This window comes from Streptopelia decaocto (genome assembly GCF_964273445.1).
Source record: "Streptopelia decaocto genome assembly, chromosome: 19".
Classification (NCBI taxonomy): Eukaryota; Metazoa; Chordata; class Aves; order Columbiformes; family Columbidae; genus Streptopelia; species Streptopelia decaocto.
Genome location: NC_138674.1, coordinates 1,402,758 through 1,943,501, shown reverse-complemented (window position 1 = coordinate 1,943,501; position 540,744 = coordinate 1,402,758). Strand labels below are relative to the sequence as shown.

Here is a 540,744-nt window from a genome sequence, read left to right as displayed (position 1 = left end):
ATGTGTCTCTTTTCCTGCGGTAAATAGAGGTGAGCGAGCTGAATATCTGCTGCTTTCCCGGAACAAGGACCCATCCCTTTCGGTAAACAGCCGAGTAACCGCTGCGTGTGCCGGGTGTTTGGTGTGGGTGCGTGGGAGGGAGAGCACGCAGCCGTCGTGACGTTTGCCACGGCCCAAAGTCACAACTTGGGTCAAGATTTGGGTCACTTGGGGTATCCCATCTTCAGGCTGTGTCTAGAAATGCTCCTACAAAGAGGAAAAGCCCAAAAGAAGCTGTAAGTCAATGCTGATTCCCAGTGCGATCATGAAAATCCCCCATGAACAGGGGTGGTGCAAGGGCTCCAAACTGGAGACGGCCAAACTGCGCCCCATGGCCAGGGCAGATGTGGGGGTTTTGTTATGTGGATGTTGCAGAGAGAAAACCAAACAAAATTGATTGTGAAACTCCTCGCCCACTGGAATCGACCTGCTTATGAAAGGACGCGGTCAGATGCTCATTAGCAGCGGGGAGCTCCTGACGGGTGGTTTCATTATTTATCAGAAGATGTGGATGCTGAAAAACAAAGCCAGGTGATTCCTAATCAATACCAGACTGATTCATCGCTGTAGGCTCAGGAGAAACAGAGGGAGGTGGGCTGGGTCTCTCCTAATTATTGAAAATGATGGCACAAAAAGTTCATAGAAACAGAAAATAATCCTGGACTGTTTGAACTGCCAGCTGAACCCGTTATCAGGAAAAGACCATTTTTATCTAGGAGGGACCTGGCCAGCACACAATTGCAGCTGAACACTGGAGAAAATGCAGCCCTGCTCAGGTGGAAATCTTGCCAAGGGGTTTTCCGAAGTCTGTGTAAATGCATCCGCATCCAGCCCCGTCCCTGCAAGGTGCAATGTGAAATATTGCCATCAGATGGCAAAATAGCCATGAGGATGGTGGGCAGAAGCCGGTGGGAAGGTGCAGGAAGCCCAGGGCTTGATGGGGACACCTGTGGGGCCAAATGGGTCCCTGGTGCCAGAAGAAAGGCTGAAGGTTGGTTTGGCCCAGGGGCGGATTGTAGATGTCGAGGTTTTTGACCCCGGGAGACGCTCTGCCCGTGGGCCATGTGGGTGTGAAGGATCCAAGTCATGGAGCTGGTCCTGTTTTGTGTTCTAGAGGGTCTAAGGGCTGTCTGAAGCACCCAGGGTGGGTTTTGGAGACATCGCAGCCCAGCCATGCTCGGGGTTGGGTGACACCCCGATAGCCCCGTGTCCCAGAGCGTCTGGGGTCCCAAAACAGCCGCCACATCCACTTCCGTGGAAGCCCCTGGGACGTGATCGGGGTGATTTGCTTGCTGCATTGAAACCCCGTTTTTCTGAGAAAGTCACGACTTCTCCTTACAAAAACAACCCAGAGGAGCCCATGCGTGGCATCACAACCATTAAAACCCCAACCACAAAAAAACCCAAACAAAAACCAAACCGAAGGGCAAACAGCTGCCTTAGATAACTGGTATCACAGGGCAGCGCCTACACCAGGTAACAGGTGATTTTTATGTTGTTTTTTTTCTGCTGTTTGTCATAAGGAAATAGTTTTCTCCTCCAGCGAAACTCACGCCCACTGGTTTTCCGCCACGAGGGAGGCGATAGCGGGGATCCCAGGCGGAAGCGCTGGGCGCGCTCCTGCCTGAATGGCTGCTAAAAATAGGGATTAACTCAGCCCCGAGTATAAAAACAGCACCTCCAGGAGAGTCTCATAGTCCTCAGTGCCCGTGGCCGAGGAGGTTGTCTTGACATACCCAGAAGGGCAGAAATACTCATGGAAAGGTAAATACCAAAAGAGCAATTAGATAATTATTTGCCCAATGTACTGGGATCAGTTGAAGCAGGACGGGGGTTGTTGCTGTGCATTGATTACATTTGGTAGAACGATTCATTACTTGGTGGTTGGGTGGATTTTGTGTTGGCTTGGGTGAAGGAAAGTTGCCTTTTTGATCCAAAAAACAGCCAGTTTGGGGCGGCTCCGGGGTGGTTTGTACAGCTGAGATTTTGGGTGCTGTTCATTGGTGGTGGAGAAAGTCTGGTTCGGGTCTGGTTTTCTGAGGGGTGAAACTGGTTTTGGAAGCAGAACCAGCACAAAAGGCACGGGCACGGTGCTCTGCTTTTTCAGTAGTAACATCTCCTGTTTAATTTTGCTTCTACATGTGGAGGAAAGGGGCACCAGGAAAGGACCAGGGGGTCTGAGCTGGTGACAACTCCTGGAGGGGCTGCATCGCTGCAGGGTGCTCGGCCAATATTGTGGCGACTGAGGGTATTAACAAGAGCCCATGTTGCCCTTGGCTTCTCCAAGGGCTAGAAATGCCTTTTTTAGCAGCCAATAAATACTTCAAGGGGAGAAAATGAAACAATCTGGGTTGTATGATTCATCACGGGGATGGTGCTCCTGGCATGGAGTACATCGCGGGGATACATTGCAATAGGTAGATACAGGGTGTTGGACTGAATGACCTTTGAAGGTCCCTTCCAACCCAAACTGTTCTGTGATTCTATGACACAGCATCACGGTGTCTGGATGATGCCCGCTGGCTGATACCCGGCTCTCCCCATCAGATGTGCCCGGCTTGTCTCTCCCCAGTCCATAGTTTCACTTCCTTAATTAGCGATGTCTATAGCCCATCGTAAAACCCCGCGCGTGCAGTCTGCATAAGCAGCACTCAGATAACAGCTATAAAAGGGGTTGATCATTCACCGGGAACATAAACAGTCGCAGACACCCAAAGCACCCTTGGGTTCCAGCTTTAGCCAAAGTAGGGGTGATTTCTACCATGCCCAACCTGACCTTGCAGCATCCCGGGCACAGCAAAAACCAGGCTGAAGATGTTGTTTCCCCCCACAGCAACACGCAGGCTCCGGCTGCGGTGAAGCCTCGGTGGGATGCGGGGATGCAGCCGTCGGGCAAGATCCTCTCTCTGGACAGGCAAGGGGCCAAGAAAGTGCTGGAGATCTACGTCAGGCGCTCGCTGAGCTGCTGCGAAAACACGCTGGCGACCAAGAGAACTCTCCGGGACAGACCCCGGGGCCGAGGGAAGAAGGCAGATGGGCTCCAGCGGTCGAAAAGCGACTTCTGCAAGTATTCCTGTGCCAAACTCAGCCCCAAGAAGGACCAGGAGGAGCGACCCAAAGCACCGGACCTGGATGAGGCTCTGGATGATGAGAGCAAAACTCCTGGGGAGGTCCCGAAAGAGGAGCTGGAACCTGAAAGGAAAAGCACAAAAAACTCTTCCCAGGGCAAAACCCAACGCACCTGGTTCAAAAGTTTATTTAATTTCCTCTTCAAGAAGAGCCATGAGGAGCAGAAGGAAAACACAGGGACAAAAGTAAAGGAGAAAGATGCCAAAGCTCCTCTCGACTCCAAACCAGAAGGGGCTAAAAGACACGGAGGGGACGCGAGCACATCCCCGCCGCTGGGCAGAGCCCCGAGGAGGAGACCCAGCCTCAAGAGGGTTTTCTCCTTCAAGAAGCACGTGGAGGAGGAGCGGGGAGAGGCGGCAGCCGGGGCCAGGGCCAAGCGGCCCAGCTGCCTCCCCCTGCGGCAGGTCCAGGCGCCAGCCACGGGTGAGACCACCACCCAACCACCCAACCACCCCAACCACCCCAACCACCCAACCACCCAACCACCCCAACCACCCCAACCACCCCAACCACCCAACCACCCAACCACCCCAACCACCCCAACCACCCCAACCACCCAACCACCCAACCACCCCAACCACCTCAACCACCCCAACCACCCAACCACCCCAACCACGCAACCACCCCAACCACCCCAACCACCCAACCACCCAACCACCCCAACCACCTCAACCACCCCAACCACCCAACCACCCCAACCACGCAACCACCCCAACCACCTCAACCACCCAACCACCCCAACCACCCAACCACCCCAACCACATCAACCACCCCAACCCAACCCCAGCGCCAACAGCACCCCCGCTGGGCACCTTTTGGGAAAGCAATAGTGCTTAGTGCTGGTTCCTAAACCCAAGCATCACCCTCCTGCTGCTTTCCGGACTGTGGGAGAGGTTTTGAGGACTCTGATCTCAACCTGCTGCCCCAGGGAAGGGTTGATCTGCTGGTGCTTTGAGCTCATGTCATCGCTCTGACTCCTGAGCACAGCAAGTGACCCCCAGCACCAGAGGGTTTTCCCCCTCTGGCAAATGAGGGATATGGTGCTGGTTTAGTTTAAACCTGCATTCAAGTGCTGAGATTAAACTTTAAGCCACTCTAGGGCCAATGTTAAGCCGCTTTCGATTCGCCGCGGGGAAGGGTGCGGACAGCCGGCTGCTGTTGCATGGTGGGGGGAGCCCATGGGACACCCCCGTCTCCACCCCAGCCCTTCCCCTGCCCAAAAAATGGCATTTCTGCAAAGCTTCTACAGATTCAGGACAAGTCACAGCCACTTGGTTGTGGTTCAGAGAGCGCAGCCCCATCGTTCACAGTGACACGCGCTAATCGGGGGTGGGACGCAGTCACTGCTGTGGCTGCTTTTCTTTTCAATTGATGGCCAAAAAGAAAATAACCCTCACTTCCGAATGTGTGTTTTGTTTTGTTTTCCCCAGCAGACGTGGAGCAGCCCGACGGTTACTACGCACGGGTGTCGGAAGAGATCGGGCTGATCGTGCAGGGCAGCGAGGGCCAGGGGAGCAGAGCCCGGGGCTGCGCGGAGCCAGCCGGTGCCAACGGGGTCGGTGAGTGTCACCCTTCATCACCGCCACGTATAGAAAACACATATGCATGGGACTTACCCCCATGCAAAGCCTGGATGGGACCCAAACCCCGCTTCAGTCCTGCCCCAGGGGTTTGTGTGATCCAAAGAGTCATATGAAGCCTTTGGGGGGAGGTTTTCAGCATCAGGGTTGGAAGAGAGAAATTCGAAGGCAGGAGGATGTTTTTCCTGGCTAAAGGATAATAAGATACATGGCAATAGGCTGAAATGGGTTTTGGAGGGATGGAGATGGATAAACTTTGCTGAGGGAATTTTTCCTGGGGACTGAATGGTGCGGGGCTTGGAGGAAGCGCTGGAGGTGACGTGGGATCTCTCTGCAGATGAAGCCATCAGGAGAATCGTCGCCCTGCTCCAGAGCGCCGGAGACGAGCTGGACAAGCAGGTGAGAGCAGAGCAAGGGAATTCGGGCTGAGCTCTGCGATGCTATAAACCAGCAACACCACTGATTTCCCTGGGGCGGGGAAACGCTCCGTATAATCAAGGAAATGGCATCTTTTAATTCCCCGACTGGGTGTGATTGTGGCTGTCTGTCTGTCCTCCCTCAATCCTCGTTCAGAGTGAAGGCATCAACGCAAGTATGACACATGGAGTTATTCACTTGTAATGTGCGTATTTGCTTCTTGACCAGGTGAAGGAAGATGCACGGCTACGGATGTTCTTCCGAGACATGTCCTACAGCTCCTTCAAGAACCTGGCCGATGCCTACGTCAACAAGGAAATGACGGCCAGCAGACCTGACGCCAACCCCCAGGAGATCCAGTTTGCCTTCACGGTTCATCTCACCGCCAAGGTGGCCGGGATCTGCAGCCAGGCTGTGAACAGGATCATGGGCTTCGGCACCCGCTACCTGGAGGATTCGTTTGCACCCTTGTCCTACAGCAAAATTCTCCAGGTAAGGAGGACAACTGAGTGTGGGGCTGAGCTTCCAGCAGTGAGTGAGGCCATGAGGAAGGAATTGTTGGCCCTGAGGGTGGTGAGAGCCTGGCCCAGGTTGGCCAGAGAGGTGGTGGCTGAACCATCCCTGGAGACATCCCAGGCCAGGCTGGACGGGGCTCTGAGCACCCTGAGCTGGTGAAGATGTCCCTGCTCAGGGCAGGGGGGGCACTGGGGGAGCTGGGAAGGTCCCTCCAACCCAAACTGTTCTGTGATTCTAAGTGGTGTAATTTTAGGGTGGTTGACTGACCTAGGTGGGTAGCAGCCATACTGGTTTATACTGGGGGCGTGACCGGGTGCTGGATCTTGCCCTGTGCTGTTGGGCTGCGTCTTTCTCCAACACAAGCATGGTCCATGCACACACAAGGAGCGGGACTTGCTTTGCCTGCAGACATGCAGACAGGAGATGCCCCGTAGTGCACAGCATTGCTGCAACCTGGTGCAATTCTCCCCTTCCTTGGAGAGAATTTCCTCCTAAACCCATCTGGGAGACCAATAGCAGCAGCTCAGGTTGGGAAAGGGACCTGATGGATGTCTTCTCCTGTCTCAGCAGGACAGAGAACGGTTCAGCACAGACAACTGCGAGAGCCCCGACTGACACCGGCTGCTCCGACGGGCCCGCGGTGCCCGGAACCCAAGGATGCAGATTCACCGATGGGGGGACCGTCCCTGTTGGTGACTTGGATGCGGGATGATTTTCTGAGCTGTGGATTTAAAATCTTGTAAGGAAAACCCAGTGACATCCGCAGCAGCGTGAAATGCTTCAAACCAGCTGGCTGAGGGCAATGAGTCTGTAAATCACACACAGGCCAAATTTCAGAGATTGCCTTGTGTTTGTATTTTAGTTTTCACCAAGTGCACGTGTTGAACCTTGTGGTTTGTTTGTGTTCGTGTGTGTGTATTTATTTACTTGCTTTTCTATACATATCTGTGAATGTACAACATAATTTTGTAGCTTCTGCTGTCAGCCCAGCATTCAGTTCAGGAAAAAAATAACCCTAAAACTCAAATAAATGGATCCCTAAATGACAGCCAGGCTTCTTTAATGGGTGACGTGTACAGATGTTATACATGGAATAACGTTTGCTTTGCTCCAGCTGTTGTGGGCTGCTCTTTCCAAGCCAGATGTAAAGTGGCACAAAGGGAGTTTTACAGCAGATATACAGTGCGGTGCTTCTATTTTTTACAGTTTATAGCCATTCCCTTTCCAGCAGAAGGGGACATATTATCCAAAGCAGCTTGATCTGACACAAAGAAGTGGGTAAAGCTGGTTCCCGAGCTGCCCTTGCTGTCGGTCCCTCGAGGGCCGAGGGGATTTACAGCTGCTGGGGTCTCACCTATGAGGTCTAAGAAGATGTGAAATGTCAAAGCGATTAAATCCTAATCGCTGGGAATGTTCCCAGCTAAGCTCAGCCCAGACCCCTAAGTCAGGCCATGGATTAAGGCAGTTTGGGGCCAGGGGGATTCCCAGCGCTCAGCGCGGTGCCACCAGCAGGAGCATCTCTTTTGCCAGGGTTGGACCCAGCCTGGGGTGAAGGGGACAAGATTTTGGGGCTTGCAAGAGGTGGGACAATCTAATGAGCTGAAGACAACGATGGTGACAAACAAACCCGCAAGTCCGGGTCAGTGCCATGCGTGGGGTGGCAGTCCCCTGGGCCACCGTGACAGCCTGTGTTTGCCCAGCACCTCCTCTCCTGAAGGACTTTTCAGTCCTTTCAAAACCCTAATTAAAAAAAAAGAGGGAAGCAGAGCCCTGGTAAGAAGGAAACAGCCCTTCCCCGTGCAGATCATCGCCCCTCTTTGCAAAACCTTTAAGGAAGCTTTTGATAGAGCTGCAGAACCACCAGCTGCTGAAAAGCCCCAGGGAGCGGGGGCACCTGGCAGGGGCTCCATCTAGTTTAGCCCAGGGTAATGAAGACTAAGAAACCCATTAAGTCCCAGTCCTGAGCCCTGCCCAGCGATGCCAACGAGCGCAGCGCCAGCATTGTGTTTCCTTTTGGCCAGGAACCAAGCTGTAAGAGTTTTACTGCAGGAGAAACCGAAACCACTCATGCTTGTTTGCACACCCTGGTGACGTCCCCGTCCCCTGCCCAGGTGACTGCTGAGGATGGGGACATGGTGGGGACCTGGCGGGAGGATCACGCGATGCTCCTGTTTGTTTTGCATCGGAGCTCACGCGGTGCTGGGTGTGGGTTGGGATTTGCATGGAGTAGAAGATGGTTTTGTGTCCTCGCTGAGCTCCTGGAGGACATTGTCATCCCTCGGCACGTGGGACGTGCCTGCCAGGCAAAACACCAGAGGGGAAACCAGCTCATCTCTCCTATTCCCTCCTCCTGTGCTTTTCCTGGTATCACGGTGGAACCAAATATCCTCCTTCTGCCGTCACTGGAACTTTCCCCACCCAATGCTGGGGAAACAAGGAGCAAAACCCACAGAGTCACAAGGGCCTCCTGGTCTCAAATAACCCAACCCAAAGCATGAACGCTGCTCCAGCCCAGCAAAGGGGGACAAGAACAGGAGCAGTGACAGTGCCCTCAGTGCAGCACCCCAGGGCTGGCGGCTCTCAGAGCCCCGGTCCCTTCTCCTGAGCGACTCCAGCATCTTGACTTAATCTCTTGGTTATAATATTGAGACCCCGATTGCCTGTGGCCACTGAAGATATTAAGTAGGTATTAAAGAAGGGCAAGTTATTAGCCCCAGGGTTTTGATCGCTTTCCAACTCTCGGTATTACCTTCATCCTTCCCTAAACACCCTGTCGTGGCTTCAACCAACAAAAGCAATCGCCCTGCTCTGAAAATCGCTGGGATCATGGACACCATCTGGGCATCCATCCTGCAGCCCCCCGCCCGCCTGGTGCTCGGTGTGAGCTGGGGGGCTTCTCCACAAAGCACTTCAGGCTGCTTCTGGGATCTTGCATCCCCAAAGTCCTTAGTCCCCACTAATCCTGCTTTGCCGAGCGCCAGGTGGGGGAGGATGGCTTAGAATATCAGCCTGGCACTTAATGGGCTAATTAATGCAAAATTCGCTGTCACTAAGAGGATGATGACACGGTCTCATCTCACGGGAGTGTGGCACCAGGTCAGGAGGGTGCTGTCCCTTGGGGTGCTGTCCCAGGACAGCAGTAGGACAGGGTGTGGGGCAGCTCTTGTGTGCCCCCCTGCCTTGAGAAGCCCCCCGTAATTCCCTGCAGGACAGGGCGAATTTGGGAAATGCTGCGATGTGGATGTGTCCCCCCTTGGCTGACAGACCCCTGTGGTGTGTCCCCAAAGCCCGCGGTGTGTCCCCAAAGCCCAGCTCTTCCTGGGTGTCAAGGATCCCAAGGGGTGTCTGAGCACGAGGTCCTCGCAGGTCTGAGCCGCTGGTTTTTGGGGTGCTGCCAGGTCGGACATCTCCTGTCCTTCCCCATGCATGGACACTCGTCCTCTTGTTCATCCTGCCGTGCCTCCCCTGTCCCTCTCCTGGGGCAGTGCTGTCTGCTGGGCTTTCTCCTCCTCAAGGACCTTCTTGCATTCACCGTGCACCTCCCCGTGGAGCTACTCACTTGTCTTCTTCCAGGGATAACAATGTCTTCATGGCCACCGCACACTCCCTCGTCATCTGGTTCTAGGAATGGAAAAAAACATTGAATACGTTACTTCATGGCAGCTTCAAGGGAAGAAACAAGATGCCCAAAGAAGAGCTGGGGAAAGAACATCTGGCTGAGCTTGGCTGGGGTTCGCACTCACGAGGTATTCCTGGAGCACCATGGTTTGTACTCACAAGGTATTCTTGGAGCACCATGGTTTGTAGCAATCCCATCTGGCACGGGGAAACCATCCTCGTGCCATGCACAGGATGGAGAAGCATGTTCACGCAGGTCCCACGGCATTATTCACAGCTTTCCAAAGCTCGGCAGCCAGGGCTGGGCTCAGCCGAGGAGGTGGAAGTGCTGAGCAAAGCAGGAGCATCCTGTGTCTCTTCCGTGCGGAACCTGTTGAGTTCCCTGGGGGCCTGACACATAATGGGCAGAGTTAATTCACAGGGAACATGGAAATGGTACCTGCCCACATGCAAACACTCACGTGCTTCCGATGTGCTTGTACATCTGGATCCTTGTTCTATCTGCAGATGTTTGCCAGCGCTGGAAGAAAGCCCCTGAAATGACAGAATTTGCTTTCCAAAGGGCTGGAGGAGACAATGGAGTGAATCACTGTTCTGGTTTTGTTAAAAACAAGACCAGTTCTCTTTTGGTGATTTTTCCTTTCAACCAAGTCCTTCTAAGTAACCGTACTTTTCTGAGTTTTTGCCCGCATGTTTTTCTCGGACACGGTGCTTGGTGCTGATATCGCCAAGGTCAGAACCAACAGAATGCTGAAGAAGCTGATGTTTAGGTTTATTGCTATGACAGCCAAGAAAGACCGATAAGATTTCCCAAGAGGGGTGTGTTTGCTGGGAGGGGCGGACAGAACAGGTGACTAAAAGTGACCAACTGAGTATTCCATTCCATAATCGTCATACCCCATATATAAAAGGGTGATCGCGAGCGTCTTGCCGCTCTTCAACCATGGTTGGCATCTAAAGAGGACCCTCTCTGTCTGCGTATGGTCTATAGGCCTGAGGTCCTGCAATCCCTGCATCCAGTTTGCTGTCAAGGTTTGCACCATGACTTCTGGGTCCCTGCCCTATAGCTGCTGGACCCACACCAGCTCGTAGCTCCACCACCGCTGGAGTGATGTTGACTCCACACCGAGCGTTCAAGAGTGGGTTTGTATATTTTGTATATTTTTTCTATTTATTAGTAGCATCAGTAAAGCCTTTTCCAACTTGAAGCCTAAGTCTCTCTTCCTTCTTATCTTCCTTATCTTTCCAATCTAAGGAAAGGGTGGAGGGAGGGTAAGGGGGTAACAGGGAGCATCTGCCATGGTTTATTGTCACCTTGTTTAAACCTTGACAATCACACAGATCAAAGCTCAGATATCACCAGGATGGTAGAAAGGCTTGAACGTGTCAAGGGGATAACGTAAGAACAACATCAAACACTGGAAAGACCAGAAATGAGAAGACCAAATCCACTAAGGCTGGAAATGGTCACATGAATATACTCTAATTCAAGGAGTTATTCGCCTCCAGGATGGTCCAGATGATGGTTCAATATACCTTTGAGTTCACAAACTTGCTCTTGCTTGTCCTGTTGTTCAGGCAGCAGCCGGTGAGGATGGCGCTGGCCATGTCAAGTGACATCTATGTACACATGCCCATGCTATGTACGTGTATACAACCTTTAATTTAATATATGTCATATTCATAATATAGCATGCATGGTGTAGGTATTTGGACAACATAAACAACACAGTATTTTGTAATATTTAATAAATACATCTGCTTAAAATGCCATTTTTTATTCTGCATGTTGGCAGCACTATTAGGTTATTAAGGCTGTAAAGATACTAAAAATCTACTGAATTTCTCTGTATTTTTTTTAATTATCACACAGCCAATGAAGACAGCCCAAAGGCAGCTGGATTTTGGTTCGGTAACTCCGGATTTGGGGAACACGGTGCTGCTGTGGGTGTCCTGCTGCGGCCTTACAGTGCAGGCTGGGGGAAGAGAAAAGAAAATCCAGCTCCTTGGTTTATTTTTTCCCCCAAGAATATCCAAAAGTCAGCTAAGGACAAAACCCTTCCAACAGGGAGCAAATATAGGCAACATTTCCAAACCTACCCCAGCGTACCGCCCTGCATCCACTCCTTGTGTAACACCCTCTGGCTTTAAGTGTCTTACACAAGCCTTTACTCACTCTGTGCTGAGCTGTGCCTAAGCCAGGATTGACGGAGAATCCTATTTAGGAAAACACCCTTGATGAAGAGAGCACGGAGCAAAGAGGAAATTTTGCGGGGATGTTTCCAAGTGTGACGGGCACAGTGACACAGGGACCATCGCGGGGAGGGCTCCCGTAGTGCTTCCCATCGCTTGGGATAAAAGAGGAGCCTTAATTCGGTCCCAAGCATCTGAGCTGGCTGCGGTCAAGGATTACAAGAGCTGTTTTGATCAGGGGAAAAATTCTGTTTTTAGCACAGGCGGCAATTAAAATAGCTCGTGAATCTAAACACCTCGGGGAGCTGCCACAAAAGGAGGCAGAAAACCCATCTTCTGGTCTCCTCTGCAGCCACGGATGAGCCTGGAGAGACCCCAGGAGACAAGAGCTTGAGGTTCACCTGGTGAAAAAGGACAACCCGAGGCATCGAGCTGGAGACGCCGGTTTGATCTGGAGATGGCTGGGGAGGAGCTGCGGGGCTCCAGCGCCCCGTTCTCGCTCTCCTTTTCGGGCAGCGGCTTCTTGGCGCTGTACCAGGTCGGGGTGGTGCAGTCCCTCCTGGAGCTGGCTCCCAAACTGCTCCAGTCGGCCGGGAAGGTCTACGGCTCATCCGCCGGCTCCCTTATCGCTGCCGCCGTGGTGTGCGGCATCAGCCTCGGTAAGACTTATCGCCTGGGTTTCCTTACTGTAGATCTTTTTATTTCAAAATTAGAAGTAGAGGAGCTGATGCCTTAAAGCACTGGTGGGGATGCGATACTGGTGAAATTCCTATCGCTCACAATGCACAAGAAATCTGCAGGTGTTGCCACTTTTGGCAGCCACCCTGGAGCAATTTTGGGTAGTGTAAGCTGGAAAAGCCCCTTGTTACTGTCTGAGTGTTATCTCAGATGGTCAGGTAGATTCTGCATGGATAAATATGGATATATCTGTATTTTATTGGCTCATTTTCCTGCTCCTGCTGAAGGACCAGATCTCCTTGTCTTCTGCTCCAAGGTCTAAGGAGTGCTGAGATGTGGCCCAAAGCAAGTCTAGGTGGATATAACCCACCTAAAGACCCTTTGTCCCCTGGGGGTCAGACCCCTTGGCATCCTTAGCTATGAAGGGACACAAGTGACATCCATGTGGGTATCTATGGAGCTGGGTTATCCCGCTCAGCCTCCCCAGCAAAAAGGGAAGATGTGGGCAATTCCCATTTCCAGATGGTGGAGAACCTGCCAAAAGTTCAAGGGCTTGTCAGTGGGACGTGCGGGGGGATAGACTGGTCACCACTCCACCCAGGGCTGGGGTTTCTCTTAATGCCACAAAAGAGGTTTTATTCTGAATATCCCTGGACAATGTGGAAACAGGACCCCCTAGCAATACGATCGTTTATGTGTAGAATTAATTCAGAGCAGTTAATCCACTTTTAATAATCACATCCTCCTGTATTTCCAATGAGTGTCCCTGTGTAAACAAGCGTACACAGGACTTAAGTCTTGGAAGGCTGATCCAAGCCCCAATTCAAGCAATGGGGACCTTTAGGAGGAATGGGGGGTTTTAGGGTCCAAATAATGATGGAGGGTGCAGGGAGGAAACACACAGTGCTGGAAACCTCTGGTGGATGCTAGAACCGCTCTGCTGGAGCTACAAATAATGCAAAACTTCAGGAAATATATTTAGACATGGCAGAAATGAACCTTTCTGCCCATATGGGGATGAACATCCCTACAAATCAGTAAGGGCCCCAAAACTTCCCTCTCTGACTCCTCATGCTGGTGTAACTGGACGGAGCTGGGGCTGTCCAGCTGGTATCGATTGGCTTGGGAACTGGTCTTGCTGTGGGGATCAATGTTGAACTGGGGGTTGGCATCACTTGGGGGGAGGCACCATCCACTTAGGGGTGCCAAGATGATCTAGTGCCCAAAACATCTGCCCCAGGGGAAGGAAAGACCCTCTGCCCAGCAGCTTGTGGGCAGTTTTTCCAGGTTTCCCCCCATTTCCAGGACACAGAGCAGCCAGACAGTGCCCAGCGAGTGCATCCCCCGCCTGGGGTGTCTCTGGCTCTTTTGGCATCCCCGGGGACCCCGTGTGAACCTGCCAAGCGTTAATCATCACGCCACATGGCCTGAACATCCGCTCAAACATTTATAACCCCTCTTAATACCTGTGTTGCTCCCGTTGCCTTCGGGGCACTCCATCTAATCCCTCTGTCTGTCCGTGTTTCTAAAGCAATCTCACGAGACAGAACAGAAACCTTGACCCTGCAAAGCCCCAGCACTAAGCCCAGCCCATGGCTTTGTGCCAGCGCGGGGGCCCGGGGGCCCACCGCCTGCAAGGACGGCTCTTTGCAGCATCGGGGAGCTGGAAAAGCTTTTGACAAAACAGTTTAACCACCCAAGGTGGGAGATTTTCCGAAGCGACCTCACCCTTTCAGCAAAGGGACCCCTCCCTGGCATCGGGGTGACTATGGGGTTTGCTGCACCCCTCTCTCCCCCATCCCCGTCACTTTGCAGTCTCTCCTGAGCCTTCAGCATTTCTGGTCCTTTGATCCAGCTGCTGGGGTGTGCAGATGTGTGTAATGACGATTAACAATGGCCGGGAGGTCACTGGGGGAGCTCGGCTGAGCGGGGAGTCCCGGCACGATGGAGCTGGGGTGCCTGGCTGGCAGGACAATCCCTTTCCTGGGGCTCTTTGGAGCCTTTCCCCCGTTCCCGGACAGTTCCCCTGGTGCAGACAGGGGTTTTACCAGTGGGGCCACACTGAGCCTTATATTGTCCTTTGAGGTCATCATGGGGGTGACCTCCCCCTTCCTGCCCCACCACTCTGTCCCCCGTTATAGCAGCATTGTCATCCTGCGGTTGTACACAGAGCTGCAAGAGGCTTTATGTGTGGGAAGTGTTAAAACCAGGATTAAATACATAGCTGTTAGGGCAGCACGGAATTGACTTTCTCTCTGCTTTTCCCCCCGCTGTCTCAGATGACCTGAAGGAATTTTTCTTCTCCACGGTAAAAGAAGTCAGGAACACCATCCTGGGCCCTTTCTCTCCCAAGTGCAGCTTGCTGGCCAATATCAAGGCGGTTTTGCAGCGGATGCTCCCAGAGGACTCGTACCAGCTGGCGTCGGGGCGGCTGCACATCTCGCTCACGCGCGTGGTGGACGGACAGAACGTCATGGCGTCCGAGTTCAGCTCCAAGGAGGAGCTCATTCAGGTACAGACCTCCCTCTGATGCCCATACCCACTGCTTGGGGTGGGGTACCTGAGAATCGATCACTTTAACTGCACTGTTTTCTACTTGAGATGGCGAGAGCGTCAGGAAGCTTTGCCAGAGCCGTGATCACACCCGTGAGCTCCATCAGGAGGGAGGAAGACGTTGTTAGGTCCAGGAAGGAATAAATCATGATAAAAAAGCAGAACGTTTGTTTGCAGCCTCAAAGAGCTGATGCCGGCACATTGGCCAGGCCTAATAAGTGCTAATGACTCTTTGCAAAGAGCTGTGGTAATGCTAACACGACCTTTTAGCTTTCTGGCCACGTCTCTTCTTGGCCAAGTCCTATTTGCGGTAATTTTCCTCGTTGCCTCAGCACATTCCTGGGAGGAAAGAGCTGGTCTGTGGTGCTAAACAACAAGCAGCTGATTAACCAGTAAATTAGATGCTGGGCAAAGAATCCCCAGGTAAAACGGAGCTGACCAGGAGGTCGTGGGCTTGCTTGTCCCAGGGACATGGTAGAAGATGGCAGGTCCACGGAGGTGCCAACCCAGGCGCCTGGGATGCTCGTTCCCAGCTGATGAGATTGGTGGGAAACAGTTGCAAACCGCCCAGCAGTGGTTTTGCCATTGACAAATCCCAGCAGGATGAAATACATTGTGAGGCAGTCTTGGTTTTGACCCAAACCCTGCAAATATGAAAAATGACCCCAAAGCTGCACCTTGCTGCTGTCAAAGGACAGTGATTTACAGATATACAACTCTATCTTTGCTGGCAGCTATAAAAATAAAACACAAAGTGCTATGCCCTTATCAAGAGAAGGGTTTCAACTTTATTGCAATGAGATGTTTTCCACTTTTTGAAACATTTCTTGTTGACACAGTCAAGTGTAAAGTCCAGGTGGTACCGCCTGGCTCCAGAACGTTTGTCAAGCCTGAATTCACAGCCAACCAGCCGACAGGAGAACTTTGACAGGAGCATTTACATTTACAACCCTTTCTTCTCCCAGGCTCTCCTCTGCAGCTGCTTTCTTCCTGTCTACTGTGGATTCATCCCTCCGTCCTACCGAGGTGTGGTGAGTGATGTTTCCAATAAAACACATGCTCCCAGCAGTATGATCTTGGGTTTAAACATCACATTCCCTTGAGCAGAGAGGGATATGTATGTCTAGGCTTCTTCTTTAGTTAATGGAGGATGATAAAGCCTCTTAGCTTGTTCTTCATCCCATCCAAAGATTATAGCTGGGTGGAATTGCCATCTGGAGAACCCTCTCTTTCTTTGCCTACAGACAGAGCCTGGATGACTAGATCTTGCCTTGGAGATCTCCAAAGCGAGATGACAGGACACCCACACTTGGGACTTGGGCACACAACCCAGTTATCCTGGGCAGGATCTGTCTGCAGTGCAGATGCCATGGGATGATTTGGGTTAGAGGGACGTTCCCAGCTCCCCCAGTGCCACCTGTGCCATGAGCAGGGACATCTTCACCAGCTCAGGTTGCTCAGAGCCCCATCCAGCCTGACGCAAACCCTCCTCTGCTCCTCCCCAGCGATACGTGGACGGAGGATTCACCGGCCTGCAGCCGGTCTCCAGCCTGGAGGAAGCCGTGATCACCGTGTCCCCGTTCACGGGAGAGCTCGATATCTGCCCGCGGGACTGTCCCGCCACCTTCTTCTGCTTCCAGATCTTCAACGGCAGCATCCAGATCTCCATGGAAAACCTCCTGCGGATCAGCTACGCTCTCTTCCCACCGAGCACTATGGTATGTCCACCAGGTCTTCTTCCCAGCTTCGTTTTGGTTAAAACAAATCAATGCTGGACCTGCCTTCCCAAGCTCACTCTCCATTGTTAATTAATCAGATTTCAAGGGGAGGGGACAGTCTCTAACCAAGCTCTATAAGAAGCAGTATACCAAATAATTCAACAAGCTTAGGCAGCCTATTCCCCAACATCAGTCACTTCAAGTGTTTCTCCTGCAGGTCCTGAATGACTTTTTCTCCCAGGGGTACCAGGACACGGCCCTTTTCCTGTACAGGAACAGTAAGTGTCACCCCAAAACCCGACGAGCAGCCCCAGACTGTGACGCACAGGCAAACATCAGCCCTTTCTGCATCTCACAGATGCCTTTGGCTTCAACTACTGCGACGGCAATTTCCGCTTCGCCAGCATGTGCGGCAGGAACGACTTTGCACAGCCCAACAGGACGGTCACCAGCCTCTGCAAGATGGTCCCGCAGTGCCTGAGCGCCTGTGTCCTGGCAGGTAGGGCATTCGGGGTACGGATCGGCAGTTTTAGGGGTGGCTGGGGCTGCTGCAGCCTTTGAGAGGTGCAGCATTATATTTAAGACATCATCGAGTTATTTATTACAGTAAATATTTCTAATATTTCATTAGCTGTTTGCAAAGACGCTTTGTAAGAGCAGCTCAAGCTGGATTCTGGCCTGGGCTTCAGTACCGATGGGCTGAGCTGCAGCAAGTGTTGCTGGACAAGAGGAATTATTGCGTTTATTGGGTTATTTATTTACTTCTGTGTTGTCGTTCGCGGGCACAGGGTTGGCAGTGTGGAGGAAGCAGCAGGTGGCTGGACTGCAGGATCCGCTCTCAAAGGTCCTGCTGCAGCCGCACAGGCTGCCGGCTCCCGTCAGGAAGGGGTAAGAACAGCTCGGCAGAGGCATCTCTTGGGGAGAGTGGGTATCACCAGCAGGAACACCCCAGGACTGCTGGAGGTGGAGGATGAACCATCCCTGGAGACATCCCAGGCCAGGCTGGACGGGGCTCTGAGCACCCTGAGCTGGTGCAGATGTCCCTGTCATGGCAGGGGGGGCACTGGGGGAGCCGGGAAGGTCCCTCCAGCTCAAACCATTCTATAACTCTTCTACACCTCGTTACAAAAAATAGTATTATTACAGCATGCATTTACCGTTAACACCTTCCCTTTTCTGCTGCATTTACCAGTCGTTAAAATCTGCCTGTTTATTTTGGTTTTGCAGGCTGAAGAAGCTGCGGGGGCTGCTGGAAGGTATCAGCTCCACGGTAAAACGGCTCCAGAAGCTTCTCCAAACCGTGGTGCCTGGGTTGCCCAAAAGAGCCGTGGCCAGGAGGTGAGTGGCTCGGGGGCTGCAAACCCTCAGCAGAGGGAGGGCAGAGGACACCCCTGGGGACATCGCTCATGGGTCACTGATGCTGAGCTTGCCTAAAAATTCCAAATCTGGGGTACTACACATTGAAAGTAGCTATATTTTTTTCCTCCGTAATATTATTTATTTAGCAACATCTCAACTGCGCTATGAACCAGCATAGTGCTGCTTCATAACAACAACATATTCTTGTTCCTGAGCATTTATCTGCTGGGCTCTGTCCTAGCAGGACATCAGGCACTTTCACCCAGGCCTTGAGAGGTGTTTCAATACTAAACTCTCAAGGATTCAAGGCATTTAACTTGTCACATAGACAGTATTTAAGCCAAACCTCCCCAAAACCTGCTTGCAAGTCACTTCACGTGCAGCTGGTGGAGAGGCTGGCACAGAATGATTTCACACCGCAGGCAGCGACACAATCCGCAGCCATGGAAAAGCCTTTCAGCAGCAATGTCCCTGGGGTTAATTGGCCCCTGTTGGTTCGTCAACTCTGACTCAACTAATTGCCAGCTTGTTCCCTTAGGTAACTGTCCTGGATGGGCCCTGGGGGGCTTGGACACCACGCGACTCCGGAGCTCACGTCACACAGCCCCACAGCTGCTGTTCCTTTAGGAAATTGTTTGTTTGTTTGTTTGCCGCTTGGGGAAACCGGCTGATTTTATTTGCATTGCTGCTGCAGTCTCCCTGCCCAGGCCTGAGCTGCTTTAACACGACAGCCGAGGAAAAGCACCACGGTGCTGCACCCGCGACCAACCCCGTGCTGGGGCCGTCGGGCACCTTCACCTGCGCACACACAGACCAGCTGCTCCACTTGCTCACCTCCCCCTGCTTTAATGCAGATTGCAGGGCAGATATTTGCTGGGAAATGTCACATTTTAAGTGTTTGCCTCCCACTCAAAAACTTTCAGAGAGATGCATCGAACAGAAAACAGAGGGAAAAGCCTCAGGGAGCATCACACTGGGCAGGAACTCATTTTCTCCAGTTTCCTGAAGTCATTTTACCAATTACCTATTCTTGAGCTCCACAGCCGCTCGGATGCCTGCTTCTCCTGCCAGTGGAGGTAGGTGCATGTTTGGACCCCTCTGAACTTGCAGCTGTGGAGAAGAATGAAGAAACCTAAAGATTAACCTCCCTGTCCTTCAAAATGCCGCAGTCTTGCAGACTGCACCTCCTATTGCACCAGGAGAGCCGACATTTCACAAATACATGAGTTCTTTCTGTAAATCACTGCTATGAACACCGTATGGTCCAGGCAAACACGCCTCGTGTTGCTGGTCTGTACGTAGAATTAATTGGCAGCACTTAACATCCCAAATACACTTTGCACACCATGGGTTGATGGACTGGTTGTACTCCACTGTCTCCCCCGTTTGTTGGTTCCCGATGGGCAAGAAATGGATCTCAACAGCACAAGCTGTTTATTTGAATAAACCATTTGAATAACCATTGAGACATTGCTCCTTCCCTCACCCTTAACGAAATGATGTGTGGGCAGAACCTGTTATTACCTTGCAAGTTGAGTAAATGATTTTCTTCATAGAAAGAGCTACTTCTCCAAAGAGCCTTTCTGACCTAAAGCCTCAATCCCAAACCAGGTTCCACATGAGGCGTCACTACCAACCACTGACCCAGGAGCGGACTCTCCTGTTCCTGCACAAACCCAGCCGGCCCCTTTCGGCAGTGGGCAACTGTTAATTAGCTAATGAAAACTGATGGGGTGAAGGAAGAGCTGCTCCTCTACCTTTCTGCTGGTGGAGAAGGCGGCGTGGGGCTTCCTCTTCCACTTCATCTGCTGCCTGGATGGTCCCTGCATTCTCTTTGGTGACATCCTCAGGGCTGGGGGCTCTGCAGCCAAGTATTCCTGCTTCTGCTTTCCCGTGCAGGGTCCCTTCACCTTTCCGACACGAATCATTAGCCAATGAAGGCATAAAGCCCTCATCAAGGTAATTTATACCAAATTCACCTGGTGGGAAGAGAATCCAGCTCTCACTGCTTGTTGCTCAACTACCAGGTCCCCAGCAACGTGAGACACGACCAGGGTTGACTGGAAAACGGGGCGACTGGTGAGCACAGCGCAGGGCTGATCTGAGCTGGCTTTCTGGGCCAGGGACCACCACATATCGCTGCTTTGTGCCTCAGTGGCTTATCAGTCTAACATCACACGAGCACACAAGCCGACACTTCTGTGTAGGTTCTGGGACCTGCGTTCCTGGAAAGCTCTACCAGTGTGGCAGAGAAGAGGGGACCTGACATCGTCAGTGGAGCTTCAGGAGAGGCCACAGAGACGATGGGACTCTAATAATCCTGACAGGGATGCAGGGACCGCTGCCCCGGTCACTAGATGCATTGGCAGCATCTCTCACCAGCGTCGGAAGAGAAGCACCCGACGCACCTGCTCCTCGCTCCCAGTCACTTACTCAGTCTTTTTAAGAAGGAGACTGCGTCCTGGTAGCCATGGGTATAAAACTGCTCCAGAACCTAAAGGGAGGAGGGGGCAGTCAGGGCAGGTGGACCAGCCATAGGGGCCCCATGGCTCTGGGTACCTGTCATAGCAGCTCACTTGACATGTAGGAAGCTGAAAAATATACTGGAAGCGGCAGATGTTCCTTTTTGATATCTGTAAAATATAATTAAAGAACTGGAAAGTGAAAAAGGCAGCCGGGCTCTCTTTGGGACAGATGTTGTACTCCCCAGCAAAAGCAGAAATGGTGATCGTGGTCCGGGACGCGAGGTCGTTCTGCCACATGCTGAGCTCCCCATCGGCGTAACGCTAGGAAAGAAAACAAGGAACAATGAGCGTTCCTCTTTTTGGACAGAAGAGTGATATGTCACACGTGCATGCACTTGGGGTTTATTTCCCACCCGATCCCAAACTCAACTGAGGAACCGGCGCTACAGAGACCCCCTCACAGGGAACAGCCCTGAGCCCTGTCCCACGTGCTCCAGGTGTCCACCCACCGCCTCCTCCCTTCCAGCCGAAAAACTGCTCTTTAATCAAATTGGGAGAAAGTGCAGGAGAAAGGAGTTGAGCACCCCATGGATGCTTCTGAACACAGCACCAAGCAGCTTTGGTGGCAACCACAGGTATGAACATACTCAATGCCACCACTGCGGAAAGGACACGGGCTGGGGGCCCTTGGCTTGACCCGGGACAAGGTCTCCAGAGCACAAGGCTACTCACCACCCCGCGGAACGCAGGAGGGAAAAACCCAAAGCACAGAGGGACAAAGCAGCTGCACATCACGGCCTGTGGGCGAGATGGAAACACGGAGGTGCCAGGGCACAGACCACCCGAGCTTATCGAGTCATCAGCTATGCTGCTGCTTACAGAGCTTCGTTAGAATCCTATAAAACTCACTTTGCAAAAGAAGTTCACTTAGCATGACTTCTGCAAGATGAGAACCTTTGAACCTTCTGCTTCATTAAGTAAAAAAAGCCTCGGAGTCTTCAAGCTGGGAGGTGAGGGGAGCTGCGGGATGCATGCGGGAGATAAGGACCAGGACGGCGTCTGACAGAACAACATGTTTGTTTGCCAAGAACTTATTTTCTCCAGCTGCAGGTGTAAAACGGCAGCTGAAGGTCAGGACTTTGATTGATGCCCGCCTGACAAAAATGGAGAGATCTGCTGAAGAACGGGGAGACCCCAGACTCTGATTCTGCCGTTGGGCCCGGGTGTCACACGGGGGTGGGAACTGGGGCTGCGGGGGTAGAATTGTCCAAGTGTTTTTTCTGCTGACTGTCCCTGTTCAGAAGATACCAGCTCGAGCTGCTCTACGCTCTACCTTGGAAATGAATGATATAAGAAGGATTTCCGGGATCCATGCCCGAGTCCCTGCTGCGGGGAATCCGGGGAAGATGAACATCCCCAACAGGGCTGAGAAAAGGGCCACGAAAACCTGTTGCTTTGGGATGGAGGCTCATCTGCAAATGCCAAAATGGGGACCCATGGCTGGGTTTTCAGCACCACCGACTATTGTGGACCAGACCGCGTCTGGTACCCACAGCCAGGGGTGGAGAAGCAGGAAGGACACCTGTGAAATGTCTCATTTTGCTCCCTGCATCCTCAGGCCCTGTAGGTAATTCACTCAGGGGCTGATTTTTTAATTCTTTTCAGCGTGAGACCCTGCGTGGCTTCAGAGGGCGGTAAGGAGGTGTCTGAAAGACACGTAGACGATGTTCTCAGGGACCGGGTTTAGCGGTGCACTTGGCAGTGCTGGCTTAACAGTTGGACTTGACGATCTTAAAGGTCTTTTCCACCCAAAACGACTTCACGCTTGGGTGAAATCGCAGCGGGGGCTGCGAGGGCCCAGGTTTACCGCACCTGGATGAGATCGTCCCGCGAGGAAAACCGCGACACCACCACGCTGCTCCAGTCGCGCACGCGCGTCAGGACCACGTGCAGCCGCCCCGACACCAGCTCGTGGGCGCGCGGGGGCAGGTGCTGCTGCAGGACATCCCTGAGCATCTTCAGTACTTTGCCTCCAGGAAAACATCTCGGCAAAGAGGTTTTCACCGCACGGAGGTAGGAGAGCTTCACCTCCTCTAGGGAAGAGCAAAGCCATCAGTCCGCATCCCCTGTGGTATTATTTATGTACATTCTGGGCTGTTCTTCTACATGCTAAAGGGACATTTTACCGTCCTGGTAAATGCTCATAAAGAGCCGCTATGTTCCTCAGGGCTGAAACTCTCATGAATAGACCCAGATTTTCCAAGGAGCTTCAATACTGCAGGACACAGAACTTTTTGTTTTCTTTTCCGATTTCTCTCCATTTCCTCCACAAGACATCTTAACCTTTTATTTTGAGATACAGGCAAAAATTGACAGGAAGCCTTTGCACAACATTTCATCCTGTTGCATCTATGCCCCCTGATGTATTTCTCAGGCCCGTGACAACACCTTTCTTTTTATTTCATGCAGAAGCAATAGTGATCCTCTCCATATTCAATATTCAGCAATAGTGATCCTCTCCATATTCAATATTCAGCAATAGTGATCCTCTCCATAGTCAATATTCAGCAATAGTGATCTTCTCCATATTCAACATTCAGCAATAGTGATCCTCTCCATAGTCAATATTCAGCAATAGTGATCCTCTCCATATTCAATATTCAGCAATAGTGATCATCTCCATAGTCAATATTCAGCAATAGTGATCCTCTCCATAGTCAATATTCAGCAATAGTGATCCTCTCCATAGTCAATATTCAGCAATAGTGATCCTCTCCATATTCAATATTTTCTTTCCCCTCTGTGTTTTGGGAATCTACCAACAACCCCAAATGCCTTATTAGGGAGGGAAATTCTGTTCCTTACCCAAATATGCTTACTGTTAATTCAAACTAATAAGATGAGATGGCTTATTTAATAATGATACCTAGTCTGTTTTCTCCACGCTGGTTAATTTACCCATGTTTCCCACTCTTAAAGAAGTTATGTAAAAATCTGAGGAACTAACCACTGGCCAAGGATAACTGAAATAAACGGTCTTGCGCAACGCCAAAACCTCCAGGCACTGCACCTCTTTAGACACAGAACAAACGGAGCACATCGTCCTTACCTATATCACACTCACACAACATCAGTGTAGCTACAACCGCTCCTGACGATGCCCCGTAGATCCTGGATGCAGATTTCAGTATGTCGGGTGCCAATTCCCGCAAAGCAGCGACCACTCCGGCTTCATACACTATCAAGAAACTGCAGCCTCTGAACAGGATAGAGAAGGGTCTGCCCTCATTTCCACTTTCCTCCATCCCCTCTGCGAACAACAAGCACTCAACCACAACAAAGCGACTGCCTGGGACAAATTCAGTGGTTTTCTGTTTCCTACAGCCCGGCAAAGCTTCGCTGTGGCTGCTCCCAACCTGCTGCTGCTCCTGACCCCACTCGTGCTCTCTTATAGCTCCTCTGCTTGCCACAGATCTCTAAGGCAAACAGCCCGTGAAAGAACAGCCGTGGGCGGAGGTGAGTGATGCGATGTCTTAATGCCTAAGGCCGCCCATTAAAATGAAATTATGACATTGCAGTGTGTTTGTAAGGCGTGCGCTGGGTGAAAGCCCCGCGATGCAGGGTGCTCCGTGTCACCCCGATGCGTTGGGGACGCAGCCCAGGGCTGTGTGTGAGTCCTCCAGAGAGAAAAGCTCCTTCCCCGAGCTGGTGGGTGCTCCAGCAGCACCCTGGGGTCCCAGCCTGATTTTCCAGCCTCTTGGGATGTCAGGATCAAGAAACATTCCCTGGTAAACAAAGAGCTTTGCAAGATATTGCTCAAAAGTGCCTTGCCCCGTTTGTACCGATCCCCACCCAGGGAGTGGAGAAGGTGGTTGGATTATTAAATAAATCACAGCCCAAGCTGCTCTCCGGATTTCACAAGGTCAGGGCTTGAGTTTGCTTACAAAAGGGTGAAAATGCAGAGTCCAGGTAACAACTTGTGGCTTAATCCACCTCCTAAATGGTTGGGGGCTCAGTAGAGCAACAAAGAAGTAAAGAGGGGGGTAAAAAAGTCTGACAAACACGGTGATGTGCTGATTGCCCATCCAGAAATGCAAAGCCGCCTTCGTCTTGCAGGTGGGTGAGACATTGGGAAAGTGCTACGGGGAAAAACAGCACTGAAAGCCGGGCAGGAGCAGAAGCAGCTGCCCAACACAAACTTGGATAGATTTCTCTGAGATACATGGAAATCTACCCAGTGGCTCCAGGTAAGGAGGCTCCAAAACCACCCAGGAGATGTTTCCCTCTCTCTTGCTGTGTGCTGGGGTAGCGCTGGGTGAGTTTTGGGGCTGGATGGAGCCCCGATCAATGCAAACCCACCCTGACGGTCGCGCAGCGCCTGTGCTGGACGTGCTGGTGCTAACAGGGCTGTGGGCTCCACTGAAACCCCAGCTCCCGCTGTCCCAGCACCGTGGGTGCAGTGTTAATCCAGTTTACACCCCAGCTCCTTGCACACACTCCTTGGAGTGTTGCAGATCCCACTGCTGAACTGCAGAGGGGAAAGAACTATTGCCAGACCCAAACATTTCTTTCCACATCTTCTGCAACACCAAAACCGTGACCCCAGGGCTGCACCGTTCTGGCATCCTCACCCACATACTGGTGTGCAAGTCATCCCAAGAGAAAGACTTTGAGGAATTGATTTGTGTGGGACAATGAAACAACCTCATGTCTTCTAATCAGATGTGCCGTTTGTCAGACTTCGGGCACCAGCACATACACCGACAGACACATTAAATGTGCAGCGGATGAGCTGGTGCTGCCGTGCCATGCGGAGTTTAACCCACTGTGGGTGTGTTGCTTCCCACGCAGCCCACTGGATGTCCAGAAATGACATCTCCCGGGGGTGAGAAAAAAAGGAAAAGGAAAAAGGAAAAGCCTTTTTCCCTCATCTATAGCACAAATTATAATAATTCCCCTTAGACGGCAGCATCTGGCTGCTCTAAGTGCACCACCCTGGATGGGGAAGGTTTTCGAGGCAGGATGCTGGGGCGGGAGGCAGCGGTCAGGCGGGGCTGAGCTCATCCCAGCTGAGTCACCTCCCGAAATCTCCTCATCCTGATTGTAGCAGAGCCCAACACTGATCTAAACACCCCGTGACAGCTGGAAGAACCCTGGCAGGGCCAAACCCCGCACAGGACCAGGAAGGATTTCCAGAACTGAGATATTGTCGCTTGCTGTTCGGAGTCCGTTTCCTCTCTTGGGGTGAGCAGGGATTAAACCTTGGCTGTGTCCTCATCCTGGAACAGAACGGTGCAAGTTCTGGCTTCTTGTTCACATCCACAAGAGCGTCCCCAAACCAAAGGATTCCTCAGCCTAGAGCCTGTGTCCTGCTGCCCCACACAACCCTGGCTCTCTGCCCTGCTGTTTCTGTGAATAATCTGATAATAAACTGTGATACTGCAGAGTCCAAACCAGGGAAATGGAGCATTTCCTACAGTGAGACACCAAGGATTGAGATGGAGAAAGGAATCGCTGTAGAAATTCAAGATAACAGTTTTATTTTGGGTCGAGATCTTCCCATGTAAGAGTCTAATCTTGGCAAAACCAGTTTATGTCTCTCTTTATCACCTTCATGCAAGCTGAACGCTTTTTTAATTTGTGTCTAAGTCCATAACGTGATTAATTAAGGAGTTTCCTGGGCGCCTCCCCAGCCCGGTGCACCCAACCAGGAGCATGAACAGGTGCGGCTCGGAGGGGTCTGAACTTGCCCACGCCGGGGGAAATGCTGGCCACGCTCACCCTGCACCGCCCGCCCAGCATCCAGCACCCACCCAGGAGCCAAATCCCTCGCTGCCTCCCACCATCAACGTTTTTGCCACTGATTTCACTGAGAACCTTTATTATAAGTAGGGAAAAAAAAGATTAATGGTCGATCTTAGACTTTGCCTTAAAAATTGGTGTTTCTGTGACTTGAGCAGCTCCCAGAATGTGACCCAACACACTTTTTTCTCCCCTTTTTTGCAACAGGAATGTAGCACCCCACCCCCCCAGCCCACACTATGTTTAAGATCAGAAAATCCCTTCCCTGGTCATGTGACAAGTGTCTCACCCAGGCACGTGACATGACGTCACCGTCTCCAGCAGCCAGGTGAACCGTCCTAATGACGGTGAAAAGCACTGACTTCACAGGTGGCCTGTCACCTCACAGAGAGGATTAAATATGACACCAAAAAATCCGTTTACTGCAAAAATAAAAAAAACCCATCAAACCAAATACACCCTTCCACCTGTTTTTCAAGGCTGCCGGCGGGCGCATGCGCAAGGCCCCCGTCTGCCGTGTCCGCCATCTTGGAGAAGGGCAAGAGTCAGGTCAGGAGGCCCCGCCCCCTCGGTTATAAAAGGCGGGCGGGGGAGCCTCGGCCCCTCAGTGCGGCGCTGCGCTGCGGCCGGGATGAGTTGGTGCGGCGGAGGCACTAGGCCTTTTCTCCTCGTTTCTTTCTATCTATATGTTTTTTTTTCCTCCGCTGTACGTTAGACCTCACTCTTAAGTTGCTCTGTGTGTATTTTGGTGCGATGAAATCTAAGTCTCATGTTCACCAGCTCTTGGGGCTCCCGGGGCCACCAAGAGGCCTCCAGGGCCTGGGGGAGTGAGGGAGGCTTTGCCTGAGGTTTCTCTGCACATGCCCTTTGTTTGTGTATTATAGTTGCTTTCCTTGATGGTGAGTGAACAAACAAGACTTACAGGCCAGAAATGGATTCTTAGAATTTTTCCTATTTAGAGTTAGGAATAGCAGCCCAAAAATTGAGGTTGAGTGAGCTCAGATGAAGGTCATATAGTCCAGTGCTCCTGTTGAAAGTGGTGTCGGCCAGGAGGTCAAACCGGGAGGCTCAGGCCGTGGTTCAGGTGTGGGAGTGCTGGGTTTCGAAAAGAAAGGTCTCGTTGTTTGCAGGAGGGATTAATAAGTGTGAGTGGATGGGCCTGTGTGTCTCAGGGCTCCCCCAAACACTTGGCAGCAGTTGCAGACTCTGAAATGCAGCTGCTGGCGATGAAAGGCACCAGCTGCTTTGCTCTGGGAAGGGATGGAAGCTGCAGGGAGATTTCAAAATATTTTAGCAATAAGGGCTTCAGAAGCTTAAATAATGAAAAATAAATGAGTCTTTTCCCAGTTCTGAGCATACAGACAGGCCTGGCTCAGTCTTGGGGCACAATGCTTTGCTGAGGGGGTGACAGTTTGATGAGGATAAATGTCCTGCTGCTCTTTGTAGGTGTCAGGTGATTTGCTGGTTCTGTTCTGGCCATTCAGCTCCAGTATCCAAAGCGATTGCAAGCTCCTGCGGACGCAACAGAAGCAAGACTAAAGCAATTACGGGCAAGTCTAAGGTCAGCTTTGCAGCCTTTAAACTATTTGTACTTAAATATGGCACTGAGCTCTCGGCAAACAGATGGTTTGACCTTCCTCCTGTCTGGCTTGTCGGAGCGGGTTGGGCTGCGAGTCGCTGAGTGTTTGTCTGGGAAGGGAGCAGGGTGGCTGAGCCATCTGGCTCGTGGCTCTGAACGTGCTGGATCACTTCAATTGTCACATTTTGGGATGGATCCGGCATCGATATAAGCAGCTCCCTGGCAGCACCTGCGTGGTTCAGAGCCCAAGTGATGAAAAGTGGCTTTTGGAAGGGAAAAGGCTCAACATGGTGTTGTCGTGCTGTCGGATGCAATCACGCAATCTAGAAAAAGCCCTACATTTTAAGGAACAATCCTGCAATGGCTGTGACAAATGTTTGGAGGAGACCAAATGGAATGAGTTTGTCCTTATGTCCGTGGCATTTAAAAGCTGTGCAGCCTGCGTTCTGTGTTGCGTCATCACGCCAAAGTCAAGTAATTGATGGGCCCAGTAACAATCTATATGAGAGTATTAAATGCCTCGGGAAGATGAAAGAGACCCCAGGGAGCTTTTGGCATCTGTCACTGACACTTTGGGAAGGAGGATAATGCCAGTTGCTATGTGGAATTTGACCTGGGCTGGCTTTTGCAGCTGGGGCATGTGGATGAATCCTCTGGTCTCTAACAGGGCTGGGTATTTTCAGCTCACAGCCCGTTTTGTGACTCAGTTGCCCTGTCGTAAAGAAGGGACGCTGGAGGTTGTAGGCGCAGGGGGAATTGCAGCTGTGGATTTATGGAGGGACCCATCTGGCTGGGCTGGGTTGGCACTAGATGGACCGTTCTCTCTGAATGAGAAAATGACTTGTTGATCAGATGGTGGAGTTAGGGGTGAGGGGAGGGGGTGTGCTCGGAGCATGATGTGCCCAGGCAGCCAACCTCCCCTTCTGTCCATGCCCTGTCCCCCTTTCTGGATGAGTCATGTCCCTTCTGTCCCTTCATGTGGCCAACAGGAGAGACACAGGATTGAAGTGGAAATTTGGGCCATGCTGGTCCGGCCCATGCTGGCACCAAAAGCCGGTTAGAGCCAAAGGTTCCTGCTCCTTCTGGACAAATACCTTTTGTCTTCAGCAGGCAGGAACACGCTGAGCCCCAGGCTGCTCCCTGCATCCCTGCCCTTTCTCAGCCATATCCCTGGGATAAACCACCAAATCCTGGTGTCCTGTGCAGGCAACACTAAAAATAAGGTTATGAAAAGGGGAGGGAGGCTTGAACGCTGCAGCGTGCTGGCTGGTTGGGACGAAGAGCACACAGACACGCTTGGGCTTTTTCTAATCTATAGACTGATCAGTTTTTAATTCCATGGGATCCAGGGAAAGCCCTGACTGGATAGAGGGAGTGACAGCTTTGTCTCAGCCCAGGCCAGCCATGCACAGGGGAGTCTCCTGGCTCAGGGCTTTTAAAAGTGATTGAGTGCAGGATAAAACAGTCAAGCCTGGTGTGGGTTGTCGCAGAACTGGTAGCAATGCTCTTTTTTGGGGGGTGATGGTACTTAAAACCTTTAATTCATGTGCAGGAAATCTTCAGCGATGTGGCTTGGGGACAGTCGTTATCTCTTCAGGGCTCTGCAGGGGAAACAAGCTGGCGTGGGCTTGCGGAGCTGGAGTGGTTGGATTTCTGCAGAGCTTCACAAGAGGGCAGAAAACGGCTGCGGAAGCGTCTGTGGCTCTGGAAGCCTGACAGTGACTTTCTGATGGGAGATTCTTAGGGATGCTCTGCTCTGTTCAGAGGCAGAAGTGTATTGTGGCTTTGCCGGGCGAGCTGGTGTGTAAACATGCAGTGAGGGAGTAAAACCAAGAGAAGCATCCGTGCTGTGAGCACCCTGGGCGTAGGTTGTGAGCAGAGGCACAGGGGCCGTCATCCCTCTGCCTGCTGGGGAGGGCAAAGGGGGATTTATTCCAAATACAAGTCTGGGGAAGGTGGGAAAGAGACATGAAGGGATGGGAGGGTGTTTACTCGGGGTTATCGGAGGCTGGAGAAGGGATGGTTGGATGTGGTTGTGTGGCTGGTTGTTCCCTTGTTCAGATAAAGTTCAGCCCCTTTTGTCAAACACGCTGCTTTTCCTCTTTCCAGCAGTTGCCAAGCAGAAATTGTGGTTCAGACTAATGCACTGGCCTGATTTTTCACCCCTGCTCTTTTCCTAGTGAGCTCATTGCACCTTGGGCTCTAACTACTCAATAACCGGTTTCTCTGGGGCGAGTGTTTCACGTTGTTTTCCTTTTCCCCACTTTTAAAGCAGAAAGGATGACCTCTGGATAATTGTGCTCTCTCCGTCGATTTGTCTATAGGAACAGAGCGCAGGACTCGCATCCTCCTCACCATCCGTAACCCCAGACAACACCCAGCCCCTCGCTGCGGGAGCAGATGGAGCCGCGCGGAGCAGACGGCCGCCCCAGACGAGCTTATGGTGTAACCTCAGGTGGGAAACGCGCCGGGCTGCGAGCTGGCACAACAGGAGCGCTGCAATGATGGAGCCGGGGTGCCAAGAATTAATCTTACCCCGCTTCAGTGCAGCAAGAGCTGCGTCGGTGGGGTCTGGGGGTGGTATCAGCAGGAGTGGCCGTGCTGCTGCGGGAGGGGTGTGACAAAAAGGGGTCTGGAGCCTGGGGTGGCCCAGGGATAGGCACGCTGAGGTCTTTTGAGGAGTAGAGAGTAATGGAGACCCAAATAATCCACCTGTGACATTTTTGATTCCTCTTGTGATATATAAACTCAAAAGTCTCCCTGAAATTGGTGCTGTGTTGGTGTAAGCGTCGCGTTCTTTGTGTGCGTATGGCCTGTTGGGGAAAGGCAGGAGGGCTTTTGGCATGAACTAAACAAAAGCAAAGTCCTATCTCTTAAACCCTCGTCTGTGAGGTGGGATTTGCCAGGGGTGTCCAGGGAAAGTGCAGAGCAGAGTTCAGGGCTGGTGGCACCTGGGCCACCAGTTTTTGCTGGTGGCGACTCTGGCCTGGAGTTGGGACTTGCTCACATGGATCTGCTTTAGGAAATCGGTGCGAAAGCCTTTAAAATGATTTACAAGCCAGCTTCTCTTTTCAGTGTTGTTTTTTTTTAAGGAACTAAAAATAAATCTTTAGTTGTAAAGCAAAATAAAAACACTGCCATCTTTCATTCCAGTTATTATACAGTAGCTGGCATTCTTTAGACAAAGCTTAAAATAACCATGAACATACCAGTGAAAATAAATGGGTGAGTCATGTTTGTTAATGCAGGATTAGAAGTATCGCTCTTGGCTCTCCTACTGTGTAACATCGCGTGCTCTCTCAGGCAAACACAAGGTTTTGGCGAAAGAAAATTTAGGATCCATCAATTTCAGGACCTCCTGAATGGAACCTGTGTAAGGAGGTTTTAAACAAGAGACTATTATTTGTTGATTTGTACAATTGCTTGCACTGTGGTGTCATAAGCGCTGTGTAGTGTGACCTGTTGGTAGGAATGAGGCTTATGCCTTGCCCTTTGGCTGTGCAAGCCTGATTTTGGGGATTAAATGGGACAACTTGCTCAAATACTCACCTGTAAAGCTGCTGTGACTGCTCCTGCTCCTGCTGTCCTCTCTCCTCTCTCGTGCAGGAGTTGAGAGAGGAGGAGGATGGTGCCAGCATGGTGATTTCAGAAGGTGCTCATGGGCTTCAGGCTGCACAGGGTCCATCATCGACTCTTTGACTAAAAAGACCCCAAATTTCTCCTCTTTTTAAGTCTTTAAATATCCTCGTTCTAATGTAGGCCAGCAAGAGGGACTGCTCATACTTCTAGTCAAGAAAACAAGACAACCCAACCCACTGGGGATGGGCAGCACTGCCTGCTGCAGCAGTATTGCTAGTGTGATGCTCTTTCCTACATATTGTGGCTCTGGGTCCTGGTGTTGTGCTGGTCGGGACAGACACAGGCTGAGAACTACCACCCTGGGGGGAGAATCAGGAAGAAAATGACTGAAAGGTAATCTCAGAGTGCTACTGCGTGTTGCTGACAGAAAGCATTAGCGTTCGGTTCCTGGGACAGAGCTTGGCTTCATTAAATGACTTAGTAGTGATGCATATTAATTGAGAAGGAACATATTTTCGTTATTTATGAGGGAGAGTAATGCTTTTTCACATGAATATTTAATCAAGCACCCTTCTTCCCCTGTTTAGTTTCTCCTCCTTGTTTCGGTTGAGTTCAAGTGCGTGGAGCAGTTTGGATCCACGCGCAGAGTTCCCGCTTTCCCCCTCGCTTAACCCTGCGAAGTTAACAGGAGCCGGCACCTTGCGGTGAGCAGCGTCTCGCAGAACAGGAATTTATCCTCTTACTGCAATAAACTGTGATTGCGTCCCCTCTGCTGTGCAACAGCCCAGAAGTCACCCGAGCTGTCTCGCCAGCCAGCCTGGCGTCCCCAGCCCTGCCGGAGCCTCGGGTGACTGTCAGCACGCAGCGGGCAAGGTTATTATGGGTGACAGCACTGTCACCCCTCTGAGACATCACGCACCAGGGCTTACATTCACTGGAGACAATAAATGACCCACCTCTCTATTTTTTTAATAGAGAGAATGGTCTTGCTGTTTAAAAATCCTGCCTTGGCTCTACCGGGAGCCAAGGATTTTTGGGCAGTTTCCGCTCGCTTTTCTGGCAGCGCATTTTCCTCGTGCCCCGGAGCCGTGGTGGGGCTGGTGGGCGCCTGTGTGCGGTGCTGCACGGAGGTGGCTCTGATGGGCTTTGGCAGCGCAGAAGAGCAGCCTCTGAGTCCTTGCCAAATGTTTTCTTTCTGTTTCACGTGGTTTGGCTCAATTGTGAACCCCAGAGGTGGGAGCAGCCTGAAAAGACTTTCAGAGAAGGGAGTGTGTGTGTGGGGAGAGTCTGGGTGTCCCTTCACTCCTGTTTCTTCTTTGGGGCTGTGCTAGGGTTTAAGTTGTCCCCGGACCCCCCTCCCAGGTGGTACAAATGCTTGCCCTGACATGTGTTTTGGGAACAGATTCCCATAAAGCATGGAAGCCCCTGAAATCCAGGGGAAATGGTGAAGCTGTCTTGGCTGGCAGAGCTGCAAGCGTCTCTGCATTGTGTTGACCTCTTTGTGGTTTGCAGACTGGGGTACCGTATGACTGAGTCTCAGGAGGACTGTGAGGTAGAAGGCTGAGATCACACCCAAATCCCACAAAAACCATCAGCACTTTTCCTGCAGACTCTGCAAGGCAGGCAATACAGTTTCGTCCCATTTTATAGCAAAGTCTAACAGTGAAAACACTCCACTGGGAAGCAGAGGTTGGACCCCAGCCAGGAAGAAGTTTTTGCCCTGAGGGTGGTGAGGGCCTGGCCCAGGTTGCCCAGATTGGTGGTGGATGAACCACCCAGGCCAGGCTGGACGGGGCTCTGAGCACCCTGAGCTGGTGAAGATGTCCCTGGTCATGGCAGGGGGGGCACTGGGGGAGCTGGGAAAGTCCCTCCAACCCAAACCATTCTGTGATTCTGTGTTTTATGGTATCATAGCTTAAACACCAACCTGCTTGCTGCTCATTGACTGGTCATGTTAGCACTAGCTGTGGGACACGGGAACCCCCTCCTCCCTCCCTACCCCTGCGAGCGTGCACCGCGAAGGGTTTCATGTAGGAAATAGAGCAGAAGGAATCGTGCATAGCATGTGTTCCTTCTAAAGATAGCACGCTGTGCCTTGCATCAAGGATCCTGCCACACTCGGCATCCACAACAACTCCATCGTGCTCCCTTTGCGACGGGTCTCCTGGCGCGCTGGGAGGACGCCAGACCTGGAGTTCCTGGGACTTTTCCATCCTGCTGCAGTGGACTAGAAAATGTATACATGGAGCATGAAAACGCGGGCAGTGATGGTGGCTCGTGTGCTTGCTGGCACTGCAGGTGTGTTTTGGGGGGTCTGCAGTACACTGCTGTAAAGTGAGGTGCGTAGAATGGGGCAATTTCAGCCTTATCTGAGCCCACTTGTGTCACCAGCACCAATATGCAGCCTCTGCCAGAGCGGAGCAGCAGCCTAGCCCTGTTTTATGGCCTTGACGTTGGCTGGTGGCCCCATGTGTCACTTAACCCAGCTCCAAGTCTATGATAGCATGTCCCCAATGTGCTTTTACAGGAATAGCTTGATTTCCCGGCCTGAGCCCTGTGTTTTCTCGCCACCCTGGATATCGGTGTCGTGCTGGGGATTCCCTCCATGCAGGGAACTCCATGGAGTCTGGCTGCAGGCGCTGGCGGGCAGCCGGAGCAGATGTAGGATCTGGGCCCGGGACTTTGACGGGATTGTTCAGCGCATTAAATCCAACCACGCTTGCTGGCCCCAAGGTCCACCATCTGGCACGCCGAGCCTGCGCTCGCTGCGCTGTTGCTGTTGAGAAGGGCCGTGGCAAAGGGGACGGGAGCTGGGGAAGGTGTTTGTCTTCAAAATAAGTCTCAAGCCATACTGGTCGTGAGTCTTGGGTTACCGTGTGTAACCCTTCATCTCTACCCCAGCAGCAGCGGAGGGTCACAGGGTGGCTCTTGCTATTCAGCACCCTAGGTCTGGATTTTCTGGGGACTTTACTGTGATTTGTGGCGTCCTTGTGCAAGGTGCTGTGGAAATATGTAGTCCCTGTGAAAAGCTGTCCCTGTGGGAAAGAAGGGAGCAGCAGCTAACCCCCCTTTGGCAACTAAAGGGAAGAAAATATCTCATAGTTCTTCCTGTGAAAATCCCCCATATGCCCTGATATTGCAGAGCTCTGGCTTCTCCTGTGGAGCAGGATGAGCCTGACAGCTTTGCAGCGATCAAGAAACCAGAGGGAGAGAGGAAAAGACAGACAGTGTACATGGGGGAAAAAAAAGTCACGTCAAATCACATTAAAGCAAGAAAATCAGTTGCTGCAGACCTGAAAGGAAAGCACTGTCTGAGGTGAGCTCTCGTGGGGTTTGAAACGCGTCCAGCCGTGCTGGCAGAAGGGATTTGCATTCTTCATGTGGCCTCGGGTGCGCTGGATGGTGTCACGCTCTGTGCGTTTTGAGAGCCTGGGTGTCGAGGTGGGAAAGGAGCGTCACCCGCTGTGGGATCCCTTACGGGGGACGTGCAGGCTGGGGCACAGCGGAGAGCAGGAGGTGTTGGAGCACATGGGGGGACTGGGGATATCCCCGGGGTGTCTGGGCCATCAGCAGAGTTATTAACTTAATTCTCCCCAGCAGCAGTGCTGCACTGGGGGGACTGGGCATTACTGGGGTTCCCCATTGGGGTTTACCTGCATCTACCATAAATTCTCCCCTAGACTCCATTTTTAATTGATTTCTGGATTTTAGTGTTTACCTGCCCTCCCAGCCTCTCCCTGCTGCCATCTGAATACCAGCACCGCTGCTCTTTGTCCTGGTTTTTTAATGCTTGGTTGTTTTCTGAATCCAAACGTGGTGCCACAAAACTGCGTTTACCAGAGATTATCTGAGCTGATCCCATAAATGTGGGTTTACTTGGTTATCAGAGGCAGGTCGGTGTTTAGGGCTTTCTCCTTTGCTTTCTCAGATCTGCCAAGGGTTTGTGGGACCCCCAAATGAAAGGATAGGCTGCTGGGGAGACAAGTGCTTTCTTGTTTTTAGGATTATTTTGGTGAGGATAGGGAAAACCGTGGAGGCCCCTGCCTGGGCTTGCAGGTTCAATAGCCCTTTTTTTCACTTTCCTGTCTCTACAACCCCCAATCACTGCATATTTAGTAGAAGAATTATTATTAAAAATAAACACAACCATGCTCACCAGAACAGGGTTAACCACCACTGGGCTGAAGTCGCTGTTGACAGGATTTTTAAGTTTCCTGAAACAACATGTGCTGCTGCTCTAGCACTGTGGGTTTATTGTCCGCTTAGTTTTGCTTCTGCGTTAATAAACCTCCCAAATGCCAGAAGACAAATAACTCCTGGCCAGGAGGGAGCTCAGCACAATGTGTCTTCTCATGACAGGGCTGGTGGGGCACAAACCTTCCCTCTCTGAGTTCAGCTGCGTGTCCAGGTGGGTAGAAAGCAAAACAGAGCTGCTGGAATCGGGACGGGAGCAGCAAACTCGGAGCTGGGCACAGAGTTTCATGAGTGGTTTCGGGTGGTGGGCTCCAGGTAGAAGTGGCTGAAAATCTAGGTGAAGATGTCCCTGCTCATTGCAGGGGGCTTGGAGTAGATGAGCTTTAGAAGTCCCTTCCAACCCAGACTGTTCTGTGATTTTAAGATGGTGTCATCAGGCACCGGTGACACCACGGGGTGATGGAGGTTTGTATGTTACTGGGAACTTGGGATGGAATGGCTGCTTTCTCCACGGCTCGGTGAGGACTCAGCTTGACAATGTGAGCGTTCTGTTGCAGGGCTGAACATGTGACTGCACTGTGGTGGAGCGCCCGTCTCCAGCTTCTCCCCAACGCTGCGTTCACACCACTGCAGATTTGGAAAAAGCAGAACACCTCTTCAGCCGTCACACAGCAGCACCTTAAAATAGAGGCGTGCTGGTGCGTCACACACACCTGGGGAGGTGACGTTGGCCGGGCGCTTGGGTTGGGAATAGATCCTGCTGCAGCGTGAGCTCTGGAAATGGGGAGAATTCAGCCACCTTCATGCAAACCCAACTGAAAGGAGCTGCTGTTCAGCTCCCCAGCAGCTGTGTGTGCCTTGCTGGGCAAAGAGGTACATGTGGTTTAGTGGCCCGGACGCCGAGGTCAGGTGTGAGAGATCTGCTTGTGGTTCCTGATGTGAGGCTGCTGGAGGAAACCTTGTGCCTCAGTTTCCTCTCTCTGAAGCAAGTTTAACGTTTTCAACTGCAGCTTTTTGGAACAAAAGTGGTCTTTCAGTAGTTGTGTAGGGTTTGGGTGCAAGTTCTGCCACAGCCAGGCTGCCCAATAGTGCGTGACTGTCATAGACATCCCATCGAGGCAGGGGCCAAATCGAAGGTTTGGCCCCAGGTTTCTGTGTTGGGACAATTCAGCCATGTTGCAGAACTTTGCAGGAAGGGTTTTTCTCAAAGATCTCTCAGGCTTTGGGGAGTGTCGGTTGGAGGCAAGCAGGGCTGGCAACAATGCTTCGGTTTATCTCCACTTGCTTAATGGAGTTTATAATCAATTTTCTTAACAGCCTTGGGTCTGAATGGCCTCCTAAGGACTTGAATTCTGGAAGTGCCAATTCTCGGAGCGCCCTAGGAAGAACAAAGTCTTGTCATTCTGCTAGCGGCTTCCTTTGCAAAGCAAAAAAAACAAACCTCCTTCTCCCAGCTGTGCCTGTAAAATGAACAAAAACCCAAGGTGCAAAACATTTTGTCCCAAATCTTCTCGTTAACGATGTTGGTAGAAATGACAGGCTTTGAATAGGTCTCAAAGTGGGCTGTTAGGGCCCGGAAGGATGCAGCTGGTGCCTTATACAATGGAAAATAAGCCGGCTGGCAGCAGGCGAGCCGTGGGGTTACTGATGAGAAATGAAAGATGGTATCGGCTTCCTTCAGTGTTTCCCTATCAGCTGCTGCAGATGGACATATGGAGTTTCACCACCTCCAGATAACGTGGAGGTTAAATAGACATTTCTCTTAGAGGAGAGCATTCTTCAAATTGCAATTATGCCTGGGAGGGAACAAAGGCTTGTATCCGTCAGATATTTCTGCAGTGGGGAGATTTGCATCTGATTTTAATGCACACGGCTGTGTAAGAGTCTGGCTGGGAGCTGAAGACGTCTGGGGGAAGACTTGGGGAAATCAGTGAGGTTTTCTGCTTTCTGGAAAACATCTCCATGCTCGTCACACACACACACACGCACCCCCAGGCACCTGAGCAGAATTTGAGGAGCCTTGGGGCTCTACATGTGTGTAGGGAGGTGGCTAAACGTGCAGGTCAAGGGACCAGGTGGGGTGTCTGTGTGTCTTCACAGCCTCCCTGAGGACAGACATCGTGGCTAACGAAGCAGAGAGCCGTGTCCTGTGGCATCTGTATTAAAGCAGCACTGATAACCAGGGGCAGCAGGTTTTCTGGATGAACTCGTTACGCTCGGCTGAGCTCCAGTCCCTGGGCCTGCAAAGGTTGGTCTTGGAGCCTCACAAGTGAACCTTCCCGTCCACCTAGTGATGGTTAAAAATAGCCTTTTTTTCCTCTTACATATTTATGGTTGGGTCAGTGTGAGATGAGGCGTGAAAAGGCCACCCAGGGGATCCTCAGCTCTTCGTCCTTGGCATCGCTCCTGGGTGACAAGCGTTGCAGATGGGGCTGGGAGCTGCTGGCGTGGTTTTGTCCCCCAAACCCCACAGCTCACACTGTTTTCAGTCTCCAGAAACAGGAGAGGGGAAAAAAAAGGGAACAGATTGTGAATCTGAAGCCAGGATTTTTAACACATCACCTGGGTATATGCCTGAACGACTGAAAAATTCACAAGTCTAATCCCTGGCTTTCCTAGACGGGCAGTGCAGGGGAGCCTGTGTAGCTGGAGGTCAGCAGAGCAGTCTAAATAGAGCAATGCAGAGATTATTAGGTAAAATGGAGAGAGTGGGGATTAATGCAAGAACCAGAAAGGATTTGGTCACTGCTGAGCTTGCTCTGTTTGGATAACACACGGAGGCGCTTCCCGAGAAGAGCGGTGCAGCATCTTCCTGGGATGTATCAAAAGTAATAGCTTCAGCATTGAAAAAATTGAAGGACACAAACAAATCAGCAGCTTTGACTGGCTGCACTTGCTCTGTCTTTCCACCACCTGGGCCCAGTTGGTGTTAAAATAGGGTAAGAAACAAGCTCCTTGAGCTCGGATGGCTGTGATCGTTGTGTGTGCTGTGGGATAGTGCTGAGGGCTGTGGCATGTAAAGTGAACTTAAAGTTTTCTTCTGAAGCAAAATTGCTTTTTTCATTCAAAAATCTGCATCTCAAAAAAAAAAAATCAATCAGAAAGTGGGCTAAGCTGTGTGTCTGGATCTGGTAGGCTCAAGCGTCTTGCAGGATGCTCTAATGAAGCCCAAGGCACCGGCTCATATGCTGCAAGGCACAGCTGGATCTCCAGGCTGCGTCATCTTCCCAGGTTGTGCTGGAGGGGACAGCTGGAATTAAGGTCATCTCCTCCCCACAGCAAGGGGCCATCGATCTGTGAGGGGGTGCAAGGGGAAGCTTCTCCTTAGGAAAAGGTTTATAATCATTTGTGCTCCTAAGCTGAACACGTGCAGCTGGGCTTTGGCTCTTCTCAGGATCTGGGCTTTGGGGAGAATTCAGGATAAATGCTCAGTACAACAAGCAGGAGCTGAAATCTGTCTTCACCCATTCTTTAACTTAAAACAACCACCCCCATGCTGGGGAGCTGATGAACATCCCCCCTTCATCCTTTTCCTTCTGCCTGAGGTAGGGACACAATCCTTGTCACCCTGAGAGGGACGTCCCCGCCATCCCTGTGCCGTGTGCAGGGACAGCTTGCTGGGGACACATGGGACACGGTTCCGGTAGCTGCACACAGACCCCAGGGTCACACCGCCTGTGTCACTTGGCAAAATGAGAAAGCTCAATGAAGTCATCGAGAGATGTGTTGGGTATCCCCGAGTGTGGGATTTGGCCCAGATAATCCATCTGCCAACGAACGTGTCGCAGCACAAACCGCAGTGATGGAGATGCTGTATCAGCGTTGGAGCCTCCCGCGGGGCTGCGTGTCCTATATAAGCCACCAAATGGCAGGAGGAGGTTACGTGACAACCTACAAACCTGCTCTGGTTCTGGGTGACACCTGGGGACTTGCTGGAACCACAGAGGATGCCCCAATCCCATGCTGTCTGGGCATCGTGACCCCGAAACCAGCTGTGCACGTCCACAGAGGACCTGGCTCCTTGGACCTGGTTACAGCTTACAAGATACCAGTGAAGAACCACCGCTGGGGCACATTAATTTCTATGAAACACACCATCCACCCTCCCCCGTGTCCCAGTTATCCTCTGGATGAGGTAACCAATTTCATTTTCCATCCAAAAACCTCTGTAGTCTCGCTCAAGATGCTCTAAATCCCGTGTTTTCGCTGGAGAAGGACTCTGTGTTTGCAGCACATCCCTTAGAGCTGGATGTAAACCGAGTTTTTCGTTTCCCATTATTTCTGCCTTTGATTTTTTTTTTCCCCTCCCAATCTTTTCTGGGGATTTCTAAATAAATTTGTAAGGATGGACCAAACTTGGATGCAATCAGAATATTTCATTCTGGTTTTCATTCCTAGGAAGTATTTTATGTAGCATTAGAGTTCCCAGCCCTCCCATCTGGGTGAATATTGGGGACCCCTTCAGAGGAACAGGAGGAAGCGGGTGCTCCCAGTCCAGCAAACTCATCTTTTACCCATGATATTAGAGCAAAGCCGCGTGTTTGGAGCCTCCGAAGGAAGAGGCTGTGAAGTGGGAGCAGCGGTACCCCTGAAACCCCAGCTGCCCTGTGCTCTGGATACAATAGGATTGATCAGCCAGGGTCTGCATTCTGACATGAGTCTCTTCTGTGCTTTCCCACAGTACATCCTATTAGTCATCCTTAATTATTCAGCTCTAGTTGAGCAAAGCCTTGTCTCTGTCTATTTTTTTTTTGCTAGCCTGAAAACCTATATTTAAATATGAAGGAGTGGGAGGTATTTTTAATCCCAGCTGGATAATTCCTAAAACGCACAGAGGTAAAGCCTTAGCAGACAGCTGCTATGAGGACGCGCTGTTATGTTTCTCTGATGTGTTCTGTGCGTAAAGCCGGACTTCAGCACATCTTAGGCCGGGCTTTGCCCTGCTCTGTGCCTCCTGGGCAGCAGCCGGGTCCTTCCTGCAAAGTTTTGCCGCTGCGTGCTGGATTTGTTGCGTGTGTAGGGATGTTGGTGAAGCCTTTCGGGATGTATGTGCTTCGTCTCCACGTTGCTGCTGCCGTGGGTGCCCGGTCTCGCCCACGCAGCTCATCTGATGCCTCTTCCCCATCTCACCGTTTTAAGCTGGTTAAACTGCGTGATGTTTGGGAGGCGGGGATGTGTTGTGGCTCAGCAGAGAGGGACGACAGAGCTGCAGCCACTTCTATGTCATGGTGGCAAAGGGGCTTTTATGGGGTAAATTCAGGAGAAGAAACTTGTTTGTTTTGGGGCTGTTTCTTGAATAGCAAGAGAGAAGATGTGACACAGCTGGGGACACAGCAGTGACCACAGGGCTTTGTGAAAGGAGCCAGACATGAAATACTCTCTGGGACTGAAGTGTCACATGTGCCACTTTGATATGAGGGTCCCGAGCTCCGGGAGGGTTAAATGACTGAGCCAAGGGCAGGCGGGAGGCGGTGGCAGAGGCTCGAGCCTTTCTTAGCCTCCTCCCCACCCTCATCTTCATCACCAGCTGCCTCTCCATCCCATCACTTTGAGCTGGGGAGGCTTAGTCTTGCCTTGTAATCTTGATTTGGAGTTTCATTATGAATTACTTGAGTCTCATGTGCCGTTTTAAATTGATTCGTTATGCTAAGTACTTGCCAAATGCATAATGAGGGTCTAAATCGGTCCGTATGTAACAAGGCAGCGATTCAATTATTCCAACACTCATGCTCTGACAAAAGCCTCAATTATTGCTGTCACTTGCATTTTGGGACCTTCCCGCACACATACGTACAAACACACACACAAAATCCGTTGGAGGCACTTCATGCTTTCTGGCACCCGCCCCATTATTTATTATTATTATCATAAACGTTGCTATTTTCGGCTTCGTCGCACACGAGCGCGGGGCTGGGAGTTCGCCCTGTGGGGATTTGTGTTCATGAGAACGGGAGTGGCTTTGGGGGGGTTGCTGCTCCGTCTCTTCCAATCCATTCACAAAGTCTGTGTGGCAGCTCTTAGAGACCGATGGCAGAAATGAAAATGAATCAAATGAAGGGGCTATTAGCCACAGCACATCAAAGACAGCCTGAAAGCCTTCAGACCATCCAGCGGAAAAAGCTTTTATCTCTTTCTAACAAATGTTAGAAATCCAGCCACAACCATGATGGGCTCTGAGACGCCATTAGGGTGGTGTAAATAATTATAATTGCCATGCTAATCATGTCTTCCCCAGATTTCAGGGCGCTCCATGAAGGAAGCTCAATACCTGCGACCCATTTTACAGATGGAGAGATGGAGGCGCCATCACCTGAGGGCATTTCAGAGCCTCGGCAGCAGGGATGAGACCCTTTTTCCCCAAAATGTTGAGCATCACTTTGGGAAATAGTCCCCAAATAATCTGTTTAATGAAATAATGAATGATGGGCTGAACCAGACCCAGATGCGGGTGGTGAGTTGAGCCTCCCGGCTTTTCCGTGACCCTGATTTGCAGGGCTGAACGTGGGGGCGCGTGTTGCAGAAATGGGAGGTTTTTGAAATATAATAATAATAACAATACCTTGTGTGGGGTTTTTGCAATTAAAAAAATCACCGAGGTGCCTGTTTTTTAGGAGGGGTGTCCATAGCTTTGCTCCCAAGGGGGAGCTGCAGAATTGTGTCCCCAGGCTCTGTCCCCGGGATGCTGGAACCTGCCCCAGGTCCGAGTCCCACCAGCATCTCCCCGTGTTCCCATCGCTCCCCGGCCAAAACGACCTTATCAGGAGCCAGAGCTGTGAGAAAAAGGTGAAGTCAACTATTTCCTCTCTCTCTTGCCTGTTCTGGGTCTCATTTTGTGCTTCCCCAAGAGAAGAAGGGGAACAAAGTGGAGAAAGCACAAGATTTGCGTTAAAAAAAGAAATAGAAAGCAAGTGGCAGACAAAGAAATAAGGTCAAAGGAGAGAAGGGACTTTCAGTCATTTTGGGGAGAATTCTTCTTTTAAGAAGGTCTTCTCGAGTTTTCTCCCCTTTCTTGCCATCTCCAGGCTATTAATAATTCAGTGATTTACATTTGCAGCACAACCTTCCTTCTCGGGAGTCATTTCTGTTTGCAATGACCTCGGCGAATTAATGCTGGGCGCTGCCTTTTGAACCGAAATTGATTCCTTCGTGGAATGAAACTTTTGCTTGGTATTCACTGATACTTTTTTTTTGATGTGTTCATTTATAATTGAGGTTTCTTCCTTTATTTTTCAGGGGAGGAAAGGAGTAGCGAGACTCTTGCAGCGCAGCGTTTTCTGCAGGGTGAGCTGTGGAAGCGAAGCAGCCGTGAGTCAGCATCCTCCTGCCTCTGCCACAGCCGAGCTGTTGCTGGGGTTACTGTCACAGGTGACAGCGTGGATCAGCCTTCCTGTGTCCCCAGCCTGAGCTAAGACCTGCTTTTCCCAATATATACATGAAAAAGCCCCGCCAGGCTCCAGGAAGCCTCCCCCTCTCCAAAGAGAACATCCCCAAATTGGTCATAGTGTCATTTTAGGCTCAGAGAAATGGAAAAGAGGAACGTGGCAGCTTTTGCTTTTGAGGTTGCGTAAGGAAAGGCATTCGAGAGCATCTTGCGCTAATTGTTAGCGGATCTCGTTGGTTATTAGTAGCTCTTGCCAAAATGATGTCAGTCAGCAGAATGAACGTGTTCACTGTGGCGCCCGGGGGTGATGACCTGGCGGGGCTGTGTCACCCATCGCCCAGTGTTGCGCCCCTTGTTCCCCATGGAAGGGCTTAAAAAGACACAAAAGCGACTCATCCGCCACCCCTCGCTCCGTGTTCGCTGTGTTCCTCTTGCAAACACCCTGTGACAGGCGGGGATTTCCGAGCGGGCGTCCAGGGTTTCTCAGAAAGGCGCCGTGTGAGGAGGGGGATCCTGGGGAAGAGGGGCCTTGCTTAAAAAACAGGAAATCTGCTTAAAAATATATCAGAAGGTTGAGCTGCTGAGCCGGGGGCCTTGGGCTCTCCTGCAGCCTCCCTGTGGTGCTGCACAAATTCCCTGGCTGCAAATTGGGGCTGGTTTGGGTTTAACAGCTGGAAATTCTTCCCTTTGCCCACTGGCCGGGAAGCACCAAGGTGCTGCTGTGCAAATGCATCTCCCCGCAGAAAATACCCCTCCTGTAATAATGTTATGGGGGAGGGAGGACTTGTCATAACAAACCAGTTCCCAGCACCGGTGATTGAGGATTAAACTCATGGTGAAGACGGGGAGGACAGACAAACAAGAATTCCCCCTGGATTGCCAGCAAGAAGTGAATGATGACCATATTAGCACTTAATGCATTGTTTTTTCTTTCAAAGCATTATACAAACATTAACTTAATGAACTTAAGCAGGAAGCCAAGGCTGCTGTGATGTGTTTTGCCTGGTGACCTGTGCAAGTTTTAATTTTCTATTGAGCTATTTCCTTTCAGACCAAAAGCCTGAGGCCTGTGTTATGGAGCATCCTCGACTTTGTACCACGGCTCCTTCCTTTTCTTTCCATGACTTTATCCAACTCTAATGGAAGTTTGATTGTTTCGGAGTAATTATACCACAGAGAGTTTGCTTCTGTTTGGCAGAAGGCAGAAAGTGATGGCTGCATCGTCAGTTTTCTGCAGCGGCAGCTTGAAAACAGTTATTAAAGAAAAGAATTTATGGTAAGAAGAAATTCTGGACGGCCAGCTCGATGAGAAAGTCGTTCTTTATGAAGTTTCTGATCATCACCGTGCAGGTACCATGGGAGTTAGGAAATAAGTCCCAGTTAAGCTTCTTGTAGAATCATGGAAACCTTTAGTTTGGAAAAGACCTTTAAAATCATCAAGTCCAACCATTATTGCCAAATGCCACACTAAACCATGTCCCTAAGAACATGGCTTTTAAAAACAGAAAATAATGTTTTTTAAAAAACAAAAAATTCCTATGAAAGGCTTTTTCTGTTCCTTCTCGGCTGTCCCCTACCCATCATCTTCCCCATTTTAACCACCAGCAGTTTCACCTCCGGCAAAACCTTTCGTGTGATTTTGGTGAAAACCAAAGCGCTTCCTTGCTTTGATTTTGGGGTTCATGTAGTTGCATGGGGGCTGCGGGTACCCAGAGCTGGGTCAGGGTCCCCCGGTCCCACCGACCCTTTGGGGACTGCGATACTCTGGGGGACAAACATGGCTTTCTGAGACCTGGCTTTCCGAGACCTGGCTTGTCCCCAGTCTGAACGTACCACTGTTTGTGTTCCTTGTGCTAACTCCTTCCTAACACCAAATCTGCCAAGTGATGGCTCTTCCCCAACGATGCCGAACGCTTGTGGGTGATGGAAGTCGTGTCTCACTCGAATACAACACGACGGCAACACGTCATCCCTCGTTATTTGCTCCCGGGCTGCATCAATCAAACTCCTTGCAAGCTCATATTTCACCTCTCTCCTCTCTAACGCGATGTTCACTGAACTAGCAAATGAAAAGTCACGGAAAAATTGGAAGGATTGGGGAAAGGCAGAGAAATCCAAGAGACAAAACAGGGTTTGAAGGTCCTCGCCTGCTTTCCAGGCGGCACAGCGGCTGTCACGGGGCTCCGTGCTCGGCTCAGACAGCTCCGCGCCCTCGGGAAACCTCCGTCTTACCCATCTCGTTGCTGGAGGCCGCGGTGCTGATGCCAGGGCAGAGAAGGGTCCGGGCCCAGCTCCCCAACATGGGAAAAATCATGTTGGTGATGCCATTTATTTTTCTGAATTTAACTGGCTAAAGAGCGGGGGAAAAGGTGAAAAGCACACGCTCTAAAAATAAAGATTTTAGCCTGTACAAGGAGTCTTTGTGGCACAGCGGCGACTTAGAGATTCTCCGGTATTTCTATGCAAAGCAAAATACTTCAGGACAGAATGGTGCAGCCAAGTGGAGTTAGACACCGATTCACCTTGAATGTCTTCAGCAACCTCTGAAAATTCAACTTAAAACGCTGTTGTGAAGGGAGCAATCCTGTATTTTAGGGCACACCGCCCCGAGCACGTTCACTGAGACACGGGTCATCTGCCGCTCCTGCGGGCGTTTTTACCTTCGTAATGAAAACACAGTAACATTGCCCCGTTGTCTCCCTGGATTTGAGGTTAAATTGCTTTGTCAATGTAATCTTATATCTTAATGAGCAAATAATGGGGTGCAACAGGAGCTGCGTCAGAAGTCCGGGCGTATCGTTTCGCTGTCATTGTGAAGGCCTTGGAACATGATCCCCATTACAGCGGAATCCACATTAATGTTGTTTGGCCACCATAATCCCACCCGGTTAATCACGTTTTTAGGATATTAAAATAGGTCTAACTCTGTCCTGAGTTGTAACTCCTACATCCCCAAAGGGCTGGATGGGATTTAGCTCAGGCAGCTCCGCTAAAGACGACGGAGTCACCGAGTCAAATGACCGAGTGATGCAGAATAATTTGGCTGATCTTTTTCAGCCACCAGCTCTTGTTCTTTGCTGCCCAATGCTCTCGCTAAACCCACAGCATCGTGGAAAATTATATGAAAAATAGCTCCTGTCCATGCTCAGTTATTTTGGGTTCACGGTTCAGTTTTCACTTCCCCTCATCTGTTAACAGTAGATGAGGGGATGAGTAGATGTTTTCTAAAAAGTCGTTCTGCCTTTGGTAGCTGGACTGCAGCAGTTGAGGGGATCCCGGGGTGTTTGGGGTCCTGTTGGGCTTGGTGCTATTAAAGGGAAACAGGGGTGAATTCTGTGGCGCTCACAGCGATGCTCTGCACCCAAGCTGCATGCTGAGCAGCCGCAGTGTTCCGGCAGCATTGAATTTTCCTCCCTCTTCCATATTTCAGCCTCTTTCTCATTTTTTGCAGCCGTGAGCGCAGCGAGAGGCTTCTGGTGTAGGATTTAAATAGACTGGAGGTGGGAGGCGAGAAATATTCTCTTAATGTACAGATGAGAAACTGAGGCACGGAGAGATGGGAGGATTCACCGCACGACTGAGTTACGCCTGGAGGCTGAGGAAGGCGAGGACGGGAATAGGAAGCATGTGCTCCAGACTTAGAGCACTACATTCATCCTGGGAAACCCAGATTCAACTCCCATCCGTCTTTCTGCCTCGCTGGGTGGCATCGGTGGAGAATTTGTCTTACTGCAGCTGTTACCCAGAGTTGTCACCTTCGTCTTTTGTGGCTTGATGAGATGAGATGGGATGCCTGATTTCTGGGTGTATGTTGGGATAGCAGATCTGCTCTCCTGGACCAGCCTCGGGGATCCTTCTGCAAGGGAGAGGGTGAGGATGGCGGGACTGCTCAGTCTGGAGCCACAGGTCACATCGTTCAACTTGTTCCCCAACTGCCAAGCAAGTAATCGTAATTACATCAGGGATAATCTAGAGGGAAAGACCAGTGGAAGGCTATAGGGAGGCCAAGCAGCCGAACCCAGCTGGAGGAAGAAAAGCAGAGCAGGGTTAGAGCATCTGTTCATCTGTTTTAGCTGTATAATGTGTGTTTTAGCTGTATAACGTATGGATTGCTTCAACCTGATCTTGAAAAGTTGGGTTGATGCTGCACTGTTGGATGCCAACAACCCTCTGCAGTCCTGTCTGCAAAGGTCTCTGGCTGTGATTAGTGACCCAAGTGACAACCTCGAGCCTTTATCTGTGATTGTGTCCCCGTTATTTGCAGCAGGCGTAGAGCTCCCGTTTCTGAGCTGACACGAGAACCCTCGCTGGGGCGTTGACGCTGCCTCGACAGAGCAGTTGGGGCTTCGTGCGTTCCCCACCGCGGCGGCAGAGACGATACATTTCCAGTGCATTAAGGTATTATTGGAACAGCCCTTGTGCTGGAAGGTTTCTGATCCTCCGAGCTCAAGAAGAGCGGATTTGTCCCAGATTTATCAATGGAGGCAGGGTTGCCATTCACACGCCGGGGAGGGGACTGTACCGCGCTGCCCGGCTGCCTGGTGCCAATGGGGGGTAAAGAGGGGGCTTGGTAGGAGAAGGACAACCCCAAAAAGCTGCTTGAGAGGCGATGGGGTTCAGCAAGGAGGGGGCAGGATTTGCAGGGCGCTGAGGCAGCCCCATGCCCGGGGATAGCTGAGCGTTGGGGGAAGGCTCCTGAGCTGGTTTTTGCAGTCCTTGTCCCCTGGGGAGGGATGCTGGGGGGTTCCCCTCATGATTTGGGTCTGGTTGTGGGAGGAGAGCAGCTGTGTGTCCCCTCTGCTTGGAAATCCGCCCCAAGAAGCCGTTAAAGGAAGAAAAGAGGGATGCTCGCTTTGCTTCTTCATAGAAACTGCATCTGACATTACAGATCAGCCCGCAGATCATTGCACAGGGGGATTTCTTAAATGATCATTAAGAAGAAAATTAAATTTGTTGCCAGCAGATGCATCAGAGGAGCTGGATGAAAAAGCAGAGGAAAACTTGCAGAGGGAGGACTGGAACATCCTGCATTAAACAGAAAAGCCACAGCCTGGAGGAGCAGGTTTGATGCTGCACCTCACCCAGAGATGTCCCTTCCCCTGGGCTTTTATTCCCTTGAGCTCAGAGCTCCTGGTTTGGGGACAGGACCCAAGCCACCTCTGTTGCTTTTTGACAGATCTGGGGCCTGGGGGGGTGTCTGTCTGCAAACCCCTCCGGGAAACACGTGTGGGGCTGGCGGAGGCTGATGCCGAGCAGGTGATGCTGTTGCTGTATCCCCCATGCTGAGCCAAAGCTCGGCTCTGGGACCTCAGCAGGAGGACGGAGCGGAGGTGACCAGCCCCTGCGGCCGCTTGCTCTCTGCCTGTGGCAATGCTGCTCGTCTGGCACAGCTTAATTGGCTTTGATGGGATTACGGGGAAGCAGCGCAGGAGCAAACGGGGCCAGGAGGCCACACGGTGCCTGGGGCCACCGGGCTGTAGCTGGAGAAACCCTTTGAGCCAGCACCATACGGGACCAAAGCTGCCTGGAGCTCAAGGGTTAATGTCTGTGCTGGGCTGGCTGCTGCTGATGGGGGTAAAAGCTTAATCCTCCTCCTGGTTTTAAGGGAAAGGCTTTTCCTAGCAGCATCCCAAAGGGCTGCAACTCTCTCGATAATTTCCAAAGAGTTTGCCCCTGACTGAGATCTGGATTAAACTGTTGCAATTATGGAAGTTCTGCCTTGTTGCCTCAAGCCTTTTGTCATCAATAAATGTTGATGGTTTAAAGCAGCCTTGTTTGTTTGCCTTAGACCAGATGACAGTGATTTATTGGCAGAAATCCTCGCAGAGAAAAGAGATGAGCCAGACAAGTCTTGAAGTGCTACACATGTGTGTGTAGCGAGCAGATGATGGTTATTTCATGATCATGAAACCTGTGGAAAACAGATCCTCAAACTTGATGTGAACTGTTGTTTCCAGGGGTTTTTCACAAGCAGTGTGGGCAGCTCAAGGGTTAATGATGCTCCAGGGCTTTGCTTCCTGCTTGATGTGGGGCTTGGGGTGGCTGGAGATGGTGGGAAGGAGCAGGGGATGCTCTCCCGGGACCACGCTGCTGATTAGCACTGTTAATTACTGTAGGGGTGATGGGGGAGCAAGACTGGGGACCCATTGCCCCAACTCCCTCCTCCCAGGAGATCTCAAACAAAACCGGACTCAAAAGTGGGGCTGAAAGCCACGGATGGAGCTGGCAGCAAGGAGCACGTGTCCAAGTCTGGGGAAGGTGACACGGCCCAGAGACGAGTGTCCCTGCGTGTGATCCTGAACGTCTTTTAACGGCCACACCGAGCTGCTGCCCGTTGCTGGTGTGGAAACCCCAGCGCTGGTCGTGCCAGGAAGGTGGGTTCGGTTCGCTCAGACCTCGTCTGCGCTGTTCATTTGCCGTTTAGAGCCCAGAGTCAGCTCTTACGCCGATATTTATTATTGTTTAGCCCCCTGAGTTTTTATATTTCGTACAGCTTGTTTCTAATCTAAAGTATAAATAAGTTTGATCTTTTCATCTGTTTTTCTTCCTGCCTTCTGGAGGCTGATGCTGGTTAAAAATAACCCCGGGGATGAGCTCAAGTGAGGGGTTTAAACCTGCGTGGTGGTGGGACCACCCGGCTGGTGTGGCAATGGCAGCACCGTCACCCTTCTCGCTCCCCCCAGCCCTCATGGTCGGGACCTTTCCCAAGCCGGGACCTCCCTGAAATGCCCAAAACCCACTTGGCACGTGGCTGGGGAGTAAAGAGCTTCTGCTGTCGGGGGGGTGGGAAAATGGGGAGCCATGGGGGGCACAGATGGGTGTGGAGATCAGAGGTTGTCCCCGGTGCACGTCTCCTGGGGACGGAGCGTTTTCCAGCAGTGGGTGCCTGCAGAGGAGACTTTCACCTTAAAAAAATCCCTTTTGACCCAAATGGAACTATTTGAATAAGAAGATCAATTGAAGGCAGAAAGAAAAAAAGGAATTGGGAGCCTTTTGGCTTTCTTGCAGGAAAGTCTGAAATGCAGCTCTGGGTTCAGACAGAAAGTGCCCTGATTGAGGGCTGGCTCAGCTTCGCTGCTCCAGTTGTTTTGCTGTGGGGATGCACACGCGTGTGCAAATACACACGTGTGTGCACACAGACACACACACGTGTGTACACAGACACACACACACGCGTGCACACACACACACGCTCTCTCTTCTATACAGACAAAAAAAATTCCCCAGCACTTGAGCCGAAACGCTGATTCAAAACAACTGTTGGCGGCTCCGTCGCCGCCGTCTGCTTTCCATTAGCCACGGCCCCGCCGCGCCTCGGCACGGTGACTCGAAACAAACAGGCAAACCCCCAAATTAATAATAAAAATTACATTTTGCTTTCCCGGGGGAAGGGCAGAAAAACTCTTTCTAAGGCAGCGGTTCTGGCAGGGAGAAAAACCCCTCCCTGCTGTGTGACCACCAGAGGATGCTCCCGGGAGGGCAGCGGAGCGACTCGCTGGGTGGGTGGGGTGGGGTGGGGGCGCGGGGGTGGCCGGGGGGTGCTGGGGGCCGCGGGGCAGGGCTGGGGTGCTGGTGGGTGTCTCCGGAGCGGTGACTGAGCGAGGCGGTGCCAGGGCTGGGGGCGGATTTTTTGAGAAAAAGCCTCAGCTCCTCAGAGCAGCGGCAGCCGCTGGAGGAGTTGGGCGGCTGTTTCTCCCTCTCCGCCCGGAGGAGGAGGAAGAAGAGGGAGAAGAGGAAGAAGAGACTTGAGCTGCCGCCTCTCCGATCCTCCCCCCCCTTTCCCCTTCCGCCCCACACCTTTATGGACGAGCGCCGGAGCTTGCTCTACTCTCCGGCCGCCTCCTCCGCCAGCCGGCATCCGCGGGGCGACCCCACCAGCAGCCACCACAACCTGGGCTACAGCGAGCAGCTGCCCCCTGCCGCCCCCCAGCCCGCCCCCGAGCAAGAGGAGGAAGAGGGGGAAGAAGGGGAGGAAGGCAGCATGACCGTGGTGGGGGGCGGAGGCGGCGGAGACCCTTTGCTGGAAGAACCGCAGCATCCTCATCCTCTGCTCGGGGGGGACCGCTACGATCACCCCCCGACCCCGGCCGCCGTCCCCGCCGGGCAGCCCGCGGGCGCCGGGGAGCACGAGTGCTGCGAGCGGGTGGTGATCAACATCTCGGGGCTGCGGTTCGAGACCCAGCTGAAGACGCTGGCGCAGTTCCCCGAAACGCTGCTGGGGGACCCGCGCAAGAGGATGCGCTACTTCGACCCCCTCCGCAACGAGTATTTTTTCGACCGTAACCGCCCCAGCTTCGACGCCATCCTCTACTACTACCAGTCCGGTGGGCGCATCCGGCGACCCGTCAACGTCCCCATCGATATCTTCTCCGAGGAGATCCGCTTCTACCAGCTGGGCGAGGAGGCCATGGAGAAGTTTCGGGAGGACGAGGGTTTCATTCGGGAGGAGCAGCGGCCGCTTCCTGACAAGGAGTTTCAACGCCAAGTGTGGCTCCTGTTCGAGTACCCCGAGAGCTCTGGGCCGGCCCGAGGCATTGCCATCGTCTCCGTCCTGGTCATCCTCATCTCCATCGTCATCTTCTGTCTGGAGACCCTGCCTGAGTTCAGGGATGACCACGACTATGAGGGAACTGGCGGGACCTTTGGGACGGGTGGTGCTCCTCTCCCACCTGACGTCTTCACCAATTCCTCGTCCTCAGCCCCTTCCATGGTGTCGTCCTTCACCGATCCTTTCTTTGTAGTGGAGACTTTGTGCATCATCTGGTTCTCCTTCGAGCTGCTGGTCCGTTTCTTTGCCTGCCCCAGCAAGGCCACCTTCTCCAAGAACATCATGAACATCATTGACATTGTGGCCATCATCCCCTACTTCATCACGCTGGGCACCGAGCTGGCCGAGCGGCAGGGCAACGGCCAGCAAGCCATGTCCTTGGCCATCCTCAGAGTCATCCGCCTGGTCAGGGTCTTCCGGATCTTCAAGCTGTCCCGGCACTCCAAGGGGCTGCAGATCCTGGGCCAGACCCTCAAGGCCAGCATGCGGGAGCTGGGCTTGCTCATCTTCTTCCTCTTCATCGGCGTCATCCTCTTCTCCAGCGCCGTCTACTTCGCCGAAGCTGATGACCCCAGTTCGGGTTTCAGTAGCATCCCCGACGCCTTCTGGTGGGCGGTGGTGACCATGACCACCGTGGGCTACGGGGACATGCACCCCATCACCATCGGGGGCAAGATCGTGGGGTCCCTCTGTGCCATCGCGGGGGTGCTGACCATCGCTCTCCCCGTGCCCGTCATAGTCTCGAATTTCAACTATTTCTACCACCGGGAGACGGAGGGTGAGGAGCAAGCCCAGTACATGCACGTCGGGAGCTGCCAGCACCTCTCGTCCAGCGAGGAGATGAGGAAGGCTCGCAGCAATTCCACCCTCAGCAAGTCCGAGTACATGGTGATCGAAGAAGGGGGAATCAACCACAGTGCATTCAAACAGGCTGCCTTTAAAACAGGCAACTGCACAACCACAAACAATCCCAACTGTGTGAACATCAAAAAGATCTTTACGGATGTTTAAAACAAACCAACCCAAAACAACAACAAACCAAAACCAAACAGACAGCGACAAAACCTGAGGATGCGGTAAAACAAATAACAGTAATAACAATAATAATGCAAAGTGACTGTGTACTCGGTGTTGTGTGGAACATGCACCATCGTCGGTCTGTGTGTGCCCTCGTTTTTATACGTTTATTTTTTTAGATCCTTCCTTTCTAAAGATCCAAAAAAAAGGATTTAAAATTCTCCTAAGAAGAGGACGGCTAAAGGGTAAAGAGAGGGAAGATGAAGACGAAACACACTCACCGTCGAAACAGGTGTTTGTTCTGCAACGTGTTGCGGGGCTGCTTTTGTTTTCTTGTGTTTTGGGGACGTGTCGCTTTGCTCCTGAATCCCCCCCATCCCCAAAGGCAGCGCGGAGCCGATTCCTCTGCCACGGCATAAGCTCACTTGTTGGATTAACAACCCCGGATTGGGTGGGGAGACGAGGAAAACATGTTGCAGAGCGCACTGGAAGGGGGCTGGGAGGAAATAACCGTTTCATTTCGCAGGGAGTCTCTGTTACCACATTGTTAAATGATGCTTAATATTGAAACCTGTGGTGTGCCATTACGGGCACGTCACGGATTCCCTTTTCTACCCCGTTAGATCGTTTCTGAAATTCTAATCTGCTCAGAGACCGAGTGCAACCAGCGCTGATTTAAACAGAAAACAACCCAAAAGCAGCTCGTTTTCTATTCTTCATTCCCTCCCGCTGCAGCCCTATGGCACCATTTCATCCAGCGGCAATCGGTGGCCGTGCAGCGGGTCTGCGTGCGGGAGGAGGGAGGCGAGAGGCAGCGGATGGATTTCGGGGGGCGCCGGAGCGCGGGGAGCTCCTCAAACCCACCCAGCTGCAGACAAAAGGGATATTTCCTCCTTCTTTTCCTTTTTGCAATGCGTTCGGGAGCGATGCGGCCGCTCATCGCCAGAAGATTAAAGTGGCGAACACGCCTTCCAGCGGAAGTCGCTAATTCGGAGTGGAGTGATGCAGTTGCCATGGCGACCCTGGTTTCCTGGGAAACCCCCAAAGGTTGTCATGGCATCCCTGCTCCCATCCCCCCCGCTCCTCGCTCTTCCCGCAAAAAACCTTTCCAGATGGTTCCATCCCGACGGACACCGCGGATCTGCCCCGCCGCGCCACCCCACCCCGGCGCCCCCTCCCGCGCCACGTGCCCCCCGCGCCGAGCAAAGCGCCCGTAGGCAATAAGCACCCCCCGAATCCGCCCGTCCCTGGCGGAGGAGCTCACACCTTGGCAGGGCAATTTGGGGATGGAGCCTCGTCCTGCAAACGCCAGCACCCGAGAACCACCCCGCGCTCCCCCTGCGCCGCACCAAACCCGGCGGTTTTCCCCCCAAAACCCGGTGTGAAATGGCACCGAGCGGCTCGGCTGAGAAACCTCGGCGGCTGTTTTGAAACGAGGGGACACGTTTGGAAAGAGTGGGATCGAAAAGTAACCAAAACCCCGCCGGGGAAAATCCACCGGCTTCGTCTTTACGTGTGCACCAGGGGCCACGGGACATCTGATGGGACCAGGTGAGCTCTGCACGGGGTCGGCTTTAATAGCATCATAAAGTACTGTTGCTTTTTTGGACAAACCTGATGTTTTCCACTGCCTAGTTTTACTCTTCAGCTTATCCTGCTGCTTTCAGGTATTTTTGTGCACATTAGGTAAAGCGGGATAACATCCTATTGCTCCACTGCTTCTGTTTGCTTTCCACTTTGCTTTGCAGTTCTGTGCATAGGAGGAAAACCCTGTGCTTGGTTTCTGCAGCTGCATTTCTGCAGTTCTGTGCTAAACGGGTTATTTGCAGCGGTTTGACGCTGCGGCCGTGGCAGCAGGGCCTGGCTGCTCGGCCTCGGGCGCCTCGGCTCCCGCTCTCCTCTGCTGTGCTGGGTTTGGCTTAAATGGAGCCAGATTCCTTCGAGGCGGTGAAGTGCCCAGGGATGCTGTTATAAACCTCTTGTGACAAAGAGAGATTTGACCCTGCGCGCATCTCACCTTTCCCAAGCGCGGGGAAAGGGGGATTTGTCCCCAGAGATGCCGGCCATGCCAAAATTGGAGTTTAGCCAGGATTTTGCCCAGACTTAAAAGGATGGGGACAGTTTGTAACGCTCTCCCTCATCCTTGCCTTAGCCCCAGGTACTAAAAACCTTAGAACAGCGTCTTAGCTCGTGGTACATGGCAGCTTTATTAGAGCTGCTGCAGTTTGCAGCAGCTGGTGCTCTAACGTGATGTTTATTAGGAAGATGCTCTGGAGCATCGCGTGGGCAACGCACCCTGGATCCCTTGTCTGGGAGAGCGGGATCACCCCAGCGTGCCTTTCCCTTTCCTGAGATGGCATTTCTGCCTACGAGCTCCAAGTTTTTGATTGTTATTAAAGCCTTTTTTCCGCACGCTTATTACTAAAGGAGGATTTGGGTTGAAAAGCAGTGGAAACAGTCCCACGCGGGAGAGTTTGCAGATGAGTTTTGTGTCTGTGTTCTCCCCGTGGCAGCTGCACGGGCTACGGAAACCACATGTTCTCCTGGAAATGGCAAAGCGCAGTTTTCAGTTTCTGTGTCATCTAAAATAAGCAGAAACCTCGCAGGTTGCTGGTTTGCTTTCCTGGCAACTCCCTGCCTTATTTTGTAGGGGTAGAATAATTTCAAATTGATTTTATTGCCGGTAAAAGACGCTGCGTGGGAGAGGTGGCGAGAAAACCGCTTCATCCACTGGAGTAAAAGGAAGTTTTGCTGCAGTATCAAGTGGTATCTCTGAAAAATAACAAAGCGCTGCTGCTCTGTCTTTAAGATACACCCAAAAATTTGGAAGAGGAAACCCAGGGATGTCCTTTCGATGCTCTGCGCTGTCTCGTTAGGGACCATTGAGCGAGATAAATACTCTGTGCTGTTGCACAGTCTGGCGGCTCCTCGTGCACCGAGCGCTGTGTGTGTTGTGCCAGGAATCGGCGCGGTCGCTGCGATTGCTCCCTTTGCAGCCAGCTGCTTATTTAACTTACTGCTCTCTCTTGCAATGTGGCTCCTATTAGGACTTCAGCCGGTTTTAATGGTCGCTGGGGAGTTAAAGCTGAGCCTCAGCCTTTGCAGCGGGTTGGACCCGACTGGGTCTAATGTGCTTAGAGGGGGCAGCAGCAGGAGATGAGAATTAGCGAGGCTGCTGCAGAGCCTTCCCAGGCGGGGTGAAGGGCTTGCCTAGACTCAGCTTATTACATTAACCAGAGGAAAGTGCATTACCGAAAGCTGCTGGCTGACATTTAAGATCACACGGGAAGCAAGCAGGGGAAAGGCTACGTCCCGAGGTCGTCCCGGCCTGGATTCCCCGGTTGGTTGTGTGGGTGTGCGGCGTGGCAGGGGTGCTCTCTGAAATGTCCGTGTCCTCCTCCCCTGTCCTTTGTGCCTGTCACCTCCGGGACAAAGTGACACCAAAGGAGGGGAGCGGGCAGCTCCTGCCCCAGGGATGCAGCCCTGCGAGGCTGTAGCTGCCTCCCCTGATGCTTTATGTATTTGGTATCTATAAGAGCACTGATGATATAGAACCTCGTACAGGCTCCCGCCTCCTTTCCCAGGCTCTGTGTGTTTTCCAGGACCTGTTCCCTCCCCCGTTTTCAGCCCTGGATGCCACCTCGAAACGCATCCTTGGTGCAGAGGGACACGGGGGACACGCAGCAACCCTGACCGTGGCCCCTCCGCTTGGTACTTTGACACCGTCACCTTTTCCTCCTGCTTGTTTGCCCTTTGTGTGTGTGTTTCCAGGCCTGAACTCTTCTCCAAAGGTTCTGTTGTTCTCCAGCACAATAGGTGCCCTTCAGGTGCTCGGGGTGGCCGGAGGGGCAGCGCAGCGTCCATCCCACCCCGCGTGTGGCACCAGCGAGGGCTGCAGGTATCTCTTTCCTCCCGGAGGGTTCAATTTCTTTCCAGGCAATTGTTCCTGCTCCGTCGCTTGACAAAGGAAATCGGGCTTTGTTTTGAATCCCGAGTCTATGGGCGGTTAAGCGAAGGCAAAGGGCGGACGAGCGGCTTCCCCAGGAGAAGAGAAGGAGCCACCGGGCGCTCGGGGGATGCGAAGAGCCGTGTCCTGCAGGGCTGCAGCGCAGGGAAAGGGGCTCTTGCAGCGGTCAGTGTGTACCGAGAGCATTTTACATGAAATCTCTTCAATTGTGTAGTTTGGAGCCCTCTTCCTGCCAAGCTTTTAAAATATGCATATCTTGATGAGAGCACATAGAGGCTTCCATCGCAGCCTGGTAAAGGCAGGGCCTTTTTTACCCCCATTTTCAAATGCTTTAACAAGCGATCTCTGGACAGGCTGCAAACCTGCGAGAGCAGCCAGACAAACAGCATTTAAACGCCTCACTTTGCCCTTCTGTCTCAACTGCTGCAGGTCTGGGAAGGAGAGCTCAGGTGCAAAGGCAATTGTATGGGCGATGGGTGCAGGGAAATAGAGACTTTCTGGACACCATAGGGTGCTGTGGGCAGGGTAATATCCTATAAATTGTTTCCTATACGTTGTTTTCCTGCAGAGCAGCCCCAGCCTCGTGTCCGCAGCATCTGGCTCTTGCCCCAGCTGAAGCTCTGCCGGCTCCATCGCGGCCGAGCCTGGGACACGACTGAGACCTTTCACTCCCAAACTTGGCTTCGCAAACAGGAAAATGAGTAATGGTGTCTCCGTCAAAGCGACGTTCATCCCACCCGACGGGACGCATGTTTGCTGCTTTACTCTGGGAAGACACGAGGGCTCCTGCTTTTTGTCACCCGGCAAACCCCATTTTTTGCTCATGAGAACCATCCTCCGTGTGACGGGTGCGTGCGGGGTCCCTCGCTGCCCCTCTTGCTGGAGCCCTTTTGTCCCCTCTGCTGGCAAAACTCAGCCACAAATGCTCTGAGAAAGTCCCCCGTGTGCTTTTCCTTCCAGGAACAAGGCTCTGCTTTATGAGACCCCCAAGTTCCAGGCTCCGTCTGTGTCTCATCACCCGAATTTCCAGCGCTGAGGATGCTCTGCAGCCGGGCAGGGAAACCTTCCCGCATCGACCTCCCCGCAGGGCACCGTCACTTCTCTCCTTCTTATGAACCAGGACGTGCTCGAGTCAATTAAAACCCGTCTCCTATCTCATTCATCTTGTCACTCGAGTCGGGAGTAGCTAAAATACTCCCCGATGCCTGGTCTTCCCTTACTCAGAATGGGAACAGTTTTCACCTAAATACGCTGCACACTCATATTGAGACCCCGGCTCAGCGCTGCTGCGTTTGTGGAGGAATGATTCATTTCCTTCAGCCTCGTAATTCAGATGCTTTTCTGAGCATGTTTAAGCTCTGCCGTGTCTGTGGCTTTTCTGCAGTGGTTGCACTTCATTTTTAGCATCTTTCACACATTCTGGGTGGGAAGGCTGGGTTTGGATGGGCGGCTCGCATGGCTGGCTTAGCCAGCGGCTCTCTGCGCTCGCACAGAGGCAACAGCCCATTGATTTTGATGCTGACCAGCACCAGCTGCTTTGCTTTGCTTCCTCTGAAGATACAGAAGGTCCTTTGGGCTTGTGTCCTGGTTTGCTGGCCACGGGGCCCATGCTCGGGGGTCACATCTCCTTCCTTTCTCCAGACATTTTGCAACCAGGATGGAGACATCTCACTGCAAGCTCTCCAGCCCTGGGAGAGATCAGCCCGGGCTTGTTTCAGATGCAGCAGGAGGTGAACGTGACTCTGGTTCAGCTGGTTTTCTGGCTTATGGGAATTGGCTTTATTGCTCTTTTTTCTTAACCAAACTGTCATGAGCATCACACGAGCATTTACCTTTGTCAGCCAAACATGGAACTCAGTAAGAAGAGATATCAAGTTAAGATGATCTCCTTTCCTTAACCCTGTGTTGGTTGGCATCCATTATATCTTCCTTTTTAATTCCGTATTAAGACTCTCAGCCGCCCCAGCGTGTTGTTTGGGATCAGCGACAGATGGCCAGACCCGTCATTTTTGCAGGTCGCTTTGTTTATCCCTTAAAATAGTTGGCCCAACAGGAGCTATTTTCCAGCCCTCTGGATTTCCACCAGGTCCAGCCCCAAGAGATGCTCGGTCCTTGCAGCCTCACGAGCTGCTTTGCCAGCTCCGAGTGCTTGGATGCGAGTCGCTTGGCTCAGCTGGCTTACAAAACATCTAATTTGGGGGGCTGCTGTTTAATATCCTGTGTTTCTCACAGAGCAGAGAGGATTTCGTCACCCCCGGACGATGGGAATGCATCTGGATCCCTTCAGGGAGCAGCAATATCTCCAGGCTCCTCACTCCCACTGCTGTTCCTGCTGAATTCAGTGCAATAACGTCACCGTTAGGCTGAGGATTTGGGGTTTTGTTCTCCAAGGGCGAGGACACAGCCTGGAAAGGCACCAGGTTACCCCAAACCACTGGATTATTTGCCCAGCTTGAGAAAATGGTTATTTACCACGTAACCTGCAGAGCCCCAGCTCCGCCGTCCCCTTCTCAGCCAAACCGACTGTATTTCCCGCATCGCGCGAGGCCGAAGGTGCTGTTTGGGTTTTATTTGTGTAATACCCCAGCAATGCTCGAGGATCCCAGCAGTTTGACCATTGCTTTGCAGAGAAAAGCGGGAGCCCTTCCCTGCTGGCAGGTGGGAGGGGGGCGTAATCCCCCCAGCAAGCCCGGTCCAATAAAGCATAAACCCCGGTCAGCTTTAAGCCCATGAATAGTCCTGCTGGCACCTCAAGATAAGCCGGTACTTGAATAACCAGCTCCTTGAAGGAGCACTAAGCCCCTCTGGTAGCTTATTTGTCCGAGCACCGCGCTGCCTTGCAAGGGGATCTTTGCTTCTTGTGGGAAATCCTTTCTCTGCCTGTTTTTAGCATCCCTGCAACATCATCCCCGCGACATCATCCCCACAACATCATCCCCACAACATTATCCTCCCAACATCATCCCCCCACATCAACCCCACAACATCATCCCCACAACATCATCCCCACAACATTATCCTCCCAACATCATCCCCCCACATCAACCCCACAATATCATCCCCCAACATCATCCCCACAACATTATCCTCCCAACATCATCCCCCACCATCATCCCTGCAACATCATCCCCCAACATCATCCCCCAACATCATCCCCATATCATCCCCCACCATCATCCCTACAACATCTCTGCAACATCCAAAATCACATCTCCCCCTCCTCAATGCATGAATCCTATCCCCTCCATCCTGACTCTCTTTTTGGGGAAAACAGGCTCATTTTTGGGGATGAGCCAGGATCAGGCAGGTCCTGCCGCCTTAGGCTGGGCTCTGCAGATCCTTCCTACCCTCGGCTCATCACCGGCTGCTAATGAAGCATCCGGCTCACATAATCTGATTTGGCGGTAGCGCTCATCTTATTAGCGTGCACCACACACTGGTTTTAATACAGTTAATGAACCTCGCTATAGGAAGCTTTACTAATTCCCTCTTGAAAAATCACCTCGAAAGGGCCAGAATTGGGGTGCGTGACTCCCGCTGGCTTGGCCAGGGCTGACACCCACGGGAGATGTGGCCGGGAGGTGGGGCGCGCCCATTGCCGCGCTGTGCGCTGAGTGCAGAGCACTGATTTTTCGGCAAAGCAAGAAGGATGTGAGCAGTTGCCTGAGATTTCTCGGCATTTTGGTGTCTGAAAGACAGAGCTGCGTGGTCCGAGCGCTGGCTGCGGGATCAGCCCCACACCAGATCTGTAAGATCAAGCAATTGCTTGATATTATGTGAATCATATTGAATCGGAACAAACCCAGCTTGATTAAGATAAAAACATGATGAGGAAAACCCGCTTTGCGCTAATTATTCTGGATTTGGAACTTGCTGTTAATGTGAGATAATAGTTAATAACCGGAATATATTTCATGATTCTTTTTTCTATCTTTAGCTGGCTTTAGCCTGATGTGTTTGGTCCGTTAAACAGTTTTAATTAGCAAATTTTGCCTTTTTTATTCGTGGGGACGGGGATGTGAAGTTGTCAAAGGGGACCGATGTGCAACATTTATTCTACTTTGCCTTGAAAAAACAACCATAGGCTGTTGCTTGTTTTCCAAGCCAGGCTGTGCATAAAGTGGTTCTTTGCTCTGCCCACAGATGACAAGAAGTCTCAAAACTAAGACCTTCAGGACTGTGTTGAGAAGTAAAACATCTCCAAGGAAATGGCAAAACATCACGGACCCCGTGACCGACGCTGCTGTGGACCCGACCGATGGAGAGTCTGTCTTCCCCAGTTAAACCCATTTCATATTTCATATATATATGAAATATTTGCCGTGTTATCTGTGTTTCCTACCAAGTGCATTATGTAGAAGGGAATATCTTTGCAGCCGGAAGTTTCTTTTCATACCACGTGCAATATAACTGAACAAAGCCAGGAGAAAGGAGGAGGGGAGGTGGAAATCATGTGGACATTATTTCAGCCTTGTTTTTTAATTTAGAAAAACCTCTTGAAAGATGAAGCAACCAGAAAGGAAACGATAACCAGAGCTACTAATAAGCATCCAAGTGCTTCGTTCGGGGTGGGAGGGAGATGGGGAAGGTTCGGTTGCTCTCACCGTTCCCTGCCCAACGGGCTGTTTGCAGCGCTGGTGGTGAATCATTTCTGTCCTGTTTTCTGACCTTCCTGTAAATGCTCTTTGTAAGCAGGTGTGTGCTCTACCAAAGGCTGTGATTTATTTTAAGACCTTATTAAGAGAGTAACATCTCCGCTGATGCTGAGGAGAGCGGTGTCCGAGCCCCCACAAGCTGTGCCTTGCTTTCAGGATCTCTTCATGAAAAACCAGGGAAAATTCAAATATCCAGGGGTGGAAAAGGTATCAAACCCAATCCTAGCCAGTCGTGCCCCTGCTGCATTTCACCAGAACCCGGGCGCCTCTCTCTGCTGTTCCACGGTACTTCAGTCCCGAGGGAATATGAAGTATTGTGTTGCTAACACTATAACAAACGGGCCGTCCATGGCCCCTTTGCCCGCCGCTGTTTCATTTTGCAGGTGGGGGGTTAAGAGCCGGGGGTTGCCCACGCTGTTGTGAAGCTGTGAAAATGGGGTTTCTATAACCTCACTGCTCTTCCTAGGAATGTATCGGTAAATAATTTCAGCCCCGTGCAATGGGATCGATGCTCTGCAAAGGCATAAATGCAAATGGCAAAGGAGCTGATGGTCTCTCCTGCACCTGGAAAACAGAGCGAGGAGCAGCACCAAAACCTGGATCCATCACCCAGCAGAGCTCATTACCCACATTTCAAACCAGATCCCGGGCAGGAGGTGGGGAACATCCACAGGAGACACACCTGAGATGCTTTAGGGCGCAACCCAGGTGAGGATGCACTTAAAAATACACATCCTACCCAGACAAAAGGCTCTGAAATGGGAAGACTCGGGGGAATATTCATGGCCAAGCAACAGGCTGCCTGCCCCAGGCCTCTCTGAATGCAGAAGAGCTTTGAAGAGAAGTGAAAGCCGAGTGGGTTTCTGAGCATCGCTCGGGCTGCAGTGGCTCCGGGTCTGTCTGTGGGTCAGCAGATGAACTCATCTCCAACTTCAGCTGAAATTAGGGCTGAGAAATTCCCTGAGTGGCGGGGATGTGACGTGGTTTTTAAGGAATGCGTCGACTTCGGTGAGGGCGCGTTTATTTTGTTTGGTTTTTAAACAGGGATCATTCCTTGGCTTGAAATCCTCCTCCTGTCTTGGCTTACGCATCGCTGGTGATGGAGACCTTGGTCATGGGGTCCCAAAGACGGAAACCTCTGGGCCTGGGGAGAACAGGCTGAAATAACAGTGGGAAAGCAGCGGCTTTAGTCGAAGCTGCGTTGCTGACCTCGGGGAACGAAGAGCACGGGTGGCTCTGGCCCTTAGTGGGATGTTGCCCCTTGGGCTCGTTCGCATTTATTCCCAGCGTGGCAGGAACCCCGTGGATAAATGAATTAGAAGGGGTTGTTGCTGCTGCGGTGCTGCTGGCACCTGGTTCTATGCAGGTTTTGCAGCACAAGGTGCAGAGGGAGGTGGGTTGGGAGGAGCTGGTCCCGCAGCCCCCACGGCGTGAAATCGATCCGGTGTGGAAGCTGTCCGCGCCAATTAAAGCTAATGAGAGTGGTGGCTCTCATTAACTTCACATTTGGCTGTGCCCCAATACCCGAGCAGTGGGCCCTCCCCTGGGGGCGGTGGGGCTGGGCTTATTTTGGGGGGGAGATCTCACCTCCCAAACCACTAAGCAGCTGCAAACCAGCTTTGTTTTCCGCTTTCCCCGCAGCGCGGTGGGTTCGTAACGTTCTCCGGAGGCTGCGAAGGGGGGAGAACAACAGCTTAACAACCGAAATCCCGAGGGACTGACCCAGGAAGGGCTTTTCCACCACGCTGGGGGTTTGGGATGCAAACAGCCAAAGCACCAGACACCCCCACATCACCCACAGGGGTAATGGGGCATCACCAGGAGGAGAATTGATTTTCTGGATGGCAACACAGACCTGGATCTTGGGAAGCTCTGCTCCCAAAGGTGTTAAATTTAGTTTCTTTTGGAACATGATCTAGTAGCCCTTAAAATGGGGGATAGAATGTATCAGTACTAAAGGTATTTTTATTTTTCACCAGTGTTACAGAGAGCTTTTTTATGGCACGTGTGTAACCGTCTGTTTCCAACAGCCTCTTTGTTAAAGCGTCTCTGTGTTACGGTTCAAAAGGTGTATTTTGATCAGCAAAAAGATGGGAATAAACCAGATTCTTTCAGCTGGCTGGGTTTGGGGAAGAAATGCAGCAGAAATGCCCCATTCCTGGAGCTCCCCAACCCCACCGACATCTCCCACCCCGGCAATCCCGCCACATTTCCACCTCTTCTTGTCGTGCGTACTGACGGCGTTGCTCTGGTGCTCCATGCTGTTGGGTTTCTTTCGCTTGGCCGCCAAGCCAGCTAATTGTTAATGTGCTTTGTCAAAATAATCGGGAGTTCGATAGTCTTTAGCTGTCAGTCCGGTGTATTAATCTGTGTCGCCACGTCTCGAGCCTCGTGCGTTTTAAAGGTCGGTAACCGTGGTACCAGGATGGCCGTGCTGAGATGCCATTGAGAGCGGAGCGCTGGGTTTGGCAAGGGAAGGCAAACTCAAAACGTATCCAGTCGATTAAAACAAGAAACCAACAAAAAAGGGAGCGATTTAATGATGGCTGACATCGAGAGGAGATGCAAAACGCAGCGTGCATTGATTCCTGTAATCATCCCAACGCAGGCTGCTCATCTTTATTCATAGCCCTTCAAAGCCCAGCTCTGCTGCTGAGCATCTCGGGGGTGCTGCGCGTTGGATGTGCTTGTTTCTCCTCTGCTGCCGTCTCCGGCAAACGCCGAACGCCATCCCGGCCCCCTTTTCATTTCGGGGCGCAATTAAAGTGATGAGGGCTCTGTCCTCGGGGCCATCCTGGTGAGCAGGCAGGAAACCAGCCCTGGAGTCGGGTTCAGGTAAACCACTTGTTTTAAGAGCAAATTTTAAGACATTTTAAAGAGGTGGCAAAACCAGACAGCAAAGTATCTCCTGGAGCATTCAGAGGTGCTGAGGAGGGCTCGGTGGGCACTGAGGGTGGGACGAGGGGTCGCAGGCGGCTGGAGAAGGGACAGCGGCCACCAGGCGGCTCCGCTGGCCCCGCTGGGCTCGGGGGAGCCCTCGGGACCCCCGTTCTCCAGCCTCTTCCCACGGGTGCCGGCAAAACCCTGAATATTGTGTCTCCGAAACGGGGCTCTGAGCACCCCAGGGGCTTGAATTACTCACACACTTGGATGTTTTCGGAGGCAGATGTTTTCTGAGACAGATGTTTGGATGCTGTTATTGCTACTGAATCCTTTTAAAATTACAGAATTTGTGGGATAACACTTTTCTCCCTGAAAACCTTTGGGAGCCGGCGTGTTCCCCAGTCTTTTCTTTCCATTGCATAGAGTCAGCTCAAAGTTGTCCCTTGAGCTGAGATTAAACCCAAGGAGCAGCCTTGGCTGAATTAACTTACCCAGCTCTATAATCCCCACGTTTTCATCCGCCAGCCTCTGATACAGGTAAATTCTGTGTCTTTTTCACATCTTTTCTGCCCTCCCCAAGCTGCCATCCCTCTGAGGGCGTGTTTTAAACTGATGCTGTGTTTTAAACTGATGCCGTGTTTCAAACGCATCACTCCTGCTCCCGAGGATGATTTTGGGGCTGGACGATTTATCTGGTGATGCACAAGTCACCGATAGAGCTGGACTTGCACATCGAATGATATTAAGGGGAGACGTAGCCAGGAAATTGTAAACCAGTGCCTGAAATAGGGCAGTTTTAACACAAAACGATGTATTTGTGCAATTAGTATATTGGACGTGGGACTTGGTCATTCAAATTGCTCCGGTCTTGTAGGAAACCCACCTTCGTTGCTGAAGGTCAGATATCCCCACGGCTGCATTTTCAAGGAGAACAGGATCTTAATCCGCCACCTGAGGTCCCAAAGCGTTGCAGATGGGGATGTTGTGTTGAGCACCGACCTCCAGCACGGGAGCAGCTGCTGTTTAATTTCCCATTGTTCACTATGCACCGTGTTTCCTCCCTGTCTCCCTGGGGCTGGGATGGCTGGATACCATTTTGACTCTGCTTTCCCTCCTTGGCGTGCAAAGCCAAGTGATGTTCCCATGGCCCGCAACACACAGCGGGTCTATCTGAACAGTGAAGTTTTACCTTGTGAAATTCAGTGTATCTGACTGAAGAACTAAAGAAGGAAAAATCCCGATTAATGGGGTGCCACGGGAATGATGCAGTTTTGAACTGGAGGTGCGAAGTGCAGTCTTGTTCCTCTGAGTTCGTTTTAAACTCTGTTTTTGCCAGTGAGCTGTGTTGCGATTGTTAAAACTTGTTCTTTTGACACTAATCTGATGCTCAAACAATGCGCTGCACCCCGTCGTCCCGTCCTCCACCGCCCTATGGGCCCTGTGTCCCATTACCGGTTTAAAAGTGATTTCGTTTGGGGTTTTATTTCAGTCGTGTGATTTTTTTACCTGATGTCAAATTTATTTTTTTAATGTTTGTTTTTTTTTCATTAGGACTTGAAACTGTTCTTTCATACGCAAAGTTCAATAAAATGGCCAAAACGCGTCGTGGTTGGAAGCTGAAACGGGGCGGAGGGGAGATGGGGATGCAGGGGGTGGTGCGAGGATGGGGTTTGAGATGTGGCCCCTGGGTGGGAGGTTGAGGTTGGATTTGGGAACAATTTCTTCCCCAAAGGGCTGTGGGGCATTGGAACAGGCTGCCCAGGGCAGTGGTGGAGTCACCATCCCTGGAGGGTTGGATGGATGGAGATGAAGGATTTTGGATGCTCCCCGCACCTTCCTGCGGAACAGCAGCAATTCCTTTATACACCAACATTTCCGCAGCCCCGAGGGAATTAAGCAGAAATTAGGGGAACCTCCAGGATCTGGACTGTGGACCTGAGCAGGGACTGAAGCTCCCAGGGGTGCTCGGTGGTGATGCCCCGGTGGGTGCTGCTCGTCTGGGAACGCGTGAGCTACGAGCCAGGGGTGAACAGGGGGAGAAGGGGAAGCCGCTGCTAAAAATAGCTATTTTTGAAAGAAACGGCTGAAAACGTCTTTGAATAAGTGAGGGGAGAGGGGGAGGGTTGCCATGGAAACGGGGAAGTCTGTCTCTTCCCAAAAGAGGGGGTGGGAGATGAAGAAATAGTAAATACGGCAGAGGAATGACAGGGATGAGGATGCTGCGGGTCGGGATGTCCCCGTGGATGGAGGGGAGCACAGTGTGCTCTGACACTGCCTGCCCGGGTGGCCTTGGTCATGTCACCTGTCCTCCCTGTGTCACCTTTCAGTGTCACCTGCCCGAGTCGCCGGTGAGAACAGCGAGCCCAGAGCTGCTGGGGACACACCTGCAGTGCCAGGTTGGTGTCACCCCCACGGGGCATCGCCGGCCCCTCTCGGCACCTGGCATGACAGGGCCACGCACACAAATGGGGTAAGATTTCCAGTTTGGGTGACTATACAGTCCATTTAGATAAAATAAATAATCCAGAAGGGAGTGATTTTTTAATTTTAATATTAATGCAAAGACGTCGGGTGGTTAAATCCGTGTGAAACAGAGGAGTGGGTGCAATTCCTCAGCTCCTGCAGCTCGAGCAAGGCTGGGTTACGCGGGAGATGTCAGCGTGGTGGGGGGGCAGGTGCCCCCACACGCTGCAATAATAGCTCCACAATTAGGATCGTAAATCAGGAGAGCTCACTCAGTTCAGAGAAATTCCCCTGATTTGCTAGAGACGTTTTTTGGCTCCGTGTAAGGAGCCGGAGCTGTTTATATGAAAAAAAAACCCACAACAACACTGTTTTCAAAACCTTCGCAAGGCGGCAGCAGGAATAACAAGTTAGAAATTCAGCTGCACTTGAGTTGTTCTCTCCCCGGCCTCAGTTTCTGCATATTGCATAAGGATGAGCCTCGGGCAGAGCGTTTTCTGGATTCAACCTGTTATGGCAGATCTGCCTTCAGAAAAGGCCATAACGATGCAGATGACATGAAACCCCTGAGCGGAGGAGCCTCCTGTCCGGCCGGATGTGCGCACTGAGGATTCCCAGTTTTGCCGTAGGTTTAGAAAGTCCTTTTCAATATTGGGCAATAGGTTTTTGAGGGGCTGGGAGGAGCAGTGGGTGAAAACATCCCCCGCAAGCCCCAGTGCTGCACCCGCTCGGTGCCACTTGCTGCCCCTTGGGAAGCTAAAATCACATTAGCCCTCCTATGTCCCCACATCCCCCGCCTGATGGGCAATTACACTTAGCACTGAGTTTCTTGGGTATCGAGGGTGGGCCAAGCCCTCCCAACCCGCCTTGTTGTCCCTGGGGTGGACAAGGAGAGCCCAGGGAGGGACACAAAGATGCTGATGGGTCTGGATCTGCTCTGGTGACCCCGCGTGAGCAGGGCTGGGGGATCTCCAGAGGTCCCTTCCACCCCAACCATCCCATGGTTCTGGGATTCTGTGGGCAGTGACTGTTGGCACCAGCAGCTCGTTGCAAATTTGCCAGCTGTGTATGGGAATAGAAATATTTCCCGTTGCTTTCCACTGTTCGCTGGGTGGCGGGTGCCTTGCAGGACTTGTTGCTGTGGGATGACACAGAGCGGTCGAGGTGGAGGCATCTCCCCCTGGTCCATGGGGTTTATACACCAGGTCTGTAGGAGCTTGGCCACCTCCATCCTTCAGGGCCAAGAGACGCCTCCTTGGGAAGGGAGCTCTGGAAATGCCAAGTGAGAGAAAATCACTGTGTTTTCCATTCTCACCCCATCGCTGTGAGCCCAATCCTGCCCCATCTCCTTGTCCAAAGCTGCAGGGGGCTGGTGGTTCTCCAGCTCCCCCAGACCCCCCCCCCAGGCTGCTCTCAAGAACACACTGTAGACCGGAGCCGCCCGGGAAATCCGCATCCCGTATCCAGGGATATGATTATTTCCCAGTGGTTGAAATCTAGGTCTCTTGCTTGGGAGGAGGGAGGCGGGGGGGGGAGGAAAGATGCTCATATTAATCTTATGAATATTCATGGCAAAGCTCTGCTGCCTTTGGAGGTTGATTCCCGGGGTCCGAGCCGGGGGGGCCGGAGGTGAGAGGTGCCGGCGGCGGAGCCGAGCGGCTGCTTGTGCATTCACCGCATGCCCGACTGCGGAGCCCAGTGTGAGTTGGTGCTTTATTCTCTTCCCCCCGCCCCGCATCTTGTGCATCCTTCCCCCCCCATCCTCCCTGCCCTTGCCCTGCTTAAATCCAGCAACTCTGCAAATGGAGGGATTTGTGTTTTAGCTGCAAACACCACTTTGTCCTCTCACCCCTCGGAAGCGCCGGCATGGCCCCTGCCTGCAGCGGGGAGAAAACGAGGGGCTTCGGGCAAATCTTCACCTCCTCCATCCTCCCCCCCACCTCCTCCAAACCCCAAATTTGCATGAATTAACCCCAAAGATGCTGGAGAAGGGGGGCGTTTGCCAGCGTGCGGTGGGGAGAAAGTCGGAGCTGCGGAGTGTCGGGATGCGTGATGTCAACTGAGATGATGCCAGAAGCGTCTCCGGTAAGCGCCGAGCGTCACCGCTCGGTGTGGACGCGGAGGAAGGAGCCAGCACCTCGCGGCAAATCAAATCAACATATTAAACAACAAAAAAAGCCACAAAATAAGTCAATCTCTGTGCTGTTAAACAAACCCGGGGTGTCTTGGGAAGGGAGAAAGGGGAGGAGAGTTTTCATGCAGGAGAAAAACTGTCTTTAGAAAAAAAATCAATAATCAAGATTGGTTGATTTTTGGTGAAATGGGGGCTGTAGCTGGCAGATTTGGGTTCTTTAGCAGCAGGAAGAGGGTGTTTGTGGTGTTTGAGCGCGGTGCTCGGTGGAGCCGGGAAGGTCAAAGCCGCCGAAACTCCTGAGCGAGTCGCTGGGGAGAAAATGCAGAAGGAGAAAAACTGGGGCAAATTGCAGCGGCTCTCCTCCGAGCCCGGCAGAAAGGGGTTAAGCGAAGCCGTTGGATGCTGCAAGCCTGCTCAGGGTTGTACTATTTTTTCTAGTGCATAAGGAGAAGGGAGAGGAGGCTGCACAGCAAGGGGAAATTTCCAAGAAAAGAGGGATCTGCGGCAATCTCTGCATCTCGGGCGATGGGCACAGGGACCAACAGGCGCCCGTGGCCCGGAGCCGCCTGAAACCTTCGCCCAGGGGATTGGAACCGCGGGGTTATTTTCCACCTGCCTCCCCTCTCCGGTTCTGTAATCCTGGCTCAAAGTAGACAAGTCGAGTTGGAGCTGAAGAAGGGAGGTTAGAGGGGTTTTATTTTCATCTTTTTTGGGAGGGAAAAAAAAACCAAATAAAGGAAAAATTAGGGGTTGGTTGGACCCCCCTGGGCTGAGCATCTCCGCAGTGCGAGCTGGCGCGGGATGATCTAAATGAGCGGTCGTTAGGAGCAGGAATTGCTAATGACCCGGCACCCAAAGGCGACCAAAACCTCAACACCCCCATGCGAAATTCTGCCCACCGGAGCCGAATCCCCACGGGGGGTGTGTTGGCTGGGGAGGCGGGGTTGGCTTTTTTGGAGGACGGGGATGGCGGATACAGGTCGTGTGGCTCAGGACCGCGATGCTGAAGGCTCCTCGGAACCATTTACGGGGGCAAGTGGCCTTGTGGGGGGGTGCACAGAGAGGGCCCGGCGGGGGGTTCAGTCTCACGGATGAAGCCGGAGCCTCCAGAGAAGGCGACGCGGTGGCCGCAGCACCCCGTGGGTACCCCCAGCTCCGCGGGGCCGGGAGCCCACCGCGGCTTTGCGGAGCATCACCCACCGGGGGGGCTGCGTCGGTCCAACCCCCCCTCGCCTGGCACCGGCTCCCCCGGGCAGCCCGGCCCCGGCGCTGAGCGGGAGCGGAGGGAGACGCTGGGGAGATGGTGCAGTGGTGCCCGCGGTGCAGTGCGGGGCGGCCGGGCAGCGGGCGAGCGGCTCGCAGGGAGGAAAGCAAAACAAGGGGGTGTCCGGAGAAGATGCTTTGCAGATGCTCCTTTTAACCCCCCAGCAGCTTATTACCTCCTGGGTGTTTTTTGCAGGCGATGCCACACCTCCCGAGGACACTGGGGACATCGGGTTTTGCTGAGCTTAGCAGCTTCTCGCCGTCGGACCGGAGGCATCAGCCAGACGCTCATCTGCCCTGAAGTGCAGATCTGCAACCGCCACCAAGACGACTCTGTCCCTCTGTCTCTCTGTCTCTCTCTCTCTCTCTCCAGTCCAAACCATTACAAGACCCGACTTCCACCATCTGGGAATCTCACCCCTTTTATGTCCCTTCTCCTTTTTCTACGATGACTCACCATTATTTTTAACTTTGAAGCGAGAGGAAATTATGGGGATCTTGGAAGCCCGTGTTTCTCTCTAGGATTTTCCCCAGGGGTCAGATAATCGGTGTTACTAAGAGACACTAAGATTTGGCTTCTCCAGGTAATGTGCTTTTGTTTTCTGTGTGCCATGGCGGTTTGCAGAGAATGGCAGGAGCCGGGACCCCGGCGCTCCAGGAGGGGACTGCGGTGATTCGGGGGGCCCGGGCAGCGCGGAGCTGCAGGCAGGGAGGGCGGCATGTGCTTCATGGCCAGCGGCTGGAAATGAGGAGGGTAGACGGCCTGGGATTTGCACGGTTAATTATTAACCCCTTGCTGCATGCCTGGAAATGAGCCGAGCCTGGTTTGCCACCCCCAGCACCCGCGAGGTCCCCTCCCCACTTCAGGGCTGGATGGGGTTATTTTTCTTCCCTCTTTTCTCTTCCCTTCCCCGCCCCCCCCGCCCCGAATTTTTTATTTTTAATTTGAATTTTTATTTTTAGGAAAAAGAAAAAGTTCTGCTTTGTTAGTGCCGGTTTTTGCCAGGCTGGGTTTGAATAGGTGACGGTTCCTCAGGTGTTTTCTCTCTTCCCTCTAATGGGTTTAGACCGGAGTTCTTGAACTCTGTCCCCAAGTCGGCAGATTAACCCCCCGAGGAAGGGGGTAGACGAGCTGGTGAAGGGAGCTGCTCTCCTCCCCCAACTTTATGTCCTCTCTCTCTTTCTCAGCAGGGGCGATTTTCTTTCCTTTTTATTTTTTTTCCTTTCTTTATTTTTTTAAATTTATTTTCTCTCTCTCTTTTTTTTTTTTTTCCTTTTTCCTTAACTACCATCCCTTCGCCTTTTCATGAGACTCTTCCAAAGCTCCGCACCTGTCCTTCCGCAGGATAGTAGCCCTGCCCTGAACCCGCTCCCGCCACCGGGCAGAGTTTAGCATAAGGATTTCTGTTTCCAACCCCAATATGACAGTTGCTACCGGAGATCCTGCAGATGAAGCTGCAGCTCTTCCCGGTCACCCGCAGGACACGTACAACCCCGAGACCGACCACGAGTGCTGCGAGAGGGTGGTCATTAACATCTCGGGGCTGCGCTTCGAGACACAGCTCAAGACGTTAGCCCAGTTTCCAGAGACCTTACTGGGGGATCCTAAAAAGAGAATGCGATATTTCGACCCGCTCCGGAATGAGTATTTCTTTGACCGGAACAGACCCAGTTTCGATGCGATTTTGTACTATTACCAGTCCGGTGGGAGGTTGCGGAGGCCGGTTAACGTGCCCTTAGACATCTTCTCGGAAGAGATTCGTTTCTATGAACTGGGGGAAGAGGCGATGGAGATGTTTCGGGAGGATGAAGGCTACATCAAAGAAGAGGAGAGACCGTTGCCTGAGAACGAGTTCCAGAGACAAGTCTGGTTGCTCTTTGAGTACCCCGAGAGCTCGGGCCCTGCCAGGATTATAGCTATTGTCTCCGTCATGGTGATTTTAATCTCCATCGTCAGTTTTTGCCTGGAAACGTTGCCCATTTTTCGGGATGAGAACGAAGACATACACGGCAGCGGGCTGAGCCACCCCCCCTACTCCAACAGCAGCATGGGGTACCAGCAATCCACCTCCTTCACAGACCCCTTCTTCATCGTGGAGACCCTTTGCATCATCTGGTTCTCCTTCGAGTTCTTGGTGAGGTTTTTCGCCTGCCCCAGCAAGGCTGGGTTTTTTACCAACATCATGAACATCATAGACATCGTAGCCATCATTCCCTATTTCATCACCTTAGGGACGGAGCTGGCCGAGAAGCCGGAGGACGGTCAGCAGGGCCAGCAAGCCATGTCCTTGGCCATCCTGCGAGTCATCCGCTTGGTGCGGGTCTTCAGGATCTTCAAGCTGTCCCGGCACTCCAAGGGGCTGCAGATCCTGGGCCAGACTCTCAAGGCCAGCATGCGGGAGCTTGGCCTCTTGATATTCTTCCTCTTCATCGGCGTCATCCTCTTCTCCAGCGCCGTCTACTTCGCCGAGGCCGACGAGAGCGAGTCCCAGTTCCCGAGCATCCCCGATGCCTTCTGGTGGGCCGTGGTTTCCATGACGACTGTTGGCTACGGAGACATGGTCCCCACCACCATCGGGGGGAAAATCGTGGGTTCCTTGTGTGCCATCGCTGGCGTATTAACGATTGCCTTACCGGTGCCCGTCATAGTGTCTAACTTCAATTACTTCTACCACCGGGAGACGGAGGGAGAGGAGCAGGCTCAATATTTGCAAGTAACCAGCTGCCCAAAGATCCCCTCTTCCCCTGACCTAAAGAAAAGCAGAAGTGCCTCTACTATTAGTAAGTCTGATTATATGGAGATTCAGGAAGGCGTAAACAATAGCAATGAGGATTTTAGGGAGGAGAACTTGAAGACAGCCAATTGCACGCTAGCTAACACAAACTATGTGAATATCACCAAAATGCTAACCGATGTCTAGTCGCTAAAATCTAGTACCGTATTTAAAGCTGAAGTGGAACAACTGCAGATATTGAGTGCTGCTCTGCATTGTAGTTAATACAGTATTTTCTACGGTGTATATTTGGTTCTGCATGGGAAGCAATAGCCGTGTAAGTGACTTTTAACCTTTGATTTCCACACTGAATAAGCGTTTGTGCAAAAAAATAAGAAAAAGGAAAAAAAAGAAAAAAAGAAAGCAAACACAAGCAACAAAAAGCAACAACCATTTTGTTCCCCTTCTCCCATCCCAGGCTTGTGGGTTTCCAAAGACACGGAGAAATTGGGCATTTCGAGCAACGGGATGGGAATGCAGAGGGGGCAGCTCCGGGGTCCCACAGGCACCGGACCCTGTCCCCTGGGGTGACAAAGCAGCTCCCAGGCGTGGGGACCGGCCGGGCAGGGTCAGGCAGAGCTTTAGGGAAGGGGAGATGCGTCCCAAAGGCTGGGAGGCTCAGGTTTGCGCCCCGGGAGCATCGCCCCGGCTCGTGTTTCATAACGGCGAGTGCTGCATGCTGCAATAGTTTCAGCCACTGCAGTGTGCCAGTGTGAGGCCCAGGGGAGGGATCGTTAGCGTGACGGCACATTATTTGTTAAGTCTTAAATTTTCTATGCTAGGCATCGGGAGGGACGAGTAAATAAATCAAGCACTTAGATGTCATTTATTTATTTAGATGACACCTCCATCACCAGTATTTCCAGGATCACCAAAGACACCTCCACTGACACATTGAAAATGAGTTGGGAAAAGCATCTTTTTTTACATCTATATATCAAACTGGAGCAACTATGCTGTGGCCTATAATATATTTATACTGCAGTGAAATGTAACCAGTAATACAGTACAGCTGCATGGATATTCGTTGCATGAATCTGAATATTTAATACACACACAAATATATATTTTCTTAGTAGACTATACAGTATTCATGTTTATAGTGTTTATAGATTCTCCGGTGGCTCGAAGGAGATTCAGGCGAGTTTAAAAACTCTCCGTTGTGTTTAAAACCTGGATGGGGAAGGCGTGTGCTGACACTGGTTTGATAGATAACAAGGCAGAGCCCGAGTGTCGGAGCATCCAGACGCAAGAGCCGACTGACATGAGTGAGGGAAGGTGAGCTGAAAGTTAAACACCTGCACTCATTATGGGCCGAGTAATTAGTCATTAATCTGGGTGTCAGGAGCAGGAACCACGGTGGATCAGAGAGGGCGGGAGGAGCAGGTGGAATAGCAGGTATGGGCTCTCCTGACGTGTCTGGTCAGCAGTTCTCAGCCGTTTCCCATACAATTATCGTGTGTGTGTATATAGATATTTAGAGAGCGACTATAGGGCCGAAACCTCAGCAGGTGTGAACGCTCCGGGGTGTCGGGATGGTGGGACACAGGCTGGAGCAGGACGACCTGCCCCGTGGCACCACCAGGGCAGGGCACGTTTGGGGCTGGAAAGCTCCTTTTCAACCATGTAGAGCCTGAGAGCTGGCGGTTCATTCCTTTCTGGTGCAGACGGGACGTGCTGGGGCTGGGCTGGGTCCGAGCTGGTGCCTCTGAGCCTTTGCTTTGCCTTTATCCAGGGATTTTTGGAGGGCTGAGTCGAGGTGCAGTGACCCTGAGGCTGTCCCTGCTGCTTCCCCATCCCGAGGGTTGGTTGCGGATAAGCAGGAGCCGTCGGTCCAGGGGGGTCTCGCCTGCTTCCCCCATCCCGCATGGGTTTCCTTGTGTTTCCCCCATTGCCACCCATCCCTGGGGACGGGTGTCCCGCTCCTCTGCCAGCGCAGGGGACGGGGATGGAAACCCGTGCTGAGGTTGTGGTGCAGGACGGGGTTCAGCAGCCCGGTGAGTTGGGGTGAATTGGGGCTGAGTTGGGGCACGGTCGTGCCGTATAGTGAAGTGTGGGTGTGAGGCGGGAACCCCATTGCAGAGCGTGTGAGCGAGGTCGGTCAGACCCTTCCTGAGCTCACCAGAGAGGAAAACCATTCTAATAACAATAAAACAAACGGTGCTAGCGTATTCTACAGCAATGGTTCAAAATGCTGCTTTCGGGCCGGATCCATCTCTCGTGCTGATGTGGCTCCACTCAGCCAGGTGGAATCACTCCTTGTTTTTACTGTATTGATTGATTGATTCAGGCCTGGCTATAATTAATACCAAGTGTCCATAATTAGTGCATCAGAGTCCTGGCTTCTGCTTGGTGTAGAGGACCTGCAGCATCGATGTGTTGGGTCTCAAAGGTGCTCAGCATCATGCAGCATGGGACCCTTGGCCTGTCTTTAATTACATCTTGTTATATTATGAGCCCTTTCCTCCCTCTCTGCAGCTCTGAAACGGGAGCCCCTGAAGCCCGTTAACATTGTAAAAGACACATAAAAAGAAGCAACGCAACCAAAAGCAATAAATCTCTGCTTCTGAAGCTCATCCCGCCGGCTGGGACGGGGCTGGCGCAGTCGCCAGCGCGGGCAGGATTCCCAGGGCGGTTTTCCAGCTTCCATCGATCCGGCTCGTGGTGGGGCCGTGGGGATGTGAGTTTGCGTGGGGACGCTGCCCGCCCACCCGTGGGTGCTCCTGGTGCCAGGTGATCCCATCCCTGTGTGCGGGAAGCGCGGGGGCCGAGCCCGGGCTGCCGGGGGCTCGGGGAGGGTGCGGGGGCTCAACCAGCCTTTGCGAAGTGCCCGGGTTTGTTTAATGGCTTTGGGTGATTTCTGGGGAGCCTGTGCCAAAGCGCTGGGTGCATCTGGGGAGCATGAGTGCTGCCATGGCTTGGTGAGGAGGACGATCGCGTTTTTGGGGGGGGGACGTATTGTTCTGGGCACAGTGTCCCCGTGGGCTTTCTGAGGTCAGACAGCAGGCGAGAGAAGGTCCACAAGCAGGATCAGGCATACCCAACCCCCTGCACCAATTGGGGGTCCCGGCTTCCTTGGGAAGCCCCAGAGCCACATTGTGAGGACGAATGGGGCTGAAGAGCAAGAGGCCACGTTCCTCCTGTCGTCACCAATGTGTGTGGCACCTGTCCCCATGGCAGGAACCAGCACGGCCGGTCCCTTCCTTAGGATGGGCCTTGCGCCTCTTGCTCTGATGTTCCTGGTCTAAACAAACCTGGTGGGGCATCTTGGTGCCATGGTTGGGAGATGGGGAACGCACCCGGGTAAGCGCTCGGGCGTTTGGTTTGGGGTAAAGTCAAAGATCCGCAGGGGCTGCGCTGGACACGACCCGTCGGGCTGCACCGAACACAAGGGTCCAGGTTTCTCCCCCACGCAGAGAGAAGGTTCCCCTCTGGCTTTTAATGGGATTTGTGCCTGCAGGTCGGAGCTCTAGTGCTATTTCTAGCTTTGCTTCTGACTCACTGATATGATCTTGAACCAGTTTTTCAGGAGGAGACTGTGATTTTCTTCTGCTTGTGTTTTTTTTGTCTTTCTTGAGGAATTTGGTTTGAGAGACTCTGGGCCTATTTCTGTTGGAGATGCTGAGCACCCAAAACTCCCCTTGACTCTGAAAAGGTGCAAAAATGAGCTGCGAAGTGGCTCAGATGCTAAATCAGGGACCGGGGAGGAGGAAAGTCCCACTGTCTATGTTCGATTCTGTCGGATCACCTCATATAGGTGATGTGGCTCCTTTCCTCCTCCCGTGGAGGTGTTTGTGTCTCCTGGGCTGGGGTGGAGGTCTGGAGGTGCCCCTGGGTTGGCACCCAGAGAAGACAACACCCCTATTTTGGTTTCATCCTTTGTGCCGTGGCTGTGGGGAGATGGAGAGTGGTGATTACAGCGTGGGTTGTCTTCTAACACCCAACCGCATGCCCAAACCTGCAAACAACCCATCAGCCCTTCAGTATCTTCCAAAATCCCTGCGGAGGGCCATGGGGTGAGGCTGGACACCACCAAGCGATTGGGGCTGCTAGAAAATGTATCTGTATGGGGCAACGTGTTTGATTGGGAAGGCTCGTCTCCGCAGTGATGTTTGGTGCAGAAGTCCTACAGATTTGAACACTGAGCTATACAAAGAAAAGAATCTCTAGGTTGGTGTTATGAGAGTGCAGCACGTGGGTGTATAAATATGGGCATATTTGTGCATAAATACACAGAAGGAGAGAAAAAGACAGAGGAGGAGGAGGTATTTCAGGAAGGGCCTTGCTTTGTTATCAGATAATTCCTGGTCAGCCCTTGAAATTGCTGCCAAAGTCTTCTTGTAGCTTTTCCAGAGCTTGCAATGCACTTGGGGATGGGCCCAAATGAAGGAGGAGATCAGGATCTGGCCTTGGAAGTGGGGGGACCCTGAGGGCTGGGGTCACGCTCCCCGTGCATCCCTCTGTAAATCAGCAGCTTTGCAGCATCTCTGCTCTGGATCCTGAATCCCCAGCTTGGGGCCATCATTATAATTTCTGTGACTTTGGAGGGAAAACCAAGCAGAAGGTGGCTGAACACTGACCCAGGGCACCCAGAGAGGTGGTGGGTGAACCATCCCTGGAGACATCCCAGGCCAGGCTGGACGGGGTCTGAGCACCCTGAGCTGGTGAAGATGTCCCTGTCATGGCAGGGGGGGCACTGGGGGAGCTGGGAAGGTCCCTCCAACCCAAACCATCTGTGATTCTAAAAGTCGAAGGGATCTGTTTGTGGTGCAAATGCTGTGCTGCGCTGGCTGGGTTATTTCTTTGAATGGATGGGTTTTAAGTCCCTCAGACTGTGCTGGTGTTGGGTCCCAGGGTGCTGGCAAGAACCTCATCTGGGTGCTCCTGTTCCATGGGGGGATTACACTGGATGAGCTTTCCAGGTCCCTTCCAACCCCTGACACTCTGTGATTCTGTGATTTTGGAGCTGGGGTGGGTTTACCTTGGGCTCTACATCCACGGGGGGTCTCAGGGGTTTCTTCTGTCAGTGGGACCTGGGGGTGAAGGGGCTGTCAGGAGGAGTCAGCCCCAAACCATTCTGGTTTGCACCCAAAAACAAGGCTGTGGCTCCCTCCTCGCACCCCTGGCAGCATTCAACCTCCTTGGTGTCCAGCACATCCCTCGGTCCCTCCCATTGGGGACCTGCTGCTGCCCCCCACCAGGAGCCCCAAGGGGGCACAAGGTGCCCCCCATACACCAGCCAAAGCTCTGCCCTCCCCCAGCCCCGTGGGGACCCCGTGGCTGCGGTTTCCCTGTGATGTTACTGCATTTGGCTGCCCGAATTCCATCCCCCCTTCTCAGAAACGGGTGCTGGTCTTTTGGGGTTTGATTGGGATTTTTTGTTAGCTTTGATTTTTTTTTTTAATTATTATTTTTTCTGCTGCCTATAAGACTGTAAATATCTGTCTGCACTTGCTCCCTCATTGCTCGAGACCGTGCTCTTGTCCTCCAATGTCATATGTCGAAGCACAAGGGGAAAAAAACAAGTGGGTATTGGATCAGCCCCGTGTGCGGTGCCTAATTTGAGCAAATCGATAGGAAGAGGAAATCCAAGAAGGACTCATCCCAAGGATGCTGGAGCTGAGCCTTTTGTTTCCATGGTTACGGGAGAAATGGGCCCGGGAATGGAGAGAGGCCGAGAAACTGTTCCAGGAGAACTCGTGGGAATTTCAAGTCATTTAACCATGCGTTTGCTAGACAAAACTTTAGACACCAGCTATATCCGAATTGCACAGTGTGTATAGACGTTACTGCTCTTATTGACCATGCGGGGGTGTCCGGGGGGGTCGGGTGGTTCGACGGGCTGCGAGGCGCCCGAGTCAATAAGGCTGACCATTGTATATAGGTATATACAGATCTGTGTACATACATATTCCAAATGAGCATTTGCTGTCTGGTTTATCGTGAGTATATATAATTTATTCTTCACAGAGTACCACCATTTTTGTAAATATCGGCACTAATTAAGAGAAAATAAATATGTATATTATTGAGGAGTTATTTCGATATCAGTTCTGTGGAGGGCGGGGAAGACAAGCAACAGCGTTTTCTGTAGGCTGGGTGTTGTTTTTTTTCTGTATATTTAAACTTTCTGTGAGAAAAGAAAGAAATGGTGGAAAAATCAGTTTATTCTGCACTCTCAGCCGGTCTGCAGGGGCTGTTGGAGGGGAAACCCCCTGGTAGAAGGTGGGGGTGCCGGCGATGGGCACAGGTGAGGATGGGCGTGCTGGTGGGGGGGTCTGCTCCAAACCAGCCCCGGCAACATTGCGGGCAGAGGGGAGGGGGCTGGGGCCGGGGTCGAGCCCATGTTCCCATCATTGCACCAGCTGGGATATCAGCGGGTAACGGGTGACGGAGCTGGTGGGCTGAAATGGGCGGCTGAGCCCGCGATGGATGTTGTTGGGAGAGGTATTGAAGAGCAGCCGATTCTGAACGTTTAGGCGCGGAAAACCATTTGGGTGCACAAAAGGTAACATCAGTATTTATGAGTGAAATGTCACAGTGTTTTCTATAACGCCGAGTGGAAGCAATCCCCAAACTGGGCTGGTTTGCATCCCTCAGTTCCATTTCCAAGCCCAGGAGAAGCTTCAGCTTTGGCAGATGCAAACCTTCCCTTAGCTGTGTCCTGTTGGCTTGTGGGCTCATCAATATCTAAACGCCAAGCGGTACAAGGAATTTGCAGAACAGACAGCTCTGCACAGGCTCTGCGAAGAGACAGCAGGAGGAGGCTGCAAGGCAGATACAGTAATTATTTTAAATTGCCGGTTTATCAGCGTGCCGCACCATCCCGGCCGCGCTCGGAGGATGCGGGAGATGCTGTCAGGGGTGCTGCATCCTCCCGCTTGTGCTTTTACACCATTCGAAGAGACAAGGAGAGGGATGGGAGGATTGCACCGGCCGACGGGGAGACCCCCCCGTGCCTGGGCAGCCGTTTCACCCCGCAATCGGCGGCTCCCAGCCCGTGATGCCGACTGCGGCGAGCGGCCGAGCCCGCTGAGCACAGCCCGGCTGCTTTCGCCTCTGCTAAGTGACCTACTTTCCTCCACTTTCTTTGAGTGTTGCTTCTCTGCCAGGCAAAACCCCGTGAAACCCCTCACAGATCCGCCCCGGAGCTCGTCGGTTAAAGAGAGCTCCAAGGTGGCACAGCCGATGCTCTTCATCGCGAGGAAGACTGCGCCGCACGCCTTCGCAAAAGCTCCTCTCTCTGCTGATGGGCTCAAGCCCTCAAAATCCTCCCCACTTACATCGAGGAAGGAAAAGATTGAAGTGCCAAGAAAGCACTACCTCTGTTCCATGTCCTGGAAAGCTCAGGATGCTCAAACCCCATTACAGCCCATCACCTGCGCCCTGGGGACAAGCGGGAACTTTTAGCCCTCCTGGCTAAAAGGCGACTCCGCTTCCATTTGGCAAAGTGAGCGCTTGGATGCCCACAGCACCTCCTGGACCGGAGCTGCCAAGGGACTGTTAAGATGCTGAGAGCAAGGGAGGGAAAACGGCCGTGTGCTCGGGATCTGTTGCCCTCCCGGTGATGCAGAGCGGAACCATCGCTGCTCTGGATCCAGCGAAGCCTTAACCCAGCACCTCGGTGCAGAAAACATTGGCGAGGGTGGGTGTGTGAAGCGGGGCCCCCGCAGCCTATCTTTAGGTGACCTCCAGGCGAAGGTTTGGTGCTTGCAGAGCTCTCGCTGAGCTGCACGTTCATCCCGCAGCTCTGGAAACCAGGCCAGGTCCCTCTTTCTCCTTCCCACTTTCTCCTTCCTCCTTCTTCTCCCTCCTTTGCATTTGTGCTGGGTGTTGAAAAACCTATTCCTGGGAGCAGCGCTCTCACCCGCACCCCGGCGTGATGTACGGGGCGGGAGAAGGGGAGCTGCAGGCAAATGAGAGCAATATCTGGGCGTATTAAACATAAATCTATGGGTTTACAGATGCAGAATTGAGTCTGCTGAGGTCCTGGATCTTTGAAGCATTAGGGCAGACACGTGTGGTGCAGGGATTAAAGCCAGCTATACCCATATATTTAGAGCTACCCCAATATTTACCTCTCTTGCTCCAATATTTCAGGGGGAAGACAAGTGCCCAGCTGAGGTCCTGCTTGGATGTCACGTTACCCTGTGCTGGAGAAATGCATAAAAAGAGCTTTTTTATCCTTAAAAATAATGGGAGAAGCTGAGTCTGGGGTGCCTGGCTGTCCTCGCTGTCACTGGGGCAAAGCTTGCTCAGGAGATGGGGGCGTTGATCCAACCCAAGCACCATGATGCTCCACAGATGAGCCTTCAGGAGATTATTGGTTTAAAGGATGGTTCGCTGAGTTTGTAGGGACCCGAGGGGATTGAGCTCCGCAGCCTCAGGGTTTGCAGAGAAACCCCAGGGCTGGCGAGAACCCGGCGAGTTTGTTTTGCTGCTGCTTTAGCGCAGCCTAAAATGAGCTCTTGGCAAGAGCAGCACTGGGGTTTGGGGAGCAGGAGATGCCAAGGTCATGGTGCTCCGGGCACGGACATCAGCTGGAGACAACCCACCCGCTGCCCCCACGTCCCCCCACAGCCTCTGCTCCGCGGGCACCGGGCAGGATCGGGCCCCAAGGACACGGATTTTACCCGTCGAGGGGGGCGGGGGGGGAGCGAGGGAAGCAGAACAAATGTGTTCTGCCAGGCACCTGCTCCCCGCCTTGCGAAAACCGCCGAGGGCGCAGCGCCGGGGAGCGCAGCCCTTCCCGCTGCGGCGCGGGGTTGGCTTCCACCGTCCTTTTCTCCTTGGCTAATTAAAGGCAAATCTCTGCCGAAGGAACACAGTTCTTGAGAGCTGAGCCTTAATAAGTAGAAAGTGGCTGCAAAAGCTGGGAGGCAGCTGCAGAAATAGCATGGTTTTTTATCTTGCAGTTTACCAGCTTTGGCTCTGGGGATAATACATTTCTGAGTTGTAGGAGATGGCAACAGGGGATACAGCCCCGTATTGACTGAGTTTACCAAAGGATCAGTTGGATGGACCAACTAAACTCCCACGTCATCCCTGGGGAGGATCTTGGAGGTGACCTGGCCATGGTGAGGTCCCGCTGATCCCCGGGGATGCCGCAGGGAACAGTTTGGGTGAATTGTGTCTGAGCAAACGAAGCTGTTTGCTGGTCTCTGGGCTACCTGGGCCAGGCTCTCACCACCCTCAGGGGCAACAATTTCTTCCTCATGTCCAGCCTGAATCTTCCTCCTTTAGTTTAAAACCATCACCCCTTGCCCTATCGTAACAGACCCTGCTAAAAAGTCTGTCTACGACTCTTTGCTCCAACCCTTGTGTTTTATCCCCGTGGGAAGGCTGGGCAGGCCCAGGGGAAAGGAGTGGAGCTGGAAGCCGGTTTTTCAGGTTCAGCTGTCCAAAACCAACAGTCCGGTCGGCTGGGGTCACCTGGGGCTCGATGGAGAGACCGGCACCTCGAGGGATGTAGGGATGGAACAATGGAGGGATGCAGGGATGGAGGGATGCAGGGATGCAGGGATGGAATGATGGAGGGATGCAGGGATGGAACGATGCAGGGATGCAGGGATGGAGGGATGCAGGGATGGAGGGATGCAGGGATGGAACGATGCAGGGATGCAGGGATGGAGGGATGCAGGGATGCAGCTCCCCTCGGCTGTTGGCCGCCCTCCAGCAGCTGCACAGGGGGTCCAGATGGCTGCAACGTCTTCCATTTCCAGACTAGTCTGATCCACACTCTTGAACATTCACATGCTGGTTATTTCCACTCTTTAAAAGGCAGAAGGAGAATTTAACCCTGAAGGGCGCCCATCAAATAAGAAGAATGTTCTGCACTTGTATAACATCTCCCAGCCAGGCAGCCCAGAGCACTTTACTCGCAAACGTTTTTAAAGGTTTTGGGTTACTGTAATGCCCTAAAACCCTTAAGGATGAAAAAAACCCCAAAGAGCGGAGCATTTGGTATAACAGGGCACAACTGCATGAAGACAAACACAACAAAAAAAGAAAAAGAAGAAAAAGTTGTGGCATCCAATAACGCTGGCAAGAAGCAGGCTCTGATAGTAACTATTATTATTCTGACGATGACGTTCCATGACTCTTACTCGGTGCTTTTCATTAGTAGCTCTAAAGTGCTTTAGGAGAGAAGAGACTGAGCTGTCTGGGCCGTCCGCGGTGGTTTGGGTGCAGGACGCAGGCGATGGGCTCCCGCGGAAGCTCTTAGTGCAGTTTTAGCGGTTGCGGGGCAAGGGCTCCGCTCCCAGCCGCCCTAATGGCATCTGATTTATTATTCAGCTTCTAGAAACCTCCCTGCGCTGCACAGCCCGGGCTGTGGTCCTGGCAAAGCAGCGCAGAGCCGGGCGGGCCCCCCGTTCCGCACACAACCTCCTCCCTTACGACCCCGCAACCTTCCCGTTCCACCTGCAATGAAAGCAGTGGGTTGATGTGAAAAATCGCAGCATTTTTGCCCGTTTGCACCTTTATGCGAGCGCCGCCCTCCCCACGATGGGAAGGGCTGGGAGGTCCCTGGGAGCGGGGACACCCCTGTGGCTTCTGTCTGACACCCCGTGGGGTTTTGCTCTGCATGGGCTGTGCAAGGACAGAGGGAAAGGACATCGCGAGGGCTCTGCGGTACAAATTCCCTCTGATCTCCCTCCCCACCCTGGCTGGGGGGCCAGGCAGATAACATCACCCACCCTCCCCATTGCCCTGCGGTGCCGGCTCGGGCTGCGGGCGCCCGGGACCGTCCCTGGAGCCGCAGCAGCTCCGTCCTCGCAGCGTTGAGCTGTACTGCAAATCCTGCGGTCAGTTTTGGGCTCCTCACAACAAGAAAGCCCTTGAGGTGCTGGAGCGAGTTCAGAGAAGGGAACGGAGCTGGGGAACGGGCTGGATAAGGAGGGGAGGAGGTTTAGATTGGATATTAGGGAAAATTTCTCCCTGGAAAGGGCTGTGGGGCATTGGAACAGGCTGCCCAGGGCAGTGCTGAAGGGTTGGACAGACGGACATGAGGTTCTCAGGAGATGGGGCAGTGCCAGGGCTGGGAAATGGGTGGACTTGATGATCTTGAGGGGCTTTGCCAACCAAACCAATTCTATGATTCGATGATGCTGCAGGGGAAGACAGCCCATGGGTTCAGCTCAAGCAGTTCCCAAGTGCACTGGTGACACTTCGACCATGGGGGGAGTTGTCACTGGATGAAAACAGCCTGGAAAGAGAAGCAAAAGGCACTTTGGAAATGCCGTGGTGCTGTGCAGGGTAAATGGGATGGCATTGGGATGCTCTGCCAGAGGGACAGGGTTTGCTCAGGTGGCTTCTCCCTGGCAGCGGCTTGGGGACATCTGGACCCGGCTCTGCTGAGCTCTGCGGCTCCACGAGCTCGTCCCCTTCCTCCCCACCAGCATCAGCAGAACTGCCGGCACAGCACAAAGCTGCAGCATCGCGGCTCAAGGATTCAACATTCATTTGCCATAAATAGAAAACGGGGGGAATGTGTTTTAGTGTATTAAATATATTCCAAGAGGCTGCTGATGCGCAGGAAGATGAGCGTCCTATCGATCCCCACCTCCCTCGGGCAGAGATGACCCTCTCGCTCTGCACCGACCCCAGGGCCTGACCCTGTGGCAAGGAGTGGAGGATTTGTCACCGTGACCGTGTCCTTTGGGAGCAAAGAGCCCTGGAGCTGAGCTCCCCACCGGGCTGGTCCCCTGAGGGATGTCTCATGCCTATGGAGGCGTCCCCAGGAGGAACCTCTCCATTCGGTCTCAGCATTTCGAGCCCGGTCAGCAGAGAGAAACTCCTCCGAATGATTCATCCAGCCTAATTTAGCCATTTGCCTCGGGGCCAGAAGAGGCATGCCTCAAAAGAGCCCATTTTTCTGCATTTGTGGTGAAGGGAGCCAGGGACACAAGCTTGGATGGACTGTAGGTGCCCACTGTTGGTGCCACTCGGATTTCCAGGGCACTGACGCCTGAAAGACCCTTCGTAAAACCTTTGTGAGGAGCTGCGTGGGATGGGATGGCTCCAATATGTGCCCAGGGGGAGCAGACAGTGCCAAGATGTGGGATTCGCATGTCCGTAGCTTCTTCCCACCACCTGCTCCTCTCCTGGATCTGTATTTTCACCATGAAGCCATAAGGACCTGCCCCCAGCCCTCGCAGGTGGTGCCTCTGATGCCCACGGAGATGAGAGGAGACCCCTCCGGTTGCTCTTTTCTGGGCCGCGTGCCTTTGTTGAGCCGGGGCCGCGCTGGCCGGGCTGCCCGCGCTCCCGCCGTCTGCTGCGGTGGCGCGATGCCCACGCCAGCTGGTTTCCCAAGGCGAGATCTTGCCAAGTGAAGATGGGTTGAATGGGCAGCCAGCACCACGCTGCGGGTGTCACCAGCCTCAGCGACAGCATGGGGAAGGGGTTCTGGGGATACTGAGGTCCTCATGTGGGTCCCAGCCTGGCTGGGGTTGCAGGACCCCTGTAGATCCCCCAGCCCACCTGCTCACGCAGGGTCACCAGAGCAGATCACACAGGTGGGTCCAGGTGGGTTTGGATGTCTCAGAGAAGGAGGCTCCACACCTGCTCTGGGCAGCCTGGGCCAGGCTCTGGCACCTCGAAGCTCTGCTGAGCGACATCCCTTGCACCAACAATGGGCATCTCTGGTCCATCTGAGCTTCCTCTCCTGACTCCTTTCGCCACGAATGAAGAGAAATGGGTCCTTGCAAGGCATTTGTCCTCTGGCCTGCAGGCAGATCTCTAAATTAAGCTGGATAATTGACGTGGAGAAGGGCTTCTTTGTGTCTGCTGACCATGACAGTGCTCTTGGTGACATGACCCCGTGATGTCCTCCTGGGGATGCCTCCGTATGTGTGAGAGACGAGGAGACAAGTCAATAGGGCTCCAGGTTCCCGTAGGTGCCATCTTGCACCACACCAAATACGAGTCATCTTCTTGTATCCTCAAGTCATCGCTGCTCATAGCAGTGGTTTCTGGGGGTGCAAGACAAACTGTATTCCTGGATTTACTCCAATTTTATGCCTGATGAGTCTCAGGACTTACACTGCCAGTTAATGGACCTTAAAATGTCTAGAGATCCCGGTCTTGCTTCCCTGGCTTCATCAACTGTGACGTCTTGCTGCAGGGGGGTGATGGTGGAGGTTCAGGTGCCCAAGTCCCATTGGAATAGGGGGAGACTCATCCCTCTGGGCCCCATGGGAGAGCCAGAGTCTGTCTAGAGGTGAATATTTTGCATGTGTGTCCATGGAATAGGAGCTACAAGACGTTCTTTCCACAGGTATCCTCTGCTCCTTGCTCTCTTAACACCGGGTGAGGGCTGTGCCCATGGGAACTGCCTCATGGCTACACGTTCCCAAGCCAAGTGTGTCCTCTCCACCAGTTCTGTCTACAAGAACATTTCCATCCCCAACGAAGGAGCAAAAGAAACTCCAAGGCATCTGATGATGCGTCTGCAGAGAGATGGGGCCGAAGCCAAGTGTCCCGGGAGTGAAGAACGTCCTTCTCAGCATGTCCTGGTGATGGTTCCACCCTGGAGCAAAGCCACTGCTTTTGAGTGGCTTCCTGCTTATTTGATAGAAGTATTGGGAGAGATGGGGAGATTTTCAGCGGTCCGGGGAGAGACAAGAAGTCTCGTATGGTTCTTCTCCCTATTGATCGGACCCTCTAGATAAGACCTTCCTCTGAAAGCTATTGCCTCAGTCGCCCATTTTTCCTCCCAAATCCTCCTGCACTGGCTGGAGCTGCTGTCTTCAGCGGTTCAGCTCACGCTCGCATCTGCCGCTTTTATAAATAAATGATGAGTGGATTGATTAGTCACTTCCCTCCGACTCCAGGCCTCTCACCCCCGACCGTTTGGTGGCTTAAATGGAAACTTCTCCAAACTCTTCTAGATGGTACCGGGGTGGAATTCCCTTGGGATGAGGTGGGAGTGCTTAAGCATCAGAAAAATCTCTCCTTCACCTTTCCTTCCCGCTTTGCTTGGACACAGGGCTGGTTTTGTCCTGGGTACCCACCTGCCCATGGGGTCCCCATGTGATATACGCAGATCCCTGGAGTGGGATGAAGAGGAGGTTGTTACTGGGGGGGTTGCACGCACTCTGGGGTCCTCACTGCCGGGACGTGGCCAGGATGGGGTACATTAAGGCAGTTTTGTGCCCACAAGCCGGCCCAGCTCTGTGCATCTCAGGGAAGGATGCTCTGCCTCTTCTCTCCATCCTTTGAGCACAAATCCTCAAAAAAAAGCAAAAGGGCTTGGTGTCCTGTGAGTGCTTTAAAAACCCCATCGCTGTCTGTGTTTGTGCACAAGGTGGTTTTATGCGGGGTGCGAAGGAGCATTTGCTGGGGTGTCTCCCCCCGTTAACCCTTCTCCTGTGCTCGCTGGGGAGAAGGGAGGAAGGGGCCAAACCCGCAGCCCCCGGCCCTGTCCCCGTCCCCCGGGCAGGTTCGTGCCCTCCTCGCTCTGCTGCATGGGCAGCTGCAGCTCCTATTTAGAGAAAATCTATAAACCACTTAGTACAGAGCGAACCCGCCAGCTTTCCAGTGGCCTTCTGCGGAAAATTGATCAGCCAGGGCTTGCTTTAATCTTGGCATTTTCTTTTTGGTTTTTCCCCCCCTCTTTTTCTCTGTTTGTCTGAAGCCGCCTCGGTGACTTTGCCGTCAGCCCCAGAGGAGGAGCAAACCCTGCCCAGCTCACCTGAACCCGCACCTGCACCCCGCAAACCCCACATCTGGCCGGGACCCACCACATCTGGCCGCAGGGGCTGGTGCAAAGGTTAGAGCCATTCCTGAGCCTTTCCTGAGCCGTTCTTGAGCCGTTCTTGAGCCATTCCTGAGCCGTTCTTGAGCCACTCTTGAACCTTTCCTGAGCCGTTCCTGAGCCGTTCTTGAGCCATTCCTGAGCTGTTCCTGAGCCATTCTTGAGCCGTTCCTGAGCCGTTCCTGAGCTGTTCTTGAGCCATTCCTGAGCCATTCCTGAGCAGGGAGCTGGGGAAATGTCTTTTATTTTTCCACAGAAAAAATGATGACTCATTGACTGAATGCCTGTTGTTGTTGTTGTTGTTGTTGTTGTTATTGTTGTGGGAAACACATTGTTTTGATGAATATCTTGGCTTGGGAATGTAGATGAGGAAAAAGATTTGAAATTTTCAAAGCATCCCATTGGGAAAACAAACTGCCTTTTGCTTCAAATATTAAGTTGGCGGGGAAAAGGCTTTTAAAAGGTTAAAACTGAGCAAGATGCTTAAGACCAACACTCTCAAATATTCAACGGCAAATTTTTTTGCTGTCCTGAACTCGTTTATTCTAATTCTATGGAATGAAACCAACCAAGATACACACAGCCAAAGCAACGTCCCATCCTGTCCCCATGGCACCTGCCACATCCTCAAGCGCTGTACCCAGCTCGTCCCCCTCCACGGGGCTGCCCCCAAACCAGAGGCTCCGCTCAGCTTCATCCTCCCGAAGTTCAGCTCCAGACATCTTGGTGCTATTTAAATATTTACGACAGACGGTGGTAAAAAAGATTGAAGCATGAATTATTCACAGCTTCACTTTTATCTCAGTGAGAGCCGTTGTGTTTTGCAGGAGGATTCCGCCGGTGGAGGGATGGGCAAAGTGGTCGAGAAAGCGGGGACGGAGGGGGGGTCTCGGGATGGGCGATCGGAGACCGAGAGGGGTCTTTGTGCATCTTTCTGAGTGTCACGGGGCTGGTGCATTGGGAGGATGTGTTGGGTCTTTGGGTACCGGAGATGCTCCCCCGAGACATTTCCAAGGGTCTGTGTCCCGCTGCCGTCGCTTGGGGCATCCCTGGCTCTTGTCACCCAGCCTGTGCGGATGGAAAGGGAGCGATTTCCCACGGGTAACACTGGTCACACAAGTGACTGAGGAATACTCCATATTCCTGTCCATCCCCCAGCAACTTACCCCAAGGATTCTCGCAGAAAGCACAACACAACCCCCTGCAAAACACCTTTGCTGGGGCCTCAAGGGCTTTCAACACCCCCTTGAGGCAAAAAATTGGTGTCCAAAACCTCAGCTGCAAAAGGGGGATGGAAAACCCTCTTTGCCTTTCTGTCGCTGGCATCAGGGACTCCCACCAGCCTCTGGGTGGATTTTGACACTGTTTTGGACCTAAAGGGGAGCAGGTGAGGTACAGGAATATTTGGTTCTGAGGGTGGTGAAACACTGGCCAGGGTTGCCCATAGGGGTGGTGGGGAGCAGGGAGGGAGGATCTGGGGTCAAACGAGGTGCCCAAGATCATGGTGCTGCTCACCACCAAACCCCCTTCCTAATTCCTAGATTTTCCCCCAGATGTTCAGCCCAAGCAGCACATCTGGTTCTGAGCAGCAGGAAAACCCACTCATTAGGGGAGCTGCCGCTCGCAAAGCTGGGGGCCAGTTGGGCTGATGATGTGGTGAGCAGCTCCACCTGCCTGAGCTTAGAAAAGGACCTTTGGCAAAGCCAAACCAGCCTGGGAACGTTCCTGGGGCTGCTGGTTGTGCTGGAACAGCAGGTGTGTTCTGCTCCTGGTTAAAGTGGGTGAGCAGGGGGTGTGTTTGCATCATCAGACAGCAATAAAACCCCAAAGTGTGAATATTTGAGCGTGCAGAGCTGTATTTCACACGTGGCAGCGCCGGGATGTTGTGACAGGTTTCTGGCAGCTCCTGTCTCCATTGTCCTCCCCTGCGGGATGCGGGGGGGCGGGGGGAAGAGTTTTTGTGAAGGGAAAGGATGAGGAGAGGTGGTTTCTGTGGGTTGTTTTGTTCTACACCGGTGATTTTGCTGCCTTGCTTCAGGGTGTGATGTGTGTCTGCTGAGCTGGGAGGATGGAGGGGACTGTTTTGGGGCAGCAATGAGAAACCAGCCCCTCAGGAGCCACCTGGAGGCTTTTGTTGGTTTTTTAAATTACTTATTTTGAATATATTGCCCCGGGAAGGCTGTGGGGTGCAAAAGCCACTGGGCTGATGGATGTATTGCTGTCTAAGAGCTCCTGATGGAGGTGTCCATGTGTAAGAGTGCCTTAGTGTCACCTCTCCCTGCTCATACATAGTTACATAAATATAAATGTACATGCACACACTTTATCTCCTTCCCTAGAGAGCAATGGCACCAGCTGAAGCAGCTTCCCCTACACCTTTCTCATCAGCCCAGTAAGTCGCATTTTCAGTTGAGGTGAAGATTTTGCCCCCAAAAAGACCAATTCTTTTAGTCTCCAGGCTCAGCTTTTTTTGCAGCGCATCTCTGCTCCATCCCCGCTCCCTGAGAGGCTGTTGGAGCTGAGATCCGCTCTAACCGGTGTCCAATTAAACATCTTTTAATGTAACGGTTTCATTTGTACCCGCAGCCAGACTGGTTTTCATCACTGGGAACGACCTTGACCCTGCTCTGTGTGTTCAGATTGGTGGGTTTCATAGTGAAGAGGAGAACTAGAGTCCTTAACACCTGTCTTGGTGCATATGTACCCATAGGCAGCACATCCTGAAATAAAACATATGCACCACTGTCCTCTTCTGGCTAGAGCTGTAATATCACAGCCGCTCGCCAAGACCTGCAGGACCCTTATTTTTGGATAAATTTGCCCCTCCCTGCCGCAGGGGATGGGATGAGATGGGATGGGATGGGGGGGCAACTTCAGCACAGCCCTGGGTGTGGTGGGGTCTGGGTGCAACCACCCGATCCTGGGGATCACAGGGTGCTAGGGAGGGTCACCCCCCATCCTGATGAGCTTTAAGTAAATATTGTGGCATGCGGTAAAAATCCAGTGTCTCGGATTAAGCTGCTGTATTTCCATCCCCCAGACAGGGGCACTGTTGGATTTAATTCCTGGTATAAGACATTTTGATCTTTTTTTCCTATTTCGGTTTAGGGTCCACTAAAGCTTCTCCAGGAGGGGCAGAAACTCCCTTGCGAGGTGAATTTAAGAATACTGACAGTAACTGCAGTTCTCTTGGGTGTTTTTCTCAGAGCTGCCCCAAGCCAGCAAGACCCAGTGACCACCAAGCAGACAAAACTGCTGCTTTGGACACACCAGCAAGAAATTCCTGCTGTTACGAAGCATCATCTGCTGCGGGGACTCGGTTTGGAGGCTCAGGCAGAATAACCTGAAGAGACAGAGCTGCTCCTCAAGCTGCTGCCCGTGTATCAAAGGAGGAATGAAGGGAGCAGACCTGCGGGGGTTAAATAAGGACTTGAGATGGGTGCTTTGGTGTCATCCTTCATGGGTGCCGGGTGAGATGCTGCTCTCCCCAGGGAGAAGCATCGGTGCGAGCAGATCTGTGCTCTGGTCAGAGGTGGGGAGAGTTTCTTATTACTGATACAGAATAGCCCGATTTCGGTGACCAGGAGCTGCCGTGACGTGGGTTTGGGTTATGCAAACCCGCCGAGGAGGTGACAGGCGTGGAACAGGAGCCTGCCCGTCCATGGGACAGCGTGGAGTTGGGCAATGAAGACCCGCAGGGTGCAACTTTATCAGGGTCAGCGTGGGGTCCAGGGTGATTAGTGACAGTGTTTATAGACCGCCCGATGAGGGGGGGGATCAGATTGCCCAACACCACCCAGGCATGAGGAATAGCATAGCACAACCTGGTGAAAGCAGGGTGGGCTGAGAAAGTGTCATGGAAGATTAGAAAAGGGGGAAATGCTGGTGAAAGCGGCCTTGGGGCACTGGGACAGCGATGGTGGAACCATCATTCTCCAGTTAAAGAGCTGCTCCGGGGAGTGGGATTCTGCTCTTCACCTCCCCTGTGTGTTGGGAACAGGGTTGTACCACAGACCTGCCCGGGATCCCCGACCCAAAGCAACAGCAGAGGGTCAACCTGTCTGAGCATCCCTTATCTTCTGTGCTCCTCTTGCTGACGGGAGCCGGCCCCAAAGCACAGGGCTGGCGCTATGGGCTCCGAGATGCTGAATAAACACATTGCTGTGCCCCACGGGGGTCCCGAGCAGGCTGAGCATGCCCTGCCAGCAGATTGGGACCTCTAAACACGTTGCTCTAGCAGCATTTCGGGCTCGGGGAAGGAGCAGCTGATGGGAAGGAACTACTGGCTGCAGATACTGGAGTGTTGCCCACAAACCAGGTGAGAAACAGGACTGGGGAAGGTGAGAGGGGACATTGCTGCCCCTGGAGTGGTGGCAGCTCCATCCTGCCTGTGACCTGAACCTTCTGCCTCGTTATCCTGAGTGGGGATGCACTGACAAGTCAGATCCATCCCCGCCCACGCTCTGCAGGTCTGGGGCCAACAAGACCTCCAAACATCCTTTTCCTGAGTTAGTCCCAGCTTTTCCTTCTGGGTCTGGGTTTTTCAGGGTGCTGGGAACCCCAGCTCCCAAGTGCATGGAGCAGGTCCCCTTTTCCTCCCTCCGTGCCATTGCCCAGCCTTGCCCTTCCCTCTGCGTCTGCCAGGGACGCGCTGGAGCGTGGCCGGCGCTTGGCCGGTCCTGCCGGGCAGATGGCAGGCAGGCCAGGTCGCATCCCGCAAAGGGACCCAGAGAAAGCCATGGTGAGAAGCTTTTGTTTTGCTGCCTGGAGCTTCTTTTTCAGGTTTCCAGGGCATCGGTGGGTCTCTGGGAGCCGGAGCAGTGACGGTGTCCAATCCTCAGCTGGTGGTCCCCTGTCCTGCTCGGGATGGACATGGGCAACCAAGACCCTGGAGAGAGGCTGGATTCAGCACCACAGCTTTGATGCTTCCAAAGCACAAGTAAGTCCCACAAATCAGGAAAATATAGGAGGAGAAAGAACCAAGTGGGACAGAAACCAGGGGAAAAGGAGGTGATGGAGATGGCAGGCACAGCGAGGAGGGAGAAACACAATCCACCCCCGTGGGTACATAATTTATTTGCCCATTAGGTATTAATAAGCCAGCCTTTTGTATCAAGTCTCCTGACGTCCTTGTAACAACTTCAGGCCTTTCTGTGGAGCATCACCCTCTCTGGGTGTTCCTGTGCCACTTGCCATGCTAACATGATTCTTGATATGTCCCGTGCCTTCGTTACCACCATTCAGCTGAACGAGTAATTAATGAGAGTCCCCATCGCTGCAGTGTAACCATAACCTCTGGGAAATACCCGTGAGGCTGAACCATCTCCCAGGGATCCTGGGCATGCAGGGGTTCAGGTGGTGCTCACAGGACAATGTGAGTCTTCGGGGCTTCCTCGTCAGTTGGGTTAAAGCAGAATGGCCAAGCCAGTGACTTGGACAAGCCACAGACCTTTCTTTCCACCACCTGCTGTTCATGGTTACTGCAGGACTGGACACGGTACCTGATACCAAGACGCAGATCAGCTCAACGTAGCAAGTAGAGGTGGAGAAGACCCATCCATCCTGTTCACCACGCTCATGGCTACCCTGCAGCCTCCATCAGGTGCACTCCTCCCGTCCTCCTCACCAAGCAGAAGATAGATGGGCTTAACCCATCCTTTGTATTCTTGGGATAACAATGACCAGAACACTGCACCATAGGCTTGGAAGAACCCATCAGAGCAGCCGAAGTCTCCAGCAAGCTGGTTCTTGGTGACTAAGGGAATGAAGTGGGCCTTTGCTAATGGGAAGACCCTTTTGCAATGCTAATCTCTTGCCCGCATTGCCTGATGCTGCTGCTCGGGGCTGATTTTGAATTTACCCACAGCAGGGGATGCTCGGTCTCTCCTGGCAAACCCCCTGCAAGGCTCCCAGGGCCTCTCCAAGACATGGAAGGGCCACAAGTCAACAGGTCCCCAAGGTAATGTCCTTGTGTCCCTTAGGCATTGCACAGGGAAGGGCGGTGAGGCCAGGACCCAAACCTGAAGCCACACATCAACGTGCCTTGGTGGGACTGAGAGGCTGGACCACAGCCCACCCTGGGCAGGTAAGAGCTGCTGGACTCTTTGGTGCCTTTTAATCTTAAAATGTGAATGTTGCTTCTTAAAACAGGTGTTGCTGCCAGGTGAGAAACTCTTAATGTCAAGAGGAATCCCTCACCTTGTGTGCATGTTGTCCATGGAGCAATGACGGGGACAAATCTACTCCCACATAATGAAGGTGTCACTTGGGGGGATTCAGCTCAGGAGCTGAGCTCTTGGGGTACAACCCTCTCTCAGGGCTGGTTGTTGAAGGGTTTGGGGTTGTTGGGGCAGGTGGTACCTGCGTGTGAAGATGCACCACAGCCCTGCTCGCAGCACCGTGGTTGTTCCCCGTGTTTCCTTTAACGCCAAGGACAGCCCCACGGGGTAGGGTTTCACCAGGGATAGGATTTCCGAATCTGAGTCTTTTCTGAGACAAACTCTTTCTAATCCTTACGTGCGTGTCAGAGACACGCAGACACCGGCCACGTCCGTAGCCACCCAAGATACTCCTATCGCTTGAGGAAGGGCTGTAATTTAGCCTGGCTGCACCGGGCTGCAGGTGAGTGACTGGTTTTAATTCTATTTACGGTGCTTACAAAAGTCTGTGCGGTATTGATGATATAATGGAAATGTAGCTGAGCCCAACGCCCATGGAAAGGTTCCACCTATATTAAGCAACACCTTTGGTTTTACTTTTTTATCGCTAAGATGTGGAAGGATCACCTGGTTGAAAAGGTTTCCATTTATCTCCAGCTAAAACGGTGTTTGGCTCATGGTTGTGCTGATACAGGATTTTTGGATGCTCTTGGGTTTGTGCCTGAACCCAGACAGATCCGCTCTGTGCTTTGAGCATTTACAGCCTTTGTTTCTCGTCCAAGACTTAAATAAAGTAGTTACTCTTGGCTGTGATCTTTTTAATGGGCTTGAACGCTTTGCAAGTCTTCCATTAGAAAATCATCAGCCGTTGCAATCTGCTTTATTGGAGCATATGCAAGAAACATTGACGACATCAAAACACATGCGAGGGAATATTAGTTGCCTTCAGCCTGCTCGAATTAAACTGTAAGGAGCTGGGGTGAAATAATTCAACAGTATTTCTGACAGGCTGGAATCCGTGGCTGCCAAGGAGCCACTTAAAACCCGAAACAGTGGCAGGAGGACCCGTTCTATTGGGATGAATTAAATGGGGAGAGGATGAGGTGCAGAGGTAGAAGACACCAGATTCAGGCTGCAATAATTAGAGTTAATGGGATCTTTCTTTTAGGTTGGCTTGGTCTCGCCTGGCAATAAAAGGGATGTTTTAGGTGATCCTGAGGGACTGAACGTGGGAATCCCCACTGTGCTTATCCCGGTGACGCAGAGCGGGATGTGGGGACGGCTAACGGGAATATTGGGTTAAACTTGCTGCTTCTTCCAGTGGATTCAGTGCAGTTTGCATTTAGTGGTGAAGAGTAACATGGTTTGCAGAGAGTTTGGTTTGGGTCTTCCTGGTCTGAGCACAGACAGAGCCGGTCCTGGCGCTGGCTCGGTGCTCGCTGGCACTAAGGAACGCTTCCATCGAAGATAACCGGTCACCGTGGGGAAGGGCTGGGTGGAAGGAGTCTGGAGATGACCCCGAGGGGCAGCTTTTTGCTCTCTCTGAGCTCTGGGATCTCCTTTTCCCCACAGCTGGATTTTCCAGGATGCAAAAAGATGGTTGGTTTTATCTAGTTTTATTTCCTTGGAGTTTTTTTGGGCAGCATCTCTGGGAGACCCCTATTTTACACATCCCACTGCCGGGATGCTGCAATGGTCAGCGCAGCCTCATCTCCATGTTTTTCCTTTCCCGATTCAACAGCACAGCGAGGAAACCTGCCCCAATTAACACCGGCTGGAACGAAGCTCGAGGGAAAGGCTCAGCATCCCGAGCTGCTGGCGGGAGGAGCTGGGATGCAGGCGGGGGCTGGGGGTGGTTTTTGGAGGTCAGTTGGGAACTACCCTGGGCTGGAACTCGCCCCATTCACTTGTACCCATTCACTGGGTCCCTTTCCATGGTGGTGCTCTCATTTTTGCCTTTGCTTGTGAAGTTGTGGGGCAGGGAAGGATGGTCGTGCACTCTGCTGGGGCTGGGGGAGAGCTGGGAAGGGAAATAGCTGCAGTTTCATCAGATCCTGCCAGCAAAGTGGGGCTTGAAACGGGGGCTCAGATGCCATTGCTGAAGGCAATAGGTGATGTTCGTGGTTCTTTGGACTAAATGAGGAGTTATGGCTGCATCCAGCAACCGCTGCTCTGCACCTTGGTTGGGGCTGCTCTTGGCTGTGTCCAGGCGAGGGGTGACCCCCCCTGCAGATATAAAAACAGGGTGGAGAAAGCACCCAGGGGTGCGGTTCCTGCTCCCAAAGCTGCAGCAGTTTGGGAGCTACTGGCAACTCCACTCCCAGGAACGGAGGATTTTCCCGTCCATTGGGTGCAAGCGAACGGGGTCCCTGTGAAATCAGCACCATCCCAGCAAGCAGCCCTGGGTGGGGGGGATGCAAAAAGAGCCACGTTTGAGCATCACCTCCTCTTCCCCCACTCCAGCCTTCTCCTTCCTCGCCCTCCCTCGGAAAGCAAAGGCCACTCGCGTGTTTGCGGACACAGAAACGGTGGCTTGGGGTCCCGGTGGCTGCTGCTGCAGGACCCAGCGAGGGAGGAAAAACCCATTTTCAGGCACAAGGAGAACGAGGGCACGGAGTCCCACTGGGCTCACGTGGGCACCGGCGTCGCCTTCCCGCCCCGCGCAGAGCGGCACGAGCGTCCCCGCGCCCGGCGAAGGGGCGGCCGGGCTGCAGGACGAGCAGGATGGAGACGGGAGCTCCAGGCACCCCAGGCGCCGGGGCAGGATGAGGATGATGCCCAAGCCGGGTTTGTTGCTCCCTTCTTTGCAATGGGGTAAAATTGGGGGGTGGAGGAGAAAGGAGGGTTTGGCAGGTGGGTTTGGGGCAGTTGGGTGCTGAACTCCTTTGCTGTCGGGTGGGTTTTTTTCAGTCGTGGTGACCAGGGGAGAAATTTAGTTTGTCCTCGGAGTAAAACAGAGTGAAGGGCTCCCGATGGCTGGGGCCATGCTGTGAGTAACCCTGACTTTGCTGCGAGCCGGAGGGTCCCACCGACATCATCCCAATCACTTTAATCTTGATTATTTTTTGCTGCTGGGTCCAAATTACAAATGTCCTGAGTTGGAGGGGATTGCGGGCTCAGGGGTTGCTGTGATGTGGTCTCTGTAGCGGCTCTGGCTCGGCACACGATGCCACAAGCCCCGAGCGACGCCAGGACCCCAAAACCAGCTCTCTTTTGCTGCCGTTGTTGCAAAAATCGGGATCAATGCAGGTATCACTCTGACCCAATTAGCAGCTTCCTATTGCTTTCCCTTTATACTGTTTTTGGCTCTGGTTGACAACCGCCGAGCAGGGTTTGCTGCCACTGCGGATTTTTTAGGGGGGGGACAAAGTCCTTTATTTGTCCTTAGGAGCAGATTGAGGTGACAGTGCTGAGCTCGGGGCGGGCGGGGGGGGCCGTGCCTCTGTCCCAGCACTTTTGGACAGACTGGGAAAGTTTCCCATCGATTTGGGATCGCGTTGTCTTTATCGCGTTACAGCCGCGGTAAGCAGGAGGTGGGGGGGTGGCCGTGTCCCCCCGGCCCCATCCAGGCGCCCAGATGGAGCCGGGATGCTCGGGCGGGGGAAGAAGATCGGTCCCTGCATCTCTTGCATCTCTTCTGGTGCGCGCTGAAAGCACTTTAAAAACGCTTCGTGTCTGTCTGTCTGTCCACCAGCCAGTTCATGAAGGGTCTAAAACCCTCTTTGCAGCAGCAATAGCTTTGGGAACCCCAGCGGAGAGCAAACCACCGGCCTCCAAAACCACCCCCAAAAGCCACCACAGCCCCCTCCAGGTCAAAAACCCATTTAAATCTTTTCCTGAATGAGGCTAAAACCCTGAGTCCGAGCATGGGGAGGATGCGGGGGGCTCAGCAAAGCCTGGCCCGCACCCAGGCCATCGCCAGCTCCTCCGGCATCCCCGCAGAGCTCATTTCACCCCATCTGGCTTTTCCTGCCTTGTTCTGCGGCAGTTTTTATGGGGCAGCTGGTGAGGGACCACGGCGGCTCCCTCCGAGCAGGGACTCGCCCTCGCTTGTTATTAAATTACATCCTGACCTGGTTAATCCACAGCTGATTAATTTTGGACTCTATGGCTGGGTATCAGAAAGGTTTCATCTGTCTCATGGTGTGTACTGTATGTACCAGGCTCTCTGTTAATCTGATTTTTTTCTTTTTAAATATATAAAAATATGGGTGGAAAATCAGAATGAGGTATATAAACTGGGGAGGATTAAAGGGGTCTGGGTGGGAACCCTCTGCTGGTGAGGGCAGATCCCTCCATCCCAGCACCAGGAATCCTGTTCGGGATCTTCCTCCTGTGCATCTTTTCCTGCAAGGCTCCTGCTTGGCTGTAAAGCACATCACCAGCTCAGGGGAAACTGAGGCACGGAGGAGGAATTAGCCCATAGGAGTTGGTGGCTGCTGGTTCAGCCCAATCATTTCTTTGCAAACATCTCTCCCAGGAGGAGGATGAGCCGCAAACTTCTGCAGGACCTTCCCCAGCAGCAAACCTGGGAGCTCCTTGGCTTCCTCCAAGGATGCTCTGTGCCTGATCCAGAGCTCAAATACCCCCTTAATTATCATCATCCCTTTATTCATTAACCTCAGTTCCAGAGCAGCCTGTCCAGCTGGAGCCAGTCCATAAACCCAGCACTAAATCGAGGGGCTTGAAGGGTATGGGTTGTGCTTTTGTGTATTGCAACGCTTGCATTTCCCCCTCAAAAATATCCAGCCTTCCCTGATGCTGGGGGGTTTGCTAATTTAAGGGTATTTCATGCAGGGCTGGGAAATAAGAAAAACTCACCCCAATATCTCGAGGGGCCCTGGAGCCGACGCAGCTCCGTCCAAGAGCCGAGTAGCTGGAGCAGTGCTGCTGAACCCCAGCTAATTAGTTCTGCTAAGAAAGAGGAAAACGAGCAGGGGCTCATTACAGCAGTAAATTGCTCTGCGGAGCGAGGCGCGAGCAGGGCCCGGCGGACGCGCTGTCGCGCAGGAGTCTCCGCGAGCTTCATTTTGCTTGGGAATTAGGGGCAAAATCCAATTAAGTGCCGTTGCCTCGTTAGGCGGCAGCGGTGGTGGGGTCTGCAGGACCTCTCCTGTCCTCTCCTCCCTGCTCCCACCCTACTGCAGTTCACCCCACGGCACATGATGGGCAAAATGGGTGTGATGAGCTGCTCAGTCCTCTGCCCTTTTCCACACAGGGGGAATCAAGCTCTCTGTGTAAATGTGCGTCCCAGCAATAATTTAGGGACCTGCTGCAAAATAACCACCTTTTTTGCCAACTAATCTCTCCTGCAGCAGGACAAGCTTGGGCTGTTTTATCTCCCCTCCAGCAGCCTCCCTTGGGGTAGTTAAATCCTGAGGGCTAAAAGGGTGTTGAAAGTCACCTTGGCTGAATGCAAGGGCAGAACTTTCCCGAGGGTGCCCAGGGAAATCTCCAGAGGGGAGTTGTGTAACCGCCCCGTTTCTTGGAGGTGCTGATGTTATTCTGGGCATCTACCCCTGTACGCGTCTCCCCTGGACTTTAACACTGCTTTGACTTCAGGGATGTGCCTATTAACAGCTGGTATTTAGAATCATAGAATCATTTTGGTTGGAAAAGCCCCTCAAGATTGAGTCCACCCGTCCCCCACCCTGTCCCTGCCCCATGTCCTGAGAACCTCATGTCCGTCTGTCCAGCCCTCCAGGGATGGTGACTCCAGCACTGCCCTGGGCAGCCTGTTCCGATGCCCCACAGCCCTTTGGGGAAGAAGTTGTTCCCCAGATCCAACCACAGGGTAAAGCCTGTAGGGTGCAGAAGGGGGTATATAGCATAACCTGACCCTGAAGGACCCAACCAAAGGTCTGGATAATGTTATGTCTTGTTCCCATCGCAGGCAGATAGACAGACAGACATGAATATATGATGCTCCAAGCCAGTGGGTCCCAGACTCTCCTCTGGGACGGGGTGGTTAAATGTGCTTATTAACGTCATGGGAGGAGAAATAGCTCAGAGGACAGAAAAGGCAGCAGGAGGGAGGGAAATTGAGGTGAGCAGGTCCCTCAAGAGCAAAGGAGCGTCACCGCGGAGGAACTGAGGCTGAAGGACGTGGGCAGGAACGTGCCACCCCCTCCTCTGCTTTCCCTGAGTGTGGAGACCTGGGAGGAGATGGAGGAGGAAGAGGGTGGGAAGGTCACCTGGGTGAAGGTGGAGGTGGGAGCCAACCCCATGTGGGTGAGACCACCCTGGAGCACCCCCGGTGAGGATGCTCATGAGCTCTAGAAAGGAAAAATGGGGAAACATATATATGTATACATATACGTATATATAAATCTGGGTTATTTCAGTGAATCATGCCAACCTGCCTGGGTCATGTATTTGCTAATTACCGGAGGTTATAAGCCCGGCGGTGCTGGGGTCTGAGCCAGAGGCCGGCTGGCAGCCAGGAGAGAGGAAGGGACACGTCCCCTCTGTCCCTGTCCCTGCCATGGCTATGCCAGCCGTACCCGCTGCTGCCGCCCGGCCCAGCCACCCCTGGGAGGGGACGGAGATGTCCCACGTGGTGGTGGCACCGTGGCCGTCCCCTCCTGGACAGGAGCCCGCTGCACCCACAGCCACCGGCAAGAGGTAGGTGGGCGACGAGGGACGCTCCATCCCTTGGGCTTTCCCCTCCCTCCTCTTTTAAAAATCTGTATTATACGTTAATCATAACAAGAGCCCTGTCACCTGCTGTAAGTCTCTCCCGGTGTCATCGCCATGCGGGTCCCCGTCCCCGCTCTCCGCCTCCCTCCCGGGGACCAGCTCGGACCTCACCACGTCACGGCCAAGACTTGTCCCGGGCTGGACCGTCCGGAGCATTATTGGGGATTAAAGGTGACATCGGGCAGAAGGACACGTCCTCCCCCGTCTCGCTCATCCCAACGAGCAGGTGGGGGCAGGAGGTGGGTGGCCGGGTCCCCCCTCCCCAGACGAGCGGGGCATGGGGTGTCCCCTGCACCCCCCCAACCCCTGTTCCCATGGACCCCCGGCTTTTTTTAGGGCGATGGCAGAACCGAGGCTCCGAATCGCGCCGCATCCTGCCAAAGCCCGTCCCCGGCTGCCAATTATACACTGAACCAAATACAGACGAGCCTTTTAAATGACATTGTCTGTGTTGTCCCGAAGGGACCTTGCAAGGGTATGGCTGGAATTATTTTGGTTATTTTCCCTCCCTACACATCCCTATGTGTGGTTAATAACTCTCTTCCCAGATGCGGAGAGCCTTGGCACCTCCATGCCCTGTGCGGGTAAGTCCCCGTAGGTGACGGTGTCGGGGGGGGGGATACGGGAGGAATCACCTTCCCCATCCCAGCACTGGGGTGGGATGGGGGGAGAGATGCTCAGATCTCCAGTTTTCCAGAAAAACCTTGGAAATGGCCGTTTTTCACCCCAAGAGAGCGAGGGGGATGGAAGGACGACGGGTGGGAAGGACGACGGGTGGGAAGCAGAGGGGAACTGCAGACGGGGGGTCTGGATGGTCGCGGAGGGGCCGGCAGAAACCTCGGTCCCAATTTACTGCTTTCTGATGGGCAAAACACAAACTCCCTCAAAAATGACCTTTCTCTTTCGCCATCTCTCTCCCTTGCTTGCTTTTTTTTATTATTATTATTATTTTCCCCAGCCAGGGATTTCAGCTGAAGGGTATTAGTTAATCAGATTCCGAGAAGCAGATGTTAGGTGATTTAGGAGGAAAAAAAGGCAACTTTCTAGTTCAAGCTGCCGCTGAGCCCAGAGGACGCGCTGCAAAGCTTGGGGAGGGTGTTTTGTGGCTTCGGGCAGCACCGTTAATTTTAGTCTATATTGAAAATGAGTTGGACGGGGTGGTCTGGGGGTTTGGGGACCCGTGGGGCAGCCGGGTCCAGCCACAGCGCCTTTGGGGGCTTCGAAGGGAAGAAAAGTCAGAGCCCTGCATTGCTTAGGCAGCCACCTGAGGGCTTGAAACAGCGCGGAAAAGCACCTTTTCCATGTCCCACCGGGGAGGACGAGCACAACGTTCCACTTCGAATGGTGACCATGAGGTGCAAACTGTCCCTTCGCAGCTCCGTGCCTCAGTTTCCCCAGGAGGGACAATGCCGGGGGGGCTCAGCCGGATGTGCACGGGGGCTCTGGAGCAAGGCTGGATTGCAAGACAACACCGTTTCTTCTGTGCCCAGAACTCTCAGGTTGAAGCCATCCTACCGAGGAAGGGCTGGGGCATCGTCTTGCCCGCTGCGCGGTATTAAGAGTTAAGCTTAATGCTTCAAATACCAAGATCATCTCACGGCGCTGACTTAGGACGCGATTTCACGCTCAGCTTTAGGAGAAGGTCCTGGGCACACGGTCCCTCTGGTCGCCCATGGATGGAGATGTGCTGGGGCAGCTGGCTCCCCCGCCACCCACCACCCAACGCTCCTGCTCTCCTGGTCAAAAGGATTCCTTTTTTTCTGATTTAAAAATAATCTCTGGTGGTTTGTATTAAGAAAAAAATAAGGAAAATAGGGAAAAGATATGCGCTGCTTTTCTTTTTTCTGTAATGCTTTGCTTTTTTCTCTTTTCTTTTTACTTGTTTTTCTTTTTCCTTTTTCTCCTTTTTTTCTTCCTTCTTTCTTCTTCTTTCTCCTTTATTTTTTTTTTTTTCCTTTTCCTTTTTTCTCCTCAATACTTTTTTATTGTCTTTAATGCTTATTTTTCCCTCAAAAGACTCAAGAGAGCTTTGTCACAGCTGGGCTTATCTCAGCATCCCTTTCCCTACCTCCTGCTGCTCCACAGGCACCAAACCGTGGCTTGTCTGCAGCTCACCCTGATGTCCAATAGGGAAAGCGAGGCACCGGTGCGGCTCAGTGCCCGCGGATGGGTCCTTTCCCAGCACCCGGCTGCACGAAGCGGAGCCTGCGGTGACCGTCCCATGGCAGGACCGGTCCCAAATAAATAGCGCTGCTGCTCCGGGCAGACGTGGCCTCAATTGCGTTGCTATTCCTGGCAGCCGAGGGCATTTGGGCTTTTTCGCTCTCTGAGCTTGGCTGGGTGCGGAAACCAGCGTGTCCTTGGTGAGCAGCAGCTCCGCGTGTCTCCCCGTGGTTTCTCGTGTAAAAATGTATTTCTGGTGTAAAGAGGGGAAATAAATCAGGGGGTTGAGTTTGCTTATAAGCTGTTTTTGGGCAAATCTCCCCAGAAACTTTGCCTGTTAACCTCTGATTTCTTTATGTGCTTCTCCCTGAGGCAGAACAGGTAATTTCCCGGCTCTGTAACTTGGCCGCGTCCCTGGGCTCCTCTTCGACTTTTCCTTTGGGTTCGGTACAAAAGCAGCGGCGTGTTGGGGAGACGTGTGCCCAGGAGGATTTTGTGGACTTGGTGTCCATTGTTGAGCACCCGACAGAGTCAGTCTGGGGGAGAAAAATCCACCCGTGGCCTGAGTGATGCTCTCCAAGGGATCTAAGTGTGTAGTCCTCGTCTTCTCCCTATGGCTGGGAACATCAGGGCTGCCATGAAGGAGGCCTAGGAGGTCCTGGAGGACATCACCTCGCCCCTGGCGCCCCAAAGTCTGGATGAAGACAAGGGGTCCCCATTTGTACCCTCTTCACACAGAGCACGGGAGTTGTTCAAGGCTGGTGGACACATCCTTCTCCTCCTGCCTTGCCTTCCTCATGGGCTGGGCTCCCAAGTCCCAGCATGGCCCCTACTTTGGGAATTGCTTCCCAAATGCCGGCTGACTCAGCTGCAACGTGCCCAGGACCTCCTGGGCTTTGACCCAATGGCTCTCCCAGTGGCTCAGCAGGACCCCCGTGTTTCCTACCTCCAAATCCTGCTCCAAGCTCTGGACCCGCAAATATCTGCCATGACCCTTTGCTCTGCAGGGCTGGGGACGGGCTGGGTGGGACACCCAGGGTCACCCCATCCTCTGCCGCTGCCTGACCTTTTACCCTTGGTGCTGTCGATGGTTTTGGGAGGTGTAACGATGATGGTGATGCCAAAAGGGCTTGCAGGATCTGGAGATGAACGACTTGCTGGAAGTATAAGGCTTTTGCCAGTCAACGAAATTAATGTTTTCATTTAAAAAACGCAGGGTTTTCTGACCTTGGGTTTGTTTTATTCTTTTTGGTTGAACCAAGACATACATGTGCACAATTCAGCTCTGTCTCTGTCCGTTCCCTTGCAGATCCTCGTAGCGTGGGAAAGACACAAGCTGCCGGCATCCGACCCGGGGATTTATGCTGCTAATCTGATTAGTGTATGATGGACGTGTCCAGTTGGAAGGAGATGGAGGTGGCACTAGTCAGTTTTGACAACGCTGATCAGATCGTGGAGGATCCCTGTTATTCAAACGACCTCAGCCCCGCTGGGCAGTCACGGAAAGGCCATCCCAGCTGCGCCAACCTCCTCTCCAACCTGAGGATCCTCATCAACAGCGAAAATGCCAACAATGAAACCATTTTCTCCAGGTTTTCCGCTGAGTTCAGTGAGCACCTGGTGGGGGAGAGGGTGGGCATGGATGAGGGGGACCAACGAGTCATCATCAACATCGCTGGGCTGAGGTTTGAGACGCGGCTCAAGACCCTCAACCAATTCCCTGAGACCTTGCTTGGGGACCCGGAAAAGAGGATGCGCTACTTCGACTCCATGAGGAATGAATATTTCTTCGATAGGAACAGGCCCAGTTTTGATGGGATCTTGTACTATTACCAGTCCGGTGGGAAAATACGGCGCCCGGCCAATGTCCCCATCGATGTCTTTGCTGATGAAATCACCTTCTACGAGCTGGGTGATGAAGCCATGGACCAGTTCAGGGAGGATGAAGGGTTCATCAAGGACCCTGAGACCCTCTTACCAACCAATGACTTTCACAGGCAATTTTGGCTGCTCTTTGAATACCCTGAAAGCTCCAGTGCGGCCAGGGGTGTGGCTTTGGTCTCCGTCTTGGTCATTGTCATCTCCATCATCATCTTCTGCATGGAGACCTTGCCGGAGTTTAGGGAGGAACGGGAGTTTAGATCCACCCAGGAGCTTTCTAAGAACCTGACAGACACCTTGCTGGCCCACAGCACCTTCACGGACCCTTTCTTCGTCATAGAGACAGCCTGCATCATCTGGTTCTCCTTCGAGCTGTTCGTTCGGTTCATCGTATGTCCCAGCAAGACCGAGTTCTTCAGGAACATCATGAACATTATCGACATCGTGTCCATCATCCCCTACTTCGTGACGCTCACCACCGAGCTGATCCAGCAGAGCGAACTCAACGGGCAGCAGAACATGTCCTTGGCCATCCTGCGGATCATCCGCCTGGTCAGGGTCTTCCGGATCTTCAAGCTGTCCCGGCACTCCAAGGGGCTGCAGATCCTGGGCCAGACCCTCAAGGCCAGCATGCGGGAGCTGGGCTTGCTCATCTTCTTCCTCTTCATCGGCGTCATCCTCTTCTCCAGCGCCGTCTACTTCGCCGAAGTGGATGAGCCACAGTCCCACTTCTCCAGCATCCCCGATGGCTTCTGGTGGGCCGTGGTCACGATGACGACCGTTGGCTACGGAGACATGTGTCCCACCACCTTGGGTGGCAAGATCGTGGGGACTCTGTGCGCCATCGCGGGGGTGCTGACCATCGCGCTGCCCGTCCCCGTCATCGTCTCGAACTTCAACTATTTCTACCACCGGGAGACGGAGAACGAAGAGAAGCAAATTCTGCCGGGGGAGGTGGAGCGGATCCTCACCAGCGTGGTGACGGGAGCCGGCAGCATGGAGTCGCTCAATAAGACCAATGGGGGTTACCCTCGAGACAAGGCCAAAAAATGATGCTCGAGGCCCTGAGGGGACTGGGCCGAGTCGGGTGGGGTTGGCTGGATAAGGTATAAAACATCTGCACGCTGGGATTTATTTATTTTTAAACCAAATGTGCTGCTGCTTTTTTTTTTTCTTTTCCTAGACATTTTTCAATCTCTGATTTCCTGCGGCTGTTCAAATAAATACCATCTTTCTTATCTCTCTTCCTTGCCCATCAGTCTGGTTTTTATTATTTGATACTCATCATCTGCTTGATGTTTTTGTTCTTTGTCCGTGGCATCAGGATGGAGTTTCCCAGAGATTTCCCCCATTTACCAGCGGAGATAAAAGGGCAAAATGACATGAAATGCTGTCCGGGGTGAGGATGGGTCCAGCTCCCTGCTTTTCTTAAGCCATTTAAAATCATTCCTTCCCACCCCCCAGGATCTGGGGGTCTCAACCATCCCCAGGTGGCAAAAGAAAATTAAAAGTTATATATTTAGCTGGATCTGCCTCAATAACTTTGTCGTCACAGCGGGATGGGCAGTGATGGGTGGGGGTGGTAGGAGAGAGATGGAGCCCGGCCATGGTGACACCAATAAGGGACCAGGGCATGGTGGTTTCTGATGGAAAACTGAGCGTGGAGAGAGGAAAAGGGAATTTCCTGTGCAACAAATGCTCTGCTCGGGGGTTTTGTGGTGTGCAAATGGCCATAGGGATGAACCACCCTCGCCTTGCAGCTTTTATTGCCCCGTGTTGCTGCAAACGGGGCACAGATCAATGAGAATAACGAGCGCTGACAGTTCCGAAAGCTCGACTCATCTTATTGTAGAACAGCATTTCTGGCTTTCTAAAAAATGCAGATTTGATGGCAGAAACCAGCAACAGATCATTCTGCCGTTCTCTCTAATGCCAGCAGGTTTTCTTCCGAGAAAAACCATTTTGTTCCAACTTCACTATTCCACTTGGCTTTTTTTCAGTTGTTTTTAATGTTTCTGCCTACATTAAGATCACAGTTTCTCCTGCAGCGTCTACACATCCGCTCTTATATCCCACATCTGTTACACTCGGCGTCTCATCTCCCGAAGGTTCGACACGATCGTTACGCAACGTGCCAGCACCCCCGCCTTGCAATTCCATTCAGAAAGGAGCAGTGATTTGGGTTTTTAGTGTTATTATTATCCCCGGATCCATGAGCTGAGGACAAGAGGCACGAACCCCCTCCAGCCACAAGAGCTTATTTCCCATTGATCCTAAAGCGGCGGAAAACCAGGCTGTGAACACCCAGTGCCAACACTCAGCTGGATAAAAACCTGCCAGAAAACCCCTTTCCCCACCCAATTTGCAGCTCAGGACCCTCCCAAATCAAGGGCCGAACTCCGTGCGCCGCAGGTCGGGCTTGGCACCGCAGCCACGAGGTGGCAGCGCAGGACAGCGGTTTTAAATGAAATAAACGATAACTATTTAAAAAATATGTATTTGCTGGGGTTTGCTTCCCCAAACGCACTTTGAAAGCAGATTTAAAGTGGGTTTTCTGCCCACCTGCAGGTCGAACCACGCAGGGCCAAGTGGGAGCAAAGTCGCTCAGCCTGCATGGCCCCAATTTTCCATTTACAATTCCAAATCCAGCAAGAGCGCCTTCCCTCCCCATGGGGGATCCCGTTACAGATTTACGCCAAAATCGAGTGATTTTTGCACTAAATTGTCACCTCCTGCAGTTCGAAGCCGCCAGGACATTGTGATGTGTAATAAATAAAACAAATCGACACAGTCATTGCAGTGCTTTATTTTCCCCCAATTTACAATATTTTGTTGCTTTCGCTCAGCACCGACTGCCAAATCTGAATTACGTGGCTCTCCGCGATAATGCAGCATCTGCCACAGCCGTAGAAATAGAAACCGCTGCCGCTATAGCACCAAAATCCACCAAAAAGCATCAAAACCCCCCAATGGGGAGAGCCCGGAGCACAGGAGGTGCCGCTGCCCCCCGCAATGAACCCCAAGGGTCACTGAACCACTTGCATTCAAACCCCAAAAATAAGCTTTAAGTGCTGCTTCTGCTCGAAAGGAAACTGGGACTTTATTTGCTGTAAATGTTGATTTTTATTTTATTTTTAATGTTATGTATTTATTATTGCTGGGGGTTGCTGTAGGAAGCTCAAGTGATACGGGATTTTCCCACCATATATTTTTAAAGCGGATTAAAAGCACGTGTCGGCACTAATTCTTAGCACAGTTCATTAACCCCAACACCCCGTTCTCCTCTCAGACTCAAGTGACACCGAGTGGCCCCCAAATCCCTGGACCCCAGGCAGATGTTTAAGCTGGAAAACATTTCCCTGCATCCCAGACGCCACATCTGGCCCCGGCCGCTGCCAAACACATTGTGGTGCTTGAACTTTGGGGAAACCCATCCCTCAATCCCCCCATGCCCAGCTACTTGATATCAATTTATTTTAGTTGCAAGAGAGATTAGATCACCAGGCTTTTTAAATACACCGATAAGACATGATGGGCCAATATCATGATGGGAATTACTACGGAAATGGTTTGTGCAGTAGGAATTGCGGGAAAGCTGCTAAAACTCCCTGTAAAAGGAAGTTTCTGCCCCTCTGATTTTTGTCTTTCCTGCCGCACAAGTAAAAATCAATTAAAGTCGAGTCTCCGCCACCACCCGCACAACTGGGCTCAGCTTTGGGGAGGCTTTGGTAGATAAATGATGCTGCTCATCTTTACATCGCAGATTTTATCGTGTGCCAGGATAAAACCCACTTTTGCTCTTCCCAGATTGCATCCCAGTTGATTTTTAGTGTATAAAATACAGCAGGGAGGTGACAGGCGGCCGGTGGCAGCCACGACATGCACAGAACACCTTGGGAAAGGGATTTTTGAGGCCACAAACGTTTGCCACGCACACTCCCCTTCACTCCGTTCCTCCGCTGGAGCCGCGTCCTGCTTGGGGCTGGGGCAGAGCTTTGCTAAGCCAGACCTTGGAGCAGCTTGGCCTGAGCGTGCCTCAGTTTCCCCATATAACACAGAGCTTATAGCAACACTTAGAAAAGCACTTTTAAGATGCAAAGTACCCGGCGGCTGCGGGAGAGGGGAAGAAATGGGCGCGGGGGGCTCAGGGACGGGCAGCCGGCGGCACCGCCCTAAAAATCGATGTTCTTGAAGTTGAGGGAGCAGCGGTAGCGGCCGTCGAGGAACCTGGAGCAGATGAAGTTGGGCAGACACGGGCAGGTGTGGTGCTGGCGCTTCCCGAAGAACGGGACCTGGGGAGAGACGGGAGTGTCGGGGCTCGGCTGCGGGCAGAAAGCCATCAACTGGCACCGAAAATCCCCGGCGCTTCTCAGAGCTTTAATAGACACACGCCTGAAATTAATTTTTGATCCCTCCAAAGCCCTTCGCACCTTCCTTGTGTGAGCAGAAGCTGCGGCAGCACTAAATCTCGCAGGATCGATACGGGAGCGGGGAGCGGGACGCTCCCCCCCGGCCGGGATGCTGCTGCTAAATCCTCGCGGAGGAGGGAAATGGCACTTCGGGCTGATCCCAGTGCGCTGGGGTTGGTTGTCAGACAGAAATCGCAGCGCCTGGGCATTAACTCGGCTTCTCCTCGCTTGGCAGAGCGTTTGCAGCTCAGTTTGGAGCAGCGCAGGGGTGCTTTGCTTTAAATGAATGGGCTGGGTGGCTCGGTCACGGTCAGCAGCGCCCACGGGACATCCGAGCATCCCAAGAACAGAGCTGAGGGGAGACCTTCTGATCTCTGAACTGCCTGAAAGGAGCTTGGAGCCAGGGGGGGTCGGGCTCTGCTCCCCAGGAACAAGCGCCAGGAGCAGAGGAAACGGCCTCAAGTTGCGCCAGGGGAGGTTGAGGTTGGATCTGGGAACAATTTCTTCCCCAAAGGGCTGTGGGGCATTGGAACAGGCTGCCCAGGGCAGTGCTGGAGTCACCATCCCTGGAGGGCTGGACAGACGGACATGACGTTCTCAGGACATGGGACAGGGACAGGGGTGGGGAATGGGTGGGCTCGATGATCTCGAGGGTCTTTTCCAACCAAAACGATTCTCTGACTCTCTGATTTTGGGTGGCACAAGCAGGCAGGAGGTTGCTCAAGACATTTAGAGGCTGGAACCAGCTGCACCGCACCAGCTCGGGGACCCCAACGCCGCTGCCGGAGCCTCATCCCAAACCCACCCCAGCCCCCCGACACCGACCCCCATCCCCATCCCAAAGCTCGGTCCCCTTTACCCGATCCTTGTCCCCCCCCCAGGTACCTTGTGGCTGAAGGGGTGGCACTCGTCCCCCTCCTGTCCCAGGGGGGTGCACATCCGCAGCCCCCGCAGCCAGAGGCTGACGGCGCAGCAGGTCCCGCTGCCGCACTGCAGGTCCCGCTCGCAGGCCTGGGGACAGGGACAGCGTCAGCGGGACCCGGGAACACCTCACTGCCCCTTCTGGGGGGCAGCGCAGAAATCAGCCCACACCAGACTGCTGGGGTAACCTCCCAATGCGGGGCTAAGGGGGTCCCGCGTTCGGGGGTAAGCTGGGGAGGTTTGGGGCAGGGCGGAGGTTGGATGGGGGTGATGGGGTTGGGGGTGCCCATAGGGATGTGTGATATTTTTCCCTTCTGGAAAACTTCCTAAAATCCTCGTTTCCCTGATGCCGGGTCTGATGTGGCGCTGGGGGAAGAAGCAGAATGAGCAGCTCATGGGAGTGACTTCCCACACAGGTGAGATGGATGTGGGAACAGCATCCGTGTGCCAGAATAATTAGTAATAAATGGGGTAAATAGATCAATAAATAAACATAACATGCAATATAAAATCCAAAATAAAATGAACTAAATCACACTTAAAAAGCAAACAGCAAAAGCCACCGATTCCTGCCTTATTTCGGAAAACGTAATAAAAATAGCTAAATGTCCCGTGTTGGGGATGGATCAGCACTCACCCCGGTGATGACGGCGCCGGGCCCGGGGGTGACGAGCAGGAGCAGGAGGAGGGTTTGCAGGATCCAGCCCATGGTCTCTGCCGCTCTGCAGCAGCCCCGCACCTCCCGCCCTATATAACCCCCCAGCGCCGCCACCCCGGGCGCCGTGTCTTCCCCGATGAGCTCACAACACGCAGATGAGACCTGAATCTCTAATGGTATTAAAAAAATACCAATGAACCACCGAGGAAGGGAGAAGATCCCACCTCTCCCACCCACACCGTGTCCCGGGGTTATTTTTCAGCTAAGCCAACACAGCTGGATTTTCCAACCGCACCTCTATGTCTGTGTTTATCCCTGACAGGTGTACTTAAGAAGTTAATTAAGAATTTGTGATTATTTAGCTAAAAGAAAACACACTAACAAAGTTACCTTGCTACTTCTCGGCTCGTAAGAGCACAATGTGTAATAATGTGGCTCTGTGATAAATATCCTGTAGAAATAAAGACTCGGCTGCATCTGTTTCTGAGAATCAAAGAAGGCAGAGAGGGAATAACATCTCTTTCAGTAATGATGGTGTGTTTGTATTTGCATTTAATGTTGATTTATGGCTTGATGTATATCCGCTATACCTCAAATCGCGTTTGGTGCATCTGCTGCGAGCATAAGGGAATAAGAGCAGGGGTTGCTGAAGAGGCTAAAAAGGCAGGAAAAGCTGGAATTATCGGCTTCTTTTTCAATTTCTACATGCTGAGGGGATGGAAGGGACAACATCCCAATGTGCTCGGGGGAAAAGGAGCAAGAAATCTCTGCCGCCTCTGCCATGCGACATCGTCATAGAGCTGGGGCTGCGTGTCACCCGTCACCTCCTCCCATGCAGCCCTTTGGGAGTCCAGCAATTTACAAATAAATATATCGATAATAAAAGTTTAAATACCAACACTTGGTGCTGGATCCAGCCAGGACCCCCAGGATGAAGCTGGGCTACCAGAGCTCCCCACCAGCACTTTGAATTCAGTCTCTTCTGGCTTTTCTCACTGAGGAATAACCACCCTTGAGTCTGATTTTGGGGATTCTCCCAGTCAGGAGGAGCCACAGCCCCAAAATTCTGTCAAGGGGATGGAGCGTGTTCAGCAGATCTGGTCCATGGGGGCAAATTAGGGACCAGGAGCAGCCGGGGGGCTCAGCCCCAGGGGGGAAAACATGGCCCGAAGTGATGGGCTGGGGCTTGAAATCAGGGTTTGATCAGAGCCACGTGGCTTAATGGGCCTTTTCTGTTGAACTTCTTTTGTAGAGTATCAGTCCAGTGCTAAATCATCTATTTAATTAGTTAAAAATAGCCCAGGCATTTCCCTGCCCGGAGAGCAGCACTTCTTTTGATGTGGCAGCTGTTCTGCTGCTTCTCTCAAGTCTCCTCCACCTGGGCTTGAATTAATTAATCCCAACTCCCCCAAAAACCTTCCCGGTCAGAAACCGTGCAGCTGGGAACGGCCCACGAGCCGCTGGTGGAGGGGAGTTGTGCTGAGATGCTGGCGGGGATGTGGACCCAGCCGTGCGGGGGAATATTTGTACCTTTGTCCTGTGTTGCTACCTAGGGTGGGGGGAAAATAATCATTAAAACAACATAAGTAATGCCAAGTCACCCAGTAAGGCAGTGGGGAGCCCCCGGGCGTGCAGGATCGGGGTGCTGCCCGAGACAGCTCCCCGCTTGACTTGAGGAGGAAGAAACATCAATAAAATACGAAAAAATAAAATAACAAATAATAAAATCCTGCTGCACTTCGCTTCCCCCATCAATAACATTTTAATTTTCTGACCTGACAAGCCGAGATCTATCACCGGGCGCAGCCGGGAACGGATTCAGCCGGCACCTTATTAGCGTCAACGAGCTCCGCGATGCGCCCGCCATAAATTACCTCCCACTCTCGGTGGGGCTCGGTTTTTGGGGGGGCTCCTTGCAGCGGAGCCGGGCTGAGCATCCCTTTTAGCACCTCTCTGCTCTGTGGGAATGGGGTGGGGGTCCTGACCCCCCCAGCACCGCACGCACCAGTCCAGTGTGACTCTTCTTGCTGCGGATATTGGGCTCCAGCCCGTGGTCCCCATGTCCCTGCATCCCTCACTGTGGTCCAGAGGATGCTCTGGCTGGGGAGGGTGTGTGGGGGCCCCCCCATTAATCCACCACTCGAATTTCATTTTGCCATGCAAATCCTGAACGGGGAGGAGGGGAAACCGCTAATAAACCACACTCAGGAGTATAAATGCGGAGAAAAGAGAGGAAAAATAACCCAAGAATGGCAGCTGTGCCACGTGCTCTGTGGGAAAAGGGCCGCCCAGGGGGGTTGGTTTAGAGAGCGGGGGGTGCGGGGTCGGCATTTGCAGCTCCCCCCCCCAAATGAGGGCATACGTGAGCCCGCAGTGGGTGCCGCACTGCACGGAGCCCCGGGAGCTCCCAGGGACGGGAGCGGTTTTGGGGGTGCACCCGCGATGCTCCCGACGAGGCTGCGCAGGCGCCTTCGCGCCGCGAAACTTTTTGGCCCCGCGCAGGCGCCGTCCCCGCGCGTCACGTGGGTGACGCCGCTGCCAGGAGCGGCCGAGTAGGGCGGAAGTGAAGGGGTGCCCGGCGGCATGGAGGGGACGCTGGAGCAGCACCTGGAGGACACGTACGGGCCGGGGGGGACGCGGGGGACAGGGGCAGGGCTGGCCGTGCCGCACCGGCGTGGGGGGAGCGGGGAGCGGGGCCCGGGCCGCCTGGGGCCTGGCGGGGGGCGGGCCCGGCGCTCACGGCCGCTGTCTCCCCCGCAGCATGAAGAGCCCGTCCGTGGTGGGCGTTCTCTGCACCGACTCGCAGGGGCTCAACCTGGGCTGTAAGTAACCGAGCACCGCGGGGCGGGGCCAGCGGGGCCTGCTGGGCCTCCCAGGGCGCCCGGGGCCGGGGGGAGGCAGCGGGACCCACAGCAAAACTCTCCAGGTGAGGGGGAGGGGTATGGGGCTGAGCGTCCAGAGCGAGTGGGGCCATGGGGGAGGAATTTGTGCCCCTGAGGGTGGTGAGAGCCTGGCCCAGATACCCAGAGAGGTGGAGGATGAACCATCCCTGAGACATCCCAGGCCAGGCTGGACGGGGCTCTGAGCACCCTGAGCTGGTGCAGATGTCCCTGTCATGGCAGGGGGGGCACTGGGGAGGTTCCTCCAACCCAAACCATCTGTGAGCCCATGGTACCCGGCTTCCTGCACACACACTGGAGGAAACTGGAGCCAGCTCTTCCTGCCACTGAAATTCAGGGGTCTGGTGTTTTGAGGGCAATTAGGGGAGAAGCTGTTTCAGCCCTCAGGGGAGGTGAATGGGCCAGGGCAGGAGCGGCCGCTTTGGCCCGGGGGAGGCTGCACCGTCCCGGCGCATGTGGCTTCAGCCAACATCTCTACCTGTCGCAGGCCGGGGAACCCTCTCGGATGAGCACGCCGGGATCATCTCCGTCCTCGCCCAGCAAGCGGCCAAGCTCACCTCCGACCCGACCGATACGCCCGTGGTGTGCCTGGAGTCGGACAGCGGGTGAGCGTCCGTCCCGAGAGAGGGGAGACCCTGAGGGCGGTGAGAGCCTGGCCCAGGTTCCCAGAGAGGTGGTGGATGAACCATCCCTGAGACATCCCAGGCCAGGCTGGACGGGGCTCTGAGCAACCTGAGCTGGTGCAGATGTCCCTGCCCATGGCAGGGGGGGCACTGGGTGAAGGTCCCTTCAACCCGAACCATCCTGTCATTCTGTGATTCTCAGCTGCCTCAGCACTTTTTGTGTTCTAGGAATATCATGATCCAGAAGCACGACAGCATCACTGTGGCAGTGCACAAGTTGGCATCCTGACCCTGGGGAACCTGCACCGCGCTGCACCCCCCGCTCCGGCCCAGCTCCTCCTCACCCGACAGCCGCTCTCCTCTGCTGCTCCAGCGCCGAACGTGCTTCTAGTAACCAAACCTGGACTGAAGGCTCCTGCTCTCCACTTAACAGCTCCTGTGCAGCTACCAGGGGCTCCAACTCACATTGTAGCACTTGTGCTGCTGAGGCTGAAACGTGGGTCACAAGCAAGCTTGTGTAATGATCACATGCTATGAGGTGTATGTGTGTGTGGCCTTAGTTGTTGGATAAATCAATAAATGCCCTGGAAAAATAAGCCTTGGCTTCTCTTTGCTGGGAAAACTGTTGCCTGATGCTTTGCCTTGTTGCTAAACAAAGTGAGGTGACTTCTCCCTGTCCCTTCTTCATTAGCATATCTCTAGAGAAACAGAATAATGCACCAAGACTTGAATATATGGAGGCTCCCCTAGAAGAAAAGGTACAAAGACTTTCCAAGGAATTTCTCCTAGGAAATGTTTAGCCTCCTCTAGTTAAACGTTCTGTGCGGGAGTTACTTGCTTCCTGCGCCTTGGATTGAAGTTCAAACCTGAACGTGCCTGCTGGCTGCTGGGCAGCGATTTTCCTGCGTAAAAGCAGCTCATTTAATGTTAAACCGAGCAGCTCCTTCCATAGTAAAGCATCCCCAGCTCCTTTGAGATGTTGTGTCTTGTGCTCCAGCCCCTTCACCAGTTCCGTTGCCATTCTCTGAACTCCAATAACTAAACGCAGGTTACCGGGCCAAGGGCCACGCAGGACGGGCAGGGCTGGGGCTGTGCTGCCCTGCAGCCGCCAGCGGCCCCAGGCTCGGCTTAAGTCCCTGTTGCCACCTACTGCTCTGCTCCACTCCGGCAACACCCAGGGCCTGGAGCTCAAACCCTCGCAGGCTTCCCCTCCTCTTTCCTCCCAACAGGATTTCTGCTCCAAAAGCCGCAGGTTTCCTGCTGGGGAAGGGGAGGGACTCCTGGCCTTGGGGCCCTGCAAGCCGGGCTCTGCGGCCGGGGAGGAGGAGGAGGAGGAGGAGGAGGAGGAGGAGCAGGATGGGCTCCAACCACCCAGCGCTAGCGGCTCCATGTCCCGCTTGGGGGCTGGTCAGGAAGGACAGACACCATCGTCATCAGCGGAGGCAAATGAAGGGCCAGAGTTCGGGGTGTCAAGTCAGGGAGGGGGGATTTAGTCTCTGGAGCAAATGAAGAGACGATTCCTCTTTGCAAGCGGCTGTTTCGGGGAGGATTTTCCAGCATGCAGCAGCAAGGCGGTAAGGAAAAGGAAAAGTTTCAGGTTCATCGGCCCTGATCAGGTCCAGCTGCTCCAGCGGGCAGGATCCCGAGCTGCGGGACGGGTGAGGGGAGGGAGATGAGCAGAGCGGGATGGGAACGGGGGAGCTTCCCATGGGAGCTCCAAGGTGGACAGAGACGGTGAACCCGCGACGTCTGGCGCAAACCAACCAAACTATCGCTCTAAAGAGTCAGCAAAGTGCTTGTCACGTAAAATCCCTTAGTGCTTCGGTGGTTACAGTGATTTGGTGGGAAAGAGAAAGGTCATTAAACTGTTTGCAGGCAGTGATAATGTGCAACGTAACTTCTGTTGGCAAAGAGGTTGATAAAAGCGTCACTCACCCTCAGAAGTTGAAGGCGAGATACTGCTGACCACCTCGTTAGCAGCAAAGCCAACGGGCTCCAAGGCAGCTGGTGCTTCCGAGGGGGCAGTTTTTGCAGGTAAATTGAAACAGCAACAGAGCAAAGTGTTAACGTGTCCCAAAATTCTCATTTCCAGGGGAAAGGAAGGAGGAAGAGGCGGAGGCGCCGGCAGCCGGGAAGAGCCCGGGCAGCGCGGCCGGAGGGTGCGCGTGGGGAGTCGTGTTCCACTTCTTCCTGGTGAGCACAAAATCCCACCCGAGCCCTCCCGGAGCTGGCGCAGACTCTGGAGTCTCGCTCGGATAGAGCGGGGGCCGGGCCGGGCTGAACACACCGGGCAAAACTCCCCCCCGTCCTGCTGGCTGAGCACAGACACCCCGGCCCCCCAAACAGCACCTGGAAACGGCGGCGGAGGTGCCCACCCTGCAGCCCAGAGGTGGTTTGTGATGATGAAATGATGTTTCCCTACTCACACACAGCAGCCCTGGGGGGTTAAACCCCAGAGGGTGTCTCGTACCTTCATTAAGGGTGAGACGCCATCGTGGGGTCCAGGTGGGTGCCCAGGAGCAGCACGGGGTGCGGGCAGCACCCACACGCTCTCTCCGGGCACCTCCACAGCACTCCAAGGCACTAATTCTCCATGCTACAGGCTCTAATGCCACACACCATCCTCCCACTGGGGTTGAAGACAACGCCATCCCCGGGTGGGAAGGGCAGGAAACCTTTCCCCTCTCCCACTGCATCCAAATTAACTCGCTGCCGATCATTAACCACCCGCGGCTGGGGAGGAGGGAGGGAGCTAAAATTAAGGCCATAAACCGTCCTTTGTCCCCGCGGCAGCGCCAGCCTGGGACCCGCTCAGCACCCATCTCTGCCAGCGATCTTCAGCGTGCTGACACCCATCCAGATTATTTTGTAGCATTAAAAAACAACTTACAGAGAAAACAAAACCTACAAGAGTCAGGCTCTAGTGTTACTTTGCTCCTTTTCCCATTAGCGAACATGTCCCACTCTCTTTCTCCCCCAACACAACGAATCGCCCACACATAGAAAGCAGCAGGAGAAGCTTTTCCTCCCGCCTGACCCCTGTGCCGTCTCACCCGCGTCTGCTCCCACCTCAGGTCAACGTCCTCGTCATGGGGATGCTCAAGACGTTCGGGATTTTCTTCGTGGCTTTCCAAGAGGAGGTGGGAGGCTCCTCCGAGCAGGTCAGCTGGGTCGGCTCCATCATGTCCTCCCTGCGCTTCCTCGGAGGTGAGCGGCGGGGACGGGGACAGCTCCGCAACCTAAAGCTGTGATATCGGGGGCTCCCGGTTTCAGAAGGACGAGGAATTACTGGGGAGACCAGCGGAGGGACACAAAGATGCTGAGGGGTCTGGAGCATCTTCTGATGTGGAAAGGCTGGAGAAGAGAAGCTGAGAGGGATCTGATCGATGTGATCAGTATCTCAGGGTGGGTGTCAGAGGACGGACCAGACTCTGTTCGGTGGTGCCCAACGCCAGGGTGAGGGGCGATGGGCGGCTGGTACCCACACAGGCCCAAGGACGGGAATCCGCTGTAGCAGGTTTATTATCTATATTCAGAGCAAAGCCTCATCTTAACACCGATATTACGGCCTCCAAACAAGCCAGTAGCTGAATAATTCCAGCTGCTGAGCAGGGAGTGCATCAGCAAGCAGGTTCGGGACATCTGAACCTGTGGGCTTTGACTCCTTCCCCTGCCCCGTCCCCCGAGCTCCCAGGGTACCAGACAAGGTCTCTGGGCACATGAACCCACCCTGAATGTCTCACGTCCCTCTGTCCCTCCTCGGGCGGCACCTGGACTGGGGCACCGGATGCAATGACCCCAATACAAGTCCCCAAACCCTGCGAAGCGCCGTTTGGCACCTTCAGCCCCAGATCCCCCCCTCCGCTTTCCGTTGCAGCCCCGCTGGTGGCCGTGGTCTGCAGGAGGCTGGGCGAGCGCCCCACGTCCGTCGTCGGGGCCGGGCTGGTCAGCGGGGGCTGCCTGCTGAGCACCCAGGCCGCCAGCGTCCCCTTCCTCTGCGTCTCCATGGGGCTGCTGCTGGGTGAGTGCGACCCACGGTCGGGCAGCGATTTTCCCGTGCACCATGAGCAAAAGCAGCTCCTTTAATGCTAAACCGGGCAGGTCCTTCCATAGGAAACCATCCCCAGCTCCCTTCTACGAGACACTGTGTGGAACCCCAAAGCTTCAGGCTCAGGAGCATAAAATACCAGTTTCAACACACTAGATCCAATTAACATAAAAGCAGAAAATCATTTTGGTTGGAAGAGATCATCAAGATCTCAAGATCATTGAGTCCACCCATTCCCCAACCCATTACTGCCCATGTCCTGAGAACCTCATGTCTGTCTGTCCAACCCTCCAGGGATGGTGACTCCACCACTGCCCTGGGCAGCCTGCTCCAAGGCCCCACAGCCCCTTCTCTTGCTGTTTTCCCAGCCCCAAGATGAATCCCGCCCTTTTAAAACCCCTTACTAAAAACACACAACCCCAGATACTAACCACCACACGCGCAATCTTGTTCTCCACTGACCACAACAGCAAAAGTCGCCCCACAGGGCAGCTCTGCTACGGGCACTACGAGCTTGGGACGGCGCCACTTTGAGTCCCCAAAGCTCACGACGCAAACAAATCACTTTTTGGGCAGGGACACGTTATTTTCTCCCCGTTCCCGCAGGTCTGGGGTTCGCCTGCCTCTACCAGGCGGCCGCGGTGATGACGGCCAAGCGCTGCAGGACGCGGTTGGGCTTCTCCAACGCCGTGGCCCGCGCCGGCATGGGGCTGACGTTCCTCATCGCGCCCTTCACTCAGTTCCTCATCGATTTTTATGGCTGGCAGGGTGAGCACATCATCTCCCGTTTGCCATCAGCATTTAGAGCGTGTTTGAGAATAATCCGGGTGGGATAAGAGGATCGTTTTAAAAACTACAATTGGCTGCAGCGAGGAACAACTCTGCCTCTTCTGGGCTAGTTTGGGAACATCTTGCTAATGATTAAACACTTAATCAGTCATTAGAGTTAAGTCAGAGGCAAAACAGAGACCTCAGAAACCAAAACTGAAAATCCCTGTCTTTACTGCACCATTTCAGGCCATCTTGAAGGTCCATCATGTGAAACGGGCTTCTAATGAGGGCAAACAAACCAAACCCTGAATTCATTGCACGCATCACAGCAAACGGGACTTGTAGCTAGAAAAATAGGAATAAAAGCTCCTGTGTGATACCTGCTCCTTATAGCAGAGCTCTCTCCATGTTCCATATGAACTACACCCTGTTGTAGAACGATCGTTTCCCATGCCGAGGCACAAGAGCATCTTCTCTCTTCCCTCAGGCACCCTCCTGATTTTTGGCGGCATCATGTTGAACCTGGTGCCGTCCAGCCTGCTGCTGCGACCCAGCAGCACCCACCGGCGCCCCGCCAAGAACCCAAACCGGGGGTGTTTAGCGCCAAAAACGGCTCCAGAGGCCCTGGATGGACGCTCGGATGGAACCGCCCGCGGGGAAGCACAGGAGGAGCGTCCCGGCGCGGAGGGACCCGTCCCGTCCCACCGCAGGGACGTCTGTGCTGCGGGAAGCCCATCGCTCCCGCCGGCCAGGGGGGAGAAAGCCCAGCCCCTGCTGGACCTGTCCCCGCTGCGCGATCCCCTCTTCGCCATCTTCACCTGGTCCTTCGTGTTCAGCCACTTGGCCTATTTCGTGCCCACCTTCCACCTGGCGGCGCGAGCCCGGACGCTGGGCATCGGCAGCATGGACGCGTCCTACCTCATCGCGGCGGCGGGTACGGCAAAGCGGCTTTTCAACCCCTTTGTACCGAACAGGCAAGAAGAGCAACACAAATCTTGCCAAGAAATAGTCCCAAACGTGTCTTAGAATAAATCTGCATGGAAGAGGTTGAGCTCGCAGCCTTTACCCCGCTGCTGTATATAGATCTACAAAGTCTTTCTCACATGGTGGGTGGTTCTGGATGTTTCCCCATCCTCAGTGCACTGAAAAACCACGCATTTCCAATTCCATAGGTGCTATCTATCCTCCTAGAGCCCCCCCACCATGGCCCCGGCTCTGCAGCAGCCCACGAGGCACAGAAATCCGGAGGCACTTGGTGTTTTAAGACCTTCAGTTTGACCCGGGAATGTGTGCGGGGAGAGAACAATTCAATATCGGAGGGGAAAAAACCCACATTAACTTGGACCCGGCCATTTGGATGGGGCACATTCACCCCCACAGGGAAAATATTATTATTATTATTATTATTATTATTATTATTATTATTATTATTATTATTATTATTATTGTTATTGTTATTGTTATTGTTATTATTGTTATTATCGTTATTATCGTTATCATTATCATTAAATTATTAATAATAATAATAATAATAATAATAATAATAATTATTATTATTATTATTATTATTATTATTATTATTATTATTATACCAGCCACACACAAACAACAACCACCCACAGACCCAAAAAAGAACAATGGGCTTGATGGGATTAACACTAAAGTCACAGCGGGTTAAGAAAGCGTCCGCAACCTCAGTCATCGTGAAATAGTTTATTGTAAACAAAATAGATTTTACTTCTATACCGCCATGTCATACCTAGAAATGACGGACGCTGTCAAGGAATCTGGAAGGAGAGCACAGCAATTAATCTGACGTGTTAAATTGAGCAGAGAAGGGACAGGCGGTCAGGACCCGCTGACAGCCAGCGCCACTTCAGGGAACATGGAGAAATGGGAAATCCAAGTATCAAAAGTTTGCTGGGCCTTTAAAAGAACATGCTGGTCTTCTATCCTTTCTAGAAATTAAAGTCTCATAAGTGTGTTTCTCCCCAATATTCTGCTTTTTCTCTGTCTTGAAAAAAGTGATCGGACAGCAGGCTCATCTCCCCTGTTTTACCAAAGGGCATTTCAGAGCCCGTAATTGAATTTTCACAGCCCACTTGGCACTAGCAGGGACCAAGGTAAAGGAAAAAGGTATTTCCAATATAAAGGCATTAATTTTACATTAATTTTTACGGAACAGCAGAACGAAAACGAGGAATCAAGTCATGATTGATGTTCTGCCAAACTCCCCCCGCAGGCATCACGGAGACGCTGAGCCAGCTGCTCTCGGGCTGGGTCGCCGACCAGAACTGGACCAAGCGATACCATTACCACGTGGTTTACCTGCTCCTGGCCGGCGTCACCAACCTGCTGGGTGCCCTGGCCACCTCCTTCGCGCCGCTGCTGGCCTACGCGGTGGCCTCCGCCGGCTGCTGCGGCGGCTTCATGGCGCTGGTGCTCCCCGTGCTGGTGAGTGGACGCTGCGGAAAAGAACCATGATGAACGTGGCGTTTCCAACTGTTCTAAAACTCTTTGAAGACCCTGTTGCAGAGCTGCATGCACCGTGTGTTTAATGCTGGGTTTTAATGATTTTATGCCCCGCTAATTGCCTTCCACGTCCTTGTTTCTAAAGGAGATTGCTGCTTTAGGTAATAAATTGAAGTGGATTTGGCCTGGTCCCCATCTCCCTAACGCTAAGACAGAGGGTTGTGCACATCTCCTCCCAACCCCAAAATTACTGCAACACCAGCATTACTTGCAACAGACCAGTTACAACAGGATAAGGAGACACCATTATTTTTTGAATGTTGACAATTTTCTGGCTTTTGGGGTTGGACTAGACAACCCCTGAAGGTCCCTTCCAACCCAAACTATTCTCTGCTTATAATGGGACGTTTCTTTCTGGGAAGGAATTCAGAGTTCAACACGTTTTCCTCAAAGTCTGGGCAGCGTTACTGGTTTGGGGAGATGCAGAAAAGCATCTCAGATCCTCATCATTTCCACGCTGGACTTGGGGAGGTGAGCGAATTCCAGGCTGGATCAGACCTAAAGGTGCAGGATCCTTTCAAAACTGCAGCTGAGGAGGAAACTCCTCAGGACAAAGAAGATCATAAATCTCTTGTGCTTGTAATAACTCCCCGTTTGCTTTTACACGCAGGTGGATCTCGTGGGGGTGGAAAATCTCCATAGCTACTTGGGGTTTGCTGCTTTCTTTGCTGGGATCGCAGCCGCGGGGGGACCCCCACTCGCAGGTAACGTATACATGGGATATACGTAATGTATATAGGGGATATCCATAAGGTATACATGGGATATACACCCACCGTGGACCCCCAAGGATGGAACAGCTGGTGCTCACCCTCCTGCCCAAGTGGGAAAGCAAACAAACAAAATCAAACACGTATCAGAAACTCGTCTTTGCACGCGGGGAATATTTCGCTCGCGAATTTGCAAAACCCAACCGTTAGTTTGACGGCTGCGTGTGGAAAAAGGAGGCGAAACCCTGTGTGGACATTCGAAGCCTGAGCACGGCTGGGTTTTTCTACCGTGGATTTCCCCCCGTGGGTCATAACCCTGAAGTGGGAGGGGAGGAGGTAACGCACGGACGGGCCCTGCGCTGGGACACCAGGGGTCTCACTAGTCTCTGCTTTGGAAGATGACGCAGCTCAGCCACAAGAACTGGGCCTCTGCCCCAAAACCAAGGCGGTTTGGGCTATTTGGCACATTTAAGCGCTTAAAAGTGAATCTCTAGTCTCAGCTCACAAGCGAGGGACTTGTTCTCCAACGCCCTGGCCAGTACAGCTTTTCCTATCCCTGACGCCCCCTTAGGCAAACCTGACAGCTGGAACCAGCATCTGAGCGCTCCCCAGGGTGCAAACAAACTCCAACACGCTCCAAAGTCAAATATCAGCGTGAACAACATCCCGTCCCTCACCCAGCAAACGTGTCCTGAACACGGAATAAACCCGGCAGCTGCTTCTTCATTTATCGCCTCTGTAAATCCCAACTCCTGCAACGTTTCGGCAACGCCGCATGTTACAAAATATTGATTTCTCTAATCAGTTATTTCTAGGTTGGCAAAACTCTGTATGCGAATGCAATTTTGAGCGTGCTTTACCTGTCACGGTGATACACAACCTACAGCACATACCGTCCCCTCTGCTGCCACAAGATATACGTCCAGCAATCCCAACCATCGCAGTAAATTCCCCAGCGCAGTTACGTACACTATGAGAAACACTAAATAATTCGGCTCGCTCTTATCCATGCATCATACGTGCTAAGGTAGCGGTTACGCTTTCAGCCGCTTCCAATATCTTTTTGCTAATGGGGAACCTTTTGGTTTCTGAAAGCGCTAATAAGTCACCGCGCGAACTCTTGGGGATTTTGTAAAGCAAGCAGGTTTCCCGCAAAAAGCCTCCCATGGAAATCAGTCTTTTTAATGCTGGTGGGGCAAATAAAGGCCAAATGGAGCCAAGCAGCAAAACCCGCGCTGATCCGTCTCGCTGGAGCTGAAGTGAGAGGAACAGATTCAGAGTGCAGGGTCTCAATTAGTGATTCAAGATTAATTCTCTTCCAAGACGGCTGTGTTAGGCATAGACACTGAATATGTGCAAGAGTTACTGATTAAGTGTCCAAAAGCATCTGCTCCTTGCAGAGTATAGAACAGGATTGAAATGCTGTGTGAGACCCCGGGGTTTGGTGCCTCCGACTCCCCAAAACCTGGACTTTAGAGCTACAAGTTTGAAAAACTCAAGTATTTTTAATGCAGTGAAACACAAGGTGTACTGAGAATGGGTTAAAAATGCTTATCTGGCACACTAGAACAAAGCCTCATTGCAATACAACAGAAAAGGTGATTTACCTGCAAATGTGTTTAATTAGAAGCCCTTAATTGCGGAGGCAGTGAGTCCGAGGGAAAGCCCATGGTGAGCAGTTTGGAGGCTCCTTCGTGGCTCCTCGTCCGCCAGCACCGCTGGAAAAACAAAACCAAAGAGCCCAACCAACCAACCAAAAACCCCCAAACCCCGAAAAATTAAAGATCCTGATGGTTATTTTAAAGTAATTTAAATAAATCGGAGCTCAACTGGGGCTCTCTGTCCGGTACAACTTACAAACCTGAGCATCCTTCTCCTGTCCATATCGCAGAGGTTTTCAGATGGCAAAAACCCCACATCCCGCCTTGGATAATAAACCACCCCACAAACCATCGGGGTCACGGCTCCAGCGCCGCGGGACCCGCCGAGGCTCACGGCCCTGGACCAGGAACACCCGGAATGGCCCCGGGAAAGGCACAAACCAACAGAAAGTGCCTGGAAAAGAAAAAAGGGAAAAAACCAGAAAGCAAAGCAGCCCCATCACTTTGTGTAGTTTCCAAGGAATTACCCACGTTTAAAATGATTGTCTAGACGTGAGATGCTGTAGCTAAACCAGCCACTTTGAGGTCATTTGAAAAGGCAACCTGCCCCCTCGCGGATTCATGAGTCGTGAGCCTGGGCCGGGGTCTGTGGGCTGGACAGGGTGTGCTGAGCCGGGTCTGCTCCGCACCGGAGCGGGAGGAGCGGAGTTTGCAGCCCAGATGTTGCGAACGCCAACACGTGCACGCAGGACCTTCCATCTGCTGCCGCAGCTGCTTTGGGCCCATTCATTTAAATGGGAATAAACATCAGGGATTAAACTTGATCAAATTAAAATCCACATGCACTAAAAGGATCAGACGTTAGTTCTGGGAAGAAAAACCTACAAGTTTTGCTGTTAGGCCAGCGGGAATAGCCCTAAGTTTCCACGTAAATGCTGCCCAGCAACAGGCACACGAGGAGTTAAGAGAACTTAAAATATCTGAGGAATTCTTAAATGAGAACACACATCCTTTGCTTGCCGCCCACCTCCCAAAATGATGAGAAAAATCCCAGCGCTTTAATCAGAATCTCTTCTCCCGCAGGGTGGCTGTACGACTACACCCAGACGTACGTCTGCTCCTTCCTCCTGGCTGGCGCCTGCGCTCTCATCTCGCCCGTCTCCTTCTTCTTCGAGCCTTCGGCCCAAAAATGGAAGCTAAAAAAAGCCAACGTGGGTGCTGAGCTTTGACCGCATCGCCATCGGAGAGCGATCGCCAGGACAGGCACGATCAGAGAGCGATCGCCAGCACAGACTGTCCGCATCGCGAAACAAAGAGCGAAAATGGGAATTTTTAGGTGACGGATTCACCGTTTGTATCTCTCGTTATTTCTCATGCATGTGTGATTAAAGCCACCTGAGAAATAGGTTGTGTAAAGCATTATTGGATTGGGGAAAATGATGCCCGCGGCTCAGATGGACCCAGGCTTTGCGCTGATCCCACGTTTCCCGGCCGTGTTCGGGACCAGCCGCACAGAGCTGACTCACCTCTTGGGATGAGGCAGCCAAGCGCCTCCCCAGTGCCAAAGCTCAGCACGACACTGCAGCTTATTCCGTTTCAATATGAATAATCAGCCCCGGGGAGGGATGCGAGGACAGAGATGGTGCCGAGAGATAAGGATCAGACTTCCAGGATGATACATGGAAAAGCCATTCCACAAAAATCCCCTTTTCCATGGAGGATGCTGCACCGTGGCCGCTCGTTCTCCCAGGCACGGTGTTAATTGCCACAGCACAGGGGACCTGCAAGAAAAAACAGCTCTAATGAAAGGCAGTACCACAACCAGCACATTTAAGACCGTCCCCATCTCTCACAGCCCTCTCCCCATCACCCAGCGGCTCCCTGGATCCGCACAGCACGCGAAGGCAGCAATAATGAGTCTATAGCCAACCGGCGTCCTAGAGATTTAATTTGGACCAGCAAGATGTAACGCAGCTGCTTCCACTTTCCGGTAGTGAGGTTGCAATTCTTTTGCATTAGCATCAGCTATTAGAAATTATTACGCAGATCTGGGATATGCAAAGGTTTTACACGCAACCATCCCAGCCCCTCGCATTATCCTTCCCCATTCTTTTTTAATATTAAACCAACAAGAGAGTTGTTTCCCCTACAGAAACACTCCTTTAAACTGTCAAATGGGTTATTCCAAGCATGAAATTAAGCGGCCTGTATTTAATAAAAAGCTACAAGACATTACAGTGGTATTAAGGAGCTAAAACTCCGCTGCGGGTAAAGTTCCCTCGCAGAGAATGGGGCAAATTCAGCAGTTACACAACACCAAAGAAACTGGGCTGAAACGAGGGGAAAACGAGCCCTGAATTTGCAGCGGATGGAGAATATCAGCGTTACAAAGCGGTTAATTTATCATACGCTGATTCAGAACCCACGGGCAGCAAGTGCTTCCAAAACTGTCCTGTTACACCCTCACCGGCGCATCCAACACGGTGCGGGACTCGCTCGTGCCACTTAATATCCTGCAGCAGGACCTTGAGTGTGCCCGTTCCAAAAACCGTGAGTTCTCACCTCCGGAAACATCCCAGTTCATCACTGAACAAATTAAAAACACCTGGTTGCTAACAGAGGGAACTATTGGGAAAACTTGGCTTCACATTTCCCAATCCAAAAACCTTAAAAAACTCATCTTATTCTGCATTTCTAAGACATATTTGAGCTTGGGAGTGTTTTTTGTTAGCTAACCTCACCCTCATTCAGGAAAACGCCTCCCCCAAGTGCTGGTACCCTCTCTGCAAAGGAGCAAATAGCTCAGGACAGACGGGCACCATCAGCCTTTCTTGGCCCTAACAGGGATTTTACATTGGCAAAGTACCTTTCTCTAGCCCCGAATGCCTCTTATCTATTAAAAGAGGGTGAGGAAACCAGTCCCCATAGTGAGAATCTCCTCCAGCATCCCTGCGCGGTCCCAGCGCCGGCCGGGTGGTGGACAAGAGTCTTCAAGCCGTTGTCTTTGCTCAGGATCCCATCCGGTGCTCGAGATGCTTCTCTCCGCTCACCCCTTTCCCTGAGGAGGCAAGAACAGAACACACGTTCAGCTCTGGATGCTCCAGGCGTTTATTTCCTCGCAAAACACACGTGCATTAGAGAAACAAACAGCAACGGCGATGGGAACACCTGCCCCGAGGACAGTTTTTCCATCCCATTGAAGTCCTCTCGCAAATAACTTCACAAAGCCAGGTTTGCATAGTAAAGGGCATCGCGCGCCCTTGGGATAAACGCAAAACGCAGGGTTTGGTGGGACACAAATGAGTTTAAAAGCTGTAACAGAAACCCCCTTCGCGCCTGGTCCCTCACTCAGCCACACAACACAGGCTGGAGAAGCCTAAAACACCCGGTTGGAAGAGACCACAAGGATCACCCGCTCCAACTTTTTGGGGTGAATTTAAAACCGCTCAGGTAGGAACATCCCCAACTGGCAGCTACTGTCCTTCAGTGATGAGAAACAGCAGCTCCAGCACTTACAGAAGAAACAAATGAAGAAAACTGTGGTAAAGCAATAGCTGAAAGTGCTGAGCATCCTGGCAGACAAAAGGCTGCTGAGGAGAAGGTCCTAAACAGCCTTTTTTATCAGATATAGGTTGAGGAGATACTTGAATGAACCTGCTAAAACCTACCAGGGATCTTGCTGAGAAAACAATTTAACTTGTAATAAATAATGAAAAAAGAAACCTAAACGAAGCTGTAAAACTAATGGCAACCCCAGCACCCCCTGGAGAACCCGAGGGACAAAAAGCCCAAGGAATCAGCCTCGGATTTTCCCTGTATCCCAACAGCAGGTCCCTAAGTCTCAGCTCGGGTCTATCAAAGCTACGGAGGCTGGTGCAATGAGAGATGGCGCTGTGTGAGTCCTCAGCGCACACTGGGATTATTTTATATCGTTGTTTTGTACATGCACCGTGGCCTCTGAGGGCCCTGGGGCCGGCCGGGGGTCCCCTTCTTTACTCTGTACTTGTGAACGCTGCCCCGGGTCACCAAAAGTCAGGATAGAGGTTTTAAAACACGGATTTAGCCATTCTTCAGTGCACAAGAGAAGCCTCCCGCCTCGCGCTCTCCACGCCGACCTCTATTCTCCATTAAAAATATAATAATGTACCAACAACCAAGGCTGGGACTTTCCCACCGCTCTGATAAACTGGCGGCTGATAAACCCGGCGCTAAACGCAGAGAAAGGCGACCCTGGTGTTTATTGCACAATAAGCAAAGATCTTTATCTCTCAACAACATCCCCGCCAAGGGCTGGAACTGTTCCAGCCGTTCCGATGCGCACAAGCACTGGGAGAAGCCGACCAGGAACCACAGAGCGCTCAGGATCCCAGCAATTCTGGGTTTAACCCATCGCCCGGACCTCAGATTGACCCTTTTTGGCACAAAAAACACGGCAAGACTCTGGCCTACAGTGATATTGTGAGAAAGACCCGCTTGGCAGGACGCAGAGTGGGGAAACAATCAACATAATGCAGAGTTTAAAGGTGAATTAGAAGGTTTTTGGTGGCTGCGGCAGCACGGGGCTGGTTTTGGGGTGGCTGCACGCAGAATGACACACAGCACACCCCAAGCACTGCTGCTTTTCCCTTCGGCCGCAGGAAGAAGCAAGAAGCGCTTTAAAATAGGCAGGTGAGGATGTGCCCCGCGGCCGCCCAGCCGCCCTTGCGCCGTTTCCTCGCCCGAACGCCGATAACAGGGACACCCCGCGCTCTCTTTTGTAGTTGCTGTGCCTGTTTCCCTCCCTGCACACACGTCCCGCAGCCTCGTTCTTTAAAGGCGGCCTAACGACTTCCATGGAAGTCAATGAGAGTTTATAAGCTGCTCTAACGAAAAGAAGAATAAACCAGATGTTTGAAATACCCAAAGTTTGAGCTTTAGCCAAGAGATCCCCAGGGAACAGCTCTCCAGCCTGTGATGTCTGCAAAGGAGACGGACGCTCCTGCTCACAGCCGTGGACAATTTCAGAAGGAATTCCTGGGGTAAAGTCTCCGTTTCCAAAGCCACAAAGGCTTTGCCTCCTAAGTCACCGCCGAGCTTGGCAAAACTTTCCCCGACCGGTATTTCTAACGCGGGCAAGACAGGGCAAGGATCGCGCTCTGGCTCGGGAGAGGCAAAGGGTGTCTTTACAACACCTCGGTGACTAATAAACTGCCAATAAATTGATTTTTGACCCTTAAGGCCTTTGTCAAGCAGGAAAAGGGAGGTACGGCCAAGCCGGCTGAGATAAGAGAATCAACACCATCCTCTTCCTCGCTGTGCCCACCTCGTGAGGCTCAACGGCAGCAGCTCGGGGTTGGACAAGGGGTGATGGTTTGAAACTAAAGGAGGGAGATTCAGGCTGGACGTGAGGATTAAATTGTTGTCCCTGAGGGTGGTGAGAGCCTGGCCCAGGTTGGCCAGAGAGGTGGTGGATGAACCATCCCTGGAGACATCCCAGGCCAGGCCGGACAGCAACAAGAGCTTAACAACAACCTCGAGAGACCTCGTTGCCTTCCCTTAACTCAAATCCTTCCTCACTTTATGTGTCGTCAGGCGACACCTAAAATATCTCATTTTACAGGCTTGACACGCATGTGGAAGGAGAACCAGCCTATGGGATCTAAGTGCTCACTTGCTACAAATGGTAGAAATTCCAGGGAGAAGTGCGAGTTTGGAGCAGGGTTAAGCTGTACGCGTTGCTAAAAGTCGGCCTGACCTATCGCTGGGTCTGGGGACGGGAGATGCTGCGGACAGCTAAAAATCTACAGCCCCATCTTCAGATCCGATTGCAGCACTAGGTATGAAGGTCAAGGCAGGGGGACAAGAGGATGAAACATCCCTTACCCACCGTCAACCTGCGGCTCATCGTGGGTGCCACCACGGGCCCGCACAACCCATCCCAACCCTGGGACAACACGCACGAGCTCAACCCGAAATCTAGGACACAGGAGCTGGGAGGGTGCAACTCATGAGCATCATCACGTTTGACAGCGCCTCGATTCTCCTTAATTAGCGCATCCCTGGAGCGGGATACAAAGGATTGACAAAACACAGGGTGTTTCAAAAAGACAGACCCAATTTCAAACGGCAACTGATGTGAAACGGGTCCGCCTTTTCGAAACACCCTGCAGGAGACCTCTGTGTCCCCACGGACACAGCAGCACCTCGGCTGACCAGCGCATGAACAAAGAGGGGGAACACCAGGTTAATCAGCCCGATAACCCATCCCAGCGCTGAGCGAGCCCTTCGGCAGCTTATTCTGCTCCCCCCGGTTCTCCAGGCGGCTGTAATTAAACCCGGGCACGCAGCTCCGAGACAATAACCAACAAGACACAATAGGAACCACGGAGCAGCCCAAGCCACTTGCCAGCCCTCCCCGGCCCTTCTGCAGACGCTTCCCCCACCCACTCGCGCCCCAAACCAGGACACGCGGTGCGAGCGTCTCCTCCAAGAGCATTTGCCATTGGATTGTAAAGCGGCAGCACGAGGCGAGCATAAGCTTGTTATTAGCAAGGAGCAGAATCTGGGCCATCTGATGTTTTAAACTTTCCTATTAATTCAGCTGCGGCTGGTAAAAGCACAACTCTACAAAAAAAATGTGTGAATTCAAATAACCGGTTCCCCGTCTAATCCACTTGCATCACTTTCTACTGCAGAGCAGTTAATTAAATGGTTCTCTTTATAAATCCACTTTCCCCAGAAGTCTCATTAGCCAAATTAATATGATGCATATAGAGCACTTAACCCTTCCAAGAGACTAGTTTTAACAAAAGCCCGGCTTTAGCTGGCAGCTGCAGCATCGCTCTCACCGATTCAGACCCAGCGCACGAAAACAACCCGGTGCTGCAGAGCAACCATCGCAAACCATCCCACACCGCATCCCACGACACCGCAAGTCTTGGAATAAATAAAGGAGACGGGGAACAATCTCCTGGTTAAATCCACAGTAAAATCTGAGTCAGATCCCCTCTGGAACAGCCACCGATGGACCCGTTTGCTGTCAGACGAGTCCAAGCAGACCCAAAAAGTGGGAGAGCGCCCGACCCCTAAAACACACGCCCGGTTGGCCGAGCGCCGGCCAGCGCGGCAAAACCAGCTCCTGGGTTTGGTGACACCAACACACGGCTCATCTCCTGCTGGCACCGCCACCCAGCCCCGGTAAAGAGGCTCCAAGGCGCCTCCCGTCACGGCTCCCAACCTTCCGTACAACACTTCAAACCACCAGATTCAGAGATCGCATCTCAACCCAACACAAGATACATTGCGAAAATACTCATTTTAACCACAAACACCAGCTTCTGGAAAAAAGGCATCTCAAAAGTCTCCCCTTGTCACCACCAATATCTACAATTGCTCCCGTTTACAATAAACAGCTTAATTTAAATGCTCACACCAGCACCCCATAAACACACACGTAGCTTTTTGCCTAATCATTAGTTGGCTTTCCGTATTAACACATACACATTATAAACAGCACTCTGGATTAATTCAAGCGGTTCACAAAGTCCCAATACCAGCTCTAGCTTGCCAAGCTGAAAACCTGCGGTTTTACACCCACGCAGCATCTTGCCCCAGGTCGGCAGAACAAACCCCTCCCATTCATCAACAGGAACCCCCAAAATCCAATACAGAAGATACAGCGACGAGTTCGCTCCTTTGCTCCAGAGTGGACAAAGACCACCGAAAACACATCAGTAAAAGTTAGTAGGCTAGAAAAATGATTAAAAAAAGAGGCGAACAATAAGGTAATCGCGGTTTACGCCACAATTCAGCTCAAGCTCGCAAACCCCCCTTACCTGTCGGTGGGATTTCCTGAGCTCTTTGCGCCGGGAACGGCACGACCGCAGCATCCTCGGGTCGAGGGCACCCAGCAAGGACCACGCGCCGGGTTGGGCGTCCGCGGGAGGTGACAAGTTACGCCGAGGCAATCAGAGCAAGCTGGAGTCTCAAGGCATCTTCATCTGCAACGTCACGTTAACTCGACCAAAACGCACAGCACCGGAGGGTTCCGAAGCCAACGACGCCGCCGGGTCAGCTCCTCCTCGCCGTCCGCGGTCGTCAAACGTGCAGCAAACGTGGAGCCGTGCACCGGAACCTTCCAAAGCTCAGGAGCCCCCAAAACACAGGAGAACGTAGCAACTACAGCACACAACACTTTTCCGGACGCCTCCGTAACGCCTCCATAATTATTACTCTTTTGCTCATCTCACCATCTGTACTACACCGGGAGGCGGCTGCAAGCGCACGTGCAGCCGGCGCGGGGGCGCGAGCAGGGTGCATGCACATCCGAGGCGTGTGGAACCGTTTGCTTCGGAAACCGGTCAGAATAAGGCACTGCGACACCAACGCAAAGGTTTGGTGAAATTACCGACTCTAGCTCTCCGGAACTCTTCATCCATTCAGCACTAAACCCGTAACTGCTGAAAAGCCCCCGGAGATGGAGCAGCGCCTCGGGTGTGTCAGCAAAGGCTTTATTACCATCATTTTAACACTCCTAAGGACTCATTTCTCTTTTCTTTTGGCAGTGTGGTGCAAAGGTTTACGTGCAAAGATTCAAAAGCAATCATCTCAAACTTTTTTTTTTTCTTCAAAATTAAAAAAAAAAAAGAAAAAGAAAAAGAATCAAAACTAAAGCCAAACGCGGTGGGTGAACAACTTAAATCAGAAACTTAAAATTCAGCAACTCCAGCTCTTCCGCCAGCGAAGCCCCAGCCGTGGACGGGGTCCGAGACGCGGGGCGACGCTCCCTGCGTTTTCCCGGCAGCGTCGGCTCCGCTTCCTCGCCAAGATGAGGAGTTAGAGCAGCCGGCGACCCCGCTTTTCACTGCAAACCAAGGGGGTGCCGCAGCCAAGCAACCAGATTCCTTCCGGATTCGGTACACGAGGTCGGTCAACGCGAAAGGTGTCGCTTCTCCCTGCGTCTTGCTCAAAGACCCACAAACTATCAGAGCTCAAACATGGAGCGGCAGCGGCAAACGACCCCTCGGGCTGCGAACCAAGGGGCCAAACGTTTGTCGTCAATTCACTTCCAGGCAGAAAAACCATTTTCCTCAAAAGAAACAATTTATTTAGAATGAAACAAAATCAGCTCAACTGTGAGCGCATGTTTGTGACAGCTACTTTTAAGCTGTGTGAGCCATAAAAAGGGTATTCCTTTACTTTTTCCAGCAATCTTGTGTACACAGCACAAAGCAAAGAGGTCATAGTTTTCCACTTAAAACACGGGCATTGGCATCACAATAGCAGATACACAACTTTTTTTTTAAAGCTGCCATTTTAGTAAAATGCACAAATACTAAACAGATAAGCTTTCTTCCATCAAGAGGCCCATGGAAATTCCACATTAAGCTGCAGCTTCTCTTCCCAAAGGTCCATTAGAGCTCGGTATCCATGCGCTTGTCTTCCGCAGTCCACCAGCTTTGCTTGCAGGAGGAAAGAAAATGTTATTTCAATACAAATGTACACAACAGATGATTTTTTTCCCCTTCCTACATTATACAGATGAACATAAAGAGCTACAAGGCCTTTCTGAATGTTCTACTTGGATTTCAAAAAGCACCAATTCCACCCACGGGCAAGAAACCTTGAAATTAAGCCACTTTCTCTGTATAGATGCATAACGAGTAGTGCAGGGCTTCTTTTTGGACCGAGGTTAAACCAGGCTTACAGTACTGATGATTATTCAACTTGCGGTAAGTTAATGGGACACATCGAAATAACTAACCATGAGAAAAACCAACGGAACTATCGGTAATTCCGTTGACTTTCCTCAAAGAACAGTTCCTGAAGGCAACTTAGCAACAAAGCCACGAAATGTAGTGTTACACGTTTCTCTTTTGTTCTCATTTTGCTGCGTAATTCTAACAGCGAACAACTCCAATATTAAGGAGCCGGTCAAATCAAAGACACACCTAATGGAATTTCAAACTGTTACCCTTCAAGTAATACTCCTCATCCATCATTTTCACACAATCGAAACTGCACCAAGTTGAATATTCAACGAACTATTCTCGGAACCATACGTTCTGCTTTAAGCCCAATACAAAATTCGTTTCATCATTGCGTTTAGAAATCATTGGAATATCTGTCCTTGGGTGCTATCTGCAGAAAGGGGGAGACAAAGGGGAAAGAACCCCAAAGGCTCTGCACGGCACGGCAGGAATCCCTTCCCTCTGGTTGCTGGCCGAGCTCTGCCCTCAACACTGTTCTTCTCAGAGCCGGGAATCCCGACTTTCCCGGCCATTTTCCCTGAGTCCCCAGAGTTTTGGAACCCGCCTTCCCAATCCGCCTTCCCGCCTCCTCCCCATTAATACTCGAAGCCTTTCGCCTCCATTCCCATCAACCAGCTGGTTCCTCAATGCACGTGAGAAACCCAAAGCTCTTCCCGGGGGGCTGAGCAATTCATCGCCAAAGCATTTCAATCCTTTAACATCCTTGTGAAATTAAAAATAAAGAGAGAGGGGAAAGTTTCTCTGCCTGGCACATAACACCCTCCTCTCCGTCTCTCACAAGGATGCGCTGGTATTTGTAATCAAAACCCCTGGAATTTCGGGAGTTGGGGTGAGGTCGGTGCTCGTGCCGCAGTGAACACGGACCGGTCAAACAAACCCCGGGCGGCGCCGAGGAAGTTGCGTAAGGTTTCCAATTGAAAAATAGTAAAAAAATCAACCCTTAAACAAAAGTATGAGTCATTTGAGGTTCTTTCCCCAAAGCACAGAGCCCAGCTATGAACGCATTCAGGAAAAGGACATCCTTTTTCCACGCTAATTCAACAAAATAATGAAATATCGGAACAGCAGCTGCACACGACGATCGGAGGAATACTGAGCAACGTAATGCCAAAGACCTGCGGTCTGCTACATCTGCTTTGCTCTACACACAAGCGGTGTTGGTACAACACGCGCTTTTACCCGTCCCCAGCCCTGGCCAAGACAACTTTTCATGGACTCCAATGGTGCAAAGTTGGGAGCGAAGGGAAAAGCTGCGCCGGCCTCCACGGCAGCACGGGAACCTTTTTGAGGTGCCAGCAAAAAACACATCGCCAATCAACCACGTTTGGACATTAAGGACCCTCAAAGGGTGTTAAAATCCTTGCTTACAAAACAGAGCAGCAACCACAAATAAACCAGATTTAAAGAAGCAGGTACTCGGTTAAATAAGGAACCGGAAAACCTGGAGTCAAATGCGGCCTCGCCTGCTCCTGATCGGCCCCAGCGCAGCTCGGGTTTGACTCCTAAAGCCCAAGGCAGGTACAACCACCGCGATTTACACGGGAAAAACAAAGCGCACCTCGGATGCTCTTTCCAAAAAGGTTCCCGCACCGAGTTGGCTTCGACAAGCTACGCTGACCCCAAGTTTTACGGGTTTTAAAAGCAGGTGCCTGCTGCGTGTCGGCGGAATGAACACTGTTCTCAGCAAGTTTAAGTGTTGAACACAAATGACATTAGTGCTTCGTTTTGGGGGTCTTTTTTTTCGTTTTGGGTAGATTTAAATTCCCGGCGGCTCAAGTTTCCTTCAGGACTCTGCGCTTGAAGGCAAAAAGGCGCTGGGAAGGGCAGCACGGGGCTGCGGGGCAGCGGCCGCCGCGCAACAGACACCCGCCCAATTAAAACATTCTCTGCAATTAGCGGTAAACACGCCGTATCTTCTAAAACACAGTTCTTGGAGTTACCGGTGCCATTTCAAATAAAATCTCATTGTTAATAGTAAGACGAACAGCTGAATTCTGCCATCTATTACATTCACGCTGAAGGACGACAACCCAGAAATCCTGGATTTTACCCTCAAATATTTAAGAGCATTAAATGAGGCTTTTATGTTTCCATTGAGAAAGAGAAGTAGCTATAAAACCAAAAATCTGTTTTCAAGATACGCTGCCACATTCCAATTCTCACCTCGCCGCAATTTTGGGATGCTACGGCTACTCATTGCGGCCAAAGGGAATCAAATCCCTCGTAAACCAAAGCACGAGCGGTTCGTATTACTGAAATTCCTATTTTGTGACAGCGAATCTCAGGCAGGTACAGTCACCTTCCAAACTGCTGGGCCCATAAAATACATTCAAGACATCTCCTCCTCCGTGCAGTATTCTGCATTTTGAACGGGATTTTGGCTTCGTGCGAGTTGAAATGGAAATCAGCTCGGCCCTGGTATCGACTGCCCAAGGAATAAATGGGAGGATGGACCGAGCAGAGCAGCATCGCTTTCCCGTTGCCCAGGTCGCTGAAAACGTTGCTAAGTGCAAGACTACATTCTGGGTTTAAGTGCAAGGTTCCAAATTTGGGGCCTGTAGGTAGATATGGTCATAGTGACGCTTCGGTTTCGAAGGTCACTGCAACATCCCTTCGGTCGTTACGGAAGACGACAGGGATTTAGATCCCTCGTCCCCCTCAATGCCCGTGTTGGAGACAGCTGGAGAAAAGTGCCCAACCAGTGGGGGAAAAAGAAACAATGAACTAAGTTCTTCTTCAAAAGAAAAAGCAAACTGTTTCCTCCTAGAATCACAGGGACCAGAGCTCCAACCTCAGCACCTCAGAGCACATTTAATACTTCTCCGAGATGCTAAAAACACTTTACTCCAGATGCCTGTGAAATGATAAACCTCATGTAATGCCCACTGTGCTGTACCTGAAAAGTCCCAAGCAGACAGCAGTTTCTTGCTATTAACAAAGAGGTAAAACGTTAATGAGAACTTTTATGTAATTAAATCATCACAGAATTAAAACCATCTCTGGAGAGAAGCACACCTGCTCAGAGTTTGCACTGTGGAACCAGACCCCACTGTACCTGCAACTCTTTGGGAAAAAAAAGGCAGTAAAAACAAAACCCCACAATATAACTAAAGTTATTCTCAAAGCACCTCCTTGTTTCTTGCATACCAGAGTAAGCACAAGACATTCATGGTTTGTAACAAAGTCCTCAGCTATTTACCAAACGTTGTCACTTCTACAAACCCAAAGTGCATATATGGGATACAACAGAACTCGGAGGAAGAGGAGAAATACACCTGTTAAAAAAAGCATCCTCTCAGTGCATGCATTCGAGGGGCCGGACAGTAGAGAAAACACCCAAGGGAGGGAATGAAATGTCGTGCAGCGCACCCGGGAGCAGGAGCCGCTCACCTGAAAACACCGACCTTGAGCTGCGCAACCGGGGGGACCCCGGGGGCTCCCCAGGAAAGGGGCCGCGCCGCCCGGGCGGCCGCTGCCACATCGGAAGGGCTGGGAAAACAAGGAGCTGCCAGCGGTTCTGCTGGAGGTGGGTGGTTTGCCATTGAAACTACTGAGTGCTTTAAATCTGGTCTTTTAGGTTTGTAGCTCTATCGAGGATGAGCTATCGAACTCGCTTTAAAATACATGAAATGAAAAAAGGACACGAATCAAAATTAAGAAGACGGGAGTTTGTTCTTTCCCCCCTCCCCCAGTTTTTTTCCTCTATTTTTTTTTCTTTTTTTTCTTTTTTCTCTTTTTTTTGTTGTAAATCAAAGCAGGCCTAACCTCCCTGCAGCCCCCACCGACAGGGGCTTCTCAAAACACCCTAGTCACGCTAACAGCTAACCAACCTTTCTGCCTTCTAACTTCTTTTTGTTTTTTATAGAAAAATGTAGTAACAGAAAAACGGGCAGGGAAAGTCACCTACAAACAAAGATCTAATTTAAAATAACGTCGGGGCTGGCTAAGGCTGTATCCCATAGCACCTGGCACACGCTGGAGGGGCTGCGTGGAGGAGTCGGCAGGGTTGGGTACAGAGAACACGAGGGCCTTAGGACGCCCCCCGGACAATGATCATGACCAGGTAGTCGTCCTCTGATTTGGCCAACGCCTTGGCCGTGGAGTCCAGGAACTGCTGGGAGAAATCGCAGGGTGGGAAAGCGTGCAGGACCCCGCTGTTCTCCTTGTCTTTGTTCCCCCCCACGGGGAGGCTGATCACCCCGGCAGCCTGCTTTTGCTTTAGGTAGGACACCAGATTCCTGAGGGGCCTCTGCGTGGAGGTGGTGGCGGCCGCGGGCTCGGCGGCCCCGGCTGCGGAGCGGTTGTCTGACGACGCCCCAGGCACGGCCAAAAGGATGGCGTAGCCGTTGGGACCCGCCACTTTGATGCGCCGATTGACCTCGTCCAGCTTGGGCTGGTCCAACCGAAGCCGTTGGGTGATCTTGAGCTGAGCTACTTTCCCACCAGTCGCTCCCTCCACCAGGAGGCTGCTGGCGACACCCAGGTCCCCCTGCAGCAGGTGCATGTTGGAGGGGAAGTTGCTGTTTTTCAGCAGGAGCATCCCCTGCCAAGCCAAGCACAGCTTGGGGGCTCCCCCAGCCTGCGACACCCCGTCCTGCTGCTGTTTCTGAGGAGGGGGTTTGAGGCGGGAGCCTCCGCCACCTCCTTCCGCGCCACGTTCGTCCTTTTTGGCCGGACTTTTGCACTCCTGCGCGGCGGCTGCCGCAGAAGCGCGATGCTTCCGCTCCCGTTCGGCGGAATTTTTACGGTCGCGCTTGTCGTTCTGCCCTCGCTCCAGGCTGCCCCGGCGAGATTCCCGGACAGGCGAGGGCCGCTCCAAGAGGAGCAAACGGGATGACGAGCGCTCGGGGTCACTACTGTAACGCTCCCTCCCTCCAAGGAGCTCGGGGCTGCGGTCCGGCGGAGAGGTTGTGGTCAAACAGTGACGTTTACGGGAGGAGGAAGAGCGTTCGCTGTCTGGAGAGCGGTCCAAGTGCCGGCCTCCATCCTCCGCCAGCCTGCGTTTCCTCGGCTGATCCCTGCTACTGCTGCCCAACTCCCTCTCCCCTCGGTCCCGCTCCAAGGACCAACCATCCCGGCGGCGTTCTAAGCTTTCCAGCGGGTCGTAGGCAGCTGCCCGGTTACTCCTGTCCCGCACAGGGGGTGGGGGCGGCACCCACTCTGTCTCAGGATAAAGGTCTCTGTCGCGGTCTCTATAGAGCAACGGTGGCGTCCTGTCCCGGGCCCCCCGAAGAGGATCAGGTGGGGCTCCCCGGTGAGCCCCAAAAGCAGCCGCCTCCGCCACAAGCTCGTAATGAGCAGGGGGTGGCAGAGGCAGAGGTTGCAGGTAGGGCTGCTGGTACCGATGCTCGGTGTCGGCAAAGTCTACGCGGAGGCGGCGATCTGGCCCACCCAAGGGAAACCCACGCATGTGGGTGCAGGCTGCCTGCGCCGCGTCCAAGCTCTCGTATTGGATATAAGCCCACGAATCCCCTTTACGGTAATCAATAGTGCGAATGGTGCCAAACCGATCAAACTCCCTGGCCAGAGCGGCAAGGGGCACCCAGGGCCCAAGGCCGCCCACCCAGAGCCGGGTAGTCGGAGTGGCTTTACCATACCCGATCTTGATGGGGTTGCGCAGAAGCACCTTTCCTGACATGGCCAATTTGGCCCGGTGCGCCATGTCCAGATTTTCAAATTTAAGAAAACCATACGTGCTGGTCTGCCCGCGCCCCGGCCTTTTGATGTCCACCTCGGTGATGACCCCGAAACGGTCAAAAGCTCGGCGTAAATCTGACTCGCTCACGGTGATGTCCAGGTTACCCAGGAACAACGTGCGGTTGGCCCTCTGGTCGTCCTCGGGGCTGATCTCCTCCTCGCTGGCAACTCCGGCACCCCCTCCTCCGCCACGAAAGCCCCCGGCGGCCGCCACACCGGCCACCCGCTCCAACCCGTAGGCCGGCCGCACTCGCGCTTCGTAGAAACCCCCGTAGTCCCTCTCCCTCTCCAGCTCCCGAGGCAGAGGGGGCGGAGGCGGCAAGCGGCCCAGGGCGAGCTGCTGCAGCCGGTAGTCTCGGTAACCCAGGGCCCCGCCGCTGCCGGCGGGTGACAGCGCCCGCTGCGTGGCCCCGGCCGGGGGGTGCCGGACAGCCGCCGCCACCGCCGCCGCCACCCCGACGGCCGCCGTGCCGTAGGGCGACTCCTTGTCCAGCAGCGCCGGGGAACGGCTGCTGCGCCGCCGGCTGCTCCCTCCGCCGCCCCCGACGTAGACGGCCTCGATCTTCAGCGGGCGGTCGTAGAGCACCAGGCGGCCGCGGGCGTGCTTGGCGGCGCGGGCGTCCTCGGGCCGGCGGAAGTTGACGAAGGCCACGCGCTCGTCGGCGGCGCCGGTGCCGGGCGGGAGGCGGCTGATTTTGACGCTCACGTCGCCGAAGCGCTTGAACTCGTGGAACAGCCCGTCCTCCACCGCCTCGTCGCTCAGCGCAGAGCCCAGCTCGCTGATCTTCAGCGTCTTGTACTCCCCGCCGCCCGCCTCGGAGGAGGAGGAGGACGGGGCCGCCGCCGCCGCCCGGGACTCACCCCCGCGGCTGCTGCTGCTCCGCGACGCCTCCGCGGTTTTCCCGCCGCCGTAGCTGTGCCGGCTGCCGCCGCCCGCCGCCGCCGCCCCGGCCTCGTACTCGCGGCTCCCGGCCCGGCCGGCCTTGTCCGGGTGCGGGCCGCGCCGGCTGCTGCCGCTGTTGCTCTCGTTGGAAGCCGCCGCCGCCGCCGCTTTCCCGCCGCTGCCGTTGGAGCCGCCGGAGCCGCTCGGCTTCTTGCTGCTCCGCTCGCCCCGCGCCGACGAGGAGGAGGACGCCGAGTCCTCGCCGCCGCCCCCGCCGCCCCGCGAACGCTTGGCTTTGGCCGGCGAGCGCTCCTTGCCCTTCATGGCGGCGGGCGGCGGGGCGCCCTCCCGGCCCCGGCCCTGCTCCCGCCGGCGGCCTCACCGACTGACTGACCGCCGCGCTCACGCACCCGCCGCCATCTTGGAAGCCGCGGCGGCAGCAAGCCCCGCCCCCTCGGCGCCCATTGGCCGCCCGGCCCCGGCCCGCCGCCCTCGTTGGCCGCCTGGAGCGTCACCACCACCCCCTCGCCGCCGCCGGGCGGAAGGCCCGCCCACTCCTCCTCTTCGCCATTTGCGATTGGCTCAGCGGGTTGTCCTTCCGCCGGCCGGCCTCGCGCGCCTGCGAGGCGGGGGCGGGAAGAGCCTCTTCCCCACTCCTCCATGCCCCGCTCGCGCATTGGATGATTAGAAAGAGCGCGGCCTTCTGATTGGGTTTCTTCCTCTGTCAATCGCAGTATTCAACCATGAGAGGATTTCCCCTGCTCATTAGCGAACATATAGCCTCCTTCTAATTGGCTTTCTTTCCTGCCAATTATAATGCTCCTTCTGCGGCCCCGCCCCGCCCTTCCCCATTCGCTCAGAAGAGGGTTCCCGTCGTCCCTTTCAATGTCTCGCGAGATGTTCTTTCCCCGCCCCCTTTCCTCATTGATCCCCGCTACCCTCTCCTGCGCTGCTCTGATTGGGTAAAGCTTACGCCGCTCCCGAAGGAGCGTGGGCTGCCGCCCAAGCTCCGCTCTTCGTTTATCATTGGGCGAGAAAAATATTCCCTGGCACATGATTGGGTACAGTCAGATAAATTGCGGATTGGCTAAAGCGGAAATCAGTCATGCTCCCTCTAACTCTGATTGGTCTTAGCCGTGAAGGGGGCGGTTCCCCGGCAGAGTTCGCCGTGCTCCCGCGGCTGAGCGCTCAGAGCGCGCCGGGCTGCGGCGCGCAGCGGGTCGGTTCGGTTTTCCGTCATCTCCGGTCTGTTCACCTCCCCCCCGCCTCCAGGGATGGTGACTCCAGCACTGCCCTGGGCAGCCTGTTCCAATGCCCCACAGCCCTTTGGGGAAGAAATTGTTCCTAAATCCAACCTCAACCTCCCCTGGCGCAACTTGAGGCCGTTTCCTCTGCTCCTGGCGCTTGTTCCTGGGGAGCAGAGCCCGACCCCCCCGGCTCCAAGCTCCTTTCAGGCAGTTCAGAGATCAGAAGGTCTCCCCTCAGCTCCTGTTCTCCAGCTGAACCCCCCAGGTCCCTCAGCCAATGGGCAAGAAACGCTTTGATTCGGGTTTTCCTCTGAGGCCATTGAAATGCATCGAAATCCAGCGGTACCTGATTAGAAAAGAAAAAACCTGCAACCACATTGCAGCAGGAAGAACTTCACTGAACCCAGTGGTGCACCAGCCCCTCCCCCCCCAAACCACGTTTTATCATCACAGCTTAAGTGGTTTGAAACGAGAGCACAAAGCACCATGTTCCTCGCTGTGCCCCTGGGTGAAATGTCCCCGCGTCTCTGTGTCACCCCACGGAAACCAGATCGCTCCCCAGGAACGTCTTCATCCAACAGAGACAGAATTGAATCCGATTTTTTTAATAGCGGTCCATTAGGCTGCATTTCTCCCTGTCGTGTCGTCTCCTCCTGACAGAGATGATGCTTCTGAAATTGTGGGTGGGTTTTCAGCGGTGGGTAAACAACTGGTGTCTAAATATAGACCGAGGAGCGATAGAAATGCTGTTTGAAATACATGTTGAGCTTCTGAAAATGAGATCCTCCTATTTAACAACACAGAGTTAACCTAACGGGTGTACTGGAGACAGACCCGCAATGATACGGGAGCCGGGCTCGCGTGGATTTAATTATCGTTAAGTGTATGGGAGGCAGATACAATTAGGGGGATGTGGATGGTCCTGATGAAGTGACACTCGGGTGTGTGCAGAGGGGCGGCCGAGCGAGACCCCGAGTCTGTCAGATGGGTTATTGCAGCCGTGGTTCTTGTCGGGGTCGAGCTGCTTTCCTGGGGAGACACCACTGAAGGATCAAGATCAGGCTGGTTGGTTTGTTTTCCCCTAAAAAAATTGGCTGTTTCTTCATTTTACAGAAATATTGCACCGCTGTGGTTGGGAAAAAGGTTCCTGGAGGCCGGGATGGGTTGAGGCAGGAAAACCAGCCCACCGTGTGCTGTGGGGAGCAGGACAGCCCGGTTTACCATTTAAACAAAAGCATCATTTTAGTCTGGCTCAGATGCGCCCACATCCCACGCAAATCCCCCCGCCAGCTCCTGTCGGAGCGTCGCAGAGGACACGAGCTGAAACTGCGGGGGGAAAAACCTTATTTTGCCATATTTCAGCTTCATTTTCAAGGTTACGCCGGGTAAAACCTGGCACAGCTCCACTGGCTGGAGAGCTCTGTCTGCCGGGGGTCTGACCGCTCCCTTGCGGTGCCTCGGGTTGGGAGCAAAAAACCAGAAATTAAAGTTATTCAACTGATGAGCGAGGGCGTAAAAGACACCTTGGGGGAGCGCTGGGCCGCGGCACCGCGGGGACATTCATCTGATTGCAGCCCCTCCTTCCACGAGATGATTCTTCTGGATTTTTCCACCTGCACATCAGTCGCTGCGGGTCTCTGCAGCGGTGGCACTGCTGTGTTTTAGTGTGTTTTGCACCGGGAAAAGGGAACACAGCACCTAAAACCAGCCCTGGAGAAGACCCGGCTTTGTCAGGCCATGAGCAAGGACCAGGCTAAGCAGGAATCTCCCCCCAGGCCCAGGCTCAATAAGGAGCGCTCTGTCTGCACTTATATATATGTGTATGAATAATTAAGGTACCAGATGGCCCTTGAGCCCCTGGCCTAGATATAAACATCTAATTACATCTGGTGCCCGTGGGAGTCGCGCATCCAGGTCCCTCTGCTGAGCTGGGCTCATCTCGGGGGACACCTGGGTGTCGCAGAACCGATGAAACCTACTGTTTCCCTGCAAAAACCTTTTCTCTAGGGGTTTAACTGTGCATGTTCTTTCCAAAACCCAGCAGAAGCCGATCACAGAGGGATGACGGAGGAGAAGCGAAGAGGAGAAGCTCCCCGGTGAGATCCCGCAGCCCCGCTGAGCGACACGGGCAGAAGCATCGTGAGCATCTCGGCTGGGGACACATTCGCTTGTTCGCAGTTTCGCGTTCAGCCGAGCTGCTGCTCTTCCTGGCGATGCGGTCGCGTCCCAGCTGGTCGTCACCGGCGTCCAAACCCATCAGCTCCGCTGAGGCGAAGCCACACGAGCCCCCGGGAGCGGAGCCGCCAGCCCTAAGTGAACTGACCCATAGAGGAGGCGACAGCTTCCCCCACACCGTCCCTGCGACCCTCGTGCTGATCTCCGCAGCGGCCCAGCCCTCGCCTTCGCCGGCAGAAAATAGTAATAATACTAATAATGGAGAACATCCACCCTGCGGGATGCCGGGGAGGTTTGGCAGCAAACAGCGAAGCAGCTCGAGGAAAGCGGGAGGGAGCGGATTTCTTCCCACAGCCGGGAAAGCCAAGTCCAGCGCTCGCTGGGAAGATGGGGTCAAGTTCAAGGCTCCTCAACCTGCTCCAGCCCCTCTCAGCACCATCCCCGAGGGCTCTGGGGACACGTTTTGCAGGGTCGGTCCCCGCACCCTGTCCTCCTGGGAGGGGTGTCTTGAGACACAGCCCGGCCCCCCCGGTGTCCCCAGCTCTGTCCCCTGTCCCGCTGCCGGCAGATGGCAACGGCTGCCCGCGAATGGACCGGGGCCCGATGCGCAGGAGCTGGTCCCCCTGCCCCGCACAGCCCCTCCTGACCCCCCTCCGCTCCCTTCGCTTCTCCATTGCATCTCGTTTCCCCCTGTGCTGTGCGGGGAAGCGCTCGAGTTTAATAAGTAATGAAGGAATTTATGGAGCCATTAGAGCAGTAATTGTTCGCTTTCCACCTAATATTCAGAGATTAATGGAGAGGGAAAAATAAACCCCCAAAGTACGGAGAGGATTAAGGCAGGATTGGGGATCCAGGGTTATGTTCCTCCACTGAAGCCTCGTGTCCTGAGGACAGCTCGTGCTTGGATGTGGATTTAGAATTACATAGATCTGAGCACCCCGGGCCCCTCTGTGCTCCCTCCAGGCCCTGGTTTCCCCTCCATGGACGCTGAGGATGCTCCTGCTCAGGACAGCGATGTCTGTACAGGATGGACCAAGTCCTCCCAACATCTTCCCTCCTTCCTGACACCTTCCCAAGCGAAAAAGGTGTCGAGCTGCGCCAGATCCCGTGGGTCTTCATCACAAACCTCTCTGTACATTCGGTGCCTGGAGCTCCCTCAGCCGTGGACTATGAATATATATTTAAGAGAGTTGCGGGGATATTTTTAAATGACCCCTGGAGCTATTTCTGCTTAATTTCCTTCAATTTTCCCCCGTGTCTCTCCCTGATCTTCCCCTCCAGAGAGGACGGGAGCTCATTTTCGTCTCTCCTGTCTGGGAGATGGGTGCCTGGCTGGCTGGAGACAAAAAAGACGGCCCAAAAAAAGAGCAGACAGCTGAGCAAGAATAGCAAGCGGGGCCGGCCCAGGGCATCACACAACCAGGGAACAGTTTGGGTGGAAGGGACCTTCAAAGCTCAGCCCCTGTGCACATCAATCCATCTTGGTTACGCAGAGGGTTTTCATAACAGGTTGCATGGCGGTAGGTGATGGCTTTAAAAAGCTCCCCACCCATGGAGCTGCGCTTTCCCTGCCTGTTCCCTCCGCGGTAATGAGCGCTAATCATATGGATTTAGTACCACGCAGCATTTTATGGCCTGTCTAATGCGGGAAGGCAAAGTTCCTGAACACAATGGTCTCTTCTAGCCACCAAAAATAAGCATAATCCAAGGAAAAAATAAAAGGCAAAGCAGCCTTTTGGAAGAGGCAGCAAATGCCAGCAGCTTCGGTTTGGGGTGTCAAAGCTGCGGCTGGGAGTTCAGCGCTGTGCCCCAAGATAAACAAGTGTGTGCAAGCTGGGGATCCCCTGTGTTTTCAGGTCACAATGGGGGACCCAAACGCCCCCGGGACGCACGAGCCACCCTGATCTCCACGTCACTCCCGCTCCCCGCAGCCCCGGCCCTGCCAGCCCGTGGCGCTGGGCCCGCCGGACGCGTCTCTGCAGCACAGACAACGGGATTAGCATCGATCCGCCCGGAGCAGCGTCCTCGGCGCAGGCTCCACATGCTTCCCCGAGCACCCAGGAGCACCCACATCCCCCCCCCGCCCCCCCGCAGATCCTTTTGCAGTGTCCTGGCTCATTGTTACCCCCAGAGGGTAGAAAAGCACATCCTGACCCAAATATACCATGTGGGTTTAAGGGCTGAGCCCTGACAAGTGCATCACCTCCCTTCTGCTCGCCTGGCTTTTCGGGTATGGCTGTGGTAGGACAAAACTGTCTCCTTATACAAGCGAGATAAAAGCATCTCTGGGACCAAAGAGGGCTGGTTTAGCCCCAAAACTCTCACTGGCTCCAGTGACAGCTCTGCCGCTCCAGAGAGAAACGGGGAAAGGTGCAAACAAGACGGTTCCCAGCGCACGTGCGTTTCGGGATGGGGAGACGCTGCACCCCGAGGAGCCCGGTCCTTGTTGTGGCCCAAAGCAGCTGCGAGTTCAGAGAGGAGGCACGTGAACATTCTTAACGATGCACGTTCCCCTTTAAAGTCAGGTTCCCTTTGATCAGACAATGGACCTGGAGGGTTCTCTCCTCCTTCCCCACCATCCAATTCCTGCTCCAAAAGGGCTAAATTTAGAGGCAGAAAGATATGAATGTGAAGTAATGGACAGCAGATGCTGCCCCACGGCCAGGCACGTTCAGCCCACGAGTGTCCTGATGGGTGTTAGCAAAGGGGAGGACACCTCACCAGCCACCCCCAATTGATCCCCATCATTTTCTGGGGTGCAGGAGCCCTCATTCCACCAGCACCTTTCCCCCCATCACCACGACCAAGGCCAGAGAGGAGAACCCGCAGCTCCCCCAGTGCTGCTCGGTGGGGGTTGTGTCGGTTCAGCCCCAGCCTCTCACAAACCCATTTCTCCCCACAAAACCCAGCCCTGCCAAGCTCAGCAGCTCAGCCCGGCTTTCAACACGCCCATCACCACCCAGGACACGTTTAAACCAGCTACGGGAATGTCGTGTCCTTCTCCGAGAGGGACAAGCGCTTGGGCAGCACACAGAACCCCCAGCTCCCGCTGACTCCCAATTATTCTGCTCAGAAATTGCCCTGTGATTTTTTTTTTTAATTACTTTTTTGAGTCGTTAATGTCCCATTAAAAGATCCCGCTAAGCGGAGCTGGCGTGGAGCTGGGCAGACGCAAGGCTGGAAGGAACCGCCGCTCTCCCTCCCGTTATGGTAAGTTTTCCAAAACCCACTAGTGATGTCCCTAAATAGTTTCCTTCCACAAACAGCGAGATGGTGTCAGCTGCTTTATTTAAATGAACAGCAGAAAATAACAACAGAGCTGCAAATGGCAGCTATAAATGCAAAGCAGAGGCTGGAGCTGGGGAGGGGGTCCCATGGGGACCAGGGGGTTTGCAGGGAGAAGGGGACACATCCCAAGGGGACGATGCCCTGTGAGGTGTCACTAGGGCCTGGCAATGCTGCTCGGATAACGCTGAGCTTCCCTTTTTTAATATATTTTTGCTAAGCAGAAATAAAAGGTATTTAGTGCAGCTGGGAGCAGCCAGAGCATCCTCACTTGTCCCTTCTTGCTTCCCGCGGTCCCCGAGCACGAGGGGAACACGATGCAAACATGGCAGCACTTCCACCAGGGCTCAGATGCACCATCCATCCACATGCACCAACACCGACCCTGTGTCCCATCGGCGCTGGGGACAAGGCTGCAAGAGTCGCCCTCTCCCAAGCAACAGCCGCAGTGTCCCATGGAGAACCGAGCCAGGTTACCCAAATAAAGTCAATGAATATCCGGAGTGCTGCAATTTCTTTTTGTCCCCTGCGGGCCTTGCCACCAACACCATTTTCTGAGAGCAGAAAGCAAAGGCGCAGGGTGGCTCACCCCTAGGAGAAGAATAAAACACACGGAACAACCCAAAGCGCTGCTGATGGAGCAGCCGATACGAGGGAATCTGTTTGCATGTGTTTCACGCAGCCCCAAGACACAGGTCAAAACAAGCTCCTTGTTACCATGAGGCACCTGGTAGAGGTGGCCTCAGCACATGGTCCCCAAGGCCAGGGACATGGGGACTCGCTGGGACACTCTTGCCATGGTATGACACCAAAACCAGGTACCCACAGGTCACAGCTCCCGTCCCAGGTGTCCCCAAACGCAGCAGCATCGCGGGCGCTGGGGGGTCAGCCCCCAACTGCCCCACATCACGTGTTGGCCAACACCAAGACCCAAGGGCAGGACCACGAGCCGCCGACACCAAACCCCTCCGGCTGCTCCCAATTTCCAAGACTACGTGACAACAAGGAAAATAGAACATTTTCTGAACACAGCCCGAATAGGAACAAGTCCGCCCAAATTCACCGTGAACACAGATAAAAGCCCATCGGGTCAAGTGTTTCCAATGCTGGAAAATAACCCACGGGCTCGGGGCTGTTTCAGGCACGCTGAGCGCAGGCTGCGGCTGGGAGAGCAGCTATTAAGGAAAGTGGAAGTGGGTTTCAATTTTCAAAAGCCGATGACAACAGCTTTTAGATCAAAAGAAGCCTTTTCACAGAAGTATTCTGCTCGGGCAAAAATATTAATCCATCGGGCTGAAAAATGCTGCAGTGAAAATCATCTTGTTTGGGACAAGTTCTCAACTTGGAATTTGCTGGGAGGACGTGGGGGTTTGAACATCCATTTCTCTTTTAATGAAAAAAGCCTCTGAGAAACTTGAAGTTTTGCTGCAGATGGGATTTCATTATTATGATGATGTTTTTGGAGCTGAAGGATGGGCAAGGACGAACCGATGGATACTGAGTAGATTGGTTCAACCGTGGCCGCTCGCGACTGGTTTGAAAATCAAAACCCCTGTTCAAGCTTCTTTGCAGGTGCCTCAAGGCAGAAGACATGGAGCCAACACGGGCAAGAGGATCTGCTGGTTTGAATCCTTTAATTCCTGGAGGCCGGGGGACAAATTCCTGGTTCCACTATTCCAGGAGAGCAACCCCAAGCCCCTCGCCCCCTCAGCATCGCCAGCATCGCCTCGCTCCCTTTCCCCACAGCAAAACCCCACACTCTCCCTCCAACCTCCCCCACCAGCTTTGCAAACCCACCACCCAAAAACCACATTGAACCCCCCAAAAAACCCCACCAAAGGGTGACGGAATGGGCCGAGCAACCCAGCTCACACCTCTACATGGTTTTCAAACCTAACGCCCCTATTTCTGCATCCCAGGTGAGAAAGGACCGAGATTTATGACCATCGTTCTCCTCCCGGCCGGCGCTCGGCCGTCCCTTGCACCAGCTCCCTACCTGCTGCTCGCTTTTGATTTTTTGTCCTTTTTTGCACAGAAAACGAGTTGCCCTGGAGCTGCGTCTCCATGGAAACGCGGGTTTTTCAGACACTCAATGAAAAACGCTGGCACGGAGAGGCTGGTGCAGGAATACTGATTCAGCCCCAGCGTCTGTAACACTGACTGCATTTTAATCCCGCTCCGCTACCCGGCGAGCTAAAAATACCCCGCGCCCCGTCGCCTCCTGAACTCGCGTAAACAGCTTAAAGCAACACGGCGGTGCCGGAGCAGAAATCCCATGAATCTGCTAAAAAATGTATATAACAAATAAAAAGGGATGGGGGAGGTAGTGGTGGGGTCTACGTCCCCGTTGTAGCTTGGGGAGCACCAGCGTGGTGGCGAAGGGAGAACCAGGATTTTGCAGCACCTTGGGGTTTTGTTTTACCTCTCCGAGATGCCCTTTTCCAGGTGAAAAAGCAAGCAAACAAGGTTTTCCAGGCAGCTGGGGGAGCGGAGTGTTTGTCGGCATTTCGAGCTCAACACGGGGCGCTGGGGAAAGGAGCCAAGTGTCCCCAGCGAGGGTTTGGGGACAGTCTGGGGTGACCTTGGCTGCCGCGACCCGGCGCTTTCCCTGCCCGCTCCCAGCATCGCCGTGAGCAGGATGTGTCCGGTCCAGCCAACGGTGGGGACCTGGGGGCTGCCAGGTCACCCCACTGTTACTGGGACCGTAATAGGCAAATCAGATCATTTTCTCCTCCCCGCAATTAGCCGGGCTGTCCTCGGCTGACTCCCAGAGATGCTTTTTGCGGAATACACAAACACCTCCTTTTTTTTTTCCTTTTCTTTTTTTAAAATTATTAAAGGCTTTTCCCAGCACCACACTGGGAACAAACACCCAGATGGGGAAACTGAGGCACAAACCTGCTTGCTCAAACCTGTCTACAAACTGGGAGTGAATCTGGGTTTCCCAGCTCTCCCAGCCATTGCCCTTCACCCCCAAAGCATCGCAGGAACTCTCCTGCCCCCTGGGACAGGGTGGGATGTCCCAGGGACGGGGTGGGATGTCCCCAGGGACGGGGTGGGATGTCCCCAGGGACAGGGCATCCACCACCTCTTTGGGCAACCTGGGCCAGGCTCTCACCACCCTCATAAATAAGGACAGTGAGAACAAAGCTGCAGAGAGACGGGCTGCAAAGGGCTTCTCAAGTGATCACCCCAAGCTTGGGGAGGGGGTTTCCACCCAATATGAACCCAGCACACGAGGTGGGGGCTCTGCTGCAGGTCCCACTGGTCCCAAACAGAACCAGGCAGCTCCTTGTGTTGCTTCTCTTACCTTCACCATCCCCACTCCAAGGCCACAAGCAGCAACACCCCCTACACCAGCAGCCCCAGAGCTGCTCTGGGGGGTTATAAACCCCCCAGTGCTCCCAGCTGCACCTCCCACAGCCCCCAGCATCAAGATTAGGGCAGGGGAGCAGCTGTCTGCTCTTTCCCAGATGCTCAGGAGATGCTCCTGTTCCCCATCACACCTGCCGTGGAGCCCCCTCCCACCCCGGTGGTGCCGCAGCTCCCGTGTTCTGTTCTATCCCCCCCAGCAGCCACTTTCCCAGATTAAAAGTCATGCGCTCACCACCTTGGCATGGAGCCTCTCGCCTGTTTTTATTGACAGCACCATCTTTTGCTGATTAAAATTCCTTTAAGTGCACCCGATGTCCAATCCCAGCCCCGAGGCCAGGGATGTTGTCACTGTCTCCCCCCCATATCAGGTTTTTCTGCCCATGTTCCCTCTCCGCTACGTGTCCCCGGGTGCCGCGTGTCCCTCCCTCCCTCTTTGCTCTTTCCTTGGCTTCAAAAATAAAGGAAAAGAGTCGAAATTGCTCCTGGAGATGGAGAACAGGGTGAATTTTTCATTTGGGGAAATAAATCGGGGGAGGTAAGGGTGTACCAGGCTCCATCCCTGGATGTGCCAGGCTGTCCCCGTCCCCTTGAGGTCCCTCCAGCAGCCTGGCAGGTCCTGAGTGTCACTGGGACACTCTGAGTGCTCCCGGTCCCCAAACGCTGCGTGAGCAGGACCTGGAGGGATGCGGGCGCTGAGCATCCCCGACCAGCCCCCCCCGCACTCGGCATCGCTCCGGTGATCGATCCGTGACCGGGACGGGCCCCGGTGCGTTCCATGGCACGTGGGGCTCTCGCGAGGGCTCTGCAGCCACAGCGGGATGCGGAGCAGCTCGCTCCCAACCTCCCAGCATCTCGCTTTAATTGCTCTTTGGCCCCCGGCCACCGATTGCTCACATTTGTGCCTGCTCGCTTTTCAGTTTCGTGGCAGCTTTTCAGTTCCCCCCCCTCCTCGTTTTAACCATTCCGGCCTCTCCCTGCGGCGCTGGTCTCAAATAAATGAAGCACCTTGTGATCCTGGAGCGGGTTGTCAACAGGTAGAGCCACAGAATCTCCACCTGCTCACCTGCTCAACCCTGGGCCAGGCTGCCCAGGCAGCTCGGGGAGAACCAGCCCACTCACCCCAATGCGGTGTTCACTCTGAAACCTAAGGGTGGCACCAGTGTGGCCATAATGCTGATTGTTTCATCTTTGATAGAGCAGGCAGAGCCAATGCATTTGTCAGCTCTGCAGTGCCTTTTCCCTCAACAAATGAATATTGCGTGGATGTTGAAACCCGTCTGCCACGGGCTTTCCAGCAGACTCAGCTCCAAGCCCTGTGAGAAAGCAACGAGTGTGGCCACAACATCCATGCAATGCTGCTGCTGAGCTCCCATCCTGGAGAGACCTTCTGAGCTCTGAACTGACTGAAAGGAGCGTGGAGCCAGGGGGGGTCGGGCTCTGCTCCCCAGGAACAAGCGCCAGGAGCAGAGGAAACGGCCTCAAGTTGCGCCAGGGGAGGGTGAGGTTGGATTTAGGAACAATTTCTTCCCCAAAGGGCTGTGGGGCATTGGAACAGGCTGCCCAGGGCAGTGCTGGAGTCACCATCCCTGGAGGGCTGGACAGACGGACATGAGGTTCTCAGGACATGGGGCAGTGCCAGGGGTGGGGAATGGTTGGACTCATTGATCTCGAGGGGCTTTTCCAACCAAACCGATGCTGTGATTCTCTGATCTGTGCAGCCAGGGCCACCCGCGGTGGGGACGGGGCTTTGGGGACACACAGGGAGCAGCGGCGAGGACACACAGAGCCATGCGGGTCCAGGAGCTGCCTCAGCTCATGAGGGTCTTTATTGGAACTCCAGTAGGGCAGGACAGACGGAGGCATGCGAACAGGACAGACGGACAGGGGAGGAGTATTGCCTTGATCACAGAGATACGGAGCAGCGTTAGAAAGACACTGACCCTTCCAGGCCAGCCGGCTTCACCCCCCTCACCCACCTATTGCTTCCCGTCCCCGAACCGACCCGCTTGTCCCCCCCATCCGCTCAGGGTCTGGACCCCCGGGTGAGCACCCGTGCAGGGGGGTGACGGTGCAGCCACCCACCTCGGCACCTTGAGCGGAGCCTGCGGATCCCCGGTGGCCATGAGATGATGGAGGGGTCAGAGCGGGCGCAGCCGCGGGCAGCGATGTCTCAGGGAGCAGCTGGTGAGGCTCTGGAGGCGGGGGGGCGAGGAGCACCCGAAAGCGTGGGCCAGGGGAGGGGGCAGCCTGGGGGTGCGCTGGGGAGCTGGGCTGGCAGCAGGCGGGGGAGTGGGGCCACCCCCGGCACCCCAACGTCCCCTGTGGCACCTCTTGGCGGGGGACCCGCCTCACAAACCCCCCCAGGCCACGGAGCTGGCAGCCGGAGCTTTGGGCTGCTGTGGTGGGCAAGGAAAGCTCCTTGGGGAGAGAATCCCTTGGCCTCGGGGAGAGCGTCCCTGGGGGAATGCACAGGCCAGCCTGGGGGAGAGCATCCCTGGGCCTGGGGAGAGCATCTCCCTTGGGAAATGCACCCCTTGGCCTCAGGGAGAGCATCCGTGGGGCACTGCACATCCCAGCCTTGGGGAGAGCATCACTGAGCCTTGGGGAGAGCATCTCTCAGCATCTGGGAACACATCCCTTGGGGAGAGCATCCCTTGGCCTTGGGGGAGCCTCCCTGGGCTTTGGGAATAGCATCCCTTGGGGAACGCATCCCTCGGCCTTAGGGAGAGCATCCCTGGCATCAGGGAACACATCCCTTGGGGAAAGCATCCCTTAGCCTCAGGGACAGCATCCCTTCCCCAAGCGGAACGCATCCCTCGGGGTACACATCCCTCTGCCTCGGAGAAGGCATCCCTTGGGGAGAGCATCCCTTGGGAAGAGCGTCCCTCGGGGAGAGCGTCCTCTGGGAAGAGCATCCCTTGGGAAGAGCATCCCTTGGGGAGAGCATCCCTCGGGGAGAGCATCCCTCGCCGAGGCGCCGCCTGCATCCAGCCGGGGCTCAGGAGAAGGTGACCACCTCACCCTGGGGGTAACTGGAAGAGAGGACGTCTTGGCAGGTGTCTGCAATGAAAGACACAAGCATTAAACACGCCGTTAGACACCGGCTTCGTCTGCCGTTTGTGGAGAAATAGAAGGGGGAGAGAGAGACTGAGCTTCCAGGGGATCCAAACTTCACAGGGTGCAGAAAATAGAGTAGCGAAATGGAGGACTAAAATGCTGCTATTTCGTCAGTAAATCAGGCAAAAATGTTTTTTCAGATAGACCCAGAGATGGACACTTGGGAAAAGATTCTCCAAGAGAAACCAGACGTGGGGTCAGCGCGATTTTGAGGGTAAAAATGAAGAGCAGAGGGAAGAAGTTCATCCCCGCTGCAGCCCCGTCCTCCAGCCAGCTGCTCAGCACCAAAACCTCCCAAACCAACCCCAAGCCAGATGTCCCAACGCCAAGCCTGGTGCATTAATATCCCGCAGTGTTTTCCTTGTCTCTCTCTCTCTCTCCCTCTCAGTCGTTATCATTGAATTAATTAACATTGATTGGAGCTCTGAGTCACGGCACCGCCTCTCCCCGTGTGCCAGGACCCGGGTTCCAGGCGAGATGGGGAGACAGCGCCTGATCCACCCGATAAACCACAGAGCTGCCCTTTCCACCCAGGGATTCTGCTGCACAAACCCAACACCAGCTCCCGGCCGCAGGTTTGACCCGACTTTCCCCCCTGCAAACCAAACACAGCTCCAAAAGCATCTCATTTTCCCCAAAATAAAGGTCTCATCCTCCGTCGAGCATCACTGCTCAGTGCCTGGACACGGAGGCTTTTCAAAGCCCCACATCCCCAAAAATCCCCTTGACATTAAAGTCCCTAAATCACAGGGCTTGCAGGAGAGGCTCCCACCTCCCGACCTGCCACAATGGACCAATTTGGGGTCCCAGCATCATCCCCCAGCAGCAATTTGAGGACCGGCACTGGCCACGCACAAAGCAACCGCTACAAAATGTGACCTGTCCTGGTTCAGTGGCTCCTGCGAGCAGCTGAAAGCCCTCGGCAGAGCTCTTGGCCGGCTGGGAACGTTCCCGTCAGGCCGATTGATTTACCGGGGACACCACTCGGCTTTTCACTCCCTTCTCCTCCTCCCCGTTCAAAGCCATTTGATGTGCGAGCTGCAGACCCGCCGCCCGCACCCCTGGGGACCGGCCCCCGAAAGCCGCTTCCCAGCCTCGGGAAAGAATGAGCACGACTAAAAATAAATAACAACAGCCAAGATTCTTGTCGTCATTGCTGTTGTTTAATCGCTGTCCCCCAGACAAAGCCACCAGGAGAAAATCACCCTCCTGTCTTGGTTTATCATCACCGGCCCCATTCTGGCCGGTTCCAGCTCTCTCCCTTTGGGGCCACCTTCCCAGCCCCAAATTTTCAAGGATTTTTGAGCTCTCACAGTCCCAGTTTCCCCCTATAAGTATCTCCCCGAACACCCTTAAGCGCTCCCTCCAGGGTGCCGAGCTCCAGCTGCCCTAGCGATCTGTTTGCAGACAAGAGGCTCAGGAGAAATCACCAAAAGCCAAAAGGGTTGGGGATCGCAGCCCCCCCGGCCACCCCAGGACAATTTGCAGGTCCCTTCTCTTTTCCCCGCTGCAGCAAGAGGGGGTTGAAGAGCCGGCAGAGCCCCCACCGCGCTCCCCAGATGTTGGAGTTCAACATCTGCACCTCCCCCAGCGTCCATCGCCGCGGGCCACCGAAAAATGGGGCATTGTGTGACGATGGAGCAAAATCCAGCAGCTGCAAGGACCAGAGGTGCTTCCCTGGCGGGGGTCGAGAGGAAGAGCGTGACCCGCCCCCCAGCAGTCCGACAGACAATTTTGGAGCCTCCATTTACCTTTTCATGGGGGAAAAGCATAAGGATGGATTGCCTGGGGCGGAGGTAACGAGATAACAGACTGGGAGCTGGGAGGCACCTATTTATAAGCTCAACTGCATCTTATTTTGCATCTGCCTCTGCTCTCCCGTTCCTCGTCAGCATGGGCAAGGGATGGGGTTGCTATTTATTCAGATTTCTCTCTTTTTTTTGCCGTCAAATAAGCGCTGAGGATGTTTCCTGGCAGCGCTGGGGAAGCCAGGACCAGGCTGCTTCTGGGTAGAGCAATTACTCTCTTGACATCTTCACCTCCCGCCCGGCTGCCTGACAGGCCTTTCTATTTTCTCAGCTCTTTCAGGCATCTCCCGAGAAACAGAGCGGTTGTTGCAATAATAACAATTAATACTTTGCACGCAAGCCGGGATGGCAGCGCAGCGTCCACCCAGTGTCCCGGGAGCCGGGGGGGGAGGACAAAGCTGCTGCTGGATGATGGAGACGGCGGATCTGTGGACACGGAGAGGGGCCAGCAAAATGGAACAGCTGGAACAGCTGGAACAGGCTGGAACAGCTCTGCTGGGGGACAGGCTGAGAGAGCTGGGGTGTTCAGCTGGAGAAGAGAAGCTCCAGGGAGACCTTATTGTGTCCTTTTAGTGCTTAAAAGGGGCCGGTAAGAAAGATGGGGACAGACTTTTCAGCAGGGGCTGTTGCGATAGGATAAGGGGTGATGGTTTTAAGCTAAAGGAGGGAGATTCAGGCTGGACATGAGGATTAAATTGTTGGCCCTGAGGGTGGTGAGAGCCTGGCCCAGGTTGCCCAGAGAGTTGGTGGATGAACCGTCCCTGGAGACATCCCAGGCCAGGCTGGACGGGGCTCTGAGCACCCTGAGCGGGTGAAGATGTCCCTGCTCATGGCAGGGGTGGGATGGGGGCTGGGAAGGTCACTCCCACCTGTCCCGACGGTCACCGCACACCAGTTGATTTATTTTGGATTTTTTTTTTTTTTTTAAATGCCATTTTAAGACTCGAGCACCGGCCTCCTATCGATTTATTCAGTCCGACAAGAATAAATCAAACAACCTTGCTTTCTCCCGCTGCTTTTCGCCTTCGCTGGAACGTGCGCTGCTCGCCAGATCCCTAAACATAGATAAGCGGCTGGGAGGATATTCGGGGGAAGTATCGTATATTCTTGCTCTATTCTTATCCTATTCTCTAGGCAGCCAATTTTGGCCACTGTTTGAGATAAAACCTTGGCTGCAGAGATATTTAGCGGTCTGCTCTTCTGATCCACTACAGTTCCCCTTATAACCTCATCCGGGGGATTAACCCCTGCTAACTCACCCCAAAACCAGCCCAGACCCCGCCTAAAAATAACAAGATGCTGCTTTCCCTCTGCTGCATCCCCCAAATCGCTTGTTCAGGAGGAGGTGGGGAGGAAGAGGGAGAAGATGCGATGGGTTTTTCAACAGTTTGGTGCCTCCCACTGAAATCCCTCCGTCTCCCATTTGGGGCCGGGTGGTTTTAGAGGAGGTTTTTGCACATTAGTCATCCCTCCAGCCCGAGTTGCATAACGCCACTGCTAAAAATTGCATCCTACCGGCTCCGTGGCAGCTCCCAAATTCAACCCTCCTTGCTCTGATGGGGATGAGGGGTTTTTTGGGGGGTTCACCAAGGGTTTTCCACATTGGATACGTTGGGATGAGCTGATGTGGGAGCCTGGGGGGTGGAAAGAAGATGGGATCTCTAGGGGGTCTGTGGCTGCGTCTGCTCCAGGGTTAATCCTCTGCTTCCCAGATAGTCAAACCCCAAAGTTTTGAGTTGATCAGCTGCTTTCTGTAAGGGACAAGGCAGCAGAGCTGGCTTTTCATGCCTGGCTCGTCCCCAATGTCAGCGCCTGACCTTGGTTAAATCATTTATGATTGAGAGGCCACTGAAATCACAAAGGGTGACCTTCCCTCCCGCGCGGGCTGGGATGTTCCAGCTCCTCCTGCTGCCAGAGGAGCCGCTCGAAGGGGAGGATGCTCAGAAAAGCGCCGGGACGGTGCTGCCTTGGGCGGTTCGCGAGCCCGCTGTGTTACCCCAACTGTTTTGTGCCAGAATACGCTTTAATTACAGAAACTCAAGGGATGCAGCTACACCGACGACACGCGGTAAACTGGTGAATCACCATCGCGGCACGGGGTGAAACCACTGCAGGACGTCCTGGGCAGCAGGGGGATGCGGCTCAGCCTGATTGCACCCCAAACCCAGAGAAATTCCATCCCTGGCACCAGGGACCCACATTCCGCTCCCCACCACCCCCCAGCTCTTCATGGAGCACCCACACATCGCCTTTGCCAAACCCCTTATCCCAGCCCTGCATCTCCAAAGTGCCCAAGTCACCTCCAGCCCCGGGAGCATCCCTGGGCTTGGATGGAGCAGACACAAACCAGGAGGAAATGACTGTGATTTAGGCAGAAAAAGGCACAAACCAAGAGGGGAAGCACTGCTGGGCAGGGAATAGAGGTTTATTCATCTGTTGCCTCCAGAAACTTGAGGCTGATATTTAAAATAAAATAAAATAAAAAAAAAAATAAAAAAAAAACAAACACTAAAATTATGTGAACTCAGCCACTTCCAGCACAATGATGTATAATTTTGTGAGTCAACATGTCCTTGTTTCTACCACCCTTTGCCCAAGTGCAAACAGCCCACGGGAAGGAGGGCTCGACACCGGCGGGAATCGCATGGGTTGGGTCCATTTATTTCAGATGAATAAGGTTTCAAGGGCGAAAAAATAATAGAAATAAACACTGAGCAAACCCTCAGCCCAGTCCAGGGCCGGTCCCAACCACACGGACACGGGACAAGTTCGATGGAGACATCACACGTCCTGCAAAGCGGGCGGGGGGACACGCGGCAGCCGGAGAAGATCAGAACCTGCTCCTCAGCGGTGGAGACGTCCCAGCTCGGTCCCCTCCGGTCACAGCCGCGGGGACACGGGGAAACGGGGGGACAGAGCGACAACGACACGAGAAAAGCGGGATCCGGGCGGCGTTTTTATAGGATGGAGGGGACGGGAGAGCAGGGACGTCGCAGAGGACAGGGGGAGCTGCAGCGGGACGCCAGGGGAGCCAAGGCCACCGTGGATCCTGCCACACCATCTATGCTGCTCAGGCTTCGGGACTTTCCATAGCCTTGGTGGAGAGAACGGACAGGTTAGAGCCGAGCAGCTTCTTTCCCAAGGCTCGGAATGCAAAGAGCAGCGGGGTGAGCGTCGCCCGGCCCCACGCGCCCCAATTCTACCCACCAAAAAGGATTCAGAAAGGGTTTTTGGATCCAGACCTCCCCTCCCCTCGGCGCCCAAGGACTCAAGAGTCGTCAGTGTTGGGAGATCAAATCGTTGGGTTTTGTTTCCTAAATTGCTCGGAATGAGGAATGAGTCTGGGGATTTTGTGGGCTGAAGCAAACAGGGAAAAGCAGCAGAACTCAAAGAAATATGGGATTTGGAAGGAGTTATTCCCCCGGCTCTGGTTTTTAAGCAGCAAGCTGCTGCTGACACCTTTCTGTACGGAAAGAAGCAGGTTGACGTGCTCATTATTTTCCATAAGAAATTGCATTAAAGAGTAAATATTCCTATTGCTTTAAGCATGGGAGCCCTTCACACTCCCCTGAAGCGCCAGAAGTTGCTCCAGCTTTTATTGAACAGCAACAGCCGGAATGCACTCGCAGGTCAAGAGCCGCTTTTCTTTCTGGGAAGACACTAAGTATTTGCACTGAAAACTGGACTTTTAGGTGCAAAGAGCAGCGGCGTGCAAAGGCAGCCCCAAGATCCGGCACTCCGCTGCCAAAACCTGGAACGCTAAGGATGCTCCTGGCCGTGCCGCACTCGCTGCGGCTTCCCCGAGCAAGCAGACCCAGCAAACCCAGCAGATCCAGCAAACCCGGAAGACCCAGCAGCACCAGCAGCACCAGCACCATCGAGCTGCGGAGAAGGCGAACGCGTGCGAGCGAGCGTGTGTGCGCCCGCGGGGGGGCGGGGGAGGCGGCTCCTGACAGCAGAAAAACAAGGTGATGGATGGTCCCTTCACAGCGCCAGGCTCGGAAAGCGGCCCCAACCGGGGTTAACGGTGGATTTTGGGTTCTGCTTCCATGAGAAGGTTGTGCCGGTGGGTGCTGGCCCGGCTGGGTTTGGGCTTCGCTCAGGGATTAACGTTCACACCGGAGCGACCACGGCATGGCCCCCCAGGAGGATGCTGAGGCTCCTCAGCATGGAAAAGGCTCCGCAGCGCTATCTCTTTCAATCTGATTTTTATACACCCTTTTTATACCTTTCTCCCCACTCATTTCCCAACCATGGGAGGCTCGAGATTCTTCAACCCCTTCCCAAATCTCAGCCCCCAGGAGACACGGCTCCTCCAGCTGCCGGGGGACTGAGGCCCATCTGCCCAAACCTGTTGCTGATTCAGCAAAGCTCTTCCAGTCCCCGCAGTGGCAGCAAGAGGAGAATCAGGCCCCCAAGAGAAGAGCAATTCCCTTATGTACTTTTTGGCACAAATCCATGCAGCGAGCGAGGAGGGAAGCGAGCACACCCAGAGCCGGGGAGCCCCATCCCGAGCTGGGGGTGTTTCCCTCCTACAGCAGCTGATGCAAGGACCCCTTGTTCCCCCCCAAAATACCCCAAAAAGCTGCATCGGGCTCATCCCTCAGCAAACCTCGCTCTTCTCCTGGGAGCGCTGAGGCTCTTTGAAGAGCTCACGCATTTCCCTGCCACCCCGAGCCACGCACATGGGAAGCAATCGTGTCGAGATGCAACCAGCTCCTGAAAACCTGGGGGCACCGATGTGTCCAGCACCCAAAAACATTAATGTGGCAGAGAGAATTTAGGGGGCTGGGGCTTGCTGGAAGCCACTTTGGGGATGCAAGGACCTGCTGATGTGGTTGAGCACTTTATAGGGATGCTCTTTGCCCTCTTGCTCAGCTCATGGAATAGAAAAGGATGGAAATGGGCACGGGAACAGGGCGAAAATTGCGCTGCTGGTTTTGATTAAGTCTCAAGCATCACAGTTTGGGGCAGCACTTTATAAAGGTGCTGGGTTGCTCCAGGGCCCCTCTGCAATAGGACTCTGAGGACAAACCTGCCCCAAGCCCAACACTTGGTTTTCTCCATCAGTTTAATCCCCAGCCCCGCTCACAGGAGCGCCTGGGCGGGAGATCAGGGCTCCATCCCTCGAGGCCACCGCGGTTTTCCACCAAACTCATGGCCAGGTGCCACCACACAGTCAAGCTGCAAAGCGCCGGAGGGTTGTGCTCTGCTAATTACCACCGATGCCGTTCATTAATGGAGCCAGTATCCCAGCAACTCGCATAGGTGCTAACCGAGGTCACCGGGATTGCTTTAGAAATGGGTTTGTTGCCAAGAAGCCATATAGAAGCATCTTATAAACCGAGCGGTGGGGCAGCAGGTGAGCCCGGGGGGCTCTTCCCTGGGCCCTGGCAATGCCATAATGCCATGAGCGAGCGCCGCGGCTCCCGGCACACGCGCACGGTGACACACGGAGCCAGCAGCAGATGGGGACGGGGTAACGCGAGCAGGCGGCATCGCCCGGGAACGCCTGTGCTTGTTTACAACGGCGGCCGGGGGCTCATCTGCACTTTGCATGTCCCCATGCGAACGTGGGCACGTCCTTCCTCCCCAAAACAGCCAGTGTCACCGGTGGGTGCTCGCGTGAGCGTCCCCACGCTCAGTCCCACCCCGGCCTTTGAGCGGCCCCAAGGAGAACAACCACTGGAATTGGGCTCGAACCGTGACAGGTGCCGAGATCCACAGCGTATTCCTGAACCAGCTCCATCTCCTGATCCCCACAGCTTGTACAGACACCAGTACCTGTCCCAGAATCTGACAGATGGCCATCAGCAAGTCGGGCTCAGAACCAAGCTCATCTCAATTTGCAGAGCTGCCAGCATCCCAGTACCAGAACAAACAGCCTCAGCAGGAGATAAATCAGGGCCGAGGGAAGAGGTGCCGCTATGATTTTTGGCTGGAGCGCAGGAGGCTGCTTTGTCCCCCCGATCATCTCTGGCCACCACTAACCCTGACCACACTGGAGCGTTTCTCCAGCCCCGGGCAGCATCCACCGATCCATCCCCAACAGCCCCAGCAAGGTGCAGATATTGAAATTTTCTTCCCCAAAGGTCACTCAAGCCCCCCTGGACACCAGATCCCCCTTTCTGCAGCTGCAAGCTCATTTCAGCAAGGTGGGGGTAAGTGACCCACATCTATTTTTAATCATAAAAAGCGCTCTGACGTTTGCAGGAAAGGCACCAGAACAAACCAAGAAAGATCACCCAAGTGCCCTTTCGAATAGCTGCTGCTGTCACCGTGCGTGAAATAAATCTCCTGGTCTCCTGTAACCAAGTAATGCAATTTGGGAGCCCAGCGAAAACATCACTGGACCCTCAGCCCTTAGATCTATTCTGGCTCTTCTGGCTTCAGCAGGACCAAGCTCAAACGCTTCAGTTGAAGAGATACCTGACTTGAGCACCTTGTAAGGATGAAGATCAGCACTGCCTTCCATCCCTCTCCTTCATCCCTCCCAGCTCAGCATCCCCCCCAGTCTGGAGCGGGGTTAGAGCCCACGCACCTCTTTGCATTAGTAGACGTTAAGAAAAGAGACCAACTTCACAGACCAGCTTCACTTCCAGAGCTACATCATCCCACACCACCCTGGACACAAGAAAAACTGCAGAACTATCAAAACTGAGCCTTGTTCTAAGAGTTAAGCCAGCAATCAAGGGGTTTGTGGCTCGAGGTAGGCGCTGGATTTACCCTCCCAGGGACTGGGGTGCGGGGAGATGGGCACAGGTGGAGCAGGGGAGGCTGGTGCCAAGGGACCAGGCTGAAGAGGAATGTTGTTTTGCCTTGGGAAGAAGAGTTTTGTGTTTTCCTGACTCGTCTCCCCCACAGTTTCCCATAGAAAAGCTCAACATTTAGCACAGCTCCCTTTCCAAAGCCCGAGGAGACAGCCTTCCTGGCAGCCCGGTGCTTTTGGCAAGACAGAACTTGACACATCGCGGCTCCCCACGCTCGAACCCACCAGAAGACATCAGAGGGGGAGAGGAAAGGAAACACCTGCGGACTCTTTTCCCCACTGAAAACCTTTCAACCACCTGCAGTCACAACTTCACCACCTCCCCAGGAGAGACGTGCTCCTGGCTTCACCCTCAGATGGGTGACAGAGGCCCAGGAGATGCTGGGGCACCAAGGAGCAAAGGAACAGACTTGTCCCCAGGGAGACCATGGGGTCACAGACCCCAAATGGTGGCAATCGAGGGAGGAGAACTTGGGGAGGAGAAAACAAAAAGGGCAGAGCTCGCATGGAGAGACGTGGTGGACAGAGATGGAGCGGATGGAGAGGCAGGAGGACAAGTGGATCTGAGCAGAGGACAACAGCCAGGCAGGATGGGGATGACCCACAGTCTCAGATCGATGCAACAAACCTCTGCCTCACCCTCCCCAGATGTGCAGCATCTCACCCTCCCCAGATGTGCAGCATCAGCCATACCTTTCTGGACGCCTCCGTCCGCTGTGCAGGAGGAGAAGTCACCCGTGGCCAGGAGGAAGCACGTGGAGGATTTCTTGTTCTTGTCGCGGGTGCTGGAGCGTCGCATGGGCCGCTTCTCCTCATCGGTGGGGGACAGCGGCTGCTCCTCATCTGACAGCACCACGTTGGCCTCACCGTTCTGCTTGGAGTCTGCAAGAAGGTGGCAGAGACCCATCAGCAGATGATAAACCCAGAGGACTAGGTGCTTGGGGCGGCCAGAAAGGTTTGCTTAGACCACGCAAGGAAGCAGAAGACCAGATTGCAGGTGGCCCTAAGCAACACCCACAAATTCAGGTGCTGATCTCAGCCTGGACATGCTAAATTAGAGTAACCAGGGAGCAGGAGCACACCAAATTTTAACCCCAAACAGCAACTCCTACTCCTGCTGAGGGTTATATACCCTGTGTGAAGCCACAGAGGGTTTGCCACCCTGGTCTTTGAGACACACCCACCTAATTGGTGGGAATTAGCTCTCCCAAATCTACACAGGCTGCTCAGGTCAGTGGTGAAGTGCTAATTGATGTCACCTGACTCTGCTTCATTAGCTGAGACGATGCTTTGGCAGGTGAGGGTCTGGAGCTCCTGGAGCAGCGCTGGGTTGACCTGCTCTTCCAGGACAGTGACCCTGCTCCCCTCCGCCAGGGCTCCTGGGGTGTGCAGGCACGTGGAAAAGGGAGATTTATAAAGAAAACCACCTCTCTGGGGCATGTGGAGCTCCCTGTGTCCCCAGGGGGGAAGGAGCATCTGGCCAGATGTGCAGCTGCTCAGGGCTGACCCAGGACATGGCCCTTCCCCCAGTGCCTGGAGGGGGGATCTTGATCTGCAGCATCCTGGTCCACCAATACGGCACCCAATGCCCAGACAACCAAGGGCCCTTTCTGCACTTATATTTGTTGCATTTCCAAGTATTTTCTCCTGACTGCTGTGCTTTGAAGAACATGGTCTTCAAACACGGGATTAACAGATGAAATGTTTCATGTAGATGAGGTTCTTAGGGACATGGTTTAGTGGTGGACTTGGCAGTGTTGGGTTAACAGTTGGACTCGATAATCTTAAAGGTCTTTTCCACCCAAAAAGATTCTACAATTCTATGAAGTTCTCGCCAACCCAAGAGCTGGGAGCCATGTCCTACATGGGGAACCCAAAGCACAGCCCCTGGGGGCTCCCGGAGGTCTCCTCCTCACTCTGCCCCACCGTTGGGGTCTCACCTGACCGCTTCCGCTCAGCCGCCCCCTCCTCTACCGCCAACGGGCAAGTGTCGCTCTGGGTGCTGTTCCGGGGGGAGTTCTCCTCGGATTTGCAGTAGGTAGGGGAGTCCAGCGGGGCCGGACGGGGTATATGCTTTTTCTTCTTCTTTGGCAGCTTCTGCTTGGCCATGGCCAACGAATAGTACATCCCAAAGTTATTGACAATGACGGGCACGGGCATGGCGATGGTGAGCACCCCGGCCAACGCGCAGAGAGCCCCCACCACCATGCCCGACCAGGTTTTGGGGTACATGTCGCCGTAGCCCAGGGTCGTCATCGTGACCACGGCCCACCAGAACCCAATGGGGATGTTCTTAAAGTGAGTGTGGTCGCTTCCGCGGGGGTCGGACGTCTTGGCTCCGATCCGCTCAGCGTAATAGATCATAGTGGCAAAAATCAAGACCCCCAAGGCGAGGAAGATGATGAGGAGCAGGAACTCGTTGGTGCTGGCCCGGAGTGTGTGGCCCAGCACCCGCAGACCCACAAAGTGCCGTGTCAGCTTGAAGATCCGGAGGATCCGGACGAAACGGACCACTCGTAGGAAGCCCAGTACATCCCGGGCGGCTTTGGAGGACAGGCCACTGAGACCTACCTCCAGGTAGAAGGGCAAGATGGCCACGAAGTCAATGATGTTGAGCAGGTTTTTAACAAAGAGAAGCTTATCTGGACAGCAGATGATGCGAACCAGGAACTCGAGGGTGAACCACAGGACGCAGACGCCTTCGATGTAGGTGAGGATGGGCTCCGTCTCCACTTTGCGCGTCAGCAGGATCGTCGTGGTGTTGCCAACTACGAGGGTCTCCGTCACGTTGACATCGATGTTGAAGGCCTCGTGCGTCTCCAGGCAAAAGGTTGTGATGGAGACCAGGATGAAGAAAAGCGAGGCAAAAGCAACTACCTGCAAAAGTGGAAATTAAACAGTGGAAATTAAACAGACCGTGAGCTGGTTTGGGTCAAACACTCCTGATTAGTTGATTTGGGTCAACTTTCCCTCTTTGGAGGAGAGCAATGATTTTATGAACCACTGTTACAACTTTGGAGCAGCCTGAGACACACTTCTAGTGTCATCTGCCCTTGGTACATCCCTTCTAACCCCTACTAGTGAGCGGCGATAGCAGGGATTGGAGAAGTCCTCATTCAACACCTCAGGAGCTTCACTGCCACCACCCACTTCCCCAGGACCAAGGATGGAGAACAGGGCAGGTTCCCTGGACCTGTCCCATGGGTTGGCACTGAACCCCAGTGTCTGGGGCCATCAGGCTTGGACCTTTCTTCAAGTCCTACAATATGTACAGAGGAAGGTGTGCTGGGGTCCAGCTGGAGATGTCCCAGAGATGACAGTGATGAGGATGGAGAGAAACCTGCAGCAGCTTGGCTTTGGATCAAACCTCCACTGGGAACACCCGTGAAAAGGGACCTTTGAAAGGACTGAGTCAAAGAGTTTTCCCCCATGTTCATCCCAAACTCGCCAGAGGAGATGTTTGCATCATTTGCAGCTGTGAGGTTTGGGCTCTGGAGGTATCAGAGATGTGCCCTGCCTGCTCAGTGTTGGATGATGTCCCCATGAGCGGTGGGACCAGGAGGAGAGGAGCAGGCAGAGCTCAGCATCCTGCTGGACCTGGTGACACCCAGATGTCCCCATTTCTCCCCGACCGGTGAGACGCTGCCACGTGGCCTTGGCCATGAGCGAGGAGGGGATGGCGGCACATGCTGCAAATTGCCGGCTGTGTCAGAAAAAAAACCACAACAACGCTTTGTCGTCCCCCCATCAATCCTGCTCAGGCTCCTCCCCGCCAGGATGAGCTCATGATGAGTCCATTACCCAGAGCATCTGTTTCCAAGAGCCCCCGAAAAAAAAAAAACATAAGATAAAAAGGCTTCTGAGCAGAAAAGCTTTTCTTCTACCGTCCTCCAGCACCAAACCCCAGTGGGTTTGGCCTCCTGGGAGCTACAGCACCCTGTGCTGCTCACACCCCGAGCAGGATGCAACCTTTTGCTTGTCGAATCCACCTGACCAGCACCCTGAGCTGCAGACGACAGCCCCGGCTCCTTGGCCGGAGTGAATCAGCAGCAGAGAATCAGCCTGAGTCACGCTGGAGAAAAAACTCGTCCCCAGCCACGGGCAGCGATGTGCCGGCAGCCCTGAGCCTGCCCACAGCATCCTTGAGGGGTGTCCCCAAGGGCAAACCCCCGCTGGGTCCAGCACAGAGAGCATCAGCTCTCCAAAAGTTAGGCGTGAAGTTTAAGCCAGGCTTTAACTGATGGAGAAGGCTCTGGAAGATGATTCTTCCCCCGGTCCTGCTCGGGGATGGGCTGGGATGCTCCGTTCCCCTCTGGACCACGCGCCGTGATGCTGCTCTGCAGCTCTCGCCCATCAGCCATGTGGAATTCGGGAAGCAAACCCAACAGCAAAAAGCAGGATCTCAAAACAAGGCCGGTTTAAGCAGACAAATATGTCTACACAGTGGTGTTTCAGTTGAGGGCCGAGTAGCGTTCCCAAGTTCCCCCATATGGGGAATCTCAGGGAAACATGAAGGGTAAAAGCTCCGACTCGAAGCAAAGTAGGAAGAAAATAATCACCAAGGAGGAGGGTGAGAGCCGGCAAACCCTGAGCCCTGCTGGATGAGCCGCGGAGGTGAGAGCTGATTTAGCCCCAGGAGCAAAAACAACCTCTAAAAATAGGAGAGTCAGGTTCACAGCCAGTGCCAACCACCGTCCCCCCCTAAGTCAAGAGTGCTGCTCCAGTTCTGTGTCAGCTGAAGATGGGAGCTTGAGATGTCTCAGCTCAGCTTTGGCCTCTGCTCTGAGCTCGAGCTTCACTCTTTCCAAAACTGCCTCAAAAATAAAACCAAAATCTATCTATACACCCAGTGGCCACCAATACAGCACCAAAATCCCCACCAAACAAGTTCTCCAGAACTCCGACACCCTCCTCCTGCTTCTGCTTAGCAAACAAACACCTTTCCGAGAGCAGCTCAGCACACAGGAAGAGCAGAATTAAATAATAACGTGAAAAATCTCAGTTGAATTCTTCTGCTTGGGTTTCTTTTTTAATTTGGAGCTTTGCACCACTCGGTGCGTCCCTCGGAGGCAACGAGCCCTCGGAGGTGGGCAAAGGATCGGGTACCCTGTTCCAAATGGGAAAAGCTCCTGCTGCCCAAGCATCCTCTGGGTGTGCTGCTCATACGTTTGCTGCAAAACCATCGCTCTGCCAAACCGACCCCCTGCCCCGCTGGTGGGTGTGAAATGCCAGCGGGATTTCTTACCGTGGATGGGGTATTTTTACACCTCTAAATACATCCAGAACTCATTTAGATCCCAAATGCCTCTATGCGTGCGTGTGCAGCAGGTTTATAAACTGGGCAGGATGGGGGTTGGGGGGGTGATCTAAGAGTAGCTGGGAGAGCAGACACCGGCACAAAATAGTGCCTGAGCCGGGGGGGAGCCCAAAAATGCACCTGGTTTTGGGGAAAACACTCCAGGAATGTTGGTGTCTGTGGGTCAGGATTGTCCATGTGTGCAAGGGAGGTTCTGGAGGGAGCTCAGCGTGTGTGTGCTCGTGCGTGTGTACGTGGTGCACCGGGTCCCCAGGGATGTGCAGGGATGAAGGGGGTTGGGGTGTGTGTGTGTGTTTGTGTCACCAGCGCCTGCGCTGGCACGTGCTGGCAGGGACCGTGTGCTGCGTGTGGGCGGCATCAACACAGCGACGGTGGGGACGGGACGAGGACACGGGGGCCCACACGTCCACATGGGGTGTCCTTTGGGCTGCTGGAGAAGAGGAGCACAAGATCCTCAGGGACAACTACCAGGATGGTGTTTGCTCCAGGACGCAGTTTGGGTGCCAGCGGGCACCAGCCCTGTTCCCCCCATCCCACATCTGGTCCGATAAACGTGGGGTTTGGCGTTGGCCACACACACAACCTCACAAGAGGAACCCGAGCAGTCCTCCTGTCCTAGAGCATCCTGAGGCTCTGCCAGGGCTCAACCTCCTCCCGACAATCCCTCATCTCCGTGTGCCCGGCAGCACCCAAGGGTGCGAAGGGGGCAGGGAGCGGCCTTACCCCCCATTCCAGCCCAGCTCCCCCAGACACGGTACGCTGGGAGGGGAATGATGGACGAGATCTCCCCTGGGATGGGAGATGATCAAGGTGTCCCACGAGACGAGAGGGATGGCTACAGGGGGGCCCACGTAACCCACCAGGAGAGTTCACCCCACCCATGGGGACGGGGAGACAAAGACACAACCCCAGCACCCATCCCGCCTCCCCGCGGACGCGTCTCGGGAGCTTACCCTTGCCGCCTTGGACGAGTAGGGATCCTCAAAGAGCGCCCACATCTTGGGCTGCCAATTCCGACAGCAGCCACCCCCTCCAGCAGCGCCCGCCGCCCCCGCTGGCCTGTCATCCATGCCCAGGCGTTGAAGGGCCATCTCCCTGCCCCCTTCTTCTTCAGGCTCCTCTCCACCGCCCCCTCCACCGGGCTCGGGACTCTCGAAGATGTCCAGGGCCTCTTCGGCATCGCGATGCTGGCGGTAGGTCATCCAGCAACAGGGCTCCACGTCCGTCTCGTCGATGCCCCAGTAGGTCAGCTCCTCCTCGAAGAGCGGCCCGCAGATGTCCGCGGGGCAGTGCAGCTTCCCGGTCCGGTAGTAGTTGAGCACGTAGGAGAAGATCCCGGGGTGCCGATCGAAGAAGAACTCGTTGCTTTTCCCATCAAAGTCAAAGTTGCTCTGGGCATCGGGGTCGGCCAGCCAGGCCAGGCGGGTGCCCGGCAAAGTCCGTAGGGTGCTTTTGTAGGTCTCATGCCGGGTGCCACCTACGTTGATGGTGATCTTGTCCGACTCTTCCCCTTTGCCCATCTCTTCCTTCAGGCATGTTTTGGAGGGTGGTTTGTTCCCAGACTTGCGTCCACGGTAGGAGGAGACACACACGGAGCTGATCATAGATTTTGGTGGCGGGGAGATGCACGCGACGCGCACCCTTCCTCCGGGCGAGGAGCTGGGGGTCGGCGGAGGCGGGAGAGGGGGGGCAGAGATGGGGCTGGGGAGGGGAAAAGGGGGTTCAGGCTTGGCTCTGGCGTCGGGGGGGGCGCAGGCTGGAGCCGAGCCGGACACCGCTGGCTGCAGGGGGACGGCAGGGGAGGCTGCAACCTCCACCCCCTCCAAAACCACCCCCCCGAAATAAAACCGCCCTAAAGCAGGAGCCAGCCCAGCCCTGCCGGGCAGCAACAAGTGCAGGCGGGAGGGGGCAGCGGGCAGGGCGGGGGGGTCCGGCAGCCCCGGCTCCGCCGCGGGGGGATGCGGGGAGGAGGAGGATGAGGATGATGCCGCCGACAAGGAGGGAAGAGCGGGGGGGGCCGAGCCCTGAGCCCCGCCGGGCTGCGGGTCCCCCCGCCCCGGTACCTGCAGCGCCAGGCGCGGGGGGGCCCCTCCGCCCGCCCCTCCCGCTCCGCCGGCTCCGCGCTCCCGCCGCCCCCCCGGGGCCGGGCTCGGGGATTGAGGGGGGGGCGGCAGCCGAGGGGCGCCTCCCCGCTTCCCAGCGGGGAGGGGGAATGGATGCGCCCCCTCCGCCTCCCTTCCCGTTCCCCCCCGCGCCAGGCCCAGCCCTGCCCTCCCCGGGGGGCTGCGGCGCCGTGGGGGCCCCGCTCACGCTTGGCCGGGCCGGGGGGGCCTGTTGCGCCCCGGCGGGGGCGGGGGAGGCGGCGGGGGCAGCTCCGGGGCTCAGCGGGGAAAGCGCCGCCGCTTCCCGGGGCTTTTCTAGGGGCTGGGAGCGAGCGGCGGGGTTACAGGAAGCGGCACCGCCCCGCCGGGGGGGCCACAGACCCCCCCCCCCAGCGCCCAGCCCCACAGCCCCTCGCTTCTGCCATCCCTCCCATCCCCGCATCCCTCCCTGCATCCTCCATCCCTTCATCCATCCTCCCATCCCTCCATCCCCTCCGCCCCCAGCCCCGCCGCCCCCAGGCACCGGCTCACCTCCCCGGGCAGGTGATGCTCTGGGGGGGTTCGGGTGTCAGCGAGGAGTGCACCCCGGCCACCCCAGCTCCGCTCGGTGCCGGAGGGGAAATGCAGCCCGGAGCTGCCTGCGGAGCTGGAACCAGCTCTTGGCAGAGGCTCCAGCAGATCCCATCCCTCCCTGGCTCGCAATCCCTCGCTCACCGAGAGGTCAGGAGAGACCGACCCTGAGTGTGGGGGCCGTGGCCGGGGGGGAACTGTGCGCCTGAAGGCAAAGCTGACCCTCCTGCCCTCCCACCCCGCTCCCTGAGCATCTCGCTGTCCTCTTTCTGCTCCTGCGGGAAAGATGTCCCTTCCCCAGGGCTGCACCTGCGGATGCCGAGGCCACCAACCCCCGCAGGGGTCCTTCCCCTAAACCCCCCTCTTTGGGGGCTCTGACACCCCCGGGGTGCTGGTGACACTCAGCCCCATCTCCCGGGGCTGGGGAGGAGGTGTGGAGCTGCGGTGCCCCTGGGGACAAGCCTGTCACCACGGCAAGACCTGAGGGACCCAGTCCTGCCAGCCCTGTTTATTCCTGCATTAGCACTGCAGGTGCTGGGGGGGAATGCAGGTGGGTGCTTTGGGGTCATAGGTGCAATCCAAGCCCAGCACAGGCCCGGTTTTGGAGCGGGGGGGGGCGCTGAGCTGGGGGTACAGCTCTTGGATAAGGGTTTTTGATGCAGGGCAAGGGGTTGGTGAGTGGGGGATGCTGCCCCACTCCAGCATCCCAGGACTCTGTGGAGGGTCCCCCCCAGGTCCCCTCCTCACCCCCTGCCCAGGTTTGCCCCCTCAGTGACATTCTCCTCTCCTTACCGAGGGGGTGTTGGGGGTGGATGGGGCAAACGCTCCACCCAAAAAGCCACGAGGCGTGAGAGCCACGCTTAAAGAAAACAATCTTACCACCAAGCAAGCCCCGCTCCAACTGTAACTGCAACTCCACAGCTTCCAGGGCCGGATCCTGAGCGGGGGGAGGCTGGTGGAGCTCCGCACCCAAACCCCCCCGGGGCTGCACCAGCGGGAGAGCCTGGAGCCGGAGGGAGAACCGTGCTGGAAAAATCGAGCCTTGCATCACCGGCCAGGCATCCTCATCGTCGGTAACGCGAGTTCGGCCAGGAGGAAGGAACGCTGCGACCTGATGCTAATATTTTATCCGGCGACTTTCATCCTGGGGAAGATCTTCGTGCACCCGAGCGCGGCCGCTCCTGGGGTGGGAGGAGGTGGCCAGGCAGACAAATGGGTTGTTTCTGGGGAAGGAAGAGATCTTTTAGCCAGCAACACCCGCCCAAAGCTGTCTGCTCTCTAAATATGCCTTTGGATTTTTAATGTCCACGAAAAAAAAAGAAAGAAGAGAGAGAAAATAGAAAGAGCTTGATGAATAAGGGCCTTTCTGGAGCAAGAGGGAGTCAGTTCTGCAGGGACCTCCTGCGAGGCTGAAGGCATCTCAGATAACATCCAAGCGAAGGATGGAAGGAAGAGCAGGACCTGGAAGATCTCAAGGAGGATCAGCTCCAACCTGGGAAGCCACCGCCCTTGGGTGGGTCCTAAGGGTGTGACAAGGGGTCTCTGGGTCCCCCCATGCCCCAGCACAGCACCCTGAGCCCTGCCCGTGGCTTGGGACACCTTGGCACACCAAGACCAGTACCACGAGCCATGGGGTGCTGGGAGGGCTGGCTGGCCTAAAGGAGAGGTTGGGGACATGCTGGGATCATGTCCCCATCCGTGCAGGGATGGATGAGGAACGTGGCCTGCAGGGAGCTTTGTGCTTTGGGGTGGAGATGGACAAATCAACCTCTCCAGGTCCTTCCAGCCCAGGATTCCGTTGTTAAAAACATGACATTGACCTCAGCAACCCCCTAAACACTCCAAGCAAGGTCTCTGCCCCTCTTCCCTTCGTGCTTTTGGTGGGACGGGTCCATCTCAGCTCTGTGGGTGGTGGCACCCACAGGTGCTGGTGCTGCAGAGCTCCGGGCCATGAGCCCCAAGGAACTTCTCTCTCTTGGAGGTGACTCTTCCCAATGAAATTGTCACAAGCCGTGGCAAGATCCATCTCTGCCTCTGCCAGGGGAATTTTTCAGCTAAAATCACTCATTGCCAGCCGAGCACAGACATTTGGGCTGCACAGGTCACAGCTCCGTCCCCTCGCAACCTCTGCCTAGTCAGAGAGGTCGCTCAGCCCCCCATCCCCATGAGGGGCCTGCACCCCAAATTCCTTGCGCGGCAGCGAGTGGCAGAGGCGCGGTGTCCCCGTGCTGCTGTCACACAGTGCCACCTTGTGGGTCCTGCCACCCAGGCTGGAGCCCGGGCCAGGACAAATACAAGACACCGGCGACAGAGGCTGCCTCGGGTCTGGCGGCAAATCTGGCTCCATTCACGGCATTGCTGGTGTAATTTATCCCCACCAAAGCAATTAGGGAGCCGGGCTGGAGTGGGATGCTGGTGGCACTCAGCTGCCTTTGGAACAGCGGGAGTTGGTGCTGTGCCTCAGTTTCCCCGTCTTTAAGAGTCAGGGTAACTGTCTCAGGTTTTCTTTCCAAGCTGGCAGCAGCTCCACCGTGTGTCCATACAGTGGTCCAGAGCTGGTGTGAGCTGGGATGCCCAAAAACTACCCCCAGATCCAACAGCATCAGCCGCTGCCTCCCACCAGGCTCTGCCCCACTGTCGTAGGAAATTCAGTATTTTTTTTTTAAAGTATGTATTTATCTTAAATTTTACATTTTCTCTATTTCTCTGCATTTTTTCCAGCCCCACAAGGGTCAGAACCCCCTTTTCAGTTTGCTTCGTTCATCTGTTTTGCGGCACTGGGAGCTGGTGGTTTCTGTACCCCCAGACCCGCCCTCAGCCCTTTGTGGGGTGGATGGAGCCGAATCCTGCCCGTTCACACCCCCGTCACCTGGGGCTTTCCCATGGCAGCCGCTCAGCAAACCCCAGAGGGGCACCAGAGCTGCCGGGGGGTTCTGGGTTTGCTTTTGCAGGCAGCTGCCCCATCTCCCTGCCTGGGAAAAGGAAAGGGGATCAAACACAAACCCGCAGCGTCTTGCCAAGCACAGAGCAGCACGGGAGGGCAGGGGCTGCGGCCACACAGCTCATCGCAGCCATGAGCGGCACAAGTGGTACCATGGACCCCACTTTTCTTCCCCCCTTCCTCATGCTCCCTTGGGGCTGGGTCAGCCCTGGAGAAGCCAAATGAGCTACAAAAGCTGGTGGGGGAGGGAAGCAGTAGCCCTGCTCCCAACCAGGCCTGGACTAAGCTCATACCCAGCAGCTGAAGTTATAAATCAGAGAATGATTTTGGTTGGAAAAGACACTCAAGATCACAGAGTCCAACCATAACCCAGCCCTGTCCCTGCCCCATGTCCTGAGAACCTCATGTCCATCTGTCCAACCCTCCAGGGATGGTGACTCCAGCACTGCCCTGGGCAGCCTGTTCCAATGCCCCACAGCCCTTTGGGGAAGAAATTGTTCCTAAATCCAACCTCAACCTCCCCTGGCACAACTTAAGGCTGTTTCCTCTGCTCCTGGCCCTTGTTCCCGGGGAGCAGAGCCCGACCCCCCCAGCTCCAAGCTCCTTTCAGGCAGTTCAGAGATCAGGTCTCCCCTCAGCTCTGTTCTCCAGACTAAGTCACTTGGGGCTGCCGGAAACCTCTGGTCCTTCTCCAGCGAGGGTCTCCAGACTCCCAGTGCCCCTCAGGATGAGCCATCAGCAACATCAGCAGGGCACTGTACAGAAGAGCAAATGCCACATCTTACCAGTTGGTGTGCCCCGTGATGCCAGTGTGTACTGGTTGAACTGGTCCGGGATGGGAGATCACGTCCGGGATGCTCCTGAAGCAGCTGTGCCTGAGCGAGCCCCTTGCAGGGGCTGGTGCTGGATGGAGGAAGGGAATCAGAGGATGAGGGGACACAGAAGGACAATGGTGGTGACAAGATAGAGACATTGATGGCCATAGGTGCCGACAGCCCCAGTGCCCATTCGCTCTGCGCCCCCAGACCTCAGAGACACCCCAAACCCGCCCCAAGAAAGGAAACAGAGGCAGAGAAGAGACCTGGTGAGAAGAGATTTGGTAAGAAGAGACTTTTAATGGGACTCTGGTACAGCTCTTACAGGGTTGCTCTCGCCCACCAGGAGTCCGGCCGGCACGGCACGCGTGGTAAATACACCGGCTACAAGGATACACGGGATGAGTTACTACGAGATCTGTGCTTTTACCTGTACAGGAGGGTTTCGCCAGCTCTGTGCTTGCCCACGGGGGAAGCGGCTCATTCTGTGCTGCCACGGGCTGTGCCGTGTCCCCCCCGGCCACCGAGGCCACCCGGCTCTGCCCCTGCTCCTGCCAGAGACACCCAGGCTTGGGGACAGAGGGACAGGAGGGAGGCAGCGGGAGATGCTCCAGGGAGGTGCTGGGGTTTAATGTCACCTGCCGGCACCTGGGTGGGGGCCAGGAGGTGACACATGGGCTGTTGTGGAGGGATTGAGGGGAAAGGGACAAGGGACACCCAGGGAAGGTACAGCCGGCTCCAGCTGTCCCTTCTGCTTCGCACCAAGGTCAAGGGCAGATCCAGCCCCGCAGAGCCCTGTGCTCAGGGATGGAGCATCCCCGCTGCACCCTGGGACCCGCAGCACCGCTGTCAGGGGCTGGGCACCCTCCTGTGACCCTCCCGAGCCCTCCCCAGCTCCGTCCCTAGAGATGGGACGTGGTTCCGACCCCAGCCAGGGACACTGTCCTGCTCCGAGCAGCAGAATAGGGCTGGGAACTGAGCAGGGAGCTAATGGGGGGACAGGAATATCGGCAGCGGGTCCCCCCTTCTTCTCCCACCACCCGGAGGAAAACTGAAAAGTGCCTGTGCTCACAGCTAGCAGCTATTCCCTGTGCCTCCGTGGACAGAAAAGAGGGACAAAAAGTGAGTTTTTAGGGCTGAAAGCCACTGGGGGTCAGCCCGACCAGCAGCCCAGGACCCCGAGAAGGTGCGTGTGGGGAGAACCTGCCCCGGCGAGGCGGGGGAGCCCCCAACGCAGACTCCAAAAGTGACCGAGGACAGCGAGAAGTGAATCCTAACCCCAAACCACATCCACGCACACACCCAGGCGCGCACACCCACGCACGGCATCGACGGACGACACGCACACGCTCACACGGCGACAACACGGGTCACTTCAAATGTAACACCCCCCCACAAACACCCTGCGTCTAACACCGAGCAAATGCCACGAAGAAATAACAGTATCTCCACAGATAAAAATAAAGGTGGTGTCCCTCCTCCTCCTCTCTGCTGGGTCCCCAGGGCAGCTGGGCCCCCGGGGCTGAAGTCGGAATGGGGGGACACTCACTCACCACACACAAGAAATAAAAAGTTAAAAATATGCCCCAATATACAATGGGAATTGATCTGTACAAGCACTGGGAATGAAAATAGGTCACGGCCCACTTTGGAATACGGTTTTGTCATTTAACAGCATTTACAGTGACATTTACAGAATAAATATACAATAGAAATAGAGAATCTCTATGTTATTATTCCATCTCCTCTCTCTGTATATATTTTATATATATATATAATATAGCTTTTGTTTGTTTGTTTGTTACCTTCTTATTGACTTTGCCTCTTACTGACGCTGCAAGAAGGGGAGGGAAGCGAATGCCTCCCCGTCTGGTTTGGGGCTGGGGGAGCCGGGGGGGCCGGATCCTTCCCTGGGGGTTCAAGGAGCATCACGCCGCGGGAGCGGATGGGACTAAGGACACTGGTGTCCTGCTCCACTAACTCCATGGGAGCTACGGTGGGAATCCGGCCCCCAGGCTCGGGGACATCGCGAAGGTGACGTTGGGCTCATCTTCTGTTTTGCTGGTTGGGTGGAAGAAACTGGGGAGAGAGGGTGAAATAAGAGATGGGAAGGAACATCTTGATTAACAATGGAGAAATTCCACCGGTTTTGTGCTTCTCTCGTTCAGAGATGATGCAGTGGGGACATTTCTATGTCCTTCTGCATGGGCAGGGGGAGGATGGTGGAGAAAGAGCCACTGGAGGAGAGACAAGAGTGTGGATGATGCTGCTCAGAGCCACCAAAGACTGAGCTCCTTTGGTTCAGTCCCTGGCTCTGTTTTCACCCTGGAAAAATGAGCTAATTGTCCAGGAAGAGTCTCCAGGTCACCAGTCAAGCCCACGGAGAAGTACTACAAATAAAGGATCACAACCCACACGGAAAACATCGTCGTGGGGGACCTCCTGACCACAGGGATGCTAAGAGAAGGCAAGGAGGTGATGAACGGACCAGGGACCTTCTGCCTTTGCCTCCCAGATGAAAGGAGAATCGAGGTGGAAGAAAACCCAGTGTCAGGAAAGTGGAGGGGAGTAAAGCTCATGGACAAGCACCTACAAACTTGGCCTTCAAACTGGCTTGAAATACCATCATGTGTGATCTAAGGCCAGCAGAACCAAGGATGAAATGCTCCTTGGGATTTTGGAGGTCCCGATCTTTCCTAGACAGCCTGGGGAGAAAGAACATCAGGTCACGATAATCATGATAACATGGATGGGCACAATAGAGGCTCCTGGGCTCTAACAAGGGCTCACCAGCCTGGGCCAAGGGCTACTGGGGACACTGGGACCTGGCGCTGACTCAGCAGATGTCTGCTGTCCCCAGGGGCTGGTCACCCCCATCCAAAGGCTGGTGATGCTCTATGGAGGTGCAATGGGGGGCAATGCAGACCCCCCCAGCTCAAAGCCAGGAGAAATGAGGGCATGTGTCCAGAGAGGACCACGGCCCAACTCACCTCTGCTGGTGGGGGCGAGGGAGGAAAGTCAGGGGTGGATTCCTGAGAGCTCAACCAGGACTGTGGTAGGACTGGATGTCCCACAGCTTCTCGGCTTGTCCCTCTGGGACAGCTCAGAGAGAGCGCCAAGAGGAGACCATCACCACATGCCAGGGATTTTGGTTCAGCAGAGCATCCCACGTGTCAGGAGTAATTCCAGGAGAGCAAGGTGACCCCATCCACACCCCACACGCTCCCACATCCAAATCATCAGAGGTTGTTCTGCCACCCAGCATGATCACTGCCCCTCCACGGAGCACACTGACCCCACCGCCCCACGGACACAACATCTGCGTCTCAGAACGACCCACGGATGCTGTCCCCATGCTGGTGGTGACAAACCAGACCCCAAGGATCCACCATCCGCAGTCTCAGCCAGCCCCACGCTGCTCCCTGCCAACCCTGCTCACAAATTTGGGGGTTATTTGGGTGTGTCCACAGCTAGAAAAACTACAGGAGATACAACAACGACGACGGTGGCAACAGCAGCACCTTTTTGTGCTATGAACATCGATGGTTAATTGTGCTCGTTGGAATAAGGCCATGGCTCCTCCCGGCTAAAGGACAACAGACGGGGAGGGAAGAGGCCACGGGAGGGAGCCTGGTTGATTTTCCACCTGACACCAGGTCCTTTTTTCCAAACATCAGCTGCTTAGAAAAGAAAAGAAAACAAAACAAAACTAAGAGATTCTTTGCTTCAGATTCGAGCTGTGTGAGAACAACTCCAAGAAAGACATTGCAGCGTCTCTTGTCCCTCCTCCCTTCCCCGAAGGGCTCCTGGAGGAGTCCTGCCCCTCCTGCAGTCCCTTCTTCCCCATGGCACCTTGGAAACGGCTGCTTTTGGTTGCAATTTTCAGAGGGGTTTCTTTCTTTGTCTTCCTTACTAATTAATTTTGCTGTTGCCTGGACAGCCAGGATCCACTCCCCGGCGAGCTCCTCGCCCGGTGGGGGTGGCGGGCAGGCGACCGTCACAGTTCGGATTCGGGGGTGCTGGCCAGGAGGTACCCGCTGCCGTAGCGTCCGTTGGGGGCACTGCTCATTTCCATCGGGGAGTTGCTCCCGGGCCCCAGGTAGGAGCGGTGGGTGGGCATGGGGGACGGGGTCTCGCTGGGGACTTTGCTCAGGATGAAGCGGGTCTCGTCGTTGTCTTCCAGGTTGGAGATGTCCTTCATCATCCGGCCCTTCTTGTAGGTGACGGAGAGGGCGTTGGAGCCATCCGAGACGAGGTGGAACTGGCGGAGGATGAAGACCAGAGGCAGAGGGAGGGACGCCAGGATGATCAGGGAGATGAGGATCGCCATGGCCCACGTTGGGTAGAAGAGGAACTTTTCTGCAGCCTGGAAGAGACAGACATCAGTGCCAAAGGGCTGTTCCAGCACAGGTGACCCACACCAGGGACAAAGGAGAAAGGAGAAGAGGTGGGAATGGCAGGGGTGTGCGGTCCCAGCCTGGCCCTGGCTGCGGGAAGGGCCCCCTCTCACCTCCTCCCTGATCCACGCGCTGTAGCCCGGGGGGCTGACGCCCAGCTGGATGATGCTGGCGGTCATGAGCACGGCCATGCAGATGGGAGACACGTACTTCCAGGTGTAGTAGTAGAACTGGTAGGGCCGGAAACCCAGCATTTCCGTCAGCTCCTGCATGAACCTGCCAAGAAGAAGAGATGGAACCACGCTGTTCCTCACCCTCAAGTGAGAAACCCCCTCCCAGGAGCTCCCATTGTAAATTATGCTCAAGGTAGAGCCTGAAGAAGAACCCAGCTGATCCAGGCAAGTGTCTCAGTGTCCCTGTAGGACTAGTTGGGAACCTCCTAAGGAAAAGGCCATTTGAGCATCAGCAAGAGCCTCATTTGCTCTGGCCAACTTATGAACAAGAAGAGGCACCAAGGGGGACAAGGTTCCCTTCCAGGAGGACATGGAAACCTCAGACAAAAGAGTTATCACAAGTAACAGAGCAACACAACCAACAGCAGATACCCACGAGAAGGACCTGCTCCTGGGGCTGGGTTACACCAAGGAGAAGGTGAACTGAGTTCCTGAGTCTACAAATGCCCCGGGGCGTTTGCTCCATCAGAGCTGGCCTCCTGGGGTAAAACTCATCTGGAAAAGAGCTGGAAGGAGGGGATTATTTAGCCAGGAGATACAGCACCGTTATCCTTTTCGTTGTACAAATGTCTTACTTTTTGGTGCCGTAAATCCAGGCCACAGCGATGTTCTCCAGGATGACCACGACGGTGAGCGGCAGCGTGGCCGAATAATCATCAAACATGGTGACAAAGTAGTTCCCAGAGCGCTGCACAAATATTAGTCCCACCACGAAGGCAAAGATGCAGGAACCAACTGTGGGGAGCAAATGGGCACCGTCAGAGCACCCCAAAGAGAAACAAGGCTTCCACCAGTCCTGGCTTCAGCAGGACCCAGTACACATCCACCGTGTCCATATTCTGCTGGAGTGGCTCCCCAGGGCAATGAGGACTCTCCACCCCTTCCCCAGGAGGTTGCAGGAGAAAAGCCCTCACCTGTGAACACCTCCTTCCGCACTTTGAAGGTGTCGATGATGGGCGTCGTGATGCCCGACATGGTCCCGATCATGCTGCCCAGCCCCAGGTTGATCAGCATCAGGAAGAACATGACGGACCAAAACGGCGAGGCTGGGAAATGGGTCATGGCTTCTGTGAAGGCAATGAAGGCCAGGCCAGTTCCTTGCACCGACTGTTCAGGGGGAGAGCGGACCGAAAGATGAGAAGAAACATCTCAGGGACATAACCTGCAAGCCCCTGCATGCCTAAGGTCTCTCCTGTCACCCTGAACCGCTCTTCAAGGAAAGAAAAGCCCAGTCTGGATGTGGTGATGACCCTGCTAGACTGGCTATGGGCAGATCTTTCCCCCAGCCCAAGAAGGACCACTGTGTGCTGGAGAAACCACAGTGACAGGGAATCCCCATCCCTGCAGAGGATCCATGTGCCAGAAGTGACACAAGTAGAGCAGCCCCTATCAGGGACAGGCAACAGGAGTAGGTGACCTCCTGGTCCTGTTAGGGATGCCACCAGGTACCTTGTTGAGTTCATCCTCCAACAGGCAGGCGTCCAAGCCCAGTTCTTTGAAGTGTCCCTCTTTCACCGTCATGATCACCCTGTACATCTCATTGTAGTCCTTGGCGGTGAGGTGGGAGAAGTTCACGTGGGGCGGGATGAGGTCGTGACTCAGCACGTTGGTGTTCAGGTAGCCCAAGATCTTCTCGGCATTCCTAAAGAAGAACAGAGCCTGGTCACCCTGAGATGTCCCCTTCCAAGAGGGTGAAGGATGAGGCCTGACCCTTTGCGCCACCAGGATGGAGCTCCCTGGGTCACATCACCCATGTCCCAACCGCAGGACCTCTTTGCAGTTTCCCAAAGGGTAAGAAAATGTTGTGTTAGACCAGAGGATGTAGATGGGGACCCACCAGGGCTCGCTGCACCTCCTCAACAGGTTTATCTCCTGCTCTGGGATTCTACACTACATGGCCAGGATTTTTATGCACAAATTCACCTTCCTCCAGCTGCTTCTGGGGCACAGCACAGCAGCTCCTCTAACCTTGCAGCCAGGTGGACCTGAGGATCAGTGGAAACTGGAGGAAACCCAGGTGCTGTGACCAAACATGTCTGATTTACTTTCAATTTGCAGATTAAGAGGCCATCTTAGGGATGGATTTTAGGCTGGAGGAGCTGAACACCTAACTGCCTCAGCTACAATGGGACATCCCTGGAAATTCAGGTCTTGACCATCAGGAACTTGGGTCCACCCAAGCACAGCATCCTCCAGCTCCAGGGCACTGATTGTGCCACCTCCAGACCCACCACAACCAGCAGCAGCAAAGTCCTGCCCACCCCGAGCAGAGAAAAAGGCAAATCCTCTTACTCCACCACACATTTCTCATTCATGATGTTGGCCTTGAAGCCCAGCACAGCAAACACAACCAGGGTGGCCAGGACGGACGTGAAGAAGTTGATGAAGGAGACGAGTGTGGCATCAAAGTGGCAGTTGTTGTCCTGCTTGTTGTAGCTGGAGAAGGCGATGACCCCCCCAAAGCCCAGGCCCAAGGCGAAGAAAACCTGCGTAGCTGCCTCCCGCCACACCTGGGGGTCCAGCATCTTGTCCAGCTTGAAGGGGAGACAGAAGAAGAAGATACAGGGTTTGGTGGCCCCACAATTCATCCCAGCAGAACCAGAGCTGAATTAAAAGGCTGCAGTGCCCGCAACCTGGGACATCACAGCTGTGGACACGATCTACCACGATCAGGCCTTGCATGACCCAGCACTCATAGGTCCTTCTTCTCTTTCCTGCAGAGGGGGAAACTGAGGCATGAAGAAGGGGAAGGGCAAGATTTGGCCTGGCCATGTCTCCGGGTGCTCCATCTGCCCCAGAGCCCAAGCTGGGTGCTGGATCTCCCAGTTCAAAGCTCTACAGCTTCCCAATAGACCACCCAGTTGCTCTGGGGAGCTGGTGTCCCCGTTTCCCCGCCCAAGGGAGCCACATGCCACCCCGTGATGGATCTCCATCCATCCTCCCCCAGCCATGTCCAGAGCACCTGGACCACTTGAAGTCAAACAGCTGATGGGTTTGTTCAACCTCCTGTCCCACCCAACCACATCCCCCTCCCCTGCGAGCCAGAGCTGCAGGCTGGAGGCCTCTGAGCATCATTCATCAAGAGATCATAATTAATATCTTCTAACAGCCTCGCCGGCTGAGCTGATTCATCTACGTCTCTGCTTAACTAATTAATTAGCTGTTTAATTAATGAATGCATACCACCAGCAGAGGTTTTTCTGCCAGCCAGCATCTTCCTGTTAAGACTTTAAATATATCACCTTGGGCACCCCCACCCCGGCATCTGGGCTCCTAAAGGCGACAGGATCGATGCCAAGGCTCACGGCTCTCCTGGCCCAGACCCCATATTTTGGGGTGCTGCTGGCACATCCTGATGATTTATCAGGGTCTCCACGGTAGTTTGGGTTGGTACTCTGGTTTTTGAAGTGGGGAGCATAAAGGAAAATCAGGTGTGAGCAGCCAGGAGGAGAACGTGGATTCTGCTGGGCTTGGAGCCCCTTACCTTGGGTGTGAACATGTGCATGATCCCGTCCACCGCCCCGCGCAGCAGGAGGCCCCGCACCAAGAAGCAAACCAGCACCACGTAGGGGAAGAGCGAGCTGAAGTACATCACCTGGGCCAAGAGGGATGCAAGGAAGGGACGAGCTCATTTATTGCAGGATGGGACAAGAACTGAAGCTCAGGTGGATTTCATAGAATCACAGAATCATTGTGGTTGGAAAAGCCCCTCAAGATCATTGAGTCCAACCATTCACCTACCCTGGCAATGCCCCATGTCCTGAGAACCTCATGTCTGTCTGTCCAACCCTCCAGGGATGGTGACTCCAGCACTGCCCTGGGCAGCCTGTTCCAATGCCCCACAGCCCTTTGGGGAAGAAATTGTTCCTAAATCCAACCTCAACCTCCCCTGGAGCAACTTGAGGCCGTTTCCTCTGCTCCTGGCGCTTGTTCCTGGGGAGCAGAGCCCGACCCCCCTGGCTCCAAGCTCCTTTCAGGCAGTTCAGAGCTCAGAAGGTCTCCCCTCAGCTCTGTTCTCCAGCTGAACCCCCCAGGTCCCTCAGCTGCTCCCATCACACTTGTGCTCCAGCCCCTCACCAGCTCCGTTCTCTTCTCTCAACTCGCTCCAGCACCTCAAGGCCTTTCTTGGGGTGGGTGTCAGCACCCCCAGGGGACACAGCACCCTCCACCACCCCGGGCAGATCATGGTCCAGGCAGGAGGTTTCTGCCTCAAGGACAGACCCCAGCGTGCCACCGCTACCCACCTTCCCCGAGGACTGGATGCCTTTGATCATGGCCAAGCCAACAAGGCTCCAGGCCACCAGCAGACACAGGGTCATCTTCCAGTTGAGGCCTCCGCTCTCCGAGATGGAGTTGGAGATGTCCAGGGTCTCCCGGTACCAGAAGTAGGTGGTGGCCGAGCTCCTCTCACATTCGGTCTCCACAACTGCAATGGAGCAGAGGCAGGAGAGCATGAGGGGGCTGCGGGAGAGTCACCCACCATCTCTTAGGGGATGAACCTCGATTAAGGGGTGACTTGCCCAACCCAATGGAAACACCTCCATATGATCAATGCAGCTGGGCTGGAGAGCACCCAGTGCCCCAGGAGACACCCCAACCTGGGACACATACAAATGTTGGGGGTCCCCAGTGTCCCACAGACCCCCTTCCCTGGGAAGGGCCGTCCATTACCAGCCACCGAGCCATTTTTCACGATGGGGCATTCACTCCAGGGCAGAGGGTACTGGAAGGACTTGAAGAAGTAAAAAATGCTCCAGCCGATGATGACGTTGTAATAGAGACCGACAAAAAAACAGACCTGGGGGGAGGAAGGAGGACACAGCGTTAAACCACAGGGCAGTGACATTGTCCCCAACACACATCCCACTGGGCAGGGACCGGGGGTCGGGGCTGCTGGGATCAGGGGATGGGACCAGTGCCACCCAGCCCTGAACCCACACGTGCAACTGGAAAGACTCCCCTTGACCTCTCAAACCTCTGCACGGGGTCCCTCAGGATTTGCTTCCAAGTCACCCTCCCCACTCTGCAGCTTGCAAAGCATCCCCAAGGGGGGACACAAAGGGACCCAGGGGGGCACTCACCAGGCAGCTGGCGTAGCCAATGCCCCCCAGGCGAGGGCAGATGTAATTCCAGACGCCGATGCTGCCCCGGCGGATCCGCTGCCCCACCGCCAGCTCCAGGAAGAAGAGGGGGAGCCCGATGATGATGAGCAGAACCAGGTACGGGACCAGGTAGGCACCTGGAGGAGAGAACGTGTACATGTCCCTGGCTGTCTCAGACACCTGGGTCCCGTTCTGGGCTCCCCAGTCTCAGAAGGACAAGGAATTACTGGAGAGAGTCCAGTGGAGGGACACAAAGATGCTGAGGGGTCTGGAGCACCTTTCTGATGAGAAAAGACTGAGAGAGCTGTGGCTGTTCAGCTGGAGAAGAGAAGGACCCACGGACACCCCATGGACACCCCACAGACACCCCACATCAGCATTCACCACATCACATGCTGCCCAGCATGGGACCAGGTCCTCTGGTAAGCGTAAAACCAGCTCCAATTAGAACCTTGGTTATTCTCTGCCTAATTGAGAAGTCCGGAGAGAAATGAGCAGTTCCCGAAGCAAAACCAACTGACTGTAAAGGATGCGATGACTCAGGCTGATGAATTAATTACTCCAACCTCCTGCCAGGGGCTGGGGAACGGCCGGGGGAGCGTGCGGCTCGCTCCAGGGGTGGCAGGTGATCTGAAGGGACACATTGGGCAAATTCCCGGCTGGATTTACAACCCGGTGACAGTCCCCATCCCCGGCCTCGGGCAGGACCGGTGGCAGCTGATGCTGCTCCGAGCAGTGACGCTGCAAAGTGCTCCAGCCCACAATACAGGGTGTTCCGAAAAGATGCACCCAGTTTCAAAGATATAGAGATTTCAAACGGGATCTGGCTTTTTGCCTAAAAACAGTCGGCTCCCCCCACAGCCACAGCCCTGGGTTTTCCAGGGAATACAGCGGGATGAATCCCAGCCTGGGGACACAAATTGCTCCTCCTGTTCCCCAGCACCTGAGACAGCTGAGGCTAAAGCGCCACAAACGTACAGGCCAGCAGAGACCTCAGCATAAACTGAGAATATTTCATTAATTACACTAATTACAGTTAGTAATTAACTGCAGTGCCAATGGGGAAACTGAGGCATGGCTGGGTTAAGTGACCACAGAGAAGCAGGAGTCTGGATCTCAAACCTCCAGCTCAGAGCTGGTTTCTGAGCTCATGGAATCAGAAAACCCACCTGGAAGTCACAGTCTGTGCTGTGCCGCACCAAAACCCAGCCTGGAGCCAAACTGGGGCAACTGGGGGCTATGTGTGCCAGCAACTGGGAGATGCTGGGATGCAGGAGCTGCTGCAGCTCCATCCCAGCCGGGAAGGGCCGGCGATGGGGTGGAAGCGCTGACTGCACAGGTTCTTCGGTTGGGAGAATGACTCATTGGAAGCTGACACCGGAGATGTTTGAATTATTGAGAGCAGCTCCGGGGCTGGGGGCACAGCGAGAGACGCAGTGCTGGGAACAGGGCGAGGGGGAGAGGGGAAAATCGCTGTGGGGAGCCTGGTTTGGATTAACAATGAGAAATTCACCCTCTCATCAGTGTCATGAAGGGTGTTGCATCTCAGCACACCTGGGAGAGACCAGACCCTCCAGGCCGCTCCTGGGTGCCCAGGAAGGGGACACGAGGTGGGATGGGATGTTTGGAAGAAGGATTTGGGAAGGGGCTGGAGCTGACACAATGCGGCTCCAGGATGCAGGGAAATGGAAGGACACTCTCTGCTTTTTTAACTTCCCAGCATCCAAATTGCCTCAACAGGAGCTGGGAGCTGCAGCCAGAAATCCCAGCTCCCCATCTGGGATTCGCCTTGACTTTGGAGCAGGCGGGTGGATGCTCTTTAGGAAGAGAATCATAGAAGGTTTGGGTTGGAGGGACCTTCCCGGCTCCCCCAGTGCCCCCCCTGCCATGACAGGGACATCTTCACCAGCTCAGGGTGCTCAGAGCCCCGTCCAGCCTGGCCTGGGATGTCTCCAGGGATGGTTCATCCACCACCTCTCTGGCCAACCTGGGCCAGGCTCTCACCACCCTCAGGGACAACAATTCCTTCCTCATGTCTAAGATCCTGTCCTGGAAGTTCCCGCATCTCTGCACAGATGCTCACACTGTGGTGAGCAGCTCCTGGCTGCCCCTTCCCTCCTTCAGAGCCCAAAATATCCCCATCCTGCCCCAGGATCAGGCCGTACCCTCTTCCCAAGGGCTGAGCCCCGTCTCTCACCTCCTCCGTTCTTCTGGCAGAGGTAGGGGAAGCGCCAGACGTTGCCCAGCCCCACGGAGTAGCCGATCTGCGCCAGGATGTACTGCAGCTTGCTGTTCCACGCTGGCCGGTTCTCCGCATCCAGCTCCTCATCTCCATCCTTCTGCTTGTCCCAGGTTTCTCCCGTCACGTTGAGGACGCTGCGTTTGTAGTCCACGGGCTCTTCGTGGGCCAGTAAGTCGGCCACCGACTCGGTGACATGCTCGCTGCTGTGCTCCCGCTGGGTCACTTTGCTGTTTTTCGGCATCGGGACGGCTCCGCGCGGCCCCGGGGGGCGGGATGGGGCGAGGGGTGAAGATGAACGTCCCGCAGAGAATGGGACACGTGTGAGCTAGAGCTCGGACCTCACCTCCTCTTCATCAGCAGCACCTGGGCGAAAAGCGCTCGGGGACAGTGACAAACGCCCAGGCTATCTCTCCATCCCTGGACATTATCAGGACAGACTTAAAAGCCTGGGAGCCCACAGCTAAATCTTCCCAGGCAGCTTTACAACAGATAGCGGCTGCAAAACAGGCAAAGCCATCAATCGTCCCGCCCTGCCACCTTCCCAGCCTTCGTCATGGCCCAGGAAAGCTGGACCTGTCCCACAGCATCCATGTGGTTACACCAGTTTGTCCCCACGATCTCATTCCCAAAACTGATGGCACCAGCTCCTAGGGGTGCGGGGCTGGGATAAGCACAAGCAGGGAGAACCTGGACCCAAAAAAAGGGTCCAAATATTCCCCTTTTTGAAACACTGGTTCACTTTGGAGCATCAGGGAAATCCACTCTGCTGGGCTGGGGCTCCCCAGTGCAGGAAAGCACCACATCCCTCCTCTCCATACTGGGAGAACTGGGGCTTGACTGGCAGCTCCCACCCCAGCTGTGACCACGGAGCTTCAGCAGCTGTGGACAAGGCACAGAAACCCCAGAAGAAACCCCACATCACGGAAAAATAACTCTCCAAAGGTTTCTCTCGCCTCCATCCCTGCTTCCCAGGGGACATGAGGTTGGGCACCAGCCCCTGGAAGAGTGATGGTGAAATTCCTGGCAACCTGTCCCCCCCAGCCTGGACACAGCATCATCTCATCCTCACCCTGGGGCTTTTCTCCTTTAGTTCAAAGCTCATACAAGACCCAGGTGGCACCTGAGAGGTGACATTGCACAAATAACCCATCAGTGACATCCTTAGGGCAGCCAACCCTCTGCCAGGATGGGTGACGTGGGATGGACCTCCCGTTGTCCCCAAGGAAAACTCACCCATAAATTTCCAGAGCCACCCCCAGCTCTTCTTTCTTATTTGGACAAACATCCTTTTGACCCCGTTCAGCTCACAATCCCAAACCTTTCACAGCAGCAGGTTCAGCCCAGGCACCAAAACTCAATCCCAAGCAGCGCTGCGAGGTCCCGACCTGGCGCAGGAGGGAAGCAAAGCACCGGCAGGATCAATCCTCACCCTCACCTTGGTGTTTCTTCACCCCTGAAGAAAGTTCCCCCTCTGCCAGGCCCCGTTCCTATTAGGAAAGCTATTTTCGGCTGTCGGCTGCATCCGTTGCCAGGCAACCGTGTCGGCTTCACATCTTTCCTGGATCCAGCTCCTCCAGAGGAACTGTTTGAATTATTCTTTCAAGGCTGGCCTGGTAATGTTTAATTTCCTAACGAAGGCTCATTCACGTAAACCGCTCACGGCTCCATCGTGGCAATTACCAACACGTGGCTGGAGCATCCTCAGCCGGGATGGGCATGGAAGGGAGGGAAGAGCCTCATCCGGCAGCCAGAAAACCATCGATTTTAGCATCAGGCTCCGTATAGATCAGTGCAGACCTGGCTGAACCACCCGGGACACATTTGCTGCTTCGCAGCCACTTCAGCTCCTTCTGAGCAAGGGTGACTCAGACCTTCAGTAGGACTCGACCTGGGGGGCTAAAGTCACTCTTTATATTAGAGCTGGAGCCTAGAAGAGCCACGATCTGCTGGCCGAGCCCCCAGAGCTCAATGACCCATGGGGAGGGCACCCAAACTGCTCTTCTGGGGCATCTCAGCCCCTTGGAGCAAAGCCTGGGAGATGCCCAACCCCAGGGAGGATGCTGTTCCTACTTGTTTCCCCAGCATTTCGCAAGGTCTGCACCCCTCGCATTGGAAAGCACAGTCCAAATCCATCTGAGAAAGATATTTCCCCTCATTTCTTTGATTGAAAAGGGAATTTAATCAAAAATTCATCTGCCAAAAACAATAACCACCCTGTGAGAAAGACAAGGCAGATCAGCTGACAACCAGGAGTTTTCCGGGCTGGGGAGAGATAGAAAACCCTTGTCACTGACAGATGGAGATTCGGTTTGTTTACTCAGCCCTCATGACCTTAATTTTCTTAAATGTGCATTTTTTCTTTCTCTTTAGAGACAGATTAGGGCCTTTCGGAGCCCACGGTCTGTAATAACCCCCCTGGTGCTGCCGGACTGGCGATGCCTTCGCACAAACCGCTTTGCCCAGGTAAAACCCAGGTTGGTGCCTCCCGCAGAATCACAGAATCAATTTGGTTGGGAGAGACCTTTGAGATGATGGAGTCCAACGAGCCGTTGGAGGGATGCTCGAGCGCGTCCTGCCTCGACCCAGCCCTGCTGTCTCAGGAGCAATAAAGGAGGCTGGAAATGTGTCAGCAAAGCTTTTAGCAGGGCCTGGGAGCGCAGTGGCAGGCAGGGAGGAGATGGGGATTTACAGCAGCAAACGCGCTCCGGGTCTGAAGGACCCAGCAATTCTACACTCATACAGCGTTTGGGTCCATGAAGAGGAAACTGAGACAGGAAAAAAACACAGGGTGAGACTGGGTGAACTCAAAATGAACATTTAAAGCGTGGGGACTCTCTGTTTGTCCCCCTCTGCCCCACCACCGCTGCTTCTGCTGCGCCCCCGCTGTGCTCGGCTTCCAGACAGACCTAAAACAGAGGGGAAAGATGCGCCCAGCGGAGCATCCAGCTCAGCCCATCAAGGTCACAGAGCAAAAGGGGCCAGAGGCACAGAGGGATTCCAGGAGGTGGAAAGGCCCCTCTTGGCTTCAAGCGGAGAGGTCTGAGCATCAATCTGCAGCTGCCCGTCCTCCTCAACACCCAGGGCCAGGGAAGCTTTGCACCCAGGGCCAGGCTGTTCGGTGCAGATGGGGAGAATGAAGCGGGAGGGGAAGAGATGGATCCAAGGTCACCCAGGAACCAGAGAGCCCGGGGAGGAGGGAAGGAACGAGCATCCCTCCCGTCATCCCTCTGTCCGCTGCAAAAGGAAGGAGCCCTAGATGCACGGCTTGGTTTTGAGACTAAATCATGAGAAAAACGCTCTGGGCAAGTACGTGCTGCTCCCCACGGGCAGGAGTGCCCCTGCAAGGGGAGAGGGAGCATCCTTGGGAGGTGTCCCTGTCCCACACCTGCAAGGGTCACACCCTTACAAGTCACCAGAAACCATGGGCAGGACCCTCCCAGCAGCACCCAAACTCCAAAGCCCTAAGGTTTTTGCCCAAGGCAGAAGCATCGCAGCTCTGACCCCGAGCTCTGCTCCAGGAACCCTCCCGCAGCCCCTGCCATGCAAATCCTCATCCCACCAGCCAAGTCCAGCCCAAGCTGCCTCCATCTTAAGTCTGTGTGGAGCTGGGGTTTGCTCCTCCCTGCTCATCCTCTCTGGCTCCACGGGGAAGGATTTTGCCATCTTGGCTCATTAGGGCTGCTCCCTCTCTCTCCCCTTCTTTAAACGATCCCTGTTAATTAGCACCAGGCTCTCGCTGCCCTGCAGAGACACCACCCGGTGACTCAGTCCCACCAGCCGAGCTGCACCCCGGGGTGCTCCCCTGCTGCACCCACATGGGGAGAACCACGAGCTTCGGGCAGGGTCAGCGTGAGCAGACGGGAGAGCCCAGGGGTGCCAGGGGGCACCCATACGCAGCTTTACTGGAAACCAGTTTCCCAGCCCCAGCGCGGGATCGGGAGCAGCTCGGTGGCACGGAGCCGGTGCTGGAGCAGCTGAGATGCTCCGTGTCCTTCTCGCTTCAACATCGTGACACAGGAGCCGTTCACGTTCGCTGGTGAATCAGAGCTGCCTCCGCTTCTGTCTTACACCTACCCAAGTGGCTTTCGCCAGCAAAAGCGCCCAGATGTTATAAATAACCCCCAGCTCCTCTCAAGGCAAACAGTGGTGGGGCTGCCCCAGCCACCCCCCCAGCTCCACCCCAGAGGTGGGTGCGTTTCCCACCACCCCCAGCTCGGGTATTTTACGCCCCACGGCAGGTTGTGACATTACAGTGCCTATTTTTCATCCATAGGTGCCAAAAAACCTTCAGAAGGGGCAGTTTTGCTGCTGGGTCATGAGACAGACACAACAGCCCCGGAGGAGGGGACACCTTGGCACTAAGTGTAGGAGCCCATTGATTCATCGCATTTGGTCTCCTTCCATCTCTCATTTAGCATCGTGAAAATATACATCAGCGGCAATAGCGTGACACCGTATCAAAGCCAATTGTCATATGATTCCTTCAGGGCTCGGTTTGATTCACCAGCTGACCTTTTTCCAGCTAGATCTCAATGATCCCTCTTAACCCACCCGCTCTGGCTGAAGGTGAAGTGACTGAACCCCAAACCAAGTCAGGTTTATCCTCTAAGGCAGCGAATGGGCAGCATCGGCAAGCTCGGCTTTTCCCTGTTGTCATTCATGAAGCTGCTGCTACGTTTGTAAACAAACCAGCCCAAATGCCGCCCGGGATGGGGTAAAATCAGAACCTCTCCTCCCAGGGCGATGGTTTCGTCTGGATGCGCGTAGGGCAGCATCTGATTTAGGCTAAATTTGATCCTCGTGACTCCACATTCTGTGCAAGCCTGAAGCAGCAGTGGAGTCACTCCAGATTTAAACCAAACCCTTTTGTTCCTATTGATTTAGCGGAGCCGCCTCAAATTTATCCCAGAGGACAGCTCAGACCCACGTTTCATTTCCCTGCCGAGCAGCTGAGCTGCAGTCAAACCAGCATCCAGGTTCCTTGACCTAGTCCCGACACCTCCAGAGGAATATTCACAGGGAACTCTGCGCCCTGCCGAGAATAGCTCAGCTGCCGTGGCATTTCGGGTTTTTTCCTACCAAGACCAGAAATAGTTGCATCAGCCCCTGCCGGATTCGAACCTCAGGTGCCTCAGACGCACAGCGTGATCTGAGAAGCAGAATTCTGGATTTCACCTTCTGGGTCCTTTACAAAGAGCTGGGGGCAGGTTCCTCAGCCGGTCTGAGCCCCGCGTTCCCAGAGCGATGCAAAGCTGCACCTGGCCGGGGTGCCAGCCCCAAACACGCACCTTCGGGCACATCCAGCTTTGCAATAGATGCACTAACAGAAATAAGGACTCCTCACACCCAATACTGAGACTTGCACAATACCAGGACCCCAAGCCCCATTTTTCTTCCTCAAACGCAGCCATCCACATTGGGGGAGCAGCGTAAAAAAAAGGAAAATAACCCCCCAGCACTTCGGGGGCCAGGAAGACGATATTCAAGGCAGCCGAACGCTTTCTCCTCTCCCAATGTTATTGTCAAGGTCAGTCTGGAGGCTGCATTTCTACCCATCCTCAGGCAGGGGCTCGGAGGGGATGAGCCCCCCCAAAAACCTGAGCCAGGTGGCCAGTGCCACCCCCCCCGCGGCTCCCCCAGCCTCTCCGCGGTGTCTGAAGCCATTTATTGCTTCTAAATGTCCCCTCCAGCCCTCGATGCCACCACCCTTCGGGCCACGCCTGATGCCTCCAGACTTCGGTGTCTCCCCCCCCAGCTTAGCCCTGAGCACCTTCCCCCAAAAAGCCCCGAGAGCAGCGATGGGGAGGGGGGCAAACAAAGCGGGCAGCACACGGTGAGGCGGGGAGACCCCCCCCGGGGACCCCGGCGGAGGAGCGGGGGGACCGGCCTTACCTCGCTCTGCGGCGGCTCCCGGGGATGCTGAGACCGACCCGTGCGCGGGAAAAACTGACCCGTTGGCGGGAGAAATGGACCAGATCCCGGGAAAAACTGACCAGGTTCCCCCCGCCCCCGGTAACGGCGCCGGGGGGGGGCGGCGAGAACGGGCGCGGCGGGGCCGGGAACGCGGATTTACCGGGAAGGCGGATCCGCCGGTGCCGCACGGAACCGGGAGAGCAGCAGCAGCGGCCGCCGCTGCCTCCGCACCCGCGGAGAAGCTGCGCGGGTACCGGTGACTTTCCGCGCCCCCCCACCCCGCCCGTTCGGCGGATGCGCGCTGGGTTCAGCCCGGCCCCGCTCCCCTCGCCGGAGGGAGGTAACTCCGCTCGGCTCCGAAAATAAAGGAAAATAATGAATTAAACGAATAACTAAGAAGGGACACGCAGCCCCTGACGCAGGCTTGAGTCACCAGGGCTGCACGTCAAAGCTGGGGTGCCGGGCCACCCCCCCTCTCCACCTCTCCGAGGGGATCTTGTATTAAAATAAAACACCAGGGAGACCACTGAGTCCTGGTGGAAGGGGCGGGTTCAGCTCTGCCCACCCGGGTGCTGTGGGGAGAAGCAAAACCCACTTTATAATGCCCCACACACACCCCCCCCCAAAAAAGAGCAGCCCCAGAGGTGCCCCCCAGCCCCTGCTTTGGTTCTGCCCTGGAGAAGGGAAGATTGGGTCACCTCTTTCTTCCAAAGATGATTTGATAAATGTGTTCGATTAGTCACTTTGACTCAGCCCAACGGGGACAAAGGGAGGCAGGAGGAGCGGTTGGGACTCAAATTCTGCACCCCCAAACTCAGGTGCAAATCAGTGATGCCCAGGGCTGGCCCAAAACCCGGTGACACTCAGGGACCCCAGACCCAGCTCGGGGCTCAGACACCACATCTCCAGCCACACCAGTTCCCCTTTGTGCCAAAACCGAGCCCAGGAGCAGCACGGGCTGAGCTGGGGGTGTAAACCACCGTTGGAGAGAGGTGTTTGCACTTACTAACCCACCTTTAATGCCGACAGCAAAATCCTACAGGCAAAAAGGTCTCACTCTCCATTCCAACAGGCCATGATGGGAATTTTATCAGCAGAAAGGCAGAAATACACGTGCACAAACAGCTCTTCAGAACAAGCAAACCCAGCTGCTTAGGTTTAATTTATCACAGCCACTCCAGCTGCTCTGGTAAGGGTAGGGTGGGTCGCAGAGAGCCCGGGCACACCTGGAGACATCAGCCCTCCCCTTTGATTCCCCGAGCCCTCAGAAAACATCCAACTGGGTTAACTGGGAAAGCCAGAGGGCTGTTGGGTTGGTCTACTGGTGGGGAAAAGGAGTTTCCAAAGGAGTTCAGTTCCTGATGGAAATAATTGAGGTCACTGGGTCCTGAAAAGCCCAAAATCAGCCCATCCAAACCCCAGCCTGGACACATTTCCCCAACTAGTGCGTTATTTGTGCTGGGAATACTGGTACCAGTGTGCACTCCTGGGCCTCAGAGAAACCCTAACAGGAGGAAAAAACACATTTAGAAGCAACAAAGCCCAGAGGATTCAGCCCTCCAGCCCCAAACCGTGCTCCTTCCAGCTCCCGGATCCCAACGTTTGTGCACATTTCTGGCATTGGGACTCGTTTCCCTTTCCAGCCTATTAGGCACAAAATGATCAATTCTCCCAGGTACTTGGGAGCTCGGCCAGATCCAGTGACGGTCATAACTCTCCCTCCTGCCCCCCCAGGGTGAGAAATGAGGCCACACTCCATTAAACCTGCACCATTACCGAGTCACAGAATTACCCATCCCAGGCTGGGGTAGCGCAGCTCGACACGGCGTTGGGAGGGGAGGAGGCGCATCGTGATTTATTGCACCACTGTGCAAAATCCCCGGCGGCCGCTCGGCTTATTGCAACGTCTCCGCATATCTCAAAGGAGAGGAGAAGCTCTGGGGAGACCTTATGGTGGCCTTTCAGTGCTTAAAAGGGGCCGGTAAGAAAGATGGAGACAGACTTCTCAGCAGGGATTGTTGCAATAGGACAAGGGGTGATGGTTTGAAACTGAAGAAGGGGAGATCCAGGCTGGACATGAGGATTAAATTGTTGGCCCTGAGGGCAGTGAGAGCCTGGCCCAGGTTGGCCAGGGAGGTGGTGGCTGAACCGTCCCTGGAGACATCCCAGGCCAGGCTGGATGGGGCTCTAAGCACCCTGAGCTGGTGAAGATGTCCCTGCTCATGGGGACACGGGTATGAGCTCAGGAGGGCCCGGGGGCTGCAGAGCCCATGGCTGCAAATGCCGGCGGCACAAAGCTCTCTGCACACCCAGAGATTACACAAAAGAAGATCGAGTGACCTTATTAAGGGGGTCTTAAGCAAAGGGAAATCAAGGAACCTTATTAAGAGGGGCTGAAGCAGCCATTGAGCTCCCTGGCTCCTGCACATCCCAGCAGGGATGAGCCAGCTCAAGCTGGGGAAGGGGCAATTCCTGGGTCACCAGTGACTCGATGACACCCTGAGGTACCATAAATCCTCCCCTGAGGATTTAAAGATCTCCCTTTGGCTGGCCGCACATCCCCAAAGGGCGTTGCTGGTTGGTAAACTGAGGCAGGGAAATACCCCCAGCTGTAATCAGAGCTTTAAAAAAAAACATATTGAAAACAAAACAAAATAAACCTGGTACTTTTCCGACACCAACCTGAGCAGCAGGAACAGTCTGGATTAAAGCAGAGCATGAGTAATGTCTCTCCTGGAAGAGCAGTGCCCCGGAGAGCCAGCGAAGAGCTGATACCGCGCTCCGAGACAGACGCATTTCCATAAACGCTGGAGCAGCAGCCTATAAATAACTGCCTGAATTTACTGCTGCTCTCATGTGACCCTGATCCCCGCATTTTCGGCTGCCATCTGTCACCATGGAAATGGCATCACGGGGCCACCAACCATTCATTCATAGTTGTGGTCCAGGGGAGGGGGCGCGGTGTGGCGGGGGGAGGCATTGCCGAGGCTTTTTAAAGGATGAAAGTTGCGATTTGGGGAGGAAAAAGAATACAGCGGGGAGGTTTAAAGAGAGCGGGTGAGGACGGAGCATCCCAGGAGGGATGCGGCAGCATCTGCGTCTCCAAACACACCGCAGCCCCGCACAGCTGTGGGAAGGGAGGGACAGACAGACAAGGTCAGGTGGACAGACAGCAGGGATGGACAGGCACCTGCAGGGAACACAGGGGTGAATTAACCCCTCCCTGGTCATCCCCGGCAGTTTGGAGCATCACAAGGGTGCTGCCAGCATGGGGAGAAGCGTTTACCAGCCCATCTCCCCCCTAAACCTGGCCACAGGGACCAGGTGTCTTTGGGAGGAGGTGACTGCCTTAACAATCTACCTTATTGTCTCCTCTGCTGATGAAACAGCTCATAACCCGACTTTTCCCCCCAAAATGGGGTGCAAACAGGGCAGGATTAACAAGACAGCAGGCACAGAGCTGTCAGTACGCTCAGAAGATCATTTTCCACCTAAGCTGTCAAGCCGACCTACATCCAAGTGATAATAATCGAAGGGGATAATGCCCTCCGGTTTCTAAATATGTGTTTGTCTGCAAAGCCAGGGCCTGTCGCGGCTCGTTCGAGGCAGGACGCGGCTAACGCGGAGGGAAAGGAGCAGAGCCTGGGAACGGAGAGCCCGGCCTGACTCAGAGCAGAGGAATTCCTGGCTCTTACGGAGCATTTTCCAGCCAAAGATGCCAACTCGCTGTGTCAAGCTGCTGCCCCATCCCGTGGGGCAAAGGGATGTGACCAAGGCTAAAGGTGAGGCAGTGGCAGAGCCACGATCCCAACCAGGATGCTCCCCTTGGATTTGCTTGTCCCCGAGATGCCCCATCCTCATCGTCACAAGGGGGCACAGGGATGCCTTGGGACAGTGACCATCGAGCCCACACAGACATGGTGGCACTTCCAAACCTCCTGGGTCACCCAAGAGCAGGATGACAAACCCACAGCGCACAGTGTCCCCAAAAGAGGGACTAATGCCAGACAGCCCCAGCTGGAAACGTCAGAAATCACAGAGAAAATGACCTTTAAATGAAACATTTACCATTTATTCATGATCTAAATGAAACCAGCCCCAGCGCCCCTCCGTGCACTCACCTGTTGGCTGTTTTCCTCCAGGTCTGCAAGCACAGGGACCATCTATTTTTGGCCTGGGGATCACATCTGAAAAACAAAAGGGTGATTGGGAGGAGGCAATAAGCCACGTCTGAGCGCGAGCAGAACCCACGCTGCTCCATCCAGCCCCGGGGGACAAGCATGCAGGGAAGAAAGGGGACTTTGCACAATAGAAGGAAAAATAATAAACCCCAGCGCAGGCGGAGGAATGAGAACCATGTCCCGTCGCCCTGGGCAAGGGCTCCTAGCAGCGGGACAACACGCTTTTAAAGAGCTGCTGCTCCTGAGGTCTGGTCTTAATTTTCTTCACATGCCGAGCTGCCAGCGGATCAGACGCGGCCGAGCCCGCGTTGTGCAACGGGAGAATTCCGACCCATCAGCGCCGGGGCGGGGGCACCACGCTGGCGCGGCTGCTCGGCCCATCAGCCTCTGTTCCAGGTGGTTTTGGTGGCCTGGATGGGGGGTTTTTGTTTGTTTGGGGTTTTTGGTTTTCTGGGGGGGATTGGAGGGGCTTTGGGGGATCTCAGAGAGAGTTTTTTGAGAGTTTCACCTGTATTTCGGCTGATACTGGTTCCCCTCCTTGCTCCTCGCTGCTGGGCTCCCCATCTGAGCCACCTCCATCTCCCCGTGGGGTCTGCAGTGGGACAGACCCCCAAGTCCCCCCTCCCAGCTGGATCCAGCCCTCCCTGCCCAGCACAGAGCCCCGAATCGGGGATCTGGGACATTCTCTGGACCCACTCTGGGGATCTGCCAGGTCCTGGGACATTTTGTCCTTGGAAATGAAAAGAAAAACCCTTCAAAGAGCTGCTCAGGCTCAGATCTCCTCGCAGGGCTGCTGCCGGATGTGCCGCTTCTTCCTGGAGGAATAGAGAGAGATGTCAGCCTGCCTTCAGACCAGCTCCTTTTGAGGGGACGTGTCCCCTTTCCGTGTCCCTCGGGGAGGACACAGCCCAGCGGGGTGGGGGTTTGCTACGGCCACGTCTCACGCTGCCCAAACCAGCACACGGCTCCTTCCTCCAACACCCATCCCGAGCGTGCAACCTGCCTGGAAAACATGACAGTGCCAAAAACAGAGGGTTTTTACCCAAACCTGCATCCCTTGGTGGGAAAAAAGTGTATCCTGAGCACAGCCCTTGAGCCAACCCCACGGAGATGCTCATCCTGCCCTCCCCGGGGCCATAACCCCCAGCGACTTGGCAGCCAGCATCGCTCTCTCCCCAGCTAACAAGGAGCAGCCGAGCGCCATTCAGCTGGTCCCCACCAGTAGCTGCTTTCAACAGAAAAGTCACCCAAGAACGTCGCCGGGGTTGTGCAGCCGCAGCCCTGGCTGGCGCGGAGCAGATGGGAACCAGCCCTTGCCACCTGCGGTCCCCCCGGCCACCAGCCAGCTGGCCCCGCTGTCCCCAGCCTGGCGACGCAGCTCCGGGTCACAACGAGGGCCGAGGAGCTGCTGCAGTGAGGGGACGGAGAAAGCGAAGCCACCGGCTCGGCTGGGGGACGTTTCCCACCATGTCCCCGAAGCTCCCGTGGGACTCGGTGTGCGGAGCCCGTCGGCTCCTGTTTCACCAGCTGCCATGTGATTTTTGCCCTGGGTATATTTTAAGCATTTGACGTCACACCTTCTTCCCCAGGATGCTGCTTTCTGTAGGTTTCCAGGCAAAAATGATCTCCAGATCTCCCCTCTTTCAGCTTCCCCCTCTTGGCACTGAGCTCCCCTGGCCCACATTTCCCCATCTCTGCACAGCCAGGTCACCCCTCAGCAGCTGAGCAGAGCTGGGGGTGAGGGAGGTGATGTTTAATAATCCCCTAAACAAGGAAAAGGTGGAAATACCCACAGGCGGTGAGATGCCCAGCTGGCAATCGGACTCGGACAGGACTGCTCCATCAGCCCCAAAGCGCAGATGTGGGAAGCAAAAGCATCATGAGATGGAGCCGCCTGAGTGGGGGGCTCCCCCTGCTCCCTCCTGCCTTTTGGAGTGAAAAAACCCTCCCCGTGCCCCATCCAACCACCCCAACAAACCCCCTGGGGCCCGGCCGGGTGAGCGTCAAACTGGGAACCAGACCCCATCCCAGCTGCTCTCCTGGATTAATCCCAGCCCCAAATGAGTTACCGCATCCAGGAGCAAAGCGTTTCCCTATTATATCTGGGCATTTCCACGGCGTCTCCCACACCTCCCTTGCCGCTGGGATGTCTCCAGCTGCGGTTCAGCCCCCATTGCAGTGGAAAAGCGCAGGAGATCTCCAGGCTGGGAGAGGTCACTGGGATGACTAAAGCAGCTGATAAAAAATAAAACCCCATCACAGCGGTTCAGCTGGAAACCATCATCTTGGCGAAGACAAGCGGGTTGGGCTGAGCCGCCCTCCCAATGCCCCCCAGCCCTCCCGGCTCCCCGTGTGCCGGCTTTCCCTGCGCTGCGAGGACAGAGCGAGCCCCAAGGTATGTGAAACGCTGCTGGAGAGAGGAGCTTGGCTGCGGCCCCGGGCTCCCCGCCGAGCTCCCACCACCCGCTGCCCCCGGCGCGGCCCCCCCTGGGCGCGCAGCGGCCGCCGATGCTCTGTTCCCGTCGGGCTGCCCCACTGGAGCTGCCACAAATAAAGGCATCTCCCCTCAGTGAGTCCCCTGGGGCTGATTCTTCTTCTCTCCCATCCCAGAGCGCTGACCCAGCCCAGCTGCAGCGGGGCCGGGGGGGGAATCGGGCTTGGGGGAGCTTTGAGGGGCGTTTCTGGGGGTCCGGCGTGGCCAGCGCTGCCACATCCCGCACACGTCGGGGATACGGGCTCCTGCCTTCGGCATCCTGCAGTGAGGCTGCAGCTTTGGAAAAGGTTGGGAGCAGAGGATTTTTCAGCCAAGGGGAGTTTTGCTGCAGCTTTGCAAGGGGACAGGGAGTTTTTGCTCCCCAAGTCCCTTCACCTGTCTGGGAGGGACAGCAGGAGGTGGCTCTGCCCGGGGCGATGTGGTGGCCACGTAGCGCGGTGGGCTGGCTGTGGTTTGGGGTTTGGCTTCGTACCTGTTCAACCATCTGTGTTCCTGGTTTCTGCTCCTCTTCTCCAGCGCCCAGAGGTTTCGATGCCGGCTGTGAACTGGGGGGTCCCCGAGCCATCCCGACCCCGGAGTCTCCAGCGCTGCCTGGAGCCAAGCGAAGCCGAAGAGATCAAGCAACGTTTGATGGGATTAGGGAAGGATTTACTCAAACAGGACTTTCCTCCCTGTTAACAACGCGCAGAGAGTCAGCAAAAGCACAGCAGGGTCCCAGCTGGGACCCCCCAGGGCATCCTGCCCACAAGAGCACCTCAAAACCCAGCATTTCGGGGACCTCCTGGGCCATTTTCCAGTGGGAACAGCCCCCCAGCTCACTCTTCACATGGGAAACCATCCAGGCACCACCGGCCTGTGGGTCCCCATCCTGTCCCCCCCCAGCATCCCCCCGGTTGTCAGCACATGGAGCCGCTGCCAAGACAGCAGCACAGCTCCATTGTCCGGGTCAGGCTTCAGCTGCCGCCACCCCAGAGGAGCTTTGGACACCCAACAAAAGTGGCAAAGCCAAAGAGACCCCGGAGGAGGTGAAGAGACAAACAACGGGAGAAACCAACCCCCCCAAAAAAACACAATGAGCTTTTTTGTCATGTGTTTTGCAGCCAGGACAAAGCCCATCGCCCCCGCTGCAGGGCTCGGGCTGGGCTCAGTGACACGGCCACCGCTGCGGAGGAATGCGGCCACGCAGGGGTTCCCCGGGAAGGGGGGTGTTCGTGTTCGGGAGAGGGGATTGCAAAGCCTTTCAAGCCACCGACCCATCAGAAACGGGTGCTGGTGGCCCCATTTTGGCTGCACCACCTGGAAACACAACCCCTGGGAGGGTTTGAGACAAGGCAGGAGCTGGGGAAGGGGCTGCGAATCAAGGGCAGGGTTGGAGGGTGCAGAAGGAGCCTGAATTATATAGGAACCGTTCAATCAGGCTGATTTTACAGCCATTTTAACCTTCCCTTCCCTTTGTCACCTGGAATTTCCAGTCCCTTCAAGAAGATGCTCAAAGCTGGAGCCCAGGGCACAAAACACTCAGCATCATCTCTCTGCACCTGGGGATGGGGAAGATGGGATGGAACCAGCAAGCCCCAGCCCCCATTGTGCCTCAGTTTCCCCACATATGAAGATGTGTCCTCACCCGAACACCTCAGCTCAGCAGATGGAGCTTTGTGCTTGCGCTGTGCACCCCTGTTTGGGGTGGAATTAGGGGCTGGGGATGCAGGGGGAGGTGAGGGTCCTGCTTTGGGGAGGGTTGGGGAGTCCTTGGGGGGGACGAATCAGCAAAAACAAGATTAAGAGGAGTCGGGAGAAAGGATGAGGAAAGGGAAGAGCGAGGGGGCGGCGGTGGCGGGAGACAGACTGCGCCAACCATCTGCTGCGGGTGCTTTTAATTGCTTGGGCTCGTTTCAGCTCCGCTGCCTCGGCTTTGCTGCGGGAGCTGCCAGCCATGGGAGCTGCTCCCCAGCACCAGCCTAGGACACGCAGGGATGGGGCAGGATGAGACCCGGCCCCGGAGCAACCCAGGTGCAGTGGGGAGAAAGAAATGAGCTGGGTTTTGCAGGGCCGAGCTGGGGAAAGGAGCAGCTGTGCCAAGGCTGGGACCAGCCAGGGCTCTGTCACCAAACCAGCCGCTGGGGACGGGGACCTTCGGCAACCGGCTCCGGTAGAGCCACAAGGGGAAGGAAAAGCTGCTCCGAGCAGCCGCAGATGCTTCACACAACCAGGCAGATGCCCCGATCCCTCGTGGCTTTTTAAAGATGCTGCAATTTGAGCACTCGAGCTTGCAAAGGGGACGTGCACCTGGGGCTGCCAGACCGGAATTATCCCCCTTATCCCCCAGCAGCTCCTTCTGCACCCTCGGATGCCTCCCTCACTCATCCCATCACTGCCCCCCCAAAAAAAACCCTCACCCAGGCATCCCCCTCCCCACACACCCCCAAATCACTCGTGCCAACCGGCAAAATTGGGAAGAGACATCCAAAGCGATCACTCACCAAGTGGCTTAATGCAACCAGCTTAGAAAAAGCCACAGCTGAAAGAAATCAGACCCTTAATATTGGGAACGAATTCCAGCCCCCCCCCCCCCAGCCCTCCCATCCATCCCCTAGGACTTCACCTTCCTTTTGTCCAGCATCCCGGGAGGGTTTCTCCATGTGGACCATGGGGAGCAGGATCAGGCTGAGGCTGGACACATCGACCTGCAAACACACAGGAGGAGAAGGGGGAAAGGGAGCCCGTGGGGGACGCTTGGTGACCCTGACATGGGTAAGGTGACAGCTGGCACATGTGGGGTCCAGGAGAGACGCTGATATTTGGAGGGGACACCCCCACTGGTATAAACCCCGAGAGTCAGGAGATCGAGCATTAAAGGGGGCATTTGCATGAGCAGGATGCAGCCAAGGCACTAAAACATGGGGGTCCCCTCCCCACGGGGGACACGGACCTGGTTCTGATGCTCCCCAGGAGCTGCGAGAGCAAACCAGCCCCTCTTCGCACCTCATCTCCCAGGTAATTGCCTCTCCCCAATTACACAATTAGCATAAGCAAAGGTAATTACAGAACGGAGGCGTCTATAATCACCCAGCGACTGCCGGGTGGCAAAGTGAGGAGCGAGACGCGTTTTGGGAGACGAGTCTGGGAGGGAAATCAGCTCCAAAAAGCGGGGGCATGGGGACAACACGGCAGCCTCGCACGCTTTTGCACACGCGTGTGCGTTAACAGCCCCCGTGGGCACATTAACAGCTGGGGGGAGGATGAATTACGGAGCCAGGCGGCTGCCAAGCAATTTAGGATCGCGGTGCATTAATTATATTAACGCACACAGGTCCTCTGCCCCGTTCCTTCCTTTTCCTCCAGCGCACGGCTGGGGTTTGCAGTGTTTTCCTGCTTTATAATTGCCCGAGGGAGACATTAATGGCTGCGCAGAAGGATAAATTGCAAGGACCGGGCAGCTGCTGGCAGTTTAGTGTTGCAAGGTGTTAATTATGTTAAAGGCATTAAATAATTTCGCTGCCTTGATGAGGGAAGGAGATGATGGAGAGATGCTCCAGGTGGCACATCCAATGTACCTACAGCCAAAGAACAGGCACCAGCTGTCCCTCTCCGGGGTCCCCTTGTCACTAGATGGCAGTGGAGCATCTCCCTGAGGCTGGGGGACCCTCGGGTGACCCCCCAGCCTGGTCCGGCCCCTGCGGGCAGAGCCTGGAGCGGTGCCCGGAGCCACCCTCCCGCTGCGCGGCTCCGAAGGGCTCCCAGCCGGGCTCCCGGGGCAGCGGAGCTGCGAGGCACCGCCGTTGCCGTGGCTACAGCCCGGCTTGCTGGCCGAGACTTTATTTGGGTGGAAAAAATGAAGATCTTGGCTGCTTAGCTGAAATTTCGTCCGCAAAGGGCTCGGTTCTGGATCCACGTGCACCACCCACGTTTCTGCCCAAATTCCCCGCTTGGTCCTGGTGCTGCAAATAAACCCCCAGCCCCTGTGCAGCCCCCAGCTGTCCCCTTGCCATGGGGACAGGGCCATGTGCAAGGTCCCCATGTTCTACAAGCTATAAACAGGGGAAGCAAGGCAAACCCCGGAGCTGCCACCCCCATCCCAAGCTACCACCTCTCTGGGGTAAAACCCGACTTTTTAGCCCAGACACAACCCTGTGGGACCAAGGAATTAAGCTGGCAGCAGAGCAGCCGATGCCAGCGCTCCCAGACGAGGAATCCCTGCAGAAAATCGGGTTAGTTCAATCGCTGCGGCGCTTGGCACGTGGCTGCAAACCAATCTAGAAACCAGCTCCACTAAATCAGGGTAATTTCTGGGCTTGCATCAGCTCTGGTTTTGCAGACCTTCACGCAGGGCGCTCCATCTACAGTGGAGCGGAATTTGGGAGATATCTGGTTTTCCATCGCTCCTTCCCTGCCCTCCAGGACCCGCAGCCCCGATGCATCACCCAAGAGCCTCTTACACAAGTTGCACGTGCCAGCCCAGTTCCTCCGCAGGGTTAAAAACCACCCGGTGCTCTTCAGCTGAGCTTTTTCCTGGGTGTCTAAGAGGTTTTCTGGGGGACAAAATTGCTCTAAAGTTCAACGGCACGGTTTTTGTTTCCCATCACGGAACCTTTGAGATACAGAACAGCTCACGGTGAGATTTGCAGTTGAAAGGTCAAAGCTGTTTCTGGTTCTCCTTATCAGCGTTGGCCGAGCAAGAAGGAAACCTTTCAGCATCTGGGTCGGGTTGGGGAGGTCACAGCGGGGACAGAGCACCGGGGAGCCGGAGATGAGGTGCCGATGGCAGAAGGTGGGAAGAAACCCAGGAGACAGGAATTCCACCCTGTCTCCAGGCCACAGAGGGGAAGGTGACCCTCCCCACCGCTCCATGGTCCCACCTGCTGGAGAGCGAGAAGGTCTCCCCTCAATCTCCTGTTCTCCAGACTGAACCCCCAGGTTTCTCAGCCGCTCCCATCACACTTGTGCTCCAGCCCCTTCCCCAGCTCCGTTGCCCTTTGATTCCTCCATCCATCCATCCATCCATCCTGGACCACGGTGACCATCCAACCAACACCCCAAGCCATTGGACGCTGATTTTCCCCATTCCCTCGCATTCCCAAGCAATCTGTTCCTCCCAAACCTCGGATCAGCCGCCGCAGCCAGGCTGGGAGCTGGGGCAGGTGAATCCAATCGCTGGGAAGTCAGAAACCTTGAGAGCCCATCTGGTTCTCGCCCGACCCCCCGGCGCTGTCGGCGTTGTCACCTTTCATTCATCCTGACAGGTACAGCCGTGGCCACCAGCCCGCTCTCTTGAAGTCTTGACACATACAATCCCCATGATGGAAATACAAGAGCTCCTGTTGATGTGCCTGTGGGGAAAGCAAAACTCCCCACAAAGCCCTTGGAGAAGTGGAAAACACATGGTGAGGAGGGGAAAAAACCCCCCTGAGGTGTCAGAAGGTGGTTCCTTGGGGTCAACCTCACCTTCCCTGGCTCCCTCCGGTTGTAAAGTTAGCTGAGCATCACCAACCCAGCAGCAAAACCCCCCAGGAAGAGCCGGTGGGGTATTTGCAACCCTTAATACCTATATCAGTGCCCCGTGCCTCAGTTTCCCCAGCTCAAAGAAGAGCGCTTTGCCCCTCTGGTGTTGTCTCCTTGGTGGGACCATGAGGGTGAGGACACAACCAGCACCTTACACACCGATGAGCCAGAGCGTACGACACTCCCGGACGGTGTCCGTCTGCCCAAGGGGGTCAGAGACAGACAGACGGACGCAATGCAGGAGCAACAGCAATGAGGAAGCCCAGCTCTCCTCCCCGCGGAGCCGCTGGGGACGGCTCCTTCCCCCAGCCCCCAAAAAAAAGCCAATTACTTTCAGGTGTCGGCCAGTTAATCAAATAAATCTTCCCCTTAAGGAAAGAGGAGCTTTGCAAGGGGCGATTTCTTCTCCTCTTTCTTCTCCAAAGGCTAAACACAAACCAGAAGGCGACGGACGCCGGCACGTTGGCTCCACGATCCGTTCAGGACACAGTTGGAGATACTTGGGGTTATTTTCTTTTTCCTCTTGTTTCACCCTAAAATTCCTCCCTAATTTTTAGGGGTTGCTATGAATTTATCCCAGTAATCCCGAAGTGTCCGCCCGGCGAGCTCCTCACGTCGCCCTTTGTTACGGGATCTCCGGAGAAAACTTCTCCTTTCCCTGCAATAAATTTTCCGCTTACATTTTAAGGGAAGAAAATGTTTTCCGGTGCTTTTTCTGGCTCTCTGTCGGGAATGATTACTCCCAGATTTATTGGGACTTTGCGAAGGAGGGCGGCGGTACCTGCGATCTCCGAAACTCGCCGGGATAATGACGGCGGCAACACTTGTCATCCTCAGATCTGATTGATGGAGCAAGATTTCACCCGTCCCGGTGCGTATAATTTACTGGGATCTGGAAATGGCTCATTAGGGGATGAGATGAATAAATCCATCAATCCCGCGGGGCGGGGGAGCTTCGTCCAGTTCTGCGTCGGGCTCAAAAATCCCAACAATTTGGGGTTTTGGGGGTTTTTCTCGGTGGGAGCTGGATGGGGAGCGGGGTCCCCACTGCGGGAATTGGGCACCGGGGATCCGAATAAACCGGGGAAGCTGCAGCCAAACACATTTACTCTTAAAATCCTAATTTCTGGAAGAATTTGGATTTATTCCCAGGATCAAAGAGGCCGTTCAGCCCTTTCTCACTGTTAACCGCCCCCCCTCGGCACCCCAAAAACGTGCCCGTCGCCTCCTTTTTGCCTTGTTTTTTGCCCCATTTCCATTGTTTTTCAGCCAGATAAAGACCAAACTCTCCCCGCCGTGCACATCTAAAATAATTCAACCGAAAGGCTCAGCCCTGCAACAACGGGGAATAAACCCCCCCGGGGAATTAATTCCCCCCCAACCGGGCTGTTGTACGTCCCACGGGGAACACAAACCTGCAATAACACCCAGCACCGATTCGTTCTGATTTACACCCATTTAACCAGCCGCTGCGTTCATCCAGGGGCCTGATCCTGCTCCCGGTTACACAAGCATTAAATCCAAAGTCACCCCATTTATTTACTGCCCTTATTTCAGGTTTACACCACGTAACGGCGTTACTGTAAAACGAAAACCTCAAATCGACTCCGCTCCGACCCCTTCCCAGCAAAGCAAATCTGGAATGAATTCCCTTTAATCCCGAGATGTGTTTGCAATCGCTATCAGATTCTTTTAGGAATCAAAAAGTCCCGTTTGGCTCCCAGTTCCGCGGCTTTTTATTGGGATTAACGCCATAAACGCGCGTCCAGCCCAGCATCTCCCCCAAATTCCACCCGCCGCGCTGCCGCTTCCAGCCCCCTGGTTTTGTTTTAATAATATATATATATATATATATTTAGAGCAGCTGGAAGGAAAAATAAGCCTGAGCTTGGCATCCTGAAGCCTTTCACCAAAACAGCCTGAAAATCCCCCACATGAACGATGGACAAAATATCTCCTTATTAAAGCAAAAACGCCACGCGGGGGTAACGGCATCGGGAGAGGGATCCGACCTCCGCCTCCCAGCTAAAACCGGGTTTATAGAGACCAAATTAAGCAGGGGTGGAAACGCAGCCCGTGGCCCTGACTGCAAGGACGGGGTCGGATCCTCATTTAAAGCAGCCCGAGGGAATTAAACTGATTTATTCCTGCAGCTCAAAGGCCACCGCGTCTCCCACTTTATAAACACTTTGCTTTTCACTGCGAAAAGCTGCTGGTTTATACGTTCGTTTGAATCAAGCCAAACTAAGGGTGGTTCTTTATTCTTTCCCACTGAATTTATCCCCGTGAAGCGCAAAGGGAAACAAAAGCGCCGGGGCTCGGCTTTCCCGCGCCGTTTGTTTTCACGGGTTGCTGTCGCCTCGCTCGTTATTGCCGTGGTTAATTTACGGCACGCTCCGGCACCCGGCGCTGCAGAACAGAGCCGGGCTGGAAACAGGCACTGAGAGGTACCAATCACCAAAAAATAACAAATAAAACATTTAAATATTGCAAAAAAATGTCAATAAATTGTCTTCCAGAAGCCACCCCCTCCCCATCGCCAGCACTGTGAGTTACTGCAGCACATGCGGGTCCCCCTTCCTACACCCACCTACACGGGGTTGTACATATAGACAATACAATTGTAATATATTGGTAAAAATTGAGGTGTTTATACAATTATGGAAGTGCGATTTCTGCACGTTTATCTGTATCTCTCCGCAATTCAGACACAGATTTATGTTGTTTGAATGTCCGTGTACAGAAATACACTGTGCTTGTGTGCAAAGTTATAATTTGCATGGGATTAAATTATCTGTGCATATAGCTGGATGGCTATAAATATGCATGCATATATAAATGTCGCGTGTATATAAATATGCATGTATAAATAAATATGCATGCATATATAACAATATATATAAATATATATTGCACGTAAAGCACGTGTGCGCCATGGAGGCTGTCGCCCGCCTTTGTGCATCATTGCTGCGCGCGGTGGATATTTCTGGTTGTGCTTTGCTTTGGCGAGACCTGGAAACGGGTCCGTTTTCTCCATCTTCAGCCTCATTAATTAACGAACGCGGAACGATGGGTTTCCGGTGGGGTCAGAGCCGGGGGCTCCGTCTCCCACTCGCTAACGCAAACCAGGGTTGTGAGCAGCAAGGATTTCCCCAGGTGAATTAATAAAGCCATTTTCCTGCCATCGGCGTGCGCATTCCTGAGCGAGACCGAGCTGGAGGTTGGGACAGAGCTCTGCGATTAATTGGACATCGGGATTGGGGGGATTTCCTGGGATATTTAGGAGGTGGAGAGGGCAGCAAGGGCTGGGGGTTGAACCCTGCGGCTTCAGCAAGAAGAATTAACACAAGGAAGGACACAGGTTCCCTTTGCAGCTCAGGGCAAGGGAAGAACCTCCCCAAAATGCACGTCCTGCAAAGGACAGAGGGAATGGCCTTGGGTTTATTGTCCCCAGCTCCTTTTGTCCCCCTGGGGGTTTCTCCAGGCTGAGGAGCAACCCCTGCAACCCCTGCAACCCCTGCAACCCCTGCAACCCCTGCAACCCCTGCTCCCAGCTTGGCTGCCCAACACAACCACATGCTGGAGGGGGACCTGGGGTCTCATGGTGTCATCGGGAGGACATTTGCCCCCAGACTCTGTCCCTTCTGCCTCGACACTGAAGCCCCACTGAGCTGAGCTGCCTCCCCGCTTTCCCCCTCCAAAAAACGGAGCTTTTTCTCAGCAGGAACGGGGTTTTCTTCCCAAACTGCAGATCGCGGAGTTGAAAAACAAGGAAAATCCACCCCCGTGAGCAAAAGCCCAAGGGCTGGACTGCGATGGGTGCTCAGCCTTCAGACAACGAGTCCCTGCAGAAGGAGGAGCCCTTTCATTCCCCCCATTCGGCATCGCTCCCTGTCCCTCCAGCATTCCCAGGTTGCAAACGGTTGTGTAGGGACGTTGGTACAAACCACAGAGCTCCGCAAATCCCCCCCGGCCTCCTGCCGAGCTGTTCAGTGACATCCCGTGATCCCGGGGGGGGAGGCAGCTCTGGGGTGGCTGGAAAAGCCAATGGGATGCGAAGAGAGGGGGGAAAACATCCCTCCTCCCAGCAAGCAAGAGAGAAACCGAAAGCAGAAAAGCCCGCCGAGCATCCCGCCGGAGTCCCCTCGCTGCACTTCGTGGTTCTCTTGCCCCGGCTCGTTTGGTGGCAAATGCAATTAAAACGGGGCCACAAAAGGTCATTTCAGTCCAAGAGCCGACCCAACGGTGCTTCCCCGGCAGAGAGGTTGGAGTCGGACCCCGTGGTGAAAAGTTCTTGAATCTTTTCAACCAAAGAGTTTGTTGGGATCACCCTTTGCCCACAAATAATGGTGTTTGTAGCAAATGAACCACCAGTAAGCACCATGCATGGGGCCCTAAGAAGGGGCAGCTTCCTCGGTCCCCCAACACATACACCCACCAAGCAGGGAGGATGAGACACCCTGGTCTGGCTCCGCATACAAGAAACCCCAGGGCAGGGGGTTGGTGGCAGGTTCAGGAGACCCCCAGGGGTCCTGGTCCTCGGCCCCGCTCGCTGGAGGGACCAAACCCCTCGGCAGCTCCACAACCCAACCCCACAGATACCCGACATATCTCCCAAACCGCTCCTGCCGCTGCCATCGGCTCCGAACACCCCGAATCCCACCTTCCCCAGCCCTCTCCCCTCTGCCCGGGGGGGTCAAAAGCAGCTCATCCCAAAACAGCCGTCCCATCCCCCTCCTCCCACCGACACCGGGGACGGACTCATCCCTGCGCTGCCAAAATCCTTCAAACGCCAGCAATAAAACTGGGAGAAGCACGTTGAAACTAATAAGCCTTTACAGGAGTTATGCTATGTTTAATAATATTTAATGGCTTGTTGCGTGCCAGAGGACTTCTAGTCCCTATTTAGCAATAATTTACAACACACGGCAAGCTGTGGACAGTCAGACAGGGAAAATCTCGGCAGCTCCAGCTGCTGCGACGGGAAAGCATTGGGGAATGATGCGGAGGGAGCCGGCGTGGGCGTTCACAGGGAGCGCAATTCACACTCAGACCCCATTATTAAGGCAGAATAAGTTTGAGCCCAGGATCACAACCCAGCCACTATTTCCCTTGCAAACGCCGTTTCCCTGCTCAGGGAGCGGGAAAAGCCAGCGGTGATTTATAGCACACGCCACGACGCCGGTGCTCCCGCGATAACACCAACAACGTCCTATCAACCCTGCAAGCGCTGCCAAGACATAGGGTTCACGTTATATTTCTATCATAAGCTCTTTGGAACAAGATCATCTTGTAATTCCAGGTTTGCACCATACAAAGCATAACAAAGCGCTGCCCCAGCACTGCCAAGAGAAGCGATCGCATGATGTTGTTTAATGGTCAGTGTTATCCTGTTATTCCACTATTTAACACCACACATCTGGGTGTCCTTCCCCGCCTGTTTTCGCTGCTCCCATGCAGTTCATCCCCTGCCCCGCAGCCCTGATACCTGTAGGTTATTTGTTCCTAGACCGAGAGCAATGAGTGATACTGTAGGTTTAATTAAAAGCCGCGGTCTGTGTTGCGCATACAGGAAAACAGCAAATGGAGGCATAAAACAGCACCTCGTAGCCCAGATAGTTGCTCTTTTCTCCTTGCCTGTTATTTAAGCCCCTCTCTTTGATACTGATACCAAACCTGCCCGCATCATTTTGCGCTCAAACATCCCCAAAGCTGTAGAACCCCCCACTCTGTGAAGCCAAACGGCGGCCCTGGGGAAAAGCCAAAGAGGCTCCAAAGTGGATGGGTGCAAAGGAGCAAAAAGGGAGGAGAGAGGGTAAAATAGGAATAAATCCAGGCGAGCTCCCATCCAACACCGGCGCCTGCTGCAAAAGCCAAAGCCAGGCTGGTGGGATGGGGGGGACCCAAATCGTGGGGTGTGGGACGGGTGACAGGGACGCATGGGGAGCAGGATGGGACCCAGCAGAGCCAGCGCCCACTCCAAGGACGGACACGGCACCATGGGATCCCGGATCCCGATCCCCCCTGAACCGACTGCCCGGGCCTCAGCCCCAGCCCTGGGGACAGAAACGCTACAAACGGGTTCAGAACCGCTTGGGAAGGGGAAAAAACATGAGTGTCTGAAAAATGCAAGTTTTCCCCTTGCCTGGGGTTTTGAGCCGCTCGTTGCAGATGGGGATGAAGTTTTAAACCAAGGAAGGGCCCTGGGCATTTCCTGTAGCTGGGAGACACTGGGAGCACTGGGAGGGGAGGAGCAGGGCCCCCCCATGGCCGCTGCCCAGAGGATGGGGGAGAACACTGGCCAGACCCACCGAAGAGAGGGACCGTGGGGCTGGGGGGGGTGGAAATTGGGATTAGAGGGTTAACGAAGGGGATGGGAGGACACACGTGACTGGCTGTGGAGTGGGGGAAGTGGGCTGGGGTGTGCAGTGGGTGGGGGTGTGTATGGGGGGGGGGTCCTTGGCGATCCCTCCCTTCCCATCCCCCTTCTCCCCGGCCCCCCGCACAAAATCCGCTCCCCACTGGCCTCCCCCCGTTCCCTCCAACCTGCGCTATGGAGCCACCGGGCTGCCCGGCTCTGCCCCCACCTCGCCGGGCTGGACCCCCCCCGGGGCTCCCCCGGGCTCCCACCGCCTTCGCCATCGGGCCACCGGGACCCCCCCGGCACCCGCCGCCGCTCAGCCCCCGCCCGGCCCGCTGCCCCCCGGACAAGCCCCGCTACCTGGGGGTCGCCAGCCCGGGCCCCCCCGCCGTAACCGTCAATGCGAAGCCCTTCGACCCGCCCGGGGCTGCAGGTACCGGGGAGAGCGGCGGGGGGGACGGGGGGAACCGGGGCCGCCTCTTTACCCTCCCCCGGGGGCTGCTGGGACCCCCAGCCCTGAGCCCGCTCACAGGGCCCTATCCCCGACCGCACCGATATGTCGCGATACGGCCCCGTCGGAGCGGAGATGGCCGGGGTATCCCCGACGGGAGCCGGTGCTCCCGGGTGTCGGGCAACCGCGACTGTGTCGCGACATAGACCGAGGTGTCCTGGATCGTTCCCCACATCGAGAAACAGGACGGGGGGAAAGAGGGGAAAGAGACGATGGGAGATACGCGGCGCCGCTGTCGGGACTAGGGGACCGGCCTGGAGAGGAGCGTTCCCGGGGTCGGAGCCCGTTCCCGGGGTCGGAGCCCGTTCGCCGTCCCTCGGAGGCGGCTGCAAAGTCTCGCCCGGGCCTCACCGGGCAGCACCGGCGGCAGCAACCGGCGCTCCGGCCGCACGGACGGGCCGGGGACTCCGGGACCGGGCAGCACCGACAGCTCCCGGCCCGGGAGGCCGCTCCGCGGGGCTCCCGGTTCCCGGCTCCGGGGCTCCCGGTTCCCGGCTCCGGGGCTCCCGGTTCCCGGCTCCGGGACTGCGCACCCCTGTCCGGGCAGGACCCGGCGCATCCCCGGCCCCGTTCCCATCGTTCCCACCGGTCGAGCACCCACCTCTCCTTCACACGTTCCCTCCCAGCCGGGGCCGTCGGGGCTGACCGGGCTCATCCCTCCAGGGCTCCCCCGTCCCACGGGCCTTTTATTCCCCCATCCCGGGTTTGCTTTAATCTCAGAAGAAAAAGGCAGTGCCGCGGGTGTAATGGGAACCAGGTGGGGCCCATCAAAGCCGCCCCGCTCCCAGCTTGGGGGAAACAGGTAGAAAAACCCCCAGGGACACTGGGGACACTGGGCTGGTCCCTTCCCGGTACCGGCTTACCTGCTCCGGTGCGCTGGGGGATGCTGATGGCCCCGGGGGGGCCGTTCGGTGGCTGCGATGTCTCCCCCGGGTCCGGGAGGCCTTTCTGTGCCCCCATCCCTTCACTAATGATCCCTTTCGAGTTCTCCTCTCCCCTCCCGGTTAACCCAAGAGTTGTACAGCTGTTCCCCAGCTGCTGGCTTCCCCAGCCCCGCCAAATCTTTCAGGGGGTGTCAGTTTAGGAAAGAAAGGCAGGAGGGGGGAGAAATATCTATATGTTCTCTTTTTCCCATCCTCTTTGTCCCCTGCGATGCCGTGTTTATTTAGCTACGCGCCCATATCCTGCTCCCTTCCTGCCTTCTCCTTCTTTCTGCCCATTTATTCCCCTCCAACGCCAAAACCCGCGGGTCGCTCGGAAAGGCGGCGCGTTGCCTTCGGAAAAGGGCAAAAACCCCAAACCAAATACATTTATCCGACCGCTTTGTGCAGCGCAATTTTTAAATTTTGGTCATTTTTCCATATTTTCAGTCCCATGGGGTTTTTTTGCCTTCGCTCCGCTCCTTGGTAGGGCTTGTTTTTATCATTAAAATCCACCAGCCCGGAGGCCAAGCCCTTCGGAGGACAAAGCGTGAAGAAAATGGCAATTTGGCTTCGTCCCGCCACCGTTACCCACCATAGACAGAACGGTACTGGGAGTGACGGGGACCAACCGCCCCCCCAAACCCCCCCAGACAACATTTTCCCCTTAATTCAAAGCAGCTGGATCTGCACTCTGGGCTGCGCGCCGTAACCCCCAAATTACCTTAATTAGGAAACAACCAAAAATCAAAAGCGAAAGTCCGGAAAAGGCCGCGGCCGGGGCTGGTTTCGGGGGGCGCGGGGGGCTCCGCGGGACGGGGACCCCGCTCCCCAGGATGTGACGGGAAGGGGCCGGGAAGGAGGGTCCGTCCCGGAGGAAGCGATTTCCCCCCTCGCGGCCCCCAGCGTGGCCATGGGCCCGATCCTGCCCCTGCGAGGGGGCCGGGGGTCTCCGTCTGCAGCAAATCTGGGTCTCTGGAGATGGCGGAGGTGAAATGAAGGCAAAACCCCATCATTTTCAGGTTGTCTGCTTCCTGGGTGAAGCCCAGGCTTGAGGTCCCCAAGCTGTCCCCCCCATCTGCTAAGTCCCCCCTTGGTTCTCCCTTCACTGGTTCAGCTCCTCGGGGTCCCAACAGCACCCGGAGCTGCTGAGCTCCGTGTGTCCCCGCATGGGGACAAGGGTGACCTCCGAAACACGTAGCAGTGACTTATCACCTCAAACCCATTTCATCAGACACCCCAGAGATGCGGCAGCGAGGGGAATGGGGGGAATCCCCACATTTCTTGTGTGCCCCCCGGGAGGGTGGGGAAGTGGAGCTTTTCTTGAGCAAAAAGGTGTTTTTTTGGGGTTTTTTCTCTCCTTTCCAAATGGTTTCCTGGGAGTTGCAGCTCCAGGGAAACGCCGGCCCGGGGGCCGCAGGGGCTCCCCTTGAACCGAGCTCGGGCGCTGGGGTCTGGATGTGGCCCAGTTCATGGGGCAGACTGGGGTTACTGGGGGATCTGAGCGGGGTGACGGTGCCGGCCCGTGCTGGCAGGGGGCGGGAGGAGGAGGATGAGGAGGGGGCCGGCGAGAAGGACGAGGAGGGGCGGGAGAGCTGAGCTGCAAGACGAGCCCCCGCTCGTCTCCTCTGTCCCCTCGCACCCCCCGATCGCAGCGTCCCAGACGGTCCTGAGGACCCGCTGCTCTGGCCGGGCTTCCCAACACCCCCTGCCCACAGCGCCCTCCCCGCTGCTGGATTTGAGCCGCTGTGCTGAGCCCCTTTCTCCTGCGACTGCACCCCAACATCCCCCAGGATGACGGGGACCGCGCAGGGATGGGGGGGCTGTGGGCACAGAGCGCTCTTGGCTTCATTAACAGCATTAACATCATTAACACCCCCGTGTCTTGTGTCTCCCCCTGCAAGGCAGGGAGAAGGGATGCAAAGGCGGGTACCAGGTGATGCCCACGGGTTGCCGGGCCCCCCCGAAAACCTCGGGGCAGTTGGGGTGTCCCTTGGCAGCACCCCTGGGTGGCCTCCGGGAACACGGGGTCCCCCACCCCCCCGAGCCCCTGGGCAAGAGCAAGAAGCGGAGGAACAGGACGACGTTCAGCACGTTCCAGCTGGAGGAGCTGGAGAAGGTTTTCCAGAAGACGCATTATCCCGATGTCTACGCCCGGGAGCAGCTGGCGCTCCGGACCGACCTGACGGAAGCCAGGGTGCAGGTACGGCCACGGGGACCCATGGGGACGGCCACCCCGGTGGTGGCACCAGGGCTGGGGGATGCTGAGTTAGGAGCCGTTTCTCCCGGGTTTTGCTAAACCTCAGCAATGGGGCTGGGGGTGACACATCCCAGGACACGGGGCAAGGTGGCATCAGGCCCGCGAGCTCCTTCCAGGGGGGTCTCCATGTGGTTTGGGGCTCCCGGTGGGAAGGGGGGGCTGGAGGGGGCAGCGGGTGGGGAGAAAAGAGAAGGTGGGGGGTAACAAAGCGAGAAGTGAGCACCCACAGGGTGCCGGCTGCCGCCCCCCCATGGGGACGAGGCACAGGCAGGGGACATGCACCCGAGCCTGCAACCAGCACCCCAGACCTGAATTACCTGTAACCGCGTCTGCCCCCCGGCGAACACCCCGGTACCGGCTGCTCCTCCCCGGGAGACGCTGCTGGAGCCACCGGCAGCACCGGAGGGGACATACGGGTCATCGTGACCACAGGAGACCCAAAGAGCCTCGTTCTGCACCCAAACCTGGGGTGAAAATGCCCAAGGGAGAGAAGCAGACGGTGCGGGGGGCAGAACTTCATGTTTTCCGGGAGGGAAAAGAGGTTTCTGCTCCCAGCAGAGACGAGCGCGGGCGAGCTCCAGCCGGGCCGGGGTTGCCCCGTTTACCGGGGTGGCGTTTGGGTCCTTCCCCCGGTCGGGCGGGGGTCCCTGCGCCTCAGCCCCCTCCTCCCCCAGGTCTGGTTCCAGAACCGCCGGGCCAAGTGGCGGAAACGGGAACGTTACGGGAAAATGCAGGAGGTGAGAGATGCAGCGGGGGCCGCCCCCCCAGCGCTGCCCCCCGGGAAGGGGTCCCGGCCCCTCGCGCCCCCAGCGGGACCCACGTCACCCACCTTTACCCCCCGTCCCCCCTCAGCCCCTGTGCTTCCTTGGGAAAGATGCAGCATTGCATTTCGTCAAAGATGCTGCTTTATGTCCCCCCCCAACACCTCCCGCAGGAACACACCCTTGGGGGCAGGTTTTGGGGTGTCCCCCCCCACATCCCTCAGTGCTTCCTGTCCCCCCCTTTTCTGCAAAAGCGCCTTTCCATGTTGAAAAGTGTAAAAACAATTCGGGACTCAGCTTGGCACCCCGATGCTGCTTTCTCTTCCTCCTGTGGGACCATTTCAACCGGGATTCACCCCCCGCCCCACCCAGTGAATTAAATTAACACACCCTGGCGGGGGGGAGATACGAGGGAGGGATGTGGTTGCCACCCCCATCTGCCCCCCCCCACCATGCTTCACTTTGGGCTTTATTTTCGTTTGTTTTTCCAGCTGCAGAACAACCTGTGGCCCAACTCCGGCCCTGGGACCCCCCCGGGGCTCCTGCCCCCCGAGAACATCCCGTCCCCCTGCATGTCCCCGTACCCCCCCCCTCACAGCAACATCGGCGGCTTCATGGGCATCCCCGCTTCTCCCAGCCCCCACCCCGCCATCAACAGCCTCTACTCCCTGCACGGGCTGCCCCCCCCGGGGCTGGGGACCCCCCCGCACTTCGAACCGGCCCCCGAACACGAGTACAAGTCGCCCACGCTGGTGCCGCTGAGGATGAAGAGCAAGGAGGCGACCGGCCCCCTGCTGAACTGGGCAACGTGATTCCCCCCCCGGGGGGGACACGGACCGGTCACCCCCCGCCCCGGAGTGCGGGTCACCCCCCCAGCACCAGGGGGTGGGGGCACCCTGACCCCCCACCCTGAGCACCCTCTGCATCCCAGCCCACTCCATCCTCGGGTGAAGGGGGATCGTACCAGAGCTGCCGGGGGGGAAAAGGGTCACCCCCAAACCCAGTCGTGCCCCCCCCAAAATGTAGCTCCCAAAAACTCCTGAGCCCCCCCAAGCACCTTCAGAGAAAGGGATTTGATGGAGATACCAGGGAGTTTGCGGGGGTGGGGGCGCAGCCTCTTCGGGGGTCCCTCCAAGTGCCAGGTCACGGTGACACGTCCCATCCCGTCCTCCAGCCACTATGACCCCCCCACCACGGGCAAAGGGCCCCCCCAGCCTCCCCACCAACAGGAGGTGCTGTCAGGGCCCCTCATACCAAAAAAAAACCCAAAATTGCGATGCCGCTCTGCCCCCAGCTCCCAGTCTCCTGACACTGGGGGGGAACCTCAGTTGGGCCCCCCCAGGGAGGGACCCAACCTGCTGCTCCAGCCCCATTTGGGTCAGAAAACCAAGTTTTCCCAGCCGTGTGTGGGTGCCCCCCCCACCGGGGACATCTCACAGCCCCCCCCCCCCCACCAGGGAATTTTTGTTATTCATTTATAAACAATAAAAGCCATGTTTAATAAGTTATTTATGGCTCGGGCAGCGCTATCAAAGCAGCGCCTGCCACGGCAGCTGCGGAACAGCGGGGCGGGGGGGCCGCGCTCCGCTCACACCCCATCCGCACCAGCCCTGTGTTTTGGGGGCCGGGGGGTGCTGGGGAAGCACCCGGGGGCTCAGCTGGGAGCAGGGGCTGAAGAAAATCCCAGTGACACCCCCAACCGGTGTCACAGACCCCAGGAGGGTTTGGGGAAGGGGACAAGCTCCTGCCCACCCCCCCAGCCCAAGGCCACCAGCTCCCCCAGGCCAATGGGTTGCCTTGTAAAATAAATATGAAACAGTTCGGTGACAATAATCCAGCCCAAATGGGACGTGAGGAGAGAGTGGGGATGAGGACATGAGGTGACAAACGTCGTGCGCCTGCTGCTGCTTCCCGGGGGGGGACAGACCGGGGGGGACAGGGACAGAGAGCCCAGACATACTCGGGTCAGAGATACCACGAAATATATATATATCTATATATATATGTACAGCTCATCTGCCCCCCCAAGCGGGGTGAGGGGACACTGCAGCCTCCACCCCCCAGCCCCGTCACCCCAACCCTGTCACCATGTCCCCAGGCAGGATCTGGGGGGGGACAGAGACTCTTTTCCTGCCCCAGCAGCACCAAAGGGCCCCTTGTCCCGCTTTGCCCCGCACCCCCAGCTGCTCCTGCTCTGGTGGGGGGGGCAGAAAGGGGGGTGCTGCCTCCCAAAGCTTCGACCAGAGGTGCCCCCCACCCAATGGGACCCCCCCAGCTGTCACCCTTTGCTTGGGGTTCAGCCAGGAAGGATCGGAGGAGCAGGACGGTGTCTCGATGAGCTCCAGCCTCTCCCCAAGCCCATCCAGGGGGTCCAAACACCCACTGACCCCCCCCAAAAACCTCATCTCCCTGCCCCTCGGCAGCAGCTTGGCCTCGAGACGTCCCCAAAAACCCCCCCGTCCTGCCTCCACATCATCCGTCACTGCAGCAGCTCCTCCCAGGAGATGGGGCGAGAGAAAACCTCGCGCTCCAGCCACAGGTCGTAGTTGACCTGGAAATCCTCGGGCAGGTCCACGCGCTGGCCCAGCACGCTCTGCAGGCAGTTGTCCACCGGCAGGAAGTCGGGGTTGCTGTGAGCCCGGTCGTAGCGCCGCGAGTTGAAACGCTCGATGCTGGCGCGCAGGGCACATTCCTCCGCTTGGAAGTCCCAGGGACGGGCATCCAGGTCTGGGGAAGAGCGAAAAGGGGGTGTCAGAGGGGAGCTGGGGGCCCTCCAGCCAACCCAAATCCCTCGGAAAGGTTGGACACGGTATGAACTGTGTGGGTGTCATATGCAGGGACAGGAGTTGGACTCGATGACCCTTGTAGGTCCAATCCAACTCAGGACATTCTATGATTCTGTATTTTACAAAGAGCAACACCCAGGGTGCGGAGTAAGAAGCCACCAACAGCTCCTCCCCGCGATGCCACCACCCCAAACCCGTCCCCGCGCCCCAGACCTGAGGGCTGTGTGAGCCCAAAGCAGCACAGGGACAGGTTTAGAATCACAGAATCATTTTAGTGGAAAGGACCCTCAAGACCATTGAGTCCAACCATAACCCAGCCCTGTCCCTGCCCCATGTCCTGAGAACCTCATGTCCGTCTGTCCAACCCTCCAGGGATGGTGACTTCAGCACTGCCCTGGGCAGCCTGTTCCAATGCCCCACAGCCCTTTGGGGAAGAAATTGTTCCTAAATCCAACCTCAACCTCCCCCGGTGCAACTTGAGGCCGTTTCCTCTGCTCCTGGCGCTTGTTCCTGGGGAGCAGAGCCCGACCCCCCTGGCTCCAAGCTCCTTTCAGGCAGTTCAGAGATCAGAAGGTCTCCCCTCAGCTCCCGTTCTCCAGCTGAACCCCCTCACTTTGGGCACGGACGCGTCACTGTGGGGAGCAGGAAGGACACGCCGGGTGACGGGATGCTGTGGAGCTGTGCGAGGGACGTACCGTTGCCGTAGGCCCAGTCGTCATTGAGGCGGTGCCGCACTTTCTGGTAAATGGCCGACATGGTCTTCATGTTGCTCTTTCTCCACTGCCGGCCCAGGTACTTGGTCTGGACCTTGAGCAGCTTCAGCACGTAGAGCTGCATCATGGCCTGTTTCACCTTCAGCGCCCGCTTCAGGATGGGCGCCGACTTGAACACCACCAGCATCTGCGGGGACAGCGGGTGACCCTCGTGTCCCTCCCATCACACATGCGCCAACCCCCTCCTCCAGCACACAAACCCATCCCTGCAGCTCCCGCTCCCCGTCACCCACCCTCCTGCGCCTCCCGATCCCCAGCAAGGTCTGGGGTGCAGCACAAGGGACCCTCCCCACGGTCCCCAGCCCCTCCTCGTGACAGCCCAGCGGGTCCCCAGCCTCACCATGGTGCGGGAGTGCTTCCACTTGGTCAGCTTGTTCAGGATGCGCAGGAGGTTGATGCAGGAGAAGAGGTTCCTCCAGCAGAACTGGTTGTTGTCTCCGGCTTCCTGCAGGAGAGCAGAGCCGGGTGAGGGGGGTGCGTGAGGAAGAGTGTGGTCAGGGGCCCCCCCGCATCCCGTGACCCCCCCCGGGGAGCACCCCAGGGTGCCAGGAGCTGGCCGGAAAGCGGGGGACTCACCAGGCTCTCCGCCGTCAGCTCCGGCAGCTCGTGCACCACGCAGTACGGGTAGTCCAGCACAGAAATGCTGCGGGAAGGAGAGGGGGAGCCACGCTGTTTGCAGCCCCCACAGCACAGGGCACAGGGAGGGATCAGGGAGGGGCAAAGCAAGCAGGGACCTCCCCAAACACCCGTCAGGGACACGGGTGGGCAGCCCCTCCCATTACCTGTTCTTGGCAGTGATGTAGGACATGATGTTCTGGTTGAAGAACTTCAGGATGAGTGGGATGCAGTTGGCGAAGACCAGATGCTGGGCCATGTACTCAAACTGGGGAGAAAAGCAGATGAATTGGGACAGACCCTGGGGTCCTGCACGTGCCCAAAGCCCCGTGGCGGGGCTGGACCCCAGCCCACCTCACCTGGTAGATGTGATTGAGCTTGAAGTGCTTGAGCAGAAGGAGCAGCACGGCAGAAATGGCTTTGACGATGATCTCCTTGTGCCGATTGACGTCCACTCCCAGCTTCATGCTCTGCAGCACCGTGGTCCTGAAGGACACAGAGGGACCCTTGGCCTGGGGCACTGTCACCACCCGCAGGTGTCAGGGGACAGTCCTGCCCTCCCCCGGGCTCTCAGGAGCCACCCACAACCAGCTCCTTGCACAATTCCTGGCACTCCACCACACAGGAGATGGTCAGATCAACCAGGAAGCCTCAGCCCAAACCCCAGATCCCCCCAGCTCCCTCCTGTGCCCCCTTCCCGTCTCACCACCCCCCAGCACTCCACTCGCTCCTCACGGTCACTCACGGCATCTCCTCCGGCAGGACATCGGCCAGGATGTTGATGGAGTCGGTCTTGGCTTTGGAGGTGGGGGCTGCGGCCAGGAGGATCTTCAGCAGAGCGATCTGGGGAGAAAGAGAAGGCAAAGGGGATGGGAATGGGGGGAGCAGCCACAGGACCCCGTCCCCACCACAGGAGAGAGTAACGGGATGTGTATGTGGAGGGAGGAAAACCTGGGTGGCATCAGTGGAAAGGGATAGAGCAGTGGAGGGAGGCCCCAGGGTGAGGCACCCCCAGATCAGCTCCAGGAGGACAGAGTGGAGCCCGTGCCCCCCCCAGTGCCCCCAGCTCACCATGTACTGGGGCAGGCTGGGCAGGAGGCCCTGATACAGGATCTCGGCAGGGACTTGCTCCACTTCTTCTTCCCCCTGGTGCCAGGAGAGACCAGAAAACCTCAGACCAGGAGCTGCCACCAGCACCGGGGGCTCAGCCCCAGGGCCTCAATCCAAAGGGCAGGATCCACCCCACACCCCCACCCTCCCTCCCCAGCTCAGCAAACCCCCAGCCGTGGCAAGAGGCCTGGCGGGACCGAATGCCCCCAGCTCAGGATTTTTGTCCCATTCTCGTCCCACACTCACTCCAGAGAGCGGCGAGCGCAGGTACTCGTCCTCCATGTGCACTTGCACCTCCGCGATCGACGTGTACTTGTGCTGCAGAGAGAGCGGGGGGGTCACACCATGATCCATCCTGGCACTTGTTCCTGGGGAGCAGAGCCCGACCCCCCCTGGCTCCAAGCTCCTTTCAGGCAGTTCAGAGATCAGAAGGTCTCCCTTCAGCTCCTGTTCTCCAGCTGAACCCCCCAGGTCCCTCAGCCGCTCCCATCACACTCGTGCTCCAGACCCTCACCAGCTCTGTTCCCTTCTCTCAACTCTCTTGACCTGACCATCTTAAAGGTCTCTTCCAACCTAAATGATTCGATGATAACGTACTCACCTGCTTCAGGGTGCGGATGCTCTCGTGGATGGGCCTGGGCAACCCCACCACGGTGTTGGTGTCACTAGAGAGGAGGGAAAGAGCCGGGCTGGGCGCAGGCAGGAGCAAAGCGGAGCCACCTGCACCCCAAGGAGGAGCCAGCGAGCTCAGGACTTCGCTGCCAAGCACAGGGCAACCGCAGCCCCCGCACCAGCAGCCTCTGCCCCCCACCCAAAATCAGCAGCCCCCCCGGCTGGCTCTGCAGGAACCCACCTGCCCAGCGTGTAGCCGATGAACTTGCTGCGGCTGGACTCCAGGAACATCTCAATGTCCTTCTCCCTGCAGCAAAGGGACAAAGTCACATCTTCCCACCCACCTGGGGACACCATGGGCACAGGGTGACAGGAAAAGCCTCGCGGTCAGATAAAGATGGTGCTGAGCCACCCTGCACCGAAAGAACGGCCATCAAAGTGACCACCGCATCCCCAACATCGCCCCCACACCCGCTGCTGAAGTTCCTGACATGTAACAGCCCCAGTTTTCCAGCTCTCGCTATGGGGCAGCCCCACGGACTCACCGGACCTTGGGGGCCCAGGGCAGCCCCTTGGGGCAGGTGATGCGGTCGCTGGGGGGGTGCTGGGTGGGGGGTGGCATCACTTCATCCCGCTCGAGGGGGAAGGTCTCTCCCTCCAGGCTGTTGTCATCATCGTTTTCCTCCTCTTCCTCACGGGAGTCGTCAGCTTTGTAAGGGTCCCGCTCATTAAAGGCATCGAGGTTATCCTGCTTAATTAAGGCCTGGAAACAGAAGCACAACAAGGTGACTATCCCGGGGACAAGCCGCTCCGAGGTCACTCCCCACAGCCCAGCTGTCCCCGCCGTAATGTCACCGTCCCCGGCCTCACCTTGTGCTCCCGCCGGCCTCGCTTCTGCTGCTGCTCGATGAGGTCGGAGGCGGAGGCGGGCGGGGAGGCCGCCCGCATGTTGCGGATCACCTTGATGCTGTCCTCGGGCAGCGGCGGCAGCCCCAGCACCTCCCGCTTCTCCGCTTTCATGCTCTGGAGCTCCTCGAAGCCGCCCAGGGTGCCCTGCAAGGGAGAGCGGGGCACCCTGAGCACGGGGGACGCCTCTCCCAGGGCCCTGGGCACCCTCCAGTAAACCATTTTCTCCTCGTATTCAAAGGGAGCCTCCTGTGTTTCAGTCTGTGCCCGCTGCCCCTCACCCTGGTGTTGGGCACCACTGAGCAGAGTCTGGTCCATCCTCTGACACCCCCCCGAGATACTGATCACATTGATCAGATCCCTCTCAGCTTCTCTTCTCCAGCTCAACAGCCCCAGTGCTCTAAAATTCATTTTATATTATCAATTATACAAATTAAGAACAATAATAGTAAGATGCATTAAATGCATTAAAAAAAAAAAAAACACATTTCAATTAACTGGAAAGCTTAAAAGGAAGCATTTAAATATTCCAGATTTAAACAAACTGCAAAATAACAGGGTTTTCTGCAAAACCAACTTCATTTCCCAGCAGCTTGATTGGTCAGCCTTTAGGGACTTTAATTTTAGATTTCTCCAGCCAAAACCCAGAAATGTGTAGATAGCGATGCCCTGACTTTATTCCCCTGATGATCCAGAACTACCTATTTAACAAGACCGTATTAAACACAATCACAGACTCACAGAATCACAGATACACAGATACCCAGAAGCAGCCCCCGGCCTCTCCTTACCAGCACGGTTTTCCAGAGCAAGAGCAGCACCTTCTTCATGGGGAAGTGGGGAGCGTGGCCACTGCAGAATTTGGTCACCATCCCGAAGAGCATGACGGAGAAGGGCTCGTTGTTGTACAGGGGGGCTCCTGGAAGCAGCGATAGCCAGGAATCCCTCACCCCCCCATCTCCAAGATCCTCTTCTCTCCCCAGACAGCTCCTTTTCCTTTCCAAGACCTTGCACCCTCCATCATTTCTTAACTCTGCCCCAATAGTGAGATTTCTTTCCCCAGGGAGAGCACCCAGGCAGCAGAAAGGGCTGGCTGGCCTCCTCTGCTCAGCGCTCTTCACCCCACCAGCAAGGCTCAGCCTAGCAAAACCCAGCCCAGTGCTGCCAGCCCCCATCAGCTGAGGCCCAGAGCCAAAACCCATCTCACTCTCTCACTCTTCAGCCCTGGAAACCACTGTCCTGTGAACCCCCAAGCGCCTGGTGCTCACCCAGCTCCGCTCGGAAGGTTTGTCTCATGCTCTTCCACTCGGGCTTGTCCCCCTCGGCCTCCTGCCGAACCGTCTCCACAATCAGGTACATGATGTTCAGCAGCACCCTGGAAAAAAAACCCAGAAGTTTGGGTGAAACACCAGAGGTTGGGATGAGTTCTGGAGGGGCGGTGTGGGTCAGGGAGGTTGTTCTACCCCGGGGAGGACCCATCTGGGTCCCGTTCTGGGCTCCCCAGTTTCAGAAGGACAAGGAATTACTGGAGAGTCCAGGGAGGGACACAAAGATGAGGAGGGGTCTGGAGCATCTTTGTGATGAGGAGAGACTGGAAGAGATGGGGCTGTTCAGCTGCAGAAGAGAAGCTGAGAGGGACCTGATCAATGGGATCAGTATCTCAGGGTGGGTGTCAGAGGATGGACCAGACTCTGTTCAGTGGTGCCCAACGCCAGGGTGAGGGGCAACGGGCACAGACTGAAACACAGGAGGCTCCATCTGAACATGAGGAGCAACTGCTTTGCTGGGAGGTGCCAGAGCCTGGCCCAGGCTGCCCAGAGTGGGTGTGGAGTCTCCTGCTCTGAGACATTCAAACCCGCCTGGACCCACCTGTATGATCTGCTCTGTGACCCTGTGTGAGCAGGTGGGCTGGGGGATCTACAGGGGTCCTGCACCCCCAACCAGCCTGGGACTCGGTGACATTTACCGGCAGATCAGACCGGAGTGCACCTGACGATGCTCCCAGAACCAGGACAGCCCTGGGCCACCCCCCGGTGTCCCCTGCTCTGTATGAGCCCAGCGATGAATCCGGCAAACGCAGGTTCCCCTCGCACCCCCCAGCACGCCCGTTCCCACCTGAGGTCTGTGCTGTCAGCCAGGGAGATGGCCGGCTTCCTCACCGCGCTGCTGCACGCCGCGCTGTTACTGCCGAGACAAAACCGCCTCACAGCGACCCGCCTCGAGCATCTGGAACGTCTGAACCCTCCCACAAGCAACCCAAAGGCCAGAGCCAAACCCCAGGACAGATATTGCTGTGGGGAGTCCCCTGTTCACAGTGCAACCGAGGGAATCTGAAGAACACGTTATTTTTTGTTGAAAAGGTTATTTTGAGTTGAAAAGGGTCAAAAGACTCTGGGAGATTCCTGGGAAGAATCTCAGGTGGATCGTGGAGAAGAGAGTTTCATCCAAAAGAGGAAAATCAAGGCAAGTCCCTCCCTTTGGAGGAGCCTGGGGCTGCCACCCAGGATCTCAGATCCCTTGAAGGTAAAAATGCCCCTGGGAGATGCCTGCGAGGAGTCACGGGTTAATCCCAGAGGAAGGAGCTTCTAACAATAGAGAACTATCATCTCTATTTGCTGCCTGCAGCGAATTTCTGTATAAATCAGGTATAATTCCACATTATATATCCACCCAGAACCACAGCAGTCACTCTGGTGGCTGCCGGAATCAGATTAAAGAGAGACAGACCAGCAACGTGACTGCCACAGACTGGAAAGACTCCCACCGAGGAGCTCCAGAGCCATTCCTGAAGCTTTTTCGCCCAGAACTCACTCAATCTCCATGTTCAGCAGCTCCACCAGAGCGTTGAACGTCCCCACTTCCAGCAAGAGGAAGATGTTGTACCTCATCCACGCCTGCACCTCGGCCTCGGAGCCGCACTCCCCGAACGTGCCTGCAACGAAGCCCTCGCTGGATCCCACCGCGCAGGGATCCCCAGGACCCCCGAGCACTTCACAGGGGAAAGAAAAGCACAGTCTGGATTTTAAAGCAAAAATCCAGCTGTAGAGGACAGAACTGCCCTGCTGGGGGGAACGCAGAGCTGGGAAAGCATGGGGAAGTTGGCCACGTTTTGAATCAAACTCCTATAAACTGTCTGGCACCCATGAGAATAACTTCATTCCAGATATCCCAAGTGACAAGAGGTGGCACCTTGGGCAATGTAAAGGATGGCTCGGGCCACCCGCAGCCTCTTCTCCCGCGCGGTGACCTCCAGCCCGTCGAGCAGCCGCATGGCGTGGGTGCGGTGCTGGTTCTTGTCCAGTTCCGTCCATTTTTTGTCCCGCACTGAAAAGCCAAAGCGGGCAGGGTGAGGGCAGGGGGTACAAACCGCACAAGAAAAGCTCAAAAGGGTTCAGCGTGGTAGAAAATGGGAGTGCCTTGTGTCAGACAACTGGATGACGGAGCATTAATGTCTCCTTTGTTACATCCCTGTCCCAGAGGTGCCAGGTGTCCAAGAGAAATTGTTGGCCCTGAGGGTGGTGAGAGCCTGGCCCAGGTTGGCCAGAGAGGTGGTGGATGAACCATCCCTGGAGACATCCCAGGCCAGGCTGGACGGGGCTCTGAGCACCCTGAGCTGGTGAAGATGTCCCTGTCATGGCAGGGGGGGCACTGGGGGAGCTGGGAAGGTCTCTCCAACCCAAACCATCCTGTGATTGTATGATAAGGGTCTCACCGTGGATCCTGAAATCCTCCTCGAAGCACTTGCGGTTGAGCAGGAACTCTGGCCCTTCCGTGTAGCTGTACAGTTCTGCCAAAAAAACAGAGGAAAATCTCCAAAAACCTGCACTGAGCCAGCACAAAAACTGCAGCCCAGCACCGTTAATTGCAGTTTTAGCCAAGGTGAAGGAAATGCAAAAAATACACCCCACGTAAATTAATTGCACAATATAATGTCTCTTTTAATACGAACAAGGCGTTTAAAGACAACAACAGAGTAACACTGGAGTTGAAAGAGCTCCTCTAATCACTCCCAGGAAATTGTGGCTGATTAATTGACCCACAGGGCCAAGTCCCTCACCAGAAAGCTCTGCTGCCCATTTGTCGGTGTCTGCGTATTCAAACTCCAGGTCTGGGGACTCCGAATAACCCTGAAAGCAGAAGGAAAAGAATCAGTTCAATGATGGCAATTTTCAGGAAAACCAAAATTCCCAAGACATTCTCAATGCACCTCACCCCCCCCGCAAATCCAGGATTGTATCTGCTGCTTAAGAGACCTAAAATGTACCTGCAGCAGCATCACCGTTACCATGGCAACTCCTACATCTCCAGGCACTGCACAGCCGCTGAAACACTCCGGAAGCCCCAAAAAGCCAAAAAATAAAGCAGGAGACGGAGCGTGTTTAACCTCAGGGTGGGTTATGTGGGCCCAGGGAGCACTCGGAGCTCACCCATTTTGTGTAAATGTGTGACAATTTGGGCTGTCCCCCCAGTGCCGAGCAGAGAGACAACAGCAGCTGCGAACAGTGAGAATGAAACGACTCCCAGCAGCTTTGGCAAGGCTGGAAAAACATCCAGGAGAAGCCTCAGAGCACAAAGCACCTGCTCCCTCTAAGTCACCAACGTGGACCCACAGCAAAACCCTCCTGGAGTTCAGGTGGATCAAACCTGAGCTCCTGGGTCCGGGGTGGGTTTGGGGGGCTGGGAGCCATTCCCAGCACCCAAGGTGGACACAGAGCTCCTCAGGGCTCTCTCCTCTGTCATTTCTGGAGTGTCCCCAGCCCGGTGGGACACCCGTGGAAACAGATGGCTCTGGAGCCACCCAGGAATGAAACCAGGTTTGGGGACGCAATGGAAAAGCCATGGAATAAAGCAGAACCCCACGGCTCAGGGGTCCCTACCGGGACCTCGGTGTCCCCTTGGAGAGATCGGTCACCCCTGGAGCCAGCACCACACAGGGACCTGACACACAGAACCAACAGCCGCCACACTGGCTGGGCAGAATCATTTGGGTTGTAAAAGCCCCTCAAGACCATCAAGTCCAACTGTTCCCCCACCCCGGCACTGCCCCATGTCCTGAGAACCTCATGTCCGTCTGTCCAGCCCTCCAGGGATGGTGACTCCAGCACTGCCCTGGGCAGCCTGTTCAATGCCCCACAGCCCTTTGGGGAAGAAATTGTTCCTAAATCCAACCTCAACCTCCCCGGCGCAACTTGAGGCCGGTTCCTCTGGTCCTACAGCCCGGACGGCGGGTGGCGGGTTCGAGGCCCATTTGGGGACGCAGGCCCGAGCCGCCTCCACACCCCAGACAGACCAAACCGGCCCGGCCCGGGACAGGAGCCGCACGAACGGGAACCCGGCACCGAGCCGAGCCCGGTACCGACCCAGCAGGGCCGGTACCAAAGCGGCCTCTCGGCTCCACAGCCCCGGGACCGGCCCAAGGCTTGTGCCCGGGGAACCGGCACCGAAGCACCAGCTCCGGTGGGAGCGGCTGCACCGGGCCCGGCCCGGGGGAAGGCGGAGCCCATGCAGGGCAGGAAGCACCGCACGGGTCAGGGCCGAACCGGCCGGCGGAGCCCGCGGACACCGGCACGGCCCGGGCAGGTCCCGGCCCCCAGCCCCGGGAAAGCCGCCCCCCCCCGCCCCGGAGCCGGGCCCGGCGGCAGCGGCGCTGACCTCGGAGTCCTTGCGCGGCGGGCGGCCCAGGTCGCGGGCCTTGCCGGGCGGCCCCGCTCCGCCACGGGCCTTGTTGTTGCCCGGGAGCGGCCCCGGGGCGCCGAGGCCGCCGCCGCCCGGCTCCATGTCGGCCGCCTCCACCGCGCCGAGCTCTCGCGAGGACTCACCCCTCCCTCTCGCGGGAGCGGCAGGGAGAGCCGGGGCAGCGCCGCCGCCATGTTGGGAGTGGCACCGGGGGAGCGTGTGCTGCTCCGGTTGCTCGGGCGGCTGCGATGTGGCTCCGCCCGCCGGTCCCGCCGCGGCGGCCGCGTCACCGCCCAGCGCCGCGCGCCCCCGGTGGCATCAGCCGGCGCGGTGCCCGGTCGGGCGGGGAAGCTCCGCCCCGCGCGGCCATCTTAGGTGTGGCACGGTGCTAGCCCCGCCATATTGGGAGCGGCACTTCCGCCCTCCCGTGGCCCGCGGAGGCGGGGCCCGGCCGCTCGAGGCCGCCATGTTGGGAGTGGCAGGAAGGGCCAGCGCTGCTCCGAGGGGGCCAGACCCCAAACTGAGGGGCCAAAACAAGCCAACCCTCAAATCAAGGGGCTCGGGGGGCTCAGACCCCAAAGAGAAGGGCCCTAATGGGCCTCAGAGGGCAGCCAGACCCTGACAGAGGGACCAGGTGGGGTTTAAACCCCAAGTCAAAGGGCACAGAGCAGCATGGAGGGGGCCCTGGAGATGCTTGGGGGTGCTGGGGGCCCCAAAGCCCAATTGGGGGTGGCCACAGGCAGATCCCAGCCTGGGCTCAGCCACAACTCAGGGGCCCCAAGGGATTGCATTCACTCGCTCGCCCAAATAAACGACCCACAAGCAAAAAGCTCTTCGTTTTTCCTAACAGGTTAATTAGACTTTTAATGATTTATTGCTCAATCTGCAAGGATTAATATTGCATTCATTAAAAATCATTCATATACAAAATAAACCTCTCCCTCCCGGCCCGACGCTGCCACCACCGCCCCCCCCGGGCTCCCCCCGCCCCGACATGGCTTGTACAGAGATGGAGCCCTTAAGGGGGACGGGAAAGGGGGAACTGTGGCCCCCAGCTGGGAAACGGGGGGACCGTGACCCCCGCAAAGCACAGGGGACCCCCTGGAGAATGGGGGACGCGGTCTCGCTCCCTCCCCACGGATGCCCATCCTGGCTCGCGGAACCCGGCACGAGCCCCCCATGTGTTTTTGGGGGTCCTAGGGAGGCAGGTGACCCCCAAAATCTGTGGGGAGGGAAAACGACCCAGCACCGGTCCAGGAGGGGACCGGGCAGGGCAAGAAAGAGGGAGAAGTCGAAGGAGAAGGAGCAGAAAACAGGGTGATCAAAACCACGAGCGTCCCTCGTCACATCATCCTGTCCCCGCGAAGGAGCTTTGCACCCCCCGGGGCAGCGGCACCCCCAAACCTGCCCAGGAGGGACCCCGCGGGCGGCACAAGAACAGGACCCACGGGACGGGGGGCGAAGGAGCAGCCCCCGGTCACAGGTACCGCAGCAGCCCCGTTACCCGCGAACGGGGGGAAGAAAAGGGTAATTTGGGGAAGATAAAATAAGCCAAGAGAAACCTCGTTGGGTTGCAAGGAGCTTCCCCCACCCCGGGGACGAGCTGCAAGAGATGGGAAAGAGAAACACGTCATGGGTGAGGATGAGGAAGGGGATGAAGGAGGCAATGAGAGAGGCTGAAACGCAGGGAAGGGGGAGCGATGGGGAGCCGAGGGCTTTGCGCAGGGGCTGTGGCGCACAGGGGTACGGGGAAGGCTCATCTCTGCATCCATCTCATAAAGGAAAACAACAAAATACCCCCCAAAAATAAACCCCAGACACCCTTAAATCCACCCCGATGGGAAACGGGGCGGCTGGGACGCAGTGAGCACCCAGACTCGGCAGCCGACGCTTCCCCCGCTTCAAAACATCTCCTGAAGGAAACAAACGTCTCGGAAAGGAAAAGAGGAAAAACAATCGAACAAACAAATTGGTTTTAACTCAATTAAGGTGCAGTTTGGCTAAAAATAAAAAACCAAAAACAAACTAGGAGAGATGAGGATAATGCTGGGTAAGCGACCCCCGTCCGAATTCAGATTAGCACCTGAAACGGTGAACTTCCCCACCGGACCTGGCTGGGCCACCAAACCTGGCCCAGCGGCCACCAAACCTGGGCCACCTCAGCGCAGGGGCCACTGGCTGGGCTTGGGGACAGTCACCGATTCGCGAGGTGGCCAGCAGGTGCCACTCTGCTCCCAATGCTGGGAGCGGTGATCTAGCAGCTAAAACTGGGCTCTTTAAGGCAATTTAGAAGTTGCAGATAATCCACACAAAGAAAAGAATATTAAAAAAAGGTAAAAGAGCATCTGCGGGGATCCCGGCCAAGACCAACGTGGGCTGGGAAGGTGGGACATGATATCAAATCGCTGCAGGAATGAAGTGCCCTTGGCATGAGAGGAGCCAGGGCCGGGCTTCAGCCACATGAAAGCGAGAAGCAAACCCCAGGTTGTCTGCCAAGACAGAGACATGATCATGTAAAAGGGTAAAATTGAGAGGGGAGAAAGGAAAAAGTGACCTTAAAATCACACCGATAAATCTAAAAACAGGTTCCTTTGCTGGTTTGAAAATAAAAAGGTAAACGAAAATAAACATGATCTTTAAAAATAATCTCTCTAATGTTGCCTTGTGTGGTCTGGTCCTTCATGGGTATGGTCCGTCAGTATCTAGGAGAGAAGGGAGGGGACAGTGAGGCGCTTGGGGACACAGCAAGAGGTGTCCCCAGGGCACCCAATGGGTGGGACACAGCGCTCCCGGCCCCCCCGGCACCCACCTGTAGTAATTGGGTTTGAAAGGCCCGTTTTTGTTGAGTCCCAGGTATTTGGCCTGATCGTCCGTCAGCTCCGTCAGGTGCGCGTCGAACGAGGGCAGGTGCAGGCTGGCGACGTACTCGTCTGGGGGGGGCAAAGAGGGGCTCTGGGGGCTATAACGGTTGCACTCGATGATCTTGAGGGTCTTTTCCAACCAGAATGATTCTATCCTAGGACTGTATGGCACAAAAAGTGCCAGGGCACCGCGCTGGGTCTGAACAGGCTGCCCTTATCCCCCAGCCCCACAGATTCACTCCCAGGTCAAGCCTAAAGCAGAGCCGAGCCCAACCCGGGTGCTGAGCGGGGCTGGGTGTGCAAAGGGCTGCACTAAAACCCCCGGAGCAGGTAAAATGCAGGATAAGAGACACCAGTCACGCTGCAAGAAAATAAATCTGCACCTATTTTAAAAGCTGTCGCCTCTGCCGGCTTCCCTGAACTCCTCCTCTCCCTGCCAGTTTTGTCCAGCCCAGATTTGGGGTTCTCCTTGCGTCCCAAACCGCTGTGCCCCCGGCCAGCAGCGCGGGGGCCAAGTGGCTCTGGGTTCCCATCACTCACCCATCTTCTTGGGCAGCAGGTACACGTCCTGCTTGTACCGGCCCTCGGGAGCGTTGTAGAGCTCGATCAGAGCCAGCGCCTGCAGAGAGCACAGGGGACACTGGGGACAGTCAGGGACGGCCACAGAGCTCTGGCAGCAAACAGTTTAGGAGCCTGAGGGAGGGGGCAACCTCTTCCAAAATGCCTGGGAGGAAAGGCTTGCACCCCCGGGTATGTCGCTCTCTGGAGCAGAGCGACGGGGATGAGCTGCCACCCAGCCCATCTGCAGCATGTGGGCTTAACGACACAGTGAAAACCAGAGCGTGAGGATGGAGGAGAGGGGAGCAGCTCTAATTCCCTTAAACCATCCAGCTGCCGTCTCACACAGAAATGAAGGGATTGCTCGTTTTAAGCTGGCAGAATCGCTCCAAAAACCACAGCAGAAATGAAGCTGCGTCCCCCCGAGTGTCTGTTCACGCAGCACAGACCCAGGTCCAAAACACGGTGTGGGGATAAGGAATTCCCCAGCCATCCAGCCCCCGTGTTTCCAGCCCGGCGCGTTTCTCCCATTGCTTGCAGACCCAAATCGGCACAGCCAGCACTGACTGCAGAGCGAAGAGCCGAGCCACATTGAATCATCGTTTGCTTTGGAAAAGGCAGAGTCACAACACACAGTGCAGGACCTGAGCCGTGTCCCCCCGGCTGAGCCGGCACCAGAGAGCATTTTAACCTCCAGGTACCCAAAACTCACCCCAGGGTTTGTTCTTTTTAGTGATGTAGAAATCAAGAGTCCAAAGACAAAGCAAAGCCTAAACCTGCGCTAGGGGAGCTCTCCAGTGGCTTACAGGAGCTCTGCCACAAAGCCCGGCTCATTTTAAACTCTCTCCCAGCTGCACCAAGAGCAGTAAGTTCACACCGCCATCAAGTCCACCCCAGCCAAGAGCTGGTGGCTATGGTGTCGCTGGTGCCACCCCGAGCACCCAACCGACCGAGTGTCCCCAGCTCCTTCCAACCCGTGCGCACCGCCCAGCATACGGACCTGCGTGGTGGCTGTGATGGACAGAACGAAGGTGGGAACCGTGGAGCAGCTCAGGTTGAGCAGGCGGCCCTAGGAGACAGCAGGAGGAGTTTGCTGAGAGTTTGCCCCCGACACCAAAGCGAATCACATCTGGAGACAGGAGACACCTGTACCCCCTCCCTGGGACAGGGACGACCCCAGCGCTGTGACTCAAGGGCCACCTGTGTGACCAGACGGCTCAAACTCTGCCTCAGTTTCCCCACTATTTAAGGCCGGGAGATTCTGTGGTCCCCAGAAAGCGCCAGGAGAGCTGGCGTGGGATGAGGGGACACCCAGCTCTCCCTGTCAGACAAATGCCATCTCCTGGCTCGAAAGAACACAGCCAGATGGCACCTCTGTGGCTGCGTGCGGTACGTGACACCTCCCCCGCCCCACCAGAAGGAAAATTAAAAAAAAAATAAACCAAGGAACCCTTTTCCTAAGCTCTGAAGCTCCTCCCAGTGCCTTTCCACCTGGGTAAATCTGTTACAAACTCTGGCCCGCAGTGGTTTCCGAAGCGCCGCGGCGGCACCGCTCCCTGCGCACCTCGGCCAGCAGCACCACCCGCTTCCCGTCCGGCCAGATGACGTGGTCCACTTGGGAACGGACCCGCTCCCAGGTCAGCTCCGGGGTCCGCAGGCTGGTCTGCAAGAGCAGGAGGAGGAGGAGGAAGAGGATGGAGTGACGGCGGGAGGACGGTGGGGCAGGCGCAGCCGCCGAGGCCGCAGGACTCACCACATCGATCTCGGTGTTGGAGTGGCCCATGTTGCAGACGATGCAGCTGTTCTTCATCCGATCCAGGTGTTCTCTGGTCACCACATTCTTGTTCCCTGCAGAGAGGGCAGAGATGAAGGCAGGGCAGCGACCATCCCCAGCTCCCCAGAGCCCTCGAGACACCCGCTTGGTCACAGCTGCTCCTTCTCATCCCGCCCCAAGGCTCCTCCACGACCTTCTCCGTCCCTACCTGTGCAGGTGATGACGACGTCCACCTGGCGGATGACTTCACTCAGCTTCACCACCCGAAATCCGTCCATGCTGGCAAAAAAAGGGGAGAGGGACCACGATGAGGAGGAGAAACCTGTTTCCTTCTCTGCCGCAGGCCAGAATCACCCACACATAGTCAGACAACACCCCCAGGGACGCCAGATGCAAGAGGAAGAGCTGTGCAAAGCATGCGGTGTCAAACCTGCTCTCACAAATGTTGGAGGAGCCAGGAAATGTGTGGAACATCCCGACAGCCCTGAATAAACCCTCGAGCATCCTCCCCCAGGCAGCTGGTGCAGGTACCCAGCGCCTCATACCCCACGAGCTGCCCCAGCTCTTCCCCACCACAGCCCAGCACGATATGTGATCCCCAAGATGAGCCCCAGAGCCCCTGGCTCTATTTCAGCCTCCGGCAGGGTTTTAAGGAGGCTGGAGAGCGGGTTAAGACACACTCACAAGCAGCACATAACATCTTACCAAGCTTGCAGAGCGCAGATGGGGTCGATCTCGGTGACGTAGACGATGGCTCCCAGGGCTTTCAGAGCGGCGCAGCAGCCCTTGCCAACCTGCCGAGGCAAAGCGCCAGCGTGAAGCTGAGCACAGGACACGCCGAGCGCTACGATCCCTCCCCAAAACAGCACCAGCACGTCCCAGGCTGGGAGACGCTGGTCCTGGCCATCTACCCGATGCCAGGAGCAGCTCAGCGACGTACCAGGTGAGTGGCACTTCTGCCACAAGCCCAGGTCCCCCCAAAACCAGCACCCCCCCAGCACGGCCACCAGCTGGCAGGAGCTTCCCAAAACCACCACGCTCCCAGTATCGCAGGAGCCCTTCTGAGCTCTCCTCCCCGAGATTAAAGCCAATCTGGATGAGCATGAGCTTCCCCCACTTGCTTTTTAAACCAAAGAGTTTCTTTGGCATTCAGAGCTGTCCTGCACGGATCGGGGATGAATCCTCCATCCCGCTCCCCCCAAGCTCCTGTAGCAGCATCTCTGACCCCATCCCACCCCTCACCACACAGTTAAACTCAAGTCCGGCTCTCCACGCCACTCCCCCACACTAACAGCAGCCTCATCTGCCCCCTCCCACGCTCAGCCCCGTTTTCTGACCAGCAAGATGCTGCCGGGCAAGAAACATTTCCAGAGACACCCTCACTTATCACCCAGCTCTGGGCTCAGGTCTACCAAAACCAGCCAAGCAGGGCACAGCGGGACTGCCACCCAATCCAAAGGGGAAACCAGTGCGAGTGGAAGGACTCCCAGGTTTTGAACAAGAGCAGGAAAACTGGGGACAGACCCAGGAACCTCCAACTGGAGAAGCAGACGCCAGCCCGGAGGGCTCCGGTGGGAGCGGAGCTGGGCTCCGCCGCTGCCTTCAATACATTCGCAAGCGTGTTCCTGCCGGGAAGAGCGTTTGCAGCTCCTGCCAGGCCCTTCGCCGCGCGGGAACATCAACACCCACGCGGCCAGCGCACAGATGGAGGGAAGGTGTCAGCTCCCAGCTCCGCGCTCTCCCAGGGCAGAATCAGTTACAAGTTCGCGATGCGATTCCCCTCTGCCAGAACATGATCCACCAGCGAGATGCAGCCTGTCCCTCCGCCTCCTCTGTCACAGGCTCGGTGACAGCCGGGCTGGCTGCTGAACTCGCTCCAGGGACAGCAGATGGGAGCACCCATGGATAGTTAGAATTCAGGCCAGCGTTCCCAGCAACTGCCGTGTTTGCAGCCCAGCTAATCTGCAGGCAAACTGGGGAATCTGGTGCTTGTTCCCCAGCCTCTCAGCAGCAAAAATTCCCTGGTGATTGCTCACCAGGTTTCATCTACTCCTACATCAAGGTCTTTGCGCGGGGAAGAAGTGGGACTCACCTCCCCATAGCCACAAACCACCACTTGCTTCCCTCCAAACATCACATCTGTGGTCCTCTTGAGGCTGGGGGACAGAGAGAGACCTGTGTTGGGATTAGTCCAGCGCGCACCGCTGACGGCACAGGTCCCGCGAGCGCAACGCCGCAAACGCCGGGTTCTGCTCCAGAGGAGCCGGGGCCAAAGCCACCGGCCTGAGAGTGACGGTGGGGACAGGCAGGAGGGGACTCACCCGTCCAGGATGGATTCCCGGCAGCAATACAGGTTATCGAATTTCTGCTTGGTGACAGAGTCGTTCACATTCATGGCTGGGACACACAGCTTCCCGGCCTTGGAGAGCTGGTACAGCCTGGACGGGACAGGGCTGGGTTAGAACAGAGAACAGCAACCCCATCGGAGATCTCCAGATTGTCTTCCCAAACCTGCCTGTGCACGCCGGTCACGCTCTCCTCCACAATCCCTCGGATCTTCTTGAATACGTTGGGGTATTTCTTATAAACCCAGTGGGTCAGGTCCCCACCGTCATCCAGGATCTAGAGAGGCAAGGAAGAGCATGGGGCAGTGAGGCTGGTGCTGCGAAAAGCACCCGCTGGGGACAGGAATGGGAAAAAAGAGATGAAAAGCCTCTGCAGGCACCGAGCGGGGAATAGTCAGGCAGAGGAATGAGGGTAAAGGCTCCTGGAGCCCTTGGCAACACCAGCAGCCCCCGGGAGGGAAGGGCGAGGAGCAGCTGTGAGCACTGCACCGAGGAGGAGGAAAGCTGGAGGAAGGCTCGTTACCATGTTGGCCTGCCAGCCGTCGATGTTAACACAGCGGTCAATGCACCACCAGAAGTCATCCTCCGACTCCCCCTTCCAGGCAAACACGGCAACACCTACAGGAAGAGAAGCATCCTTGGCATGTGCTGAGGTTGGCAGAGCTCCCTCCTGCTTGGCCAACTCCGGAAAACCACAGACAGGAGGAACGAGGGGCCGTGCGGAGATCAAACCGCAGCCCACAACAGCATCAGACCTGCTTATCCCTCCCTAAAAGATATTTGGTCCAAACCAACCCTCAAACCAACGGTTGGGGAGGAGGGGCTGGAAGGCCCTGCGGCCCCAGGCTCAGCCAGACCAGGGGAGGTTGAGGTTGGATCTGGGGAACAATTTCTTCCCCAAAGGGCTGTGGGGCATTGGAACAGGCTGCCCAGGGCAGTGCTGGGTTCATCCCTGGAGGGCTGGACAGACGGACATGATGTTCTCAGGACATGGGGAAGCCAGGGTCGGGTTATGGCTGGACTCCATGATCTTGAGGGGCTTTTCAACCCCAACGATTCTGTGATTCTACAATTGTACACTCACCGGCTTCGGCCAGGGCGGCCGCCACTTCGTTCTGGGTGGAGTAGATGTTGCAGGCGGACCAGCGGCACTGCGCCCCCAGCGCGCACAGCGTCTCGATCAGCACCTGCGAGAGCCGGGGCAGCGGTGACGGGCACAGCGCGGAGCCCCCGGCGCCGCGGAACCCACCAGCAAACCAGAACATCTGTACCCAAAACTGCAGAAAAACTAGGAAGGGGAACATGAGGTGGCTCTTTGCATCTGTAAAAATGTTACGCTGGGATTAAACGCATCGGCAGCCGTTCAACCACAGGATTGCCTGTTACATGTGCCATTTTCTGCAAGTTTTGATACTTAAGAGAAATGTCATCTTAGTCCACGGCCATCACGCCGCGTAAATCGGCAGCTTTTAAGAAGCCACCTACCTGACTGGCCGTGTCATTCAATACCGGGATGTCTGAATGGCATCGTGGTTCCTACGGGAACTTGCTGGACCAAAACTGAATTTTACAGAGGGCTTATAATTTAAAACTTTACGCTAATAATTCTAACACGATTCTGCATGGCTTTTCATTAAAATTCAAGTATACAGAAGTATACAAAGAACCTGTTTCTACAATATTTCTCTCAAACCTATTTTTTCTAAATACAGGTAGCAGCGTGGTCACTTACGCTGCTCGCACTAAAATCCAGTTTAACATCTACACCTTCTCGTTTTCCCTGGGGCAGCAGAACCTTTCCAAGATGCTTTCACAACAGTGAAGGTGCCTCCTCCAATTGCCCAAGGCTGGGAAACTTAAGCAACTTCCTTTCCCTGGGGTAAAATGGGTCTGTCCAGCCCAGACACCCCAAAAACGCAGCTACTCACCGCGGTCTGTGCTGTGATGTGGGTACAACCCACGATTTTAGCTCCAGCCAAAGGTTTCTCCCCTTGAGCTCGTTTCCTGAGGGAAATCAGAGCAGACATGTCTGCAAAAAAAGGGACAGAGAGAAAGGTTTTAACGATGGCTCAGTCCAAAGGCCCCTGTCTGCCAGAGCTGGGCTCTCACAGCCTACATCCAACCCACGGTTTTTGCTAGAAGAGTTGGGGAGAAAACTCATCTCTGGCCTGGTAGGGCTGTCCAAAGCGTGATCAGAACACCAGTGTCATTTGTCACTTGACAAAGACACATCACAAGACCAGAGAGGTCTGGGACACGACGGGGACAGTCACCAGCCCCGCAGAACAGCGCCGAGAAGCTGCACCTAAAGATGCAAACGGCGCTGCCGCATCTCCAGAGTTGCTTGGAACGTCCCTGGATTATCTTCCCCTTCAGAGGCTTTGGCAGCGTGTGTGTAAAAGGAGCCCGAAAGCAAAGTTACCCAATCGCCCCGCTGGAAACAGCAACTCGGCTGCCCACGAGCCCCCGGGGAAGGGGTTGGGACCGACAGCTTTCATGTCCCCAAAGGCATCGCGAGATAACTTCGCCCATTGAGATTTCTCATCCGAAGCCACCAGACCATGAACCCTGCAAGAGCTCTGCTGCTGGTAGATAGATGCCACGTGTCATTAACGTTTGCTGTCACATCCAGCGACTCCCCGTGCCATCTGCCGATTCGGGGGGCAGAGATGGGGTGTCCCAGGCCATGGGAATCGCCAGCCCCAGCTCCTGGTCTCCGGAGAACACGGCGCAAGCCCCTCGCTCCGCTTTTACCTTGCTCAGCGATCTCGATCTCCCGGCGCCCGAATTCCGCCTGCTTGATGTTCTTCACGCAGAAATTGCTGCTGCCTTTGGAGTTGGTTTGCTGCTTCTCGCGAGGGGACACCTCGTCGTCCGAGCTGTCTGTGTAGGACGCAGCTACGGCCGGGAGAGGAACAAACGTCACAAACGTCACCCCCAGACCGGGGACCTCCCGCCCTTCGGCTTTCACACACACACTCATGCTTCAAAACACAGGAAAAGCCAGAAGGAATTTTGCACTCTTATTCTCTAAAACACCCCAGAGATAACAGGGTTATCAACTGATAATCAACACCTGAGCTTCAGGAACTCCCAGAATTATCCCCTCCGTGGCCTTGTGCAACACAGCAGCGCGGAGCATCCCGACGTGCGGTGGCACCGACGCTGGGTTTGGGAAGGAACCGCGCACGGAGAGGGATCCTGGCACCTACCGGAGCTGTAGCTGTCGGTGGAAGACTGCGAGATGGAGCGGGACAGGGACCGGCGCCCCGTCTTGGTCGGGAACTTGGTGAACTCCTGCATGTCATCTGCAAACTGGATTTGCTGAGAAACGCAAAGAGAAATGCTAAATGAGCGGGCCAACGCCATCTTTCCAGGTTATTCGGGCCCGTGGGTCCCTTCGGTCAACCTCGGCCGCTGTAGTCGCAGAAATGGGAACTGGCAAATGCACCAAGGAACAGATTAAATTAAACAAATTAAACCCCCTCCGCTTCCCGACCATCTCTGTCACCAGCTTAAAGCAGATTGGACACTTAACACCTGAAGATACAAAAAGCACCCGGCAAGGCTCAAAACATCCTCCTTAACCCACCTCTGGCTCCCTGAGGCTCCTCCAGGAAAGTCAGACGGCTTGTGCAACATAAATACTGTGCAGCCCTCCCGACAAGCTCCAACAGACCCTGTCCCAACTGATTTCTGCCCGAAAAACGCAGCAGCGAGAGAGCCGGGGTGGTCCCGGCAGAAATTCCGGTGCTTCCAGGCTCTTCCCCAGGAGCGGAGCATCCCGCAGGTTAAAAACACAGCACGGCCTTCCAAAACCGACACCAAAAGCAAGGGGAAAAAACCCAGCGAGAGAGAACGTTTCAACAAAAGTAGTTGACATTGCATTGGCCTTCAGTCTTCTCGGCGTTACAGATGTTTCCATTGTAAGAGAAGCCCTAAAACAGCTGCCCCTCCTTCTTCTCTCGGCCAGAGGCAACTCAAGGCTCTGGCACCTACCGCCAGCTCGTCACATTCGAGCGCTGGGCCGAAACGAGGGGAAAAACAGCCCCAAACTGCTCAGCTGCTGCACTCAGCCCAGCAAAAAGCTTTTATTGCTGCTTCTGCAAGAGAAAGACAATGGAGATGAAAGGGAATTAGGAAAAGTGGCCGCAAATCCAGGTGGACACCCCCTCCCCGGCACGATGGCCCCGACGAGGAGGCTCTTCCCTCTATCAGGAGCCGCTTCCCTCTGATCAGGAGCCTCTTCCCTCTGATCAGGAGCCTCTTCCCTCTGATTGCGTCGCTGCGGGATTTAATTTTGCCACTTAATGGGGATGAGACTCATGGCAGGGAGTGGGATTAACAAAGCATCCCCACAGACCCAGGAGACCCCCAGAAGCACCCTGAAGAAATGGAGTTGATGGAAGGGGAGGGTTTTCCACACCACCACGAGCCCCGAAGCTCCCAAAAGCTTTGATGAGGGAAATAGTCTTCAAGGGGAGAAGAATGCAACTATTTAGTTGAGATGAGCCGTCCCAGGAAAGAGGAATGTGCATAGTCTGGGGCCACCAGCACCCTGGCTGGTACCAGCACCGGTGTGGCCAGCAGGACCAGGGCAGCCGCTCAAATCCTGGGGTCACTTTTGGGCCACCCAACTCATCAAAGCAGAGGGTGTGAACACGCTCCTGGCATTAAAACAGCTCAACGTGTTAGCGGAGGAATTTTCTCCATCTCAGGGCAAGGTTTCCAGGGAAGAGGCAAACCCAGGAGGAAAAGAAAACAAACACATAAGCCAGGCTTTGCTGCTCCGGCCCAGGGCGCGGGTGGGACACGGGGACCCTTCCCTGCCTGGACGGTCTCGGGGAGCAAAGCTGGTTTGGGATGCGATGGGAAGGAGGTGGTGGGGCTGCTGTGCCCCCCGCCAGCCCCACGCTGTCCCCACAACCGAGACCTACCGGTCATCACCATCCCTTGGGGTGACCAGCCGTGGGGGCTGCGCCAGCTCCAGGCACGGTCCCACATTTTAGGAGCAACGGCAGCTCTAGAAATGCTGGGTTTGAATTCGAGGGGTAAAAATAAATAAATAAATTTTTAAAATCACCACTAAAGAAACCCAAGTGCTGAATTACCCACAGTAATCCCCGCCGTGGCTTTACCAGAGCTCAGCTGAACTCCGCAGCTTAGCAAAATCTGCCCTGGCTAAAATTATCATCGACCATTACAGGCAGCTTCCGAATCGAATGAACCGTTCGCACACGGAACCGAGCGCGGCAAATTAACGCGGCGTCCGGCAAGCAGCCGGGAGGAAGATGAAGGAGGGCGGCGGGCGCCGCGGGCCGGCACGGCGACCGGGACGTGTTACCTGCCACGTGCCGGCGCTCCAGCCGCGCTACGGCAACCGGGGAGATCTCGTAATCCCTCAGCTTGTCAGGAGAATCTGAATGAACAGCATCCCCGGCGAGGAGGGACCGCGAGGGGACCGTCCGGCTGCACAGAGCGCGAGCGATCCCAGCCCAACTCCAACCCTGCTCAAGCGGCTTTTCCGAGCGGGTGGAGCACACGGGTTTAAGAGCGAGGAACAATATTTTTTCAACCCAGCAATTCGTGACTGAAGAGGCAAAACAATCCAGAACTAATTTATCTGCGCAGAAACAGAGCCGGGGGGGGTTTTCCAGCATCGCTACCTCCTTACAGGAGATGGGGCCGGGGTCTCGCTGCGCAATGAGCAGCTCCCTGCGGGGTACAGAGGGGTTTTTGGGAGACGTCCTGCAGGAAAACACCAGGATGCGACATCTCCTGCCAAGTTCCTGCACGGTCGCACCTGCCAAGCCAGAAGTACATTCTCTCCCCTTGCGAAACCCAGCACGGCCGTGCCCGTTCCCACGTGGATCCAACTCTTCCCAACAACGGCCGCTCCTTTGCAGCCACAACCACCCCAAAAAGGGTCAAATATGGTGCCTGGGCCCCTCCAAAGTGAACAGCAGCCACTTGCCCGGTGCATCCCAGAACCACCATGAAGCTAAGAACGCAGCTTCACCAAGCGTTTCCCTACGTTATAAGGCACCTGCCCATACGTGGGCACGTTGGCTGGGCAGCCCCGAACCCCCACATGCCCCCAGCACATCCAGCCTCATTGTTTAATTACTACAACACGGGAAGGGCAAGCAGAGCCCAGAGCTGGGCTGCCACCACCTGAAGGAACCGGCGGCTGGTGCCTGCGGGCGGTGACCCGGTGATTTATCCTGCGTTTCTCCCCAGCAGTCGGGCTGAGAGCAGCTTTTCCAGCTTATGAAGTTCCTCCCTCCCGTCTCCGGCCTGCAGGGGACTTTGTAAATCCAGCTGGATTTACCTCGGGCACAGATGAGCCAGGCACGTCCCTCTCACGCTACACAACCTCACTTTCCATTTTAAAACTCTTTCTATCCGCAGAACGGCTCCAGAGAGGATGCTCGAGCTCCTTCGCTGTGCTATGCAGCCCCGATCGCATCCCATGCAGCCTCAGGGGATGTGGGGTGCAGGAGGAGGAGGGGGGTTTGGAAAGCATCCACCAGCTCACAGCCACCCCAGGGGACACACGCCGGCCCCCTTCACCAAGGGGAAAGGACACGTGCTGGGAGCAGCTCCAGGCATCTTCAACCCCCAGGTTTGCTTTAGCAACCCTCTTTAACTATTATTTTTCACTGGGGACAATGCGAGCGGTGGCGCATCCAGGGCAGTGCAAAGGAAGCGCCCTTACAGCCACTCGTGTCCCGGGGTGACGCGGTGGGACAGGAGCAGCAAAACCCCCAGCCCTCCGGTGATTCCCCCCACGTCCGCGGCCGCGATGACACGATGGCCCAGGGAGGACCAGCAGAACGGGAGCAGAGCACGTTCTGCCAGCAACGCAGCTGCCTGGAAAGCAAGAAATATCTCTGTAACCCACTTCTGCCCTCCCAGGAGAACGCCTGGAAGGACCCAGGGCCCTTTCCTCTCACTGCAGAAAGCCAGCGGCAAAGACCGAGCTTATTCAGGGCAGCCAGTTCCCCTTATTTCACCTCCTCTCCCCAACAAAACTCCCTGGCAGAGGCTGGGAGGGCGCTGCCGGTTGCCCACGCTGCTAAGGCAGCCCTGACGTGACCTGTCTTCTAAGTTCATCATTTCTTTGTCATTCCTGGATATTCAGCCAGACTAGAAACGCTTTACAGCCCAAAGCAGCGCTCGTCCTCTCCGCCAGCCCCGCTCGCACATGAGGCACCACCAGCACCTCGCGCCAGCGCCGAGTTTTGCAGAGCCGGCCATGGGAACCTTCACGCTCCCCGGCTCCAAACCCCGAGGATTTGGCATCTGCAGAAACACCGTTTCCTCCAGGGAGCTGCGACTGGTTTCTCAGGAGGATCCAGGTCCAGATGAGTTCACACATTTCTAAAGGACAAGTTGCTTTAATTCACTTATTTGCAGAAGCGAGTCATGGTGCTCAGGCCACGCAGCAGCGAGGGAGGGAGGGGGCACCCCAGGGGCTCAGGGCCCTTCAGCCGCGCACCAGCGTTTAAAAACAATAACATAAAATAACCAGCGTGAGGCTCGTTGGGATAGGACAAGGGGTGATGGTTTTAAACTAAACGGGGGAGATTCAGGCTGGACATGAGGATTAAATTGTTGGCCCTGAGGGTGGTGAGAGCCTGGCCCAGGTTGGCCAGAGAGGTGGTGGATGAACCATCCCTGGAGACATCCCAGGCCAGGCGGGACGGGGCTCTGAGCACCCTGAGCTGGTGAAGATGTCCCTGGGGGGGCACTGGGGAGCTGGGGAGGCCCCTCCACCCCAAACCGTCTGTGACTCTATAAGGATTGATGGAAAAATCAGTGCTGAATTCAGTACCCCCAGCTCGCAGAGGGTTCACAGGGCAGGTTTTCCCCATGGAGAGGCAGAGACCCGCCTGGCGCTCGCCCCGAGCAGGAGCCGCAGCCAAATCTCTGCCTGGAAACCTTTACACCGTTCCTGACAAGGAAATAAAAGGGCACGGAGGTTCTGGCAAAGTAAAGTGGCCAAGCCCTGATACCAGCCGCCCTCCCGCACCGCTGGGCTGGGCAAAGCACTGGGGAAAACAAAGAAAATGAGAAAATCCCTGTGAGTACAAGAGAAGAACTGAGGATTTTCCACACAAATCCCAAAGCTCAGCAGAGAAGAAACAGCAGAAAAGAAACAGGCCCATTGCAAGGGTTAAGAAACCACCGCAAGATTTCAGTCATCGTGGGAATCACTGTTAAAGGGAAAATAAACAGAAGGCGGGATTAAATGAAATAAATGTGATTTTGAGTGCCCAGCTGTTAAATAGTAACCGGGAATAACTCCTGCCTTATAAACACCTTGAGGCCAAAGGTGCCTCCAGCAACAGCATCAGGAAAGCTCCGCGGGAGCAGACGCAGCGGCGAGTCCTTGGACCCCAGGGACACAGGCAAAGGCTATTTTATCACCTTTTGTATCATCCACGGTGCCCGCACCAAGTGTTTGGGATGAATTGGTGCCACCCTGCTGCCATAGCACGGACAGGACTGCGGGTTAAGTGACTTGCAGCAGCTTGTGGGACGAACCGAGGACTAACGGCCTCAAAAAGGCACATGGAAACGTGTGCGTGTGTGTCGTAGCTGATAGGGAATCAGCTTTAATTAGCATCGATTTTTACATTAATTAGAAAACTCCTCTACAACCGCAGCTGTGCGAGACCAAGGGAGCGCTGGGAAGCGCTGTTGGAGGGACAGTAAAGCAGCCCCTGGGTGTTTTGGGGAGGAATGGATCTGCCCCTTTTTCTCCCCCAGAACCAACCTGCAGAAGAATCGCAGCATTTCAAGACCTCTTTTGGTCTTTCAAGAGACCGATACAGCAAACGCCATCCAGTTACACCCACCTACACTGGAACGACTCCATCCCTGCGCCGCAGCTCTCAGGGAAATACCCGGCAGGATCGGCATCGAGCAGGAGCTGCCAGTTTGTGTAATAATACATCATTATGTCAGGGAATACAGCTGTGCAACTGGAAACCTGGAATTACACCCTCTGCATGTTTCCAGCCCTGGCTGACCCCCCAAGCCCCTCGCAGCGGTATTTCCACAAACGCATCACCAAGAGCTGCCTATTTCTCATTTACCAATATCCTCTATTTTCAGCCCTGGGAAATGCTTTGGGTTTGATGCATTCAAAGACAAGGCAGGAGAGGAAGCGCAGGCTTCAGCTGCTCAGAAGAACTGTTATCCAGACGGACAAACGCCACCCTCCCGGACACCGACTCCTCGTGCCGGAGTAAAGCCAACCCTTCCTGCAAACAGGGTTAACTCAATTAACCCCCGTTCTTTTAATTGGGGCAGGAGAGATAAGAAGTGACGTCCTCACGGCAATGGCGAGCTCAGGGAACGCTGGGAGAAGGGGCTGGTTAAAGGAGGGAGTCGCAGGCTGCTCCAAGGTCAATAGGGATCAGCCAGATGTTCACACTCCAAAACATGCCCAGGTTGGATGTCAAACTTCTCCCCGTGGTGCAAGAACGTGTGAAATTTGGGGCTCCCTGCGGGGAGGCGAAAGGAGGAGAGACCGAAATCAGCGGACACAGGTTGAACCTCACCCCGGGTTATCTGGAAGGAGGAAAGGAAAGCAAAACGTGAATCCCAGCGAGGCAAAGCCCCGAGGCCGCTGCTCTGCAGGCTGCCCACCTGCTCTGTCCCGGCAGGAGCCGTTCCTGCGCACACACCTCGCAGATAAACCCGATCCCACCCGAAATCGCGGCTCCTTCGCCAGGTCCTGCCAGCAACCGCCGTCTGGGCAGCCAAGGGGAGACTGAACCCACCTCCGAGGCCGGCGGCCGCCTCACCCGAATTACAATGCAGCCTGTTTGACGAGCTGGAACATCATGTCCTCGGCCACCTAAGTTCTTTGGCTGTCACCAACCTGAAGTAAACAGATTCTGCAGCAGCAATAAGCTCGTTACCAAGGCCACCGTATTGATTCTCCCAGTGTAATTAAAATTCACAGTTCAAGCAGCCCAATGCGACAGGGGCGGCTTCCGAAAGGCGTGAATAGCCCCGGCTCCCGCGTTCTCAGGGCAGGGAGCCCGCAGGGTGAGGCTCAAATAACACCCCAAGCGGCAGTTTCTCTTTGGAGCAGCAACCAAGATGCCCCAGAGCACCCACTCCCTGTAAAATCGCAGAATTGTTTTGGTTGGAAAACACCCTCAAGATCATGGAGTCCAACTGTTCCCCCAGCCCAGCACTGCCCCATGTCCTGGGAACCTCATGTCCGTCTGTCCAGCCCTCCAGGGACGGTGACTCCAGCACTGCCCTGGGCAGCCTGTTCCAATGCCCCACTTCCCTTTGGGGAAGAAATTGTTCCTAAATCCAACCTCAACCTCCCCTGGCGCAACTTGAGGCCATTTCCTCTCATCCTGTCGCCCTCCTCGAGATCATTGATAAAGACATCAGCCCTGGCCCCGTGCTCTGCCGAGGGTTCACCAGCCAGGCTGAGATGCTGCTCAGCCCAAGGCTGTGGTGCAGACCGGGTCCAGGCGCTGCTGAGAGCGGCCGAGTCCCCAGGGCTTTGCCAAGGGGCTCCAGCGTACGCCACTGAGATGGTGACGAGATGCTGCTCCTCGGTGGGGCTCCCCGACCCTCCACAGCAGCCCCCAGCCCCACACGGATCCAACCCAAGGCCCCATGGAGAAGGAGAAGGGTCAGGCACTGCACAAGTGTTGGCACAAGGTCCTTGGCCCTGGGATGATCACCTCAAGTGCCACCACCACCATCCTCTGAGTGAAGGTGAGTCAGAGTCCCCAGATAAGCAGCTCTGATCAAAGGGCTCAGCGGGAAACGCAACGAGCCCTCAGCAAACGGAGAACGTCGCCCGCAGGAAACTCCTGATGATAAAAGACACGAGCGTATCTCCCGAAGCAGCACCGAGCCCCACACCCCCCTGCACAAACACGGGACCGGGCGCTCCACGGAGGAACCGCGAGGACGGGATCCTCACCGGCAACGCCCTGCGTGCAACCAGCGCGTTGATCCAAAAGGATCAACTCCAGCCTGGCCTTGAAAAGCTGGTTTCCTGAGAAATAAAAAAAACCCCAACAAAACAGCCTTAACCTCGAGCAGGGAGCACAGGAACAGGCCCCAACATTTGCACGGGCTGGAAAGTGCGGTGAAAACTGTCCAGGTCCCAAAGAAAGTATTGTGGTAGGCTGGTCCTCAGCAGAAAACAAGCCCATGATTTTGGGAAAGGCCTAAATAAACACGGTGGCTGCAGAGCTGCTGTCACGGGAAGGACGCTCCACCAAGAACCGGCGCTGCTTGGATGGGTGGTCTGACACCCACACCAGCAAAACACAACAAGAGGTGCTTGTGAAGGCTGCGGAGAATGAATATCCAACTCCTTTTCCATCTCTGTTGGGGTGGAAATCCAGCCTACCTCGTGGGGAGAAGAGAGAAGCAAAACCCACTCACCCTGGGAAGCCAATTTGCAGATGGTTGTGTCAGCCTCACCTCAAAAATCTCCGTTCTTCCTGCTCTCCACTTCAATAACTTAATTAAGCATCTTCTGGCCTTGCAGAGGCGCTGGGTGACAGGGACAGGCCTCCCTTCTGGACAGCAACGAGACCCTCCCAAAAGCCCAAGTGATGAGAAGGACCCAAGAACTATTTATTACAGAAATAATTACCTTTCTGTCATCTAATATAGCACCACCTGTCTGCTCCTGCCCCCAGTAAATCATCTCTGTTGCAAACACCCTCATGATTTGCTCTCTCCATGGGTCAGGGTACAACCAGCTCAGCTTTTCACCATCTCACCATAGCAACATGTTCACTTATTTAGGTTTCCCCGCACCTCAACAAGGCCAAACCCATCCCAGGTGCTCCAAACAGCGAAGGACGAGTTGTTCAACTCACCCCAGCCTGGACATCTCATTACGAGCAGGAAAAAACGCAGGAAGAAGATAGAGAGAGCAAAAGAAGAGAGGAGTTGGGCAAGCAGGTGAAGAGGGGGAGCGCCCGGTGTCTGGCTGAACAACCGGCACAGGAGATGGTGGCCGGTGCCCCGGACAAGCTCACAAAGGCAGAGAGGATTTATGAGCAGCCAGTCTAAGGGACGGAATTAAATAGGAAAAACGAGCGACTCCCGGAGCTCAGGCAGTACAAACAAGGGCAGTCTGAAGGGGAAGGGGGTTTATCAGCACCCGGCTGGGCAGGCTCGGGGCTGAGGAAAACGGGGCAGAAAATACAGATCTGGGAAGGGGCCGCATGCGAGGCTGGGGAGCAGCAGCCTGCAGCAAGGTCAGGCACCGCGGCACGACCACGGCTCCGCTGGCACCTGCGAGAACCAGCCGGGGAGACACCCAGCCCTCCCCGGGGACAGCAGCTCCCTATGGGCTCCGTCCCCCCTCCCCAGGGACGGCGGCTCCCTACAGGCTCCATGCCCCCTCCCCGGGGACAGCAGCTCCCTATGGGCTCCGTCCCCACTCCCCAGGGACGGCAGCTCCCTACGGGCTCCAGGCCCCGTCCCCAGGGACAGCAGCTCCCTATGGGCTCCATGCCCCCTCCCCAGGGACAGCAGCTCCCTACAGGCTCCATGCCCCCTCCCCAGGGAGGGCAGCTCCCTATGGGCTCTGTCCCCCCTCCCCAGGGACAGCAGCTCCCTATGGGCTCCGTCCCCCCTCCCCAGGGACAGCAGCTCCCTATGGGCTCCATGCCCCCTCCCCAGGGACAGCAGCTCCCTACAGGCTCCATGCCCCCTCCCCAGGGACGGCAGCTCCCTATGGGCTCTGTCCCCCCCCTCCCCAGCCACCCCCACGCCAGGCAGCGCAGAGCTCCGCTCGCTGCCACCGCAGAGCCGCACTGCTCTGCATCAGCATCCCCCGCTGGGATTCCAGCGGCACCCGCAGGGGCACGGCGCCCACCAAACACAGCGGCCACGGCTGCACCGGCTCCCTGGGGCACAGAGGTGCCACGTAGCTCACCCCCCAGGGAGAAAATTGAATGTTTTAAGCCCATTTCATGCTCCCATGCTGCTGCATGAGTAAGCAGATCAGTCTGCAGCATCTGTCTGTCTGTCTGTCTGCCGGCACCCAGGTGTGAAGGAGCTTGCGGAGGGCGATCCCCACGCGACAAGGACGCAACGGGGACCGGGTGAAGTGACAGACGGGTACAGCGCTTGCCAAGCCCCCCCTGCATTGTCACCCATCTCCAAGGACAGTGGCGTGTCCTGCCTGCTTGGTACCACCCGCGGCTCAGCCGGGAGTTTAAAGCTTCACCGACCAGCCAACGTGGATTCGGAAAAGCAGCCGCGGCCAAGGGCACCGACGGGCTCCAGGGAGGCAGCGCAGCAGATGCCCAGACACAACGGAGATCTGGAAGGGCACAACCTGCCCTTGAGCTCCCCCTTCATCCCCACACCTGTAATTCGCTTCATTTGGGCAAAACACAAACCTCAGTGCTTCCAGCCCCCCCAGCAACATGAAGGCACGCGCTGGAGACAGCCCGAGGCTCGGCGCCGCTCACCTCTGCGTGGAAAGCTCCCACAGCCAAAGAACCGCCTCGCTCCAACCAAAGCTGCTGTTATTTTGCTGTCAGCCCGATTTCCCAGAAACTGCAGTGAAAAAGGAGCTTCGGCAGAGCCAGGCAACCCCAGCTCTTGGGGGAAAACCACCACATTTCTGCAGAAAGGCTACAGCTCCATTCACCTTGACTGCGCCAGCTCCTACTTAAATCCGGAGTTGATCATATTTAATCTCTTAATCTCTTACCTCCTGCTGTTTCACTTTTTCACCTTAAACAAGTGACTGACAAGAGAAGGAGACACAAACGTCAGCAATCCCCCGGGCTGGCTGTGCAGCCGGGGCTCGCTCGGCTGCCCCTGACGCAGCGGCGAGGACACCGAGGTCTTCACAGCACCCACGGGGCCGACGCGCCCCCGGCTACACCGGAGATGCTCCCTCGGGTCCCAGCTGAGCTCAGGGCCCTTCCCCTGCACTCTGGCACCTTCCCCGAGCAGCAGCACAAGTTCAGGCTCCTCTCTGAAAAGCCGTTCGGCACCAGGTCACACGGAGGAGACGGAGCCTGCGCTAAGCTTGGCCGCGTTCCCACCCTCCCCATCGCCAAACGCCTCCTGCAAACTGCATCGGCAAAGTTCAAGGAGCCTAAAAACACAGGGAGGGAGCCGCTCTGGCAGCACGCTGCGATTTTTTCCCTACCTCGGTGCTGGGGAATCATCTCTCGCAATCATCATCGCTGGCCTCTGACCACGCTGAGAGCTCCCGGGGCAGCGAGCGCAAAAGTCGCTTCGACTTGTGTCGGAACAGAAAAGCGTTTTAATGGTTTAATTGCGATCCTGCTTCGAAGGCTGAGCTGGAGGCTCTCAACGTCTTATCTCAGGAGGGCAATTCTCCCTTCCCCGTCCTTTTATCCTTCTGCCAATGCCTCCGCTATTACTGAGCGCTATTCGCAGTAACTAGCCAGGCAAGGAAAACTGTGGCCCGAAGCATTTTGTTCCTTGACCTCAGCCACATCGTACACTCCCCATGATCTCGCTGGCGTTATCAGCCTCAAATGTCATGTGCATGTCGTTCTGGGCACCTTTAATACCGTCGCCCAGCCAGGACAGGCTGCAGCAGCCACGAGTCTGCCTGTGGCTCCTCACGCCGTGTGCATACAGCAGCAAAATCAAGGTAATAACACACCCCACAACCCCTGAGACACGAGCAAACTTTGTCTCTGAGGATGCTGGATCAATTCCCCTCTCCACGCACATTGCATTTCTTTTCATGACACATATTTTGGCCCCATAGGATCCTTCAGGATTAGTGGTTTGCTCCCCGCTCTCAGACCAGCCAGCCGCAGCACTGTCAGCTCCCCAGCCCTGAGAAACACAACGGTAACGAAAAGGTAGAAAACAATCCCTGAGTTTGAGCTGCACTGAGCCAGAGGACGCAGATCCCAGCTCCGCATTCCTCTGCTCCTTCCTCCAGGCTACGTCCACAACCCAGATAAACAGGGTCGGGGTGCAGGGAGAACCTCCAGACCCTGCTCCCCGGCAGCAGGCAGGAGCCTGGCCGAGGAAAGACGTCTGGAACGCAGTGACCCGCTGGCAGCCCCTCCACGGGGGTCGGACGCTCCCCTAATCCCACCACCGGCCACGGGAGGCAAGAGAGACGCTCCCCCCGAGCAGCAGAACATTCGCATTCGCTGCGACTGCTCTGCCTTTGCGGCTGCAGCCCCCGGGGGAACACGATGTTCAGCACAGCGGGGACCTCCGGCCGCAGCTGCGCGGATCCGTGCGGCGCCAGGAGCACTAAATCGGCCTCACTGTCAGGACCGGGACTTCAGCAGCACGTTACCCAGCCCGGCAGGTCCGCAGCGAGCCAGGAGCACAGGTCTCCACGTGCTCCCCCATCAAAAGGCCGGTTACCCGAGTACAGCGGGGAGTGGCACGGGGACATCTCGGGAGGTCCTGCGAGAAGGTCTTCAAGGATGAAAGAGGTGACTGGAGCTCAGCGCCGGGGCTGCTCCAGCAGCCTCTTCCCCAAGCCCAAACGCACTCCCACCCACATCTCCAGCAGAACCCCAACCCCAAAAAGAGTTCGGCGCACCAAATTTCCTCCTGCTGCCCTTCAGAGTGACCTACAGTAGCATCTCCAGGCCACTGCTGCCGGCTCGTCCCATTTAACAGGTCCCCCTCCTCTGTCCCCACCGCAGAGCACTGTCACCTCCAAACACGGGGTCCCCTGACGCGCTCCCCCCACCTTACCTGCCTGTCCCCTTGCCTGGGGTCACCCTGTCCCCAGACACCCCCACACCACAGCCAAGTCCCCGCGCTGCTCCCTGGCTTCCCCCCCAAAAAAATGGACCAGGCCTGACCCCAGTCCCCCAAATTGGGCCACATCTCTCTCATACACCCGGTACCAGCCCATCAGCACCGGCCCAGGGCCGTGTCCCAGTACAGACCCCTCTCTCCCCAGTACCCAATCCCTCCCCATTCCACCCCAAAATGGACCAACATCCCCTTTCAACCACCTCTGCCCCCAAAGCTTGGTACCACCCCCCCCAAGCCCGGTACCGATTTCCCTCTTCTCCCCACAATGGGGACAGCCCCCCCCTTTCCCAGTCACCCCCAAACTGGACCAGCCCCTGCTTTCCAGGCATCTCCCCCCGAACCGGGGGCTGCTCCCTCCGAACCGGGCCGGCCCCCGCCGGTACCGGTACCTTCTTGGGGGCCTTGGTGACGGTGGCCATGAAGGAATATTTCTCGGCGTCCTCCACCTCCTTGGCCTGCTTCACCCCCTCGCCGCCGGCGGGCTCCGGCACCGACATCCTGACGAGGAGGAGGCGGCGGGGCGGGCCGTGGCCGCCCGCGGTACCGGGCGGGGCGGGGCACGGCGGGCAGGCGGGAGCGCTACCGGTCGGGCTCGGTTGAAGCCGGCTCGGCTCGGCTGGGCCCGGCCGGTGCCGCGGCGGACGCTCCGGTGCCGCCGGCTCTGCGGCGGGACTGCGGCCGCCGCGCACGGCGCCAGGGGCGGCCCTGCCGTGACGTCAGCGCGTACTGACGTCAGCGCGCACCCGCCGGGCAAGTGAGGCCGGATGGCGGCGGCGGGCGGAAAGGGCGCGGAGCCGCGGCGCCCCCTGGCGGCAAGAGGCGCGGATGGCGCGGGTGGGCGTGGTCGGTGGGCGTGGTCTGGGGGCGGGGCAAGGGATGGCAATGACGGAACAAATTAAGGTAAATTGCAAAAGATAAACCATAAAAACCCCCAAGGTTTTTCTGGAAAAAAAAATATATGTTTGTTCAGGGGAAAAGTTAAAATGGGGACATATAAAATAAATCAGGGAAAAATATTAAATCAGGAGGGAAATAAATAAACTGGAGGGGAATAAATTGGGGGGAAAATGTCAAAATTCAAGAAAATGGAGAAATCATAGGAGAAAGTGAAATGACAGGGAAGGGGGAGGAGCGGGACACAGCCAGGCAGCCCGTGGGAGAGGGACACGGGGTGTCCATCTGTCCTCCCCATGCACGTGGTGTCTGTCTGTCCTGCCAGGTGTCACCTCCCTCCCGGCCCCACCCATGGGTGCTCTCCCGGCCCCACCCATGGGTGCTCCCCCACCCTGCCCGAGCATCCCCCCCAGGTCCGTAGGGTCCCCAAAGGGGCTCCGGGGACAGGCAGGACAGCAGCAGCACTGCCCCTGGGGACAGCCTGACCCTGTCCCTGTCCCCAACCCCCACACAGCCGGGGTCAGGGGGTCCAACCCCTCTCAGCCTTTTTGCTTTCCCAGAGGCATTCCCTTAAAAATAAAAGCAGGAAAAACATCAGCATTTGGGTTAAAACCCCCGGGGGAGAGGACAGATAACAGTTTTTAACCAAAATCGCTGTGTCTGGCCACAAAACGGCCTCTGGCCACCAAAATCCTCCAGCAGCTCCTTGGCCAAACCCCCATCCCGGCCTCGCTGTGCCCCAGAACCGCGGCCGGGGGCCCTTTCCGGGCGGCTCTGCCCCGTCAGCAGCTCTGCGGGTGCCCGCGGCGGCACGGGGGGGAAACCGGGGGGGACGGAGACCTCTTGGGGCACTTAGGGGGGGTCTTGGGGCACTTGGGGGCGTCTTGTGGCACTTGGGGGGTCTCAGAATACTTGGGGGTCTTGGGGCACTTGGGGGTCCTCAGGGTGCTTGGAGGATCTCAGCTTCTTAAGATACAAACACCCACTTTGCACCCTGGGGTGGAAAGACACATTTTTGCTTTTTTCTTGTATTTCCCATGTGTTTTTACAGGTTTAGGCTGCCTGAAGCAGCCGGGGGGGATCAGGGATGAGGGTTTAAATTCGGAGGGGGCAGGTATTGGTGCTCTCCACATCCCCCCTCCAGCAGCCAGGGACACTCACACCTCTGTGCCTCCGAACTCTACCAAAGCATCAAACTGCCTGGCCATCATTCCGCTCCAGAGTTAACACCCTGTCCTGTGCAGCCGGCTGCCACCTGGAGCTCCCTGCAGGGCAGGGGCTCAGTGCCCCCCAGCACCCCCAAACCCAGGCAATCTGCCCACCCCTCTGAGCAGCTTCTGACCTTAAATACCACCCCCCAAAAATCCAACCATAATGACTGTGGCCTGAAGCCGGCGGGATATATATAGGTCCCACTTCCCTGGGAAGGGGATGTGGAGCTGGGAAACCCCCGGCTGCTGCTGGAGCAGGGGCGGGGGGGGAAGGAAGAGCTGGGCTGAGTCAGCCCCCCCCGAAAAATCCTGGTTGTCAGCAAACCCGACACCCACAAACGGCCCCATCCTGCCCTTCCCGTCCCCCCGGGTGAGCGATGGGGGGGTTAACCCTGAACCCCCCGACAGGACACCCCCGTGAGTGCGCTGGGGGGGCGTGAAGCCCCCTCACGCCCTGGGTACCCCCGGGGATGCTGGAGCCGTGTGAGGGGAGTGGATTCGGGGCTCCTCCGTTCCTGGAAGGCAAAGGGGATGTGGGGGGGCCGGGGGGGGAGGAAATGCCTCTTTGAGTGCTGCCTCTCCAGTGAAGTGCTGCAGGAAGCTTTGCCTCCAGCGTGTTTGCTCTAATCAGCTGCTCCCCGACCCCCCGCACGGATTTCAGGGGGTCCTGCTGCCAGGACGGGGAGCCCATGCCCAGAGCCCCCCACCCCGGTGGTGCGGGGGGGCCGGGAGGCCGGATCTGTCCCTCTGCCCTGGTGCTGGTGACCGTGAACTTGTGTCCATCAACAGGAAAGTGGGTCAGGGTGACGTGACCCACTGAGAGCTTGATCCCGAGTCCTCGTCTGCATCCAGGCCCCACCCCATCCCAAAGAGGAGCTGTGACCGCCCCCCCCGGCTCCCCCCAACAGGCAGAGTCCCCATCGACTCCTGGGGACCCCCCCCATTGCAGGGGACAAGGAGGGGATAGAGCGCTTGGCCCTGGATCCAGCCCAGAGGATGGGGGGTTCCATCCCTCCCCAGGGCATAGGAAAGGGAGACCCCCCGTCTACCCCCCCGTACCCATCCCCACAGCCCCAGATGTCCCCTCACCCCCCTGCCATCCCCCCCATCAGGGACCCCAGGGCCAGTCACCAGCTGCCTCCCCCCATCACCTCCCACACTTACACAGTGCCACACATCTCCATTTATTAATAATATTAAATATACAGGCTGCTTTTTTTATTATTTTCTTTAAATAGACTTCTTTAAATGACTTTGTATAAAATATTTCAACATTTCACTGTATAAAAAAAACAAAAGAACATAGGCAAAATAAATCTGACACAGCTTAAAGGCAAGTTCTGTCCCCCGGGAGCGGGGCCGGCATCTCCTTCATGGTGAAAAATCAGTTTACACCAGTGAGTTTGGCCCTGGACCCCCTGATTTACACCCGGACCCCCCTCCCTTTGGCAGTCATAAATACACCTATTAAAAACAAAAATCAATAGTAATGCTTTCTTTAAAAACAGTTTGGTTCGCCCACATTTTCTTCTATCGTATAAAAATAATAATACTTCAAAAACCCAAGAGCAGCGCAGGCCACGCTTCACATTCAGGACCGGGGTGGGGAGGGGGGGGCAGGATGTGACCCCAGCCCATGGTTTGGGGTCTTGTGCATCCCAAACCCGGCTCTTCCCCAAGCCGGGGGGGGCTGAGCCGAAAAGCCCCCCCGGTCCCCAGCAGGGTGTCTCCATCTCTTACACCCGCGTCGTCCCCCGGCCCCGTTTCCCTTCTCTAAAGCGCAGTCACCCAAAACACAACACTAAAATCCAGTCGCAGGCGAGGCCAGCTCGCAGCAAACCCTGCGAGGGGGCGGGACGGGCCCCCCAGGACGTATTTCTGCAGGATAAAGACTTTCATCCGCTATTTTAAAAGTAAAACGCTACCGGCACGCCGGCGAGCCGAGGCCAGCTCGGGCGCGGGAGCGGAGCCACGATGGGGACAAGGACGGTGCCAGGTGTCACCCCCCAAAGTCTTGTCCCATGCAGGGACTGGGGGGCTTTAAATATTCACAGTGTGAGGGTTGAAGTTGCAAGATGAGGCTGTTGGGGGCGGGAGGCCCAGCGAATGCCCCCCCAGCCTTGGGGATGCTCCGGCTGAAGCCTGGGGTGATGCAGGGGGTGTGGGGGGCAATGGGTGCTGCTCCAAGCCCCCCCATGCTGGGGTGGGAGAAGAGCCGGGGGGTTTGGGGAGCTGGTCCGTGTCCCGGCGGGATCCATCGCCCCACATCCAGCGTCTCCATCATCCTGCTCGGCACTGCGGTGTCACCTCAGCCACTGTCCCAGCAAAGCCCTTTGGTGACAGCCCGACGCTGTCCAGCCCTTGGCTTCCCGGGGGTCCCACTCGGGGCGCATCCCCCCATCCTCGGGATGGTTTGGTTTGCAGTTTCTGGTCACCAGTGCGGGAGGGGGCAGGATCAGCATCATGGCAGGACCGCAGGGGGGGCGGCGTGTGCCGACCCTCCATCCCACAGCGAGGAGCATCCGGATCCGTCCCCCCCGAGCAGCTTCACATCCCGCCTGGGGCCCTGGGAAAAGGAGGGGAAGGATGAGCTGGAGCCAGGCAGGGTGGCGGGGGGGTCAGGGAGCAACGCATCAAAACCACAGGAAAAATATTATATATATTAAGAAAGTGCTGGTAATGGATTAACAAGCTGCAAAACCACATGCTGGCAGCACCGGGGTGCAGACCTGCCGCTCTCCGTGGCTCTTCCCCCACCCCCCCGCAGCCGAATTTCCCTGCCCGTGGCTGAGGTGGGTGGCAGGGGGACAATGTGGGGACTTGCCGCTGTCCCCATGGCCTTGGACCAGAGCCCCGCGTGGTCCCATCCAGCCCCTGCTCACCTCAGAGGTCCTGAGTCTCCAGCTCTGGACTCCCCGCCGCTCCCCGCAGCGCCCTGCAGGGAAAACCGGGGGGTTTAGGGCAGGGGGGCCAGGGTGAGGGTCCCCAAAGCCCCCCCAGACAGGATGGTATCGCACCCACCTCCGCTCCGGCTCCTCGGGGTCGCAGCCCCCGTCCTCCAGCGGCCGCTGCAGAACCTGTGCGGAGGGAGGGGGCACAGGGAGATGAGCCCCAGGGAAGGGGAGGGGGCTCTCCCAAATATCACCCACCCTGCTCAGCACCACTTGCCCCCCACCCCCAATCTCAAAATGATGGGGAAAGTGGGGCTCAACCCACACAGACCAAGAGATGAATGGGGAAACTGAGGCAGGAGAGGATGCTTGCGCCCGGGGAGGGGGCAGGATGGGCTGGCGGGGGGGCCTTACCCTGGATTTATACTTGTAGAAGAGCAGCCCTCCCATGGCCAGCAAGACGGCCACCACGCTGGCCACCGTGATGTAAACCAGGGGCTCCTGGCGGCCCTCCCTGGCCAGCGGCTCCTTCCTGCGCTGCTCTGCGCCCAGAACAAAGCCAGAGTCAAAGCTGGGGCCGGCTGCCCCGTCCTGCGGCTCCCGCAGCCGGCTCAGCCCCCAGCCTCGTGCCCTCGCCCCGTTGTCGTCCCCGGGGCCACCCGCCGCTCGATCCCATAGCCCCGGGGCCATCCTGGAGAAGCGGAGCAGCGTGACGGGCTGGGCGGCCTCGGCGGGACTGATCCTGGCTCCCCCGGCGCTGGGGGACGCTGCCGGCGCCGTGGTCCTGAGCCCGCCGGGACGAGCCGGGAGGATGGAGGGTCCCCGCTGCTGGGCTGGCGGGTGGCCGGCCACCGTGTCGCTGTCCCCCTGCACCAGTTCTCCGTCCCCGCGCAGGATGGGGACATCTGCCGCCGCCTGGTTTAGGGTCCCCGACGGATCCAGGAGGGTTTCGGCGCTGTCGGCTGGAGCCGTCTGCTGCATGGCGGGGGACAGCACCGACGTCACGTCACCTACCCCGGCACTCGGGACCTCCCCGGTCCCCGAGCCGCCGTCCATGCTACTGGGGGGCTGAGACGGGGCGTCTAAGTCAGCGAGGGTGGCACGGAGGCTGTAAGGGACCCGGGTGCTAGCGGGTGTCACCTCCCCACCGGCATGGGTGGCAGCGGGGAGGGAGGGCTGGGTGGCGGAAGGGAGGGCAGGGGACAGGCAATTGCAGTCAGGATCTGTCCCCACACCTGAAAGAAGCAGAGAGAAACGGCCGTGGGGTCACCGAGGGGGACACAGCCAGCAGATCTGAGGTCGGGGGCAGCGTCCCCGTCCCTCCCCGCAGCCCCGGGCAAGCAAGTCAAACCGACCCCCCAATAGAAGAGAGTGAAGGTGAGGCAGGGAGCAGGCAGGGACAGACGTGGCAGCACGGAGGTGACGAGCAGCGGGCAGGACGAAGCAAACCCGAGTCACCGGGTCCCCCGAGCCGCTGGCAGCGGGTTATCCACGACTGGCACGAGCCCGACAGTCACATTTAACGTTCCCCCCCATGGCACAGGGACACGGCACAGCTCCGACACACGGACGGCAGCGAGACGTCTCCTCCGAGGACATGCAGACACGCAGCACGGGCGCTCACAAAAGCACAAACGGTAACACGGGCTCTTCCACCCCGGCGAGCAACGCTCTCCCCAAAGGCTTGGTTGGGGAAACTGAGGCAGGGAGGGCAGCTGAAGTGACACCATCATGCAGCACGTCAGTGGCAGAGCGGTCCCGGCGCCTCGATTTCTCCATGTTACGCTCAACCCGGGCGCTGGGGTTTTGAGACGGAGCCCGGATTGATGCCTCCAGCTGGGCTGATGGAGACGCCTCCTTATTCCCCCTCAGCATCTCTATTCGGCCTTGTTTCCAGCAGGATTCAGCCCAAATCCCACCTCCGACAGGTGCCCAGCGCCTTCTCCCCAGCCTGGCTCCCCCCAGACATGGACACATTGCCAAGGCCACCCCACAGGGACGGTCACCAGCCGAGCGACAGAGACGGGGACCAAGGCAGACACGTGCCGTGCCCACGTGTCCCCGCAGAGGGGGACGCGCGGCTCTAAGCTGCTCCATGCAGGCGAGCCCAAGCCCCCCATCCCAGCAAAGCCTCGGTGTCTCACCTGGGGAGGCTGCGGCCCTGGGCCCCGGGCAGGACCGGCGGTACACCTGGCTGCAGTCCTTCTCGAAGGTCTCCTGGTTCTGCAGCAGCTGGTTGATGTCCTGGAAGAACTGTTTCACCAGCACCAGCATCTCGTACGGGGAGGTGGTGAACTCTTCAAAGCACATTTGCGAGAGCTGGAGGAAAAGTCGGGCTCAGCAGCGGCTCCGTGACCACAACAAGCACCCGCCGTCACCCCCAGGGCAGAGCCTGACCCCCCACAGCCCCCTGTGTCATGCACACCCCATGTCTGCTCCACAATGTCCTGCCCACGCACCCCTCCAGGATGCTCTGGACACCCCATTTCACCCAAGGATGGGAACTCAGCCCCACAGATGTGGCACCCCGGGAGGAAGGAGACACCGGACCTTCCTCTCCTCATCATCCTCCTCCCTGATGCAGGGGTCGACGTTCTCGTCGATGCGGTTGTACATCCTGCGCACCATCTGCATCTTCTTGGCGTTGGACGAGTTCTCCTTGAACTCCGTTCGCTCCAGGATCTTGCCCAGCAGAGGAAAAGCGGCTTTCACGTAGCAGACGGAGTCGTTCTGCGAGGACACGGATCCCCCCAAAAACTGGTTACTGGATGGGCAGAGGCAGCACCACCCGTCCCGCTCTGCCTGGGGGAAACTGAGGCACCGAGTCACAAAGTGCCTTTCTACAGCCCGAGATGGGACTCAAAAGCCACCCAGCCAGGCAAGATGGGTCCCTCCTGCAAAGGGGGACAGGAGAGGGGACACTGGGGATGTGGGGAACCCCTCTATGCACCAGCCAGCCCTGGTCCCTGTTCCCTCTGTCCCCTGGTGCCCAGCAAGGAGCTACTCACCAGCTGCATCTTACTGATGAACTTGAAGGAGACCCTGCCCGGGTGCTGCATCTGGGTGTCAGCCTGGAAGGAGAGCGCAGGACGTCACCCCACGTCCCCAGAGGGGACAACACAGCAGAGCCACCATGGGGGACCCACACAGCTGGAGCAGAGCAGCCCCAAGATATGCCCTGAGCACAAAGAGGTCTCTGACCCCCCCCCCAAATCCACAGTGCTGGGGGGTTCCGCTCCCGCCCTTACTTCATCCCACACCATCCTCCTCCTCGCACAGATGCTGCCCTAAGGGTCCCACCAGGACTTCCTCCTCCTCCTCTTCCTCCCCGCGCCACGGCACAGCCCTGCTTGATTCTCCCCGTGTCTGCTAAAGCCGGGCTGCAAATGAGCATCCCAGCGCACAGGAGGCGGCCGTGACGCCGAGGTCACACACCCCCCCGGCATCACACAACGCTGGGGTCCCGCACGCCACGACCCTTTCCAATAGCGGGGAAAACACACCCCAAATGAGACCCCCCGCCTCCGGGCCGGCATCCCAGGCTGGGAGGGCGAGGGCTGCCAGAATTGCCGGCCGGCAATTCTGGCAGCCCTCGCCCTCCCAGCCTGGGATGCCGGCCCGGAAACAATTGCTCCATTATCCCGCAGGAGCTGGAGCGAGGGATGGCTCCTCCACCAGCGGGAAGAGGAGAGGGGCTGCGATCCCCGGCAGGGAAACCACAACTTCCATTCAAACCTGCTCCATCCCCCTTCTCCCCAAAACCACGCGCCCACTTTTAATCCCTGGAGGCTGCAAGGCAAAGGCTCCCCGGGGACACGGGGTGCTTGGGGAGGGGAAGCTGAGCTTGCAGACATGGCATCTGCCAGCTGCTGGCACCACAGCTCGGTGCTCAAAGAGGAAGAGGTAAAGCGAGCCCGGACACGGCGGTTTTACGCTCTGCGAGCCAGAGAGCTCAGTGCAAAGCGAGCGGGGAACGAGGATTCAAAGGCGCCGCTATCGCGTCTCGCCCACCCGCCTCGCTCGCCGCAACGGCGGAATTTAATCTGCGACAACCGTGCAAATCCCTGCGTGCCCCTGATTCCCGGTTCTCCCCCGAGCATCCGCGTGATTCCCCGCTCGGAGGTGAGCCAAGGGCCAGGGCGGGATGCGGCTCTGGCAGCCAGGATGGGGCCAGGCGCTGTGTCCCTGCGGGGTGGGTGCAAGCACCCGGAGCTGCCCCACGGGCCACGCGGGACCAAGGCACCCGTCACGCCAGCCCGGCTGGCTCCAGCACTCACCAGCCTGGCCAGTGGCCCCCCTCGCTGCCTGCCACCCACCCACAGCCCCATTGCCAGCCCAGCTTCCAGGCAAGCAGCTGGACTCAGGAATGCAGCCGGATTCCTCAGCTTAACCCCTGCGCAGCCGCCCGGAAAACGCCACGGCCCCACAGCACCCGGCCCCTCCGCCGCTTCCCCATCGCTCCTGCGCCCATCCAGCCCCACTCGTGTCCACTTCCCGGCCACGCTCCTGCTGCTCCTTCCGTTCCTCCTGCACGCACTTTGCCATGCCCGCCCTTGCTAACGGCACCGCGGCGCATCACCCCCTGGTGCCCACTTGTCCCTCGTGCCCACAGATGCTCAGCTCCTGGGTACCATTGCTTTGCTGGTGGAACTGAAAATAAGCTGATTTTCAGCCCTAAAGAGCGGATTTGTGCCTCCCCAGCCCCAAACGAGCCCTTGTCCCACGGCCCAGCCCAGGGAGGGCACTCACCAGCTCCTCCAGCTCGGCCAGGTGCTTCTCCGTGATGATCTGCTGGCAGTAGCTGTTCTGCTCCGTCTCATGGATGCTGCAGAGCAGGAGGAGGAGGAGGGACGACAGCAGGGTGCAGCGGAGCAGGCACACCTGGGCATGGCACAGCAAAGGCTTAGAGCAGGGTAAACCCCCCACCAGCCCCTGCCTTTCCCCACCACCCTGAGGAGCCGCATTGTGGTGGAGGGGCTTGACCATGGGCCAGCAGGATAACCCCACCACGGTTCTCCAACCCCTGCCCGTCCCCATCCTGCTATTTTTAGGAGAGCCAGGTCAGCAGGGAATTTCCCGGTGCCCAGCGCCAGGGCTGCATGGCCGGGGCCCGGCTGACACACAAGCTCTTGTCCCCCTCCACACTCCCCATCCAGCCCTTGTCCCCTCTCCCGCACCATTTCTCCAGCTCTCCTGCAAGTTTGCTCCTCCGCCCCGGCTCCAGGGAGCCGTTCAGACGCACTGACCCACCCATCCCCAAAAATCTGCTTCCCACCCTTCGGACCCCCCCAGCCTCTAGTCCCTGCACCCGCCGGGCTCTTTCCATGCAGCAGCTCTGGCGTCGCCCCAAATTCTCCTCCCAATCCCCCTGCAAAGAAGCGGGAAGGCCCCAAACCGTGGCTGGACCCCGATGGGCAATGGGGCTTGTCCCGGCACCAAGACCCCCGAGGAGGGGATGTGGCAGACCCCCGGGGGGGTGTGTGTGCCCCCGTCCCCCGCTGCACCGGCAAAGAGAGGGTGCTGGGTGATGGGTGGGGGGAATTTCCCTTGGAGGTTGTCCAGAAATCCTCCCCTCTTGTGAAACTGCAAGATGCCGCCCGGGCCACCGCCGAGCCACGGCCACGGCTGGCCGGAGCCTCACCCGCCGGGACGGGCTGGAGCCGGGGCTGGAGCCCCTCCCCGCCGGCTCCGGGAACCGGGACGGGGCTGGAACCGAAAGCCGGGCGGGGGACGGGGCTTCACTCCGCGGGTCCCGGAGCCGGGACGCGGCTGGAGCCGAGAACCGGGATGGGGCCGAATCCTCATCCCGCGGCTCCGGGAACCGGGACGGGGTTGGAGCATCACCCCGCCGGGACCCGGGACCCCCGGAGAGGGGATTTGCCACGTCGCCCTGCACGACCGGGGAGGGGAGACGAGGAGAACGGAGCTAACGGAGCGGCTGCTGCCTCCGGAGACCCCGCACAGGTGGCAGCGGGCACCGGGCTGGGGGGTGAAGTGGGGGTACCCCCCGAGACGCGGGGTGTAGCGTGAAGGGCCGCCGTACCTTGGCTCCGAGGCGGGGCATGGGGGCTGCCGTGGGGCCGGGAGCTGCGGCGGGGCCGGGCGGTGCGGGCGAGGCGGCGGCGGGGCCGAGCGGGGCCGGGCTGAGCCGCCGCCGCCGCCGCGCTCCCCTTTATAGCGGCGGAGCAGCATGTGGTTTATGAGAAAGGGCTGGCGGGCGGCCAGCGCCCGCGGCACGATCGGCCGCGCTCGGCTCCCATCGGCCCCGCTCGGCTCGGCTCGGCCCCCTCGGCTCGGCCCCTTCGGGTCGGATCGGCCCCGTTCGGCTCCGATCGGCCCCGCTCGGTTCGGGTCGGATCGGATCGGCCACACTCGCTTCGGCTCGGGAGATTCGCGGCGCTGTGTGCGCGACCCCCGCCGCCCCTTGCAGCGCTCCGTGTGCACCCCTGGACACTTGCACACGCACATGTATGCACATGTGTGCACACGCCAGGGATGGACACACATCCCTGTATGTGCATAAACAGCACTTGGAACCCGTACAGACGTGCACACTCACAGCACTGGGACTTGCACGCGTGTGTGCATGCTCACCCCTGAACATGTGTACCCATGAACACTCACACCGCGCACACACACGCATGCCTTGGGGCTTGCACACACATGCGTGTGCATGCTTAACCCCAGACGCATGCACACACGCATGCATGTGCATGCCTGCACAGATGCCCCACCTGCATGCACATCCGTGCACATGTGTGTACACACCAGCTGCATGCACACTGCATGCGTGTGCACAACACACACCCAACGTGCACACATGTGCAAACTCTTGCATGCACACGCTTGCACACACACTTGCGTAACCACACAGCTGTGCGCACACACCCACGCACACACATACAGAGAGTTACATGTTTATATTCATGCACAAACCGCAAATGCAAACATAGAAAACTTATACATGCAGTTGTCCAGTCACAACCCCACATGCAGCATGCACAGACGCAGTCACACGCGCACCAACACACACCCCGGTGCATTGGTGATGCACACGCAGAGCCCGGCTGTGGCTTTGTGCCTTGCTCCTGCTCCACAGCAGCAGTTTCCCTGCAGAAAAGGTTTGACGCCTTCCCCAAACCCCACCATCTGCAGCCCGCGGCAGCCAAAACACCCTCGAGAGACATTTCTGGCATGCAGAGAGTTGCGGGAGATTCGGGAATGGGAGGCTCTTACCGTGCCAGGGCGCAGGGCACTGGGTTTGTGGGTGCAGCGTGGGCTGGGAGCAGCGGTGGGGGAAATTTGGGGTGTCAGCATGTGTGAGCGAGGCAGCAGCCGAGGTGTTGGGGCCAAGAGGATGGCGAGAGCCCCCGGGGTGTTGCAGCCCTGGCTGACTCAGGTTCTCACGGTTGATTTTCCGGGTGCCGGGAAAGCAGCAGGCACAGAGGTGTGTGAATGGATCCGTGTGCGTGGGCAGATCCGTGTGTGCAGGGATAGATCTGTGTGCACACATGCACGGGTGGATCCACCTGTGCATGGACGGGTCCGTGTGTGCATGGGTGGATCCACGTATGCGCAAGCATTTATTTGCATGTGTGTGCATGGGCAGATCCGTGTGCATAGATCTGCCCAAGCAGATCTATTTCCATGGGAGTGCATGGAGAGATCCATGGGCACACATGTGTGGATGGATCCACATGTGTATGGATGGATCCATGTGTGCGCAAGCAGATCCATTTCCATGGGTGTGCATGGAGAGACCCGTGGGCACACATGTGTGTGGGTGGATCCACATGTGCATGGATGGATCCATGTGTGCACGAGCAGATCCATTTCCATGGGCGTGCATGGAGAGATCCGTGGGCACACATGTGCATGGCTCGATCCACGTGTGCTTGGATGGATCCACATGTGCACAAGCAGATCCGTTTGCACGGGTGTGCACGAAGGGATCCGTGAGCACATGGATGGATCCGTGTGCAAGGGAGCACACAAACAGATCCATCTGGGGACAGAAAACCCACCGGTGCCGGGTGTGCAGGAACCCCCGTCCTCCGCTTTGCTGATTTTCCTCTTTGCTGCCTGTTTGTTTGCAGGCAGCTGGAAACAATTAGTTGCCACGAGGTGAACTGTTGCCTTGCAAAATCTTCGTCACCCCGACAGAAGCAGAAAGCAAAATAATCCGAAAACACAACTGGACGCGAGCGGCAGCCCCGGGGCTGCGGCTGTCACAAGGGTACGGTGACAACGGGGCCACGTGTCGGTGACAGCCACCACATCCGAGCTTCGAGGAAGCAGCGGTATCTGCTCCTCGGGTCCGGAAACGCCGACGGGGTTTCAGAAGCTGCTGAGGGTTTTTTCTTGGAGCTGAGATAACCCCAAGCGAGGGAAGGGCCGGGATCGGGGACCTGGTGGGGGAACGATGGGGATTTGGGGTTGGGGAAGAGCTGGGAGCCGCCCGATGGGGACAGCAGCGACAGCCCCGCAACGGCAGCAGATCCACTGCGGTTTATGTGCGTCACGCGTGTCCTTATCACCCACGGGTGGCCCTTAGCAACTGCACACAGATAAACATTGGTGCTGAGGATGATGGGGATGGGGGAGGAGGGACGCTGGGGTTAAAAATGAGCCGTGCTCACACAATAACCCCCTTTCTCCCCCAAGTGCCAAGAGATTATCTCCATTTTCCACCGTGAGCTGTCACGGGAGCCTCAGCAGCGCCAGCAGTGGGAGGACCCCGGGGTGGGCACCCAAAGACACAGTGGGTGACACCAGCCCCGGTGACTCACAGGGACCCCGTGCCAGCGCGTGAGGCCCTTTCGCACCGGCTGAGAACCAGGCTCCTCCTCATCCCACACACACTCACCCCCACCCTCCTTTTAGTGACCAAGAAAATGTCACATCCCCGAGTCATGGGACAAGCGAGCGCGGGCAGGGGGACAGACGGACGGACAGAGGGACGGCGTCGCGCTCGGGTTAATAATCCACCCCGTGTGACAAATGGCCAGAGCAGCAGCCGCCTCTTTTTTTTTGGCAAGGAAGTGGCTTTTTTCCCTCCTCCCCTCCCAAACCTGCCGAAATCCCTGAGTCACGGGGCAGAAATAGAGACGACACCCAGAGCGGCCGTGGGTGACAGCGGTGGCAGCAGCACCCCCTGTGCCGCACCGTGACCGACCCCAACGAGGCAAAATTTGGGATGCAGGGGACCTGGTTGTTCCTCTCCCAGCTGCAAACTGGGACCAGTGGCATTGTCACCGCTCCTGTACTGCCCGTGGGCTGCTGTCCCCATCTCTCCACAGCCATATCCAAGCCCCGGGGTTGTCATCTGGGGAGGCCATGGGCATCCCGGGGGTCCCCAGGTCTGCTGGCCCCCAGCACGGGGTGCAGGGATGCAGGCAGAGGGGATGCAGGATGCACCCAGCTCCAAAGGGCATGGACCAGCCACCGGTGCCGCCCCACCTGCAGCCACGTCTCCTGGTGTCCCAGGTCACAGCATCCCCAGCGCACCCAGGGAGCTTGGGGGACACTGGTCGGGCAGCTTTGGCTTCAGCAATTCCTCCTTTTCCCAGCCCCCACGGGAGCTGCGGCAGAACCCGACCCAACAGCTCATTTTGGGAGGCTTTTTCCCGCACCAAACGGGGGGGGTAAAACCTGCAGCACACGCAAAGTCCCCCCGGCTGCATCAGGGGACCATCCTGGGCTGCAAACAGTGTCTGCGGAGAAAGTTGTTTCCAACAAGAAAGCGCAGCGAGCTCTTAATCAGTTCCTTCCCCGGTGATTCACCGCGGGCCAGGACGCTCTCCCCGGGTGCTGCAGCGGGGCCGGCGCCGCGGGGCCCCCCCGGCACCACCGGGCTGCAGCGGTGCGTGCCCAGGCTGGAAATCCCCGTGGGAAGATCCCAGGCTGGTTCCTTGTGGAGCGGAGGAACGCGGGTGGCAGGCGCTGTCCCCCCGGGCCCGCTGCCAGCGCTGGGGACTCGGGATGTCACGAGCAGGCGGCAGGATGAGGCTGGAGCCTTCATCCCGCAGCGAGCACTCTGCTTCCTCCTCCCCATCCCTCTGCACCGCCCGCTCCAAACCGGGACGCTCCATCCTGCTCCGGACCCCCCCGTCCAGCCCACATCACCCCATGTTTGGGGTGCCCCATCAGCAGCCCCCTCCCCACAGGGTGGACACCCACGGGGGGCAAGTGCTGCCCGGATCCGGGCACAGGGGGGTCGGTGGCTGGGCTGGGGAGGGAACCGCAGGGTCAGGCTGCATCCAGCATGGCAGAGAAATTCCCTGCTTAGAGTTATCATAACCCGGGTCCGGCCGTTCTCCACCGCGATGGCTCCCGGGGGGGGACCTGCCACCCCCTGCGTGCTGGGGGGTCCCTGTGCTGGAGTAAAGCTCAGCCCCTTAGCTCGGGGAAGGGTCACCCGTGCCAAGCGGTGAGGGGGCACAGGGGATGGGTTATGGCCCCACATGGGTGACCAGCGCGTCCCCAGCCCTGGCGGCCAGAGCTGAGTCACGCCAGGCTCCGGCTCCACTCCTCCCTGCACCGAGGAATGTGGCCAGAACCGGAGCCAAAACCTTCCTGGATGGCTGCCACCAGCACCCCCGAGGCTGGGGGGGATGTGGGGGGACAGGAGGTGCTACCAACAGCCCCTCGGCTGCAGCGATGCCACCCCGCAGCACCCCCACGTGCCCACGGCTCCAGGATGCTGCAGCCATGGGTGCTCAGGGCTCCCCAGCACACCCTGAACCAGGGTGCTGGAGCGAGGGGTGTCACAGCCCTCAGTGTGCCCCATCCCCTGCTCAGCCCCATGCAGGGAGCACCCGCCGCCTCGGCGTCACCCGGTGCCGTGTGGGCGCAGCCCCGGCACCCCCAGCTCAGCCTGACTGGAGCCAAACGGGTGCCGACACACGGGGGGGGGGCCGGGGGCTGCGCCGGGAGCAGCTGGACACAGGGTGGGGGGGACACGGCTCGGTGCCAGGACGGGCAAAGGGCTTGGGAGCGCTCCCAGGGAGCCTGGTCCGGCACCTCGGTTTGGGGACAGGTGGCACCACCCCAAGGGGTCTCTGGATGTCACCAGGGTCAGGCACACTCACCTGCCAAACCCTCACCGTGATGCCACAGCCCTCAGAGTGCTGCAATCAATAGAGCATCACCCTGACCTCATATCTGGGTGGCTAAATCCCCCCCTTTGCGCCCCAAATTGGGCACCTGCACCCCACGCAGGTCTGTCCCCAGGGTGGCACCCCCATGGCACCCACAAACACAGGGCTGAATGGGGTGTTCTGAGCCACCAACCCCAAGTGATGGCGATGCTGCTGGGGAGTCGCGAGGGGGGTCCAGCGCCGCCCCAGCCACGAACAGAGGATCCGTTTGTCCTCCCCCCGGGGCCGGTTGTTTATCCGCAGCCGGAGCTGTTGACATCAGCGACTGGCCCCGATCTCCGCCACCGACACACAGACGTGGGGCCCCCATCCCCGGCTGCACCCCCGGGTCCCCAGGTGCCACCGGGGCTCTGCCGGGGAAGGAGGGGACACATACGGCACCGCTCGCCAGGGAAGGAGCCTTCGCCTCCCGAAAGGAAACGGCTCCTGCCAGGAATTCGAGGCATTACTCAGCTCCATCAGCTGTTTGCCCGCGCAGACCCTGGCTTGCACTGGCAGCTGAGCTTTTAGCACCGTAAAGCTGCTTCTTTCCTCCTGCCCACGGCTCCAGGATAGTCCCTAAGAGCCTGAGCCCTGCCTGGGGGGACGGGGTGCCCATGGCAGGGACGGGGTGCCCATGGCAGGGACGGGGAGCAGGTGGTGGTTTAACCCTGATGAGATCCCTGTAGCTCCACATGTCGATCCAGCCCTTTCCATAGAATCACCGAATCATTTTTGTTGGAAAAGCCCCTCAAGCTCATCGAATCCAACCATAACCCAGCCCCGGCACAGCCCCATGTCCTGAGAACCTCATGTCCGTCTGTCCAGCCCTCCAGGGATGGTGACTCCAGCACTGCCCTGGGCAGCCTGTTCCAATGCCCCACAGCCCTTTGGGGAAGAAATTGTTCCTAAATCCAACCTCAACCTCCCCTGCTGCAACTTGAGGCCGTTTCCTCTGCTCCTGGTGCTTGTTCCCGGGGAGCAGAGCCCGACCCCCCTGGCTCCAAGCTCCTTTCAGGCAGTTCAGAGAGCAACGAGGTCTCTACAGCATGAAGCATCTGCTGCCCTTTCTGTAGGGTCCCTTCATCATCATCATCGCACAAATCTGCTTTCAGATCTTCTAGCTAATGAACGCTGTTTTCAACACCCCGTTGGAACAGCCCCGGCTTTGGGGTGACCCGGATCGCCCTCCTCCCTGCCGATATCACTACATTTGCCCGGCCGCCGGCTCGTGCACCTACGCCAAGAGCATTGTATCATCGCCGGGACAGCACAAACAACCTTCAGCCGCCACCAGAAAAACACAGGCTGATGCATCTTGGCATGAGCTGCTGCGCCTCCGCCCAGCCTCCCGCCCGGCAGCCCTCCGGCCCCGGGACCGCCGGCAAAGCCGCCCCCCGGCCCCTTCCAACCTCCCACAGCAACGCGCTGCCCCAACGCGGAGGGCAGGAACGGGACCCGGCGAGGCTGGAGAGCGCGAAACCTCGATGAGGGACCCAAAAGGGTGCCTGTGGACCCAGAGAGTAGGTGATGCTTGTGCAGGAGCACTCGCCTGGACACTGGGTCATGTTCCATGTCCTTGCATGGGGAGGATGCAGGATGGGGACCAGGATGGGACTGGGATGCAGGATGGGGACTGCGATGAGGCCAGGACCGGGATGCTGAGCGGCTCCAAGTCATGGAGATAGCCAGCAGCCTCCAGCACCACTCCTCCCGTCCCAAGCAACAGGATGGATTTAGGATCCTCAAAGATCTTGGAAAGACTCAAATTTAGAGTTTGACACGATCCAGGCAAGTCCCAGCTCAACAAGGAGACCCAGGGTCCATCTGTCCCCAAGCCCCCTCCCACCCATGAGGAAGGGGCAATGCCACGAGGCCAATCTGCTGCTGCCACTTCCCCCATTGGCGCTCATAATTAAGTCTAATCCCCTGGAATTTCATCCCGCAGCCACTGCTGTCGCATCTGGAGGCTGTTGCGGTCTGCCCGTAGCTGTGTTTCATTTCCAAGCAACCACAAAGAGTTTTCCATCCTCTTTTGATTAGCGTGGTGGTTCCCGCCCCACAGCCCTCCGCCAGTTCGTCCCCAGTGGGACTGGCAGCACCACGCTCAGCTGGGGACCTCGGCCATGGGGTTCCCAAGGGTGCCCAAGCATCCCTGAGCTGTTCAAATTCACGATGACCCCTTGGTATAGCTGTGCCGTCGGCTGGGGACAGAGCCTGGGGATGTGGCTCCTTCCAGCAAGCGATCCTGCTTCCCAGAAAACAACCCCGGGATGGGAATCGGCAGCTGCCCCATGGCCTCTCAAGCCAAGGGCTGCACAGCCGAGCTGGAGGCTACGCCGGGCTCTTATGGCCCAAAACCCAGGGTTTGCTCAGCACAATGCTGGTGGCACCGCTCTGTAGCTCAGTGACTGTCCCCAGGGGTGGGGGAACCCCGTCACCCCTCCTTGAGGAGCAGCAGCTGCAGAGAGGACACTGTCCCTTGTCCTTGCTCCCCGGTGGGGTGACAAACCCCTCCAAGGGCTCCGGGCCCCCAGGTCCTGGCCACCCAACATGTCCCTCCTGCTGTCCCCATGTCCCCAAGCGCTGTCCCCACTCATGGCGCTGCAGCAACAGCGGTTCAGCCACATCTGGGGCTGATTTTCCACGTGAAGCCACATTCAACTCCGGGATGCAGAAGCTGCCGCGGGAAACCCCATGGGAGCGCAGGGAACAGCCCACGGGCTGGAGCAGGAGGTGGGCGCCCGAGTGGGGTACGCGGAGCTGGGGGGCAGAGGCAGGAGAAACCTCCCCCCAAGACCCACCAAGAACCGTTTTGCTGCGGCCCTGGGGACGAGATTACGCGGAGCTGGAAGCACGTCCTGCTGCGAGCCCAGCGCTCCATGACCTCACCACCACGTGCCTCCAATGAGGAAGGAAGAGAGGAAACTTATCTCTTTGGGGTTTTTTTAAAGAATAACCTTTGCTCAAGCGTTTCCTCGGGGAGAGAGTGTGACCCGTGGCCAGCACCACTCACCCTTTCCACGACAGCGAGCGTCACCCACGTGCTGCTCCGCTCCCGCATCCCCCACGGGGACAGACATGGGAACGGACATGGGGACATTGCTCCCAAGCATCCCACATCCCCAAGCCCATCTCTGCCCTGTCTCTGTCACAGCCACCCCAGGTCCTCACCGCGCACCCATGGGTGCTGCACCCCCACCCATTGCACATCCTCGGTGCCTCAGGACCGAGCTCGAGCGGCTTCGCAAGGCGGCGGCCGGCATTGGGAAACAAGAGCAGGGGAAGTTGTGCCCGAGTTAATAAACACATCGAAACCGTTTGTGGTTTCCGGGTGGGTCACGTCCTCCCTGTCCCACCCCCACAGCGATGGCCCCCAGGGCTCCCGGACAGTAGAACCCCCAGCCCACCCCACGGCTCATGCTGAAGGGAAATGCCAATTAAAAAAGAAGGGAAAGGTTAATTCCTCCCAACAATGGTGGCTCAACGCTTGGGTAGAACCCACCTGCACCCCCAAAAACCACACCTGCTCACAGCAGGGACCTCTCAGTTACCCAAAGCTGATGGAAAAACGGTGACGAAGGACAGAAGCCGGGATCAGCTCCCCGGGGAAAGCCCAAAGCGCTGGGAGCTGCTGATTCCTCCTCGCTGAGTATCACCCCCCTCCCCAGACACCCCACGAGCCGCTGCAGCCACGCGGTGACAACGGTACCCACAGCCACCCCCAAAAGCAGAGGACCCCCCTATTCCAGGGCAGGAGGCACCTGCAGCAGCATCACCCCCAGGCCGAGCATTCAACAAGAGATTAATTAATTCCTACCTAGGAGGGTGCTAACGAGCTGCCGGCTCCTCTTCGTACAGCACCTGGTACGAGCAGGACCTGAGCTGTATTGCAATGGATAATTTGAGATTAGGATTAGAGCCAAACAGTGTGCCTGCACCCATCCAAAATGCTTTTGCTGAGCTGGGGGGGTGAATTTATCCTCCCTGGCATCAAGGCCAACACGTGGCAGCTGGTTTCTCTCAGCTCCTTGGGATCACCTGGCCCAGGGCAGCTGAGCAGGATGCGGCCAAGCATCAACAGGGTGGGTTTTGTCCCTTGGAAAGGGAAAAGTGGATGTGGGGATTCCCTGGGATGAAGCCAGGAGCACCGGGCGGGGGGGAGGATGAACTCAGCATCCCCGATGGTCCCACGTCTTCACCGCCGTGCCGTGGGCTGAGCACGCTGCGGGATCGCTGCCATCACGGGGCAGGATACGTCCCGCGGGGGGTGGGGTTGGGGGTGTCCAGGCAGATGCTTCACATGCCGGATTCACAGCTCACCCCCCACACATGCTCCCAGGATGATGCTTTTGGGCTGTTTTCCCCAGATCTTCACACATTGCAGCCAGGCTGGGCTGCTGAGTCACACTTGGCTGGCGGAGGGCGGGGACAAGGGACCTTCCCACCACCTGTGTCCCCCCCGATGGGGAGAGACTCGTCAAAACTGCTCCGGGGAGGAGGAGCACCAGGCACCCTCATCACCAGGGCACCCTCATTAATGGGGCACCCCCATTAACACGGTACCATCATCCCTGGGACACCCCTCACCTCAAGAGCACCCCCATTTCAGGGGCAGCAGCATCTCTGGGACACCCTTAGTAGCTGGGCACCCACATTAACAGGACCCCCTTCCCTCTAGGACACCCCCCGGGGCATCCCCCTCCACTCCCACCCACACGGGGGTGCCAGCCCTGTTTGGGGAGCCCCGTGGGTGCTGCATCCCCGCGGAGCATCCCATGGGCAGCGGGTCCGGGTGCCCCCGCGGGTACCCCATATGTGGGGAGCACCCATCACCCCCTTGCCCCCCACGGTCTGAGCAGCCCCAGGCCTGGCTTAGCGCCTGCAGAGCCGGAAAACAGCTGTGGTTTGGAAAAAAAAGAGCAAAACTGGAGTTTTCCTCCTCCGTGTGAATGAGCCCGGGGGAAGGAGAAGTGGCTCCGGGTCCGGGGCAGCCCCGGGGAGCCGCTGCTCGACTTTCCTCCCCGAGCATTCGGGGGAGGATTTTATTCAGCTGATATAAACGATACGCGGGGCACTTTTTAATTCCGGTTTCCTCCCGGCAACAGGCTTTGAGATGAGTCAGAAATCCAAAATAAAGCAAAAATAAGTTTAAAAATAAAGGGAAGCAAAGGCGAAACTCCCACCCACCGCCTCTTGTAAATAATTACGGTGCAGCTTGTGCCGGAGCCGCGGGGGCTGGAGCCAGCGCAGGCGCCCCGGCTGCTGTCCCGGGGCCGGACCCTGCGGGGTTTTGGGGTGCTGGCATCACCAAACCAAGGTCGGGTTGTGCTGGGATGCGTTCCCCGCTCCGCACCCCCACAGGCGCTGTGCCAGGCGCCCGGCATCGCTCCTAAGGCAGAAAGAGCCCCTGCGCCGGCTCCCAGCACCGAGCAGGATTTTGGCAGCGTGCTGGGGTTACTCAGGCTGGAGAGGAGGAGGAGATTTAACCCCTCCGGCCACCTCCACCGCGCCTCGCCGTGCCCAGGGGACCCGCGGTGACACCAGCATCCCCCCCAGTGTGATACAACCGGCTGCTTGCCGTGCCCCCAAAATTTGGGGTGGTCCAGGCGGGCGTTTGGGAATAGCCGGGATGGTTTGGCCAGACACCGCAAACCCCTCTGGCCCACCCGCGGGGTTGCCAAATCTGACCCCAAAGCGGCAGCTGCAGACCCCCCCAGTAAAACCACCTCCTCTGCGGTTCCCATCCCAGCGCCTCTTGCCAGCTCTTTAATTAACGGACGTTATCAAAACGTCTCCTGGTTCGAGTGCCGCCGGCCCCGCGGGTCGTGCGGCACCGTCGAGAAATGCTGTTTACAGCCCCAAAAAAATCCACCCCGCAACGGGTTTTGGCCGGAGCGATCGGCTTACTCAGGCTGGACCGGAGCCGGCTCTTCCCGGGAGCCGAGCTTAACCCCTCCGGTCCAGCTCAAACGCCTCTTCCCGAGCCCCTTTCTCCTGGTGCGGGGTCACCGTTGGGTGTCCCCCGGGGTGTCCCCCGGGACCTGCAGATCCTCCTTTTGGAGGTCTGGAGATGCAGCCGCCTGCGTGCCGGGGCCGGGTGTATTGGGTCCTGCCCGGAGCAACAAGATGCTGCTTGAAAATTAAAAACAAAAGGGAGAAAGTTATAAATAACCAAAATAAGTAGCCAAAAAAACCCCACAACACACCAAAAAAACACCAAAACCAGCTTCAAAGGCGATGGCGAGGGCTTCGAACGGAGCATCCTGGCTGGCACAGCCCCCCAGGGTCGGGGGCTGCACTGCTCTGAAAGCCACAAGCAGGCTGCGTGGTTGCATTATTTTATTTTATCTCTTTTATTTTATCTTATTTTTTTATTTTATCTTATCTTTTTTACTTTATATTTTTATCTTATCTTATTTCTATTTATTTTATTTCAATGCAAATTGACCTTTCCAAGCCAACCGCCCCGTTTCAGCACCCGGAGCCATATGGTCGCTCTGGACGGGCTGGGGTGTCCCCAGACCCGACCCGTCCCAGCTGCCGCCCCACGTCCACCCATCTCCGCTGGAGGACGCGATGGACACCCTGCACCACCTGGACCCCAACCCTGGTGACATCTCCACCTGCCAGACCCCGAGGTGGCTCATGGACCCCTTGGCCAAGGCATCTCCAAACAGACCAGAGAACACCGGGGAGGTCAAAATCTGGAGACGCCAGCTCAGACCCACCACGTCCCTCCAGGACCATCTGTGTCCCCCATGAGCAGTGATACAGGTCACTCTGTCACCCCAGGAAGCTGCTGGTGGCATCTGGGGGACATCAGCCATCTCCCAGCTTTGTGGACTTGGCCTTCATCTCCTGCCTGTCCCTTAAAAGCCACTTGGGAGGCTGAACCAAGGACCAGGAGATGCTCAGATGGCAAAAATGACCCACGGGGGACATGGAGTCCCTTTGCCTTGCAGCTCCTCTTCTCCAGCTCTTGATGATGAGGGACCTGGGGACCCGTAGGGATGGATTATCTTCAAAACCATCAGTGAATCACTTGGGTTTGCTGCTCCCTTACCTTTGCCTCTTCCACCAGTGACACAGCCATCAAACCTTCAAACCAGGAGGAAAAAGCACCAGGTTTTGGTTGAGTTCACATTGAAGGTGCCACCTGAGGTTTCTGGATGGGAAGAGACCAGAGATGTGCCAAAACAAAGGAAGAGTGTCCAGGCCTTGTGAGATTTGGAAATTCTTCTCCAAAAGCTTAGTTAGAGCAATTTTAGGACATGATCAACCCATTGCTGGCGGGTAAATGGTCTTGGACACTCATGGCATCCAGGCACACGTCCCTCCCAGTATCCGGCAGAAGCTGTACTGGGCTGAATGGGACTGGTGAGCCAAGAGTTCCTCCTCCCCGGCAGCTTCCCATGGGAGCCAAACAACAGGGAAGGTCGAACATTTCCCATCCCAATTATTCATCGATGGAATGACATTTTCTGGCAGGAAACAGACGCATTTCAGGGAAAAAGGAGCCATTCCTGCCCCAGTAAGCCCTGACTGTGTTGGTCTGGAAGTGGTGCTGAGGGACTTGGGGCACCCAGACGCTTGTCTCATATCTCCCATGGCATCTGGGACCATGGGCAAGTGTGGCGGATGCCACCTGATGGTAGGAGTTGGGATTCGGTTTAAAACACCTTGTAGTGCTCCTAATCCTGCCTCAATTCCCTCTTCCCAGCTATTTTGCAACCACCTTTTACCCAACTCCCACCCCCGAGGCACCATGTTGAGGACACATCTGACGACACACAAGGAGCAACCCACCTCAACCGATGACATGGGAGGAGGAACCCCCTGCAACCGATGACATTTGAGGAGGAACCCACCACAACTGATGACGTGGGAAGAGGAACCCACCTCATCTGATGACATGTGAGGAGGAACCCACCTCATCTGATAACATGTAAGGAGGAACCCACCTCATCTGATAACATGTGAGGAGGAACCCACCTCATCTGATGACATGTGAGGAGGAACCCACCGCAACTGATAACATGTGAGGAGGAACCCACCTCAACTGATGACATGTGAGGAAGAACCCACCTCAACTGATGACATGTGAGGAAGAACCCACCGCAACTGATAACATGTGAGGAAGAACCCACCGCAACTGATGATATGTGAGGAGGAACCCACCGCAACTGATGACACGTGAGGAGGAACCCACCGCAACTGATGATATGTGAAGAGGAACCCCCCGCAACCAATGACATTTGAGGAGGAACCCACCACAACCGATGACATTTGAGGAGGAACCCACCACAACTGATGACGTGTAATGAAGAACCCACCCCATCTAATGCCCAAAGAACCTCCTGCCATGAGTTTCCGCCCCCGCCAGCTCAAGCTTCATCTCCCCCCGCCCCACGCAGCCAGTGCCTGCTCGCCCTTTCACAATTTCCTGCGGAGCTTCTCCACCGAGCGCGGCACATGGACCGGTGCTCGGTGGCACGCTCCTCGCCTGTCCCCGGCCAGGGACCTCGTCGGTGGCTCCCAAATCAATCCCACCACCCACGAGGTCTCTGGGAGCCTTGACTCAGCAACTCGGGAAGGGGACGGCTCATCACACCCCCCGACCAGCTCAGCATCATGTGCTGCTGTCACCCGTGTGCCACCTTCTTCACCGCCCGCCCTGGAAAGATGAGGCTGGAAAGGTCTTTTCCCTGGAAACGCTATCGGTTGTGCCGCTTGACTCCATCCTCATCATCATCATGCTCCTCATCATCATCCTCCCCCTCATCATCATCCTCCTCATGGTGGCCCCAGACTTGATGTGTAAAGGCAAATCTCGCGGCATCGGTCCATGGGAATGGGTTTGGGATCCCAACCATCTCCATCTGCTCCCACCCAGCACCCACAGCGTGGGAAACACCGACCGGCACCTCCGAAGCCTCCAGGATTTCACAGCAGCTGTCACCTGCTCGTTTGCATGGCCTCGTCACCTCTAATTAAACCCTTTCGGTCCTCACCACCTCTGGAATTCCCCGGGATGTGGCTGGGATGTGGTGCCGGGATGGGGGACGGTGGGGAGCGAAGCAGGACGGGTCCCACACAAACAGGGGTGGCCATGGGGACACCGCTCTTCCCTCTTCACCCCAAAAGCGAGATGCTTTTCCCGCGTGTGTGGCCAAAGCCGTGGGACCGGCTGCTTCTCGGGGGGTAAAATATCACCCTCTGGAAATGAGAGAGGGGAAAGAACCGATCAGCAGCAGGTTGAAAAGCGGAGGAGGCGGCTTGTTTCTGGGGTGCTGCTTCTGCAAACCCTCAGGGGTGTCACCGGGGGGAGTTTTGCAAAGCCGACAGGCTAGAAAAGCCCCAGAGATTTCACCCTGTTCCTCCGAAGAGACGGGACCCAGTGGCAAAACCGGGAAAACCCGCAGCAATGGGGACCAGGACGCCCCATGGGGCACGGGGTTCGGGGCTGGCACCCCCAGGGGACTTTGGGTGACGCCGAGAACATTCCCAAGGGAGCAAAAGGTTTGGTGGGGACACCGAGATGGGACCTCCGGGGGTGGCAGAGCAGGAGACGCAGCCCCCAGAGAGTCCCCATGGCAAAGGGACCCACGGGGTGACAGGGACCCCACAATGGCTCCCAGGGCTGCACCAACTCCCCAATGTCACCCCAAATCAGCACCCAAGCCTGGTTGCCGTGATGGTTGGGACATCAGCTTGTCACCATCACCACCGAAGAGACCCCACGGAGGACTTGTGGGTTTGGGCATCACCAAAGGGACATCCCGACCCTGGGGGCTGTGACACGCTGTCCCGTCCCTCCAGCCTGGGGGAGAACAACCCGACACAACTTCCCAGCTCCCGAGGGGTTAAACCATCCCCACATGTCCCCAAAATGACGGGGAGCCGCTGGTCCCCAGCAATTAGGCGGCAGGTCCGGGTACACCGCGGTCCGCCCCGCGCTCGGCCTCGGTGACGTGGGGACGGATCCCGGCTGGCCGGCGGTTTGTGCCGCTGGCTGGCGCCCAGAGCCACAGCTGCCACCGCGGCCCCGGTGGCACCTGGCTGGGAGCGATGTGTCACCGGGAATTCCAGGAACTGGTGGCCCCAAACTCCCCCGCCCCGCCTGGGCACCCCCAAATCTGCACCAGCCCCGGGTTGTCCCTGGAGGTGGGGGCTGATCCTGTTCCCATGGGGCATCCAGCTGTGTCCCCAAGGCTGTCCCCGTGGTGGGTCAGGGTGTCCCCTTGCAGCAGCTTTACAGGGAGTGCAGGATGGGGCCATTTTTCTCCCCAGAACTGCTGCGTTTTGGGGCAAATTCACTGATTTTGACACTGGGGGTTTCTAAACTCGAAACGGCAAAAGGCTTTGGCGTCACCCTGGGCTCTTCCCAAGGGAGTTGGTGGCCCCTGGGGACTTCCCGAGCCTGGGAAGGGCAAGGGGGCACACAGCGGCTGTGGGGCTGCGCAGGGAGGTGTCACCTCTGGCCAGGAATGGAGAGGAAAAAAGATAAAAATAAGATGATTTTATATTTCTGCAGCTGGCGCCGTTCCCAGTTTACCCAGTGGGGTGACTGGGAGGAGCTGGGAGGGGTGGGGCGAGCGCCCTGTCCCCAGCGGAGGGTGGGACATGGATGGGGACGGTCCTGCCCGTGCCGTGGGTGCTGCCGGGGGATGGGGGTCAAACCCACCCCCCACCCACGGGTGCCATAAAGAGCCGGATTCCTCCCACCCGACAGCGCTTGTGTTCCCCCACCCCAAGAAGTGTCACCCAAATGTCCCCAGCGCCAGGGACAATGGTGTGGTCGGTGGTGCCAGCAGGACCTGGGGTGGCACCGGGGGCACATCTGGGGCCCTGTATATGAGAGGCTTCACATCTGGGGGGTGTCGCCCATCTGGGGACAAGGGCGATGTGCGGACGTGCTGCCCCCCGGTGGCCGCGGGGGGGACTGCACCCGGCCCCTCCCTGAAATGGGGAAACTGAGGCACGACCCCAGCCCCGACACCCCCTCCCCGCTCCCTGGGGTCCGTTCCCAGCTCGCCCCACCTTGTCCTCTCGGTTCTGCTCGTACTTGTGCACCCATGGTCCCCGAACACCCCCGAAGGGGTGTCACCACCTGCGCTGGGTGACACGCTGGGGCGCAGGATGGTCCCTCTGCAGTGGGGACAGTTTGGCCCAAAAACCTGCAAAGAAAATAGAGAGAAGGGGTCAATCCGGGACGGGGGGGCACAGATGGGACCCCATGCAGCCAGCGACACCCTTGGGGACACAGTGACCCCAGCTGACCCATCATGCCCCTCAAGCTGCACCAGGACCAGCCCAGAGAAGACAAAAGGCTCAAAATGAGCCCAAAAGGCTCAAAATGACCCCAAACCCCACCTCGCTGTGCTGGGCAGGGAGGGCCAGTGGGTCACCCCGGTCCCATGGACATGGCCCCCAGTGTCCCCCCGCTGCGGGGACAAAGGGGACAGAGCTGTCCCTGATGCTCCTGTGGGTGCCAAGGACAGATCCAGCAAAGGGGACCCTGTGGGACAGGGCAGGACACCCAAGGTGACCCCAGGGCGCTGGGGACAGTGACCCTGCTGCCACCAGCCTTAACCCACCCAGATCCGTCCCCTTCCGTGTCACCAACCACCCTGGAACAGTTGTCCTGGCGGAGTTTCGGGGCGAGCCGGGGTCACCCGCCGGGCACGGGGACAGAGGGTGGGTGCTGCCATGCGGGATGTCACCAAAGCTCAGCCCCGGGTGGGGGACAGGCTGGCCTTGGGGGGGGGTCCCACCTGGGTGCTGTCCCACGCGGGTGCACCCAAGGCCACCAAGTCCTGCTGCAGGGTGGGCACCCCGGGGCGAGGCGGGTGGTGGCGGCTGCGGCAGGTGTCTGTCCCCCTCCCTGTCCCTGTCCCCCGCCCTGCCTCAAAGCAGCCACCACGGGGCAAAGAGCAGGCGGGTGCGGTGCCGACGTCAAGCCCTTGTCCCCACCTGTGCCACCCTCCCCTGCGCACTCCCAGCCTGGGCGGCCGAGCCAGCAGCACGGGGACTGGGGTGAGCGGGGGGACACGGGTGTCCCCCAGGACAGGGACCCCATCTAGTGACACAGAGGGGTTGGCTCCAGGCACTGGGTGTATCCCCCGGGGCTGGGATGGGACAGGGTGGTCGGAGAGGGGTGGGCAGGGGGGTCCTGCAGGGGATGTCACCCTCCTGGAGGGGGGCGATGGTACAGGAGGTGGTTGGGGACACACTGGGGGTGACATAAGGACCATGCCCATCCAGGACCCCGGCAAGATGGGAGAGCCCTTCGGCCGCTGGAGCAGCTCCCTGGCCCGGTGAGTACTCAGCGGGGGGTGGTGTCCCCACCTGTGGGACCCCCGAGGGCTGGGTGGGGACAGGGGACCATGTGCAGGCACGAGTGTCCATCTGTCTGTCCATCCAGGGGCGAATATGACGACAGCTCTGCACCGCGACACCCCAATAACTTCTCCCGCCCCAGCGGGAAAAGCATCTACAGTGAGTTACCAGCTGCACCCCAAACCCCCTGCTCCTGTCCCCACGCTGTCCCTGTCCCCTGACCCCATGTGTCCCCTCAGACCAGCGCAAGGACTACGTCCAGAACCTGCTCAAACCCCAAAGTGATTTCCAGCACCACGTCGAGGTAGGAGCCCCCAAACCACCCCGAGTCCCCCCACAAACTTACCAGAGCGGTCCTGGTTTGCTAAGCATGGGGTGGCAGCGGGTGACCCGGTGACAGCGGCACCGTGTCCCCCCAGCACCTGCTGACACTGCGGCTGGAGCGGGACCTGCGCAGCGCCGAGGACTGTCTGGCGCGGCTCAAGCTGCTGGACGCCCAGGGCAAAGTCTGGGGACAAAACATCATCCTGCATGTCAGGGACCAGGATCTGGTGCTGAGGGATGTGGAGAGCAAGGTACCCCCTGGCCATGGCACCCCAAAAAGCCTGGTGCCCCCCAAAGCCTGCACCCCCCGGCCATGTCACCCAGCTTGGCCACAGCACCCACTGCAGACCCAGCACCCCCGTAAATGGGGTGTTCCCCCAGCTCTGGTACCCCCCCGCAATGGCCCTTGCACCCCCTCGGCCCCAACACCCGCTCCAGCCAGGGCACCCCATTAATCCTGCTACGTCCCCCATCTTTGCACCCCTATAAACCTGGCACCCCCTTGGCCACCACAAGCCTTGCACCCCAATAACACTGGCACCCCCATAACCACCAACAACCCCTGTACCCCCATAACCCCACTACCTCCCAACCCTTACACCCCTACAAGCCTGGTACCCCCAGCCTTACCCATAACCCCCCCCAAAACCTGCTATTGCACACAATCCTCCCACCCCCCATTAACCCTTCCAAACCTACAAGCCCCCACGCCCTTGCCCCCCTCTAACCATGCACCCCCTGAACCCCTTACCCCTCCCGGCCATTCCGGGGGGGCTGAGCGCCCCGTGTCCCCCGGCAGGAGGAGCTGGACGTCTACCCGCTGGGCAGCGTCCAGGGCTGCTCGGCTGCGCTGGACACCTGCGGCTACGACTCGGTGCTGAGCATCAGCGTGCAGGAGCGCAGCCCCCCCGGCAGCAGCGTCCTGCTCTTCCAGTGCGAGCAGCCGGGGGTGAGTCCTGGGGCGGGCAGGGGGCAGCACCCCGGGGCTGGGGGGGTTGATGGTGGTGGTTCTGTGCAGGCAGAGGTGCTGAGGAGCAGCCTGGAGAAGGTGCTGAAGCAGCAGAAGGAGGAGCAGAGGGGTCACTATGGGCACAGGTAAGGGGGGGTACATGGTTCTTCACCCTCTCCCTGGAGACAGCCAGGCCTGCTCCCCCCCCAGTGCGCCCCCCTAAGCTTGGGGGGGTAATTCCATGCTGCCCCTGTGTCCCCCAAAGGTCCCACCCCATGGGTACAGCCCCTGTTCTGCCTGCTCTCCTCCAGAGATCCCCCCACCCTCCTGGAGGGGCTCCCCCCCGCTTTTGGCCCAGTACCCCACCCCTGTGCTCAGCCCCCGCTCCTACCCCATCCCCATGGGCACAGAGCCCCCCACACCCCTATACCCACTTCCCACCCCCCCACCCCATCTCTGGACTTAAGCCCCCCCATCCTCACAGGGACAGGCCCCCTGCACCCCCGTACCCCTTCCCCAGGCTCAGCACCCCACCTGACCCCCTCCGCACCCCCACAGGCCCCAGAGCAGCCTGGACACGCCGCTCAGCCTGCCCCCCCCGTACTACACGGCCCCGGAGCGCTGGGCAGAGACCCCCAAGCCCGACCTCCCCGCGCCCCCCCAGCGTGGGCTGCCCCCCTCCGACTACAGTGAGTCACGGCGGGGGGGTGGTGTGCCTCAGTTTCCCCCAAAGTGGGAGTGGGGTGAGGGGGAGCGGAGCTGGGACCCTCTGCTGTCACCAGGCTTCCGGGACACCCTGACGTCACGGATCAGGCCCCCAGGCCAGGTCATCCCCGAGGTGGACCGAGATGTTGTAAGTCCCATCCCACACATCCTTGGATGGGGACACCCCCAGCGCCCCCCCCGCCACCGGCACCCACCGGGTCCCATCCTGGGCCATCTCCACCCAGGAGATCCTCAACCACGTGCTGGATGAGCTGGACCTCTTCGTCAGCCGCCTGAAGGCAGCGCTGGGCTTGGCCAACACCAACGTGAAGAAGAAGAAGAAGAAGAAAGGTGGTGAGGGGGGGAAATGTGCCATTGGTTGGGGGCTGGAGGGTCATCCCGGTGCCAGCCCCCCCCTCTCTGCCCCTCCAGCTCTGCCCCCCCAGGGCGACTACGTGGACTTTTTCCAGAAGGTGAAATACACCCTCAACCTCATGGTGAGTCCCCTTGGGTTGGAGGTGACCCCAATGGCTTGGGGACATACCTGGCATGTCCCTGCCAGACTGGGGGCTGTGTGGGGATGGGGGGGCTCTGTAGGGACAGTGGGGGCTGCATGGGGACCCCTTTTCCCCTCCCGACGCAGGGCAGGACCTACCAGCACGTGAGCGAACCGACCCCCCCGGAGCTGCTGCACCTCATCTTCACCGCCCTCTCCTTTGTGAGTGCCCCCAAAAAGCTGGTCCCACCCCCCACCCCAGGGCTGAGCAGCACGGGGACCCCCCTGCGGCATGTCCGGGTGTCACCCCGTGTCCCCCGCAGGTCCTGGCCCACAGCCCCAGCCCCAACCTGGCGCGGGAGGTGGAGGCGCCGCTGCTGGAGCCGGGGGCGGTGGAGCTGCTGGAGCGGACACTGCACCCCGAGCACTACGGCACCTGGAAAACCCTCGGCCCTGCCTGGAACAGGAGCAGGTGGGGGTCCAGCCCCCCTACACCATGGGGGGTTTGGCTTTGGGGGGCCCTACCACCACTCACTTGACTTACTCATCCCAGGGCAGAGTACCCCAACGGCGAGGGGGTGCCCCCCTACACCCCCGTGTTCTCGGACGGGTGGCTGCCCCCCCCAGTGCAGCAGGTACAGCACAAGGGAGGGGACAGGATGCCTCCGTTTCCACAACTCCCTCTCGACGCTCACTCTGCTCCCCCACAGTCACCGGCCACCAGCTGGAGGGACAACCCCGACCACGGGTGAGTGTCCCCATCGTCCCATTGTGTGGCTGGGGGGCAGAACCCGATCCCCTCCGGGTGCTCATGTCCCCCCCGCCATCCCCAGGCCGCCCCTCCCCGCGCAGGAGATGGTGCGAGCGCTGTACGAGTTCCAGGCCAGGAACCCGCAGGAGCTGAGCGTCAGGATGGGGGACACGCTGCAGGTACAAACTGGGGGGTCTCCCCATGGGTGGCGTCCTGGAAGGGGGTGACAGCAGGGTGCTGACCTCCCCACCCCATGTCACCACCCCCCATTAGGTCCTGGACCCGCAGAAGAAGTGGTGGCTGGTGCAGGACGGGCGGGGGGACAAGGGCTACGTCCCCAGCAACATCCTGGAGCCCCTGGGGCACGGAGGCGGGGGACACAGCAACAGCCAGGTGGGTGTCACCTCCCCCCGCCCTGTCACCAGGGGGGGGTGGCAGGGGACTACGCCTGTCCCCTCCTTTTGTCCCCAGCTCCAGGAGAGCCCCCCCAACCTGTACCCCGACTCCTCGCCGGCGGAGGTGACAGCCTGGCTGAAGGACAAGGGCTTCCAGCGCATGTAGGTGACCCTGGAGCCCCCCGGGACTCCATTTTGAGGGGGGACACACATACCTGGCTGACTGTCCGTCTGTCTGTCCGTCCCCAGCACGGTGCGGTGTCTGGGGGTGCTGACGGGGCAGCAGCTGCTGCAGATGAGCCCGGCAGAGCTGCAGGCCGTGTGTCCCGAGGAGTGGCGGCGCGTCCTCTTCAAGCTGTCCCCCATCAGGACATCCCTGGGGGTGAGGGACCCCCCGCAGCCCTGGACCCCCCCCTCCACACCCCAGCTCCCTCCCCCCGAAAATTCTCATTTCCCTTCCCCTGCAGATGAGCCCCAGGGATTGAGCCACCAAGGCCACGCTGGCACCACATCCCCAGCTGTCCCCACCATGGATGGAGCATCCCCGGCACCGCAGGACTGGGGGGGTTCACCCCACACACCCCCCCAAGATGGAGAGCCACTCCTGGGAGGTTAGGGGACACATCTGCCCTAAAGCCACTGATGACACTTGGACCCCCCACCCAGGGAGACGCTCTGCCAGACCCCCCCACGGCAAAGTGGGGGGCAGGCAGCCCCACGGGGGCATGGGTGGGTACCGTGAGATGTGTGTGCACCCCACTAAATGTAAAGCAACCACTGTCAGAAATAAAGAGAGTGACAGCAGGGGGGGCACCGCAGTCCCTGTGTCACCTGTGGGCCAGCCCAGTGGGGCAGGGAGGGGGACAGGGAACAGAGCAGGGAGAGGGACACAGCGTGGCCCCCCAGCAGCGCCCAGGGGACACCGCTGAGTCCCATCCTGGGTAACCCCTTGTGTCCTGGGGGGGGGTGGTGGCAGCAAGGGGGGGCCCAGGGGACAGGGCTGTCCCCAGCCCACCCAGCTCTGTGCCGCAGGCAGGTGACAGGGCACCAAGCCCCCCCCCCCACCTTTGCCAGCGCTGCCTCGTTAGTGAGCAGGAATGTGCTAACGAGAAGGGAGGGGGCCCAGGGGAGCGAGGGGGAGCCCTGGGGACACTGCAGCCCTGAGCTTGTGTTCCCCCAAATCTGGCCAAGCCAGGGGGGTCCAGGGGAGCACACAGCACTCAGGAGGGGGGGTCAGGGTTCCACATCTAAAGTACTTTATTGTATTGGGGGCTGTATGTGGGTGGTGCCCCCCCACCCCGTGATGGGGGGTGCCGGGGGGGTCAGGTCAGTGCCCCCCCCCTACTCCTTCTTGTTGCCCCACTTGGCCATCTTGTTGTTGATGGGCATCTTCTGGAACCGGCTGGACTTCATGTATGCGGCCACCTTCTCCAGAGCCTGGGGGGGCAAAGGGGGTGTCAGGGACCTGTCCCACCCTGTCCCCCCGCCCAGGGACCAGGGTGGAGGGGTCCAGCTCACCCCAAAGCGCTCCATGAAGTCCTTGAGGTTCTTGAAGGGCTCCAGGCACTTGGGCTCGAAGATGCGGTTCTGCTCCAGCACATCAAACATGAGGAAGTCCACGAAGGTGAGCTGGGGACACGGGGGGGACACGGTGAGGACAAACCCCCTCCCTGCCCCCCCAAGCCCCTCACCAGGTCCCACTTGTACCTTCTCCCCCGCAAACCACTTTCTGTCCCCCAAGAAGTTGGAGAAAAGCTTCAGCTTCCCTGGGAGCTGCTCCAGGTAACCCGGCTTGAGCTTCTCCTGCAGGAGAGACGGGAAGAGTGGGGTGGGCACCCTGGTCCCCTCACCCCCGGGGACAGCACGGTCCCCACAGGGGTCCCCGACGCGGCAGGGGGGCCCGTGGCACGGGGACACTCACAAAGTCGGGGTTGTAGCAGACCATGACCAGGCTCATGCGGAAATCCATGATCTGGTTCTCCAGCATGTCCACACGCAGCATCTCCTCCTCCGTCTCACCGCCTGCGGGGGACAGTGCTGCTGGGGGCCACCCCAAAACACAGCCTAACCCCGACCCGGCCTAAGCCAGACCCAGCCTAACCCTGACCGCAACCCTACTCCAACTCTGCTCCCAATCCAAGGCCAAGTAACTCCAAGCCCAGCCCAAATCCAAACGGAAACCAACCGCAAATCTAAGCCCCACCCAACCCTACTCCAAGCCCAAGCCCAGCCCAGCCCAAGCCCAAGGCCAAGCTTCCGCAGCTCTCACACATCTTGTGCTTGCGGGCGATGTAGCGCAGGATGGCGTTGCTCTGCGTCAGCTTGGTGTTCCCATCGATGAAATACGGGAGCTGGAGGGGACATCAAGGCGTGGGGACACTGGGGTATGGGGACACCGGGGCACCCCCACACCCCCCCAGCCTGGAGACCACCTACGTTGGGGAAGTCCAGCCCCAGCTTCTCCTTCTCGTTGATCCATTGGCTCTTGTCGTAGTCGGGAGCTGGAAGGAGAAGAGGGGGGAGTGTTGGGCGACGGCGTGTGCACCCCCAAAAGCCGGAAAGCTCAAGGATGACACGGGGGCCCCCCTGCCCCCCCTCACCTTCCCCGCAGCTGTAGAGCTTGTCCTCGTAGGGTGTCTCTGTGTACTCCAGGAGCAGGCGGATGGCGTGGGCGAGCTGGGGCGGCAGGGGCCAGTGAGACCCCCCCCAAAATACACCCACCCTCCCACCATGCCCCCCAATGTCCCCAGCCACGCCCCCGCGCAGGCACGGGGGACCCTACAACCCAGAGAGTGCCCTCAAAAGGCAAAGCCCCGCCCCCAAACACGTGCAGGTACCCCCATAGCCCCCCGACCCCGGACATTTGGACCCCCGTAGTTCCCCCCCAAGAGCCAGGAGAACCCCACGGGCCCCTCCACATGCACGGGGGACCCCCACATCCCCCCCCCAAGACCACGGAGATCCCCACGACCCTCCCTCCATGTGCATGGGGACTCCCCCGCCCAGCGCCGGGAAAACCCCCCGGGACCCCCCCAAGACGAGCGGGATGCCCAGGAAGGGGGGCGGGGGCTCTGTGGGGGGTCAGGCCGCTGCCCCCAGCAGAGGATCCCCGCGGGGGGGGGGGGGGAGGGGTACAGCCCCCCCGACTCACGCCGCGAATGTCCCAATAGCCCAAAACCGCCATGGTCGCGAGAGCCGATCTGTGCCACGCCTCCCTCCACGTGACATCCCGCGCCGGCGGCGGCCCCGCCCTTTCCCGGGGGCGGGGCTTAGGGGGGTCTTAAAGCGACACGGGTCTGGGGGGGCATCGTTTGGACCCCACAGTGCGTACGGGGGTTCCCCTTATTCTGGGGGCTCTGCAGCCCCCCAGCTGCATGGGGGGACCCCACAACCCCCAGTGTTTCTGTTACCACCCCCCCCCCCCAGCTCCATGGGGGACACCCTTTCTGCCCTCCCAGAGTCTCACTATCCTGGGCCCCCCCTTGGACCCCGCAGTCTACATGGGGCGGTGATGGATGCCGTTTCTTTGGGGGGGTCGTGGAGTGAATGGCTTCCCCCCTTCTGGGGTGCAGGAGGGTCCAATACCCCCCCCCGCCCCGTTACCTTTTCAAGAGGCACTCCCCCAAAAATGAGGGGTCCCCATGGCCCCCACCCTCCCCTGCATCCCACGGTAGCTCAATGCACTCCACACAGCAGCCAGACAAGGGGCAGCCCCCAGGTTTATTCTGCAGGGGAGAGGCTGGGGGCGAAACAGGGGGGGCACCCCCATTTACTCCTTGGTGTTGCCCCAATGCGCCGTGGGCCAGTAAACGGGGGTTCTAATGAAGCGCCCCGAGCGCATGTAGGCGGAGATCTTCTCCAGCGCCTGTGGGGGGAACAGGGACACCGGGGTGTCAGGGACAGGGACACCGGGGTGTCAGGGATGGGGACAGAGACATTGGGGTGCTGGGAGTAGGGATGGGGACACAGGGGTCTTGGGGATGGAGACACTGGGGATTCAAGGATGGGGACACAGGGATGGCCAGGACAGGGACACTGGGGTGTCGGGGACGGGGTGGGTGACAACAGGGTGTCCCCAACATGTCCCCACTCACCTCGAAGCGCTGCAGGAACCGGCCCAGGTTCCCCTGCAGCTCAGGACAGTCGGGGACAAACATGCGCTGCTGGTCCAGCACGTCGTACGCCACAAAATCCACAAAGGTGATCTGGAGGGGACACAACACGGGGGGGTCGGTCCCCACTGGGATACCCCCCAAAAACCCCCAGCACCCCCCAACCTACCTTGTCTCCCACAAACCATTGCCGGGAGCCCAGGTACTGCGACAGCTTCTGCAGCTTCGCCGGCAGCTGCTCCAGGTAGCCCGGCTTCAGCTTCTCCTGGGGGGGCACAGCTGGGTTGGGGGCTGCTCCCCCCAGTAAAAACAACCCAGCACCCCAGGGGCACCACCCAGGCAAGGGGGGCACCCCAGCGCACACCCCGCGCTGGTTGTGGCTTCACCCCCCTTGTCCTCATGTCCCCAGCAGGGTTGGGGACGCCACCCTTGGGGTGGGGGGGCTCGGCCCCCACGTGCCCCACCCGGGGTACTCACGAAGTCGGGGCTGTAGCAGAGCAGTATGAAGGACATCCGTAAATCCATGATCTGGTTCTCCAGCAGGTCCACCTGCTGCCACTCCTCCTCGGTCTCACCACCTGCGGGGGGACAACAGGGACATCAGCCCCCCCGGGGACACCCCCTCGGCGCTGTGCCCCCCCGTGTCCCCCCAGCACTCACACATCTTGTGCTTGCGGGCGATGTAGCGCAGGATGGCGTTGCTCTGCGTCAGCTTGGTGTTCCCATCGATGAGATAGGGCAGCTGGAGGGGGTGTCATGGGGGGTCAGCCCTGTGCTCCCACATGCCCCCCTCCCCTATATTCCCCCCCCATCACATACGTTGGGGAAATCGAGGCCCAGTTTCTCCTTCTCGTTGGTCCACTCGGTCCGGTCAAAGTCAGGGGCTGGGGAGGGGGGAGAAATTAGGGGGGGCACCCCCAGGTTCCCGTTTTGACTCATTCATGGTGGGGGGGTGTGAGCAATGGGGGGGTCCCCACTGTACCCCGGGAGCAGCCACGTCAGCCCCATCCCCGACACACCGCGGGCTGGTAAAGGGCTTTGAGCGGGGGACAAGGTCCGCGGGGGGGAGGAGGCACACCGTTAATCCTGGTACCCCCACCTTTGCACCCCTATAAACCTGGCACCCCCTTGGCCCTGGCACCAACCACAAGCCTTGCACCCCAATAACACTGTGACCCCCATAACCACCAACAACCCCTGTACCCCCATAACCCCGCTGCCTCCCAACCCTTACACCCCTACAAGCCTGGTACCCCCAACCTTACCCATAACCCCCCCCAGACTCAGAACCCCCAAAACCTATTGCACACAATCCTCCCACCCCCCATTAACCCTCCCAGCCCCACAACCCAACAAACCACCTGACGCTGCGCTTCCCCCTGCAAAATAGGGGGGTTCACCTCCCCTGACGCAGCACAAATGGGGCGACGGACACGGGGCCGCCCCTGGGCACAGGGACACCCCGGGGGACACCCCTGGGGACAGGGACACCCCGGGGGACACCCCTGGGGACAGGGACACCCCGGGGGGCCGCCCCTGGGGACAGGGACACCCCGGGGACACCCCGCTCGCCCCTCTCACCTGGTCCCGGCCGGTACTTGCGCTCCTCGTAGGGGGTCCCCGTGTACTCCAGCAGCAGGCGGATGGGATTGGCCAGCTGGGGGGACACAGCAACCCCCCTTCAGCACCCCCGAATGTGGGACCCCCCCCCCCCCCAGCGGGGTGCTGCCCCCCCACACTCACCCCACGGAGGTCCCAGTACCCCAGCGTGACCACCATGGCGCCACCAGCTCCGGCTCTGGACGCGGAAGCGAACGGGGTCACCCCAGCACCCTCCCTGTCCCCGCCCCTGTCCCCTCCCCCTGTCCCCTCCCCTCCCGTGGCGGGCGCAGGTGACACACCCCTTTCCCAAATCCAAGCCATACGTGGGAACTACCCTCTTGCTGCCTCAGTTTCCCTCTGGGGCTGCGATTCCCCCCCCACACACACACATTTCAATTTAAGTACTTAAATACTTTATTTTTCATGCTTCTTTTTTAAGTTTTTTGGGTTCTGTAGTCGCCATCACGTTTTCCCGGAAGCGTCAGCCACGCTCCGGACTGGGGGGGGCAGGAGCGGGGTGGTGGGGACACAGGGACAGGGTGATGTCCCACCAGGAAGGGGCCCGATCCGGGCCACAAACAGCTCCTGGGAGTGTGGGGGACGGGGACACGAGTCACCGCGGCCCCTTTGCCTTCCCCCCGTGGAGATGAGGAGGATGGTGCCACTTGGCTTGTCCCCATGTCACCACAGGGGGAGAACGCAGACGGAGAGAGGGGCCAGCGATTAAAAAGCATCAGGACCCACGTTCCCAGGCAATGTCCCCCCACAACATCCCCACGCCCAGTACCGATGTCCCCCAACCTGTCACCACATCCTGAGCCTGGGGGGTGAAGCCAGGACCCCCCCTATTGTACCCATGTCACCTCCTCTAACCTCGTCCCAGCGCCACCAAGCCCAGAGGGGACCAACCAAGTCAGGAGACACCGGTTTAAAAAACACAGAACAAACCAACGAAACAAAAGAAAACACCAAGAAACGGAGAGAACCCAGCAAACCCCAACCCCCACGGTGGCACTGGGGACAGCAGCGGGACCGTCCCCTGTCCCCTCCCCAGGGCGGGAGGTAGCAGGAGGAGGACGGCAGCGAAGCCCTGGAGGGACGCGGGTGGCGCCAGCGGGGGCGCTGGGGACGGGAGCCCGGGGGTCAGTGGGGGGGCAGGGGGGCGGTGATGGTGAGCGCGTCCTCCTCCGGGATGGGGTCCAGCTCGGCGCTCTGCACCGCCTGCGTGATGAGCGTCAGCTCCTGGCACAGCGTCTCGAAGCGGTAGCTGACGCGGATGTCGGGGACGTTGGTGCGACGGATGTCATTGCCCTCGGGACCCTCCTTCAGGTAGTGGGGGCCCAGCCAATAGCTCTTCACCTGGGGAGAACCAGAGCATCACTGTGGTTGGAAAAGACCCTCAAGATCATCGAGTCCACCCGTTCCCCCACCCCTGTTCCTGCCCCATGTCCTGAGAACCTTATCTCCGTTACCATCATCTCCAGGGATGGTGACTCCAGCACTGCCCTGGGCAGCCTGTTCCAATGCCCCACAGCCCTTTCTGGGCAAAAATCTTCCCCAATACCCAACCTCAACCTCCTTCTCCTCCTTCCCCAGCTCCGTTCCCTTCTCTAACTCGCTCCAGCACCTCAAGATCTTTCTTATCGTGAAGTGCCCAAAACTGAGCCCAGGGTTCGAGGTTTGGCCTCCGCAGTGCCCAGCACAGGGATGGTCACTGCCCTGCCGCCAAGACCAAGGAGAAGGTCCCACAGCTGCCCTGCACCCTTGGGTGCTGTCAGTACCCAACCGCGGGGTGCGGGGGGTCCCGGTGGGAACTGGGGCCCCGTTACCTTGTGGGAGAAGCCGCTCATGAGGACGCTGTTGCGGGCCAGCTCGCACATGTCGCAGGAGCTGAGCTTCCAGACCTGGGTGGCGATGCTGTACTCCTCCATCAGCGGCTCCTGGGGGGGACACGCAGCCTCAGCACCCCCCATGGGGGTCCCCAGCTTCTCCCACCCTCTCTGGACCATCCACATCCTCCAGAGCGCACCTGGTCACCACCAACTCTGTCCCATCGCTGTGGCTTGGCTGGTGACCATCCCATAGCTGTTTTTTTTGGGGGGACAGCAGCCTGTGGCCCCCAAACACCCGCTCACCTTGGTGAAGTGGAACTGGAGGGGGTCATCAGTGGAGAGGGAGACCATGAGCCCCCGCGAGAGGTACTCGGGCAGGGGGTTGCGGTGGTAGCTGAGGAAGAGGCTGTTGTTGCTCAGGGGGGACATGGCGATGCCGATCTGCGCCAGGTAGTAGAGATACTGCAGGACCGGAGCCTGGGGGGGACAGCAGGGTGAGGGGGGGTCCCAAACACACGCACACCCCCCGCACACCCTCCGGCCCCGCTCACCTTGCGGAGCAGCAAGCCGTGGGAGATGTTCTCCGAGACCATGAAGCCCGAGACGAGGTGGTGGATGGGACCGGCCTCACCGCAGTGCGGGCGCAGGACGAAGGTGTGGAAACCTCTCTTCCTGCAACAGGGGGGTGACCGTCATCATCTGACCCCCGCCAGGCCGCCTGCAGGTCCCCGGGGGGGTGACCGCCACCACCTGACCCCCGCCAGGCCGCCTGCAGGTCCCCGGGGGGGGTGACCGTCACCATCTGACCCCCGCCAGGCCGCCTGCAGGTCCCCGGGGGTGTCCTTACCGCCGGAGGTGGTTGAGCACCGTCATGTTGGCGTACATGTAGTACAGGTAGTAGGAGTAGGGCGGGTTGTCCTCCTCCACCCAGTTGCCCGGCAAGGGGCTGTCCAGGTTGAAGATGTGATGTTCTGGTTTGGATTCATCATCCACACTGTCAAAGCCATCTACCTGCAGCACAAACAACCCCGGGGTGGGACGGTCACCCCCCGCAGGAGATCTGGGGCCAGGCTGGGGGCTGTGGGTGTCACCGGTGTCCCTCGTGCCAGCCCACGGTGCTCACGTGCTCCAGGAAGAGGTGCAGCTCTGGGTGCTGGGCAGGGTGCACAGTGGCCTCAAAGAGGGGCAGGAAGATGTTCTCCAGCATCTCCTGGAAGTTGGCCAACTGCTTCTTCGTCCGGTAGACATCGCTGCAGGGGACAGACCCCGCTCAGAGCTCCCACCCCACCCCACCCCAGCCAGCAGTGGGGTGTCCTTGGTGTCCCCACTCAGGACACGGCTGCGGTTGAGGGGATCTGCCCCCCTCGTCACTCACAAGAGCCGGGGAACCTGCACGAGCCAGCGGACGTTGTTGGAGTGGACACGGTGGTTGACGGCCCAGCGGGCCAGCTTGTCCCACTCGTCCCGGGAGCGGCCGTAGATGGAGAGCCGCAGCTCGGCGTTCTGGTACTTGCTCTCCTCCAGGTCGGACATCACCTCCTGCCGACGAGGGGCAAGTGTCACCCCTCAGCCAGCAGGAAAGGGGACGTGGGTGGCATTACCATCATGGGCATCAGAGGGAGGGAGATGTGGAGGGTCACCTTGATGATGTGGGCAAAGTACTTCCCCGAGATGCGGTTGTCTGTCTTGATGAAGATCTCCCGCAGGATGGACTCACCGATGGGGTTGTACTTGGCGTTGAACTTGTCGAAGCGGTGGAAGGTGTTGCGGTCCTGGCGGGGGGACGCAGATGTGAGCCGAGACCCCTCGTCACCCCAGAGCCACCACAACATCCCTATCCACAGCCCCCAGCACCCCCCATCCCACCCTGGGACAACCCCTGGAGAAGATCCCCCACCCCACCCAGAGATGAGCTGCGGGTCCTGCTCATCCGCAGGACTCAGGGCTGCCCCCGTACCGCATGGACATCCAGCGTGTCCACACTCAGGTCATAGGCGGTGAGGTTCATGGTCTCAAAGACCTCCTTGAGCGTCTGCTCCTTCCCCTTCTCCACATGGACGATTTCATCCAGGTGCTTCTTCATCGCCCGCTTGATGAAGCGCAGGAGATGCTTCTGGTTCATGCAGGACGAGGCGTGGATGTGGGTGTCCACCTGCACGGCCGGAGGCGACGCTCAGCCCTCAGAACCTCCAAGTGCCCCCCGGTCAAGCTGGGACCCCCCACCACAAGCCGGGGGTACCTTGCGGATGTTGTAGAAGTCGCGGTGGGGAACCTTCTTCTGAGCCGCCAGCTCCTTCATCTCGTTGAGCAGCACGTGCATCTGGAACTTGGAGCTCAGGTACTGCAGCCGGCGGTAGCAGAAGGATTTGCTGCCCGAAGCGGGGAGGGGGGGTCAGTTTTGGGGACAGGAGGGAGAACATCCAGCCCCATAAGGCTCATGCCCACGAGGATGAGGGGACACAGCTCTGGACTCTTGGACCCTCCTCCCTGTGCAAGGATGGACACACGGACATGGGAGCTGTACCCGTACCATGTGTCATAGCCACCACCACGTCTTCTGGGCTGTCCCCAAGGTCCTGTCCCCCCCAGGACACCCCCACAGTGGGACTCTTCTCCTTACATGGGCCCGTTGATGATCAAAGCCATAAGGAAATTCATGTCGGCGATGAACTCCTGCAGGTCGGGGTACGGCAGGTCCAGCTCCGTGCTCCTGGTGGAGGGGACAGACGGGTCACACGCGGGGACAGGGTCCCGCAGGCTCGCCTTGACCCCCCCGCCACGCAGCAAACTCATCACCCCCACGAGCAGCTGCCCCTGCGCCTCCAGACTCACTTGTCGGTGGGGTCCTGCTTGGTGTAGACGTGCACCACGCCGTCCACCATCTTCAGCCCAAAGCCCAGATCAGCCGGCATGGTCTGGGGGTCCCACGTCTCGTAGGGGTGCTGCTCCGCAAAGGGGGGGTGCACAGCGGCATCTGCAGCGGGGAGACAGCCGAGGAGACACGTGTAGAGTCATAGAATCATTTTGGTTGGAAAAGACCCTCAAGATCATCAAGTCCACCCGTTCCCCACCCCCGGCACTGCCCCATGTCCTGAGAACCTCATGTCCGTCTGTCCAACCCTCCAGGGATGGTGACTCCAGCACTGCCCTGGGCAGCCTGTTCAATGAGGTCCCGCTCACCGGCAGCCACGGGGGTCTCGGTCGCCTCCTCGTAGCCGCGGGTCTCCAGGGGCTTCTCCGAGAGCTCCTGCAGGAACCGGGCGGTGGTTTTGCAGAAGCTCTGCAGGGACAGGCCCATGTACTTCTCCCGCAGGAACAAGGCCTTCACCACGCTCTTGGCCGCGTCCAGAAGGTCCGTGAAAGGCACCTGGGGAGGGGGACACCAAAATAAACCAAGGTCAAGGTGTGGGCGGACACCCTGAAGGCCCACATGGGGTCCCGGGGGGTTCTTTGGGGGGGCTCACCCCACATTTCTCCTCCCCGGAGATGGTGACTCGCTGGAACTCCCGCTCCAGCAGCGCCTCCCGCTCCTTGGGGACATGGTCCACCAGGTCCTCGTTCTGCTCCTTGAAGAGCCTGTGGGTACAGACGGTGGCTGCTGAGACGGTGACACGGTCTGTCCCCATCCCCGTGTCCCCCCGGGAGCAGCAGCAGCACCCAGCCCCGGGGTGGCAGGAGGGTGACAGTGTCCCCAGAGATGCCACCACCAGGTCTGAGCAGCTGGGTGCCACCCATGTCCCCGTTGGCGGTGGCACTGTGTCCCCCCCCAGACACATCCCCCAGCCCCACATGGGCACAACGAAACGTTGGCGGGGGGGAGGACAGAGAACAAAATAACTCGTGACAGAGACAACTCCCAAGCGGAGACAGGAGGGAGGACACGCAGCATCGGAGCCCCCGACAAGGGGGTGACAGGGCCAGGATGGGACCCCCAGCCACCAGCGGGGCTGGGACCCCCCCAGCTCACCCCAATCCCCCCAAACCCGCCCTGAGTGCATTGACCCCTTCAGTGCCAGCGAGAGCAGCCGGGTTGGGACCTTTGGGATGTTTTTGGGGGAGCGGTAGGGGGAGGCCGGGTCATAGCGGGGCTGGGGGTGTCCCTGATACCCCCCGTGTCCCCGGCTGGTGGCACCGAGCCGGACACTCACTGTAAGTCCGTGGCACTGTCAATTTTCAGGAAGTCCTGTTTGGCTCTGAGCAAAATGTCGGGCTCGAGTCTGGGGACAAGCAGGCGGCGGCGGGGCGAGGGGGGGACAGGGGATGGGGGGAGAAAGGGACCGGGGAGAGAAAACACCCCGTTAATGCCGGAAACAACAAAAAACACACAAAAACCCGAAAAAAAAAATCAAATTAAAACGGGCGACAAACACCAAGCGCAACAGCCAGAGAACACAGAGCTGGCACAAGGACCGACAGCCCCCGCGGGCAGGGTGGCCTGTCCCCGCGCGGGGACCCTGTCCCACGGCCGCGGGGGGACACACACGCCCCCCCCCCCCACACCCGGGCTTACTTGACGTCCTGGCTGATCTGGCGCTCGAGGCGCTGGCGCCGCTCCTCCAGCTGCTCGATGGGGCTCTCCTCGGGGAACTCGTAGGGCGCCGTGCGCATCTCGCTCTCGGCCAGCGAGCGGCAGAACAGCTCCTGCGCGGAGCGGCCCCGTCACGAGCTGCGGCCGCACTCAGCCCCCTGCCTCAGTTTCCCCACCACGGAGGTAGCTCTGGGTCTCCCCCAGCACCCACCACCCGACCCCACCATGGACCTGGGGGAGTGGGGATAGAAATCAAGCTCCGCTGGTTCAACTGGGGCCACCAGTAAGAGCAGGGGTGGCAGCGGTGTCACCCAGGGCTTGGCGCACGGTGACACCCAGGGTGTTCTGTGCCATGTCCCCAGCTGAGCTGGGAGGGCGGGGGGGAAGGAGGGTTTGGGGTGGTGGGTGTGAGAGGCTGGGAGGGGGAAGGATGGAGGTGAGACCCCCCCGCAGACCCCCCGCACGGGACCCACCTCGGCGATCTCCTTGTACTTGCCGTCCATGGAGGTGCGCAGGTCCACGGGGAAATGCTTCAGGCAGTGGGGGGGCCCGGGCAGGGAACGCGCCGACTGCAGGGGCCGGGACCCCAGCCCCCCCCGCAGCTCTGCAACACCGCGACAGCCTCAGCTGGGGGGCCAGACCCCCCGCCCGGGCAGGGAGGGGTTAATCAGGGGTGGCACCGGTGTCACCCAGGGCATGGCCGGTGCACGGTGACACCCGGGGTGTCCTGTGCGCCCCCCCCATTGCCAAAGCAGCCCCGCACCAGCAGCAGTGCCAGCCGGGTGCCACCTCGCCCACCGTGTGTCACAACCTCCCGGTGTCACCAGCCCCCCCCGAGCACCCGCTGCCGCAGAACCACGGTGCCAGCTGGGGTGACACCCCAACACCAGCACCCCCCGGCGCCCCCCCGCTGCGCCAGGCTCTGCCGCAGAGCCCCCCCGCCCCGCGCTGGGGGGGCACACACGGGACACCCCGGCACCCACCAGCTCCCAGAGCAGCCCAGACACCACGGGGATGGGCGCAGCACCCCAAAACACCCCCAAACACCTTCCCCCCCCCCCAAATACATACGCATACCAACCCCCCCACAATGCATCACCCCCCGGGTTTGGCGTGACCCTGCGGGGCGGGGGGGGCTCAACCCCAGCCGTGGGGTGCTGTGTTTTGGGTAATTTTGGGGGGGGGGGCTCACCTGCGGGGCTGGGGGCCTGCAGGCTGCCCCGCTTCTTGAAGGGACACTTGTCCGGGGGGGGCGCCGAGGCCATGGCGGCTCCGGGGCCAGCGGTGGCGGCGGGGGCGGCGATGGTGGTGACGGTGGCGGGGGGGTGATGGAACCGGGGGGGATGGCGGCGGGGGGTGATGGAACCGGCGGTGATGGAACCGGCGGTGATGGCGGCGGGGGGGCCCCGGGGGGGACTCTTACGGCAGCGGGGCGGCGGGGCCGGGCGATGGCGGCCGCTCCCTCCCCGGGGTGACGATCGCTGGAGCAAAGTCCCCGGCGGGGCCCGGCCGGAAGCCGCCGGGCCGAGGAAGAGGATGGGGCGGGAGGAGGATGTGGCCGAGGAGGAGGAGGAGGAGGAGGAAGGTTGTCGGAGCAACCAGCCCCGCGGCGGCGCTGGGCGGGGGGTTCGCCCCAGCGCGGCTGCCGGGAGCGCCGGGGGCAGCCGTGTGCCCCCCCCAGGAGACAGGGTATCACCCCCCCAAGAGGGGGTATCATACCCCCGAGAGGTGGTATTGGACCCCCCCCAAATGGCAGCGGCACCTCCAAGAAGAGGGTATCACCCCCCCAAAGATGAGCACCGTGCCCCCCCGCCAAGACATGTATTGTCACCCCCAAATACAGGGTGCCGCCCCCCGCAAAGATGGGCAGTGTGCCCCCACCAAGGACAGGCATTGCCCCCCCCCAGGCAGGTACCACACCCCCCATCGGGATGAGCATCATCCCCATCAGAGGTGGGGGACAGCAGCCCCCCCAGCGGCAGCTCCGTACCCCCCCAAAAAGACTGAGTACCCCCCAAAATGGGGCATCGCCGAGATGAGCATCCAGCCTGCAAACGGGGTACTGCACCCCAAAAAAGGGGGCTCACCCCTCCCTCCAGCCTCCCCCACTAGACCCTGCAAGGGGGGACCGACTGCCCCCAGCAATGGGGTGTCCCCACAGAGGGACAGCACAGGGCCCGACCCCCCCAGCCCCCAAAACCCCCTCCTACCCCCCAGCAACGCTGAGTCACCACCATCCGGGAGACCCCCCCCCGACCGCAGAAGCCAGACCCAGCTGTTCCCACTGCGGGGGGTCTGCGGGTGCCACATCCTTGTGTGTCCCCCCAGCCCCCACATGTCCCTACCTGCGCCGGCTGCTCGCGGTGACAGGGGCCGTTTGGGTGGGGGTCGGGCTGTGTCCCCCCACCGAGTGTCCGGCCGAGGCCCCTGATCCGGCACCGGAGCCGGGGGGGTATTTTTAGCCGCTGTCGTAGCGCTGGGAATGGCCCCCGCCAGGGCCCCGTGTCCCCATCCCGCTGTCCCACGGAGCGGGAAAGGGGACAGCGAGGTGACACCACCTCTGTGCCAGGCTGGGGGGGACACAACAGCCATTGGGGAGGGGGGGACAGTGGGGACCTGCAGCCTGAGCTCTGGGCTATGAGCAGAAGCCACGTCCCCTCCCAGCACCGTCCTGTCCCTTCCCAGCACCGTCCTGTCCGCTCCCCGTGACACCGAATGGGGGGGTTGGTATTTTAATTGGACCCCCTTCATTAGCGCCAAGTTCATTAGAGGCTCAGAAGGGGCTTTGTGTCCGCAGGGACAGCAGGGACAGACTGTCCCCAAGCCACCAAGCCTGGCGGGGATGGCGGGGGGGAGCCTGGGGGGGACACACACCAGGTGGGACACAGGGAAACCAGTAAGGGGACATAAAGCCCCCAGTGACCCTGTGGGGTACAGCGCTTAAGGGACCTTAAAACCAAATCCCGGGGACCCACAGCACCTTTGAGGGGACCCAACACCCCAACCTGGGGCTGCTGGGGTGTCCCCCCGCACGGTGCCACCACTGCACCCAAAATGAGCCCTGGCAGGACAGGGTGGGGACACCCGGGGTGTGGGGGACCCTGTGGTCCTGGTGAGCTGGGGTGGGGAGGGGGTGCTGAGCCCGGGGGGGCAGGAGGAGGAGGAGAGGGGGAGGAAGGCTGAGCACCCGATCCCATTAAAGAGCTTACGCAGCGGGAGGGTGCGGGGGGTGCCCAGCAGCGCAGGATTAGGGGGGCTCGTCACCCACCGGGGTAATTAGCTCCCTTTCCCCCACAGGAGGAATCCCCCAGTGCCACCATCCCCTGTGACCCCCCCGCAGCACCCGGGGTCCCCGCACTCCCGGGGGGGACAGACAAACACGAGCAGGGGGCTGAGCCCATCCCTGATTCCAACCCAGCACTTGGGGGGACACAGCCCATGGACCCCAAACCTGTGTACCCCCCTGAGCCATCCCAGGGGACACGGGGTGTCCCGTCCCCTGTGGGTGGGGCTTGTCACACCTTCCCCCCCTTATATAAAGCCCCGTGCCCACCTCCCTGAGATGCTCTTTTTATTTTAATGTATGTGTGTCCTGAGCCCTAATCTTTGCCATCTTGGGCTAATTGGATTTCCTGGGTCACATGGCGAGATAAAAAGTCCCCAAATCCCAGGGTCCAAAAAAAACAGGTTATCCATGGGGAATTAAGGGACAGAACGGGGGGCAGCCGGGCCGCGAGCACCCACCGCGCTCTGCTGCTGCACCCCGGCCCCCGCCCGCCTTTCGGGGCTCCTTTCTCTCCGCATCGCCCACCGCTCGCCCCCGGGTGCGCGCGCCGGACCCCACGGGAGAGCTGGAAGAGCCAGGGGACCTAGAGCTGCTCGAGGCACTCGAGGAGGAGGAAGAGGAGGCGGCCATGGGGAGCGGGGCCAGCGCCGAGGACAAGGAGATGGCCAAGAGGTCCAAGGAGCTGGAGAAGAAGCTCCAGGAGGACGCGGATAAAGAGGCCAAGACGGTCAAGTTGCTCTTGCTCGGTAAGGGTGGTCCCCGGGGGGGACACGGGAGATGTCACCTTGTCCCTGCCGTGGCTGCTGGGGACAAAAGCCACCAGGGATTGGGGACAGGGACAAGCAGTCCCCAACCCCATCAGCGCCTCGTGCTCTGCCTTTCTTCATCCCAAGCCTGCAGCTCCTCAGCCCTCGTTAGCCTGATGAGCTGCCATTAGCGATTTGTCCCACCAGCTGGATGTCCCCGAGGTTGTGTTTGGGAAGAGCCGGGGTGACATCGGCTCTTGGTGGCAACCAGATGGGTGGCAGGTACCAAGGGGACAGTGTGGGGACCAGGACACCGGGTCCCACCTGGGCCAGGCTGAGGCGCATCCCGGGAGGTCAGCAAGACGCCAGGGAGCTCCCGCCACCAGCACCCCCAAACCTGCTGCTGGGGTCGGGCAGGAGGGGACAGTCCCTTGGGGACAGTGGGGTGACACCCTGGGGACGCATTGGTACCCCGCGGGGCAGGGACCGGTGGGGGGGGGTTATCCAGGTGGGGGGGTCGGGGTCAAGGCGATTAGCACCCTAATTCTAAGCAGCTTCCTGCGCCGCCCTAAGCCGCTTACAGCACCGGAGCCACCGCTGGCGGGTGGGGGGGACCCTGGGGACCAGCACCTGGGGGTCCCCACGACCCTGGGGGTCCCCAAGGTGTCTCCAGCCCCGGGAGCAAGGGGTGACAGGAGATGGCGTGGGGACGGTGGCACCGGGGAGAGCGGAGCAGGAGGGAGCGCGGCTCCGGTCCCCCCCAGTGTGCCCATCACCGTGGTGTCAGGTCTGTCCTGCCCTGGCCAGCACTGAGGTGACATCCCACCCTTTTCCAGGGGCCGGAGAGTCGGGCAAGAGCACCATTGTGAAGCAGATGAAGTGAGTACAGCCCAATCCACCTACATTTGGCAGGGGGGGGCACCGGGATGAACCCAGCTCTTGGACAAGCGGGTGGCAGGACCCTGGTGACCCCCCCCTTGTCACGCTGGTGGTGACACCGCACTGGTTCCCAGGGTGGGGTGATGCTGGGGTGGGGGTGATGGAGCCTGGGGCTGAGGGACTGTCCCCCCCCCAGGATCATCCACCAGGACGGCTACACGCCCGAGGAGTGCATGGAGTTCAAGGCCATCATCTACGGCAACATCCTGCAGTCCATCCTGGCCATCATCCGCGCCATGTCCACCCTGGGCATCGACTACGCCGAGTCGTCCCGCGCGGTCAGTCGGGGGCGTCCCCGCCCCCCCAAAACAAGGGGACGTGGTCTGTGCTGCCCCCCCAGCTCCCTGCCCAGCCCCAGGGGGGTGTCTGGGGACAGAGGTGACAACGGGTCCCTCCCGCAGGACGACGGGCGGCAGCTCTTCAACCTGGCCGACTCCATCGAGGAGGGGACGATGCCCCCCGAGCTGGTCGACTGCATCAAGAAGCTGTGGAAGGACGGGGGGGTCCAGGCTTGTTTTGACCGCGCCGCCGAGTACCAGCTCAATGACTCGGCTGCGTAGTGAGTGGGGTCACCAGGGGGGGGACACAGGGATGAGCTGGGGGACCCCCCCGTGGCTGCTCATTGCCGTTCCCCAACCAAGGCAAAATCCTGGGAATCCTGGTCCTCGGAACACCCTGTGGCCACTGTCCTGCATCCCATCTGTGACCCCCCCATTGGACCCCCACAATGGCCCTGCACCCCCCAGCTCCCCCAGGGACGGTGCTGCCTTGGAATCCCGGCGTTTGGCAGAGCTCAGCCCCCCATCTGTCCCCAAAAAGACATTGGGGGGTGGGGACAGCCCCTCAGCAGCAGGTGACATCCCCTCCTGTCCCCCCCCCAGTTACCTGAACCAGCTGGACAGGATCACAGCCCCCGATTACCTCCCCAACGAGCAGGACGTGCTGCGGTCCCGAGTGAAGACCACGGGCATCATTGAGACCAAGTTCTCCGTCAAAGACCTGAATTTCAGGTGGGTGGGTGCCCCCCCATCACCATCCCCCCAGCCCCCAACAGTGGGGGGGTTTGGGGTCCCACCACCAACCCCTCCTGGACCAGGGATGCTCAGTCACTGCATCCCTGTCACTGCATCCCTGCCACGGCACTGGGAGCATCACGGGGGGGGGCGGCAGGACCAGCTGTGTCACCCCCCCCGCCCCGTCCTTGTCCCCTCCCCAGGATGTTCGACGTGGGGGGGCAGAGATCGGAGCGCAAGAAGTGGATCCACTGCTTCGAGGGGGTGACCTGCATCATCTTCTGCGGGGCGCTGAGCGCCTACGACATGGTGCTGGTGGAGGACGACGAAGTGGTGGGTCGGGGGTCCCAGAGGAGCCGGCTGCTCCGAGGGGGTCACGGGGGGAGGGGGGGACACTTTGCGCCAGCCGATGATGGAGAGGGGCGGGAGGTGGGGATGGAGGTGACCCCCCTGTGGACATCGTGGCGCTTACACTGGGGCGCAAGACGCAAACCGGACTCGATGAAGGGAAATCACCCAGAGGCACCTCTGGCCTCGCTGTGCCCCCCGAATTGGGCAGAAAAGCAGCGATAAGGGGCAGTTTTTGCCCTCCCGGCACGTGGCAGCGGGGCCAAGAGCATCAGCACAGCCCGCGAGGGACGCGCCGGCACCGCTGCTGCTCCGGCACCGCGAAAAGGATCACGAGAGCCCCAAAACGGGTCATTTCTCAGAAGAAATGAGGGGTGAAGACGAGCAGAAGCAGCTGCCTCCCTCCCAGCCTTGGGGACGGGGGCAAAGCATCCTTGGTGGCATCTCCCGGTCCCACGGACGCTCTGGGGTCCGAACACCAGGTTCTGCTGGAGCCGAATAGAAAAGCTGCTGCAATGGGGAGCTGGACGGGGCAAAAATGTCCCCGTCACCCCCGCCACGCAAAGTGACCCACGTTCCGTCAGCAGCAAAATGCCCCGGTCGGACTTGGCAACAGCTGGATGGAGCCTCTTCCTCCCGAGGACGCCCCCCCAGCGAACTAGAAGCTGCTTTAAAAGCGGAGATTTCCCTTTTCCCCGCTCTGTCCCAAACTGTGGGTAACACCGCGGGACAGGGCGGCCAGGGTGATGGGAACAGCAGCTCGATGGCCTCCCCAGGGCTCAGAGGCTTCCCCGATAATTTCCCCACCGTAACCCATCATTTCTGGACACGCCGGGAGGGACCAACCGGAGCACCGCGCTGCCCGGGTCGCTCGCACCGGCACGGGGGCTTCCGGGTGGGCAGGAGGGACGGGGGACGGGAGCAGAGCCACGTCCCCAGCCAAAGCTCTTGTGTTGGGAACAGGGGGGGTTTGGGGGCCGCGATGGCCAAAGCGGGGTTGCAATCACGCTAAGGAGCCCGTTTGCTTGCAGAACCGCATGCACGAGTCCCTGCACCTCTTCAACAGTATATGCAACCACAAGTTCTTCGCTGCCACGTCCATCATCCTCTTCCTCAACAAGAAGGACCTTTTCGAGGAGAAGATCAAGAAAGTCCATCTCAGCATTTGCTTCCCGGAGTATGACGGTGAGTGGGGGTCGTTTCCCCTCCTCAAGGGGCCAGATGTGGCCTCGGGATGGCGTTTGGAAGGGTAGATATGGGCTAGAACGGCTTGTTTAAATACACTTGGCTAAGCGCAGCTGCCGCCCAGCCCTTCTCCTCCTCCTCCTCCTCTTCCTCCTCGGGAGATTTCAGACTCAGCTCGTACAAACATCCTTAAGCCCCGTCCCCGGTCCTTGCCCAGCTCAGCAGCCGCATCCTATGCGACTTTCTATAGCCACATTCTATGATTCTATGATCATCATCTACCCCTGCAGGTCCCAACACGTTCGAAGATGCGGGAAACTACATCAAGACCCAGTTCCTTGATCTCAACATGCGGAAGGACGTGAAGGAGATTTACAGCCACATGACCTGTGCCACAGACACGCAGAACGTCAAGTTCGTCTTCGACGCCGTCACGGATGTCATAATCAAAGAGAACCTCAAGGACTGCGGCCTCTTCTGAGCGCCTGTTGGCAGGTACCCCAAAAACAGCTCTTTAACCCCAAAAAAAAGGGCTGGGGAGGGGGAGGAGGATGTGGCGGCGCCCGCTCCATCGCGCTCCACGGGGCCGTGGGATGTGGGGGTCCCAGGTTTTGCTGTCAAACGTAGGCTGGAAATTGGGGAGGGGAGGATGCACTGGGACCAGTCAGGGCCTGGGGGGTATTTGGGGACCCCACAGCCCTGTCACTGTCTCCTGGGGGGCATTTGGGGACCCCACAGCCCTGTCACTGTCTCCTGGGGGGGTTTGGGGACCCCCCCAGCCCTGTCACTGTCTCCTGGGGGGGTTTGGGGACCCCCCAGCCCTGTGGGAAGGTCAAGGTTCCCATGCAGAGCTCGGGGGGGTCTGTTCCCTTCCCCATCGTCCTCCCAAAGCCGGGGGGGGGCTCAGGCTCGTTGTTATTCTGAACTCGTTTTCTCGGGCTCCTTCGCACGCGGGGAGCGCTGAAAACAGCAGATTAGAGCCCAAATCACGCGCCCCAGCGACACCAAAGCGTTTGATCCCAGAACCTCCTGTGGCCACAGCACAGTCGCTGGTGCGCCCCAGTTTGTAACTGGGTTGGGAGGTTGTTCCCCAGACTGGGAAGCACCCCAGCAACACCCCGGGGGGACACGGGGCTCCCCTGGCCTTTCCACGCCTAATAAAGGTTCAATGAAGGGGCTCCAACCTGTGGGATGTTCGCATTTAAACTGATTTGTTGTCCCCGTGCGGTGCGATGAAAAGTCACCTCTGCCAATCCGGCTCAGCGCCGCCGCTCAGAACCATTAACCCTGCTGTGTTCTGTCTCCCCGCCAGAGAGGAGGGGTCGCGCTGTTCTCACCGCCGTTCTCACCGCCGTTCTCACCGCCGTTCTGCTGAGCAGAGCCAAGGGATTCACCACAAAGAAACACCAGTTACCCACACCTCACTTTTTCTACAACCTGCCCAACCGAACCCCCCGGGATAGGAAGGGGCTGGAGCCGAACTTCCCTTTCGTGGCCATTTCCTCTTTTTTTTTAAAAGCAAGAAGAACGAAGCCTCTGCTCTGCGCAGCATCCAGGGGTCGGTTTGACACCAAAGAGCATGGCAGCTGGAAAGATTCATGTCAAGCATCGCGCTCCCACCACCGCAGCGTCGCGCCTGCGGGAGGCGGGGACGGGAGCTGCCCGCCCCCCCGCTGCTTTATTCCCTTTTATCGAAGCTGAATTAACCAAATCGGGAGTTTCTGGGGAAGGCGGAGGCCGGGGAACCAACCTCAGCCCTTGGGGTTTTTGTGCCCTGAGGCTTGAGGGAATCGCCCCCCGAGCAACGGGGATGTGGGGCTGGTGGAGCGCGGGCAGGAGCGGGTTTGGGTGACAATCGCGGCTGCGGCAGAGGAACGGGCCTGATAAAGAGGAAATGGTGACTCGAAAGATTTCCATTCCGCTACTTAGAGCTGCGTTTGCTCTTCGCCGTCTGTAAATAACTCCGCTGTAGCCCCGGCCCGCGTCCCCTCGGCCGCGCGGCTTCGCTGCGCTGTAGGAAAACCAAATAAACACATCCGCATGACGCGCGTGTCGCTCGTTCCTCCCGCTGCGCTCCTCCGTGTCTCCCCGCTGTTCCCAATCCCGGTTTCCCGCACCCGGGAGCTCAGATCACAGGGTTTTACCTTCTCTGCATTCGCTCTGCGCACACGCGGATCTCCCACCGACGTCAGCCGGTGGCTCTGAGGGACAGAGGGACAAGTGCCACCCCGCCAAACCCTCCCTCCTCCGGCCCAGCTCCAGCACCCGGCGGGATCACAACCCCATTTTGGGGCAGGTTTTTAGGAATTCATTGAAAAGGCTGTGAGAAAAACCTCCAGGCTGCTCGGAGGGAATTGTTGGGGGGTCAGAGCTGCGGTTTCCAGCGCTTTTGGCAGCTGCTGGGGCGGCCCCGTCCAGCACCCCCATTTTCACCCTGTATCTCTCAGCCGGTGTTTTCAAACCGTTTTACATCCACATCACGTAACAGCCGCACCCAGAGCGGCCGTTTGCCCACCAGGCAATGAGAGTTGTGCTATAAACAAGCACTAAATGAACCATCTTCGAATAATTCTGATGAGCAACCCGAACCTTTGCGAGCAGAACCGACAGTCGTGTACGATAAAGCACAAAGAACCCTCCCCGTCCCAGTAATTAAACCCATTTCCCATCCAGCGTTTCCCTTCTCCAACAAGCGGGAAAAAGAGTTAGGAATAAACTAGAGAGAAGGCTAAACTGTTTACTCACCATTTTTAATACTGCCAACAACTAGAACAGATTGAAACTGTACACATGACAAACCGGGGAGAAAGAGTCGGGGTGCAACGGTTCGGCAAAGGAATGTACGGGCCGGTTAGGAACGGCACTACGGTAAAAACGCCGGCAAACGGGGATTTGGCACCACATATACAAAGTAAAGGCATGCGCGACAATACAGCTGAGGAGGCTGGGAACAGAAAAGGCCCTTGGTAAATGCAGAACGAGGTGCAACCCTTCGCAAAACCGCCCACCGGCTTCGGCTGGAAAACGCACAAGAACCTCCAGCGGTTGGTTTGAGCAGCTCCGGCGCAGCGGGGTCCATCCCATCCCATCTCATCTCTCCGATGGATGCGCTCACCGCAAAGTTGACTCGATTTTACCCAGAACAAATCTGGATTTGGATACCGGCGTAAACCAAGTTCACCCCAACCATAAGCTAAAAAGCCCTCGCTGATCCTGCTGCAGGAGCTTCTTCCGAAGGCGTACGGGAGCAGGACGGCGACAAACGACACGGCAGAAGAAGCCCAAGCGATCGTCAAAAGCTCGAAGGATCCTTTAAGTAGTTGCAGAAATATTAAATCCTGACCATACCAAGTGTTAAAAACCAAGAGTTCCTGCTAAGAGGAATACTTCTGCATGATCTGGTCACATGTGCATAGTTAAGTGATTTGTTTGTTTGTTTGTTTTTTATTTTTAAAACAACATTTGTTTGCAAATAAAGAAATAAAATTTTAGTAAAGTTATAGTTTTCTTGATGGAAAAAAAATAAACAAACAACGTCAAAACCAGACTAGTGGTGGCTTGTTAACCGAAGAAAAAGAGAGAAAGCTACATATCGAAAGGTCTGGAATCCAGCACCTCCCCTTCACAAGAGCTGTACACACTGGAGATCACGCCATGCGAACGACGCCAGGAGGATCTACTCACACTAACAGTTGTCCCGTCTCGACCTAAACTTCAACATCCCATATCAAGAAAACAAAAAATAAAGGTCCCTAATACAGAAGATTGTGCTAAAGAATGCGACGGTTTCCGCATGCTGTTGGCGACCCTGGTCCCGGTCACGCTCGCCGCCGTCCCCACCGGGCAGCAGAGACCCCGCTTCTCTAAACGCCGCATCGGAAAACCTGCGGGGAGAAGAGCGAGAGTTAGCGAGGGGAAGGCGGCACCGACGCGGCACAGAGGGCGCGGCGTCACCGGCACCGACGCGGCACAGAGGGCGCGGCGTCACCGGCACCGACGCGGCACAGAGGGCGCGGCGTCACCTCCTTCCCGCTCAGTAGAGCCCGCACTCCTTCAGGTTGTTTTTGATGATGACGTCCGTCACGGCGTCAAACACGAACTGCACGTTCTTGGTGTCGGTGGCGCAGGTGAAGTGCGTGTAGATCTCCTTGGTGTCTTTCCTCCGGTTCAGGTCCTCGAACTGGCACTGGATGTACGCCGCCGCCTCCTCGTACGTGTTGGAGCCTGAAAAAGACAGAAGATCCCTCGCTTTGGCCAGCAGTTCACGGTACAGAGATCTTTTAAGTCCACATTAAGCTGCTTGCAACCATCTGCCTTATCCAGCTCCAAATCCACCGTTAACCCCTTCTGGTAAATCTCAGGTCTATTCCCAGCTCCTGCTCAGTGACCTTGGACGAGTCACTCGCTGCCGTGACCCTGGTCCAGAGGGGCTGGAAGGGAACATTGTGCGCTGGCTACGGTGACACCTCATGCAAGAGACACGTGGTTACAGCAGGAGAGTGACAACGGAACAAGCAGGTTGGGAAGGGACGTTTAAAGAATAAATGTAAATGCCTGGAGCGGCGCCGAGGTGAAGCACCATGTCTGTGCAGGGACGGGCAGCAGAGGCCGTTGCCAAAACACAGACACAGCAGAGCAGACAAGCGGACGAGGATGTGGATAAGGTTCACAGCCTCTAAAATGGAAGTTAAATGAAGGTGTTGTCCCAGTAATGTGTGGAAAATGCAGAGTGACCTCGATTTGCTGGAGCGCAATACTTTGCTATTCGTACTCCGGGCCATAAAACACACGGAGAGCGGGTGCTGTGAACCCCACACACCCACGAGTGCATCTCTGCTGATAAATGAGCTGTCAGCTAACTGGACGGCCCAAGAGACAGAATTAAGGCAATAAGATAAGCTTGTAAGTTCTCTTGGACTGACTCATCCCTGGCCCTGGTAGCGAATGAAACAGTTTCCCCAGCCCGAGCTCACCCGTGTACTCCGGGTAGCAGATCGTGAGCGGGCTTTTCTTAATCTTTTCCTCAAACAGGTCTTTCTTGTTCAAGAAGAGGATGATCGATGTGTCCGTAAACCACTTGTTGTTACAGATGCTGTCAAACAGCTTCATGCTCTCGTGCATCCGGTTCTGAAAAATAACAGGAGAAGGACGATGCATCATTGTGGAGTAGTCAGGGGTGGACACGGGGACAACCTCCCTGTAACTGGGGTCTGGAGAAAATACCATTTACTCATGATGTCTATCAGTTTCTGGGGAAATATACCACAGGGGGTGCTCATTCTCACAGCCAGAACCGTGCCCACCCCCACACAGGACACATTGGCACTTGCTCCCTCCTCCCTTTGTGGTGCCACATGCTGGTAGCTCCACCATAACGTACCATTTCCTCGTCCTCAGCCAAGACAAGGTCGTAATCGCTGAGGGCCACACAGAAGATAATGGCCGTCACCCCCTCGAAGCAGTGGATCCATTTCTTCCGCTCCGACCGTTGGCCACCGACGTCAAACATCCTGGGAGAGGGAGAAGAACCATCTCAGAAGCTGCGGAGACGTCCCTCCCCGGCCATGGGGATGGAGGAGGCTCAGCTAAGGACTTCTAAACACACGGGGTCCAGGGGACAACAGGGACACGAGCACAGTCACAACCGCCAGCCCACGGGATCCCTGTGCTGGGCACTGCGGAGGCCAAACCTCGAATCCTGGGCTCAGTTTTGGGCCCCTCGCGACAAGAAAGATCTTGAGGAGCTGGAGCGAGTTAGAGAAGGGAACGGAGCTGGGGAAGGAGGAGAAGGAGGCTGAGGTTGGACACTGGGGAAGATTTCTGCCCAGAAGGGGCTGTGGGGCATTGGAACAGGCTGCCCAGGGCAGTGCTGGAGTCACCATCCCTGGAGGGTTGGACAGACAGACGTGAGGTTCTCAGGACGTGGATGGACTCGATCTTGAAGGTCTTTTCCAACCAAAATGATTCTATTATTTAAAATCCTTTTCAGCAGGAAGAACGAGGTGTTACGTACGCGGCTCTGCAGCAGTGCGCTGATTCACCAGGCCACGCTTGTTTTGTTCTCTGTCTCCTATTTCCTTAGCAACAGCCCATTCGCCTGACTGGACTCCAAACACCTACTCCCCGTCAGCCCTTCCAGTTAAGTGACACCACGGCTCACACAGGACTACCCGCCACACGCTACCTGCTGCTCCGCACTGTGAGCCAGCTAAAAATTCATGGGGTTAAGAAACACATTCACGTATTAAAAAAACCCCAACAATCTGGGAGCAACTGTAGTTTAAAGGTTGCAGAGCTGCTTACAGGATTTCTGTCTATAAAAAAGAGATGCAAGTGTCTTAGATAGCAAAGTATTTTGAAGAGAAGCAGGATTGCCCAGGATGTTCTGAGGGACTGCGACTTAATTAAATCAAGCCAGATACAAGTCAATACCCGAGAGCTATGAAAATCATAAATATTGATTTGTTATCAGAGCAGACAAGAGAGGAACTGCCCAGGTTGAGCCAAAAGCAATGCCATTTAACGACAGCAAACAAGGCACAGAAGTGCTGTTCAGCTCACTCCAATCTATTTAAGGTAAATCGTCCCCGTGGACCACAGGAGGGAAGATGAAAATCTCAGCGAGGATACAGGCTGTTTACTGAGCTTGTACCGTTCGCTGTTCCTGCGCGGAGGGATCTGGGAAGGAACAGCATCCTCGACAACTCAGCTTCGCCAAACTAATCCAAATTCGACTCACGGTGGCACTGAGGCTGCCTCAGCCTGTTATTAATGTCTGAGATTTAACATCAAGGCTTCTGTCACGGGAGAGATGGCAGCTCGGGGCTTTAAGATGTATTAATGCTTTCCTTTGTGGAGCAAATCCCTCCGAGACGAGACATCTCGTGTCTCGGGCTCCACACATGATCAATGACTCCAGGCAGCTTCGGGAAGGAGCGATTCCCTCTTTGCATCAGGGAGGCACGACCGAGCGCTCAGCCGTTTCGCCTCAAAAATACGGGTTATAATGATTAAACGGAATCCACTCTCTCCTCCCCTCGTCAGACGTGATGATTTTCAGCAGAGCGGCGCACGCCGCGGCTGGGAACGCTAATCCTAACACATCACGACAGCACACGAGTTCTCCCCGGACGCACCAGAAGCCACGTAAACAGCTCGGTGATGCACGGTGTTCAGGCTTTTTTGTTAAAACAATTCTTAAGACAGTTCAGAAGCCAAAATGCTACTGTTCTCCCAAAAAAAAGCGTGCAAACAAGTCATATTTTATAAGCAACACTTGGATTGTTACAGCTCTTTCAAACACAAGCTCAAAATAAGCAAACAAATGCTTATTTCCAAGCTCTGAGCAACAAAGACTTGAAGCCGTTGCCACAGAAGGGAACTGGCTCAAGATACGGGTGCTGCTTGTCCCTACACCCACATCACGGGACACGAGTTCCCAGCCGTAGGGCTCCGGGCTGTTTGTGGGGAGCGCGTGGGGACCCAAAGCGAGGATTCTCTATAGCAGCAGATGGGGAGCGGGGAGCAAACTAAACCACAGCTGTCTACGGAGGTTAGAGGAGCTGGGTTAGGGACACAAGGGGACACTGCCCAGACCAGGCTGATGGCCGTGCGGACACGCGTGTCCCGTACCCGCAGTGTCACACTGAGGCCACCAGTCCCTATTGCGCTTTGTGTCACTCGGCACCATCACCTGCAGCCTGGCAAGAGCAGCATGCGGGAGAGCTCTCATCTCCCACTTCCATGGAAAGGGTTAAATTCAAACTCAAAACCCAGGAGTCAGTGTCCTTTTAGTATATATATATATATATATTTTTGGATCCTGTAAGCAAGCAGTCAGTACCTGTGTCTGCGATTCCAACATAAAAGCAGCTGAAAAGAACAAAAGAAGGCAAAGAAAAGTCAAACCGGTATCTCCAGTGAGCAACGGCAGGAGAGAGGGAGCGTAACGGAGGCGAGGAGGACAGTGACACCAGGGCCAGACGCGGCCCAGCGCAGTGGGACCTGCCGGAGCCACCGCGGCCGCGGGGACCAGCGCCGCCCGTCACTTACTTGAAGTACAGGTCCTTGAAGGTGAAGTGAGTCTCCACGATGCCCGTGGTTTTAACTCTGGTCCGCAGAACGTCCTGCTGAGTCGGAATATAGGTCGGCTGGGATATTCTATCCAAGTCATTTAGGTAACTAAACCAGAAGAGACAACACAAGAAGAGCTTTTTTTAGTCTGCTCACTCGCCATGAATCTTTTATAAACTGCAGAAGAAAGTCAACACGGCATTTATTCATCATCTTCACATAGTGCAGACCTCAAAGACACAGTGAAACCCCCCCTTGGGTCTATCCCGGGGCTGATTTTCATGGGTTTTGTCTTCTTTTGACCCCTCCCCAGCTGACCTTGCAGCGGGTGCTGGGGAGGGAGGCCTGATAAGCAGCTCACAGGAGAAGTGCTGCTGCTGCAGAAGCCGTGCCAAGGCTGGGATCTCTTGGGGCAATTCAAGGCAGTCAAGGTCTTTCGCATCAAAGCACAAGGCAATAAATCCAGCGGCTCGCTTTTAAAGGGCAAGGAGACATCAAATGAACCAGGAGGAAAGAATTAAGCCTTAAGAATTACCCCCCAAACATTCGCCTCCTTGAGCGAGAGCAAACCAACACCACCCTAACGCTGTTTCTCCGCAGCATCGAGGCAACGCGCCCAGAGCCCCTTTGAAGTCAGGCACGGAAACAAGAGGTCTCTATCATTGCCAGCAATCCCGCTCCAGCCAGCAACACCTCCCAATTCACTTCTCCTGCTAAGGGGAAGGCAATGGCTCCCGCACCCGTCGAGGAGACGACGATCGCTCCAGCGTAACCTCCAGCACCTATGGCCACGTCTTCATCAGGAGCGGTTTTTCATCAATAAAGCACCGTGTGACTGAGATTTTAGTGGCACAACGGCTTTACACTCCCCACCAGCATTATCATGGATCCCTTCTCAACCAGGGCCCATCCACTTGAAAGCTGCGCCAGGAGCCCCAAATGTCCACTCGCCTTCATCACCAACTGATCAACATCTTCCTCCTCCCTCCATCAGCGCCAGCATCTCTGGCCACGACTGCTGGTGTATTTGCAGAGCACCGACCTATTTTGCGAAGCCCAGAAGAACCCAGTGGGCTCCTGCCCGTGCTCGCCTGGCCCCGCGGGGCCCGTTCCTCAAAGCTGGGATCTGCGAGAGCTTTTAGTCCAGAAAGGGCCAACTCCCCTCATTCCTCTCTTGCATTTAGCAGGATGACAGGTTTGTGAATGGCTCTTCAACTAAAAACGCAGCACCCAAAACTCAGACTTAGGATTGGCGTTAGTTTCAGCTCAGTAAAACAGAATTTGGGAGGTACTTACCCTCATTAGGCTTGTTATGAAATATTTCTGCTGAGGAAATAACACACCCAGATTTTTTCCCCTCTCGCTTTCCCACCAGTGGGTTTTACTGGGATATGGTGGTTCAGAAGCTGATGAAGTGCTGCTTAAGAACCGACCCAGCAAATCCCAGCAGGTCCGGGTCACAGAGCCGCCCGGCATCACCGGAGTGACAAATGTACAAGCCGAAGCTGTAAAGCATCTGCTCCCAATTGCCAGCGTTCCGCATCAGCAGCCTGGGCACTGAAACTGGTATTAATTCCTACTTAAAGGCTTTTGAGATGGGCAGCGAGGAGTGAAGGGAGCCGGGCAACTCCCACCAAAGGAATCGCAGAGTGCTCGTCAATCAGGGGAGCAGATTAAGCAGCGCTCTCCCCGCAAGCCGCCTGCAGAAAAATAAGCTTTGCCAGATTAATTCCAGGCGGACTCAAAGGGCAAATAAATACCAGATCCCACAGAAATGCTTAAGCAGCTGCAAGATCCAGCACAAGGGATTTCTCGGGAGCAGAAGAGCCACACAAGTGTGTGAGCAGACAGCATCTTCCAGCCATCATCATCACCATCCTCACCCTGCGGGATGCAGTTGGCTTTGCGGGCAGAGGAACCAGCTGTGCCCACCCAACAGAACCAAGGGCTGTTGCGACAGGACAAGGGGTGGTGGTTTTAAACTAAAGGAGGGAGATTCAGGCTGGACCTGAGGATTAAATTGTTGGCCCTGAGGGTGGTGAGAGCCTGGCCCAGGTTGGCCAGAGAGGTGGTGGATGAACCATCCCTGGAGACATCCCAGGCCAGGCTGGACGGGGCTCTGAGCACCCTGAGCTGGTGAAGATGTCAACAGGAAAAGCACCATCTGACGCTCATGGTTTTGAGCAACTCATAACCCACAACCTGCTCCTGTCTCAAAGTTTGACCACGTTCCTCACAAATATTGTTTCGGGAACTGAAAACATAAACCTTACTGAATCTTTCTTACACTAATTTTCTCCATCCCACGCAGTTTGAATCCTTTCGCTGAGGTTGCCACACTAGTTCCGCACCTCGGATCCCTGTGTTTACAGAGCTATTTCTCATGCTTCACCACCACCCTGCACACACAAGCTTGCAAAAGGACAAGTTTTGTTTTGTTTCCCTTCTTTTCCCACCCTCCACACGAGGGCTGGAGTGAAAAGCGCTGACCAAAAGCCCACAGCGCGACTCGTGTTTGCTTTAGTGGCCCCCCAAGCCTCCCCAGCGCATCCCGCCCGCGCTGGCACCGCTTCAATGTCTGCGTGTGCGAGAATCTGCAGCTCCGGTGCGATGAGAAACCAGCCCAGCTCCGCTCACGCCGCTCCAAGACGAACCAAGAGGGACGTTCTGAACCCAACAGCGTTCGGTGGGTGAAGATAACGCATTTCCCCTCCTCCACATGCTCACGCAAACCCCGGGATGGTTATTTTCCTAACAATTCGGCTGTGTTTCCTTTTAGCGGCGGGAAGAATGCTTTCAAGGCCACAAATGGCTCTGAAAGCTCTGAAAGATTCATACAAAGCGTTTATTCTGAGTGGTTACGGCAGCCTGGGCTCCGGGAGCGGGGAGGAGGGGCCGTGACCACCCTGCCCGAGGCACAGCAGCAAACAAAAGCCGCGAGAGGGGACGCGAGGGCAGGAAGACGCAGGTTTGGTACCCGAATGGGTTCGTATTTGCAGCCAAACTCCAGGCTTGGAAGAAAAATTTATCACTCCCATCCATGCAGCCTGAAAATGCAAAAAATCTTGTTCCTGCACAGGCTGAGAGCTCGCACCGTTCATCACCTCCAGCCAAGAAGAAAACAGGCAAAGACCTGATGAAACACATTGATGAAATGCATTTCTTTTGCAGAAGTCTCCCTCCTGCCTGCTCTCGTGTTTAGCTGGATTTTGGCAGATTAAACAAAGGTAGCAGAGCGGGATCTGTGGGAAAAGGGAACGTTCTGCACTACATCGATCGATTTGAACGCTCGTTTGGGCCAGCAAAGCCAGACCCACGCCTGCAGCTGATGAAAAAGCTCGTTCCCAACCCTGAGCTGTGGTCCCGAGGTGCCGCTGCTCCAGGGGAATCGCGAAAGGGCAGCAGGAGGACGGTACGATACGATGCGCTGCAGGCTCGGGCTTGGAAGCAAAGAGGAGGAAAAATAACAATAAAAAACCCCCACAATGTAGGTTTTATCCAGCGTCATGTCAGGGAATTCAGGCCAAAACTGCCACCTGGGAACAAGACAAGATGTGCCAGAATGGAGAGCGGTTGATCAGGAACTGTGCTAATTGCCTGTGAGACTGCAGTTAATTACCTACAGGATCTGCAGACTGGTGCCTGCAGGAGCTTCGGGAAGAGCAGCGAGAGCAGAAAGCACAACGTTTGAGATACTGTGTGTGCCTGCCGACATTTCCAAGTGTCGGACGGGGGTCACCGAGGATGCACGAGGCAGCAGCAGCCTCAGCACCCACAGCCAGGCCACCAAACTCTGCTCTGTAGCTGTTACACCAAGAATCGTGCACAAAGGCCTGAAACACTTCTCCACGGCATTGACTCCAGATGGGAACACTGATCTACAGAGGTGAAGAGAAATGGGAAGTTGCGATAAAGCAAGTAAAAGAAATATCACCGCATCCTGGCTTGTAGCAGCACTGGTAAAAGTAAATTCCCCCAAGAGAATTATGCACAAAAGCACCTCCGTGCCCACCAGCACAAGAAGGGATTGCAAAATAATCTATCTTTTAAGCGTGGAACTAATTGGGTAATTGCAGAAGATAAGGCAGGTCAGGAGCCACATGCTGAGTGGAGAAAAATAAGATACTGCCTGAATGCTCATCTGGGCGGCTCGTTCTGGGCAAGACTGGGATCCTGCAGGAAAAAACAGGCTCTGAACGGTGCGGTCGTGCTCCGCGCTGAAGGAACCCGCGGGCAGCGCTTCCTCAGAGCCGAGCTGCTCGGCTACCGATGCAAAATAAAGCTGCTCTAGTGCAATTTCCTGTGGTCTCGGGACAGGAAGCAAGATCCTCTGATGCGCCGATCAGGGAAACGCCACGCGGGTCATTGTGGGGCTGACACCGGTCCCAGAGCTGTTCCCACACACGCCAGTACCAGAACTGGGCGTGAGGGGGTTGCAGGTATTCAGGAACAAGAGGAACATTCCAAACTCCAGTCTCTGGAAAGCAGTTGGGTCAAGTGGGCACCTGCTAAAGAATATTTCTGCCCTCTCTCCCCAAGGTGCTGTTTCTGAGCCGTTTCTGCCCCGCTTTCTCTCCCATCTCCTCTTTCAACGCTGACCACCGAGACCACAAAGCCAAAATCCCACATTTTAGCTTCCTCCTCCAGAACCACTTATACCTTCTGCCCTAAATCCTCTGCTCAAAAAGTCCTTACACTTCCCTTCTCTTCTCCACATCTTTTCATTAAATTATCCCCTCGTTCACCCCCTCCTCATCTCTTCCTTCTCCCTTTGGATGTGCAGTTTCCTCCTTGCACGCACAAACCTGAGAAAGCTCGGATGTCAGCTCGCCCCGATCGTAACCCAGGACATTCCACCAAGGTGATACCAATCCTGAAAAATTCCATCTTTTCCAGCTAAAAAATGCTCCGTGCAGACAGAGCCTGTGGCAGCCGAGCTGTGACATATCTAAGGCTTCTTTATAATGCACTTCCAAACTAGTTTTCCAAAGGCTTAAAATTCGGTTAAATGGTTAAGTGCTGAGCTGGACATGGGGAGGCACGCTGAACCCAACCCCATCCTTTTGGAGGGTCAAGTATTTGTTCTAGAGCTCAAGCACGTGAAAGAGGGAAAAAAAAAAGCAACAACTGTTTTGCTCATTAAAAGAAATAGTTTCCCTCCATGCACTAACCTGCCTCTTGGAAATAAATGAGGCATTTAGTCAAAATTCTTGTTAACCAGCCAGCAGCAGCCTATTTATCTAGTCGTAACTTCCCAACTGTGTGCATTTGAAAAGCGGCACAATAAGCAGGTTTACTGACAGGCACAGGAACAGAGCAAGAGCCGTTCAGGGAAAAACTCTGAATATTGATCTGCCAGCATCAGGAGATCCCACCACTGGAAACTGTTGCTCGTCACAAACCTGGGAGTTCAACGCGGGCTCATTTTCAGGAGGTGCGACTCCTGCGTGTGGGGATAAGGAAGGAGACAGAGTGGGTCACCTGCTGCGACAAGGCACCTTCATGCCAGCTGGGGAGTTATTCTTCCACTAAAAACAGTTTGGCAAATTCAGCTCAGCACAAAACAAGGAATGAGGGTTTGGTTGTTTGTTTTTCAATACTACATACAGGGAGGACAAACAGTAACACTGATTCTGCTGAGCTAAGGCACAAAGTCACCCCGAGGGTTTTTGTCCACCCCTTGCCACTCAAGCACCACGTTTTGTCACCCCGGCCCTTTCTGAACTGCACTCGCTCAGCTCCGGAAAGCCCAGGGCTGGTAAACGGTTCTTACTAGGAGGCGGAGTCGTTGAGCTGGTACTCTCTGGATCTGCTGAAGCAGGCCTGCACCCCGCCGTCCCTCCACAACCGTTTAATGACGCCGGCCAGCTCGGCGGTCATCACGCCTTCCTCCGCGCTGCCCGCGAGCACGAACAGCTGGCGGGCATCGTCCTGCAGGAAACAGGAAACCAAAGCCTGTTAGCACCGATGCCCATTTATACCTTCACAAATTACAGCGAGGCTCAACATCAGAACAACCCCCGGGGCTGCGGCAGCCGCTCTGAGGAACCGTGGTTCCCTCTCTTTGCTGCTCTTCTCCCCCAAATCATCAAGGTAGTTTTCTCCTGTGGTCAGAAAGGTTAGTTCTGGGTAAGAAGCTCCAGCGGTGGGGTGACGCGCTGATGGCGGATGGCACAGGGCGCTGTGCTCACCCCAGCGCCGCAGGGACCAACGCGCAGAAACGTGAACATTCGATAACCCACATTTCAGAGGAAAGGGAAGAACATCCATGTGCTGCTATAGACTGATGAACCAAATGATAAATTGCAGTTTTTAAACCTCTATTATAGTGCCATGCAGCATGGCAACAAGGGAAAGCTTCAACTTCTGCCACCCTGAAGTGCTGAACGCTGGTAACAGCCCAAGGAATCAGCAGAATTGGGGGGGGGAGGGAAGTGGGGCCTCAGACCCCCAAAAAACTAATAGGGCAGGTATGAGTAGTAAAAATTATTAAGAGTTATTTGGCTCAGCTTAAAAATTAGCTGGCACAATGCTGTGAACCACTAGAGAGGATTGATGTCGAGCAGTTTAAACCAAAACTGAGAATTCTCTTAAAAATTCCAATAGTTTAGATAAAGGTTTGGGGATTACTTTTATTTTTTGAGCATTCAAACCACTGATGGTTCTTACCCGTAACCTCAGTAAAATACTTGACGCTTTATACCAGTAACACATTACAGTTTATCAAAGGTCTTTCGCTATTGTATCCTGTAACAAATCACATTTCCACTGGGAGTGTTGTGGACTGAGTTTCCAGGATTCAGTGACACAATTCACAGCACAGACTCAGACTAAGGGGAATAAGTGAAATACTTACGGCTCTGGCAACTTCCCCAAAGTCTATCTTTAGCCTTCCCATGGCTCTTATGATGGCGATGATGGACTGGATAGTATTGCTGTAGACAACCACTTTATACTGTTTGCATTCCTCCTCCGAGTAGCCGTCCTCATGAATAATCCTGGAAGGAAACCAACGTGTCACTGCCTGAGCCAAACCAGGAGGGCCCGCCAATCGCGTATTTCAGCTCGCACAAACCGCGGTTTACACGCCTGCGCTCCCACTTACTTCATCTGCTTCACAATGGTGCTTTTCCCAGACTCCCCAGCACCTGAAAAGCAAAGAATATTCCAGTTAGTAAAAGGAAAAGCAGAATTGTGCATTGCTGCTGGTGACAGGGAGGGCTGAGGAGCACATCCACAGGTACTTCCCAGGTTTGACTTACAGATGCTGATGCTTACTGTGCATTCATCTGCTAAAGAAGAAAAAGAACACAACCTAGAGTTTCTGCATTTCCAGACTACGTTTCGTGATCACTGAGGCTGTGACACCTGGGAGGCCGCTCTGGAAACCAGGGCGAGGATTGATCAGACACACATTCATCAACAGACATTCTCCCGGCCCTCTCTTCCAGCTCAACGACCACCCTCCAAGGCAGCCCCACAGCTCCGCGCAGCATCGGCTGCGCTGCGACTGGGCTGTGAGAGAAAAGCCTGAGCCTTCAATAACCAGGTGGGTGCAACTGCAGATCCTGGAGCATTTCCACCCAGAACACCTGATTTGGAAGCCACCTCACGTGCTGTGCGGCGGGAGGGAAGCAGGCGCAGCACGGAGCTCAAAAGCACGTGCAAATTGCTCTTGCAGATCCAGGTGAAGCACCTTAAGATATTCAAGCCCAGAAAAACGTTACTGTGTCAGAGCAGGAACACCGAATGTCCTTCTCTGCTGAGCACAAAGTTGGCCAAATACCACCCATCATCTTTCAAACTAACGTGCTTTTCTACAGTGGAAAGACGAGGTGCAAGTTTAGCGTAGCGGTGAGCACCCCGATATCGCTCCTGTGCTGGGTACCTTGTAAAAAGCTCCGGCAAAATTCAAAGCAGATACCTGTCTAGACTTGAAGCGGCAACTGAGGCGTCTGTGAATCAGCAGGAGGAAGATGAGGGACCAGGGTTCCTGCTGGAACCCACAGCTGGGAGAGACTCACCCCGGCACACCCATCAGCCACCCACAGCGCACGCATGGCAAACGCTCACTTATTAACACGCTCCGTTCTCTGTCACTTCCCACAATACGAGGGTTATTACTCTGGGAAGGGGAGGATGAAGAGACCCGCAGGATTAGCTCGGAAACGAGCCTTTGCCACAGGACATTTCCCACTGAAATCTCAGACCTGTGGTGCTCAGCCACGCCGGCATCACCAACAGCACAGAAACCTGCCCACAGTTTGGACTTTCCACAGCCACCCTCCACAACCCCGGTGTTAAGTCGCTGCAATGTGAACACTCCACTGGCCCAAACCAGCGTTTTCTCAGCCCAGAGGCCCAACAGCAGGAGTTTAGAAGAGGCTTTTGAATGTAACCTCTCTGGCTTTCACTTCTCATCGTCGTATTTGCTGTCATTTCCTCCTTAGATTATCTTAAAATAATCTGCTAGCTGCAGCAGGCAGCGCTGAACTTGTACTACCTGTCATTTGACTGACAAAACAATATCAGCTACAATTATGCCATGACAACACAGCCAAGTCGGTTATACAACACTAATTCAAACCATATTCCTTTAACTCCTTCCCTTCTCGTTTCCAGCCCCCGCACACTTCAGCGGCAGCTCTAGAAGAGCAGCAATCACGCTCTTAGAGGTTACTCACCCTCCTAATACTCCACAGGTAGGAAATAACGACCCAAACCCTCTAAAGCTCCCTCCTGACCAACACACAACCCCGATTTGGCTCCTGCAGCAGCCACAGCAATGAGGACAAGTCGCCTCCTCTGGGACGTTATTCCCAAAGGGGTTTTTCCTGATATTCCGGGTTCTCTCCCAGACTCGCTCTCTGCTCCTGCAAGAGTCATCCAGACAAGGTACCTCATTAAACTCCCATTTAGAAACGTCTGCCCCGCAGCTCCAGAACCATTTGCCGGGAGCTCCCGCTGGGGTGGCAGCTGCTTGTGGATGCGACGGCGACATCAGGCACCGTCTCATCTCAACTGCTCCAAAAAAGCAGCATTAACGCTGCCCGTATCTATTCTGAGCCACCTGTACTACATCCTCCCACACAGCATAACGCTTTTCCAGGGGCTCCTCTCGCTTTGTGCCTTTACTTTTATCTTATCCCCCACCCCTGCAAACAAGGTCCACAATCATTCACGTTTTATTTTCCACCTTGGACATCTCCAGGTCTCACTTCTGTCCTTTGAAACTTCTCTAAATATTTGCAGATGTACACACGGCACAAGCTGCTCTTCTCCTTTCTCCGGCTCGCTGCAGTGGCTGGAAAGGGTTTGCACACAGAGACCCATGTTGGACCTACTCAGTAAACAGCTTTTAATCCGCACCCTTTGTTCCCTGCAGCTTCATTTACACCAATCCGTGGTGTTTACACTTCCAGGGTGGCTTAAGCCTTCAGTCAAGTAAGTACCTTTAGTAGAGGAAAAAAGAGCAGGAATTTAAATGCTACTGAAACATTGCTCCAACCTACAGAAAACTGATGCTGCACATTAGAAATTAAGATGAGTGCAAGTGGATAGAATTACACTGGAATTCTTACGGACTGCGGCCTCCGGGATCGCCGGCAGGGACCAGACGGGGAGCTGGAAAGAGCTTGAAGATCACAAAACATGACACCACAACTTACTGGGTTCAAAAAATATGAAAGTCGGAGCGTTACTGGGATGTTTCTCACTGTAAAATAACAGCAAAGCTTCCCTTTGTGCTCCCATGAGCACAGGGAGCACGTTTCGTCACCAGGAACCGAGGCTGACCTAAGCGCGGATGTTGTAACTCCATGGAAAAATGGCTTCAGAAGCCTTAACTTCTCTTTTCTACAATTAGCAGCGAAGAAGCTCTGTCTGCCCCAGCTCTGCCTGCACACCAAGAGCAGCTCATCTGCGACCACAGCTCCTCCACCCCCCAAATAACAGCCCAAGTGGGGTGAGCTGGGCAGCAGACGGGTCCCTTTCCCCTCTGTAGGAGGGAACCTGAGCAGCTTTCAGACCATGTTGGTGCTGGGAGAGCCGTGCGGACAATAAAAGGGAAATTATCACCCCGGGGAAGCCGCGGGTGTTCCTGTAGGAGATGGGAAGCCAAGCAACTCCACACGCCGGAGATTACAGGGAAGGGAGCAAGAAGCAAGCAACCAAAACCCAGCTTAGACTGGGAATTACAGGTCTAAGCAATTACACGCTGGATAAAATGTTTGATTTTAAACCAGTCACTTCTTAACTCATCCTCCTTGGGAAGCAAGGAGGGCAGGGTGAGGTCCATGCACGTCTTCCAGACAACAGCATCCAGCTCGCTGCTTCCAAAGGTACAATCTCTTCTTCTAAAGCTGTATCAAAACTGCGTGAAACTGTACTTCGGGTGGGGAATTCCTCCCCCAATTAAGGAGAAAAGCCCCGCGGCATCTGAAAGTTCCTGAAGAGAAAGGAGGTCACTGCTGACACAAATTCTTACTAGAGACACAGCAGAGATGCACCTGGAATATCCATTAACGCACAAGCGAGGAACACAAGAATTAGCGAAGTGATGTGTTGCTGAATTCCAGCCTCCAGAGCAGAGCGTGCACAGCTTGTAACTACAGCAACAGCCCTGAGCGGCTTTCAGACCTCAGCAGGAGCTTTGCCAGACCGTTCCTGAGGCGGGATGATGCCTCAGCCCCTGCTGACCTCCGAAATCCACGGGAATTTCTCGGTGTTTCCAATATTCCCTCTTAAACAGCTCAGGAATAAGCCCAGATGTTTCACTTGAAGAGCGGAAGCTGCGGGGCTGAGTTGCAGAGCCGACCTGAGCCTCTGGTGCTGAGGCCGAGCGCGGCTGAACCGCCTGGCTGTGCTCACAGCCCACCTGCAAACCCCAAAAAACGAACCATCTCCCCTCTGAGACACTAAAAAGGGGCCAAATCAACCCAAAAAGCAGCTGTGAGGAGTCCAGCCCCTAAAATACGAGAGGAACCATCGCAAGGATGGAGCAGGAGCTCCTCAACCCATCAAAAGCCCCAATGGATGTTATCTCCCTGATAAAACAGATGTTTCCTTTTGTCAACATTTATCCAACAACCCACCCGGCCAAGCACATGCAAATACTTCCCCTTTGAGTTTCCCACAGCCCTGCCCTCCTGCTTTTGTTTCTGGAAGGTTGAACCATCAGATCCTCCTTCTCTTTGCCGCTTCCCTCCTGGTTTCCAACCTCATCACGCTGAATTCTAATCCTGACGTCCCCACCTTCCTGCACGGGTGTTTCTGAGCAAGAACAAGCTGCCACCCCCGCCAACATTCCTCCTATCCCCCCTTGTCCAGAGCTTTTTATTTCAATACCCCCCTGGAAAGCTCTTGGATATCATGAGGCCAAGAGGGGTTCGAAGAGCCACAGAATCAAACGCAGCAAGAGCTGTGCTGGGAATCAGCAAAAGAGGAAAACACACGAGAGAAATGAGTGGTGTCATACTACCGGGCCTCAAAAATGCAGTTATTGTTAGAAAAGTCAACAGGAAGCAGGACAGCTTAGCCTGGCACTTGTGCTTTTACAAGAACAACTATACGTCAGGAAAAAAACATCTATACCAATAAATAGGGCATACGGGCTGACTGAAGCTTAACTCGGAGGGAAAAGCAGCCAACGCTGCAGCACGAACCACTTGAAGTTGTCGTTGCCTCTGGACAAAATGAAAAAGGAGGCTAGTTTAAGGAATGCCATTTTGAAAACATCATTAACACGAGCCTCGGGATCACCTCGGCGGCTCTCGGGCTCTGCAGCCGAGGAGCTGCACGGTTCCACTTCTCACAGCCACTTCATGCTGCAGTTGTGTTTATTTTCCATACGAATCTAATAATGTCTCCATATGAAAAATAAATCAGGGAAAGAACCAGACTCACATATATCATTCAGCCATTCAATATGCCTTAAAATGCTGCTTGCACGAGCCACAAAAATTCACTTTAAACCATTGAACTGTAAATGTCTCAGTGATGAACATTAACCCCTGAGCACCCAAGTGTTGTGTTTTACTAACCTTTTTCTTTTTGCCTCAAAACAGTCAGGGCATTAACCTTGTTTTACTGGCGGAGCTGGGTGTCTGCTAATGCACCGACACCGGATCTGAGGGACCGGCGGTGTCACCAAGAAATTGCTTCAGGAGTTGCAGAAACAGGCACTAAATCACACAATCACAACATTAAGGAGTCAAAGTTTTCTTCCTGATAAAATTAAAAATGGAAACTGGAAAAAGGAAAAATAGGCAGTTTGGTTTTTCTCCCCTTCTTGTGCGGCTGCTGCACTAGATCTTAATGACCGTGTAAACTCAGAGGAACGGCTGAGTAAGAGGACAACCGGTTTACAACCACTTGTAGCCACAGACAGACAGAAACTGTTGATGTTCCCCCATTGTCATCCCTTGAGCACAATAAATGTTGAAGAAGTGATTGTATAAGCGAGTCTTCCAGTGAATCCAGGGCTCTGGTCCTATGTGGGATGCTCATTTGCACTCAAAATCTGCACAGCCAATGTGCAGGAGCATCCGGGTGACAGCACCGGCATCCCGAACTTTGACAGCATCCCTTTTTACCTTTGATATAATTCCTTGCACAATCACAAGCAACTTGTATCCTAAACACTCAAAGAAGCCCCGAATTCCCTCCTCCCCCAACCAGAGCGTTCAAATCCTTCCCCAAAGCAGCTGCCAACACCTCGTTCTCTTGAGGAAAAGGCCCCTTTGCTCAGCGAAGAGCCAGCCCGGGACTCCTGGTTTGCAGTTGTTTTCGCAGCTCTTTGAACACCGCTCCTGAGAGGTTGGTTTTTTTCAACTAATTGCGCCTGCTGTTGAGCAGCATGGGCTCGAGACACCCGCTGATCGGCCACACGCTGCTGCGATGTGTCTTTTGGCTGAAGATCAAACGAACCTCTCCCCCGGGCACCCATCTCACCTCCGGCTCCTTACGTTCAAACCTTCGTTTTTATGTTCTTTATGTTCAGATTTAAATTTGATGCGCGATGAGAGGCGTCCAGTGAAGTGCTGCAGCGTGTCACAAACGCAGCAAACGTCTTCCCTGTCGGGACAGTCACCCTGGATGTGCTTCACAGCAGCTTGTTCATCCTCCAGATGCCACGGAATAACGCAGAACACTGGTCCTTCTCGGGCAGGATTCACATCAGTGGGTGCTCTCAGAGATGTGGGATTACAAAAGGCACCTTCTAGTCTGCTTGGACACTAGCATGGGTGGAATAAACCAGAGAAAGGCCTATAAAATGGAAATTATATCAGAAAGCAACTTGGAAAAGGAGGGAACAGTGGGAAGAGAGCAGTTTGGAAAAGATTTTCAATAGCCTTGTCTCCTGAGTATCAAGTTTCTTCTTGTGATGCGCCTGTTTTTAGAAAGTCAAACATCCACAGATTCTGATGCAGGGACAACAGTCTCGAGTTGGCAAAAACACTTATCAAAATAAGCAACCGCGTGGGGAACAGACCGTTAGTTCCCCCGCTGGGGGAAAAGCTCATTCCTCAAACACGAGGGAGTTCGCGGCTGGACAGAGACCCCAAAACACAAAACCCCGGGAGGCCAAGCTCCCGCTCGCCCCACAATTCGCATCCTGCGCGTTGTTTGTTTTTAAAGATAACCCAGCCAGTGCCCGCCTGGTAACGAGAGAAGGTTAAATGAGGCAGAGAAGTTACCAAACACCAACTGAGAAAACAAGAAACAAGAGACAGGCATCGGATCGCACATCGGGGAGCACACTGTGGATCACCCGAGTCTCGCCACCCCGTTTACTAGATAAATAATCAGCATCTGTCAGTCATTTCAGATGCAAACCCTGTTTTAGCCATTAGGACACTGTTGCTCGATCCCGCTTACATGAGGAACAAGCGCTTTTTGTATCTAAAGTGAGGAATATCATTCCTTTACAGCTACAGTTGCTTAAAATTTTAAAAAGTCATGTTCTAATTTAAAAAATTCCCCTTCGTAGCACATTCTGCTCTTCCAAGAAAAGTTATTTCAATGCTCTGCCTCAGAATTTAATGAAACTTGAATCATGTCCAGAGGGCTCTCGGGGGATAGGATGAAATCCCAATTCCCCAGCCCGTCGCTCCCATGCGGAGCTGAGCTGCGTGTCAGAAACTGTCCTCAGCATCCTGCTCTGCGTCCGTTCTGGGTGGACAAAGGGCAGAACTGAAAACCAAGCAGAAGATACAGAGATCCTGCGCTTGATTCTCAGCCCGGTGGGTGGGAACACGCTGCTGTGAGCTGTGGCTTTGACACCAGAACATGCATTGGGTCCTCCAAGAAGGTGAACACACAGATGAGAAGCACCGTGTCTTCAGAGAGAAGATGTGACCCGTTATCAAGGTGCTCCGAGCATTCCCTGCTGCGGAGTGGTGACCAGACAGTCCGGACAGTTCTGCACGGAGATGGGGATGTCTCGGACATCGAGAGCAGCTTTCCCAACCTCAACTTCCCCGGCGCAACTTGAGGCCGTTTCCTCTGCTCCTGGCGCTTGTTCCTGGGGAGCAGATCCCGAACCCCCCTGGCTCCAAGCTCCTTTCAGGCAGTTCAGAGATCAGAAGGTCTCTCCTCAGCTCCTGTTCTCCAGCTGAACCGCCCAGGTCCCTCAGCCGCTCCCTATAAGCTAATTGGACTGAAATATTTCATTTCTGTCTTGTGAAAAGGCAGCTCGTGGCTGGGCCTGGCTGCCGCGCGTGTGAGAAAAACCTCCACGTGGCCACGAGTCACAAGATCCACACTGTGGACCTCAAAAAGCTCCAGACACAGCTCAGGGGTCAGAGAGGACAAGGGCTCAGGTCCCCCACGCAGGGTCCCCATGTCACCTCCTGCAGCCCCGCTGGGGAGGACGCTCAGAGCCACCACTGCAGGGCCAGGACAAGGAGACCCACACCCAACCCCAGAGCTTTGTGTCACCTCTCAAGGGACATTAAAGCAGCTCCAGAGCTGAGGAGTGGCCGGGTCTGACACCCCAACGGTCCTTCCACCGCAGGGACCCACAGCAAAGCAGCTGCGCTTCGAGAAAAGCTACTTCTGGTTAATGATATTATAATGAGCTGCAACAGCTTGGCCTCGATTTGCATCCCTAGAAGGTTCTATGCTTTAGCAAACCAGAGCAAAATCTTGTTAAAGCTTCAGTGCTGAGGAAGCTTTGATGAATTTGAGGGGAAAAAAGGTTGGAAAAAATCAGGCTCAGCAAAAAGCTGGGGCCTCCAGGAGCGGCAGAGCTCACAGCCTGCTTGGTTAGTTATGGAGATGAAGGCTATTTTAGAACAAACTTATGCTTTTAATTACTTTTGCATGAAGTAGCAGGACCACTTCAACATAATTACACGGAGTATCTGAACCCGGTAAAATAGTAAACCAGGCTGAATAACGGCATGTTTTAGGCACAAACAGTTCAACCCTGGCTGTACCCACACAGTCAGAGCCACAAAAATGCCATTTGCAGAGAAGCAAAACTGACTGTATTTGGCAACGGGACAATTTTGTGCATCCAGCAACGAGCTTTGTCACTAAACATCACACAAAAGCCTCCCCACGATGTGCCAGAGCTCCCGAAAGGCACTGAGGATCCAGGCTGGCACCTCGGCCAAGCAGGAAGGCTCCTGCACCCTCCTCCAGTTTGGCTGCTCGTCTCCCACTGGAAAAACCCCACAGGTTTCGACGTCAGCGAAACCGCGTGTCTGTGCCTGCAGAGACGCGTTTTTCTGAGGGCAAATGGGGAGAAAGAGAGGCAAACAGAGCAAAAAAGAGGAAAAAAAGGGGGGCAAAGCAAAAAGGTGATCAAAAAGGGTCAGTGTTTAGCTGAGGGATTCAAGCAAGCGCTTGCAGGCTGTTTCATGCTGTGAAAAGCCTTTACCTGTTGCTGCAAACCGCTGCTGGCATTGGCACACAAAGCAATCCCATCCCACGGGCAGGGCTGGCACGACCTTGGCTCAGTCACTAGTCAATGCTCAGGTTTACTTTTGGTTTATTAAAACAGAAGAAAAACGCTCAGGAGTTGCTCAATGTGCAGAGTTGTGAAAGGGAAACATCCGACCCACCTCCTGTGATCACCAAACCGCAGCGGCTCCGGGAAGGGAGCGCACAGCTGAAACCGCCTCAAACTCCTCTGCTTCCTCCCTTGCCCAGAAAAGATGCTTGTGGGAGAGGGGAGGAAGTCAAACACACCAAACCGCCCCCCCGTTTTCGGTCCATCGCTGATTCACCAAACTGTCCAAACACCAGAGCTGAGAGAACCACCACCCCTTGTACCAGCACGAGCCTCTTCTTAACCTACATAATTCTGCAAAGCCCAAACGAGGGCAGTTATTTTAACTGAGCTGGGGAAGAGCGTATGGACTTCAGGCTTTATAGATTTTATACATATATATATATATTTCTTCCAAACTCCACTGCATCAGCAGTACTGCAAGAGTTACATAAACCACCGCATAATCTTACAACCAGTTAATGATACAAGACACTGTGTATCCTACACATTTAATACTGTGTTATGAAAATGCTTGTTCAAACAACGGGAAAAATACCCTCCCGAACTTTTCCATCAGTGCCTTCCTGCCAGGATGTTTGTTCCCACGGCAGATAATTTTCTTGTGGCAATTAACTGTTCTGCTTTACCTGCACGTTACCTGGGCTGCGTGCGGGGAGAGCACATTTCGGCATTTCCCTTTGATCGCCAGGAATCATTACACTCATTTTTAAAACAAGAAAGCCATGACATTTGAGAGATTGCAGCTTACAGCCAGGTGCAAACCTGACCCGAGATAGGTTGGTATTTTTAAATGAGGGTAGATACAGATCGCTGCTCAATTATGCCAGAACTCCAGAGTAACGACGCACGCGAGCCCTGACCTGCAGACACGCTCAGAAATGGAGCGATCGGGTATTTTGCTGCCATCCAAAGTTAACCAAAGGCCAAAAGGCAGCTGCTGATTGTACTTTTAAAAGCCTCCTTGGTCTGTAGTGCTTTAAAACTGATTATTGTACAAACTTGTGGAAACTCCCTCAACTCTGTCGCTTGCTGACGAGGTCAGTCTTGGCCCCGGAGCCGTCACTGTCTTGTCAGTATCACCACAAAGAGAGAAACAACTGCGATATAAAAATATGAAGGAAGAATTATTCCATCCAGAGAATTTGCAAGTGTTGCTTATTAAGACCAAAACCAACGCCTGGCGAATAAAGGATTATCTTGACACGCAGCCAAGAAGTTTTCTACATGAGCACAAGATCGCAAAGCTCAGAACACCCCTTGCAAGGGTACAAATAAAACCAGGCTAAACGGAGAAAAAACATAGGGAATCTTAGGACAAGGATTGCTTGGAAAGCAGAATTGTTTGTTAACACATCCTGCTCTAACAGGAGACACTCGGCACCGTAGTTCTGGTCCTCACAAACTCAATCTGTCTCCCCCCAGATGGAAAATGTCACCGTAACCAAAAAAAACCCCCAGACGTCAGGAGAGAACGACCTACATGCCCAGATGGTGCAGCCACCGCCCCACACGACACTGTGAGGAAACGGTGTCAGTCGCAGCCGGGGGATTTCAGAGACCGGCGGCTTTCGCCTCTTCTGCGCCCGAGTTACTTATCAGCCACAAGAACTTCTGAACGTGGAGCAAACATGGCAAAACTTCCCTGCTGAGGAGAACCTCTCGTTCTCCTAAAGAGAAATATTCCATTCGGCTCCTCTCAAAACCAACAAATGCATTTTAGCTGGGAAAAACACAAGCACAGAGAAGTGACGCTTCCTTTCTCAGCTGAGATGGCAACAGGGCAGCAACAACACTGGTTTAGCGACACCGACACTGGTTTCACACGCCTGCAGCTCTGCAAAACCAGCTCGGCTACACTGAACTGAAATCGCCTCCCGCGCACAGTCAGATCCCATCAGAGGATCCGCGGCAGCGCAGGGAACCCGGCGGGGTCACCGCGCCCCGCGCCAACACGGGCACTGCTGGTCCCAGAAACACGGGTGCCCAGGGGGCATTTCCAGCCAACTGCATGATAAAAGGGCTTAATTCCACAACCCCATAATGAGCAAAAAGCTTAAGAGCCAAGCCCCAACTAGATACCATCTGTATCTGAACAAGCACAAGCGCTCCCTTCGCTCTTTCCCACAAACACAGAGATGAAAGGACGTCTGCGCCAGCCCAACAAGCACCTTCTGCACTCAGAGGCCCAGCCGGAAGCCACCGGGGAGGGACTGTCCCCAGGAGCAGCCGGGAGGGGACAGCTCAGCCAGAACCAGGGCAGTTGCTTCATCAGGCTGGTAAAAAGCCCCACACTGGGACAGCAGCAGAGTCCCCTCAGCCCCGGGGGGGCAGGACAGGGGTGTCCTCCCCTCCTGCCCAAGGAGGGGACTGGGGACACAAGGTGGGGTGAAGGGACGGGAGCGTACCTGGGGTCGGGGACCTCGCGGGTGACACAAAGGCAGAGCTGCCACTTAGAGCAGCCTCGTCCCAGCCCCCCCGGGACCCTCCAGTCCCTCCCCACCGCTCCCCCAGGGCTCCCGTCGGGATCCCGGCCCAGCCCTTCACCTTCCTCACGCCTCCCCGGGCTCCCTCTCACCGCTCTCCCGCTAAAGATCCTTCAACCTCGTGGACCCCCTCACATTCTCCCTGAGCCCTGGAAAGCGCCAAGGCCCCTTCCGAGCCCCAGAGACCCCCCAAACCCCGCACGCCCCAGGGACACCCCATCCCCCACCCTAAGGCCGGGAACCCCCCAAACCCCCTCACTAAAGCTCCCTTGGCCCCCCCAAACCCCCCCCCCGGCGCACACACCCCAACCGCTGCCGCCTTCACCGCCTCCGGAGCCCAGGAGACCCTCCCCCCCACGGCGACCCTCCGCAGGGCTCTCCCACCCGCTGAGCCACCTCACCGCCCCCCCCAACCCGCCCCGGCCCCTCCTCACCGAGCAGCAGCAGCTTCACCTCCTTGGCCGCCTTCTCGCCGTCCTCCCGCAGGTTGCGGTCGATCATTTTACTCCGCTCCACCGCCGCTTTGTCCTCGGCGCTCAGCGTGCAGCCCATGGCGGCGGCGGGGAAGGCCGGCGGGCGGCCCGGCCGCCGGGAGCGGGCGGAGAGCGGAGCGGGGCCGCTGCGGGGCTGCGCCTCTCGGCCCGGGCGGCTCCCTGAGGCGGCGCCGGATATCCGGTGGCCCCGCCGCGGGGCACGACGGGAAGTGAAGTTCCTCGCGCGGCACGCTGGGAGTTGGAGGCGGAGCTTCCGCCTCGGTAGAGCGGGGCGTGGCCGGAGGGAGGCGGGGATGGCGTTCCTTCCGCCTCGGTGCAGCGGGGCATGATGGGAATCGCGGGTGACGCGCCGGAGTTCCGCCCGGTGCGGCGGGGCATGATGGGAGTTGTAGTCCCGGTTGGGGGGGCTCAGTGGGGCACACGACCCGCAGCGCCCCCAGCCCCGTGCACCCGGTGGCACCCTCTGCAGGGGACACAGGGGACCGGGGCACTGCGCTCCCAGCCCCTTGTCCTGGCTGTACGGGAGCCACATGGGGGAACTTGGTGACCCCGTCCTGAGGAGACCCCCCCACAGCAGGACAGGAGTGACCCCGAAACCCGACACCCCCCCAGCTCCCACACTCAGCCCCAGCGAGCGACACTTTAACGGAATCACAGAATGGTTTTGGTTGGAAAAGCCCCTCAAGATCATGGAGTCCAACCATAACCCACCCCAGCACTGCCCCATGTCCTGAGAACCTCATGTCCGTCTGTCCAGCCCTCCAGGGCTGGTGACTCCAGCACTGCCCTGGGCAGCCTGTTCCAATGCCCCACAGCCCTTTGGGGAAGAAATTGTTCCTAAATCCAACCTCACCCTCCCCTGGCGCAACTTGAGGCCGTTTCCTCTGCTCGTGGCGCTTGTTCCTGGGGAGCAGAGCCCGACCCCCCCTGGCTCCAAGCTCCTTTCAGGCAGTTCAGAGGTCAGAAGGTCTCCCCTCAGCTCCTGTTCTCCAGCTGAACCCCCCAGGTCCCTCAGCCGCTCCCATCACAGTTGTGCTCCAGCCCCTCACCAGCTCCGCTCCCTTCTCAACTCACCCAGCACCTCAAGATCTATTGTGGGACCCCCCTGTTCCCCCCAGTGACGCACTCAGACCAGCTCTGCCCTTGCAGCCGTGTTTGCCGCCAAACCCCGCAACGCTACAGCTCCGCTTTGGGAGAGGTGACCACGGGCACGTAGACCCCGTCCCCCTCACGCCGCTCCGTCCCCTCGGCCGCGTCCTCCTCGATCTGTCCCGGGATGCGAAAATCCACGGGGGGCTGGTCCCGCTTGGGGCTGGGGGTGCGGGGCCGGGACTCGGCGGGACAGCCGGTGCCTTGGAGGAACTGGAGGAAGTTCTCCTCGATGGAGCCCTCCCGGCTGGGCAGCCGCAGGTCCTCCTCGGGCGGCTGCTTGAAGAAACACGTGAGGAGCCGTCCCAGCTCGCCCCGGATCTGCCGGTTGAGGCACCCGTAGAAGAAAGGGTTGGAGGTGAAGCAGAAGTAACCCAGCCAAGTGACCACGGTCTCGGCCGCCGGCCCCACCAAGGGCTGGGCGCTCAGGGCGGTGTAGAGGTGGAAGGAGAAGTAGGGCAACCAGCAGAAGAGGAACTGGCCTCCCACGGCCAGCAAGATGGCGGCCGCCTTGCCCCCCCCGAACGTCCTCTGCGGGGTGGTGCGCGGGGCGCCCGAGGTGGTGACCATGGTGGAGCGGCTGCTGAGCGACTCGGAGCGGCGCCGCGGCGTCTCCATCCAGGTGGGGAGGGGGCCGTGGTGCATGGCGGCCACCCGCGCCACCTTGAACATGCTGCAGTAGACCACCACGATGATGAGGAGGGGCAGGAGGAAGTAGAAGGCAGCGAAGAAGACGACGAAGAACTTGCAGTAGGGACCGCGGCTCCATTGTAAGGAGCAACCGCGGCCGGCGGGCACCGGCGGGCGGTCGGGGGACAACCAGCCCAGCACGGGGACGAGGGAGGTGGCCACGGCTTTGAGCCAAACGCCCACCAGGACGCAGGCCACCAGCCCCACCGTCATCCTCACCTCGTAGCGCATGGGGTGCACCACGTAGTAGTACCGCTCCACGTTGATGGTGGAGATGGAGAGGATGCACATGCTGATGAAGCAGACGCTGAGGAACAGGTAGACGCGGCACATGGCCTCGCCGAAAACCGGGCTGTCAAAAACGGCCGAGCCGGACAGCATCTCCAGCGGCATCAGGGTGAGGGCGGCCAAAAAGTCCACCAGGCAGAGGTGGAAGACGAAGACAAACTTGCGCAGCGCCGGCGTCTTCACGATGACGGTCATGACGGCGGCGTTGCCCACGATGGCCGTCAGGTCGATGAGCAGCATGAAGAAGAGCCCCACCGACTTGGAGGCCACGTCTTTGGGTTTGCCGTCGGCTGTGCTGTTGGGGGGCATCGGCCCCGGGGGGGGCTGGAGCCCCCGCGCTGCCCTAGAGCCGTTCCAGGCCCACGGGGCGGGCAGGGAGGGCTCCATCCTGTGCCGCCACGCCGGCGCTCAGCGGCACATCGCCCATCCTCGGGGCGGCCGGCGTGGGGGGGCCAGGCATCGCCAGGGGGTCACATCCTCGCCTGCACTACGCTGGGGGGTGGTCCGGGGACGGGTGCTGCCGTTCCGGTGGGTCTCAGAGCACCCAGGGGTGCCCCCCGGGCCCCCTCATCTCCCCGCAGCGCTGGGACCTGCGGGGAAGGTTGGGCTGTCAGTGGGGGGGGGCACGATCCAGGGGGCACCCAGGAGAGCCCAGGGGGGTCTCAGCTCAGCTGTGACCCCCCAGCTGCAGCCCCATCACTGCAGGGTCTCCCTCCATAACAACCCCCTCGCCAAACCCCTTTCTCAACTGAAAACCTCATTTTCTCTGAAAAGGGGAAAATTCTGAGGCTGAAGCCCCCAAACTCCAGTGTTTCAACCCAAAACACCCCAGCGGGGTCTTTCACCCGGAGCCTGGGGACCACGAGGGGCCATGGGGACGGGTGGGGGGGTCACTGGCCCCCGGGATGCCTGGGTTCACCCCTTGCGCTGGGAGGGCCATGCGTGACCCCCCAGCCCCAGCCCACCCCCGGGATGGGTGCTGCAGCCCCCACCCCACCCCCGTGGGTGCCATCGGCTGCAAAGCAGAGCGCGGAGTGCGGGTGGGGGGCTGGGAGACACCCCGGAGCACCCCACCTATGGGTGCTTCCCCAGCGGGGGGGTGGTCCCCAGCTCCTGCATCCCGGGGAGCCATGAGCGGGGGGCTGCTGATGGAAAGGCCGAGCAGGCAGCCGGTGCCCCCTCCCCTGCCCGGAACCCCCCATCCCTCACACCGATGTCACCGGCTGGGGTCCCCCCACCCAGCCCCGCTCCACCCCATGGCAGCATCCCCCCCTCCCCGCCCCCGCCCATCGCCCCGCTGGGGCCGCGGCACCTACCCTGGGGTGGGGGGGCTGCAGGGGGCCGGGCCGAGCGCGGGGGGGTCCCGGGAGGGCGGGGGGCCCGACCGGGCGGGGATGCTCGGGGCCGGGCCGGAGCCGCTGCGGCGAGGGATGCTCCGCACCGGCTGCTGGGTCCTAAACACCTCCCGCCAGCGCGGCGGCACCCCGGGCACGGCCCCCCCGGCCCCGGGGGCTGCGGGACCGCCGTGGGGGGGGCTGGAGCTCGGTTTCACCCCCGCGGGATGGGGGGTGGGGTACCACCCCCCCCGGTTCCCACCCCGCGCATCGCTTCGAGCCTCAGTTTCCCCCGTTGCCCCCTAAAGGGGCTGCGGAGAGGACGGGGGGTCACTGAGGGGGCTGGGAGGGAGCAGCCCCTTGGGGTGGGGAGGCAAAAGGAGGGTGCGGGGAGGGGGGGTGACAGCACAGGGCGGTGTGAGAAGGAAGGGGTGGGGGCAGGGGCACAGAGTGGGGAGAGGGATGGGTGCAGGGGGGTCCACAGGGCCGGGGGGGACACTCAGAAGGGCTGCAGAGCCCCCCGACTCTGCCCACTCCCTGCCCAGCGCCCCTTCCCTTCCTCCCAGTTCAGCAGTGGAGCAACTGGGATGGGGTCAGTGCCCCCCCCGCCCCACACCGTGCCTCAGTTTCCCCATGGCACAGCCATTAGTTTGTAATGGGGATCCCCATCACTTCCAACGACCATCACCCCCCAAAAAAAGATCCTGTACAGGCTGTGAACACCCCCTGGCTGTGCCTGGGTGTTGCAGTGGGGGGGACACGTGGCTGAATGGCCCCATCCCTGGGCTGTGCCACAGAGGGTGGCGAGTGGCCGGCGGGCGAGGAGGGCACCGCGTGTCCCTGCCGCGGGCCCCGGTGTCACATGCCCATTGCTAGGTTACCGGCACCCAAAAATAAACCCATCCAAACCACATCAGAAACGCGGGACCTCGGATGAACCGGACACGTCGCACCGGGGCCCTGTGGCAGCTGCCAGTGGCTCCCCGGTCACCGCGGGCACCGGTCACACCGGCACGCGGTGTCCCAGTGTTGGGGACCCACGGGGACACCCATCCTGCCCTGCATCCCCCCTGCCTGCCCTGGGTCCGTCCCTGGAAGCACAGGGATCAATCCTGCTCCCCGGGGACCCCCCGGTTGTCCTGGTAACTCACTAAATTCCTGGAGTTTACCCAACACTGGGTGCCCCCCACAAGGCTGACACCCCAGTAGCCCGTCCCTCACCCCGATGCCCACAGGGACTCAGCCATGCCAACCCCTGCAGCCCCCATAATGTTTTGGGGGGTCTCTCATGCTGAGAAGGGCAGAGTCACCCACCTGCACCCCACAAACCAGGAAGGACCCAGCTGTGTCCAGAAAGGGGAGCAGGGTGGTCTCCCCACCGCCTCACCCTCACAAGAGGAGCATCCCAAGAATGGGGCCCTGGGGGTTTTTGTCCCCTTTGGGGAAACTGAGGCAGGGAGCCAGGGCTGCTCCTGCCCCGTCACGCCGGTGTCAGCGCCGGCGCAGGCAGATTTATGGCTTCGCTGTTTCCTGCCACCGGAGCATCAATAATTCAGGGCCTGGGTGGCTGAGCCGCGGCGGCGCAGCCTCGCAGCGCCTGCAGATTCCTCCTGTGCCCCCCGTGCCGCCCTGCAGCCAAGGGAGAAACCCCCCAGCCCCAGGGGCACCTGCGCACCCCCGGCCCCTCTGCCCCGGCCACACCGGGCACCCTTGCTGGCCCCACACCAAGCAGCACCCCAAAAACAGGTGCCCAGGACCCCCTTGTGCAGCCCCAGACCTGGATCCTGTCCCCCTGCAGCTGACCGGCTCCTCCAGCTGTGCCAGCACGTGTGCACACGCCTGGGGTGCCTGTGCACACACGTGTGTCTGGTGTGCGTGTGCACATGCAGCTGGAGGAGCCACACATGCACGCACAAGCATGGTGGGTGCATTCGTGTGCACGCACATGCGTGTGAACCCGGTGAGCTCGCACGTGGGTGCAATCTGGGGGTGCACACGCATGTACCCGGGTCACACACGTGTGCACGTGTCTCCAGTGTGTGTACTTAGACATGTGCATGTGCACGCCTGCCTGTGTGTGTGCTGACACGAGTGTGCTCCCGTGTAACACACGCCCACAGCCGGCACCAATCCTGCACAGCGTGCTGCTGGGGGCACGGTGCTGTGCCGGCTCCCCCGGGACACCTGGAACCCCGCTCGGTCCCCACCGCGGTGACACAGGGACACCCAGAGCCCACCGATGGGCCGGGAAGGTCAGGGTGCGGGGGCTCACAGCTGGGGCACCCCCGCTGTGGGCACCCCGGGAGGGTCTGGGTGCTGGGTGGGGGCCAGGCTGGGCGGCGGGTGCTGGGCAGGGATTAGCACCCGGATTAAAGCAGAGAAATTGAGGACAATCAAAGGACAAAATTCCTTGTCACCAGCCCAGCAGCTGAGGGGAGGACAGGATGGCAGCGGTGGGGGGGACAGCATGGGGTGGTACCCAAATGTGGGGAGCACATGTCAGGGTGCAGGGAGCTGCTGATGGAGGGGGGAACAGGGCGAGGGGCACCCTGGGGACACCCCAATCTGTGTTGCAGGGGTGTCTCTTAATTACTGCCCCCCCAATAAAAAGCTGCATCATCTCAGTGTAGTTTATTCCGGCTTCTTTCCCTCTAATTTTGGACCCAAAAAAACAGCACAAATGTTTTGCATCTAAAAATATGCCCGGGAGGCAGAGACACAATCGTGCGCATCGTGGCGGGGGGGGCGAGGGGCATCCCTGCCTGGCTGGGGCGATGGCACCCAGGGGTGCCCCTTGGTGGGGACGCTGGAGGATGTGTCCCCCCATAGCCCAGGGGTGGTGGGTGGCACTGGGATGGGGTCAGTACTGGGGAATTTGGGCTGGAAAGAGGTGTGGGCCAGTGCCGTGGGGTCTGGGCCAGTGCTGGGGGGGTCTGGGCTGGCACCGTGGGCTGTGGGCTGGTACTGCCAGCAGGATGGGGCAGGTGCTGGGGCAGCACAGACAGATTTGGGATGGGGTTGGGATGAGGATGTAAATGGAGTTGATGTGGGATGGGATGAGGATGAGGATGGTGTGGGGATGGGGATGGAGGTGGCGATACGGATGGGATGGGATGATGAGGATGAGGATGGGGTAGAGGATAAGGATCGGGAGCATGGGGATGGAGATGGCAGTGGGGATGAGGATGAGTATGGGGATGGGGATGAGGATGGGGACAGGGATGGAGATGGGGATGATAGAGATGGGGATAGGAGGAAGAGGATGAGATGGGGATGGTGAGGATGCGGAGGAGGACTGGGACAGGGATGATGATGGGGGTGGGCCTGGGGGTCAGGACGGGGACGGGGATGGGATGGAGATGGGGATGGGATGGAGATGGGGATGAGGGGGATCGGCGGGTTCGGGGGTGGTTCCTCCGGGGGGGGCTCAGCCCGGGGGGCGACGCGCGGCCCACGAGGGGTTAAGCGGGCGCTGCCGCCATTGGTCGCAGGCGCTGCGGCGGTAGCCAATGGGGACGGGCCGTGCGCGGGGTGCGCCGCGCCGGGGCCGCCCCCAGCCCCTGTCCCGCGGCTGCGGGAGCGCGCGGCAGCCCCGGCCGGGGTTGGGCTGCGCTCGGCTCCGCTCGGCTGCGCTCGGCTCGGCCCGGCCCGGCCCGGCCCGCTCGGCTCCGCTCGGCTCATCTCGGCTCCGCTCGGCTCGGTTCGGCCCCTCTCGGCTCTGCTCGGCCCACTCTCCTGGTCTCGGTTCGGCCCGGCCTGGCTCGGCCCGGCCCGCTCGGCGCCCGCTCGGCTCTGCCCCGCTCGGCTCTGCCCGCCTCGGTTCGGCCCCGCTCGGCTCGGTTCGGCTCTGCCCGGTTCGGTTCGGCCTCGTTCGGATCCGCTCGGCTCGGCTCGGCCCCGCTCGGCCGCCCTCCTCCGCACCGGGCCCGGTACCAGGCCCCGGTAGCGTCCCGGGGAGCGGGGGGGGGGCGGGTCGAGCATCCTCCCGCGGCTCCGTCCGCAGCAGCGCCGGGACCGGGGGGGTCAGGGGGGAACGGGGGGGCCGGGGCCGCCTCCGCAGCGCGGGGGGAGCGGGAGCCGCGGGGCACGCGTGACAGCAGGTGACACAGCCACCCGCGGGGGACGCTGCGTGGCCGTGGCCGCCTCTTGCCGTGGCACGGGAGCCCGATGCGTGTCGTGACAGCGGGTGGCCAAAGCCACCCCGTGGTGCATGCTGTGACATTGGGTGACAAAGCCACCCTGCACTGTGACACGAGGTGAGCAGAGTCCCTCCACAGTGCTCGCTGTGACACTGGGTGACCAAAGCCACCCCACTCTGCAACACCGGGTGGCCAAGCCGTCCTGCACCATGACACCAGGTGAGCAGAGAGCCTGGTGGGCGCCGTGACACCGGGTGACCAAAGCCACCCCACAGCACATGCTGTGACACTGGGTCTCCAAAGTCACCCCGTGCCGTGACACCAGGCGAACAGCTGGCCTGGCACATGCTGTGACACTGGGTGACAAAGCCACCCTGCACTGTGCCACCAGTGAGCCCAGCGCATGCTGTGACACCGGGTGACCGAAGCCACCCTGTGCAACCCAACCCTGCGTCCCCAACCCGCCATGCCAGGGGTGCCCCGTGACACCGGGGGGCTGAGCACGGCCATGGGGGGCGCTGGGGGGCCGGCGTCCCCCCTGCCCCTGCTGCTGGCCCTGGCGCTGCTGGCCCCGCGCGTGTGGGGGGGGAGCTGCCCCCCGCGCTGCGTCTGCGCCTCCAACATCCTGAGCTGCTCGCAGGCGGCGCTGAGCACGGTGCCGTCCCCGCTGCCGCGCTTCACCGCCGTCCTCGACCTGAGCCACAACAACGTCACCCGGCTGCGCGCCGACTGGGCGCCGGGGCGGCTGGCGCACCTGCACGCCCTCCTGCTCAGCCACAACGGGCTGTCCTTCGTGTCCACCGAAGCCTTCGCCCACGTCCCCCACCTGCGGCACCTGGACCTCTCCTCGAACCAGCTGCGGGTGCTGGAGGAGAACCTGTTCAGCGACCTGGCCGAGCTGGAGGTTCTCCTCCTCTACAACAACAAGATCACCACCGTGGACCGCACGGCTTTCGAGAACCTCGGCCGGCTCCGCAAGCTGTACCTGGGGCAGAACCACATCACCCGCTTCCCCCTGGAGCTGCTGCGCGACGGCAGCCGCCTGCCGCAGCTGGCGCTGCTCGACCTGTCGGCCAACCGGCTGCGCAGCGTGCCCGTGGGCGAGCTGCAGGCGCTGCCGGCCTGGCTGCGCGACCGCCTCTACCTGCACGGCAACCCGCTGGCCTGCGACTGCCCGCTCTTCCAGCTGGTCGCCCGCGGCCGGCGCCGCCGCCTGAGCGCCGTGGTGGATTTCCAGGAGGAGCTGCAGTGCTGGCTGCCCGGCGCCTCGGCGTCCGTGGGGATCCTGGCGCTGGCCGGCCGGCAGCCGCTCAACTGCAGCGAGGCGCGGGAAGCCGTGCTGGAGGCGCACCTGGGCGACAGCGTCACCCTGAGCTGCGACACCCGGCTGCGGGGGGTGCGCAGCCGGCACTGGGTGACGCCGGGAGGCGAGCGGGTGCTGGAGGAAGGGGGGAACGGCAGCGCCGCGCTCCTGGCCAACGGCAGCCTGCAGCTGCGCGCGCTGCGCCCCGACGACACCGGCACCTACGCCTGCTGGGTGGCGGGGCCGCTCCTCAACGAGACCCTTTACGTGGAGCTGCTGGTGCACAACTTCACCCTGCACGGCCCCCACGACACTCTCAACACTGCCTACACCACGCTGGTGGGCTGCATCCTCAGCGTGGTGCTGGTCCTCATCTACCTGTACCTCACCCCCTGCCGCTGCTGCTGCTGCCGCGGCACCGACAAGCCGCCGGCTCCCCGCGACGACAGCATCAACTCCTCGGTCCTCAGCGCCACCCCCAACCACGCCGCCGGGGTTCCCGGGGAGCCGTGCCGGTCCCGCTCGGCCTCCACCGCCGGCCTGGGGCAGAACGGCAGGTACAAGGTGGGGGGGACCCCGCAGCCGCCCCCCCGGCACGGCCCCAAGGCGCAGAGGAAGGTGTCGGATCCGGACTCGGTCAGCTCCGTCTTCTCGGACACCCCCATCGTGGTGTAGGGGGGGACAGTCCCCAGGGACACTCCATGTCCCCACCGCTGTTGAGACTTGTCCCCAATGGATGTGCTGCAGGCAGGAGGGGCAGACTGGGCCCCCAGCGCCGTGTCCCCAGCTTGGGGGACACACACATGCAATTGCCACCCTCGCACTGAGCATCGCTGCTGTCCAACCCCCCCGGACTCTGCCGAGGCCACCACCACCATGGTGGCACCATGGGACCGCGAGGGACGAGGGGTCTCCCGTGGGGACAGCGTGGCTGCAGAGCCAGGGGACAGCAGCCCCACGTGGCACCACAGGACCAGGGGTGACAGCGCGGGGCCAGCTCTGTGGGTGCCCCCCCAGGGACAGCAGCACCGGGGCACCCACAGGCTGCAGCACTGGTGGGTCCCACTCTGGCAGCGCTGGCCCCCCCTCCACCGCCCGGCATGTGTATCGTGAAGCATGGGTCCCACCGGGGAGCATGTGCCACCCCGGCCAGCGCTCAGGGCGGGGGACACGAGGGACATGTCACCCCACGGGGTGCAACCCCCCCAGCACCCTCCTGGCAACCCCATGCAACCCACAGCTGCAAGCAGAGCCCCCCACAGGGGTACCCCCCAAATGGCCCTGCGCCCTCGCAGCCCAGCCTGTGTCCCCCATGTCCCCCCACCCCAGGCCGTGTCCCCCCGCGCTGGCAGCTGCCCGCTGATGCCTTGGCCAAAATAAAGATGTTTCGCATCATACCTGTGCAGCCCTCGCACGGTTTTGGGGGGGCTGAAAGGGTCGTCCCCAAGATGGGGTCCCCCCATGGGTGTTGGGGGGCTTGGGGACAAGGACGGTGTCACCACGCCAGGATGGGGGGTCAGACTGAGCTGGGGCCCATCTGGGGTGTGGGGGAGCGCACGGGGGGCTGGGAGAACAAGGGGTTGTTTTGCGGGGGGGGGGGTCACCCTTGCACGCTGGTCACCCCCCGGTGCACCTGCCCTGTTGGGCTGCGCTGGGTGGGGAATTCCCTGCGTCACCAGGGACACATCACGGTCCCCAAGCACCGCAGGGACCCCCGGGACACAGCCCCCCCCCCCCCAACACACGCTCTCTGCAATACCTGGCTTTTTTCTTTTTCTTTTTTTTTTAAAAAAAGAAGAAACAAAAAACAGCGATAGTAATTCTTATAAATACCCGCGGCCGGCGTGGTGGCCCCGCGGCGGCCGGTGGTGGCCCCACGGTGGCCGGTGGTGGCCCCGCGGCGGCCGGTCCTGTGCCGGGATCCCCGGCCGTGGCCGCCTCCTCTCCGGGGGCTGGTTTAGCAGCAAGAGAACAGAACTGAGAGTCTTGAGGTATTTTTCGGAGGTTGGTGTTTTCCTTCGTTTGTTTCCTTGGGGGGCTTGGGGCTTTTTTTGTTTGTTTTTCCCCCCTTTCATCACTTTTTCCCCATTTTCCGGTGGGGGTTCCTGGCACCCGCGGTGGAGGGACACGGGGGGGCCCCAGTGGCCCCTCTGTTAATGGGCTTTGGGCTGCGGGAGAGGAGAGTGGGGGGTCAGCGTGGGGACAGAGCTTGGGGACAGGGTGGTGGCAGAGAGACCAGGTGTCCCCAGAGGGAGTGTCCCCCCCCCATGGCGGGGTAGACCTGGGGCCCCCGGGGTGCGGGGTGGATCCCACCTTGTCCCCTGTGGGTGCTGGTGGCCCTGGGGGGTCACCCCCTCTGCAGCCCCTCAAACACCCCCTCCCACCCCCAGCTCAGCGTGGTCCCCCCATCTCAGCCCTACCTTCAGTGCGCTCCGCTTCTCCTCAAAACCCGGGGCGGGTCCCGGCTTCTTCCTCCGGGGGGGGCCGCCCGAGTCTGGGGGGGCGGTGCCGGGGGGCGGCGGGGGGGCGGGCAGGGGGGGCGCAGGTTTGGGTTTGACGGGCCGGCAGTAGGTGGCCGCGTTCTTGCGCTTCTTGACCTCGTCCTCGGAGATGCAGCGGGGGGGGGGCAGCGGCGGCCCCCCCGCTGCGCGCAGCGTTGAGCCCCGGGGGTCCGGGGGGGGGCCGAGCCGCTTCACCCGCGTCGTCGTGCCGTTGAGGACGGGGGCGGAGGGCGAAGCCGGACAACCCGGGGGGGTGGGTTTCGTCTTGCCGGGGGGGGGCACAACCTGGCAGTTGGGGTTTTTGCTTTTAACCTCGTCCCCTGAACAGGTCCGTTTATGGGGGGGGGCGGTGGTGGAGAGGGGGGGCTTCCGTTTTCGGGGGTCCGGATGGGTCCCGCCGGCCGCTTCGCGGGCTCGGGAGGACTTGCTGGCCTTGGGGGGGGTCAGCTTGCTGAAGGAGGGCGAGGGGGTGTTGGCCGGCAGGGGAGAGGTGATGGACTGGCTGCCCCCCCCGCCGCACTCCGGCTGGCTGCAGGCGGCCGCCGCGGGGGGGGACCCCACCGTGTAGTTGCTGCTGGCGGGGACCCGGCCCCCCCGGCTGCCGGGGGGGCTCACGGCCGAGGTCCGTGGGGGGGGCGAGGGGGTCGGGGCGGCGGGGCCGGTGGGGCTGGGGGGGGCCGGGGGGACGTGGAGCGGGGGCTCGGCAGCCGGAGGGATCTTCCTGCGGGAGGGGAGGGGAGGGGTGAGATGGGACCTCCCCCAAAACCTCGCTCCCATCTCTGCCTCCCCCACCACGTTTTCCCGATTCAGGTGGGGAGGGGGTGAAACAAGACCCCCTGCAAATCCCTGTTTCCATCTCTGCATCCCTGCTGCGCCGCCCCCCCCCCCCAGTTCAGGTGGGGAGGGGGTGAAACGGGATCCCCAAAATCCCCACTCCCATCCTGGCATCTCCACCATGTCTCCCCCAATTCAAGCGTGTGGGGGTTGAGATAGGACCCCCCAAATTCCTGCTCCCATCCTTACTCCCACCCCATCCTTCCTGATTCCGGAATGAGATGCGACCCCCCCACAAAATCCACATGCCCATCCCAGCCTCCCACCACCTCCCTCCCCATTTAGGTGGGGTGGGGTGCAATGGGCCCCCCCCAAGCCCCCGCTCCCATCCTTGCCGCCCCACTTTATGCACCCCCACTGCTGGATGGGACCCCGGGGATCGCACCCCCCTTGGGCCCTGGTGCTTTTGCCCCCCAGCACCTGCTGCCCCCCCGGTGCTCCCCCCTCACCTCCACATGTGGGAGCTGAGGTGCCGCTCCAGCATGGAGCCCAGCGCCGAGCAGAACCGGTCCAGCCGCCGGTTGAACACGTAACAGCCGGGGCTGACCAGGCGGCTCCCGAAGGTGCAGAACTGCGGGGAGGGGGGACACCGCTCAGCACGACCCCCCCAAACCCCCACCCCTCACATCCCCCATGGCACAGGGCCAGCGGCCAAGTGGGGTGATGGTGGGGTTGGGGGTCCCCAGCCCACCCCGGGGTCCCCTCACTCACCGCCTGGGGCCGCGGGGGGCGCGTGAGGGGCCGGGGGGGCTCCTCGCCCCCCTCCTCCTCGCTCTCCTCACTTGACACCCGGCTGCCCCCCTTGGGCACGGGGAGGGGGAACACCCCCGGGCCCCCCTCCCTGGAGGTGGCTGGCGCATCCTCGGGGTCGCTGTCGGAGGAAAGCCGGGCCCTGCAGCAGTGATGGGGGGGGAGATTTTTGGGGTGCCCTATATAGGGGTGTGTGCCCCCACCGCCACCACCCGGACGCTGGGGTCCTCACCTGGGGAGCGGGCAGTGGGAGTGGGGGGGCTTGACTCGGCAGGGAGAGGCGCTGGGGGGGCTGGCGAGGGGCTGCGGCAGCGAGGAGGGGTCCTGCCGGGGGGGGGGCGGCGGTGCCTTCCCGGGGGGGCTCCTCTCCTTCGGGGACTCGCCCTTGCGGGCGCTGGCCTTCAGCTCGGCCACCAGCACGTCAAAGTCCTTGTCGCGGCCCCGCACCTCGCGCCGCTGGTGAACAGAGTGGATCTGTGCCGGGGGACAGCGGGGAGGGGGGTCAGAAAACACCCGCCGGGACATCTTCCCCCCAAAACAGCCCCTGGGCAGGGTGACGGTGCCCCCCCGCACCTTGCAGGTCAGCAGGCGGGTGCAGATCTTCTTGGTGTCGGGGTTCAGCACGCCGCACTGCCGGTTCAGGTCGCACTCCTTGCCTGCGGGCACAGGAAGGCAGCGGGATGCTGGGGGGCCAGGGGGGCCAGGAGGTGCAGGGCCGAGCTGTGTTGTGGGGGGCACAAGTGCTCTGCCCCCTCCATGTCTGGCCCAGGTTGAGGTTTCCACCGGTGTGGATGGTGGGATGAGAGCGGGGGGGGCTCTGGTGGCTGGGGGGGCACGGCCTCACCAGCCGGCTGTGGGCTGGGGGGGCTCTGCGGGTCATCCCAGCCGGGGATGGAGATGGAGACCCCCCCCTCTCCTCGGAATGAGAGGCCGCAGCATCCCCTCTCCAGGAGGAAAACAGCCCTTAGAGGTCCATGAGGTGTGGGGGGGCTGCAGTTTCCTGGCCACCCCTTTCCCAAGGGTGAGCCCCCCCAGTTCCACCCAGCCTGGGTTCTAACGCCATCGCTCACTGTCACCCGCCAGCACCCGCCAGCACCACAGCATCTGTCCGGCTCCCATTTCTGGGGAGGGGGGGGCGCCATGGGGGTTTCAGCCCTGGCTCGCGCTCCTGCCGCACGCTGCGGTTCCTCGGCACGGACCCGAAACCTGCCGGGGCGAACGGGACCCGGGTCAGCGCACGGCCCCCCCGGGCGCAGGAGCGGCGGGAGCTGCCCCTCGGTACCTACCCCGCTGCCAGACCCGGCCGCCGAAATCACGGGACGGGGGTGTCGCGCCGGGATGCGGCGCCCCGCGGCACCCACCTGCCGCCCCCCCCGCCGCCGGCAAGGAAAGGGGGGGACTCACGCGCCAGCTTCTTGTGGGACCTGGGGGGCGGCTTGGAGACACCCACGTCCTTCTCCCCCGGGGCGGGCGAGCTCTCCGGTTTGCACCCGGGGCCATCGGCGGGCATCGCCAAATCCCCCCCGCCCCGGGCCGGCACCGGGGGCTCTTTCGGCACCGCGGGGGTGGCGGGTTTCCCCAGGGGTTCCTTGGAGTTGGTGGCTACAGTTTTGGGGGGCACCTTGATCCCGTGCCCGTCCGGTTTGGGGATGCTGGGGATCTTCTCCAGGTTGACCACAGGCACAAACAAGCTGGGGGGAGAATTTAGGGGGGTCAGAGCAATCCTGCAGCAGGGAAGGGGCTGAGCCCCCCATCCCGGCGCTCACCAGAGGCTGTCCTTGTCTGGGCGCTCAGGCAGGGGCTGGACTTGCCCGCGGGCACCCGGGGGCTTTTCCCGCGGTGCCTTGGCCGCGCCGGGGGTCCCGCTGGCCACTGGTTGCCCGTTGGCTGTGACATGGCACTTGGCGGCGGCGGCGCGGGCATACAGCTTGCTGAGCGGGCCGTGGCGGCGTTCTGCCAGGATGGGGGGGGACACAGCTCGGTGTCAGCCCACGCCATGGGTCCCACCACCACGAGCCCCCGCCCCGGGTGTCCCCCGGCCCGTGTCCCTCCCGATGGCAGAGGGGATGCTGGAGGGGGGAACAGCCGTGCCCGGAGCCCCCAGCTCACCGCAGTGTTTCTGGAAGGCCTGGGGCTTCACCACCTGGCTGCAGTGGTTGCAAACCACCAGGTAAAACTCGTCATGCGCCGGGCAGTGGCCGAAGATGTTCATGTCTGAGGGGGGAGAACCGGGTGAGCGGGCGGTGCCGCGGGACTCATCGCGGCCCCAGGGTCCAGGCTGGAGGGCCAGCACAGCCACAGAACGCCAGGTTTTCTCCCCAAAGGAGGGAGCTTACCTTCTTTAATCAGGGTCATGGCGTCCAGTTTCTTGCCGCTGCTCTTCCCGCTCTCCTCCAACTCCAACCCTGGTCCTGCCGGAGACAAAACCCATCAGCAGCGGCCGGGACGGGGACAGCCCTGGTTTCCCACGGTCGCATCCAGCATCAGGTGCGGGCGCCGCGTCCTCGCTGCGGCAGCGCCGCCGCTCCCAGCCGTCAAATGCCGACGGCGCTCCCGGAACAATTAAACCGGCTAAAATTAGAGCAGAGGGATGGATCCATCCCGGGATCAGGGCTGGCGCTGTGGTGTGCCACTGCCTCCGACGTCCCTGTCCTGCCACCCCGCGCCAGACCCTGCCGAGACTCCGCCGTCAGTGGGATGCAGAGGCTCCGGGGACAGCACCATCCTGGCTGGGACATCACTGGGGTCAGCCCCGCAGCCTGGGGAACACCCCTGGGGACACCTCGGTCCCCATCCGGCCGTGACCCTGAAGCTTGTGTCATCACCGGTCACGCCAGGTGAGTGTCCCGGCCCCAGCCGGCTGCGCTGGGCTCTGGTGGGGGGGAACTGGTGTCCACTGGGCCAGTGGTGACGGTGTCCTGGCCAGCTGAGCCATACTGGGTGCTGTCCAGTGCTGTCCAGCAGTGCTATACTGGGTGCCCAGTGCTGTCTGGCTGTGCTATACTGGGTGCCCAGTCCCATTCTGCAGTGCCATACTGGGTCCCCAGTCTATCCCCAGTCCTATCAGGCCATGCCACACCAGGTGCCTAGTCCCATCCAATCATGCCATACTGGTTGCCCAGTCCTGTCTGGCTGTGCCATACTGGGCAACCAGTGCCACCCGGCTGTGCCGTACTAGGCGCCCAGCTGTGCACAGCCACACTGGGCTGCCCAGTACAGGACACCTGGTCCCCAGTGTGCAGCTCCCGGTACCCAGTGCAGGATACCCCAGTACATGATGCCCAGTTCCCCGCCTAGGACACCCAGTACCCGCCACCTGGTTCCCAGTGCCCGGTCTGGGATGCCCAGTGCCCTCTGCCTGGCGCGGGGCAACAGCAGCAACTGGTTCTCAGTCTGGGCTACCCAGTTCCTGGCCTGGGCTACCCAATGCACAGCGCACCTGGGGATATCTGGCACCGGGTATGGGGCACCCAGTAACCGGCTCCCAGTAACAGGCACAGAGTTCCCAGTGACCAGACCGGGGTGCCCAGTGCCAGCTCTCGCTGCCGGGTGCTCAGCTACTGGTGCCGTGTTCCCGGTGCAGGGTGCCCGGTGCAGGATGCCCAGCTCCCGGTGCAGGATGCCCATTTCCCGGTGCCAAGTGCCCGGTCCGGGATGCCCAGTTCCCGGTGCCAAGTGCCCGGTGCAGGACGCCCAGTTCCCGGTGCAGCGCGCCCGGTGTCGGGTGCCCAGCGCAAGATGCCCATCTCCCGGTGCCGACTGCCCACTGCCCGCCTACCGCGCGGCGGCGCTAGGACCGGGGGGCGGCGGGCGCGGCTCCGTTCGCGGCAGCCCCCCCGCCCGCCCCCGCCGCCGCCGCCGCTGCCGCCCCTCACCCGGCTCGGCCGGCGGCCCGGCCCGCTCCACCCAGGCGCTCCAGCTCTGCCCCGCGAACTCGTCCAGGCTGGGCAGCCGCCGCTCCGCCGCCGCCATCGCCGCCGCCGCCGCGCGCCCACGCGCCGCCATCGCCGCCGCCGCCGCCGCGGGAGCGCGCGCCCCCCCCCCGCGGCCGCCGCCGCCGCCCCCGCCCCGCGCGCCCCCGCGCATGCGCCGCGCGCCCCCGCCCGCCCCGCGGCACCACGGGCGGTGTAGTCCCGCCCCCCCCCGCCGGGGGCTGCCCCGCACCGGAGCCGTCCCGGGACACCCCAGGGCCATGGACGGGGCTGGGGGCCCGCGGGCGACATGTGTCCCTGTAGGGGCTGGGGACCGGGGGTCGGTATACGGGGGCTGGGGAGCAGGGTGACCCCTACACGGGGCTGGGGACCCGGTGGCAACATGTGTCCCTGTAGGGGTTGGGGCCCGGGGGTCTGTATACGGGGGCTGGGGGGCATGGTGACCCCTACACGGGGCCGGGGTTTACCCCTATAGAGTGCTGGACTCCCAGGGGTTACATACGCCCCAACACAGGGCTGGACAGCCAGGGGTTATATACGCTTCCCATTTCCAGCTGGGGACCCAGGGCTTATATGCATCCCTATACAGACCTGGGCATGGCCAAGTGCTATATACCACCCTACAGAGCTGGACAGCAGGGATCATCTGTGTCCTTATATGGGGCAGAACGCCCAGGGGCTGCCCCAATAGAGAGCAGGATGCCCGGGGGCTATATGTAGCCCCTACACACCGGCAAGCAGCCAGCGTTTAATTAGTCCCTGTACAGAGCTGGATATCCAGGGTTACACACAGCGCCTGTGTAGAGATGGGCACCCAGAGGCTATATATATATACCTATACAGAGACAGATATATGAGTGTGACTATACATCCCAGGGCTTATATATCCCCTTTGGACACTGGGCGTTATCTACACCCTTATGGAGAGCAGGACACAAAGAATTACCCCTATGCAGAGGAGGATGCCCAGGGGTTATATGTATAGCCCCTGTACAGAGCTGGGCCCCTGGGGCTTATATATATCCCTATAGAGAGCTGCACACCTCGGTGTTTTATATATCCTTATCCAGAGCAGGACACCAGGACTTGCATATACCCTGATATGGAGCTGAACAGGTAGGTGTCGTATATACCCCCTATATAGAGCCAGACACCTGGGGTTATACACACCCCAGTATAGAGCTGGTACCCAGGACTTTTATATGCCCCCCATACAGCCATGGACACCCCGGGTTCCACATACAGCCCCCCTATACAGCACGGGGACACCCAGGGTGATGCAGACCCCTATATACAGCCAGGCAGCAGCACCCCTACCCAGCGTTACGCACCCCCCTATAGCATCCATACCCCCCGCGGCTCCAGCCCCGGGGCCAGCGACACCCCGTCCCCGGGCTGGCGGCCGGCGCGAGGTCCCGGGGGACGGGTGGGACCCCCCGGGTGGTGGGACCCCCCCGAGTGGCTACTGCTTGTCGATGGCGCCCTGCTCGGCAGCCGCGGGGTCGCGGGGCGCAGCCGGCGCCTGCCACGGCGTCTCCTTCAGCACGAACCAGCAGTTCCCGGCCCACAGCAGGAAGTTGAGGAAGCCAAAGAGCTGGGGGGAGACGAGAGACCCCCCCGGTGGGGGGGCACCCACGGGTGAGCCCCAGATCTGGGCACCCCATGTGCCCCATGCAACATGCACCCCATGCACCCCAACTGCTCCGTGTGCCCTGTGCACCCCATGAGCCTCATGCACCCCATGCACCCTGAGCACCCCATGCGCCCCATCTGATATGCAAGTGTGTTCACAAGGGCTTTGTGGGTATGTGCACCCATGTGTTTGCACCGTGTGTTCACGTGTGCATGCGCTTTTTCACGCGAACACACGTGTGCATGGGTGTGCATTCATGTGCACACGCTTGGCAAACATGCAGGCACCCACACACGTGTGCATGTGCGTGTATGTGTGTGCATGTGTGTGTGTATGTGTGCACACGTGTGTATGAGTGTGCATGTCTGCACGTGTGTGCATGTGTGTGTATGTGCGCACACGTGTGTATGAGTGTGCATGTCTGCACACGTGTGTGTATGTGTGTGTATGTGTGCACACGTGTGTATAAGTGTGCATGTCTGCACATGTGTGTGCATGTGTGTGCATGTGCGCACACGTGTGTATGAGTGTGCATGTCTGCACGTGTGTGTATGTGTGCACATGTGTGTATGAGTGTGCATGTCTGCACATGTGTGTGCATGTGTGCACACGTGTGTATGAGTGTGCATGTCTGCACGTGTGTGTGCATGTGTGTGCGCACACACAAGTGCCCCCACAAGGGCTGGGAGCCACCGAGGTCCCCTTGAAGCACCGTAAATCTCCCCCAAGCACATCAATAACTCCACATGCCCGCACGTGCGTCCCTGTGCATGCACCCACGTGTGAACACGTGCACGTGTGTATGCCCACACCCCGTGTGCCCCAGCGCCCGGCTCTCACCACGGAGATGTTGGCCAGCCCCATGGCCGGCGTGGTGCCGGCGTTGCAGACCGCGTCCTCGCCCTGGCACGCCGCTATGGCGGCGATCAGGCTGGCGGGCCGCGTGGCCGCCTTCACGTCCGACAGCCCCTTGCCCCACGCCGCCGCCGCCACCAGCCAGAAGAAGGTGAAGCAGACGGTGACACAGAAATCCTGGCGGGATGGGGACACCCGGCTCAGCGCCGGTGCCGGCACGGAGCAAACAGGATCAGCCCCGTCCCCCCCAGGGCGCAGCCGCCTTACCGCGATGGGGAGCTTCTTGTTCTCGCCGTAGAGGGAATGAAAGCGCAGGTAAAGCACCAGAGCTGCCATGGTGTAGAGGAAGGAGAAGACCCCCAGGGTCACGAAGAACTCGGCAGGAGCGGAGAAATCACCGATGAGGTGCAGGGTGCGGGTTTCCGACTGGCCCTCGCAGTCCGGCACCTCGAAGGGGATCTGGTATAACCTGGGACAGCGGGAGGGGGATGTTGGGTGCTCCGGCAGCCAAGGGACAATGGGGATGGCCCTGGGCTCGGTGCCCCCTCACCTGAAGGGGTACCCGAACTGGACAGAAATGGCGCTCATCACTGCGCTTTCGCCGCCGCATTTCACCGTCGCTCCGGTCTCGCCGCTGAAGGAGCCGCAGGCCCCGAAGGCGAAGATGGCGAAGAGCTGTGGGAGAGGAGGAGCTGCGGGGTCGGGGGGGCTCGAGACCCTGGGGACCCCCCCACCACTCGCTCAGTGTTTTACACCCCCTGGCGCTGAGTCACGGTGGCCGCGGCGGCACAGGGCGAAGTGCCACCACCCTGCAGCTGTCGGCCGCCTGCGCCAGCACCACGGCTGCCACCAGCACCGGGATTCACGGGGGGCAGCAGCGAGGGGCAACGGGCCAGGGAGGGCAGCAAAGCCACTCCCCTGTTGATTTTTGGCACGGTGCTGGGCACCGGGGTGGGTTTCCAGGAGCATTCCCACGGTGGGACCCATCGGTCCCCGTCCCTCCGGAGCTGCCGCTGCCATTGCCCAGCACTGAGCCGCTCTCCCCTCCGGCGGAGGGTGTTGGGAAAACCCCGTTCCCAAATAGTTTTCTGGCAACTCATCCCGGCAGAGCTCACAAGGTCCTGGGTGAAGGGGAAGCTGAGCGGCCAGGCCTGACGCCACGGGGATGGGCAGGTCCACGTGCGGCACCGAGGGCCGAAGCAGCAGCGTTGGCAGCCACCCCAGGGATTTTCCTCCCGCTTTTGGCTTTGGGGTGTCTGTGCACATGTGGCCTGATCCCCCCCCAGCCCCTTCCTGGATTGGATTATCCAAAGCGAATTGCTGTGGCGTTGAAGGAAAAGCCTCCTCAATCCAGCTCCTCTGGGAGGGAGATGCCCAAATGGATCCGGTCTCACGCCCTGGGGCTGAGCCCACCCCGTGCCTCAGTTTCCCCAGCGCTGGCACCCTGGTGTGGGGCCGGCTGGGAGCCCCCCGGCCGTGGCGGGGCTGTGCCGCAGAAATGCCGCCATGAAATACAATCCTGGAGCCATTCATGGCATGGCCGGGACAGGGACGGGGCCACAGGCGCTTGGCTCCCCCTGGCCTCGGGATCCCCCCTACCAGGGCCCACTGACCCCCAGCCCCCCTCCCACCCACCCACCTGGTGCCCCACAAGCCCATGTGAATGACGGGGACATGGCACCCCGATGTCAGCGTCCCCTCCGGCATGGCCGGGCAAAGCCACCTGCTCAAGGTCACTGGGGGGACCGTGTGGTCCAAACACAGGCGTCTGGGTAGCCCTGCACCACACCACCCCTTGAGCCCCCCTGGATGGGGTCCCCACACCTGAGACTGCCAAGATAGAGGAGGCTCTGCAGGGGCTGGGGGGGCTCCAGGGTCCCCTTGTCCCTGGGGACTTTAGGAAAGTAATGGGGCACCCCAAATCCGGCGGTGGGGGGAGAGCGCTGGGCAGGGGTCCCGGGGGAGCAGCACCCAAGGGTGTTGGGGAAGGGGCTGCTCCCGAGGTGGGTCCTGGTGCCGGGATCTGTCCCGGGGTGGTGGGGGTGGTCGGGGGGCACTCACCCATTCCAGCACCTTGATGAAGCCCAGGGGCTCCAGGAGGCGGCCCCAGCGCACCCCGCCCAGGACACGGTCCTGCGGGGAGAGAGCGGCGGGAGCCGGGGCACCGGGCGGCACCGGGACAGCACCGCGGCGGTACCGGGGTCCCGGGAGGACTGATCCGGGGGGCCAGAGAGATGCAATAGGGGAGCGGGGGGCCGCAACAGGGGACCGAGGGACTGGTCCGGGGGGGGGCTGCACCGAGGGACCGGAGGGCTGCAACGGGAGTTGCCCCGGGCGGGGGCTGCACCGGGGGATCAGGTTGCTGTACCGGCCACGGCACCAGAACAGCGGAGGGCTGCACCGGGGCACTGGGAAGCTGTACCGGGGAACAACTAAACTGGCTAAAATTAGAGCAGAGGGACGGATCCGGGGGTCGCACCGAGGGGCTGCACCGGGACAACGTGGGCTGCACCGGGGGTTGTACGGGGGGACTGGGGGCTGCACCGGGGGTTGCACCGGCAGTTGTCCCAGGCCGAGGGGCCGCACTGCCCCGGGGCACTGCGGAGGTGGGGTCGCACCGGAGTCCTACCTGGAGCCGGGACGGTTTGTCGCCGGCCGCGGGGGCGCCGGACTCCGACATGGCCGGGCCGGGGGCGGTCGGTGCTGCCTCCGCCGCCCGCTGGGACGGCTCCGCTGTCAGAGCCGCCACCGGGATCCCCACAGCCCCCGGGGAGGGCAGCACCGCCCCGCCCCCGGCATTGGCCCCCCGGTCCGCCCCCGGACACCCCCGGGACAGCCCCCTGCCCCGGTCCGCCCCCGGTCCCTCCGCCCAGCGCGGACCCAGCCCACAGCGGGACGGGCAGCCCCCCCTCGGGGGTGTCTGTCTGTCCGTCCATCAACCACCAATTAACCTCCTTGTGCTCCTCAGCCCTGGAACGGGACGGGGAGCCCCGGGGCCGTGCCGGCACCCGGTTCTTGGTGCGCTGCCGACAGCCCCGTTACCAGCCCCGTTACCGGCCCCGTCAAGCGCTGTCGGCACCGCACCGGGAACCGGGTACCGGCAAGACCCCGGTAGACCCTGGAGCATCCCGATGCCGCTGCCCTGGCACCCCCTCCCCGGTACCGCCGTCCCGGTACCCCCGCCCGGTCCCCTCGGTATGCCCTGGCCCCGCCCCTCTAGCGCTCTGGCCACGCCCCCTCCGCGCTCCCTCCAATCCCCGCTCCCGACAGCTCCTCCCCTCTCCTCTTCGCCGAGCCCGCCCTCTCCGCTTTCTCATTGGCTAGACGACGGGTGATTCAGACCAATAGAACGTTGGCGCGGGGGGAAGTGGGGCGAAGGGGTGGGGCGGCGCCTGCGCAGTGCGGCTCCGCTGGCAGGAAGCGGCGGAGCAGAACCCGGCGAGGGCAGCGCGGCGCTCCCGCCTCCGCCGCCGGTTCCCCCGCGCCCCCCGCGCCCCCGCCGCCGCCATGTTCCTCACACGCTCCGAGTACGACCGGTGAGTGCTGGCCCGCCCCCGCCGCCCCTCTCCCGCGGCCTCCCCGCCGCCAGCGGCCTGTGGCTGAGTCACGGGCCTGCGGCCGGTCCGTCCCCGGGAGGCCTCTGGCCCGCGGCTGCCGTGGGGCCGCTCGGAGGAGCTGCCGGAGGGGCCGCAGCTCTGCTGGGCCTTACCCAAGGGCCTCTGCTTGTTTTCCTGCCCGGGCTCTTGCGGGTTCCTGCCTGGCCGGGCGCTGGCGCAGCCGCTGGGTTCACGTCCCTACGGCCTCTTTCTTTTATTTTTTATTTAATGTGGGTTTTAGAGAACCTGGTTCTGTTAAATACAGGGGAAGGGAGGGCTCGTCCCTACGAACAGGGACGAGTTCCAGTTCCCTGGTGCTGGGGGTGGCTGCGTGTGGGGTCCCCGGGGGGGTCCATGGGGCTGGAGCTCATCTCCTTAAACACCTCCTGAAAGCCGGTGGGGTTTAAGAAACCCCGGGGAGGGTTTTGTGAGGGATGGAGCCCCCGGCACGGTGCTGGTGCGAGGGCAGGGGCACCTCCCCGTGTGCACCGGGTGGGTGTGGGGGGGATGGGGCGTCCTGGGAGAGGACCCGGCCTGTGCTGGTAACACCACAGCCCTGACCATCCCAGCCGCTGCCTGAGCTGCCCTCACCCTTTCCGCCATCACTCTTGAATAATTAAATGTGTTTTCTGTCAGCTTCTGTTTCCTGCCCTTTACACCGTCTCTGATGTTGTTCTTGCAGGGGTGTGAACACTTTTTCTCCAGAGGGGAGGCTGTTCCAAGTGGAATATGCCATCGAGGCCATAAAGGTACTGTCAGCTCCATCTGGTTGCCAAACTGTGACATTAAGGGGCTCTTTTTCAAACTGGAAGCCTGAGTTTGATCAGCAATAAAACAATCAGGTCCTGTTCATTTGGGTTGGGCCATTTCCCAGCACTGAGTGGGAGCTGCTGCCTTTCCCATGGACGCCACTCCTGCGTGCAGCTGCTCCGGCAGCTCCTTACCAGCTTTTTTCTCTCTGGTTTGTTATTGGAGAGCTGCTGCTGCTGCTCAGTTCCTTCCCTCCAGCCAAACCTCCTGCAGCTCGGCTTTATTATGGGTCATGAAGAATGAAAATCCATCACATTCCCTCAAACGCAAGGAATGTTCCCCTCCCTGTCTCCTACCAACCAATTTACCCCAGAACCAAACACAATCTGAAGATGCTAATCCCAAAATCAAAACTACTCAAAGCTAATGTTGAAATGAGAGGGCTGACAGCACATCGTGCTCTTAATGTCAATAAGCAAGAGGAAATGGCCTCAAGTTGCCCAGGGGAGGTTGAGGTTGGATTTAGGAACAATTTCTTCCCCAAAGGGCTGTGGGGCATTGGAACAGGCTGCCCAGGGCAGAGCTGGAGTCACCATCCCTGGAGGGCTGGACAGACGGACATGAGGTTCTCAGGACATGGGGCAGCACCAGGGCTGGGGGAACAGTTGGACTCAATGGTGTTGAGGGTCTTTTCCAGCCAAAATGATTCTGTTATTCTGTCCCAGTAAATTCCCTAATGTGGAAAAGTTTGGGGTGAGGTGGGGGCTGCCGGGAGCCCTTGAGGTCTGACCCCTCGGCTCATGGCTGTGGTGACGCTGCGGGGACCTGCAAGACCAGGGTAAAACTTGCCATGGGTGATGAACCACTGCCTGGAAAATGGTACCTGCACAAAACGCTCGTGTTCCTGTTGTAAATGTTGTGGCTACAAGGGCACTTGGGAGAAAAGGAGCTAAAGGAAGGGAAAATGTCGAGGCCAGAAGTACAGATGCAGTCAGAATTAAGAGCGTTATGTGCAATCCTCCTCTCTCACTTTAAAATTTAATTTCTGCCTTGGAAAAGAAGATTCACGAGGCCTTTAAATTTATGAGGCTTTAAGCTGTGAAAGTTGATGTTGCTCGGGGAAGACATTAATGATTTGCCAGAGCGCTGCTGAGTTCTGATGAGCTCATCAGCTGGGAAGTGACGTGGGTTTAACGTTCCCAGTTTCCTTCTTCTAATTGTGACATTAAAATTTGCTGTGTGAAGCCATGGAGTTTTGCAGGTGGGTTTTCGTGGCTCTAAACCCAAATGCATACAAATAAAAGTCAAAATCAGTTTTGTTACCGCGGGCGGAGCGGTGGGGTAACCGTGCGGTGTTTTCCAGCTCGGTTCCACGGCCATCGGCATCCAGACCTCGGAGGGCGTCTGCCTGGCCGTGGAGAAGCGGATCACCTCCCCACTCATGGAGCCCAGCAGCATCGAGAAGATCGTAGAAATCGATTCCCACATAGGTAAGGAGGAAAAAAATGCTCCCTCTGGGAGCATCCATCAATTTTTAGGGACGTTCATAGTAGGAATCTGTCCCCTGGGAGTTCCAGGAGCCGCGTTTCAGCACCGGCCTCCCCTGCGGGCAGCTCTGCCGAGCAGGAACGCTCGTCCCTCCCAGTGAGCTCCAGGTCCTGCTCACTGGTTTTCCAGGCTCCAGGCCAGCAGGACATAGTTACAGGAGCAGGAAGAGGCAGCTGAACACCCCCCCACCTCAGTGACCTCCCTCATGAAAGCTCATCCCAAATTTAGCTCCGGGAGAGCAGGGAATTACTGCAAAAGGCTTGACCGGAGGCCAGTTTTCTCCCGCAGTGCTCATGTTGGCCTGTGCCCCCGCTCACAGCAGCGTCCTGCGCCGGGAGGAGGCCCCCGACGGGCTCATGACCAAATATGTCGCCTTGAAAAGCAGGAGACCTCCAAAATACCCGTGTGGCTGCTGACGTGGGGCATGGAAGGAGCTCTGGAAGAGTCTGATTTCCTCCTCCCGTGCGCTGGCGCACAGCCCCTCGCTTCCCGGAGCAGGATCCGTGCTGGGGCTCCTGCTGCATCTTCACCCAGCTCTGGGTCGGCCAGCCCAGCCTGGGGGGTTGAATGAGTTCCCCTCCCGAGAGGGTCACGTTTCTGTCAATTAACTTCTCTCAGCCCCAAATGTGGCTCCTTTGAGCCAGTTTGGATGTGGGGTGGGTGGGAAGCATAACTGGGAGAACTGGGTTGTGTTCCTACCCTTCAGTGGTGTGCCCAGCCTTGCTCCTGAGCAAATCCCTTTCTGTCCCATTTTCCCTCCCCAGTGTGCCGGGTGCTCCCACGCAGGGATGCGCTCCCCCTGCAGCCTTTTGTGTCCCCCCTTGGCCTTTGGGAAGCCTGGAGGGGAGCGTGTTGCAAATATTTGGTGAAATGACTCGTGGTTTCCCTCTCTGATTCCAGGGTGTGCCATGAGCGGCTTAATAGCTGATGCAAAGACTTTAATTGATAAAGCAAGAGTGGAGACTCAGGTAAGATTCGATATTTCTCTTCTTAAAACGGGGGCACTTCGGGAGTCTCTGGCACGGGAAGATCGTTACAGTGAAGGAGCCGACATGGAGTGGGGAGTATCGCTTCCCTCATGGGGCTTTTGCAGAGCAAATGTGGTTTTTTTCCTCTACAGTATTGCACATTTGGTGGGAACGTTGTCTTTGGTGGTGACGTTGTCTTTGTAGCTACACAGGGTGTTGCTCCAGCATGAATGATCCAGGATTGGCCTGTTTTGGGCACAAGGCAATCATGTGAATATTTTTTGGTTTTCCCTGCAGAATCACTGGTTCACCTACAACGAGACCATGACAGTGGAGAGCGTCACACAGGCCGTGTCCAACCTGGCGCTGCAGTTTGGGGAGGAGGATGCGGACCCGGGAGCGATGGTGTGGAGCTGGGGGGGCTCTAGGGAGGTGCTGTGGGCTCCCCCCGACCTTGCTCTTGGCCTTGTCTAACCTCCCCGCTCCTTCCTCTTGCAGTCTCGTCCGTTTGGTGTCGCGCTGCTTTTTGGAGGAGTCGATGAGAAGGGACCTCAGCTGTAAGTTCAGCTTGCTTAATCCAGACCAGCTCTGGGAAGAGACAGAACTTCCTCTGGACATTTTAATGACTTAAATCTGGGATTTTGCTTAAGCCAAACACTTGGGTTTATCCCATTACGTACCTGATGTGTTTGTTAATACTTTTAAACCTGTCCTTCCAAAGCGTGGGTCGCAGCAGCCTGAGCACTGCCTGCTTGTTTGGGATTGAAGACAACGCTGTGTCTTTGCTGAATCTTTGCTTTTTTAACGTGGTTTCCTGGGTAGGAGGGAGGCGTTGAAGCTCTCCTGGTCCCGAGTTTATTCTTACCTTTCCCTAAAGGACTAGCAGAGCCACCGGTAACACAATCCGCAGAGCCTGCTGTAACATTCCTTGGGGAGGTGGCGGAGGGTTGTAACCTGAACTCTGCGCTTCAGACACTCGGCTGGAGGTGGGAACGGCTCCGCAGAGCCAGCCCAGAAAGGCCTCCCCCAGGAGCAGTAGTGAAAACTCACTGTTTATTAACAAAAAAAATAAATAAGGGGACTCTGGGGAGCTGTGTGAGGCTGGTGGGAAAGCCCTCGGGGTGCAGTGGCCGTTCAGTCTCCCACCTGTGTTCTTGTAGGTTTCACATGGACCCGTCGGGGACGTTTGTTCAGTGTGATGCCAGAGCAATCGGCTCCGCCTCGGAAGGTGCCCAGAGCTCTCTGCAGGAGGTTTACCATAAGGTACAATGCTGGATTTGGGTTGAAATAGAATCATATTGGTTGGAAGAGGCTCTCAAGATCGAGTCCACCTGTTCCCCCACCCCTGGCCCTGCCCCGTGTCCTGAGAACCTCATGTCCGTCTGTCCAACCCTCCAGGGATGGTGACTCCAGCACTGCCCTGGGCAGCCTGTTCCAGTGCCCCACAGCCCTTTCCAGGATAAATTGTTCCCCAGATCCAGTCTGAACCTCCTTCTTCTCCCTTCCCCAGCTCCGTTCCTTTCTCTGAACTCGCTCCAGCACCTCAAGGGCTTTCTTGGTGTGAGGGGCCCAAAACTGCCCACAGGGTTTGCGGTTTGGCCTCCCCAGGTCCCAGCACAGGGACGGTCACTGCCCTGGGCCTGCTGGCCACACCAGTGCTGGGACCAGCCAGGATGCTGGTGGCCTTTTTGGCCACCTGGGCACACACTGGCTCATGTTCAGCCACTGTTGACCAACACCCCAAGGGCCTTTTCTGCCGGGCAGCTTTCCAGCCGCTCTTCCTGTAGCGTTCATGGGGTTGTTGTGACCCAAGTGACATTAATGGCTTTGGTGCAAGTGCTGGTCCTGCTTGATATTAAACAAACTTTCTTCCCTCTGCAAGGAGGGAGCCGACCGTTTTGTGTGGCAAGAAACCAAACACCTTAATAAAACATAGAATTGATGATGTTTATTGCTGTGAAGACCTCCAGCCTATGACTCAAAAATCCAATTTATTCACTAGCAAAACTGTCCAGGTTCTGAGCTCTCTGGCTTCTTAATCATCTGCCAAGTGCAAAGTTACTGCAGAGCTGGTTGTCGTCAGTCTCTGTGTTGCTCAGTCCCATGGCTCTAGTTCCCCCTCACGCAGGGAATTACATGATTAAAGCACAAAGGCTCTGCCAAGCAGGGTCCGGCTTTTCAGAGCTCCCACGGGGGAAACTGCTTGACAGACGGTAACTGGTGAAGGGAAGTTGGCCCTCGTGTCCTGGACAGTGAGATCTGTGTGCCCAGATTAACAGTTCTTAAGCTTTGTAAAAAGTTATATAGGAGCAGAAAGTCGCCATCCTTGCAATTGTCACTGTCCTGCCTGAACAGCGCGCTTTGATCTCCTGTTGATACTGCAGATAACTTGATAAGCTTTTAAATTTGCTGCCAGTGGCAGCTTAAAGGATTTGAGGAGGGCAGGAGGGAGTGCAGCGGCTTTTACAGACAGAGGGGTAGCGAAAAAGCACTTGCTTGAGTGTCAACAGTGCAATTAAAGGGTGGTTTGTTTTACAGTCAATGACGCTGAAAGAGGCAATTAAATCTTCCCTCGTCATCCTGAAACAAGTGATGGAGGAGAAGCTGAACGCAACCAACATCGAGGTAACTGCAACTCCGTTACCAGCATGTGATTGTGGCTTGCGGAGCAAAAGTGTCTTTAATCTTATTCCTTGCTGTGGATCCCGCTGGCTGTGCAGCGAGTGTCTCGGTAGGGTCTTGTGTTGTAAAATATGCAGGTAAGAGCACTGCCCACTCGTGTTGTGCAGAGGAGGGCTGGCTGTGCGAGGAACGGGGCGGTGGAGCAGGTCAGGACTCCCCCAGCCAAGGCCTGTCCGGCTGTGGATGTTCTCAGCACCTCACACTGTCCGGTGGAGCTTTCTTTGGCCCCAGAGCTGCGCAGCCGGGCTCGTTTGCCCGGCTAATCCCTGAGCAGTGATTCTCAGGGTCTGTGGGCTGGAGGTCGGTGGGAGCGGAGCCCCTGCTGGCCCCACAGGAACCTGTCGTGCCAGCCGCATCACTTTTTTCCCCCCTGGCTTTAGCCATTCTTTTTTCCCCCTGGTACTTGTAATATTAGAAGGAATGAAAATTATACAGCTTCTGGACTTGCTATATTCAGTCTTGTGGCGGTGCCAAAAATCCCTTGGACAGGAGGAGCGCAGAGGTGAAGCCTCCAGGAGCGAATGTGCTCCTCGAACCGCCGCTTTTGCCCACAAGCGTCCAGCTCGCAGAGCTCAGCTTGGCCCGAGCCTGCGGTGCTGTCGGGGAGCGCAGCGCTACCTTGTAATGCTCCTTTTTAGGCAGGAAAGGTAAAAACCCTCCCAGTTTGTTAGTGATAATGGAGAGATGATGAGCAAGGCTGGCGTATAGAGTTTGCTTCTATTTCTGGCGGGTTATGAGACACTAGACCTTTTGAAATCATGTTGTTCCGACTCCTGAGCTGCTCTGCTCCCACCGCTCTCTCATTCCTTTCCTCTGAGTGCCGGGAACCTGGTTCCCAAACAGCCTAAAAGTGCGTGCCCTGTTTTTTTAATTAACTACTGCTGCTGGGGACCATTCCTGACATGATTAACCAGCTTCTTTTGAGGGAAAAGGACCAGCAGCACACCAAAAGCATAGACACACTCTCCAGAAACAATGCTGGCTGGTGGAAATGTGCTCCCAGCTCACACCGATCAGCTCTCTCTTGCTCAGCTTCGGGTCTCTTCTGGAAGATCCGCGGTACAGTGCGAAGAAATGGAGGCAGAGGAGCGCGTACAGTATCCGTATGTCACGTCCCCGTTTAACAGGGCTTAACTGTGCTTGGCAACGCTCTGAACGTGCTGGGGAATCATGTCAGGGTTAAGTATGAGAAGAATGTGCTGAGGATTAAAAGGTCTCTATTGACTCAAGTCACCCTTCTGAAAACCTTCTACCTGAAGGAGCTGCTTTGCTTTCTGGAAGTATGTGCTGCTCTGGTTTGTTTATTCGAGCCCCTTCTCATTTATGGGATTTTCCAGCTAGCGGCAAAGAGAAGGGGCAAAGTGTGGTCACGAGAGAGTTAAATCTGCTGGCAGCGAAGGTCAGGAGCCTAAACCAATGTTGTGCTTTTAAATTAAATACTTCCCCGTGCAGCTTGTAAGGGAATGGTTGAGTAAAGCTTTTGTTTGGAGGCAGAAGGTGAGACGCGGGTTTGAGCGGTGGTGGAAAACTGGAGTAGTTGGTGTCTCTGAATGCTTGGTTTGGGTTTCAGGGTGTCTGTGTGTGTCCAGCGTCAGGGCAGCACCCGTGGAGCCTAAAGTGGCATCTGCAAGTGTCTCTGACCTGTGTGTGAACACCAGATGAAACCCGGCTGTCGGGGGGCTCAGGCTGAGCGTTTGGGGTGTTTCTCCTTGAAAATAGCTTACGGTTGCCCCTCTTCTACCCCAAAAGCCTGTCCTACCCTCCCGTGCTGTTTCACAGACTGTTTTTAAGCCTGGGAAGAGCTCTGGGATTTGCCAGGACCCTGTCGCAACCCGACACATCATTCCCCTCAGAATAAAGCCACGTGGGGGGTGCCTGTGAGCGATGTCGGGAGCGTCCCCGCTCGCTCCCCGGCTTTTCCCTTCCCTTCCCTCTCTCTCGGGCTCTCGTGCCGTGAGCGCGGTGCGAGCGCGAGTCCCGCTTTACATTCCTCTGCCAGTCTCGTCGTTCTTCAAGTGTCTCTTGTCCTGGCGCTCGCCCCGTCGGGCGGCCCGGCTGTCGGGCGCTGCCCGGCCAAGGGGCAGAGCCGCCGGCCCCCAGCTTCGTCCCTTGGGCTTTGCCTTGGAAGACACGGCTTTGGGCGCTGGCCCAGGGCAGCAGGCAGCTGCGGGCTGCACTGCGGCTTTGTTATTGTCGGTGCTCAGCAATCAAAGCGCAGGTTTGCCTCTGTTTCCCAGAGCCAACCCTCAGTCTTCTTTTATGAGTGTTTTGCTATCTTGGGTCTCTTAAGGTGCCTAAAGGGCCAGGGTTTGTACCCGTGGTTGGTTACAGAAGGAGAAGAGGCACTTCTGTTGAGAGCCACACTGCCCTGCAGCACAAAATACCCCTCTGAGGAGTGTTTGGTAAAAATATTCACATTAACAGGGCTTTTCTTCCCCAGCAAGCGAAGCAGAACCTGCCCGTCCCCAGCAGACGGTCCCCGCTGCTGCTACTATGAGGAGACTGAGTCAATTAAAAGCTATTTCTGCGGCAGGCGGCTATTTTAGGGAATCAAAGAGCATGTTAGGGATGGAATGATCTTGCTGGGCTGGCAGATCGGGCAGCCGAGAAGGAACAGCTGCTCTCTGTTCCTGCCCCGTGCTGTCACTTCACTTAACCCCTTGCTCCTTCTCGTTTCAGCTCGCCACCGTGGAGCCCGGCATGAAGTTCCACATGTACACGAAAGAGGAGCTCGAAGAGGTCATCAAGGATATTTGAAAAGGAGGCAGACTCCCTCAAAAGCCCCTTTTTTCTCCCCCCCGATCAAGCGAACTGACTCTCGGTTCCTTCCACTACCCGTGATTTTATTTTCCGGCAGCATCTGTAATTGCTCTTCTTAGAAGGCTCATGAGGTTTTTTTACAGTTTCTGTACATAACGGATCTCTAAAATAAGAGGAAATGAGAATAAATCATTTTGTTACTCTACCCTGAGTTCTCTGAGGCGGGAGGGACCGTTTAGAGGTAAAATCGGGGCCAGACGAGGGCAACATCACTGGAATCGGTGCAACCACGTCCCCCTGGCTGCGGTGGGAGCGAGTCTCCCTCTCGTGGAGAGAGTCATGATGTGTGTAATTCCACACAAGTCTTGAAAAACATGCGGTTTTCAGATCTATTTGGTGTGTTTCCCCTCTCTTCCTCCAGTTTTTCTGTCTGTAAGGGCTTAACCTGGAGCTCCGACTCCTTCCCGGGGCAGAAATCCATAACCAGGCTTGGGGTTTGCGTTTCCTTCCAGCAGAAATTGGAAATACCTGTGAGAAGGGGGTGATAGACCAGAGCCCACTGCTGGGAACAGGGCTGGGCTTAATGGGATTGCCCCTTACCTGCTGAATTGTGCAAGTACCGCTTAATTTTGAGATCGGCCTCATTTTGAACAGCAAAGTTTTGCTCATTTACTTTACAAGCCTCGTTGCTTTTATTTCTCATTCTCCAGCCGGCGTCTCTACCCTTGTCCTCAAAACAGCATCTGCGAATTGAAGATCAGGCTGATAAGGGAATAAGCTGAGATTAGCGAAGTATTTTCCTACCAAACGGTGCTTGTACGGTCAGTGCAGCCTCGGGGGCTGGAAATCCAGCTCTGCCGCGGGAGCTTCGTCTGCGCCGCCCTCTGAGCGTCGGCTGCTCTGTCCTATTTTGCGAAATTACAATTTCACACTGAACACAACACCGTTGTTTGCCCTGGAAGACACAGCCGTGGCCTGTGCTGCTTCCAGGAGGGCTTTGCCGGTCTCCAGCAAGTGTTTCACGCCTTGGCAAAGCCGAACAGTCGCGGTGAGCGCGGCCGATCTCGCACCTGCCAGCCTCTCCCTTTTGCAGAGGAGAAAATACCCATACTATTAGTTTTTTCCTCTCTTGCCGTTGCCAGCAGCGGAGCCGGGTCTTCCCGAGTGGAAAATCAGTCCTTGGATAACCTCAGCTTTCAGAACAGCCAAGCGCCGCCCCCACGGAGCTCCTGCCGTGAGATTCCCCTCGTTGCCGTCTGTAGGAAGCAACTCGGCCCATCAGGAGATGCCTGAGGTCGTGGTACAGGCTGAACACCACACCTGTACCTGCAGGTAGAAGAGGAAACATAGCAAATAATTATTTGATGGACTTTACCCTTTGGGCCTAAACATGGGGTGCTGAGCCTGCCATGGGGTGCAGTTTGGGGTGCTGAGCCTGCCATGGGGTGCAGTTTGGGGTGCCGTGCTCGCTCTCCTGCCACTCCACCCCTGCAGTGAGTTTGAGGCGGCGCTGAGGGCGGCTCAGCTCACCTGTCCTGAATATCCAGCAGGTCGGGACCACATCCAGGGCCTCACCCTCATCAAACCACCCTGTGAGTGAAACTGGGGCTGTTATCAGCTTCGCCCTTAACGTACTTCAAAGCTTTGCATCATCTCCAAGCTGGGTCATGTTCTCTTCTCCTTGGGGTGGGAGAGCGAGGGGCGTCCCAGCTGTTGTAAACCGCCCGCCCCACAACAAACCCTGCTGCTCCGGGACGTGCTGCTCCTGCTGGGGTTGTTTGTGTCCCAGGAAACACAAAAAGCGAATTCACCCAACAGAAAATGGTCCTTTATGCCCTGCCCTCGTCACATGGTTTGCTGGTGGCAGCATCACATGAGAGCGGCTCCTCTGTGGGTGAAAATCGAGGCTTTGTGCTCCTTATCTGATCCGTCTTGGCAAGGGCAGAGCCTGAGCTCTTTCCAAACGGACAACAGGCTCCAACGCGAGGCGGGGTGAGGGTGACGGAGCCCGGGGTGCTCCCCCCACCCCTATGTTTGGTGTCTGTCCCTTTGCTCGCTGTCTGGAGTTACCTGAGCGATGCCACCAGGCAGCTTGTCTTTTCTTGTCTTTCACATGTCAGACTTGTAGATTGTCTGTTATTTTTGGGGGAGGTGGAAGGATGACACAGCAGTGCGATGAAAGTTCTGTGTTTGCAAAGGAGAAGGAACAAGGGCCAGGAGGGTGAGCAAATCTGGGTGAGGCTCTCGCTCCGGGCTCGTGGGAGGTTTAACCCTCACTCTGTGGGGTCCCCCTCTCCACAACCCCCTGCCCTGGGCTGAGGGGGATTTTGCAGCACTGGGGGTGCAGAGCCCTTCCCGGGGGGGCTGCCAGGGGTGTTTGTTGCTCCGTGGATTGCACCAGCGCTCCCCGGGGAGGGCAGGGCTGTGCTCCAGTGTGCTTGTGCAAGGGTGAAACTGTCACCGGGCGCGACAACACTCGGCTCTGCTTGTACCAGCCGCAGGGAAACCGGGGGTGCCAGCCCCGGGGTGGGGACACACACACGACCGACCCTGTCCCCTGCCAGCTGTGCACCCCCAAAACCAGGCGCTGAGCCCCACAACCAGCCCCAGACTTTCCTGGCCTTGCGCTTCCGCTGGTGGTCCCCCAGGCCCCCCGGAGCACCTTTCCGGGGGTTCCGCGTCTGGCTGGGACTGGGGTCCACGGACACGTGGGCGGCTGCACCTTGTGAATGGGCCGCGGGTGGGCCTGGCGCGCCCCCGGCTACCTGTCGCTCTGGCCAATCAAAAAATTGCTCTGTCGCCCCACACCTCGCCGCGATGCCAATCAGAGGGTTGTTGCTAGGTAGATTAAAACCCGAGGTCAAACGGGAGAGGGTGGGCTCTCACCCATCGTGCAAGCGCTATCGGCCAATCAGAAGAGGAGACGGGTTGTGATTGACAAATAAAGACGCTAATGAGAAGGCGCGGGGCGGGGCGAACATCCAGGGGGGCGTGGCGCGCCCCAGAGCGACATCTCCCACAGCCAACCACAACGAGGGGGCGCGGCGGGAGGGCGTGGCGCGGGGTGGCGGCTGCCAATGGGAGGCGGGGGGCGGGCGACGGCGGGCCGGGGCGCGGGGCGGCGGCGGCGGCCGGAGTCGCCATGGGGCCGCGCGGGGCGGCGGGGCTGGCGGTGGCGCTGGCGCTGGCGCTGGGGGCGGCGGGGGCGGCGCTGGGGCTGCGGCACCGGGCCCGGGCCCGGACCCCCCGCGGCGGCGGGCTGGCGGCGGCGGCGGGCGGCGAGGCCTGCGGCGGCCTGCGCGGGGTCCCGGCCGCCCTCGGCAACAACACGCACCAGGTGAGCCGGGACGGACGGACACAGGGACAGACAGCCCTGGGCGGCACCGGGCCGGGGGAGCGGGGAGCTACCGGCAGCACCGGGGACGCTCTGTCCCTCCCTCCATGGCTGGGGCAGGCGGACACACACCCCTGCCCCGCCCCAGCCCCAGCCTTATGGGCTGGACGGACAGACAGACAGACACTGACCCGCCCCGAGTCCTGGCAGGGCCTGGCGCGGGCAGGTGACTTCTCGTGGGGGCGGGACGGACGGACAGACAGTCCCCCTACATCCCCTGGGACGGACGGACGAACAGACCGGACAGACAGACAGACCATGCTCTCCCTGTGCCAGCGGGGGCAGGACAGGGCAGACAGACAGACAGACGCTGCCGTGCATGTACCCGCAGAGACACCTGCTGCGGCAGGACGGGCTCCACGAGCAGGGACAGACAGACAGACAGACACACACCAGTCCGACAGCAGCCCCCACCCCCTAGACCCCGCTGGACAGACACACAGACTCCAGACAGGGCAGAGGGACAGACAGACGGACGTGGCGGGGGAATCCTGACCCCGGGGATGCTGGGTGTCACCGGCTCTGCCGGCCCGGCCGGTTGCCGCGCGGTGACAGTGGCCTCGCCAGCCCAGTTTGACCAGTTCCCCAGCTGGTTCTGCACTCATTTTACATTTCTTTTCCCTTTTTCCCTCTTTTTCGCGGGACGGGGTGACACCGCAGGCCCCCCTGTCCCCTCCGTGCCACCTCGCTCTGTCCCCAGCTGCCCAAAGTGTCCCCAGCTGCCCCCACCCCACTGCCCACTCTCATCCGGCCCCTCCAGTCCAAACCAGTGTCCCCCAGTGTCACCGAGGGGTCACAATCCCACAGGGCGTGGGCTCTGGGGGCACAGGGGGGTACATGGCACAGAGGGGACCCTTGTGCATGGGGACAGGGTAGTGTCACCCCGCTGGGGGGTGGCAGGGGGGGGCGCAGGGACTCCAGTGTCCCCTGGGAGAGGGTGGCCATGGGGCTGCCCCGCTGGGGGGGTCCAGTGACTGTCCCCCGCGGGTATAAATGTACATCTGCCACCTCTCCCCTCACAGTGCGTCTTCGATGACCTCAGTGGTTCTGTGTCACTGTCCTGGGTGGGTGACAGCACAGGGGTAAGTACAGGGGGGGCTGTTCCCCCAAAGTGGCTCTGGATCCCTCTGGGGGGCACAGCAGCGTCCCCACCCTGTGCCCGAGGGGCTGCGGGGCCGGTGGGACCTGAAGCCCTGGCTGGGATGGAGGGGGGGGGACAGGAGGAGGGGACAGCTCCTCTCCCTTGGGAGTGACACGGGGGGGTCTCTGCGCTCAGGTGTGACCCTGCGTGTCCCCCTGTCCCCCCCAGGTCATCCTCGTCCTGACGACGTTCCAGGTGCCGCTGGTGATCATGAGCTTCGGGCAGTCCAAGCTCTACCGCAGGTGAGCGTCCCCTCCCGGGACCCCGCGGGCGGCACCGGGGGGTCCGTCCCGCAGCGGGGGGGTGGGCTGGGAGCAGCCCCCCCACACCCACCCCTCCCTCCCTCCCAGCGAGGACTACGGGAAAACCTTCACAGACATCACCGGCCTGCTCAACAACACCTTCATCCGCACCGAGTTCGGCATGGCCATCGGCCCCGAGAACTCGGGCAAGGTAGGAGGGAGGGGGCAGGACCCCCCGGCAGCGTCTCCCCCCCACCCCAGCCTGGTGGTTTTTCTGGAGCCCCCCCCTGTTTCCCCCCGCCCAGGTCATCCTGACGGGCGACGTCTCGGGCGGCAGCCGCGGCGGCCGCATCTTCCGCTCGTCCGACTTTGCCAAGAATTTTGTGCAGACGGATTTGCCGTTTCACCCGCTGGTGCAGATCACCTACCACCCCCGCAGCGCCGACTGCCTGCTGGCGCTCAGCACCGAGGTACAGCGGCGGCAGGATGGGACCCCCGGGGCTGGCTGGGGCTTCTCGTGTGTCCCCAGGGACCAGCTGGATCGTGGTCGCGTGTCCTGGGTTCCATCCCCATGCCTGGGGATGCGTGTGACCCCACGGCAGCGTGGGGGACACACCTGGGGACAGGGGTTTGGAGGGGGCTTGTGACCCCGTGACGGGGTGGGGGACATGGTTTGGGACAGGGGTTTCAAGGGGGGGTGTTGTGGGGGGGTGTTCGGCTGTAACCGACCTGTGGGCTCTTGCAGAACGGGCTCTGGGTCTCCAGGGATTTTGGGGAGAAATGGGAGGAGATCCACAAAGCCGTCTGCCTGGCCAAGTGGTGAGTGGCTGCCTGCTTTTTTGGGCGGGGGGAAATGATTTGGGGGGGCTGATTGCAGCCTGAGCCACCCAAACCCCTCAGAGCAATGGGATGAACCCATTTTCAGGTGTTTTCCCCCCCTTTCTCTTGCCCAGGGGTGCAAACGACACCATCTTCTTCACCACCTACCTGAACAACTCCTGCAGTAAGTACACCTGGCGTTTTGAGTCATGGTTTCGGGGTTCACATCACTTTTGGGGGGGACACACGGTTCCAGGGCTCGTTAATTCATTGTCTCTTCTTCTTAAGAAGCTGATCTGGGGTTACTGGAGTTGAAGAAAACCTCCGACTTCGGCAAAACCTTCAAGGTCATCGGCACCAAGATCTATTCCTTCGGGTTGGGAGGACGTTTTCTTTTCGCCTCCGTCATGACAGAAAAGGTGCTTGGTGTCCCCTTCCCCCCGCGGCGAGGAGGATGAAGATGAGGATGAAGATGAGGATGCTGATGCTTTGCTTCCCCAGGGCACCACGCGGCGCATCCACGTCTCCCTGGACCAGGGCGAGACGTGGAACATGGCGCAGCTCCCCTCCGTCGGGCACGAGCAGTTCTATTCCATCCTGGCCGCGAACGACGACCTGGTGTTCATGCACGTGGACGAGCCGGGCGGTGAGTGGGACAGGGACGGGGACACCGCGGCGCTGGGGACGCAACTGGAAGCAGCAGCACATGGGGACCGTGACTGCGCTGGGGCCGTTTTGTGGCGTTCGGGATTGTTTTTTGTCTCTCCAAAACACCCTGGGGGGTGCGCTGGTGGCCCCGGGGGAGCAGGCCCCCCGTCCCCCTCACCGCTGTCCCCGTGTCCCTCTGCAGACACGGGTTTTGGCACCATCTACACCTCCGACGACCGCGGCATCGTCTACTCCAAGTCCTTGGAGCGGCACCTCTACACCACCACGGGCGGGGAGACCGACTTCACCAACGTCACCTCCCTGCGCGGCATCTACATCACCAGCGTCCTCTCCGAAGGTCGGCGGCTGTGTCACTGTCACCCCCCCAAGAAAACCTGGGGTGACACCTCCCCAGGGCTGGGATCTGGGTTTTGGGGGGGGCTGGAGGGGAGAGTGACCCCTGTGCAGGGGGGTGAGGATGTGCTGGGCATCCTGATCCCATTGACTTCTGTTCTTCCTCTTCCCCCCTCTTTTCCTCCCCTCTTTTCCTCTCTCTTCCTCCTCCCTCCTCCTCCTCCCCGCAGACAACTCCATCCAGTCCGTCATCACTTTTGACCGCGGTGGGGAGTGGGTCCCGCTGCGCAAACCCAAAAACACCACCTGCGACTCCACGGCCAGGAGTAAAGACGAGGTGGGTCTGTCCCCCGACCCCGGGGACGTCCCACTGCCGTGGGGCTGGCCCTGGGCTGTGGGTCACCCCACAGCGAGCCCTGAGCGGGCTGGGGGGTCCTTGGGGAGCCCCCCAGCACCCGCTGGGGTTAACGGGTGAACCCCCCCGTCGCTCCTGCAGTGCAGCCTCCACATCCACGCGTCCTACAGCATCTCGCAGAAGCTCAACGTCCCCATGGCGCCGCTCTCCGAGCCCAACGCCGTCGGCATCGTCATCGCTCACGGTACCGAGCCCCCCCGGGGCGGGTGGCGGCCACGGGGAGCCCCCATTTCCACGTGTGTGACCCCCCCCAACTCCCGCTGTCTCCCTGCACCAGGCAGCGTCGGGGGGGCCATCTCGGTGATGAGCCCCGATGTTTACATCTCGGACGACGGGGGCTACACGTGGGCGCGGATGCTGGAGGGGCCGCACCATTACGCCATCCTGGACTCGGGGGGGCTCATCGTGGCCATCGAGCACAGCAGCCAGCCCGTCAACGTCATCGAGTACGTGTGGGGTCCTGTTGCTGCCCGGGGGGCTGGCTGGGTTTTGGGGGGTCCCCAGGGAAAGGGGGGACGGGATGCTGGTGAGGGGCAGGAGCACAAGTGTGATGGGAGCGGCTGAGGGACCTGGGGGTTCAGCTGGAGAACAGGAGCTGAGGGGAGACCTTCTGATCTCTGAACTGCCTGAAAGGAGCTTGGAGCCAGGGGGGTCGGGCTCTGCTCCCCAGGAACAAGCGCCAGGACCAGAGGAAACGGCCTCAAGTGGCGCCAGGGGAGGTTGAGGTTGGATTTAGGAACAATTTCTTCCCCAAAGGGCTGTGGGGCATTGGAACAGGCTGCCCAGGGCAGTGCTGGAGTCACCATCCCTGGAGGGCTGGACAGACGGACACGAGGTTCTCAGGACATGGGGCAGTGCCGGGGTGGGGAACGGGTGCACTCAATCTTGAGGGGCTTTTCCAACCAAAATGATGCCATGATGGGCCCCTGGCTGGTTTTGGGGGGTGCTGATGACGACCCCGGCAGGTTCTCGACGGACGAGGGGCAGTGCTGGTACCGGTACGTGTTCTCCCCCGAGCCCATCTTCTTCACGGGGCTGGCGTCCGAGCCGGGCGCCCGCTCCATGACCGTCAGCGTCTGGGGCTTCCGCGGGAGCTTCCTCTCCCGAAAGTGGGTGTCGTACACCATCGACTTCAGCCAGCTGCTCAGCAGGACCTGTGAGTGCCTGGGGACAGCAGGGCTGGCATTGGGACAACCGGGGCTGGGGACAGTCACGGTTAATCTGGGGACAGCGAGGACTGGCCTGGGGACAAGGGCTGGGGACAAGAATGGCTGGGAACAGCCGGGGCTGGGCTGGGGACAGCCAGGACTGGCGACAGGTGTGGCTGGGCGCCGCTCTTGCCCCCAGAGCTCAGTGTGGGCGACACGAGCAGAGGTGCCATGGGGACAGTGTGACAGGGTGTCCCCTCGGTGCCGCCCCCGTCCCTCGCAGGCGAGGACAAGGACTACACCATCTGGCTGGCGCACTCCAGCGATCCCAGCGACCCCAGCGACGGCTGCATCCTGGGCTACAAGGAGCAGTACCGCCGCCTCCGCAAGTCCTCTGTGTGCCAGAACGGCCGCGAGTACACCGTCACCAAGCAGCCGTCCGTCTGCCCCTGCACGCTGGAGGATTTCCTCTGGTAGGACCATCCCCTGGCTTCTGTCCCCATTTGGGGGCCACATGTCACCCCTCCCAGGTCCCCAAGCGGGGGCTCAGCTGCTTTTCCCTTCTTCCCGCAGTGATTTCGGCTACTACCGCCCAGAGAATCAGTCTGTGTGCGTGGAGCAGCCGGAGCTGAAGGGACACGACCTGGAGTTCTGCCTCTACGGCCGCCGGGAGCTGCTCAAAACCAGCGGGTAGGGCTGGAAACGGGGGGAAAAAACCCAAACCCCCCCGGAATCCTTTGGCCAGGGATGAAACTCTTCCAGGGACAGGGAGAGAGTGGGCGGAATCCCCCAAATCCCCCGGGAATCCTTCACCCCGCCTCCGGTGGGGACAAACCCTCCTGGCCTGGGGTCGGGGCTGACGGGCCCTGGGAGGCTGTGGGGTCACCGAGTGTCACCTCCCGGTCTGCAGGTACCGGAAAATCCCCGGGGACAAATGTTCGGGAGGGGAGAGCCCGAGCCGGGAGGAGACGGACATGAAGAAGAAATGCACCAGCAACTTCCTCAACCCCGGCCAGCTGGTAGGTGACGGGGACACCGCCCAGGCACGGTGACAGCTGGGACATCGGGCCACCTCTCGCCTGTAAACTGCTGCTGCGACGGGCAGGACCGTCCCTAAATCCTGCAGCCACACTTGGCTTTTGTCCCCCGGGGTGCTGGTTGTGTTCTGGGGGACACTGGTGTCCCCCGGCTCTGGACTCGTCCTCCTGTCCCCACAGGCAGCGTCCCCCAGCTCCACCCCCATCATCCTGGCCGTGGTGGCCGTGCTGCTTGTCACCGTGGTGGCCGGAGTCCTCATCGTCAAGAAATACGTCTGCGGGGGCAGGTGAGGAGCTGAGCCCCCCCCACTGTCACCGTGGGACACAGGGGTGACACTGCCCGTCCCTGGGGTGACACTGCCCGTCCCTGGGTGACACTGCCCGTCCCTGGGGTGACACTGCCTGTCCCTGCACCTGGCTCTGCTCTCGCAGGCTGAGCATGTCCCTGGCCGGGGGGGACACTTGTGGGGGTGCAGGCAGCGCGGTGACATCCCTGTCCCCCCCCCGGCAGGTTCCTGGTCCATCGATACTCAGTGCTGCGCCAACACGCCGAGGCCACCGGTGGGGACGGGCTGGACACGCTGGACCCTGTCCCCACGGCCACCAAGGGCGGCTACCACGACGACTCTGACGAGGTGAGCATGGGGGGGTCCTGCCCCCCGCCAGGGTCGGTTCTGGGGGGGCAGGTTGGGGACACACCGGGGGACAGCGGGGGGTGACGGTCCCGTCTCTCCCCAGGACCTCCTGGAGTAGCGGCACCGCGGGGACGACGCTGGGGACACCGGGGACCCCGTCACGCTGCTGCAGCCCCCCCGCACAGGCAGGACCCCCCGCCCGCGGGCTCTTTGCTGCTGGGGGGTGACATAGGGGTTTAACTTAACTCCACTTCAATATTTCCTTCCAGCGCAGGGGGGGCAGCTTTTATGGGCTTTTATTTTTCCCTTTTCTGGGGTGTTTTACTTTAAGGATGACGGAGCCCCCCCCCCGATGGCAGCATCATCCCTGGGGGGTGGGGACAAGCTCTAAGGTGTCACTGCTGCCGGGGGGGTTCGGGGGGACAGGAGCCAGACTTGCCTGTAGCTCCCACCCCCCCACCTGTTTCTTCTGCAAAGCAATAGGAGCTGCCAGGCCCCCCCAGCCCCCCAGCTCGGGGGGTGTCCCCATGGCTGTGGGGCAGCCCCCAGCTCTGCCCCCCGCTCCCCCCCCCGGACTGGCTTTGGCCGAGGGAAATGCAGCAATAATGAATTAAAGCTTGAAGCTCTTTAACCAGGGGCTGGGGGGGCTCAGCCCCGGCTCCCTCCGCCGGTGGAGGTGCAGGCAGGATGGGGGGGGCCAGAGCAGCCCCCCCCCGAAGTGGGGTTGGTCCTTTGCCCCCCGCCCAGTTCCCCCCACCAGGTTCTGGTCCCAGCACTGGTACAGTCTCCGTACACTGGAAATCCCCACTTTTGGGGGGGGTGGATGCATCCCATAACAGCCCCCCCGTCAGCTGGGGGAGGGGGGGGGCTTTATGTGACCGCCCCCAGCTGGGTGATGGGGTGCAGTGGGATGGGGTGCAGTGGGGGGGGAAGCAGCAGGTTATTGGGGTGCTGACCCCCCCTAGCCCCTTGCCCCCCCCGCTATCGCGACATGGCCGAGCTGTCGTGACTCACGGCTCCTGCTCTTGCCCCAACGACTGTGCTGCTCCCCCCAGCTCGGTGGGGTGGGGGGGCAGGGGGGGCCCCAGCACCTCCTGCATGTGCTTCAGCGTCCCCCCTGGGGACAGGGGTGGGGACAGGGACAGCGTGACCCCCCAAGGAAAAGCCATAGCCCTGCGCCCCCCCCGGCCTGGCTGTGGGGGGGTGAGGCCAGCGCAGAGTCCTGTAAATAAACCTGGATGTGTGAGAACTTGGGTATTTTTCTGTATATTTGCAATATTTGGGTTCTTAGAAATAAAGCCGAAACGGACCCTGTGTGCCCTGGTCTGTGTCGGGGGGGGACACGGATGTGGGGGGGTCACCCCTTGCAAGGGCGATGCTGGAGGGGACCTGGGGTGAGTGAGGGGGGTGGTAATTAGACAATTAAAAAGACTATAATTTATTCTGGTTTAAGGCCACTTGATACAAACCCACAGCAGACACACACGGGACGGGGGGGACACACGGTCCATGCAAATACAAAAGTGAAGGGTGGGGGGACACAAAAAGGGACCTGGGACCCCCCTGGGAGCAGCCGGCACTTGTTGCAGGATGGGGGGGGGCGGATCATGTGTCACCCCCAGGGCTGGGGACGGGATGAGCACGATCCAAATGTCACCAGGGCCACCAGAGGGGACCCCAAAAATGTGATTTTGGAGGTCAGGAGGGAAACCCCCCCCACCCAGGGCCCATGTCCCCCCTTGGGCACAGGGACCTGTTACCACTTACCCCTGGAGCAAGGAAAGGGGGGGGGTTCAGACAAACACCCAAACCTGGGGACAGGGGGTGACGGAGCGGGGGGGTCAGGGCTGGGGGGGCACAGGGGGGCCGGGGGGGTCAGGGCTGGGGGTTGCAGGCTGGGGTTTGATCCCTCGGGCCTTCATGTAGGAGATGAGCTGGTCGGGGATCTCGGCCAGGACGTCCCGGGCCAGCCGGGCCATGCTCAGCCCCGCGCTGGACGCCCCCTCCACGTAGTCCCGGAAGGGGACGAACTGGGGGACAAGAGGGGACGGTGGGATTCTGGGGGGGTGGGAGGCAGACCCCGGTTCCCTGTGGCCAGTGTAGCCTGTTGTGTCCCCACGTCCCACATCCTGGTGTCCCCTCCCCTATTCCTGATGTCCCAGTGTGTCCCCAAATCCCAGTTTACCACCATGTTCCAGTACACCCCCCACCCCGCCCCGTCCCAGTGCACCCCCACATCCAGGTGCATCCCAAGCCCCAGTGTCCACCCCCAAATGTCCCAGTGCAGACCCTCCATATCCCAGCACATCCCCTCCATGGCCCAGTGCCCTCCTGCATGGCTCAGTGCCCCCCCAAAGCTCCCAATGTCCCCCCAATATCCCAGTGCCCCCACAATGTCCCTTCTCATCGTCCCCCCATCCCAGGACCAGTCCCTGGCCCCCAGGTGCAATGGGGCAGATTTGGGGTCCCCAGGACACCCCGCTGTGCCACCCCCATACCGGGGGGTCCCCAATCCCTGCAGGGGGGGTTTGTACCTGCACGATGTCCCTCTCGGCCACCTTCCCGCGGGATGAGACGCGGATGTCGTCACCGTCCAGCTCCACCATGGCTGGGGGGGACAAGGGAGGGTCAGGGGCCCCTTTGACCCCCCCAGCCCCACCTGGCAGCCCCCCCGCCCCGGCAGCTGCGGGCAGGGACGTGTGGGCAGGGACGTGCGGGCAGGGGAGCGGGGTGATTCATCACTGCTAATTACTGGGGGAGCTTTAATTTGGCTTCACTGCTGCCCGGTGGCAGAGCAGCTGGCTGCTGGGCGGGGGGGCTGCCCATGTCCCCCCCAAATACACCGTGGGGGGCTCATTCAGCCTCTGCTCACAGCCACACATGGCAGCTCACAGCGAACCCCGCTGAGCCCCCACAAACTCAGTTTGTATTTCCCCTGTGCCCCCCCAAGCCGCCCCCCAGGGACACAGGGGCTGCTGAGCCAGGTTGGGAGGGGGGACACGGGGACCCCCCCCAGCACCATCAGAGGGTTTGCTCCCCAGTTTAGGCCCAGCCTTACCGTCAAACTCGGCCTGGCCGACCCCCACGATGATGATGGACATGGGGAGCTTGGCAGCCTGAGGAGGGAAAAAGGCACCAAATTTAGTGTTTTGCCGCCAAACGCCCTGTCCGGGGCACCCCAAGCCCCATCTGGCCAGGGCACCCTGATATCCTGGGGGTCCCCACCTGGTAATTGCACCCAAACAACTCACAGTACCCCAAGTACCTGCTGGTTCTTGCACCCCGACATCTCTAGACACCCCACATCTCCATCTGCTTCCTGCACCCATCGTGGGGTGTTGCACCCCGGATGGCTCAGCACCCCCCAAACCCGGCTGGTCCCCGCACCCTGATACCCGGGGCACCCCAGGACTCACGTTGACGATGGCCTCCTTGGTCTGCGCCATGTCCGAGATGACGCCGTCGGTGATGATGAGCAGCACGAAGTACTGCGACCCATCCAGCACCTCCGCCGCCGACCTGGGGGGGGGACACCCCGCGAGTGACACCGGGGTGGGCGCGAGACCCCACCCGAGGGCGCTGGGACCCCCTTACCGGGCGACGTGGTTGACGACGGGGGCGAAGTTGGTGGGTCCGTAGAGCTGCACGCTGCGCAGGCTGCGGTGATACGCCTCCAGCACGCCCGCGATGCCGCTGCACGCCGGGTTGGCCGCGTCCCCGTTCTGCCGGGCGAGGACGGTGACAACGCCGCCGTGTCCCCGACCCCGCCGTCCCCACCCCCGGGGACGGGTCCTCACCAGCGGGAACTCGTGGGACACGCGGCCGTCGGGCGGGATCTTGGCGCCGAAGCCGAGCGCCGGGAACATCTTGTCGCTGTCGTAGTCCTGGATGATCTCGCCCACAGCGGTGAGCGCCATGGCGTACGCGTTCAGCTGGTACGGGCTCAGGTAGTGCAGCGAGGTGGACTGCGAGGGGTTCCCTGGGGACACGGGGGTCAGCCGGGCCCCAGCACCCCCCCGCTGCGGTTTAATGACCCCCCGCCTCAGTAAATAACACCGGGAGGGGGCACAGCCCCGCGCTCACCGTTGGACGCGGTGAAGTCGATGGCCACCGTGAAGTTGATTTGGGTCCTGAGAGGGGGAAAGTGGCATTAGGGACATGGGGGAAAGTGGCGTTAGGGACATGGGGGAAAGTGGCGTTAGGGACATGGGGGGGCAGTGCAGCCCCCTCCCCAGCCAGCCCTCAGCCCACAGACCGGACTGGATGCATCTCCCCGCCCCAAAACTCCGAGCACCCCAAATGTCCCTGTGCTGAGGTTTCATCCCCGCACCCAAGGGCGCTGCTGGGGGTGCTGGGGACGCCCAGCGCCGCGTCCCCCTGGCTCACCCGCCCCTGATGTAGTCCAGGAAGGTGTGCTCGGACTCCACGGCGAAGGACAGCAGTGTCACCTGCCGGGACAGGGGGCTGAGCGGGGACAGCGGCCGTGCCCCCCCCCCCCCCGTGTCCCCTCCCCTCGTCCCCCCGTCCTCACCGTCCCCGAGTTCAGGTATTTCTTCTTCTTCATCTTCTTCCTGGGGTTCACCACCTGGGGGGCGGATGGGAACTGCTCCCCATGGGGCACCCTGGGGTGCAGAGGGGCACCCTGGGGGGGAACACCCCGGGGTCCAGCGCAGGGGACTGTGGCACCCAGGGGTGCAGGACAGGGGCACCCTGAGGCACCCTGGGGACCACGACACCCATGGGTGCAGCGTGGGGACCCTGGGACGCGGGACCGTGACACCCTGGGGGTGCAGCGTGGGGACCTGGGGACTGTGATGCTCAGGGGTGCGGCACAGGGACTGTGACACCCAAGGGTGCAGCTGGACCCCCCCATGGTCCCCGCTCTCTGGTGTCACCTCGTAGACGTTGAACTGGCTCTGTCCCCGCGCCAGCTCCCGGTAGCTGGTGGTGAACTCCCCGATGAAGTCGTGGCTGCGCGGTGAGGGGGTGTCACCGCCGGCTGGGGTGACAGGGGGGTCCCCAAAGCCACCACCCCCCCAGCTCACCTGCCATCGCGGTCCCAGTCGTACACCTCCACCTTGATGGCTCTGCAAGGCAAGGGGGGGTCACAGCCACCACCCGGCAGCCCAAACCCCCCACCCCGGGGGGCACCATGGGACCCCCTGGGTTTGTTTTGACGCCTCCGTGGGGCCTTTTCCTCCTTCCTCCTCCTCCTCAGCCTTTTCCAGCGGGATATTTTTATCCCTATTTTTATCCCCCGTTGCCACAGCAACGTCCGACACGGGGCCAAGCCGGCGACGCGGTGCCACCGCCAAGCTGGGTTTGCCAGGACCCGCAGCTGGTGACACCAGCTTGGAGGGGGACACACACCCACCCCCCGCTCAGGGGTGGCTCCGTGATGCAGCTGGAGCCCCGTTACCCAGACGGGTAAACTGAGGCATGCAGCGCGGGGCGCTGGAGGCTCGGGCACGGAGACTGAGGAAGAGGGTGCGGAGTGGGGACCCGGGGGACACATTGGGGACCCGGGGGGACACGGCGCTCACCGGTCGTGGTCGCCGTTGCAGAGGGCGCGCACCGGGATGGCGAACGCCTGCCACACCGGGTTCAGCGTGTTGCGCACCACCTCCGTCTTGTGGCAGATGGTGAAGCTGGTGGGGACAAGGGGGTCACCCCGCTGATGACAAACCCCCCACACCCCATCACCCCACAGGTGATGTTTTTAGAGACCCCCCACCTCCCCAAAACCAGCCCAGCCCCGTGGGGACACCAAAAGTCCCCAAGGTGTCCCATGGCCAGGGCTGTGTCCCCCCGCTGTGATGGAGGTGGTGTCACTGCATTTTGGGGGGGCGGGATATCGCTCACGTCCCGTCCTCGTTGCTGCGGTAAAAGACCATGAAGGGGTCAGATTTGCCGAAAAAATCCTTCTTGTCCAGCTTGTTGGCGCAGAACTGCAGCGTGGCCACGTCCTGCGGGGGGGGACAGGGGTGTCACCACCCCACACCCTCCCAGGGACCCCCCAGGGACCCCCCCAGGGGACAGCGCGGCTGCAGGAGCCTGGGGGGGCTGAGGAACCCATGGGACACACCGGGGGACAGCTCAGCCTGAGCTGCATCTTCCTCACCCCAAGGCGAGAAAGGCCCCAGCGGGGGTCTCAGCCCCCCCAAGCACAGCACTGGGGTGTCCCCAACCTGTCCCCCCGCCCGGAGCTCACCCGGCAGTTGCCCAGCTCCTCGGCGAGGAGGATGATGGTGCCGCACTTCTTCCCGGGGATGCCGCTGCCGGGAGGGACACACACGGTGACCGGGGGGGTGTGTGTCCCCCCCAGGGCTGGGGACCCCCACACTCACCCGTTGGAGACGGCCGGAGCGGGTCTCCTGCCCCGCGCGTGCGTGGTGACCGTCCCCATCCTGCTGGGACACACGGGGAGGGGTGACGGAGGGGACACCCCCCAAAAAAGCAGACCCCCCCCACCATGGGGAAACTGAGGCAGGGGCTGGGGGGAGGACATAGGAGCCCCATCCCAGCGCCTGGGCTGCTGTCACCAGGGTCTGGTCTCTGTCCCCAACACACGGATAAGGACCTGGGCGCCTTGCCCGTGCTGGGGGGGACATGGGGACACCGGGCAGCCAGCCCAGCACAGGCCCCCCCGGAAACTGAGGCACGGGGGGGGGGCTCACGTCAGGGGCTTCTCCAGGCGGCTGCCGGCAGAGCCCACGATCTCGCCCAGGGTGCAGAAGGCCTGGCCCAGGAAATCCTGCGGAGCCACCGTGTCACCAGCCCTGTCCCAGCGGTGCCGGGGGAGCGGTGACAAACCCCCCAGCTTACGTGTTTGGAGAGGTCGGGGCTCTTGGAGTCCACATCATACCTGGGGACAGAGCAGGGGATACGATAGTGACGAGGACACAGCCGGGACAGGGACAGAGACCAGCACCCCCCTGGCACAGCCTGAGCCACCGCAGGGGCTGGGGAGGTGACACCGAGGGGACAGCGGGGACACTCACAGGTCGAAGCGGAGGTTCTGCTTCTCCTCAAAGAAATAGTCGAGGACGAACTTGCGCAGAAAGTCGGGGTTCAGGGTGTTGTCGATGACCTCAGTCCGGCCGAACTGGGGACACGGGGACAACGAGGGGACATGGGGACACCGGGGGGACATGGGTATGGGGACACAAGGACGTGGTGGCGTAGGAACATAGAGATGCAGGGACACGGATATGGGAACATGGAGACTTAGAGATGGGGACACAGGGACAGATGAAGACCAAAGGGGGGATGGAGTGAGGGATGGGGACACCAGGGGACATGTGGGACACGAGGTGACGTGGGGGCGGGAGGGGACACGCGGGCCAGGCACGGCGGGACCAGGTGCCCCTTTGTCATCGCACGGGGCTGGCACCGTGTCCTGCCCGGCCCCCGCCCGCTCATCACGGCCCCTCAATTAAGCAGCAGCTAATTACAGGGCACCCAGCAGGGGGGTGGGGGCAGGAGGGATCCGCCGCTCCCCCAACCACTCAACGGTCCATCTGTCCGTCCGTCCGTCCGGGCACTCACCTCCCGCCACTGCCGGCAGCCGGGGCGCTGGGTGTACAGCACACAGACTGTGGGGGGACACGGGTCAGGGGACGGACACCCCCAGCACCGACACCCCCTGAGCCCCCCGACCCCCGACAGCCCCTGAGACCCTTGACCCCCCAGCCCCTACTCACGTGGGTCGGACTTGGAGAAGGTGTCCTTGTCCAGGAGCTGCCTGCGGGGACATGGGACAGTGGGACACGGCACACACGGGACAGTGGGACACGGCACACACGGGACAGTGGGACACGGCACAGGGTGAGTGTGACTGTGTGTATGAGTGTGAGCACACGGCTGGGTGAGTGTGGTGCACACCATGCTGTGTGTGGTTGTGTGCACGGCTGTGCGTGCTGTGTGCTGGTGTGCACAGCCATGTGTTGGTGTGCACAACCATGGGTCAGGGTGTGCACAACCGCGTGTCAGGGTGTGCACGGCCAGGTGTGCTGTGTGCTGGTGTACACAGCCATGTGTTGGTGTGCATGACTGTGTGTCAGGGTGTGCACAACCGTGTGTCAGGGTGTGCATGGCTGTGTGTGCTGTGTGCTGGTGTACACAGCCATATGTTGGTGTGCACAACCGTGTGTCAGGGTGTGCACAACCGTGTGTCAGGGTGTGCACGGCTGTGCGTGCTGTGTGCTGGTGTGCACAGCCATGTGTTGGTGTGCACAACCGTGTGTCAGGGTGTGCATGGCTGTGTGTGCTGTGTGCTGGTGTGCACAGCCATGTGTTGGTGTGCACAACCGTGTGTCAGGGTGTGCATGGCTGTGTGTGCTGTGTGCTGGTGTGCACAGCCATGTGTTGGTGTGCACAACCGTGTGTCAGGGTGTGCACGGCTGTGCGTGCTGTGTGCTGGTGTGCACAGCCATGTGTTGGTGTGCACAACCGTGTGTCAGGGTGTGCATGGCTGTGTGTGCTGTGTGCTAGTGTGCACAGCCATGTGTTGGTGTGCATGACCATGTGTCAGGGTGCATATGACGGTGTGTTGTTGCGCACAGTTGTGTGTCAGGGTGCGCATGGCTGTGTGTGCTGGTGTACACAGGCGTGTGTTGGTGTGCAGGGCTGTGTGCTGGTGTGCACAGCCCTGTGTTGGTGTGCACAGCCGTGTCCAGCTCTGTGTGTGCTGTGCCGTGTGTCAGGGTGTTGCACGCCCGTGTGCGCTCCCTGCTGTGTTTTGGGGTGCCCAGCCGTGTGTCGGGGTGCGCGCGGCTGCATGTGCTCCCTGTTGCATGTCAGGGGGTGCACAGGGACGTGTCAGGGTGCGCATGGCTGCGTCAGCCCGCGCTGTGTTGGGGTGCACAGGGATGTGTTGGGGTGCCCAGGGCCGCGGGGGGGACACCCCGTCCCCGTCCCCCCCCGCAGCTCCGCCCGCCGGGACTCTCTCCGGTCCCCGGTGCAGCGGCAGGAAAATAGGTCGGAGCGGCCGCAGGCAGCGCGGCCGGGGGGGGGCACGGCTGGGGGGCACCCGCTGCAGCCGAGGCGGGGGCACGGGGTACCCAGCACGGCCGGGGGGCACCCAAGGGGGCTGGGGGACCAGGGACACCCCAGCATCCCGAGCCGGTGGGCCCCCAGCTTGCAGAGAGGGGGTGCGGAGGGGACCGGGGGGGCAGGACGTTCCTTGTCGCCCCCGGAGTGGGGGTCGTTGGCATTTCTCCCCTCCCAGCGCCTCGTTTCGCTCCCCAGCCCCACAGCGACAGGTCCCAGCACCGTGTGTGTCCTCCCCAGTCCCCCTGGGCTGACAACGCTCCTGGGGGGCAGGATCCCCCTGGTGGGGGACGCGGGGGGGCAGCCTGGCACCCCCGGACCCCCACCCAATCCCCAATTCGTGCACCCCCCGTCCCTAGAGCCCCCCAGGGCCCCGCACCCCTGTTTCCCCGCCTCCCCCGGTACCCGCACCCCTCCCCATCGCCCTCTGCTCTCCCAGTGCCCCCCACATCCCCCCCAGAGCTCCCCACTCTCCCGTAGCATCCAGCACCCCACACCTGCAGTACCCCTGACTCTCCAGCACCTCCCAGTGCCCCACACCGCTGAGTGTTCCCAGTACCCGCCACCCCCCCGTGCTCCCCCCGCTCTCCCAGTGCCTCCCGGTATCCCAAAACACCAACCGCCCCCTGCTCCCCCAGTGCCCCCCAGTGCTCCCCGTTCTCCCAGTATCCTACAGCGCTGGCTGCCTCCCGCTCCCCGGTGCATCCCCAGCGCCGCACAGCCCCTGGCGCCCCCCGCTCCCCGCCGCCGCAGCCCCGGTACCTGCAGGACACCGTCACCTCCACCCGGGTGGCCGGGACGGGGCCGGGACCGGGGCCGCTGCCCGGCTCCGGGGCGCCCAGGCCCGCCATGCCCCCAGCTCCGCCGCTGCCCCGCTCCGGCCGCCCCCGCGCCCCGCCACCGGCACCGGCACCGGGATCGGGATCGGCTCCGCCCCGGGACCGCCCCGGCACCGGTCCCGGCACCGCACCGAGGGGCTGCCCCGGCGTTTCCTACGATACCGCCCCCCGGGGACCCCGGGACCGCCCCCGCACCACCCCCGGTACCGCCCCCGGCATCGCCCCCAGATCCTCGGGATCGCCCCCGGTACCGCCCACCGGCATCACCCCCAGTATCACCCCCCAGAGCCTCGGGATCGCCCCCAGAACAGCGATACCACCCCCGGGATGGCCCCCGGGGCTGCCCCCAGACCCCCGGGACCCCCCTGATTCCCCAGTGTTGGCCCCAATACTCACCGGTATCACTCAGCCTCAGGTATCACCCCAGATCCCCGGTACCCCCAGAGCCCCCCCATCCTCCCCGGTGCTGCGGGACCCCTGTGAGTGCCACCCCCGTCCCCAGTGCTGGAGGGGGACATGGGGTGTGCTGGCATTGGCACCCCTGTGTACCGGGAGTAGCACCCCAAGTTCAGACCCTATGGCACCCCGAGACCAACCCTATAGCACCCCAGGATCAGACCCTATAGCACTCAAGTTCAGAGCCTGTAGCACCCCGAGACCAACACTATAGCACCCCAAGAGCAACCCTATAACATCCTGAGACCCCTATAGCTCACTATCTGGCAGCCCCATAGACCCCCAAGGCTCACTATTTGGCAGCCCCATTGCCCCCCAAGGCTCACTATCTGGCAGCCCCATTGCCCCCTATAGCTCACTACCTGGCAGCCCCATTGCCCTACAAGGCTCACTATTTGGCAGCCCCATAGCCCCCCAAGGCTCACTATTTGGCAGCCCCATTGCCCCCTATAGCTCACTATCTGGCAGCCCCATAGCCCCCCAAGGCTCACTATTTGGCAGCCCCATTGCCCCCTATAGCTCACTATCTGGCAGCCCCATAGCCCCCCAAGGCTCACTATTTGGCAGCCCCATTGCCCCCTATAGCTCACTATCTGGCAGCCCCATAGCCCCCTAAGGCTCACTATTTGGCAGCCCCATTGCCCCCCAAGGCTCACTATTTGGCAGCCCCAAAGTCCCTCAAGGCTCACTATCTGGCAGCCCCATAGCCCCCCAAGGCTCATGGGGACACCAGGACGTGGGGACACTGGGACACCAGGATATGGGGACACCAGGACATGGGGACATGGGGACACCAGTGCATGAGGACACTGGGACATGGGGAGACTGGGGACATGAGGACACCAGGACATGCGGACACCAGCTGTGGTGCCCACAGTGTCTATGATGTCCCATGGTGTCTGTGGTGGGCTATGGGGCTGCCAGATATTGAGCTATGGGGGCAATAGGGCTGCCAGATAGTGAGTCTTGGGGGGCAATAGGGCTGCCAGATAGTGATCCCTGGGGGGCAATGGGGCTGCCAGATAGTGGATAGGGCTGTATAGGCACCTATGTGGGTCAGTAGGAGTCTATACTGTCCATAAGGGTCCATAGGGATCTATAGGGGCTGTGTGGGGCCCTATGTGGTCTATAGGGTCCCAGGGGGTGGGGCGGAGCTGCTCGGGGAGCCGAGGAGGCTCCGCCCCTGGTGACGAATGGGCGTGACCGATCAAGGCCACGCCCCCGTGATGCAGTAGGAGAGGCCCCCCCATCATCCCTGTGTGGGATGTGCCACCATGTGCCAGTCTCCAGGGTCCCCAGTGCCATGTGGGGACTCCAGGTTCGGGGCGGGGGAGGGGGGCAGCACAGTGACCTGGAGGGTTTGTGACAGGGGACACCCCCGGGGGTCACAGAACACTTTGTGGGGGGGATGGATATGTCAGGGCCTGGCCTGCATCCCCATATCTCCATACCTGTGTCCATATGTCCCTGTGTTTCTATGTCTCCACATCCCTGTGTCCCTACATCCCCATCCCCATGTCCCCCCCCTGCTCTGCAGCTGGAGCTGGTGACAGCTCCGTGTCCCCAGGGTTTAGGGGGGAACCCTCCATGCCCAGGTGCTGCCTGCAGAGACACCCCCAGGGGGGCGGTCAGGCACCCACAAACCCTTTTCGGGAGGGGACACGCAAAGCCCCTTGTCCCCAACCATAACAAGGACACGTCTCCCACCACACCCCTCCTAAAAAAACAAGGGTGGGTGACCACCACTTCCCACCTTTATTACAACCAAATACTACAAACTGGAGGGGGGGGGAACCCTGCGATTCCCCCCCGCTATCCTGAAGGAAAAGCCTTGATGACCTTGACGTCGTCCAGGGGCCGGTCCTGGGCGTTGGTCTCCACCATGGCCAGCCTGCCCAGCACGGCCATGCCCTGGGACACCCTCCCGAAGATGCTGTGCTTGCCGTCCAGCCACTGCGCGGGGGCCAGCGTCAGGAAGAACTGGCTCCCGTTGGTGTCCGGCCCCGCGTTGGCCATGGCCAAGATGCCGGCGCCTGGCATGGACAGACAGATGGACACTGTTAATGTTTCAGGGTTTTTTTGGGGTTTGTTGGAGGGTTTGATGTCGTAACGTGGGAGATATGGCACTTTGTGGATGGGGTTCTTGGGAATATGAGGGGCGTGCCACCCCGTGGCCAGGCTTCTGAGGGACACAGGAGACATGTTACCCCATAGCGGGGGTCCTGGGGGACATGTCAGCCCTTGGATGGGGTTCTGAGGACTACAGGGAACATGCCACACCATGGCATCTGTTCAGGGGGACACGGGAGACACGCAAAACCATGGCCAAGGTCCCGGCATCATGGGGGACATGTCACCCCATGGCTGAGGTCCTTGGGGACGTGTCATCCCCATGGCCAGGGTCCTGGAGGACATGCCACATCATGGATGGGGTCTCTGGGGACATGCTGCCCCATGATCATGGTCCTGGCATCATGTAGGACATGCCACCCCTTGGCCAAGGTTTTGTGGAATATGGGCTACACGTCACCCCATGGGTGGGGACATGGGGGACATGCCACCCCCAGGTGGGACATTTGACGCCCCGGTGCTGGCCCCTACTCACCGGTGAACTTCAGCTCGGGGTGCAGCTCGTCCTCAAACTGCTTCCCGTAGATGGAGGCACCGCCACGGCCTGGGGAGGGGACAAGAGGGATCAGCTGGTCCCCCAGCACGGGAGGGGACACAGTGAAGGGGGGTGTCTCACCAGTGCCAGTGGGGTCCCCCCCCTGCACCATGAAGTCCTTGATGACACGGTGGAACTTGGTGCCGTTGTAGTAGCCGCGGCGGCAGAGCTCGGCGAAGTTCTTGCAGGTGCGGGGGGCGTGTTTCCAGTACAGCTCCAGCACCAGCGGGCCCATCCTGCGCCAACCGGCACCGGGGGGGGGGGTCACCCCGTGGTGCCCCCACGGGGGCTCAGCCCAGACCCGGGGACACACAGGGCTGGCGGGGGATGGGGAGCAGGGGGTGATGGGGGCTGCCCAGGACCAGGAGGGAGGAAATTGGGGGCTGCCCGGTACCGAGGGGGTAACCGGGGGCTCTTCAGTACCGGGAGGATGATGGGGATAGTCCAGTACTTGGAGCTAACCGGGACCTGGGGGACAAAGAGGACAGTCCAATGCTGGGGGGACAAGCTGGACTGGCGGGTACCGGGGGATAACGTTGACCGTCCAGTACCGGGGGACTGGGGGTAACGGACACCGAGGGGACACCAGGGGCTCTGCGGTACCGGGAGATACTGGGAGTCTCCCAGCAGCCAGGAAAACTGGGGACTGTCCGGTACCGGGGGACTAGGGGAAACGGACACGGGGGACTGCCCGGTAACGGGCGGAGAGCGTGGGAGGGACCGAGGCGTTGCCGGTACCGGAGATGGGGCACGGGCCGCGGGGGCAGGAGGGGCCACCCGCTGCCGGTCCCGGGGAGAGAGGCCTCGCCCCTTACGTGGTCTCCATGGAGACGGTGGGCGGCTGCCAGGAGTCGGGCGGGACGGCGGCCATGCTGCCGCTGCTGCTGCTGCTGCCGCTGCTGCTGCTCCGGCTCCTGTTCCCGGTGCCGCTCCCGCTGCTGCCGGCGGCGCCGGAAAGGTCCCAGTACCCGCGCACTTCCGGGGACACGCCCCCTTCCGGCGACGACCAATGAGAGAGGGCTGTTGGCGGGGCGGGGGCAAGGAGCTGAGCCAATCCGCTCGGCGGGCGGGCGCGCCGCTATTGTGACGCAGGGGGAGGGGGAATTCGAACGAGGCCACGCCCCCCTCCCCGAGGCCACGCCCCCTCCTCCGCGCGCGCGCGGCTGAGCGGGAGCCGGGGGCGGTGCGCGGTGAGCGGGGCGGGGGGGGGAACCGGGAGCGGGGCGGGGCCAACCGGGAGCCGGGGCGGGGGGGACCGGGACCCCGCGGTGGGGGCGGGAAGGAGGGACCATGCGGTGGGGGGTTGGGAGGTCCCCCGGGGGCGGGAATGGGATCTCCCGGGATCGGGATGCGCGGCTGGGACCCCCCCCGCGTGGGGGATTGGGATCCCCGGTGCGGGACTGGGACCCCCCCGGGGTCGGGCTGCTGGGCTGGGACCCCCCGTGGGGGCTGGAGATCCCGGGGAGCGGGAACCCCCCCTGGTGTGGGGCTGGGACCCCCCAAGGATCGGGGTGTGGGACTGGGACCCCCGTGGGGACTGGGGACCCTCCGGGGTGGCAGTGTGGGGTTGGGGGTGCCCCGGGTGTGGGGTGGGGGGCTCCCCCGCTTCGGCCCCTCCAGGCCGTGCCGTGTCCGCGCCGGCCGTGCTGTCCCCGGTGCCACAAAGCCCCGATTGTCCCCGGGCAGCAGCCGGTGCCACCCGGGCAGCCCACCAGGGATCGGGGACACGGGAGGGCCGTGGGTCACCCCCCCCGCCGCCAGGCAGCCCCTGTGCCGCGGGCCGAGGCGATGGCCGAGGAGCAAGGTACGGCAGCGCCAGCGCCGCGTCCCCGTCACCCCCTGCACGCCGCGGGGCCGGGGCTCACCCTGTGTGTCCCCCCAGATGTCCGCTTTGTCACCGAGGAGAGCTTCGACTTCAGCTTCGTGTCCCCTTCCGACAGGTGAGGTGGGGACGTGGGGGATGTTCCCCCCCCTGTTAACAGGGTCCTGGCATCATGGGCGATGCACTGTCCCATGGCCAGGGACACTGGGGTCGTGCTGCCCCATTAACAGGGTCCTGGGGGACATCAGAGACGTGCCACCCCATTGCCAAGGCCTGGGGGACATGCCACCCTATGGATGGGATCATGGGGCACGTGTCACCCCATGGCCAGGGACAGTGGGGACGTGCCACCCCATGAACAGGGTACTAGGAGACATGCCACCCCATGGCCAAGGTCCTGGGGCACATGGGGGACATGCAATCTCAATGATGGGATCCTAGGGGACACGTCACCCTATGGCCAAGGTCTGGGGGTGACAAGGGGGACATGCCATGCCATGGATGGCTTCCTGGGAGTCCTGGGAGCTGCGCCACCCTACAGCTGGCATTACAGGGGACACAGGGGACATGCCACCCCACAGCTGATGTCCTGGGCAGCACGGAGGTGGGGACACGCCACCTCTTGGCCGTGGTAGTGGGTGACACGGGGGACTCGGGGACTAACGCTGCCCTTTGCCCCCCGCAGCCGGGAGGAAGAGGACGAGGATGAGGACGAGGACAAGGACATCCCCGGGGGGGCCAGCGGGCGCTGGAGCCCCCTGAGCGGCGCCCGGCTGGAGGAGATGGTGCGGGAGGCCACCCGGCTGGCGGCACAGCTGGAGCAGTGTCACCTGCCCCCCCGGGGGACGCCCCCCACGCCCCGCAGCCCCCGCCGCCAGACCTTCGTGGTCAAGGACAGCCCCGTGCGGGCGCTGCTGCCCACCGTGGAGTCCCCCCCCACCGCCACCCGCTCCCCCCCCGCCAAGCCCCGGGGTCCCCCCGCTGCCACCAATGTCCCCAGCACCCGGAAGGTAGGTGACATCTTGGGGTGGATACCCCCAGTGCTCCCAGTATGGCCCCACGCTGTCCTAAACCCACCCCTCCCAAAACAATTGGGGGGGGGGGGGGGCGGGCTCTGAGTGCCACCCTCATGTCCCCAAGGGGCACCAGAGCCCCCTGGCTGGGTGGCGGACACCCCCTGAGTGCTGTCCCTGTGTCCCCTCCTCTGCTTCCAGGTCCCCTCCAGCTGTCACCCCACAGCGGTGCCGAAGGGACCCCCCGGGGCCAGGGTGCCCCCCCCTAGCAGGATGGGCCCCCCCCGGCCTTGCCCTCCCCAGGGACAGGGGGCTGGGACGCGGGGCAAGGCCGAGCCCCCCCGGGCTGGGACAGCAGGTACCAGCTTTGAGGGGGGGACAAGGACGGGGACAACCAGGGGGCTAAAAGCCACCCCCAAGCCCCACCATGGGGTGGGGGGGTCAGGGTACCCCCGCCTCGCCCCCACCCCCCCTCTCTCCCCAGGCCAGACAAAGGCAAGGGGGGGCACAGCCCCTGCCCCCCCCGCCACCCGCCAGCCCCGCACCAGGGCCACCACTGTCCCCGTCCCCTCTGGCCACCCCCCCGCGCCCAGTGCCACCCCCAGGACAGCCGGCCGGACCCCGGCGGGGGGAGCAGCACCGGGTGGGAGGGCATCTGCGCCCAGAGGTAAGGATGGGTGCTGCTGGGGGGGTGCAGGGGGCTTTGCCCCCCCCGTGCCTCAGTTTCCCCACAGCTGCTCTCCCCATTGCAGGTGCGGGGGCGGCGCGGGCGGCCCCCCCAGCCACTGGCTCGGGGTGCAAACCAGGGCCCCCCTCCAGCCGCCTGCGCCCCCCCCGGAAGACGGCAATGAGCAGCACCCCCAGGTGACCCCCCACCCAGACCCCCCCATCCTGCTGCGTGGGTGAGGATGGGGGGAACTGGGGAAACTGAGGCACGGGGTGGGGGGGCAGAACTGGGCCCCCCCAGGGAGGAGGCAGAGGCGCAGGTTGGATTTTACTTTAATTATAAAAGGTCACACCAGCAGTAGGAAACCCCCCCGTTCCCCGCCCCCCGACACCCAGGGGTCCCTCAGCCCCCCCCAGCACCCACCCCTGGGTGCCCCTGCCTCAGCCTCACCCCTGGGGTGCACAAGGTACTTGGGGAGGGGCCCAGACATTCCTGCACCCCCCAACTGACCCCCCCGCCGTGTGCCCCCCACCTGGGGGGTTTGGCACTGTGGGGAGGGGCAAGGGGGGTTATATATCCTTTTTTTTGTATTTTCATGTATTTTTTAAATAAAACCCTCCACCGGGAATTGGGGCTGTGGATGATGCTGGGGGGGGGGGCAGGGTGGGGGGCACCCTATGCCACATTCCCCCCCCAGGTGCCAACAGGGTGGGGGGCAAACCCTGGTCAGCACCCAAAGTGCAGTGAGGGGGGCTGCTGCTCTGTGCCCCCCCCATCCCAGTGCCACCCCCAGTCCCAGTGTCACGCCCCCCATCCTGGTGCCACCCTGGTGTCCCCAGCGCGGTGGCACAGGCTGGGGGGGGGCGCTGAGTCCCTGTTAGATGGAGGTCTCGTCGCTCCTGGGGGGGGACGGACGGACAGACAGACAGGGGTGGGTGGAGGGGGAATAAAAAACAAGACAGACGGATGGGTGACGGGGTGAGGTGGGTGCCAGGGTGCCCCCCCCAGCACCCAGCGCTCGCCTGGACTGGGGGTGATGGAGGGGGAGGAGGGGGGGGCAGGAGCCCCCCGCCCCCCAAGTGGATTAATGGAGAAAATTAAAAAACAGAAATCTGTGCGGGAGGGGCGGGGAGGAGAGAAGAGGGGGGGTTAGTGCCTGCGGGATGGGACCCCCCACCCATCGCCATGACACCCAGACCCCCCGTGGGCTCCCCTGAACCCTATGGGCACCCAATAGACGGTCAATGGGCACCCAACGGCACCCAAAGGATGCTCAATGGGCACCCAATAGATGGTCAATGGGCACCCAATGGGCACTCAATGGACAGTCAATGGGCACCCAATAGATGGTCAATGGGCACCCAACGGGCACTCAATGGACAGTCAATGGGGACCCAATGGGCACTCAATGGGCACCCAATGGACAGTCAATCATCACCCACCAAGCACCCAGTGGGCACCCAACAGACACCCAAAAGGCACCCAGTGGGCACCCACCAGCCACCCCAGCCCCCTGGGCCCCCCGGCACTCACTCGGAGCCGGAGGAATCCTCGTCCACGGTGCCGGCGCGGATGCTCATGGCGACGGGGGTGACGCCGCTCAGCTGCTCCCGCAGGCTCTGGCGGGGGCGGGGGGCGGCGCTGCCCCCCCCCCGGCTGCCCTCGCTGCCTGAGGAGGCGGCGGTGCCGGCGGGGGGAGGTGGCGGGGGGGGGCCGAGGCGCTGGGTGCTGCCCCGCTCGCTGATGGGCGCCAGGCACTTCTTCTTCAGGATGCCTGTTGGGGGGGGGGTCAGCCAGAGGTTTGGGGGGGGTCCCAGCCTTGAGGTGCCCCCCTCCACCCCCCGTAGCACCCAGTACCTTTGTGGGGGTGGGGCAGGGGCAGCAGCGGGGGGGCTCTGGGGAGCAGCTCGCCATTGGGGTGGGGGAGGTCACCCCGGGGGGGTCCCTGCCCCCCCGCCGGCTCCACACGCAGGGTCTCGCTGCCCCCCCCCGGCCCCTCGCTCTCGCTGGCTGTTGTCACAAACTCCCCCGGCCAGTACGGGTGTCCTGGGGCCACCAGGCTGTCACCTGCTAGGGGGGGACACTGCTGGGATGGGCAGGGTGAGGGACCCCCACCCTTCCCCATGGGGTGTCCCCCAGACCCCCAGCCAAGGCAAGGGCCCCCCCATCCCTACTGGGTGCCCCCCAGGCTGGTATTACCGGGGCTGGGGGGGGTCAGAGGGGGCCCGGGCAGGGGGTCCCAGCCGGCGGGAGGGGCCTCGTCCTCGCTCTCGGAGGAGTGCGTGGAGCCGTAGGATGCACTGCGGTCGTCCTCCAGCGACAGGTCACTGTCCGAGTCCGTGTCGTGCTCTGCGGGGGGGGGCACAGGTCAGGGGGTGCCCAGGGACACCCCCCGGTTTCATCCGGGCGCACTCGCTGCAGGTGTGGGGTCCTACCCTCGGGCTGGTCCTGAGCATCCAGATAGAGCCCCCCCGGCTCGGGCAGCGCCCGCGGCCCCGGGCTGCCCGCCAGCCCCGAGTCCTCCCTGCGGAGAGGGGACACCCGTCAGCACCCGACAACTGTCACCCCAACCCATCATGCCACCACTATGTCACCATGCTGCCACGCTGCCATCCTGCCACCCCAGCACCACACCACGTGTCCCCACGACCACCCAGCCCATCCTGTCACACCATCACCCTGCCGCTCTGCCACCACCCCAGCGGTGTCCCCGGTACCGGCGCACGAAGGGGATGTAGCTGTGGTGGCTCTTGCCGGAGCGCGCGGTGCTGTGCAGGGACCCGCTGGAGCCGCCGCCGGGGGCCGGGCACAGCCCCCCCGCCACGTAGGTGCTGTCACAGCCATAGCCCTGCCACGGGGACAGGGACGTCAGGGCCACGGTGGTGGCTGCCCCTCACCCCCCCCGTGTCCCCCCCGGCACTCACGGGGGTCAGGGTGGCCTTGGTGGCCAGCGCGGGGTCGTGGCCGCGGCGGCGGGCGCAGCTGAGCCGCAGGCTCCTCCGCACCTCCCGGCTCAGCACCACGCACACCAGGAAGATGAGCGGGCCCTGGAAGAAGAGAGGGCATGGGGGACATGGGGGGGTGCCCACCAGTCCCTATCTGCAAAGCAGAGGGGACCTATTGGGACCCCCTGTGCCCATTGGGTGCCCCCCAGCAAGCAAAACAGGGTGAGGGATCCCCACTCCTACTGGGCGCCCTCCATCAGCAGCCCAGGATGGGTTAGGGATCCCCCCAAGCTCACTGGGTGCCCCCCACCCGTACCCAAACAGGGTGAAAAACCACTCTGTGTTCATTGAATGCTCCCCCATCAGCACCCCAAAATAGCTCAGGGACCTCTGGTGCCCGCTGGGCACCCACTGGGAGAAGGGCTCATTCCCTGGGGGGTTCCCATGGGAGGGCACAGGGTCTATGCAGGGGGTGTGGGGGACACCAGGGGGTCCGGGGGGGTCACCTGGAGGCAGTTGGAGGCCGCGAACAGGTAGTGCAGCAGCAGCGCGTCGCTGTTGACGGAGAGCAGGGCCAGCAGCCAGGCCAGGCTGGGCAGCGCCAGCAGCACCGCGGCCGTGCGCAGCCCGGGGCTGGGGACACGCGTCAGCCACGGCGCCCGGCCCGGGTCCCGCACGCCTTCCCGCACCCTGCACACCATCCCTGCACTCTGCCTGCCCTGCCTGCCCCCTGCCTGCAGTCCTGCCCACGCCACTGCCTCCGTGTGTCCCACCAAGCCCTCCCACACCTTGGACATGTCTGTTCCTGCCACCCATGGACACCCCATGCCCTCCATGTCCCCTTGCCACCCAGTGGCACCCCAGCAACCCATATCCCCCCTGCACCCATGGATGCCCAGCTCCCCAGATCTCACTACCCAGGGGTGCCCCGTCACCCCATGCCCCCCTGACACCCATGGGTGCCCCAGCACCCCATCCACCCCTGCCACCCACAGGTGTCACCACCCAGGTGACTCACGCCATGCCCTTCTTCTCGAAGCCCTGTGGGGTGGTGCAGGTGGCCCTGGCCGCCAACACGAGGAAGAAGATGTTGACCTGTGGGGGCAGAGGGGTGAGCAGGCGGGGGGTGCGCACCCACGGGTGCCCCTGGTGCCCCCCACACTCACGGCCACGGCGCAGGCGCTGGGTCCCGCCAGGCTCCAGACCAGGCTGTCGTGGATGGAGAGCCAGCAGAAGTCGGGGTTCCCGTAGCCCTCGGGGTCCAGCCCCACCGCCAGCCCTGCGCAGGCATGGCTCAGGGGCGGGGCCAGCCAGCAGGGGCGGAGCCAACCGCGGAGGGCGGGGCTAAGGCGGGAGGGGCGGGGCTAGGGTGGGGTGGGGCATGTGGGTGGCTCTGGGAAGGTCTCTGGGGGGCGGGTTCTGGGAAAGGGGCGGGGCCCGGCTCTGTGGGCGTGGCCTCACCGGTGATGAAGGCGGGCAGCCCCCAGCCCAGCACGTGGTAGAAGCGCATTGGCCCGCGGTCGACGTGCCGGGGCTCGCTGCGGCGCCGGTACAGGTGCAGCCCCTCCAGCAGCGCCCAGCCCACCGCGCTCATGTACAGGAACTGCAGCAGGATGGCCACCACCGTGCACGCCAGCTGCGCCCCCACCGTCACTGCCGAGTCCCCCGCGCAAAGCCACCACCACCCCTGCAGCCCCTCCCCTTCTGCAGCCCCGCCCATGAAAGACACACCCTCACTGTAGCCCCACCCCCACTACCACCCCACGCTACCACACCCACCTCCTCTGAGAGCCCCACCCCTTCGGAAGCCCCACCCTCTTTGAGGACCCCACCCCTTTTAAAGAGACCACACCCCTTTGAGAGCCACACCCTTTTAGACAGACCCCACCCTCCCTGAGGCCCCACCCCCTTTGAGAGCCCCACCCTCTTAGGCCCAGCCCACCACAGCTCCACCCACTGGTTGGCCCTGCCCTGTGTTTAGCCCCACCCACTCTAGCCCCACCCTAGAAGCCCCACCCAAGCCCTGAACGTCCCTCCCTTTTGGCCCCGCGCCCCGGTCGCTCACCGGGAGGTCGGTCTGGTTGATGCCGAGCAGGAACACGAGCTGGGCGAGCAGGAGGGCGCTGGCGCCGTGCCGGCGGATGCTGTGGCGGTTGGAGCGCAGCGCCCCCTGCAGCCCCCCCAGCGCCAGCACGGCCAGCAGCAGCCCCGCCAGCCCCACCCCCAGCGAGGCGTAGGTCAGCGGCGCCAGCGGCAGGATCTCCCCGTTCTGCGGCACGGGGGACATCCGTCAGCTCCAGGGGACACACCCCGACAGACACACCCCCGACACACCCATCGCCCCACCCCCTGGGAAACCCGCCCCCCCCCTCAGCCCCACCCCTTTGCAACCCTGCTCAGCCCAGCCCCACACAGCCCCGCCCCACACAGCCCCACCCACCTTGCCATGCCCCGCCCACTCCTCCATCCCTGGCCCCACCCCACTTGCCCCTCCCCTTCTTCAAGCCCCGCCTACCTCCTTGACCCCCCCTCACTGCAAGCCCCGCCCCATCACCTCATGGCCCCGCCCACCACGTGGCACCTCCTGTGAACCCCACGTCCCGTGTGCCCCATGTCCCCACGGCACCGCCCTGTCCCCCGTGTCCCACCTCGCGGCGGGAGATGTCCATGAGGACGGCGAAGCTGGTCAGGTGGTGGCACTGGCAGCTGACGTGGCTCCGGTTGCGGAACACGACCTCGCAGCCCCGCGCCGACCAGCCGCCCGCGCTGCCCGCCCTGCGCGGCACCTCAGCCACTGCCCTGGGACACGCACCCCGGACAACCCCCCGACACCCCCGGGGACACCCACCCCATGGGGACACTGCACAGGTCCCCTCCCACCACCCACCTCTGACACCAGGGGTTTGGCTGCCACCCTAATGCCCTGTCCCTATGCCACCCACCCAGACCTTTGCTCCAGGGATGTCACCCCCCAGCATCTGGCCTGCCCAGCATGGCCTTGTTCCCATGTCACCTACCAGTACAAGGATGCCACCCCACAGCCACGTCCCCATGTCCCCCACCCAGCTCTGCTGGGTATCGCCCTGTCCCCACGCCACCCACCCACAACCCCCAGCATTACCCCTACACCACGTGCCACCCCATCCCTGCCCCGCCCCCACGTCCCCTGTCCCCGTGGGGTGTCCCTGTCCCCCGGCTCACCGCAGGGAGTGGTTCCAGAACACGCAGACGGGCTTGGAGCGCTCCTGCGTCTCCAGCAGCCGGAACTGGAGGGTGACGGGCTTGGCTAGCGCCCGGGGGGCCCGTGCCCCCCCTGCGTGCACGCTGATGCTCACCACCGGCGTGTTGATCACGGGGCGCTTGGGCACCCTGGGGACACCAGGGTCAGGGCACAGTCACCTGTCACCCTCCTTGGTGCCACATTGCACCCCGGCACCGCATGGCCACCCCAGCCCCCCGTGACCCTCCCCGTGCCCCCAGCCCCCCGGGCACCTGAGGCTGCGCCGGTCGGTGTCGTACAGCTCGGGCAGGAGCCCGGCCAGGGTGCGGTAGATGATGACGCTTGCGATGGCCTGTCCCTCGCCCAGTGCCGGGTGCCGCTTGCGCCGGGTCACCAGGGTCACCTCCTCCTCCTCCTCCTCGTCCTCCTCTGTAGCTTCTTCATCCTCCTCCTCCTCCTCCTGCTCACCTGTGCCCTGCGGTGGCTGCCCGTGCCCAGCGGAGTGGCCTGGGGGGGTGGGCAGGGGGCTGTGCCAGGGTCTCCAACCCTGCCAGCCCTGTCCTGGGTCCCCAGCGCTGCCATCCCCACGGCCATGCCAGGGCCCTGAGCCACTACAGTCCCTTGGCCAAACCAGGGTCCCCTCCACCCTGCCAGCGCCATGGTCATGCTGAGGTCCCCCAACCTTGCCAGCCCCATCCTGTGCCCACCCCCCCGTCCCCCAGACTCACGCCTGCCCTCGGGGGGCCGGAAGACGCTGTCGGGCAGGATGACGGTGGTCTCCAGGTCCGGTGGCTTCTCCCCACGCAGCGCCTCGTACCGCGGCAGCCGGGCGCCCGCGAAGCTGCCCTTGTCCAGCCGCACCACCGACACCACTGCAGCACCACGTCACCAAGGGTCCCCAGCACCCCACGTGCCTGGCACCCCCAGAGCCCGCACACCCCAAAACACACAGAACCCAGCACTCACGCACCCCCGCAACCATGGTGCAGGACTCTTGGTAGCACACCCAGGTCCCCAGCACACCCCTCTCTCGGTCATACACGTGTCCCCATCCCCAGGGTCCCCGCTCACCGATGTTGGGGGTGACGATGGTGAAGGGGCTGAGGTAGGTCTGGGGCATGTTCTGCGCCAGGGCGCTGGCGTAGTCCTCGAAGTGCTTGAGCAGCCAGGCCGTGCCGCCCTCCGTCTGCTGGATCAGCTCCCAGTGCCGCTTGTTGCTGCTGTCCAGGAGCGCGCTGCCCACGCGCAGCAGGTTCTGCGGGACACGCGGGGCTGGGCAGGGCTGCCCCCCGCCCTGGCACCCGGGCAGGGGGTTCCCTCCTCCCCTTGGCTTTGCTTCCCTGCGGGGTGGGGCACCCCGGCAGTGCCGGGGGTGCTGGGACCTGTCACCCTGGTCTCTCCTGCACGAGAGCGCCCATCACCCCGGCATCAGGCCATGCACCCCGGCGCATCACGGCATGGAGGGTGTGCCCTGCACCTCCCAAAATGCAGCTCTACCCTCCCGTACCAATATCCCCCGCCCCAAAACAAGGGCGCCCATCACCCTGCATCAGGCCTGCTGCACCAGCCCATGCACCCTGGCGCATCACGGCAGGGAGTGGGAACCTCCCAACGGGCTGCCTTGGCATGCAGCCTCCTGCCCGTCCCGCGCTGTGTCCCCCGTGTCCGTGTCCGTGTCCCGCACCTCGGTGAAATGCGCGTCCTGCGTGGCCGCCATGCGGAACCCGCGCTGGGCGCTCTCGTGCCGCAGCAGCGCGCGCGCCAGCCCGTAGGCCAGGCGCAGGTCGCTGCCGAAGCGCGCGCCGGGCCGGCGCGTGGCCTCGCGCAGCTGCAGCGCCACGCGGCGGGACTGCGCGGGGTCCAGCAGAGACTCGTTGTGCGCCAAGCGCTCCGCCTGGGGACAGCGACGGGTCAGGGGACACGGGGACAGCGACGGGTCAGGGGACACGGGGAGCGACAGGTCAGGGGACACGGGGAGCGACGGGGACAGGGGACACGGGGGAGTGACGGGGACAGGGGACACGGGGGAGTGACGGGGACAGGGGACACGGGGGCAGCGACGGGTGACAGGGGACACGGGGGAGCGACGGGGTCAGGGGACATGGGGGAGCGACGGGGACAGGGGACACGGGGGAGCGATGGGACAGGGGACACGGGGGAGCGACGGGTCAGGGGACACGGGGACAGCAACAGGTTCAGGGGACACAGGGACAGGAGACACGGGACATGGGGACAGTCAGAAGACACAGGGGAACAGTGACAGGGATGGTCAGGGGACACAGGAGGACAGTGACAGAGGACACGGGGATGGTCAGGGGACACAGGGAACAATCACAGGGGACACAGGAGGGACCATCATGGGGATATGGGATGGCACCATCCCCATCTTTGCATGTCACCCACCCCCAGCTGCTCTACATGAGGGGGGACAGCAACAGGGACATGGGGGGGGACGGTCAGGGGACACGGGTGTCCCCCCTGTCCCCATGTCCCCCACTCACCCAGCCGCGCAGAGGGGCGAAGGCCAGGGAGCTGCAGTTGAAGAGGTTGGGGGGCAGCCACCCCCGGTGCTCGTCACAGTGCCGCACCGCCGTGCCTGCGGGGACAGCGGCGTCACCGCCCTGCCCGGCACAGCGGGGACACCGGCGTCACCGCCCTGCCCCACCCCCGTGTCCCCCACCTACCGACAGACCCCTTGGGACACGGCGCTGCCGCCGGCAGCCCGAAGCGGGTGCGGGGCCACCAGATGCTGGCCTCGATGGCACGGGGACAGCTGTCGTAGTTGACTGCGGGGCAAAGCAGCGCGTCACGCCGGGGTGACAGCAAGGTGACACAGGGGGACAGCAGTGGCACCCATGGTTGGCACCCGGGGTGACAGCAGGTTGAAAGCAGGTGGCAGCAGGTGATACAGGGGGACAGCAGCACCCACCTTCGCAGCCGCTGGCCGTCACCTCGGCAAACGGGTTGTCACAGCGGTCGCAGTGGCGGCCGATGACACCGGCTTTGCAGGGACACTGCCCGCTGGTGACATCGCAGAGGCGGGACAGGGACCCGGTGGCGTAGCAGTCGCACAGCAGGCAGGAGTCGCTGCCTGCTGGCCGGTAGTGGTTCTCCTGGGGGGGTGACACGATTTGGGGGTGTCACCACTCCCTGGGGACACAGGGCACAGGTGGGGACAGGGACAGGGACCCACCTTGCAGTGACACTCTCCCGTTGTCTTGTTGCAGTCGGGGTCGAAGCCCTTGGTGACATCGCAGCTGCAGGGACCGCAGGTGGGGTGTCCCCACCACCCTCGGGGACACGGCTGGGACTCCCTGTTGGGGACACCGCATGGGCTGACACGGGGTGACACTGCCACTGCCACCCTACTGTCCCTGCCCACCCTTGTCCCTTGCACAGCCGCCCAGCACGAGAGACGGGGACCTCTGGGGACATCCTGTCCCTCGTCACTTACTTGTGCTCACAGTAGGGACCAAAGTGACCCTGGGGACACTCGCAGGTGTAGCCGTGCGCTGAGCCCGGCTTGCGGGCGCAGGTGGCCGGGGACTGGCAGGGGTTGAGGGCACAAGCGCTGACGCAACTGTCACCGAAGTAGCCTGGAGATGAGGATGGGGACAGTTGGGGACATTGCAGGGAGTGGGTGTCACCAGGGAGGGTGGCGGGGGGTCAGCGGGGTGTCCCCGCACTCACCGGGGTGACAGCGGCAGGAGAAGCTGTCCCAGTCGTCGCTGCAGTAGCTGTGGGGGGGGCAGGGCCCCGAGTCGCAGGGGTCGGGCAGGGCGCACCCCCCCTCCACGTTCACCCGCGTCACCGCTGCCGCGCTCAGGGCCACCGCGCTGGCCCCCGGCTCGCCCACGCGCACGCCCTGCGCCACCGACAGTGTCACCAGCAGTGTCACCAACGGTGCCACCCCTGCCCTGCCTGTTTCCCCCACCGGAACCCCATGACACCATATGTACCCCCCAGGAGTTACACCTGTGTCCCCCCGCCCCTGTCCCCATGCTCAGGCCCCAGGCCCATGTCCCCATGTCCTGTGCCATGTCCCCAAGCTGGTACCCCCCTGCCCCTTTGCCACCACCCCTGTTCCCATATGCCCCCTGTCCCTACATCCCATGTCCCTGTGCCCAAATGTCCCACGTCCCCCTGCCCCTTTGCCAGCACCCCGGTGCCCATACAGCCGGTGTCCCATGTCCCCTGCCCGTGCCGTACCTGCAGGCAGCCACGGAACCCCTGCTCCACTGTGTCACCGTCACCCTCCAGCCCCCCCACGCTCAGCGTCCGCAGCTGCAGCCCCTGCAGCTCCCCGGCCACATCGGCCACTGCCTGCGGGCACAGGGGGGACACTCAGACACCCACGGGTGCCACCATGGGGCGAGCAGGGCAGGGTCCCCACCCCGCGCCTCAGTTTCCCCCCGGGGTCCCAGCCTACCTGGTGGCGGCCGTAGTCGAGGGTGAGGAGGAGGAGGAGGGTGTTGTGGGGGGTGCGGCCGGGGCCCCCCCGCAGCTCCAGCGTCAGGTGGTGCCAGTCGCCGTCGTTGACCTTGGCCTGGGGCAGGTGCAGCCGGGCCAGCCGGGCCCCCCCCTGCCAGAGCTCGGCCTCCGCCTGCCCCTCGCTCAGCTGCCGGAGGGACCGTGTGACACCGCGCCCCCCGGGGCCACCACACGCTGCCCCGGGGCAACACCCCAGAGCAAACCCCCCCGGTAACAAACACCACCCCAAGGAGAAGCCCCTTGGGACTGTCCCCAGCCCAACACCCCCCAAAAGGGCAAGCATCCCCCAAGTGTGACACCCCCTGGCACTGCCCCCCCAGGGCTATCACCCATATGCCAATAACTCCGCTCTGGGGTAACACTCCCCCATGGCCATGCCCCCCAGGGCTGTACCCCCCCATGCAATACCGCCCACACCTGGACAATATCCCCCAGGGCAATACCCCCTGTGGCAATAAGCCCCCCAAGCCCACCCCCGATTCCCCCCATACCCGCAGGGTGACGGTGGCGGTGGCGGGGGGGCCGGCGCTGGCGTGGAGCAGCAGCCCGTGGGGGTGGCGGGTGCGGAACATCAGCCCCAGGTGGCAGGGGAGGGTGACGGGCAGCGCCAGCCCGTCCCATGTCACCCGGCTGCTGCCCAGGAAGCGCTGCGGGCTGGCCATCTCTGCGGGGACACGGGTGTGGGGGGGCTGGCACCGCCGGGACCCCCTGCCCACCCCGGTGTCCCCCCCCGGTACCTTCCTGGCAGGTCTTGCCCCCGAAGCCCAGCGGGCAGCGGCAGCTGAACCCGTCCCACTCGTGCACGCAGGTGCCACCGTTGTGGCACGTGTTGGTGTCACACAGCGTCTTCTTGGCGGGGCAGCCTGGTGTGGGGGGACAGATGACATGGGGGTCACACCCTCCCACATCACCAGGGACCCCTGCCCCCCCAGCCCGCCCCGCAGCCTGCCCCCCTCCCCAGCCCCTGCCCCCGTGTCCCACCAGGCAGGGTGCCGTTGTTGGCGATGAAGGCGGCCATGTCGACGGGGCGCTGGTCGATGTGCAGGTGCCGCATGCAGCCCACGAACTGCCGGCTGCGGATGGGGAAGCTCTCGGGGAGGGTGGGGACACCCCCCAGCAGCAGCGGCCCCGTCAGATCCAGCGACCTGCAGCACCCGCCGTCACCCATGGGGACACCGAGGGACCCCCCAGGGATGCCTCTCATAGGGACCCCGAGGGACCCCTGAACAACCCCACGCCCATGAGGACCTCAAGGGACCCCCACCCAGGGACCTTGAGGAACCCTCAAGGGACCCCACAACCACGGAGGCCCCAAGGGACCCCCCACCTCCACCCATGGGGACCCCAGGGACCTCCTCACAACCCACGGGGACCCCAAAGGACCACTAAGGGACCCCTTTCCATCCATGAGGATTCCAAGAGACCCCCCACACCATGGGGACCCCAAGAGATCCCAAATCCCCAGTCCATGGGCACTCCAAGGAACCCCAAGGGACCCCCAAGCCCCCCCTCACTTCTTGCTGCCGGACTGGGTGCCCTGGGCAGCGCAGGAGTAGTTGCCCAGGCGGGGGCCGAAGCGCAGGGCCATCCCGGTGTCACAGTCGTCCACTGTCACCACAGCCACCTTCTCCTCCGAGGGGCCCTGGGGCAGCCCCGACCGCCCCAGCACGGGCTGGGGACAGTGACCAAGCCATGGGACCCCCCAGCCTTCGTCCCCTCCTCCTCCTCCCCTTCCCTCCAGCCCTGCTGCCCTGCAACCCCCCCAAACTCCACCCTGTCCCCCCAAACCCCGCTCAGCTCCCCGTCCCTCTGTCCCTCCATCCCTCCCTCCCCTCTTCTTCCAGTCCCATCAAGCGCCCACCCCACTCCCCTCCGTCCCCTCCAGCCCCCCCAAATCCCCACCTTCCATCCCCTCTTCTACCACCCCTCCCGGAACCCCCCCCGCTCTTCTCCCCCCCACAAAATCCCCCACCATCCCCTGATCCCTCCCTCCCGTCTTCCTCCATCCCCCCAAACTCTCACCTTGCTCCCCCATCCCTCCATCCCCTCAAATTCCCCCCTCCAGCCCCCCACGCTCCCCACCCCTCTCTCCCCATCCCTCCATCCCCCCAAACCTCCACCCCGCTCCCCTCCACCCCCCCATTTCCCGCCCCCCTGGTGCCCCCACCTTGTTGTAGTAGTGGAGCTGCACGCGGTGCCACTGCCCATCGCTGACGCCGCCCGGCACGAAGGGGGACACCGTGGTGGTGGTTTCACCTGCGGGCACCAGCGCTCGGGCAGCCCAGGGAGGGGACACGGGGGGTCGGAGGGATGGGGGTGCCGGGGCTGCAGTGCCGGGGGCAGTGCCAGATGCAGCACGAGGGATGTAACACGTGGGATGCAGTGCCAGGGATGTGGTACCCAGGACACGTGCCAGGGATGCAGTGCTGGGGATGCACAGCCCGGGATGCAGTCCCGGGATGTGGTACCCGAGGGGACACAGGGACACGGGGCCCGGGGGACACAGGGACACGGGGCCCGGGGGACACGGGGATGCGGTGCCAGGCGGGTACCTGCCGAGAAGGTGAGCTGGACCTGCTCGCCCACGATCTCCAGCGCCACGAAGTCGTGCTTCTCGTTGAAGCGCCCGTTGTAGAGCAGGAGCCCATCCCGCTCCTTGGTGGCGAACCTGGCGCAGGGACAAGGGACAACCCTGGTGTCACCCCATGCCGTGCCCCCCAGGGGTGCTCCCGCACCCCACAGCTCCCTGGCCCACCCCGTCATCCTGTGCCCAGCAGGACACACCAGCGCCCATCACCCCCTGTCCCTACAGGGTGTCCCCACCCCATTGTCCTCATGCCAAGGGGTCACCCCAACACCCCAGTGTCCCTACCCTGTGCCCATGGGGCACTCATCACCCCACACCTCATCTCCCCACCACCCCAAATGATGCCCATGGGGCACCCACCACCTCACACCCCACCACCCCATCTCAGACCAACATGGCACCCATCACCCTACACCTCATCTGATGCCAAGGGGACACCTGTCACCCCACACCGCACCACCGCAGGTGATGCCCATGGGACACCCATCACCCCCCACCCATCCGACACCCACGGGTCCCCCCGGGTCTCACGTCAGGGCGAGGGTGAAGTGGAAGCGCTGGCGGAGGCCGCGGAAGGTGAGGAAGGAGTTTGGGGGGAAGCTGCGGGTGCTCATGGTGCAGAAGGGCTTCTCGTAGTGCCCGGGGGGGCACTGGCAGCGGAACCCCCCCACCAGCAGGTTGAGGCAGGTGCCCCCGTTGCGGCAGACCCCCGGGGCGCAGCGGCCCCCCCGGGCGCTCAGCTCGCAGCGCTCCCCTGTGCGAGACCCAGCTGGCACCTGGCACCTCCAAATTGGGGGTGGGGGGCTGGGGGGGGGGGACACCCCTCCCCCATGCCCCCTCCCCCCCATCAGCTCCAGAAAGGCTTTATCCCCAGCTCCATCGCTGTGGCAACCGCCTCCCGTCGCCATGGCAACCGAGACAAAGCACCCCCAATCTCAAGCATCCCCTCCCCCACCAGTAGGCACCCCCCACTCAGGTGTCCTTGGGGGCTGGGGGTCCCCAGGGCAGGGGGGGTGGCTGTCCCCAGTGCCACCAGCCTCCCGGTGACCGCAGTGTGGTGTGCCCCCCCACAGGCCACCCGTGGTGGGGAGCCCATGGCTGGGCCACCATGGTGGGGACAGGGTGCCTCAGCACCTCAGGGTGTCCCCATGGTGTCCCTGTCTCCCCCACCAACCTCCCACAAGAACCACACTGGGTGGAGGGACAGAGGACCAGCTGTGGGGAGGGTGGAGGGACAAGTGGGGACAGGGGGAGGAATAGGGGGAGAGGGAGAGGGTGGGAGGGAGAGAGGAGGGAGGGAGATGGAGGAGGAGGAAGATGAAGGTGTTGGAGACAAAGGGGAGGATGGAGGGAAAGATGGGGATGGATGGACAGACAGACGGATGGATGGATGATGGACAGCTGAGGAGGAGCTGGATGAAGGAGTGACAGGGATGGATGATGGAAGCACAGCTGAGGAAAGGGTAGATGAAGAGGAGCTGGATGAAGAGATGATGGGGATGGACACCAAGACAATGGGATGGCTGGACGATGGATGGATGGATGGATGATGGATGGATGAATGGATGGATGAATGGATGGATGAATGGATGGATGAATGGATGGATGGATGGATGGATGGATGGATGAGGAGGAGCTGGACAAAGGGATGACAGAGGGACAGCCGAGAAGGGGCAAAAGCAGGGGAACCAGTTGAAAGGACAACAGAGATGGCCACCAAGAACACAGAACCACCACCGGAGAGCCGAAGGGGACACCGTGACACCAGGGCCGGCCGCGCGGGCTCTCACCGGTGAAGTCCTGGTGGCACTCGCAGGTGTAGCCGCCCTCGCGGCTCCGGCAGCGCCCGTTGCTGCCGCAGGGGCTGGAGTAGCAGAGGTCGATCTCCGTCTCGCAGTAGTCGCCGGTGAAGCCGGGCGGGCAGCGGCAGCGCAGCCCGGCCACGGGCCGGATGGGCCGGAACAGGATGGTGTCGGACGCCAGGAACGGCGCCGAGCTGTCGAACTGCAGCACGGACACGCAGCGCAGGTAGTTCTCGCAGGGCTCGCGCAGGCACACGTTGTCGTCGAAGGGCAGGACGCGCTGGGCCGAGATGGCCGCCAGGAGCGAGCGGTTGAGGTACAGCCGCTCCCGCAGCTCCTCCGACGAGAAGAAGCGGCCGCCGGGCCCCGGGAGCAGCACCGAGAGGCTGACGTTGAGGATCCGCGCCGTCCCCACGTCTGTGTCCGTCTGGATGTTGAAGAGCACGACGCGGTGGCGGGGGGTGGCCAGGACGGTGGCCACCCCCTCCAGGAAGCGGCTGAGGAGCGGGGACAGGAAGCGCTCCTGGGACATGTCGGCCAAGCGCAGGGTGATGCTGTTGCTCAGCATCTCGTCCGTGATCACCGTCACCCGCAGCGTGCACTGGGCCGTCGCGCTGTGCACCCCGTCTGTGGGGGGGACACGGGGGTCAGTGACGGCGATGGACATCGCGGGATGGGGACAGGGGTGGCGAGGGGGCACCCGTCCCACTCGGCTGCCGTGGGATGGGGACAGTGCTGGCTATAGGTCGCCCATTCCAATGGACACCGCGGGATGGCGTTGGTTTTGGGGTGCCCATCCTGCTCAGCCATTGTGGGATGGGGACAACAGGATGGGGACAGTGCTGGTTATGGGGTGCTTGACCTGCTCGCCCACCATAGAATGGGGACAACACTGGTTACGGGGTGCCCATCCCATGTGGCCGCCACGGGATGGGGACAGCTGGCCATGGGTCACCCGTCCCAGCTTGCAGGGCTGGGGGGGCAAAGGCTCCGCCCAGCCGTGGGGCACCTGCCTTCATCCTCCTCCTCCTCCTCCTCCTCCTCTTCCTCCTCCTGGCCGGGACGAGGGGCAGGGGGACGTGGGACAGATGGAGAGCAGGCGGACAGATGGACAGAGGGAACGTGGGGAATGGGGGAGGGAGAAGGGGGTGACGCGGGGGGTGGCAGGGGCGGGGGCTGCCTGGTGGCCCATGGCCGGTGGCCGGGGGGGTTGCCATGGCTGCGAGCGCGGGGGCCCAGCTATGGCCGGACCCTTTGTTCCCATCCCGGCTGCCCCCGCACTGGGGGGGCTCCCTGCCCCCACCCTTTGTGCCCTGGGGCCCCCCCTTTGTGCAGCTGGAACCCCGGGGGGGTCTGGTGGCGACGGGGGACACGTGGCTGGGGACAAGGGACACCACAGGGCTGGTGACTCAGTTTCCCTCCATGCCCAAGGGTGGCTGAGAACCTGCTCCCCCCGCCCAGGGTGACCCCTCCCAGCTGCACCCACGGGCCCCCCGGCACTGCCGGCAGGGCCCCCCTTGGCTCCTTCCCACCAGTGACCCCCAAACTGCAGGCTGAGTGTGGGGACCCTCCCAATGGAGAGACCACGGTGCCAGGAACCCCCAAATACACACACAAGGTCCTGCCATCCAAGTCCCTGCTACAGGGTCCTGACCCCCTCCCCCCAAATAAAACATGCACACCAGGCAGGAAAAGGGGGTGCTGGGGACCCCAACTGCCACTGCCGGCATGTTTGGGTTGGGGGTTCACAGCAACCCCATCACCCCCGCCCAGATCCGGAGGGTGGGGACACCCACAATGGGGTGGTGGGACCCCAGAACACCTCAGCTCCATACAGCAGCGGGGTGGGGGGACAGGGACACCCACAAGGGCTTCCCCAAACCCTGGACCTCCAAACTCCCCCCAGCCCACCCCAGGACCCCAGGGAGTCCTACCTGAGACGGACACCCTCATGACGGCCTCCAGGGGGCGGTTGTTGTCCAGGGCGGGGCTCAGGCGCAGGTCCCCGCTGCGCGGGTCCAGCAGCACCAGGTTCAGCTCGTTGCCCTGCTCGAAGGCGAAGGTCAGGCTGTCGGACACATCGGGGTCGTGGGCCGGGATGCGGCCGATCACCCCCCCAGGGAAGCTCCCCGAGCGGTTGGTGATGTAGTTGTTGAAGAGGATCTCAAAGTTCTTGAGTTGGGGGCTGTTGTCGTTGGTGTCGCGGAGGCGGACGTGGACGGTGGCCCGGCTGACCAGGGGGGCCGAGGTGGCTTGGACCACCATGACGTACTCGGCCTTGGTCTCGTAGTCCAGGTCGGCCAAGGCGGTGAGCTCTCCGGAGAAGATGTCCAGCTGGAAGACCTCGGGGATGTTGCCCTCCACGATCTGGTACATGATTTGGGCGTTGGTGCCCTCGTCGGGGTCGGTGGCCGTGATCCGGGCCACCACCAGCCCGATGGGGCTGTTCTCCTCCACGAAGATGTCGAACTCGTCCCGCTCGAAGACGGGCGGGTTGTCATTGACGTCCAGCACCGTCACTTGGATCTCCACCGGCGTCCGCTTGGCCGGGACCCCCTTATCGACGGCAAATGCCCGCAGGGAGTAGAGCGGCACGTTCTCCCGGTCGAGGCGACGCAAGGTGCGGATGATGCCCGAGGTGGACTCGATGATGAAGTCGCCGTCGCCATCGTCACCCCCTTGGAAGGTGTAGAAGACCCTGCCGTTGAGCCCCGAGTCGCGGTCGGTGGCGGAGACCTGGAGGACGCTGGTGAAGGCGGGCACGTCCTCGTAGACGGAGCCCTGGTAGGAGTCGCGCAGGAACTGGGGCGCGTTGTCGTTGACGTCGCTCACCAGGATCTCCAGGTAGGTGGTGTCGGACTTCTGCGGGATGCCGTTGTCACGCGCCGTGATGGCCAGGGTGTAGGACACCTGGTCCTCGTAGTCCAGCTCCATCTGGGTGGTGACAGCCCCCGTCTCGGCGGCGATGCGGAACTGGGGGATGCTGTCCTCCATCAGGTAGGTGATGCGGGCGTTCTCCCCCGTGTCCTCATCCGTGGCGCTGATGACCACCACCGTGGTGCCCACCGGCCGGTCCTCGTTGACGTTGACGGTGTAGTGGGAGCTCTGGAAGACGGGTCGGTGGGTGTTGGCGTCGGTGACGTTGACGACCACCTGGGCCGTGTCCTGGCGGGTGCCGTCGGAGGCGGCGATGGTGAGGAGGTACTGCCGCTCCAGCTTGTAGTCCAGGGGCAGGGCGAGGGAGATGAGGCCACCGCCGCTCTGGCTGGTGATGGAGAAGCGGTTGCGGGTGTTGCCGCTGGAGATCTGGTAGGTGATGACGCTGTTGGCGTCGCGGTCGACGGCAGAGACGGTGAGGACACTGGTGCCCACCGCCGCGTCCTCGTTCAGGCGGGCGCCGTACTCCCGCTGCGTGAACTCGGGGCTGTTGTCGTTCACGTCCAGGATGGTGACGCTGACGCTGGCCGAGGAGGCCATGGGGGGGCTGCCCTGGTCCTGCGCCTCCACCTCAAAGCTGTAGAAGTCCACCGCCTCGCGGTCCAGCTCGGAGGCCACCACGATCCACCCGGTGTTGTTGTTGATGGCGAAGGGGAAGCCGGCGCCGGTCTCCAGGAGGGTGTAGACCAGCCGGCTGTTGTCACCCGAATCGGCATCGATGGCCTGAACGTGGATGACAGAGTAACCCACCGGCACGTTCTCCAGCACGGTGGCCTGGAAGGGCGTGCTGACAAAGATGGGGGCGTTATCATTGACGTCCAACACCTGGACGGTGACCAAGCCGCTGATGTTGGAGAGGGGCGGGCGGCCGCCGTCCTGCGCGCGGATCCGCAGGGTGAACTCCTTGCTGACCTCGTAGTCCAGGGGGGTGACCACGTCCAGCGCGCCCGTCTGCGCGTCGATGTAGAAGTGGCCGCGGGTGTTGCCGCTGACGATGCTGTAGTGCACCAGGGCATTGCTGCCCTTGTCGCGGTCGGTGGCCGTCACCCGCAGCACAGCCGAATTGGGCGCCACGTCCTCGGGGACCTGCGCCAAGTAACGCTTCTCGCTGAACTGCGGCGCGTTGTCGTTGTCGTCCTCCACGGCAATGCGGATGGTGGCCGTGGCGCTGCGGGGTCCTGGCTCCTGGCCCTGATCCGTGGCCTCCACCAACAGCTCAAAGGCTTCCACCTCCTCGCGGTCCACGGGGCCGCGGGTGCGGATGACGCCGGAGCGGGGATCGATCTCGAAGACCTCGTTGGCGCCACCGGCGTTGAGCAGCCGGTAGAGGACGTTGGCGTTGGGACCGGCGTCCCCGTCGGTGGCCCGCACCGTCAGCACCTCGTAGCCCACCTCCAGGTTCTCCCGCACGCTCTCCCGGTACTCGGGCTGCTCGAAGGTCGGGTCATGGTCGTTGGCGTCGCTCACCGTCACCGTCAGGGTGGCCATGGCGCTGCGCCGGGGCGTCCCGTGGTCCAGCGCCGTCACCCGGAACACGTGGGTGCTCTTGCTCTCCCGGTCCAGGGGGGCAGCGGTGGTGACGGCACCAGTGACGGGGTCGATGGTGAAGAGGGCGTCGGAGCGGCTGTCGAAGAGGGCAGCCATGGTGTAGCGCAGCCGGCCCGCCTCCCCCTCGTCGGGATCCACCGCCATCACCCGTGTCACCGGTGTCCCCGCCGGCCGGTTCTCCCCCACCGAGGCCTGGTAGCTGGAGGGCTGGAACTGCGGTGCCGTGTTGGGGCTGCGGCGCCAGCGGGAGTGGCTGCGGGTCACAGGGCTGCTGGTGGCCCCCGTGGTCAGGGGGTCCCCAATGTCCTTGCTGCTCGTTGCCTCTCCAGTGCTTCTGTTGTCCCTGGGGACTTTCCCAGTGTTCCCAGTATCCTCGGTGCTCCTGGTGCCCCCGGGGACTTTCTCAGTGTCTCCAGTATCTCTTGTACTCCTCTCGTCCCTGGGGTTTTGGGTGCCCCCAGTGTCCCTGGTGCTCCCGATGCCTCCATGGCCTTGGGCACCCTGGGGGCTCCCGCAGCCTCTGGTGTCTCCGGTGTTCCCTGGGCTCCCAGCGCCGCCGGTGTCTCGGGAACCCCCGGAGCCGCCTCTGTCCCGGCTGGAAGCGCCGGTACCCGCTGCGGTCCCAGCGCCGCCGCCATCCCCGCTGCCGCCGGAGCCGCCTGTGGCCGGGGCGGGCCCGGCGCCGCCGCTGTCCCCGGTGCCGCCGGAGCTGCCGCTGTCCCCGGTGCCGCCGCGGCGCGGCTGGAGCAGCGGCAGGAGCGCGCCGGGCGGGCAGGTGCCGGTGGCGGGTGCCGGGGCCGGGCGGCGGGGCTGGCCCGGCGCGGGCAGCAGCAGCAGCAGCAACAGCAGCAGCAGCGGCGGCAGCCGGAGCGCGGCCCCGCGGGCGGGCGGAGCGCCCATGGCGCGGTGCGGCCGCTGCCGCCGGTGCCCGTTGCGCCCCGCGCCGCCGCTGCGCCCCTCCCGCCGCCCGCGCGCGCCCGCCGGGGCGGGGCCGCCGCCGCACCGACCTGCGCCGCGCTTAAAGGCGCCGCCACCCCCCCCGCACCGCGCCCGGGGCACCGCCGGCGGCACCGGCCCCGCCCGCAGCGGCGGCAGCGCGGCCCCGGGCGCGGCGGGGGAGCGGGGCTGGGGGCTGCGTGGTCGTGGGGCGCGGGGCGCGCACACGCGTGCATGGTGCGCACACACACATCGCACACGCAGACAGAACACGCACATCAAACGCAGATGCTGCACCCACGGGCATTGCACGCACAGAACGTGCACATCAAACATGGATACTGCACACACACGCAGTGCACACACAGAACATGCACACGACACAGGCATTGCACACATAGACCCTGCACACACACACATATTGCACACATACACAGAACATGCACATCACACACAGACACACGGATGTAGCACACACACATGTAGACATTGCGTACACATGGAACATGCACGTTGCATGCACACATGCACATTGCACACAGACGTGCAAGTTGCATGCACACATTGCACACACACAGAATATGCACGTTGCACACAGGTGTGTCGCTCACGCAGAACATGCACACAGCCACTGCACACAGGTTGCACACACGTTACACACGTGTTGCACACACGTTACACACAGAACACGCACACTGCACACACACATGTACACTGCACGCACAGGGCGTGCACATGCGTGACCCACGCACACAGGGCACACACAGCAGCACACGCTGCACACACGCTGTGCACAACCAGCACACACATCACGCACACACACATGTACCCCCATGTCCCCACTGCGGGCTGTGAATGGGCTGCGAATGGGCTGTGAATGGGCTGTGAATGGGCTGGAGGCATCGAGGCCTGGGGACACTGGGGGACACTGGGGGACACGGGAGGCCGGGCGGTGCATCCCACGGGGGTCCGTGGGTGCTGCCCCCCCGCCTGGCACCATCCGGCCGCGGCGCCGGGCCCGGGCGTGGGTGCGGGCAGGACGGCGCAGCGCCGGGCTCGGGGCAGCGGAACGGGTCGGACGGGTGCGAGAGGCGGGGGGGCCCCCAGCCGGGGTGGGTGCTGGGGAGCCGCCCGGGGACCCCCCGGCACCCGCCGAGGGCGGCGGTGACTCAGCGGGGCCGCTCCCCGCCCCGGCCGGCGGCACCGGCGCCTTCAAAGGGGAGCGGGAAGGCGGGGGAGCCCGACCGGCTCTTCGGGGTGCTGCGGCGGGGGGGGCCGCGGGGGCTCGGCTGCCTGGGTTCCCTCCCAGCACCCCGTGGGGTTCCCACGCACAACGTGGGGGGCAGGAGTGGCAGGCGGGCTCCGTTCCCCTTGGGGAAACTGAGGCACGCAGCCCACCCCCCCCACTGCACCCACCGCGGGGGGCCGGGCTGCAGCTGGGCCAGGGGCGTGGGGGGACCCCCGGCCCCGCTTTGAATTACAAATGGGCTTCGGCAGCGCAGCCTTTGTCTGGGCCATTGTGCGGGCGGCAGAGGCCCCCAGGGGGGGAGAGAAGGGGGAAAGGCTGCCAGAGCCACCCCCCCACCAGCTGGACCCCCCCCATCCCACCGAACCCGCCCCAGAGACATAGCTTAGCAGTTCTTGGCTTTATTGCATGGAGGAGGGGACATTTGCCATCCCTGGGGAAGAGGACATGGCATGGGGGGGATCCCCCGCTCGGCAGGGGGGGCATGAGGGGGCTGAACCCCAACAGCATCAGTCCTTTGTCCCATGGGAGTGCGGTGCTCCGTGCCGTGGGGGGGCACGGCCGCGCCCCAAGCGAAGGTGATGGGCGCAGCCCCAGCAGCGATGAAGGCAGGAGGGTCCCAGGACTCAGGCGCTGTTGATGTCCATGTTCTGCAGCTGCTCCTCCAGCACCCGCGCGTTGCCCCCCCCCGCCTTCTTCTTGCCCCCCTCCTGCTGCTTCTTCTGCTTCTTGGAGAGCTCCTGCTCGATGGGCGCCGGGCGCACGAACCGGATCAGCTCCCGCAGGTCTGGATGGGGGGAGAGCGGAACCCGCCCGTCACACCCCCCCTGCGGCTCCGCTGACCCCCCAGGAGGAGGGAGGGAGATTTGGGGGGGGCACGGGGGCGTTACCTGGGGGCATGAAGTCTCGGAGCTTCTCGGGGATGCGGATGCCCTCCTCGGTCTGGTAGTTCTCCAGGATGGCGCAGATGGTGCGGGTGGTGGCACACATCGTGGCGTTCAGCATGTGCACGAACTCCACCTGCCGCGGGGACACGGCGAGGGGGGGACACACAGCAAAGGTGAGGAGGGGACGAGCAGGAACCCCCCCACACACCCCCCAAACCCAGGAGCTCAGCCTCACCTTGTCCATCATCTTCTTGGTCTGGCCGTAGCGGATGCGCAGGCGTCGTGCCTGGTAGTCGGTGCAGTTGGAGCAGGAGACGAGCTCCCGGAAGGCGCCGGAGCCGGGGAACCAGGCCTCCAGGTCCAGCTTCTTACTGGCTGCGTGGTTGAGGGAGCCTGGGAGAGAGAGGGGGCAGCGCTGGGGGGGGTCCCACTGCCCCCCAAATGCACCAGTACCAGGGGACGGCAGCTTGGGCTAAAGGCGTGAAGCCTCGGAGGTGACTTGGGGACATGGGGCTCCCGTCCTGCAGCGCTGAGGAGGGGAAGGAGCGTTTAAACGGGATAGTTTTTCTGGGAGAGTTTCCAGGAGGAGTTGGGACACTCAAGCTGTCCCGCTGGAAGGGACAGTGGGGACAGCGATGGCACGGCATGGTGCCTGGTGTGCAGCTGTCTCCTTCCTCCCCGCCCCGGGGCATCTCCTCCTCCTCCTCCTCACCCGGGACAGACACTGCGGGAAGTTGAGCCAGGGACAAAGAAAACCGAGCTGGGAAGTGGGTCAGAGCCAGGGTGACACCCGAGGTGCTGGCAGAGGGGGCTGGTGTCCCCCTGGGCCACCATGGCGCAGAGCGGTGGCACAGAGCGGTGGCACAGAGCGGTGGCCCCGGTGCCACACAGTGAGGATGCACCGGCCCCTACCCGAGACGATGTTGACAATGTGGTAGGGGATGCCCAGGGACTGGTAGAAATCCTCAGCCGTGGCAATCATCTCCTCAAACATCTCCCAGGACTTGTTGTCGTGGGGGGACGCGTAGACAAACTGTTCAATCTGCCAAGAGAAGGGGACCCCGCGGTGGCACCGGCGTTGGATACAACCCCGAATTCCCGGCGGGAACGCTGTCCCGCTCCTCTCACCTTCTCAAACTGGTGGACACGGAAGATGCCGCGGGTGTCGCGGCCGTGCGAGCCCACCTCCTGCCGGAAGCACGTCGACAGCCCCGCGTATTTGATGGGCAAATCCTCCGGTTTCAGCCACTCATCGCGGTGCAGCGCGGCGATGGGCTGCTCCGACGTGGCGATCAGGTACTTCTCATCGATGGAGCTGTCGTCGGCCTTCTCGCTGCCTTTGCCGATCACCTGCGGGGGGACGAGAGTCACCGTCCCCCTTCCCCAGCTGCTCCTGCATCTCTGGGGACAGACACGGGCAGGCAGGGAGGCTTTTCCGCAGCGGGGACAGGATGGCTCGGGAAAGGGAGCAGCTGCTGTTTGCTGCTTGTTTGGCCTCCTTCAAAGGCCCTGCTGGCCTCCTGCCAGAAACGCTGGGGACAAGCCACCTCCCCGTCACCGCGTGGCCATGACAACCGCGTCAGCCGTGAGGATGGACCCTGGAGACAGGGAGCAGAAAGGAGCTGCTGCGGTGGTGGCAAAGCGAGAAGCTGCGTGGCGGTGGCTCGGTCGGAAAGCTGGTGGCCGGAGGGGACGGCGGGTGGCAGACAGTGACACACAGAGACCCGTCGGGCGCTGAGCCGCTCACCTTGTAGAGCTCCTCGTCGAACTGGCTGAGCTGGGCCACCTCCTGCATCACCTCCTTGCGCATGAAGAAGGGCGTGTAGACGGGAGTGTAGCCCCTGGCGCGGAGGCTCTGCAGGGCGTACTGGATCAGCGCCTGCTCCAGGAACACCAGGGGACCCTGGGGGACAAGGGGAGACAGCGCCTGTCACACACCGTCCCTTCTTGCTCAGCAGGTCTGGGAGCACGTTGAGCCCACGCCAGCTCCAGGCCAGTCTGTCCCATGTGATGAGCGCGCCTCATGTTCCGCAAAGAGCTCAGCGCAGGGGGGAGACGCCGGGACCCCCCGTCCCCCCTCGTATTCCCCAGCTCCCACTCCAGCTCCCATTTCCATGCCCGTGCAGGGGTCCAGACTCACACCTTAAGGAAGTAGCCGCGGCTGCCGGCGACAACAGCCCCCTTCTCGCCCTCGTAACCATCCACCATCACCACCAGGTCCACGTGCGAATACTTCTTCCTGCAGCTGCAGTCGCCCCAGACTCGCTCCACCTTGTTGTCCGCGTCCTGCACACACACGGAGAGACGAAACGGGGGAGCCCATCACCTCAGCTCCAGGTCTGCGGTGACACCAGTCTCTGCATTGCACTGGGCCCAGTCTGGGATCGCACGCTGCAGAGCCTGGAATCTCAGTCCCGATCCTGGCCAGTCGCTTATTATGCAGCCGCTTGGCAGCCGTCCCGGCCCAATTGTGCTCCCCCGGCAAAATATTCCTGCTGGATGAATAAAGGCAGTGGAGGGAGATCCCGGACCCCGCTGGAAGCGAGTTTCCCATGGATTCCCCCAACAATGGCCGTGGCCGGCGTTGTCTGAGCTGCTCTTTGTCCACTCCCGGCAGGAAACGCTGTCTTGTCATGCAGATTTCATTCACCCGCCCGCCGATCTCGGGCTGGGGGTCCCTCCCCGCAGCGAGCCCCCCGCTCGCGGATGTTGTCTGGCTTTGATGAACCGTCGCAGCCGGCCCCAGGCGCGCTCTTGTCCCTACCTCATCGTTGCTGATGGGCACCGAGGGGTGGAGGAGGTTCCCGATCTCCCGCAGGCTCTCGAAACGTTCTGCCTCCAGCCTCAGGCGCTCGGCGTCGCACTCCAGGATGGCTTCATCAATGAGCAGACGGACTTTCTTGATCTGGGACACCTGCAGAGCCTGCGCGGGGACCCGGGTCAGGCGGGGAAGGGAAGAAACCGCCAGGGATAGGGGGCTGGCAGCCAAGGGCAGTTAATCATGGACCCTCGCCCGACTGACACGAAGCTGTGGGCTGAACACACCGAACAGCCCCCGAGGACAAAGGACTGACACAAATCAGGTCTGAAAGGGCCTGAGCGAGCTGCAATGTCACACGGTGCCCAGCAGTGCTGAGGGGGAGCTGGCCAGCACCACGCTCATTAAACATGGCAGTTAATGAAGTGGGAAGGGGCACAGGCAGGAAGGAAGGGACTCGTAGAGGACACGGTGTGACTGCGGCTGCTCAAACCCCCCGGGCTGGGGAGCCGCCATGGAGCAAGGCTGAAGTGGGGTTTAGGTGAAAGACATGAGGCAAGAGCTGGTTATCGCTGTGCGGACTGGGGGAAATAAGGATCCTGTGGCTCAGTCAGATCCCCCTCGCTTGCTGCTGGGGTTTCGGGCATCACACACCATCAAATCGGGCAATTACAGGCAATGGTCTGGACAAGCTGAGTGGGCCAGTGTCAGAGTGGGGAGAGACGGGGTCAGACTCACCCCCAGGACGTCGGCCGTGAGCTCGTCGAGGTTCTGTGCGTTCTCTGGTACGGACTCATCTGACCCCACAGGCTCTTTTTTCTGCAGGGGGAGGAAAAAGAAACCCCAGGAGGGTTAAAGAGTAAAGCTCCACGGTAAAAGTCTTCCACAACCATGCGAGGGAGAGGTCTGGAGAGCAGAGACCTGGGGAAGATGCCCCCAGTTAGGAATGTCACACCAGTGAAGCGCTGCCTGCACCGTCTGCCTGTGTGCCTCACCTTCATCTTGTCCCCGATCGTTTTGCTGCACAGGTTCTTCAGCTTGTTCAAGTTATCGGCACGAAACCTGCCTAGAAACAGAGGGGAAGGTGCAGTCAGGTGCCGCGCGAGTGGGACTGGGGCCGGAGTCCCTGTCCAGCACCGGGAGGGGCCGCAAAGGGAGCAGGAGAGGGGACAGCAGCTCCAGGGACGGTTTGTGGGTGCGAGAGCACGGTGTGGGGCTGGTCGTGATGTGGGGCAGAGATGTGGGGAGCAGGGAACTCCCGTGCAAGGATGTCACTTGAGAACACCCCAAGTGACACTGCACTGGGCCACAGCCACAGCAGGACCCCAGGCCAGGCTGGGACCAGCGTGGGCTGGGCAGATCCAGGGCTCCGGGGCCACAGCGGTGACATTCGGTGAGGGGACCGGGGAGTCCCTCTTGGTGACACCAGGGCTGCAAAGGGCAGAGCCTGAGACACAGCTGTCCCCTCCCGGCACGGCAGCCCAAACCAGAAACACAGCAAGGCCAGAGACGTTAGGGTGACATCCCTGTCTATGGGCAGCATCAGCCCCACGGGGCAAGATCCAGAGTCAGGAAACGCAAAAGGAACATGACACGGCAAACACGACCCTGGCAGCCACCCACGGCCCCGCAGCAGCGGAGACGCGGGATTGCATCAGCCGGCTGCTCGCCAGGCGTCCTGCAGCCCCCGGCGCTGCACCCACCCCGGAGCCGCGGGGAGGGGGCCGGGCGCAGCCCCCACCGCCGGCCGGAAAGCTGCCGGGTCCTGTGGGATGAAAGGCCCTCGGATAAAATTAAGGCAGCTGATGACAGCACTGCCGGAGCCAGGGGACGCGCCAGGCGTGATTAAGCAGGGCCGGGCTCATGCACATCAAGGCAATGGGATTAAAAGCGTGTTTAAAGGTGCCTCTTTCATCCCGCTGCGGCGGCGAGGGGGACCGGGGCGCCCCAGGAACTGCGGGTTTTTGGGGCACCCACCCCTGTTCGCCTCCCACCACACCCTCCTCCACGCCTGCCGGATCCTGCAGCAGTGCAGGGAGCGGATCCCTGGGGATCCCTGGGGGGGATCCATGTCCAGGCCAAGGGGACCGGGACCAGTGAGCTGCCCCGGGCGTGGGGAGGGGGAAAGGGGGGGGACCCAGCGGGAGACCCTCTCCCCAGCCCCAGGGAAGGGGTGAGGGGGATGTGAGCAGGGACAGAGCCCGGCCCCACAGGGATCCACCCACAGGATCCCCCAGTCCCGGCGGGGAAGGATCCACCGAAGGGACGGGATGGGGCTGGGACCCCCCAGAGGTCACCCCGCCCGGGGAGGGGGTTTGGGGTCAGTCAGCACAGGGACATCACCTGGGGACAGCCCGGGGGGGCTGAGAGGGACCCCCCGCCCGGGGTGTGTGACGGGGACCCAGAGTCCCCTCTGGGGGTGACACGTCCTCCTGGGGGCCCCGGGGTGTCAGGTCCCCCAGCCCCCCCGCCCCCGCCGCACGTACACCTCCGCCAGGCGCCGTCCGCCCGCACCAGCGCGTCCACCAGCGCCGGGTCCTTGAAGCGTTTGAGCTGCATGTCCCGCACCATGGCGGGGTCGCCGCCCTTGTCGGCGCGGAACAGGTCCAGGTCCAGCACCATGATGGCGGCAGCTCCTGCCCGGCTCCGGCCGCGGTCGCTGCGTACGGCGCATGTGCGGGGGTTGGCGCATGCGCGGGGAGCGGGTCTGAGCAGCCCGGCGCCGCCTCCCGCCCGCCAGGCGGCGCTTGTGCGTGGGGAGGGGGAGCCGCGGGGAGCAGCGCCCCCTGCTGGAGCGGCGGCGGCGCAGCGGGTCCGAGCATCCCGCGGGGTCCCCGCGGACTCTGGGTGTCCCTGGGCACCCCCGGGGGTCCCTCTGTCTGCTCCGCCACCCTCAGTAGCCTCCGGGTACCCTGGTGGTCCCCGGGTCCCCCATCCCCGGGCCCGCCCAGCACCCACCAGCATCCTCGGGCGTCCCTGTGTGTCCCCAAGTGTCACCCACCACGGCACACTATGGCACAACCATGGGGGTGACACGCTGACCTATATGCCACGGCGGCGGGCAACACTGTGTCAAGAGCTTCCAGCATCAGGCACCCGCTTTGGGGTGGAATCGCCCAAATCAGTCAGTTTGTGCTGGTGGCCACTCTGGCACGGGGGACGGGGTGGGGTACGGAGCCAGTGGCAGCTGTGGCACGACGCGGTGTGGCACGGCATGGCATGGCATGGCATGGCATGGCACAGCCACAGTGCACCGGGCGCTCAGCTGGAGCTCGCACATGCGTGTGCACACATGTGCTACACCTGTGCGCACACTCAGCACCCCCCACGCTCACACCCACCCGCACCCCCCCGGTGTCCCGATGCCCAGAGGACACGGAGCCATTGTACAAACCCCACACCTGTATTTGGCATTTTTTGGCGCTTGGCTGGGGGAGGGGAACACACAGGGAAAAACGTACAAAAGCCGTAACGAAGCTCCGGTCCGAAGCGGGTCCCTAAGGCCACGTTGTGGGGGGCGGGAGGGCGCGGGCGGCCCCCCGCCCCGTCACAGCTCCATGGCGGTGCTGCCGGACGACGTCTTCAGCGGGACGGAGTCGAAACCGTCCGACGTTCGCTGCGGTGAGCGCGGGGTCAGCGCCCCCCCGACCCCCGGCGGGGAAACTGAGGCACGGAGCAGCCACAAACCACCCTGTGGCTTCTCCCAGGTTGTTCCCCCCCCCGCCCTTACCTTGGATGTGAGGGACTTGATTTTGCCAAAAAGCGATCTTTTGGTGGCGAAAAGCAGGTCGTCCTCGGCGTCCTCCCCCTCCATGATGGCGCAGCTGTCCGGCGCCGGCAGCTCGCTCTCCTTGGCCGCCGCGTTCATCACCAGCTTGGAGTATTTATACTCCAGCCTGGGGACAGCGAGGGGACAGGGACGGGTGGCATCAGCCCCCCCGTGGCGATGACCGTCGCCCCCAAATCCCCCAAAACCGCTCACTTTTGGTTCTTTTTCCAGAAGTAGGTGGCGAGGGCGGCGAGCAGGACAGCGGCCCAGGTGCCGGCCGAGATCCCAACCTTCAGCCAAAAATCGGCGCTCCGGCAGCGCCGCACCATCTGCGCCGGCAAACTCTGCCCGCCGCGGCACAGCCGGGGCTCCCGCCACACGTAGGTGGTTCTCTGGGGGGATATGGGGGCTTAGCGGGGTGGGGGACCCCCCGGCCCATCCCCGTGGGTGTCACGGTGGTACCTGGACGCCACCGACGCAGGCGCTGACGATGGGGCGATAGTGGCTGGCAGAGCAGCGGGGACAAGCCTCGCCCGTCACCCACAGAAAGTGGAAGGTGCAGCCGTCACAGGTGCCCTCGGGGCATTTGCTGGGGGGGGACAGGGAGAAAAAAAGAGGGGGAGGCTTGGCTGGCAGTGACGATGCAGGGTGGGGGACACGGTCCACAAAGCAAAGCACCCACGGGATGCACCCCATGGTGGAGATGAGGGTGCCACCCTGGTTGGGGGGGTGAGGATGGTGTCCCCCCCCTCCCCAAAGCCACCCCGGTCCCCGGCGTCGTCCCCACCTACCTGGGGACGCTCAGGGTGCCGGCGCCCGGGCGCAGGGGGTCACAGCGCAGGCGGATGGCGGTGGCACGGCCACCACTGCAGGGTTGTGTCCCATCGTTGGACCTGCCAGGGGACACGAGGGGCTCAGAGTGGGGACAGAGGGGTCGCTGTGCATGTCCCCTGGGTCACCCACCCTTACCTGTAGAAGAAAACGACATCGGGCAGGTCGGGGTGGCCAGGGGGAAAGTATTCGGGGGGGGAGGTGACGCCGTCCAGTGTGGAGCCAGCGGTGACACCTGTGATGACAGCGGAGTGTCCTGGTGGCACCGGGGTCCCAGGGAGGGGACAGTGGGGATGAAGGCCACACACAGGGGTTGGGAGACCCCCCCAGGCTCACCCAGGAGTTGGTCGGCCAGGCTGACGGGCTGCGAGGACACGGGCGTCTTGTAGCCCACGACGTCGGGTGGCACCAGGATGGCCTGGCACACGTAAGACGTCACCACCCGCGCGGGGTCCCCCTCGCCCGCCGGCAGCCGCGCGTCCGTCACGTTGTCGGTGCAGGAGGCCGTCTTCCTGCCCTGCGCGGGGAGGGTGACAGCGTGACACCGGGCGGCGGTGGCACACGCGTGTGTGTCTGCGAGCGACGGTGCACGCTTGTGTGCGCACAACCACACGTGTGGGGGTGTGTGCTTGCAGGTGCATGTGTGTTTGCACGTCTGCATGCACAAGCGTGCATGAGTGTTTGCATGGCTGTGAGCAGCTGGGGTGTGTTTGCACGACTGTGCGTGTGTTTGCACGAGTGTGCACATGCGTGAGTGTTTGCACAACTATGTGCATGTGTGCACGCAGGGCTGCAGGTATGCCCGTGTCTGCACAACTGCACGCCTTTGCACGGCTGCAAGTGTGTGCACGTGTGTGCAAGAGTGTGCACATGTGTGTTTGCGTGCGTGCATGTGTGTTTGCATGACTATGTGCATGTGCACGAGTGTGCGTGTGCATTTGCATGCATACGTTTGCATGACTGCAAGTGTGCATGTGTGTTTCCATGAGTGTGTAAATGTCCTTGCGCGACTGTTCATGCGAGTTTGCACAGCTGTGCACATGTGCATGTATGACTGCAAGTATACCTGTGTTTGCACAACTGCCTGTATGCGTTTGCATGTTTGCACGACCACCTGTGTTTGCGTGACTGCATGAGTCCAGGTGTCTGCACTGTATCTGCATGCACACACGTGTGTTTGCACTATATCTGCATGCACACACGTGTGTTTGCACTATACCCACATGCACATGTGTGCTCCCATCCCCACGTGCCCCCACCCCACAGCCTGGGGAGGCACCGTCCTGTCCCCGTCCCCGTCCCCGTCCCCGTCCCTGTCCCCGTCCCCGTGCCGCCTGCCCGGGTGCCGCTGTCCCCCCTCACCTGGTTGCCGCAGAGGCTGATGCTGAAGTGGTGGAAGTACTTGAGGCCCTTGGCGGTGAAGCTGGGGCCGCTGGCGAAGGCTGCGCCGCTGCCCAGCGCCGAGAAGTCGTAGTGCAGGATGCGGCCGGGCAGCGACAGGGAGAAGCTGCAGTTGTTGTAGCAGAGGGAGCGGAGCTGGGGACAGGAGGTGACATCAGGGACAGCTGGGGGCCGGCGTCACCCCAGCGGGGACAGGGGGTGTCACCCATTAGGGACAGCGGGGGCCATCCCCTTGGGAACAGGGACAGCTGGGGGGTTGGTGTCACCCACCCATGGTCAGATGCTGTCACCAACCCTGTCACCCATTCAGGATGGCCCTGGGTGCTGCTGCCAAGCCCTGGGGATTGGCATCACCCACCCGGGATGGCCGGGGGGCTGGTGCCACCCACCTGGGACATCTTGGGGACGTGGGGCTGGTGTAACCCCACAGCATCACCCATGTGGATGGCTGGGGGGGTTGGCATTGCTCGTGGGGACATCACCCCCCACCCCCAGGGACAGTCACCTGGTTGCTGCGGGTGCCGGGGCCGCAGGGGTGGCAGGCGGGGGTCCCGTCCGAGGGGTGACCCCGCAGGTAGGTGCCGGGGGGACAGGGCTGGCAGGTCCCCGAGCCGCGGTCCATGGCGCTCCCGGGGGGACAGGGGGCGCAGGAGCCGGCCGGCTCGGGGGCGCAGCGCCGGCAGAAGGATGCCACCCCCCCCAGCACGTTGGTGACGTTGACCGAGTAGAGCTTGGCCACGTCGTTGGTGTAGCGCCGGCCCTGGCAGCGAGAGCATCGTCAGCATCACCAGCCCGTGCCCCCTGGCACCCGCAGCCCCCGGGGGTGTCACCCCTGTCCCTCACCGCCCCGTGGTAGGGGGTGCGCTGGAACGCCCACGTGAAGCTCATGGTGGCATTTTTCTCCACGACGTAGGTGTAGGATTGCTTCCCCTTGGGGCCCGTCCACGTCTCCACCGGCGTGTTGCTGCGGGAGTTGACGCCCTGCAGGCACAAGGGAACGGTGGGATGTCCCCAAATGGAGCGTGTCCCCTCAAACCCCGCTCCCCGCGCCCCCCCCAGCTCACCACCATGAAGTAGAGCTCGCAGCCGACGCTGCAGATCGTTTCGAAGACGAAGGTGATCCTGGCCACCTCCTTGCTCTCCACGTCCTCCAGCACCGGGCTGGGAGGGCTGGGGACAGTGTGGGGACGGCGTGGGGACGCTGCTGGGCTCTGCCCCGTGGCGATGTCCCCCTGCTCCCTGGGACACCCCGGCACTGGGGACACCTCACCTGAAGCCGGGGACCACCAGTGTGAGGATCATGAAGTCGTTATCGGAGGCTCCCCCCGCCGTGTAGATGTAGTCCCCGGCCACCTCCCAGCCTGCAAGGACACGGTGATGGCTCAGTGGTGTCCCCAGCTGCCCCTGCGGGAGGGGACAGCGGAGGGACAGGCATCCCGGCGCTACCTGCCATCCCCTTGTACTCGAAGTTGATGCCGCTGAGGACGGTGGTCTCCATGTTGGGGGGCAGCACGTTCCACCACTTGTACTCCAGCCCCAGCGCCGGCTCGGTGCCCGCCGGGCAGCTGAGACACCCTGGGGACAGGGGGGACAACCCTGCATGGGGGGGCACCCGCCTCCCCCGCGGCGGGGGGAGCACTGCGCGCGTTTGCGTGACTGCACGTGTCTGCACTGCATCTGCGTGCACACACTGGTGATTGCACTATACGTGCACGCACGTGTTTGCACAATACAGGCACGCATGTGTGTTTGCACTATAGACACGTGCACACGTGTTTGCACTATATATGCATTTATACGTGCATGTTTGCATTATATACACACGCACATGTGCATGTTTGCACTATATCTGCATGTACATGTGTGCTTGCACTATGTATGCATGCATATGTGCATTTGCACTATATCTGCATGAACGTGTGTTTGCACTACGTATGCATGCATACGTGCATTTGCACTATATCTGCATGAACGTGTGTTTGCACTATGTATGCATGCATCTGTGCATTTGCACTATATCTGCATGTACATGTGTGTTTGCACTATGTATGCATGCATATGTGCATTTGCACTATATCTGCATGAATGTGTTTGCGCTACATCTGCATGCATATGTTTGCACTATATACACATGCACACGTGTGTTTGCACTATGTGCACACGCGTTGTCCCCACTGGGGACACTGGGGACATCCTTACCGGAGCCATTGGAGTAGGAGCCGTAGGGACAGGGCTGGCAGGCGCTGCCGTTGCTTTTGGCAAAGCCGGGGTTGCAGGGGGGGCACCTGGTTTTCACCCCCGACGGGGGCAGTTTCGTTGCCTGGGGCAGCTCCTCGCTGCAGATTTTGGGCTCTGCCCACTTGAACATCAGCTGGGTCTGCCCGGGGGGAGCGGAGCGGCTGAGCTGCGGTGGGGGGACATGGGGACAGCGGGTCCCAGCCCCCCATGTCCCCCGGGCTGTACCTCGCCGTGGACGTCGCAGGCGGTGTGAGTGTAGAAATAATCCTTGTCGGTGCAGGGCGGCCGCGGTTTGCAGGACGCCGAGCCGGGTTCTGCCACCACGGGGGGGAGAGGTGGCAGCTGAGCCATGAGGGGACATCACCGCTGTCCCCACAGGGTGCCTGTGTCCCCCCAGCAAGGGATGGCAGCTCCTCCCCGCCCCTCGCATCACCTTCCCCAGGGCTGAGGGTGGGGGACAAGGGATCCGGGTGCCACCTGTGGGTGAGGAGACAGAGGGAGGGGACCCGCGGGTGTCACCTCTCACCGGCGTAGGTGGCGGGCTCGCAGGGCTGGCAGGCGGTGGCCCCTTTGCTGGAGAAGGTGTCGGCGGGACAGAGCTGGCAGGCGGAGGAGCCGGCGGCGGGGGCGAAGGTGCCGGGTTTGCAGGGGAAGCACTCGGAGGTATAAGCCACCCCTGGCAGCGGGAGGGGGCTCAGGATGGGGCAGGGGCAGCGGGACCCCCCCCAGGCTGCACCCACCTACCGGTGATGCCGATGTTCCGCACCAGCACCGGCTTGGGCACCTTGGACCAGACGGAGAACGCGGTGGTTCGCCAGTACAGCACGTTGTTGCCGCGGCTCAGTTCCACCTGCAAAAGGGGTGGGGGGTGCCGGGGGGTGCTGAGAGGGGCGGGGGTCCCACTGCTGGGGAGGGGGTGTCACCCGTGCATGGAGTTGAGGGACTAAACCCCATCTACTGCCACCGCCCGTCATCCCCCTCTGCATCCCCACAGAGCGTCCTCTCCCTGCGGGGGGACACAAGGGACCCTGAGGGCTGCGCCGAGGGACCCCCCTGTGTCACCTCCCGCCCCCCCACTCACGCTGTGGAACTCCCAGCCCTTCTCCGTCGTCCGCATCCAGCGCGACTCCTCCACCGTGGGCTGGCACTGGTCATTCTGCACCTGCAGGGCCAGGGTGAGGATGTTCCATGTCCCCAGGGACCCCCCATGTCCCCAGGGACCCCCCATGCCCCCAGGGACCCCCAGCACCTACAAAGAACTCGAAGACGATGCTGCTGTCGGGGTAGATGTACTCGAAGGACACGGTGCCCGACTGCTTGAGGCTGACGGCGTACATGAGGGTGGCCGTGCACTCGTCCGTGTTGGAGGCCACGTAGTCCCCAAGCGGCACCCACGTCGACCTGGGGCAGGTGACACAGACCCTGGGCTCTGTCACCAGCCTGAACCCCGTGGCAGACAGGATGGGGACGCTGGGGGTGGATGTGACAGTCCCCAGGCGGGTGGTGCAGGGAGGAGGCGTTGGACATGGGGTTTGGGGACAGTACGGGGAACCGCAGGGACCGAGGACGGACAGCTGGGGACAGCCCAGGGGACACGTCACTGTGCTGGACCCTTATCCCTGGGGGATCTTTCTGTCCCCGAGAGGCGGGTGGGCTGCGGGAGGAGAGCGGGAGCTGCGCCGGGGATTCGGCTGAATAATTAAAGCGCTGCTGGAAGTAGGTTACAGCTGCCACTGCGGAAATGCTGTGGTGCTGGGGGGGCTCGGTGGCTTTGGTGCCACCGGCTGGCGGGGAGCTTGGTGGCTCCGGTGACACTGGTTGGCAGGGAGGGCTGATGGCTGCTGGCAATGAGCAAAGGGCTGTGCTGGAAAATAAAGGCACTGGCTCGTGGTGCGAAAGTGGGGGGACTCCCATGGGTGCCCTGTCTCTGGGGTGGGTGTCCCATGGGATTGGGGTCCTGCCACCGCGGGTGAGGACGATGTCCCCTTGCTGTGGCCGGGGTGTCCCTCACAGTGCCCTGCTGGAATCACCTCCCAGGGGAGGTGACAGGAGTGTGGCGGACACGGTGTCGGGGAAATGGGGTGCTGTCAATGCACAGGTATCCCAGCACCCATCCTGTCCCCATCCCCGCTGTGCCAGGGTCCCCACATCCCAAAGCATCCCCCGGGGAGCAGCAGCCGGGCTCCAGCCCCTGTCCCCGTTGGGGACGAGCCGTGCCGGTGGCAGCGTGGGGACTCACGCCGTGCAGTTCTCCACCGCGTCGCCGAAGCCGTCGTCCACCTCCAGGCTGGTGGCCACGTTGGCGAAGCCGTGGGGCACCTCGTCCCACTCGTCGAAGCGGACGCCGGTGCCCAGCGAGTAGGTGCCCTCGGCGCAGGGCCGGCACGCCTGCGCCCGCATGTCCAGGAACTCGCCCGCCTTGCAGGAGAAAGCTGCCCCATGCAGCAGGGGGGTCAGGGCGCTCACCCCCCGCTCCCCCAGCGCTGCTTCAGCCTCCTCATCCTCATTGCTGCTCTTTGGGTGCTCCCCATGAGCGAAGGCACCTGGCTGGCTCGGGGAGCCCTCGTCCCAAAGGGCGCTGCAGAGCCACAGCACCCCCAAGGTTTGGGGGGGAGCAGATTTGCATCCCCCCCATCGCATCCCAGCCTCCCCGGTGACAGCGACAGCGGTAACGAGCTCATCACTGGTAACGAGCTCGTCGCCGCCGCGCAGACGGGTCCCGTCGCTGCCTTTGAAGCCATCGCGCTGCGGCGGAGCTGATGAGACGCTGCGCTCCGTCTCACTGCTCCTCTCCCCCCTCGCCCTCATTTCCCCCCAGCCCGTCCCACACCCCAGGCACCCCCCATCCGTCCCCCCAGCCTTACAGCACTCGGTGCCCTTGACGGGGTCCGGGAGGCCGGTGCAGAGTCCCGGCGTGTGTGGCACGGCCACCCTCCAGCGTGACCCTGTGCTGTCACACGCCGTGTACTCGTAGTGGTACTCGGACTGGAAGAGAAAACACACGGGGGGCTGCGGTTCCCAGACCCCCATAGCGCTGCCCCCCCGGGGCTGCACCCTTCCCGGCACACGCCCCGACTCCTCTTGTGCTGGTGTTTTTGGTTTAAGCTGTTGCTGTCCCGCAGCATCCAGCGCCCTGGGAACCAGTGGGGAGGGATGCTCAGGGTGGGGTGCGGGGGAGTGCTCGGGGTGGGGGGTGTGAGGGTGGGGGGATGCTTGGACCAGGGTGCTGGGGTCCCAGGGGACACCGGGATGCTGGGCCAGGGAGCTGCTGAGGCCAGGGGATGCCACGGGTGGGGCTTCAGGTAGGATGACCCCCCCCAGAACATGCGCCCCCAGGGTTCCGAACCCCAGGGAGAGCTGGGGGGCACCCAGGCCACGCTCACACCCCCAGGACCTCCCTGACCACCCCACGGGACGAGACGACCCTGGCGCAGCGCTGGCACCCGGCACCGCCGCCCCCCCCCGCGGCACCCCCAGCACCGCGGGCAGCCAGAACCCTCAGCACCGCGGCCTCGGCGCGGCCCGAGCGCGGCCGCACGCGTCGCTCATTAAACAGGCTCCTCGGCGCAACCCGGATGCACCGTCCTGCTCGGGAGCCATGGCGGGACCCCCCCGGCAGAGCCGCTGGGAGGGAAGGAGAAGGGCTGGGGGGAGCAGGGCACCGTGACCCCCCCACGCCGCCGCCAGCCGCTGTGCCGGCTCTGGCCCAAGGCCGGTGAGGAGCTGTGGGCAGGGACGGGCGCTGCCCCGCCGGCGCCGTTAATCCCCGGGCAGGGCGAAGGCCGGGACTGGCTGCTCCGCGGTTGGTGCTGGTGCGGTGGGGGGCACCGGGGGGCGAGGGAGCCATGTCGCAGCCCCCCCGCTGCAGCATCCCCGGGGTTTCAGAGCCGGGCGCCGCGGCTTCGTGCTCCCGGCAGACGCTGGAGCGTGGCAGGTTGGCGAGAAAACAACACTTTGATGTTTCCCCGTCAGCTGGAAACAACAGTGATGGGAGGGGAAAAGGGGACGGGGGGGGGGACAGCTCTACCTGCGGCACTCCCCACCCACATACAGCTCCCACCAAGCCCCCCCGGCCCTGGGATGGGGACACAGAGGAGGGTGTCCCCCCCTGGGCCAGCACGGGGGCACCCACGGGTCACCCCGGCTCTCAGCAGCCCTGAGCCCCCACATCGCTCTGGCTGCCGAGGGATTCCCTTGGGAATGGGGGGGTTTCCCTCTTCCCCAACTTTCTCCCCCCCCCCAGCACAGACCCAAGTGGCTGGGACGACTGACATTAATCGCTCCCCTTTGGAAAAGCCTATTTTATTTTTTGTTTAATCTTAGTAAATTGACCTAATTCAGTCCCGGGGTGGCTCTGCAGCAGCGGGGGGACCCCAGGCTGCCACCGCCACCCTGCCCGGCCAGGGAGGGACAGGGTCTGTCCCCTGCCAGGGGGACATGGTGACCGCGGACGTCACCCGTGGGAGCGATCCCTCCCGGGGACGGGCGCCAGCCACGCTCTATTGTTTCCAGCGCCGGGCCGTGGAACGAACACACACACACACACACACACTCACACACTCACACGCACACAAATGGATCACGGCACCAAAAAACTCAGTGGCCCAGATGAAAAGCGGCCGCAGGTCAGGGAGAGCCGGGGGGGCTGGGGACAAGGAGCCCCCAGGGGGAATTTCGGCAGCCGGCAGGGGCTGCCCCCGCCCCGCTGTCCCCACGCTGGCCGGGTCCCGGTGAGGGGCAGGACCCCCCAGCTTTCCCTCGCAGGACACTTTGTCCCCACTTGGCCACCACGTGCTGGGCAGCGAAAGGCACGTGGCCGATGGGGACACGTCCCTCCTGCTGTCACCACCCCGGCAGCGCTCGTGTCTGGGGAGGGTTTGGGGACATCCTGACATCTCCCTGTGGCCAGCAGTCGACCAGGACACGGGGACCAGCCGGGGGACACAGACGTGGCCGCAGGGACAGCCAGGATGACCCTGGTTGGGGAAGGGGGTGTCCCCAGAGACCCCCAGCAGCGAAGCCACCTCCCCCTCTACCCACCCCGGTACTCCCCATCCTTATAGAGGACCCCATGTAGCCCCCCCGCTATATACATTCCCTATGGGAAGCCCCCGGGGACTGGTCGATCCCCTGGGAGCTCTGCCCCCGCCCCGGGCCCGCAGGGGGCCGGCCAGTCCCCCGCTATACGGACCCCCCCCATCCCCGGTGCCACCGGGACCCCCCCATCCCGGTCCTTCCCATCCCACAGGGACCAGCCCCGGACCCGCATCCCCCGCGCTACGGCGACCAGTTTCATGTACCGGGGGGGTACCGGTTCCCTCCCCCGCCTCCCCGTTCCGGTACCGGTACCTCCTTGCAGACGTGCAGCCGCTCCCCGGTGCGGGCCGGTGTCACGGCGGCCGCCAGACACAGCGCCAGCAGCGCCCAGCGGGCCCCGCTGCCGGTACCGGCCATGGCGCAACGGCGGCGGCAGCGATCGGCCCCGCGCGGGCACCGGCCCCGCGGCCCCGCCCCCCGCAACGGCCCGGCCCCGCGCGCGCACCTGCCGCCACCTGCCCCCGCCCCCGGCACCGGGAACCGCACCGGGCACCATCGTCCGGAACAGCATCGGGAACGGTACCGGGCACCATCATCTGGGAACGACACCGAGAACAGCACCGGGCATCATCATCCGGGAACAGCATCGGGAACGCAACCCCCGGGAAGGGCACCGAGCATCGTCACCCGGGAACGACACCGGGAACGGCACCGGGCGTCATCATGCGGGAACATATCCCCGGGAACGGCACCGGGAACGTGTCCCTGGGAACAGCGCGGGGCACGGGCGGCTGGGAACGGCTCCGCCAGTGTCCCCCCGGGAAGGGCACCGGGTGTCATCCCCGGGATTGACACCGGACACGTTCTGCCGGGAACGGCCCCAGCACCGGGGCTGCACCCCGGGAACGGCCCCGAGCACCCGCCGTGCACCGGGAGCGAACCACCGGGAACGAACCACCGGGAACGAACCACCGGGAACGGCCCCGAGCAGCAGCATCAGCCCCCGGTAACGGCCGCTTCCCCGCGGCCCGTCCGAGCGGCGCTGCCGGGCGCGGGGGGGGCACCGGGGCACGGTGAGTGCGTCCCCGTGTCCCATGTCCCGCCCCCCACTGCAGGGCGGGGTGACAGAGAGTGACACGGCAGAGGGGACAGGGCATAGGGCTGGACGGGGGACACAGCTGCGTGTTCGGGCACAAGGGGCACTGCTCCAGCTGTGGTGGCACAGACACGGGACATGGGCGTGGGTGGGGACATGCCTGTCCCCATGGTGGCTTGGGGACATCACGCTGCCGTGGCCCAGGGACACGCCTGGGGACACGGTGGCACAGGGAGGTGGCTGCGCCCCGCAGCGTCACCTTGGCAGATGGAGACCCTGCGGGACCCCGCTGAGCCGGTGTCCCCTCCCGCAGTGTCCCCACAGCGCAGCCACTCCTGCCAGAGCGGTGGCATCGCCTGGCAGCACTGGTTGTCCCCTCAGTGCCACCGCAGCTGTCCCCTCGTCACAGGCTGCCAATAAAGCACCGAGGAGCACAACTGGGCTGTCACCCACGGGCGTGCTGGGGGGACACAGCGCGACCAGCCTCCTGCCAGGCCTGGGCACCCACATGATGCTCACACGCCTTGCACGGCCCCGTGTGACACGTGCGGGGGGGGCTCACAGGGCCACCAGCGCCACACGCACCCTGTGTGTGGCTCGCACCGTCCTGTGCGAAGGGCACACGTGTTGCACGGAGCTGGCACGGCCTCTTGCACACCTGCTGCACATCACAGGGCTCACACAGCCCTGCGCAAAGCTCACGCTGCACAGCGCCCTTGCACACCGCGGGCTGGGAGAACCCCGCGTGCAGCTCACACACACTGCACAGCGCCCTTGCACACCGCGGGGCTGGGAGAACCCCGCGTGCAGCTCACACACACTGCACAGTGCTTGTAGGGCCTCGTGCAAAGCCCTGGCACACCACAGGCCTGCCACACGCCATGCGCGCTGCGTGAAGTTTGCACGGCCCTGTGCGACACTCGTGTGCACTGCAGGGCCCCGTGCGCAGTGTCGCACGCTGCAGGGCTTGCACGGGCCCGTGCAACGCTCGCACGGAGCTCGCAGAGCCATGTGCACAACCCGTGTGCACCGCAGGGCTGGCGGGGCCCGTGCACGACCCGCACACACTGCACGGAGCTCGCGCGGCCCCGTGCAAAACCCTTGCACACCGCAGGGCCCTGGCAAAGCTCCCACAGGCTGCCGGCAGCCCGCAGGGACCCCGCACGGAGCCGGGGCCGTGCGGAGCTCCCCGGTGCAGGGCCGGGCTCGGGGCGTGTCCGGGGCCAGGCGGCGGGTCAGAATCGCAGGGCGCTCAGCGGCCGCGGCCTCGCCTATCTGATCGACTCATCCCGCCCGCCGCCGGCCGCCGCACAGCGCCCGGGGCTTCGCGGCGCCGCTTCTTCTCATCTCGGCCTGGACCGGCCCGGCCGATCGAATAAGATCAACGTGTAGGGGGTGGGGGGGAATCGGGCCGCGCCTCGCACGCGCGCCTTGCACACTCACACACACGGGCCTCGCACACGCGCCTTGCACACTCACACACACAGGCTCCACACACGCACTCGAGCTCCGCACGCACCCGCACTAACAAACAGGCCCCACACACCCGCGCTGACACCACCTCCGCACCCCGCCCAGCAGCGCTGCCGCGCCGCCTTTTATAGAGCGGCCGCGCGGGGCACGATGGGAAGAGGCGGGGCAGGCCACGCCCCGCCGCAGCGCGCCCCCTGGCGGCGGGAGGACCCGCCCCGCGCACACACGTACACACATTAATAGCCATAATACAGAATATATAGAATACACATCTATAATACACACACATCTACACACACGCACGCGCCAATGCTATATATATACAGGACAGGAGCCACAGCCGCCAACAGGGGAACCCCCACTTTATTTACACATCATGGTCCAGCATTTACAAACTGGGGGTGTACAAACCCCCCAGCTCCAGGGGAGACACCCCCACTGGGGGACCCTGCACGCTCCTGGGGCAGCGGGGAACCCCCCTGGTGAGGGGAGGCCCTGTCCGCCCCCACCCCCCCAGATCCCCGCGGCGGGAACTCGCTCTGGCCCCTGCCAGGACACGGCGTTTGGCGCCAGAAGAACGTCCAGAGGGGCACAGCCGGATCGTCCCTGTCACCGGGGGGCTGCACATGGATCTTCCCACCCACTGAGCCCCTCGCACGCCCAGAAACTTCTTTTCCCACAGCTGAAGGGTGGCCCGGTGACACCCAGTGCTGTCCGGTGACACCAAAGCTTCCCAGTGGCACCCAGCGCCGCCCAGCCCCTCCAAGGGGGACACGGTGGGTTTAGGTGGAGTGTTGGGCCATGGCAGGTCCCCAGGGCCACTGCAGGCGCGGTCCAGGCTGGTGGTGGGGCGGGTGGGGTCGGTACCGGAGTCTCGGGTGGTGTCCCCGCGCGGTCACTTCACCACCAGGACGTAGAAAGCCATGAGGACGCAGGACACGGCAACGGCAACGTGCAGGCGGGTGCCGATGACAGCGGCTGTGGGGCCAGGGCAGAGCGGGGCGAGACCCCCGTGTCCCCATCCTGGACTCTGTGTCCCTGTCCCATACCCTCATGTCCCCACCCCAGACCTCCATATCCCCATCCTGGAGCCTTGTGTCCCCATTCTGGACTCCCATGTCCCCATCCTGGACCCTTGTGCCCCTGTCCCAGAGCCCCGTGTCCCCACTCTGGAGCTTCATGTCCCCATCTCAGATCTCCATGTCTCCATCCATCCCAGACCCCGTGTCCCCATCCCGGACCCTCATGTCCCCATCCCGGACCCTTGTGTCCCCATCCCAGACCCCGTGTCCCCATCCCGGACCCCGTGTCCCCATCCCGGACCCTTGTGTCCCCATCCCGGACCCCGTGTCTCCACCCCAGACCCCGTGCCCCCACCCCAGACCCCGTGTCCCCACCCCAGACCCCGTGTCCCCATCCCGGACCCTTGTGTCCCCATCCCAGACCCCGTGCCCCCACCCCAGACCCCGTGTCCCCATCCCGGACCCCGTGTCCCCATCCCGGACCCCGTGTCCCCATCCCAGACCCCGTGTCCCCAGCCCGGACCCCGTGTCCCCAGCCCGGACCCCGTGTCCCCGTCTCACCCTTGTAGAAGACGCCCCAGACGCCGCGTTTCTCGGAGAGCAGCCAGGCCTTGAGCCGCGGCACCTTGCGCAGGTACGCGCAGGTGCAGACCAGCAGCAGCCCGAACACCAGCAGCCCGTCCAGAGAGTAAACTGGGGGAGCCTCAGCGGGGGGGCACGGGCAGCCCGGCACCCCGGGGACACAGAGCCCCCAGCTCCCCCCACAAAAAAGGGACCCAAACCTCCCAGTGCTCCCCCAAGGGACCCAAAACTCCCAGTTTCCCCCCTAAAGGGACCCAAACCCCCAGTCCCTCCCGCCACCGCTCAGACCTCCCGGCTCCTCCCCGTCCCAGGGACCCGTCGCTGAGCCCCCGGTGCCCCCGCCCGCCCCGCCCGGTCCCGGTTCCCCCCGGTGCCCCCGCCCGCCGGCCCGGTCCCGGTTCCCCCCGGTGCCCCCGCCCGCCGGCCCGCTCCCGGTTCTCCGCTCACCGTTGGTCATGACAGCGGCGGCGCCCCCGGCGCTCCCGGCCCGGCCGCTGTGCGCATGCGCGGAGCCGCTCCCCCCGCCCGCTGCGGCCAACGCGACACCGGAAGCCGCAGGCGCGGGCAGTCGCGTGCCGATGGCGCCAGGCGCGGCCAGCCGACAGCCGAACCGCCCAGGCGGGGAGGGCGAGCCGGCCTGCGGGAACAGGCAGCAGCAATCGAGCGCCTATGTAGGGGGCAACACCAGTATCACCCAGTATCACCAGTGCACCCGGGCACCAGGAGCTCCCAGTGCGCACGCTCCTGTGCACCCAGCCCTCATCCCAGTCCCCCAGTAACCCCCAGTCCTCCCAGTAACAGTCCAGTGCACCCAGTCCCCATCCCAGTCCCGCAGTAACCCCCAGGTTCCCCAGTAACTCCCAGTCACCCCATAACCCCCCATTCTCCCAGAGCATCCAGTCCCCATCCCAGTTCCCCAGTCACCCAATAACCCCCAGCGCCCCCAGTATCCCAGTCCCTCCAGTAACCCCCACAGCCCAGTGGATCCCAGTGCCCCCAGTGGGACCAGTTCCCCCAGCAGTGGCGCTGGGCACGGTGCCACCAGCCCAGCGCAGGACACGTGTCACCGTCCACTCGGCCCCATCAGGGCTAATCCTGGGGCTTAATGGCTTTTGCTGATCGGAGCGAGGCCACCGTCACTGTCACCGTCACCGGTGGAGCACACGGGTGATCAAACGGGCTCAGTGGAGCCACAACCCGGCCCATGTCCCTGCGTCCCCCCGGGCGTGGGGACAGGGACCGCCAGCATCGGGGACATGGGGCTGTCGCAGAGCAGGAGGGTGAGTGGTGGCAGCTGGTGGGGGTGGCCGTGGGACAGGGACACCCCCGAGCCCTGGGCTGGGTCCTCCATCTCCTGTACTGGAGGACATGGGGGGATGACCGGGGCTGCCCTGAGATATGTCCCCAGGCTGTCCCCAGGCTGCCCCCAGCATCAGCCTGGGGACCCCTCACCATCCTTAGGTTCCAGAGTTAACGTGGAGAAAATCCATTCAGCTCTCCCTCCCTTGCAGCCACCCGCCACAGGGGAGGGACACGGGGGGTGCCTGTGGGTGACAGCCATGGGGGGACAGAGGTCCAGCCCCACAGAACCCCCAGCTGTGCCCCCTGCTGAATGTGTCCCCCGCAGTGTCCCCAGCCCAGGCAGGACACGGAGCCAGGGACCTGCTGAGTGTCCCCGTGTGACCCTGCTCTTTGCCTTTGCCAGGGTGACAGCAACGCCCCGAGGAGCAGCGCGGTGCCGGGTGGGTGCTGGGGCGACGGGGACCCCAGGGGTGACGGGGACCCCAGGGGTGATGGGGACCCCACCCCATGGTGACCCCATCCCCCGCTGACCCCTGCCACCCCTGCAGAGGGTGACGGGGGCTACGTCCCCTCCCTGACCGTGGCCACCGATGGCCACGGGGGCCTCATCCAGCCCAGGAAGTTGCCAAACCCGGTGCGGGAGTCCCGGAGCCACCGGGAGCTGCACCGGGAGCTGCTCTTCAGCCACAGCAGGTGTGTGGGGACGGGAGCTGGGGGGGGACAGGACGGTCCCCAGCCGGGTGGCCAAGTGGGGGTGGCCTTGTCAACATCCGTCTGTCTGTCTGCGCAGGGGGCTCCTGCCGCGGCACCGGGCAGAGCTCCCGCGGGTGCTGGAGAACCGGCGGCTGCGGCAGCTGGGGGAGGAGCTGCGGGGACCCCCCTCCGACCTGGAGCAGCAGCTGAGGAAACGCCACCAGAGGCTGGAGGAGGTTTGTGGCATCCCTCTGTCCCCTGTCCATCCGCCCCAGCCCTCCAGCCCTCCAGCCCTCCTGCCTTCGCCTCACCGTTCTCCATCCGTCCATCCGTCCATCCATCCATCCATCCATCCATCCATCCATCCATCCATCCACCTGTTCATCCATCCATCCTATGATCCATCCATCCATCCATCTGTTCATCCATCTGTCCATCCATCCATCTGTTCGTCCATCTGGGGGGTGGCCGAGGGAGACTGTTTTGGAGCGATGGGTCAAGGGATGGTCAAGGGTGGCCGGGTCATTGGGTCGGGGTTGGTGGGACACCCAGGTCACGGGGACAGCCAGGGGACCCGGGCAGGGACTCAGGGCCGCCCCTCGGTTCCCCCGGCAGCAGGAGCGGGGGGCAGCGGGGGGGCCGGACCCTCGCCCCGAGTTCCTGCTGGTGCGGGACGGCCTGAGGAAGATGAAGGCGGCGGAGGCGGCCGCTCGGCAGACGTGAGCAGGACCCGGCGCGGCAGAGCGGGGGCTGCTCCCCCGGCCCCCGCACGGTGCCACACCGGGGTCCCCCACCCCCGGCACATCCCGGCGCTGGCACCAGCACCCGGCACCGTCATTCTGGGAGAGCTCGTGGTCAGGGTGGCTGCGGGTGATGCTGCCTCGGTGTCCCCAGAGCGGTGAGAACCAACGTGCCAGGGGCTGGAATGAGGTGGCAGCGCCGGGGCGGCATGGAGACACGCGGGGACATACGGGGACACACGGGCAACGGTTGTACCCAACCTGCACCTGCTCTGGCTCGCTCTGGAAACAAAAACCCCCATAAAATAAAGGTTTTCATCTGTTCTTCTCAATGCAAATGTGACGGGGACAGGGCTGGGGACGGCGGTTGGTGGCGTTGGCGTGGGTGGACGCTGCGCGGTGGGGACAGGGGCTGCAGGGCGGGCTGGTGGCCAGTAGCTCAGATCGGTGATGATCCCACCAGCAGGCTGGTGTCACCCCAGGCCTTCAGCCATCACCCGCCAGCACGGAGCCTTCCTCAGCCCCTTGATCTGCCTGTCCCCTCTCCTTTTTTGGGGGAGTCTTCCTTCTCGTTGTGTTTTCTTTGTTGTTTTCCTGTTTCCAAAATTACACGTGCTTCCCCTCCTGCCCCTTCCACCCCGCAGCCCCTGCCCCGTTGGGAAGGAAGTGCGAGACGATGTTTTTGAGCAGATTTCAGATCAACAACTCAACCGCGGGGCTGGGCGCTGAGCACCGCCCTGGGCACCGCGAGGGCGCCCGGCCGCCCCCATGGCTCCCGAGGAGCGCGTCACCTCGGCCGACTACGAGTACCCACCGGTGACCAGCGCGATGGAGAACCAGTGGGTGTCCTCCAGGGGGGAGCTCTTCTTCACCACCATCTTCATCCCCATCCTCTACTCTATCATCTTCCTCCTCGGCCTGGTGGGGAACCTCTTTGTCATCGTGCTGATGGCCAAGAAGAGCAGGGGGAAGAGGATGGTGGACACGTTCGTGCTGAACCTGGCGGTGGCCGACGTCGTGTTCGTCTGCACGCTGCCCTTCTGGGTGGCAGCGGGGGCGCAAGGGAACCGCTGGCTGCTCGGCGAAGGGCTCTGCAAGCTCAGCAGCTACGTCATCGCCGTCAACCGCTGCTCCAGCATCCTCTTCCTCACCGCCCTCAGCGTGGAGCGCTACCTGGTCATCAGGAAGGTGCTGGACACCAAGGTGATGGGTTCCCAGAGACACGTGCGCGTCACCTGCGGCGTCATCTGGGCGGTGTCCCTCCTCCTGGGCGCCCCCACCCTGCTGTACCGGCGGCTGGACGGGGATGACTGCTGGGATGAAGATGGAGAGGACTTCAGCCTGGCCATGGTCTTCCTCACCTTCCTCCTGCCCTTGGGGGTCATTTCCTTCTGCTACTGCTCCATCTACTGCCGGCTCCAGCGCCACGTCCGCCTGGGCAGGGGTGTCCGGCGGTCCCACCGCGCCATCGTCACCATCGTCACTGCCTTCCTCTGCTCCTGGCTGCCCCTCAACGCCTGCAAGGTGCTGCTCTTCTTCCTCGCCAAGGGGATGCTGGTCCTGTCCCAGGGCCAGGAGGTGGCCCTCAGGTGGCTGGTGGCCACCAGCACCTGCTTGGCATTCGTCAACAGCTGCGTCAACCCTCTCATCTATGCCCTGATGGACGGACACTGCCAGCCCCGATGTCCCCTCGGTCCCCGTGCGCCGGAGACAGGTCCCGGAGCAGCCGCCCCCTCCTCCACCAGCGACTCCAGCCTCCTCTTCGGTGTCTGGACCCGCTCCCGGTGCAGGACCCGGCACCAGCCGGCACCGGGGGGCACCCCGCTGAGCCCCCCCGCCTCGTCCCCAGGTGCCACCGCTGTCCCCCCCGGTCCCCAGCTGTGACCCCGGTGCGATTCCCCAGGGATCTGCCCCCCGGGATGCTCTGTGTGCGGGGCAGCTTTGTAACAGGAACCCAATTAATACAAATTCAGCCTTATCGTTAATGATATCTTTTAGTCTTTGAGCTGTTTTTACCACTCAAATCCTGGTGAGACTTGGGGACATTGGGACGCCGCGGGTGGAGGGGACGGTGCTGGGGAGTCCGTGGAGGTGCTGGGCAGTGCTGCTGCCTGCGCTGCTGCCTGTGTCTGCCTGGGGTTGGCTTTGCTGCCTGCACCCTGCCTGCACCCTGCCTGCACCCTGCCTGCACCCCTGGCCTGCGCCTGCCCTGCTTGCAGCTCTTCCTGCCTGCACCCCTGCCCGCATCCCCCCACCTGCACCGCTTGCTGCTCTTCTCCTGCCTGCAGCCTCTCCCTGCCCGCACCCTGCCTGCACCCTGCCCGCACCCTGCCCTCCCGTCCCCGTGGCCATGGGACCGTCCCGTGGCGCTGAGCCGCACTTTCCACCGCCTGCCCCACGCTGGCAGCGCAGGATGTGGCCGACTCGCCCGCGCCAGCCGCCCTGATTCATCTCACGCCTCAGCGGCGGCCACGGCAGCGCCGTTCCCACGGCCTGGCACTGCCCCGGCACTGCCCCGGCACAGCTCTGGCACAGCTCTGGCACTGCCCGGCACTGCTCAGCTCCCGGCGTGTCCCTGCTCCGGGAAAGGGCCAGTGGTGGCAGTGCCAGGGTGGCACTGCCGGGCTCAGGTCCCCACCTGCTGCCGGCGTTTTGGGGATGCCAGCCCCTGGGAGACCCCTCAGCCATGGCGGGGATGGGGACATCGTCCCTGCGCCTGGCCTGCACCTGCACAGCTCTGCGGATGGAGCCTCCACCGGCACCGCGCCATGGTGTGCCGGGCTGTGCCGGGCTGTGCCGTCCTGCACCGTATCATGCTCCGCCATGCCACAGGGTGCCAGACAGTGTGAAATTGTACCATGTTGTGCCATACTAAGACATGCCATGCCACAGCATGCTACCACACCATACCATGCCGTACCATACTGTACCATACCATGCCACACAGTGCCCTACCATGTCGTATTGTTCCATGTCATATCATGCCATACCGCGCCATACTGTACTGTATTGTACCACACCACACCATGCTGTGCCATACTCTGCCACCCTTTTCCACCACACCGCGCCGCCCCCGTCCCCCCGCGCCGTGCGGAGCCCCCGGGCCGCCTGTGCCGCCGTGGCCGCGGCGGGCGGGGGCCGCGGTGGGGAAGGTGTTGCTCACCCGCTCCTCCCTCCGCCTCAAGTCAGGACTCGTCCCCGTGTCCCGGCGCGGCAGAGCCGGCAGCGGCGAGCGCCCAGGTAAGGCATCGCCCCCCGCCCACCCCGGACCCCGGCCCTCCCTCCCCTGCCTCAGTTTCCCCAAACCGCTCCACCTCCCCCCGGGGGAAACTGAGGCACGGCGGGGGGGAAAGCGATGCAAACCCGGGGGTGAGAACCCCCTCTGCCCCACTCCCACCCATGCGCTGCCCCAACACCAAGAGCAAGGGGGTGTCGGGGTACCGGGGGAGCCACTTTCCCAGGGCCAGCAACCCCCTCAACGCAGGAGCCGCCTCCAGCCCAGTGGAAAGGAAATCAAAACTGGGAGAGGCTCCCAGCGAAACCGGCCAGGGCGGGAGCGAGGCCCCCCCGCCCCCCCGCCGCACCCCGACCACCTTTGCCCCCGGGATGGGTCTCGTCCCGGCCGCCACACACGTGTTCGCACACCTTTGTTTATCGTAGGACCTACAAGAAGGCAGGCAGAGCAAACACGGCCTCGCCTTCCTCCCCCTCTCCGCCATCACCGGAGCTGGCAGCCGGGAGGGCCGGGGCAATGCTGAGGGCTGGGGGGGGTGCGGGGAGGGGTGCACCCATGGGTGCTCCCTGGGGGGTGGCGTGGGGACACGGCGTCTCCACACTGTCACCCGTAGGGTCCCAGCCTGGCATGGGGGAGGCGAGTGACACGGACAGCGGGATCATGCTGCACTCGGGTGAGCGCTGGGGGGGTATTTGGGGGGGTATGGTCTTGGGGTGCCCCTATCCCACACGTCCCCTTATAGACGTGGTCCCCCCAGCTGAGAACTGGGCACTTCGGTGCATGGGAACACACAAAAGCTCCAGGGGGGGGGAGTGGGAAAGTGGAAATGGGGGTTTCCCCAGTTTCGGGGGGGGGCACCCAAGCGTGGGGGGGCCCGGACCGGCTTTGACTCAGCCGCGTTTCGCTCAGGGGTGGCTGAGTCAGGGCGAAACCTGCCCCGTGTCCCCCCCCGTGCTGGGAAATCACAGCTGCCCGGGGGAGCCCGAGCACCCGTGGGAGCTGCTGGGGGGGGAGTGCAGGGGGGCTCACGGCTGCTTGTCCTCGCCCTGTGTTTTTTGGGAAACCGAGGCAGGGAGGCTGGGGGGGGCGGTGGGGAGGTCTGGGTGCATTCAACAGGTGTCCCTCTGTCCGCCCGTCCATCCGTGTGTCCCCAGGCCCCGGCAGCCCGGTGTCCCCGCTGAAGGAGCGGGCGCAGGCGGGGCGCAGGCAGCAGCAGGCGCTGGAGATGCGGCTGGAGAGCTGCGTGCAGGAGCTGCGGCGGCTCTGCCTGCGCGAGGCGGTGAGCGGGACGGGGGACACCCTGCCGGCCCCCACCCCGCCCTGGCAGCGGCTCAGTGTCCCCTGTGCCGTCCCCAGGAGCTGACGGGGACGCTGCCCCGCGAGTACCCCCTGAAAGCAGGTGAGAAGCCCCCCAAGGTCCGGCGCAGGATCGGTGCTGCCTTCAAGCTGGATGAGACCCTCGTCCTGCGTGGGGCGGTGAGGGGGTCCCTGGGGTGCCAGCGGGGCAGGGGGTCCCTGGGGTGGGTGGTGGGGACCCTTCCCCATCCCATCCCATCCCATCCCATCCCATCCCATCCCATCCCATCCCATCCCATCATCTCTGTCCCCATTCTTATCCCCAGTCCCCTCTCCATCCCCATAGCCCTCCCCATCCCATCTCGTCTTCAGCCCCATCCCATCCCCATTCCCATCCGCTCTACCTATCCCCATTCCCACCTCCATCCTCATCCTCATCCTCCCGTCCCCATAGCCCTCCCATCCCAGATGTCCAAGCGTCACCCAGAGATGTCACCATCCCATGGGCAAAATTCCTATTCCCCCTGGTTCTGCCAAACCTTTGATAGCACACAGGTGTGGTGGAGGTGGGGGGGTGCCAAGCGTGTCCCCTCCGTCCCCAGGACCCACTGAGCGCCCTGGAGCGGGACCTGGCTCTGCAGCTGCAGATCGCCAAGGCCGCCCGGCGCCTGTGCCGCGAGGAGAACATCAGCAAGGGGCTGCGGAAGCGGCGGCTCACGGCCGCGCACCGCGAGGAGCAGAAGCTGAAGGACCTGGAGAACGTCCTCAACCGGCAACGGCTCCTGGCCGGCCGACGGCCACTGTCCGCCGGCGCTGGGACCAGCGCCACCGAGGGTGAGCCCCCGTGTGCCCCACTGTGTCCCCGGGAGGTGGTGGATCACTTGGGGGATGCTGGAGGTTGGGAGAGGTGGAAATGGGGGCAGGTTGATTGGGTGCCCCCGGTGAATGCACCCCGATGCTCCATCCCCTGGGAACACACCCCCTGGGTGCCCCCAATACGCCATCCCCACTGGATGCACCGCAATCTCCCATCCGTGGTGACTGCAGCCCCCTGGATCCACCCAATGCACCCCCCCCCGAAGTGCATGCACCCCAATTTTCCATCCCCTGTGATTGCACCCCCCGGGTGATCCCCAAAACACCATCCCTGGTGCATACACCCCAATATGCTCTCCCTGATGGATGCACCATGGTGAATGCACCCCAATACTTCATCCCTGCTGGATGCAGCCTCGGGAGTGCACCCCAATATGTGATCCCCAGTCAATGCACCCCAATACTTCACCCCTGCTGACTGCACCCAATACACCATCCCTGACGACTGCACCCACCAAATGCACCCCAAGACTTCACCCCCGTGACTGCAGCCCATGACTCGCCCCAGTCCGCCCTCCCCAGGGGTTGCACCCCAACGGGGGCCAGGATTTGGCCCGGCTGCCGTGTCCCCGCCGCGGCGGCACCGTCCGAGCGGGTCCCCGCTCGCCCCCACATGTTCCTCGGCTCGTTCCCGGCCGCCCCCCGGTGCTCCCGCATCCGTCACCTCCCGTGCACCAGTGAGACGGTGGCGGCGGCTCCATCCCTCCCAGTGCCCCCAGTCCTGCCCAGCACCCTCCTCCCGCCCGGCCGGGCAGGCTGGGAGCTGCCCGCAGCAAAGCCGGCGCAGGGCTCGGCAGAGCCGGCCCGGCCGGTGCCGCCACCGCGGCGGAGCGTGTCGGGACAGGCGGCGGGGAGCGGGAGCGGAGCCCCGCGGGGACGCGCTGGGTGGCGGCGGGTGCCGTGGGAGAGTTTTGGCAGCCGGTGGTGGCAGCGGCCCCGCTCTCAGCCGTCCCCGTCCCCGCAGAGCTCAGCACCTCCGACGAGAGCTCCCTGTCGGACGCCGTCCTGCTGGAGGAGGGTAAGGGGACAGAGGGGACAGGGCGGGGACAGCGTCCCCCGTGTGTCCCCTCCATCCCAACCTTCTGTCTCTCCCGCAGAGGAGACGCAGCCACCAGGACATCCCACCCCCAAGGACCCCACTGAGGCGGAGGGTTTGGGGTCCCCCCCAGCGCCCCCCAGCCCGTGGCAGGAGACCAGCCTCGACAGACCCTATGAAAAGGGCAATAAACCCAGCGTGGACCCCGGGGATGGGGAAACCTGGGGCTCCCGGTGCTACCCCAGGTCCCCGCCGGTCACCCCCGCTGCCCCCGGCAGCCCCGGCCGCGCAGCCTCGCCGGCGCCCAGGGCGGGGGACGTCCCTCCCTACCGCTTCGTCCCCATCAGGACCCTGGTGCTGTGCCGGCAGGCGGGGTCCAGCGCTCCCAGCACCCCCGAGCCATCGGGCCGGCGGGGACAGGCCCAGTCCCTGAGGTATGTCCTGTGCATGGGGACAAGGGCTTCTGTGAGGGTGGATGCAGACAACCCTGTGGAGAGGAGGATGGAGACAATCCTTTGGAGATGATGGAGACAACCCCATGGGGAGGAGGATGGAGAGAATCCCGTGGGGACAATGGATATAGCACAATAGGGTGGATGGAGCTATCTCATGAAGATAATGGAGCTAAACCCACAGGGAGGAGGTTGGGGATGATCCCATGGGACTGATGGAGCTAAACCCATAGGGAGGAGGTTGGACACAGAGCCATGGGGAGGAAGATGGAACTAATCCCATGGGGGGAGGTTGGAGGTAACCCCAAGGGGAGGATGGAGCTAAAGCCACGGGGAGGATGGAGACAACTTTATGGGGAGGTTGGAGATAACCCTATGGGGAGGATGGACATAAATCCATTGGGGAGGAGCATGGAGTTGACCCCATGGATACAACAGACCTAAAGCCATGGGGTGCATGGAGTTGGCCCCATGCAGGGAGGATGGAGACCCTCCGGGGAAGGGCCCGTGCTCAGGCGCAGCCCTGCCCGCAGGGTGGAGGCGTGCTGGCCGCTGGCCGAGCCGCGGGGCCGCAGTGCCGTACCCCGCCGGCGTCCCACCTACTACACGGTGACGGTGCCCACCTCCTGCGTCCCGACCCCCGCGCACCACTCTGGCTCCGACGACAGCATCTCCGACCTCTCCAGCGTCTCCCACGCCACCTCCCCAGGGAGCAGCAGCCCCGACGTCTCCTTCCCGCGCCCCCCGCTCCCACCGCTCCTCGCCGAACCCGGTTATTACCCCCAGGGTGCCCACCGCTTCCTGCCGCCCGCTGGCACCCCAGCTTTCCTCTACGAGCAGGATCTGGCCCCATTACGCTACCAGCGCCTGGTGCCCTCGCACAGCCGCATCGTGCGCACCCCCTCGCTCAAGGACTACGCGCCAGCGGCGGGGCGGGGGCTCTCCAAGGCGGCCGTGACCGAGGAGCTCAAGTCGTGGCACCAGCGCGCCCGGCTGCGGGGGACCCGTCCCCACTCCCTCGACCGGCAAGGGGCCTTTCGGGGACCCCGCGGTGGGACCATCAGGGACGTGCCCATCAGCTGCGGAGTCCTGCCGCGGGCTCAGGTAGGACATGGGGGCTGCTGGCACAGGGGTGGGAGTGGGGATAGTGGGGATGTGCAGAGTGGGGCGCATGCCAGACAAGTGGGGACCCGCAGCTGTGCCCCCGCAAACACCCCCCACCCAGGGATGTGCACCCCGGGGTGCTGCCCCAGCGTGGGGCGCGGTGCCCACACCCACGGGCTCCTTCTCCCACGCAGGTTCCCCCGATCCACGTCCTGCGGCGCTCGGCGGACGGCATGCCTGTGCAGGTCTACGTGCCTGAGAACGGCGAGATCGTCACACAAGTGTAAGCGTGGACCCCCTGCCCCCACAGCCCGGGGGGGGCACAGCCTGGCTGGCCCAGGGACAACGGGGACAGGGACGTCCCCCACCCCTCTATCCTGGTGTGGGGACACAGGCGGGAGGCGCAGCCGCCCCCCCAGCACCCCTGGGGTCCACGGGGCTGGGACTGGGTGGCTGGGGCTGGTCCCCCCGCCATGTCCCCTCACTGTCACCGTGACCCCAATGCTGATGGTGTCACCGCGATCCTCGGTCTCTAATAAACATCGTCATTAGGGTGTTCTTGTCAGACTCTAGGGATGTGTCACCCCTGTCCCCAACCCTGTCCCCTGCCAGAGAGCCCTTGGCCCGGCCGGGATGCGGATGCTGGGGACGGGAAGGAGTGGAGGGAAAGGCTTGGGGTGCAGGGGGTGGGGAAAAAAGGGGTACCGGGGAGGGGAAGGGCAGTAACGCGGGAGGGCACTGCCGGGGGGGCTGGGCTGCCATCCGACCTCCGGAGCCGCCCCGGAGCAGCCCTGCCCGGCCGTGCCCGTGCCCGCGGGGCCGGCGGGGGCGGACGGGGCCGGTGGCTGCGGCGGGAGGTCCCGCCGCGGGGGGGCACCGGGCAGCGACCGAGCGCCGCCGGGCTGCGGCGTCACTGCGGGCCTGCGCCGGGCTGCACCGGCACCGGCGGACACAGGCACCGGGAGCGGCACCGACCTTCCACCGGCATCGCAGCACCGGGAGCGGCACCGGGCTCCAACCGGCATCGCAGCACCGGGAGCGGCACCGGGCTCCCCCCGGCAGCAGCCCCGCGGCACCGGCACCGGGGGTCGTCCGGGCTCCCAGCGACCCCGCAGCACCGGCCGCAGCTCCGCCGTCTCGGGCCCGCCCCGCAGCCGCTGCCGCACCGCAACCGCAACCGCAACCGCCCCCAGCCCGGCCCCCCCGGCCCCGGGCAGCGCTAAGCGGGCGCACCGGGCCCGGCCCCGGGATGGGGCCCGGCGGCGGCGGCAGCGGGTGGCCCCTGGCCGGGACCGTGCTGGTGGCCGTGGCCACCTCGTTGGGTAAGAGACACGGGGGGTCTCGGGGCGGCTGCGGGGGGAGGGCGGTGCCACCCTGCGATGGCACCCGGTGCTACCGCCTGTGACCGTGACCCTTTGCACGGAGGCTGCTTGCACCGACGTGTCCCACTGAGCGCTGCTCCCAACACACCGCACCCATCTGCCACTTTTGGGGTGCCCCCAAGAGCCACTTGCCCCCGGGAGCAGCGTGCAGGGAGCCGGGATGCCCAGTCCTGGGGATCTGGGTGCTTCCCACACATGCGGCCGTGCCTCAGTTTCCCCACTTGGCTCTGAGTTGCTCTGGTCCCTCTGGGCAGTGAGTGACCCCCATATGAGACCCCCGAAGCCTCTTGGAGCGGGTGGGGAGCGAGCTGGAAGACCTGGGGGAAGGAGCCCAACCCCGGTGCCTTCCCGGCTGCTGTCCCGGCGCCTCCGGCCGCCCCCGAGGCCTCGTCGCGGGGCTATTTCTGGGAGCGCAGGTGGCTCTGGCCAGAAATAGAGCCGGGAGGCGCCGCTGGAGCAGCCGGGCGGGGAGGAGGCCTGGGGGGGCCTGGGGGATGGGTATGATGGAGCAGGATCCGTAAGCATGTGGGGCAGGATGCAGTGGGGTTGGGGAGGGAGACATGGGGCAGAATGGAGCAAGATCCAGGGGGACATGGGGTAGGATGGAGTGGGGTACAAGGGACAGGACTGAGCAGGGTACGGAGGAATGTGGGGCAGGATGGACCAGGGGACGGGGGAGGACATGGGGCAGGATACAGGGGGATATGGTGGCAGAGGGGCATGGGGGGACACAGGGCAGGGTGCAATGGGGTATGAGACAGCATTTGGGGAACGGAGGATGTGGCCGGTGCTGGCACCGCTGGGGATGGCGCTGGCCAGGCTGGCGGTGCCCCAGGTGCCCCCAGGTGCCCTGGTGACGGTGGCTGTCCCCAGTGGCGGGAGGCGAGGACTGCCTGTGGTACGTGGACAAGAACGGGTCCTGGCACCCCAGCTTCGACTGCGAGTTCTACAGCTTCTGCTGCGGCACGTGCTACCACCGGTACTGCTGCCGCGACCCCCTGCGCCTCATCACCGAGCGCCAGCAGCGCCACTGCCTCGCCTTCAGGTGCCGGGACCTGGGTGCTGAGCTGCAGACATGGGTGCTGGGTGCTTGCTTTTGGGTATTGGGCCCTGGGGATTGGATACTGGGTGCTGGTGCTGGGCGCTGGACACTGGTACTGGGCGCTGGGTAGTGGAACTGGGTGCTGGGCACTGGCACTGGGCAGCCCCCTCGCAGGCTCCGCTCCCCCACGTCCCCGCGGTGACATCCCTGGGGGGTCCCACAGCCCCAAGACCATCGCGGGCATCGCCTCGGCCGTGGTGCTCTTCATCGCCATCGTCACCACCATCGTCTGCTGCTTCATGTGCTCCTGCTGCTACCTGTACCAGCGCCGGCAGCACCTGCGCACCCCCCTGCAAGGTGGGGGAGCTCCGGAGGGGTCTGCGGGGATGGGAGGATACAGGCGCTGGGGGGCAGGAGGGGTCCTGTAGGAACAGGGTGTGGGGAATTGGGGCACAATATGGGGTCCTGGAGTGATGTAGAGGGGCATCGGGGCGGGGGGGTGGCAGCTGGGTGCGGGATTTGGGTGCTGGGGAGGGCACTGTGGTGCATGGTCCTGAGATCACCCCAGTGCCCGCTGCTGCCCCCCGCCAAGGGCCACGGACACCCCTGGGCACTGCCGGGCTGTGTCCCCATCCCTGTCCCCAGGTGCCGCAGCCCCCTCTCCATCTCTCCCACAGGCCCAGAGATCCCGCTGTCCAGCTACCCCCCTGCAGCCCCCATGGCCCCCTTCCCTATGGACCCCAAAGCCGGCCCTGCACCCCCCCAGCCCGGCTTCACCCCCATGGCCACGTACCCACCGTCCGCCCCTGCTGCCCAGTACCCGCTGTACCCCTCCGGCCCCCCCGTCTACAACCCCACAGGTGAGCACTGGGGGGGACAGACACCCCCCTGTTCCCCATGGGGGCACAGAGGCCTCGCCGGGGGCTGACACCCCATCTCGCCCCCCACAGCGCCTCCGCCCTACGTCCCGGCACAGCCCAGCTACCCCGGAGCCTGAGCCCCCCTGGGGACCCCGGCATCCCCCTCCTGCTGCCGGCCAGCACGGCCGGGCTGGGGCTCTTGGGGATCTTGGGGACCCCGGTCGCCCCGCCGCGGGGCCAGGAGGGTGCTCCGGTTGTGGCCGGATCGGGCCCGTCCCGGGTGACCCCGCGCCGGCAGCACAGGGCGGCTCTTGTCCCGCACACTGGGCCCTTTGTGGTGCCTCTGCCCCGGGCACCCACGGGGGGGACACCCGGGGGTCCCCCGAGGGCCGTGCGTGGCCGCACCCCTGCACACCCGCGTCCGGATTCGGCCCCCCTGGGGTCAACATTAAACCATGTCTTGCGCCCCACACTTGGTGTCGTCTCGGTGGCTCCGCGCCGGGGGCAGAGCCCCACGCCCCTCCCCGGGGAGCTGTAAGGGGGTGGACATGACTTTTCTCCACTCCCGTTCTGCTCCTGGGGCTTCTCCATCCAAAAACTGGGTTGGGATGGATAATCCCCACCAGTGAGCCAGCCCGGGAGCGGTGTCGCCCACCCAGCCCCACTGCTCGAAATTGGGACGTGAAACCATCGCCAGTGGCATTTTGGGGCAGAAAGCAGCAGATTCAGTCCTGGGATGGGGGCTGTGGGTGCAAGACAGATTCCTCCACCCACCCACCCACCCCGGTCCCGAATCACTGGAGCTGGGACCTCACTCCCTTTGCAGCTGCTGGTGAGGAACAGGCGCCCGGGGGCGTGATTCACCCCGGCTATTTGGCTGCTCCCAGGGTGATTCATTCCCCCACGGCACCACCACCAGGAGGGGGTCCAGGAAGGGGGGGGGTTCAGCCACTGGCTAAATTTGGGATCACTGAGATCATCGCTCCCAGAAAGGGAAGTCACGCAGACCCCCCTGGGGGCGAGCTGCGGCCACACCTCCCAAGGGACCACTCGGTCCCAGCATCCCATCGCCCCTAAAAACCCCGCAACGAGCCCGGGGAGGGGGAGTCGGGGGGCAGCTCTGAGTTTTATTTAAGTGGGTTGGAGGGGAAAAAAATAATAATAATAAAAATAATAAAAGAAGCAAGCCGGGCACTGGGGGGGAAACGGAAAACCCGTCCCCAGGGTGGTCCCCGGCGGCCGTGGGCGCACACAGCCAGCTGCGTGGGGCTCAGGGCTTGGGGACCACCTGTCCCCGGAGGTAGAGGTCACGGATTTCGGCCAGGCTGCGGCTCAGGCCGCCCAGCGCCTGCGCGATGCCGCGCAGGATGGAGCTGGTCTCCCGGCGGCTCTCGGCGTATTCCCGGCGGAACGCCCGCATCTCCTGCACCAGCCGTTCGTTCGACTGGACGACGCGCCTCTCGGCCGGGGTGAGCTGGGCGCCGTCGGCTGCCCCGTCCGACAGCCGCGTCGTCCCGGCGGGTCCCGCTTCGCCCGCGCTGCAGTTATTGAGATGCTCGGCCTCTTGCTCGAAGAGGATGCTCGGGAAATCGGAGCCCAACGGCTCCTGCTGCCCGCCCAGGTCACCGAGGGAGAGTTCGGGGGGCGCGGGGCAGGGGGGGCTCCGGCTCCAGCCCTCGCCCAGCTCGCCGGTGCCGGCGCGGGGCAGCCGGCGCTCAGCGCCGCGGCCGGGGACGCTGTCAGTGGCCGGGCCGGGGAAAGGCTCCGTCTTCACCTCCACCGGCTCCTCCTTCACCGGCTCCTCCTTGACGCCTGCGGGACAGACAGAGAGCGCGGGGCAGCTGGCGGGACCCCCCGGCTCCCCACGGACCGAGCGACCCGACCCCCTTCTGCCTCTGCATCCTCTGTCCCCATCGCTCCGTCCCCGGGAACTCCCATGTCCCCTCCTGGTCCCACCTGTCCCAGTAGACCCGTGTCCCTCATCGTGGTTCATCCCCATCCCATGTCCCCTGTCCCTCTCCTGGTCCCAGTACTCCCATGTCCCTGTCCTGAACGTGGTCACCCATGTCCTGCATGGCCCCAGTACCCCCGTGTCCCTGTCCTGGTCCCCACATGTCCCCGTCCTAGCCCCAGTAACCCCCATATCCCTGTCGCGGTCCCCATGTCCCTGACCCCGTGCCCGTGTCCCGGTCCTTCGCATCCCGTCCCCTTCGCCCGTGTCCGTGTCCCCCCGCCCCGCTCCGCGCACCCACCGTGCGGCGCCACCCCCTCGGCGCCGAGGAGCGGCGGCTCGATCCCGGCGGCGCCTCGCGGTCCCCAGCCGGGCGCGGGCCCGGGGCCGAGCTCCGGCGGGCCCGGCCCGGATCCGTTCCCGTTGCCGTTGCCGGTGCCGGCTCGGCCGGCGGCTCGAACGGCGGGTCCCTGCCTCTCCTGCCGGTGCCGGGTGATCTTATCGTTAGCCCGGCGGCGCAGCCCCCGCCAGCGGTTCTTCACCTCGCCGATGTCGCGCTGGTTGCGCCCGGCGGCGTTGATCTTGTTGGTGATGCGCCACCAGATCTTCTGCTTCTCGTAGGCGTTGACGGTGCTGGCGGCGGCGCCGAAGAGCAGCTGCTCGTACTTGAGCACTTCGCTCATCAGGATGTCGATCTCCTGCAGCGTGAAGTTCGGCTTCCGCTTCAGCAGCCCCCGCCGCGCCCCGCCGCCCGCCGCCATGCTCGCCGCCGCCTCATGGCGCCGCCCCGCCGCCCATGGCCCCGCCGCCCGCGGCCCCGCCGCCCGTGGCCCCGCCGCCGCCGCCGCGCCTTTTGTCTTGCGCCGTCTCGCCGATACCGAGCGCTCCGCCGAACGGAGCGGAGCGGGGGCCGGCGGCACCGCGCCCCCTGCCGGCCGCCGCCGGCCGCGGCAGCTCCGGTGCGGTTCCGGTACCGCCCCCTGCCGGGAGACACCGGCCCGGTTCGTCGTGGCGCCCCCTGCAGGGCCCCGCCGGCCGTTGCCGCTCCCCCCCCCCCCCCCCCCCGCATCCCTCCCCGGTTCGCTCCGGTGGCGCGACCCCTGCCGGTCGCCGGTGGGCAGGTCACATTGCCGGCTTGTGCGGCTGCGGAGGTGGGGGGTGTCCGGTTCGGGGTGTCCCGGTGGCCCCGGTTGGGTGGTGCCGGGCAGTCCCAGGGTGCCCAGTTTGGGGGGACCCGGCAGCCCCGGGGGTCGCAGTTCGGGGTGTCTGGGTGGTCCCGCAGTGACCAGTTTGGGGTCCCCCCGCTGCCCGCAGGGACCCACCGGCGGGGCCAAGGTGCTGCCCCCCTGCAGAATGCCCAAATACAGGCATTTTGCCCGGTTTCGGGAGTCGCTGCTCGGTCGGTGTCACCACTCGGGGCCCCGGGTGCGGAGTGTCCCCGAGGCGGGGGAAGCGTCGGGTGAAGCTTTATTGCTGCTGCAGTGGCCGCACTCGTACAAACCGCGAACGAGGCTTCACGCCGGGAGGGCGCGCGGGGCGGGCGCCCCCAAACCTGCCTGGGGGACACACAGCGTCCCCGTGCCCCCGGTGGAGCTGTGGGCAGGGGTCCCCTTGCTCCTGTCCCACCAGGGGTCCAACCTCCGGGCGAGCCCCGTGCTCCCCAGGGACACTTTGGTGTCCGCAATGGTGGAGTGGTCTGGTCTGGTGTCTCGTCAACAAGGTGGAGGGTCATGAAGAGGGGAAAAAACCTCACACCCAAATTGGGCTGAAAAGCTTCAAAAACGGCCCTGGACGGGCTGGGCTGTGGCACAAAGCGCCCTGGGGACCCGGTGGTCCCCGAGCAGGGCTGGCTGTGGGCGTGCAGGTGATGCCCCAAGCCCCTGTTCCAGGGGCTTTCCCCTTCTCCGACCCCCCCAATTCCTCCCAATGTCCAGCCTGCACCCCACCACTGTGCCTGCACCCCATCACTCCCTGGCCACCTGGAGACCCCGTGGGGACGCAAGCTGTGACAACGGCCGGGCTGTCCCCTGCCCCTCCGGGTACCTCCGCTCGCCCCAGGGTGGGTCCCCCGGGTGGGGGGTGCTGAGCCCCTTCTACACGCTCCGAGGGGTGTCCCGTAAGGACCAGCTCTGCAGACCCCTCTCCTGTGTCCTCCGCATCTCCAGAGCGCACACGGTGCTGGCAAAAGAAAGAGCTTGAAGGCTTCACAACCGAGAAAATAATAAATACGTCTTCCTCCCACACTGCGTCCAGCGGCCGTGCTGGTCCTGCTCGGGGCCGGCCCTTCCGCCGTCTGTCCCAGAGAGATCGCTGCTCCTCGGTGTCGGTCACTGCAGGTCCCAAAGGGCTGTCACGGAAACAGTCACAAGCAGGACGAGTGTCCTGGGCTCTGCCGCGCCGGGCGAGAGCCGTCCCGCTCCCTACTGCAGCAGCTTCGGTACCTGCACCTGCGGGGAGACACCCTGTCACTGCGGGGAGCGAGGGACGAGGGGTGGTGGTTTAAACTAAAGGAGGGAGATTCAGGCTGGACATGAGGATTAAATTGTTGGCCCTGAGGGTGGTGAGAGCCTGGCCCAGGTTGGCCAGAGAGGTGGTGGATGAACCATCCTTGAGACATCCCAGGCCAGGCTGGACGGGGCTCTGAGCACCCTGAGCTGTGAAGATGTCCCTGTCATGGCAGGGGGGGCACTGGGGGAGCCGGGAAGGTCCCTCCAACCCAAACCATCTGTGACTGTGATCTCTTGGCCAGGCTGGTTGTCCCCAAGCTGCAGCTCAGGGTTAGCCCAGTCGGGACACAAACCACCCGGGACACATGAGATGTTTTAAGGCATCGCGCTGGGACCAGCGCTGGAGATGCAGCCTCTCCGGCCACCCTGAGCTTCCTCCCAGCCCAGAGGTGTGCGCTGACCCACCTGCTCTGCAAGGGACGCTGCAAAGGGACGGATCTGCCCACCCCACGTGCTCAGCAAAGGGATGGATCTGCGCAGGGGCTGGGACCAGCACAGCCCTCACCTCTCCACTACCCGAGTGACAACAGATGTGACCCCAGACGTGGCTGGGGGTGGCCCCAGCACGGCCCTGCACTTGCCTTCTTGAGCTGTTTGAGGTTGCTGGAGCGGATGGCCGCCAGGAGCTGGTCCCGTGAGCTCTTCTCCTGCATGGGCAGCGCCCGGTCTCCCAACTTCCTCTGCGTGGCCGGTGAGAGCGAGTTCCTCAGGTTCTCGTTGATCAGCGGTGGGGCGAGCGGAGGAGGCGGCGGGGGCGGCGCGGCGGGTCCCCCCCCTTTCTTGGGAGAGGTTTTGGGGGAAGCCTTGGGTGACGGCTGTGGGGATGGCTTGGGGGATCCCTTCTGCAGAGCTCCGGGCTTGGGCACCTCCAGCAGGTCTTTCTTCTCCCCACGCTCCTGTGCCAGTTTCTGCTCCTGGAGGCGTTTCTGCCTCTGTTTGTCCATGTTCCGGCTCAGCAGGTTGGTGACGGTCATGCGCGGCCCGGCCAGCTCGAAGTGGTAGCCCAGCTTCAGGAGCGTGGTGTTTTCCTTCAGGAGCTTGGCGATCTCCATCTCCGTCTTCCCCCCGCAGATGTGCCGCTGGTTGTGGAAACGCAGCTCCGTCAGCGTGTTGTTCTGCAGCAGCGCCCGAAAAATGGCCAGGATGCCCTTGCCTGTGATGTGGTTGGAGTCCAGGTTGATGCTCGTCAGCACCTTGTTGGACTTCAGCATGATGGCGATGGCGAAGGCCACGTGGTCGTCGGCACGAGTGTTGGCCAAGGCGAAGAGCTTGACCACAGTGTTGAACTCCAGGGCCTCGGTGAAGCGCACCAGGGTCTCGTTGTTGATGCAGTCTGAGTTGTTCACGTTCACCTCGGTGACCTCGGCGTCGTTGTTCTTCACCTTCTCGATGAGCTCGTCGAAAATGCTGGAGGCTTCGTCATCCTTGGCCTGATCCGGGGAGCTGCCGGTCGTGGGCTTGGCGGGGCTGCTCTCGGCTGCCGCCTTCGCCTCCTGCTTCTCCTCCTGCTTCTCCTCCTGCTTCTCCTCCGCCGCCTTCTCTGCCTCTGGCTGGGATTTGTCCTTCTCGTCTGCCTTTGTTTTTTTCAAAGCTGAACTCTTTTCCTCTTCTTTTTTATCTTTTGCTTTCTTATCTCCTCCCTTTGTATCTTTTTCTGCATCTTTCTTTGATCCCGAACTCTTCTCTTCCTCCTTTTTGTCCTTCCCTTCGCCCTTCTTCAATGCAGAGCCCTTTTCATCCTTTTTGTCCTTCCCTGTCTCCTTCTTTGCTGCCGAGTCCTTCTCTTCTTCCTTTTTATCCTTCCCTGCATCCTTCTTTAACACTGAGCCCTTTTCTTCCTCCTTTTTATCCTTCCCTGCGTCCTTCTTTAACGCTGAGCCCTTTTCTTCCTCCTTTTTATCCTTCCCTGCGTTCTTCTTTAACGCTGAGCCCTTTTCTTCCTCCTTTTTATCCTTCCCTTCATCCTTCTTTAATGCTGGGCCCTTTTCTTCCTCTTTTTTATCCTTCCTCGTGTCCTTCTTCAACACTGAACCCTTATCTTCCTCCTTTTTGTCCTTCCCCATCAGCTTTTTCTCCATGGCCTTGAGTCTGTCGTTGATAGCCTTCTCCTCTTTGGGCTTGCTCCCAGCCTCAGCTTTAGTTTTTGGGTCTGTTTTCTGAACACTTTCTTCCTTTTTAGAGTCTTTCCCCACTTTTGCATCTCGTTTCTGGGCCAGGTCTTTGGAAGGAGCTTCCTTTCCCTTTTCTTCTTCATTCTTGCCTCCCTTATTCCTCTCGCTCAACCTGCTTTCCTAACAAGACAAAAACACCCAGGCGTTACAGAGACAGACGCCTCCGACCTCCAGACGCCTCACCCCAGTCTCATTGTCCCCAGCTCTGCACCTCTCACACGGGAGCAGCCCAACGTGCCTCCCATGCGAGCAGGGGAGTGTCCCCGGCCGGTGGCACAGGTGACACTGCTGACGCAGCACCCACAGCCAGCCCTGGGCCCTCTGGAACCGGCCTCCTTTGCACAGGACTTTGCATTCTGAGCTCCCTGCAGAAAACCAAGGAAATGGGGTCATGGTGTTTATTGCTTTGTAATGCAAGATGTTTTCCCAGCATATCTTAGAATCATAGAATCACAGAATCGTTTTGGTGGGAAAAGCCCCTCAAGATCATGGAGTCCAACTGTTCCCCCAGCCCTGTCCCTGCCCCATGTCCTGAGAACCTCATGTCCGTCTGTCCAACCCTCCAGGGATGGTGACTCCAGCACCGCCCTGGGCAGCCTGTTCCAATGGCCCACAGCCCTTTGGGGAAGAAATTGTTCCCAAGATCCAACCTCAACCTCCCCTGGCACAACTTGAGGCCATTTTCTCTCATCCTGTCACCTGTTCCTTGGGAAAAGAGACCAACACCCTCCCCAAACATCAGCTATGAGACACCTCCACTCCCACTGGAGATGAGCCAGCGCTCTGGGCAGATCACTGAACACACAAGGTGCCTCTGGGAGATGCAGCTGTGACACCTTTATGAGCTCCCTGGGCCCCCCAGGGCTGGGACAGCACCACAGCTTCACCCAGCGCCTTGAACCCCAAATCGGAGCGCAGAGACCCCGCTCTGCAGCCAGGCCTGGCGCCTCCTCCAGACGCTGCCCTGGCCCTGGTATCTTCCCGCGGGCTCCGTGGGCTCCGTGCCGGGGCTCTGCCGTCCCAGCATTGCCGGCCCTTGGGAACGGCTTTTTTGTGGGAAGAACTGGCTGTGAGCGGGGCAGCTGCTGGGACTGTTTGTACCTGGCGTATAAACAGATGCCATCTGGGACGAGAGAGCTGTTTATTTAGTTAAGAGATTTCTTGGCTCCCCGGCACGGCCCGGAGCAGGTGACAGAAAGGCACATGCCAGCGCCCCGCAGAGCGCAGCCCCGCGCCGCCGCGCACCCCAAACCCAGGGCTGGGGCTCCCGGGCCCTCTGTAAGGACCCAGCTCTGCCTGCAGCAGAAGGGGACGAATTGGGAGCAAAAACTTGTAGGCAAGAAATCGGATCCATGTTTCTAAAGCCAAAGGTCACTCTTGCCCACTTGCCACTGCCTGCACGAGACTCTGCATCCCCGGGTGGAGGTTGGGGACACCTCCAGGGCCACGTCAGAGGCCTGTTGTTCCAGAAGCTCTCAGAGCTCAGCAGAGGAGCTGTGTGGCAGGATCATAGAATCACAGAATCATTTGGGTGGGAAAAGCCCCTTAAGCTCATCGAATCCAACCATTCCCCACCCTCAGCACTGCCCCATGTCCTGAGAACCTCATGTCCGTCTGTCCAACCCTCCAGGGATGGTGACTCCAGCACTGCCCTGGGCAGCCTGTTCCAATGCCCCACAGCCCTTTCGGGAAGAAATTGTTCCTAAATCCAACCTCAACCTCCTCTGGCGCAACTTGAGGCCGTTTCCTCTGGTCCTAAATGTCTGGACGATGTAAAAGAGGAGAAAGAAATGGATCCTGCCCCCCGGTCTCAAAGCTCTGGCTGTCCCCGCAGCCACCCTGTCCTGCAGGCCAGGCCACCAGCCAGGCTGTCACCACCAGCGCCAGCCCTGTCCCCTCTCCATTGCCATCTTGAGTCCTGCCCGCTCGCTCCTCTCCGCCGTGCTGACATATTTACCTTGGGTACCTAGAAACCAGTGCCGCCGCACCCCCTCCTGTGCCGTTCCCTCTGCCACGAGCACGATTATTAGGGGAATATTTTTACACAGCGTGTCAGACCTTTAAAAATAAGCCTAATGAAAACAGCCTGGTACTTGGCTGATTAATCACCAGTGTTTTGATGAACTGAAATGCCTTCCCGTTTCCTCTAAATAGACTAAAATGAGCATTGCCATTGCTTGTTAGCATTTGTAACCCTCAAACCCGCTCAGATGTTTCCTTAAAAGGCAAAGGAGACTGGGAACTTCTTGCCTGGAATCCGAGCGTTCGCAGCACCGATGCCGGGACGGAGCAGAGGGGACGGAGCAGAGGGGACGGAGCAGAGGGGACGGAGCAGAGGGGACGGAGCAGAGGGGCTGCCGTGCTCTGTGCCGGGCGCTGGGGATGGGATGGGGCAGTGAGGATCTCGCCTTCTGCCCTGGAAACCCCCACAGCTTGTTTTGGGGTGGAAAATTGCTGGTTAGGTGGTGGGTGTTGATCTGGCTGTTTGCTCAGCACAGTGGATGAGAGCTGGTCACCCCGCTGCACCCACAAAAAAGGAAAGAATGGAAAGGAGAGGGAAAAGGGAAAAGGGAAAGGAAATGAGAAAAGAAAGAGGAAAGGGGAAGGGAAAAAAGGGAAGGAAAGGAGATCTCCCAGGGGCAGGGATGTCCCTCGAGACTGTCCCACTGCATGGGGCAGTCCCTTGAGGTGGCCACAAAGGGGGGTGGTTTTGCACTTGCCATCCCTGGGTGTTGGGTACCTGTGTTTTGGGCATGTGAGAGGGTTGCTGGGGCTGAGCAAAACCACACCAAGCTGCCCAAGCTGCCCCTTTCCTCCATCCCTCGGCCAATTTTGTCTCAGGGACAACTCGGGGCCAAGGACATTCCTGGAGAAAACGCTGTGTCCTTGGCCGGGTCCTGAGAGCCACTAAACCGACCCGAGGAGCCAGAGCAGGGACGGCTCCTGCGCACCCCGAGGGGCTCCCCGCCCGGACCGTTCCCGGGCACCACACAGGTTCTCTCTTGGCACACGTGGATGTTTTTGGCACAAAGCGAGGCTGGAGGGACCTCGGCTTGAGCGCGGGGACACACGCAGACCCGGGATGACCCCCCGGCCATGCTCTGTGTGCTAAAGCCCAGAGTGATGTAAACAACTTCTTGCCCTGTCCCGCCTCAGCTATTATTGTTATTTTAACGAGGAGCTCAGTTATTCCCCTTCCCTTTGGCTCAGACCTTTCTGGCCCCAAATATCACTGTGTCTCTGTACTTCCCAGGCCAATGTTTTTAAAAACATGCCCCTAAGATGCAGCGCAGCTCCCCAGAGACCGGACAGCTTCTGGCCCTGACTTTTGTCTCGCTTTGCCTTCATTGCCGAATTAAGGCAGATACCAAATGTTTCAACTGGGTTTCCTTTAATAGAAGAGCTCCAGCCCTTCCTTGGTGACATGGAACCATTTTCCAGAAAGCCCTTAAAGCCGCTGGGTGCTCTGCAAATGGAAACTTTCATTTCTCTAACAAAATCTGCTTTTAGAAGTCGGAATTTTTCTCTTCTACCCATCATTTTACCCACTAATTTCCTCCCTTCCTCCCAATCATGGACACTTCCCATCCCATTCCCAGTCGACTCCTCATCTGCCCATGGTTAAAAACAAGCAGCATCACTAGCGATGCAAACACAAGAGTCTCCCCTGTCTGAAAAGCAGCTTTTCCAGCGTCAGTGCTGGCTGCAAGCTGGGATCACCTGCAAACCAGTGCGGACCCTGCGGTGTCACCGGGATCACTGGTCCCATCACAGCGTTTCTCAGGTTCGTCCCACGGCGCCTGCGTTTCCCCTCCACGTGACAGCGCAGTGGGAAAATAAACCCGGGGCCACGGCGCCTTGTGTCCCCCAGCCCACGCCAAATGCCACATACGGAGCTTGGAGAGGGGCGGAGGCGACTATTTAACCCCTTGTTCAGGTCTCCAAAACAAACCTGCACTTATTTATTCTGCAATTTCCACCTTTTTCTCCATGTTTTTTCCCAGGTCAGGAGAAGACCCCCCTATAATAACTCTGTACATAAATAAAGAGCTATTTCCAAGTGTTCACGGACTTATTAGAGCTCGATTACTCATCCAAGGTACCGCTGGGTGACCTGGAATAGATAAGGAAGTAGAGCTAGAGCAAAAATAAAAGGAGTAGCCACATAAGCCTCTGCGCTGCTTACGCTGCTGATCGTCCTCAGCCCTGTCCCGTCACAGCAGATGCAAATCCTGGGACACGAAATCTGCCCATGACTACACAGATAAATACTTCAAGTCGCCTTCTTTCACTTGCTGGCTCAGCCTGCCGTGAAAATCCAGGGAAACCAAATGCTTCCCAGCCTCCCACGCACAAAGCACATACCAAATACTCTTAGTGCAGAGGTTAATAAATGTTACAGAGAACTGGGACTGGCTCCCACTGAGGTGAAGCACAAAAAGACGAGAGGGACTAGCACAAAGCTTTCCAGCTCAAAGCAAGCTATGAAAGGATTTGCCAGGTGAAAAAAAGGAGATAAATGTACCCAAATGAAAATAATTAATTGAACTGAACAATAAACATGAAACAAACAGCTTGGGGCAAAACCTGCTTCTCAGGGTGACTTCCACAAAGCAATAGATTTTTTGTATTCCACAAGAACTAGAGAGCGTTTGCACAAGAGGAATCGAAGGGACTGACAGTCCGGAGATCTCCAAAGGAGAAAAAACCAGGAGGAAAAAGCAAGGCAGCCCGAGAGATCGCTGGGACTGCACCGGCCCTGCAGCGCCCGCGGGACGCGCCAGCTCTGCTCCCAGCGCGGCCACGGATGTTCGAGCAGAGGCAGAGAGAGAATCCCCAGCACCAGCAGCTTTTGGCTTTGTGAGTGACACCAGGACTTCATAAACCACCCTGTTCCCTCCCAGGGCGCCTGGACCAGCTCCCGCCTCGCTCCCCTTCTCGGGTTTGTGTTTCCCATCTCATCCCCTAACGCAGGTACATCCCTGCACCGCTCACAACACCCGGCTCACGTGCGGGGAGATGTGCCTTACGTCTACCGACTGCTCCCTCTGAAGACATTTCCTGGTCTCCTTTTCGCAGTGGTTGAGCGTCGCGTCGCAGTTCTGCGGGCTGGGCGGCGAATTTTCCGTTTGGTTTTTCTGATCGAGCTCCTGCGGGACGTTCCCATCCGGATCCGACACGTCCAGCTCCTTTTGCAGCTCCTCCATCTCCTCCGGAGACAGAGTGGACAACAAACTGTCTATGTCCGGATCTTCACTAACTTGTCGCCGATATTTGGCCACTTTGGACATCTTGGCTCGTTGGCGAGACACGGTTGCGGTTTTGTGTGGTACCCAAGGAAGGAGAAAAAACCAAGAAGCCGAAGCTCCAACACTGCTTCCCGCAGCAGCGACAGGTGCTGAAGTGTTAAATCTCAGCAGCTCTCGCTGGCCGCAGCCCGGGGTGTAGTTGTTATAAAGAGGGGACACCCCTCGGTCTGAGATTTGGCCAATAACAGGATGCAGCCGCGATTCGGGTGCTGGGAAGCCAATGGAGCCCAGCGGGAGGCGGGGAACGGTGCTATCGGAGGAGCCTGAAACCCGAGGACGTTCCAGGGAACCATGCAGAGCTGCATGACCAAATTTAGTCCGGAGCATTTAGCCTTTTAAAGGCAATGGGCCAACCTAGTGAGAAAACAGGCAAAAATGCACAAGCTGGCAGGCTGGGGAGCTGGGGGTGGGGGAGGCTGAACCCCAGCGTGTGCCCCTCGGTGCTGCAGGGCTAGTGAAGGGGTCAGTGTGGCTACAATGAGATGGCATGACTCCTCCGCTACAGGAGGAGAGTTTCTGCTGTGACAGTGACAGCTCTTGGCTGAAATGGGCAATAAAACACCCATCCCGGACTGTTCTCCTCTTCGTCCCGCTGCTCTCCGGGGTCTCTGCGGTCGGCAGGACGCACAGCCCTTCGGGGAAGGGGCGGTGGGTGGTTGTGTTACTGGTGCAGACTGGTTTCTTTAGGAAGGATGTGCAAAGTCCAGCACCTCTGAGGTGGGGGATGTGAGCAGCGAGTGCCAGCCTGGTTCCTGCTCCTTGCTCTGCAAAGTCTGACCCCAGCACCAGCCCCGTGTCGCTTTGTCAGAGCTTCTGTCGACCCCTCAAGCTCTGCAGGGGTGTTTCTGCAGCTGCTCTTCATCACAACACTCCCGCTTCCCAGGCCAAGCCCCACAGGCATCCCTCCTCTGCACAGACCGAATTCCTGAGTCTCTCCTGCTTCAGGCAGAGCCCCAAGCCCCGGCTTTGGCTGGAGGCACCAATTGCCAACAACGGAACTCACAAAGAACCTTCCTGGCACCTGCAAATTCTCCCAGAGGCTGATTGGGTCTTTCTCTCCAAGTTTCAAGGCAGTTTTACCCCCTGCGCGGTGCTTTGTATCCATTCGTTACGCCACCATCTCCATCCCTTTTTCTTCATCCTTAATCATCCTCCTAAATATTTACTGCCTGCTTCCAAGCTTCACTTTGCTCATCCAAACAAGCATTGTCTCTCGGTTTTCTTCTGTAAAACAAGCTCTCATAAGATTTTCCTCATCAGTCTAATCACCTTCTCTGCCCGTCTCCCCGGTTCAGGTCCCACCCTGAGCTCTGGGTGAGTTTCCCAGTTCCTTGTATTACAAACCAGACATTATTCCCCATCTTTAGGGGAAATGCACATTCTTGTTGCATTCTAGGATTCCATTTATCTCCAGCATCACAGCACCCAGCTCCCACTCATAACCTTCCTATGATTCACCAGCACAGCTGAAATTTTTTCCAGATTGTAGAAGAAACTGTTGCTTTTAGTTTCCAAGAGCATAGCTCCAAACATCGCTCTGCTGAATTTCATCCCGCTTCACCCCATCGCTTCTGTCTCCCTGATATCACAACCTTCATCTTGGTGATGGGACGTGTCCATGTCCGTCCCCTCCACGTTCATGTGCTCACAGCCCAGGCTCTTCTCCTTCCCTCACCCCAAAACTGCCGGGGAACAGCACCAAAGGCAGCAGGAACCAGAAAGAATTCAGTGTATTTGTGTCCATTTGGGGGCCCTGGCGCCCACAGAAGCCACACGAGGGTCCTGCTTGTTCCGCCTCACTGCAGCCCTGGATCTCTCTAATGTGCTGTCTGGTTGCTTTTCAGGATACACAGTTCAAAATGTTTTCACGCTCTGTCTTCTGGAAGAGAAAGTTGAGTTGTAGAGCCTGAAGATGGAAGACATGACCAAACACCCAGTATTTCCACGCAGTGGCACTGTGCTCCATCACCATGTGCTGGTACGAGGTAAACAGCAAACTGGAAGCTCGGTTCCCAACTGGAGAGGGCACAAAAGGGAAAAAATAGCTAGTGAGGAATCATAGCTACATGTCCCCCTGTTCCAGGAAAGATCCAAGTGTTCTCAGGTGTGCACCCCCGCCCCAGGACAACCTGCAGCGCGAAAACAGAGGAAGAATCCTTCCACTGGAACTGTCTGTCTGTCTCTGCCTTTCTTTCCTGTCTGTTTTGTGTGTTGCAGATCCGCTTTCAACAGAATAAAATCACTATTGACACCCTTCCCGTTTCTCCTCCTCGGCCAAAGCAGAAGCCGCAATACCACCTTCTGGTGATGCCCATTACTGCATGGCCCTCTGCTCCCATCCTGCCTCCGACAGGGACAAACCTGCGTCGTCGGCCTCGGACCACGACGCTCACGTCCACAAGGAGTCTTTTAAATCCTTTGCAAACAGCAAATTAAAGCAGGGAGAGCATTTCAGCTCCTTTGTGTTGCTCCAGCCCACGATTTATTAGAGCAATAAATGCCTTGGTGCACAATCCACATGGGCTGTTGCAATCGAATGATTTCCCTCCCTTGCAAAGCCAACGCTGCCCCATGTCCTGAGAACCTCGTGTCCGTCTGTCCAACCCTCCAGGGATGGTGACTCCAGCACTGCCCTGGGCAGCCTGTTCCAATGCCCCACAGCCCTTTGGGGAAGAAATTGTTCCTAAATCCAACCTCAACCTCCCCTGGCGCAACTTGAGGCCGTTTACAGACAGATCAGCCCCCTGAACTCTCAGGGATTAGCAGACCCCGGGGCTGCTCACGCTTTTACCACGGGCACCGCTTATTAAAGGGCTAAATAGAAGCAGTTTTGTGTTCCGTGGGCCTCTCCCTGAGAGGCCTTATCTGCTTTCTTCTGTGTCAGAGTCTCCCAGCCTCCCCCAGAGCGCCTGTGAGGGCAGCCCCGACATCCTGCCCCTTCCTCAGGGACACCCGCTGGTGACCGGGCCACACACAGAACCATTTTGGTTGGAAAAGCTCCTCAAGACCGAGTCCCTGCTCCCCAGCCCTGTCACTGACCCCTGTCCCCGACCACCTCACCTCCGGCCGCTCAACCCCCGCCGGCCCCGCTCATTGGCCATCGCGGCCGCCACTCAGCCCCGAGCGGGGCAAAGACGGCATCACGCATGCGTAAACGTGTCCCCTCAGCATCTCTCCGCTCCCATTGGCCGGCGCGGGGAGGGGGGCAGCCAATCGCGCGGCGCGGGGGGCGGGCGGAGGGGCCTGGCAAGATGGAGGAGTACGCGCGGGAGCCCTGGTGAGCGGCCCCGGCGGCGGCTCCGGGCGGGACCGGCGGGGAGCGGGACGGGCGGGGCGGGGCGGGCCGGGCAGGGCGGGACCGGCGAGCCCCGGGGCCGCTCCCGGCGCGGGGAGGAGGAAGAGCGGGGGCGCGCGGTGTGCGTGACCTTGGCGGGGCCCTTCGGCGGAGGCCGCGCTGAGGGGAGCGCTGGGCCCGGCTGGGGCCTGGGCGGACAGCGCCGGTACCGGGCCCGGCGGAGCCTCCCTGAGGGGGCGGCACCGGCTGCGGCCCGTGCCGGGCCCGGGGCCTCTGCGGGCTGCGTTCCCGGGGGAACGAGGTCCCGGGCCGGGCAGCGCTTCGCTTTGCTGGATTTGCTGATTATGAGTGGTGCAGGAGCTGCAGTTTGGCTTCTGCGGCGAGACTTTGACACAAGATGAAAGAAACAAAATAGCTTTGTTATTTTACACTTCAAAATGACCAGCAGTGGCACCAGAGGTTAATAGCAGGTTAGTGCCAGCCTAGTTTAGTGTTTGGTTTAGCGTTACAACAAGGATGTAGTGCCTGGCAGAGCTTTTAACCCCAAATTACAGCTCAAGTCGCTGGTGTTGAAAGCGTTTGCTGTGAGGAAAATGCTCCTGCTGCGAAGCTTTTGCCCGCTGGTGGTTGTTGCTCCGTGTTTGGGAGGAATCGCGAGCAGATCTGTGCTTTGAGGGAACTTCAAAGATCCAGGATGCGCCAGGAAAAGCCTTTTCAGTTTGGCAAAGGGTGACTTTGAAGTCTCACATTTAAATAACCAGGACTAATGAAAAGCGTGAGTAAACCAGGACTAATGAAAAGTGTGAGTAATCCAGGAACACGACGTTTTGTGGCAGCTGTGAGCTGCGTCTCCTTGAATTTGCCACCTTGGTTTTCTGCAGGTCAAGACAAGAGTGAGAACGGTAAATTTAAACGTATTTGTGCTCCAGAAATGGGGCAGAGCTGGAATTCCGCAGGCGTTTGCCGTGATGGAAAAGGGTCTTTCTGCCCTGCGTGAGGAGTTTGGGCAATTCCTCTGTGTATTTAGGAGGCGAGTTGGTGGAGTCTCTGCAAACCTCGAGTTTGTTTTGCTGTCTGCTCAGCACGCTGGATGGGAGATGATGCAGCTGGCAGGATTTTCACTCCGTGCTGGGTCCATTCCACTTACCCGCACGATTTAACGTGATTGAGATTTCGTATTTTCATCTTCATTTTCCTTTACAGCCCCTGGAGGATCGTCGATGACTGCGGAGGTGCTTTCACCATGGGAGCGATAGGAGGTGGCATTTTCCAGGCCATCAAGGGGTTCAGAAATTCCCCAGTGGTAAGTGAAATCATCTGAGAGTGTGCGGGGCCTGTGGCAAATTGTTGCTCCCTACAGTCAGACGGGCTGTAAGAATTTACTCCTTTAACTGCCATTTTCATTGTAGGGTGTAAACCACCGGCTGCGGGGAAGTTTGACAGCGATTAAAACCAGAGCTCCACAACTGGGAGGTAATTAATTTTGTGGTGTTGCTGGTAGATAACCCAGTTTGGGAATGTAACGTGGTATGAGTGCAGCAACACCTGAGCTGTGGGCCACCTGTGCTTCAGTTAGTCCAAGCGATGAATAAATATGGTTCTGATGCACCCAGAATTAGTTAAATGTGGAGGAAATACGCTTGTGTTCATGGAATTATAAGCAATTATACAACAACATAAGCATAATGTTGTTGTATTTTAAGCATCTCTGTGCAGAGCCTGGGAGCCTGTGCATTGTGCGCAGGGCTTTAAAATAAACCAAATCGACTCAGTGAAAGAAATAATCAAACTTGGAGAAACACCGAAGAGGACGGGGGGGTCTGAGTGGGGGCTCAGACGCTCCCCTGGGGTCAGCAGGGTGAATTCCGGCCATGGTCGTGAATTGAATTTTGTGCGTAAAAGTCTAAAAATCACAAATCTGCAGTCGGAGATGAAACGGCGCCGTGGGTTCTGAACTGTGGCGCTGTGGTGCCGCACTGCGCCGTGGTGCCATTCTGACAGCAAATTGAACTCATGCGCCGCGGAAGGAGGCGTATTCAGTTGATTTTGTGTTTTCACAGGTAGCTTCGCTGTCTGGGGAGGCCTCTTCTCCATGATCGACTGCAGCATGGTCAGAATGAGAGGGAAGGAAGACCCGTGGAATTCAATCACGAGCGGGGCCCTGACCGGGGCCATTTTGGCTTCAAGAAGTAAGAAACTGAGCACTGAATATTCATTGAAAAACTTGTGGGTTCGAAGTGCAGAGTTCTCATGGCTCTAGTGGAGCAGCAGGCTGTGATACACGAAGTGGGATTTAGTCTCTAAGAGAAATTGGAAGATAATTTGAAACTTTTGTCCTGTGCTTATGAAATAATTGTGTTCTCAAACACTAGCGCCTTTGTTTCCTTGAGGAAGAGGGGGAGAGTTGGCCGGTAATTATCCTTTTATTGGTGATACTAATGAGGCTTAAATGGTGCAAAATGACTGCTTATAGGAGACGTTATAACTAAAGAAAGAGTGATAATATGTAAAGTAATGCACCGAAGGTGAAAAAAGTGTCGGTTTGTGCTTTTTATCTTTAGACGGCCCCGTTGCCATGGTGGGATCTGCCGCCATGGGAGGAATTCTCCTGGCTTTAATTGAAGGAGCTGGTATTTTGTTAACGAGATTTGCCTCCACACAGTTCACGAACGGTAAGGAACCGTCAGAATCCAGTGTCACCGGGTTTTATAGAAGGGTTTTCACAGGATGGTCACTTAGCTGGGTCAGTAGCCATTTGTGCAGATACTTGCCCGTGAAAAATACTTAATACCTCTATCGGCCCACTTTATTTGGGAGGAATACAGACAAAACCACTAGTGTTGAAAGGATTAGTAGTGAGCCACTAATTCCTGAGAGGCTTCCTCTCTCAGGTCTGTTCACTGACGTTCTTTGTTCAATCTAAATTACAACAATTTCTGTTCTTAATACAGAGATATTTTTAAATTAATCTGCTTTAGAGAAAGGGTATAATCAGTCCGTTGCCATTTATTATCTGGAAGACTGGTGTACAGTAACGTATTGCTTCCCTCCAGCAGAACGTCAGTAGAGGGGGCGGGAAGCTGACTCCGCGATGATTTGTTCCGTTTCAGTGATTTGCTTTATTGTCAGGCAAGTTACCGTGGGCGAACCTGGCAGAGCGGCCCAGCTCACCTGAGGGGCCGTGAGGTGCAGGTTTCCAGCTCCTTTAAGTGACTGAAAATGTTTCCCTCTCACTGCTCCGATTGCTTCTCGCTGCTCTGAAAGCCCCTGAGGTGCTGGAGCGAGTTCAGAGGAGGGAATGGAGCTGGGGAAAGAGGTTGGAGCTGAAAGGAGTTTGGAACCAGGGGGGTCGGGCTCTGCTCCCCAGGAACAAGCGCCAGGAGCAGAGGAAATGGCCTCAAGTTGCGCCAGGGGAGGTTGAGGTTGGATTTAGGAACAATTTCTTCCCCAAAGGGCTGTGGGGCATTGGAACAGGCTGCCCAGGGCAGTGCTGGAGTCACCATCCCTGGAGGGCTGGACAGACGGACATGAGGTTCTCAGGACATGGGGCAGTGCTGGGGTGGGTTATGGTTGGACTCTGTGATCTTGAGGGGCTTTTCCAACCAAAACGATTCTCTGATTTCCCCATTAATAAGGGAGGTAAAAATATGGTCCGTATCGGACTGAGGCTCTTTCAGTCCATAAAGCTCTGAACTTCAAATGAAAAAGAATCAAAGTCTCGTTATTGGCTTCATTAATTTTTGAGGGGATTTATATTAAAACTGCGGTGCGCGTGTTTCATGCTGTTAGCAGGAAGAACCTCTTGTCTCTTGGTATTTATGATTTGCCATTTTTCCTCTCGCCTCGTTCGCAGGCCCCCAGTTGTCAGACGACCCCTCCCAGCTGCCGCCCTCCCCGTTCAGCGACTACAGACAGTACCAGTGATGGTGCTCCCGCTCGCGCTGCGCCTGAGCTGTGATCCCACCCGAGCTGTGATCCAGCGCGCTGGAGGACCCAGGTGTGTGTCCTTACTGGGGTCACCTCTCACACTGGCCGCACCCACAGGACCTTCAGCGCTTTTCAGTGTAAAGCCGCGCAGGAGAACTTTTAGAAGATGACAAATCTATTTATTCATGATAGATTCCCTTGCTGTAATGTTACACGTGTCTGAGCGAATACAAGGAGGTTTAAGACAAGGACCAAACGGAGTCTTGTTGTCCTTTGGACGTGGACTGAAGGGAAAGTCTTCGGAGTCCTCTCGGGGATGTGGTTGACCAGCCATGGTGAACACAGCCGGAGTTTGGCCTGTTCCCCGTCGGATTTGGGCTGCTAGACATATTTCAGCTTAAGGAAAATAATTAATCTACACACAGTTCTACATTCCTAAAGTGATTATTATTGGGAGAATGTGCAAGCCAGTGAAAATTGCTTCCAGCAATAGGTATTTCACTGCTGTTCTTTATTTTCTTGGCCACCCCCATCCAGGCGCTGCATTCGCTGTCCCCAAAACCAGAGCAGGTCCAGACAGCTCAGACATGGCCCCACAGCCCCTCCCCACAGCAGCAGGGACACGGGGAACAGGGACACGGGGAACAGGGACGCAGCCGCTCGTCCTGGGCTGTGGCACCAGGGGCTCTGCAGGCACTTCTCCCTCACCCTCTGTCAGGTACCGGTGTCGGAAGCCTGAGCCGGGCTTTGCTGAGCTCAGCTCTTCCCTGCTAATCCCCCATGACCATCCGTGCTGGACGGTCACTCTCACATCTCCACCTGAGGAGAAGCCTCAGATTGCAGGTGTCGTCCTTCACCCCCCAGCAGCTTTTGGGGTCGGTTGAGCCCTTTGCTGTGTGGATCCTGGTGGGTCCTGCTGCCCCACAGCTCATTGCCCACCAAGGGGTTTCCTCCTGTTGTCATCGCAACGTCCCAGTTTCCTGCATTTTATTCTGGCTGCCACAGCAGGGGGATCCTGCTGCACCCCTGGGAGGGGACACGCTCCTGGGGACGCCCAGAGCAGCCCCTTCCCTACACCCGCCCCAAAAAACGAGGCAGACACCCCCAGCACAACACTGAACTATTGACCTTTTATTTCGATCAGCTACAGCAGCTCTACGTTCCCCGAACACACTGTCCTTCCGCCGCTACCACAGACAGCGCGGGAGCCGAGGCCACTGCGGTGGCAGCGAGTCTTCTTAAAGCTTAGTATTAAATATTAAATATTCTCTCATTTATGTTTACATTACTTTGTCAAGGAAAACAAACGAACAAACAAACAAAAAGACAATTAAAACTTAAATTACAGGAACCTGTGGCTGTGCCCTGGGCAGCAGCACCGGGGGTGGCTCCGCTGGGAGGGATTCGCCAAAAATCTCTTGCCCTGGGCCTGGCCGTGCGTGGCTGTGCTGGCTCCGGCGCTGAGCGGGAGGGGGTGCTCAGTGGGTCCGGGGGTGCTCAGTGGGGCCGGGGGACCCGCGCCCTTTGCTCTCAGAAATCGGGGTGTCTGGGGAAGTGGGGGTGGCCCTGGTGCAGCTAAAATGGGCTGGGGAAGGCAAGGCCATGATCCCACCTCCCCTCAGCCCCAACCCGTGTGTGGGGAAGGGGGTGAGGATTTGGTCAACAATTTTGCTACAGAATTTTTGTTTCTCTCTTTTTTTTTTCCTTAAAAAAAAAACCCAACCAACCGACAACCCCAAAGAGTTTCGAGTCTTCCTTTGATTTTAGCAAAGACAGAGTTTAAAAAGCACTTAGGAAGCTTGTACTAAAACCTGGTGTTCTCAGAGGAGAGAGTCGTCTGTGCACCCCCCTTCCAGTCCGTAGCGGAACTCCTGCAGGTTCGACACCCCGTAGAAGTGGACAAAGGCCGCGGCCACCACCAGCACATGGAAGATCTGATGTGACTGAAACTGCGGGGAAGCCAAAAAGACCTTTAGACCAGACCAAACGGGACAAAACCACTGGGAGCACCTTATCCCCACCACCCTCAGGGGCAACAATTCCTTCCTCGTGTCCAGCCTGAATCTCCTTCCTTCAGTTTCAAACCATCACCCCTTGTCCTATCGCAACAGCCCCTGCTGAAAAGTCTGTCCCCAGAAGTTCTCCTCCTCCTCGCTGCTTCTGCACCACCCCAGGGCTGTTCTCAGCTCCTTTTCCCCCCGCGTTGCTCCCAGGCAGCATTTTCCCCCCACCTCCTCCAGCCGACTCACCGCAGCTCTCACCAGGACCCCCCACACCTTTTTGGAGCTCCCAACCCTCCGCCCCCCTCCCCAATCACCCCCCGTATCTCCCCGCTCATCCCTCACTCACCCAGATGTCAAACTTGCCCGGGAAGAAGCGCTCGGGGATGCGGGCGGCGTAGAGCCCCGCGCCCGTGATGTACATCACAGCCATGAGGAAGAACCAGCCCATCTGCCCGACCGTGGTGGCTTTGACGAAGCCCTCGGCGATGGTGAAGTGCATGGTGGGCACCACGCCGCTCAGCCCCAGCCCCAGGAAAACGCCTGCGGTGGAGACGGGGGGTCAGCGGGGAGCACGCGCTGCAGAGGGGCTGCTGCCCCCCAGCCCCCTCGCATCCCTGTCCTGTGTGAAGGGAAGAAGCTCCGGGAGGCACCAGCAGCTTTTCCTCACTCATCCTGGATTATCTGACCCCTGCGGCGTTCGTCCTTTACCTGCAGCTCCATGTCCCAGTCAAAACCAGTGCTGGCCCCCAGTGCTCACTGGGCAGAGCGGAGATGAGGTTCTCAGGGACATGGCTTAGTGCCAGGGATGGGTTAACGGTTGGACTTGATGATTTTAAAGGCCTTTTCCAAACAAAACCATTCAGTGATTCCCCCGGTGTTCTCCACACAGCCCCGGGGCTGCGGCAGCTCCCGCTCCCGGCTGTGAATGGCACCGTCAGGAGGTGCCAGCCCTTGGTGTCACACCAAAGCCTCATGAGCGTGGGAAGAGCCACCTCATGCCAGGATCTGCTCACATTCCTCCCTGAAACCCTCCCGGGGCGAGGACAGAGCTCCCACCTGCTCGTGTCTGCCTGTGCTTGGGGGTGGCGAACCGGTCCCACTGGGCAACGATGATGGCGGAGATGCCCAGGACGCAGACGATGGAGAGGTAGATGAGTCTTGGCTGCGGGGAGCAGTAGAACGAGTAGTAGAGCCACGGGACGAAGCTCCCCATGATCAGCAGTGCAATTCCTGAATAATCCAACCTGCAGACGGGGTACAACGACAGAGAGTCACAGGGGAGCCCCCAAATCCACCCCCCAACTTGTGTCCTCTTGGTAATGGTGTCAGGATGCCCCAGCCTGTCACCAGAGTCACTGCAGCCCCACGAGTGAAGCTGAGTGTCCAGAGTGGGGAGAAGGGCTGAGCTCGGTCTCATCAATGTGATCTGGGGCAGGAGAAAGGGCCTGAGCACGTACACAGTGTCTGGGGACGCCAGCAGAGCTCGGCAGGAGGATGAACAGGGCACGAGAGCAGCCGCGCGCTCAAACCGCGACAGGATGCGTCGGCCGCGAGCCCTCACGTGTATGGATTTGACTGTTACCCGCCCTGCAAAGTGCTTTCGATTTATCGATCCAAGAACCATTTCAGCACCAAAATGCAGCTGCTTGTGTTACCCCCACTGCGGCAAATGCCCTCCCCAGTAGGCAAAGCCGCTTCTGCTGAGGGCACGGCCGCACGGTTTGTTCTGTAGACACGGTCCCGCGGGACCTCTGGGGTTTGTGCACAGGAGACTGGCAGGACTCCCCAGCAAGCAGCGCCCAATAAACGCCTCCGACAGACTTTTGCGCCAGGGGAGGTTGAGGTTGGATCTTGGGAACAATTTCTTCCTGGAAAGGGAAACCTCAGACCGCACAACCTTGTGCCGACTCACTTTGAAAAAGTCCGCGAGACCTTTTCCGAGTGACAGTAGACAGTGTGGAACAGCCAGGAGAAGCTGAGGCACAGCACCGCTCCCAGGAAGAACATCCCGAACACCACCTTCTCCTGGAGAGGGGCCATGAAGTACATGTTGGGCCGCAGCATGGTCAGGATCCCCAGGCACAGGAACAAGACAAAACCTGCAGGGAATACACAAAAACGGGCTGTCAGGCCGGAGAGTGAATCAGTTTAGCAAAGAACCGAGGGAAACACGGCCCTGGCTGCACTGCTGGCAGGTCCCGGCCGTACCCTGCTCGCGGTGCAGCGGAGGCGCTCGGTCATAGCCGGGGAAGGTCCCTTCAACTCAAACCATCTGTGATTCTATGATTCCAAGCGCCTGGTCTCCACACACCCACGGGGCTCCAGGAGCTCCCAGCACCTCCTGACACAGCTGCCCGTGTGCATGGGGGAACGCAACCCGCCAAGGGAGCCCTCGGGCACGGGGAGAACCCCAACACCCAGCAAAAAGCCACCTTGTGTGTGGGGACCGGGCCCACCCGCAGCCCCCGGGCCACCGAACGCCCCCAGTCACCCAGCAAGTGCGTCCAGATGTTGCCCGTCTCGGTGTGTATCCGGAAGATGCTCTTGAAGCAGGCGCGGAAGGACGGCATGGGCGGCCGGTGGCCGTGCAGGAGGTAATCGTTGTCCTTCAGCCAGTCGGGCAGCACGTCGTATGGAATCACGCGCCAGCGCCCTTCCCACACCTGCAACACGCCAAGCTGGGCTGGCGGCCCCCAGAGCCTCGAGCCAGCCCGAAGCCTTTCACGTCTGTCACCCTGGGAGCCTGAAGTCACAGGCGGAACGAGCCCAGGCAGGGCTGAAATGCCCTGTAAGGCTCCTCGCGGAGAGGATGTTCAGTTCTACAACATCAGGCACTGCTGGGAGCCTTGAAGCCACCCCAGCCCCACAGAGTGCTCCCCACATGTCCCCCCATGGAGCTGGGGGTGATTTGCACCCTCAGGTTTAACCCTTCAGCACCCAAAGTTCCCTTCAGGGGAACGCCCTCAGTTTTGGTCAGGAATGAGGGAGCCCCAGTTGGTAACAGAACCGGGCTGGCCCTCAGACACACTGACGCATCCCAGCCCTGCCCACCACCCCTGGTTTGGGGCATCCGACCTCCTCACTGCTCCACAATCAGGGTCACGGGATCACTCCAGGTTCCTGTACCTTGTACACAAACTCCTCCATCTTCTCCATGGCGTGATGAGCCTGCAGAGGCAGCGTCAGCACACGGACCACCTCCTCCTCCTCCTCGCGGGCCGCTGGGCACGGCGGGTCCTCAGCCTGGAGGGGGGAGGCCGGGAGGGAATCAGTGCTGCCCTGGGGAGGGGGAACAGCGCGCGGAGAGCGGCCTGTCCCTCGGAGAGCACCTGCGGCCGCATCCTGTCCCGAGGGACAGGCAGGACCTGCCGGTCACCAGCACTTATGCAACAACCCACTGTCTGAACTGTCTTGGGCGGGCTAATCCCAGATTTATCCTCACTGAAAGGCGGGATTAACTGGGGGGGGGATTTTCAACCCTACAACCGGAGCTGGAACAGCCACTCAGTCCAGGCAGGACCCCCCGGCCCCACACAGAGCAGCAGCTCCCGCCCCCCCGGCTGGGAACGCTCTGTCCGTCCGGCTCCGCTCCGTCTCCTGCTCCGTTAGCGGGTTCGTGCAGGTGATTTCCAGCCGCTCGGTCCGAGCAGCAGCGCCGGTGCAGACACGACGCGTCTCGGCTGACGGATCCACGCGAGGGCTCTGACAGACCCACAACAGCACAACAAGAGTTTAGGGCTGGTTTAAGCACAGACCTGCCACACCACCGGTGTCTGGGTAACCAAACACCTCACAGGCCTCTCTGCACCGACACAAAGCGATAACTGAACTTGGGGCTCTACAAAACAGCCTTTTAGGCCAGACATGAGGAAGGAATTGTTGGCCCTGAGGGTGGTGAGAGCCTGGCCCAGGTTGGCCAGAGAGGTGGTGGCTGAACCATCCCTGGAGACATCCCAGGCCAGGCTGGACGGGGCTCTGAGCACCCTGAGCTGGTGAAGATGTCCCTGCTCATGGCAGGGGGGGCACTGGGGGGCTGGGGAGGCCCCTTCATCCCAAACCATTCCGTGATTCTACAGTTCTATGATCTCAGCTCTCACAGACCCACAACCGCATAGCAAGAGAAGCTTTAGGGCCAGTTCAGAGCACGGACCAGCCCACCCATCACCGCGCTGCTGGCGGAACGTCCCTCAGGCCCCTCTGCGCTGACACCAAGCGACACCGGACTCGGGGCTCCGCGCACGCCCCGGCCGCCCCGCCCCGGGGAACCCGCACGGCCCCGGCTCACGGACACTCACGGCGGCCGCGCCGGCGGCTCCTTGCTCCCCCTTCTCCTCCAGGAGCGGCCCCAGCTCCGCCAGCTCCAGGTGCGCCCGCTCCCGCCCGGCGGCGGCCAGCGCGGTGCCCGGCCCGGCGGCGGAGCCTTTGCGGGACGCCATGGCGGTGGGGGCGGGTGGCCGGTGCAGGTCCCTCCGCGTCCTTGTGCCGCCGCGCTGCGGAGGGAGCGAGAACAAGAGTCACCGGGAAGCGGCGGCCGCGCAGCCCGGGCCGGGCCGGCCGGACCGAGGCCGCTCCCCCGCACTCACCGGCCGCTACATCCCGCGCAGGGCGGCGGCGGCGGCACCGGAAGCGACGCTAAAGGAACAGGCCGCTTCCGGCCGCGAAGCCCCGCCCCGCCCGGGAACGACGCCCCCGGGACGGAACGGCGGGCGCCGCGCGGATCTCGCTTTCTGATTGGACGAAGCAGCTGTCTGTCTGTCTCTCCCCCCGCCTCTCCGGCTGCCGACCTCTGCGATTGGACGAGCCGCCCCACCTGACGTGCCCGGGGGAGGCGCTCTAGCCCGGGCGCGAGTCTCTCTGGCCGCGCGCTCGGCTGCCTCCTACGGGCGGGGCGGGAGCTCCGGGAGTCCCGTGATGGCGGCGGGCGGGCCCGGGGGAGCGCGGGGTTTCCGCACCGGGAGCGGGGAAGACCGGGCCTGCGCCGCCATAGGCCTGTGGTTACAGTGGCACCGCAGCCCCGTTGCCATGGCAGAGAGGCCCATTTGTGTCCGCCTGTGTCCGTCCCCCTCCATCCCCAGTGGCCGTTGGCCCCCCCGGGGCTGAGGGTCCCACCGAAACCCGCCACGGGAGCCCCGGGGAGCGAACGTCCGCAGCAATAATTGATGCCTGAGGTCGCCCCGGCCTGTTGGGGCAGCTCGTCTTTCCCCGCCCGGAGGTTTAATTACCTGCGCTAACGAAGGTTTAATTACCCGGAGACTCCCCGGCACAATGGTGGCTCCTGTTCCCCATCAATCATTGATGTCCCCAGGGAAGGGGCTTCTCGGGGCTGCTGGGCTGGGAGTTTCCAACCTGCCCGGGCGCCGCGGGGCCCGGGGGGACACGGGCTCTTCGGGGTGCGGGGGGGCCCGGGGGGACACGGGCTCTCTGGGGTGCGGGGGGGCTCTGGGGGACACGGGCTCTCTGGGGTGCGGGGGGGCTCTGGGGGACACGGGCTCTTCGGGGTGCGGGGGGGCCCGGGGGGACACGGGCTCTTTGGGGTGCGGGGGGACCCGGGGGGACACGGGCTCTTTGGGGTGCGGGGGGGGCTCTGGGGGACACGGGCTCTCTGGGGTGCGGGGGGGGCCCGGGGGGACACGGGCTCTCTGGGGTGCGGGGGGGCCCGGGGGGACACGGGCTCTCTGGGGTGCGGGGGGGCTCTGGGGGACACGGGCTCTTCGGGGTGCGGGGGGGCCCGGGGGGACACGGGCTCTCTGGGGTGCGGGGGGGCTCTGGGGGCACTTCGGGGCTCTGGAGGTCCAGGTCGGGTCCAGCTGCCGTGGGGCTCCGCTCCCGCTGCAGGGACAAGCGCTGCCGTGTCCCCATGGGCGTCCTGAGCTGCGTGAAGTACCTGATGTTCATCTTCAACGTCCTGGTGTTTGTGAGTCCCCCGGGGCCCGGCGGGGCGGGGGGACCGGTCCCGGGGCTGTGACATCCTCGGCTGCCCACGGGTGGGTGACACCGGTCCGAGGGACAGGATGGACCCGTCCCGGGGCTGTGACATCCCCGGCTGGCCCGCGGGTGGGTGACACCGGTCCGAGGGACGGGATGGACCCGGGGTCACAGCTGCTCCAGTCCTCATGTTGGGAACCATTACCTGGCCAATATAACAGAGCCAGGCAGGATCTCTAAGCAAAGCCTATTTTATTGACAATTTTGCCAGCCCGGGTGTTCTACCTAAAGGTGGGCACACGGAAAAGGGCAAAAAGCCCCCACTTATGTCCCCCCACATCCTGGATGTGAATTCCCTCCCGTGTTCCCCACTGGTTGGTTCTGCAGGGCTTACAGACCAACCGGGACCTGCCTCAGTTTACCTGTGTCGTTCATCTAATTCTAACAACCCCCTCCCCTTAATAATGTATTTAAAATGTGCGTTCCTGGCTCTTTGGTTATCTTTCCCATTACCTTAACTTTTTACATACAGCAATCAGTTTGCATTCCGGGATTAGTCCAAAGAGACTTTGTTTTACGTTAAGGATTCATAGTGGGATGTCTCTCAGTCCTTCCCCCCCGAGCTGGGGTCAGGCGGGGGTCCCCAGTTCTGTAAAACCAACATTCCTCTCTCAATGGCTCCGTACACCCGGGGGGCGTCTGGGGCCGGTCCCCGCGCCCCATAACCGCGCCGTGTCCCGCAGGCGGGGGGGACGTGCCTGGTGTCCGTGGGGCTCTGGGTGGCCCTGGACCCGGCTGGTTTCCAGGACATCGTGGCCACCAAGGCCGTGCTGAGCGCGGGCGCGTACCTGCTGCTGGCCGTGGGCACCGCGCTGGCGCTGCTGGGCTTCCTGGGCTGCTGCGGGGCGCTGCGCCGGAGCCGCCCGCTGCTGCTGGGGGTGAGTGCGGGGACAGGGGCGCTGGGGGATGCGGGAGCCGTGGATGGGGTGCTGGGGGATGTAGGAGCCGGGGATGGGGGTGCTGGGGGATGTGGGGTGTCCCCGGAGGAGCCCAGTGTTTCCCCTCCTGGCCCCATCAGCTCTCACCCCCCCCCAATCCAGTCCCTGCCTTGTGAATCTTCCCATTTCGAGCCCAGCGGGTTTCATGAAGCCACCAAGTGGGGTCACCTCTCTCTGAAGCCACTGCCCTGTCCCATGTGGCATTTCTGAGCTTTCCCCCCAGAAGCCAGGGCTGGAAACTCCTTTCTGAGCACCGACACCCCCATTTCTTTGGCATCCCTGGACCCCGGCGCTTGTTTTCAGCCCTCCTCCTCGCAGCCGTGGTGCTCAGAGATGTGGTGTCTGTCCCCAGGAGCTGCACATGTCCCCTGGTCGCAGGGACGCGGGGCAGGGGTGGCTGCAGGGGGGTCCCCGAGCGAGCTGCCCGCGGGGCCGGGCTGGTCTCTGACTCCTCCATCCCGCTGCCTTCCAGTTCTTCATCCTGGTGAGCCTGGTGTTCCTCACGCAGCTCGTCGGGGCCGTTCTCTTCCTGGTGCACTGGAAACAGGTACCGTCCCCGCGCCCCGATGTGGCCACCCCCGTCCTCCCTCCGTCACACTCCGGGTCACGGCCCCGAACCCCCCAGGGACTGCAAATGGTGCAGGGACGGCCTTTCTCACCTCCTCTTCATCGCCAGCACCGATGCAAGCCCGAACCTGGGTGGGTGGGTTCCACGGGTCCCTCTGGCGATGCTCTGGCACGGGGGGCTCAGGGTGGGTGTGCAGCCCCCACAGCTCCCCTGGCCCCGATCCTGCAGGTCCAGCCGGAGCGATTCCTGTCCGAGCTGCGTAGGAGCTACCGCGGGGACGAGGGCGCCGAGGTCTTCTCCACCGCCTGGAACACCCTCATGGTCACGGTGAGCAGCTCCTGGTGGCTGCGGGGGACCTGCTGAGGGTGACCCCGAATGCAGGCGAGGGGCTTGTGGACCCCAGACAGACACCGAGCTCCACGCTGGGCTGTTCCCCCTCCTTCTATCACCTCCCCAAGTGATGTCCTCCCCGTTTTGACATCACATTGATGGTGTCTCCCTTGTGTTCCAGTTCTCATGTTGTGGCGTTTTAGGCCCTGAAGACTTTGGGAACGGCTCCCGCTTCCAGGAGCTGCACCCGGGGACGCCGTGGCCGCGGGCGTGCTGCGCCAGGGCCGGGCGGCTGCAGGCGGGCGAGCTGCGCGGCTGGGAGCAGTGCCGGCAGCGCAGCCCCGGCTACATCCACGAGCAGGTGGGACACGGTCCCGCCGCCTCCCTGCTCTGTCCCCGGACTCGTGGGAAGTCTGGGGTGCTGCCCTCCCCCGGTTCAGCAGCCCAGTGACTCCCCAAGTCCCCACCTTGTCCTGTCTCCCCACCCCCCCTGATCTCACCCTCAGTGCTCCCTGCAGCCACAGGGAGTGTGTGTGAGCCGCTCTGTCACCTCTGTCCCCCCAGGGCTGCTTCTCCAGCTTCGGCAGGACCCTGCAGAACTACATCTCCATCCCGGGGACCTGCAGCCTGGCCGTGCTGGGCATCGAGGTGCTGAGCGGGGCCGGAGGGGCCAGCGCGCGCAGGGGTCACCGCGCACGGGCTCTTTTTGCCGGGAGGGTGCTCTGCGGGCAGAGGGACCACGCGTGGGCTCAGGGGGACACTCCAAGCCACTGCCTGTCACCATGACACCCCAAACATGGGGGCAAAGTCAACATCCTGCTGCAGATGGGTCAGGTTTAAGGAATGGGGAGGGCTCATTTTGCTCCCCTAGGCCATGGAGGGGACATGCGACAGGCGCCCTGCAGACTGGGGAGGTCGGGGTGTCTCCTGCGCAGCACGGGGACAGTGGTGTGTGGCCCCATGGGGACACAGCAGCCGCAGGACGAGGCTCCTTCAGCCCTTCTCCCCCGTCCCAGCGACGTGCGAGCGCGGGGTGACCCGCTCCCCTGTCCTTGCAGATCTTCGCCATGTTCTTCGCCTTCTGCCTTTATTACAACTTCGACTGAGCAGGACGAAGCGCAGCAGAGACAACGAGGGTTTGGGAACAGCGGCAAACAGTGTTGCTGAGGTTCTGCTCTTGGTTTGTTCTGAGGGAGGGAGGTAAAATAGAAACGGAAACACTTGGCGCTGTTGCCATTTCTCTGAGCAAAAGCAGGAGAGCAGAAGCTGAACCAGTACTTCCAATTTTGCTTTTATTTGGAATATTCTGAAAAGTCCACACAACAAAACAGAAAAAATGTACATTAAAACTTTATATTCTATATGTATAATGGAACTTTTCAGAAAAAATCCCTAGGAAATAGAAAACCAAAGCCTGCTATATATTAGTTAAAATAATTAGATATACCTGTGTAAAGAGAAAAGGACAGTGAAAGCAAAGGCAACAGCCACAAGAACCAAAACCGCTCAGGACTCCAGGCGAGATTTCTTCTCCTCCTTGCCGATGTTGCTCCCTTTTCTTTTCTGCGTGTTAGATTCACCAGTGGTACTTGTTTCTCTTTGGTTTGTTTTCTCTTCCAAAGGCTTGCAAGCCTGTGATCACACAAATAAAAGTAACAGCTGTGAATAATTGAGCTTTGCAGCCTGTAGTGCAGCTGTGCAGCCACCTCGGGCCACCCCGCGCTCTGCAGGATCAGCAATGACCCTTAATTATCCTGCTAGGAATTTTAGGAAAGGGGAGCAACAGGAGAGCAGGACAATGATTGTGCCCACAAGTGCCTCATACACGTGTGAGCCAGGTCGTGTGAAGGTCCCTTCACCCCAAGCCCTTTTAACGACCCTCATAATTAAGTCCCTTGTGCCGCGGCGGCAGAGCGCGTCTCACCGCGGGCTGCGGGCTGGCGTGCGTCCGAGTCCACTCGCGGGCGTTGCGCAGGAACAGCTGCCTGTTGTACTTGTACTCCGAGGACTAAATGTAACGAGCAAGACAGAGATTGGATTGAATACAAACATCACACTGAGAAGCTGGGACTAAGCTCTGGCTTTAGGACTCCTAGAACCAGATCAGAACAACTACAGGCATGTGGTGTGAATCACAGAGTCATTTGGGATGGAAAAGACCCTCAAGATCATCGAGCCCACCCGTTCCCCAGCCCTGGTGCTGCCCCATGTCCTGAGAACCTCATGTCCGTCTGTCCAACCCTCCAGGGATGGTGACTCCAGCACTGCCCTGGGCAGCCTGTTCCAATGCCCCACAGCCCTTTGGGGAAGAAATTGTTCCCAGTTGTTCCCTCGCAGGCTCGTAGACCTTTACCATCTCTTTTCCACTTCTGGCATAAACCCTGCACCACACGTCCCAGCTGCTTCAGCGAAACACCGTCAGGCCCTCAGGCCTGATCCAGATTGAGGTGACATGTTAATCCAGAGTGAGTGAAGTGGAATCCCAGCCTAAATCTAACACACAGCTCCTTCCCAGCCGTGCCCATGAGAGGAATCGGGGCTCACGTACGATGTCGGCCATGAGGGGGTCGTCGGGGTTGGGTTCGGCCATCAGCAGCTGGATGGAGCTCAGCAGCGTGGAGATGTTCAGGGAGGGTCTCCACGCGCCCTTCGAGGGAACAGGGTGAGAAAAACCATTAGGCAGAAAGAAACCTGCCCAGAGAAACCTCAGGACTCGCAGCATTTCCACCCAAACTGCCCACGAGCTGCCTCAGGACCTGCAGCACTTAATTCCCCACGGAAAACACCAGATTCATTATCAACGCAAAATTGTGGCCGCTCCGCCCCGCGCGTCTCTGCTGGGTCAGGCTTGGGCACCCGTCTGCACAGACCACCTATGGCCTTCGCGCTCCAGCCCTTAAAACCCTGGACACTCACATGGAATGAGAAGCTCACGTTCTAGACTCTAAACAAAGGAGATGCTGCTCAAACGCTTTACTCCTGTGTAAATAAGTCAGTAGCCAACAGACATTCAATAAGGCTTTTACAAGGAACGGATAAGGAGTTCATTATCCCCTCCGGCTCGCTTACCCAGCCCAAGCAGCGCTCTCTTACCTTCGGGGGTAACTTGAGAACATCCAGACAAATCCTTCCAGCAGAGTCGATGTTGGGATGATAGATCGGGGTCAGAAAGCGGATCTTCGGGGGCTCAAACGGGTACCTTTAAGGAATAAGTGTTAAAAACCCACAAAATCTATATTTGTGCACCAGTTGTTTCATGACCCAAGCGACAGCATCATTTCCCCCTCCCCGTGGATTTCTGGGGCGGTCGCGCTCTGTCTCCAATGCTTTCGCTGTGTCTGGCTCTCCCTTTCCAGGGCAGCTTCCCACAAAGCAGCAAACGCAACAGGAACCTTTCTGCTCACAAACGAGCCCCTTTCCAGGGAGCTTTGAGTCAACACGATAAGGTAGAGATCTCATTGTAACACCTTTAGGTTGTTAATCACACATCTTGGGATGCCCAGTGGGAAATAAGAATATCAGGCAGTGGAAATAATAATGACATTCTGTAAATGAAGGGTCTCACCCGATAAACCACATTCTTTGTTGGAAGCCAAAAGGAAAGACCAAAGCAGTAGCACGTATATCAAATATATCAGTTAACTCTCATATTTGAAGGAAGCACTACAGCAGCTACTTAACTAGATGTTGTTGCCCACTTACCTTTCTGGAACAACTATTTCCAGATTGAATATTCCTTTCTCATACGGTGTGTCTGCGCCTCCTAAAATTTCTTTAAAAGCAAGATTAAAACATAAGCATCACATTGAAAATCCCACAGTTACAGAACCCTAACACCGCTCAGATCCAGGAATAAAAACCCATCATCTCATCTCAGACCAGTTCCACCCCACCACAACTGAGAGCACAGGCAGACTGAGCCACTGGCCAGGCTGCGCTTAAAGAAAAGCAAGAAAAAACCCCCTCATTTTCCTAAAATTCCACAGTTCCCTACAACTGATAAAGCACACAGCACCCAGAGAACCCGGACCCAGCAGCACGCTCGCTGCAGCCCTCGCTGATCAAACCCCCCCAGAAGCTCGTACGCGCTCGCAGGGTGTCCAGCTGGTTTTGGCTTTGCCAGCAGGTGATGCCGGGAGGCGGCTCCGTGGACAGGAGGGCGAGTTCCCTCTTGAGCCGCGACACTCGCTGCATGGCGCCGGAACTCTGAGAGAACACAGTTGATTACTGGCAAAATTAGCTTTTCAAAAACAGCACTTAAAATGGAAGTATTTTTTTGGGTAAGGAGAAATAACCTGGGTCCCAAGTTGTTATCCTGATGTGAAAACCGGAGTCTCAGGAGCCTGTTCCCGGAGCTGCTCTCGCATCCAGCCGGAGGAGAAACGAATCACAGAATGGTTTGGGTTGAAAAGCCCCTCAGGATCATGGAGCCCAACCATAACCCACCCGGCACTGCCCCATGTCCTGAGAACCTCATGTCCGTCTGTCCAACCCTCCAGGGATGGTGACTCCAGCACTGCCCTGGGCAGCCTGTTCCAATGCCCCACAGCCCTTTGGGGAAGAAATTGTTCCTAAATCCAACCTCAACCTCCCCTGGCGCAACTTGAGGCCGTTTCCTCTGCTCCTGGCGCTTGTTCCTGGGGAGCAGAGCCCGACCCCCCTGGCTCCAAGCTCCTTTCAGGCAGTTCAGAGATCAGAAGGTCTCCCCTCAGCTCCTGTTCTCCAGCTGAACCCCCCCCGCTCCCCCGGACTAATTATCCCCCTCTTTCTCTAATTATCCCCCTCTTTCTCTAATCACCCCCCGGTTCTCTCACACAACGGCAGCGGCGCGGGCTCCAGCTGGCGCGCGGCGGGGGCGGGACTTCCTCCGTCGCCTAGCAATGAGGGCGGACGCCTCGGGGGTCAGCCCCGCAACACCGGTGCTGATTGGGTACCTCCCAGCCCCGCCCCCTCAGCGGCGGCAGTTCGAATTGGAAGTGGAGGAGCGCTGCTATTGGGTGAACCCTGAAGGCGGGAGCGTAAGCCCCGCCCCTCAATAAAATCCCGCGGTGTGGGCGTGGCTTGCGGAGTCGCGGGCGAACCGCGGGCGCTGACGGGCCGCCGGGGGAGCGGGGGCTGGGGGCCCGAGGCCGCCCCGCCGCTCCCGGACACCCCGGGCACCGCCGGCCCCGAACCGTTCCCCCGCTGCCGACCGGCCCTTGCACAACCGCGACGGCCCGGCCCCTGCTCCCCGGCCGGCGTTGTGTAACAGGGCACCGCGGGGCGAGGGAGCAGCCGAGCGCCGGGCCCGCTGCGCCCCCAGGTAAAGGCGGAGCGCGGGTGCCCGGAGCCGCTTGACGGGGCTGCAAAGCCCCGAGTTTGGGGTGGCCCTGCAGACTGCGAGGGGCCACAGGGCTTGGGGTGTCCCCAGGGGCTGCGGGGGTCTCGGAGCCCCCGTTCCCGGCCGGCTGTGCAGGTCCTGTGCTGCTGTGGGTCGATGGGGCTCTTCCAGCACTCTGTGGTTTGTACCCAAAAGTGCCAGCTGGGCTCTCCCCGAGCAGCGGGAGAGCGGCCTTGTTGTTCCTGTTCTGCTGGGACGGGCGGGCAGGTGGTGCCCGAGCTGGGGTGCGGGGCAGAGCACCCACACACCCCGAAACCCGCTCGGCCCGGGGTGCAGAGCACCCACACACCCCCCACAGCCCGAAACCCCGCTCGGTGCTGCCCAGCGCCCGTGGGTTTGCAGGGTTCGCTTTTGGGGGGGTCATGATGTGCCATGTCACTTCCTGGCAGCACTGGGTTTGTCTCGGTGATGCCAACAAGGGTTTTTGGGGACGGGGTGAGTCAGATCAGCTTTATGGGGCTGGCGAAGCTGCTGGTTGTGGTTGAGTGGGGACAAGGGGCCGAGTCACCTATTGCAGCCGCCGGGGAGGGGCCGAGCGGAGCAGTTTGGCTGGAAGAACTGGGCTGGATTAGAGATTAACTGTGTGGTTCTTTGCTAATCCCTCAGCTCGTGATGCTTCTCCGGGCGGTGACGCTCGGGTCAGAAGCCATTGTGGTCCCAGCTGGGAAGGGGGTGCTGAGCTTCCCCTGTTGTGCGTGGGAGGGAGCGCGGTGGGGACACGTCACTGGGTTTGGGACAAACGGACTCTGTCTGGGGCTGAGTCCGTCACCCTCCAGCAGAGCAAACAGCAGCTCTGGGGATCAACCCCTGCCCGTCCGCAGCTGGAGCCGTTCAAAGAATGAATCTGTGCTGATCCACATCAGCCCCAGCTTCGAAAAGCAGTGCTTTTGCACAGTTACCACACCCAGCTCTGCTCGGGGGACAGAAGTGCTTCCCTTCTGGCACTTAGAAGCACCCCGAGGCCTCCCGGGGCTGGGAAAGATGGATAAAAACTGTGCCAACCCGATGAATTGAGATCTCACGCTCTTGTATCGGCGTCGGCCGGGCTGTGCTTTGCTTTCCCTTGTTTCACCTTGAAGCTTTAACAGCCTTATTAGTGGGGAGCCACGCTGTGTCCTTCAGAGCTCTCCTGCTGAAACCCAGAAGGGCTTTTCACTGCCCGAGCGGGGGTTTTATCGGGTCTGGGCTGAGCCGAGGGCTCCTGCAGAGCTGTTCTCCCTGTGGCCCATTGTGTGCGAACGGCGGAGCTCCCCGGATCATCCTCTCGCTGTTGGTGTACGGAGGGTTTGCTGACGGCCGCGTCTGCGGGGTTATAAAGATGTTTGTGCAGTAAATGGAGCTCTTGCAGCTCTATCTGTTTGATTCTTTCCTTCTGGGGAGCACCACTGGGATGTAATTGAATTTAGGGATTTAATTGAAGGACTCATTGGGGAAGAAGCTGTTCTTTGTAGAGCAGGGGGTGATACAGCTGCTGGATGGTGGGACGTGACTGAGGAGAGCAGTTTGGTCCTATTGCCGCTTTTCTCTCTCGCAAAAACTTATCAAAAAGCAGAAGAGATTTGCGGTAAAAAGCTGAGAGCCATTTGGAGCTCGGTTTCTAATTGTTAATTGACTTTGTGTATCCCCGAACCCAAGGGTTCCCTTCCCCGGAACGGCCAGGATGCCGCATCGCACCATTCATCTCTTCCGCAAGGGACTTCGGCTTCATGACAACCCGACGCTGCTGGCGGCTCTGGAGTCCTCGGAGACCATCTACCCCGTCTACGTCCTGGACCGGCGGTTCCTCACGTCCGCCATGCACATCGGGGCCCTGCGCTGGCACTTCCTGCTGCAGTCCCTGGAGGATCTCCACAAAAACTTGTCCCACCTGGGCTCTCGCCTGCTGGTTATTCAAGGAGAGTACGAGTGTGTTCTCAGAGATCACGTCCAGAAGTGGAATATCACGCAAGTCACCCTGGACGCGGAGATGGAGCCGTTTTACAAGGAGATGGAGGCCAATATACGGCGCCTGGGAGCAGAGCTGGGGTTTGAGGTGCTTTCTCGGGTGGGCCACAGCCTCTACGACACCAAACGGTAGGTTTATTGTGGATTTAGCAGCGTCAGGGAGAAAACACCAAGTATTTCTGTCTTTCTGGATCCTAATGTGTTCTGTGCTGCCCAGTTAAAGCCATCGCTGGGGTCTCAGTTCCACTTTTGTTGTCTCAGGTCCTGGGAAGCTGCTCTTGGGGTGGATGGACGTTCATGCAGGGAAATTTTACTTGTGAAAATCTGTAATTTCCATGTTCAGCTGCACGAACCGGGGCTGTTCCAGCCTGTGCTGTCACCTCCCGATCCACTGGCAGCTCCAGCCTCCTCCTTGGTTTGTATTATGGTGAAAAATGATCTTGTTTGTTTGTTTGTCTTAGGATTTTGGACCTGAATGGTGGGAGTCCCCCGTTAACGTACAAGAGGTTCCTTCACATTCTGTCCCAGCTGGGTGACCCCGAGGTGCCCGTGCGGAACCTCACGGCTGAGGACTTCCAGTGAGTAACCCCCAGCCAGCGGGAAGCTGCACGTTCTTTTTCTCGTTTATTTGCACTTTTTAAATGAACGATGACGAGAGAGAAGTGGTTTGAGTGCTTCCCAGCGGGCCTGTGTTATGTCAGTGCCCTGGGAGCTGCACTGGCCCCGTTCTGTAAGTGTCTGCAACGGAGCTGAGCTCATTGTTTCCCAGGTAAGTAGGAAGGTCTCTGTCGATATCCGAGTTAATTTGTGGTTTTTGGGAGGTCTGCAGACCACCAACACCTCCTCCAACGTCCTCTGTGTTTTACGGGGAGGGGGAGGGCTGTGCCACAACGCAGGAGCTCTTGGTATGTTCAGTGGGCTGGGATCTTCCTCCCTCTCCTGGCTCCGGTCCCCTCTTCGTAAGAGGCTCCTCTTCCCCTTAGGAGATGTCGGTCCCCCGAGCCAGGCCTGGCTGAGCGCTACCGCGTGCCTGTCCCCGCGGATTTGGAGATCCCCCCGCAGAGCCTCTCTCCCTGGAGAGGGGGGGAGACCGAAGGGCTGCGGCGCCTGGAGCAGCACTTGACCGACCAGGTCAGCCCTGATTTCAGTGGGTGATGCTGGTGGCTGCAGATGGGCTGAGGCTGCTGTCCCCATCGCTCCCGTTACGGGGCTCTGGGGAGAGCGGAGCTTCACCCACGGGTGGGACGTGGCCTTGACCTTGGGCTTGGAGGAGTCTGTGTGTTCGGAGATCTGGGAGGAGGGTGACAGAGGGGCTCCAGATGCTCTTGTCCTTGATGGTGGCATCTGTGGGTGGTGGGAGCGTTTTCCAGGCGTGACATTGAACAGAATTGCAAGAGTTTATTTTTCTCCCGTTTCATGAGCTGGACACGTGTCACCTTGTACTGCCTGAACCTGGATTCCTGTTTTCCTTTTAGGGCTGGGTGGCAAATTTTACTAAGCCGAGAACAATCCCAAATTCGCTGCTTCCAAGCACCACAGGCCTGAGCCCGTATTTCAGTATGGGCTGTCTGTCCGTTCGCACCTTTTTTCATAGGCTGTCAAACATTTACGCTCAGGTAAGAAAAACAGGGATCATAGTTAAGAAAATGCAGCACTCCCAGGTTTCTGGCATGTGAGGCTCAGATTTAACGCTTGGATCATCTTGGTAGAGACCTGGTGCATCAAAAATTGCTACTTTGCTAATGTCTTCTCACAGTGTCCTATGAAGTGGGTTTATATGTCGTATATCACCTGTAAATGTACGTGGCTTTCCCCAGTTAAGTTTCAGAATTATGATTGTCATAGGACAGGGAGCAGTTAGTATGTTAATAAACGTGTGCTTGGTTTAAGAAATCCCAGCGTGACACCACTTTGGAAGGTAGATGGAGAATGTCTGAGGTAACACTGAGGTCTAACAGAGCTCAGCTTTGTTTTTGGGCTTATAGCATTGCTTCAGATCTTTGATTTCTTTGGCTTTTGCGGTAAAGTGCCGTGAAGCCCGTAGCATCGTTAGATTAATCTCTATTTTATGGGCTTGACAGCCACAGAATCGGTGAGACTGCAGGGGTACACGGGAGCTGAAACATTGACCTCATGTGTTTTGCAGGCCAAGCACCACTCGCTGCCCCCGGTGTCACTCCAAGGGCAGCTTCTGTGGAGGGAATTCTTCTATACGGTGGCATCGGCAACACAAAACTTCACGCAAATGGCTGGGAACCCCATCTGCCTTCAGATCCATTGGTACGAGGACGCAGAGAGGCTCCACAAATGGAAAACGGTAACGGGATTCATTGCCACGACCGTCAGGCTTCGGTTTAGAGTTTGTTCCCCGCAGTGCGTAGGAAGGATGCGTCGGGAACCTCTGTGGGGGCTGATGGTTCATTTGTGCTGCAGGCACAGACGGGGTTCCCGTGGATCGACGCCATCATGACCCAGCTGCGGCAGGAAGGCTGGATCCATCACCTCGCCCGGCACGCCGTCGCCTGCTTCCTCACGCGGGGGGACCTGTGGATCAGCTGGGAAGAGGGAATGAAGGTTCGTAGTGGTTTAACCCCAAAGGTTAAGTCCCACGCAGCCACTCGCTCACCGTCCTCCCTCCCCCAGGGGAGAGAATCAGAAGAGTAAAAGTGACAAAACTCGTGGGTTGGGATAAAGACAGTTTAGTTAAAGCAGCTGAAATGTCACCGTCTCTTGCTCAAATCTGAGCTGTGCTGCGCTCGCTGCAGCGGTGCCAGCTCGTTCCCATCCCAAGGCCTGATGATTTTTGGATGATGTGGATATTGGGGAGCTGCTCAGTCTGCAGCCGACCTCAAAGCCAGACCTTTGCATTTCGGATTGCTCTGTCCCTGGCTCCTGCTCTGGCTTCTTTCTGGCAAACTGTCACACCAAAGAGCCTTCCCTGAGAGTGCTGTGAGCAGGGCAGCCAGGACCAGCCTGTGCTGTGCTTTCCGCAGCAACCATCACCATCGCAGCCCGTTCCTGCTTATTTCTCACACCTTAGCCATTTCAAGGGTGTTTCTCTCTTTCTGTTCCCGTCCCTGAAGTGCAGGTGTTTGAAGAGCTGCTCTTAGACGCTGACTACAGCATCAACGCGGGGAACTGGATGTGGCTGTCGGCCAGCGCCTTCTTCCACCACTACACGCGCATCTTCTGCCCCGTCCACTTTGGGAAGCGCACGGACCCCGAGGGCCAGTACATCAGGTGGGGTGATGCTCTGTGAGCGCTTCCCCGGCTCAGACTCGGCCTGTTTGAAACGCACGCCCCTGTGAAACGGGTCAGAGCAACCATTTTATTTAACGCGTAAGGAAACTGAGGCACAGAGAAGCAAAGAGGCACAGCCACAGTTGCACGGGTGATGACTGAGCCGGGCATCGCCTGTCGGCTCCAGCGCTGCCTTTGATCACAGACTGACTCCTCTTTCTAAAGGAGTTGAGTATAACTTCCCACAGCTCCTCCCGCTCCACTCTGTGCTGTGTTTCTTGGTTTCGTGGGCGATCTGATTAATTTTGGATGCTTAGGTTTTATTTTCCACTCTGAAGTAACGTTTAAATCGATGCATTTGTTCTATCCTGTGAAGTCACCTTTGGGAAGGTATCGCCCTGTAGTTCAGAATGTAAAGCCAGTTATTTTGTGCAAAAGGATCAGAACTCTCCCATGGATTATAGTATCAATCCAATCATCAAGAATTAACGTGGCATAGGTTGGTTTACACTTCTCTTAAATGTATGAGTGTCTCCAGGATTATAAAACCCCACATTACTCCTGTTTTGTAGGAAATACTTGCCTGTCCTAAAGAACTTTCCCACCAAGTACATCTACGAGCCCTGGATGGCATCTGAAGAGGAGCAGAGGCAAGCGGGGTGTATCATAGGTAATGAATTTGGGTATCTTGCTCAGGTTTTTGCTGCTGCGTTACATTTCCAACACAAGTCATGCACTTATCTCTGAAAACAGATTAATCCAGCAATCTGCTGTCAATTCTCCTTTAAAGCTTTTTATTGGGGTCTAATCTCAGGGTACTTATTTTTGCCTCAACTTCATGTCCTAGAACTGTTGGATCACTCTAACCTGCTGCCTTTGCTTGTATCTCTGTGGGTGGCTTGGCTGCCTTTAAATAGCATCTGAACATCTGGTGCTTTTACTCTGGCTCTAGCGTGTCTTTGAAGTCTCTTATAGAAACCGGCACTTCTGAAGAGTGGCTCGCGTGGTCTATTGTAGACGCCACTCATTTTAGGAAAAGCATTTTCCCTGGCGCAACGTCCTTGATTAGTTCTGCAGAGGCTCCTGTGTCCGTGTCGCCCCAGGTCGCGATTACCCCTTCCCGATGGTGAACCACAAGGAAGCCAGCGACCGCAACCTGCAGCTGATGCGGCGGGTGCGGGAGGAGCAGCGCGGGACGGCCCAGCTCACCAGAGGTACGAGGAGCTGTGCTGGGGCCGTCGCCAGCGTTGGGGGCTGCTTTTGGGTTGGATTCCAGGACTCCGTTCCTCTAATTACCAACAGCGCAGGCTGAGGGGAGCTTGAAATGTTCCTGCCTCAATTGCTGCAACCAGATGAGTTAATCATTCCAATCCTGTGCGTACTGATGTATCCAAGCGGTCGCACATTGGTACCTTCCAGATATAACCAGTTTATGTGGACAGTTCTCGAAACGCTGCGGTGCAGGGGGGTGAACGCTGCGATTGCTGCTGGGGATGCGGAAGGTCTGAGGAGCAGAGTCCCCTCCCCGCACACAGAAGCGTTTTCTGGCGGGTTCTGCGCTTGGGGAAAGACTCGCAAACTTTAATTCTTCCTCCTTTTTCACCGTAGATGATGCAGACGACCCGATGGAAACGAAGCGTGACTGCTCTGAAGAAAACACAGCGAGAGGAAAAGCGGCCAGGCTGACGGAATAAACCGGGATCTGTCAGGAAACGGCCGCTGGGAGCGGAAGGTGGAGACGGGGGAGGCAGAGGCTGAACGGGACAAAGCGCCGAAGCGACCCCAGCGAGGGCCGGGTTGAATGGGCGGTGTTAGCGCCGAGGTTCCGATGGAGCCGGTTGTGGCCGCGGGTGAACCCCAGCGGTGCCGGGTGACAGGGCGCGGCCTGCGGGACTGCCCGAATCCGCCTCATTTTCCTGCGACTGTATAAATCGCTTTAGTGATAAACACGAGTCGTTCCCACGTCAGCTGGAGAACATGTGCGCGCTGACGCGTTCGCACGCGATTGTTAAAGAGCTCGATTTGCGGCTCTTTTCCCGCCCCCAAACCGGCCGTTTCCCACCCCAAAGCGGCCCCTTCCCGCCTCGGGAAGCGGCTCCTCAGCGCCTCCACCTACTTCCGGGAGGCGCCGGAAGCGCCGCCGCCGCTTGCCGCGCCATTGGCGGCCGCCGGCGCAGAGGTGACCGGTAACTGGTGGCGCGGGGCTGAGGGGCGGGGCAGAGGGCGGGTGGAAGTGACGCGCGCGCCCCACCCAACCGCCCCGCCCTGCGCGGCCATTGTCGCCGCCGCTCCCGGTCCCGGCGGGGCAGCCCCGGCGCCCTCGTCATGTCCAGCCGCCCCCTGCGGGCCCCGAGCAGCCGAGACGAGCGGCCGGGCAGCGCCCCGCAGTTGTGAGTACCGGGCCTGGGGGGCGGCGCGGGCCGGCCCGGCGCTCGCCCCCTCCCGGCGTCGGGCTGAGGTGGCGTCGCCGCCGCTGTTCGCTCGGGAGCGCCCGAGCAGCGATGGAGCCGCCAGGTACAGCGGGGCGAGGGGGCGGGCCCCGCCCGGGCGGGGGGTCCCGGCGCTGGGGGTGGCGGGAGGAGCGGCCCCGGGACGGGGGGGGGGGGGGCGGGTGAGCCCCGGTTCCCTCCCCGGTTCCCTCCCCGGTTCCCTCCCCGGTTCCCTCCCCGACCCTCCTCGGCCGCCCCCTCCCGGCTCTTCACACCCCGGGCACGTAGAGTCACAGGTGGTTTGGGTTAAAGGGACCTTCCCAGCTCCCCAGTGCCCCCCCTGCCATGAGCAGGGACATCTGCACCAGCTCAGGGTGCTCAGAGCCCGTCCAGCCCGGCCTGGGGTGTCTCAGGGATGGTTCATCCCCCCCCTCTCCGGGCAGCCCGTTCCAGGGTTTCCCCTCGCCCGGCACAACGTCGGTGGCTCCTTCGCTGTCGGTGGCTCCTTCGCTGTCCGGGGTGTGTGTTTGCGTGAGGCCGGTGAGGTCACAGTGCGGTTCTGGTTCTGCGTGTGCCCAAGGCAGCCGAGAATTCGGGCAGAGGAAGAGGGGGGTGAGATACGGGATTTACCCTCTCACTGTAGTAGAACAGGCTTCAGGCAAACCTGCTAATTCAACTACATCATAAACATGCAGCTCTCGACCCGCTGTGGGCCGGACGACACCGACTCTGCTCACACCGAGGAAGTTTTCGAGGCCGCTTGAGCCTCCGTGTTCATTCATGGTGCCTTTCACTTTCGTTTTTCTTTTTCTCTTCTCTTTATTTTGTTAAGCATCGCAGGCTGTATGTACCAAGTAGTTCAGACGGCGGGACCAGATGGAAAAAACCTGCTGAAATTACTTCCGATTTCTAAATCTTCTAGCAGCTTTGTGCCCATAGTTCAGTCTTCAGCCATGCAAAATAATTCCAAAGCAAATATTTCCAGTCCGGTCCATCTTACTTTTAAGACACAGCTCGTCAATACTACTGCACCTCCGTCTGGCCAGATATCTGTTTTTCAGTCTCCTAATCCTGGAAGGATACTTCTCACAAGGACATTAGACAAACAGGAAGGTGTTAGAGCAGATTCTGACAAAGAAACCCCCAAACCAGCCGCTGACGCCCCAAGCGTTTCTGCGGACGGGTTGTCCTTGCAGGACGTCGCTGTCACAAGTTCGTCCCACCAGAGCAGCACTACGTTCATGGTGGTGAACGCTAAAAGCCCTCCCGGTTCTGCGCCGGCTCCGGTGCTGCCCGCCGGCCACCACCTCCAGATCCCGGCGGACGCTGAAGTGATTTCTGTCCCGGCTTCGTCCTTACCCCCCGCCATCCAGCAGAAAATACTCGCGGCTGCGGCGGCAGGAGGAGCCGAGAGTACAAAAATGCCGACGGTTATTTATGTGTCGCCGGTGAACACGGTGAAAATGGTGCTTCCCAAGCGTTTGCAAGCCCTTTGCCCAAAACCTGCCGCTGAAGTTTCGAAAAACTTAATAATGACAGCTGCGCCAAGTGGAAATAGTTCCGAGACGGTATCGGACGGTGCGCAGGGCGAGCGAACGCCCATGAAGTGGGTTGTGCAGGAGAGCCCGCAGATCTCAGCGCCGTGTCTCATTCCTGTGAAGTCATCGAATAACGTGGCTTCCAAGATCTTGAAGACCTTGTCGGACATGAAGAACGTGGACGCCAACTCTGCAAATATTTTACCGCTGTGTTCCAGCGGTCCTGGTGGCAGCCAAATGAAACTCACGCCTATCAAAGAGAACGCTCTGGTCATGTACAAAGGGAAAGTCTATTTGTTGACCAAGAGAGGCTCTGATGTTCTGTCCACTCAAGCGGACAAACAAGTGTCTTCTTCTCCTGATGCTTCTCAAAAGGAGATGTCCAAGCCACCTGATTCCACTCCAGCCGATAAAATACCCCATGAAACGGTGAATCTGATGTCACCAAAGAGCAAAGGAGTGGTGGTGTCTCCAAAAGATCCCAGAATGGGTACAGACTCAAAAAACTCTTCACCAGCCGGCTTAAGAAATGACTTAAAAGCTGCACCGGCAGCTCCGGTGGCAGCGAGTGCTGCCCAGCAGAGTTCCCCTGCGAACCAGAGCGGGAGTTTGTCCGTCACGGAGAGCGTTTCCAGCGGAGCGGCCGCTGCGACGGCCCCGGGGCCGCAGGAGAGCCAGGAGAACAGAGACAAGAGTTGTTCCCCCTGCGCAGCGAGTGCTGTTTCACCGCAGCCTGAGCACGCGAGCGACGGGGAAAAGGTAACGCTGTAAACGTGCCCATCGCAGCCTCTGCTAAACTGTTATATGGTCCTGGTTCTGTATAAATAAAACGGTGGTTCATAAGTTCCCAAGTTTGTATAACCAGGTATCCTGTCACTGCAAATACTGGTTTAGAGTGTGGTTCTGATTTTTTTCAATAAGATGCACTATGCAAGTGAGAAAATGTATAAAAAAAAGAAAGGGGCAGGGAAAAGATTACTTGTATTGTTTTTTTACTGTGTTTCCTTCCTTTCTCGCCATGTTGGGGCGGATCCGCCTCCTTTGACTCATAGTTTTGTGTCAGACAGAAGAAACTCTTGAGATGATTAAGGGCTTTCCCCCTTCAGGCTGGACCTACACGTTCTTTTAACATCAGAACAACAAAAACAGGTTAAAATTCCTCAGCCTCCAGTTTCACAAGCTGCCCATGAAGGACTAGAGATAGTTTGCTGTTGCTCAAGAGGCCAGAGTGAATTTGCCTCCAGATAAACAAAATCACTCTGAAGTGAGTCAATAGTTGCTTGCGTTGACCAGGCAGAAATGGCACCTGAGCATATTTGTCCAAATTTTAGACATTTAATCATTGCAACAGGTTCTTTTTTGATTGTTCGCTGTCTGATTTTCTGTCCCTTTGTTACTTTGAGACTACATGATTCTCTTGTTGCTTCTTTAACTGACACAGTTTACTCGTTGGACTGTGAATTTCTTGGGTGTTCCACAAGTACTTGGAGTTTTAAATAACTAATGAGAACGTCAGACCGATGATCATATGGATATAATTTCTCAGAACTTGTTACCTGTGTTAAGCGTAACTCTTGGAGAACGGCAGACAAGGCAAATGCCCGTCTGTCTGTTTAGTAACTAGTTGTTAGTTCATGAAGTGAGTGCGATTGACGCCCCTCTCACTGTTTCCATATTTCAGATCCAGTGTGAAAAGGTGGATTCACTGGAAAGGGTTATTCAAATCAAACACCAAGAGAAGCCGCATTGGAAACAATACTTGGAATTAAGGAAGCAGTTTGGTCTCTGTAAGGAGGAGCGAGTGTACCTGAGGAGGATCCCGCTGAGGGCGTCCTGCGAGCAGCCGGAGGCGGGAGGTGGGCCCGGTAACGGCTTGAAAAGGAAGAACGATTCATGCAATTCGTCATCGTTAGATGTGGAAGTAACAAATCAACATCAGGAATGTGTTGAAGAGGAAAAGGTATCGTGATGTTTTTTGGTGCTAAACTGGGAGCAGTGTGTGTGTAGTCAGTATGGAGCTGGTGTTGTTTTGCACCCTCCTAGTTTAGGACTCATCAGGCAAGTCAGGAATTGTTAAGGTCCCTGTGGGAATCGTTCCTAGAGCTGGTTGGTGTAAAGCAGGAACTGTGTGATTTCAGCACAACCTGCAATCACAGGGTCGTTTGGGTTGGAAAAGACATTAAGATCATCGAGTCCAACCATAACCCAGCCCTGGCCCGGCCCCCTGTCCCTGAGAACCTCATCTCCGCCGGTACAACGCCCACTGCCCCGGGCAGCCTGGTCCTTAGTGCCCGCTAAGAACCTGTATCCCCTTTTCTGGGTTCCACCGGAGGAAATCTGAGGAACAAATGAACTTTCATATAGTAATTTTAAGAAGCTTGCAAGAAGTGACTTGTAATTTGTGCTTAGTGAACTGTGATGTGATAATGTAGAATGATGCTCAGTTTAACAAGTATATTTTGTGTGTTTTTTGACTGGACAGATAATTGTGGATCTGGAAGAGGAGTTGACCAAGAGAAGAAAAATAAAATCCTCACCACGGTCGGACAGTGAAAGGAGAAGGAAAACACCACTCAAATCAGCAAGTTTGGAAAATAGCAGCTCGAGTTGCAGTTTACTGGACAGAAGCGTTTCCCCTCCGGTCTTACCGCAGCAAATCACTTCCACAGACTCTGCAGGATCAGCTCCGGGGAGGGACCCTGAGCAAGACCCCTACTCGCAGGACAGCGAGCTTGCCTACTCCAGCATTCCCGTCCTGGTGTCTTGTGAAGATGATCCTTCAGTTCTTGAGGGTTCTTTCAGAAATGATGTTTTCTCTTTGACTCCCCCGGACTTGGATGAAACGATACGGGATGAGAAGATAAAACGACTGAAACAGCTCTTGAGGGAGCGGGAGGCGGCGCTGGAGGAGATGCGCAGGAAAATGCAGCAAAGCTGAAGCACTTAACTTGCTGCTCTGGACTATGTTCGTCTTCATTTCAGTGGCTTCAAGAAGAAATTCCTTGTTTAAATGAACACGACTGTTTCTGGTGGATAGAAGATCTTAATGGGATTTACAGTATGAGTTTATTTAGGAAAGTATAGGTTTCTTCTTAAATACCAGAAGTAAAAGACTTGGACCCTCAAGTTCTGCTCTGGGACATCCTGTGTATCAAAGACTGAAGAAGGAAGGCTTTCTTAGGAGTATGTTCTCTACATTTTGAGTTGAGGGGTTTCTGTATTAGTGTTAGCGAATAAACTTCCCACTTTGGAATTCCATGGCCTCTCTCAGAAACCGAATGGAAATTGCAAACCCCAGTGGTAGCTATTTTTTTGTTTTCCTACCATTTGAAAACTTTTATTAATTCCTGAGGCCTGTCAGTTGCAACAGGTCAATGGTCAGTGTTTAATAAATGCTATTTAAGTCATTTGGAATTAGACTTTAGGCTGTAATAGTGCAAATATTTATACAAAACCTCTTCCAGCTGGGAAGGGGAAGCAGCACCAGGCTGCGCTGACACTTGTGCAGCTCCTGTCCTTCCCTGTGGTTATTGTGAGCCTTTATAAGGCCTTTGCCAACTGGGCGATGTTCACCTGCAGCTGGGGGATTGCGTTTGCAGGGAGGTGTATTTTTTCTAAATGGACTTATGTTGAATAATAATTTGTTGAAGCAAAAAACCGAAAGGCGCATTTCTTTATCCAGGGTTGGTGTCTTCAGTAATTCTTGATGAGTGTCTTCTCCCCTCATTCGCTCAGTTATTTGCACGTTTCTCCTGCTGTTTTCAGTAGCGCTGCCTTAGTTTGGTGGTGCAGGCAGGAGCGTGCGCTCAGCCTGGCTCTGCCGTCGTGGTTATAGATCTTTGTGGTGTTTCCCCAGCGTATCCTGTTGTGTGGACGCTTTTCACCGCCCTCCGTTGTCACCGACTGCGCGGCCCCGCTGCATTTCGCGGGATTTATTGTTGCCATGAACAACTCTTTGCCAACGGAATCTGTCGTTGGTTTTTTGTGTGTTTGTGGCTATGTCCAACATTCCCTGTAGAACTCCATCGCCGCTTTCTGTTCACGGGAGCCTATTTGCTACTACCCTTATTTTCTGTATTTTAATCACATTGTCCCCTGCGATGTTGTTCTCTATCACATGGAGGCCTGGTGTATGTGCAGGGTTTGGGTGAAGGATGTTGCTTTGGAGACGTATCTTTTGAGGCTGTATCAGCCTCTTTGCCCATTAATATTAAGTGTGACCCCTCAGATCATTGAGTCCAACCACAAACCCACCGGCACCACGTTGGCCAGTGTAATCTCACCTGCGAATTGCAGCAGACTTGATTGTTTAATATGAAGAATAACGCACATTGCTTCTGCTTTCTGTCATTTCATGAAGGAATTGTTAGTACAGGGCACATGTACACAAGCATCACTTAGCGCAGAGCCTGGGAAAACCTGCTTGGGAGCCTGAAGTGAACACTGTGAACCTATTCTATGCGCTCCACCACTAGATTGCAGCAAAACACCGATTTCCGCTGCCAGCGCACTTGCTGGGAGGCAGCGCCGCCTGTCACCAAACCGGTCCTCTGTGTCCTCTTCGTAGAGCAAAGTCGAGAGGACTGTTACACACTGAGCACTCTTGAACTTCAACCCACTGAGTCCTTGAGCTGGGATCAACATTTAGAGCTGAGCTTTGGGTTCTTAACTTGGGCATATGTTGAACTCAAGCTCCAAAGTTCAAGTTCTCCCTTGTGTTGTGTGTGCACTTGACCCCACACCACTGCCTGCAGCCCCTGGTTTGCAGGTCTGTCCCTGGGAGCAGGGACAAAAGGGGCTCCCTGTAGCAGGTAAATATGACTGAGCTCATCCAAAGAGCAAACCCATCAGCAGAGCCGACCTCCCTGCTTGGGTATTAGTCAAGATCTGCTGCGTTTCCACTGGAGCCCCAGAAGGACCTTGTAATTTCACCTCCCTCACTAGCCTGGCAGATTTCTCACAATTAGAGCAAATGATTTTTACAGGGTTGTCTGGAAGGAAGACATTTAAATGTGCAAAGCATTCATTAATCATGAATAATTAATAATTAACAATTATTATTTAAAATACCAGGGCAGGAAAAAAATCCCGGTGTGGATATTTTTGATTTGTAAATGCCAGGCTTTTAATTAAAAGAGAAGGCACATAATCATCAGTCAACTGTTGTTAAGAATTGCCGTTGTGGGTTTTGGCTGCCGGATGCTCTGGGGGGAAGGGGCAGCGGTTCTGCCGGAGCGGCGGGAGGATTTGAGTGTGACGGGTGTTCCGGACAGAACCGTCTGGTCCTGCTGCTCCGGGAGCCCCGGTCAGCGGGGACCCCGTGTTCCAGCCCGCTCAGCTCTGCCTGTGGCCGTTACAACAGGGTCTAGAGGCTTCTCTGGACATGCCCTTTGTTGAGGACCCACATCTGTTGACGGGGTCCCATCCCTCCTGCCCGGTGAGTGACCATGAGCAGCCCTGCAAGGGACACAGGGGCATAAAAGCTGCTGGAGAGCCATCAGCTGCCCTGTTGAAATCTCCAGATCCCTGATTGATTTGTTAACACCTACCGCTCATCAACCCCACAACATTAGCCCTGTTCAACAGTCAAAGCCCAGATGTTTACCACAACACCCGTCTCCCTCCGGCACCGCCGATCCACCTCCCAGCTCGTTTTTCCCTGGTACTGACATCTCCCGGCCTCTCAAACAGCCTCTCCAGGCAAGAGGCCAATAAAGCTGAGCCTGAGGGTGCTTGACTTGCTCCCTGTTCTGCGTGACTGGAGGCAGCAGAGCCACGCAAGCACGCAGCCTGCACCAAAGCCTCCGCATGGGTTATTGGTTAATTAATCAATAGGCTTGATCCTTTTCAGGCACTTACAGAAACTTGCCTAAGCAGAGCAATTAGTATCAGGTGGGTTCCTGGTGCCTGGTTTCCCACTTAAATTATCTGCGATGGAGAAGCAGCTGCGGGCTGGGTGTCCTCAGCATGAAACACCTTGTAAAAGAAAGGTCGCAGATCCATAATGCTTGTTTTGCAGGTGAACAGCAGCATCCTATACCGAAAGGTAATAGAGGTCTTTTGTACAAAGAATTCCCACCTGAAATCCTAGAAATCATTTAAGTAGACTGCATTAGCTACACATCATAAATATTGATGCTGTTGCTGAGGGGAAGGAGGGCTGGGTTCAATGTTAATGGACTGATGCTGGTGTGCTGAGAGCCCTCCAGGGAGCACAAGGGACAAAGTGCCGCTGTCACACAGAGAGCTGAGCGTGTCCCCCGCGGCCCTGGGCGCACACGGGTCCCTCCTCCCGCCCCTCTTCCAGTTTGGGGTCAATTCTGTGCCCTTGTGCAGCGGCTGTTTGGGGCTGGTGGGGAAGGAGAGAACCCCGAGAGATCGGTCCTTGGGATCCGTCCCTGCCCCCCAGGCTAAAAAGAACAAAGCTGCTCCACACAAAATAAGGTGATGGAGCAGCCCGGGCTGTCCGGGCAGAGCCATTCCCTCTCAGATCCTCTTTCACAGCCCGCTGAACCAGCGCCTGCAGCTCTCCAGACCTGAAGAGCTCTTAATGGCTTAGGTACCGAAGAAAATGATGCTGACAATCAGCGGCTGGAATTCCCCTCCCTCCTTTTCCCCTCTTTCCAGTCCCTGCCTTAACCGACTAATGCAGCCCCTGATGGCTTCCAAATTTCAAGCGCACGAGGTATTACACAGGCCAAGCTTCCGTGGCTGCTTATTATTCACAACAGAACAAGACCTAGACAGCAAATTGCTTTGTTGATCCTGTGAAGGGAATCGATCCTTGCAGGCTTAGTGCCTCTGACATGTTTATCGCTGCCCGGGATGCTCACGGTGGGGCCGGGGGGGGGGGACGAGCTCCCCGAGCTCCTGTGTGGACCAAGCGTGAAGGGCTGGGATTAACTGATGGGTTTTTGAGGCCAGGAGGCACCGTTCTGCTTGTCTGGTCGCCTGCACAGGTATTAACTCTGGTATCCCATCCGCAGACAGCGAGCAATGAAGGTGGGAGTGGAAATTAAAAGGCGGGGGGTCCATCTGAGTATGAGGGGGGGTCTGGGGGTGATCCTGAGGAACTGGGGGTTTCTTGCAGGCAGTGGTGTGGGGTCAAGTGCACACACAACACAAGGGAGAACGAACTTTGGAGCTTGAGTTCAACATATGCCCAAGTTAAGAACCCAAAGCTCAGCTCTAAATGTTGATCCCAGCTCAAGGACTCAGTGGGTTGAAGTTCAAGAGTGCTCAGTGTGTAACAGTCCTCTCGACTTTGCTCTACGAAGAGGACACAGAGGACCGGTTTGGTGACAGGCGGCGCTGCAAGAAGCGAGCGGGACCTCTGGGAAGGATTGAGGCGTTATTGCTTTTGTTGTGCCTTAGGCGTTACATCTTGGGCCTTGTGGTGCTGAACCTGCCCGTCCTGGAGCGGCGTCCCCCTCGCGTCCCCCAAAGGCCGGGTTCTATTTGCGATTCCCGACACTGCGCATTTCAAAGCTGGCTCTGAACTACAGGAAAATGAGAAGCAAGATCAAACCGACCCCGGGCTGGGGAGAAAGTGATTGCTCGTTAATGGAGCGGAGGAGATGAGGCCATCCCTGCCCTGCAATTGGGGCATAAACCCACCCGCCGGGAGCCCCCGCCGCAAACCCACGAGAAAACCGGGTGAACAGAGAGAACAGCAGCCCGTGACGCCGCGGGACACGCGTGGGGCAGCGCCGAGCCCACGCAGCCCAAACCCGCTGCCCGGTGCAACACGAGTAACCGGCAAAAGGTGCGAAGCGTAAGCAAACACCGCAGGAAAACAGCCATTTGTGGGCTCCGGTACCCACACACGGGGCTCAACCATCGCAAACAGGCGGCGCCGGCTCAGCCGCCCTCGCGCGAAGTCAGTAAATCAAACAATCCTCCAGCCTGCACGTGTCTCAAAGGCGACTGATGGCGCTCGGTGGTGCCTGATTTGCGTTGTGCTTTTCCTTTTGCTGAGGCGGACCCAGCGCTTTGCCGCTCCGGCATCTCTCCCGCGACAGTTCATCGATTATCAGGCTGGAAGGGACAACAGTCATAAATTCATTTGATCTTGTTTATCGTGTTTGTCTGTCAGACTCCCCTGGATCGATTCCCATCTGAACTAGAATATTTCTCACAGGAAAAACAACGTCCAAGCGCAGCAGAAAAATCCCGCAGCCCCGGCCCCGTGCTCCTTCCCTTCCCCAAGGACTCCAGGCAATTAGCGCCGCACCCCTCGGCTGCTGTAATTGAGGGCTATATTGCTCTAAACAGTAACAACAAGAGGTTGCTGGGACGAGAGACTTGAAAAATCCATTAAAGGATTTACTATTATTTTTTATTTTACCCAATACCTTGGGGGTTTGAAAGCTCATCTACGTTTTACTGCTCCGAATGGAAAACCAGAATAAATGCATATTTGAGGTAATAAAAGCCCTTTCGTACTAAATCTGAGTACGAATTAACAATTACTAGTGCCGTCTAATGCCTTTCTGCCTCAACATTTTCATTTAACAGCCGCTCTTTTATCTTCAATGCTCCAGTTATTCTTTTTCCTCCTAGATACTCATTGTCAGGTTGGGGAGGGTTTTGTTTTGTTCGGGTTTTTTTTTTTCCTCCTTTCTTTCCAATTTATCAGCAGGAAGAAAGGATTTTATTTGCTGTTCAGGCAAGAATAAAGGAAAAAGAGCAAGAAGGGAGGGAGACGCGCTGGGGCTGCTGGTGCGGAGCCCCCTGTGCATGGGTACCAGGAGGATGCTGGTTGCAGGGGCTGGACCAGCGTCTTCCCGAGCATCCTTTTGGGAGGTGGGGATGCTGGTGGGCACCGTGTTGCTGCTGGGGGTCCCTGCCCACCCTGGGTGTCTGCAGAGAGCAGGTAAAACACTGCATGATGTCGCTTTGACACGTGCGAGTGCCACACGCTGATGGCTGCGGCCTCCTTGTGCTGGGAGGGGGCAAAGGGACCTTGGGAACAAGGAGGTTTGGGGTGGTTTGCTCAGGAGGGAGCAGAGGTGGAAGGGTCTCCTAGGAGGAAAAATACAAGAAAAAAATGCCAGTTCGGAGCCTTCGCCCACCAGCAGCATCGCAGGGATACGGCGGGGAAAGGAGGCGTCAGGTAAAGCCCTCGAGAAAGGCAACGGGACCTCAAAGCAGCGACGGGAGAACAAGCAGAGGAATCGGCAGCGGGGTGAACCGAGGGCACGGAGACAGGAGGTCACCCCCGAGCCCTGCGCATGTTTTCTCTTCACACACCACTGAGTTTATGGGGAAGCGCAGGACGCAGCTGGGCTGCCAACAGCAGCGGGAGCGCTCGGCAGGCGAGCGGGGCCGATGGACCCGGGCACAAAGGACAGCCCAGGGGAAACCTCTCAGAGTCCAGAAAGGGGTGCTCTCCCACTTCCAGCTGTCCCCCCGATGGGCTGTGGGTCATGGGAGGGTTTTAGTTTGGGATGCTGGGATATTGAGAGAACCACGACATGAACCTCATCCTGCATGGGGCATGGCAGGGAACCGGCTACCAGCACCAGCACCGACGTGTGAGTGTCACCCTCGTGTGCAATGAGAGGAAAAAGGGATCCTAAGAAAACTCAAGCACTAAACACTTCCACTTGCCTCAAACTTTTGGAGAAGGGCATGAAAATTATCTTTAGAAGAAGAAACCTATTTGCATAATTTGCATAACCCAGGCAGGAGGCACCAGGTGGTTTTGCTCTCCCCCAAGACTCGCGTCTCGCTTTGCTTTGATCCCGCAGCCTCTCCTGCTCTGCTGCTGCTTCATTAAGTGACCTCGTTACTGCGCTTCCTGCCCGCACGCTGTGATGGGGACAGTGGGGACAGCGGGGACAGCGGGGACAGTGGGGACAGTGGGGACAGCGGGGACAGTGGGGACAGTGGGGACAGTGGGGCCGGGGATGCTCCCTGGGCTGTGACACTCTCTGAGGTCTCGGGCAGCAGCAGAAGGGCTCCCTGGCCCCTTGCTGGGGGTTTCCATTTGGTTATTTGGCCCTTTTTTAAATGCAGCTCCCATGAGCTGCCTCTGGTCCTCACCAGGGAGCACAATGTGCTCTTAGCCAGGCCCTATCATGCTTTGAAATTCAATTCCTCGCAATCAGCAGCAGCAGCTCTGAGGGCAAATGGAGAAAGCCAAGAACGTGGGCTCAGTTAATAAGATAACAATTTAACATGTGGCCGGGTTCTTTCCCTTCCTCTGCCCCCGCTCAAACACACCAGCAGACACTTGGAGTCGCCTCTAAGTAATTTAGTAGAAAGGCTGCTATGATTTCAGTCCTCCATCCACCCTGTTACTATCCAGCAATGCTTCTTGTCACCAGCTAACGGCATTTAAAATATTTACAGCCCTGTCTTTTCCCTGGGGAAGGATCAGAATAAATCATCGCAGCGGGCGATAAATCAAAAATTAATCTCCCAAAAGCGCGAGGCCTGTCCGATCCCTCAAATAACAAGCAGCAGAATTTATCAAGTGAATTGGTCCTGGTGTCTGCATGGCGTTGCTGGGGTGTAATGGATGGGGGAGCTCAGACGGGGGGAAAGCGTGGGGTAGGACACTGTGTCAGTGAATGTCACCGTCCCTCGTCACCTGCACATCGCCGCCATCAGCAAGCGAGAGCTCCTGCGCACCCCAGGCAGCAAACACCCCATTCCCAGCGCGGCGCTCGGGATCAGGTTTTCCCATGCAGAGCGTTTGTTGCCGTGCAGCCCCAGGACCGCGCTCGGCAGCGTGTGAACCGCACGGCGCGCCGGCCGCATCCTGCTCCCCACCGGCCGCATCCTGCTCCCCGCCGCCCCAGAGCTCCCCAGCCCCGCTCTGCCCGCACAACCACCCATCTGCAGCCCTGTCTATCACTGCTCTTTAAGAAGCTGATTTATCTGAATACCAAAATAGCTCTTCACAGCCCTTCTCTCTGCTTTTCCTGCAGAGGATGTAAAATTTCCTTTTGATCTTTTTTCCCCCCCCCCACTCTGCAACAAATTAAGACTAAACTCATCTGTAGTAATTGCTCCCAACAGACTTTCTGTGGGCACCTCCTCTCTTTCCGCTGCAGCTCAGGATCTGGGTGTTTAGTCAATCTTAGAAAAGAAAAGAGACAGGTTAGATTAGAGGAATTGATAGAGATGACCCCAACTGCGTCCAGGCAGCACAAATATTTAACCGGAGATTCTTGCTGGGACATGCGCTGGAGTCCCCGCTGCACCGGGGACGGCTCTGACACTTCTCCCTTAAACTCGCTTTGTGTTACAGCTTCTTGTCACGTTTGGAGTCTCCGAGCTGCGGAGAGCGTGCGGATTTTTGGGGATGTTACTAATACGTGTATGCAAAGGTTGGTTTTTAAGAAACATGATGGATAAGGTGTTGCAGCCGTAAGGCGGGCGAACCTGGGCCGCAAATTAACCAGGGAAGTGCCAGGGTGCATTAGTTTGAGTGACGAGCAAACCGCCGGAACCGGGTCAGCAGGTTCGTTAGGTGCCTTGGCGCGCTGCTTAATGGAATCAGAGAGATCTCCTTAACGATAAATTAATCTCTGCCAATAGCACGCGTAACAGGGTTTTCCTGACAGACGGCTTCCCCGCGTGAGGCTCCCGCGCTCCCCTCCAGCACCATTCGCAGGGACACTGGTGGCAGCAGAGCCCCAGGTCCCCTGCAGCCACCGGCGGGTACCCGGGGGCTTTGGGGAGGATCCAGGAGCCCCATCCATCCCCTCCCTCTGCGCAAGGCAGCAGGATGCAATCTCAGGAATGGAGATTGCACAGAGGGGTGATGGCGATGGGATCCTTCCTGGGGGTTGATACAATCCCCAAAGCACCGCGGATGCCATCCCCAAAACGCACCGTTTTTAGGCACGTCCCTGTCGCCTCTTGAGCTGCCGCACGAGGGGGTGGGCTTCACAGCTCCCGGTTTCTCCTCAGTGCTAAACAGCAAGACAGCAAAGTTCTTGTTTGTAAAGTTATTCTGAGGCTCTAACAGGATTCTTCAAAATTTGCCAAGTGTGTACGCACGTGGGTGGGTGTGTGTTGACTTGAGTGTTTTTCTTGGTTCAAAGGAAAAGTCTCCTATCTCTTGACACCCCTTTCTCCATCTCCCCAGCCCTCAATCGTATTTCTGTAGCACATTACCATGTAATTATCTACCCAGGATATTTCATGGCTTGGCTCTCCATTCACGTTTCTCTTTACTGGTCTCCACATGCACACTGGTGTTTGCCACTAAGTCTCAGGTAGACGAGGAGCTAAACTCGAGTTTAAACCCAGCTTTTCATTTGTGCTGGTAGGCTTTTACTCTCATCACACCCTGGTTTTATGTGGCATTCCACCCGCTCTTATTTGTCTCTTTACAGATGGACGTGCCAGAGCGGGAAGTTTGGACCTTAGGGCTGGTTGCAGGAGGAGCATCTCAACACACCAAATCTGGGTCTCCAGCAGCCCTGCCCAAAGCCTTGGCCAGAACTCCTCCTCAAAACAGCAGCAAGTTGTTTACAGTTATCCAAAGAGGTTCTATTTACCACAACTACTACCAAGAACACATAGAAAAAATACAAGGGGAAAAATCACTAGGCTGCATTTTCCTGCTCAAAATCAAGGCTGCTCTCTCCTCAGACTTCAGTCTTCTCACACTATGCCAACCAATTTGCTTCTTCCCTGGAGGAGAAGGGAAGGTCTGGCCCCGCTGGGATGTCACTGGTGTTTACCAGGATGGTGTTTCGGGGCCACCAGAGGAGGGGACGAGCCGGAGCAGGGACACGGAGCAGGGACACGGAGCAGGGACACGGAGCAGGGACACGGAGCAGGGATGTGCTCGCTGGCTGCCGCTGGAGATGGAGGCAGAGCAGGGAGGACCGAGCACATTCCCTCCGAGCATCTGAGCTTGTCAAAGTGCGAGCAGCTAAAACTGGTGCCTACCTGCCATGCCAAAAGGAACCCGAGGCTGCTGCACGACCACTCTCCCCAATACAGTGATGTTTATCCCGCAGCAGTTTCCCACAATTATGCTGCCAGTGCCTGCCAGCCCCATACCAGCCACTGCAGGACCCCTCTGCCCCCGGTGCTGCTCTCCAGCTCTCTGACTATGGCCATGACTTTCCACAAGAGAGCCCAGGTCAGGAAAGCGGAATTTGGACAAGTTGCAGCTCAGACACCTCCACCCGCTCCAGGATGGGCACCAGCACCAAGCAGCGACATTTGCAATTCGCAGCTGTGTTTGATTTCAGGCAACCACACAGGCTGGAAAATGACGGGTGCATCTCCCCAGCTCTGCACCAACAGGATGGAGAGCTGGGGAGGCTCCCCCGCCCCGCAGGCACCACAACCCGGGGCCATCGCTTCCCCTAGAGCTCTGTTCTCTGCTGCCCTGGATGGATTACATTTTAAATTGCCTTGCTTCTGCCGAAACCTCACGGGGGACTTTCCCATAAGGCTCATCTGAAGTTTTCCATCTCGACTTTCAACTCAATGAAAATTTTCATGGAATTTGCCCTCTTTGGGGAAAAAAAAAAAACAAGAAACCACTCCCCCCCACCCCCCCATTTTTTATTAGAACAACCAAAATAATCAAAGTTTGAATTTCCAGATGAAATGTTTCATTTTGTACATGCCAATCAACTTCTGGCTTTTCTTTTTCAGGCTGTTGATGAGAACAGTGTGTACAAAGTGAAAACCCAAGTCCCCTGGGGATGTGCCCAGTGCAACCCGCCCAGGTCCTGCTCTGCTCCCCACGCCGTGATGCAGAAATTCTCTCCTGCAGCCCCCCACATTGCTAACAGCATTCCTTCACCCCAAATCTCCCCTGAAAACATTGCACATGGCTTTTCCCTTCCTCTCGCATCCATTATTGATGTGTGGCCATGCTGGACCTCTGCAGAGCATCCTTCTGTCCAGGGCAGGCACCATCATGCAGCCCAGCTCCAGGGCTTGCTTTTCGGAGGCGAGGAAGCCCGAACAATCTCCAGTGGTGCTGCCAAGTCATCTGTTCTCCTGGTTCTTAATTGGAAAGCCGGGCCCCCCCCTTGCTCCAGGGAAGCCATCTGGAGGAGTCTGGTGAGAGACGGAGGAGAAATGCAGGGGACAGATGTGATCTTGTCTTGAACACGCTCCCGGAGAGGCTGCTCCGTGCTTATTTTGATCAGGACAGTGGGTAGCTACACAGCCGGTTGGGGAATGTAAATAACCTCCTTCAGCTGAGTTTTTAAATTAACTCACTTTGCTGAATTTTGCTCTGTTTGCTCTCTGCCCGTAAGCCCAGGATGAGGCGCATCCATGGGACCGACGGGCCGGATCCTGCCCACGCTGCTGTCCCCAGCTCACCGGCGCAAATTGGCACCAGTCAAAAACAAAGACCCCCGAGGGTCTCAGTGCCACCAGTGAGACAGGGCTGCCCGGGTGGTTTGTGCAGGGACGTGATTTAGGAGGACGCTTCCAGGCTTTAGTCCAGCACTCAAAGTGCAGATCAGCAGGAATTTCAATTTCCAGCTCCCTATTGTCCATGTGCCACCGACAGGAGCCGTGGGGGTTACAAATTCAGAGCCAGGGGTCTGGGGATCCCCAAAATCCTGTCCCTTCCCTCACCACGCCGGGATGCTCGGCAGGGCAAGCTGTGGTACCCAGGGGAGGAACAGGGTCCTGTGCTGGGCTTGACATCGCCTTGGTGGGTCCATCCTTCCAGAAATCATCCCAAACATGCCCTGCAGTTCAGTGAGTGTTAATGAGCCTTAATGAGCCCCGGTCCTGCAGGGATCATTTGGGATGGTGGAGCCACACACTTTTTCAGGCAATGGGTTCTGACAGTGTGACATAATGGAAGAAAATAATACAGCAAAGCCTGGGGGATGCGGTAATGGAAGTTTTATCACCCTGACTGCCTCTTCTTCCAACCCCAGCAGCTTGGTAGATAATTGGGTTTCCACAGTTGGAGGAATAATTGGGGTTAGGAGCAGCCAGCACACGGAGGGCGGCTGCGTGGGAACGGGGCACTGCCCGCCTCGTGGTGGCTGTGGTTAGTGGGTGAAGGAGTCAGCCCTTTGGTTTGGACACCGCTACACGATTTATACAGCGGCAGCGTCTCCCTTTGCTTGGAGGACTTGGGCATGTTTGCACAAGTTTACTTGCTGAAAAGAAAAAATAGATGTTGCATGGTGAGCAAATGGCAGAAGGAAACAAAAGGAGCTCATTGTCCTTCAGGGCTCAGTCCAGAGCCGGGGTCATTTCAAAGGCTGGGGGAGGCAGCACCCCCAGGCACATCTTGGAGGGAGCAGGGATGTGCTCTGCCCAGAAGCTGCTGATTTACACCAGAGGGGACCAACCCAGCTCCTGCTGCTGATAAATCGCCGGCAGTCCCAGCCTGGCCTGTGCGCGGCATTAATTCAGGTCCCAGCGCGGACGCCGCGGAGCAGGCGGGGAGGGACCGGGCTCACCGTGATTACTATTCATGCAGGAGAGGATACTTTATTCCCACGTCAATGGCAGAGACGCTGAGCAAGTTGTACAGAATGTACATACATAACTAACTGCCTCATTATTTATAATAACCCAGTTTATTCTATACTCAGTCCCATATACAAAATGATTTCCGAGGTAGTTGTCAGATGAGGATTAAGAGCAAGTTCTTGCACTGAATTGGGAAGTGAGCCCTGTTAGAAACCTCCTGGTCCTGAACACACACACACACCCCCACACACCCACACACCCACCCACCCACCCACACCCCCCCCCACACACACACACAGACCTGACCTGGGTATTTTGATCAAGCTGTGGAAATGCCCACTTTAAATCTCTTGGACCAGTCCACAGGTTCCCACCTGCACACAACCAGACCCACGCCTGGGCAGCACTCAGGAGCATTCAGCTCGTACCTAATGGTATTTAAAAGATACACCCAGTGTACAGGCTCCCGTGTGGAGTGAACTCGCTGATATTGCCCAGTGTGGACCCACAAGGTGCTGCCAGGGATCGCACAGACACCACAGCTCCTACACACGGTTGTAAGTTGTTACACAGCTGCACACACCTTCACACACATCACACATACATCTATTCCTATAGGCAAGCTTTTTGTGGCAGGGGTTTGAATGACAACATAATGCCTAATATTTAGCACTTGCTTAGCATGGCACATTCTTTTGCTGTATGCACAAACGTGAACTAATTAGTACACTTAATTAGTGTGATGCTGTAAAGTGAAGAAAAATAAAGGAGGGACACAGAAGGGAGAAAAGACAGACCAGAGCGGGAAGGATAGGGAAGAAACAGGGAATACAAAAGACCAGGACAGATAGAAAGACAGATAGATAAAAGGTCTGTATAAAAATAGAAGCCAACTTGTTCTCCGGTATTTATGCCCAGCGTGGCTCTGCATATCAACAGCTAGAGAAAGGATCCCCACCCAGGGCTCCGAGACCTCTCCAGGGAAACATCCACTGCCAGGAAGGACTGACAGACAAATCCTTCCCCTCCTCCTTCCCCATGAAACTGGGTGTCCCAGGATCACATCTCCACCCTCTGGGCATCACTTGGGGCTTTTAGCCCACGCACCCCAGCCCCTGTGGTTTGGGCTGAGAAGGGCTTGAGGAGAGAGATTTGAAAAGCAAATGCGGGCTAAAAATACTGCAAGACAGACAGATGTGCCAGGCACAGCGCAGGAGCCAAACCACCGTTTCTTTCACAGCCGGGGTTTGGGGCTGTTCTAAGTCCTGGCCACGCAGTCGGAATATGCACTTCTGTACATTGGAATATGCACTTCTGTACATTGAATGTGCATTAGGACTCATAAAAGCCCGCAGCACGAATGTGCTGACACGCACATCCATCCCGCTCCCGAGCGCCTCCTGCCATGGGGGGTCAGTTACAAAGCACTCACTCCCCGTCCCTCCCCGTGCCAATCCACTTCTCACCGGGAAACAGAGCACATAGGGGGGAACAGCAGCACTCGATCTCACTCCTCTCCCCCAGGGAGAAGCCATTTACTTCAACCAGCGGCACAGTTTGGGTTTCCATCCTCCCCACCGCTCGTCCGGGAGATGAAAGAGCGCGCGGGTTTCTCGCTGCCCCCGCTCCGCGCTGGCCGGCACCACACGCCGCGGATGAGAAGGCATTAAGGCTCTCAAACTAGAGTTTCTCAAGGCAATATTGACTAAAAGGTTTCCTCAAACGTCCCCGATCAGCAGCATGTGGTGGGGTTTGAAGGCAGTGGCGAGCCGAGGATTTAGACGTGCTCTCGATGCCCCGCAGGCAGCCAGCTCGCAAACACCCCTTTAATTACACGTAACCCTCAAACTGAAGCACGACAACATTTTAAAACAATGAGCTTGTCCCCAGATGTCTCAACAGCATAGGTTTAGGAAAGCAGAGCTACAGATAGATATCCCTGGACTACTTCACCATCAGCGCCTGCAGGTAGGGCTTAAAGCCGGCTGTCAGCCCCACTCCACTAAACCTGACGCATTTTAAATGTTATCTGGCCTGTGCAGGAAAAGCCCCTCGTGTAATAACCACAATAACTTCCACACGCCTCCCAGACCCCCTTTTCAGTCCATCTTTAATTAAATTCCTCCCGGTGCCCCATTGATCAGCTGAGGGGCTGCGGAGAATCAGCTGTGGAATCGCACCCCACGGCTCTTTGTTATTGCTCTGAGCAGCACCGGGGCTGCAGCTCCAACCCCCTCCAGGTAACTCAGCACTGCCAGACCCCGCCACAGGGCTCGGCAAACTCTGCAATGAGTTTCCAATAGTCTACATATACACAGACTGAGCTATAAAACCAGAAGAGAATAGTGATAGCAAACTGAAAACAGAGTCCCAACAGGCCCAGCTCACAGAGGATGCCCACGAGTGCCCGAGGCACTGGGGACAAAGCCCCCAGCTCACCGGGTCTGGGCTGCAAAGAGCTCGGTCTGCCCTGGCTCGCAAAACACACCAGCACAAAGTCCCTCAAAAAGCAAAGCTGAGGAGAAGGATCTGCTAAGCTTGAGTGTCATAGCCAGAACAAAGACAACACTAAGAAGAAAAATCCTATTTCAAAAGTCTTCCTTAATAACACAGCCTGGAAGCAAACTGCAGAGCCAGGGCTACACATGGACTGGATAAATTCCTGTTGTAGGATGGCACAGTGCAGCTGCTTTGTTCCAAGTGAGGCTCTGTGAGCTGTTTTAGCTGGGTGCCTGTGTGATATCGTTATTTTTCAGTGTATCATCGTGCTGCACTCCCACCCAAAAACACAGCTACAGGTGCCTGTGCTGCTTGGAGCGTGCACAGGTGAAAGCGGGACTTCAAATTGGGGACCCAGCTCAGCACCTCAACCCCAAACCTCCACACACAGTCTGATGAGCTCGGGAGCCGCTGGCAGACAGATCAGGAGGAAGATGGATGTTATCACGAGCGGCTGCTGCCCAGGTAGCTGGTTTAATCTCTCTCTGGTCTGGCACATTTGGGAAGCTGAAAATATTGCTCAGCTGGAGCCTGTGCATCAGCCTTTGAGCATCTCAGCAGGCACGTCCCATCCTGCCCGGCCCAGCGCAGAAGCTCTTTAGGAGAACAAGGCTATTAAACAGTCCATTCTCACCAGCAGGTGTTGGCATGGGAGCTGATCAGTCCTCCACAAGCAGGAGCTGTGCTGGAGCAGCCAGCCCGGTTCGCCGGCAGAAAGCTCCATTTGGAGCCAGTCCTGCTCAAAAAGCATGAACGCAGTGCTGAAAGCTTTACCCAGCCTCCAAAGTGCCTCACAGGCATTAATTAATCTGCAATCTTGTGTGGGAGAAGAGAGGAGCTGTGATTCCTTGGAAGGCGGCACCGCGTCCCTGCAGCTCGGGGTGGTGGGAGTGGATGGACCCAGCCCAGCGCTCAGCACCAACCCACACCAGACACGGCCCCAGCACCGCGAGGATCCCAATGATTTACACAGAAGCAGAGGCCTGAAACTGATTATTTTTTGCTGTTTCTCCCTTAAAACTCAAGTATCCCATTCACCAGCACAAAGAGAAGCCTCTCCCACCCTCCAAGTGTTGCACTGACCATTAAACTCCTCTGTGCAAAGCACTTGTATGTCACAATTCCTAAGGTCAGTATCATGTTGAAGCCCCACTAAGGAGAGCGTTTTCACCACTCCGTCTCCCCTCTAAGCGCACAAGCTGCCAAAGAACAGGCTCTGCCATCTGGCCAGGATGAGCTCCCCCAGGATTACAACAGCTTCCCAAACCCTGTGTGTACTCATTTCCCACCTTCTCCTATCAGCCACCCTTATCTGATAAATTTGCAGTTGGAAACAGCTGATTAATGATAACAGGAAAGAGCTGACACCTCACCAGAGAATTTACAAGGAGCACGAGAGATAAGCAGGACCCTGGGTACACCGAGATAACGCGGGTCTGTTCCACTGCTCGGCCACCCACGGGGACATCGGCGCTTCAGCACCTGGACACGCGTGTTTATCCTGACAGATGAATACACAAGCTCCAGTGGAAGAAGCCGCGTCAGTCAGCAATGCTTTCTTCTCCACTAATTACAGGGGAAGTCTATACATATCTCCCCTTTAAACTCCCTGGGAGGCACCGGGTGAGACCCCCAGCTCCAGCAGAGCTGGGCCGTACAGCACGAACACCTGGTGCTGGGTGAAACCCCCTCCAGAGGCGACGAGACTTAGTGCCCCTGTGCCACACGCTGATTTATTTGCGCTGCAGGGAGATACGGAGCTTGACTGATCCACGGCTTGGGCTGCCGCAGCAAATCCTAAACCTGTGGATAAACACAAGACAAATCGGAGACTCGGGCTGGGGAGTTTTGTGGCTGCAGTTAATGTGCCTCCCTATCTGTGTGCAGGAGCGGCTCAGACAGAGGCATAGAAATGACAAATTGCGCACCCTCCTGCAATTACGGTCACAACACGGAGGATGTATTTTTGACCTGGCAGCTCTAGCCGAGCCCCCTTTGAACGCATAAAAGTCTCTCTCTTTGTTTATTGTGCGACACATCTGATGGCACCACGCACATCAGAGTGGCTAATTGCCTGCAGTATTCCAATGGGTGCTACTCAGCCCGTCATAAACTGTCAGTGAAGGAAAATTACTGATAAACACACTATCTTGCCTCATCATATAAATAATTGGTAGTATTATGAATGCATGAGCCAGCACAATTAGAACCTGAAGGTTGTGCCATATGTCACAAAATAGCAAAGCTAATTTCTCCAAGGTTTGCAATGAGGCTTATTACTCAATGTCACGAGCTTACTTAGAAGTGGATTCTGGCTTGATGTAAATCAGTGTGACTGTGTTAGAGAATGGGGCAGCTCTGATTTATGCCAGGTGACGAACCGGTCCACAATGTCCATATGGGTCTACAATTGTCCATATGGATACAGATATGGACATTCCACACCAAACCACTACTGCGCCTGTTACAGTTGTGATTCAAGACAATGAAAAAGGCTAATGATGTGTTACATGCCCATCGAAAGTCCCAGACTAGCAGGAGAGTAAAATTTCCCAATCTCTACCAGCCCTAAGTAGACAAAATAATGCCCATGTTGTCCTGTAGGCTGGCTTAAGCTGAATTAGTGAGAGAGATTAACTTAATAAATACAACACTCCAACACCGGAAATGTCGCAGGTATGGCCACCTTAGATTAAGGCTAGAACAGGCTTTGCAAAGCGTGGCTTAACTTGCCTACCTGAGTGTTCGCAGCCTGCTCGGAGGGAACAAGCACAAACCTCTGGAAATCCCAGGGCTCACGCTATACAGAGCGGGTTTAAGACGCGTTTAGTGTAAACTGAGCACAGAGAGCAAGATGGGGACAGGGCCCTTCTGCCTGTGTCGTGCAGATTAGCAAGCAAAGGGGCTTCATCTGCCCAGGGGTCCCAAAGTCAGCGGGGATGCTCCGTCCCTGCTGCTCACGGGGGTTTGCGGGACACTCACACCGGTGTCCCCCACGGCTCGCAGGCTGGGCCACAGGAACCGGCTCTTTTCCTGCCTCTGCTGACGCCACATGTACCACCAGCAGGACCAAACAGCCTTTTTATCCACAACAGGAGAGCAGAGCTAATAAGCAGCAGCAAAGCAAGCATTAATAAGGTACTATAAATACCAGTGTCCCTCTCAGAAGCAGCGAGGGGGGCTCAGCTCTGAGCTATATGCCTTGCAGCAAACCCGAGGCTTGAACCTACACAGAAATCCCCTCTGATCCGTATGGGCTCACATTATCCACAGCACTAGCTCTTTTAATTTGACATTTTCCTCCAGCTTTCCCAGCCTGATTCAAACTCCAGCCACCGAAAGACAGAATTTACATTTCCAATTCATAGCCAATACAGTCCATTAGGTTTAACAAGTGAATGAACTTCACGTGTAACCTACAGCAAGCACCAGCTCTGTGGCTATTCATTTTAACTGATTACCTCGTTTGCTATATCTAGGAGCCCCTGGCGTGGCCATGGCAACTGGTTTTGCTTAAATGCAGCTGAACAGCAAAGTTAATTTTAGATTAGGTGAGGAGGAAACTGGTGCACCAAGGGGAGCTCAGCTCTAGGTTTCTCTTCTCAGCATCTCTAATGGAAGCAGCTCTGCCCACCAGCTCCTCTGCAGTTGGCTGGACCCTTGCACAGCCCTGCTGGGGATGCTGGGCTGGAGCATCCCATAAACCCTCACCCATAAACCCTCCAAACCACCGGTTTGCCCACTCAGACTCTGCTGGTGGGATCCCCCTCCTCAATCTTCAGGCTCAGCTCCGTCTGCAGTCAGTGCAGAGCAGCAGATGGTGACGATTCTCACATTCCCGAGCAGGTCTCTAACCCAGGTGGGATGCGCTGCCCTCTCCCTTCCACACTGCATACATCACCCAGATTATTTCCTCTTGGTATATTATGGAGGTGTCAAAAATGCCTTTAGAAACCCAGGCCTGGGGATAGTCATATCCCAGCTCAGTACACTCATCTCTATATATTGATGCTAGTATTCATACCTTAGCAAGAAAACCCCATAAATAAGGTAGTAGTGACCTTAACCATAATTAGCACTTTGGACCTAAGAGGTATATTTTGGTTGTCAGGATGAAAGTGTGAAGTAGGTGCTAAGTGGGCATTTCTTTGGAGCAAACCTGTGTATGTATTACTGGAGCCCTCCCTGCAGGCAGCGAGCAGCACGGGGCAGCTGCAGAGCCTGCTTCCCGTCTTATTCCAGCCAACGCTCCCCTTGGAAAGCTTCCTCCGGGGCTGGGTTAGCAGCGATTCCTTTGCTCTCTTATTTTTTCCTGCTATCTTTCCTCCCTGCTGCTGTTTCTGGCTCCCTGTGCCCCCCAAGGAGCACCCTGGTGCATACACATCTCTTTTCCCTGCCAGCTGGAGCTGCTCCTCTCATTATTTCAGCTCTTTTACCCCAGCTGGAGCTTAACCACCTTTTACACATCACCTGCAGGAAGGGCAGCTGCTACACACACCGGGCTGGACTCAGTCCCAGCAGGACAGCGGGTGCCGAACTCACCACCCAGCACACGTGGGCACTCGCGGTGCTGGTCCAGCCCACAGCACCCACTCCATGACCTGGTTTAATGATAGAAAGCAAATTCACCCCCCCAGCAGACACCCTGCCAGCCCACGGGAGGGCAAATGGGCCAAACAAAGCCAGTGGTGTGCAGTATATAGCTATACATATATATAGAGTCAGGTGTTAGCATTTTTGTTACATATCCATATACTGTATGCAAACCATCACCAACTATTAATACGTATATACATATGTTCACATAAGGAGGTAATACAGAAATAAAAACAAGACCAAAGCATTCCTCGCTTGGCTCCAAACTGTTGCCTAGCATAAAAAAATGCCTGCCTGCATTTAAAATGTATATTTACTGATAACATTTTCTTCTTCCTTGGGCAGCAGCTCTGGTAGCTCGCTGCAACGCCGAGTCCCTGCAGTGCCCATTGCAAACCGTGGCCATTCCAACCAGTTCTGGTGCAAAGCCCAAAGCCTTTCCCAGCGCCGGGGCTCCGAGATGGGCTGAACCAAAGCTTGTGCCAAGATGAGCCCCTTACAGAGTCCCTTCTATTATTTCTTGTTGGGTTGCTCGCAGACCTCTATCCATCCAACCCAGGTCTCCAGAAGAGGAAAATAACCAGTATCTCTCCAGCAATTCCAGCTAAGGCCAAAAACAGAGCAGAAAAGCATCAGCCGCTACAGTCTTCTCCAGGAGACAGTTAAAGAACTTTATACAGAGAAACCTATTGAGATTGATTAACCAACGTTGTGATTTGTAATTTTGCTTAATGCTATTAAAGAAAAGCATTGACCATTTGTTCCAGAGGAAGACTGGCGGGGCGCCAAGATTTTGCATAATGAATTCAGAGGATTAATCCTATTAGTCTCCCTCCCTTCCCCCAGCCCCTCAACTTCTCCAGGATGAATCGGGGATGCAAAAACCAACCAAACAGCCAGATATTGGCTGAGCTGCATCTGATATCGCCAAGACCTTTGTGCTCGCCCTGCGAGAGAGCAGAATGACTCAGGGAAGCGGTGGTAGGTGAGGAGAACAATGGTGATGTTATCAGAGAGGCTGGAGACGCTTTCAAAGCTCCAGCAGCTGAAATACGCACAATAGGAGAGGGAAAATAAATTGTGTGGTGAGGAGGAGCACAGGGATATTATTAGCAGGTTACAAACGGCATGTGCGAGGGGGTGCGTGGAGGGGACTGCACCCCATGGCGCGGGGACACCTGCGTCGGTGCTCTGGGGGTTCAGCATCATTGCTCGGTGCTGTCTGTGGAGGGTGTCACTGTCCATGGGTCACCCCGAGCCAGGCTTGCAAGCACTGGTGACGGGGACATGCTGGGGGGGTCACCTTGGCCCTTCTCACCTTCCCTTCCACCAATACTAATGTGGAACAGGGTGCAACCACCCCAGCCCCCCCAGACTTAGGGACACAGCTCAGACAGACCTTTCTGCTGCCACTGAGCCAGCAGTGACCCAGAGACACCATTGGGGACAGTCCTGGGGGGCAGTGCCCGGGGTGTCCCCCCCCAGGACAGGCACACTGGGGGGATTGCACATCAACTCCCATCAGAAAGGCTGAACTAATCTTCTGACCTTCCCCTCCCTTTAAGTAGCAGGTTGGGGCAGGAATCACTCTGTCACACTCGGCTCCCCGTCCTCCAGCAACTCCTAAAGCATCACTAACGCACTTTCCCCGGGGCATCAGCTGCTTTCCTTTGGTGCAGCGTGTCACCTATAGACAACATCACGTTAGCTTCACATCATTACATGTGACAAACCTCTGCATTAGGACCCATAAATATTTATATAGCATGAATGCAGACAATGGAGCAGACACCTCACACCGCGAAGGGATTCAAGCGTGGAATATTATTTACAACTTCTTCAGCACCACTCGCGTGTCTCCTGTTGAGCGCTTCCCCCCACCCCGCGTTGTTCCTTCCAGGAAAGGAGGAACATCCATCTCCAGGCACCAAGGGTGACATTTCTCAGCTAGAACTGACTGTGCAGCCCTTTCCTTCCCGCCGAGGACATCCCACGCACGCAGGCGCCAGCTCTGAGCGCGCAGGCAAAGCTGAGGAAACCGGAGCTACCGACGCACCAAACCCAACGGGCTGCAGCAGGGCCTGATTTACTGTCTATTTTTAACCACCAGGATGATAACCTGCTTGCTGCTTCACTTTCCTCAGGAGCCTCCCAAAGCCAGACCTGGTGCCACCAAGCTCTGCCAGTCAACACCTTCCATGTTGGGGAGGGTTCAGCAGGTTGAACCATTCCCGATGGCTGCCCTGCCAAACCCAACCACCCACCGCAAGCTGGGCACTGGTGAGATGAACCTCCCACCTGCTCCCCTTCCTCCCACCCAGAACGCTTCCTTCTCTCCTTACCTTGTCACACATGTCCACAGGACAGCCCGGGATCACTCCACATCCCATCCCCAGCTTCTGCAAGAGCTGGGAACAAGTGCCACCAAGAACACCTGGTTAGAGCCACAGCCACCTCCATGGGACAGGGACACCGCACCCAACATGTCCCTGGTGCTGTGGGAAGGCACTGGGGGCCCAGTAACACCCAAAGGAACCAGCCCCTCCTGCTCAGCACTTTTATTTGCAGAGCAGCTCCCACACAGGTGCTCCGTGTCTGCAGTTTCCAGCACTTCTCAGGTGTTGGGCATCAGTCTTGATGAGAGGAGCCAACTGCCAAGTGTCTCTTTGGTGAGCTCCTTGACGAGCACTCAGACTTTGTGTTCTTTTCCATTAATAGTTTACTAATGAATTTCTTGGCACTGTGTGTCTGAGCAAACAGCCAAATGCAAAGCGACTTTTAGAGATGTTTCCAGAAAGCGCATTCGGAGCTCGCTCAAGGAGCCGTCCCGCCGGGCGGCCGAGTCATGGGAGCAACGACCGAGCCCACCGAGCCAGTTCAGACCCAACATCTCCCAACCGTCACTTGTGCATTAAGCCACCATTTGAGCAGCTGGTGCAGAAGCCATTCCACGATTGATTTTTAAAAGATCTGGCCAAGAAACTCATGAGCTGCTCACAAGCCACTTTCAAGCCAAGATTTGTCCAGAAAATTATTATCTGGGAGGCGTTTACTCAGTTCCAGCCTTGGCCTGACTAATCCGATACGCTGCCCACGATGCTCCAGCATCACCAGCTGTGAATTTCCTGCATCCTACACTTCTGGTTTGTGACTGAGCGGGAGCATCCCCCAAAGCTCCCGCATGGGCAGCCACGTGGGCTCCATCCATGTGTCCTGAGCCTCCCGGGCGCCCGGAGCAGCGTCACGCGTGGGGTTGTCCCCTCTGCAGGACGAGCTCTCGTTAACCCGCAGGCTCACCCGCTGGCTCCTGCCGCCCCAGCGCGGAGGGCAGAGACCTGACGGTGGTTTGTGGTACCCAGGGAGCCCTCGCCACCCGTCCATCCCATCACCGACCTGCCGAGCACTGAGCCCCTTAAGCAACAAACACTGTGTCTTATGCCCGCCTGGTGGCTATTTACACAGCTCCAATTGATTTGTTGTAACCTGTAATTATTTTACTTGTTTGGGTTTGTTTTTTTTTTAATTTCATGCTCTGTTTGTTTTCATTCTCAGGGAGACGGACAAACAGTATTTCTCGGTGTAGAAGGGCTGGGGGCTGGCGGAACAGCGGGTCACACGAGCGATGGTCACCCCCGTTTCCAGCGGCGCTCGCTCCCCTGCGCGTCCTGCGGGGCCGCGGGGCCGTGTCCTCGGTGGCTGCCCTGAGCCTTCCTCCTCTTTATCTCACATCTATTATTATTCTGCTGATTTTTTGCTTTCCTCCATCTTCCATGCCACCCTTACAGCAATAAAGCGGCACATTTGCACGGGAAATCGGTGCTTTCTGCATCGCGTGAAGCCGGTACAGCCCAGAGCAAGCCCCACGCTCCTGGGGATGGAGCCCGAATGCATCCCCAGGACCAGCCCCAGTTGTTTATAACTCAGGCTCCATTAGCGGCCAGAGACCCCCTGTGCTTGCACAGCCCCTGCCGGAGTGGTGGGGAAATCCTGATCCTCTCGTCCTGGTTTGGGGAAGCTAAACATCGGATTTATTCATTTCCCCGATGCACTTAGTGGGTCACCCTTCTAATTTACCTTGTCTGTTACCTCTCGGTTTCCTGGGAATGCTCCGCTGCTGTTGCAAAGGAATTATTATTCAGAAAAGATGTGGGAGAGATGCTATAAATGTAAAGCGCAAGAGCAACCCTTAATCATCCTCATCATTAGTTAATTGCCGCAGCCCGAGTCCATTCCAAGGAGAGCACAGAGTGTTAAATATAGATGTAGAAACGGGATCTATTTTTGTGATTTTGTGCTCTCTTTGAAGCGGGTGCTGCTGCTCCCGAGGGTGGCGGCAGCGGGACATGGGCCCCCCCCAGCGCCTTTGGGAGCCTGTTTAGCTCCAGCAACGCCTGACAAATGAATGCAATTAGGATCCTGCTATATTTTGCACTCGGCTTTTGGGGAAAATCCTGTTGAATACCTGGTTCCAACCGCGCCTCGTTCAAAGTCATGTCAGCGAGCCGGTGGCAGAGCCAGGGGCTGTGTCAGGGTCGGCTGAATCCTGCCTGGCGTTTCAACCACAAAGCAGTTGGTTTCCTCTGCATGAGGAACCATTTGCATTTATTTCTTGGGCCTTGGACCAGCAGAAGTCCTTGCTCTCCTCATTGCATGCTCCACATTTTCAGAGCCCTTCTTTTCTCCTGTGTGCAAGAGTGGATGAGAGTGAGTGTGCGGTTGCGCGGGGGTGTCTGAGCGTGTCTGGGTTTGCACGTCCTTGGGCAGAGGCCGGGGAACGGGGATTAAGCGCCCAGTGCTCTGCTGAAGGCTGATTCCTGATGCAGGGACCTGCTGGCAGACGCCTGGGCTTAGCGGCTTTTCTGCTCTCCAGCAACATTTGTGCAGCGTTTCATCCCTAAAAACACTGCTGAGCTGAGCTTAATTGTGTCCCGGGGCTGAGAGCGCAGGTTCTGGGGACACGGCTTAGAGGTGGACTTGGCAGTGCTCGGTTAATGGTTGGACTTGGTGATCTTAAAGGTCTTTTCCAACCAAAACGATTCTACGATTCAGTGATTCTGTCGCCAGCAGCAGCACCTCAGCAGGATGTGGGGCTGTGCTCGCTCCATCTGCTCAACACGGTTTCTCCACATGTTCCCTTTTATTGGGGTTCATCCTCAAACCCCCAGCGCAGCCTCGGTCCCTGCGTTTGGATGCTGATGCTCCCAGGAAAGCAGCTGGAGAGACCGGGAGAGACAGGGCAGAGCATCTCGAAGGGGATAGAAAGCGAAAGTCAAAACTTAATAAGACATTAAGACAACAGATTCATTAAAAAGTCATTAGTCTCTGTCAGGAGCGGCTTTAATTAACAAATGCCAGGAACTGCAGCACTGCCTTGTTGCTGCCACTGCGCCTCAGCAGTATTGTGACCACCTGAATGCCGCTAATTAAATGCCATTTAAAGCTCCCCCAAACCTGGCAGCGGATTTTCAACACTCTGCCAATTTTTCTCCGCAGCCTCCAAATCCAGCTCGTTTGTCATTGTCCTCCCCACAAGGAGGGTGGCGTTTCTTGGAAAACCTTCCCTCCCCTCCTCCCTTCCCAAGAAGCGCTTTCTAAAGGTTGATTCCATCTCCCAGCCGTGTACGAGAGTTCCTCCCAAACCCCCGTATCTCCGGGGCTCTGACCACCTTTCCCTCACTCCCCCCCATCATTTCCTCTCCCGTCTGTTCCTTGAGTAATGGGATCTCTTTGTACAATTTCAGGACCCTTGGTACTTCACACTGACCTCTATTGGCAAAATCAAATCCAATCAATGTAACCACAGGCTTCTGATTTCCTTGAGTTATTCCTGCCTCATATTGTCCTTAATGTTCCTCGTGATTCTTTGATCTGACAACCAAAGGTGTCTCTTTAGCTGCACACACACTCGAGGATGTCAGCAAACACACGATCCATAAAATATACAGCATCCTCACACTGGGATTTACATAACAGTGACACCGAACGCATCAAAAAGAATCGGTTAGTAGACTTAGGAGCAATTACAGCAACAACTGTGAAGGGGGAGGAGGCTGGGAGGTGACAGCAGGTGACACAGGCTGGTAAACGCTCGGGTCTCTCCCAGCTCTACAAGTGACGCTTGTTCTGTTTAACACCTCACGGAGAAGTTCCCAGCTACCGGCAGCTCCACGTGTCCCCATGGTCCCCTCGTTTTGCATCGCCCGAGTGACAGCAGATGTGCAGAGACACATCTGGAAGGCGCTGGGGCTGCCCCTGCCCGCCCGTTGCCCAGGAGCAAGCCTGACTTTCCACCCCGCCAAAGAAAACCTGAAGATAAATAAGCTGAGAATGTGAAGATGCTTGATCGCCATGGCAACCCCGCAGCCTCCTCCAGCGGGAGCGCTTCCCCAGCTCCATCTGCTCCACAGGGCTGCGATCCCCCCGTTGTCCCGGATCAGCCCCAGCTCCCGCTGGTTTTGTCCCAGTGGTCTGGCCCGACCTGGGTAGATCTCATCCCCCTGAGATATGTTGAAGAGGAATTAATATGTTTTAGCGCACCAAAAAACCCCAGATCCCATGTTTTGACTCCCTGCTTTGCACATGCAGAATGTGCATTATCCTCCCTGCTCCATCCTCTTAATTCTGATGGGTTTTGCCTTCCAGCAACACAGCGCTTAAGCCAGCTCGCAACAGAGCGCGAGCGATTGCTCCCACCCCAGTTCACTGACACTAATGGGAATTGAGATCAAAGAAATTCGGGGGCTGAGCCCTGGGGGAGCTGGGGTGCAGCTCGGGGTCGCGCACGGGTCCAATCCTGTCTCTGGTGGGGGCAGCCAGGGCTGTGCATGGGCTGTGGAGGGAGCTGAAGCAAGAACAGGCCCTGCAGAATGTGTTGCTCCCCCGTGAGGGTCTGAGCCAGCTGCGGCTTTGCTGTGGCATCGCCGCCTCCGGGAAGAGATGCTTGGAAACCCTCCTCAAAGGCAGCGCCGGCACTCGGGGATTTAATTGCACGCTTGGTATTCTGTTCAGTTCGAGACCAGGTATTATTTATAAAAATAGAAAGGAAGAGAAACGGGGAGAGAGGAAAAATATCAAAGGGCTCTTGAATTTTCATGCTGCGTGTGAGCAAGCAGCCTTTCGGATCAGATCACAGCCCCTGGGAGGATGCAGAGCGCGGGCGCGGGGAGCTCAGCCCCATCGGCACCGCGCTAACGGGGGGTCCAAGGGCCAAGTCCTGGAGCAGCCCAGGCGCTTGAGCCAGACTTATTGCACTTTGCAAAGCAGCTGACGCTTAAACTGCCCCCAGGTCCCTGCAGGCAGAGCTGCAGCTGGGAAACCGTGAGGAAAGGGCTGAGAAACAGAGAGAGGGGACAAAGTGGCGGCTTTTGGCTGTGCTGCCGGGTACCTGCTGACATGGCTGTGACAGGGCTGGGTGGCCCCGTCCTGCGAGGGCTCAGCCCCCACGCCATGGCCAGGACAGGGCTGCTCACGGATGGGTCATTGGTGGTGATGGGAAAGGGCTCTACTTCTCTTCTGAAGGAGCTGTGGAAGGATGCCAGCGAGCACAACCCCTGCGACGGCCGGAGGAATCGTTGTGGGGAGGAATTAGCAGCACAATATTAGTTGTGGGCAAAGAACTTAATTAGCAGATTCCGCAGAGATTCCAATTAAAAAAAAAATACAACCAAGATGGGCAGAAAGCCCCACGCTGGCCCCCGCTCTCGTGGGGACGCGGTGGTGCAGACGGGACGTCACCCCCGCACCCGGCCCCTGGAAAAGCTCTGATAAGGACCCCAGCGAGCTGGGAGGGGGACGGTGGGGGAATGGGGAGGCTGGGGAGCTGTGGCCGGAGCCCGGGGTGAGGATGGCTGGGGAGGGATCCGTTTTGGTGGAGGCGGCAGCGCTGCGGGGTCACACACGGCAAGGCTGGGCTGCCTGGAGAGCACCCAGCTTAACCCCCCTAAACACTCATCTCCCAGCTTAACCCCACTAAACACTCATCTCCCAGCTTAACACCCCTAAACACTCATCTCCCAGCACACACCGCCCGCCACAGCAGGACCCTGGTAGCCAGAGCAGCCCCGAGTAATGACTTCTTCTGCTGGAACCTGTGCCAGCAAAATAAAGGATTATTTTATTTAATTTTATTTTATTTTTAATGCCAATAATGAGCAGCCTTCACCTTTGCAGTGTTATTTTGTCGGTGTTCAGCTGCCTGTGTGGCCACGAGCAGCAGCGGCTGTTGGTGCTCAGTAGGAGCCAGCAAAGCCTGGAGCCCTGCAGAGCCTGGACTGCAACGGGAGATGGAGAGAAGCTCTGGGGGCGTGTTTGCGTGTGTGCATGTGTGTGAGAGTGCATGTGCACACATGCGCGTGAGTGTGTGTGCACGTGGATGTGCATGCATGCGTGCAGGTATGTGAGTGCACGATCGTATGTGCATGCGGTTTATCATCCGTGTGTGTGTGTGCACACACCGAGCAGGCGTGCACGTGTGTTCCTGCAGTGCCTGCACGTGTGTGTGCACATACATGTTCCTGCAGCGCCCGTGCATGTGTGTGCGCACATACATGTTCCTGCAGTGCCTGCATGTGTGTGCGCACATACATGTTCCTGCAGTGCCCATGCATGTGTGTGTGCACATACATGTTCCTGCAGCGCCCGTGCGTGTGTGTGCACACACATGTTCCCGCAGCGCCCGTGCGTGTGTGCGCGCACACGTGTGTTCCCGCAGCGCCTGTGCACGTGTGTGCGCGCACAAGGGGAGAGAAGGAGGCTGGCATTGCCATGGAAACGCTGACAAATACAAATACGGCAGCTCGCTCGCTCTGCCTCGCACCCAAATTCGCTCTGAGCAGCAGCTCCAAGGCAAAGAGCATCCAAACACAGCCGGGGCGGGGGGTTCCCTGGTGACAGTGATGTCCCACGGTCCCCCGCCTGCTCTGGGTGCCCACATGCCTTTCTCACCCCTCTTGCTGGGGAACCCCAGCCTGGGGGACGCAGTGGGACATGGCTCCAGCAGCTGCCCCATTGCCGGGGGGGGGGACACGGATGCACCAGCACCGCAGGACCCCCCTCTCCCTCCCTCCCTCCCTCCCTCCCTCCCTCCCTCCCATCCCCTTTGTTCTCCCCGCTTGCTCTTCCCCCCACATTTCTGCAGCGTTTGTCAGCAGGTCGGGCTGATGTCCCCAGGGAGGGTGGCAGCTTGGGCCCGTGTGGGGCAGGGTGGGGAAGGGGCAGACAGGAACCCCTTTTCTTGGGAAAACAAAATCAAAGCATGCAGTTAAGTTTCCAGTGCAGAAGAGGGGAAGGAAGGCAGCCCCGCTCGCTCCTGCGTCCCTGCCACCTCCTAATACCGGTGATGTATCTGTGAGGAGGGAGCAGAAGAGATAACTGGTCCTTAGAGATTAAAAGGCCCAGACACAAAAGATGTTAATGGTCCTGTCTGCTAACAAATGCAACAAGTTCAGTTGCAACTGGCTGACGCTGCAGCCTTTTAATTACATTTTTCTCTGGCAATAAAAGAAACAAATTTTACTCCTAAACCAGCACGTAACACATGAAGCATCGTAATCATTTTCTTCACTGGTTTTTCCTTTCTTTATCAGCGAGCGCTGTGCTCTTTAGGAAGTTTATTTCCCCCTGGGCCAATCTTCTGCCTGTAAATTTGAGAGTGGGTGGGGGCGAAGGCAGCTGGAGAGAGCGCGGTATAAAATTTCTGCAATGCAAAGCGCATTCCATCAAAAAAGGCCACATTACTCAGCACGCCTTGCCGGCGCGTTCCTTCAATGGGGGACTCCATCAGGTTCGCTTCAACCCCGTAACGCGCTTCCCAGCGCGGCCGTAAAGATGCCAGGGAGGGGGAAAGATAAACCGAGCTGCTCCCCCCGGTTCCTGGGGCTGGCGCAGGGAGTCAGTCCCTTTTGGGCTCTAACTCTGCTTGTTCCTGTGTTTTATAGTATCACCCCTGATTTATCATCAGCTTTTATAGCAGCTGTAAAGCAGCCCCAAAGCAGAGAAATAAAGTAACCAGGAGAACGTTTCCCCTCGCCCCAGCGCGGTCTGTGCGGCGGCGCCGGTGCTGGGACCGGCTCTGGGAGCATCTCGGTGCAGCAACCGAGACACGGCGAGTTGGGGACGTTGTTTTGATATGAAACAGCGTGAATGGGGTTAATCAGGGCTCCACGCTCCTGTTGGGATGAAAATACGGGGTTTCCTATCGATCTCTTGAAGGTGGCGCAGTGCTTTAAGAGGTGACCGTGCTTTAATCAGATTTAAATGGGTTCCCGTGGGAAGGGAGGACAGCCCCGTCATTCAGGACACTGGCTCGGGAAGGAGTCCCGAGTCCAATTCCTTTCGCTGCCGCACATTTCTGGTGTGACCTTGGCTCGGCCGTATAGACCCAGCGCTCCAAATGTATTTAGATCCTGAAATCGATGGGGGCTCGGAGGTGGATGCTTAAATGTGTTTATCGATCTGGCCCTCGGCCTCGCTGCGCCTCGCGTCCCCGGCTCCGGCGCACGCACGGCGGAGCAGCGCGGGCTCTGCCGCCCCACACCAGCGCCCACAGCACGGGGCTCAGCCCCTCCTGCTGTCGCCACTTTGCTCCCCCTTTTTGGGAGGGGACGGGGACTCTCTGGGCAGGTTTTAACATGCGTGGGCTGGTGTTGGGAGATTTGGAAATTATCCCAAAACAAGTACTAAAAGACATTGTAAAAAGATATAAAAATATGATGATGAAGGTAATAATAACAGCATGTTCCTAGTGCCTGATATCTGCAGTGGAAGGGAGGATTAAGTGCTAATCCTGAAAAAGCTCGGTGTCAGTACACGACAGCGTCAGACGATGCGAAGCCTCCCCAAACCTCCAGCCTCCCGAACTCAGGAGTTAACGATGTGTCTTAAGGGTTGGGAAGGGGGATGTGAAACTCCTTAGGACCCTACACATATAACTGGCTGCAGATAAAACATCATCCTGAGACCGCAACTGCTTCTCCAGGAAGAGCAGTTTTTAACCCCTTGCGCCAGGGGAATACGTTCCAGGTGACTTCAAGTGCAGGAGAGGGATGCGAACTGCTGAAGCAGCAGGGGAAATAAATTAGTGCCATCTCGGCTAAAATCCCACACAATTAAAACCTGGATCAGGCTGTACTCATCCGCCTGAAGATCGCAGCTCCGGAGTGACGTGCGTTAGTCATCGTCTGCAGCAAGACGGAGCCTGGTCATGGACAAGGTGTTAGACGGGGGGGTCCGGGCCACCCGGGGCAGCTTCGCCCTCCCCGCGTGTCTGTGCCTGGAGCAGGGAAGCGCCCGGCACCGCCGTCTCCGTCCCTCGCTGGCAGGGAGGCAGCTGGGCTGGCTGGGGATGTGTTTACAGGATAACGCTTCTCCTCCCACACCTAAAGCGGGTGGGGGGAACGCTGTGTAAATGCCCTTTGTCACCAGGAGTGAGGTGACACTGGTGTCCCCACCCTGCAAATGGGAAGGAGGTCATTGAGTAAGGGACCTGCTTGAGGCTTGAGGGATCAGTTTCAATTAATCCTCAGACCAAACACGCACCTTTGAACCCCGCCGTAGCTGGCATGAGACGTGATTAAATGACCTGGGCTTAGCCGTGCTCTGCAGGCTGCCCCCAAGCCTCGGATAACACCCCGCGGTTCATCCGGGTTCAGCTGTTTCTATGGAGTTCACTTGTCAGTCCAGCCCTGAGCAAGGTCTCTGCAGCGCCGGCTGCTCCCATCGATGCTGCTCCAGCAGCCGGGGAGGGACCTGCAGGCTCCCCACCTCCCCCAGACCCACATTTTGGGGCAGGGGGTGCCCTGAGAATGGTCCCAGGAGCTGCAGGGTGTTGCAGAGGGACCAAGCGCAGGAGCAGGCAAAGCTTCCCCATTCCCGGCAGCCCCTCGGCAGCTCCACCGCGAGACTGAGCCCTGGGGCAGACGGGCCAAGAGCCACCAGCAAGTGCCGAGTGCCCTTGTGCCCCTGGGAGCCGGGGGCTGCTCGGTGCGCTGGAGGCGCCTCCTGCAGCAGGGACAGCACAGGCAGCTCTTCTCCCAGCTCGCAGCGCTCTGTGCATGCGGTGCTGCAGCACGTGAGGATGCAGCAAACGGAGGGGTTTGCAGCGGCTTGGGGTGTCCCCTGCCTGCTCAGCCCCTGCGCCTTGGGGTCGATGGAGAGGAGTGTGCGAGGCGCTTGCAATCCCAGCTCCGGTGCCCTGCGAGTACCCGCTGAGCATCCCCACGGTCCTGGCAGCAGCAGCAGGATGTGGGCACCGGCACAAACACCATCTGGAAGGGCTCCTCCAGCTGACCGGCAGCTCTATAGACTCATGAGAGAAGTGGCTTTCAGAGGAGGCTTGTGGGGTTTTTGCAAAATGCAGGGGCACGGTGCTGTGTGCCCCAGGATCTGGCCAAAGCCCCACATTTCACCCCTTGCTATTTGAAGAGCCACAAGGGGACTTTCCAGCTGAGATCCCCCTTTGACTCCCAGTTTCTGCTGCAAAGCATTTAAGTGAGGCTAAAATTAAGCATGTGTTCCCATTAAGTATCTGCATAAATGTTTTGCTGAATGGGGGCCAACATGCCAGAACATCACCCATTTGGTTTGGACACATGGGCAGGGATTTTATGTTATTGAAGTCCTGCCAATTAAATCAGGTCACTCGGATCTCTCCTCTTCTGCCTCCCTGGCTCTCTCTCTTGTGTGCGCATCTGTTCTCATCCCCGCGCTCCAGCCCAGCGCCCCAGGCAAATGTTCTGGGAATGAGCCAGAGCCCCAGCTCAGCTCCTGAGCGTGAAACGGGATTCAATGGCCACTGTCACTCCTGGGGCGTGTGTGGCATCCACAGGGCTCTGGCAGCCGCTGGATGGGGCTGGGAAGAGCGTTTCTGGGGAGCGACTGCTGGAAAGCAAACAAAAGCTGGGGCTGGTCTGCTGCACCCCCCGAATTCTGCCTTTGCCAGAGCCCCGCGTCCCTGCCTGGCTCTGGGACACTTGTCCCTGTGTCACACTGGGGTGTGTATCCCTCACCTTGTATGATGGGTGACAACCAGGGCCCCGCATCTCTCAGTGTGAGACACAGCAAAGCAGAAAGCAGCTTTTCCCTGGTGTTTTTCAAGGTTAAGAGTCTCTGAGCATCCCCTTCCAGAGGAAATGAGCCACCAGCAGCGCATCTGCCTGGGGACACAGCCACCCCCCGGGCGGCAGGGGAAGGTGCTGCAGAACCCCATGGGACACCCGCAGTGTCACCCGGGGTGGGGTGGGTGCGCGGGGCTCCCAGGGCCACACGCAGCCAGATCATTCCAAAAGGCAAATAAAGCCCTTTGGGTGCTGGTGAGCAGGAAAGGACTTGGGCCACAACCCATCAAGTCACCTCCTTCCCTCCTAACGTGGGGCCACACAACAACCCCCCCTGGGCTGGGTGACCCCGGTGTCCCCCCCGGGGAGGGGACCCCGGTGCTGCAGCGGGCTGAGCTGCGGCGGGAGCGGGATGCGCTGCGGTGCCGAGGGTGCGAGCAGCCGGCTCAGCCTCTGCAGGAGATGTTTCTGTTCTATCTGGTCCTCGGGAGCATCGTCCCAAGGGGCTGGGGGTGCTGGGGCTGCCCCTGGGGCGCTCGCTAGAGCTGCAGGAGTTAAGCCTGCAGCCGGCAAGAGATGATTCAGGTGGGTGGCACGTCCTGGCGACAAGACTGGAGCGAGGAGGAGGAGGATGGAGAGAGGGAGGGGAGGAGAGAGGAGGAGGAGGAGAAGGGGGGAGCGTTTGCAGGCAGCAGGGAGCGGCGAGTGTGCGGCGGCGAGAGGAGGATGAAGGTCTCTCCCTCCTGCCTCCAGACCGGGCGCTGAGGGCGAACGTGGGGGCAGCCTGGCAGGGGGTGGCCTGCTGTCCCTGTCCCCCCGCCCCTGAAGGGACGAGGACAGACCCCCCAGCTTTGGCAGGTCCAAGGCCAGCCGGCCCTTTGTCTGCGGGTGGAGACTCTGCCCCAGCCAGATGTGCGGGCAGCTGTGGCGCGGAGCGGGCAGGAGATGACAGCGACGCCGCCAGACGGGAGGAGAGTCCAAGGGTAAGTTGGGCTCCAGCTCCGATAACTGTATTGCTGGTCGGTTGTGATTTTCGGGGGGGGTCCTGTGCCTGGGGGCTCTGAAGCAGAGCTGGCCACTTGGCAGTTTGTTTGTTTGTTTGTTTTTCCCTTTCCTTCTAGAGTTTTGCTTTTGCTGATCTCTGGCAGGGAGGATAAATGATGTATTTGGAAATAAAAGGAAGAAAAGCAGGTGAAAATAGGAAATGCACGCAGCATCGGTGCTTTGCGGGTGCGCGGTCCAGGAGGGGGCAAGGGCTGCGGGAGGCGGGCGAGGGAAAGGAGGTTTCCCTGGGTGCTGATGGTGGGAGCTGCGTTCCCGGTCCTGGGAATGGCACTGGGATCGAGTGGATCCTCAGCCAGGCCCCGATGGGAAGGTGGGGTAACCGCGGTGAACCCCGCGGTGACGCGCTGGGATGGTGCTGCTGAGGCTGAACCCGCGCTGGCACAGGGATGCGATCCAGCCGGGATAGAGCTGCCCGTGCATTAACCCCTCCGGACCTGAGCCGCCAGGAAAGCGCTGAAGGAGGGAAGCGTAGGAAGGAGGCCGTGCCAGATAAAACAGCCTCATCCTTTGCTCTCCCTCCCTCCTTCACATCCACCTTTGCCTGCCGGCGCCGGGCTCAGCGCCCGCAAGGGACAGAACAGACAGCGCGGGGGTGCGGGCGAAAGGTGATGGCAAAGCAAACCCACCGTGTCATTTAATGATTTCTGTGCTGGTTCTGTGTTTACCTGAACCCCTCCTAACCCTGCTCCTCCGTGCAGGAACCTCCTCGACGCAGGAGACGCGCGCCCACCTGCAGTCCCTGTGCAAAGCAGCCGTACCCCCCGCAGCCGTGGGGTGCGTGGCTGTGCCCTCCCAGCCCGGGGACAGGTGGGGACCGGGGGTCCCGGGGGCTGTGTGCACGGGGATCTGCTGCAGGGACCCTTGCACCCGGTCTGGGAAGGGTGCAGGGGGCTGGGAGGGACCCCATGGCTCCGTGTGGGGCTGGGACATGGGCTGTTGTCACCTCTCCCCGACGCTCAGACAGGCTCCAGGCCCACCCCACCGCCTCTTGCCTCCTGCCAGAGCCTGAAGAAAAGGGATTTGAGGGCTGTCAGCAATCAGTGGGGAGGGGGTGAAGCTCTTTGCCCCCCAGGGCTTGTCCCAGCCCGGCAGTGGGATCCTGGGGGGGTGGAGGGGATGGGAAAAGGGTCCTTGGAGGGTGTTTCTAGGGAGGTTTTTGCTGGAAGTTGCAGGTAGGTGCTGCCATCGCCTCTGGGCATGAGGATCTGGATCCTCCAGCCGTGATCTGACAAGGCTGGGGGGTCAGAAGATGCTCCTCAGCCATTTTAAGCCCATTGCTCTGGGTGGGACCGCAGAGCCCGCAGAGCCCTGTGCCGCAGGGGCTGGGTGAGCAGCAGGACCCCCACCCAGACCCTCCCCACCTCGCCGAGGCGCCGGGAAATCTCTTTCCCTACAACACTCAATATGAAGTTGTATAATTGCCTCCCCGGGGAGCCGGGGCAGCCGCTCTGCTCGTAGCTTCAAAGGAGGTGCCGCGGAGGCTCCGGTTCCCGACGCCGAGCGGAGCTTTGGCTGTTGGAACCAGCCGCGGCTCCTTCGGCTCCCCGGAGCCGAGCGGGCTCGCAGCAGCACAGGGCTCGTCCCCGCTCCTGCTGGAGCCGATCGCTGCATGCAGGGACCTGATCCTCAATTTCCCGCTAGGACAGGGATGGAGGATGCCAGACAGGTCCAGAGCTCGTTCCAGGTGTGCACCTGAGAAGCTGGAACTTCATTGTGCTACCAGCACCTCTCCAAGTGCTGGGGAGCCCAAACACAGGGCTCTCTCCTTCCTTTATTCCCAGCAGATGATGTATTTCCTAAATCACCTTCAGGATAGACCTTGGTCTCTAATATCTCTTCCTTTCTGTTCTAAAAGCTGCCCATGGGGTAGCGTTCCTGTTGGCACGTGGCTGATTTCCTACAGAGCAGAGACGCCAGCCCAGGGCCCGTGGGATCCCCTCCTTGCACACAGAAGCTCACCACCACCCTCCCTTCTTGCTCCCGCATCCTTTTGGCCAAGGAACACACCAAGGGGCTGTTTCGTTGCCCTCCACCGAAAGTGAGGTGCGAGGTCCCCCTGGTAGCTCTTCCCCTGCTCAGTGTGTGTGGGAGGTACCCATGACTTTTGTTCTCCTGGACACAGAGCTGTTGTTCTCGGGGAAATGCCCTGTCCCCTGTGCTCTGCACTGGGAGCTGCAGCTCTGCCCAGCGCCGGCCGGGAAAAGCCACGAGGAGCAGGATTGCAGCTGCTGCGGAGCGGAGAGCTGCCCGCTGCTTGCCGGGAGCGCATCAGGAGAGACATTACAATTAGATGAGTTTCAAACTTCTCCTTAAGCGGGGAGATGGTCTCTGTCGATAAGGCTCCACACCGGGACTTTGGGGTTGAGTTTAGGGCTTGGTTGCTGATGTTCCTGAGTTGTGAGGTCCTGGTGGAGCCCAGAGTGTCCCCTCTCGTCCTCCTGCCCTGGCCACCCTGGTCCCCACGTGTGTCCCTTCCAGCACCCCTCCCGCGCTGGACCGGAGCAGCTGCCGAAATGCCCGACACCGTTCTGGGGCATCAGTCAGCTCATAGGCGGGAAAATATATGTGCAGGGTGAGCGGCTGTTGATGGCAGAGGGCATTTTGTGATAAATATATTTACAGCGGGTTTTGTAAAAGGCTGTTCCGATGGGTGGGTTTTAGGAAGGCAATAAATGGCGGAGAAAATTGCTTTGCTTGCATCTCAGAGCAGGGGGGCGGCAGCCCCAGCGCCCCTCGCCTTCCCCAACCTGTACCCCGGTGGTGCTGAGCGCTTGGGCTGCTCCATTTGGGAAATGGGCTCCCACACATCCCACCATCCGTGTCCGGGAGGGACGGGGGCTGCGTAACCCCCTGGGAACGCTGGAGCCCTCGCAGCGGGTGCTCCCCGGGAACTGTTTGCAAACACGCTGCAGAGCAGGAATTATGTGTCGGCTCTGTTTGGTGTGTAATTCTGAATAACAAATAAATATGGGAAAATTGGGATCCGTTCCCAGACAATTCACAAAGGGCTTAATTGGGACTTAAGTGGAGCCTAAGTCTTGCGCTGGCTCTCAGCACTGGGGGGCTTTTCACCCAGACAGCGAAAAGAGAAAAACTTAGTCAATAAATTACTTGTGATAAATTATTCACCAACTCTACTCAGCATTAATGCCAGCGTCCCCCTCCAGCAGCTTATCAGCGCTCTGGTGTCTCCTGACCCTCTCCAGGCTCCGGAGCTGCCCATCGCCTTTAAAAGCCTATCCCAGGTGCTATTATAAAGCCGTATTTTGTGGCATTTATAACCAGTCATAAAAACATCACTCCGAGATTAAATCTGGGGTGTGAGGTGGGAGCGTGACCGGCTCTGTCCTTCCTGTTGACCAAAGCCCAGTCGAGGCTGTTTTCAGGTTCAAGCTGAGAAAATTGTTTTGCATGAAGACTGGCCACTGTGCTTCTGTGAGGCTTAATAACGCTTGCTTTGAATGTAACAGCCTCCATCAGTGAGGAATTTGTAATCAGCATAAAGGGGTTTTGCATTGTAACCAGCCTTCCCCAAAGGCAGAGACGCACCGACCCCAGAGCGCTCGGTTTGGGGAAGAAAATGCCTTTGCCCCAAAGCCCAGGGAAGCTCTTCTTGCTCTGTCTCCCATCCCGGCAGCGGGAGATCAACAGCCTGCAAATATAGAGGGGAAAGGCAATAAAAACAAAGAAAATGAGAAAAAATACAAGTATCTGGTCACCTGAAAAGCAAAAGAGATTTTTCCTATTTGTGGAATGTTAAAAAATGAACCAATTCATTTTCTGCTGGAATAGGCATTTCAACTGGGTGTCTGCCGCCCATTCATAGTATGATTATTAAATTTAATTCAATGATTTGGTTGCTCAAACCGCTGTTTGGCGACGCGCAATCAAAACCACTCGCTTGACTCGAAAATCCTATTTGCCCTTTTGCCACGTTGGCCCGAAGAGGGTCCGCGGCGCTCCGTCCCCACTCACAAAGTGCCGCGGTCGGTCAGAAGCTGCGCTTTTCAGCAAAAGGCTTTTCGTTCCCATGGAAAATTCTGCCGAATCCTCTTCCTGAGTCACTTTTCGGAGCCCCCCCGTGCTGTGTGTGGAAGGCAGCGATGGAGCCGGGCGCGCGATGCTCACGATGGGCCGTGCGGTGCTGGGCGGCTCCGAACCCCCGGCAGCAGCCGCGGCTCCTGCGGCCGGTGAGTCCTGTGGTTCCCGGTGTGCAGCAGGACCCATCCCCATCCCTTCACTGGGTGTTTTTGGGGACCGAGCAGCAGCGCTGGGCTCAGCTCCATCGCAGTGCTGTGGGGCTTGGGGCTGCCCCGACACCCGTCTGTCACCTGCGCCCGAGTCCCACTCCGCGCTGAAATCGCCTGTTGTTCTTTCCTTTTCTTGAAGCTGCTGTTAAATAAGACAAAAGAGATTCCAGTGACACCCTCCAGATAGCTTTATGGGGTTTTTTTTAATATTTTGTTGATTAAACCCTCCTGGGATTTGCAAACAGACCCCTTGTCCTTGGCCACCGTGTCCCTCCCCGGCTTGGCATCCACATGCATTTTCCATTTCGCTCGGGTTTTGAGGGAAGCTGAAAGACCGGGGCTGTTTACGTCTGGCAGGCATCGCTTCCCGCGCCGGGATCCCTGCCGGGGCTGCCGCAGCTCTGCGGCGCGGGGAGCGCGGTGCTCGCACCCAGCCCTGCTTCGCTTTCTGGTTTTAAGGGTGCAGAGCGGGGCTGGGGGGCAGAGCAGCGTCCTGCCCACGCGGTTTTCACCTGGGAAGAGCAGCTGGGGTGCACTTGGGGTCCTTTAGGCTCTTTCTTCCTGCAGCCCCTCCTGGATATGTGGGAGTTTGGGGTCACTTCTTGGCTCAAAGCCTCCAACTCCAGCCCAGCATCCTCCAGACTCAGTAATGCCAGCGGCTGGCATCCTCACAGCCTTGCTCCTACGGGCTAATTCCCTTTCTGGTTGCAATTCCCTTGGCCCCTCCTCTGCCCCCAGGCTCCCAGCCCTCAGCTAGGCTGTTTAATTTCAAATAAACTGCAAGTGGGTTTTGCCAAGAATAAGCACAGTTCCTCACCCGTGAAGGGTTATCCCAGCCCCCTGGGTCTGGGGAGGAACCTTCACCAGCCGTGGGGTGCCCTGAGGTCTGGGGGGGACCTATGGACCCCGGTGCAGAAAATGGGGCGATTTGAGGGGTGGGTGTTGGTTCCTCCCCGGTGTTCAGGTGCTGGGGGGCTGTGCCACCCCCTTGCTCACGGTGGCAGAGTCAGTCCCATGGTTTGCCATGGACCAAGTGGTCCCCATCTCATTGCAAAGAGTCTCTGCTGGTGGCAAAGCCCCTCTGCCCCCCGAGGAGGGGCTCAGCACCCCCAAACCGCACAAGGGTGATGCTGGTGAAGCTGCCCCTGTCTTGCCGAGCCCTTCCTGCCCACGGTGGCTTCTCGGGGCACAGGGGTTTGTCTCCATCCCCACCGAGCTGCTCCGCGCCTGAGGATGGGGGGAAGCGGCCCCTAAGCTGTGCCTGGCAGTTGCTATGGCAACCGTACATTTTTCTTATGGTTCCTAATGACTTATTGGCATTTGCACTAATCTACGGCTCTTTTGGCTGCCGGAGGTTGCCTCGTCTGCCCTCAGCCCATAGAGCAGCCGCCCCCCGTGCAGGGTCCGATGGGGTCTGGGATGTGACCTCAGTGCCGTATTTCCAGCCATGCTGGACATTGGAGCTTTTCCTCGGTGAAATTCAGCACAGAGAGAAAATCAATGCACTGCTTTTAAAATCCATGTTTAATACCAAAAGTTAATACCTCGCCCAGATTTATTCGAGTGGATTAGATACTTCTTAGCTGCTGGTGAACACCCCTGAGCAGTCTGAAGGCTGGAGCGGTGCCCAGGGCAGGGCTGCCCGGCTCCCTTGGGCTCAGACCTGGGCTTGGCCAGACCCGGCTTTACAAATGTCTGGGGGCCTTTTCAGAGATTTGGGGAGCCTTCTTGCCCTCTCCTGGTGCAGTTCCCGGGCTCTGAAATGGGACAGGACCAGCACGGCTGGGCAGCCCCTGGATCTGCGCCCCATCCAGCACCCCATCCAGCACCCGTCATCCAGCGCCCCATCCAGCACCCCGGGCTGCCGTCTGTGTTCCCGCTGCCTCCCTGGGGGTCGATACCCATCAATACGTGGGATTTTGGCCCAGCTGAAGGACATGGATGTGCCCTCCCCAAGTGACCCCCCGGTCTCTGTCCCTGTTGGAGCCTGTAGCTCGGATTTGCTTCTTTTTTTTGCAGGGTGCCATGTGGGCAGCAGAGCTCAAAGGCCTTTGGCATTGCCCGGAGCGTCTCCTCTGCAAGGATGCTGCCCTTGGCCTTGGGGTAGAGGAAGGGGAAGGCTGAGGGGGCTGCTCTGCAAATGAGCCAGGCTTAATGATCCCCCAGCCCCCGCGCTGTGCCGAGGGGTGTCCATTGATCGCTCCTGTTTTCGTGCTGATCTGCTGGGGAAGGTCAGGGGCTGATGCAGCTCGTGCTGCCAGGACAGCGGTTTGTCCATCCATCCATCGATCTGAGGGTTTTAGAGCCAGAGGTGCGCATGTACTGGGTGGGATGGGGACCCTCGGGTGTCCGAGCAGCCAGGAGCAACACAGGGATGGACACTTTCCTCTGGGCTTTAACATCTCTGGAGAGGAAGGTTCAAACAGCCTCTGCCTGCCCGCTGCAGCTCTGGGCATGCTACTTGTTTGTTTGATTAGAGGGCTGGAGAAATAAATGGAAGAGATACGAGCATCCCTCTTCACTCCTGGCTCTGATGCAGTATGGGCTTGATTTTTCAAAAGGACTCAGTGTCCAGAGCTTCAGAGCTGTCTGCATCATTTAGACGGGCACACAGGAGATGAGCCCTTTGAAAATCTTGTCCCAAATGGTTAACAAGGAGCCGCTTTTCCCCGCGGGCTGGCAGCGTTTCCTCCCACTGTAACGATCTGTGGGGTCTTTCCCTGTATCCGCGCTCTACAACAGAGGGAAACGTTAAGTCACGGAAATATAGATCATAATTTCCTGGCGTGCACCTGTCTCTCCGGCACACACTCTGCTGCGAGGCACAAACACACACTTGTGCGGATTATGAGCTGCTATTGCTGTCATGTTGTCGCAGCTCAACAGGCGTGTACAGCCGGAGGAGTTATCACGTCGTGCTGCCCGGCTGCTGTCAGCCCCTGGCAGCCGCCACGCTCGGCGCCGACAGCCTGCCCCGGGCTGCCGGAGCCGCCGGAGCCCTTCGTGTCTCAAATCTGCATGGGGGAAAGGGAAGGAGAGGACCCCCCCTGGCTCTTGGGGACGCAGCACACAGCATCTGTGTGCGGAGAGGAGCTGCAGCCTGTGGGAGATGCTTTAGACTTGTGTTGCAGGTCGTGATGGGCTCGCGGAGATGCGGGGCTGAGCGCAGGAGAGCTGGGGACACGGGGGAAGGTCAGGCTGAGACGGCCCTGCTACCAGAGGGATACGCGTGACCCTCACAGCTAATTAGCAGCATGGGGAGATGGGGAAAAGGTCCCCCCTGCATCCCTGGGGACACGGGCTGATGTGAGTCCAGCTCTGCAGCCCCCGGTGAGCATCGTGGCTGGAGATCCTGCCAGAATCCCGGCGGGTGGGAGAGCCGGAGCGAAGGCAGAGCTGGAGGTCTCCGCTTCCGCTGAAATCTGGCACCTTCCCCCTCTCTGGCAGCCCCATGAGGAGCTATAATTATACCCGAGCGTTCACAACACCCTTTCCCCAGCACCCTGGGGGTAAAAAAAAAAAAAAAAAAAAATCAAGAAGGATGCTCTAAAGGGGTAGGCTTGATGGATGGGAGCTGGGCTTGGCACAGCACGCTCAGCACCAGATGGATGACGAAGCAGTGGTGACTGCAGGACTCGCGGGAAGGCAGGGAGGGGTTTGCAGGCAGGGGGGGTTTGCAGGCAGGGGGGGGGTTTGCAGGCCGGGGGGGGGTTTGCAGGCAGGGGGGGGTTTGCAGGCCGGGGGGGGGTTTGCAGGCCGGGGGGGGGTTTGCAGGCCGGGGGGGGGTTTGCAGGCAGATGCCACCATGCAGGACAAGGACAGCAGGTGCTCCTGTTGCAGAGGCAGCGGGTCCCATCCAGCTCAGGTCCTTCCCGCAGGGGTGACCACCCCCCGGGTGCTCCGCTCTGCTCCAGGAGCTGCAGCCGGGGGCAGCGAGGGGCTCTGGGGTCTGCCAGCCCCCCAGGACCCTGCAGCCTGGCTGGAGACCCCCAGCCACACCAGCTCCCATCCGCGGCAGCATCTCCGCTTCCTCGGCAGGGTTCAAAGCCAACCCACCTGGGACTGCGAACAATTAATTTCCCCAATCTGCGCAACGATCAGCTTCTGAGGCGAACAATTAGCCGGTCACAAATTGTAATTGTCATCTCACTTCTGATTTTAATTTGGCCTAATGAAGTGCTAAGTGATTCCCTCCCGCTCCTCCTCTCCCGGCCCCCGCCCCCCGGCTGCAGCGGGGCCGTCCCGGGGATGCGCTGGGGGACGCTGGGGAGAACCATTAATCCCTATTGAGAGCTGCTTGTTTCCAGATATCATGGCCAATAAAAGTTTTATTTAAGGGAATTGGCTGCCTGTGTCCATGCATTCTGGTTTGTCACAGCCTGTTAGCCTCTCCCACTTGCCCTTTGAAGCAGGGACCGTCATTTAATCTTCATCTAAAATAATGCACTGATTTTTTTTCCCCTTTCTGATTTTAACTCACTGCTGCTTGTACGTCTCTATCTGCACCCCCATCCCCACCTCCCCGACACGTTATCAACTGCAGCACCTTTTGGCTCTAGCTATGTTTCCTAATGAATTCATGGCCTCACTGAATTGCCTTTCGCTTTAGTACTTAATTTAGATTGAAGAAGGTGGTTGCTGGGTCTTGAATACCAAGTTAGTCTCCGGTGTAGCCCTGCCTGGAAGTTGCGTGATGCCCGGCGGGGTCGGATGAGCAAAACCAGCTGAGTTTGGTGAAGTTTGCCCCAGTGCGCGGTGCCCCTGCTCCCTGGCTGGGGCTGGGGCTGGGGGGGGCGCTGGAGCTGGAGCTGGAGCTGCAGCACAGTCCCTGCGCACGTCCCTCCCGACGCTGCACGGCGAACGGTCCCGCTCCGAGCTGGGAGCCCTTACACCGGAGCGACAGGGGCGGGAAGCGCTTTCCATTGCTCTTCCCATTCCTATCAGGGTTTTTTATTCTTATTATTGTTTTATTTTTTGATTCCCCGTTGAATGACAACTCTATCAAAGGAGCTCATTTGGAAATGTCAGGTCCATTCTTGATAAGTCATCAGTCAGCGCGATTGGTGCTGACAGACGCCCTGCAACCGTGCTGGGGTATCTAATATACTGTGCTGCAGTCTTTTGTAATATCACATTATTTTATTTATTCAGCATGGCATGAAATCTCTCCTTCAGGAAAGGGAAATGGGGGGGCAACTTAACTCTCCTAGTGACGCTTCCCTTCCTGGGTAGTCCACACGGGAACCAGAAACAAAGTTTTAAAGTGGAATTTGCCTTGTTTGAAGCTCCTAATGTCACCGGCGTTGAAGCAACTGGAGGATCCCGAATCATAGTCCAGTTTATGGTTGTAGCAGCTCAGCAAGAGCTGGCGCCGGATTTCATGGCGCTAAGCCCTGTGTTCCAAGCAGGTGCAGCCCCTCGGGGTGCTCAGCACCCTTTCCTGACGCTGCTCTATCGCTGGGACGGCACCGAGCACCCCACAGCTCTGCTGCCCGCCAGCCCCCCTTCAAATCCGTGGCGGGAGCGGGGGTGGCGATTTAGGCTCCCCCTTCACCCCTTTGCCTTCCCTTGCACTGGTGCTGTCCCCGGGATGCTCCCGGGTGTCCCCAAGGAGCGGGATGGCAAGTCCCGGTCTGGGCTGGCTGCCACCAGCGGTTCCTGCCCTGCGTCCTCTAATCGGCTCGGCGGAGCCTTTGTTTGCTCTCATTAACGTGTCTGCGAAGTGCCTGATGTGTGAAATATCCTTTTTATTAGCTGGAATTGGCGGGGCCGTCTGGGACTTGCGTTCGCTCCGCTTCCAAAGCCAGGGCTCTCCCGGCAACCCGCGCTGGTCTCGCTCAGTTTCTGGCTTGTGGCGGGCGAGGGGCTCGTGCTCAGCTCACAGACACCCCCGTCCTCCCACAACCCACCAGTGGGACAAGCCGGGGTGTCACCCGTGGGTGCACCCACCCCTGAGGTCCTGCCAAAACCAGGACAAGAGCAAAGGAGGCAGAGCGCTCCGCCAGAGCGGGGCTGGGGCTGCTGCCTCCAGAGCGGGGGCTGCGCTGATTTCCTGCCTTCAGGGATTAATTTGTTTTCTGGAGCCCCTCCGGACAATCCTGGAGGGCAGAGGATCTTCGCAGCTCTGGGAAATTCCCCCTGAGATGAAGGTTGGGCTGGAACGTGGGCAGTGGGAACAGCCCAGAGCAGTTCCATAGCCCACGGAGGGTCTCTCTGGCCCCCTCTTTTCCCCATGTTCTCCATGTGCGTTGTCACCCTCTGTCCCTCCCGCAGCCCCAGAGCAGCAGCACAGAAAGCCATTGGCAGGCAGCAGGCTCTCTTACCAGCAAACACTGAACCCTGGATTTGTAGCCAGCCTCAGGGAGACCAAATCCCCCTCCTGGACACTCTCCCCTCAAGGAGGATGCACATGTTGGCCTGTGTCCCCATCACCACCCTGCTCCCCCTTCCTCCTCCTCCTGTCCCTGGTGCTCCCAAGGCCCTCGGGAGGTCACATCGCAGCGGTGTCTGTCACCAGAGCCTGTCACCGAGAACCAGAAAAGGATTCGGCTTCGAAAGCACCAGCAAGCAGGGTCCATCCCCCTCCGGGGGACTTTGTGCCAGGTTTTGTTCTCTATTGCGTTGACCATTTCTGCCTCGTTTGGATCTGCCGCTTGTGCTTGGTGGCACCGCTGCGTGCGGCGATGCAGCTCCTGAGCTGCTCTGCACCAGCCAGGACACAGCCCAGCAACCTCCCTGCTGCTGCGAGGCGCTCATTGTGCTGTATGTATATGGCCCGGGGACTGGGGGACCAGCCAGCCGTGCCACCGCCTTTGGGGACACGCCGGTGGCCTGTGCTGTGTGCTGCTGGAAGGACTGGCTCTCCCTGCTCCCCCAGCCACGGACCGCAGGTCCGTAGCGAGCTCATTAGGAAAGACCTGGAGGTGTTTTCCAGGCAGTTCAGGAGCTTGCCTGAATTATTTAACAGAGCACGGCGGGGAGGAGGAACTGGGGGAGCTCATTACCGGGTTGGGGCTGTTTGTCTCTCGACCGCGGTGCCGGGGACGGGCTGTGCCTGCGGCGCTGCTCGCTGTGCGGGGACGGCAGCCGCGCTTTCTGCCTCCGACCAGGCAGGATGGGGCTGAGCTTGCAGGAAGGTCCTGGAGCAAGGACGCGATGCCTGCGAGCTGGGGTCACTGCGGGAGGGAAGGAGGAGGGTTTTGAATGGGCTCGGGATGCTCGGAGCATCCTGGGACCTCCGCAGGTGCTGGGCTTGGGGCACACGGTCCACCAGCTCCCCACTCGCAGGGACTGGGAGCTTTGTTGGTCACACACCGTATATTCTAAAGGTTCTGTGTGATGAAGGAGGCAGATGCCATTTGAAACCCTGCGCCAGGCTCTCAGAGGCTCCGCAATGGCTTTTCCGGGCTGAAGGGCTCTAAATTAGCTCTTGCCACTCAGGAAGAAGATCCTGGAGGTGGCTCTGGAAACAGTGACACAGTGCAGCGACAGGCGGAAAGGGCAAATGCAGATGGGGATTATTAGGGGATGAATAAAGCAGAGAGCAGAGCCAGGGCCAGAGCTGCAGTGCCAGCAGCGTGGCAGCCGCTCCTCCCCGGCCGGGAAGGGTCTGGCAGGGGCCGGCGATGGCCAGAGCTGGGAACGGGCCCCGCATGGCGAGCAAAATGCACCAGAGCTTGTAAAAGAGGTGGTTGCAGGGGAAGGAAACAGGTCCCTACCGATTGGAAATTGGACTTTGGCATTTGAAAGGGGGTCACAATGGCGCTGGGGAGGGGGAATCTGAGGGCACAGAGTCCAGTACAGAGTTCAGCTCCTGCTGCAGCCCGGGGGTGCTGCCAGGTGTCAGAGATGCTTCCAAACGTGCAGCGAGCTGCAGCGAGCTGCAGCACGGGTTTGTTAAACAAGGCGGATTTTACAGAGTAAAGGACAACTCAGCTACGAGCTGAGGCCAGGACTTCATCTTCCCAGCCTCTTATTTCTCCAGGCATCCCGGAGCAGAGATCAGCCAGCTTTTCTAGTTTGGTTTTGCAAGATATTTATAAATGCACCAGTTAACCCCTCAGCCTGGAGACCAGCCCTGTGATTCGCAGCGATGAAATGAGACGGCCCCAAGGCTGCCCAGACAAAAAGTTAATGGATCTGAGGCTTCCCATGGACGTGAGCACGCATGAGCATCCCGGGGAGGAAACCTGCTTCCTCCAGAACTCGTGCCACGGGTTGGCAGCTCAAAAGCCGCCTTCCCAAGCAGGCAGGACATTGCAGATGAGTTTAATTCCTGACATCACAGGTGGGTTTAACTCCTGGCCCCACTAATGAGCCTGTCCATGGTTCTGGGTGCCATGGGGAGAGACGGTGCCATCTCAGCATCCTCCCCTCCACGGTCTCATGGCCTCAACTTTTGCAAGCAAAAAGGAGGAGGGAGATGGAGGGCAGGGAAGGGCCCTCGTGATGATCTCCAAGAGGAACAAACCCTTCAAGAAGCATGAACGCCGCTGAACCTCAGCTGCTCCCTGAGCATCCCCAGCCACCGAGGCACCCGGTCCCTCGGTGTCCTGGTGGGATGGGACCGTGTTCATCCCCAGGCAATGAGTGCGGGACAAAAGCAGCTCTGCGATGTGCTGTGTGGGCAGCTGTGGCAGAGCAGGGCCGGATCCTCGGTGCTCCAGGCAGGACACTGCGCCCGCAGCTGCAGCAGCAGCCCGGGAAGCCACAGAGACCTGTGCGAGCGCTTTGGAGGCAAGTGCAGCCACGACAACCTTTCCAGAGCCCGAAAGCAAAAGCAGAACAACAACAGGCTTATTTCCCAGCCCTCCTCATTAAAAACCACCCCGAGTGGAGGGAGAGAAGCATCCAGATAAGAAGCGGGCAGCGCTCCTGCCCGCCGGCTCCTGGCGGATCGGTGCGATAGCGAGCGCAGGCAGCCGCGCCGGTTGCTTTGCACGCTCCCGGCAGCTTTTTATCTCCTGTCTTCCTCCTAGACAAGCAGAAATAAAGCTATCGCCCTCCCTGCTGGGAGAGATGCGGGAGAAGGCCCGCAGACAAAATCCCTGGGTCTCTCTGCACAAAACGAGGCTTAACCGAGGAGAGAAACCACCAGAAAAGGCGGCAGAGCCGCAGCCCGGTGCTGCTGCTTTTGGAGGGGTCTGTTCACCATCGCAAGTAAATGCTTTTTGGGAGATAACTACCACAGATTGCACGCTGTGCATGGGTGCAGGGGACACACAGGTGGGATGCAGGGGGTTCCTCGTCGCCCCACACACCCTGGGTTGGTTTGTTTGCTTTATCTGGGGTGAAGCTGCAGAAAAGCTGGGGCGGGAGCATCCTCCCATCCCTCGAACCAGCCAGCGAAGACGCAGAGCTGCATAATACGCTGGAATTTAATAAAACGCCTCAAACAGACAAAGTTTTTCCTTTTGCCAGCTGCTTAATTAAATTGCCTAATGCTGTTTGCGGTGGCAGCACAAACTCCTGTGTTTAAAGCCCAGGGTGTTGCCATGGTGCTCACCCGGCGGATGGCGGGGCCGTGATGGAGAATACAGATGAGCGAGGCTGCCGGGGACGCGGGGGGAGCGGTTGCCACGTTACGGGGGGTGCGGGGGGAGATTCGGTGTCTTTTCTTTATTTATATGTTTGTTTTCTGATGTGGCGGTGAACTCCCTGCCAAGGTTTGCCTTGGGATCTCTGCTCTGAGCGGAGCAGCTGCTTTTCCACCCCAGGGCTTCGGAGCCGCTTGCTTGGAGATATGAGCTGCTGAGACCTCCCAGCCTCCTTTTATCATCGGGAGGGGATGGATTTGGCTTCCAGAGATTCCAAGCCCTTGCTTTGCCGTTGCCTCGCGTGCTGGGTTTGTGTGACACAGCACTTGGGAAGAACAAGCCTGAACTGGTTTTCCCAGTCCCAACACTGGTCTGAGATGGGGACTGAGCCCAGAAACCCCGACCCACAGTGCTGGGGTTCCCCGGTATGTGTCTGTGCGTGAAGGAGTTTCCCATCAGAAACAGAAGCAAATTAAAGCCTCTGAAGGAGATATTTCCTTTTCCCAATATCCAGAGTTCCGTCTCCACATCATCCCTGGCAACCTTAGCCCAGATAATGGCTTGACCTCCGCAGCTTAACTGAGGTTTAATACGTCAGTTATTGTATGTTTAACAGTGCATCATTAAAAACATTTATTCAAGATTAACAGCTATCTCATAGATACCATTAGTATCACAGTTGTATAAGTGGCTAATCCAGAATGCATGGGATTTAATGATCCCTCGGGATGTATTTGCCGTATTGTAACTGTGCTTTTAGATCTAGACTCAGGCGGGCCCAATCCTGAGCTCCGTAGGGGTCCAGGCGGTGATGGGGACCCAGGGCAGTGCACAAGGTCCATGGATCCACAAAGCGCCCGCGCTGGGAGGGAAAGATTCATTTTGCATTTGCACTAAGGCTTTTACCACGATAAAAATGCCATCAGCAAGTCACACTCCCAGGTGACATCACTGGCAGGGCTGGCCCACGCGGTCCCTCTCCTCTGTCCCCAGCCTGGATTTCAATGCTGTGGGCGCTCAGCGCTGCCGAAAACAGGAGGTCCCAAGGTGTTTTTATCTGGGGGGATGGTGACAGCCCTGGAGACAGCAAGACCCCAGAGCCAACCTCGTAAAAGTGGCCATGACAGCAAAGCCCTGCAGGATTTAATGCAGTGTCTCCTTCCAGATAAGAAAAGTGCTATAGGAGTGTTTCGCATAGCAGCAGACTGCCCTATTTCAAAGTTTTACAAGTAATTGATCCAGAATCCTATTTAATTCCTGTTGGTTTTATCACAAATAAAAGCAAAGCTTTTACACGGAGTTTTAAACAGGGAGATGTGACCTCAGAGAAGGTTGAACTCAGAGCATCGGCCAAGTCCATCTGCTCCCCAAGTGCCAGGAGTCCTCCTTCTTCCTCACGGCCCATTTCCACCCAAATTCCCAGGCTTCCCATTCTGTGACTCTGTGGATCCTGCGCCCAGCAAAGCCACCGGCTGCTCGCTGCCACGTCTTGTCCCGAGGGCTGGCTGCAGATCGGAGCCGCGCCGCCCAAAAGAGCAGAAGCAGCGGGGAGGGAGGATTTTCCCACAGCATCCAACTGCCACTTCTCATCTGCCTCTGCCGGGAGCTGGCAGGGCCGTGACAGGGACATGAAGGCTGAGCAGCCGCCAAAGCGCGGCGGCGACGGGGAGCTGGGAGAGCGACGGCCGTGTCGCAGGCTTGCTTAAAACCATCACCCAGAACAGACAGGGCTTGGCAGGAGCTCACGGCCCCCGGGGAGATGCGGGGCGGGCTGGGACCCCTGCCTGGGGACACCGCTGCGGGAGGGACGCTGCGGCGGAGCGGAGCCGGGGTCCCAGCGAGGGACCCCACGGCGGTCGGGGTCCCCTGGGGGTGTAGGGGTGTCCATGGCATCCTGCACAGCAGCGTGTTTTGGGAAGCGGGCGGCTCTCCTGGCTGCGGGGAGGGAGCGACGGGCGGCAGATCCAGGGCTCAGCTGCAGCCATTTATCTCCGGCAGCCGCGCGCTGAGACAGATGACAGAGGGAGAGAGGCAGCCGGTGCAGGCACCGAGACCAAGGCTCCTTCCACTGCGTGATTTATCTCCCGGCTTCATCCAGCAAACTTGCTGATGAAAAGACTCTTCCCTTCTATGTGCCTCATCAATTCTCATTCTCACTGCTCTTCTGTTTTTTTTCCCCTTTCCCTGGCGTTCTGCGGTTGGTGCACCCACGCTCCCCAGCACTGCGCACCCCATCCCTCCTGCGCTTCCCGACTCGTCTCCCCCTCCTCATCTCATTCTCCGATGGTCCCTTTGTCCCTTTCTCCTTTTCACCTCTGGTCCTGCTTCTTTATCTCCTTCTGGTGCTCCCACTCCCCCTTATTCCTTCTCCTTCCGTATTTCTCTGCTGTATCGCCCCCTCCATGCCTGAGCACACCTGGCTGGGATGGAAAGAGAGTTCTTGAGCCCCCTGGTCCCCTCAGACCTCCCAGCTCCTCCTTGCTGTCCCTCTGTCCCTCTCGGATTTTACCGAGGCTCCCGTTATCCCGGGCAGCACCTTCCCCCGCCTGCAAAGCAGCAAATCCGCCTGGCTGGGAGACGAGATGAGATCTGGGCTCCCTGGGAGACACCACTTGGCCTCGCACCCCCGGTCGCATCTCCAGCCTGAGCTCTCTATTTGTCAGCGCAGATCCCGGCTCCCTCCGCTTTTCTGTCTTATTCTGTGCCCTGAGTCTGCTTGGGGGGAAAACAAGGGGTTTTGGGGCATAGGGGGGGAAGTTTTTGAACCGAAAGGGTGAAATGATAAAAGCGAACCCGTGGCTGTGGGAGCTGCGGGGTCTGTCCCACCATCCATCTCTGGTGCAGTGCAATGAAAAGCTAAATGAGTTTGCATGCATCCCGCGGGCTCCTTCGGTGCCTAATTAAGAAATAATGAGCCTGACTTGGTTGGGTAAGGGATTCAGGACGAGCAGAGGGCTCCTGCCCTCTCCTCCCCGTCTCCCTGCGCCCACGGCTGAACCGCAGGAATTGAGGGTGCCGGTCCCCGGGGTGTCACCGCTGTCACCTCCCTGGTCAACTTGTTCCGTGCCATTTGAAACCATGAAGTGTGAAGTTTAGTACCCAGAGTTTGCAAAAAACTACATTTTTCTGCAGGCTGGGATCCTATTGCTCGTACAAACACCCAGACTGTTACAGCATCATCCTGTGTGCAGATCTTTGCACAGCCAGCAGAGCTGCAGCCCCGGCCTGTGCTGGGCAAAAGTGATTGAGCCCGGTTACAGACACAGCCCATGGAGAAAC

At 58.4% G+C, this 540,744-nt stretch overlaps 46 protein-coding genes and 1 long non-coding RNA gene across 72 annotated transcripts; 22 read left to right on the top strand and 25 right to left on the bottom strand.

Moving 5' to 3' along the window:
* The first annotated feature begins 1,748 nt into the window (after positions 1 to 1,748).
* LOC309448146 (uncharacterized protein) lies at positions 1,749 to 6,719 on the top strand. 3 transcript variants are annotated; one of them, XM_082069420.1, is made up of 6 exons: positions 1,749 to 1,803; positions 2,873 to 3,591; positions 4,602 to 4,727; positions 5,086 to 5,147; positions 5,394 to 5,657; positions 6,249 to 6,719. In XM_082069420.1, exons 1-6 carry the CDS (start codon positions 1,796 to 1,798, stop codon positions 6,294 to 6,296), a joined length of 1,227 nt encoding a protein of 408 aa, XP_081925546.1. In that variant the 5' UTR covers positions 1,749 to 1,795; the 3' UTR covers positions 6,297 to 6,719. The 3 variants fall into 3 exon arrangements, with proteins under 3 accessions (XP_081925546.1, XP_081925545.1, XP_081925544.1); XM_082069419.1 differs by having other exon boundaries at positions 4,599 to 4,727; positions 6,252 to 6,719; XM_082069418.1 differs by having other exon boundaries at positions 4,599 to 4,727.
* Positions 6,720 to 11,949: 5,230 nt separating this feature from the next.
* On the top strand, positions 11,950 to 18,808 carry PNPLA1 (patatin like domain 1, omega-hydroxyceramide transacylase; the record flags this gene model as incomplete). The annotated part of the gene is made up of 9 exons (XM_082069112.1): positions 11,950 to 12,151; positions 14,450 to 14,682; positions 15,689 to 15,754; positions 16,229 to 16,441; positions 16,659 to 16,719; positions 16,800 to 16,940; positions 17,230 to 17,329; positions 17,669 to 17,779; positions 18,339 to 18,808. 9 exons carry the CDS (start codon positions 11,950 to 11,952, stop codon positions 18,340 to 18,342), a joined length of 1,131 nt encoding a protein of 376 aa, XP_081925238.1. The 3' UTR covers positions 18,343 to 18,808.
* Positions 18,809 to 20,225: 1,417 nt separating this feature from the next.
* Positions 20,226 to 23,570, bottom strand: LOC309447968 (omega-hydroxyceramide transacylase-like; the record flags this gene model as incomplete). The annotated part of the gene is made up of 4 exons (XM_082069111.1): positions 20,226 to 20,294; positions 20,377 to 20,586; positions 22,138 to 22,358; positions 23,375 to 23,570. The coding sequence occupies 4 exons, from the start codon at positions 23,568 to 23,570 to the stop codon at positions 20,226 to 20,228; spliced, it is 696 nt and encodes a 231-aa protein (XP_081925237.1).
* Positions 23,571 to 27,527: 3,957 nt separating this feature from the next.
* On the top strand, positions 27,528 to 42,903 carry LOC309448065. Its single transcript, XR_014185719.1, has 4 exons — positions 27,528 to 27,628; positions 29,199 to 29,364; positions 29,971 to 30,101; positions 42,653 to 42,903. It is a non-coding gene; the product is annotated as an uncharacterized lncRNA (long non-coding RNA).
* Positions 42,904 to 50,491: 7,588 nt separating this feature from the next.
* KCNA3 (potassium voltage-gated channel subfamily A member 3) lies at positions 50,492 to 62,197 on the top strand. Of its 7 annotated transcripts, none has more exons than XM_082069357.1 (5): positions 50,492 to 53,916; positions 55,968 to 56,263; positions 56,901 to 57,180; positions 57,293 to 58,885; positions 60,476 to 62,197. In XM_082069357.1, exon 1 carries the CDS (start codon positions 50,602 to 50,604, stop codon positions 52,357 to 52,359), a length of 1,758 nt encoding a protein of 585 aa, XP_081925483.1. In that variant the 5' UTR covers positions 50,492 to 50,601; the 3' UTR covers positions 52,360 to 53,916; positions 55,968 to 56,263; positions 56,901 to 57,180; positions 57,293 to 58,885; positions 60,476 to 62,197. The 7 variants fall into 7 exon arrangements, with proteins under 7 accessions (XP_081925483.1, XP_081925486.1, XP_081925481.1 ...); XM_082069360.1 differs by having other exon boundaries at positions 55,968 to 56,501; positions 57,293 to 58,752; XM_082069355.1 differs by having other exon boundaries at positions 55,968 to 56,501.
* Positions 62,198 to 71,096: 8,899 nt separating this feature from the next.
* On the top strand, positions 71,097 to 72,651 carry KCNA2 (potassium voltage-gated channel subfamily A member 2; the record flags this gene model as incomplete). The annotated part of the gene is made up of 1 exon (XM_082069258.1): positions 71,097 to 72,651. Exon 1 carries the CDS (start codon positions 71,152 to 71,154, stop codon positions 72,649 to 72,651), a length of 1,500 nt encoding a protein of 499 aa, XP_081925384.1. The 5' UTR covers positions 71,097 to 71,151.
* Positions 72,652 to 103,665: 31,014 nt separating this feature from the next.
* Positions 103,666 to 105,216, top strand: KCNA10 (potassium voltage-gated channel subfamily A member 10; the record flags this gene model as incomplete). The annotated part of the gene is made up of 1 exon (XM_082069265.1): positions 103,666 to 105,216. One exon carries the CDS (start codon positions 103,666 to 103,668, stop codon positions 105,214 to 105,216), a length of 1,551 nt encoding a protein of 516 aa, XP_081925391.1.
* Positions 105,217 to 108,335: 3,119 nt separating this feature from the next.
* On the bottom strand, positions 108,336 to 110,246 carry PROK1 (prokineticin 1; the record flags this gene model as incomplete). Its single annotated transcript, XM_082069456.1, has 3 exons — positions 110,131 to 110,246; positions 109,458 to 109,583; positions 108,336 to 108,455 (listed from the first exon to the last, which is right to left on the bottom strand). The coding sequence occupies exons 1-3, from the start codon at positions 110,200 to 110,202 to the stop codon at positions 108,336 to 108,338; spliced, it is 318 nt and encodes a 105-aa protein (XP_081925582.1). The 5' UTR covers positions 110,203 to 110,246.
* A 2,420-nt stretch (positions 110,247 to 112,666) lies between these two features.
* Positions 112,667 to 114,270, top strand: LAMTOR5 (late endosomal/lysosomal adaptor, MAPK and MTOR activator 5). The gene is made up of 4 exons (XM_082069216.1): positions 112,667 to 112,769; positions 112,912 to 112,973; positions 113,539 to 113,656; positions 113,903 to 114,270. The coding sequence occupies exons 1-4, from the start codon at positions 112,735 to 112,737 to the stop codon at positions 113,961 to 113,963; spliced, it is 276 nt and encodes a 91-aa protein (XP_081925342.1). The 5' UTR covers positions 112,667 to 112,734; the 3' UTR covers positions 113,964 to 114,270.
* An 804-nt stretch (positions 114,271 to 115,074) lies between these two features.
* Positions 115,075 to 125,527, top strand: SLC16A4 (solute carrier family 16 member 4). The gene is made up of 9 exons (XM_082069454.1): positions 115,075 to 115,248; positions 115,767 to 115,867; positions 116,749 to 116,881; positions 117,552 to 117,695; positions 118,329 to 118,490; positions 118,981 to 119,427; positions 120,736 to 120,947; positions 121,636 to 121,729; positions 124,420 to 125,527. The coding sequence occupies exons 1-9, from the start codon at positions 115,233 to 115,235 to the stop codon at positions 124,563 to 124,565; spliced, it is 1,455 nt and encodes a 484-aa protein (XP_081925580.1). The 5' UTR covers positions 115,075 to 115,232; the 3' UTR covers positions 124,566 to 125,527.
* Positions 125,528 to 132,394: 6,867 nt separating this feature from the next.
* RBM15 (RNA binding motif protein 15) lies at positions 132,395 to 140,090 on the bottom strand. The gene has a single exon (XM_082069453.1). The coding sequence runs from the start codon at positions 139,987 to 139,989 to the stop codon at positions 137,116 to 137,118; it is 2,874 nt and encodes a 957-aa protein (XP_081925579.1). The 5' UTR covers positions 139,990 to 140,090; the 3' UTR covers positions 132,395 to 137,115.
* Positions 140,091 to 152,727: 12,637 nt separating this feature from the next.
* Positions 152,728 to 168,377, bottom strand: KCNC4 (potassium voltage-gated channel subfamily C member 4; the record flags this gene model as incomplete). 2 transcript variants are annotated; one of them, XM_082069376.1, is made up of 4 exons in its annotated part: positions 167,712 to 168,377; positions 163,382 to 164,318; positions 162,135 to 162,323; positions 152,728 to 152,807 (listed from the first exon to the last, which is right to left on the bottom strand). In XM_082069376.1, the coding sequence occupies exons 1-4, from the start codon at positions 168,360 to 168,362 to the stop codon at positions 152,746 to 152,748; spliced, it is 1,839 nt and encodes a 612-aa protein (XP_081925502.1). In that variant the 5' UTR covers positions 168,363 to 168,377. The 2 variants fall into 2 exon arrangements, with proteins under 2 accessions (XP_081925502.1, XP_081925501.1); XM_082069375.1 differs by lacking the exon at positions 152,728 to 152,807 and adding an exon at positions 157,630 to 157,766.
* Positions 168,378 to 176,937: 8,560 nt separating this feature from the next.
* SLC6A17 (solute carrier family 6 member 17) lies at positions 176,938 to 185,401 on the bottom strand (the record flags this gene model as incomplete). The annotated part of the gene is made up of 11 exons (XM_082069215.1): positions 176,938 to 177,552; positions 177,697 to 177,859; positions 178,392 to 178,551; positions 178,731 to 178,923; positions 179,266 to 179,458; positions 180,109 to 180,350; positions 181,301 to 181,411; positions 182,061 to 182,242; positions 182,488 to 182,614; positions 182,898 to 183,055; positions 185,116 to 185,401. The coding sequence occupies 11 exons, from the start codon at positions 185,399 to 185,401 to the stop codon at positions 177,184 to 177,186; spliced, it is 2,184 nt and encodes a 727-aa protein (XP_081925341.1). The 3' UTR covers positions 176,938 to 177,183.
* A 24,399-nt stretch (positions 185,402 to 209,800) lies between these two features.
* Positions 209,801 to 214,872, top strand: ALX3 (ALX homeobox 3; the record flags this gene model as incomplete). The annotated part of the gene is made up of 4 exons (XM_082069092.1): positions 209,801 to 210,041; positions 212,944 to 213,242; positions 213,974 to 214,036; positions 214,552 to 214,872. The coding sequence occupies 4 exons, from the start codon at positions 209,801 to 209,803 to the stop codon at positions 214,870 to 214,872; spliced, it is 924 nt and encodes a 307-aa protein (XP_081925218.1).
* Positions 214,873 to 216,025: 1,153 nt separating this feature from the next.
* STRIP1 (striatin interacting protein 1) lies at positions 216,026 to 226,677 on the bottom strand. Its single transcript, XM_082069354.1, has 21 exons — positions 226,515 to 226,677; positions 224,920 to 224,989; positions 224,575 to 224,649; positions 224,052 to 224,186; positions 223,674 to 223,794; positions 222,978 to 223,046; positions 222,131 to 222,237; positions 221,654 to 221,781; positions 220,827 to 221,009; positions 220,502 to 220,719; positions 220,198 to 220,263; positions 219,946 to 220,009; positions 219,591 to 219,662; positions 219,306 to 219,380; positions 218,980 to 219,077; positions 218,594 to 218,720; positions 218,402 to 218,502; positions 218,196 to 218,262; positions 217,960 to 218,064; positions 217,542 to 217,746; positions 216,026 to 216,787 (listed from the first exon to the last, which is right to left on the bottom strand). The coding sequence occupies exons 1-21, from the start codon at positions 226,638 to 226,640 to the stop codon at positions 216,540 to 216,542; spliced, it is 2,460 nt and encodes an 819-aa protein (XP_081925480.1). The 5' UTR covers positions 226,641 to 226,677; the 3' UTR covers positions 216,026 to 216,539.
* A 1,819-nt stretch (positions 226,678 to 228,496) lies between these two features.
* Positions 228,497 to 250,582, bottom strand: AHCYL1 (adenosylhomocysteinase like 1). Its single transcript, XM_082069182.1, has 17 exons — positions 250,267 to 250,582; positions 237,289 to 237,400; positions 236,831 to 236,974; positions 236,005 to 236,105; positions 235,161 to 235,263; positions 234,600 to 234,694; positions 234,247 to 234,353; positions 234,053 to 234,169; positions 233,824 to 233,887; positions 232,437 to 232,525; positions 231,940 to 232,010; positions 231,711 to 231,805; positions 231,522 to 231,620; positions 230,958 to 231,026; positions 229,940 to 230,018; positions 229,348 to 229,468; positions 228,497 to 229,240 (listed from the first exon to the last, which is right to left on the bottom strand). Exons 1-17 carry the CDS (start codon positions 250,372 to 250,374, stop codon positions 229,234 to 229,236), a joined length of 1,581 nt encoding a protein of 526 aa, XP_081925308.1. The 5' UTR covers positions 250,375 to 250,582; the 3' UTR covers positions 228,497 to 229,233.
* Positions 250,583 to 253,185: 2,603 nt separating this feature from the next.
* On the bottom strand, positions 253,186 to 261,022 carry CSF1 (colony stimulating factor 1). 3 transcript variants are annotated; one of them, XM_082069413.1, is made up of 10 exons: positions 260,917 to 261,022; positions 259,623 to 259,754; positions 257,882 to 257,944; positions 257,424 to 257,603; positions 257,018 to 257,192; positions 255,888 to 256,108; positions 255,288 to 255,415; positions 255,004 to 255,059; positions 254,865 to 254,917; positions 253,186 to 254,548 (listed from the first exon to the last, which is right to left on the bottom strand). In XM_082069413.1, exons 1-10 carry the CDS (start codon positions 260,935 to 260,937, stop codon positions 254,444 to 254,446), a joined length of 1,134 nt encoding a protein of 377 aa, XP_081925539.1. In that variant the 5' UTR covers positions 260,938 to 261,022; the 3' UTR covers positions 253,186 to 254,443. The 3 variants fall into 3 exon arrangements, with proteins under 3 accessions (XP_081925539.1, XP_081925538.1, XP_081925540.1); XM_082069412.1 differs by having other exon boundaries at positions 255,288 to 256,108; XM_082069414.1 differs by lacking the exon at positions 255,888 to 256,108.
* A 17,244-nt stretch (positions 261,023 to 278,266) lies between these two features.
* On the top strand, positions 278,267 to 282,535 carry EPS8L3 (EPS8 signaling adaptor L3; the record flags this gene model as incomplete). The annotated part of the gene is made up of 17 exons (XM_082069109.1): positions 278,267 to 278,331; positions 278,439 to 278,512; positions 278,593 to 278,657; positions 278,773 to 278,928; positions 279,477 to 279,626; positions 279,696 to 279,772; positions 280,185 to 280,315; positions 280,409 to 280,479; positions 280,577 to 280,828; positions 280,975 to 281,049; positions 281,151 to 281,299; positions 281,381 to 281,462; positions 281,538 to 281,575; positions 281,661 to 281,757; positions 281,852 to 282,135; positions 282,223 to 282,355; positions 282,441 to 282,535. 17 exons carry the CDS (start codon positions 278,267 to 278,269, stop codon positions 282,456 to 282,458), a joined length of 1,917 nt encoding a protein of 638 aa, XP_081925235.1. The 3' UTR covers positions 282,459 to 282,535.
* Positions 282,536 to 283,206: 671 nt separating this feature from the next.
* LOC309448021 (glutathione S-transferase Mu 1-like) lies at positions 283,207 to 285,217 on the bottom strand. Of its 2 annotated transcripts, XM_082069213.1 has the most exons (8): positions 285,125 to 285,217; positions 284,574 to 284,649; positions 284,410 to 284,474; positions 284,243 to 284,324; positions 283,895 to 283,995; positions 283,681 to 283,776; positions 283,492 to 283,602; positions 283,207 to 283,410 (listed from the first exon to the last, which is right to left on the bottom strand). In XM_082069213.1, exons 1-8 carry the CDS (start codon positions 285,155 to 285,157, stop codon positions 283,315 to 283,317), a joined length of 660 nt encoding a protein of 219 aa, XP_081925339.1. In that variant the 5' UTR covers positions 285,158 to 285,217; the 3' UTR covers positions 283,207 to 283,314. The 2 variants fall into 2 exon arrangements, with proteins under 2 accessions (XP_081925339.1, XP_081925338.1); XM_082069212.1 differs by having other exon boundaries at positions 284,410 to 284,649.
* A 451-nt stretch (positions 285,218 to 285,668) lies between these two features.
* On the bottom strand, positions 285,669 to 287,933 carry LOC309448022 (glutathione S-transferase 2-like). Its single transcript, XM_082069214.1, has 8 exons — positions 287,829 to 287,933; positions 287,667 to 287,742; positions 286,905 to 286,969; positions 286,746 to 286,827; positions 286,563 to 286,663; positions 286,255 to 286,350; positions 286,068 to 286,178; positions 285,669 to 285,838 (listed from the first exon to the last, which is right to left on the bottom strand). The coding sequence occupies exons 1-8, from the start codon at positions 287,862 to 287,864 to the stop codon at positions 285,743 to 285,745; spliced, it is 663 nt and encodes a 220-aa protein (XP_081925340.1). The 5' UTR covers positions 287,865 to 287,933; the 3' UTR covers positions 285,669 to 285,742.
* A 669-nt stretch (positions 287,934 to 288,602) lies between these two features.
* On the bottom strand, positions 288,603 to 295,724 carry AMPD2 (adenosine monophosphate deaminase 2). 3 transcript variants are annotated; one of them, XM_082069205.1, is made up of 18 exons: positions 295,471 to 295,724; positions 294,521 to 294,651; positions 294,030 to 294,160; positions 293,668 to 293,736; positions 292,984 to 293,095; positions 292,700 to 292,886; positions 292,352 to 292,493; positions 292,140 to 292,229; positions 291,759 to 291,888; positions 291,477 to 291,671; positions 291,160 to 291,291; positions 290,895 to 291,058; positions 290,643 to 290,769; positions 290,367 to 290,530; positions 290,071 to 290,191; positions 289,823 to 289,996; positions 289,517 to 289,627; positions 288,603 to 289,046 (listed from the first exon to the last, which is right to left on the bottom strand). In XM_082069205.1, the coding sequence occupies exons 2-18, from the start codon at positions 294,548 to 294,550 to the stop codon at positions 288,831 to 288,833; spliced, it is 2,295 nt and encodes a 764-aa protein (XP_081925331.1). In that variant the 5' UTR covers positions 294,551 to 294,651; positions 295,471 to 295,724; the 3' UTR covers positions 288,603 to 288,830. The 3 variants fall into 3 exon arrangements, with proteins under 3 accessions (XP_081925331.1, XP_081925329.1, XP_081925330.1); XM_082069203.1 differs by lacking the exon at positions 295,471 to 295,724 and adding an exon at positions 295,240 to 295,380; XM_082069204.1 differs by lacking the exons at positions 293,668 to 293,736; positions 295,471 to 295,724 and adding an exon at positions 295,240 to 295,380.
* A 2,237-nt stretch (positions 295,725 to 297,961) lies between these two features.
* Positions 297,962 to 305,009, top strand: GNAT2 (G protein subunit alpha transducin 2; the record flags this gene model as incomplete). The annotated part of the gene is made up of 9 exons (XM_082069343.1): positions 297,962 to 298,079; positions 298,916 to 298,958; positions 299,155 to 299,296; positions 299,420 to 299,577; positions 299,900 to 300,028; positions 300,235 to 300,364; positions 301,411 to 301,564; positions 301,855 to 302,059; positions 302,877 to 305,009. 8 exons carry the CDS (start codon positions 297,962 to 297,964, stop codon positions 302,043 to 302,045), a joined length of 1,065 nt encoding a protein of 354 aa, XP_081925469.1. The 3' UTR covers positions 302,046 to 302,059; positions 302,877 to 305,009.
* On the bottom strand, positions 304,299 to 328,824 carry GNAI3 (G protein subunit alpha i3). The gene is made up of 9 exons (XM_082069342.1): positions 328,576 to 328,824; positions 316,743 to 316,785; positions 316,494 to 316,635; positions 315,411 to 315,568; positions 309,617 to 309,745; positions 306,945 to 307,074; positions 306,538 to 306,691; positions 305,587 to 305,788; positions 304,299 to 305,448 (listed from the first exon to the last, which is right to left on the bottom strand). The coding sequence occupies exons 1-8, from the start codon at positions 328,691 to 328,693 to the stop codon at positions 305,598 to 305,600; spliced, it is 1,065 nt and encodes a 354-aa protein (XP_081925468.1). The 5' UTR covers positions 328,694 to 328,824; the 3' UTR covers positions 304,299 to 305,448; positions 305,587 to 305,597.
* A 987-nt stretch (positions 328,825 to 329,811) lies between these two features.
* Positions 329,812 to 333,485, bottom strand: GPR61 (G protein-coupled receptor 61; the record flags this gene model as incomplete). 2 transcript variants are annotated; one of them, XM_082069027.1, is made up of 2 exons in its annotated part: positions 333,411 to 333,485; positions 329,812 to 331,352 (listed from the first exon to the last, which is right to left on the bottom strand). In XM_082069027.1, the coding sequence occupies exon 2, from the start codon at positions 331,147 to 331,149 to the stop codon at positions 329,812 to 329,814; it is 1,338 nt and encodes a 445-aa protein (XP_081925153.1). In that variant the 5' UTR covers positions 331,150 to 331,352; positions 333,411 to 333,485. The 2 variants fall into 2 exon arrangements, with proteins under 2 accessions (XP_081925153.1, XP_081925152.1); XM_082069026.1 differs by lacking the exon at positions 333,411 to 333,485 and adding an exon at positions 332,079 to 332,128.
* A 3,081-nt stretch (positions 333,486 to 336,566) lies between these two features.
* On the top strand, positions 336,567 to 338,902 carry AMIGO1 (adhesion molecule with Ig like domain 1). The gene has a single exon (XM_082069257.1). It carries the CDS (start codon positions 336,702 to 336,704, stop codon positions 338,211 to 338,213), a length of 1,512 nt encoding a protein of 503 aa, XP_081925383.1. The 5' UTR covers positions 336,567 to 336,701; the 3' UTR covers positions 338,214 to 338,902.
* A 419-nt stretch (positions 338,903 to 339,321) lies between these two features.
* ATXN7L2 (ataxin 7 like 2) lies at positions 339,322 to 345,628 on the bottom strand (the record flags this gene model as incomplete). The annotated part of the gene is made up of 11 exons (XM_082069374.1): positions 339,322 to 339,706; positions 339,959 to 340,760; positions 341,323 to 341,444; positions 341,585 to 341,765; positions 341,856 to 342,097; positions 342,197 to 342,279; positions 343,028 to 343,314; positions 343,390 to 343,576; positions 343,733 to 343,837; positions 343,960 to 344,034; positions 345,499 to 345,628. 11 exons carry the CDS (start codon positions 345,626 to 345,628, stop codon positions 339,692 to 339,694), a joined length of 2,229 nt encoding a protein of 742 aa, XP_081925500.1. The 3' UTR covers positions 339,322 to 339,691.
* A 1,108-nt stretch (positions 345,629 to 346,736) lies between these two features.
* On the bottom strand, positions 346,737 to 350,845 carry SYPL2 (synaptophysin like 2). Its single transcript, XM_082069300.1, has 6 exons — positions 350,673 to 350,845; positions 350,105 to 350,176; positions 348,594 to 348,718; positions 348,311 to 348,512; positions 348,029 to 348,220; positions 346,737 to 347,149 (listed from the first exon to the last, which is right to left on the bottom strand). The coding sequence occupies exons 1-6, from the start codon at positions 350,721 to 350,723 to the stop codon at positions 347,018 to 347,020; spliced, it is 774 nt and encodes a 257-aa protein (XP_081925426.1). The 5' UTR covers positions 350,724 to 350,845; the 3' UTR covers positions 346,737 to 347,017.
* A 577-nt stretch (positions 350,846 to 351,422) lies between these two features.
* Positions 351,423 to 360,552, top strand: PSMA5 (proteasome 20S subunit alpha 5). Its single transcript, XM_082068986.1, has 9 exons — positions 351,423 to 351,579; positions 352,322 to 352,388; positions 353,753 to 353,879; positions 354,838 to 354,905; positions 355,203 to 355,310; positions 355,404 to 355,462; positions 356,066 to 356,168; positions 357,444 to 357,530; positions 360,267 to 360,552. The coding sequence occupies exons 1-9, from the start codon at positions 351,551 to 351,553 to the stop codon at positions 360,342 to 360,344; spliced, it is 726 nt and encodes a 241-aa protein (XP_081925112.1). The 5' UTR covers positions 351,423 to 351,550; the 3' UTR covers positions 360,345 to 360,552.
* A 2,983-nt stretch (positions 360,553 to 363,535) lies between these two features.
* On the top strand, positions 363,536 to 371,488 carry SORT1 (sortilin 1). Of its 2 annotated transcripts, none has more exons than XM_082069250.1 (20): positions 363,536 to 363,684; positions 364,764 to 364,823; positions 365,051 to 365,124; positions 365,233 to 365,335; positions 365,430 to 365,594; positions 365,870 to 365,943; positions 366,078 to 366,127; positions 366,232 to 366,362; positions 366,445 to 366,589; positions 366,794 to 366,949; positions 367,176 to 367,282; positions 367,442 to 367,544; positions 367,638 to 367,806; positions 368,326 to 368,516; positions 368,792 to 368,981; positions 369,082 to 369,198; positions 369,419 to 369,527; positions 369,726 to 369,832; positions 370,057 to 370,180; positions 370,284 to 371,488. In XM_082069250.1, exons 3-20 carry the CDS (start codon positions 365,093 to 365,095, stop codon positions 370,296 to 370,298), a joined length of 2,088 nt encoding a protein of 695 aa, XP_081925376.1. In that variant the 5' UTR covers positions 363,536 to 363,684; positions 364,764 to 364,823; positions 365,051 to 365,092; the 3' UTR covers positions 370,299 to 371,488. The 2 variants fall into 2 exon arrangements, with proteins under 2 accessions (XP_081925376.1, XP_081925377.1); XM_082069251.1 differs by having other exon boundaries at positions 363,613 to 363,684; positions 366,235 to 366,362.
* A 533-nt stretch (positions 371,489 to 372,021) lies between these two features.
* CPNE5 (copine 5) lies at positions 372,022 to 380,082 on the bottom strand (the record flags this gene model as incomplete). Its single annotated transcript, XM_082069211.1, has 21 exons — positions 372,022 to 372,210; positions 372,715 to 372,788; positions 373,239 to 373,296; positions 373,597 to 373,699; positions 373,775 to 373,902; positions 373,978 to 374,159; positions 374,264 to 374,310; positions 374,567 to 374,628; positions 374,712 to 374,765; positions 375,076 to 375,151; positions 375,226 to 375,267; positions 375,724 to 375,828; positions 376,043 to 376,146; positions 376,392 to 376,455; positions 376,528 to 376,587; positions 376,858 to 376,934; positions 377,006 to 377,045; positions 377,182 to 377,285; positions 377,729 to 377,775; positions 377,884 to 377,924; positions 379,994 to 380,082. The coding sequence occupies 21 exons, from the start codon at positions 380,080 to 380,082 to the stop codon at positions 372,022 to 372,024; spliced, it is 1,746 nt and encodes a 581-aa protein (XP_081925337.1).
* Positions 380,083 to 382,262: 2,180 nt separating this feature from the next.
* On the bottom strand, positions 382,263 to 384,186 carry PPIL1 (peptidylprolyl isomerase like 1). Its single transcript, XM_082069168.1, has 4 exons — positions 384,007 to 384,186; positions 383,273 to 383,427; positions 383,132 to 383,200; positions 382,263 to 382,559 (listed from the first exon to the last, which is right to left on the bottom strand). Exons 1-4 carry the CDS (start codon positions 384,060 to 384,062, stop codon positions 382,339 to 382,341), a joined length of 501 nt encoding a protein of 166 aa, XP_081925294.1. The 5' UTR covers positions 384,063 to 384,186; the 3' UTR covers positions 382,263 to 382,338.
* Positions 384,187 to 384,326: 140 nt separating this feature from the next.
* Positions 384,327 to 387,498, top strand: PSRC1 (proline and serine rich coiled-coil 1). Of its 4 annotated transcripts, none has more exons than XM_082069339.1 (6): positions 384,327 to 384,381; positions 384,878 to 384,995; positions 385,074 to 385,131; positions 385,699 to 386,023; positions 386,228 to 386,693; positions 386,779 to 387,497. In XM_082069339.1, exons 2-6 carry the CDS (start codon positions 384,980 to 384,982, stop codon positions 386,892 to 386,894), a joined length of 981 nt encoding a protein of 326 aa, XP_081925465.1. In that variant the 5' UTR covers positions 384,327 to 384,381; positions 384,878 to 384,979; the 3' UTR covers positions 386,895 to 387,497. The 4 variants fall into 4 exon arrangements, with proteins under 4 accessions (XP_081925465.1, XP_081925467.1, XP_081925466.1 ...); XM_082069341.1 differs by having other exon boundaries at positions 384,332 to 384,381; positions 384,953 to 384,995; positions 386,779 to 387,498; XM_082069340.1 differs by having other exon boundaries at positions 384,356 to 384,381; positions 384,881 to 384,995.
* CELSR2 (cadherin EGF LAG seven-pass G-type receptor 2) lies at positions 387,455 to 406,382 on the bottom strand. The gene is made up of 35 exons (XM_082069337.1): positions 403,673 to 406,382; positions 401,727 to 402,365; positions 400,468 to 400,690; positions 399,902 to 400,017; positions 399,517 to 399,605; positions 398,864 to 399,021; positions 398,331 to 398,494; positions 398,087 to 398,212; positions 397,841 to 398,013; positions 397,288 to 397,476; positions 397,068 to 397,181; positions 396,549 to 396,723; positions 396,313 to 396,454; positions 396,052 to 396,172; positions 395,788 to 395,971; positions 395,543 to 395,644; positions 395,360 to 395,454; positions 394,543 to 394,752; positions 393,930 to 394,113; positions 393,566 to 393,730; positions 393,131 to 393,365; positions 392,840 to 393,007; positions 392,287 to 392,413; positions 391,704 to 391,907; positions 391,100 to 391,274; positions 390,805 to 390,917; positions 390,657 to 390,733; positions 390,145 to 390,271; positions 389,618 to 389,740; positions 389,411 to 389,541; positions 389,129 to 389,217; positions 388,893 to 389,042; positions 388,551 to 388,763; positions 388,227 to 388,467; positions 387,455 to 387,592 (listed from the first exon to the last, which is right to left on the bottom strand). Exons 1-35 carry the CDS (start codon positions 406,365 to 406,367, stop codon positions 387,571 to 387,573), a joined length of 8,259 nt encoding a protein of 2,752 aa, XP_081925463.1. The 5' UTR covers positions 406,368 to 406,382; the 3' UTR covers positions 387,455 to 387,570.
* Positions 406,383 to 408,796: 2,414 nt separating this feature from the next.
* SARS1 (seryl-tRNA synthetase 1) lies at positions 408,797 to 414,713 on the bottom strand. Of its 2 annotated transcripts, XM_082069082.1 has the most exons (11): positions 414,537 to 414,713; positions 413,046 to 413,116; positions 412,789 to 412,869; positions 412,057 to 412,215; positions 411,435 to 411,578; positions 411,040 to 411,195; positions 410,421 to 410,642; positions 410,205 to 410,334; positions 409,528 to 409,685; positions 409,296 to 409,425; positions 408,797 to 409,192 (listed from the first exon to the last, which is right to left on the bottom strand). In XM_082069082.1, exons 1-11 carry the CDS (start codon positions 414,670 to 414,672, stop codon positions 409,032 to 409,034), a joined length of 1,548 nt encoding a protein of 515 aa, XP_081925208.1. In that variant the 5' UTR covers positions 414,673 to 414,713; the 3' UTR covers positions 408,797 to 409,031. The 2 variants fall into 2 exon arrangements, with proteins under 2 accessions (XP_081925208.1, XP_081925207.1); XM_082069081.1 differs by having other exon boundaries at positions 409,296 to 409,685.
* Positions 414,714 to 415,362: 649 nt separating this feature from the next.
* ELAPOR1 (endosome-lysosome associated apoptosis and autophagy regulator 1) lies at positions 415,363 to 423,346 on the bottom strand. Its single transcript, XM_082069025.1, has 21 exons — positions 423,154 to 423,346; positions 422,529 to 422,721; positions 421,543 to 421,690; positions 421,371 to 421,451; positions 421,034 to 421,139; positions 420,816 to 420,965; positions 420,515 to 420,603; positions 420,251 to 420,428; positions 419,498 to 419,626; positions 419,322 to 419,412; positions 419,116 to 419,221; positions 418,895 to 419,032; positions 418,557 to 418,811; positions 418,013 to 418,186; positions 416,987 to 417,167; positions 416,789 to 416,885; positions 416,611 to 416,712; positions 416,282 to 416,408; positions 416,033 to 416,211; positions 415,781 to 415,946; positions 415,363 to 415,666 (listed from the first exon to the last, which is right to left on the bottom strand). The coding sequence occupies exons 1-21, from the start codon at positions 423,317 to 423,319 to the stop codon at positions 415,598 to 415,600; spliced, it is 2,925 nt and encodes a 974-aa protein (XP_081925151.1). The 5' UTR covers positions 423,320 to 423,346; the 3' UTR covers positions 415,363 to 415,597.
* Positions 423,347 to 428,236: 4,890 nt separating this feature from the next.
* TMEM167B (transmembrane protein 167B) lies at positions 428,237 to 430,018 on the bottom strand. Its single transcript, XM_082069299.1, has 3 exons — positions 429,947 to 430,018; positions 429,479 to 429,610; positions 428,237 to 428,873 (listed from the first exon to the last, which is right to left on the bottom strand). The coding sequence occupies exons 1-3, from the start codon at positions 429,954 to 429,956 to the stop codon at positions 428,791 to 428,793; spliced, it is 225 nt and encodes a 74-aa protein (XP_081925425.1). The 5' UTR covers positions 429,957 to 430,018; the 3' UTR covers positions 428,237 to 428,790.
* Positions 430,019 to 433,002: 2,984 nt separating this feature from the next.
* GPR25 (G protein-coupled receptor 25) lies at positions 433,003 to 434,118 on the top strand (the record flags this gene model as incomplete). Its single annotated transcript, XM_082069108.1, has 1 exon — positions 433,003 to 434,118. The coding sequence occupies one exon, from the start codon at positions 433,003 to 433,005 to the stop codon at positions 434,116 to 434,118; it is 1,116 nt and encodes a 371-aa protein (XP_081925234.1).
* A 1,906-nt stretch (positions 434,119 to 436,024) lies between these two features.
* Positions 436,025 to 440,617, top strand: INAVA (innate immunity activator; the record flags this gene model as incomplete). The annotated part of the gene is made up of 8 exons (XM_082069298.1): positions 436,025 to 436,142; positions 436,624 to 436,748; positions 436,826 to 436,945; positions 437,368 to 437,599; positions 438,606 to 438,659; positions 438,739 to 439,111; positions 439,663 to 440,233; positions 440,428 to 440,617. 8 exons carry the CDS (start codon positions 436,025 to 436,027, stop codon positions 440,518 to 440,520), a joined length of 1,686 nt encoding a protein of 561 aa, XP_081925424.1. The 3' UTR covers positions 440,521 to 440,617.
* A 403-nt stretch (positions 440,618 to 441,020) lies between these two features.
* SHISA4 (shisa family member 4) lies at positions 441,021 to 443,981 on the top strand. Its single transcript, XM_082069264.1, has 5 exons — positions 441,021 to 441,555; positions 442,489 to 442,660; positions 442,881 to 443,014; positions 443,335 to 443,517; positions 443,608 to 443,981. The coding sequence occupies exons 1-5, from the start codon at positions 441,483 to 441,485 to the stop codon at positions 443,652 to 443,654; spliced, it is 609 nt and encodes a 202-aa protein (XP_081925390.1). The 5' UTR covers positions 441,021 to 441,482; the 3' UTR covers positions 443,655 to 443,981.
* A 646-nt stretch (positions 443,982 to 444,627) lies between these two features.
* Positions 444,628 to 446,289, bottom strand: LOC309448030 (uncharacterized protein). Its single transcript, XM_082069225.1, has 2 exons — positions 445,770 to 446,289; positions 444,628 to 445,329 (listed from the first exon to the last, which is right to left on the bottom strand). Exons 1-2 carry the CDS (start codon positions 446,227 to 446,229, stop codon positions 444,788 to 444,790), a joined length of 1,002 nt encoding a protein of 333 aa, XP_081925351.1. The 5' UTR covers positions 446,230 to 446,289; the 3' UTR covers positions 444,628 to 444,787.
* Positions 446,290 to 446,894: 605 nt separating this feature from the next.
* On the bottom strand, positions 446,895 to 458,539 carry LMOD1 (leiomodin 1). Of its 3 annotated transcripts, none has more exons than XM_082069424.1 (4): positions 458,516 to 458,539; positions 455,156 to 457,471; positions 448,557 to 450,266; positions 446,895 to 447,915 (listed from the first exon to the last, which is right to left on the bottom strand). In XM_082069424.1, exons 2-4 carry the CDS (start codon positions 455,780 to 455,782, stop codon positions 447,889 to 447,891), a joined length of 2,364 nt encoding a protein of 787 aa, XP_081925550.1. In that variant the 5' UTR covers positions 455,783 to 457,471; positions 458,516 to 458,539; the 3' UTR covers positions 446,895 to 447,888. The 3 variants fall into 3 exon arrangements, with proteins under 3 accessions (XP_081925550.1, XP_081925551.1, XP_081925552.1); XM_082069425.1 differs by lacking the exon at positions 458,516 to 458,539 and adding an exon at positions 458,495 to 458,512 and having other exon boundaries at positions 455,177 to 457,471; XM_082069426.1 differs by lacking the exon at positions 458,516 to 458,539 and having other exon boundaries at positions 455,177 to 455,509.
* Positions 458,540 to 458,667: 128 nt separating this feature from the next.
* Positions 458,668 to 462,933, top strand: TIMM17A (translocase of inner mitochondrial membrane 17A). Its single transcript, XM_082069394.1, has 6 exons — positions 458,668 to 458,732; positions 459,954 to 460,053; positions 460,160 to 460,223; positions 460,811 to 460,939; positions 461,312 to 461,422; positions 462,604 to 462,933. Exons 1-6 carry the CDS (start codon positions 458,707 to 458,709, stop codon positions 462,672 to 462,674), a joined length of 501 nt encoding a protein of 166 aa, XP_081925520.1. The 5' UTR covers positions 458,668 to 458,706; the 3' UTR covers positions 462,675 to 462,933.
* Positions 462,934 to 463,789: 856 nt separating this feature from the next.
* ADIPOR1 (adiponectin receptor 1) lies at positions 463,790 to 469,345 on the bottom strand. The gene is made up of 8 exons (XM_082069393.1): positions 469,264 to 469,345; positions 468,976 to 469,170; positions 467,807 to 467,923; positions 467,172 to 467,343; positions 466,593 to 466,779; positions 465,737 to 465,924; positions 465,027 to 465,220; positions 463,790 to 464,626 (listed from the first exon to the last, which is right to left on the bottom strand). The coding sequence occupies exons 2-8, from the start codon at positions 469,114 to 469,116 to the stop codon at positions 464,498 to 464,500; spliced, it is 1,128 nt and encodes a 375-aa protein (XP_081925519.1). The 5' UTR covers positions 469,117 to 469,170; positions 469,264 to 469,345; the 3' UTR covers positions 463,790 to 464,497.
* Positions 469,346 to 470,479: 1,134 nt separating this feature from the next.
* On the top strand, positions 470,480 to 473,675 carry LOC309447992 (tetraspanin-18-like). Its single transcript, XM_082069159.1, has 7 exons — positions 470,480 to 470,594; positions 471,349 to 471,543; positions 472,076 to 472,150; positions 472,400 to 472,498; positions 472,683 to 472,862; positions 473,066 to 473,149; positions 473,560 to 473,675. The coding sequence occupies exons 1-7, from the start codon at positions 470,538 to 470,540 to the stop codon at positions 473,605 to 473,607; spliced, it is 738 nt and encodes a 245-aa protein (XP_081925285.1). The 5' UTR covers positions 470,480 to 470,537; the 3' UTR covers positions 473,608 to 473,675.
* Positions 473,676 to 473,776: 101 nt separating this feature from the next.
* UBE2T (ubiquitin conjugating enzyme E2 T) lies at positions 473,777 to 477,361 on the bottom strand. Of its 3 annotated transcripts, none has more exons than XM_082069160.1 (8): positions 477,300 to 477,361; positions 476,797 to 476,916; positions 476,587 to 476,707; positions 476,204 to 476,273; positions 475,595 to 475,700; positions 475,050 to 475,148; positions 474,426 to 474,509; positions 473,777 to 474,133 (listed from the first exon to the last, which is right to left on the bottom strand). In XM_082069160.1, the coding sequence occupies exons 3-8, from the start codon at positions 476,693 to 476,695 to the stop codon at positions 474,008 to 474,010; spliced, it is 594 nt and encodes a 197-aa protein (XP_081925286.1). In that variant the 5' UTR covers positions 476,696 to 476,707; positions 476,797 to 476,916; positions 477,300 to 477,361; the 3' UTR covers positions 473,777 to 474,007. The 3 variants fall into 3 exon arrangements, with proteins under 3 accessions (XP_081925286.1, XP_081925287.1, XP_081925288.1); XM_082069161.1 differs by having other exon boundaries at positions 476,797 to 476,856; positions 477,300 to 477,359; XM_082069162.1 differs by having other exon boundaries at positions 476,797 to 476,859; positions 477,316 to 477,349.
* Positions 477,362 to 477,579: 218 nt separating this feature from the next.
* LOC309447941 (cryptochrome-1-like) lies at positions 477,580 to 485,187 on the top strand. 2 transcript variants are annotated; one of them, XM_082069080.1, is made up of 11 exons: positions 477,580 to 477,803; positions 479,517 to 479,954; positions 480,287 to 480,403; positions 480,812 to 480,956; positions 481,301 to 481,441; positions 481,972 to 482,142; positions 482,259 to 482,399; positions 482,914 to 483,065; positions 483,638 to 483,735; positions 484,169 to 484,279; positions 484,674 to 485,187. In XM_082069080.1, exons 2-11 carry the CDS (start codon positions 479,542 to 479,544, stop codon positions 484,757 to 484,759), a joined length of 1,575 nt encoding a protein of 524 aa, XP_081925206.1. In that variant the 5' UTR covers positions 477,580 to 477,803; positions 479,517 to 479,541; the 3' UTR covers positions 484,760 to 485,187. The 2 variants fall into 2 exon arrangements, with proteins under 2 accessions (XP_081925206.1, XP_081925205.1); XM_082069079.1 differs by having other exon boundaries at positions 480,809 to 480,956; positions 484,674 to 485,186.
* A 255-nt stretch (positions 485,188 to 485,442) lies between these two features.
* Positions 485,443 to 490,451, top strand: LRIF1 (ligand dependent nuclear receptor interacting factor 1). The gene is made up of 4 exons (XM_082069245.1): positions 485,443 to 485,579; positions 486,327 to 487,791; positions 488,714 to 488,992; positions 489,515 to 490,451. Exons 2-4 carry the CDS (start codon positions 486,340 to 486,342, stop codon positions 489,968 to 489,970), a joined length of 2,187 nt encoding a protein of 728 aa, XP_081925371.1. The 5' UTR covers positions 485,443 to 485,579; positions 486,327 to 486,339; the 3' UTR covers positions 489,971 to 490,451.
* The last annotated feature ends 50,293 nt before the right edge of the window (positions 490,452 to 540,744 follow it).

Coding starts and splice junctions, on each gene's coding strand:
- LOC309448146 (XM_082069418.1), top strand. Junction 3,592..4,598: donor GGTCCAGGCGCCAGCCACGG/GTGAGACCACCA, acceptor TGTTTTCCCCAG/CAGACGTGGAGCAGCCCGAC. Junction 5,148..5,393: donor GAGACGAGCTGGACAAGCAG/GTGAGAGCAGAG, acceptor CTTCTTGACCAG/GTGAAGGAAGATGCACGGCT.
- KCNA3 (XM_082069359.1), top strand. CDS start 50,602: ATGGACGAGCGCCGGAGCTTGCTCTACTCTCCGGCCGCCTCCTCCGCC.
- LAMTOR5 (XM_082069216.1), top strand. CDS start 112,735: ATGGAGGGGACGCTGGAGCAGCACCTGGAGGACAC. Junction 112,770..112,911: donor GAGCAGCACCTGGAGGACAC/GTACGGGCCGGG, acceptor TCTCCCCCGCAG/CATGAAGAGCCCGTCCGTGG. Junction 113,657..113,902: donor TGCCTGGAGTCGGACAGCGG/GTGAGCGTCCGT, acceptor TTTGTGTTCTAG/GAATATCATGATCCAGAAGC.
- SLC16A4 (XM_082069454.1), top strand. Junction 120,948..121,635: donor CGCTGGTGCTCCCCGTGCTG/GTGAGTGGACGC, acceptor TTTTACACGCAG/GTGGATCTCGTGGGGGTGGA. Junction 121,730..124,419: donor GGGGGGACCCCCACTCGCAG/GTAACGTATACA, acceptor CTTCTCCCGCAG/GGTGGCTGTACGACTACACC.
- RBM15 (XM_082069453.1), bottom strand. CDS start 139,989: ATGAAGGGCAAGGAGCGCTCGCCGGCCAAAGCCAAGCGTTCGCGGGGC.
- STRIP1 (XM_082069354.1), bottom strand. CDS start 226,640: ATGGAGCCGGGCGGCGGCGGCCTCGGCGCCCCGGGGCCGCTCCCGGGC. Junction 221,782..222,130: donor AACCTTCCGAGCGGAGCTGG/GTGAGCACCAGG, acceptor CGCTGCTTCCAG/GAGCCCCCCTGTACAACAAC. Junction 219,663..219,945: donor GCATCCGCACCCTGAAGCAG/GTGAGTACGTTA, acceptor CTCTCTCTGCAG/CACAAGTACACGTCGATCGC.
- AHCYL1 (XM_082069182.1), bottom strand. CDS start 250,374: ATGTCGGTGCCGGAGCCCGCCGGCGGCGAGGGGGTGAAGCAGGCCAAG. Junction 236,975..237,288: donor CACCGACAGCTACAGCTCCG/GTAGGTGCCAGG, acceptor TCCCGGCCGTAG/CTGCGTCCTACACAGACAGC. Junction 233,888..234,052: donor CGGGAATCCATCCTGGACGG/GTGAGTCCCCTC, acceptor TCTGTCCCCCAG/CCTCAAGAGGACCACAGATG.
- CSF1 (XM_082069412.1), bottom strand. CDS start 260,937: ATGCCCCGCCTCGGAGCCAAG. Junction 257,193..257,423: donor AGGATGATGAGGAGAGGAAG/GTCCGGTGTCTC, acceptor CTTTTCCTCCAG/CTCTCGCAAATGTGCTTTGA. Junction 255,060..255,287: donor TCTACAAGTATAAATCCAGG/GTAAGGCCCCCC, acceptor CCCTCCGCACAG/GTTCTGCAGCGGCCGCTGGA.
- LOC309448021 (XM_082069212.1), bottom strand. CDS start 285,157: ATGGCGGTTTTGGGCTATTGGGACATTCGCGGC. Junction 284,325..284,409: donor TGGGGCTGGACTTCCCCAAC/GTAGGTGGTCTC, acceptor TGTCCCCTCCAG/CTCCCGTATTTCATCGATGG. Junction 283,411..283,491: donor ACTTCATGGAGCGCTTTGGG/GTGAGCTGGACC, acceptor TTGCCCCCCCAG/GCTCTGGAGAAGGTGGCCGC.
- LOC309448022 (XM_082069214.1), bottom strand. CDS start 287,864: ATGGTGGTCACGCTGGGGTACTGGGACCTCCGTGGG. Junction 287,743..287,828: donor GGTACTGGGACCTCCGTGGG/GTGAGTGTGGGG, acceptor GTGTCCCCCCAG/CTGGCCAATCCCATCCGCCT. Junction 286,351..286,562: donor TCTGCTACAGCCCCGACTTC/GTGAGTACCCCG, acceptor GTGCCCCCCCAG/GAGAAGCTGAAGCCGGGCTA.
- AMPD2 (XM_082069203.1), bottom strand. CDS start 295,312: ATGGCCTCGGCGCCCCCCCCGGACAAGTGTCCCTTCAAGAAGCGGGGC. Junction 293,096..293,667: donor GACAGTGCCACGGACTTACA/GTGAGTGTCCGG, acceptor CTGTACCCACAG/GCTCTTCAAGGAGCAGAACG. Junction 290,531..290,642: donor TGCACCTCTTCCTGGAGCAC/GTGAGCACCGTG, acceptor TTTGTGCTGCAG/GTAGATGGCTTTGACAGTGT.
- GNAI3 (XM_082069342.1), bottom strand. CDS start 328,693: ATGGGCTGCACGCTGAGCGCCGAGGACAAAGCGGCGGTGGAGCGGAGT. Junction 307,075..309,616: donor TTCAAGGACCTGTACTTCAA/GTAAGTGACGGG, acceptor TCCCTCTCCCAG/GATGTTTGACGTCGGTGGCC. Junction 306,692..306,944: donor TGGCTGAGGACGAGGAAATG/GTACGTTATGGT, acceptor GTTATTTTTCAG/AACCGGATGCACGAGAGCAT.
- AMIGO1 (XM_082069257.1), top strand. CDS start 336,702: ATGCCAGGGGTGCCCCGTGACACCGGGGGGCTGAGCACGGCCATGGGG.
- SYPL2 (XM_082069300.1), bottom strand. CDS start 350,723: ATGTCGGAGTCCGGCGCCCCCGCGGCCGGCGACAAACCGTCCCGGCTC. Junction 348,719..350,104: donor TCATCAAGGTGCTGGAATGG/GTGAGTGCCCCC, acceptor CCTCTCCCACAG/CTCTTCGCCATCTTCGCCTT. Junction 347,150..348,028: donor GGCTGGCCAACATCTCCGTG/GTGAGAGCCGGG, acceptor GTCTCCCCCCAG/CTCTTTGGCTTCCTCAACTT.
- PSMA5 (XM_082068986.1), top strand. CDS start 351,551: ATGTTCCTCACACGCTCCGAGTACGACCG. Junction 355,463..356,065: donor GATGAGAAGGGACCTCAGCT/GTAAGTTCAGCT, acceptor GTGTTCTTGTAG/GTTTCACATGGACCCGTCGG. Junction 357,531..360,266: donor TGAACGCAACCAACATCGAG/GTAACTGCAACT, acceptor TTCTCGTTTCAG/CTCGCCACCGTGGAGCCCGG.
- SORT1 (XM_082069250.1), top strand. CDS start 365,093: ATGAGCTTCGGGCAGTCCAAGCTCTACCGCAG. Junction 366,950..367,175: donor CACCAGCGTCCTCTCCGAAG/GTCGGCGGCTGT, acceptor TCCTCCCCGCAG/ACAACTCCATCCAGTCCGTC. Junction 368,517..368,791: donor CCAGCTGCTCAGCAGGACCT/GTGAGTGCCTGG, acceptor CGTCCCTCGCAG/GCGAGGACAAGGACTACACC.
- PPIL1 (XM_082069168.1), bottom strand. CDS start 384,062: ATGGCCGCCGTCCCGCCCGACTCCTGGCAGCCGCCCACCGTCTCCATG. Junction 383,428..384,006: donor ACCGTCTCCATGGAGACCAC/GTAAGGGGCGAG, acceptor CGGTTGGCGCAG/GATGGGCCCGCTGGTGCTGG. Junction 383,201..383,272: donor GGGGGACCCCACTGGCACTG/GTGAGACACCCC, acceptor TCCCCTCCCCAG/GCCGTGGCGGTGCCTCCATC.
- PSRC1 (XM_082069338.1), top strand. CDS start 384,482: ATGCGGTGGGGGGTTGGGAGGTCCCCCGGGGGCGGGAATGGGATCTCC. Junction 386,024..386,227: donor ATGTCCCCAGCACCCGGAAG/GTAGGTGACATC, acceptor CTCTGCTTCCAG/GTCCCCTCCAGCTGTCACCC. Junction 386,694..386,778: donor GAGGGCATCTGCGCCCAGAG/GTAAGGATGGGT, acceptor TCCCCATTGCAG/GTGCGGGGGCGGCGCGGGCG.
- CELSR2 (XM_082069337.1), bottom strand. CDS start 406,367: ATGGCGGTGGATCCCGACGAGGGGGAGGCGGGCCGGCTGCGCTACACC. Junction 399,606..399,901: donor CCAGCTCACCTTCTCGGCAG/GTACCCGCCTGG, acceptor TGGTGCCCGCAG/GTGAAACCACCACCACGGTG. Junction 389,043..389,128: donor TGCTCAGGACCAGCCCGAGG/GTAGGACCCCAC, acceptor CCCCCCCCGCAG/AGCACGACACGGACTCGGAC.
- SARS1 (XM_082069081.1), bottom strand. CDS start 414,672: ATGGTGCTGGACCTGGACCTGTTCCGCGCCGACAAGGGCGGCGACCCC. Junction 411,196..411,434: donor GCCGCGGCTACTTCCTTAAG/GTGTGAGTCTGG, acceptor CTTGTCCCCCAG/GGTCCCCTGGTGTTCCTGGA. Junction 409,686..410,204: donor CATTGTCAACATCGTCTCGG/GTAGGGGCCGGT, acceptor TCTCTCTCCCAG/GCTCCCTCAACCACGCAGCC.
- ELAPOR1 (XM_082069025.1), bottom strand. CDS start 423,319: ATGGGGGTCTGGGAACCGCAGCCCCCCGTGTGTTTTCTCTTCCAGTCC. Junction 417,168..418,012: donor TCAGCCTCTGCGGCAACCAG/GTGAGGGGGGAC, acceptor CTCCCCGCGCAG/GGCAGGAAGACGGCCTCCTG. Junction 415,667..415,780: donor TCAAGTCCCTCACATCCAAG/GTAAGGGCGGGG, acceptor CGCTCACCGCAG/CGAACGTCGGACGGTTTCGA.
- TMEM167B (XM_082069299.1), bottom strand. Junction 428,874..429,478: donor CTGGGGCGTCTTCTACAAGG/GTGAGACGGGGA, acceptor CTGGCCCCACAG/CCGCTGTCATCGGCACCCGC.
- SHISA4 (XM_082069264.1), top strand. CDS start 441,483: ATGGGGCCCGGCGGCGGCGGCAGCGGGTGGCCCCTGGCCGGGACCGTG. Junction 442,661..442,880: donor CGCCACTGCCTCGCCTTCAG/GTGCCGGGACCT, acceptor GGGGTCCCACAG/CCCCAAGACCATCGCGGGCA. Junction 443,015..443,334: donor CCTGCGCACCCCCCTGCAAG/GTGGGGGAGCTC, acceptor TCTCTCCCACAG/GCCCAGAGATCCCGCTGTCC.
- LOC309448030 (XM_082069225.1), bottom strand. CDS start 446,229: ATGGCGGCGGGCGGCGGGGCGCGGCGGGGGCTGCTGAAGCGGAAGCCG. Junction 445,330..445,769: donor CGAGGGGGTGGCGCCGCACG/GTGGGTGCGCGG, acceptor TCTGTCCCGCAG/GCGTCAAGGAGGAGCCGGTG.
- LMOD1 (XM_082069424.1), bottom strand. CDS start 455,782: ATGCTCCGGACTAAATTTGGTCATGCAGCTCTGCATGGTTCCCTGGAA. Junction 450,267..455,155: donor TAAGGCACATCTCCCCGCAC/GTGAGCCGGGTG, acceptor TTGTCTTGTTAG/GAAAGCAGGTTGAGCGAGAG. Junction 447,916..448,556: donor ACCTCAAACAGCTCAAGAAG/GCAAGTGCAGGG, acceptor GTCTCCCCGCAG/GTGCAGGTACCGAAGCTGCT.
- TIMM17A (XM_082069394.1), top strand. CDS start 458,707: ATGGAGGAGTACGCGCGGGAGCCCTG. Junction 458,733..459,953: donor GAGTACGCGCGGGAGCCCTG/GTGAGCGGCCCC, acceptor TTTCCTTTACAG/CCCCTGGAGGATCGTCGATG. Junction 460,940..461,311: donor GGCCATTTTGGCTTCAAGAA/GTAAGAAACTGA, acceptor TTTTATCTTTAG/ACGGCCCCGTTGCCATGGTG.
- ADIPOR1 (XM_082069393.1), bottom strand. CDS start 469,116: ATGGCGTCCCGCAAAGGCTCCGCCGCCGGGCCGGGCACCGCGCTGGCC. Junction 466,780..467,171: donor CATCTGGACGCACTTGCTGG/GTGACTGGGGGC, acceptor TATTCCCTGCAG/GTTTTGTCTTGTTCCTGTGC. Junction 464,627..465,026: donor CGGGCAAGTTTGACATCTGG/GTGAGTGAGGGA, acceptor GCTTCCCCGCAG/TTTCAGTCACATCAGATCTT.
- LOC309447992 (XM_082069159.1), top strand. CDS start 470,538: ATGGGCGTCCTGAGCTGCGTGAAGTACCTGATGTTCATCTTCAACGTC. Junction 471,544..472,075: donor GCCGCCCGCTGCTGCTGGGG/GTGAGTGCGGGG, acceptor GCTGCCTTCCAG/TTCTTCATCCTGGTGAGCCT. Junction 473,150..473,559: donor TGGCCGTGCTGGGCATCGAG/GTGCTGAGCGGG, acceptor CTGTCCTTGCAG/ATCTTCGCCATGTTCTTCGC.
- UBE2T (XM_082069160.1), bottom strand. CDS start 476,695: ATGCAGCGAGTGTCGCGGCTCAAGAGGGAACTCGCCCTCCTGTCCACG. Junction 476,274..476,586: donor GCTGGACACCCTGCGAGCGC/GTACGAGCTTCT, acceptor TTGCTTTTAAAG/AAATTTTAGGAGGCGCAGAC. Junction 474,134..474,425: donor ACGCCAGCCCGCAGCCCGCG/GTGAGACGCGCT, acceptor GTGTGATCACAG/GCTTGCAAGCCTTTGGAAGA.
- LOC309447941 (XM_082069079.1), top strand. CDS start 479,542: ATGCCGCATCGCACCATTCATCTCTTCCGCAAGGGACTTCGGCTTCAT. Junction 479,955..480,286: donor AGCCTCTACGACACCAAACG/GTAGGTTTATTG, acceptor TGTTTGTCTTAG/GATTTTGGACCTGAATGGTG. Junction 483,736..484,168: donor GCAAGCGGGGTGTATCATAG/GTAATGAATTTG, acceptor GTGTCGCCCCAG/GTCGCGATTACCCCTTCCCG.
- LRIF1 (XM_082069245.1), top strand. CDS start 486,340: ATGTACCAAGTAGTTCAGACGGCGGGACCAGATGGAAAAAACCTGCTG. Junction 487,792..488,713: donor ACGCGAGCGACGGGGAAAAG/GTAACGCTGTAA, acceptor TCCATATTTCAG/ATCCAGTGTGAAAAGGTGGA. Junction 488,993..489,514: donor AATGTGTTGAAGAGGAAAAG/GTATCGTGATGT, acceptor TTGACTGGACAG/ATAATTGTGGATCTGGAAGA.